This window comes from Centruroides vittatus, unplaced genomic scaffold (assembly GCF_030686945.1).
Source record: "Centruroides vittatus isolate TY-2023 unplaced genomic scaffold, ASM3068694v2 scaffold_435, whole genome shotgun sequence".
Lineage (NCBI taxonomy): Eukaryota > Metazoa > Arthropoda > Arachnida > Scorpiones > Buthidae > Centruroides > Centruroides vittatus.
The window spans coordinates 213,451-790,166 of NW_027122708.1; the positions used below are offsets into that span (position 1 = coordinate 213,451).

General features: G+C 30.8%; 17 protein-coding genes and 5 long non-coding RNA genes across 26 annotated transcripts; 10 read left to right on the plus strand and 12 right to left on the minus strand.

Annotated features, from left to right (window-relative positions):
- Positions 1–27,734: 27,734 nt before the first annotated feature.
- On the minus strand, positions 27,735–31,746 carry LOC136989121 (ras-related protein ced-10-like). 2 transcript variants are annotated; one of them, XM_067287219.1, is made up of 6 exons: positions 31,591–31,746; positions 28,616–28,751; positions 28,412–28,526; positions 28,213–28,330; positions 27,982–28,118; positions 27,735–27,895 (listed from the first exon to the last, which is right to left on the minus strand). In XM_067287219.1, the coding sequence occupies exons 2-6, from the start codon at positions 28,738–28,740 to the stop codon at positions 27,815–27,817; spliced, it is 576 nt and encodes a 191-aa protein (XP_067143320.1). In that variant the 5' UTR covers positions 28,741–28,751; positions 31,591–31,746; the 3' UTR covers positions 27,735–27,814. The 2 variants fall into 2 exon arrangements, with proteins under 2 accessions (XP_067143320.1, XP_067143321.1); XM_067287220.1 differs by lacking the exon at positions 31,591–31,746 and adding an exon at positions 29,343–29,679.
- Positions 31,747–32,308: 562 nt separating this feature from the next.
- Positions 32,309–34,953, plus strand: LOC136989120 (leukocyte elastase inhibitor-like). Its single transcript, XM_067287218.1, has 2 exons — positions 32,309–32,440; positions 33,617–34,953. The coding sequence occupies exon 2, from the start codon at positions 33,622–33,624 to the stop codon at positions 34,855–34,857; it is 1,236 nt and encodes a 411-aa protein (XP_067143319.1). The 5' UTR covers positions 32,309–32,440; positions 33,617–33,621; the 3' UTR covers positions 34,858–34,953.
- Positions 34,954–42,048: 7,095 nt separating this feature from the next.
- On the minus strand, positions 42,049–68,876 carry Fis1 (fission 1 protein). Its single transcript, XM_067287212.1, has 7 exons — positions 68,739–68,876; positions 67,910–68,008; positions 61,194–61,326; positions 57,661–57,737; positions 57,473–57,578; positions 52,606–52,716; positions 42,049–42,300 (listed from the first exon to the last, which is right to left on the minus strand). Exons 1-6 carry the CDS (start codon positions 68,784–68,786, stop codon positions 52,628–52,630), a joined length of 552 nt encoding a protein of 183 aa, XP_067143313.1. The 5' UTR covers positions 68,787–68,876; the 3' UTR covers positions 42,049–42,300; positions 52,606–52,627.
- Positions 68,877–70,245: 1,369 nt separating this feature from the next.
- Positions 70,246–196,595, minus strand: LOC136989031 (collagen alpha-2(IV) chain-like). The gene is made up of 39 exons (XM_067287074.1): positions 196,222–196,595; positions 175,217–175,273; positions 172,449–172,583; positions 170,121–170,165; positions 168,056–168,118; positions 162,132–162,212; positions 160,145–160,222; positions 153,773–153,835; positions 151,495–151,689; positions 151,355–151,408; positions 151,192–151,254; positions 144,131–144,229; positions 143,832–143,885; positions 138,503–138,599; positions 138,147–138,269; positions 137,665–137,841; positions 134,872–135,081; positions 132,270–132,367; positions 130,990–131,190; positions 125,133–125,301; positions 122,518–122,628; positions 115,338–115,540; positions 112,819–112,972; positions 109,491–109,604; positions 109,239–109,409; positions 104,728–104,817; positions 104,473–104,634; positions 104,206–104,391; positions 102,075–102,208; positions 100,835–100,961; positions 95,250–95,429; positions 94,718–94,771; positions 93,622–93,938; positions 83,461–83,605; positions 77,865–78,101; positions 76,282–76,494; positions 71,543–71,748; positions 71,377–71,463; positions 70,246–71,291 (listed from the first exon to the last, which is right to left on the minus strand). The coding sequence occupies exons 1-39, from the start codon at positions 196,300–196,302 to the stop codon at positions 70,995–70,997; spliced, it is 5,331 nt and encodes a 1,776-aa protein (XP_067143175.1). The 5' UTR covers positions 196,303–196,595; the 3' UTR covers positions 70,246–70,994.
- Positions 196,596–196,856: 261 nt separating this feature from the next.
- On the plus strand, positions 196,857–314,946 carry Col4a1 (Collagen type IV alpha 1). Of its 3 annotated transcripts, XM_067287071.1 has the most exons (39): positions 196,857–197,064; positions 197,165–197,213; positions 220,410–220,496; positions 232,995–233,129; positions 233,508–233,552; positions 233,746–233,808; positions 233,968–234,090; positions 234,404–234,439; positions 234,584–234,646; positions 238,739–238,816; positions 240,846–240,968; positions 241,047–241,100; positions 244,313–244,375; positions 256,945–256,989; positions 257,908–258,027; positions 260,066–260,156; positions 262,233–262,526; positions 263,101–263,223; positions 267,825–268,003; positions 271,180–271,270; positions 271,339–271,454; positions 271,622–271,799; positions 273,619–273,816; positions 276,036–276,143; positions 276,245–276,358; positions 278,974–279,135; positions 282,522–282,692; positions 284,590–284,868; positions 287,620–287,795; positions 288,208–288,451; positions 290,314–290,421; positions 290,547–290,618; positions 290,714–290,836; positions 297,857–298,099; positions 301,905–302,039; positions 304,654–304,809; positions 307,892–308,200; positions 312,642–312,928; positions 313,220–314,946. In XM_067287071.1, the coding sequence occupies exons 1-39, from the start codon at positions 197,012–197,014 to the stop codon at positions 313,475–313,477; spliced, it is 5,352 nt and encodes a 1,783-aa protein (XP_067143172.1). In that variant the 5' UTR covers positions 196,857–197,011; the 3' UTR covers positions 313,478–314,946. The 3 variants fall into 3 exon arrangements, with proteins under 3 accessions (XP_067143172.1, XP_067143173.1, XP_067143174.1); XM_067287072.1 differs by lacking the exons at positions 196,857–197,064; positions 197,165–197,213 and adding an exon at positions 203,825–203,957; XM_067287073.1 differs by lacking the exons at positions 196,857–197,064; positions 197,165–197,213; positions 220,410–220,496; ... (3 more) ...; positions 233,968–234,090; positions 234,404–234,439 and adding an exon at positions 234,743–234,758 and having other exon boundaries at positions 234,609–234,646.
- A 12,567-nt stretch (positions 314,947–327,513) lies between these two features.
- Positions 327,514–349,063, minus strand: LOC136989011 (beta-alanine transporter-like). 2 transcript variants are annotated; one of them, XM_067287029.1, is made up of 10 exons: positions 348,665–349,063; positions 348,258–348,361; positions 340,309–340,463; positions 337,768–337,936; positions 335,168–335,294; positions 332,405–332,523; positions 328,965–329,179; positions 328,607–328,704; positions 328,331–328,506; positions 327,514–328,259 (listed from the first exon to the last, which is right to left on the minus strand). In XM_067287029.1, the coding sequence occupies exons 1-10, from the start codon at positions 349,004–349,006 to the stop codon at positions 328,208–328,210; spliced, it is 1,557 nt and encodes a 518-aa protein (XP_067143130.1). In that variant the 5' UTR covers positions 349,007–349,063; the 3' UTR covers positions 327,514–328,207. The 2 variants fall into 2 exon arrangements, with proteins under 2 accessions (XP_067143130.1, XP_067143129.1); XM_067287028.1 differs by having other exon boundaries at positions 328,607–328,788.
- An 8,785-nt stretch (positions 349,064–357,848) lies between these two features.
- On the minus strand, positions 357,849–383,492 carry LOC136989100 (signal peptidase complex subunit 2-like). The gene is made up of 5 exons (XM_067287206.1): positions 383,345–383,492; positions 381,245–381,331; positions 367,378–367,542; positions 365,448–365,578; positions 357,849–359,044 (listed from the first exon to the last, which is right to left on the minus strand). Exons 1-5 carry the CDS (start codon positions 383,393–383,395, stop codon positions 358,861–358,863), a joined length of 618 nt encoding a protein of 205 aa, XP_067143307.1. The 5' UTR covers positions 383,396–383,492; the 3' UTR covers positions 357,849–358,860.
- Positions 383,493–401,913: 18,421 nt separating this feature from the next.
- Positions 401,914–405,707, minus strand: LOC136989002 (BTB/POZ domain-containing protein 6-like). The gene is made up of 2 exons (XM_067287020.1): positions 405,501–405,707; positions 401,914–402,983 (listed from the first exon to the last, which is right to left on the minus strand). Exons 1-2 carry the CDS (start codon positions 405,686–405,688, stop codon positions 401,942–401,944), a joined length of 1,230 nt encoding a protein of 409 aa, XP_067143121.1. The 5' UTR covers positions 405,689–405,707; the 3' UTR covers positions 401,914–401,941.
- Positions 405,708–427,600: 21,893 nt separating this feature from the next.
- On the minus strand, positions 427,601–428,353 carry LOC136988961 (THAP domain-containing protein 2-like). Its single transcript, XM_067286977.1, has one exon. It carries the CDS (start codon positions 428,351–428,353, stop codon positions 427,601–427,603), a length of 753 nt encoding a protein of 250 aa, XP_067143078.1.
- Positions 428,354–429,316: 963 nt separating this feature from the next.
- On the plus strand, positions 429,317–456,428 carry Hs6st (heparan sulfate 6-O-sulfotransferase). The gene is made up of 3 exons (XM_067287256.1): positions 429,317–429,965; positions 446,293–447,003; positions 456,058–456,428. The coding sequence occupies exons 1-2, from the start codon at positions 429,394–429,396 to the stop codon at positions 446,951–446,953; spliced, it is 1,233 nt and encodes a 410-aa protein (XP_067143357.1). The 5' UTR covers positions 429,317–429,393; the 3' UTR covers positions 446,954–447,003; positions 456,058–456,428.
- Positions 456,429–479,512: 23,084 nt separating this feature from the next.
- Positions 479,513–480,985, minus strand: LOC136989103 (bmK-YA precursor-like). Its single transcript, XM_067287211.1, has 3 exons — positions 480,914–480,985; positions 480,740–480,791; positions 479,513–480,564 (listed from the first exon to the last, which is right to left on the minus strand). The coding sequence occupies exons 2-3, from the start codon at positions 480,789–480,791 to the stop codon at positions 480,050–480,052; spliced, it is 567 nt and encodes a 188-aa protein (XP_067143312.1). The 5' UTR covers positions 480,914–480,985; the 3' UTR covers positions 479,513–480,049.
- LOC136988962 (bmK-YA precursor-like) lies at positions 479,695–480,000 on the minus strand. The gene has a single exon (XM_067286978.1). The coding sequence runs from the start codon at positions 479,998–480,000 to the stop codon at positions 479,695–479,697; it is 306 nt and encodes a 101-aa protein (XP_067143079.1).
- A 3,629-nt stretch (positions 480,986–484,614) lies between the features above and the next one.
- Positions 484,615–485,543, plus strand: LOC136989012 (uncharacterized). The gene is made up of 2 exons (XR_010882845.1): positions 484,615–484,829; positions 485,153–485,543. It is a non-coding gene; the product is annotated as an uncharacterized lncRNA (long non-coding RNA).
- Positions 485,544–487,851: 2,308 nt separating this feature from the next.
- LOC136989110 (uncharacterized) lies at positions 487,852–494,754 on the plus strand. The gene is made up of 2 exons (XR_010882856.1): positions 487,852–488,031; positions 494,402–494,754. It is a non-coding gene; the product is annotated as an uncharacterized lncRNA (long non-coding RNA).
- Positions 494,755–499,929: 5,175 nt separating this feature from the next.
- Positions 499,930–501,437, plus strand: LOC136989109 (uncharacterized). The gene is made up of 2 exons (XR_010882855.1): positions 499,930–500,128; positions 500,902–501,437. It is a non-coding gene; the product is annotated as an uncharacterized lncRNA (long non-coding RNA).
- Positions 501,438–505,808: 4,371 nt separating this feature from the next.
- LOC136988963 (general transcription factor II-I repeat domain-containing protein 2-like) lies at positions 505,809–506,877 on the plus strand. Its single transcript, XM_067286980.1, has 3 exons — positions 505,809–505,842; positions 505,933–506,169; positions 506,261–506,877. Exons 1-3 carry the CDS (start codon positions 505,809–505,811, stop codon positions 506,875–506,877), a joined length of 888 nt encoding a protein of 295 aa, XP_067143081.1.
- Positions 506,878–507,092: 215 nt separating this feature from the next.
- LOC136988964 (importin subunit alpha-3-like) lies at positions 507,093–507,842 on the plus strand. Its single transcript, XM_067286981.1, has one exon. It carries the CDS (start codon positions 507,093–507,095, stop codon positions 507,840–507,842), a length of 750 nt encoding a protein of 249 aa, XP_067143082.1.
- Positions 507,843–522,023: 14,181 nt separating this feature from the next.
- LOC136988965 (A-kinase anchor protein 5-like) lies at positions 522,024–525,357 on the minus strand. Its single transcript, XM_067286982.1, has 4 exons — positions 525,309–525,357; positions 523,118–523,384; positions 522,303–523,049; positions 522,024–522,232 (listed from the first exon to the last, which is right to left on the minus strand). Exons 1-4 carry the CDS (start codon positions 525,355–525,357, stop codon positions 522,024–522,026), a joined length of 1,272 nt encoding a protein of 423 aa, XP_067143083.1.
- Positions 525,358–535,549: 10,192 nt separating this feature from the next.
- On the minus strand, positions 535,550–537,055 carry LOC136988966 (uncharacterized). Its single transcript, XM_067286983.1, has one exon. It carries the CDS (start codon positions 537,053–537,055, stop codon positions 535,550–535,552), a length of 1,506 nt encoding a protein of 501 aa, XP_067143084.1.
- An 8,687-nt stretch (positions 537,056–545,742) lies between these two features.
- On the plus strand, positions 545,743–547,044 carry LOC136988968 (uncharacterized protein F54H12.2-like). The gene has a single exon (XM_067286985.1). The coding sequence runs from the start codon at positions 545,743–545,745 to the stop codon at positions 547,042–547,044; it is 1,302 nt and encodes a 433-aa protein (XP_067143086.1).
- A 7,662-nt stretch (positions 547,045–554,706) lies between these two features.
- LOC136989016 (uncharacterized) lies at positions 554,707–555,074 on the minus strand. The gene is made up of 3 exons (XR_010882847.1): positions 555,039–555,074; positions 554,905–554,973; positions 554,707–554,808 (listed from the first exon to the last, which is right to left on the minus strand). It is a non-coding gene; the product is annotated as an uncharacterized lncRNA (long non-coding RNA).
- A 1,786-nt stretch (positions 555,075–556,860) lies between these two features.
- Positions 556,861–557,121, plus strand: LOC136989131 (uncharacterized). Its single transcript, XR_010882867.1, has 3 exons — positions 556,861–556,877; positions 556,943–557,011; positions 557,108–557,121. It is a non-coding gene; the product is annotated as an uncharacterized lncRNA (long non-coding RNA).
- The last annotated feature ends 19,595 nt before the right edge of the window (positions 557,122–576,716 follow it).

The window sequence follows — 576,716 nt, forward strand, 5'->3', positions numbered from 1 at the left end:
TAGTGGGGTACCCTTGTTCTCGCTGAACTCCGATTCCGGCTGGTGGTTTATTCTGCGTATCTCTGGGTTCGTCAACGTTGTAAAAATACCTTTTAGGATAATTTCTTGTCAGTGTCTTTGACTCTACGGTCCGGATCCTCACCTCACGGCTCTCTATTCGGCCCTCGTAGAATTCCGTCTCACGAGCTCGCCGTTCTCGTCCGTGCTTCCTCGTGTCCGGCCGGAGAAAAAGTGACTCTTCGATGACCCAGATTTTACTCGTCCTCCACTCGAACTCTTTGTTCCACACGACCCCCTGGTGGGTGGGGAGTGGGAAGCCCGCGTTCCCAGAAGCCAGAACAATGGACAAAGGAAATTAGAAAGAAGGGTTAAGAAGGAGAGAAAATTATTAAAACTAATTAAATCTAAAATTCATATGTACAAAAATATGGCGTACAGCCACATACGCCCCATCGGAAAGGCTCAAAGTCCATGATGGAGTTTGTAGTAATCTACTCTCCTTTTCCGAAGGTGGTATCGACCCTCGCTTGCGGGAACAGCTTGATGCTCGTCATCCGATTCAAGGGGATTCTCTGGTGATGCATCGTCTTCTTGCCGCCTGATAGGTATCATCGGCTGTCTCCTGTACTGTAATGCAATCTCATCACCTCCATCATCATCAGACATATCCGGGGAATCATTGTTGTTGGGTCGGTAATGGTTTCGACCTTTATATACAGCATATGAATAATATGGTTTCAAACGATCGAAATGCACAATACAATTTTTCTTTCCATCACTACCACCCAACTCTGCGGTTACTGGACCTAAAATTCTCGTAATACGGAAAGGACCCGAATACTTAGGGGAAAATTTTCCGAACTTCCTACCCTGGTGCTTGCGTAACAGCCACACTCTCTCACCAACACTAAAGCCACGCCCTTTCCTTTTTATATTGCACCGCTCCCTATTCTTTAAGTTGTTTTGCCTGCTCCGTGAATAAGCCAAGTTACGAACAGTGTTCAATTTTTCTAACAGCTCCCTCCGATAATCATGCAAATTATGGTGGGCCGGCACGCCCGTCGGAAAGACCTGAGGTAACCTGGGGTCAAAACCGAAGAGAAGGAAGGCAGGGGATTCGCCGGTGGATGCATGAGTGGCGTTATTATAAGCAAACACTGCCTGAGCAAGATGCTCATCCCACTTCCCATTACTTCCTCTGGAGATCCGAGCTATAATACTACATATAGACTTATTAAACCGCTCACAAACCGAGTTCGCACACGGACGGTAAGCAGTAGTGATTTTATGTTTGATACGGAGTATGCCACATAATTCCTGAAACGTGGAAGAAGTGAAATTAGCCCCCCGGTCTGAGATAATAATTTCGGGGCAACCGTAACGGCATATCACATGCTGGAATATGGCGTCTGCTACGTTCTTTGCAGTCTGGTCCTTAATAGGAATTGCTTCAGAATACCTGGTGAAAACGTCAATGATAGATAGAATGTACCGATTTCCGCTGGGAGTAACCATGAGTGGGCCGACTATATCTATAGCTACCTTCTGAAAAGGGAAGCCAGCTAACTCTGTTTCTTGGAACGGCTCCTTTCCCTTGTGTAAATTAAACCTCTGACATGTCCTACACACCCTCACTACCGATCGGACTACCGATTGTAGACCCCGTATGTAGTAATGCCTGTCAACGGTATTACAAGTCTTCTCTATGCCCAAGTGCCCCCCAAGGCCCGACTCATGGAACGCTCTAACAACCTCTTCACCCATTTTCTGACCTACACATATCCGCTTCCAGTTATATAGGCCATATCTTCCCGGTTTAATGTGGACCAACACACCTCCTTCCAACTGGAATTCTGGCTGGACACCCTTTCCGGCAAGACCCTGATGCATGTTCCTTTGAGCCTTCGCAAGACCTAGTTTCATTTTTTTTAAAAAATCGTCTTCCATTTGTGATTCCACTACTCTATGGTGGAAACTGGGACTATGCACATCTAAACACTGGTTGACCAAGTTAGGTCTCTCTCCGCAACATATCGGGCGTGACAAAAGGTCGGCCACCGGATTGTGTTTACCCCTAACATGAGCTATCGTAACATCGTAATTCGTCAATTCTAAGGCCCATCTCATTAATCTGTCGTTGTGATTATTCATACTCCTCAAGTAAGATAAGGGCTTATGATCCGAATATACAGAAACTTCGTGACCTAGAACTATCGATTTGAAGTGCCGGAGAGAGAGAATAATCGCAAGGCACTCCTTCTCGATCGTTGAATACCTCAATTCCGGTCCCCTAAACTTCCTGCTATAATATCCGAGTGGGACCACGCCTTCATCCCGTTGCTGTCCCAAAACGGCACCTAGCCAACTATCAGAGGCATCGGTATATAGCACAAATGGAGAAGAGAAATCTGGGTGTGCCAAAAGGGGGGGGTTTGATAAAACTTCCTTGAACCTCATAAACTTGGACTGACAATTACTGTCCCAAACAAAATGTTTCCCTTTTTTTGTTAGTTCAGTCATGGGCAGCGCCATCTCGGAAAAATTGGGGATGAAATTGCGGAAAAAACCGACCATTCCGAGGAAACTGCGAACCTCTTTGACATTACGCGGGGTTCTACATTCCTTAATTGCTTCGACGTTGCCTGGGTCAGGGTATATACCATCACTACTAATGATGTGACCTAAATATTTAATTTCTCTAACACAAAATTTGCTTTTGGTAGGGTGGAGCTTCAGATTTGCCTTATGTAAGATCCCTATCACTTGATCAAGAAGTTTTAAATGCTCCTCCAGAGAAGGGGAAAAAAGGATGATATCATCCTGAAATACATAACATTTGTTTCCGATGAAGGGGGCGAGGAGACGTGACATACAATATTGAAAGAACCGACCGCTGTTCTTCCCCCCTTGTGGGATACGCGTTAATTGATATTTGGACCAAGGGGTAGTGAATGCAAATATATGCCTAACCTTGGGGTCAAGCGGGATCTGGAAGTAACCGGATTTGAGGTCTATTACGGAAAAGTATTTGCTACCATGGAAGGTCGTGAGTATTTCGTCCACCCTACTTAGCGGGAACACCTGTGGTTTCGTTATGTCATTAATCCTACGTAAGTCCAAAGTCATCCTGATTTCACCCGAGGTTTTCTTCACAATATGGATGGGGGAATTCCATTCCGAATGGCTTTCCTCTATGATGCCTGCCTTAAGATATGCATCAGTCAATTTTTTTAACTCGGCAAGGTAGCAATTCGGAATACGGTATTGACGGGTATTGATTACCCGGTTAGTGTCTATTTCAGGGCTGTGCATAAAAAGATCGGTGCCTTTCAAATCTTCGACCCCCTCCGAAAACAAACCGGGATACTTATCGAGGACGCGAGTCACCTGATTTTCGTCATTCGTTTTTGTAGTTCCTGGAGTTATGGCGGTGCCAACCAGAGTACTACTTAAGCAATCGAAATACATGATCGATGGGCGAGGACTATGGTTCAATACTCTAGCTTCACGACTGATGAATGTACATCCATCAATTATCAATGACGGGATTGAGTTGATGACATCCATCCCCAAGATCCCTTGGTATTCTAGCCTATCCGGGAATTCCATACAACAAAGGGAAGCGGGTATTATCTCATCCTTGTAGCTTATCGATCCCTTTAGGACTTCCTTACATGTGGAGATTGTGCCGTTGATACCTCTGATATGGGTGATCTCACCCCTTCTTGCAACCTGGAAGGACTTAGCCAATTTCGCGTTTTGAGTCAGCGCTATATCAACTAAAGACCTTTCCGCACCTGAGTCAATTAAGAATTTAATCTCTACCCCCACTACCCTGCCACATATTAATGGGAGTCCCCTCTCCGAACATGAAAATTCGGTCAGTTTAAAGATGAGGATGGGAACACGACACTGACCCTGATCAGGTTCCCGGACTAGTTTAAATCCTGACTATTTCTTTTGGGGCATTTCCTAGCCAAGTGATTTGGGCTATTGCAAACGAAACAAAGTCTGCTGTTAATATTAGGCGACTTAGTAGTCTGGGTCGAGTTTTCGGCCATCTTGGAAACTATTTCGAACAGGGTTTTCAACCCTTTTTCTAAATTGGCTAACCGATCCTCATCTTTTGGAGTCTTGTCAGGGTTTACTTCAGGACTAGTACATTCAGCACCCACTTCGCTTTGGGAGTTATAACAGACCGTTTTGAGGTCTCTAGGATTACTACATTCCTTTTCTAGCTCTTCCTCCCTTTCAGCGCATTCGAAAGCTTTCTCTAAGGTAGCAGGTTCCCTGCGACATACGTGACTTCGGATACTTATGTCTAATCCCCTGATGAACCTCTCCTTGATAATCTCATCTTTGAATGTCACGATATTTGGGTTACTCCGGATAGCCCTAGACATTATGGTTTTAGTCCTAATGATATACTCACTGACTAATTCCTTTCCTCCTTGCCTCAAATTTAGTAATTGATCGAGTAAGCCCCTTCCTTTCCCTTCGTGCTTCTGGAAACATTTAATTAGATCTTGCTCAATTTCCTTAAACGTTGGTGCAGGCGATTGCTCCAATAAACAAAAGAAAGTGTTTAATGGTTCACCTTTTAGTTTAGCTTGCAACGCAGCCACCTTAACCTCGTCCCCCCATTGGGCTAACTTAGCCACATTATCAATGGTTCTAAATAGTTGATTTATATTTACCGTGTCGTTAGGCGAATTTGAGAAAGTGGGGATCATCCCTAAGAATCCAGTAACCACGAGTGGGGGGTTCTCACTGTGGCTTTCTGCCACCAAACTCATACTGGGAGTACCTTTGTCCTCCATATAACTTACAACGATGGCTGATAATCAGTACAGCTATACAGAGAATTGGATCAACGAGGAGGGAATCCTGTCGCGGACGCCAATGTAAAGTGTGAAGCGCGATAGGAATACACAGACACGTGAATTCAATTAAAACAAATTTAATTTCGCGATTAATAATATATACAAATAAGTTCTTTGTGGATTCCCTCAGTCCAACTTCTCTTGTTGTCCGATTGTAACAATAAAACCCGCGCGATTCTTAACTAACTTAAACCTAAAAGGATAGAAAAGTATAAAAGTAGGAAGTGAGAAGAATTGATAGGATAGTGGGGTACCCTTGTTCTCGCTGAACTCCGATTCCGGCTGGTGGTTTATTCTGCGTATCTCTGGGTTCGTCAACGTTGTAAAAATACCTTTTAGGATAATTTCTTGTCAGTGTCTTTGACTCTACGGTCCGGATCCTCACCTCACGGCTCTCTATTCGGCCCTCGTAGAATTCCGTCTCACGAGCTCGCCGTTCTCGTCCGTGCTTCCTCGTGTCCGGCCGGAGAAAAAGTGACTCTTCGATGACCCAGATTTTACTCGTCCTCCACTCGAACTCTTTGTTCCACACGACCCCCTGGTGGGTGGGGAGTGGGAAGCCCGCGTTCCCAGAAGCCAGAACAATGGACAAAGGAAATTAGAAAGAAGGGTTAAGAAGGAGAGAAAATTATTAAAACTAATTAAATCTAAAATTCATATGTACAAAAATATGGCGTACAGCCACAGTAATATACTGAAAATTAGCTGTCCTCAAATATCCTCACACCCTGTATGTATCAGCAACACTTAATATGTGAACAAACATTTTTTTTACTACCTTCAGTGACCCTTATCAGTCTACAGTTTATGGTTTGAATGCTATTAAGTATCTTATTGCATGGTCTTACAGTTGTCTAATGAAATAACTAGTGTAGGATTTATTAAATATAACTATGAGTTCATTTTTTTGTTACCTTAATAGTACATATTAATCTTAAAAATTTTTTCACCATAATGTTAAGATTAATGCATATTGCTATGCAAAGATTAATAATCCGATTAACGTTTATTCATTCAATTTCTTTTATAGGCTGGTGGATCTAGTGGACTTCTAATGGATTTAGCAGCAAATGAAAAATCAGTTCATGCAGATTTTTTTAATGGTAAGTACAAGTAAAATATAGATTGAGATTCACAATCTAAGTTTGTTAGTGTCAATCTATATTGTTAAAAATCTATAAATTTGAGTTTATAGTAATAACAAAAATATAGAACTTTGGAACTAATTAAAGCATATTGTTATAATTCTTTGTCACATGTGTGTTTATGTATGGATACAAGTATAGAGCTTCAATGAATTTGAATGCCCTTAGGTCTTAGATCTTTGTATACCTTTTAATAGTCACTATCAATGTATAAATACACATACAGCATTTTATTTAAAACAACAAATGTGATCATTTCATCTTGATATGCCCCTCAAGGTTAAATTAATTTTTTATTCAAATGCATCTCCCGTGTCACCATACAACATGGAAACAGGATCTTTGTGTTTTACTTTAAGAGATATTTAAAGTGACAATACTTAGAAGTATGTACAAAAATGAGGCAATAGTTATTGTCTTGTGTTGTATATAACTTATGCCTAACAAAAAAATACTGCATAAACTTGTATAGATTATTCAAAATTTAAATGTTTTTGTTATTTAAATATTAATAAATACAATGTACTGTACATGGTAAATAAATTGAAAATGAAAACATTATTTTATAGTTATGACAAACTCTAAAGCAACTTTTACTTTTTGGCTATTATATAAAACAGAGGGAAAATATGGCGATCAGTCAAAAAATGACCCTTCAAGATTTTTACAATTTTGGACTCGGGACCTTGAAACTGAACTAATATTTTGTAATGAATCACTTTCAAAATTTATAATGATGAACTAGAGTTTGAAAAGAGGAAGCAATATAAACCAAGGTGTATAAACTACACACTTTGGTTTATATCTGTTGTTTTTCTAATAGTATGATGATGATTCTGTTCAAAAAGAGATGGAAACATTTATTTTGTAAATGGGAATAGAATGTAATTGTAAAAAAATTTGAGGGTTTTTTTTCTGTATTTATGGATGTTAGTGTGTGTGATTGGGGTATGATTTTGTTCATCCTCTTTGAAGCTTAATAATTAATGTGCTTTTCATCAAAAATTTCTGAAATTTTGCAAGGAGGTTTCTGCATTAGTGGAATTGATGCTATTAAATTTTGGTGGTTAAAGGTTGAATTGGTGGGGAGATAAAGGGAGGTGTGTCATATCTTAAGTAGGGTCTGACTTAATGACGGTTTTACTTATTAGCATAATGTTGCTGGATTGTTTATTAATGTTCTGAGATTTCTAAAATATGAGTTCATCTTTAACTTTTATTGCTGGCTAGCTTCATCTTGGCATTGATGCAATTAACTTTTTGTTTGCTGTTCATTAACATTACTATGATATATCAGATACAAGTTATTCTCTATTTTAATTCATTTTGTGCAATAGGATCAATGTGTGCAAATTTTTTTTTTAGTAGGAAGGAAAATTCACTGAGTACGGTGTTATTAATGGCTTTTTTTGTACTGCTAGTGCTTTCAATGAATCTATGATTGTCATCTTCAGGCAAATGAAAGTTTAAAATTGAACACAAATGTTCTAATGTAAGATGGAACATATTATTTAAATTAAAAATTTTTTAAACTTTTAGAATAAAAGCCATTAAGAATAAGCTTCAAACTTTGATTGTGTTCAATGTTATGATGTGATGCAGTGCATGCATGGATGCAGATCCACATTAACAGTGTGACAGTCGATGTAAATCACTGTTTAATCATTTATACAGGGCAACCCATATGTTGGGCAGGTCAAGAGTGGGAGTGTTTCACAATTCCGAGGTTGTTGTGAGGAGAGATTCCCATATAAAGACAAGTTTCTGGTCACTACAGCCTCTGAGTAATGTTGTTTGAGCCCATAATGAGTTGTAGCTCTGTTCGAGCACCTTTTTTGCGGGCTCTCTGCGTTTTCCTTTCACCACATCATCCCAATGCTCAGCTAGGTGGCTAGCAAGCATTTTTGTTGTAGCTCCAATGTATCTCATATTCATCCCTATAATGGGATTCTCCAATGGTGTAGCAGTCCTTTTAATAATGCCCTATTCAGTGAGTTTTCCTTCCTACTATTCAACATTTGGCGTGAGGATCAAGCTGTATTGAATTTTTTTTTTTCTGACATTATTTAATGTTACAAATTTTCAATAGTGTTGAGATCTAGTGAGTTTCTATGCCACTCCAGTATCTTTACAAAGTGTATAGTGAATAGTTGTTTTAATTAAGTAAAAGTTGTATGATTTTGAATTTTTTACATAACAGTTTTGTATTTTATTATGAGAAGAATACAGGCTTTTTGAAAGAGATGAAAAATAAGTAAATAGTTGGTGACAAACATTTCTCTAGAATAATTTCATTCTAGAGAAACATCTTTTGCATTCTGCATTCTATTCCCATTTACAAAATAAATGTTTCCATCTCTTTTTGAACAGAAACATCATCATACTATTAGAAAAACAACAGATTTAATTGTATAGTTTATACACCTTGGTTTATATTCTTCTTCTTTTCAAACTCTAAAGTTTATCATTATAAATTTTGAAACTGATTCATTACAAAATATTAGTCTAATGTTATATGGACTATATTTGATGATTTTTTTATTTTAACTATTGCAATCTCTTCACTTAGCAATAATGTTGTCAATAATGACTTATTTTTGAAGTTCTAGATTGTTTACCTATTTTTAAAACTTTACAGTATGGGTAACTTTTACAATTTAAACTTTTTTTAACTGTAGTGATGATGAAAATTTATTTTAAATAGATTTGCATCATCACCACAGCTTTAAAAAAAAAGTGTAAATTAATGTTTAGTAACATTAATGCAATTAGTAATATCAATGCACAGTTTTTTTGCTTAAAATTTTTGCAGTATTTTTGATCTATTAGGTTTTTGAGAGAAAGGGGAAAAAATGGAAATAGTGTTGTTGTTGTTCTGTTTTATCAAATTTCTTGAAACAGTGGAATGATAACATTACACTTTTGTGGTTGATATTTCTTAAAGAAAATTATTTTTTCTTGGAATTTTAATTATTATATATTTTTTTTTAAGTGGAGAACTCGTGAATCTATATAAATAAAATTGTAATGATCAGTTTGGATGTTTATTGTTGCATTGTGGAAAAATGCCTAAACATATTTTAACCAAACATCACATTTTGAATCTGTCAATTTAGGAGAAGGTGTACACACACATAGATCTCAAAATCTACATTATATAAATTAAACTTTAATGGATTTTTGTCTCTGTTTGCTAGATGGCACACCATGTATGAATCAGCAGCTGCTTGACAAGTGATTATCCATAAAAAATTATAATATTGAAGGTATTATGTTTGGAGAACTAACATTAAAAATTAATTAATGAGAAATTATTAAAACATGTTAGAAGTTGGAAAAAGTGTGATTTCCTTGTGGTAGATGGCATTATATACATTTATGGTGGATTTTTTTGAAGCCTCTATGTTGTATTTGTGGTTACTTAGAAAACTTATACCAATACAGTTATGGCTATTGTGATCCCCATCCCAAAGTGTGTATATGATTAGCAGTGAAATTCCATTGTTAATTTGGTTGTTTGATGCTAGCAGCACCCCTAGTAATGATTGTGTAGACATTTGCTGATTACCAGGTTATATTGACCATTATTGGCATTTTTTGTTTATTTTATAATGGATATCATCCTAATGAAGGTGTATTATTTAATGTGTGCATGCTGCATACAGTATAACAACATCTTCAACATTAGAAAAGTGATTATATCACTTTCTAAAATAAATGAAAGGCATATCTGGATAGCACAGTTAAAACTATTATTTCATTTATTAATTAAACTTGCATACATTTGTTTAATACAATTAATAAAATTACAATTAAATAAAATTCTGAAATTTAGGAATATTAACCAATTATGATTTTTTGATGCTGCTACTCAAAGATCACATCTGTAAAAGAATAAGTAACAAAATCAACTACATGATTATAGTTTATAGGCCTATATAAAATTATATCAATAAATGTTATTTTATCTACATTTTATATACTTTTATCAAATTTATTAAGATGATAGTTCTTTTTTATCTGTATATAAAATTACCTTATTTAGGAACAATCAATCAATATATTTTTAATTATTTTATATATTATTCTTCTCATTATTTTTATTTATAGTCTGTGTTGTTGATTGCATTTTCTACTTACTACTTCAATAATTTGAAGAAACATAAGTATTTATATTATTTTAGCTTTTAGTATTTATAATCAAATTTATTTATAACATTTTAATAAAAAGTAAAAATACGTTACAGATAGATACTAATCCTATCTTCACTGCTTGCCTTGTCCAATCACCAGGAACAACTATTTCCATTGCAGAGATAACCTTTCTTTAGAGGCTATGCCTCTGCACAAATATGTAAAACAGTTTAAAATGTCCACAGGTGACAGTCCCAACACAATTAAAAATATTTCATTCTGCAGACATTTTAAACTGTTTTACATATTTGTGCAGAGCCTCTAAAGAAAGGCTGTCTCTGCAATGGAAATAGTTGTTCCCAGTGATTGGACATGGCAAGCAGTGAAGATAGGACTAGTATCCATCTGTAATGTATTTTTACTTTTTATTAAATTGTAATTCTGCCAGCCCTTTTTACAACGAATTATTTAAAACATGTTGCATATCTCTAACAGTATAAGTAAGTAATTTACTTAAACAATTAAATCAGTTAAAATTTGCAATGAAACATATATTGAACTTGTTAGTTTTTGATTCTATAATTTTTTACTTCTGGTGTACTTTTAATAATTATCAAATTTTTATAAAATCTCAGGCCTAGTAACTAAGATCAAAATATATATGCCTATATATAACTGTAGTAATATGATTGATCTAATTATATGTACAAAAATGTTCATGAATACTTTCTTATATCACTATTATCTAAATTTTAACAACACTGTGATAAATTGTAACTTAACTATATACTATATATATACATCAAAATCATTTACCTTTCTTTTTCCTTGGGAAATTGATATAACCACTTTTCAGGAGTTGAAGATGTTGTACAGCTTGCAAATATACAATAAATAGAGATAAAACATCCTACTGGTAAAAATAACTTCTTGAATAAAAAAAATGTTCATTTTCAATGTCACTAATAACAGTCAATATAACATAGTATAACCTGACTAGTAATGGTTATGTAGACTCATTCATTGAGGAACCAAATTATGGCAAGCAATGGAGTTTCACTGCTTACCATATACATGCTTTGCCTCACCTCCCAAACCCTCTAAAGCCCATGCAAGAGCTAATTAGATATTAGCAAACAAACATTGTTAAATCACTTCTTAATGTAAGCCTGAGCAATTTTTTGTTTTTGTAGTTTCATTATTGTAAATACTTGGGTCAATAAATATACATTTTAGTTACTAAGACCATTGTTTTTATCATCCTCTTCCAATCCAACCTCACCAATCTCCCAATCCCTCAAAAGCCTGAGTAATGCAGCTAGTTTTAAATAATTTACAACAGTGATTCCCAAACTTTTTCGATTCACCGCCCCCTTTGTTTCATAAAGTTATACCCAACGCCCCCTAACCCATTTTCCCTTGTGTGAGAAAGGATTGGAAATATTCTTAGGAAAACTTTCCTATGAATCTCACACTTTGTACCCTTACCGTACATTGTTCTCAACATCTGGAAACCATTAAGTGCAATGTTTCCTCTTATCAGTTTAACAGAGGAAAGGGAACAGGTGTCAGTGACCCCAACTTTTGCCTTTGGTCGCCGTTCAGTACTCTGCCTCCAGCACCTCCTAGATTTACTCACCACCCATAAGGGGGCATTATCGCCCACTTTGAGAAACGCTGTTTTACAATAATAATATATAGTAGATTCTTCTTGTAATTGCAGATATCAAAATCATCATGTTCCAAAACACATAAATTAAATTACAATAAGCAAGTTTTGTAATGTTATCAGTAATTTACTTATTATTATGTTATTAATTATAAGTTCAAATTCACTTTGTTTATACACAGTGTAACTATCATCTGTTTATCAGTTGGCTGTTATTAACCATGTCATTCCAATAAAAATATTAGCATCTACATAAGAATTAATCTAAATTAAATCATCCAATCATATAAAATTGAATCCTCTTAATACATTAAATATTTATTTTAATTTTGCACTCAATACTGTTTTTTAGTACTGTAGTTTAAATTTCAATTTCTGGCACTTTAATTCTTTTATGTGCCGTTTGCTGTTGTGGAAGACTATGAATTTCATTACTGTTTAGTTAAAGTACTGTACTGTACTATACATCTTAGCATAATAGAAGCAAATAAGAAATACAAAGAATTATTCCGCAAAGATAAACTTGAAATTTCAGAATGCTTTGATAAGTTGCCAAAAATTTGAAAGTCAGTTTTCTTCAAGGTTTTGAAAAATAGTGAATATTTAAAAGCAAGAAAAATTAAAACATGATTTGCAACAGAAATTGAACTGGAAAAGATAGTGATGTTGAGTTACTTTGAAGCTTTATTTTATTAGTGTTTATGGGGGAAAAACACCTGTTAATGTGTCACTAATGCATCATAAAGCACAAGAATTAGCCAAAATGGGAAAGTGAGATTTTATTGCAACTTATGAATGGTTCAACCAATATAGAAAATGAGAACATTGAGTACAGAATGCACAGAAACCAAGACTTCTAGTAGACTTTAAAGAATTAAAAGCTAGTGGCTTTCTTTCTTCAGTAACATATCACACAAGGAACGGTTGTTTATATAGTTTTTATTAAAGAATTTTTTAATAAAAATTCCTTGTGTGATATGTTACTGAAGAAAGAAAGCCATTAGCTTTTAATTCTTTAAAGTCTACAAAAAACTAGTAATGGAAACCTAATTAAAAAACTTCTAGTGTTTGGAAAAAAGTAAAAATCCTAGATGTTTTACTTACTAGTAGATTACTGTTCAATTGCAAATGTGTGTCATCCACACATTTTTAACAACTAGTTAGTTAAATGGGATGTAAACTTGAAACAAAAGTCTGTTTTGTTGGTAGATAATTATACAACACATTCATTTGTTAACAATGTATCATTAAAAAAACATTAAAATAATATTTCTTTCTGTGAGTACATCATCACTGATTCAGCCCTGTTACCAAGGAATCATCTCTAACTATAAGACATACTACAGAAATGAAACATATGTGAGAATTTTAGGAGAACTAGATGATAGTCAAAGAAAAACTGATATGACTTCTATTGCTAAAAGAATATTCCTACTTGACATACTGCATCTTTTGGCAATGCTGCAGGATCATGTATCTGAGAAAATTAAGAATTATTTTAAAAGGATTGTTTTTTTAAAAGCAGCCATGGAAACAACTGAAAATAAAGTTGTCTCTTGAAGTGGAGATCATAAATAATACTACAGAAGATATGTCAGAGAAAAGTTTAAAATTGGTTGGCAATTGACAAGGAAATTCCAGTCTGTTTTGATGACAACACTAGAAATGTGGTAAGTTATTACTGAAGAATGCTCTGCACAGTTACCTGATGAAATTGAAAAGAAATCAGAATATGACAATGAAGATAATCTAGATTCTCTATTAAATGCTCAGATATGATAAGTTTTGGATGCAAGTTTGAACCAGTGGCTCTAGTGGAAGGATACAATGTGGTCAAAAATTATCTGTAGCAGATGTGATTGTAAAATTTTGTCTTCAAGGTGAAGACAAAAAATTTCTGTTAAATTTTTATTTCTTAAACAAAACACTTAATTTTTACAGAAAAAATTTTAATGTTTGTATTTAATTTATTTTAAAAATAAATTTTATTTTTAACATACTTTTCAATTTTGTTGTTTATAGCTATTGTGCTATGTTATATTCCAGGTGATTGGAAAATTGTTAAAGGATTGTATATAAAATCATTAGTCATGGTCCAATATATCTATTTTAACAATGAATTTACTGTTCTGAATCATTTTAAATGGAAACTTAGAGTCATTAAGATCCAGTAGGTTCTATTACATTTAAATTAATATTTCAAAAGCAATTACTCAATTAGAAGTGTTAAATTAAGCTGTTGTGTCCAGTTATTGATGCCAGCAAAACATTGTGCAATTTTGCATAAAACAACTTAAAACAAAACCTTACAATTAGTATTATATGCAGCATGTGTAATGCTGAGCTAATAGATAAGAAATACTGACACTATGATCTATTTTATACATATGTAAAAAACAAAGTTGAAATTTTCTAAATATTTTTGGAAGCAGAATATGAATTTTAACTTTTAAATATCAAATTTTACATGATTATATTCTACAAAGAATATGGCATTTCATTAATTAATTAGCTATATTTATTATTATACATTACATAATTATTTCCATTTAAAACAATGTATATTGAATTCAATATATTCCAAAGAGTTGTTATGAAAGTGATTTTGTTTTTGATTTTAAGACAAAATTAATAAAAATTTTCTATTGAATTTGTATACAATTAATAACAAACCAAAAGAATTTATTGACTTTTCTAATAAAATATTTAAATCAGTAGCATACTAGTGAAACTTCTTTTTTTACTGATTTATTATTTTTTAATAGGAACGTAGGCAATATATAGGAAATCTTACATGATATTATTATTTAAAATATCATATAGTTATTTGATACATGATCTTTTGTTTCACTAGGATATATTTTATAAAATGGATATGAATTTTGTTATGCTACCAAAATATAAATTCCATTTATTGAAATTAAAATTATACTCATTTTAAAGGTTGAATCATGAACAATTAAGTTTTATTAGGATAAGAATAATTATTTACATTCTAAAGAATTAAAAAAATAACCATTAAAAGCAATAACATCTATGTATTTATAATAATAAATATGGAAATTATTATAATTAATAATTAATATTTTTTACCCCTATAATTCAAGATATAGAATAAAATATTTCATGTATGAACTTGCAAATACATATTTTGTAGTTTTTTACTATTGTACTTGAAAAATATAATTCTTTCAAAAATTTAATATTGTAATAAAAGAATTTTATAATTTATTGTAAAAAATAAAAGATCTTTTGAAAGAAGCTACAAAATTTTCCAGCATATCTAAAAAAGTGTATTTATAGACAAAAGAAATTTCAAAGAAAAATACTAATGTTTATTATTATTAATTATACAATAATTACTATAGTTAAATAATAATTAAATTTTAAGCAATTTTAAAATCATTTTAACTATAATTTTTTTGTATATATTTTTAAATATATTCTAATTTAATGTTTTTAGATTTTGATGATTTATTTGATGATGAAGATCTACAATAATTTCATAAGCAAAGGTAATGAAATTTATATTTCTGAAAGCTTTTGTTAATTCAATTTATTATATAGAAGAATTTTCTGAATGAAATAAGGCTAAGCTTAATCAATTAACACCTAACGATAACTATGACCTTAAGATAGCTACTGCTGAAGATATTTCCTAGAAGAAGAAAATTTAATTTTATGGCATTTATTGAAACTTAAACTAACATCTTTTTATAATAAATTATGATGGTCTAATGGATATGTATAATTTCTTTGGGACTGAATTGTTGATGAAATTACAGTCAGACATTATCATTTTTAACTTTAGTGAGTATTTTTTTTTTTTTTTTTTTTTTAATGGCTGAAAACAATGCTAAAAGCATCTGCCGAAAATAAACTCAAGTTTTGAAATAAGATTGTCTTAATTTATCTGATTATTGGTTCAATGTCTTAACACCATAAAATCATCAAAATGATTTAAGATTTTCAAATAAAAGATTTTTCAAGCCCAGTTTTTTATATAACTAATTTTTTTTATAAGACTAATACCAAGCTGATGCTATTATGAGTTGTTTAGGTATGCAAACTTTGAACAAAAAATATAATTGTTTTAATAATAAATCTCATAAACTGGTTTTTTAAATAAATTAGAACAGTTCTCACTGCAAGAACTGTTGTTATTTATTCAAAGTAACATTTAAATAATTTTTTAATAAATTTTGCAAATATAATAAAACCTTTAATTTATATTCTTTAATAAAATAATTTAATTAGAAGAGATTTAATATTTTTCAAACTTAGTTTATTTAATAATTTTTATTTGAAATATAACAACTTGATGTATTATAGAACAGAAAAAATATTTGCTATTTGTTACTACTTATTTGATAAACTAGTTTATAATATGAACATAAATAAATATTAGCTAAACTTTCAATGTAAACACATTTTAATATTTTTTCATTGTTGATAAAGTAAACACTTCTTAATTCAAATGTTACTAAAATGACATGAAATGGAATTGTTAGATGAAGAGAAACTATTAAAAAAATATATTTACTAAATGAAAGATTCTTGAGTTTTGTTTTTATAACTGATGATTAGATGTGAAAAACTGATTAGTGAATAAGAATTTTGATTTTTTTACATTATAGTAGAAATAATTCAAAGCAATAAACATAATTAAAATAAAAATATAATTTAACATTGAGTTACACAATGATACCAATCCCTATTCTCCAAATGACAGATTTATAAAAATATAATAAAAATAAAATAAAATTATTTTTTAAAAATATTCTAAAGCAAAAGAAAAGACAGTTTCAATTGATTATTATTGATGAGACAAATATAAAAATGTATCTGATTGGGTTGAATATACTGTAATAGGATTTAGAATTGAACGTGATGTTTAAAACACATTCATACTTTGTAAACTAAACTTGTAACCAATAATTGAATCAATGATACATGGTTTTCTGAAAAGTTATAATACAATTTCCTTCATATTTGAAAACAAATACATAAACATTAATGGGATTTTGTATATTATTTTAGTTCTATGTCGTCTGATCTATAGTATTACATTCCTATTCTAAAGCTTTCGTAAACATTATACAAAGTTTTTATTCACCAAGTAACAAAATTGAAACCATTTTACAAAACTTATTTACTAATACAATTCTAAATATTGACATTTACTTCATTATTTGGAACTGTGTTATCAATATTTAAATGTATTCATATGTATTTGGATTAAATTTTACATCTAAAATGTATTGATGAAGATGTCTTTCATATTTGTTAAAGTAAGGAGATAAAAAATATTTTCCGTAGTTTAGAACTGACTGTTATATTGGCATGGATGAAAAATGTATGTTTTTAGAAATGTCTTTTTATTATAAGAATTTTAAAAAATTTGTTTGCTTTAAATCAATTATTAGAAAATTATAAGATACTGATGCTCAAAGGTTGTCTTATGGTGATTTATTTAGTGAAATAGTTATTTCTCTAAGCTAATAACATACAGTTTCAATTTTAGGAAAAAAATTGCAAAATCTGTAGTGAAAAATTAAAATAGCCACATACTAATGCGGGGTCTTCCAAAAAGAATGCTACCATTTTAAATTACTGTAATTATGTTAATTATTATCCAAAAAGTATGTGATATCCAGTACATCAATTGATAGAGTAACTGTCTGTGTTTCATCTCCCAGCTACATTCGGATGTCTTGTTGTCTACTACCTCTGGGAAGCATCATATAAGAAGATGGCAACTCCACAATAGAGTTTTGTGTTCTGCAGTTTGCAAAGTCAGGATCGTTCATCATTGTACAACAAGAATAATCTGCAGTAGCTGTAGAATTGTGACTGTTGTGGGAAGTGTGACAAGAGATTGGCAGTAGCAAATGAAGAAAAAATTTGAATATTGGTTGGATGGGTGCTGTGTGACTCAAGGTGCATGCATTGAGAAATTGTAATGGTGAAATTTGAACAGTTTGTAAAGTATATTAAAACACTGAAAATGTTCTCAGATAATAATTAATGTAATTGCAATAATCTAAAATGGTAGCATTCTTTTTGAAATACCCTGTACTAGATATTATCCATAAACAGTTTCACTGTTTATTTAACTAAAATCTAATACTTGAAATTATGACAAACTTCTGTTTTTAATTGCAAGACAAAATAATTAAGAGAATTTAAAATGAAAAATTTAATCTCATTGTAGGCAATGTATATTCAAATTATCAGTCATATATTGACAAATACAATAACAAAATTTTTGACATTACTCTATTGCTCCAATTTTAATGTATTTAAATGTATAAAAGTAAAATTATTAATTAATCAATTATTCAATTTTTTAGGTAACGAAAGATATGAAGTTTCGTCTTAAGATAAAAGGTCTGTCATCAGAATATGAAATGGAGTTAATGTATAAACTTTCATTGTTAGAAAATGAAGAATTTTATGTAAATTATTTCATGCATTAAATATGTTTTCATAAATTAAAATTATGATAACTTAGTCTTCAAAATTTTAGTATACATTAATTTTACAAAAACTTAAAAATAAGTTAAAATACTTTTTTTTTAATTTTCAGTGATGATAGGGTTCTCGTCTTGGAAAAATCGGGAAATCTCAGGGAATTTTAACCAATTTTATATAATTACATAATGTTTTGTTTGTCTCGTTAGTATGCGACATGTGGGCGATCTACTGAGGGGATGCCTCCAGGTGGACTTTCTAAGGGAAACTGGTCTTATTTAGGTGTTACAAACGTGAAACTCGAAAAACCCCACGTTGCCCGCCCGTAGGCGAGGCGCAAACCCACGACCAGTATTCAGTGGTTTTATCTACTTGACCAATGAACGTAATGTCTCAACACTTAATTTAACGGTCTTATACAAGTTTTTTTCGGAAAAACTTTAAACATATTAGATTATTCAGGTTTGAAATATTGTATAATATAATACTGTAGTTGTATTTCTGTTAACTCCAGTATTTCCTAAAAATGCCGTATACAGTATATTTTAAACATGGTAATAATGTGCATTTTGTAACATTCTTTTGATTAACCATCAGATATAAGAAAAATTCAAAAATTGAAATTTCTGCCATGTTATTATCAAAGTAACATTACATTTTATCGATATTTATTTGGGAAGTGCAACTTTTGAAATGTTTTTCTGTAAAGACTTGGTTTATCTACGTGTATCAGACAAGGGGGAGGAGAGGGTTGAACTGCAGTGGACATCCATTTTATTTCATTAAATTTTATACAGTTTATGCATTTATTATTCATAAAGTGATAAAAGTTTAAAGGGGAGTTCGGGTTTTTTTTTTTTTTTTTTTTTACGTCCGAAGAGGGGTGTGGAAACTGGAACAATGGGGGGAGGGAGTAAAAATTTCAGGAAATATTCAAACGTAATTTATGGACAATCCAAAACTTCGTGTTCTCATTGGTCGAGAAATACAAAGTGAGCCTAAATAAATAGTGAAAGCAGCGGAAATAGTGATATACATGCTATAATTCGAGAGTCCCACAAACTCGACTTAACTTGGACTGAGATGACGAATTTTGCGTCATAGCGAGGTGCCAGTCTAACTAGCGGAAGTTTCGTAAAGGTATTATCTATGAAAATTTATATACGTATTAATTACATAAAAATGTAACTATTTCTATTTGTACTTAAATTTTAATTTAAAAATATAAAACTATTCACTGTTCATCGGCTACTTTCGAGTTAATGACATTCGCTTCGTGGCGTTTTGCAGTGGCTTCTTGGAAAAAGGAAAAAATTCTTTGTTACGTGAAATCGATGCTTTTATTCGAATAATTAAAGTAAAAAAAGTTAACCTCATTATGCATGTGCGAGTTTAGTAGACACATTATGTTCGTTTGAATGCGATCATTTCTATACTGATTCGTATACACTTTGAATGCGTCATTAGGAAACAAAACTAATAGGATCGTGCCATAGTTGCAGTTAGTGAAAACCGATGCGAAAAGCCGGTTGCAAGCCATTCTTACAGAATCCGAAAATAATTTATTATAATTTTCTTTCCCCATACACGATTTCATTTGAAATTAGTGTAATAAATTACCCATATTAAATGTGCTTATATGTAAATATTTAGACTAATATCCTATTCAAATATCTTCTATCTGTGCAATTATATTAAGTCGCTGACAATATATGGTGAGTCAAGTCTCTTGCACGTTTTTTATTCCAAAAGACCTGAAGATATACTGTATTAATTAATTTTGTTAATGTAGTTCATATGAAGTTATATATGGAGAACCGAATGAGACCCTTTTTTTTTGTTTTTGTTGATTTTTGTTTAGTTGTGTTGCGTTACAGTTTTGTGTGTGAATTTATTGCATTATAAGTTAAGTTTATTTTTTGCGAACAACTTAATTTATATTTTATTCCTTTAAATATCAAAATCCCAACTATACCTGCTGATTCTCTGGAATTTTTTTATAGATGGTCAGACCTTGCTCCTCACCATCTGTGATCTAGGGTAATTTGTATGGTCCTCGATGTGTCCACAAGGCGGAAAAAGTGTTATATATATATATATATATATTTATATTTCTGTGCAAACGGAAGTTACTTGTAAAATTTATTTGTAAAAGTAACAATAAAATGCCACTTAGAGCAATTGTTTTTTCCGCAGCCGGAAATGACGTAAATTACAAATGCATTTTGTATTACACGCTTTCTCACAAAGATGTTTTCCCCCTAGCCTTTCAAAAACATGTAAGGTAACCTCCTTTCTTTCTCCTGATTCAATTTTCTGTGTTTAAAATTTAGGCATTGTTAATAGTATTCAGCAGTCAACATATTGAAATGAACAGAAATAAAGTCATTCACATATTTAAAAAACAAATTAAATCTACGACTCAAAATATAATATCCACTTTATTTTTATAGCTTCGCCCTCCGGATACCAAGAGAATCTTTAAGGATATATTGATATTTAAAAGATAGAATGTTACTATATGAATCATTTATCATTGATAAATTAGTAATAATAAATTATTCATATTTACGCAAATAAGTATATTGCGTTAGATTTTCATTTGAATTTAACGTAGATGTTAATAATTTATTTAGTTTAAAAGTTTTATTTCAGGAAGTGAAACCAAAAGAGTCAGATACATTATTTTTTCATTGAGAAATTATAGATTAATCATATTCTGGTATGATTCATAACTTTCTTCTCGTTGAAATATTTGTTGGGAGATTTTTATAATATTTTAACAAAGTTAATATTAAACTTGTGATTTTGTTGTTAATTTAATGGTCTGCTCTTTGAAACAGTATATTTTCCAAAATTTTCTATTGAAAAATATAATTATTAAAAATTTACCAAAAATTCAATTATTAATTCTTTTCTTATTAAAAATTCTACTCACAAAATTATAAAAAATTCTGCCAGCTTTATTAATAGGTTCTCTCTTTTTCTCTTTCAACCTGTAAACTGATGGGCAAGCATGTTAATTTCCTAACATTTTCACTTCCCTAGCTACATGTTTGATCATTCAATAAGGTATCTTTGACTTTCTCACTAGTGGCCGAGTGAATAAAACCACTGAACACAGGTGTTTTTTTTTTGTTTTGTTTTTTCCGTCCTGTGGTTACTAAGAGGGCCTTTTCTCCATATTCGTCATAGATTTAGCCAGGCCTACAATGTAGATGACAGGATAGTGAGGGTCGGAACCTTACATAACCGGGACAAAGGTAGGCGCGATCCCAGAGCTTTAGGCCGACGCTTTAACCGCCTCGCCCATTACTGAATGATGGTTGGTCGCGGGTTTGTGCCAAACCAATATATTGGTCAAGCGAAGTTTTTCGGGTTTTCTTCCTGTTTGAAACACCTAAATAGCGATGACCGAGGTGGTTAAGACATCATCCTGTTCTCTAGGAACCGGGATAAAATCCAATTGAGCATTTTCGGATATGTCCGGTTCCGTCCTTCCACCCGGTCTCCTCCATTATGGGCCTGGCTGAACCCACGATTGATATGGAAATATCACAATATATTTAAATTTGTTATCTATTTATAGCCTTGTTGCTTAATCAAGTTTCATAATAGCGAACTGTAGACGAACGTTTATTACTGTGATGATAACACTAAAATTTACAGTTATTTCTAATATTTAAATAAAGTTTAATTACATTAGCTATTATTTAAATAAATAAATGACTCAGATTATATATAAAAATAAAAGTAAAATATCGAATATAATAATAAATTACGTTTCTTTAGAGGTTGAGAAACGTCAGTTTTGTGAAATGTATTTATGATTTTATATGTAAGTAAGTAATATTTTTAAACTTACAATTTTATTGGAACCTTTATTACTATTGTTATCATTACGTAGGGACTAAGAGTCATTTTTCATGTTCATCGTGAATTTAATCACGCTAATAATGGGATGGTTAGGTAAAGAGGAGCAAGAAAGCAAGAATAGTTTGATCCGACGTATTCAATCCCTAAACTACCCATACAAATTTGTAAAAGTCCAACCAGAATCGTGGTAACCCGGTCGAAAACCACTGGATTGCTGCCTTTACTATCTCAGTATTCGGCCATAACAGTTTTCACTGTTGATATAGGTTAATTACGATTGTTTGGTTCCTACTTTAAGAGAATGTGAATAATTTTGTATAAAGAAATTGTTAAGATTGTCTTAAGTTAAAAGTGGTCTATTAGGAATAAAATGAGACTATATATATACAGGATATTTACAGTCAGTAGACCTAAACCCGAAGTTCAAAAATTATCTTATACTTCGAACGTTAAATAGGAAAATTTACTTAACATCATTGTGTTCCCTGAAGGCATCTGTTAGTGTCATAATGTTACAGCAAGTGCTGGACGCATTTTACACGCTGCTAGATATACAGAAGTTCGCGGCATCGCATGTTGGGGGCCATCCATCGCAACATTACACGCGGGATTTCCTAAATAGTAGATGTTATGTTCTTTTCGTATTCCGTACATAGTCCATTAGGTATCTCCGCGACAATGTACGCAATATGCCCATTCTTTTGGAGTAAAACATGTCTCAATAGCCCAAAATCGACTATTTTGAGTTCACACATCCTTCCAAATTAAACCGTGCCTCATCACTAAAGAATGTAAGGCCCAGGAAGTTCATGTTGGTGCGGACTAATTACTGTATCAAAAATTTCCAATTGGGACAAAGTGTTATAAAAAAGAAAAATCCCCAAAAAAATCGGGATGTTGTGTTAATCGTATTAACACATAGTTCTAAAAATTGTGTAGAAGTAAAATATGTCACATTTTATCATTTCCGACTGTAAATAGGAATTGACCTTGATTTTTTTTTAATGTAGCCAACAAAAAGCTGATGTAAAAGTAACACTTGTTTCCAGACTATAAAATTAATTTAAAATGTATGACTTATTCCAAAAACCTTTTCAATAAATATGTTCACATTTACATAGTTTTTAAATGGAACTCTGTGTTTACAATAGAAAATTAACTAAGCTATTTTTCCTACCTTAAGAAGAAAAAAAATCTTGTCACCAATAAAAAAATGTGGTAAAAAATGGATTTTCTTGTTAATTTTGTCCAAAAAACATAAAATTCTGTATTTTAAAAAAATTTTTTAAACTATGTCCCTCATTTCAGACTATGTTTACCATCACTGTTACAATGGTTGACAAGGCTGCATTGGGCACGCGTTGAAATTGCATTTAGAGGTTCCTAATGCCAGGCTATCTTCGATTGCTTCACATCCCGCATACAATTTATTGTAACAGTATTGTAACATGGTCTGAAATGAGGGACAGCGTTTAATAATTAAAAATCGCAGAAGGACGTTTCTACTTCTCCGAAATGTAGAAGTAGAATAACGCAAATCTTTGCTTCTTTTTGAAATTTACTTTATTGATTTCTTAGAACACGAACGCGTTTATGTTCTAGAAATCAAGAAGTTTAGAACATTTACACTGTTGATAAAATATTGTTCAAAGACATACCAAAAATACACTAAGGGACAAGGCATTGGAATGCTGGACTGTCCCTCTGGGAGCGGGATGGTTGAGAATGATGGCACAGTGGGAAAACTGATACAGTAAGCAGCATTCGGTAGCAGTGAGGCCAGCCTCGTCTATAAATGAAATTTTGTGTTATACAGCTTGGATATGTAGCGATGACTAATGTTTCCAATGAAATGATACGACGTTTATGTGATTAATTAGTGTTATTTGTAAATTAATAATAAATAAAACGACTGTTTAATAAAGAAATTTGTTTAGTGAACGAATGTAATTATTGATATATTGCATAGACTTATAAAAAATGGAAATGATGTCACTCTGATGTTTAATAACTCGCTAATTAAGCTTTAGATCATAAAACAACCCTCGACTTTTGTATTCAGACTTTCTCTCTCGTGAAATTTGATCAAACATTTCTGAAATAACTTATATTTACCAAGATTTATTAATGAACTCACGAATGATGGCACTTAACATAATTTTTATTTTTATAATCAACGAAACAGGAAAATAAATTATTTTAAAATACTTAAAAATGAAGTTTTAATTCATTGGAGTCAAACTTCGATATAGAGTCATTTGTTTGACACTAAAATTAGCAGTAAATCGAGTTTGGCGCTAAACTGCAAAATCTAAACAATAAGAATTAATATTATTGATCGCTTTAAACTTCTGTTGACCTATGACCTAAAGAATGACATAATTCATAAGTCATGCTTAAATATTCTTTCCTTACAGACGTGAAAAAAACCCGGGAGACTCCACGTGGCCAACCCATTTAAATTTGGCCTTTTAGTGCTCTCAGAGAGGAAAAAGGCTTAAAATCTTTTAAAAAAAAACCATTTAAATTAACATTGTAAGAGTAGCTTTATTATTTTTACATTTGAGAGATTAAATGTTTGAAATGTTTATATCATATACTTCAAATTTTTCAAACTTTGTACTGTTTCGATTTACACAAGTAGTTCTCTTTAAAACAAATCGATGTTTTTCAGTTAAGAAAATATATTCAACTGTTTTATCTGATAAAAATGAACGAATAAAAGGAAAATCGAACAGTAAACAATATAATTTTGTTTTTAAAATAACTCGAATTTATACATATATTTATTTATTTAAATATAAACATGTCAAACATCAAAATAATTTTAATACGAGAAGGTGTAAAATAAGACACGGTTTAATAAGTACAAAGTAGATATTCAAAGTACGAGCAAATTTGGATATGGTATAAATTCTAACTGCATTGTTTGATGTACTGTACTATACAGTACTTCGACTCACCTGGGGTCTTCCACTTTTTCTCGGAGATGTTTATAAAGGACCAGGATTAGATTCCACTCTAGAAATAAGTAAAAGTATTAAAATTAATTTAATATTACCGTGTTTTCCCAATAAAAAACATTTAAAAAGTATCAACACAAAGATTTCCTTTATGTCACTTATGAAACAAGAGGAGCCAACAGCTTCGGAAGTCACGACACTCCTCCATTGTATGATATACAGTATATACTGTATATATTTTAAAACTCTGTCCTGTAGACACTAAGGGGGGGCCTGTCGTGGGTTCGGCCCGATTCATCCCAATGTTGACGGACGGGGTTAATTAAATTTTATATTTCATTGTATCAGATCTTACCTTGTCGGAATGACTTTTAAAAGAATAAATTCTTAAATAAAATGTTAGATTTTTCATATTTATTTTTCAGCAGAATACAAATCATTTAATCTCATTATATAAAACTTCCACAAATCAAATTTTAAAAAGAATTGGATAACTTAATAACATAAACTTATTAAATGAAATTTAAATAAAAAATGAAGTTACGAAGCGATTTAAATAATTTGCGTGCCGTGTTTGCATTTGTTTATAACAGAGTTATCTTGTAGAAGTACAAGGTAATATCTCTGTTATAAACATTCATTATCTCTTCTCTGTTATAAATTTTAATTGCTTTTGATTTAATTTTCGATTTGTGAAGGAACGTTCATTAATCGTGATTATTTTTATTAATTCTTGGGCATTACGAAGTCTGCATTTTAACATTGATTTGATGATTAAATACTATTTTATTTTTTTGAAATTAATATACTATATTAAATGAGAAAAGGGATCAACTTAAACGAACTTCGGTCGTGGAGTTTGCCTGAACTGAAAAAAAAAAAAATTTTGATGACTTTTAGATAGAGATATTCTATTTAATCGAGACGAATTATTTTGTTTTTTATTCTAAATTTTTATATTTTGAGGACAGAAGACTTCGTACGAGTTATTTCCTGAAAATTCCAAAAAAAAAGGGTCAATTTAGGAATTTACATATTTTTATCGTCTTAAAATAGGTACTTATTTACGGGAATTGGGGATACCACTATATTTTTTGTATGATGTTATAAACAAAAAGAAAATTGTTAAATTTCTATATTTAATTTACAATTTTTGGTAATGTCACGTATCTTCACGAGCCATCAAATAACTCGTCGTTAAAAACTGGTAGACATACAGAAAATGAAATTCGAACCGACACGAGTTATAAATTCTAAAGCAAATTCTTTTGCTAAATTACAATGTTTTATCGCATCTAAACATATTTTATCTTAACAGTCTCCTATGAATTATTTTGCTGCTTTGATAAATTACTATTATAGGCAATTATGCAAGTTTACAAGATAAAATATCGGCGTGACAATTAAATGGAAAGCATCATCGACCATATCTAAAATATTCTATTATTAATAATTAATCGTTCATATTAAAATAATATTGAAGTAAATTAGAAAAATCTATTTCTATGATTTCAACGTAAAATCTAAAAGCTCCAACCACTTAGTTGTCATCTTTTAATTAATGCGAAATTTTAGTTGTAAGAATTTTATAACTTTCTAAAATTAGTTGTAAAATTACTCTCAATAAAATGAATAAATTTTATTACATTTTCCTGTTCAAAACTGCCGCCATTCTGAACACCAAATGAGGATGGTAAAGCAATAGAACAGTTTACATACCGATGACGTTGAGTCAGCAATTTCCTCTTCCATGTTTGCTTATTCAGCTGCGTGTCACACACGTACCCTCGGGGAATATCTTTTCAAAAGTGCTAATGAATATATTTAATTTCTTTTATAAATATCCTATAGAGATCAATTGAAGCTGCATAAGAAAATATTCCGTTTTTGTTAAAATTATCCGAAGCCAAGACTTCAATGTATATTTAACAATTTACTTTCAACCGTTTAAAGCATGCCCGCCGTACTATTTCATTCAAATATAGCCTAAGGGCTCTTCCTCGAATGACGGAAATATGGCTTATTAAACTTATATATTTTTAAAATGGCATATATAGATGTATTTTTGTATTCTATTTATGTATGTACTGTACTATATATAAGTTCTAGAGTATATATTAGATATCTTCAAGGTAGTTAAAACTCTTATTCTGGCGCATTTTATGCTTATGTATTAATTTTCATAAGTTGCATGGAATTACCATCACTCCAAACTTTAATTTTTGTACAAGTTTTAATTCAATATGCTATTTTTACAGTTGTTGAAACGTCAGTCTTATGTAATATTCCAGCTTTAAAATTTATGATTTCCAATGGTTTTTCTCACGAAATGACAACTAATGCTTTGTAATGGAAATTTTGGTATAAATTGTATAATACAGAAACAATTCTATTATTTAAAATGTAAAATTTCTATTTAAAAAATTTAATCCAAATTTTATACACAACATTTTTTTTCCTATATAAATTACTTTTGTTTGGTATACATATTAAAAACGTTTAAATTACGAATTGCAGCACCATTTGCTACATACAATATTTATATAAATATTGGTAAAAACATGAATATTTTCTATTTAAAACTACAAAACATTATTAAAGTCAATTTATTGATGTAACAATAAACGTTATCGAATATGCTCTGTACATATAAAGACTAATATACAAATACTAAAGCAATGAGCATCTCTGCCGTTGACATTTAAAGCTTGACTTTGGATTAAGGACTGACCTGACGGCTTCTTCTAGAACCTAAAAACAAGAAAATCGGCATTAATAATAAATACATAAGTTAATAAGTGGCACACGCACTTATATAATCCAACAATGCCGTTTACCTCTTGAACACCTTCCAAAGTTTTCGCTGAACATTCCACGTATTTCGCTGCTTTGATTTTAGCTGCCATTTTCTTACCGCTGCTTCTCGATATAAGATTGCTATTGTCCGAAGTGCTCCTTAAATCAGTTTTGGTTGCTATCGAGCGGTCACAGAACACTTTTATTGAATAAAAAAAAAAAAAAAAAAAAAAAAAATGAAAACAGCATATTTAAATGCGCTTATAGCTTACCGACTAGGATGTATGGTGCCCTTGGACAGTGATGTCGAACTTCTGGTTGCCATTTTGCGGCGATATTATTAAAAGATGGTCGGTTATCTACGCTGAAACACAAAAGAAACACATCTGTCTGTCAATAAGAAAAAAAGACATCGTGTTAATTTTTAAAGGATCTCCATTAGATATTTTCTATACAAGTAAACAAACTTACACCAGGGTATGATAGCGGGCGTAATTTTTCGTAATCTTCTTGCCCTGCTGTGTCCCATAAAGTAAGACTAACTTGTAACCCATCACAGTTCATATTTCCAGCAAAATTATCAAATCTTAAAGTAACAAAAATGCATAAATATAAACACGTACGAGACAAAATACATTCAAATATTACAAAAACAAAAACAAAGTGGATATTTACACCGTTGGTACATATTCTCCTTCGGGGAAACTTCCTGTAGTGTAGGAAATCAGAAGGCATGTTTTGCCCACTGTCCCGTCCCCTATAACGACGATTTTGAGTGGACGGTTCGGCCGCGACGTCATAGGAAAAGGCACTAAACAAAAAAGATTTCGTATTTTCAAACACAGCAAATAACAAATTCATTAAATAATTCACAACAGGATATCGTGTAATTATCGCTTTATAAATAAATGTGAAACGGCGGAATTATGTAGAGGCTTGCATTAGATAAGAGATAAATCTAATTATAAACATTAAGTGATCTTAATATAAACACAGATCCTCTTATAAACAAGCAGATAAACTCCGGTTAAGTGGTCTCAAATCGTCGACGAATTGTCTGGAAAATAAACGTCCGAGAAAAACTTTATAAACCAAAATTACGACAGAATTTAGTCGTTTCTAAACAGAACAGAAAGAATCGGATTTCCCGAACGAAATAATATGTAGAATTTTAACTTTTATATAAAAGTTCAAACTTCAAGCACCACTGAATAATTCCGCGATGACCGTACATTGTAAAGATAAAATAAGCAGATAAGCTATTGGGAATTAAGCTTAAGCATTTGAATGCCTCTAATATTTAAAACGTTCAATAGAAGCCGATTTGAATAGAAAAACACTTTTAAACTTCTTAACAGCTATAACTCAATCGTTACATATTAAAATAAAATGTCCTACTTACACAATGTTCTCGGCACAAACAGGAATGGCGTCAAACCCCACCAACCACCTGTTGATTAGTATACGGAACTCAACGACGGGCGACTTTGTCCATCGCTCGTTAGAATTACTAAACAGCGGATGTTATTCTAAGGAAACGTATCGAATTTGGGATTTTATAAAACTAAATCGGGAGTCAGGACTTCGACGACCAGGTACGAAGCATGCTGCCCAGACAATACCTTAGTCGATCGGTTGATTGGCAGGGATTAGTCACGTGGGCGAAAATAACTCGACGTCATCGTAACCGTTCTCTTTTCAGGTATGCAACAACAAACGAGCCTTTGTATTTATATCGCCGAGTTAAAAATCTATTTTTTTTTTTTTTTTTTTTAAATTAAAGACTTATTCCAGGAGCGTTTCTTTTAAAGAACTGAGGGGTGTCTGGGAAATTTACACTTCGGCTTATTATGCCTTTAAAGGAAAACAAATCGAGTAACACCTCGAGGCAATCCCTTTCTGGGGCCCCATACCTATTAAGAAAAATTATAATTTGTAAATAATCGAGGTCAAAGTGTGGCAAGTGTGGGCTACCGAGAAACTCCCTAGTTTGTTTTCTTTCAATACAGATGGCAGGGAGGATGAAAAAAGTGATGTTTAGTCATCCCGAGAAGGAAACCAGCTTAAGTGCTTCCGGTAAGTTAGGATACCCCTCCTACGTATGGTGATATGAAATGTTAAAACACCAAAAAAGATTTTTTTTGGCCACTAATAAAGTGTTATTCGGAGCATTTGACCAGTTAATTTTGTAAACAGAATTGTTTTGATTATAATCGTGTCAACGACCTTTCGAAAAGACCCGCGAAACATTACAATTGTTTAACTCCATTCCCTAAGCTACTATATAGAAGTCATACAATAAAATAAATGGTAAAACCCTTTACGGATGCATTAACAAATATCGTAATTAATTTAAGCCGAACGAGTTTGAAGAGTAATGAAACCCACAATAATGACCAATTATAACTAAAAATGATATCATACAAATATCCTGCTAAACAAACGTGACGTCATTTCTTGCCTAAACATAAATTCAATACGACATTTATAGTCATTGTTACCGGCCGAGGTCCAAGATTCGAATATAATAGACTAATGATTATTAAATCTACTTTACGTAAAATTATTCCGCTCTATCACGTGTTTGTTAGTAGCACTTTAATATTGTATAGATATCTCGCCGATAGATGCCGCCACTAATCATACTTGTTAAACGTTTATTGCCGTTATATTAAAAAAAAATTGACATTTTCAGAAACAACGATGTCACAATTGTAGTTAATTAAATATTATTTTATGTATTAAATTTCACAATAGCCAGTTATATCGTGATGATAAAGTCACCTTACCAGATTCCACAATGACGTCATTTCCCTTCAGGAATATAATTGAAGACAGACAATCAATTTTTTTAATCCTCCCTTTTAAACTTTCTAAAGACAATTACTGTACAAAAAAATCACATATTAGTTCATTAGTAATTTTGCAAAATTTCAATTTAATTTATCTCGTTTTTATATTAAAATAAAACTATCATTATCGAGTTTTATACTTATGGCATCCAGATGTTTGCCATTTTTATGCTTATTAAATTTAGAAAAAAAAAGTCGTTTAATGTTTCCATAACGAATTAAAATTCTTATTTTTAGAAACGATTTTATATATTATACTTCAAAATTAGAAGTTTTTCGCGTGTATTTATTTAGTTATCACGTGATGATGCCGACGTTATCACATTTATTCCTTTTTTTTTATTTTGCTTCAATGTTACTGTAATAGCACTTGGAATTCGGGAGAGGAAATGGGGTGAAATGTTAAATGTACCAATTAAGAATGGTTACGATGCCATCGAAGATGTAATCTATAGAATTTAATTTATATACAAAATTTATTACTTTCACAGGAAAAAAAAAGTATCATTGGACAGAGATTTTACTTCTACTTTGTGTTTCACAATACCCGTCTTCTTAACATTATTATTATTATTATTATTAACGATATATTTGTACGTATTTATGTCACGAAGAATTTATCGTAACGTTATTTAATTAAATGACGGCCGATAACATTTTGCTGCAACAGCAATAAGGTCCTTGAACCGCTATTACTTTAAACTGACCCCACCCATATCAACAAGGAGAATTGTGTTCTGTTTTGTTATAATTTATTCATTTAAACTATCGTTAAACTAACACTATCCGTTAACTTACCTGTCTGACTATAACATCTCTATGATTTAAACGAAATGACAAAATCCACTTCCGCCATCTTTCGAAGTTCAAGTTTTACGCTTTTGTCGTCGTCAGATCCTCCTCATCGATGTCTGGGTCCTCGCCGTGACGTCACACTTCGCTCCAGTGCACACCAAAAGACGTCACAGAATAATCACGGAACGACCGCTCTCGAGATGTTGGAAGCAGTAACGATTTCGAATTTTTCCGTTTTAGACTCTCACGGATTTTTCGTTATTTATTTATTTAATTTCAGCCGGTAAAAATTTAATAAAACACGAGTACTTTTGGTTCGAATTAAATAATTTTAGCCACTCGAGAGGGGGGGGGGAAATAGTGCCGAATCGGCAGAAAATTTTATACATCTTTAAAAAAATTTCTGAGAAATTTTTTTTCTTTGTATTTCTTACATCCGTCCGGTTTTATATTATGTCGGAAACGAAATATGGCGACTTCTGTTTACTAAAGTCTATGAATAAATGCATTATGAGGCCAATATATTTTACCACGCAATTTTAAAAGAAATTCATACATTTTCGTTTATTCTTGTGTAAGTTTTTCTTTAATCCGTACTATTAAATTTTTCCGTGAATATGTATAAAAATAAGAATGGCGAAATATTAAAAGGTGACGTCAATGGAAAATTGTTAAGAACGCGTCTTATCACGAAGGAAGAAAAAGTTGAACAGTTGCATTCGCAGAGCAATTGGGTGTTTCCCAATTCGTGCACTAGAGGGCAACTCAGTACGAAATTAGTGGAAGTCCTATCTACCTTTACTATAAAAGTTGTTAGGAGATTGATTTTCACGCAAACGTTCATTTAACACAGGTAAGTTTATTAAAAAAAATACTTTATTTAAAATTTTTTAAACAATCATCCATTATAGTTTTTAAGAAAACTTATATTAATATAACAACAACTTATATATATATATTAGATTTTATAATGAAGCGCAAATTGAATTGCGAAATGTTTTCTTGTGAAGTCGGGTTTTTCCTTCTTCGAACGTGATTTTTCCTTTTAATTTATTAAATTTTATAAAAATAAATTCGGATTTAGAATAGAAAGAACTTCTTTTTCTTTTTTAGTGTCACAAAAATTATTTATAATTTTATCGCTATTAAATCCAATATGCCAAATTTTTCGCCATAAAATTGGTGAAAATCGGTCATTTGCTGATATCGATGCGGCTAATATCACGTAATTAATTGATACTTTAAATTTAAATAGTGGTATCGAAATTAATTAACTTCTTTAATTACTAATTTGACAGAATAAATTTACATTTTAATCGATTAAACGCGGAATATTGAAGATCGGTTTTTAATAATTACCGAACTAATTTATTTTTAGAAATTGCCATTTAAAATCGATTATCATTAGTAATAAAAAAATTAATCGATTATTAAATATCCATTTGCTGGTCATTAAACTAATCTTTTCCGAATCTTCGGAGAATGAATTTATTAAAAATCGATTATGTATCGGTTTCTTTTTCTGGTTATTAAATTAAATTGATTATTTAATCGATTAAATGATCAATCGATAAACAAAATGTTGTCATTTATTAAATTGAAAACTTTAAAACCGAACAGGAAAATTTTATAATAAATTAATAACATTTTCCTTGTAGAAAATTCCTTGTTAACGATAAAATCTCTTGTACATTTTATAGTAAATAATTGTTTAATAACTAGGGATAATTACAATTATATTTATCTTTGATTCGGATTAGACCGTTGATATGAATCATTATCGATAAACCTGTTCTAATTACTTCTTTCCGAAAATCGATTATGATTATTGACATTTATAGCGTTATTCGGTCAAGGTGTCACAAAATAGTGTGTTAATCGAAGCGTTCAAGCGGAGTCAATGTATGTTTATGATGATGAAATTATGCGTTATTTTAGTACTATTATAAACACAAATCGTAAAATATAGCTTAATTATTTGTGCTGTTATAATTTAGGAATTTAATAGAAATTTATTTCCACATTACAGATAAGATGAACTCTCTTCTATTCTTGATTCTCGCTGGATTATCTACTGTTTACGCCGAGTGCATAGAAGAAAACGATGCACTTGATCCTAACTGGGATAACATCTTGAAGAGTTTCGAGATTGGAAATATGGAATTCGGCTTGGAATTGTTTAGAAATCTTAATTCTGATTCGGAAAACGATACTACAAACTTGTTCTACAGTCCTCTAAGTATTTGGAGCGCTCTCAGTTCGCTTTACATTGGCGCCAGAGGACAGACTGCGAAAGAATTAGAAAATGTCTTAGGTTTAGATTTCACTAAGAAATTTTTCTTGCCTAAACTTTTCGATAAGTTCATAGAAATTTGCCATCAGTGTGGCGATAATGAAAATGCTAGTTTCAAGATGGCCAACAGAATATATATAGACAAAAAAGTAGAGATTAAACTTTGCGAAGACGTGTTAAAAAATATAGTAAAGAAAATTGATTTCTCTGAAAATCCGAAAATATCAGGCGAGGAAATAAATAAATGGGTGGAAGAAAAGACAAATGGAAAAATTCACGACGTAATACCAGCCTCTGCCGTAACTTCCGAAACGCAAATGGTCGTAATTAACGCAATTTATTTTAAGGAACATTGGAAAACCCAATTTAATCCAGAAATGACTAGAAATACCAGATTCTATATGAATCGCGATACAATTTATCGAGTGGATATGATGAATACACACGGCACATTTATCTACGGAGCAAGCGAAGAAATGAAGTGCCAAGCTTTAGAAATTCCCTATTCCGGCGATGAACTGAGCATGCTATTATTACTACCACAACATCCCTACAACGGTTTCGATAATCTAGTTAAAACCATCACGGGAAGTCGCCTGAAGAACTTAATCAATTCCATGAGTCATCGTGAATTATGGGTTACCATTCCCAAATTTAAAGTCGAACAGGAATTTGAATTATCGAACATTTTACAAAAGATGGGTTTACGTAGCATGTTTAACCCTGTATTTACCGATTTGTCCGGTTTCACTGGTAAGAAAGATTTAACAGTAGATGCAGTTTATCATAAATCATATATTAAAGTAAACGAGGAAGGAACGGAGGCTGCAGTTACCACTTCCATCTTATTATCTAGAGTTGCTCGTCCGGGTGGAATAACACGATTTGTAGCAGACAGACCGTTTTTGTACTTAATCAGACATGTCCAATCTAACGTTATTCTTTTCATGGGTACTGTTAAATCTCCTGAGTACTAAAATAATCAACGAAAATCCCAAGTCATCCAAAAGTTTTTGTACTTAACTTATTTTTTTACATAATCGTGTATTTTATAATAAAATATTAAGCAAATATTCTTCAAGAATGTCAAATTATTAATATAACACCATTTAAACCTAATTTACATATATTCTCTACTTATTGATTGGAGTGAATTGCTACATAATGTCAAATAAAAAAAAAAATCATTGTTTTAAAATTACAATAATATTAAATTCTAAACATCGAGTATAAGGTTATGTATTTCATTTGAATAGTTTAAGCTGTTTTTCTTTCCTTTTTTTTTAATATTCACAACCATTATCCAAATAACCTTGAAATAAAATACCTGAAAATATTTGTCTGGAAAGGTAAGTGGTGTTTCTATGTATTGTATTTTATGTAATACATATTTCAATACCAGTAACTGATATCGGGGATTTCCATTGTCATAAAGTCTTTAAATAATAATCAACAATTGACTACAGAATTATGCAAATTTGATTAAATAACATTATAAATAAATTAAAATGATTATTTAATGACACCACCCTTGATAAAACAAGAAATTCTCTTGTATATATATATATCTACAATTTTATTATACTGTATATCTATATAGACTTACAGTATAATAAAATTTGCTAGGTGTTGTTAAAAATTCTCACACTTTTTCAAAGCAAAGATACTTTTATTATTACAGAAGAATGTATATCCTATATAAACCATGCCAATTTAACAAAATATTATTATTTTGCATATCAATTTCAAACACTACACAATTTCTTCTGAAAGAAAAAAAAATCCTGAAGATGGTCTATGATGACAGGCCCATAGTCTTAAGGACAGCCATCCTGTCCAATCAAATTTTTAAATATATATACACTGGACGACAAAAAAAAAATAACGCACCAGGAAGGACTTATTGGATTTGAACAAAAATTGGTATGTGACATCGTCATAGCTAGACAGGTATATGATTGCAACCATAAAGCAAAAACATACTTTATTGTGCAGTAATGTTCAATACAGTGCAGGCACTAATATCCCGTTGGGCCGCCTCTAGTGTGGATATAAGCTGTGATATGCCTTGGCATGGAGGCATAAAGGTTCCATATAATGTTCTGTGGCATATCTGTCCACGTGTGATGCAACTGGGACTCAAGATGCGTCAGATCCCGTGGCTGTCACAGCTGGTGTCCCAGGTAGTCCCACACGTTCGATTAATGATAAATCTGGAGACCGTGCAGGCCAAGGAAGTGTGGCAATGTTATGTAGGCATGCTTGGGAGACTGCTGCAGTGTGTGGCTGGGCATTATTCTGCTGGAATATGCCTGTCGGAAGCCCTGCCATGAGGGGCAACACATGTGGCCGGAAGTTGTATTGCACATATCGTTGGGCTGTGAGGGTAGTACACATGACAACTAGAGGTGTCCTACTGTCGTATGTTACGGCTCCCCACACCATAACACCAGGGGTTGGGCCCGTGTGCCGCTCCACAGTATAGGCTGGCTTGATGCCTTGACCAGCGGGCCACCATACCCTCACACAGCCATCGTGAGCCCCCAAACAAAAGCGGGATTCATCGCTGAAGACAATATGCTGCCAATCGGTAGCTGTCCATGATTGTCATGCAAGACAGCACTGCAGATGGAGGCGCTGGTGGGTGGCTGTTAATGGTAGAACACATACTGGCCGTCGGGAGATCCGCCTTCTACTAAGCGCCTGGAAATGGTGCAGCTGGATACATGGTTTTGTAATGCAGGTGCCACTGCTACATGAATGGTAGACGACGAAGCTGTAGGCACTATCCGTGCTTGGCATACAATGAGATGATCCTCCCCCTGGTGGTCTGTTGATAGCGTCCGGAGCCTGTTTGCCATTCATGCGTTCCCCTACATCCCCACTGTTCATAACACATCCTAACAGTTCCATCAGAATGGTTCAGATGGCAGCCAATCCGGCGATATGACCATTCTCCTCCTCTCAATCCAACGATGCGACCTCTCTCAAACTCACTTAACTGAGTGTAAGGCCGTCGAATGTGTCATAGAGGCATGTCTGTCACTCAACAAAGTCACAACCATCAACACACATGCAGGACATATGCACAAGTCGTCACAGCGTGCACCTTTATACCAGACAGAGGAAGCACTTTTCTACCCTCTGGTGGCGATACAATACAAGAACCTGATCCCAAAAGCTAATCATTTACATATCTAGCTATGATGATGCAACATACCAATTTTTATTCAAATCCAACAAGTCCTTCATGGTGCGTTATTTTTTTTGTCGTCCAGTGTATATATATATATTATAAAAATGTTCAAAATTAAACATTATCTATCATTTTGTACGTACATTATTCAATACTATTAAAATATTTCAAAGGTTTTCTGGGAGACTTTCTCTGGTGTGTATGACAGGTCCCAAGTAAGGCCCTACCACAATTTATTAGAAGCCCTACTATAGTTGGTCTAGCTACTTGTCTATCAAGTAGACCAAAATTAATCCGGCTTAAATTGGTGTAGTTCTCATAGTTCAAACCAGGGATGGAGAGTCATTTTAAAAAAATACCGAGTCGGGAGTAGTGTATTTTTCCACAGACTCCCCATCCCTGGTTCAAATGGAAGATAACTGCTTTACATACATTTTTATAATTCTTGCATTGTCTTTTTTTAAAACATTTTACAAATATTTTATACTTATAATAATAATTTTTGTTTTTAAAACTTTTTTTAATAAATAAATTCCATGTAAATGTAACTAGTTAAATGTTATATAAAGAATTTTACTGAATAAGGGAGTGATTTTATTGCTACAACACACAGGATCTCTATTTTTTTTTAGAATCAATAAGAAATGAAAGTACAACTTTACATGTACTTCTGATATTACAAATAATGGAATATCATGTTTGATTCATCAATCTAAAAATCTAAATTGTACCAGAGAAAAACTTTTTTATTGATTTATTTTCTGACATTCATATTGTCTTTATTGACAGTCTTTTACTTTTTTCAAAATTGAGAATCACAATTTGAGTTTGTAATTGATTATATTGAAAGTAATTTATATTGACAATAATAACAACTTTAAAATGAATTTTAACTTCAAATTATTTGATAATCAAGTAAAGTATTAATAAAATATGCTTGTTAGAATTAAAATTAATTCTTTTGTTTAACTAATCATTTATGTATAATTAGCCACTTGAAAAATTTATCTGTTTATTATTTTTACTGTATTATTATTTTGCTTATAGGAAATTTCATTATAAATAGACATTTATTCAAATTCGTGTTTGAATGCTTAAAAAGGTTTTTTCTGAGCATATAATCATTTCTGCTCTGAAATTAATCTTATTAGCTTCAATTTGAAGTTATTGTTGGCCTATGTAACAGGAAGTTGTGAAAACAGGTTATCATCACAACTGTGTCATCATAACTATATTTTATTATAGAACTTTTTAAGTACAAATATATATATATATATATATATTTTTTTTTGAAGAGTTTCTCCTCAGTATCAAATGTTAACACAGAAAATTCTTTAAAAACTTCAATTTCTCAATTTAAGTTCCTTAAGATCAGTGTTTCTTCTATTTAACATTTGATGATAAAAAAGTTGCTCAAAAAATATTAGTGCACTGTTTACATATTTAAAAATTATGACTACTTTATTTGTAAAGTTATGATAATTCAACACTTTTGGTGATGAACAAAGAGATTATTAAATAACAGAATAAAAAGAAACAGAATTAAAAACAAAAATTTTAAGATCATAAAAATCATATAGATAATTCAAAATATTAATTTAATCAAGAAACAGTTCTGATGACAATTCTTTAGCATTTAGCACATTTCAAAATAGATCAACACTATGTTACATAAATATATGAAATACATATACATTTTGTAAATTACAAAATATATGATTAATAATTCATATTTACTGATTCATTTACACTTACTTATCTGAAGAATAAAATTGGAATGTGTAAGATTAGAGCATGTTTTTATTAAAATATATCATTTAATTTTTCAAATTCAAGTGTGGAATTGATTACTGTATAAGTATGCGCGACAGGTCCTTCCTTTTCTAGGCTTCATGTCGCCAAAGGTAAAAAAGTCCTTTAAAAAACACAAACATCCAGTTAAAACTAGGAGTCGGTGACAACAGACGTCTTACTCTTCAACCATCCAGCCAGTGGGTGTTTCCGCTTTTTTTATCTGCTGGAACAAGCGCTGGAAAATGCAAATTTTAAAGCTGCACCCTGGCGTCGGTATTTTAAAATTTCTTTTTGTCGATTTTTCCGACAGATGGAGAGATTATTATTAATAAATTGAAGTACAGAAGTCTGTGTGTCACCGACTCCTAGTTTTAACTGGATGTTTGTGTTTTTTAAAGGACTTTTTTACCTTTGGCGACATGAAGCCTAAAAAGGAAGGCCTGTCGCCATATGTGTATGTTTTTAGTCTGGAGCGCAAAATAAATGGTGGTCCCTCTTGGGCAGACTTGTCTTCAATTTGATTAATAATAATCTCTCCATCGGTCGGAAAAATCGACAAAAAGAAATTTTAAAATACCGACGCCAGGGTGCAGCTTTAAAATTTGCATTTTCCAGCGCTTGTTCCAGCAGATAAAAAAAGCGGAAACACCCACTGGCTGGATGGTTGAAGAGTAAGACGTCTGTGTGTCACCGACTCCTAGTTTTAACTGGATGTTTGTGTTTTTTAAAGGACTTTTTTACCTTTGGCGACATGAAGCCTAAATTTAAAGGAAGGCCTGTCGCCATTACAATCATATGTGTATGTTTTTAGATCATGGAGCGCAAAATCATATAGGTAGGTCCCAATCTTAGGGTAATCAAGAAACAGTTCTGATGACAATTCTTTAGCATTTAGCACATTTCAAAATAGATCAACTCTCTGTTCCATACGGATCGGAAATACATATACATTTTGTAAATTACAAAATATATGATTAATAATTCATATTTACTGATTCATTTACACTTACTTATCTGAAGAATAAAATTGGAATGTGTAAGATTAGAGCATGTTTTTATTAAAATATATCATTTAATTTTTCAAATTCAAGTGTGGAATTGATTACTGTATAAGTATGCAACAATGTAACATTATATCTATATATATAAAACGAATGTATGTCTGTCTATGTGTGTGTCTGTGTGTCTGTCCTTCATGCATTACCACACTATTTATCCGATTGCCATGAAACTTTGGGAAGTTGTTTAATACACTCCCGCGAAGGTTTGTGGCATATGTGAAGACCACTATTTCCCCCGTTTCAAAAATATATTTATATATGGATTAAGGCTTTCATGTCCAACAGATGGCGCTAACTTCTGACACCTAAGTTGGCTTTTCTGTGAGGCATTATGCTTTTCTGTTAGAATGGACTAAAGCAGATCATTTTCTATCTATCTATATAAATAAAATATAATGTTTGTTTGTTCCTACCGATTCCTTTTGAATTTTTGACACAACGTTGCATTCGAATACGCAGGGTTTGTATATAATATACACGTCTAAATTCCCCCTACTGGGGGGAGATGGACGGGATTAAGGCTTACCGTGAAGAACTCGGCTTCTATTTATACTATTTTGCATGCGGTTTTTTTGCGTTTTTAATTGCGTTTTAATAGGTTACGTCAACAGAATATACACTAAAAAGGGATTTTTCGATATTCCTCAGCGGGGAAAGGGACAGGATTAAGGCTTACTGTGAAGAACTCGGCTTCTATTTATACTATTTTGCATGCGGTTTTTTGCGTTTTTAATTGCGTTTTAATAGGTTACGTCAACAGAATATACACTAAAAAGGGATTTTTCGATATTCCTCAGCGGGGAAAGGGACAGGATTAAGGCTTACTGTGAAGAACTCGGCTTCTATTTATACTATTTTGCATGCGGTTTTTTGCGTTTTTAATTGCGTTTTAATAGGTTACGTCAACAGAATATACACTAAAAAGGGATTTTTCGATATTCCTCAGCGGGGAAAGGGACAGGATTAAGGCTTACTGTGAAGAACTCGGCTTCTATTTATACTATTTTGCATGCGGTTTTTTGCGTTTTTAATTGCGTTTTAATAGGTTACGTCAACAGAATATACACTAAAAAGGGATTTTTCGATATTCCTCAGCGGGGAAAGGGACAGGATTAAGGCTTACTGTGAAGAACTCGGCTTCTATTTATACTATTTTGCATGCGGTTTTTTGCGTTTTTAATTGCGTTTTAATAGGTTACGTCAACAGAATATACACTAAAAAGGGATTTTTCGATATTCCCCAGCGGGGAAAGGGACAGGATTAAGGCTTACTGTGAAGAACTCGGCTTCTATTTATACTATTTTGCATGCGGTTTTTTGCGTTTTTAATTGCGTTTTAATAGGTTACGTCAACAGAATATACACTAAAAAGGGATTTTTCGATATTCCCCAGCGGGGAAAGGGACAGGATTAAGGCTTACTGTGAAGAACTCGGCTTCTATTTATACTATTTTGCATGCGGTTTTTTGCGTTTTTAATTGCGTTTTAATAGGTTACGTCAACAGAATATACACTAAAAAGGGATTTTTCGATATTCCCCAGCGGGGAAAGGGACAGGATTAAGGCTTACTGTGAAGAACTCGGCTTCTATTTATACTATTTTGCATGCGGTTTTTTGCGTTTTTAATTGCGTTTTAATAGGTTACGTCAACAGAATATACACTAAAAAGGGATTTTTCGATATTCCCCAGCGGGGAAAGGGACAGGATTAAGGCTTACTGTGAAGAACTCGGCTTCTATTTATACTATTTTAGATGTGTGTTTGATTGCGTTTTAATAGGGTACGTCAAGAGAATGTACACTACGAAGGGATTTTTTGAAATTCCCCCCACGGGGGAGGCGTTTATACATTTATAATAGATACATTTTGAGCCACAGCAACGCGTGGCCGGGTCTGCTAGTAATTCAATAAAAATCATCAGTATTAATTATTATTTTACTCTTTAATCTTATGACAAAAATGGATTTACTGTTCAGATCACCTTACAAAGTGAATATTTTATTTATTCAAAGTTTAATATTTCTTTTAATCTGTTGAATGTTAAATTTATAACAAACACAATTATTAAAAGTGAACTATAAATAATAATAAAATTACTGCAAAATAAACAATGAAATTTACAACTGTCAAAATTTTATTTTAAAGCTTTAAACATTTTTACTGAATATTTAATTTGCTTAATGAAGAAAATTTTGTACACTTAAATGTATCTCATAAGTACAAGTTTTTCAGGTTAGGCAGATTTAATGTAATTTTATACAAAATGCTGCAACAAAACAGTAAAATCTTTCCTCTCTTGCTCCAGATAAAAATAAATTTTGTCTGGTTATATGTCTTTTTTTTATATATATACAGTAATTATATATATCTGAAATAATTAAAAACAAAAATTAATAGATAGATACAGAATTAAAACTTTCTATTTAGAAGTTAGCATATAGCATTACTTTTCAAACAAAAATACTTAATAATTAAAATATATTTTTCCAAAAATAGCTTATCCTTTTAATAGGCAAATCAGTTATGATAACAATTCTCTTCCAGACTTGTCAAACCAATCTTATTAAATAATGCTGTCATTACAAGTCTGGAAGAAATGCAGATCAGTTAGCCTATTAACTAATTATTAATATGAAAACCAAGACAAGAAGCAACAATTCTGAGATATTTTATCATTGTTGAAAACCTCCCAAACTTTAGTCAATTTATAATACTATAAAAATATTTAATTAGGTATGCTTCTAGTCCAAAGGCTATTCATTTAATGTATATTTAACTATCAGATTATAGCAACAATGAGATAATCTTGATCTTAAGCATCTTGATATAAGTGTAATACATTGATTTTAAGGTTGTAGTAACATCTACATTTGTAATATCTAAAGTTCTATTAATATTGTAAAATAGTAATAGAGTTCAAGCAACATAATGTAGACAGGTAAATCAATATGTACAGTACTGTACTGTACATAATAATTTGTTTTGACAAGTTTGTATTAATGTTGATACTATAACAGGTTAATATGAATTGAAGTTTGCCTATTTTAACATAAAGATAACTATGTATATACATAAATAGTTATTGAAAAAGTATATAACTTATTAGTGAAAAACTGAGTATATAAATATATAAAGATATTTTTTATTTTATTATTATTTTTATTAACTTAATGTATTAATCCAACTAAAGGAAATATTAAATTGAGTAAAGTAAGTCACCCAGATTTTTAATTTATTATAATTAATTCATAAATGTAACTAATGATAAAATTATTTCTATCAATAGTATGTTGTTTTATATAATTAAAGAAAACAGTATAATTTGTCAGTTTCTGATGGACTATAACCATTGATTGTTTTTACCTTTGTGATTGTACTATTGTAATATTTTAATTACTTTTAATTTAGTATTTTATGTAATTGTATACACAGTGCACTGTTATTTATAATATCAGTCTGTAAACAGTGTTTGTTTACAGACTGATGTTATGTTAGATATTTATTGTTTACTGCCATATGTTTAATCTTCAGTGGACTGATGAGGGGTCTGTGTGTACCTGAAATGCATTCCCCATGTTAATTAAAGTTATATTTGAATAATTTGAGTCTGGTTCATTCTCATCTTGATGAGATAAGCCCTTTTCATTTTTGCCATAATCTGACAGGCTAGTCATTTAGAGTATTATAAATTCATTTAAATAAAATTATTTGAGCCAACTATTTTAATATACAGCAAGAAAATCTAAGAAAAAATAAATATAAGTTTATTTGAAAATATTGTTTTCAAAAGCTTTTTTACTGTCGAAAAATGTATGCATCATTAAAACACTAACAGTATATAACATTTAGCATGAAAAACTTCATTTTTTAAAATATGCATTACCACAAAATTGACAAATTAAATCCTATCCTATTCGAATAGGATTTAATTTGTCAATTTTGCTATTGTTTCATAGTTTAGACTTTCTTGTCAAATTGTTTGACTAGTCATCATGTTATTTAATAAGATGAAAACAAAAAACTATGTTGAAACCATATATATTGATGATACTTTGTTATTTATCTAAATCTTATAAAGGTAAACATACTGTATAAAATATTTGATATGAAGATACCTTAAATAACTAATAGACCTTTCAAAGATCATACAAAATTAAACATATTAAACTAATATATGTTTAAAGAGAGATTAAATTTTTTGATTTTTAAACATTATTTCCAAATTATGATTTTTTATAGTTTTTAATTTGCAGTTATCATTGGCAATATAGATATTTCTATTTTAATTAAAATTGTTTTAGTTAAAAATACATTTTGAGATCTAAAATACAAATAACTTCAGGTTCATCATCCTATTCATGACAAATTTCATCTAACACCAACTTAGTAAAAAAAAAAAAAAAACATTTAACCAAGTTTTATCTCTTTTGAATTTTACTTTTTCTTAAAAGTTTGTTTCTCTTATAATGTAGTACAATGCATGGTCCACAATCTGATACCCAGTTGCAGATAATAAATTTAAATAGACTTAAGAAATAATGAAAAATAAAACTTCAGATATTTAAATATATCAAATTTATTTTTATTAAAAACAACAGTTTAAAAACATACCAATATTAAATATGTTTCACCAATATTCTATAAACAACATTTTTCCAGTAATTTTTGTCTTTAGGCTTGCTTCCAATTTCTAGATGTAAAAGGTTGGAAAAATTGATATATATTATATTTCTTTCTAATTTTCTCAAAATTATGTTCTGCACTACTGCCTTTCTGTACATATATAGTTCCCTCTCATTAACACAGTTCTTAAACATATATACAGTCTAAGGCAAAGACTCCACTAGCATAAAAAACCCTTGCTGTAATTATTTTTAATCACATGACCTATTTGAATTTACGATTTGATTATAGTGGAGGTCCACTGCCTCGTCATAGATACAGGAATATTTTCTGATGGTTACAATAAATCTTTCCAGGTTTATTCTAGGCATTTTGCATTAGCTATTCTAATGTTAAAACTAATCAAAAACTTCACAAGCACCAAAACAGTGAAAGCAAGAGATAGAATAGAGTGAATGTGTTCATTTCTCACAATTTTTGCTTGATGTCATGACATTGTAGAAGTCCACTGACTTCTGACTGATTGATGGTACAGCTTTATGTATGTATATTCACATTGAAAATTGAACACTGCTCAACTTGCTTTATGCCAGTTTCATGTCCCGCTCTAGTGTAAAACAACATGGTCATGCGATTAAAAATAATTACGGCAAGAGTTTTTACACTCATTTTTATGCTAATGGAGTCTTGGCCTAACAGCAAGTAGAATGGTAACCTACTTACTAATTTTAACCTTTAAATTAATTGTCTTATAAATTCTTGCCATATATATCTAATACTTTTTACATCTTGAATGGAGGAAATGAGAAAATTTTAATTTCATTGTTTAAGCACTTTGATTTTGAACCTATTAAATATTTTATTTTAAAACATTAAATGTATTCAATTTTATATAATCTTCATACAGTATATTCTAATGGTTTGATGTAAAGATATCTGTTGTTTTCAACAAACCACAATTTACTATGTCTAATATGGCATCGTTTCATCTAAAGAAATGTTTACCATTCATCCTTCATCATAAACACACACAGCACTACGATGCAAACAAGAAAAAAAAGCAAAAAGAATTGTCAAAAACATCTTCTGATGTTAAACTGAGAATGTGCAACAAATAGCATTACTTATTTGTTAAATCAACAATTTAAGAATATCTTAAATATCAGAATTAAATAACAGAAGAGCTTTTGCCTTTTTTTACTTTTTTTGTATTTTCAGCAAAATATTGTCAATGTATGTGGTTTCAATGTAATTTTGAATATTTAACAAGGTCAAGAGTATCAGTTATGCCTGTTTATTATCATATATCTCAGCAGATAAGACGATAATTGAATCATAAAAAAGGTCCCCAAAATCCGGGGTCGTCTTATAGGACAGATACAAAAAATTAGATTGAAATTTATATAAATTAAAACCATTATAAAAAATTATTTACTAGTAGAGAGTAGGGTATGTGCACAAAATAGAATAGACCATACGATGTTTTTGTGGATAGTCAAGGTCATTACCCGAGTGCCGAATCAGTGCAAATGCTTGCAACAATCGCAAGGCAGTACTGCCAGATGAAAGAAAAATTTGTTCATTTTAAAAATTACAAATAGGACATAATTCCGTATATGCTATACAGTGTTGTTATTCAAACGATGATTGCTGATCTAAACTAAATTCATAGGTCGTTGATAGTTTGGGGATCATCTTATAAGACAGATATAAGCTAAAACTATAAAAATTTGATGAAAATTTATACCTCATCTTATCTGAAGGTCATCTTATCTGCCGAGATATACGGTATTAGTACTTTAGAAATGTAAAGGAATATTGTTCTTCACTTTAAAACAACATTCATTCAGTCTTATGAAGTAGTAAACATTAATACACAAACTTTTATTATTGTAGTGCAAAGCTTCATTTCATCTTAACTGAACAATCTTTTTATTATGTGTAAATGTACACACACATACCCCTATTAATACTGATATATTAATATATCATAACATTATTCAATGCATCTGGTGCTAAAAAAATCAGTGTTGCAAGACATCTAGAGAGATGGATTTTATAAGTGTAAAAATATTCATATTATAATCTGGTCGTGTATCTGACTTTAATTAACAATACTACTTATCATGAAAATGTTTTTTTATAACAATCATACGAATTACATTCCTGATAGATAATCTTAACTTTTTTAACAATATAAAACCATAGCTGTAAAATTATTATACAACAGGTTTGTCATCTTACTGGGTTTCATTCATCCATCAAATTATTCAGTCAATTTTAAGATTTTAAAAACATTTAAAATAGTATATTCTAATATACACTTATGCTAAGAAAACAAATGTATGATAAACAAATTTTTTCACACTGGTTATTATATATCTACAATATAAGTTTCTTAAGATATTTAAGTTATCAAAACTTTGATAGCAGGGCTTAGTTTTAATATTTAAGCACAATGGGAAGCTCATTTGGCACATTAAGCAACTCACTACACTGGATGCTAGTCTCTTATGTACTTTTATGTAGTATGATGCAAGCCTCACAAAGTTAACATACAGGTTGTCCATAACTTTTAATTACTATAATAATTATAGTAAAATAAATATTTTTTTATCAAACTTACAATATTTAAGAAACAAGATAAAGTATTCAATATAAAAAAAATTCCTAAGAAATCTAATTGGAGGATTAGAGAGGTTGCGGCTGACGTTTTCAGCCCAAAATGTGAATGTTGGATGTCAAGCACCATCTGGCAATTCTAGAAGGTTGATAATGGCATTCGCTACATCTAGCATGGTGAGTAGAACTTCATTTTTGTGTTTGGGGTTAAAATTATGACTATTTTATTAAAATAATGATTATTTAAGCATTTATTAATAATATTGTAATGAAATGCGATGATTTTAATCCAGAAATTATTTAATTATTCAAATTTTTTGCAAGTGATGTGATCATGCCTATAGAATTTACATATATTTTTGTTCATAATAGCTTATCATAATTCTGTAGGAGTAGGTTTGTTCTTTCACAGCATCTTCTACCATCAACAGCATAATATGTTTGTAAATTTTCTACAAATAATTTCCTGAGCTGCTTTCAGATTTACATAAGCCACTACTTCCCTCAACAAAAGTATGAGGTAGTCCTATCGTAAGGTAGGAGACGCGACGCTGAATTAAAAATAATTATTTAGTGTTATTAAACATCCTATAAATACTTTAAAATAGTTTAATTTGTTTATTTACCCTCGCTGGTAACATTCATTTTGTTCAACGTTTCCACCATTTTTCGATATCCCATGAGTCAGTGTGTGACAGGAACATGTGGCGCGATGTGTTTTACTCAGAGTTCAAACGTCAAACATGTACTTCTGCTTGCCATACAAGTTTAATGTTTGAACTTTTGCTGCAACCTCTCTATATAAATTTATAAACTTCAATAAGTATAACAAAAAATAAAATACAAAAAAGTATTAAAAACAGAGAAAGGAATGTAAGAAATCTATTCAAAACATTAAAACAAAACAATAATCCTTCACAAATATACTTATGTATTTTCAAATAAGTATTTTGATAACCTTGACACGATTAACCTGCCTTTAGGCTTTTACCAAGCAAGAACCAAATATGAACGCAAAAAGAATTAAAAGATCATCAAATGTTTCTTTTGTCATTTCCAACTAATTTTTAAGCTCAGAAGAAGAATTCACCCTTATATCTTTATGAAGCTGAGAAGAAAAATTTGTTGAAGTTATATCTTTGTTAAACTGATGAAATCATTTATATTTCTGTACTTTTTCAATTTAAAAGAAATACTTTCTGACAGCCTAATAAAATTTTTTTTTTATCAAATATCTTGACAAGTATTATTTTACGTATTAAGCAAGAAAAATCAGTAATTACAATGCAAGATAAGTAAGTAAGAAAACAATGGTGTAAACAATACACAGATAAAAGTGCTTTGCATAGCATTTTATGGCACATTATTCCAAATAAAAAACATCTTCTTAAGTGTACCCAGAGCAAACTGTTTTCTGGATAAAATGAGTAATTAGCAAAAGCAAAATTGATCATAATATTTTTAGGATTTATTGAAAAAAGAATGGTTGGATAAATCTCAAGACAGTAAAAAATGGATATATTTCATGAAAAAATGCATAAGTTATTCACAAAAAAATAGAAACTTATAAAATTTTTATTTTTACTATAATAAAATTAGAAACAAAACTACACATTAATATTTATTTTGATAATATATAACAAATAAATAAAATAATTACATGACAAAATGCATTGTAACTTTTTGAAAGTTTAAAACGAATCTAACATATCATGAGTTTACACAATTAACTATCCGTGTACCAAATGAATTAAAAGTTTCATTATTAGTGCTAAACACTATTTTCAACTTTGAGATTATTTAAAAGTTTGTATATGATAATATAAGTTTATATCTGAAATATTTATGCTAGTAACTAGCAATCAGCAATAAAAATAATCTAAAACATTTCTATATAATTATCAATTTAATTAAATTTTTAATAAAATTTTTTCAAATAAATGAATTAACAACAAGTATGCTATTTCTTTGATTCTAAGATGTCATTGATTTAAAGATGTGTTACATAAATTAGAATACTACTTATAAGCAATTTACAATAAAATTATATTTAAATTTAGCATTACTGATATACCTATCATTGTCACATCTACAAATTTGATAAATGGATTTAGATTTTTTATTTATTTATTTATTTATGTTTAAATGTGATAGTATACAGTAAAATGTAAAATTTAGTAATGATTAAGGAGCCAAAATTTAGTAATTAATTTTAAAAGATTAAAACCATTTGAGAAAAATCACAAACAATCCATCATATTTGAAAAAGTTGTTGTTTCAAAAATCTATTGTTTCTTCAGTTTAAGATAAACAATTCAAACTTCTTTCTTTCTAATAATATATCTTTAAGCAAGGTAGGAAATTATCTCCTTAATAATCTCTTTAAAAAATGTTTAAATTTAAATGAGCTAGTTAACTCTCACGTATGTTTTTTGTTATTAAGGAATTTTAAAAATATTTAATACGAGGGTCATTCTAAAAGAAAAGAACATTTTGATCTGACGAGCCACCCCCCACTCATGGACTTCCATATCATGGACTTCCCATTTTTTAGCGACAGTCTGACACTAACCACAATGATTGTTTATAGTGTGAGTTTGAAATGTGTGACAAAATTAAAGATCCCACCAAGTGTGAGGTTTGTAGTGTAATACAGTTTTTGAATGCAAAAGAAGTCCATCCTATCAAAATTTACAGACAGATAACCGAGGTTTATCTGTCTGTAAATTTTCACCGACTACGCCACGCCATTCAAAACAAACGGTGGGGATTTTTGCCCAGAGACATTGTGCTTCTTCAGGATAATGCATCTCTGCATGCTGCTGCATTGACAAAGAATTTGCTTCAGCAGTTTAAGTGGAATGGGGCCAAACCATTTACACTGATAACCACAACATCAATAACAATGACCTCAAGTGCAGCATTGAATATGCTCGCACCAGGCACCCGGCTACTCCTAATCTTATCAACTTTGTCCAGCCTGAATATGCCAATATCAAAATATATACTGATGGATCTAAAGCAGACTCTAAAGTGGGTAGCGGTTTCATGGCCTTCCATAACAACAAGGAAATTGCCTTTAGGCAGTACAGACTGGGTGAACACTGTACCGTTCTGAGGCTGAGCTGTTTGCCATTAAAATGGCATTGGCTTGGTCTGTCACCAACTGCCAACACAACACCATGGCCATCATATCTGACAGTGCTTCATTCATTTCCTTGCTGCAGACTACAACCTGCCACCACACCACCAATGACATACAGGATCTCATTATTAACACTATAAATTGCTACTTTATCTATTGGACACGGGCCAACAAGGCATGCCCGATAACGAGCAGGCCGATTCCCTGGCAAAATCCGTGGGGGATGATTCCAACCTGCTGATAGCCTATAATAAAATGACAGCTAAAACCATCCAAGAACCTGCTTTGGAAGGACCTCATCAGGTCCTGGCAGCAGAACTGGGATAGTAACGACAATCATACCATGCACGATTTTATCCCTATTATTGTGTCCTTCGTAGATAGCTTGTGGTACAAACTGTGCCACTACATTAGTCAATTTCTGACTAACCACGGCAGATTCAATTCTTACTTGGCTAGGTTCACCAATGCACCTAGCTCCAACTGTTCTCTGTGTGGTGTTCAGGATAGCAGTCGACACTACATCATAGACTGCTCAATGCTAGAGCTACAGAGATATCATCTCAAGTCCACCACTGAGATACATGGATGCCTGTGGCCCAATGACTGCAAATGTGTCTTTAATTATGAAGACACTTATGATGCCTTTCTAAATCTAGTAAAAGAACCACAGTCAGAGCCTTCTAGCTCCCTTCGCCCATGGACTATACTATTCTCGAATTATGTTGACTTCTCTGCCTCACCCCGCCCTCCCCACGTCCTTCTGTGTCTACTGTCTACACAACAACCTACCTCATTTCAGTACATCCTCAAACTTTGTGTTTGCAGCTGCACTGTAACTGTACTTGAATAACTGTTTTGTATTTGCACGTGAATGCCTGTATTTGTAGTGTACTTATACTGCAGTACACCTTATCACTTCTATTGGCATTATGCATTAACTATGTATCCATGTCTACTGTATAGTTTACTACTTTATGGTAGTAGCAATGAATGAAACATAATGTATATATTTGTTACCTTACTGTGTAATATACTTGTATTTGTATAGAATTAGAACACTTGCATTTGAATTTGTACCCCACATTACTGTATATTTATAACCTTTGTATTATTGTTATTATTATTAAGAATTAATCATGTAACCATTCCTATTATACTCCATATTGTCACTCCTTGATTGCTAAATTGTAAATACAATATGTAACTTTTTCACATAATGTAACTGAGTTATGCTTATGCGGCACCCAGAATGTACTGCTCTCAGTACTTTTAATATGTATGTATGTATGTATGTATGTATGTATATATGTATGTAGTTTTAAGTGGGAAGTTTTTGAACATCCTCCTTATAGCTCGGACTTGGCTCCGAGTGATTACCATCTTTTCCCAAAATTGAAGGATCTTTTGGCTGGGAATCACTATGGAAGTGACAATGAACTGAAGGAGGCCATTAATGACTGGTTCAAGAACTTGGCAGTAATTGAGTGTGCAGAAAGCATAGAAAAGCTGGTGATATGTTTTGACAAATGTTTAAATTTGTGTGGTGACTACATAGAAAAATAGCTAAGGTATCATATGTGTTGTAAAGTAAGTTTTGTTTCATTATCTTAAATAAAAATATCCAGAGAAACAAATGTTCTTTACTTTTAGAATGACCTTCATATATATCTTTAAAATTCTTTACTGTCATATTGCTATAACAAAATTAACAGGATCATCATCATATTATAAAAAATTTTTTCTGTGTTTACAGAACTATGAAAATAAACAATGAATAGAAAAACAAAACTTTTTAATTTTATCTCTGCTTTTCTTCAATATTTTAAACAACTTTTGCAGATATTATTATTAAAGTATACTATGATTGTATAATAATCAATTCACTTATATCTATTTCAATTCAATATATAATAAATTTTCAAATTAATCGAGTAATAATGATTTTCAAAAATCACTCAATCATTACAACAAATAACACTGCTTTTTAATATTAATTTTTTTATACTTCAATAATGCATAAATTGATCTCTGGAAAAGATTGCCATTATGTTTTAATTATATAATATATATTATATTGGATGATCATTATTAAAGTGCCCCTATTCAACTTGGTGTATAGAGATATTTAGCAGGTTAAATGCACAATGATGTGTTAATGTATAAATTAATTTTTTTATGTTATGAAAATTAGAGAGCACATCAAATAATGAAATAAGATTTGCTTACAATAAACTAATTAAAACACTAGTCAACAGTAATTAAAAATTAAATAAAACTTACCTTTTCACCATTTTATACAAAATCATTTTCTTGACATTGCAACACCTAAACCTACAAGTCCACCAAGTGCTAAAGCTGCACCTCCTACAATTGCCATACCCATTAATCCTTCTAAAAAATAAATCATAATTAAATCACTTAATATTTATTGTAATTATAAAAAACTGACAACTGTATTTAATTTGAAAAAAGCCTTAACATGATTATTAATTATTATTACACAAATAATTTAATTAACAAAATCTTTTCATACATCTACCATACAATAAACTATTACTAATTTAGATTTTAACATTCAGTTAACTCAAAGTTAAACACAATATTCAATCAAAAATAACATCTGATTGTATTTGTTGCAAAGTAAAAATACACAGTAAAACCTCGTTATTTCAAAACTCAAGGGACCAAAAATCATGACTTCCAATTATCTAGATTTGAATTATCCAAACTTTTGAATTAAAGTTTTTTGTAATTCTCGAATAAAATTAAAATTATGACATTATCTTATATAATTTCAGCCGTTCATTTACAAATGCATTAATATTACAAGTTATTACTTAAAGCTATTTCAAAAAAATTGTCAGTTGGAACATACTTAATGAAAACAATGAAAATGTAACCTAATTACATGCAAAGCAAGACTGAAAATAATGTACTAAAGAAGCTTAAGTGCTTCAAAAAGAATTACCACAGATTATCTAGAGCAGAGGTGTCTAACCCGCGATCCGCAGGCCACATGTGGCCCAATAAACGTGTAAACAAACCCAACAAATTTTTATTTATTTATTTCAATGGCATAAACTCAAAAAATAAGTTTAACAAAGTTCATACATATTTTATTTTTGAGTGGAAAGAAAATATTTTCAAATACTTGGAAATGTGTGAATGAAGAAGGAATACTAAATAGAGCTGGATTGTGACTCAAAGAAGTATAGACCCAAATTCAGGGAAAGGAGAGAAAAGTCAAAAGATAAAAAGTAGTGAGAAAGGTTAAATAGAAGATTTGGCTACCCTTTTTTTTAGTTTGGCATAAAAAATATCATTTGGCAGATTGGCTACTACTTTTGGGCTAAGTATTATTTATAAATATATTAGTTGAATAAAAATGCACTTTAAAATGGTGTTTTGTCATTTTTTATTAATTAGAGACCCAAATAAAACTAATATTTGTGTTTTTCAAATAAATTTTTTTTGTCTCCTTTATAATAAATGAATTTATCTATTTCCAAGTAAAAATTGAAAGTGTCTATAGAAGTAATTTTTTAAAATATCCTTTTTTGTGATAAAGTTTTAATACTTATTACTATAATCTAGACATGTTAATCCTTAAATATACTTGTATATTTAAGGATTGGGCCACAAGTATATATAATATACTTATGGCCCAAAACTCCATGACTTCTTGCAATGTGGCCCAGAGAAACAAAAAGGTTGGACATCCCTGGTCTAGAGGATCAATGGCTAGTTCTATGCAGAATTCACCATCTTGAGTTCAAGATTACAAAAATTATGTAATCAGATAAAACAAGCTCTATTAACAGCTAAAGATATAAGTATGCATTCTATCATGAATACACACATGTATTTAATGGACTTTGGAATTATTGAAACAACAAATTTTTGCAAAAACTGTCCAAAATAATTAAACGCCAAACAGATTTATTCCATAATAATAAAAATTTTCTGTTCATTGGCAATGTGTACAATGTTCGAATGACCTTGAATGGACGTCCAATAAATCAATGTATAACTGGTAAAACTGAAACTGCTATTTGGGGTGGAAACTTTCTTATAAACACATAATATGATGGAAGATTTTAAATTAAACACTATTTTTGTAAGTCACCAGACCAGATAATGACCTTCAATTTCATTGTACACATATTTTGAATTATCCAAACTAAAATATATGCAAAATCCTATTCTCTTGGCCAGGGACTAGACTTAACTTCAAATTATCTGATATCAAAATAACAAGGTTTTACTATACTGGGCGACTATAATTAAAGTACTCATATTCAATGCTGTCTAGAGAAGTATTTAGCAGTCTAAATGCAACCAAATCTGATATAATGACATTTCAGGATGTGAAATATGTGGAAAGTATTTCCATAATAAAAAATAATTACTACCTAAACTCACCATTAAGACACTTTTGGAACTGGCAAGCAACAAACATTTTATTTGTACAAGGCACTCACATTATACAGAGACCTTAGCAATGAAGAAAGTACTGCTCAGTGTGGTCCCCATTCTGAAGTCAGTGAACAGCATGTTCAGCAGTCAATCATAATTGATCTCAGTAGTATATTGCATATGACAAACATAATTTTTTTAAGACTGTTAAATTTCAATATGGCCTCAAAAAGAAAACACTTTTTTAAGTGTTCCCACAACCAACAAAAATCATATGAATTAAGATTATATGGCGTGTAATGCTAAAGATGCCATAGTGTTGAGTTTTGGTACCAACATTTTCTTTTACTTCCACAAAAATGACCTCTTCAGAAATATCACTATACCAATTTGGTTGCATTTAACCTGCTAAATATCTCTATACACCAAGTTGAATAGGGGTACTTTAATAATGATCATCCAATATAATATATATTATATAATTAAAACATAATGGCAATTTTTTCCAGAGAAACTACTGTTATTTACCCTTATTGTTTACTAATATATCCTAATATCAAAAACTCAATACGCCTACTTAAATCTGTAATAAAACTTATTATCAATCTAAAAGGTAGTGTGGATATCAGATATAATTAGTAAAAACAAGATTCCATTTGACATTTGTGTATATATCTCATACAATTAAAAACTCCAAGATCAAGAAGTTCAGAGAATGTTTAACATCAATTTTTTCTTGTTTGACTCTCAAAAAGTAAACAATATTTATTTTAGATATTAAAGAACCAAAACAAAAAAGACAAATGTTGTTATAAAGAAATCAATTTTAATTAATTAGATATTAGTTAGAAATATAATGAGAAGCAAGGAATCACAAAACATGCATTTACTAGATAAACACATACAGACACACACAACTTATGAAAAATATATATCACTGTCAGCATATGATACATATTTTGTTTGAATTGTATTATTAGTTCTATTTTTAAAATTATTCATTCTATTACTGCAAATAACATCAAAATAAAAATAAAAAATCTTTTCTTCCATTAGTGATAAGAAATAACTGATGATAATCTTAAAAAACTTTCTGCTATAATATATACAAAAATACTGGATTTGCCAATATATAATCATCAGTTACTAATTTCATGTTGAAATTAGGATATAATTTATAGAAACATTATCTTGTTAATATTAAGTAAAGGAAAACTGTACCATAGAAAAGGTTCATTGTCTTTTGTATAATTTACATAGTATTTCAAAAATATTCTCTATATTACTACCATAATTGTCATCTTTTGAAATCAGTAAAAAATTTTCTATAGGAATTGAGAGGTAATGTTTATGATTTTTAAAATTATGATTGATCTAGCAATGTAAAATGTAGTACATTAACACTACAGATGGTGACAGTTTTGAATTTTGTACATCACAAATGGATCTGAAATGTCAAATGTGGTTAGCATGAATGAAAAAAACAAAATGAATCTAGAACTATATTATGCATAGTAAAATTTTGATACATGAATAAAATTTGAATGTTGGTTACTCACAATAATGACACATCATCATTTAACAATTTGGTCAACAGTTTAGAAGTTATAACTGATTTCACAAAATGTTTTGTATCTTATTTTTTAGTTAAAAATATAAAAGTAAACTGTATTAAATAAAACAAATGGTACTTTAAATATTCTTTCTATGATGAATGTATAGCAATAACTACTTGATATGTGTCACATTAATATTTTATAATAATTATTTGTTGTCGTTTATTGTTGTTGTTAAGAAAAATAAAATAATTTACATAGTAAAAATAAATAAATAATTTTGAAAATAAAAAAAATTCAATAAATGTATACAAATGTAACAATAATAAATAAAATTAATTTCAGATTTTTAAATGCTGCTTCAAATATGAAATTTACAAATTAGTTTACTAATGAAATTAAATTTAACTTTCTAACAGTATAAATTTAAGAACAATTTAAGATTAGTATTATGATATAGAATAAATAATTGATGTTATCATGTTAAATGATTTTGCAAAAAATTTTAGTAAAGAACAGAAATAAAAATTTAATATTGAATTTAATATATTGTAAATTATTAGCTATTAAAAAGTATGTTTTTGTCCATAATGCTTCTTTATTCAAAAAAATATTGTTATTCTTCATTAATGAAATAATAATTGTTATATAACAATATTTACTTAATGAAGTTAACTGTATCTTCATGTAAGTTTGAATTAACTTATAAAGAATTTAGTTTACACTGTAATGTTTTAGAAATTGCATTTGAAAATTGAAACTTTCACTGCACAGGTTTTTTATTGTTCTTTCTAATTATGTAATTAATGATTTCAGTAATATGCATCAGAAGCTTTATCTGTGTTTGAATTATAATTCAAAGTATATATGACTTTACTGATTTAAATAATATTCATATATCTCTTTAAAACATAATTCATATCATCATCATCATCCATTTCAACCCTTAAATCACAAAAGTATAGATTTTATATTAATTATGTGTTATATTAATGTAAAATGGATTTAAAAATTTTTACATTAAAAATTTATAAATCATTTCAAGAATAAAGTAAAACTTTCCTTCAGTAACAATTTTATTGTTAATATGTTTTCTATAGGAAAAAAGAATAGATAAAAAAGCAAAACACTTTACAAATATTTTTAATAAACTAATAAACTTTCACTATAATTACCTTTTCTCATTCTGTCTTTTATTAATTTTTGTAATTCCTGAGCTTGCCGATTTGTTGGTTCCACACTAAGAAAGGCTTTGATATAACTGGAAGCTTTATTATATTCCTAAAAACAAAATAAAATTAAAATTTTTTAATTACATAAAACCAGTTGTAAAATTTTTAAAAATTAATTAGGGGGATTTTACCTTTAATTTGGTATTACCAACAGCTAAATAATAAAGATAATCACGTTTTGCTTGTTCATCTCCATTATTAAATAAATCTAAAATATTAATATGCTATAAACATACAAAATTATTTACAAATATAAAATCAATATATACAGTACATTTTTAGCTTACATGTTTCAAAGATTTTTTTAACAACTCTTCATATAGAGTTTAACAATTAAAAAGTTTATAAAAAATTACATAAATTTTAATATGATTATAAATTAATTAATTCTAGTTTGAAATATCAAACCACGGGGCTTGGAATATTTTTTTCATTAAAAAAGTAATCAAAAGTAAGTAGATAACTCTCAAATATAGGCAGTTCTTGATTTTCAGACACTAACTATTATGCATAATATTCTGATACCCCTATATTGGCATTTTGTATGCCAAACTTATACTTCTGTACATTTTCAAGTACAGATTACACTTGGATATGGATATCTGTATTTCACAACTGGATGTCAGCATTTATAGAATTGTAGTCTTGGGGTGCATACTGGTCACTGGAGGTACTGGTGAACTTTTAGTGGAGCTTGAATCAGTGGTGTAGCTAGCATGGGTGACACCCAGTGCAGATATCATGGTGTCACCCTTTTTAACTCTTATAAAACACTGTTGAATTGTAATATCGTCGCACTCAAGCAACTTGAAAGCTATATTGAATATGCGATGTTGCGACACATGAGTTTAGATTTATAGAATAAATCATAGAAAGATTTTTAGCTGGTGCGAGCCCTCATGGCGTCTCCTCGTAGCAAAGAAACTGTCATGGGAGGCGAGCCATTGACCCCCCCCTTTTTAGGTACAGGCCTACCGGGTGTCACCCGGGGCGGGCCGCCCCCACTGCCCCGCCCTAGCTACGCCTATGGCCTGAATATAGAGAGGTTTCATGTCGACATCACGAGTGACGTCATGAGCATGCGCAATTGTCCAGCGCCATCTTTGTGACTCTTTGTGACTTGTTTACGTTTTGTGTGTGTTCACGTGCGCTTTAACTGGAGTTCTTGTGTTGTTTTTTTTCGTCGCGAATATCACTATGGTGATTTGTTGTGTAATTGGGTGTAATGCTAGTTCACTCAAGAACAAAGGAACATCATTTTTTAAAATTCCCAGCATTATTTGTCATCAAGGATCCCAAACTGAGGAGCTTTCAGGACGAAGGCAAACTGCATGGCTCTCGAGAATTAACCGGAAAAATTTCGTTACGAATAAAGTGAATATCAATACAAGAGTTTGTCAGAAACATTTCATTTCAATATTTACGTTAATAAACACTAAGTTATATTTTAAAACCTAAAAGAGTTTACTGATTTGCTTATATTAATTTAGTTAGGTATAGTCCATTTATAAACGAATAACTAATGTAATTTTAGGCTTTAGCTAGTGCAAACTTATAAACATTACACGTTAAAACTAAAAGCAAGTAGGCTTATTATATGCTAGTTTCAACTAGAAAATAAAGGTACTAAACAATTTGAATTAAAAAATTTCCACAGCTGTTTTTAATCAGACTTTTACTTTCAGACAAAAATTCTTAGTTAAGAAATACGTAAAAACACGAGTTTAAACAAACAAAAGAAAACATATCTTTCCAAGCAATATTACTTCGCTGTTATTCATTACTTTTACTTTTATATCAGGAGAAACCCAGCCACTTGTTAAATAGTTATGGGCCTCTAAAGATTTATAAGCTTTCATTTGTGACAGGGTGTAGAAATTTGTTGTCAAAACCAAATAGTATATAATGTCACCAAATTCTACTTTCAGCCACAACTGTTGATCTACGACGAAGTCTGATAAACTGGCTTCGTATGGATCGCCTTGAAATAACGAAATTTTCTCTTCGTACAGAGCTGCATCTCGTCCTGTTAGACCGCTAGAATAGCCCACAAGAAAAGAATCTTTTTTAACTTAATCCATGATAATAGAACTGCAGTATTTTTGTACGTTTAAACTAAAAAAAGACGTTGAATAACAGACCACGCGCAAGCTAAGCGAGTGAAAACTACCACAAAAATGGCGAATGGGCGGAGCAAACGTGTGTTTTATCACGTGACATGCGACCTTGAAACCTCTCTATTGTGTGTTAACAAATTGGAAAAACCATAAATGGCCGAAAAATTATTGATTGGTGAAGTGGATATTTATGAATAGATTATCTCTGAATTTAATAATGTGTTTACTGTTACGTGCTGGGATTGAATCAAATCCAGGACCATCAATCTCTGTAATGAATGTAAAGGGGGCATGGTAGACCATGCAAGAATAATTCCAAAGAAATGGAAAAGAAAAAACAATTGGACAATTTAATGAACAAAGACTTTTAGCAAATTGAAGAGGATTACTGCAAAAGCAATCTTGAGGATACAAGAACTACGAAAATACATAAATATTTTGAAACAAAAGAGACAGAACCAAAGGTACAGGAAGAGTCCCAATATCACTGTCAGCATATGATACATATTTTGCTTACATTAAAATAAAAGGATATAAATAGGAAAAAGGACTCAAACATTGTTTGTATTGTGTTAAATTTCATTATTGAATATAATTAGAAATCTTTTCTTAATTAACATAATTATATAATATCCTAGATTATGAAATTATTTTTCAAAAATGCAGTTTGGTAAATTATTCAAAATCATATTCATTCCAAGATTGACTGAAACTAAAAATATGAAATAATAACCTAACTATTGAATATATTTTGTCAGATAAACTGATGAATAAGATATTTTTTAAATACACAGTACCAATAAAAAAATTCTTTATACATTTTAGAAGAGAATATATTACAGTTGTATAATACATAAAGAATAAAAAAAAAAAAAATCTCTCTTTGAAACATGTTAAGCAATATTATTAAAAAATTTTTAATAATAATTTTATATGTTAAATTAACTTAGTTTTCTTAAATTATTCAAACATTTCACACAACATTTGACATACATATTGTAAAGAGTTATTTTCAATAACTTGATTTTTCATCATCAGTGCAATGCTAAGTAATACATTTTAAGTTATAAACTGACTTGTTTCTTCTTCTAAACTGAATACAGTTCCTTATATTTATTAATCTCATATTTCAAGCACTGTAATTTGTTTTTATTCTTGCAAACTCTTGGTTTATAGACATACATTAACTCTTTAAACATGAAATTGGCCTTATCTGTTAAAAACGAGATCAGCTGATTGAAAAGTTGTTAGACTAGTTTTGCTATACAAGTTCCCCTTGTAGCCTGAGGGGTAAAAACAATTTAGCCATTAGCAACAGAAGTGGAGTGAGTTAAATGACAAAATTATGAAATTTAACTTTATAAATTTATGCAAAGTTCAAAATTAAAACTAACTAAAAATTATTATTATAAAATATCATGTTGTGTAATAAATATTTTAATTTGAAAAAGACATTTTAACATTTTAATTGTTTTATTATCAAATAAATTGCTTTACTAAACTGGATTTTTATATCTCTAAAAAATTTACAGTTTAATAAATATTACCTTCTAATAAAATCACCCCTCTTCTAATATCTGCAGGATATCTACTTCGTGTAAGACACCATGCATATTCAAATTTAATTTTAGATGTTACTTCACCTCTGTTTAAATGCTCATTGTAGTTAATTTCAAATTTCTAAATAAAAAAATAAAAGTACTATATTACAAAAAATGAAATTTAAGCAATTGAAAAAAATAAAATTATAATTTTATATCTAGATTTTTCAGGTTAAAAAAATACCTAAATACCTAAAACCTGCTAAAATAAATGGAATTAGTTTAGAAGGAAAAAAATTTAAATTTTAAATTATATTGCCATTAATTATACCATATTTATTTGCATATAAGATGAGATTTTTAATCATTTTTCACTGCTTCAAAAATCTAGGTTGTTCTATACATGTGAGTGAAGGATTCTTTGCATTTTTGCAACAATTTTTGTGAACCATGTATAGTTCGTGCTGCCATTATAGCAGGGTGCTATCGAGGTCAAAGTGAATGTCGCTTTCAAAGAGATGGTCCAAAAATAGCTGGTCATTTAGCAATGATTATAAATGTAGTTATTTCATATTTGTTAAATTGATATTTTTAATGAATATTTGCCCATTCTGAATCATTAAAAATAAACTTTTTCCAGTCATGTGCACTATAATCTTTCGATTTTGCTATGTGGGTATCATGTGCGTGGAAAAGCATTCCTCAGGAGCTGATAGCAAAGTCATTCAGGAAATACTGCATTTCAAATTAACTGGACAGATCAGAGGACAATGCTTTGTTGAATGAAGTGAATAAGAAGAGTTATAACAAAGCTTCAGAGGGCGAGTCCAAATAGACAAAAGGTCAAGAAAACATGGTTATTTGCCTTAATACATGCATTTGATAATATTTTATTTGTGATTAAACGAAATAAAATTAGAATTGTATTAATAAATCTGATTTTCTTTATTTTGATCTTTAAAGTCACACCTCGTCCTATATGTGAGATCGTCTTATATGCAAGTGAATATGGTATATGATTACATTGTAGATTATTCAGAACTGAAGTTTGTCTATTCCAAAAACTGGACCCCTGTAATAAGACATCTATTAGTCTGACAACTGTAAAACATGGTCAGTACACTAATGAGATAAAATATTTATGAAATAAAAGAAAATAGTTTCTGCACATGGTAACAGGAGTTGCTGGTGAAAAAGAAAAACTACAAGAAAAAATAATGAATACAGAGAGAAAAATCAAAACGAATATGGAAACATTTAATCTTACTAATAAAAAAAAAAAAAAAAACACCTAATAACTGAAATATAAAACTAACAAAAAATAAAAAAAAGACTCTTATAACCAATCACAATAAGATAAAATCTATGAGTAAGTACAGAAACTGAAAAAAATGAAAAAAAAAATAACTCTAATAAAAAAATAAATATAAATAAACATGGATCCAAAAGAAAATAAAAAAACCTAATAAATAAAAAAAATATACAAAAAACACAAAGTAAACAAACAAAACTAAAAAAAAAAAAAAACAATAAAATAAAACTAAAAAAAGACATAACAAAAATAAAAATAAAAATACATCTATCTAAAATCTTTTCTTTTTTTTGTTTGAACACTCGTTTGTTGTGATTCTTTAACTAAAACCTCTACGTGCTGGGTTGCTCTAATGCTAGATCTTCTTTACTTTGTCTCAGAGGAGAGGATTGAGGGCTAGACTACTTAGGACGCACGATGATAAAAGTTGTGGACGGCGTCTAGTGGGGTACAGGTGTCAAAGGAATGTGAAAAAAAAACGCGCTGAGCCCGTATTTGGATCAATGGTTGTAACGGGAGGTACATATACTTTTTTCTACACTCATTTATTATATGCTACTTTTACTGTTGGTTTATTATCATTTACTGCATAATGAGATAAAATATTTATGAAATAAAAGAAAATAGTTTCTGCACATGGTAACAGGAGTTGCTGGTGGCCAACACCAAAGCCATCATAAAAGACAAACATGTTGTCATCTAACATCAGCTGTGATTCAGTTAATCAACCAACCATTTTTATGCATGACAGAGTTTCTCTTTAACACAACCATTCTGACCATCAAATCTAAGTCTGTATGACTTTATGCTTTGGGGCTTCTTAAAAGCCAATGTGTATCAAAATAACATTTGTAACTTGGCCGATCTAAAAACCAGCACAACATGCTATGTCACTAGCATAGTTCCTGACACCACTTGATCACACTTCCAATGCATTTTGTAGTTTCGGTATGTTGTACACAACAATAGGATGCATACTAAACAGTTTCTTTCTTAATGCAAACAAAATATTCACCATCAATCCTGTCAACATGTGTTGGAACAATTTCCATTCCTTTAAATATATTTTTCATCTTATTAGTGCTAGGCTAATAGATGTCTTTCTAAAAAACTACAATAATATGAAAAATACATAAAAAACAGAAAACTGCTTTTTTTAATCTAAAGATAGGCTATAAGTAATAACATAAGATTAAAGAAACACTATACAACTATATACACATATGTATACTGTACCAGTAACTATTCATTATTACTGGAAATAGACTGACACTTTAACAATTGTTAAAGTTAATATAAATGATTCTTTGATATCTGATATCGGTCAATGAAACAACACACTTTTTTATGATAAATGTTTTTTAGAAAGCTTATGATTCTGCAATGATGCTAATCTATTTCTTTTTATTAATTTTTTTTCCTCAGAAATTCATTTTTAAGGAAAGAAAAATAGTTTTTTTTTTCCAATAATAATAAAAATAATCAGTTGGGTCAGATGCATTGTATGAGGGTCAGTAAAAAGGAATCTGTTAATGTGTTGTAAAATGTATTTCAAAAGTAGCCATTTCATTTAGGTATTTATTCCATGTAAATATGAGACAGAGAACCACCCTTTTCTTTTTTTGTTTTGTAAAATTGCTTCAGTTGCACCCAGAATTATTTTTAATCTGCCTCTGTTAATTTGTTGTTCATATGCAGATCTTCCTATAGTAAAACTGTTTGTTGTGATATAGTGGATAGAATCAGGTGACTAATGTTTACTAAATGGGTGAGTTCAATTTTTGTGACACATGTTATTTCAAATGATTATCTATCTTATGGTTTAGTCAGTGAAAGTTGCAATTTTTGGATGACCTGCTCAAGTATTGTCTGCCAATGAAGTGCATTGTTTTTGAAAAGGACTGTTCCAGTCAATGAAAGCTGTCAGCTATGTTATGCTATTATCACCATACACTGCAGTTATTTGTTGATGAATTTCAAAAGGTCCTGCTATTTCTGCAGTCAAAAAGTACACAACAGTTCTATGTTCTTCCTTTCTTGAATCCATTACTATACTTAGTATCTTCAATAGAAACATTATTATTAATAATACACCCAATGTACAGTATATGGTCTCTTATTCACATCAATAAATGCAATATCTGAGAATGTGCTAGAATATTCTTTACAGATGAGTCACCCTGCAAGTTAGTAATAATGATTACCAAGTTACAACAACAAAAGATGCATGCATTTTATGCACAATCAATTTTATCTGTCCTCTCTCTCCAGATATATGCATCCCCTGCACAATCAATAACCAAACTACAAATAAATGACAATTAATAAAAATTCTTTAAACTTTCAGAAATATTTTTGTTAATTATACAGTATATTTCATTTTTCATATGTGCAAATTATTTGCACAGATATAATTAGTAATGATTAAAAATGGAATAAAGAAACAAGCAAAGTGATAACTACATTGTTACATTTAGTTTATAAAATAGAAATCATTCCAATTTTCTTTATTTTGATCTGTAAAGTCACACCTTGTCCTATATGCGGGATCGTCTTATAAGTGAATAAATACGTGTAGTGGTAGTATCATCTCATTTTGTAAATTAATTTTCTGAAAATTCAGATAAAATGTTATTTTAGTTCAGAATTTATACCATCAGTAATCAAATGACAACTGTTTAGTATTCAATTATGTAAATAATGTCTTTACTTATACAGTATTAAATTTCTCACAAGTTTACTTTTATATAAATGCATTTCATTAAACATTCATCTAAATTTATTAGTTTTTATTATCAGGTCAGTCCATAAGTTCATGCATATTTTTATCTACAAAAAAAATCAGCAAAAAATTTTAATTAAATTTTATTTCAATCTATAATGTATTCACCATTATTTTGTACAATTTCTTGCCATCTTGATGGTAGCTTTTTAATCCCGTCTTCGTAAAATGATTTCGGTTTTGAATCAAAATATTCAGAAATAGCCTTTTTTACATTGTTCCCATCCTCAAAAGTTTTTCCTTTTAAAAAATTCTGCAAACTGCAAAAAAGATGATAATCACTGGGAGCAATATCTGGCAAATATGGCGGATGAGGTAAAATTTCCCAGTTGTAGCTTTCAAGTTTCTGTACAGTTATTTTTGCAGCGTGTGGTCTGGCATTGTCATGCTGCAAGAGAACTTGCTTTCTGTTCACTAACAATGGTCGATTTTTTTTTTCAATTTTTCATTTAAACGCACTAATTGCTCACAATACATTTGAGCTGTAATTGTTTGATTAGGTTCTAACAGCTCAAAGTGAATTACACCTGACATATCCCACCAAACAGACAAAAGAATTTTTGCAACCCACCTTTTGTAGTGGGTTTTGGCTGTTTGTTGCGATCCATCCATTGTCTTTTTCTCGTCACATTATTATAGAGGATCCATTTTTCGTCTCCAGTAACCAGCCTGTCAAGAAAAGGTTCTAAAGCAATACGGGATAAAAGAGACGTGCAAATGTTTACATGTTGTTGTCAGTTGACTATTGACAGTTCATGTGGTTCATGTGGCCATTTTCCTAGCCCTGAAACTTTTCCAATTTGTTGTAGGTGTCTATGAACAGTTCCATGGGATGAATTTAAACGTTCCGCAATTTCATCAACTGTTAAAAATGGTTCTGCTTCAACTAATGCAGAGAGAGCATCATCATCAAAGTCAACGGGTCTTCCAGTACGAGCCTTGTCCTCCACACTAAAATCATTGTTTCTAAATCTTTCAAACCACTTCTGTGCAGTCCTTGCACTAATTACAATTTGATTACATACAGTATTTATTTTTTTGGTTGCATTTGTAGCATTCTCACCACTTAAAAATAAAAAGTATAAAACATGTCTTTTATATTCATAGGTTACTTCCATTTTAACGAAAATAAACAACTGAAATGTTCACAATTCTGAACAGTATTATATGAATGAGATCCAATTTAACATTTCAGTGTAAAAATTATCACATTACACTGACATTTTTAACAGCAAAACAAGATTTTTCTCAAGGTCATAAAAATGAGCATGGACTTATGGACTGACCTGATACTTTCACTGAAAAATATTTAATTTTATATTCTAAAATTTTATAAAAATTACATTGTATGTTATTCTTTCATATTCATTAATTATATCTCACATTAAATATCATTTTATAGTTAAAATAAGCAAACAATTTCTATTTAGTATTTGCAAACATAGCTAAAACACTAATGTCATCATACAAGTATTTAAAAAATGCAAAATATAGTCATGTTTCAGATGTTTATGATACTGTAATAAAAATCATAGATCTCTGATATATTTCAATTTTTTAATAGATTCAAATTTCAAACAAACATAAATCTATAACATTTATAATTTTTATTACTAAAAAATGAAATAAGTCAAGGATTGCCTCTATTTTTTTTGGACAACTCGTTCTTTTTCTATCCCTAAATCACCTTTGTACATTAAATTCAGAGTTCAAGTACATATCAGTCGACAAGAAGGCAAATAAAATAAGACTCCCATTTCTCACACACAGGAGTTCTCAAAGACAAACAATTAGTGTAATAGTTGAGTAGGAGAAAAAACCAAAAACGGCAAAGGTTTTAGCATGTTCCCATTATTGACACCGTACAAATTGCCTTTTTTAAATTTAAATTTCTAAGAATATCTTACAATCTTTCTTCAAAACAATGTCTTCACAGCACTCAAATCTACCATTTGACTTTTGTACATATTGTTTTTGGACTGCATTATGTCAAAAAACGAGGAACCGCCTGTTTTTGAACCATTTTCTTCTTATTTGCCTTCCTCCCAACCGAAATGTACTCAATACATTTGGATACTGGATTTATCGTCTCTAGAAGTATGCAAATTGTTTGAACCATATAAAATGCTTTAATATAGAAAAGTTTTGGTATTTCTTTTATTTTATTCTAATATTTTTCCCCTTCATATTTTTGCTTTGAAGTTCTTTAAATAAAAATATGCTGAATGTTTTACGAATGAATGAGCTTAAGATTTATTAATTTTATTCGTATTGTCCGACACTATAACAGTGAAATAAGTCACGTGAGAAAACTCACATGACTTCAGCTTAGAGAGGAAAAAAACTAATCAATGGTGACTCATATCGATGTTTACCTTAAATATTTTTCTAGAAATTGATTTTCGGGTTGTAGTTTTGTTATATTCAACTAAATACGGAAATTTATTTATTAAACATTAGTTTCTTTTTCTCTTACGATAATAGATAACCAAAGTAGATATTGATGGTTTTCATAATTCTAACAGAAACGTTAACATTTTTTATATATTAATACTTGACGTGAATTATAGTAATTTTTAAATAAATAACAACTAAAATTATTTTACCGTATAAAAATTAAATCATTACCTTAAGATCATCCGACGACACATAATCATCCAAAATCGCTTCCATATTCGATAGATCGTAGCGACCTCTTCCGAAATACAATTGAAACTTGTCGAATATCTATTTAAAGCACGTTAATAAATTTGATAAACATGTTACTAAAGTAGAAAAGCAGACTCGAATAGTTAGATTTAAATTTTAAATTTCATTAATTAATTAATATTCGAAAGTCTTATAATTTACTAAGCTCTATTTGTTTTTGCCTTTACCGTCTCGGTCCGATGGCCGAGACGGTAAAACGGTAACCTGCCACTCTGGGGATTTGATTCGTTTGAGTTAATGGATCAATTTCGCTACGAGAATAAAACTCGTTTTTCACTTTCGCTATTCGCTCAGCGTAAACTAAGCTTTAGCTTAGAAATTTTCACGGGTTGACACGGATGTTTAGGCCCAGCCATTAGAAAGACCCGATATATCCGTCACCATCCAACCGTTCTCATTATGGGCCTGATGAAACCCACATATTCGGATATGTTTAAAAATTCACATAAAGTCCGCACGCGGAGAATAAAGTTTTTCAATTTTTTAAAGTGAATTTTCAATTATGTTTTCCATTCAATTACGCGTCACACAACCATGAAACCCGAATATTTTAATTGTTCTAAAATATTCTTTAAATTAAAAGGAATAGAAGAATATTTTAAACTGTTTTTATATAATGTTAAGAGTCCCTTTATCTGATTCTTGACTTTAATAGTAACACAAATTCATATAGTAAAATCTCCCTGTTAGAATTATACTTTCGAACGGTTGAATTAATCGCGCATTTTTTTTTTATTTGATAAGTTACCTGGACAATTGCTCTTTGAAAAAATTTGGTTTTCTTTCTTCTTATCATGATCTTTATTCATTTTACGTTTGGTCAGACGGTGCCTAGTAGAATTGGTGGAAATTACTATCAATAACGATCGAAAGAGATCATTAAAATAGTATAGTAAGCATTCTACTAAACACGTGAATGATGTACTGTATTTATTCTAGAAGACAAATACGTCATTCACGATGTTTACGTGCCCGACGGTTTTTTAATAGATTATCAACATAAGTTTAGAAATGTATTTCTTTTTTAATTTTTTTAATGTCTTGTTTATAGAACAAGAAAATACAACAGTTAAATGACTTGTTTTTATTTCTATCATCTTTTGATCTGTATTTTTATAAATAAATAAATAAAAAAAGACTTCTATTTTCTAACATTCTAAATTTTAAATTGTTCCAAACTCAAAATAGTAAACTTTTCAAATTCGGATAATAAATTCAAAAATACAGTACATTTTAATTTAACAATATAGTTAAATACTTAAAGCATAGGTTGATTTTAAAAAAAAATTATTCAGATGTTCCCATAAACTATCAATTTACGAAGTTCGATTTTTACTTAATTTGCGATTTTTTATTATTTTTCATTAAGGGCTGTCCATAAATGACGTCACACTGGAAAGGAGGGAGGGAGTTATGACAAATCGGACAAGGGAAGGGGAGGGGTTGAGCATTAGTGGATGTTCGTGTATTTCATAATTTATACAGTTTATGCATTTTATTATGCTTACTTAAAAACTCCTCGTATGTTTCGTTTTCCAATTATAGTATCTATCATTCATGAAGTGATAAAGGTTTAACCCATTTAGGGTCAGAAACGAACATGTCATTTCTACATATTCCACTATCAGTAATAATTTATTTGGCATTATCATTGCTGTAAATTTTGATACTTTTATTAATATTCATACTTTACCATATATATTTATTTCTATTAAATAATTAAAAAATGTAGATATACACTGAAATAATATTCTCACTCCATATTGTAGTTATTTGTTTTTTCTGGTACCCAAATTGCTATTAGGATTAACAAACTTGGCACTTAGAGAACACCATTGTTGCTTGAGTTGCAGAATCAGCTTGTGTCACTTTATCACATTCCCTTTTGTGTGCTGTTTCCTTGCTGATCCTGTTCCAGCTGTACATCTAATCATATTAAAAACAAGTTACAATATTCACATTTGTGACATCTATCAACTGGTCATCTAAATTGAATATGGGAGAGTTTATTTACAAATTTACCATAATTAAATTAATATGACGTAAACAATCCTAAATTCTGTATTCCAAATGTCTAAATTCTAAATTTTTATATTATCAAAAATGGCTTATAATTTTATAGATCACTGTATTTGCAAGATCAAAACTAAATCAAATATATTTTTGCAAGAAAATTTATCATGTAAGCTTTGTTAATTATTTTTCTGATTTTTTTGATATTCTATATTAAATTTCGAAGAAAGCATATTGCATCATAATTTTAAAATAGTTTTTATTGCTTAAATTAATTGAAGATCCAATTTTACAACTTTAAATTATTTTAGTATTTGTTTCATCATATGAAACAGATGTTATCAAAATTCAGTGTTATCTGTTCACAACTGGCAGTGACAGAGCTAAGTACCGTATTTAAATAATAATATTGAAGTTTAAATGCTTTACATACACTGAAATGCAATGAATAAAGCTAATTATTACATTCATTATTGCAACCAAATTTACTTTTCCTTATAAGAAAAAAATAGCATTATTTATTTAACTTAACATAGAAATTTATGAGCACATGGAAACCAACAACACATACATGCATATGTATATACAAAATAGTGCTAAAATTTGAAGCGTTTAAAATGAAATGCCATATTTTTGAACAGAGTTAACAAAGTAATCAACACCATAAAAATGAGTAACAATAATTTTTAACTGCTCACAGTTATGCTTTACAAAAAAAAGGTATAAAAATTTAGAACTAATTTAGAAATATGAAATCTGTTTACAAAATCTAAACAGAAAATATTTCCAGTATAACCGTTAATTTAAAAAAAATCATTATTTATATTAATTTGTTTTAAAAGTATTGATACTTATTCAAATGCAGATAAATATATATTTGCACTAATTATGCAAACATATATTTATCCGTATTCTAAACTTCAGATATATATTTCAGCAAAACTTCTATAACTTCATGAATTTTCTTGAATGAATCTTCTTAAAAATTAGACTAGTTCACTCGGGGAGGAAAATTAATAGTGGGTATATAAGATGTATACTGTCTCATACACACTTGACATCTTGATATACGATTGTGGATATTACCAGCTTTAAGTGTATCTGGTTCAGGTTTCTTGAACTGGTTTCGATTTTCAATAGTTGCTAACCAGAAACTAGTTGCTGTGTGATAATATTGGCAACGTCCATGTCCATGACATTCTATAAATGGTGTAGTGTTAAATTCTTCTAAACAAGAACCAGGTGATGATAAAGATTGTCCACTTCCCTCTGATCCCGAATCAGTATTCTTGTTGATTAAGAAGAAGAAAAAAATTAGAAAGTTACTATCATTTATTAAATATAAAATTGAAACACTAGGATAATATATTTACCATGATAAAACTGTAGCCAATCCAAATACCATTCCATCCTTCTGGACAATCTGGAATATCCATAGTTTGACTGTGAACTGCAATCACCTAAAAAATATATATAAAATATTTAAGAACTAAGAAGTTTGGTAGAACTGATATAATGTAATAGCTTCAAGTTGATTACCTTAGTTGGAGCTTCACAAACTACACAACGACTGATATATTTTCGTATCTTTATTCCAGTAATTGGTTTCATATCCATTGGCATTGGTTCAGAAGTGCTTAACCAATAACTAAAATCATTTCTTGATGCAGAATTACATACATTATTTAAGTTACAGAATAAAAATGGCATTGTACTGAAACGTTGAAGACAACTTCCAGCTCGACCTATAGTAAAACAGGAAATTGAATTATTATAGTGAAAAAATTATGTTTTATGAAATTTAAACAATAAAAATATTAAACTTTTAGAACTCTTAGATTAAATGCAGTTTCTTTATGCATGTGTGCATTTATTTATTTATTTTATTCTAAAAATTAATGAATTTAAAAATGTTGAAAGCAGACTAGCCATTTGTTGCACATAGACAGGATTATTACCAGGGAATATGGTAGTATTTGTGTGTATCTATTCAGAAGTATCACAAATACAGTAGGGTCCCGTACGGCGCGGGGAATTAGTTACGCATTATAGGAAATCGCGTTATCGAAACCTGCATTATCACACAATTTATGAAAGTTTAAACCTTGGCCTGTAAGTTGAAGAAAAAACATATACCTCTGATAGACAAAATTTGAGGGTTGTTGCTTGCTTTATTTGCGTGTTGTACGGGACTCTACTGTATATTTGATAGTTGGATGGCCAAGCAGTTGGAAGGCCAAGCTTACTGTTCTGGGATTCCAGGATTGAATCTGAATAGATCAAAAAGAATCCCAGGAATTTTTTGGCTGATAGTCCATCCAGATATGTCAGGCCCCTTCCCACACCACCCAACCATCTCACTGTGGGCTTGGCCAAACCAATAAAGAATTTGCTAAAAAAAAAAAAAAAAAAAAAAAAAAGGTTTTAGTATCCACAGGGTGGAAAGAGTTAAAATAAAGAATTGAAAATGATATAAAATTAGGATTTTTATTTTTATTGTATATATCATATCAGAAACAACAACATTTATTAATTTTTAGTTCTTATCTGAAACTATTGAAGTTATTATATTAATAAAATTGAAAAATATTTGTAAGTTAATTTTTGTAATTTTAAATGAAATACCTCAAACTTTTGTATGCAATTTTATAAGGTTGGTCTAGAGATAAAATTTATCACATCTTAAATATACTTTACAAAATTAAAGTATGTAACTTCATTGTAAGTTAAGGTACAAATTCATTTTAGAATTTTAATCATTAAAATATTAAGAGTTAATTATAAAATAAAAAACTCATGTATGTTAATTAACATAATAACAAGTTTAAATTTATTGATATTTTTCACACTTTAGTAAAGTAAATATTTAAAGTACTTGTATTTATGTGCATTTAAATGTTTCTTTGATAAAGAACAGATAAAAAAAAAAAAAAAAAAAATTTGTTTAAAAGAGTGTAGAAAGAATCTCTCAAACAAATTTGTTCTATTCACCTGAAGAAGAAAATTTTATTTATTCAAAGTTCTTGTGAATTTTTTAAATTTTCTGTCATATATTTCTATTTGCTAGTAAAGGCAGTATTATTCCTTGTGGTTATTTTTATTGAAATATTAATGTGTATATTCTTATTCATATTGTATTCTTTCTCATTCTATAAAAAGTTTATTCCTTATTTAATAAATAAAAAGTAATAAAATTTTTCTGAAAAAATAAATTTTCAAAGACCCACATGATGTAGTTAGCAACTTATGACAGCAAACTCAAACTCAAAAAATTTACTGTAATCAAATTTATGTGGCAAATTTGAAAAATGAGAATTTTATAACATTACAAACATTATTTTTTATCAAATTTCATTGCATTTCTTCACATAAGAAGTATACTATTCATGTGCATAAATAAGATTTATACTATTGTGTTGATTACATATATTTAATATTTTTTATTTATTAATAAAAAATTAAAAATTGATCATAAAAGTTATAATTTTGTACCATTTCAATTTTTTATAGTAATTATATAATAAAAATATATAATAACTTTTAAGAAAAGTCTCAGTTAATCAAATTTTTTAATTGTTCTAATTATTTGGAAATAAATTAATTTTGAAATTATTTTGTATTTATTATAGATATCAAATATATATTTTTAAACATTCAAAACACCTTTAAGTCTATTGTAACAAATATTTCTATATATTCGAAATAATTTCAAGTATTCACGTAATATTTCTACACTAAAGAACTTAGTATCTGAATTTTCAATTACATTAACTTCAATTATTGCTTCTTGATATTTTCATCAAATACTCCGACTTATACGGAATATTTGCTATTTGGGAAAAGTATTTCAAATATAAATTTTAATTGAATTAATAAATGCATCTTTAACAGCAAGTGAAATTAAAGGAATGCTAACATTTGTGACCTAGTTAATGTTCCTTTAATTTCACCCACTGTTAAAGATACTGTATATTGATAATTCAAAAAATTAACTACATTGGCTAGTTCATTCTTGTAAATGCCAGTATTTGGTATTTGTATTTGAAATACTTTTTTTAGTATTTTATTTTGACAGTCTTGATACTAGATTCCTGTTTCTATACAGAGACAAGTCTCAATAGATATAATGTAAGTTATAACTTTACAGATAAACATGTTTGATTTATTATTTTATTTTTACTGATCAATTTTTATAATTTACATACTTTAATAACAAATTTTTAATTGTTTTAAATTAATTCTCGTTGTGTGATAATTATAAAATTAAAATAACAAACAAATATTTTTCAATTATTATACAAATATACACATCAAACAAAACCCGATATTAAGCAAATATACATCCACAACTGCTGCAAATGATCAAGCTAAATTTGGACATAATGATTATAAATTAGAAATGAATTTGGCACTAGAGGCGTTAGACACCATCTCGTATTAAAATTAATAATTATAATATTTAATTAATTAATTTAGATTAAACTGGAAGAAAAGAATCGGTCCGAAGCAGGACTCGAACCCGCAACTCCCGCCTACCGAGTGGACACATTGCCAGTTACGCTACCCGGACCTTTGGTCCGATCTCCTCTTCCAATATATACTGGTATAAGTTAACACATAACCATTGACAGTTATTACGGGGTGATGGCCGACTGAGTGCCTTGAGTGGATGTTTCTGGCCGAGGGTGCAATTGCGTCCCCAGTCAGCACCATAATAATGGTCGATGGTTATGTGTTAAACTTATATATATTGGAAGAGGAGATCGGACCAAAGGTCCGGGTAGCGTAACTGGCAATGTGTCCACACGGTAGGCGGGAGTTGCGGGTTCGAGTCCTGCTTCGGGCCGATTCTTTTCTTCCAGTTTAATCTAAATTAATTAATTAAATATTATAATTATTAATTTTAATACGAGATGGTGTCTAACACCTCTAGTGCCAAATTCATTTCTAATTTATAATCATTATATCTAAATTTAGCCCAATCATTTGCAGCAGTTGTGGATGAATATTTTCTATTATTATAAAATAATTTTATGTAATAAGTTTATTTAAATGAATTTAATCACTCAATCAAATTTATTTTCAAGACAATCTGTATATAAAACATGAAATTTTGTTTTAAAATATATATACATAAAGAAAAAGTGTGTTAAATATTTGAAGTTTATTATGTTCTTTAATATTCTTATTCAATATATTTAATATATATTTGTCAATTGAATTGTTACTGACATTCAAAACACAACAAATACAATGTTTATTTACATTGTATTTGTTTTTAAACACATACTGTATATATTCATCCAATAAATCTTTAATTTTTTATTACCTTAAACTTTGAACTTTAAAAATTTCCAAAAATTTACTTTTTTTTAAAAAAAATTAACTTAGGACAGTTCTTTTCTGTAAGAATTGCAAATGAATAAATCCTAAATATCAAATAATTTTGAACCTCTTGATATTCTATTTAATATTTACAAATGGAATTTAATAGACAATTATTTCTGTTTGGGAAATTTATTTAATCTTTTGGACAAACAAGTATTTTTTTTATATATTTTATATATTTACTAAACATGTTGTAATGATTAACCACTGCTGTATAACATTAAATATTTACTTTTATCATTTTATAAGATTAATTAGGATTTAGTCAATTAAAAGCATGATGATACTCATCTTAATACTTCTAAATGTACAATTATTTTTAATTTTCGAATCTTTTTTTATAAAATTGAATAGAATTTTTCAGTTTTAATTCAATGTTATGAAAAGTTAGAAATCAGTGTGTTATTGAGGGATAGATTAACTACATTTTTAATTGTCATTGTCACAATATGATGTTGAATTTTTATTTTTAATAAAAGCTACCAATAAAAATAATCTAATTTATATAAATTTTTTTTATTATTCTATAAAGATTATTATATTCTAAGTTTGATAAGTTTGAAGAAAATACACAAACTAGAGTAGTCAATTAAAATGTAAAAATGATCAGTTTCAGATGTTTGTAAAAACATTTGAAACTAGTCAAAGAGATATAAAATATAATTTTATTAATGATAATAATGCTTTATATCTCTCATAATTTTTTTCTTAAATAATTATTAATCAATGAATAAATACATTAGAATTAGTCAAATGCAAATCTAATGAAATGTAATGTATATGTAAAATGAATGAAATGTAGTGCAATTATAATGCAATGTAATATTGTGAAATATATATTATTATCAAGCATTTTCAGATTAAAATTTTGAATTTCTTAAAAGAATTACCAAGATCTTGTCCAAATGCTCTTTCATTTCCTTGAAGATACAAGAGAGAATATCCAGTCCATAATTGAGATGATCCTCCTGGACATTTTGGTATCTCTGTTGTTTGGCTATGGAAAGAAAAAACATTGCCTCTTGATGATGCCAACTGTCCAGGCCTTCCCTTAGGGCCAGGTTCTCCAGCTAATCCAAATTCTCCTGCTTGACCTTCCAAACCTAAATTTAAAAATTTTAAGTAGCTTTATTTTAAAATAAGCTTCAAAAGGAAAAAAAAAATAATAATAATAAGATGCACAAAGGAAAAGAAATTGAGCATGATATATATAATCAACAAAATAATTTATTTCCTGTATTATCATCCATCTTGGAATTCGGTAACCAATGGTACCAACAATTTGAATTTCTGTTTTCCACAAAAAGGACATTCTACATTTTTAGAAAATGGAATCAATATGTATATAGAATTTCTCTGTTTTCTGCTTTCTTTTTAATCGTGATTTTTCCACAAGTGAGAACTATGCTTAATAACATTTAAAGTATGGGTTAATGCAAAAAATAAATGGGTGAGAACTATCGATGAGGCATAAGTTATGTCATATACATACATTTTATTGGTATGTCTTTTATGATATCAGAAAAAATTGTGATGGCTAAAGCATATGCTTGTGGTACACAAAGAACTTTTCATGTTTTCTAATGTTGTTATTAGTAATTTTGAACACAAGAAAAGCAGTAGCTAAACATTGCAATAGTAAAGGCTGTGAAATAAGTTTACTATTAAGTAAAAGTTGTAAAATATGAAAATAATATGTATAAACTCCAACTATATAAACACACAAAAATAATAAAAACTAACAGTAACAAGATTAATGATAATAACAGACAGGAAATAAATCATATATGGTATGACTTTTAAACATAAAAGATTAATTCTATTTTATTGTTATGTATTCCATAGTCATGTAATTCTTTTCTGTGAACATGTGGATCACATGTGGTTGTTAGCTAACATCAGATGTTTTGTGATAATCAATTGGAAACAAGCAGTAAAACTAGATGTAGAAACTTTAAACACATGTTGCAGCTTTATTGTATTCAAAATGCTGATTAAATTAATTTTGTAATAATTGTACTATTAACATATATTGTAATGTTGGCAATTATCACCATAGACTCTGGTTTTTGTATGTCATCCAATTTATAAGGGCCAGTAAGGCCGAAATGCATTTTGGATAAGTTAATTAAATAGGCTGGATGTGTAATAAGTCTGTTCATTAGTTATAAGTAACTAAGTAGTTTTTGTAATTAAACAATACAGGCAAGAAACTTTTTAATAATAAAGGAAAAGCTGTTTAAGTATCCCATAATAAATTTCAAATTTAAAAATGGATAGGTAATCTCTATTATTTCATAACCCCACACCTGGTCTCAAATTGACTTTTTTTTATGGATATCAGATTATCAGTATGAAGATACAGCAATATAGATAGCAGATTTCTATAAATACAAAACAAAATATGAAATATTTAAAATTTATTTATTGTTTTATTTTCTTTATTATATGAATAAAAATTACATTTATTTACCATTTATTCCAGAATCTCCAGCTTCTCCTTTTCTTCCAGGAAAACCAATTGGTCCATTTGGTCCTTGTGGACCGATAGCACCTTTTATTCCAGGAAATCCATCTTGACCTAGAGTACCAGGTATTCCCATATATCCCTGTGGTCCAGGTGGACCCTGTGGCCCTGGAGCTCCAGGTGGTCCACGAATTTTATATGGTTCACTAATAGCTGCTGGCTCTCCTGCTTCACCCTTATCACCTATAGAATAATTATAATTCAAGTAAATAAAAAAAAAATATATATCACTTAACCCCCTTGTAACAAACTAAGGTTCAAACAACAAAGAATTGAATATTTATTCTAATAAACAGCATGCTGTCTAACTTTTTTCAACTTCCAATTGCATTGTTTATTAGAAAGCACTTACTATCAAAGAGCAAATATTAATGGAATAAATCGGTAACTTTTTTACTTTATTGTTATTTGAGCAACAATGCAACACTCAATACACACACTTTATTTCAACTTATGGGCTGGTTCTGATAGGCATGCAGTACATGCATGCCCACAAGTAGTCAAACTCCTAGGGAAGTCAATGGTGCACTTTAAAAAATAAAATTCAAATATAATTTATTATTTTAATATAGCGGTTGGCAATGAAATAGATTAATGTTTACCTGACAACTCATGATATAGCTGTGCAGATTATGGATATAAGTATTGATGAAGAATACATGTTAGGTGTTTTGCATCAGAAAACTTAAAAGTGCAAGTAACAGGTAATGGGGGATTCATCCATTGAACCAAAGAAAAATTCATCAGTGGGAATTCATAACCACTAAAATTGTTTCTTGTTTTAAATAACAAAAAGCATAAAAGCTTGGAATTTGTAAACTTTTAAAGTTTGCAAGCTCCAAACTTTATTTATGCTAATGTGTTATGATTAAGTTTAAGGTTACACTTAAATAACATAAATACAAGGTTTATGTTTATTCTTAATTTTCATTGTGAATGGGCTTTTATTCCTGTACCATTAATCTTAAAGTAATACTTACATCATTGTTTTAATTGTTATGCACATTAAATTAATTTTTATTTACACATACATATATATTATATTTATATACTAAATAAGAAAAATTTCTTTAAATTAATTTCATTTTAATTTGCAAATTGTGGTCTGAAGACCACGTGTTCTGTTGCCTAACCGGCTCGTAACCAACCCCTTGGGTGGTTTACGGTGTAAACGAGGGACGGGCCCTCATAACGTAAAAGCTTCCTGTTGTAAAAGTTAATGGGAGGAGGGGAGATATGTGGTCCAAAGATCACGTGTTCTATTGCGTGATCCTTGGGTGGGCCGCAGGGAAAAGAAAGGATGGGCCGCGTTTTCGGAAGAAAAACAGAAAGGGGGAGGGAGATCGCGCATGCTCAAGGGAAGAAGAAGGACTTTTTTGGAAGAAAGAATGGAGAGTAGACGTGTAGACGATAGAGTCGCGAGATTGTTTTTTTTTGTGTGTGTTGTTTCTTTTGTTTTAGTGTCTGTTATAGTGAAGGGACAGAGTAGTGATTGGAAGGACTAAAATAAACTTTAAGTTCCTTGCATTGGAGTCATAGAGTGTGTGATTTATTTCATTGAAGTTTCTTTTTGTTTTGTTCCTGCACGGGGAATACTCTAAAGATCGAGTACTTCCCCACATAATTGGCGTCCGCGACAGGATTTGCTCTCAAGACTCCATTTTCACACCAAGTTATAGTAGTTCAGGTTGTGAAAACACGATCAACGAAAATGGAATCCGAAACCCAGGTTAGTTCAGCAGAACAGTCGGCGATGTGTCCACCGTTAATTGCCGGATACCTCGGAATGGTCCCCACATTCACAGGGACACCATCAGACATGATTTCGATTAGAGAATTTTTCTTACAATTTGAAAACGTTGCTAAGCTAGCCGCATGGAGAAAGTCGGATTACCTTACAATAGCCAGTGCTAGGTTAAAAGGGAAACCTCTAACTTTTCTTAATGAGGCCCGGACTATGTATGGAGAAGACTATGATAAAATAAGGGAAAGAATCATTAGAAAATTTCAACAGTGCGTGAAGGACGGCGGAGAGGCTTTAAGACAATATACAGGTATTAGACAACGGAAAGAAGAAGATCTATGGGAGTTCCGTGTTCGCTTATGCGAAGCGGTTGACCAAGTGATCGAGGCTAATCCACATCTTGAACCTAACAAAGGACAACTACTTTTGGATCAATTTATTAGGGGCTTAGATATTCGTTTACGTCGTGAAGTACTGAACCATCAACCCGTATCGTTTGATAAAGCAGCCGAACTGGCGGAGAAGGCTAATGAGATCGAGCAAAGGTTTTTTCGTAAAGAGAGCACATGTTACGTTAATATGGCAGAAACCACCACAAAAACTGAGGAGGATGTCACCAACAATAAGGGGGCAGGTGAACACAAGGAAGGCAATTTGAGAGAAACTGTAGAGAAGCTTGTAAGACAGGTGGAAGAACTTTCGGAGAACATGAGTCAAATGACAACCATTAACAGAAAAGACCAGATTCGAGAAGCAGCAGACTATGTGTGTTACGCTTGTGGTTATCCGGGACATATTGCACGTAACTGCCCGACAAAAACAAAACAACGGTTAAACTAACAAGGGCTTGCAATAGTGGCCAGGATTGCAGGCTCAGCCATGTTTGTAAGCTGGCCCTGAACATAAGACAAAACACTAATGGTTTACCGGTATGCGGAGGAGCAATTGGGACAACGAAGGTCCGATTTCTCATCGATACAGGGTCGGAAAGGTCGTTAATGAATCTTGACACAGTAAAGATGCTACTAGACGGAGATAATTGCGAGATAGTCAACGAAACCCTATCGGTGAAGGGAATAAGTGGACCGTCTGTAACTTGTGAACCCGTAATTTGTATGAAACTCTCATGTGGTGGCAAGATCATAAAACAGAAGTTTGGGAGCGTCAAAGCAAATACGTTTGTTGATTATGACGCCATTCTTGGAATCGACTTCCTGCGAAAGTGCGAAGTGATATGCAAATTGTTATATAAAATCAGCACATGGACACAGGAAGACAAAAGTAACGAGTGTACGCTCACAGTGATGAGTCATGCCACAAGTACAGTTCCAAAGGGAATAAAAGTGGATCATATCCCTCCTCCCCACCAAAGTAAAATGCTTAACTTGATACATACCTTCTCTTCTTGCTTCTCCTCAAAGCATGAATGTCCTATGAAATGAGCCAAGACGCAATTCATCACACTCTGGAAGTAACGACCACTGTTTTTTCCGCCCTGGGGCATGCGACACAGTTGATATTTCCCCCAGGGCGTGGAGAAAGCAAAAACCTCCCTTTTCTCCTTCTTGATGGGGATCTGAAAGTACCCCGAGCTCAAATCAAGGACTGAAAACACCTTACTTCCTCTGAATTGTGTCAGAATATCATCAACCCTCATCATAGGGAAGTCCTGACTAATGGTTACGTCATTTATCCGTCGTAAGTCCAACGTAAATCTAATGTCTCCATCGTCTTTGTTTACAATGTGTATGGGAGAGTTCCAAGGAGAATTACTCTCTTCTATGATTCCAGCCTCCAGGTAGGAGTTTATTTTCTCTTTCAACTTGGGAAGCATAATGTGGGGTATCCTATATTGCAGAGTGTTTATCGGTCTAGACTCAGATAGCTCGATATCGTGGCAAAATTTTAAGGATGGGGATGACCAAACAGTCCACATTGACCGACTCAAGAGGTATGTTGGTCCCGAGAGCAAATTGGCTAATCTTAGAAAAAAGAGAGGCCGTACGCCCCGTAAATTACCAGTCAGAGCTGACGAGATACAAGATAACGAAGAGGAGGAACAAATCGAACGTAGGGCATATAGACAAAGGGAAAACTGTTCTACCAGAAAATGATGAGAATTATAAGGATCAAGGTGAGAGAATACCTCAAACTGAAGATAGTTTGAGTGGCGGGTACAACTTGAGAAGGCGCCAAATCGACTTCCGTGCATTGAGTCATGGAAACTACAATTAGATATTAAACTTTGTAAAGATACAAAATGTAGCATATTCGTGAGCCCAACATTACTTATAGTGTAAAGAAAAAAAAATTTTCTGTTTGTTGTTGTTGTAAAGGTTAATGGGAGGAGGGGAGATATGTGGTCTGAAGACCACGTGTTCTGTTGCCTAACCGGCTCGTAACCAACCCCTTGGGTGGTTTACGGTGTAAACGAGGGACGGGCCCTCATAACGTAAAAGCTTCCTGTTGTAAAAGTTAATGGGAGGAGGGGAGATATGTGGTCCAAAGATCACGTGTTCTATTGCGTGATCCTTGGGTGGGCCGCAGGGAAAAGAAAGGATGGGCCGCGTTTTCGGAAGAAAAACAGAAAGGGGGAGGGAGATCGCGCATGCTCAAGGGAAGAAGAAGGACTTTTTTGGAAGAAAGAATGGAGAGTAGACGTGTAGACGATAGAGTCGCGAGATTGTTTTTTTTTGTGTGTGTTGTTTCTTTTGTTTTAAGTGTCTGTTATAGTGAAGGGACAGAGTAGTGATTGGAAGGACTAAAATAAACTTTAAGTTCCTTGCATTGGAGTCATAGAGTGTGTGATTTATTTCATTGAAGTTTCTTTTTGTTTTGTTCCTGCACGGGGAATACTCTAAAGATCGAGTACTTCCCCACAAAATTCTATTTTATGACAGTATATAAATATAACTGAATAAGGCACCTGTTTTCTATGGGTGACTTGATTTGAATAAAATTAAAATAAATGGGTTATTAATTTTATAAAAATTCCACCTCTTAATATATACTTAACTTTAGATTTAAGTTTACCCCTTTTTTATTTTAGCACATGTTATACTGTCCTAATGTGTATAAGTGTGGAGCCAAAAGAATTTTTAGCTCCAATTTCCTCTCCTTTTTTCAATTACATTTATATCTTCTCATGAGTCATGTTGGTTTAACTGTCACTATCTCAGGTAATTAAGTTTTATTGTATAAACCATTGTATGCATATCCTAATTTTTTCAATGCATTCTGTAAATTTGTAAACCTGTAATCAATTTTCTGATAATATGTAATAATAGGACTGAAGAGGGGTAAGCCTGAAATGCATATCCGTTCACACCAATAAACCAACCTTTTTCCACTGAAAGTGTTTCCTGTGTGATATGTTCTCAATGGCAACTTTGTGCTAAGAAAATACATATAATAGAGAACAACAAGCAACCAAGATATATGCAATATTTTATGAATTTTTTTAACCCCTGTCAACTGTATGAAATTGTCATAAAACATACCAGTAGGCTCTAGTGGGTTGGGTTCAATTATGAATTTACTTGCAATCAGTATTGATGGGGGTGGTCAAATATCTATAGCATGCAGGTAGCTAACAGTCAAAACTGGCCTGGATAAGAGTGATAACATTGAGTAAACTGAGCAACTGTGCAAAGTTTACTTTAAACTGAAACTTTTTCAGTTTAAAGTAAACTTTCTTCCTCCAATAGACAGTCTGCTTACTATTAGAGGGCACCGTTTATTAGAATAAATAAGATATTTTTTAGAATAATTTTTATAAAAATATAAGTAAAAAGATACCAATTAATCCAATAAGTCCAGCTGTTCCTGGAAATCCTCTTAGACCTTCATCTCCTCTTTCTCCTTTTAGTCCAGCAAGTCCTATAAATCCTGGTTCTCCAGTTTCACCTTTAAAACCTTTTAATCCTGGTGCTCCATTTATACCCTGATTAATTCATAAACAAAAAGTTTAAATGAATATTATCATAAAATTTGTTTTAACAATTAATCATCATAAATTATAATTATCATGAATAAAACCAGTTTCCTACAAAATTAAGAATTTATTACTTAGGAACTTTACAAATAAAAAATAATATAATGTGTGAGGCCTGAGCGATACGCTTTAAAAATATTACAAAAGAGTCAAATCAAGGGATCAGGCTTTGATTCTAAAGCTTGTAAAAACTGGAAGAAAAACCTAAATAAAATTGAGAAATAATAAAATCATTAATTGAGAGAAAAAATTAAGTTTTAAATAACCTTAAAAGGAGATATAGTGCTGAGATTATGTATCAGACTTACAAGAATTTGAAACAAATATGAGCAGGAGTTTCAAGGTGCAATTAATTTCCCATGATCGAATTAAAACACAGTGTTGAATTAAACCTTTGGTAGCCCGAAATAATCTGTTATCTGCCTAGATACAGGAAACCAACCAATCAAAAGCTAGTGGTCTGGGGAAGAGAATCTTTTAAAAACTTGGACTCAAGGACAAAGGGAGACTTTTCCCTGCCTTCCCTTGTGAAGTTAACTGTGCAGACTTTTCTCAGTTTCCAACTGTGAAATCATCTGACCAGACTTTCCTTTGCCTCCTGTTGTGAAGTTATCTGCCTTGTCCTCCTCCCTAATGACACCATCCTGCCTTAGACTTCTGGTTTTAACCATTTGTCACCAGACCTCCCAGCCCCATAGAAGCATCTTAACTGACTTCTCTGGGCCATCAATTTTACAGTCCAGTGCCTACAGTTGACAAGACACACTAGATTGTAAGACTTAGTATAAATAAACGGGTTTTTGTCACTGCAGCTATTTGCCTCACTTTCCTTCACCCCACACTTAAAGTGGGGATCATAAATTCATAGAAAATCACATGAAAAATGTGTAATTGAGACTTCAATAAAGCAAAAGCAAAAGCAAAACCAAATTAAAAAAATGTAGTATTAGTTTACCACTGTAACCACGCTCTACTGCAATACATTTTATATGTTCTAACTCTTGCATAGTGTCTTTGATATTACAGCAATGCATATATGCTCTTTTTATTAGCACCTTAAATGCTGCTACCTTATAAATACAGGAATCATTAGATGCTTATGGTATGAAAGAGGGTGTTGATTAGGTTTGTGGCAGGTACATCTTGGTAAACATGTGGCCATTCTTGAATTGAATGTGGTGGTCGAGGAAGTGGGTCTCAGTGTCACTTTCCTGCTCTAGATTTAATGTATGGCCATACAGATTGTTATTGAATTCCTGTAATATATTGTGTATGTTACTTTTATATCTCCATATGATTGAGATGTCATCGACATAGCATACGTATAGTAGAATATTCAGCTCAATTTTGTTTAAAATTTTGCCTTCTATTGCCCTCACTACCATTTCACATAAGTTGCCTGAAAGGGGGCTATCCATTGGAATGCCTCTGTTTTGCAGATAAGTTTGGTTGTTAAAGGTGAAGACTGATGTCACCCCACCTTTGATACCTCTTTCACACTTCCTGGTCTCAGGGAAGACTGCACATATATGACCAGCTGATCAACAAAACTTGAACACAAAGTATATGACAAATGGGATTGTGTTTTCATAAAGGAAAACAATGGAAAATTATCAATTCAACAAAATTCATACAAAACAAGAAGAAAGACAAAGAGAGAATGATAAAAGAAACATTCCAACAATTTGAAAACATATCAGAATCTATGGCAGAACATCATAATATTTCCATTTTTGGAATGTTTCCTGTTATGCTTAGCAGAATTGCTATACTGCTTGAATATACATGTGTTTGTTACTGAGTGAATTGGCAATGACTTATTCAGTAATGGTTTCCATGTCACACATTATAAGAACATGCAATCTAGCAATCACTGGCCCAATTAAACAAATTCTGATTATTTTTGTAATTTGTTTTTAGTCCTTAACTCTTTTAGCTCTGAAAATTTCATCTTTCTATGTATTTAGAGACAAAATTGTTTTTATCCCTTAGGACTACAAGAGGAATTTGTATAGCAAAACCATTCAAACATATTTCCCTTCAGTCAATTTTATTTTGAACAAATTATGATGATTTTGGAAGATTTTTTTCTCATATTTAAAGAGTTAAGACTTGTCCTGAATAAATGGCTGCCCTGATTAACTGATGCTCCTATCACTGGAATTTCTATATTTTATCTAGTAATATCAAAATTCTAGTTGGAAGTGTTTTAAGAACATTCAAAACAGTACAAAAGCTGAATTCTATAGTATAAAGTGGCCTACTAATTTTTCATCACACAGTTTTTACATTATAGTAATTATTTTATTACATTATTATGATTGATGGGCTGATATATATGATGTTTACTTGTATCCTCCAAAATCATCTTTCTTATTTAAGATATTTATTAAACTTTTCTTGACAATAATAATTTGAAGTAAATAATACAATATAAATTTTAAGTGAATTATATTAACAAATTTTTCAGATAGTATTTTCAGATTAACAGTTATTAGTTCCTACTTAAAATATAAATTAGTATGATAAGATTTTCATAGATTGATAGGCTAGATAACTAATCCAATCAGATATCAAATATCCAGAATACAGAATTTTGTTTAGTTATGAAGCAATTGATTTCATTAATTTAATTTTGAAATTAAAATCATGAATTCTAATTTCAAACTGTTAAAAAATGGTTTCTGACTAAAATGTTAAGAAATATTATTTAATTACATCGTTATTGCTTTATATTCTAAAACATCTCATCAAAAATTAATAATTGATTCCATATGAAAAAATTTTCCAGAAAGAATTCATTACATAGCTTCTATTCATTGTCTAAGACATTTTTTCATAATTCTGTTTATTTAACATAGATAGTATCTATTGGGTTGTTCGGAAAGTAATTTTGTTTTTTTATTACTAGAGAAATTAGATGTATTTTGGCCATCCAATTTTATTTTAAACCACATTTTCATTATATACTTCGACAGCTGACATTTTAAGGCTTATTTGTAAAAAATTTTGTTTGATTCTGTACAATTGTTTTTTTTCAGTGTCCCATCAAATTTGGAAAATCGAAAGCATCATTTTCGGCATATTTTGCTTTTTTATAACTAAAAAACCAAAATGCCGTTCAAACAAGAAAAAAATTGTGGTACATGTTTGGAGAAGATGTGTTGAGAGAAAGACAGTGCCAAAACTGGTTTACAAAATTGCATTCTGGCAATTTTAATATCGAAGATACACCACATTCTGGATGGCCATTTGAAGCCAATGAAAACAAAATAAAGGTACTGATTGAAGCAACCTGCCATATAACAACACGTGAAATCACTAAGAGATTAAATCTGTTAAATTGAACCGTTTATTATTACTTAAAACGAATTGGTTTCATTTCAAAGCTCATTATGGTTCCACATGTTATTATAGATGCTCTCTATGGTGGGATTTTAAAGAAATTTGTTTTTGAGCTTTTACCAGACAATTTAACAATTGATTCGAAAGTGTACTGCCACTGAGTAAACAAATTGAGTAATATCATCAAACAGAAAAGGCCAGAATTGATCAACAAACAAAGTGTAGTGTTTTACCATAATAATGCCAAATTTCACACAAGTTTGGTAACTCGTCAGAAACTGTTATAGCCTTAGATGGGATGTATTATCATGTGGCTGTACGCCTTTATTTATGTATAGCTTTTAGTTTAGTTTATATTCTATTTCTATAAATCTATCCTTCTTTCCAATTTTCTTTGTCCCATTGTCTCGAACTTCCGAGAACTCAGACTTACCCATAGCCCACCAGGAGGTCGGGGAAAACAATAGATGGCGACGAGCCTGGAGGGAAAAGGAACGTTCCACTGGACATTCTTTGGCCGGACACGAACGAGGAAAGACGTGTGGCTGCGAACCTCGAGAGTGAGAAATTGGCGAGCTCTGTGGAATAGAGCTAAAAGGAACAGGTCGAGAAGAGAATCTGATCACTGGAAGAAAACGTTAAGAAACCGTCTTTGTACGAGAGAGCATATGAGCATTATAAGTCAAGACAAGGATCTGCGTCCAACAACAGCCAAGGAATTGGGTACCCATCTATCCTACAATCCTTCTTACTTCCCTTTTTTTCTTCTATCCCTTCCTATTAGTTTAAGTCCGGTTAAAATTCGCGCGCGTTAGTTAAGTAGTATTGTTGGGCGGCATTTGTAATGGGACTGTACTCGGGATTTACGGTTACGATATGAACACCGAGGAACAACGGGAATCCATAAAGAATATGTAACATTTATTTCCAATGCAAAATTAAATTTATTTTAATTGATCAACACGTGCACGTGTTTTTCTTTCGCATCGTACTTTTAACATTGGCGTCCGTGACAGGATTCTTGTCTTGTTAGCCTAACTCGGTGTATAACGGTACTAAAATCAGCTATTAATTAATTGTGTAAATATGGAGGAGAAAGGTACTCCGAACACGAGTTTAGTCAGGGAGAGCCATGGTGAGAACCCTCCTTTGGTGGTTACTGGATTTTTAGGCATGATTCCCACCTTTTCGAACTCTGCTAATGATACGGTGAATGTAGCCCAATTTTTTAGGACAATGGATAATGTGGCCAGGCTAGCTAATTGGGGTGATGAGGTTAAGATTGCCGTGCTACAAGCGAAGCTGAAAGGTGACCCACTGAACACCTTCCTTTGTCTCTTAGAGCAAACTCCGTCACCAACGTTTGAGGAGATAAAGCAAGATTTGATAAAATGCTTTGAGAAGCGTGAAGAAAAAGGGAAAGCCTACTAGATCAATTGTTAAACATTAGGCAGGGTGGAAAGGAGCTGATTAGGGAATACATAGTTAAGACAAAGACTATATTCTCTAGGGCCATCAGAAGTAACCCTAATATCATGTCTTTTAAGGATGATATCATAAAGGAGAGGTTTGTTAGGGGTTTAGATCTGGGCATCCGGAATCACGTGTGTCGGAGGGAACCTGCTACTCTGGAGCAGGCTTTTGAGTATGCTGAGAGGGAAGACAATCTAGAAAGAGAGTGTAGTAATCCTCGGGATCCTAAAACTGTATGTTACAATTTCCAGAGTGAGGTTAAACTTGATTGTGTGAATCAGGAGATGAATTCTGAAGCTATTCATAGGGACGAGGATCAGTTAGCTAGACTAGAGAAGGGGTTGGAGGCTTTGTTCAAGGTTGTGTCCAAGATGGCCAAAAATCAGACTACTAAGGCGGTCGGCAATAACCGAAGGTGTTTCATTTGCAACAGTCCGAACCACCTTGCTTGTAAATGCCCCAACCACAATTGCAGTGATTTAAACTAACAAAGGAACTTTATAATGGTCAGTGTCAAGTTCCTAACCTCATGTTTAAACTGACCGTCCTCTCACATTCTGAAAGGGGTCTCCCGTTGGTCATAGGGAAGTTAATCGACACGAAGATGAGGTTTTTGATTGACACGGGTGCGGAGAAATCATTAATTGATACAGCCTTTGTCAGTGACGCAAACCCGGCCAGGCTTTACCACGCTGTTACTAAAGGGAAAATTACCCATATCAGAGGCATTAACGGTACGATTACTACTTGTAAGGAAATGATGAGAGCATGCATAGACTACAATAATGAGATAATCCCTATTTGCCTATGTTGCATGGAGTTTCCCCCTCAATTAGAGTATCAAGGAATATTAGGTATGGACGTTATCAGACAAATCCCCTCCTTAATCGTTGATGCTTGTGCCTCCATTAAAGATGAGTCGGAACCCTTGGGTCAGGCTGTCCGCCCGTCGATTATGTATTTTGATTGTCTAAGCAGTACCCCAATAGATACCAACCAGACTCTGAGTGGAGAGTTAGATCAGGTGACGCGCATTCTCGAGAAGTACCCTGGCCTGTTTGCAAAAGGGGTTGAGGATTTAAAGGGTACCGATTTATTTATGCACAGTCCCGAAGTCGACACTAGCCGAGTGATTAATGCGCGTCAATATCGTATCCCTAACTGCTACCTCACCGATCTCAAACAGTTAACCGATTCGTACCTAAAGGCAGGCATAATTGAAGAAAGTCATTCTGAGTGGAACTCCTCCATCCACATAGTTAAGAAAGCATCTGGTGAGATCAGAATGACATTAGACCTACGCAGGATAAATGATGTGACCAAGTCTCGGGTGTTCCCGCTGACCAGGGTGGATGAGATCATTAGTACTTTCCATGGTAGCCAGTACTTCTCTGTAATTGATCTTAAGTCTGGATATTTCCAGATCCCATTGGACCCGAAAGTTAGGCATATATTCGCCTTCACCACTCCTTGGTCTAAGTACCAGTTAACACGCATTCCACAAGGGGGAAAGAACAGCGGCCGTTTTTTTCAGTATTGCATGTCCCGTCTCCTCGCCCCATTTATCGGCAGTAAATGTTACGTGTTTCAGGATGACATCATTCTGTTCTCCCCTTCCTTGGAAGAGCATTTGGAGCTCTTGGACCAAGTTGCAAAAATTCTACATGCGGCTAACCTAAAACTCCATCCCACGAAAAGCAAATTTGGAGTTAAGGAGATTAAATATCTTGGTCATGTAATTAGCAGTGAGGGAATCTACCCTGACCCAAGTAACGTGGAGGCAATAAGGGACTGTAAACCCCCTCGTAATGTTAGGGAAGTGCGAGGATTCCTAGGGATGGTGGGGTTTTTTCGCAACTTCATTCCCAATTTTTCTAAACTAGCCTTACCCATGACTGAGTTGACTAAAAAGGGAAAACTTTTCCGTTAGGATGATAAATGCCAAGCTGGGTTTATCGAATTTAAGGAGGTATTATACAACCCCCCCTCCTAGCACATCTGGATTTTTCTTCACCATTTGTCTTATACACCGACGCTTCAGACAGTTGGTTAGGCGCTGTTTTAGGCCAGCAGCGGGATGCTGGAGTGGTCCCACTTGGTTATTTTAGCAGGAAGTTTAGAGGCCCAGAGTTGAGGTACTCTACTATCGAGAAGGAGTGTATGGCCATCATTCTTTCCCTCCGTCATTTCAAATCTTTAGTTCTGGGTCATGAGGTGAAAGTTTATTCGGACCATAAGCCCCTATCATACCTGAGAAGTATGAACAACCACAATGACAGGCTGATGAGGTGGGCATTGGAGTTGTCAAATTATGATGTAACTGTTGCGCACGTTAAAGGTAAACAAAACCCGGTGGCTGATCTTTTATCTTGCCCAACACATCACGAGGAGAGGCTTGAATTGGTCAACCATTATTCTGATGAGGATAACACGGGTTTTTATCAAAAGGTAGTGGCATCACAGATGGGAGACGAATTCTTAAAGAAACTAAAACAAGATAACTAGGACCCATCAGAATTCACAGGGAGATATCGCCGAGGGGGGAATTCAACTGGAGTATCAGTTGGAAGAGGATATTCTGGTCCATGTGAAGCTGGGATGATATAAGTTATATAAGTGGAAGCGAATCTGTGTAGGTCAAGGGATGGGTTACGAGGTCGAAAGAGAATTCCATGAGTCCGGTCTGGGAGGGCATCTTGGCGTGGATAAAACATGTAGTGCCGTGGATCGGCATTATCATGTACGGAATTTGCAGTCGATCGCAAGATCCATGGTGAGAAATTGCAAAACGTGCCAGAGATTTAATATGCATCGGGGGAAAGAGCCTTTTCAAGAAACGGAAGTGGCAAGCTTCCCGTTTCAGAAAATTGCAGTCGATATTGTCGGCCCTCTCACGATGACGCCCAGCGGGAATTGTTATATCCTGTCTATAATAGATGTGTTCACCAGGTATTCCGAAGCTGTTCCCATAAGTGCTCAGACAGCGAAAATCGTAGCTGATGCGATATTCGAATGCGTGATATGCCGACATGGTTGTCCTGAGGCAATCATCACCGATCGGGGAGCTAACTTTACCTCCGCCACCTTCCAGGACTTATGCGATACGCTCCGTGTTAAGCATAAGGTAACTACGGCCTATCGTCCGTGCGCAAACTCAGTATGTGAGCGCTTTAACAAATCCATATGTAATATCATAGCTCGAATATCCCGGGGCAACAATGGGAGGTGGGATGAATTCCTAGCTCAAGCGGTGTTCGCATATAACAACGCTACCATGCCTCTACGGGTAAATCCCCCGCCTTCCTCCTTTTCGGCTTCGACCCTCGGTTGCCCCAGGTTTTCCCTACTGGCACACAATTCAATCCCAGCATTTCCGATTACCGTAGGGAGTTAATAGAGAGGTTAACTGTGGTTCGTAACCGGGCTTATTCCCGGAGTCGACAGTGCAATTTAAAAAATAGAGAAAGGTGTAATGTGCAAAGGAAGGGGTGCGAGTTCCATGTAGGTGAAAGGGTATGGGTATTAGGTAAACACAAAGGCAGAAAGTTTGGTAAATTTTCTCCTAAGTATTCAGGCCCTTTTCGCATCAATAAGATATTAGGCCCTGTAACCGCAGAATTGGATGAAGGCAATGAAGGGAAGAAGCTGATAGTACATTTTGACCGACTGAAACCGTATTTCTCACATACCGTTTATCGAGGGCAAAGGACCGCCCGACCCAGAGATAACCGTCACTCTGATCCCACTGATGATGATGACGGAGAGGATGAGGTCGTGCATCAATACCAAAGACAACAGGTGCCCAGGGAAAATATACCCATGGGATTTCAAGGACGCGGTGCGCACTCGGAAGATGCCCATGATTTGAATGAGGAACACCAGGATGTTCCCAGAAGTGATGATCGGTACAATCTTAGGAAGAAGAGAGTTGATTATTACAAACTCCATCACGGACTTTGAGCCTTTCCGATGGGGGCGTATGTGGCTGTACGCCTTTATTTATGTATAGTTTTGTGGCTGTACGCCTTTATTTATGTATAGCTTTTAGTTTAGTTTATATTCTATTTCTATAAATCTATCCTTCTTTCCAATTTTCTTTGTCCCATTGTCTCGAACTTCCGAGAACTCAGACTTACCCATAGCCCACCAGGAGGTCGGGGAAAACAATAGATGGCGACGAGCCTGGAGGGAAAAGGAACGTTCCACTGGACATTCTTTGGCCGGACACGAACGAGGAAAGACGTGTGGCTGCGAACCTCGAGAGTGAGAAATTGGCAAGCTCTGTGGAATAGGGCTAAAAGGAACAGATCGAGAAGAGAATCCGATCACTAAAAGAAGACGTTAAGAAACCGTCTTTGTACGAGAGAGCATACGAGCATTATAAGTCGAGACAAGGATCTGCGTCCAACAACAGCCAAGGAATTGGGTACCCATCTATCCTACAATCCTTCTTACTTCCCTTTTTTTCTTCTATCCCTTCCTATTAGTTTAAGTCCGGTTAAAATTCGCGCGCGTTAGTTAAGTAGTATTGTTGGGCGGCATTTGTAACGGGACTGTACTCGGGATGTACGGTTATGATACGAACACTGAGGAACAACGGGAATCCATAAAGAATTTGTAACATTTATTTCCAACGCGAAATTAAATTTATTTTAATTGATCAACATGTGTACGTGTTTTTCTTTCGCGTCGTACTTTTAACAATCACACCAACCATATTCGCCAGATTGGGCACACTCAGATTATTACTTGTTCCGGTCTATACAAATTTTTTAACTGTAAGACATTTACTTGAAATGACAATGTCAAAAATCACTTGGATCAGATTTTTGTAAACAACGATCAAAATTTTTATGAACGTGAAATCATGCTACTACCAGAAACAATGACAAGACATAAATAAATATTTATTGAATTATATTGACCAAAATGGTCAATATATAATTCAATAAAATATTTATTTATTATAAGAATATTGCGTTTATTTTTCTATGGAAAAAACGAAATTACTTTCTGAACAACCCAATAATATATTACATTGTTAATTTTTCAAGCAATATTTTAATTCTTAATTTTTCAATCAATATTTTAATTCTTAATTTTAAATATTTTTATGAATTTCAAATTATATTTTAAAAAATACAAACCGGTAAGCCATCCAAACCTGGAAATCCAGGTATTGAAAGTCCAGGAAAACCAATATCACCTTGTTCTCCTTTATTTCCAGGATACCCAGGATATCCTTTTTCCCCTTTAATACCAGATACACCATCAAAGCCTGGAAGACCAGGTGCACCAGTATTTCCTCTTTCTCCTTTATATCCTGGAATGCTAAAACCTGGAATTCCTTTTTGTCCATTTGGTCCTGGTAAACCAGGAACACCTGCTTCTCCTTTTCTTCCAGGTCTTCCTGGTAGTCCATCCCTTCCAGGTATACCAAAATCACCACGCTCTGCCTTAGTTGCTATAAATTTTAAAAAACAAAACAAAAAATACTGCAATAAACTTTTCTTTTTCAATTCAAGTTTGGAATAAAAACAAGTGCTCATATCAGTTAATTTTATTTATAGCTTAAATATTTTCAGAATATGAATAATGTAGTTGATAACAGATTTTTAAAACAGTACATTTAAAAATTAAATAGTAAGTTTGAATCATCTATCTATAGAAACTTATCAGAATAATTTTTAAATTAACACTAAAAAATAAAGCTATTTTTCTTTTTGCCTTTTTCTGAAACCATGCCTTTTTTTTATATCTTAGGCACTGATACATGTCTCGGGCATGCGCCTGAAATGCATATCAGAGTCTAAGATATTGCAGAGTAGAGTGATGTAAAAAAGCCCAGTGTCTATCTGTACACCTAGTTGTATGGTAAAGATTAACAAAAACCATTTTTATTACATTACAATATTAGTTGTCAGTTATTTTGTATTTGCAAAATTTGAAAAAAAAAAAAAACACACAATATCATCTCATGTATGTTAAAGTGACAATCTTTTTCAAGTTGAGAACTTATAATTGTGAAAAGAAGATTCTTAACTATATCATGGGTATATCAGTCATACATTATAAATTCAGATAATAAAATATTCGTTTTTAACTTTAAAACTTAATACTTTGAAATATAAAAGTTTTGCCTATATGAGTACGTTTTAAATATAATTTTGATGTTTTATATCATTATATTTAACTTGCAAACCATTTATTTTTTTTATCAAAGTAAAAACAAAGTTTAATTACCTGATATTCCTGGTAAACCTTTAATTCCTGGTAGTCCCCTAAGTCCTGGTAAACCTATACATTTGTAAAGTTTAACACATGAATCAAGTAAAGTAGATGTATAAAATTAAAAATTTTTAATTTTTAAACATTTGTTGAATGCATATCTAAATAAATTATTTTTTAGGATTATTTAGGAAATTGGAGTTAAATTGGATAATTAAATCATTTGGCATTTAATAATAAATAAAAGCAAAGCAAGTAAATCTAAATTATTGTAAATTACTGCATTATAATTATAATTTTATAATCTAAAAATTTTCTTGACTGATTAACTCAATCATTATTGTGATCATTTACTTGTAATTGTACATAAACATACTACTGATCCTAATCATTCTACATGTTTTATTGTAACAGACTTCTAATGCTTCTTCTTATAATGCTATTAATTTTAAGAAGTCAGTTTATTACTTGATAAAATGTTTTTTGAGATTATTATATTTCATTGACAGATCCAAAATGGATTTTAATTGTTAATTCAAAAATTTACCTTTTAATCCATCTTGACCAGGAAATCCATCCTGTCCTGGAATACCAGGTGCACCAATTTCTCCTTTAAGCCCAGGCAAACCTGTAAAGCCATCACTTCCTTTCTCACCTGGAGGACCAATAAATCCTCTCACTCCAGGTTCACCCCGTTCTCCTTTATTAACCTCTGATGATGGTAAGCCTGTTTTAAAATACATTATAAAATTTGAGTTATTAAAGATATCTATTTTATAACAGCAACAATTTTTGAATATTTCATATAAAAATAAAGTAAGCTATTTATAAGCATATTTTACATACAGTACTGATATTTCATTTTTTTTCCTAATTATGAATTTCTAATGTATTGATGTTTTATTTTACATACCATAATAAAATATCAATATCACAAAAGTTGCATTTATTATTACTATTGTTGCTAATAAAAAATTATAATTATAATATATTTTATAAGATCAGATCATAAATGCAGGAGACTACAGAAAGCACACAGCATTTACTGATGACACCTGCAGGAAATGCCACATTGTGCACAAGACTATACAATAGGCTGCAAAATTTGAACACAACAGACTACTTACATTGATATTGTGTCGTTCTTGTATTTTGTAGGAATATTTTTATTTTATTGTTTATTCTCTTGTCATTTTTGTTTTTATTTTATCTATTTCTGTACACGCGATGTTTTAAAATTGTAAAATATTATTATTATTATTATTATTTTTTTTTTTTATCGTATATATGTTATGGCAGCACGTGTTGGCGGTAGGCACGCTATATAAAGTGAGAGGGGCTGGCAACGTCCCATTCTGGTTCCTGGTGTTTGAGGAAAGAACAATTTTTTTGGAGTGCTGTGTGCATAGGGGTGAACAAGTGTTCCTTATCTTTGTGTGTAGAAGTTCCTGGTTTTGGTAATCCGTTTCCATCCGAGGGAGAAATCGGAAGTACGATATAATATTTAGACAAGTGAATCGGTTGCTGGTTTATAACCTCACGGAGCAATTAGTTTTTTTTATTTGAACCGATTGGATTGGTTTAACTCTTTGTCTTCTCACCGAAGGACCTTTGTTTTGTGAACTGCCTTGTGCTACGTATGTGCCAACTTTGTAGATACGTTGATATTGTATATAAATTTTTTGTACATAAAGTTAGTTCTAAGTGTATTTCTCGTTCGTCTCCATTCTTTTGTGGTAATCGAACACCCACACCTGCGATCTTCAACCACAAGGATCTTCGCAAGTCCACAATATCTCATTAAAAAATACTGATGGAACCAGGTTGAAAGTAAAACTCAGCAAAAATATCTAAATAAAGAAAACTTTCCAAAATTCTGGAACCAGATTTGACAGTAAGACTCAACATGTAAATAAAGTGAGCATTACACAAGATTACAACTTCAGGAAGTTTTGGATGAAGCAATGTCACTATGATAATAAATCAGGAAAACAAGCAATGTCACAAAAGGATCAAGCTTTACTTTGTGCCTTAAAGTTCCTTCACTAATATTGCACAAAGATGCTCTAATGTTTAGCCAAATTATTATAGCTGTGTGGTGACTGAATAATTGTAACCTTAACATCGCATCTGAAAATCCAGGTGGCACTGGCGTGAGGATATAAAAACACGTGCATGCCATCCACCATTATCTTTTTCCCTCTTCCCGACTATTCTCTGAACGACGAGTGGGTGTATTGTACCTACACATGATCTTGTAATCGATTGACCTTTACTTGACGAGTGTAAAAAAAAATTTTTGTATATGGATGTAAATAAATTTACATGGTGAGATATATGGCTTCAGGTATTATATATTCTCAACAAACACTATAATTAAGTGGTAGGTCAAAACACCACAAGCTGCAACGACTCTGAGGAACAAAGTAAAACTTGAAGCCTGTTTTGTGATGATGCTTGTTTTCACTGAGCGTTACTTTTCAATCTGGTTCCACCAGTTTTTTTACAGGATTTCAAGTATTTTTCAGTCATCAATAACATCATAAACTTCATAATAGAATAGTTTTCATGATAATTCAATATTTACCTGACAGTCATGTGATAGCTTGCAGTATGTCGTATCACATGATAACTGATTGACTAATGATATGCCAAAATTTAAAAAATATGGGATATTATTTTATAAATACTCTATTTTTAAATTATTAGGCTTGTGTTAATTAATAGATCAAAAGTAATCACAAGATGTGAAGTCACATGATAATTATCTTGTGTCTTAGGCCTAATGAATTCCTCCAGCCGTGACGGAATGACTGGCAAGTTATGTCTCCAAGGAAACAGAAAAAGGGATTGATGGGAAAGAGGTTTTTCAAAAAGGTGGTGTGTGTGAAGTGTGGATTGGGAGTGAGGAAACCGTTACCAAATAGTTGAGCAAGAGGAAGTGAAAAATTATCATAGTGGATTATAGAACAAAGGTGCAATGGGAGACTTTAATATTGGAACAAAGATATCTGATAAATTTTCAAGTCTGTAAAGAAAGAGGGTGGTGAGGGTTCAAATTTGAAATCTTTGTCTCTACTGTGTAAATCTCTAACAAAGAAGGACTCTTAAGATTATTGTCGGGATTCTAATGTACTACGCGAGAAACTCTTGACGTGCTATACGTCCTTCGGGATAAAATTGTTGTTCTGTTTCATTTTGCCTTGTTGCCTTTGTCTTGTTTCACCTGAGAGCAGTGGATCAACTCCCACAAAAGTAGAAATTAACAATTTTTTTTTTTGCTTTCAATTTGTTCTATCTCCAATATCACAATCTAAAATTACATGATAATTGTATTTACATGTGACAGTTACTCAATAGTTTGCATTCAAATTTTCTTGTGGACCATCAATGGTCCACGAACCACCGGTTACCAACCGTTGCCCTAGAGTATGGTACATTGACAAAATAAAACAGCATTTGACTTCCTATGCACATATGTGGCTGTACGCCATATTTTTGTACATGTATTTTAGATTTAATTAGTTTTAATAATTTTCTCTCCTTCTTAACCCTTCTTTCTAACTTCCTTTGTCCATTGTTCTGGCTTCTGGGAACGCGGGCTTCCCACTCCCCACCCACCAAGGGGTCGTGTGGAACAAAGAGTTCGAGTGGAGGACGAGTAAAATCTGGGTCACGAAGGGTCACTTTTTCCCCGGCCGGACAAGAAGAAGCACGGACGAGAACGGCGAGCTCGTGAGACGGAATTCTACGAGGGCCGAATGGAGAGCCGTGAGGTGAGGATCTGGATTTTCGAATCAGAGACCCCGAAAGGAAATTATAGTAGAGATATTTGAAACGTTGACGAACCCAGAGACACGGAGAATAAACCACCAGCCGGCATCGGAGTTCAGCGAGAACAAGGGTACCCCACTGTCCTATCAATTCTTCTCACTTCCTACTTTTATACTTTTCTATCCTTTTAGGTTTAAGTTAGTTAAGAATCGCGCGGGTTTTATTAGTATTGTCGGGCAAGTAGTTGCCAAGAAGGTAAGCTACTTGGGTTATTGTTACAATCGGACAATAAGAGAAATTGGACTGAGGGAATCCAAAAAGAACTTATTTGTATATATTATTAATCGCGAAATTAAATTCGTTTTAATTGAATCCACGTGTCTGTGTATTCCTATCGCGCTTCACACTTTACACATATGTTTTGCTTCTCCAACATTATAATTAGCTATTTTTTCTAATTAACAGTTATATACTTTTTATAATTGTCAAATTATTAAAATTAAAAATAAAATGTTTTATTAAAATTCTGTTATTAATCCACAACCATAAATCTACAATGCTTTAAAAAAAAGAAAAAAAAACAATTATTTTTCATTATTCATTAACAAATTCTATATAATCCATGTACAAAAGTATATATTTATTAAATTTATCTCTTAATAAATTTCCTAAACTTTATAAAATATTAATAAACTGAAAAAAAAATCAGAAATTGTTTTTGTTATGCAATCAAAATTATTAAAATGAAAAATGATAAATAATACCATTTAAATTATTTATCATTTTGTGTACTTTGTAAATTTTTAGGAAAATTTTGTGTAACTGTGTGTTTGGGAAACTTTGGAGAAGAAATTTTGAGTCCTGAACATATTCTGCACCCTTTTTCATAAGTTGCATTGCACCACATTACTTCTTGCTGCCTATAGATGGCTACACTCAGTCAAGCATATTGTCAGCAAAAAATCAACAAAGCAGCCAAGGAAGCAAATTCCCTGACTTTTCTTGATTTTTTGACAATTTTTAACAAATTTCCTGGCATTCCATGACTTTTTCTGAACACTAATGAAAATCCCTGATTTTCCATGACTTTCCAGGTGTGTAGGAACCCTGTATATATGAGCACATTTATTTCTTGACTTGTTTGTTTTTATGACATAAACTTTGATTAAATGATAAAGAAGGTTATCATTAAATGGTTTTATCATTTAAATTTTTATAATTGATATTTTACTAAAGAAAACATTTCAAATGGAGAACATGAGATGTGTTCAAATTATAATTGTTTTGAGGCATTTGTATGCAATTATTGCTCATGAACTCTCCTTGCTAATCAATGTTTATATTTTTAATTCATCTCACATTCTTATTGCAAACTTCAAAAAAATAATTTGTATTTTATGAATAGAATACTAAAATAAAGATCTACAGTGTATTAAAAAGCACTAAATATCTATTTTTTCTTCTAAAATGTTTTATGCTTGCCTAAAAGTCTCTTAAAAATCTTTCTGGTGAAAATTTAAATGTTTATTTAATCACTGCTGTAACTTGATTATGTTACTGTACACATTTAGTAATCTACTTGCTTACTCTTACCCCCCCTGTGAAGCTGTGAGTGTTTATTTTCTTATTATTGTAAAAACTCAAATTTTATTTTCTTATTATGTATGTTTGAATTTTAAATCATGAATTTACAATCCATATACTAAACATATAACACATATATTATATATGTGGTATATAATATATGTATATATTATAGCCATATTATAGCCCGAATATTTAGGCGACCATTGGTTTATTCCATATACTACTGTGAGTGATTAACGAGTGTTTCAATATTTTGTCTCTATTAAATTAATTTCTAACAAGGAAAATTCACTAGGTGGGTACACTTACCCTCCATCTCCTTACATTATAAATGTAGTTATGACAAACATCCACAACATACATAATACGTACAGAAAAAATGAGTAAATATTCAGAACTTTCCCACAAAATAAAGCATCTATGCAGAATGGATGAGGTATGTATTGTACCAGTAGTCAGTAGCACTCTTGCACAGGCACCATACTACATACATTATGCAACAGACTTGAAATATTAGAGCTTCACAACAGCATATACATCTCTATATGAAAGGCTGACAAACTAAACACATGTCACACAGTCAGGGAATTCTTAACACAGATACATATGTAAACAGCACATAAGCAAAATATTTGTTTTCTGTAGTTACTAACTTTGCTCTAGTCTAGCACTAGGCACCAATCTATATGCAATGTAGGATACGTTCCAACAACACTACGTAATAATCATATTACTAATCTTGTTGATGACTAATAAATAAAAAGTCACTACCTTTAAGACCTGGCTCTCCTTTGTCCCCTGGTAAGCCTGGAAATCCATCTCTACCTGACGGTCCTGCAAAACCTGGATCTCCCCTTTCTCCAGGCAATCCAGGAAGTCCAATATCTCCAGGATCTCCCTATAATTAAATAATCTGAAATTAGGTAAATGAATTTTATCTTTTCCACTAAACTAGTAAAAATGAATATGGAAATTTAGATATTCTCACAACCTCTTTAATTTATTCAAATGGAAATAACAAATTCACAGTTCTTAATAAACCACATTTATAGATTAATAAGATACAAAACAATGTTATAAATTAATGTTCTTGATGCTATTTAGTCTTTATCTTAAGTCTTATAAATAACAATCTAAAATTGTATTTTATAATACAATATACACAATACCATATAAACATTACTCTCAAGGAAAAATAACTCTTTGTTCTGAAACTTTTTATTCTTTGAAATTAGGTTTATGTGATTTTTGTTTTCTGTAATATAAGGAATAGGAACAATAGCATATACAATACATTAATATATCTGAATAAAGTTTAAATCTAAAAAAGTGCTAGATTCTAGACAGCGTTTCATACTGAAATAAAATTTCCTATCCATTTGGACACCTTCTAAACTTCTAGGCTTCAGCCAATTGAGAGCCAACATTTGGACTCTGACCATTTGGAGCATTTGAGGCATTCTAGATTTAAATCACTTCTAGAGAGGACTTTTTTTGACTGCTCTGTCATAAAAAATTTGCTTTAATCTGTTTATGATGATTTATTATACTTATGAGCTATACTTTTTTGTGTTATTTTGGTTAAAATTTTGTTTACTTATGTCAAGTGGCTTTGTCAAAATAAACATCGTTCATCTTGGGCTGTTAAAATATATTTTCATATATTTATTATGAAAATGCTACAATTTAACATTTCCACAATAAATCTATTTTTGGTATTCCTTGCAGGTCTCTCTCTAAGTTATCACTTTTGTTGAACAAACAACAAAAATCATTCATTCTAAAGTGAAATTATCTGATAAATACCTTGAAAGTAAAAAAATTTATCTTTTAAATAAGTCCATTTTGAATAATGAACTTATTCAGGAGATAAATTTTTTGAATTTCAGAAATGTCTTTAAACTTCTAAAGTTCAATGTTAAATCAAATATAATCTTTAGAAAGATATTAACAATTTTTCTGTTTGAAATTATTTTAAGAATAAATTTTTACAAAATATATAAAGTTTTACCCTCATTCCTATTAGTCCGTAAAATCCAGGTGGTCCAGAGTCGCCTTTTAATCCCACCATACCTGGTAATCCCTGTAATCCTGGAACACCAGATGGTCCAATGTCTCCTCTATTTCCTTTCTGACCTTCCAAACCTAATTTAATATGAGAAGTTTAAATATTTTTGAATTTGAATAGCTTCTAACAATTTCTGAAATTTTTCTGTAACTCATTCCTTTTCTGAAATAGAAAATTATATGTTTGCACAATTCCATAGAAACATTTATACTGCACGTAATGATCCTCATTCTAATTGGACATTAGAAAGAGGATCATTTGGAGGACATTATTTTTGACAGACGATTGTCTGTCAAAAATAATGTCTCCAAATGATCCTCCAGATGGTCGTTTTATCTCTTATTCTAGTCCTTTTACATAAAATCCAGTATTCACAACTCGACAGGGATGGATTAAGTTTTGCTCCTTCAGTCGGCCCACTCGCCTGGTTTTACACCTTGATTCTCAACAATTTTTCTTTACACTTTCTTTTAATGCAAGTCACTTACACTTCTCTGCTGACCAAAATCCAGGATCAGAATGCAACTTCTGCCTTCCTCTCGCTATTTATAATTCCCGGGGCCAAGCCCCTGTCCCCAGGCACATGACCCACCAACTAGCCAATTGCCAACCTCCTCTCACCAACCTAGGAAAAGGTGGTGTGGAACAATAGATGGCCACTTGTAACAATAAGAAAACCCGACACAGAAAAAAGGAACAAAAACGTAACAATTTATCGATCTATACATATATACATACACGTCATAAAGAGTACAAGCATTTTAGTCACGGAGTACTACAATCCTTTCTAGAATGTTCCTTCTAACTCTTTCCCCTTGGGTGCTGGTGACTCATATATAGAAGAAAACAAAAGAAGCCCTGAGGGCTAAAGCTGGTGAGAACTTGACACTTTTTAGCTGGATGTCCAAGCAAGAGGACGTGATAGCTCTCATGAGTTTGAGTTCAGGTATGGCAAAGAGAGAAAATTGAGACTAACAGAGAATACCAAAGAGATTCTTGCAGAAAAGACAAGATAGAGATTGTTTCTTTTGTGTAAGAAACTGGGATCAAGAGTGTCACCACACCTAGGACTACGTTGAAAAATGGGTACCCACTTTCCTATGAACTTCTTTCTTATTCATTTCCACATCTATCTTTCTTGTTCTTATTTAGTGTTTAATTAGATTAAGGCCTTAGATTTAATCATTTTTATTTCACAATCCCAAAGACATCAATTGACAATAATTGTCGTGAACCTAGTAGTGGTTGGTTGTAAAATCTGTACAAATTCCTTAAATCTGTGGACCAAAAAGAGTTGGAATCTAAAGAACCATGTTCATCATGAAATAAAGATATTGTTTCTTATATAGGTATTTTTATGTGCTCCATTTTGCAATGAACATCACACAATATTTAAATGTAACAAAATGTAAAAAGGGAATTCCAGATATTATGCCTGGATAAGTTTGCTGTTAAAAATGGTAAATCATCATCAAACATTTAAAATTTAATGGTGCAGTAATTTGAATAGGAACCATATAGTTTCTAACTGCAAAAATTTCACACATCACTAGCAGAAAGACAAAGATATACAGACTTTTGCTGTTAGACTGCAAACCTTAGCAACAGAAACAGCTATAAAAAAAAACCAGTGCAAGTGAACAATAATAAGCTATAATCCAGTGATGTCAAAAATGGAAATTGGATGACTTCCCATTCAATTTTTATAAAAACCAAACAACAAATTTCAATGTCAAGTAATGTCTTGAGATCCTAGCATCTTTGAAGAAGTGATAAATAAATGTATTGGGGACTTTCTGTAAAACAGAACTGATTCAAGTTAGATATTACATTTCAACTAACTGAAATCTTCCTTTTTTGGGTATATCTTACCTTAAATCTTACTTTTTTGGGTATAAATGAATTTGATGAAAACTTTATTTTTATTATTCACAACAGTTTTTTTTATATAATATATAAAACTATTTAATGCTCAAAATACAATTATAAAAAATTAGATATAAATAAGAAAATTGAGAATAATTTCATTAAAATTAATGATTACAAAAGGTATTGATAATTAATATTTGCTTACCTGGAATACCCATCATACCACTTGCTCCTTTTAGTCCAGGAGATCCAGGAATTCCTGGATACCCTTGTGGACCCAACAGACCTGGTGCACCTGGTTCTCCAATGATTGATAAACCTGGTACACCTCTTTCACCTTTTATACCAGGTAATCCTATAAGTCCTGGCCTTCCAGTACTTCCCGCAAGTCCTAATAAAATAACATTTCAGTTTCTTGAATTTACTAAGACTAAATTTTAATAAAATTTTTTGATTTAAAAAAATTACATACCAGGTAGCCCTTCATCTCCAGAATCGCCATGTCCACCAAATATTGCAGCATCACCTTTTAGACCCACAAGTCCTGGTAGTCCAGGTGTTCCACGTTCACCAGGTAAACCAGGAGAACCTCTTTTTCCTGGAAAACCTGGAAAACCTTTATCACCAATTTCACCTGTAAAATTATAAAATATTTAAATATCAAATGATAAATTTGAATAAATATTTAAGTTTAAAAAATTTTATAAATACAGAAAATAATTTTTACCTTTTCTACCAGGTAATCCATCTAATCCATTTCTTCCAGGAATTCCATCTCTTCCAGGAGGACCCATATCCCCCATTTCACCTTTCATACCTGAAAATAACATTAAATAATAATTTTTTTTTCATACATACGAATTATATAAATTGATATTTAATTATTTCAATAAACTATTTATATACAGTAGAGAGTCATTAATCCAAACCCCGGTAATCCGAATCGCCGGTTATCCGAACGATTTTCAGTCGGACTGTGTCGTGCTGAATTGAATGTTTTTGATACTAGATTTACTTCTAAAGTATAGTTTTCATGTTTTTATATTCTTCAATACATTTATTTTGTTTGTACAAAATAAAGAAATAATTTTTAACGATACAATAGCCTCAAATTATTATTATAAAAATTTTTGTTAGGCTTAAAATCGACAAAAATTCAACACGAAGCGACACGCAACAGAGAAAAATTTCAACCGAGAGACACGCTGAGAATCAGGCGGTTAATATATTTTTTCGTACATAATTGGTAATCCGAACAAATCACTAATCTGAACAACCCCAGTCCCCAATTGATTCGGATTACACGACTCTCTACTGTATTTAAAAATATTAATTATTAAACATTTAAATAGTAGTAATTTTTATTAGAGCATGACCTATAACATTAAATAAGAATTTTATCTCTTAACATATCATAAGTTATTCAAATAAATTGATATTGCTGCAATTTCTCATAAACATTTATATACAGTAGAAAGTCGTTAATCTGAACCCCGGATAATCTGAATCGCCAGTTTATCCCGAACGATTTTCAGTCGGACTGTGTCGTGCTGAATCGAACGTTTTTGATACTAGATTTACTTCTAAAGTATAGTTTTCATGTTTTTATATTCTTCAATACATTTATTTTGTTTGTACAAAATAAAGAAATAATTTTTAACGATACAATAGCCTCAATTATTATTATTAAAAAATTTTCGTTAGGCTTAAAATCGACAAAAATTCAACACGAAGTGACACGCAACAGAGAAAAATTCAACACGAAGAGACACGCGATGGAGAAAAATTTGAACATCGGACAGGTTACTATATTTTTTTGTACATAATCGGTAATCGGAACAAATCACTAATCTGAACAACCCCAGTCCCCAATTCATTCGGATTAACATCTCTCTACTGTACTGTAATTTCCTGTCTGTAATTTGTAAATTATGTAGATTACAGACCACAGCATATAATTTGTGACAATTTTTCCATTGCATCAAAAAATAGCTGTAAAACCATTTTACTTTTTTTTATCTCAATATGTTGTCATTATAAAACATTACAGGATATCTTGTTATTTACATATTATGCAGATACAAAAAAACCAAAAGTGCTGACAAACCCATTCACTTCTAATTGTGAATGAATTATAGTGTTATATATTTCCAGTGATCCTCCAATAAACACATCTAAGCCAATTTTTCAACTAGAAGTAAAATAAAAAATAATGGACAAAATTATATAACAGAAATTAAAAACAATACATAAAATTAACTTACTTGTATTCATCAAACCTTTCTCAAAACTTTTGATAATTTGATTAAAATATTTTTCAAATATGATAAAAAGCAGCATTTCTCAATCTCTGTTGACCTTTGGCCACTTTTGAGTTTAATATTTTTCTGTGGTCCCCATAACAGTAGCTCTATTAGCAATATTTACATAAATTTATCCAAAATTTTATGATTATGAATTATAATATTTGTAAATATAAATTTAGTGTAAATCAGCAAGAAAGTTGTCCCATTTAGTGTTCTATTTTAAAGTGAGCATCATCTCTTTTTTGATTGTGACTTTCTTTTAGAACTTCCCTTGTCAAATATTTGGAGGGGAGTTGGGAAATAATGTTGGATATACATTGGATGTTAAGGTCCATTTCTCTTGTTCTATTTCCACTAGCTGTCTTTTTATATGATCCTTAAAAGTTTTTATTATGAACCTTTATTTGAAATTCACAGTACATTGCAGATCTTAGGATTCTGACTTTGTTCCCTGTCTTTTCTAGGAATTTTTCTTTTCCAGACTCAAAAAGTTTTGCCTGGTTTAAAGAAATACAGTAGGACCCCACTTAACGTGGAGGATGCGTTCTTAGACAACAAAGCGCTAAGCAAAACAGTGTTAAACGAGGTCATTTCAACATAGAGCAAATAGGGATAGGTGAACACGTGACCAAAATAAACAAATTTTACCTTAATTTTAGGTTATTTTTATATTAATTTGCATAATAATATATGTTAAATAACACATTAACATATGCACACAGAAATGTAAATTTCATTTTTTGTGATGAAGGTCCTGGCTCTTCTGAAATTCTTAAGATCGCATCCAAAATGCCTCGTTTGCTTTTGCATTCCTTTCAAAATCTGGATCATTCGCTACAATTTGATCAACGATTTCGGTAATCATTACAAAACTTTTAGTAAGGAAATCTGTAGAGAAATTCTTTGGGTTTTTCGTTTCCAGAATCTCTATTTTCCAGTTCTACATGAATTCCTTGTTGTGCCAGTTCTTGAAGGTCATTGTTGGCAAGGCTCTCACCAGAAACCTGTGGTAGCTCCTCAGTATCCTGCTCTTCTGCATTTCCTAGTCCTGCTGTGTATATTAGATTGACAATTTGGTCAACCTAATGATACAACGATAGGCTCTTCTCATTGAGAATTCTTGGATACCTTCAGCCATAACTTCTTCCACACACTATTCACTCATTTATCAGTTAATTTTTGCCAAGCCAAGTCGATATTGTTTATCTATCCATGATGTTATATTTTTTCCAAAATTGCACCAAACAAACAGAGATTTAAAGAAAGGACACCTTTTTTGCCACCTTTTACTGATTGGTTCGTGTTCATAAATAATTGTATTATGTACGAATCAATGAAATGCCTCAATAATTAAAATCGGCATACATTTTGAGCTGTTTTTTTAGGCTTTGAGCAGACTGCGTTATATCAAATCAGCGTTAAGCGAGGCAGCATTAAGTGGGGTCTTACTGTACAAGGGGCAGTCAAAAAGTTTCTGGAATTTACCTACAGTTAGAAAATGCGATATAAGATAAGGTAATGCTTTGCTGTGGTGGGAAGCTCAGCAGGTCTATTTGCAGTGTGATAATGCTCGTGCAAGTTTAGACTTGCACAGTTGTTTTTGAAGCGTCTTGGACGTGACTGCTTATCATTCAGCACAACGTTCCAGTTCAAGCAGCGTGCAAACACCAAGTTCATGTGCAAATTGGAGAAAACTGTTGCAGAGACACTGTCTGCCCTGCGGCAAGTTTATAGTGATGAGGCACTAAAGAAATCCGCAGTTTACAACTAGTTTGGCCAGTTTAAAAATGGACAGGAGATATTGGAGGATGACGAATGCAGCAGGAGACTTTCAACATCCAAAAGTGAAGAAAACATTGAAAAAGTTCAAGAACTGATTAAAAGTGATTAAAGAATAACCATCGCTAAGTTGGAGCATCAAGTGGTTTCAGTGGTTTATCCATTACGACAATGCACCAAGTCACACATCACTTGTTGTGCAGCAATTCCTCACCAACAAAAACATTCCTATCATCACCTTACTCTCCAGATCTTGCTCCCAGTGACTTTTGGTTGTTCCCTACTCTCACAATAGGCCTCAAAAGGATGCATTTTGCAAGCAGGGAGGACATCATATTGAATACAATGGCCCAATTCTGGAAGATTCCAAAGGAAGCATTCCACACCTGCTTTCAACAGTGGCAGGATCACTGGAACAAGTGTGTCTGTGTGAGAGGGGCCTACTTTGAAAGTGATTAGGTCTGTGTTGCCATATCTCATGCCACTGTGGCTGTACGCCATATTAATGTATATATATGTATATAGTAATTTAAGTATAGTTTTATTTCTTCCCTTTGTTCTTTGTTTCTTCCACCTTCCAGAACTTTCTTTTCTAATACTTTATCTGACACTTTTCCTTTGGGCGGAATAACCGATTTCAAGAACGTCCTAACCACCCCCAACTTCCGCAGGTGTGGGGAATGAAACAATCAAAGCAAGAGGACCTTGGGGCAAGTTCCCGATAAGTGTGAGACTTTTTGGCAGAGACACGTAAGAGAAAAGATGTGCAATCGGTGAGCTCTGAGTTGTGAACACACCGTCAAGAACAAAGGAGTGTGATCGTTGGTACATACAGAATGGAGAGTGGATTCAACTGTTAAGAATTGGCAAAAAAGGTTTCTGATTGGCTGGCTTTACATGAACAAATTACGTTGTCAATTTTACAAGATTTTTCCTTAAAGTTTAAAATGCCATTAATTTTTGCAAGACAATGCGTGCATTTATGTGCATTTGACATTTTATTTCTGATTAAACGAAATAAAATTAAATTGTATTAATAAATCTAATTTTCTTTATTTTGATCTTTAAAGTCACACTTTGTCCTATATGCAAGATCGTCTTATAAGCAAGTAAATATAGTAATATCAGATAACATATATAACTAATAACTTACCAGGCATTCCAGGTAATCCAATTATTCCTGGTTTTCCTGGACTTCCCAGAGGACCTTGTTTTCCTGGAATTCCTGGGAAACCAAATTCACCTTGTTCACCTTTAACACCTTTGAAGCCATACAATCCAGGAAATCCTGATTCACCAGGAGAACCTTTATCTCCAGGAATTCCTTTAAAATATATGTTATATAATTAGTTTAAAAAAATTCATATTCATATTATTATATTTAATATATATTGATTCATCTTACCATTAAGGCCTGGAGGACCCGGAAATCCAGGTGGTCCAATAGTTCCAGGTGCAGAACTACCTCTTTCACCTTTAATACCTTTATAGCCAGGAAGTCCTGCCAATCCTGGTGGACCTTGGAGATAAATGATTAAAATTGTTTTTTGTAAAATTTAAAACAGATATATTAATTAACAAAATATTTTCATACTATCTTATTTAATAAATTAATTATTATTACTGTATTTAATCAGCAAAAGCATTATAACATAAATATGCACATGTAATTTAAAACTTTCCATATTAAAAGTATTTTAATATATAATTCTAATTGCAATGTTTTTCAAATTATAATTACACTACCCAACAAAAATTTTTTTTACATTACTGGCATTAAAATAGGTGATTTTCATAGAAATCATCCTGATTTCAAAAATTACTTTCAAATCTTCCTATCATGCAAAGATCAAAGATATGGACACATCTTTGTATAATGCATACAGAATAGCATATAAAGTGTGTGATTTTCACAGTCAAGTGTGTGCTTGTGAAAATCATTATACTATGGGTTTGTTTATTTACAGCATTTTGAATAGTGACAGATATATCAGAATGGAAATCCACATTTTTATGTGGAATCTAAACTGTGTTTTGATCTCGCAGAATATCAAAAGCCTTGCACCAAACTTTTCACTTATATAATAAGCAAATTCTATGAATATAATGTTCCAAGACCGTGTCTTCTTTTATTTGTTTTTTCCTCACGACTAGGTGTATTAATGACACAAGGCATTCTTACATCATCTTTATTTCTGAATTCGGCATATAGAAGATTCGGAAATAAGATGATGTAAGAATGCCTTGTGTCCATTAATACACCTTGTCATGAGGAAAAAACAAATTCTATAAACTTAAAACAAAAATAGCAATAAATAAATTTTTTTAATAGCTAATTTCTAAGTATTTTGTTTTAATTTTAACATGCTCATATCCTAATAAGTATAAAAATCCTTGTTTTCAAGTATATGGCATCCAATGTTATATGTTAATAAGCATAATGTTAACTGCAGAACATTGTATAATTAACAGTTTCTTTGTGCAATACACAATTTTCATTTTCATTTTGCTTCTTTTGATTAATGTATTAATTGATTGCTCTAGCAACAACAACCAGTTGTGGTTATTATGTTTTTAACAACTTTAATGTTGTAAATTTATTGGTAACTTATGTTTAAAAAATCTACATAACTTTTTTGAAACATAATATAATAAAAACCCATCTAAAGTGGAACCTGAATAAAATAAACCTCCCTAAAAGGAAAAAATTCTTCAAAACAAAGTTATTTTCTAAGTTAAATTTTACAATAAGTCAAAAATTTGTCCAACACAGAGACAAAGAGGATTTTGGGTATGAAAAACGTAACCTGAATAAAGCAAAAAATTTAAGATTCCATTTGTTGTCTTAAGATATAATAGTTACTGCAGTGCATGACAAACTGTATTTCAAGAATAATTTTGAACTTTGTTGGAGAAACAAAAGTCACATGACAAGGGGTATACAGACACAGGATGTTCTTAAATATTAGTCTTTGTTGGAATTATCAAAGAGTTGAATCAAATATTTCTAAGAATTGAGAACTTTCAAGATTTGAATGAGTTAAAGAGAACAGCTCTCAAAAACAAACAACAAATGTAATTCATTGAAAACAATGAGAATAAGATGACACAATGCTACCAATTTGAAATTTATACATTTTTAAAAACTTTATTGACAATTAACTCAACTATGATTAAAGTTCAATCTTGTAGGTAATCATTTAATATCAATCGATATCATCACCTTTGCTGCAAACTTTCAATCCTGTGAACATAGAATGACTGGTGTTTTTCTTTGAAGAAACTCTCAAGTATTGTTCTCACATGAGTATTGTTACTGAACTTATATTGGCAATATGGTTCTGTGGGGTGTGAAATAAATGCTAAGTCTGGGTTATAAGGTGGATGAAGCACCTTATAGCCCAGACTTGGGATTTCCTTTTTTAAAGAACCTTCAATTTGGTGAAAATTTTGATTTTCAAGATAACGAAAGTTTTTAATATTTTGTATAGGTTCTGTGTTCTATTTGAATTTATCTGTAAGTTCTGTAATTTTCAAAAGCATGAAGAAGTTAAGTTCCAAATACTTAAATGAAAGTACTTGTGGCCATCATTCATTAGTTTTCTTTTAGAATTAATAAGTTACAACACTATTTCCACTGAAAATAAAATAGCTCTTATATTAACATCTACTGCTTTAAACCAGCATTTCTGTTTGATGATAATCTTCCATCTGATCCACAAACTCTTCTGACGACAATTTCATCTCCCACCATCATCCTAACTGCATCCCAGAGTGTGGAAGCATAGACACACCAGACATCTTTATCATGATCCACCCATGATAATGATGCTTGGTGGCTCTATCACTCCCACTATCTTTGGACAGGAAGAAACAATCATATAGATAGAGTCTGGTCAACAAGTTTGTTTCAATTCTTGGCACTGATAATCAGGACTAATTAGTATGAAACTGAAGTTACAATAATCAATGTGTGAGTTCATCATTTTCATCACAGATGGTGGGGGAGTACTGTAGCAAAAGTTGCCATCCCTTGAATAAATAAAATGTTTAAAATGAGCAAAATATAGCAGAAGCAAAGTTTCCAGAACTAAAACTTGCCAAATATCAACTACAGTATATGATTGGGGGATATAAAGGCACCTGACCTTACTGGATGTTCAATCAGTTACTCTTCTAGCCCAACAACTACTCCATTATTCATCTAGCCAAATAGTCAACAGCAAAGATCATAACTATATGTTTCCCTTTAATTAAATATAGTTGTATATTATATATTGCAGAGTAAAGAACACAACACGTTCATTATACTGTTTAAAAATTCTAGTTCTTATTAATTACTGAACAACTGACTTTCTTTTAGAAGGCTAAAAAATGAAGAAAATAGAGTCAAATATGTCTTAAAATGGAGTCAGAAGGAAGTATTTCATGTATTTTTATATAAAGCATATAAAAATATATAAAATTGTTAACTGCTTCGTCACTAACTTAGATCCCATATCTTGTTTTGATTTTCTCATCATGTTTTCATAGATTTATTGGTTTGAATTTTAAATGATAAGATATCCAACCAGATCTAACTGTAGATCCAATATTGGGCCAAAATAACCTATTGGATCTAAATTTCCATTAACATAGATTAATAGATACATTTATTCCCTGTTAAAACTTAATAGTAAAGTTTTAACAGGGAATAAATGTATCTATTTTAAGATCAAAGTTTAAACATTTACCAGGTGCTCCATCTGGACCATCGGGCCCTGGTTCACCAGCATATCCTTGCCGACCAATGAGTCCAAGATTTCCTTTTTCACCCTTAAATCCAGGAAGACCTACTTTTCCTGGAGGTCCTTTATAAATGGCATAACCAGGTTCACCAATATCTCCCTATATAATATATATATGTTTAGTTAAAAGTTTTATATTGTCTTTTATTTACTGAAATAGAAAACACAGTATTAAAACAAAGAGTAATTCATATTAATGATGACATATATGAACAGTCAGTGTTCTGATTAAAAATACATAGAAAAAGATGTGCAAAATTAACAATTTTAGTAGAAACTTTCATATTTAGACATTCTACAATAATAAATTTTGTTATATTATACATTTACTAAGGATAAACATGTTTTTATTTAAAGCACATTCAACTTAATAAAGACAATTAACAATTACCAAAAAATATCTGTTTTATAATAAATTAATCAGAATTTCTAAGACTGTGATATAGATTTTATGGTACTTTCTGGTTAGCAGGATGCCAGTCAGCATTTGTGATCAAAATCATGAATTCGTGTGAAATTTTCTAAGTTACAACAGATAAGTAGTTTTAAGATAAAAAAGAAGCAAACTTACTATTTCTGTTATTAGGAGTTAAAAATTTAAGAAAGATGACTGTGAAAATTTGAACCCGCTGGAACCAAACGCTAGCAATAAAATTTTTATTGCTTGGTTCCCATGGAGAAAACGTGAATCATGAGGAACAAAATCCGAATAGTGCTGGTTGGTGAAGGAGAGGAACGTGACCGAGAAGATAAAAGGGCGACGAGAGAGAGAAAGGGAGTCAGTTACGTAGTGTCCGTTAAACAGTGTGTCTGTCCCGAGGGAAACCGACGCTGTCACCGAAGGAACCTGAGCCGAGGATACCTCGAACTTGTTACAAGAACTACTCGGACCAAGAGGTATGACCTCCCCAATTCGTGTGAACTCTCCCTCCGAATACCTTAAACTTAGGTGACGGTATCTCGCCCACATTTGTAGCTGTAGCTTTTAGTCTTAATAAATTGTTGTTGTATTTTCCCTTGATGTCATTTATTCGAGTATTGCCACCGTTCTATCGTCGAACCCATCCTCTTCCTCCCCTCACGTAACGCGTAACATATAACAACCCCGAACCGCCATCTTGACCGTGGGCAGGTCTCACCGACCTGTTAGCTGACAAAAGGAGGTACGACTCCGTCCACCTCCCGGTGCACCCACATGATTGTGAATTTAACATGTGTGCTATCTTTACCTTAAGTTCATCAAAATGATTAGCATATTCATGTGATCTTTTCACCAAATGAATGAAAATTTGTTATATTTTACTACATCTGTTGTTGTAACTATTTATAAACCTTTATTACATGAATAATTTTGATTTTATAATATTATTATTATTTTAAATAATTTTTACAAATCTGACAATGTGATGTCATCAAATCTATGTGAATATGCAAAGTAGTTTTGCGCATTGGCAAGAAGAGTGGTAATTTATCATACTCTCATAGTGATTGCTGTTTGTAGAGTGTGTTTGTCTTTTCTAGTTGCTTTCTTAAAATTATTTGAAAATGGAATATACATTATGGGATATTCCTCATGACAAAGAAGGTGCTATTGCTCTATTTCAAAAACAAGGAATTTTGAATACTGAAAGGTTGTGCAGAAATAAACATCAAATGTCTTTGTATTTTTGTTCAACAGAAAGTCCAAAATGGAGATGTCACATAAGAATGTGTCGTGAAAAGAAGGGAATTAGAACCGACAACTGGTTTGTAGGATCACGCATATTGTTTTTAAATGCTATGTGTGCTATCTGTAGTACAACATCATCACTTAGAGTCCTATCTTATCAAATTTATGTGGAAAAGACAACATTCTAAACAGGGAGCCTTTTCAGCTATGTTAAGCAACATCTCAAATTTTATGCCACCTAAATGATATGCATGAGTCATAAAAAATGAGAAGTTTTGTTAATCTGTTGTAAGTAAAAAAAAATTCTTTGTATTTATTTAATTTATGTTTAAAATTAGATTTATTTAAAAATTGCCAAATAAAAGTTCATATTTACTAAAATTAGTCGGAATTACTCTTCTAGCCCAACAACTACTCCATTATTCATCTAGCCAATAGTCAACAGCAAAGAAGATCATAACTGTAATATGTTTCCCTTTCATTAAATATAGTTGTTTGAATAGTCAATGACGTCCTGTTAACCGGAAAGTACCTTTTATTACACATTATTATTTGTTAAGGATTGTAAAGCTTGAGCCACCAGAGGGTGCTCGAGCTCTATATATACAATTGGCGGGCTTTCCAAAGCTCTTTCTTCTTTCTTTTTACTCTGTATGTGTGTGTGTCATGAATAAAATAGTCATTAATGTTAGAGAACGAGTCGTCTCCTCAATTGGATTTTATCATTATTAACTTCTTTAAATTTCTTAGTCTCATTAATTATGATGTTATAACATTGTTCCAAAGTGAAACTTACTTTTATTCCTGGCAATCCAGGTAAACCATTTAAACCAGGCAAACCATGGGATCCAGGTGATCCTGGAAATCCAGGATTTCCAGGCAAACCAGGATATCCTTTCAAGCCATCTAATCCTCTAATAGAACTTCCTGGTCTTCCAGGTTCACCTTTTCTTCCAGGAAATCCAGGTAATCCATCTCTACCAGTCAATCCCGTAGGACCTAGACATTAATTGTCTAATATTAACATTTAAAATCTTTTTTATGAAATCAAATTTACTCATAGATTACATAAAATATAGCGTTTGATTATAAACCTTACATCTTACTAACTTATTAACATTTAAAATATAATCATTAATATATTTTACATTATATATTACGTGTAGTTATTAAAAAATGTTTATTCTTTTAAAAATATTTTAAAAAGTATAAAATAAACATTTATCATTATGTCTTCTTAATTTTATGATAAAAATTATCAAAATTAAATTGAAGTTATAAAGAAGATAAATTAAAACCTTAGAAAATATTTAGTATGAAATTTTTAATGTATGATTACTGATTGAACTACATGAAGGAAAAATTGAAAGACAAATTTGATATAAATCACTGTGATTATGGTGCAAAAGAGTAGGTGAATGGGAACAGTTACTTGACAAAACACTTATAAACTATTTCTATGTTAAACTGTGACTATTAAGAATTAATTTCCTGATTACTATAACAAAATGTAATATAACTTTCAAGTTTCATATGGAGATTGATTAAGAATATGAACATAACAAAAGCTGACAAAATCAATTATGCGAGATCCTTATATACCAGAGTATTGTAACCTTATCTAATTGACCAGGAAATACAAAGTGTGTTAGATAAATAACTAGTGAGAATATGTAGAGATAGATCTACTTAGCTTGTTTTATTTCACACAAAACATAGGTACTACATGTCAAACATATCATCATCTCTATGTGGTGTCCCACATGATCCCTCTAGTGACATCCTGCATGATATAAGCTATATCCAGCACAAATATTATGACAATAGTTAAGTTGGCTTGTTTGATTATACAGATTTTGACAGAATAACACCAATCAGTTTTTTCTGAGAACTAACAAACTCAGGCTACTTAAGCGTGGTTTTAATATTTTTTAATGAGAAAGTACCTGACTATTAGAGGAAGGAAGACAGATCAGTTTTCCTATCTTTTAAATAACAAATTTTAACTTAATTGACTATGTACTGTCTGCACCATAAAAAATTTCAGAATAATACAAGTTTTTTTGTTTGTGCAACCATTACACAGTTCACTTGGAGAGAGAGATTCAGGAATTGATGAATTAGGAGATACCCAAGCATAAGAACCTGAATTCTTTGGAGTCCTGAAAGAAATGTTCAGCAATTTAGATTATTGTTAGAATCAGAATCTTGAAATGAAAATAACTTCCATCCACTTCCCTTCGGTAATTCAAACTAGGCAACATCATTTCCTTCTCCATTGTTTTTGTAGGGAAATGATTCTATAACTAAGTACAAGGCTGACAAATGTAAAGCTCCAGAGGTGTACAAGGTTCTGGTGTGGAACAATAGGTTCCAAAAAGATCTGGTGTACATTTGGTCTGCTAAGTGTTCCATACACAAAAGGTTACAAGAACATCATTACAATATAATGAATAAAAGATATACCAGAGCCCTGTTGTGAGGGGGCTGAGGGGGAGGAAAGAAATTTCAAAACGAAATAATGATTATAAGTGATATATTACTGTCATTTCCATTGCTGTCTGGACTGCCGAGCAGTAACAATCAACGACATGTGGGAGTGGTTGACTCAGAGATCGATGCCTCATTTACAAACAACACAACCTGTTTATTAGACAATTAACTTACAATAAAAATCAATAGTACTTTTCACGAAGGGTTGAAGTCCCTGTAGTTTTCGGCATGTAGTCTTCAAAAGAAGAAGAAAGTCTGGCAATGAAGATGGTTTCCATTTGTTGACTGGAGGTTGCATTCTAAGTCCAGTTCTCAAACAGGAAACAATGTCTGGTGAATGCAGATTGGAATTTCTGAAGTTTCTATCAACAAAGGTCCATAACTTTCAGAGGATACATCAGTAAAGAATGAGGATGGAACCTTGGGGGAAACACTCCAGCGAGGGACATAGCCTCACAGGATGCCATGGCAAAGAACAAAGTGTCCTTGAGGCCTGGGCTTAAATATCTTGTGGTCTTACAAATTGTTACTTTACTGATTATTAATCCCCTTTCTCAGTCCCAGATTGGTCTTTCTCTGTTACCAGGTGAAATTGGACCAGATTGGTTCTCGAGAAAGATGATTGTTTATGAATACAATTCAACATCATCTTTTGTTAGGTGTTGAATGAACCTTATACCTTAACTAACATTTCCTTTATTATTTGCATCTTGTCTTATAAAAAATTTAATTTACTAATTTTTCTCCCATTTTACTGCGTGATTTTAATATAAAATAATTTTATTTTTCCCCTTTTCCTTTATAATTTAGTTCCCTTAATTTTAATTACCGTATTTTACGGACTATAAGACACACTTTTTTCTTTGAAAAATTGCCTCCAAAATTCAGGTGCATCTTATACTTGAAATTAATATTAAAATGTCCAGTGTTTGATTTAAAATTCCTGCCAGTCTTAAAAATGGCCATATATTTGATGCTTCAGGAAACCTATCTCTATCTGGTAACATTGAATTCAACTGGCAGTAGCAGTGCACCTGTCATGGTCGGAATCGTGAGATGGGCGATTCCTGCCTTTTTATTTGTAACGTATTTCTGTAAATTCAAATCGATAGCCATTGGAGAGGAGTCCGTTGGAGAGTGACCATTAGAATGACAGTTAGGATAACGGCCGTTGGGTTTAAATCAAAGAGTGGCGATTGGTCAACAAAAGCGTACGTTGGGCCGGAGACTTCGTAGCGCTGATTGGAGGATGGTCGTGGACTCCAACCAGTATAAAAGGAGCAAGTTTCGACGGGAAAAAGGTTCCCTTTTGAAAAGCCTGGAAAGTGTGAGGCTTCCGCCAGTGAAGTTGAATTGAAAGTGATTTGTGTTATCGGTAACAGTACAATATTTTTGTTAGTAGCTAGTTTCATAATGGAAAAAAATAAAAGGTACTGGTATTCATATAACGCGGGCTATGAATTGAAAGTAATAGCATATGCAGAAGAACATGGAAACAGAGCAGCTGAGCAGCATTTTGGCCTTCCACCAACAGAAAAAACCATTTGCGATTGATGGGCTAGTAAAGAAGAACTGAAAAAAATGAGGAAGACTAAATGTGCAAATAGAGGACTGAATGCAAAATGGCCAAAACTAGAAGATGACATATTGAAATGGATTCAAAGACACCGTCAAAATGGCATTGGAATTAATACAAAAATGATTCAAATACATGCTCGTAAGCTAGCGCTACAGTGGAACTTAACAGACTTTAAGGGTGGAATTGGTTGGTGCTACAGGTTTATGAAGCGTCATGGACTTAGCATGCGAACCAAAACCAAAATATCTCAGAAGATGCCACAAGAGTATGAAGAGAAAATATTATCATTCCATCGCTTTATTATTCAACATCGTAAGAAAACCAGTGTGGAACTAAGCCAAATAGCGAATATGGACAAAATTCCTCTGACATTTGATGTGCCGAGTAACAGAACTGTTGCCATGAAAGGTGCTAAAACTGTAAATATAAAAACAAGTGGACATGAAAAAATGCACTACACTGTTGTCCTTTCATGTTGTGCTGATGGTACTAAACTTAATCCAATGATCGTTTTCAAGCGCAAAACAATGCCAAAACCTTCTGAAATACCGCCAGGTGTGTTGTTCACGTACATGACAAGGGTTGGATGGATGAGGCTGGTATGAAATTATGGATTAACAGAGTGTGGGAGAGAAGGAAAGGTGCTTTATTGAAGAAGAGTTCTCTTCTTGTACTAGATCAGTTTAGTAGTCATTTGAAAAATTCTGTGAAAGAGAAATTCAGACAGGGAAATACAGAGCTTGCTGTTATTCCGGGAGAACTTACTTCACAATTGCAACCTCTTGATGTCTCGATAAATAAATCATTTAAAGTGTATATGAGAGAGGAATGGAACAAATGGATGATGGATGAAACCCAACATGAATTCACGCCGAAGGGAGCTTTAAAACGACCTACAATCAAACAAGTGTGTCAGTGGATAAAACAGTCGTGGTCTAGAGTGAGAGAAGACATTATTGTTAAATCTTTCAAGAAGTGCGGCATAAGTAATGCTCTCGATGGCAGCGAAGAACATCTTATATATGAAGAGGACAACGATGACGACAAAGAGAAAGAAGATGAAGTAAGTTCAGATAATGATTTTCAGGGATTTTAAAGGTCAGTTTGGTTTTATAAACTAAGAATTTTTTTTTAGTCTGGCTTTGCAATCTAATAATAAAAATGGTAAAAATGTTATTTTTTTTAAAAAACTGCTTAAAAATTAAGGTGCGTCTTATAGTCCGTAAAATACGGTAATTGCAAAGATCAAGACTCATTTTTGTTTTGGATCAGGTGAAAGTCGCTTGAAGCAAGGTCCGGGCTGTAGGGAGAGTAGTCAATGATCTTCATTGGTGATGTTTTCTCTACCAGCCGCAAACTTCCAACACCATTCTGTGACATGCTGATGAGACATTACAGTCTCTCCATAAACCTCTACCAGCTGCCAGTGAATTTCAGCTGTGGTTACATGTTTTGCCCACGGAAATTGAATAACTGAGTGGATTTCTTAGCGAGACCAATTTTCAAAACAAGTCGCCATTTGTGTTTACCTGCAACTAGTGCTGTAGGTGACGGGTGGCTGAAACTCTGCACAGTTGCCAACTGCATGTATTAGAATTACCACACACTTCTCATTTCTCTATAACAAATGAAACTCCAGGAATATTGGCCTTGTAACCTTACTTTTTGATCAACCCTTGTATAAATACAGTTAAGACTTATGAGGTATGAGTAATAACTTACAAGCTATGAGTTACAAGTTATTTTCAACTTAGGAAAAGAAAATGTTTTCTTATGACCTACTGTAGCATAGTTAATTATTTTATGTCAGAATGGTTAACAAAACACATTATAGAAAAAGTAGTTCTTTGGTCTTTATAGACCAAAACTAGGCACTATATGAACCAATGCATATGCAAACTTAATCATTTGCATATCTGTCACTTATACAGGTCCTGCAATTAGCATGTCACTACATGCATTCCTTCATAATGATCAACAACTGCCGAATTATTGGGCTAGCAAATGGCTATAGTAATATAAATAATTTTAAGTGAATTTGGTTCTAGAGTTAGGCATTAGGCTCCATCTCTTGCTAAATTTAATAATTAGAATTTTAATTAAATAATTTAAATAAATTTAGGCCTAACTGGAAGAAAAGAATCGGCCCGAAGCGGGACTCGAACCCGCAACTTCTGCTATCCGTGCAGACACGTTACCAGTTACGCTACCCGGACCTTCGATCTGATCTCCCCTTCCAGTTGATATAAGATTACCGTACGACCATCGACGGTCATTACAATGCCGGCTGGGGATATATTAATTGCCCATGTCCACCCAAAGGCACTCAACCGGCCATCGCAAACCCCGGCAAGGCGTATATACATAAATAAACAACAACTAACCCGTTATATATAAAGATCAACAACTGCTGAATTATCGGGCTAGCAAATGGCTATAGTAATATAAATAATTTTAAGTGAATTTGGTTCTAGAGTTAGGCGTTAGGCGCCATCTCTTGCTAAATTTAATAATTAGAATTTTAATTAAATAATTTAAATAAATTTAGGCCTAACTGGAAGAAAAGAATCGACCCGAAGCAGGACTCGAACCCGCAACTTCTGCTATCCGTGCAGACACGTTACCAGTTACGCTACCCGGACCTTCGGTCCGATCTCCCCTTCCAGTTGATATAAGATTACTGTACGACCATCGACGGTCATTACAATGCCGGCTGGGGACACATTAATTGCCCACGTCCTCCCGAAGGCACTCAACCGGCCATCGCAAACCCCGGCAAGGCGTATATACATAAATAAACAATTTATTTAAATTATTTAATTAAAATTCTAATTATTAAATTTAGCAAGAGATGGCGCCTAACGCCTAACTCTAGAACCAAATTCACTTAAAATTATTTATATTACTATAGCCATTTGCTAGCCCGATAATTCGGCAGTTGTTGATCTTTATATATAACGGGTTAGTTGTTGTTTATTCCTTCATAATGTTGCAATTTCACTTTTGATGAGTGTATTTCTATAAAGTCAACATTATTTTTAAAGAAAATAAAATTTTTAAGACTGTTTTTATTAATAAAAAATATAACACGTATTTCATTTGTTCAAAAATTAAAAAAAATGCTAAAGGAACTAAAAAAGGAGCTAAAGGAGCATCTATCTTTGAGCCCCATACAAGCTCTCCATGGTCCTGTTCACATTACATAAAATTTTATAACAATCTACAGATAATTTCATATATCTTGGCTTGACATGGTATACGGTTGTGGGTCTGGAAGTTTTAAAAAATTCAAGAGTCTATTTTTGGTAATGCACAGTTGCCTTGTCAAAGTTTTGTCAGCAATCCATTCCCTTCACAAAGTAAAATTCCCTTCATAGTCCCTACTTCTGTGCATTTTTACAGCCCAGCTAAGATTTATGAAACAAGCTGTAATTAGTGTGTGAGGTTTGCCTTTTATTGTAATTTTAAATATATTCTTTTTCAAGGAGTGTATGACAATTTCAATCTCAATTATGTTTAATTCTTCATGTAACTATTGATATATAGCATCATAAGAATAAGATAAATTATCATAAATACTATATATTCATTCTTATTGTAAAGTTTTACTTATGTTTTCATAAAATAATAATTTTACTTAACAATTATAATAAATTTTTAAGTTTTAAATTAAATACATGTAAAGTTATTTACATTACATTAAATGTTAAATAAAAGTTATTCCATATTTGTGAATCAAAATTTTATTATTTCAATTATGATTAATATAATGCTAAATCATTTTTAAATTATTGATTATATTTTACAAGAACATAACTTTTGTAAATATGAAGGCATATTAAGTTAATTTATAAATAAATTCTAAATTTAGACTTTCATAAATATATATTTGCATTATACATACCTACTTCTCCTGCTTCTCCAGATTTTCCTTTTTCTCCTGGTATTCCTCGAGGTCCTGGAACCAATTCTAGTTTACTAACTTCTTGCAAGTTGTATGGTTCACCTTTTTCACCTAGAATATTCATTTTTTATATTAAAAATTTTTCAGTTTACTTATTTAATTTAGTTAATATACAGCTGACTACAGTAAATTAGTATAATATAAATATATAAAAAATGTCTATTATAGCTACTGTATATAGCCATTACACTGAAAAATATACTGAATTCAAATTTCAAGATGACACATTTGTTTAAAATAATAGCAGAAAAGCATTAAAATGTAAATATATTTTAATTTATATTACAAAAATTACATTTGCACTCAGCAACATCACTACATTTAGTGTCACCCAGTGTGGACACCCATGTCATCCTATGGATCTCTTTTCATACTAGACAATACAGTAATGTTTTTTGGATGTACTAACGTTACTTAAATAATGTAATAATGTAATTAACTAGAAGATCACATGACTTTGTCATATTGTGATAGAACTGAAATGGAGCCAGAAGGAAAGAAGTGATCCCTGCACCTGTTAGACATAGAACAGGCAATTCCTATACAGTATCTGATGGATGCCAACAGATGAACTTTGCACTTGCCTCCACAAAAGAAGCTATCCTTGTACCTTCAGGCCACAGGAGACACGATCCTTGTACTGACCAGTTATAGAGAGACTATCTAAGAACAAAGCAATTGCTGTTGACTGCTTTGTTCTTATATTTTGTTCATTTTTCATGCCTATTTTCCATTATGCGCACGTAATACTATTTTTATTTTTGATCCATAGGCATAAATTCCATTAGGTGCGCTCATCACATCAGAGAGCATGTGTGAGGTTAGCCAACTGGGGGGGCTATCTCGATAACCGAGTGATCAACACAGTTGTGTGGGAGTGGAAAGACTCACCAAGACAGGTTTTCCATCTTAAAACTGTTTATAAAATATAAAAATGGCACTTACAACTACTTTTAAAATTTGGCATAAGGCCTAACCAAAGAGTGAACCAGTCCATGCAAAAATGTTCAATTGATCTATCGATCGTTTCTCCTCCGGCAAAGGTGATGTGGAGAGCGTTGGCCCTGGAGTGCGAGGCACAACTTGAAGGAATGATTTTCATTGACAGGAAGTGTCTGGGTGAAACTTGCCAGGAGTGGATGTCGAAGACAAGTCCCAAAACGTCGTCAATGCTTTCATCACTGAACAGCAGCAAAACTCCAGGAGCAGAGTACTCTGAACTAAGAATCAAGAACTCCGAATGTCCTTTAAATGCGCGGTTTTATAGGTTTTTCATCCAAAGTCACCTCTCCATTGGTCTCTCATCGTCACCTGGTGACAATTCGAAACCCGATGGAGGGCGCAGGAGAGGTCAACGCCACAACTAAATACGACTCCTCTCCAGCTGCGTTTTCCTCGACTTTTTCTTTCTCGAGTCTTTTCTATTGTTTTAAATAATTTACGAAAAAAAGTTCATTGTTTAATCCAGATCTTTAATTTTGTCCCTTTGAGTTGTGAAACAAGATTTTTAAGAGCATGTGAATACCTCCATTCGGACCCCATTTGGGTCCCCACACATGGACATTGTCACTGTAATACCTTTGTATATCGAAAACAAAGTTATGGACTCCTGTTTTTACTTTCCTAGCTCTGTTATATATAACAGAGGAAAAGTATGGCAATCAGTCAAAAAATGACCCCACATTTTTGGACTTAGGGGACCTTGAAATGTCAAGAAATGCAAAAACATTCAGTTTTTTTCAGTATGTATGGATGTTAATGTACGTGTGTGGCATGATTTTGTTTACCCTCTTTGAAGCTTAATAACGTTATCCTGTGCTTTTGAAAATTTCTGAAATTTTGCAGTAAGATCTGTGTATTAGAAAGATTCATGCTATTAAACTTTGGTGGTTTAAGGTCAATGGGGTGGAGAGATAAAGGGTGGTCGTATGTCATATCTCAAGTAGGGCTGAACTTAATGACGATTTTACTCGTTATTAGCATTTACAATTTTTTATAAAACCCATCCATACTCTCAAAATTAAGATATTTGCCATTTTATAATAATTAAAAATGTAAACAGTATTTTTTTTAATGAAATATCATAACAGACAGTGACACCAGAATTTTAAATGTTGCCAGGAAAGTTAAGCAATTCATTGCTGGATTTCTTACACTTAAATGGACCCATATTACATTTCTGGATTCCTTGTATCAATTAATGGAAAATGGCAACTTTTTATCAAAATCGATCCATTAAATTTTGAGAGCAAACTTTATTCTATAAGCCCACACAAGATGTGCTAGCGACTGTGAAACATCACACAACAAAGTGACGCGATTTGGGTGATATTGCTTTGTTGCACATGCTTGTAAAATGACCTTATATCTCGAAAATGAAGTCATGGACCCCCATTTTTTATTGAATTTTTGGATTCTGCATCTCAATTAATAGAAAATGGCAAAGTTTAATCAAAATCTATCAAAAGGATTTTGATAACAAACAATTCTGTAAGCCTCACAGAAGCTTCGCTAATGTTCAGCTTCAAATATATTTAATTGAAAAAAAAAAATACCTGGCAAGCCATTTATGCCTGGAAAACCAGGGGGACCAGCGACTCCTTTCATTCCTTTTGTGCCAGGGAGGCCAAATGATGTTTCACCAGGCAATCCTTTTAATCCTGGCAAACCTCTCATTCCTGCAATACCATCATTTCCAGGAAAACCAACATCACCATAATCTCCCTACAAAATATGAATACTAAACTCATCATACTAAATAATATAGATTAATTAATCTATATTTATTATATATTATTATTATTATTATTATTATTATATTTTTCAATATAATAATTTTAATAAAAAAAAATACAGTCAAACCTGTTTTTGTGTGGGGGATAGCGACCGCATAAAAGAAAATGCATAAAAAAAAATCGCGCGAAACTTCACGAGTGGCTATAAAAAATAGTTTTCGCAACACAATTAAAAAAATATTTTTTTATGCGGTGAATAGGGACTGCATAAAAAAAGTCTCACGTAGAAAATAACTCGAAACCGTACGAAATAACTAGGAATTGCTTTTTTAACTTTTTGGGCCTTTTTCTGCAACACCTAATGGGGGAAAAAATCCTCTAAGAATATTAATTTTTATATTAATTAATTATTTCCACTTAAATACAAATCTAACATTAAAAAGTTAAAAATAATCGTTAAATAATGATTTTATTTGATAAATATAGCTGCAGGAAGTGTTATTTCATTTAACAAGGGTTGAAATTTCACACCCGCAGTCTAAAGCTGGAGGGGAGCTAACACCGCATCTGTTCAAATATAACATAATATTTATGGTTTTTATGCTATTAAAATAAGAGGGGACCGAAATAAACATATGAGAAAAAAATTTTTCTGAATAAAAAATGAAAAAAACCTGCTGATGTCATAGAAAACAACCAATAGAGTTTTTAAAAATTTTACAGGAGTCAATTATGTTCCAATTTGATTGAAATTTTCATATACCGCACAAAAAAAATTGCACAAAACAAATCGCACAAATAAAAATCGCACAGAAAAAGACCGCACAAAAACAGATTTGACTGTATATATTAAATTTTATACTAGTATTATTTAAAATTAAATTACACCAATACTATAATAAAAATTACTTTCTATTCTTTTATTGTTACTAGTATAAAGCAAGAAATACTTTGCATGAAAAAGTAAAAAATAAACTGTATTTTCATGTTGTGGCCATATGCCATTGTATATATTAATTTAATCATAGTTTAAGCATCTTTCCCTTTTGTTCTTTGTTCCTTCTCACTTCTAGAACTTTCTACTCTTACTTTTTTCCCTTGGATGGTGAGAGTTGATTCGTGGAATTACAGAAAACAAAGAGAAGGAGTGGGACATTCTTTCAACTGGATCTTGAAGAGGAAGGACTTAGAAGATGGTGCTCCATGTTGTTGAGAGCAGCTAGACTGGAGAAGCAGAACTAGTTTGATAAGGATCAGTGAACTTATCGTAGTGACGATACAACAAGTATTGAGTAGATAGAAGAAGAAAAGGGAAGTGACAACAAGCCATCAGTCTGAGCAAGTTCCATGTGGCCTCTCACCAAAAGTGTGCAAAGTTCTGTACATCCCAGGTATTTCATCCTTTCCTATAACCTATCTTACTGTTTATCACTTTCCTTTTTTGACATCCCCCTTCCCTTACTTTAAGTTAGTTTGTAAGTACTAGTTGTAGTGTTCCTGTCATCAGATTCCTTATATATGTTGCAATATATACATATTCTTGTCATTTGTCCATCAATAATCTTGTCACTGCTGTATTACATATTACCATTCATTGCAATTGAGTTGGAATCCATAAGAATCTGTATCTATTTCAATAAAAAAAATACTTTGTTTAATTGTACACTGTGCATAGTTATTTGTTCAGTAATGTTCTCTTTTATTGGTTAATGATTATTTTGCTGGAACTTCACAATGTGTGCACAAATAACCCATGGGTTATTAAAGGTTTAAAAGATAATTTAAAGGTGCAGGTTATATAATGGAGTGGGTTACATGCCAATGTTAAAGTACAATTACAAATTTGTGTCTATGAACCAGCCATCACTCCATATGGCAGAGAGTACAAGGCAAGGCGGATTATGCATAGGTTTTATTTTTGTTGTAAAATTTTCAGGGGGGGTATATGCCAACACAGATTACAATCATTAAAATACAATAATTGCTTTTTGTACATAATACCAATTAGTAAAGAACCACAATTTTTCTGGCCAATAAAAATCTCAAAAATATAGATTTTATGTTATTCTCTTAAATTAAAAAGAATAATAATAAAATTAAATAGAAACAAATTAAATAAAGTATTCAAAAGAAAATTCATTTTTATCAAAAATAGATGTTTTCAGATTTTTAATATTAGTCTAATTTTTCATTCACTCTTTTCCCCTGTATTTGTTTTTTAATTGTTATTGATAACAATATTAAAAAAACAAATAAGTAAAATAATAATAAACGAAAATAAATAACAAAACAATACTTTTTTAGTTGTAATATTTAAATGGAATAATAAACTATCAAACTCTGAATTGAAAATCTTTATTAGAATTTTTAGCTAGATAATTTGATAGTTTCTCATCCATCTTCATGCTATCTAATGAAAAATTAAATATTTAATTAGCACAAATAAATGCGCATCTGATTTCAGCAATTTCATGCACTTCTAATAAAATTAATTGAAAAATAAAAATTTATTCAAATAAGTATTGGAAATAATACAAAAATAGGAATCTATAAAAATTCAAAAATCTGAGTGAGACGAATAATATGAAGATATCAAATATAATTATGAAGTATGTTCAAAAAGTTCCAGGAGTGAATCAAAACATCAAAATGTGTTAAAATATAAAAAAAATTTATTCAAGATAAACCATATTAAAATTATATGTAATTAGCTATAAAATGAATCACCATCACAATGTATCATGCAAATATAGTATAACATATGAATGATAATTATCAATAATTTAAATTTTAGTTAAATCAACACGTTTAAAAATGTTTTTCTGTAAAATCAAATCTATACATTTATTTTTTTCAGTAAATAATCATATTAGTTAGAGTTATCTTAACTGGAACAATTATAGCCAGTAGTGATATTCAAAATAGTTAACAAAGGATTCGCTAGCAGAAAATTTTTCCCTGACAATCACTGACAAATGAAATGGAAGTTTTGGCTAGAAATAAATACAATACCTTTTCTTGCGATATATCTAATAATCAGTGGCGTATTTGGAACGTAACGAGCCCTGGGCGAAGACCAGGTAACAATTTTTTTTTTAGGCAAAGAAATTTTTCATCCCAAATGGCACTGCTGATAATAGAAACTGATGTCATCATCTCTCGAAATACAATATCCTTTTTATTTCATTGTCCATAGCCCAACACGTGTTCCACAGCCATCTTGTATTATCTCATGTGCGTGAGATTGTGGGATCTCTCTTATGACTGGATCTAGTTTCAAGAACTCTCTTGAATCAATTACAATTAAACCTAGTTTCGGTCGAGATTGAAATGGTCGAGATTGAAATGGTCGAGAGAGATCGCACCAAGACATAGTCCCCGACCTTGCTCACAATCTAGATTGAAATGCTCGGTGCGAACGGGGTATAAGGCTCTAGTTTAGTAGTATTACAGAGTATAATACATATATTTTAATATATTTAAAAAAAAAACAAAACCACTGAGAAATGTTCCGTGTGTTTAACAAGGTTCGGAAAACTGAAAATTTTAACAACGGGTTCGGCTGAACCGGTGCGAACCTGCTGAATATCACCACTGATTATAACTATAGAGAAAAAACACACTTTGCTTACTTTTCCCTATATAACAAATTAGTTTTATATTAAACAGTACATCTCAGCTCTGACCCTAGTAAAAATATCAATTAATATCATTTAAAATAGCACAATTAGAATCATTTAAATTATGTCCATTATTTGTTCAAAATATTGCTAACCAATATTATTTAATACAAATTGTTTCAAATAAATATTTTGGACTGTATAATGAAAAATGAACATTTTGCATCAATTTACATTCAAATTATTATTATTAAATAAATTAATATATTAGTATGTGAATTTCAAAGTATTGCAAAAATTACATATGACATATAACATACATTATCTAACAAATTTGGCTAAAAATGTTAAGGGATCTATGGGCATAGAATATATGTTTATGGGCTATATATTTGTTCATACGTATATATATATATACACCAGTGGTGGGATTCAAATGATTTAACAACTGGTTTGCTGCCCTAATGACGGCTTTAAATATAAGAAAATCAATACAGAAAGGCAAGTTTATTATTTCATGCAGTTAATACTTAAATAAGAACAATAAAAGAGTTATACAAAACTAGATTATTTTATAAGAAAGAGTTTTAAAATATTAATGAAAAAATATTAAATAATATCTGACAAAAAACAATAAAACTGTTATTTAAGATAGCGTCCTAACTTGCAATTTTCTTCATTTTTATCCGAGCATCATTAGCTGTTTGATTTATCCTTAACTATCTTTTCACTGCAGGAGTAGTATTTATCCCATTCCTTTACAAGTAGGCCAATTAGACTAATAGCATTGTGTTTAAGAAACAGTTAGGTGACTTCTCTTCTCTGAACATATGTTCATCATTGATAAACCCCTTTCTGTTTCTGCTGAACATATTATGTTTGGAAACTCTTTCGAAATCCTAGTGCTCACTCCAGGTTTTCTCCCATGCATAATGCTGGCACCATTGGAGCAAAATCCTATTAAATTTTTTTCTAGGTAGTTCTTAGTAAGCCCAGCATTATTTAAATTTTCCATAACTGAAGAACATATTGTCTCTTCATCTTGTTTTTCCAATTCAACTAGTTTAATTAAAATTTTTGGTGATGTAATTGAATCCTCAAGTTTTAAGAGAAGTATAATAGAAGTATAATAACTGGTTTGCTGGATATCATTGTAGATTTGTCAATAATCAAGCATATTTTCGAATTATTTTCAATAATTTTATTAAATATTTCTTTTTTAATTTCCTTTGCAATGAAAACCAACAAATGTGAGTAAATAAAAATGTAGTATTTCATCAAAGATATAATGAGTTTTATGAAATGAATAAATAAATATTATAAGCATAGTTCCATCAAATTTATTTTTACCTGTGGACAGAATGAACATTACTATGGGCATTTAGAAACACTATTGTGCAGACAAACATTAAAAAACAGTAAGGATGTAAATTTGTGATTTCCACATTAGGTGGCTCCCAGGCACCCACCTTAAAGAGAACCCTGATTACAACTGCCATTTTGACAACCAGTTCACTGAATTCAACAAAAAATTAGGTACAGGTTCTGCCAAACCAGTGCGAACCAGCTGAATTCCACCACTGTATATATATTATATATATATAACTTAACAAAAGAGTAAATATTATGGGGTCCTAAGAATAATTTTTGCATCAGGATTAGTGACAGTCTTGCTTTGTTACATGATTCTGCATTTAAGCCTGATGTTCAATGTAAAAAAAAAAAGGTAATTGTATAAGGTTTATAAAAATCATGCTAAAATTTAGTTTTTAAAATCTCAGTAATATTAATAAACTTTTTAAAAATTTGTTTTTCTGATTTTATGAATAGTTTTTATATGTTAATGACTTAATCTGGCTATTTTCAAAAATGAATTACCAAATAATTTGATCATTAAATCTAACAAAAACTTCAACATTTAAAAGCAATTTAAAAACATTTCTTTCATTTCTATTTGAAATTATTTGTAAAAATTGGTAACTAAATTGAATAATTGGACAGGTTAAATTAAAAAAAAATATTTTATATAAACCTACATTAAAATTTTAAACATTTACCTGTTCACCCTTTCTTCCAGGAAATCCTATAAAACCTATATTTCCTGGTCTTCCATTAAAGCCGGGTAATCCAGCATATCCAGGTTCTCCACGATCACCAGGTGACCCTTTTGGTCCTTGTATATCTTCTGGATATTGTAATTCACCACGTTCACCTTTTTGACCCGGTCTTCCTTCTATCCCTGGTAAACCTGGTATTCCCTAAAAAATTATTGTAAATTTTAAAATAAGTTAAAATTTAGAAAAATTATTTGATAAGAAATTTTCAGGATTATTCTATTAAGAAACTGAAATTGTATTATTATTGTAAGTTATATGAAATTTTATAATGTACAAAATAAAACATATAAAGCATGTAATTTTCTACCAACACAGATGTAATTTGAATCAAATGATTAAAAAGCAATTTACACAACTAAATGCTATAACAATAATATGTGGATTATGGATATGGATCTCACATATATGTCTGAAAGTTTTCTATGTATATATATATATACATAGAAAATTATATATATGTATATATATATATATACAGGAGACCCCTATAACACGGGTTCGTATAACATGAATTCGTATAACACGGTGAAAAAATTGCGATTGTATTCGTATAACACGGTAAAACGTCATCGCCGACTCGTGTCATGACAGGATTGGTCAAATCTGGACCAATAGCGGATATTGTACAAACCGTTGAGTTTAAACGAGCACTGGACCTACTAAAAAACATTTATTATTCAACGGCCATAAAAATTATATTTTTATTAATGATGTCTCCAAAGTTAAGTTATTTTTCTGTGAAAAATTCGCTGATCAGGAAACATGCATCTGCTGTTTGATGAGCCGCTCCGCGATGAAAACAAGCTTAAGCAATGGTGTCATCAAAAGGTGCACACTTGGTAAGTAATCCTACAATTTTTTGTTTATAGCATAGTTTATATGGATTATTCCTAAAAAATTATACGTGATTTGGAAATGTTGAGTCAAATTAGTTTAAAATCAATTAATTTTATGGAAGAAAACCTTTCAAACAGCCGCAGCCCCTAAACTGCACACATGCTGGGCTGTGATTGGCTCATGTATTTAAGTGACTCATACAACACAGATTCATATAACACGGAACATATCTACTGTGTTATAGGCGGGTCTACTGTATTTTATTTAATGAAATGCTACAATTTCTACTTCTGTTGAAATACAAACTTCATTTTAATATAGGACTTTGAAATCTATGTATTAAGAACAGAAAACATTTTTCTTTATAAAAAGTTTTTACTGACTTGATATCCTTTAATTCCTTGAAAACCAGGATTTCCTGGCTCTCCTTTTCTACCACGAGGCCCTGGTAATCCTTGAAACCCTGGAGGACCAGCAAGACCTGAAAATCAAAAATATTAATGTTTTCATAAAATAAATCAGAACTGCACACCAGGGTGTATATAACAAAAAATTGGACTCACTTGAACCTTTAACCAGTGCATAATATGTTTGAATGATGCTTTAGCCTTATTGAGGCTGACACAATAATGATTAGTTGGCATCACTCAATATTATAAATCAGAATACCAATAAAACAACATGTTTTCATAAAACATGTTTTGTTGGTATTAAATTAAACTTAAACAAATAATAAAATGAAAGTTTTGCGATAATTGTGAGGATTTAAAATAAACTGTTCTTTGATGAATGTAGATTTGCAAGTTGTAATTTTGTTCTAAGAAATTTTGACAATTAAGTATTTTGGAAGATGAAATGTATGAATATATATATGTATGTATGTATGTATGTACGCATGTATGTGGCACTTGCACCAGCAATGCCCCAGGTTACTTACTAGTTGGAAAACAATGGTCAATATGAAGAAAAAGACCACATGACGCAAGTGGTCAGTGTGTGCCAAGGAGAAAAAAGGATATTCGTTGTCAGCTTGACAAAAGTCTTGTATGTATGGTCTGAGCAATATATAACATTCTTTGTTAAATAAAATGTTTTAGTTACCTCAGCATTATTTGTTTTATCTGTGCTACCTACATCAACAGTGAACACAAATTCCAAGACAACCACAACAACTGGTGATCCAAACTTTGAACTATATGATATTTTTCATCTGCAACACATTTGACAGTAGAGATAAGAACATATTCATTTCATTCCCACTAAAAATGAATGCAGAAGATACTTGGCCTTCCTCCAATGAGATTCATTGTGTTGCCTTCAAAGCACCCCCATTTTGGAAGGTAAATCCAGCATTATAGTTTACACAAGTAGAGTCTCATTTCATCATCTTGGGAATAATGACTGACTCAACTCAATTCCACTATGTTGTGGCTGCACTTGAAAGTGATATCCTTACACAAGTAGATGATATTGTCCAGTATCCATCTACAACAAATATGTACAACATACTAAAGACTAAACTCATAGAATGTTTCACCGATTCAGAGGAATGGCGATTACATCTCCTCACCCTGAACCTCAAGCTAGGAGACAAGAAACCATCCCAGATACTGCGTAGAATGAGAGAACTAGCTATGAGCAAGATAAGAGATGGTATATTTCGTTCTCTTTGGTTACAAAGGCTCCCACTACAGACTCAGCAGAACCTTCAAGCCAGTAATGAAGGACTATCTACTCTGGTTACCATGGCAGACAAAATTTGGGAAATAATGGACCTGTTACTCACAACTCTGTCTACATCATCCAGAACAACTTGACTACAGACCAGCCTAGAACCAATCCTTTGCAAATGGTCACTAAAGTCTGTGAACTACAAGTTCAGTTAGCAGAAATTTATTCCAAACTCAATACAATTTCCCCATCCAGGATAGCCCAATCCAGTGCCCATAACCAAACTTTCAAGACTGTATACAAATATTTCTTGGCAAAAAGATTTTTTTGACTCTTGACTTACAACAGGCATATTATCAGATTCCCATGCACATTTATCAGGGCATTTATCCCCAGGTATTTTGTAGTAATATTGTTCTATATATCTTTAGAGGCTATATAGAACAATATTACTACAGAATAAAATATATAGAACAATATTACTACAGAATAAAATATATAGAACAATATTACTACATAATACTAAATCAGTGCCATGACTGGAACACTAGAATGCTGTCTCAAAGAACACCAAAGAGATATAAGACAGGATAAACAGACAATTAAGCTATCCACGCTTTAACATGTAATTTTTATCCCTTTGTACTGGCACACAACTCCTCAAGCAGTGCAAAATCAATAAGTACTTTTTGTGGAAATATCTGTACTCATTAACTACATGCAACCATGTAATTAGCCAATCCTGGACATTCTTGATAACTACTTGTTTCTTTATAAAGTACTGTATTAATCCTCAACAATATTAAAATTATTCTAGCATATTTGGTCCTAAGAATGTAAAATTATTATAATTCACAAATTTATTAATTGTTTGCATCAATAATTCTCAGTTCATAGAAATCACCAGATCATTATTTTAATGTAATTTCCATGTATTTTATGATAATTTCATTTCTAGTATTGAATTTTTATATATAAATACTAATGTGTTTATTTATGCTCACCCAAAAACTGCAATTCACATTAATTTTTGTAACTAATTCTTTATTATGTTTGAATTTGAATTGAGATTCTATTTGAATTAAACCGTTTTTCAGGCATATAGAATTAAAAAAAACCATTGAACTCTATATGTTTGAAGATGACAGAAATAACTAAAAAAGTACTTTATGTTAAAAGTACTTGCATGTTTTTGTAAAGTTTGTTGTTTTTTTAAAAATATATTAACCAAAAGTCAAAATCTTATTTTATTTAATATCAACTATTAATAAATAAAAAAAAACATGTGTAATAGATATTTTATAAATTTTTTACCATCTCTTCCATCATCTCCTGGTGAACCTTTAAAACCAGGTATTCCAGGTGGACAATATCCACAATCATCTCCACGCTCTCCAGGGAAACCAAAAAGTCCATCAGTACCAGGTATTCCTGGAGGTCCATAATCTCCGGGATATCCCGGAAGACCTTGTGGACCTGGAGGTCCCCTACGAGCAACACCAATTCCAGGTAATCCTTTATCACCTATAATAAAAATATTAAAAAAATTTATATATAATATAAAAAAATAATTCATAAACAAAAATTTTATACAAAATACATTATATGCATGTGCCTTAAAAAGCTTTCTGTAAACCAAATATAGTAACAAATCTTGCATCAAATTAAATCAAATCTATAATGGAAAAACAATGAAAATTACAGCAGAATATGTGATATATATATGAATGATATAATGATAATATTAGACAAATTATATAATGAATATATAATTTGTCTAATATTATACCAACTATTAAAACTGTGATATAATTTATATTAATTTATTATTGATCAAAACAAACTAAGTACAAGGTGTCCAACTTTAATGTCTGTCTTGGGGCAAAAGAGATCTTTCTAGAATTTCATGAGTGGAACAAGCATGTGGTACATGCTTGTTCCACTGCTAAAATAACAATACTTAAATATCTATCCAGGGACAAAAGATTGATTCATTTTAAAAAATGTCATTAGGCAGAGCAAGTTCTACAAATAGATGACACCCTGAATAGTGACTGATATCTGAACTTTCCAAACATGATTGCAGGAAAATGGTTTGATGACATGTCATTGACACAACTATAGCAAGTTTGGTACCAGCACAATGGTGTGCCAGCTCATTTCCAGACAGACATGAGTCAATGGCTTGCAGATTGGTTTTACAATCACTAGATATATGACAACACAGCTTTGTTCCATGGCCACCACATTCCCCAGACATGACTGATCTCTCAGGATTTTTTCCTGTGGAGTCACCTAAAAGCATTGGCTTATGATGTGTACCCAGCATTGCTGCATGATGTTGGAAAACTGGAAAGATAGCATATATATGGATAGCATATAACATGCTATCCATAATGCTATGCTCAACTGTCTACATCCTTGTATTGCTACTGAAGATGGTCACTTTGAACATGTTCCCTAACAAAATAAAGCTCACTTTTTGTATCACTTTCTGCAATGTTGTCTTTACACTTTAAAGTCAGACATTATTTGTGTGCTATGCTAAATAACATCTTAAATTGATTTCTTTCATTTTAGCACTGGAACAAACATGCACCACATGCATACACTTGTGCAATGCTGGAAAGATCTCTTGTCCTTGAATAGATGTGTAAGCAGACACCCTTAAAAATATATATATCTCACAGATGCAATATACAGTATTATAAATATAATGTTTAAATAACAGATAATATGATCTTCAGAAAAAAATTTTCATCATCAGGATGTCAAAATGCAAAATTTTTAAAAATTGATAGAAAGATACTATTATCTTAACTTTGTTTAGCAATATATTTTTTATTTTTCAGTAATTTTACTAACTTTTTAGATTATTTTTCAAGGGTGTATCACTGATTTTAAATCAACAGACTATATGTAGCAAAACAAAACGCTTCAAAATTTAGTGTTTAATCATAAAAGTATTAATAAATTTCAGAATACTTTTGAAAGTTAATAATTACAGTAAAACCTCAATTTAACAAACTTTTGATTTAATGGATAAAATTTCCAATCCATATTTCATACATAAAAATTAGCACCCTGTTAATTTTAAAATGCTTTTAATATGTAATTAAATTAACAGGTTAATTTTTTTGTCAAATTCAAGATATCACTGCCCTTATCTTTATGCTAGAAGTTAAGAGCAGAATTGGAATTGTCTCAATATATAAGATGAATAATTAAGAATTTTTGTTTTGTGTTTTTGACAAATTAAAACTTTTAGGTTTTCTTTTTAAGAACATTATTTATTTGTTTAGTTAAATATAATTAAATGTATTTTCCAAAAAATGTTTGTTTATTTATTTTGATTTAGATTGTATATGTGTTTATTGCAATCGGAGGACTACAGTGAGTACATAAGCAATAATATGCAAAAGAAACTTTTCTGTAAAATTAAACTTCTCATACAGATTTAATTTTAATTACACAAAATATCTACTATCTACATAAGTAAAAACAAATGAACTAACTAATTTGTCAATTTTTTAACATATGAATTTGGAAAATCCTTCTTTATTATATAACAGACTTTTGGCTTTTACAGACACCCCCTTATCTGAGTTAGTCCTTTAAATTGAGGTTTTACTGTATTTTTATTTATTAACAATTTTTTTATCATTAAGTTTCAATAAGTTTTTAATTAAAAAATATTTGAAGCTATGTTAAATTACTAAGACAAATTATAGTATAAACTGTAGTAAGATCAATTTTAAGACTGCATCAGATAAAATAAATACAATTATAAAAAACAAACTTTTTTTTCAATGTCTGTTTATACAAAAAGTTATCACTTTATCATATTTCTTCTATTTGTATTTGTATTATGCTAATCTATGTTGCACTAGAATCAATAATAAGTATGTGTTAACCTAAGCTTATACTATTATTCTTTAGATATTCTCATTATAAATTTGTATTTATATTTTCTAATGTCATTCAATCAAAATTTTATTACACTGAAAATTGAGGAAAATAAAAATCTTTATTGTTGATTTCATAATTGAATAAATTCTGAAACAGATATCAATGGAAAAAGATAAAAAATTAAATTTCTTTATTTACCTTGTGGTCCTGGTTCACCTCTTTCACCTGGTAAGCCACGAATTCCATCATTTCCAGGACGTCCATCACTACCAGGAGGACCAAATACTGTAATTCCAGGTTGTCCTTTTTCACCTCTGGGGCCTTGTAAACCTGGAGGTCCTTGTTTTCCTCGTTGACCAGGTATACCTGGAAATCCTATATAAAACAAAACATTATATGGTATAAAATATTTATATTTAGTTTTTTTTTTTTTAATTTTATAAAGTCTTATATGATCTGGAATGATCCCCATAACCCCACTAAAAACAATAAAGAAAAAGTGTAAAAAAAATTAAAAGTAGCAGCACACTAAATAGTATGTAAAATTGGAAATAGTAAAGTGGAATAGCACTTTATTATGGAAAATATTTTATGAATTCATATTATTTAAAATAAACATTTACTGAATTTTTAAAATATATTTTACATAGCAATATTAAACAATTAAATAAATAACAAACCATCTTCTCCTGGGTCGCCTCTAACAATTAATCCTGGAGGTCCAATTGCTCCTTCTTCTCCTGCTGGACCTGGATTGCCTGGCAAACCACGAAATCCCACAGGTCCCGTAGATCCTGGGATTCCTAAAGTAAAAATTAAAAAATTAATAGAGATAAATTTATATCACTCAATACTTAATATCTTTGATTTAGAGACAACTGTAAAATATTTAGCTAATTTTTTTACCCTACACATTGCATCCAACTTATAATGCTTAACTAATTACTTAAGTCAGAAATTTAAAAAGGGAATCAAGAAACTGCTCTTAAAAGAAGAGTTTTAAATAAATAATTTTATTTAAATATTTTAAATTTACCTGGAACACCTGGAGCGCCTCTGTCTCCTGGCACTCCTTGAGTGCCTCTTGGACCAGGAAGTGCTTCACCCATAGGAATGGTTATTCCTGGAGGGCCCTAAATAATAGAATATATAATAACTATTAATTAAAATTTACATAAAAAACTGGATGAGATTACTATAAAAATACTGAAAAACCATAACCCAGACAAGTAGAAATTAATTTATTAGAAATGGTAACATTTTTAACTATATTTAACAGTCATCATATGTTTTTAAATTTTGTTCTATATATGAGCTGTTGATTTTGAAAGTGGGGCAAGTCCATTTTATGTTATTGCTAGATATTTAATGGTTTGCATTTCAATAGGTTTAAAAATATTCGTAAGCAGTAATAGACTTATTTTATATTTTTTGTGGTCTTATTTTGTGTAAATTTAATATGCAATAATGATTATCCATGTTAGGTGAAAAAAATCATAGTTTTGGTATGCACCAATGGACTTGCCTCACTTTCAAAAGCAATGATTTGTTGAAAACGTTGATTTTCTTTAAATGGAATAAAATTATAAATAAAATATTCAATTTTTTTTGTTGTTATTTGATTATTTATTTTATTTCAACATTTCATATGTCTTTTGGAAAGCTACAATAAAACAAAAAATAAATTTAATTTTATAGGAAAAAAGTGGAGAAAATAAGAAAAAATATTCAGTAATAAGTTGCATGCATATAATTATATTTCTTAGTTTAGATGGTGCAGATTTTTAAAGTATTCATGATGAATGGGTGGTACATAGGGTAATAAATCCATCATATCTTTATATTTTTCTTTAGTAATAGGCCTAGTTTTTGCATTTAATGATGATAATACTATTTTTCCGAAACTACTTGGCCAACTCATTTGGGTGATAAATCAAGAGTTTTAAATTGGAAATCTTTTTTCATTGATGTTTTATAGAACAATTTATATGGCACATTTCTTGAAAATCTTATCCAGAAAATATTCAACCAATTGACAGTTTTGCCATCAGTATTTTTTGTTCTTTTCAAAATTGTTTCCTCCAGAGGTTTTGGTTGAATAGAAGTCTTCACTTTTCATTTTATGTACTAAAAATGCATTGTTTTCAACATTTCTGTATTAATTTGTAATAATCCTGGGGAATATACAAAAAAGTGGACTTGCCTCACTTTCAAAATCAACTCATAATAGATATCAAAGATGATATAAATTACTAGTAACAAATTTACACTGATATTAAAAGTTATTTATTATGAATTGATCAAAAACATAAATTTTATGTTAATTTGTAATAAGAATCAGCTTTAACTATTTTTTTTTCAAAAAATGGACTTGCCCCACTTTCAAAATCAACAGCTCATATAATTCTAAGACTATGACTATGACTGTTAAATATGATTGAAAATGTTAGTTCTTCTGATAAATTAATTTCTACTTTCTGGATTATTGATTTTTGAGTTTTTATAATAACTATTAATTTTACAATAATTAAAGTTTTTCTTGCAGATTTTCTCCATAGTAAAAAAATGATGTTGTTTGTTTATGTCTATAGTTTTTAGAATAAGAAAACAGAAAAAAGTGTTTACTTCTAAGTTAATCTAAAAATGATCTGCTTTCTTTTGTTAATACTAATACCTTAATATTTATATCATACAGATTTTGATATATATTGGGGAATACACTCATTAACAAAAAAAGCTACTTATCCAGATAGAATTTTTTGTTTACTGTAAAACTCAACATACAGGATATAAATGATTACAATTGTAGTCCAATTGCACATCAGGTAATGTCAGTAATGCTTCCAGAGTGCCTTAAAATTGCTACCCTTATTATAGAACACTCATGGAAACAATACTCATTTAGTGTATAATATACTTTAATTTTAAGAAAAAATATTTGTTTCTTTAATGATATACTAGATCTTATAACTATTATATCTGTATATAATAAAAACTGTAAGAGTTCAACTCTAGCATATGAGAATGTTGTAGTGACTTGTAAGAAAAAAAAATTGCTTGCTGTTAATTTGTAGATTCTTTTATTTTTCTTTTTATGTAAGTTAATCAAAAATTAGTATAACTTCTACACTCACACTGGGGTGTGTATAACAAAAAATTTCACTTACGTAAACCTTTAACCAGTGTGTAAAATTAAAAACTTCTAAAACACAAACATTTTCTGAACACCTTCCATGTTCTTCATCAGGTAAACTAGCTGGATTCAGAATCCAGCTAGTTTACCTGATGAAGAACATGGAAGGTGTTCAGAAAATGTTTGTGTTTTAGAAGTTTTTAATTTTACACACTGGTTAAAGGTTTACGTAAGTGAAATTTTTTGTTAATCAAAAATGAAACAATGTAAGAATCGATAGTCATTGTACATTTGCATATTATTATTTAGACTATCTAAACACTAAATATTAAATATATTTCAAGTCATTATGTTTAAATAACAATAAATAAATATTTAAAAACTAATATGTGACAAATTTATTTTCAAAAATTTTAAATTGCATTGTACATAGTTAGGAACTGATATAGCACAACTTTAATTTCACAACACAAAGCTAAACAAATACAATAGACTCTTGTTTATTCAATGAAATATTGATTTCAATTACAAATTGAAATTAATATTTTATTGTTTTTTGTTATGTTATTGTTTTATGTGTTATTTTATTGTAAATTACAAATAAATTACACTTTGATTAAAAAATATAATTATGTTTACTTGTTATTGAGTGAAGTAAAAACTTTATCTGACACTTCAAACAACATATTTAGTACTTGAATCATATGAGTATTTTACAATTGTCACATCTAGTACTGATGTTGCTATAGGTAGTGCATCAAACATAAATGAGCATTTTTTAGTTGAATCTTGTATGTAATTCTGTTATCAGGCAACCAAAAACATTTTTTCATTCTTCACTGTGTATCAATGCATACCCAACTTTGTCCATATGATTTTTGTTATAATAATATTGAAAAAAAAATGCACAAACAAAAATTATATGAGCAAAGTTGCAGGTATGTGTATGCATTGATATACAGTGAAAAGTGAAGAAAAGATGGTTATTCCATCTGCAGTTATTCAAGGGTGCTTATTCCATGAGTTTAAACTGGACACAAATGCAATGCAAGCAGCCTGGAACATATGTAAAACATTTGGAGAGAACACAGCGAGTGAATGCACAGCCCAAAAGTGGTTTGGAAAATTTGCATTGGGTGATGAGTCTCTTGAAGATGCATCTTGTGATGGAAGACTGAGCATCATTGATGAGGATAAATTGAAGACAGTCATAAAGTTGGATTCAAGACAAATGTGCCAGGAGCTTGCAAAAAGGTTCAATCTCAACGATGAAACCATTCGTTTATATTTGCATCACCTAGGAAAACCCTGAAAGCTGTGTGCAAATTGGTTCCCTGTATACTGAGTGCCAATAACTAAACTTCAGAGACTTATGATCTGCTTTCACGACACAATAATAAGCCATTTTTGGACCAGTTGTTGATATGTGATGAAAAATGGGTTCTATACAACACCAAATGTTCCCATCATTGGATATCATCTGGTGAATCTCTATCACATATGCCAAAGCTCAACATCCATCAAAAGAAAACTTTTTCTGTGAGTCTCTTGGACTACAGCTGGAATCAATCATTACAAACTTCTTCCCTTTGGTCAAGCAATCACTGTGGATGTATACTTGGCACAATTGCAACAGATTTAAGATGTGCTGCTGCAGAAACAGCAGCACTACACTTGTTAATCACAAAGGCATTGTTTTCCTTAACGACAACACATGACCTCATACAGCACAAGTGACTCAGGACAAATTCCATAGCCTTGGATGGGAAATTCTATCCCATCCTCCATATTCATCAAACATATCACCATTGAGCTATCAATTTTTTTGGCACTGGACAATCATATGTGCAGCCAACACTTTCATAACTGAGCAGTGCTGGAACCAGAATTGAGTTGGCTTCTAAAGATTGGGACTTTTTTGGAGTATTTACAAACTTGTTTCTCATTAGGAAATGGTTGTAGTTTTTGATGGTGCTTAATTTACTGAATAAAATATTTTCATTCGTTTTTTACATATATTTTAATTTTAACCTCAAAAACTGCATGAACTTTTTTGGTCACCTGATATAATCCTAATTATATTGTAGTGCTCTGCTACTAAATTTATTATATTCTGTCAATGCTTCGTTTTGTTCATATCGGGGTTTGTTATTCTCCTTGTATTATTGTGGCGCCATCATCACGTACCGCCTTTTAGGCTGGTATGTTTTGTACGCATTGATTGGCTGTTAAGAATCACGTGTTGACTATGTGCCCGGATGGTGGGAAAATATAAAAGGACACGACTTTGTGTGAAAGGGACTTTTTTTTCCTTTTTTGGGGCTCTTCGAGTGTTCGCCGTTTGGACTAGAGGAGTGAGGTGGTCTCCAAAGTAAAGAACAAAGGGGAGGCGAGATAGACAAAGAGACGACGTGAGGATAAGAAAGACAAGAAGGATAGAAGTAGAAAGGCGAGTCAATTCTAACACGTGTTCTTGTTCATTGGGAAGAGTGAGAGAAAGAGTGATAACCCCGATTGTAACGTTTGTCATATATTGTTTATAAAAGGGGTTCTTCTGTAAAATATATTGTAAATTATAACCTTACCTTAGTTAAGTTAGTAATTAAGTTTAAATTTTGTGTATCCGATTAGGTTAAGCATTAGATTTATTAAAATAAGTTTGTGTTAACTGTTAAATTGTGAAGTCCTCAATCCTTTTCTTATCCCCACTCAATTCGGGATTCGTTTCGGCAATTCTCGACACTACAATATAACCTAATGTTTTTTGTTATGTTTAAATATAAACCTAGAAATGTTGAACTGTTATTGTAAAATACTTGAAGGAGGGATTGTGGACTAAGGAACTGGTGAATAAAATGTTAAATACTACAGCCTTACATACTGTCACAATCATTGATAAAAGTCTATAATTGGATGCATCAGTGTTTCCAGAAACTAAAAGAACTGGAAATAGCAAACAAAACTTTTGCAGTTACCCAACAGTTTTATTTGCTTCATAAAGTATTTATTGAAATTTTTATTTATAAATAATAAAATTTTATATTCTTAAATATATAAATTTCAGAACAAATCCATGTTTGTTCTTGAAAATTTTATGCTTAGCACCTTTGGTATCCTTCTCTCTACCCTTATATTTGAATAAAAATATAAAAATAAACAGTATTTAATTTTAATTTTCAATAAATAAAGTATGCATGTAAAAATAACAAAGATATAAAGTTTTAATACTTACAATGGGACCTTGACTACCAGCTAATCCTAGTCTACCATTTTCTCCAGGTGGTCCCTAATATGATTAAATTTTAAATCATGTAAATGAAAAAGTTTAAAACTATATTTTTAAATAACTAGTTTAAAACTATAAAAGTTTAAAACTATATTTAATAAATAAAAGTTTACTAAATAAAAGTTTAAAACTATATTTATATTTTAAATAATGTATATCATTTTGCTTTAATTTTTAAAGCAAAATGATATACATTATTTAAAATATCAGTATTAATTCTTCCTATGTTAGATAAGTATAAATACCTTTTCTCCAGGTGCTCCATCTCTACCTGTAAATCCAGGTTCTCCTTTTTGTCCCTTTTCACCAGAAGATCCAGGTTTACCTTGTCTACCACGTTTTCCCTGGAAAATACAATTATAAGATTTATTTAAAATATTTTGAAAAAACTGTTTATATTAATATTCATAAACTTTTAAAAAATCTAATTTAAAGATCTAACTTTTCAATTCAGAAAAGAAAACATTACTAATTCTAGTAATAAATTTTTTAAACTGAAAAATAAAATAAAATATTATATTAACATATTTTGATTTTTATAATTTTCTTCTTTTTCACAAGCATTGCAAATCATGCAAACTATAGAGAAAATATTCTTGTTAAGAAAAGAATAAATTATTTAATACATTAGCTAATGTATAAATACAGTGGAACCTCGCTTAACAAGCATAATTCATTCCAGAGTCTTACTCATAATGTAAAACACTTGTTAAGCGAAACAATTTTTCTCATAGAAATTAATGTAAAATACAATAATGCGTTCCATGCCGAAAAAATGCACAAATGTTTTATGTATAATATTTATTCAAAAAAAATTGTACAATATACACTGTTAAGGAGCGTGAATCATCATCATCTTTTCTTCTAGTGCAGAATGAACCATCCTGGAATGAGAATTCAATTTGCAGAAACAAAAAAAAAAAAACACACCTAATATGTTTGATAAACACTCCAAATGATATGCCAAATTCTTGAGTTATGTAAAGGCTTTATTTAAATATTAGAAATTAATTAATTTGACTAGAGGTAGGCAGTTATGTTTCCATTTTGTATTAAATTTAATAATTATAAATAGTTAGTTTTTAATTCAGACATTTCTAAAATTTAATTTGGAATCAGTCATTAAATTTAATAACCCAAGAATTTGGCATATCGTTTGGCGTGTTTATTATATAATGGGCTATGGTTGTTGATGTTTATAAGTAATATGTGTGAACACAAGTTTTGAAAAATATGTGATCACAAGCGACAGTAAGATGCTAGCAGAACAAGTGCTAAACACAGACTGATGGAGCATGCCACATGCACACAATTCAGGACTTCCCCTCTCCTCATCACTCATTATGCGAAACATCGCTCGTTAAGCGAGGCAAATTTTTACAATTTGTTTTGCTCGTTATGCAAAATACTTGTTGTGCAAGGTGCTTGATAAGCGAGGTTCCATTGTATTGATTCTTTCTTGTAATTGTAAAGAAAGATTTTCATTTTGGATTTCTTGGAAAAGAATTGAATATTTAAAGCTGAAGACAATATAGGCTATAGCAAAATAATGAAAACAAAATTTTGTTATTACTGTGACTTTATTAACTATAGCAATAAATTTGTAACAACAAAATATGACACCATATCTTAAAAATAAACAGTCAATAATCTTGAGTGTGGCTTCTGTTGACTTTAATGCAAAGCCTTAGATGTTTGACAAATTTATTGTGATGGCATAAACTCCTCTATTGATATTTTTCTTATTTCTGCAGCAATCGCATTTCTTTTCAGGAATACCAAACCATTCTGAATGATCTTGAAGAATTCTCTCAGTTCTTACTGTACATTTTCTCTTTTTCTGGACAATTTCATCATGACCAAACTCCTTAAACCACTTGATTGGCTTTGAAACAGTATGCTTTAGGATTTTAAGGCTGTGAACAATTTTACACTGATATCTTCTAGCCTTGTACAGTGAACATTTGATCATCAGTCACCACTCTTTTATCCAGCATTAAATTCCCTTTTGGGGAGTAGATTTACTGAATTTTACTGTATTTAAGCCTTTATTTTTGTGCTGTATGCTAGTTACGGTACTGCATCACATATAAATACTGCACTGTACAGTAAATAAACAGTTGGTTGATTGTATGGATATATATATGATTGTGTATTAATTGGAAAATTTTATTATCTGTCTATTCTCATAGCCATCAGTCCCAATCCCTGATGGATAATAAAGTTTCTATTGTACGAGGCAATGATAACAGCAAAAAATTTTACCATTTCTGCCAACAATATATGCAGGTGGAGAGGGTGCCACTATTGGTTGAGGATGTGGCTGTACACCATAACATATTTTAAGTTTGGCTCATAGTCGTTAGCATATTTCCTTTGTTCTTTGTTCTTTCCACCTTCTAGAACTTTCTAATCTTCTTAATTATTCTTCTCCCTTGGAGGTGAGGAACACTTCTTGGAACCATCAAAACAATGAATGTAAAATTTCCTGATGGCACACGTGGGTAGAAAAAGCACTTTTTGGCTGGTCCTTGTAGAGAAAGGACAAACAGGAGAATAGGGAGAGTTATTGAGTACTCAAGAGATGGGTGAAGCCAATTTAGAGAAAAAGAGACTCCTAAACTTTTTAGACCAACATTACAGTGTTGAAATCAACATATCAACTTGATGAGTTTTGAGCTCAGATGAATGAACGAAGACTTGGACTAGAAATTTATAGAAACCTTCTTGGACTGAGGAAAGGTGAATGGAAGTGTGAATTGTGCCCAAGGAAGTTTTTACGTGATCCCACACAACAAAAGAAAAGCATTCGTATAACCCAGGTTCTTTATTCTATTCTTTCTGCCATCTTTGATACTTCTAGACCCTATCATCTGTTTTCCACTTTCTTTTAGTGTAAGTTAGTTTTAAGGATTATTAGTTATAAGGAAGTTTTTATGTAATAAGTAATCTCAAGTTCTTTGTATATGTCACGATATTTTGTAATTATCCAGCCAATGACCGTGGTTTTGGGTTCCTGCTGGAGCTGGCATCCATTACCGATCCTGTACATAGTTATATCACTTGAAAATAAATTGAACTTTTTCCTTGGTGTTTGCCTTAGTAGGCTAACAAGAAACCCTTTCACATCTCACAAAGACTTAGTACAGATGTACTGCATCACATGTGATCAGACATTGTCTTAATCAGTATTTTGCATTTCTAGCTCACACAATTTTTGTCTCTGTTTTTCTGTTACACTCTGTAATTAAGTTCATAAAATTAAAGATGTTACAAATTATACATATGATATGAATTAATTCCATTTATAAGATCTGAATTCTTTGTATTATCCTTATAGTCAGCAGTAGTTCCATCACTTCTTAACAAGATTTCAAACACACTTTGAACCAGTTTTATCTTTTGCTTAACAAACTAGGTTATCTATCTGATTCTGACTCAATAAGGTGGCGTAAATAAGATAGATTCCCAAAATTTTGTGTGCATTAATTATTTTGATCAGCTATTATTTTATAGGTATTTTAATGGGTTACTCTCTCCATGTAATTCTTTTATCCATGTTCCTCCTTTACCAACTCAAAATTATTCTTGTCAATCCCTAATTTTCATCTTTCTTTATCTAGATGGTCATTCTGTTACAGCAGCTTTAAATGTGGAGTCCTTTTTTTTTTAATTTTTTTATATCTAAGAGTAAATAATATTTTATAATTTATCATTGTAATTCTTTTATTATATATACATGTTCTCTCTTTATCTTATTATTTTAAATTTTTATATATTATGCAAATTTTATAAATTTTACATTTCGTTTTTAGTTTTTAATAATTTACATATGTATTTTATTATTATTTTGTCATATATTGTTTCTGTTTTTATGGGGCATATTAATTGTTTTCTTGGGGATAGTAATCTCTTGCCAAATAGCATTATTTAATGGATGTAAATAAATAATAATCTTTAACTTTATAAACCAGGTTTACTCTTAAAAACACTCAACAATAATCTGCTAATGGAAGCTACAATGTCATTCATTGTAAATATGAAAAAAAAAAATAGAGGTCTTTAATGGTTATATTGAAATGTTTTTAATATACAAGAATTATATATATATTTCTTGTTGCCATATATATGAGCTTGCTGGAAGGGGAAAAAAGGAGAAAGTAAATTAAACTCAAGTCAGGCTGAATGAGGGATAAGGGACAGTATGTGGGTGATGGTGGGCACATTGAGGTAAAGCACCTTTATAAATGAAACCCATTTATTCAGAAAAACTAAAAGCTTACATAGTCTAATAAAGTGTACTCCTTCTTGAACAATGGATCTAAATAATCCAAAGATATTATCATTGGTTGGGATTCAACCTGGCCAATGATACAACCTGTATTCAACTTGACACCATATCTCAATTCTGACCAGATGTTGATGGAACTTTAAAACCTGTGCTCATAAATTAGACTGTTATGTTTCCTGTTCAGACATTTAGGAATTTTAATTGCAACACACGGCATTTTTCTTTCATTAAAACCATTCTGTTTCCCTGATCCAACTAGATTTCTGTCATTTCTAAAAGCATCAGAGTCAAAGTTCAAACTCCCAGTCTGGCATTGATTAAGATCCTAACACCTGTGTGCTCAAGTCTCACTCAGGACTTACATTGTTTACATTTGCATTGCTTGTGCTGCATTTATTTTATACAATTTCTTTTTGATATTAAAATATATTTTTAGCACATTTAGTAAGAGTTTGGACTCTAAGGCTTCACACACATACACACAAAGAGAGAAATCATAATTTTTGCAATAAAGTCAATTTAGTTTACTTTGAAGAAAATTTTGATTAATGATATTAGTAGATTTCAATTAATCAAAGTTAATTAAATAATATAATTTACCATTTTTAAATATCTTTTTGTATAATTATATAATAATAATAATAATAATAATAATAATTCTCTTGCTAGTCACTATCAATTGTGAGAATAGCTCAGTAGTTCCAATGAATTACAGACTGAAGTGTAAGCTTCCAGTAAGGACATCCATGCAATTAAAGTCTATAGAAAGAAATAAAGAAAATAGTGGCTGATCCAGAGTGGTGGCTGCTAAACAGTATCTATTCTCTATGTCAAGGGTGACTGATTTATAAATGACTGGCTTTAGGTGTATAAGCATATCTATTTTTGTGGTAAAAAAATGATAGACACATTTTCAGCTTAATACCAGCCTGAATGTTACCTGAGTTAACAAGGTTCACATTTGTGGATCAGGCAGAGGCTTGCACTAAAAAAAATCTGCTACTCTCCCTTGGCCACTAGTGGCAAACACAGCACTGGACCAAGTATGACTACTGCATTACAGATGCCTAACTCTCATAAAATGGATAACATATCAACCCAGCCAAAGTGCTTCACACCAATCCGACTATCAATCACCAAGGCCAGAAAACGATTTTATCTTGACATATCATATAGAGTAAACTATTATTATTTCTAATATGTCTAATTATATATAATGAACAATTTAATAAATTTGACAGAAAACATTTTTATTTGTTTCTATTTTGAACTGTTGTGATTTTAGATGTTTTATTTTTAACTTTTATAATATTGAATTAAATATTCAATTTTATAATCATTACAATAAAAATTGATTATTCAACTGTTTCATTTTTATTTTTAATGGGAAATGTTCTAATAAATGTTCTATAAAAAATAAAAACGTTTTAATAAACTGTCATCTGCAGCAGGGAACAATTTTCCTTGTTTATCAGATCATACATTTGAGTCCCATTTTTTATAAAAATGTTTGATTATTGATTTTTATTGGTATTGTAACTGTTATTAGGAGAAAAGAATATCATAAACATAGTGACAAAGCTCAACACAAATTGGATCAACTTATTTGAAACATCTTTTGCATGTGCATATGTATTATAAAAATATTTTTAAAAAACTATTAAAAATACATAAATCAGCATGAAGTAATATAGTGCTATGCAACTAGTGTATAGTAACTTTTCTTTGTATTGATATATATATATCAATACAAAGAAAAGTTACTATACACTAGTAGATATATATATATATATATATTGTTCTGTTATTTTGTACTGCGTTTCCATATATTGTTGTAAGTGTGTCGCAAAAACATTCATCCCTTGCCCAGCTGTCACCTTTCCCTGACTGCTGTGTTTGGAGCCTTATAATTGGTCTGGGATAGTGTCACACGTTAGTGATCTACTTTCAGAGAACGGGAATTATAAAAAGAATGGACATTCGCATCAAGATACTTTATCTTTTGGACTCTTCGGGAAAGATAGAAAGCGAGAGCTCAATAGCTGAGCCTGAAAAACTTTGGTTCGGACGGATAAGCTACATGAAACAAATAAGAGGAACAAGGAAAAGAGAGCTTCAGAACCAGGAGATAGTCGCCATTGACGAAGGAATGTCTTGATCTGAAATTGAATGATCTGTTTCCATTGTGCTGGGACAGTGGACCGTCAGCGAGGGATACATATATTTTTGAATTAGACCATCTGAGGATCTAATTAGGATGATTAGTTATGAGAATATAAGTTTTTTTATGTATATGTTATTGTCGTCTTTGCGGGATCCAATATGTCATCGTGGAATTGTGCAGGGCTTCCGCATATAAGCATTGTATTGAGGAAAAGGGGATGGAAATCCATTAGTTTGTAAGACTAAAATCATTCTTATTCAGGCGATCAGATTGATATGACCCATATAGTCTCATGACTGTACATCATATCATGTAAAAAACAATTTTTGCTCTCTTGGTTAAGTGTAAACATTATTTGTCAATACTTAGGTCCTTTCACATTAATTTCTTCATGTGCCCCATGGATCTCACTCTACGGGAGTCACTACATGTAGATTTAATTAAATAAAAAACAAACGTTTTCTTCCATTTTAAAACACGTCATTGGGCATGCACATATTTCATGACATTCAAAACTTTTAAAGTTTTGTTCTTTTTAAAAAAAACATGCATTCTATTAGTTCTACATAGAGTAAACCTGATGATGACCATTAAAAACAGAGGGAAATATTGTTTATCATTTAATTAAATCTACTTCATGCTGATTTGTAAGTGTTACATATTTTTATTGCTTTATACAGGTAGTTTTGTGGAGATTGTAAAAAACAACTTTCATTACTTAGAAAATATTAGTAAAACAATCACTTTTTATATTTTTTATCTCTTACAGTAGTTTTTCTTCCTTTAATTTAATTTATCAGAAATTAAAGTTTATGATATTTATTAGTAAAATTTAGGAAATTTGAGCTTACTCTAGCACCTGCATCTCCACGATCTCCTTTTTCTCCTTTCGGTCCAGAGGCACCAGGAGCACCCTAGATTGTATGAAGATAAAAAGAATTGTATAAATTGTTGTTATTAAACTATTATAAATAAACATTTTTACAATTTATAAATCCATTTAATATATCTTACATGTTCACCTGGTTTTCCGCTAAATCCAGTTGGTCCCTTTTCACCAGTACTTCCCTGAAAATATTAATAATGTAAATTTTAAATGTTCTTACAAAATAATTTATTTTTGGAGGATAGAATTAAATAAGAAATTAATTTACAGTTTGTCCTGGTGGCCCTGGTGGTCCTGGTTCAGGAAAAACACTTTCTTTTTGTCCTTCAGCAGCTTCTACTGATTTTCCAGGCAAACCCTGATCACCTATAGGACCTGGTTCACCTTTTTGACCTTTTTGTCCTTTTATACTCTCTCCTACAACTCCCTGAGGTCCTTGTTCTCCAATCCATCCTTTTGGACCCTTAAATTAAGTAATGACTAATATTTAAAACAAAAATTTTTACATAGGAGTTCTTAAACTTGTGTAAATAAAAATATATTAATAAAATTACTATAAAAATAATTATAATTATAATAATAATTAATTCATTTGATAAATTTAGTAATATCAACTTTGATGATGATATACTATATATAGTTGTGATCAAAAGTTTAGTAACACCTTATTACTTTATATAAAAAATTTAAAATGTAAAATTAAAAATAAAATTAATTGGTGTTCATTATTTAGTGCAAATTAATAGCATATGAAATAATTCTTCTGTCCTGAAATGCAAAGTAGAAAAGAAATATTTTGTATTTAACGATGTTTCTGTAATGAAGTTTGTGTGATAGTGCTTGGACAAAAATTTAGCAATGCTGATAAATTTTGAAATTTCACTTCAAATTCAAGTTAAATAAACATATTTAGTTTATTTTGAATAAAATAATAAATATTTTAATCAAAATCAGTTATTAAAGTATTAAGAGATGAAAGTTTAAATCTCTGTGTAATTGCAGAAAGGATAGACCAGTTAAAATGCCTACAGTCAATTCCTTACATGTTTAGAAAAACTGAGACTTGTATTGACTGATAAAAGATCTGGATGACCATGAATTACCACTAAGCAAATGGATAGCAAACTTCAAAAGAAAAGGACAAATATTTTTACTTCTGGAGACATCAAACAAGAAATTGAAAACTCTGAATTGGAAAACATCAGCACTAGGACCATGCTACATTTTTTGGTCACCACTGTAAATATAATATAATGTTGTGTATAATTGTGCTTTACACATCAGAAAATTTATTATAATAATCATTTTATCATGAAGAAACAAATTCTGAATTATATAAAACTTGACTTTACATACAAATTTGTGGAAAGGAATGCTTATGTAAATTAGAAGTATCTGTACTTATTTTTTCATTCTGTTAATATTATACATAATATAATTTTAATAAATTCATTTCATAAATCAAAATAATCAAATTGCTATAATAAAACTGAATTATAAAAATATTTTTACATTTTTCAATGTTAGTAAGAAAGAATAGATAATTTTGATGATCATTTATTTAGTTAACAAGTAAAATTCTAATTTCTTATATTTAAAAATATATGCATCAAAACAAATTTTAAATATTGACTAAATAAAATACTCTTGCAAATTTAGTACCAGTTCAAAAATTATCTTTCCAAAGCTATATGAAAATGAATTTATATTTAATTACGTATATGTAATATTATTTATATGTTATATTATGTAATATTCATATCAAATCATTTATTAGTATATTTAGGAATTAATCCTGTTACAAAAACTCTTAATAGAGTCACAACAAACAAAGAAATCTATAAATTAGAATTTGACTCTGTGAATATAATTAGAAACTTTCCATATTATATAAGGTGTAGCTATCAACTGTCAAACAGACCATATCATTGGTTTCTTCACTAATCTTCTTGCAGGGTAGTATATTTGGTGAGGAAATTATGTAGTCTTACTATCATAATAGGATCCATTTGAAATAGATCCCTGTAAAATTCCTCCTTCAATTTACAGTAAGACAATATAGAAATTCCAAATTGTATTCTAAGCTTTTAACTGTCTGGACATGAACAAATTACACAATAAACTGAAAGTTGTTCTTGACATAATTTACATAAACTATGTTTAATATCTAAATAATGCCTGTCCACTAATACGTAAAAACAGTTTAATCTTATTAATTATGTATATGAATATTTATAATTTACAAAATAATTTTAAAATTAATCTCTTTTTTTCTACTGTTTTATATGTATTTTAAGCTCTAAAAATATTTTCTTTATGAAATGTTAGATTAATGTTACGTTCTCAGAGCATAAATATTCAATAAAAGTTCATTTATTTATTAAAACCTTTTATATTCACAGACAACTCTAAATATATTAAAAGGATTATTGCAAAATCTTTCATATTATTATTTATGTTACAATTTAATATTTATATAATTAAAATTAAACACAGCAGTCACGATTACTTCAAATATAACATAATTTAATGTAAAAATAAATTACTTGTAATCCAGGACTGCCTCTTGGTCCTTTCTCTCCAGTAAAACCTGTTAATCCTACAGGACCCTAAAATAAAAATAAATGATTTTGGTGTAATTTAATAACTTTAAGACAGTTAACTTAAAACATTGAGTAAGTAAAAATGTACAAATGATAAACTGATTGATTAAATGAGCTAAAGGATAAAGAATTTTATTAGATTAAATGTTTTACAGGATACCTCTAGCTATGGTTGCCAACTCTCCCGGAAAAAGACCCTCAGTTTTTAAAATCCCTGACTCCAGAATGCTGTTAAAATCTCCCAAATTTTTTTGCGTCACCCACATTGAAAAAAAATTTGGAGCTGCTACTGCCCCTCAACCCTCAAAACATACAGAATGGCATAGCAGCTAGAATTTGATAACTCGAGTATTTACAAGAAAGTGATCATTTTGACAATGGACGAAGAAATTGACTGGAATGAACTAAAAGATCTGAGTTCTTTTCTGAATGTGCCTATAAATGAGGATAAATTATATGATGATTACTGTTTACTAAGAGAAATTTGTAAAGTTGTGGCAAGCAAACCAAAGAGATAGACTTGTGTTGGGTCAATTTTTTTGAAAAATGTGTGGGTGAATCTGGCAAAAAAATAAAAAAACTTGTTGCATTCACTCTATTGATCCCTATCACAAATGCCACTGCTGAACGTTTTTTCAGCGTAGTAAACGAACTTTGGTCAAAAAGTTGTAATCGACTGAATGAAACATATGTAAAATCTGAAATACAAGTGTGCACAAATTTCAAATACACCTGTAAAGAATTTTATGATTTTATCGTCTCCAATCAAAAGGCATTGCAAGCTGTTTGCAGTGTAAAAAATATTAGATTTTCATTGTTTTTTTTATTTTACCTCCTGGAACAGTGCTCTCGAAGGCAGCACCCTACCTGGCGAAAAATTCAAAAGTACGAAAGCCATATATATTAAATCCAAGTTATTTTAAACCCCATGACTCCATAACCTAAGTGTTTTAAACCCCACAGTTAGTTTATTTGTTGTTTATGTAAAAAACGGTTTTATGGATTCAGAAAAGATATTTTGCAATTTATTTTACATAAACAATAAATTAATTAATTACATTATTAACTGTCCCCCGGGTTATGGGTTTAAAAGCTTAGATTATCAGTTATGGGGTTTAAATAGCTTGGGTTTGATATACATGGTTGTCATACTTTTGAATTTCCCGCCAGGTAGGGTGCTGCATTGGAGAGTACTCCTGGATTTCTGACCCACTGAGTTGGCTACCTCTAGCCCATCATCAGATCCCTAGAACATTCAAATCAGAAAATTTGCACAAGAACATCTATGAAGTTCCATTGAATGTTAAAGTTGTTTTTCAGATTTCTGATTCAAATGTTCTAGGAATATGACAATGAGACAGAGGTCTCCCAAAAATCATTTAATCTAATAAAATTTTGGCTCCTTTAATCAGTTTAATCAGTTTAATGTTTGTATATTTTTACTTGTTTGTATGGAGGCATCGTACTTAGAAACTAATCTTTTAAAATACTGATTTGACAATGTTAAAAAATATTGGTCCATTTTAATTCAACTTCTTCAATGTTCTACATAGTTTCACAACTGGTCTCCTGTAGACCTTGGTTGGCATAGCCATTAAGACTGAAGTCAATTGATGAGAACTAGGTTAATACTCAAGTAAAATAATGACACAAACAAAAGAAAAAGAAATTTACTGCAAACAAATGCTTTCATCCATCTAAAACAATCTTCAGGTTTAAGCATACTTTGAGTTCTACCACTTAAACCTGAAGATATCCATTTTAGATGGATAAAAGCATTTGTTTGCAGTAAAGTTCTTCCTTTTGCTGGATATTGTATTGGTATTATTATTTTATGTGAGTATTAAACCAGTTCTCAGCAACTGACTTTAGTTTTATGACTACACCAGTCAAGGCCTACAGGAAAACAGTTCCATTTTAAAGTTTTTTTATATATATATAATCATTTGGACTCATGAAATTTATAAGCAAATGTTTCATTTAAAATGCAACTACATTTATCTTGTTTATTGCATCATATTTTAGATTGCTACATCAAACTTTGTGTAAAGTATTTTCTAGTAAAAATATCATTTCAAATCACGTTAGTGGTGTGGGATTTCAGATGATATGACATGATATCAGTTGTCAGGAAGTGATATGACATAACACTTGACACTATGTTGTACTTACATGTACTATATAGAATAATTAATAAATTTCTAAATTTTTATATTTAATTTAAATTTTATGTAAAATTAAATTCAAATTTATTATTATTATTATTGTGTTGGATTATGTGAGATATACTTGGTTAACACCAGTGGCTGTGTACTATGCCGGACCAAAGTCAAGGCATAGTAACCAAAACAAAAATTAAAGAAGTGTATCAGTGTGTTTGTCTGTATTCAGGAATTTCCTCACAATATGACATGTATTCAATATAGTGGCCTTCTGTAATGTGATGTATGTGTTTCTATTGAATTGTAATGTTCCCAGGCTTTTGTGTAGTGTGTGTGGTATGACACCTGTAGAGGAGAGAACGACAGGTACAATAAGCACCCTATCCATCCTCCACAGATGCCTTATTTCCTGGACAAGTTCTGTGTACTTGCTGACTTTTTCAGTGCATGCGTTTTGTACATTGTGAGTGTTTGGAATGAATATGTCTATAATGTATGTGATTTTATTGTGTTTGTCAATGAGTGTGATGTCTGGTCTGTTGTGGCAAATTGTTTTATCTGTGATTATGGCTCTGTCATAGTACATTTTGTGTGTGTTGTTTTCCAATACTGTATGTGGAATGTATTTGTAGTATGGTTCGTGGATGTCTAATAATTTGTATTTGTTTGCAAGCTCTTGATGTATTATATTTGCTACTTGATTATGTCTATGTAAATAATCTATCTGTGCCAAGAGCTTGTAACTAGGAGTGATGTTTTATATAGTTTCTGGCAGGATGTGACATTTTCTGCATGTGTCATTTGTGAGTGTTGCATCTTTGAGTATGTGTTTTCTGTAGTTTTTAGTATTTATGACCTGATCCTGTATGGCAATCATGAATCCTTCTGTCTCCCCCAAAGAGGCATCCCCAAGCTAACCAGCTGTTTGATGCAGTTTTGTAAACAAAATTCTGGACCAGGTCATAAGGATGCCTGCCATGGAGTGCCTTTTGAGCCCACATTTGCTTAACGGTGTCTATGTTTTTTATATGTTGTGTCGTATCCATATGCTGTGAGTGTAAATTTAATGGTGTGTTATTCGAGTCTGCTAGAGTTACTGCTTTACTTAACTGTGATGTTTCTTGCTTTTTGTAGAAAAACTCTTGCAGTGACTGTATTTTTGTTTGTAGTGAGGGTTAACTATATCAATCAGGCCACATCCACCATCTTTACATGGAAGGGTTAGTCTTTCTATGGCAGATTTAAGATGATGTTGTTTATGCTGCATTGTTCTTGTTTTTGTTTGGAGTTGCTCAAGATCTGTGTGAGTCCAATGTATAACTCCGAAAGAACATGTAAGTACTGGGATGACATACATGTTTATTGCTTTAACTGTGTTTTTTGCATTTAACTCTGTTCTGGGAATAGCATTTAACCTACTTTGGTATTCTTTAATTAATCTTTGCTTTACTTGTGCATGTTCTGTTAGTTTGGCCTGTTGGAATCCTAAATACTTGTAGAACTCACCCTCTTCCATAGATTCAATAACATCTCCATTTCCAAGTGCAAAATCTTCTTTCTTCAGGATTCTTTTTTCTACGTGAAGTGTTTTGCATTTATCTGGGCCAAATTCCATTTATATGTCCTTGGTGTATGAATGTGTGATTTGTAGGAGTTGATGAAGTTGTTTTTGTGTGGATGCATAAAGTTTTATGTCGTCCATGTACATGAGATGTGACAGTATAAACTGTCACTCTCATGTACATGGACGACATGTTGTTTTTTCATGTCTGATATTGTAACCATATTGCGTGTTGTTTAACATGTTGGATAATGGGTTCAAGGCTAGGCAGAACCAGAGAAGACTCAAGGAATCTCCTTAAAAAATTCCTCACCTAATAAAAATTTGGTTTGTTTGTATGGAAGTGTTATGAACCCTGAGATGTAGTGTTGTTCTCCAGTGTTGCATAGTGTTTTGGAAGAATGCAATGAGTGATGGATGTATTTTGTACATGTGTAGAATACATATTCTACAGCCAACTGTGTGGAACACTGTTGAATGCTCTTCTGTAGTCTATATATGCCATGTGTATGTTTCTGTGTTGTTTGTGTGCTTGCTGTAGAATGACTGAATCTATGAGTAACTGTTCTTTGCATCCCTTGTGATTTCTACAGCAACCTTTTTGTTGTTCCGTAAGAATGTCGTGTTCTTCAACATGTTTGTATATTTTGTTTGCGATACAGGATGTCAATAATTTGCAGAGTGTTGGAAGACATGTAATTGGTCTGTATTGTGTGGGGTCTGTGGTATTGTTGTTTTTAGGTTTCATGTAGGTGATGCCTGAGTAAGAAAATTTGGCATGTCTTGTGGATTGATGATGATGTGTGTTAGATGTTTAGCTAGTTCCTGGTGCAATGACGTAAACTTTTTATACCAGAAATTGTGAATGTTGTCTACACCAGGTGTCTTCCAGTTGTGTGTTCTGTTAACAGAGTAGCGGATGTCATGTATGTTTATTTCAGCACAGGGCATAGTTGGTATATTATGCAAGTTTTTGTTCACCTCCTTGATCCAGCCTGCATCAGCATTGTGTGTGACAGTACTGGACCAAAGAGAAGACCAATATGTTGTGAGTTCTTCTTCTGTTGGTGTGCCACTGTGCTGTGTATCAGTGTTTGTTTTGTTACTAATTTGTCTGTAAAAGAGTTTTTCATTGTTTGTAAATAATTTATTTTGTTGTTTTCGTAGTGTACATGTTTTGTATCGTTTGAGTCTACATGCTTTGGCTGCAAGTTTTTGTTTTAGTGTATCAATGTATTCTGTAATGTGTGTTGTGATGTTCATGTTTTGTGTGTGTTTTTATTTTCTTGAAAGTGTTTTTGAGCTGTTTCTTTAATTTGGGTGTTATGTTGTTTTTAGTGTATTATGTCAGCCTGCCTAATTGCTGTCTAATGTCATTTATTTGTATTTCTATTCTTCTCTGCCAGGCAGGCTTGTGATAAATTGTGTTTTCTGTGTATCTGTCTGTGATTGTACTTTCAGTCCATGGTGTGTCACTACTGTGACTGCCCCAGCATAAACTAACATATGAATGTCTGAGAGTGTAGAAACTGAATGAATGTAGTGTGGTAGTAAGTGAGTGTTTACATAATTTAGTGTTTTTCCTACTTCCTTTGACGTGTTGATTTTTGGTATTCGTGGTCTTTGTGTGGGATCTGTACCTGTATATTTAGTGAGTGTTTCCTGAAATATAAGTGAGAGCGTATTAACTAAATCCATGTCTATGTTATCAGTGATGGATGAAGAAGTGTCTGTAGTATCAATAGTGGTAGTTGTTGTGTGTGTGCTGTAATCAGTGCTTGTTGCTACATTATCCTGACAGGTTATGTGATTTTCATTAATGTTAGATGTTTCTGTCTGTTGATGTATTTGATCAGCAACCTGTTGTTTGATGAGTTCAAGTGTTGTTTGTGAGATAAGGTTGTTGTGTATAATTGTTCTTTTTTGATCAACAACTCATTGTTCGGTGACAGTGAGATGAAAATACTGTTCTGTGAATTTATGGTGTAGTTGTTGTCTGTATGCTGTCATGTTTGTTTCAAGTTTTGTGATGGTGTAGTAAGTATGGATGATAAACTTGTTCATTTCCATTGTCCGTTTCACCCACTGGCATGGTTTTCCAGCGTTTATGGTCTGTGGATGCATTGCCACAGAAACACCAAGGCTAGATTGGTTCCTCACATCTGTTGAGGGCATTGAAGTAGCCATGCTTGGGCCAGCGCTGCTTTCTCCACTGGTAACCAAAGGAGACTGTGGCATATTTTTCAAACGTGAGCCTCTGCCTAACCCACGCATGTGGACCTTGTTAACCCAGGAGACGTCTGAGCCGTTATCAAACTTAGATCTGGTTACTACCATGATAAATATCTCCACAGAATGTGGGTGTAGTCACTCTTAGCTTCATTTCTCCCCATAGACATTACTGCTGGCATGGGTGTCTCTACCAGGAGCTTGTGTTCCAGCCTGCATTGCCCTATGGATCAGTAAAATTACTGGTCTCTCCCACCATGACCAGGTGGTGACCATGGGAGAGTTGTTGTTGTTGTTATTATTATTATTATCAAAACAATTATTGGTATTCAAAAAAATTTAAAATTTAAAAAATTAATGTACACGTTCTCCAGGATAACCATCTTCTCCTCGATCTCCTCTAACACCAATTGAGTTAATTCCACCTTCTCCAGGATCTCCCTAAAATAAAAATATTTTATTTACAATATATTATTCAACAAATAAATGTTTAATCCTTGAATAGAATTACTAATCAATTATCATTTTAAAATCAAAAAATAAATTAGTTGCTATTAAAAATTTAAAGATTTTAATTTCTAAATTTTTAATATTAATAATTTTTTAATTATTAATATTAAATATTTTAATTATTGGTTGCTTTTATCTATTTAAATATGTTGTGTTATATTATAAATTATGTCAATTTTTTAAAGTTTTAATAATTTAATGTATAATGTATTAGTCATTTAATAATAGTAAATGACTAATACATTTGACTAACATAAATTGCAACATTTAAGTCAACTTTTAAAGTCTGAAAGATCTCCAACAAATGTCTAATATAAATACCATATATCTTATTCACATTTCAATTCCAGTCTGCTTCATGTCTGAAGGCTTTAATCACTTTTAAAATAGTAATTATAAGACTAAACCAGAATTTTGATATGGCTTTATACTAATATGCTGAAATTTACAGTACATTAGGCAAAAATCATTGGTTAATTATTTTAATAATTTACAATTTCAAAAATTTAGTCATGTTTTGATCATTTAGCAAGTTATTCATAAGCTAAAAATAATTATATCAATTTTTATAATAAGCACTAATGTAGGTGTTTAGTTAGGTAAGTGTTTAAATTTAGAGTAAATTAAAGATTAAATAGAATTTCCTCATGAGAAAGTAAGACTTGTTTCATTCTTATTATAAAAATTAATGAGGTTTTAATAAAAAAATAGGTATTCAGTTTCATATTCATATGCAATTACAATAAGCTTCAAGTAACAAACAACTGCTTCACTAAATAAATTACAAAGAAGTAACCTTTGAGCAGTTAAAACTTTATATTTAAATGAACATTTTCAGTTTTGTAAATGGCAATCTCAGGTTCCAAAAATTGAATTAATATGAAATTCAAATTCTAGAATACATAACATTATATATATAATTAAATAACATAAAAAAATTAAAAATTATGATAAATGAAATTAATTTTAAAAATTACAACTAATAATAAGAAAATAAAAGTATATAATAAACAGTAAAGAAGTCAAATTGATGTGTTCCTTAAGGAGGAACTTTCAGAATGGATGAAATGTATCGGCATCTTTCTTATTAATAATCCAACAGTAATGGCTTATATATAAATTTGCAGAACTTCAGAAATCTATTCCTGGATATATTAGGAACCTTCTTAAGAATCTTGACCTCATCCCATCTTATATTTGTTGATAGCCACTTATATTATATTTATTAGTGTTGACATTCCTTCTCTGCTCCATTAAACTCATAACCAAATCTTGAGGTATATCTGACATATGACAATGCAACTCTAAAATTAAGATGAAACATAGGTATTTTGTAAACAACTGATTTTTGGACCTCAAGGATTTGGCCTTTCTCATTGTGAAGCAGACAATAAACCATTGGTTTCCTACATTATGCTATGGTTGAATCCTTGACTAGCTTGAAACCACATAGGAGAGTACAGGTCATCATTGTATGCCACCAAAAGGAATTTATTTTCACTCTTGGTTGAAGCTGAAGTGTTATAATTAGCCTGTTGATACACTGTGATCCATTATTCAACTGTATTCTTCTGAAAACTGTGTGCAAGTGCCATTCTTTATGTACTCTACAATTTGAGTTTCATATTAGTTCAGCCTTTGTAACCTTAAGATTGCCATTTACATGGCCAAAAATGTTCATTAAAGTATAAAGTTTTAACTGCTCAAGGGTTGTCTCTTTGTAATGCAATCAAAGAATTAATACACAACCGAAACTTTATGCTGGGGCTATCCAAATGAAAATAATGGCAGCAAAGAAAGAATAAATTAATTTGTAAAATAAATATTTATTGACACATACCCTAAAACCTTGATTTCCATGTTCTCCAGGTAATCCTCTTGGTCCAGGAGGGCCAGGTACACCAGGTAATCCTGGTCTTCCCTATTATATATACATATTACATTGTAAAAACACTAATTTAGTAATATTGGTAATATATCTTATAATATAAATATAAATTTAAAAAATGTATACTACTGATATATTAACCGTACTTTTTAATTTTCTAAAAAGTTACTATTTTAAAATATGCAAATAGCATATTTTCTAAATTTCATTCACTAATATAAAAGATATTTTAAAAAATATTTGATTTATTTTTAGAATAGCATATATAATATATCAATTATCCTTTAATCCTTTTTTTTAATATATAATACAATATTTCAAGAACAAATGTTTTTGACTGTTTTAACTAACTTTTTTTGGCATTTCATTATAAAATTGAAAAAAATTCTAATTTATTCTTCTGAACAAATAAAATTGATATTAAACATATGGAGAAAATATAATAAATAAATAAATATATATATATATAAAACTTTAATATATTTATTTTGAAACTAAATAAACTAAAAATTATATAAAATATGTTATTTTATAACAGTATAATAACATATTTTATATGTATCAAAATTTACCACCTATAATCTGTGCATAATGTGTTAAAAAATCTTCAAACTTTGATGGTGCAGATTATAGGCCACTGTATAATCTACAATAATATTTTTATATCATCAAAAAATGCTTTAAAATCATTTTACTTTCTGTTATGTTAAGAAGTTTTCTTGATATGATTGAGCTGATCTTTGTTTAAAATTGTGGCAATATGCCATATTAATGTATATATTAGATGAGTTTAGTTTTAAGTATTCTTTCTTCTTTGTTCTTCCTTTTGTTTTCTCAAATTTTCTATTAACATTCCTTCTTGTGGGTGAGGTAACCCTTTCCACGAACCACGTTAACAATGGGAAGTGAAGGCCCTGAGGCTACTAGAATGATAAGAAGGTTCATTCTTGGGTCAGACTCTCAGTGAAGGTAGACGTGTGAAAGTTACATTCTTGCTCATCGTCTAGAAGGACAAAGAGAGATGAAAGTGGCCTACAGAAAGAGAAAGGACCCCGCTAACATAAAGAGAGAGAGAGAGACAACGTCCCTTGTATAAGGAGAATCTTTGAAGAGATCCGAAAAAGATCAGCAAGAAATGATTTAGAGTGGTTCCCCACCAGAAGAGCATCAATACCAAACAGAAAACCCGAGTATTCCTTATAACCTCCTCTATCATACTACAACTTCTTGCTATTCTTCCTTTCCTTTTTAGTTTATAATTTAGTGTAAGTTAGTCGTAAGATTACAAATCCGTCTTTTCTTATTTGTCACGAGCATGTTTTTTTGTTCTGTATTCGCTTGATTCCTCACCCCAGTTTGGGGTATTGTATAACATTAAAAGAGGAAAAAAGAGTTGGAATCCAAAAGAATCCTGTATATTGCTAATCACATGAAAAAAATAAATAATTGTTGTTATTTTTTTGTGTACTGCCTCTCGTGGACTATTGTACACTCGCGTGACTATCACAAAATATATTTTAAGTTTAGCTTTACATATTTTAGACTAGATAAATCAATAATGATTAATTGCATCTGACCCTGACACTTCAATCAAGAATGGCAAGACTCATCTTCACTGTTGATATGAAGGAAGTTTGTTCTGGTAACAAATCCAGAATCTCTAATAAGGTTATGATTTATACAATTAAGATATTTTACTAATACAAAGATTAACAAACAAAAGAAGAAAACCAGTTCAAAGAAATCAAAAATTATAAGAAGGGAGTATTATAATCTTCACCTGAAATCAATTTCACCTGTTTGGTGAACTGTCACTCCGTCACAGTTAAACTACTATTACTAAATTGCACAAAGTATATTTACTATTTAATAAACTGGCTAATTTGCTATATATATATTCTACTGAGGTCGCCTGTATCAGATTAAAATTTCCTGATTTCTTTGAACATATAAAATATTTTGATAGTATTTACTTTTATAACTTTTTAACAATATTTTACCACCAAATGGAGTGGGTCTTTGCATTTCTTCTCATAATATCTATAATATGTTGTACACATGCATTCAAATACGTAGATTACAAAATTTTCATTTTATTTAGCTGCTTATTTGATGAATAAACCAGAGGATGCTCTCCTCCTGGATATTACAACTTTTAAGAACTTTTGTAAAAAGCGATTATACATTTTTAAAGTTTTATTTATCTTTATGCTTTTTAGTCTACAATTTTATTTTTACTTTTGTACCTATTGTTATTTATTGGTTTTATTATTTATTTTAATCAGGCATATTGTGTGGGAATGGTAATTACTTGTTCTCCTGAGCATTATTATATTGTAAAGTTAAAGAATAAAGAATTTTATTTTTGTTGTTAATTTATATTCATTTAATTTATTATTAACTCACTTTAGCTTTATTATTGTAAATCTGAAATTAAAATGATAATCTTGGACAGAACAGCTCTCCAGAAAAGTTAGTTTCATTTTCAATTTTTGAATGTTAATGGTGCAAACCTAAGTTATGATTAAACACAAATTAACTTATATGTTATTGATATATAGTCTGCATATTTATTACAGATTATAATATTGCATTTAACATTTAATTGTTATACTATGCCATTAGCAAATGTGATCAATTATTCAGACATAAAAATAATTTTCTTAATATATCAGTTTTGGACATGAAGATTGTAAATTGGGACTGACTCTATATTATAATATTGTATTTTAAACTTTTATTGTACTGCTTTAACATGAATTGTTTCTTTCCTAGATTTGAGAATACTTTTTTTTATTATTAACTGTCTTTACAAATCGTATCATTTCTTTACTAATATGGCAAGGAAGCAAATAAATGACAATGAAAACTTGCACAAATCATATGACAAACTTTTTTATAACAAAATTTATCTTACTGATCATATACACTTCTGTGGATAATATAATGATAAACGTTTTTGTTCAAGAAAAATTGCATTTGTAGATTATAAGCAGGAAATTATGATATCCATTTATACATATTTTAAATAAATCATTTTATTTAAACATCAACAACTTTTCATAGAGAAATAGTAAAGTTCTCTTTGATTAAAAATTTTAAATAAAAACAATAAAATGAATAAAAAACTTTAATTCAAATAATATTGTCATATTAATTAATTAAAATTGAAGACAAAGTCCATCAAAACAGACATCTTTTTATTCATTTTCATGTTCTGGAATACATTTCATGATGACTTGAACATTTCTTTTAGGCTACTTGGTCACCAAAATTTAAAATTTCCTGTTTTGACAAACTTGTCTTCAATTTTAATTATTGGGTTGTTCGGGAAGTAATTTCGTTTTTTTATTACTAGAGGAATTAGATGTATTTTTACCAGCCAATTTTATTTTAAACCACATTTTCATTATATACTTCAACAGCTGACATTTTAAGGCTTATTTGTAAAAAATTTTGTTTGATTCTGTATAGTGTTGCCACCTTTACAACATCACTGACCCGGACGGCAGGTCAGATTCGTTCAAACAGAAGTTCCTGACGCATGTGCAATGTCATTTTACAATGCAAAGAATAACGTGCATGCCGGTTCTAAATCAGTTAAAGTTAAGGACTAGGGACTTGTGTAGGAGTAACGTGTGTAACCTAAATTAAGAAAGAAAGAGCAGCTAATTTAGCTTCATAGAAGAAGCAAAAAAAAAAAAAAAAAACAGGCCAACAAGATTTCTACGAAATTCCCAGACAAAATTAATAGTTCACCCGGACAGTGAGTCAATTCCCAGACTGTCCGGGTGAAAACCAGACGGTTAGTAACACTAATTCTGTACAATTGTTTTTTTCGGTGACCCATCAAATATGGAAAATCCAAAGCATCATTTTTGGCATATTTTGCTTTTTTATAACTAAAAAACCAAAATGCCATTAAAACAAAAAAAAATTGTGGTACATGTTTGGAGAAGATGTTGAGAGAAAGACAGTGCCAAAACTGGTTTACAAAATTGTGTTCTGGCAATTTTAATATCAAAGATACACCACATTCTGGATGGCCATTTGAAGCCAATGAAAACAAAATAAAGGTACTGATTGAAGCAACCTGCCATATAACAACACGTGAAATCACTAAGAGATTAAATCTGTTAAATTGAACCGTTTATTATTACTTAAAACGAATTGGTTTCGTTTCAAAGCTCGATATATGGGTTCCACATGTTATTAACGAGAGATGCTCTCTATGGTTGGATTTTAAAGAAATTTTTTTTTGAGCTTTTACCAGACAATTTAACAATTGATTCGAAAGTGTACTGCCATCGAGTAAACAAATTGAGTAATATCATCAAACAGAAAAGGCCAGAATTGATCAACAAAAAAGGGTAGTGTTTTACCATAATAATGCCAAATTTCACACAAGTTTGGTAACTCGTCAGAAACTGTTATAGCTTAGATGGGATGTGTTATCGCACCAACCATATTCGCCAGATCGGGCACACTCAATTATTACTTGTTCCAATCTATACAAATTGTTTTTAACTGTAAGACATTTACTTGAAATGACAATGTCAAAAATCACTTGGATCAGTTTTTTGTAAACAACGATCAAAATTTTTGTGAATGTGAAATCATGCTACTACCAGAAACAATGACAACAAGTATTTCACCAAAATGGTCAATATATAATTCAATAAAATATTTATTTATTATAAGAATATTGCGTTTATTTTTCTATGGAAAAAACGAAAATTACTTTCCGAACAACCCAATAATTAATATGAAAATTATCTTTGTGTGAATTTCTACAAATTGATAATATTGATATAATTAAACTTTTCTTAAACTAAATTGTTTTATTAGTACTGAAAATATAAAAATTTCTATTCACTTCTATTGATTTGTCTTTCTAATAGAAACTGATAGAGTATCGATATAGATAATTCTTTTAAAGACATTAACTGCATCAATAAGATTCTTGTCAAATCATGCCATTTAAATCTATTTTCATTTTAGATTAAAGATATCTTAATTGTTCTAAAGGTAAAATTGTTCTCGATAAAAGTTTTAAACCATTGAATTGTCAAATTGGTGTAATTAATAACTTTAAAAGAATTAAAAATTAACGAAAGAAATATTTTAAGTATATATACAGATAATTAATAGTTTCTATTAAAATGATAAACCAATAGGAATTTTTATTGATCTTCTGTTCTTAGAACTTTTGTTAGAACTTATAAATTCTAATGTTTGGCTTGTAAGTTTGATAAATTTTAATGTTGGTCTGGAACATATCTCCCACATAACACATTAGAGTTCAATGGAGAATCGATGTCCAATATATGTCATTTTGTTACAAAATAATATTTTTTTAAAACATAACTATAATATATATTGAAGACCTCTGTAATCATTTTGCTTTGTATTTTTTATTGGTCCTTTCTCTCATACTCTTACACATATAAAATTCCATTACAATGGATGTCTCTTTCTAAACATACAGCTTTTTTTTTAGTGTATTTATATATGTCTATATGATTTATTAAATTTTGTGAAACTTATAGAATAGTTACAACTATAAATTAAATTGTTTCATATACAGTAATTAAAAAATTCCAATAATCTATGAACCTTAAAAATTTCTATAATAATTAAAATGAAGATAAAACTATCTGTCTATTATAAAGATGATGTTTTATAGATCTATGATAAATTTAAAAATCTTGAATGTAGTTTATACTAGAACACATAAGAATATGAGTAGTGAAAAGACATTTAAGTTGTACAATTTAAATCATTTACTTCATTTTTTTATATTTATTGTTTGTAATTTTATTATATAAACTATCATATTAATCTAATTAAAAACATATATATTTATTTATCCTCACATCAGTTCCATTGCAACCAATTACACCTGGATCACCAACTGGACCATACTCTCCTGGAGCACCCTGTTATAAAAGTATAATTAATAAATCATCAGCAAATCAATTCAAACTTTCAAATTTTTATTATTACATTTTAAGTATCATTTTTAAATTTAAATTTATTTAAATTTATTGCATATTTTAAAAATTCTTCTGTCTGCTGATACCTTTTTATGACAAATACATTATATTAGATGATTCAAGTTAACAATTAAACATTTTTGATTTATCTGATGTATAAGATGTATCATGAATGATGTAATAATCACTGCATTCACTTATTGAGTATAAAACATTTCACAAAAATAAAATGGATTATTTCTGAATAAAATTAAATTCTATGTGAATTTACAGATAGCAGAAAACATTGAAATTTTAAATGACTCACTGCACTGTATTTGTTGATAGACAAATTTCATATTGAATTGGTAACTGTAATTTAAGATACTAAAATATTTACAAAATAAATGTACTGTTTAAAATTATAGGCTCACAGTTTAATTGATTACAAATGATTAAATATGCTGCAACACAAATAAGTTATTATACTGAATTGTAACTGAATATGGCAAAGTGCAATTGATTATGAATATTAATGCTGGAAAGGTTTACCAATGTTAATATTATATTCATAAACATTAGCTGTTACTATTTTAAATGCATTGAAAATGAGTTCAAAATCAAATATAAATCCTAGAAACAGTAAATACTATTTGTTGACATTTGTAATTGTTATAATTTTCTACACGGTGAACTGAAACCTACTAATAATAAGTCACACCTTCCACACTGTTTCTTGGAAAACAGTTTAATAAAATTTAATGAAATGAACATTTTTGGCTACATTATGTGGCCTGCTTCAGGAAATAGTGTGGAAGGTATGACTTATTATAAAGCATAGCAGTTTTTAATTTTGTATGAAAGCATTAATATATGTAAATTAAATTTAACTTTGTTAACTTCATAAATAAAGAATATGTTTTTTTTTTTTTTTTTTTTTTAAATTATGCCGTTTCAGCGGTAATAGTTGGGTTTTGGGCTATGTTTTTATTTGTTTTTTGTTTGTGTTGTATAAAGGTTGGCAGCACTTTAGAGGGAAGGAAAGTGTGTTTAAGGGATTGCAGATTGCTGCATGGATCTTTTCGCTTTTTCCTGTGTGTGTGTGTCCAGATGTTCGGATGAACCGTGTTGTGAAGCAGAAGTGGTATCTAGACAGGCAGGTAAGACCTGACTAGTATCGAAGTAATTGGTTTGCATTGGTGGGAATTTTAACCAGCAGATTGGAACATTTGTTGGGTCTCAATCAATTGTTGGGAAGGAACATTAACCGAGAATTAGTTTCTGTGAGAGACGCATGTGTATGGTTGGCCGAAAGGACAGATATTGTATAAAACTCATTGTATGGATGAGCGTGTATAATTCATAAGTGACTGTATATGTTTCCTGTGAACAACTGTGTAAATTTTTGTATATATCAACGTTATATGTGTACATAAACTTAGTGTTAAGTTGGCTTCACTAATCTAAAGGTAATCTTTCACATTCACAATTATACAGAGTATTGTAAATCCCACAAAATTCATGAGTTAAATTCATGAGCTTTTTAAAATCCTTTCCATTTATTTTTAAATTCATTATATATACAGTATATTTAACACTAAATCTAAAACAATAATCCTGTACCACATAACCCAATCTCTTATAATTTTAAAATATGTAGATATTGATAATATGATATTTTATAATTATAAATGAAATTTCCATTTTAATTGTATCATAAATTAATAAAATATTTAATTCATAACTGTTATTTGAAATCTTTAAACCAAAGAAAATTTATCAGGTTTTATGGAAAGCAATTCCATCATAACATTTTTTAATCTTAAAATATAAGGAATAATTTAATTGGTCAAAGCAATATTCTAACAAAATAATAAATTTAAAACTTAAAATAATTTTAATAATTAATGATAGAGCAATTTTTTCAATTTAATATAAACTTCCTAAAATATGTTAAATAACTTACATGAGCTCCAGGAGCTCCTGGAAATCCTAGTTCTCCCATATCTCCCTAATTATGAAAAATAATAAATAATAAATTATATATATATAATATAGGTTCCAAAAATTAAACCAATCTTTTAATATGATAAAATAATAATAATTTTGTTTTATATCCAACAATACAATTCTAAGAACATAAATGGGAAGTGAAGTGCATTGCATCAATAGTCTGAATTAGTCCAATTATTATCAATATATTTATATGGTGCAATGTAAATTTTACTATTAAGTGTGATGTTTATAAACTATTTTATTAACTTGACTTATGTAGCTTACCAAGTTTTAGTAAGAGTAATAAGTCACATTCACCTAGAGTTTTTTTTTCCAGTACTGTTTAATAATGATAAAATGTTTAAAGACAAATGTTTTTGATCTAGTTGAGATCTTCCTCAGGTCTATGTAAAGGAAAAAGCATTTTGGAATGTTAATGTATTTTGAAAAACCGAAACTTTTCGAATACTTAGATACAAAAATTGCACAATAGCAATGTAACAAGAAAAAGCAAAAAATAAGCATTAAAAAAATATTTAAAAATCTGATGTATCCAGTATATTATCAGGATGATGCAATCACATTATGTGCTTGCGTCGTCATTGTTCTGTTCTGTACATATAGTGTTTTCCAAGCATATGACAGGCATTGATCCTCTTTAAAGTTGATACAATGGCCCTTGTTCTCAAATTTAAAAATTTAAATGGCCTCCAGGTTTTTATGTATTCAGGTACTTTATGTACTAGTTGAATGTGGTTTTTATTACTGTTACTTTCCAGTCTCATTTGTTGTGAAGTTATTTCTCTGTTTTAGTAAAAGAATAATGTCATGGAAAATCAAAGCAATTTCCTTTCAATTGCAATATTTCTGTAGAAAATCTCACTAGGAACATATTTTTAATCAGAAACAAACTTTTCTTACTGATTATAATTTTTTTTTTTATTTTTAATAAAATTGATTATTTTTGAACTAAATGGATAATACAGAATAATTTTATCATTAACAATTTTATTATACAAATCTTAAAGCTTGCAAGCTTATTTAAGATTTCGATTTGGCAACTTTGTAAAATTTATGTAACAATTAGTTTAATTTAAAACAGTTTAAAAATAGTTTTATAACTTTGTAATTTTTGTACATTATTCTACCAAAGAGTTTTATAAAATTTATAATTTAAAATTTTTATATTTTTTGACATTGTTAAATTGCAAAATTGTATGTATTTTTAAAACTTGAACTCTATGTAAATTCATTCTGAGAATATTGTAAACATTTGATTTCACTAATACTGTATTGATGAACTGAAGATGATCAAACTTTGATTGAAAATGGTTTTTAAAATAAACTTCATATGATATCCTCATTTTAGCAGTTTTTTTGGTTTTATAAGAAATCTTAACATCATAATCATCATTATTATTATTATTATTATTATTATTTTTTTTTTAATATATTTGGATAAAGAAGAAAAAAGTATTTTTTCCTTTATTTCCTAAAAAAGATATATTTTTGTAAAATATGAAATTAAATATAGTACTTGTGAAATCAAATGCATTCAAAAGGTTAAAAACATTAGCATTAATAAAAATTAATGTGCTGGAGTAAAGTTATAAAGTGTGAAACTGTTGAACTGCATACACAGTTATTGTAAATTTGACATACTTTTGTCATCATATTCTAAATCTACAGCTTTAAAATAACAAATAATACTTTCAAAAAAATATTCAGCAATATTTATTGTATCACATTATATATATATATAAGGTAAAAACTTAATATCTTAACCTGCTATATCATTCAGGTATAAATTAGCTTGCAGACATGTTATGTGGCATTAGTATAAAATAAAAAGTCTAATGAATTTTGAGTTATTGATTAAAAATTGCGTTATAGACACAATTGACACAAACTATAATTTAGCAGTTTCTATTCTATTATTATTAAAATCAACAATTATATAATTAATGTAATTTTTCTATCTACTTTATGAGTTTTTAATAGTTTGGTTTTATAAATTTTCAAATGTACTTTAAAAACTGTTTCCAAAATCATAATTGTTATTATGAATAAAGCAGATATTTACTGTTATTTTGACTGACCTGAAGATTTAGATTATTTTATTATTATAAAATACATAGAAAAAAGTTTTTTTCTTTTTCAATTTAATACAATATTTAAAAATTAAAATTTTATTTTCTAAATCTTTAAATGTATCTTCAACCTAAAATTTTAAAATAAATATTAATTTATCATTATATTAAATATGTGAAATCTATATTTATAAAAACCAAAAACATACTCTGATTCCTTTTGGTCCAGGTGCTCCAAAATCCCCAATAGATCCTTTTAATCCTATTCTTCCAGGAGGTCCAATGAGACCAGCTTCTCCAGGTGGTCCAGGATGGCCTTTGAAGCCTGGTAATCCAGGTACTCCCTATGATAATTTGTTATTCATTATTTATAATTTAAACAGAATGTTAAAATAGAGTGAATGATATTTCTAATATGAGGTAAAGTCAAAAATAAAATCCAAACTTTTGGATGTTTTACATTATATGAGACTGAGAGATGGTATCAGTTTCTTGTAAGTCAAGATTGTGTAACTATCACTTATATCCCTATCTCCATTAAAAGCAGCACAGCAAAAATGAATTTGATACAGGAAACTACAGGTATATGAATTTATATAGAAAATAAGGAAGTATCAGAGAAAGTTATTTGATAAGAAGTGATGCATCTGGAGTAGCAAATAAGCATCAAATTTTGTATGAAGTTTCATACAAAATTTTTATACTTAAAACATTTATAACATACTTAAAATTTTCATACTTAAAACATTTACAAAAACTTTCAGTATGCTCTATGAAATAAACAGCATAGAAATCATATGATTTCTTTGTCAAGTACTGTAATTTATACAAATACAGGTTTATAAAGTAGAATAAGTGGTTTAAAAATTCAGAAACTAATTGAAGATAACCCTCATCCTGAGAGACCTGCTATTGTAAAGAATGATAAAAAGAGTAAGGAAAGAGATTAAACAAAATGTTTGGTATCAATGATCTAGCAAACAATTTGGGATTTTCTTATTGATCTGTGTACTCAGTACTCATCAACAATTTAAACATACCTTATATATGCTAGCATTGTGTTCCAACAGATTTAACAGATAAAAAATATGAAGCTCACGTCTTAGTGAGTAGAGTGTTGATAGATCAGGATTCCCATTTAATGAGTAGTGATCATTGGCAATGAAATATGATGTTTACTCTATGACCCTCAGATAAAATATCAATCCTCAACATGGAAATCATTCAGTTCACCACAATAGATAATGTTTAGGGCTGATAAATCAAAAGAGAAGATAATATTAGTGGTGTTTTTTGATTTTTTGATATCTGTGATTTAATGTAGACTACCAATACGTAAAAGTATATTGCAATTGTCAGTCATATGCATGAAACTATATGATAAGAGACCCAATTTGAGAAAAAGATAAAACTGAGTCCTTCAGCATGATAATGTTCCTGTGCATTAGTTGTTCATAGTCAATAAATATCTGACCAAGAAGAGTACCAAGTATAACACTATCTCCAACCACCTTACTCTTTACTACATTACAACTGGATGCTTAAATCTAAAATAAAAAAATTCAAACCTTCCAGAAGTTCATTTAATAACTAACTAATATTTTTGATTACTTTTAGCAATCATCATCAGATTAATAAAATAAAACACTTACTGGAATATAAACAGAATGAAAACAAAACACCTTGGTATTTCCAGCAAACAAGTAAAATTTATTAAAATAAAAACGTTTTCGACTATTTTTAATAATCCTCTTCAGTTACTCTTTAAATTGAAAATAGAACATAAAATAGAATGCTTCTTTAAACAGAATTAGAACAAAAAATAGAATGCCAGCAATAACATCATTTAAATTTAAAAAATAAAATAAAAACAACATGAAATAAAAGTAACATAAAAATAGTACAAATTAAACAGTAAAATAAAACAAAGTATTAATATAATTAATTGTAGTAAAAAGATTTCCATGCACTAGAAAGACTATCAGCATCTCTATGGTTGATGCAACCTTTGGTATTATGCGCCTTGTAAATCTCAAGTTTTTCAATGTATTTAATAAAATGTTTGTTAGTGGCAGTCTTAATTATGGAAGCTTTATCCCAATAAATATTGATATCTTGTTCTTTTGCAAAGGCTGCCAGTACAGTACTGTCCAAGTGTTTAGTAATTGAATATTTATGCTCCTGCAACCTCTGTTTTAAAGACCTCATGGTAGCACCAACATAAACTAACTCTGAATTAAAACGGCAGTCAGTTAATGGGATTGAATATACTCCTGATGTGTTGTTTTGATTTAGTTTCAACTTATCGTTCCGTAGAATTCTGTAAATCGTAGGATTACGTTGATAGATCATTTTAACATTGTTCTTGCGAGCTATTTTCTTAAAGATAGAATGTAGGAAAGGAATATAGTTGAGAACTACCTTTTGGTCTTGGTTGGTGGTAGTAGGATGTTTATTTGTTGGATTACAAAATTTATCAATAAGAGCGTTAATCTCCCGTAAATGATATCCTTGTTGTACAGCTATTGTGCGTATGTAATTTAGCTCTCTATATGTGTCATAAATACTTGTACAGTGGGTATAGGCCCGTTTTATCCAAGAACTAAAGGCTGCATGTTTAAAGTTGCTGGGATTGAAAGAATTCTTTGGAATAATAATTCTTTGGATAAAACGGGCCTAGCTAGCTTAAGTTTCAATCAGCAGTAGAAGTAGAAGTCACAATGACAAAAATCTCTTAAAAAACACACAAAAATTGGCTTTCAGGAAGCTTTGAGAAGTAGTGTGAATGCTGGCGAAATTATATACTGTAGTTATAGAAGGAGCTTACTTTAAAAGTTTGGTTAATTTTTAACTCTACCTTATCATATTTGAAATGCTCTTTACTGTAAAATGATAATTAAAATTGTTGTATGTAAAAACAAAAGCTTAATTCTGTAATGTAGAGTATAATATAATATGAAATGAGACAAAAACTTACAGGCCATCCCTTTTCACCTTGACATATGCAATGTTGAATTTCACAACCTTTACAAGCCTAAAAATGATAAAAATTTTTAGTCCAAATTTTACAGTAAATTTTATCATAATAATTTCTATATATAAAAATAAAATTATGATTAACAATATAAATTAATAATTAAAATAATTAAAGTTTTAATATTAAAAAAATTTTAACACTAAAGAAAATTTATTTTTATATGTAAGCAGGGCCATGTGGGGGGAGAGCAGGCCCCTTAAGTCTTTTGAACAAATGAAATACATAGAATGGGTCTTTATTAATAAAAAGCATTCTTAAACATTTTATTTTCATTTAGTAAAAATAACATTAATTTTACATAGAAAGGAATCACTATGGGCCTTTCGGTTTTCTCCATGCCCAGGAAAATCTAGGTCATGCCTCTCAATGATCCATGTAAAATAAATTATCAGTAACAATATAAATATGATGCATAAATATAATATGCAAATTTCAACAATAAAACTTTAAAAAATATTTTAAAATATTGTAGATGATTGATAGAAAATATTTCAGTTCTGACAACAAAACTAAATATAAACTTCAAAAATGCAAGAAACTTCAATACTTTTAAAATGACAGTAAGAGTAAGACAGAGAAATAAAACTATTTTAAGCACATTTAATTTAATTTAACTATAAAATCTATTTTAATAGAAATGTGGAGATTTAAAATATTAATGATTTCAAATCAACATTTTTCAGACATTTCATATAAAATGTAAAAAATAGTTATGCAATTTTTCCATGAAATGGAGAAAATTAGATATAAAATTGTCTAAACTTTCATATTCATTCATTTAAAATCATGAAAATTTAATTAGAATTCCTAACTATAAAGTTTTCCTAATCCTTAACAAAGTGAAAAAAATTTGACCACTTTTTATTCAAACTAAAAATATTAATAAATTATTATTAATTTACTAATAATAATATTTAAACTTTTTAAATTTATTCGATTTACATCAGTTTTTTAGTTATTAAGTCCAGTCCAGTAGATTAATAGAAAAATTTAATGCAAAGTATATTTTCATTAAAATACTTCTTTAATACTTTTTTATTTTGACATTATAACAGTAAATCTTGCTCTTCAAATTTTACATTCAGAAAATTTCAAAGAGAAAATTCAGTCTTTTATCCTTCATATTATTTTTAAATTTTGTGATTTAGATTAGATTGTTTCAACATTAAATAAGACAGACTTATGTCTATTCTGTGTAGTTTGTATTGTATTGTATTTCACTTAAATTGCAAAAATAATTAATTCGTTTGTTTTGAGAAACAACAAAAAATTTCCTAATTAAAATTTTAACATTATAATTCAAGTCTGTGAAGATAAATTTTCAATTCAAAAATATTTGGGATTTTAATTATTTTGTATTACTAATAAACTAATTGTTACTGAAAACTAATATATAAACTATGCATTTTCTATTTAAAAAATCAGACAATAATTATTGTCACAAGAATATTTCAAAATCTAGAGTTTAGAATGGTATTATGCAGTTGTTTCTATAATATTGTTCCAAGTTAATAAATGGTTATAAAATGAAATGAGACAATTACTTCACTATCAACAAAGTTTAGAACCCAAAGATGATTAGAATGCTGTAAGTTAGATATCTCTTTACATCTTATAATATAGATCATAAATAAACTTTTAAATTGATTTTTGATAAACATGTTGTTATAAAAATTATTTAAAATAAGCATATTCATTTTTAATTTTTAATTGAAATAGATTTCATTCCTATCTATTTAAATTTATTGCTTGAGCCTTTTTCTTATGTTTTAAGCAGACATAGTTCATTTTTATCTCTAAAAATGAAAAAAAAGTGCAGAAACCTGTACATGTTTAAGGAAATTGGAAAATGTTGGTTTTTATAAATTAAACTTAGGTTATAAGCAATCCCATAGTGTTTCCATTAGATAGACCTTTGTGAGATTTGATTTATATATCCTATATATATTTTTTAAGACTGTATTCATTATTATGAATATAGATACAGATTTATTAAATATTATTATCAATATGAAAATGGCTTCTAGTTGCACTATTTAATTTTTAAAAATTAAGAATATCCTTTTTGTACATTGAAGAAGCTGGCAAGAGATCTTGCTGGATTTTCCCTCCACTCCAACAGGAGGTTAAGTGGATCATTATGAAATACAGTGGTACCTCGGTATATGTCTGCTTTAGAATACGTCCTGTTTGCACAAAACAAATTTTACTCGGTATACGACTTAATTCAATTATACGCACCGTCTATGAACAAGTAGCACTATCGGTGTAGTAGACCAGACTAGACGTTCGCGGTGCCACGGTCTATAACTTTGTTAAATTTCTTCTGATTTTAATTTGTAAGTAAAACTTTATTAATCATGAATTGCAAAAAGGCAAATGAAAAGCAACAGAAAACTAAAAAAATGACTAGAATCACAATGGAACTGAAAAAAGATTGTTGAGAAATATGAAGGTGGCATGCGTGTTCGAGATTTAGCTGTTCCATACCGTATTCCGAGAACGACGATATCGACAATCGTGAAAAATAAAGACATTATTAAATCTGCTAACGTGGCGAAAGGGGTTTAATCAATTTCTAAACAGAGATCGGAGATATTAGATCATGTTGAGAAATTGCTTTTGCTTTCGATAACTGAAAAACAATGTGCTGGTGACAGCGTATCAGAAGCAATTATTTGCGATTATTACTGTAATAACTTTAAAAATCTATAATAAAATTTATTCTTTTATTAATGTGCTCAAACAGTGTTTCAATTATTTTACAACCCCATTAATATACCATACCAAGAGGAGATTTTTTACTTGAGAACGGATTAATCATTTTTACATTACTTCTTATGGAAAAGGTTGGTTTGGTATACGTCCTATTCGGTGTAAGTCCAAACATCAAGAACGGATTAAGGTCGTATACCGAGGTTTCACTGTACAATTAATTTTCAATTATACTATAATATAAAATTTAAATAATAATAAAAGCTTAAAAGAAGTAATTTTGTAGAATTCTGATAAAAATCGTCGCCATTAAAATGTAGGCCTATACAGAGCCGAATTTACCAATCCAGGGGCCCTGAGCACAAATTCGGTGGGGCCCTTTAAGAGTAGGCAAATTTCATGATTTAGAAAATTTACACAAAATACTGTACCTTCAACTAGATTTCAACCAGGAAGTTGTAAATTTCATTTAAAAATAAGGTTATTGTAAACATACATATATTTTATTGTGTAAAACTAATTATTTTAATTTAATTGAAAAATACCTATGTAAAATTTTTTCCCGAAATTTTCCGATGTTTCATAGATTTTTTTCCGGGTTTGGTTTACTTTGCCTGTGGCCCTTATGATTAGGCCACACTAGGCTGTCGCAGTAAGAGAAAAAAAAAAAAAAAATTATGTTTAAACATAGTTTTGTGGGGGCCCTGGGCACCGGCCCCAAATGTCCTTATGTAAATCCGGCCCTGGGCCTATATATAATTTTAAAAACACCATGGCATTAATTCAAAGTTAAATTTGTGTGTGGTACCATCTGTTACCAGATGTTAATTAATAATATAAAAGTTATTTTTTAATATTATAAAAAGGCAAAAAACTCAATTTTGAGGGTAGAAACGAGTTATTAAAAATATTGTAAATGTCAATAACGAGTAAAATTTTTTATTAAGTTCGACCCCACTCGAAATATGACACATGACCCCCTTCATCTCCTTACCCTCTTGAGTTCCTTACTCCAAAATTAATCAATGACCCTTTATACAAGTCACCATGCAAAATTTCGTTTTTTAATCTTTATCCCATTATTATCCCAGATATTAAACAAAATAGATGCCAACACAAACACATCTCGGTAAGTTTTTCCCCGTTTTGAAGGTTCAGGGATCTCAAAACGTCGAGATTTGCAATAAACCCAGAGGGTAAAATTTGATTCGATTACAATGCTTTCCCGTTTTATGTTATAACAGTTGGGGAAATAAAACAAAGATGTGTACTTGAAGAAATTTAATATCATCATCATACAATACAATTACGTTCACTTAATATTAAATCTTTGTTGTTAAAATTTAGTAATTCCAAAGATTATAGTATTTAAAAGCAATTTTTTTTTCTAATTTTTTGACCTGAGATAATTCAATCAAAAAAGTTATCAAGTGTCATTACATGATCAAAGTTATGTTTAAAAAATTGAAATGTTTAAATAAGATACAAGTCTTGACATAAATTCTAATTGTTTCTTTTGCTGTACCTTTACATTAAATTGAAAAAAATGTTAATTTTTAAAAAAATCTTTCAGAAGGAATTAGGATGAAAAAAGCTGTCTAATTCGACAGAAAATTTATATTAGTTGTTATTTTCATAATTTGTAATGCACATAATTTTTCATTTTCCAAAAACAAATTATTCTAAAATTAATTTCATTTTTAATAAGATAATGGCAATGAAATTATAAAATAATGTAAAACTTTTTATTTAAAAAACCATCACATTTCAAAATATGTTTACAGTATATATATATATATATATATATATATATATATATATATACTCTGGATAATTTCTCTTGGTTAATGTTACCTTAGGTAGCCAAGATGGCGGCTCGTCTCTAATTCCAGCAAGGAAACAGTGGGACGCACGTTCTAACCTAACCTATTCTAATAAATTACCATAATTATTAGCAACCAAATTATTAGAATAGGCTAGGTTAGGTTAGAACGTGCGTCCCACTGTTTCCTTGCTGGAATTAGAGACGAGCCGCCATCTTGCTACCTAAGGTAACATTAACCTTTCTCTTTTATATGCAATATAAAGTTTTTTAGACATTTCTCAAAAAATTTGTAATCTCATTCAATGATAGGATTCTTTTTTAATCCAACAGAAGTGAATATGTAAAATAATTGAATATCGAGATTATTTGAAAATTAGATAAGACATAAACATAACATTAATTTAAATCTAACCTATAATAAAAAAATCAGTTAACACTTTAGTTTTTATTAATTAGAAAATAGAAACTATTTTGTTAAGTGAAAAATAAATTTTCAACTATACTCTCACACAATATGCACATAAATATAAATTAAATATTAAAATATTCACAGATTAACTAATGATTCATTTTCTGTTATGAATATTTCTTGGAGTGGAAGCTGCTATAAATTTAATAAATACCTAAGCAAATGGGCAAAAATACCTAATAAAATAAAAATAAAAATGGTTTTTACTTTAATAATCATCTTTCCCTCATATTCTCAATTATATATACTTTGACACCATTCATAGTTTTTATTTCATATAAATTTCGCATATCTCAGTACGCCAGTAAAATGAATAGAAATGATTATCGTAGTGAATTATGCCGATGTCAAGATGGAAATGCATAAACTTGCTGCTTTGATAGATCAGTATTCAAATTCAAGTCGGAGCTCGAGTCAATTTATAGAAATTTTATGGATGGGGTTGATTGAGTACACTATTTTTTACCCAATTTTTTTACTATAAAGCCCCATTACAAGTATGACAGAACCTCATACTGAGTGTGAAGAAAGATCTTCACAGTGGCTGCAACGCAGAAAGTTTTAAAATATCGGATTACAACTTCAAAAATTGTCATTTTCTTAAAAAAAATTATATTTAAGTTTCAGAATTTTACGTACTTTATTTAATTTATCGTTAAAATATATTTAGGCGAGTTTAAAGTCACATTCAATAGCCTTATTTCAATTTAAATATTAAATTAGAGCGCCCTTTCTGTAAGTACTTACAGTTGCTAAGGCGTTTCCATCTACCCACGCAAAATTTATTTTATTATTGATAAATATCTATTAAGATATACAGTCTATCATTCGGTGACTAGATAAACTTTAGTTGGATTATATAATCAATATACTGTTTTATAAACGTTCACTATAAACTTAAATATAATCATATATGAGAAATAGATAAAGGCTTTTAATAATGATAACGGATCTATACCGGAATCATGAAAGATATATTAAGATAAAATTTGTATTTTTAAAGAAAGTTAAAATTAGAGAGCGGAAAAGAGCAAAAAAATCAAAATATTTTATTTTATTTAGAACGAAATACCGTAACTAATTACATAAAATGGTAATAGTTACAGCCATTATTAATACTTATTAAATATGAGAGTGTAAATTCATTTGAAAAGAAAAAATGTTATCATATGATGAAGATAAACATAAACTAATATGCAAATATTCGTTCTAACAGAAAGTAAAACTTTGGCAAAAACTAAACAGGAAGTGAACTAAACTCGTTCATTGCACAAACAACTATCATATGCCAGATGTGATTAATGTGCATTAAATTTCAACTTGTTTCCTGATTATTAAATCATAATCAGAGCATTTTTACAAAAGATTTGATTATTGTCAAGACAGTTATTAGATTTTTATAAGCAATAAAGTACATATCGTTTATGTGCAACCATACTATATTTAGAAAAGTGAATCCTTGAATTTCTTGATACTTATTTGTAAAATTGAATGGCGATCAACTATACAAATAATTCGTTCTAAACACATTATCTTAGCGCGAGTATTCGTTATATAATTTCATATTAAAACCTCATGTGACCTGTTTAATAATTCTTAAAATATGTCATGCATCAGCTCATTTATTTTACCAAAAGGACCGCAAATTGGTCAAATTAAGAGCAGATGAGAGATAATTTTTTATTACGATATAAACTTATTTACACGCATAAAAAATAAAAATAAAAATTGAACAATAGGTTTCACAATATTTATTCATAATATTTTTAATTATATTATCAAATTACATTGTGCCATAAACAGGATTTAATATTCAATGAATGTTAATTCAAATAGATGGAGTTACTTATTGACAGATCAAATCAGGATACCATTAAATAAAAACCTAGTTTTTTAATGAATAAATTGTAATTATTTCTTTAATATTTTTGTATTCGAAAGAATGTCATAAATATTTTATTATTTCATAGAAATAAAAAGTAAATTTTCACAATATATATATATATATTTCAATAAAAAAAAGTAAGAGCAAAGATGCTAGTTAGGTTTAAAAGGAAGAGAATTTAATATAAATCTATACAAGTACAGTAATTGCAAACACAGCACAATATTGTAAGTTGAGAACGTGTTAGTAATCAGCATGTCCCGATTATTTCTACATGTATCAGTAAGAGTTAAACTTTTTCTTCGGAAATTATTCAGCAAAAATCTGTTGAGATGTTTAATATTTTACTAAGGAAACTGTTTATGAATTCGGAAATGAAAAAAACAATAATCACTAAATATACTTTTTCTAATAACAAATATAATCCTACATATATTAGAATAAGTAAAAAGTTAAATTATCATTCCGTTAATGTTGAGAGTTTTTAAGTAACATACTTGCACTCTTCGTAAAGGAGTATAAATATATATTTAATTATACTGTATAACTTATTTTATCCTTTATTATTTTGTTAATGTTGATATTTTTGACATTAATAGTTATCAGAAAGTATTTTTCATATTTATGAATAAAAAACTGAACAGCAAATAAATTGTCATCTCAATTTCCATTACTAACCTTATTACTAATAAACAATTTTATTGATCGATCGATCAACCAAACTGTTTATTGTAATAATGTTAAATACCTGTTACAGGGGAAATATTCTTGTTACATTAATTATTTTACACTATTTTAACACGAGAGTGTTTTTTATTGTCAAAAAGTAACTAATATAAATTTATATAAATTAGATTACAAATGGTATTTTTTAATTCGTGAGTTTTACTCCTTACGTTTATTTTGTTCTTTAACAGTATTTCTAAAAAAGATTAATTAAACTATACATTTGAGACCTTTATTCACAATACATAATAAAAATACAGTATAAACGTGTATGACCTAAGAGCAATTTAGGAAAAATAATACTAATCAATTAATCGTTTTCTTTTAAAAATGAAAAACTATTATTTTTATTTAATTTATAATTTACCAGAACAAAAATTTCATGTAAAATTGTTTTTATTACAAATTGAAATTATAAGTAATTACGTAGGAATATTAATTTGATTAAAAGCGAAAATGACACAGAACAAGACTTGTAATTCATCACTGTTAAATAGAGTCAATATTACAAACCTCTATGAAATATTTTACGAATACAAATGTGATAGCTGTCAAAATGATAGATTTGTTTATAAACAAAAAATATCCAAAGAATATGGACAAGATATGCTGTCTTCCAGTTACATGTACAACGTTTTAAATAATATTTATATCATGTAAATATTGCATCATTAGTAAAAATATCTATTTCCTACAAATTTTTTAAATATCAGCATTTATTTTAAATTATAAAAAAATAAATTGATAATTAATCAGCTATAACCAGTTTTTTTCCCAATTGATAATGTAAACTGTAGATGCAAATTACTCGTCGAAATTTAATTACAGTAAAAAACTCGTTATGTGGTAAGCATAAGTATTGTTTATAGACCACTAATAGGGCTTATATAATTGCCTGATTTGAAAAGGAATAGTATAGCATAAGTAGAAATATTTCATATTATTATGAACTTATCTACTTTGAACTATAGACTGGTCTGTCAGTAAATTAATATAAATATTAAATGATCTATAATAATTATTCAAATTCACGCGTTTTTCTAAATCAACTTTTTACGATTGAATGAAACTTATTTTAAAATGCCGGAATTATCATCACTTTTTTAATAAGCAAAGAAAAATGATTGTAAATTATATGCTGAAACCAGTTTAATAATTCTTAAATGTCAATAGCAGTTAGCCTAAGACTAGTTCATGTAAGGAGGTACCTCCTATGTCTTTTGAACATTTGATATCATTTAACAAGCAGTAAATGACAAATTAAAAAAAAGAAGAAAAAAAAATTGAAGAGGAATGAGGAAACAGGATTAATTAGAAACTGATTATATGCAAACAGGAACTGCAAATAAAAGAGAATAGCGTAATTTATTTAAATATAAGGAAGAATTATGTGTAAATTAAATAATTGATATAACGGGGTTAGCAAAACAGGCTAGCTTAATAGAAGAATGTCGAGTTTAACTAATTGCTCGGGTCTCTCTTTATATGGCTTAAAGTTATAAGTTGTTTGGAACTTATTTTTAAAGCCGTTTAAAATCCACTAAAACAGGTAAAACAACTTTTAAATGTGTTAAATGTAAATTTAAAATTTTATTCCTACGGATTTTATAATTCATCTCCAAAGGTAGCAAAAGAACACCGAGGTTGATATATAACTTGTTCTCGATAAAAGTTTTTTTTATAATTATTTTTATTAGTCAACATTTCACTTTTCTAGGACGGACAAACGGCGACATTTTATATACTTTTATAGATTTTTTGCCCTAAATAGGAATCAAAGTTACGATAGAGCTATATTTCATTGTCTTTAATTTTTTTTTTTTTCTTTCTTTGGATTCTTTGCTCTGTATTATGTCAAAAACATTAATTAAAAATAATCTATTTATATTTATAAATTGTCGGGCATTGACTTTTTAATATAATTCATCAATGAAAAAGAACATTACACTTATTCTTAATCTCCTAATGAGTTCTGTATCGTACAGTTAATGTACACAAACTGTTTATGAGGTCAAAGGCGACATGGAAGAGCATTTCAATTATATCTCAAAACGATCTTTTTATGTTTTCTCTATTTAGGAATATATACAACATATTCCACAGATATATTAGTACATTTTATTCTAAAGATACTAATATAAATTAGGATATGTTTATATTTATTTCTATATAATCAACATTTCCACTAAAATTTACTGTATTTAACACTAAAAGTATTACACAAGTGGAAATATTTCATATAATTATTATTATTTTAGTTGAAATTTTAAATAAATTGGATTCTTTTGCTTTTGAAATTGAAAAAAATATTGTTAATGTGTTATTCTCTATTAATTAATGAATCAGTTTTTTCATAAACCATCACATATAAAAACAAATTTGAAGTAAAATCAATTTAAAAAAAACCACTAGAGCCCTGTATAATTAAATTTAGAATTTCCAAACATAGTATTAAAAACTTGTAAATTTAAATATCTTTTAATTAATACAAGGTTTATTATATACAATAACTATGAACTAATGCAAGATATTCGTTTGGTAAATATAAAATTTGCAAGATCTGTAGTTGCTAAAACTGCAGAGTCAACTGAACTGGTTTTGGCACAAAATTAATGTGTCCAGTAGCAACCAATGAAACCTGTAATTAAAATCCCAATAAAAAATTCTTGTAATGCAGAAGTTACAACATCAATACAGCCATTCATTCCTCTTTTTTTCCTTTCCTCTTCTTAGATGAGGGTGACGTTTTGAAAACTTAAAATTTCCAATAATGAAATCTTTATTGTAGGTTATTTTCTGAAATAAGGTCAATACTGTTGCTATCAAGTAATAAATCTCTAAGTTAAACAGATAAACAATTATCTATTTAAACTGCATCTGTATTTCTTAGGAGTTTTTTATTTGCTTACTTTAAGATTGTAAGATATATTTCTGAAAATATACTGGCCACCAAAACACAAAATTGCATGAAATTTAAGAATTATTATATATATATTAATCATATATTATCATAACAGGAACAGGAATTTTTAAAATTAAAGTGTTACATATGTAAATTAAAGAAACATTTTGTGGTTCCAGAGTAATGATTTATTTAATAATAATATTGTGTTTATAGTGTTTATGTTGTGAAAAATTAAAATATCTTTAAAAGTGAACAATTTATTCAATTGCAAGTTAATTTTTATTTAATCATGCATATGCTATAAGCTTAGTTTATTTATTAAATATTACACAGCATAAAAACACTGTAAAAACCATGCATACGGTTTATATACACTTCTAGTTTTCATGGATATTACTTAATTACCCTACTTTTTAATAATTTTCTTCTAATAAAGTAAAGACATAATATAATTGTTGAATGAACACTAAAAGATGATTTTCATAAAACATTCTAACAAATTTCTTTAATGCATTTTATTATATAAATTTCGTTTTAAAATTATTGCAAATAAATCAAATATTTGAATAAGTTTTTCAATATTATGGTGAATTATAACTGACTGTGGGCATGTCATCACAAAATGTGGATTAGTTTATTATTATTAACGTATTAACAAATTTTATCAAGTATAGCTTAATAACTTTTTCAAGGCTAAATTATTAGGCAAGTCTTCAAAAAATTAGTAGTCAATTTTAAAAACTATTTGGAGGTCATTTCTCAAATTGAGACTTTATACCACAAGTGTTATTTTTTGGCATAATTTTAACAAATTAATTGTTACAATGTTTTGTTATGGATAACTTACCATAAATTATTTGGAACTAATAACTGATTTAATTTGTTATAAAATAAAAGTGCAAGGTATTTTTATTTTTAAAAGTGATACACGAAAATTTAATAGAAATGAATTATAACAACCGTTATTTATCTTTATACTTGACTTAACTTTGAATTAATTATTAAACTGAAGCTTTGCGCTGAAGCTTCGAAAATCACAAATCAGCTTATAACAAAATTTAACTATTATTTATCAAATTTATTAAAAGTTCGGCGATTTTTGGAGGAAAAAAGCGGATAAGGCAGGACGCATTTACTATTTAAAAGTACAACAGTAAAATAACATATGACAAAATCATGACAGGTTTACATATTAAATGTTTGCATAACCTCGTAGATGCAAAGTCCAATTTTAAAGGTGCAGGAAATCTGATCCTAGTACAAGCATTCCAATTATTCATCATTCTATTGACAGTTGGGTTTTCAAAATCGAAATTTTCTGAGGCAACGCGAAATAAAAATTTTATTACTTCTTTAATAATTACATTGTTACAATCCCTCGAATATGTTCTACTGTTTACGTTTACAAAACTTTATTAATTTTCTATAATTTATTGTGAATTTAAGTGCATTATATAACTATGAGTGCTAAATAAAAATTCTCTTAGAATCTTGAGACTTTTAAAATATTATCCGTAACATGATACTTGCGTGTAAAATTCGAGAAAATAAAAGTTATTTTTAATACAATTTTACCAAAAATAGGATTTATTACTAAAGAATAATCAGATATTGTTGACAAAACTGTTATCTGATAAGCGAATCGGTACACAGTCTCTCAAACTACATATTTTGTGTTATATTATTATTATATGGAAACATAGACTAAACATATGTAAAGATTTTGAGAAAAGTTAGCGACTAGAAAGAAAGCATTCTACAGAATTTATGCTGAACTTTAAAGAAAATATTGAATCAGTTCTCCTATAAAAATTTAAGAACGTTTCGAAAGTAAGATTATCAATATTTTTAAAATTAAAATTAAACTATTTTTACGGACAAAGGAGGTAAAATTATAAGTATGAGATAGGTAAAATACGCATTACTCGGATCTGGTGAAATGAGGATGGCGATAATTCATTATCATCAGGAGTTATGGAAAGAAATAAGAGAGAATTTAGTATAAAAGCAATATTTTATTTAAAAAAAGAAAAAGAGAGAGAATTCTTTTAATCTGTGTACATTAGAAGTAATAAACTAATAAATTGAATCAGGACTGAAAAGGAATTATAATCAAGGATGGCCGAAATGCATTTCTACACACGCTTTTAATGTATTATCTAAACGTTTTACATCGTGTCTACATATAAAAAAGAAACGAAAATAATTTTCGTGTATCAGAATCTTCTATTGTATGGTTTTTCTTATTAGTTGAACATTATGTAGTTCGTTAAAAGAATACGAACATGGAATCCAAATAAATACGTATATACTTTGTATTTATTTATAATAATTCAAATTAATTACATTTTTAAAAATACTTATTTCTAAATTTAACTGAAGTAAACAAATATGTGTTAATTGAAAATATAATCGTATACGACTTAAATTTTTTTGCATACAGTTTCATTCATAATTAATCTATATTTTAATGTTCTTCCTCCAAAGATGATAAACCTTACTAAGAAGTGAATTTCGTATCAAAATTTAATATCAATATATCAAATATTAGTAATATTACTGCAATGGAATCTTCAACAATGCTATCATTTTCTAAACATTGTGAGGGTAGATAATTTTTATTTATGTTCCAATCTCCCCGATAGTCCACTATTTCAATTTACTTTAAATACGAAAAAATAGCTTTCATTAGTAACTGTTCATTATATATAATAAATATAAAGTAAACTATTTATTTTTGAAGTAATTGTAGAATATTTTCAGCTGGCAATTATTATTTTAGGTGCTTCCATGCATATTAAAGTATGTCTGGATTTTAAATAAAAATATAAAATTTTAGCACCAATTACTAGAATAAACATTGTTTAAGGAATTTTTCACGCTGAGTTTCGTACAGAAACTGATAAGAAAATTTCTGATGACAATGATAAACACCAGATGCGGAGAAAAGTCGATGCTGTTAGTCATTCTATGTCCTGCTGTTCATCCGAACAGCAAAGAAGCAAAATGCATTTTTACACATTATCAATTTGGTTTTCTAACAAGAAATAAATCAAGAACTGTTTATAATACTTTATTATATATTATACATAGATATGCTGTTATTCATAACCAAAACCTTAACAAAAATTCTCTCCGTAGAGAGGGGGAAGTTATATACGAGGAGATTTTCAGCATTTCCGATAAGAAATAGGAGTGGACATCTTTATATTCTTTTAACATATTTATTATTGAGATAAGAAGGCAATAAAACGTAAGGAAAAAAGTGTTAAGATATACGCAATCAGTTTCAAAAATAATATTTAAAATGTAAGCATCGAAAATATTCTTCCTTAGAACACTAAAGACCTTTTCAGACAGAATTTCGTCACGTGCATTTCTTAACGGCACTATGTCAAAGGTCGGCATGAGTTCAAAAGAATCTAATTACATCAACAGGATTTAAATTTTTTCTATGATCCACCTGACCCAACTGACCTCATATGAGGGAGATGATCTCATCAATGTTTACACAGAGCATTACTAGGAAAGAAGAGAGGATGAAGTAGCAACATGAAAACAGATGTTTAAGAAAATCTAAAGGCATTCAGCATATGTTTTAGTATTTATATCTTATAAATACTTATATATATTCCGAACATAATTTCAAAAGAATGTTTTTAACTTATGATGAAAATTGCATAACTCTTAATGATTATTAGATTGATATTTAAGATATAAAAATATCTTTCTTCACGCGATAATTGTACAGATAATTTATATATAACGAATTATCATTATCTTCAATAAGTCTTGAAATAATTTGTAAAATTAAAGATTAATGATAGCCTGGGATATATACGAAGGATAATGGTGTTTTAAAGTCACGATATTCGCTAATTATAATAGCTGTAGATGCTACGATGTGTAATGGATATAGCCTTAGTTTCAAGTTTAGATATTAAAATTTAAAAAAAAAATAAATAAAATAAAGTGAAATAAATCAAAGGAGATGAAAGTATGTAATTCGCTGAGTTTGACATATAAGGGGCCATAACTTATATTTTATTTAGCGAATAACACCATCTTTCGCAATAACTTGTAATAGTAATAGATAAGTTCCTTTAATAAATGGGATAATTACCCTTTAACATTTTTAGTGAGAAATAGTTGTTAAATACGGATATCGAAAGCATTAATAAATAAAATTACAGTCAGATTATTAAAACTAAATCTTTATTAAAAGTGAAATTACAATTTAACACATTAAAACGTTTAAATACAATATTTGAGGCATAAATCAAAATAAAAAATGTAATTAGTGACTAATTTTCACAAAAGATGGCAGCATATTTTCCAGTACTTTCATGCAATTTTCACATTAAATTTAAATGATGAAGCTATAATTAAATAAAAGTTGTTTCAAGAAACGCAAAGAATTCTATTTATAACTTTATAATTGTTATTTTAACAAAATTTGATCGATATTTAAATTTAGACAAATATTTTAAATAACTTTCTAAAAACGTGGAAGGGATAGTTTGGAATATAATTCTAATAATGTCAACAAATGAACATCTGAGTATTTGCCAGGATTTCTATTTCCGTCGACGGGTTTAAAGTTTATTTATCTTCACCTTATCCTTGCTCCTTGGACATCACACTTAATTCTAGACTATATCATTATTTTATCGAGTCACCACCGTTCGCTGTTAACGATGAAAGAATTTCGGATAAACTTCTTTAAAAACTTATCTACCCTTTAAAACATTTTGTGAAATTTTTCAGACTTGTAAAGTCTGTAGTATAATTGAAGCTTTAATCTAAAATGGAGGATTTTAAAGAAATTTAAAAAAAGAAGAAAAAAAAAAAAACCGGCGGCATTCTTCGGTACGCGAAATGGAGGATGGATCATTTCAATTACAAAGGAACGCTTGTGGTGTTGGTTGGTACCAAACCCATAAACCAATGTCGTTAAACCAAACCATCAGACTGTGAGGCCAACTTCACACAAGGAGAGCTGTATGTTAGTAGGGCTCATCCGCCCCCACAAAACTACGCCTCACAAGGCCATTCAATTCACACAGTTGTCAAATTACAACAGCTATGGTGTGGGACATTGGTAATGGAAGCAATTTTTAATCAACGTTTGCTGTCAGATCTATACTCTCAAGAATATTAGTACAAAAGATCTAATCAATATAACCAGTTCCGTTTTAAGTAAATATCGGGCCTATTTAATTTGTATCAGGAGATACACGCTCGAACATGTAGCCCTTTAAGGAATTTTTTTATAATCTTTGAGTTGATGTACAAAATTATCAAGTAGAACTTTGATGGATGTTTCGACTTTTTAAGATATCGCCCTCGCAAGATAAGTTAAATTTTAGTCTTTGAATTAATCATTAGTTACATCAGCGGTTGCAGTTTTAATTTCCATAAATTAAGTTTCAAATAGAGAGTAGCTGTAAAATTTTTACTTTTCGAAATAAAATTAAAAAAAAAACAAAGAATTTTTCGTGACATTCTTTTGTGCTTCAATTGAATTCATAAGTTTGTGCTATTAAAATTAAGAAAGAAATATTATCTTAGCTGTTCGTCTGCAAATTATGCTAAGCAGCATGTATAGGCCCGAAGCATGGGCGTGGTGAATGACATAATGCGACCAAAATCGGATGCTTAAGTGACGTCACGAAACCATCTGTTCGATTTATCCGATATAGTTCCTGTTCGTCGAGCGCGAATTACAGGATTAAGTTACGTTAATCTAAGATTTACACTCATTCCATTAATTTGGCCGTTTGTAAACCGTTTTTATATCCTATAGTCATACGAAAGAAATAAGATATCGAGGCAGAACACCTTGACACCAGACGTTTCTCGAAAAATACTAGTAGAAAAGAGCATCAAGAAAATTGATATCATTAAAGAGAGACCTACATATTATGTATTACGGAAGCATATAGTAGAAAATGCACAAATAAGAAAATTCATTTAGCATCGCCCACTTCTGGTAACTTCTGTTTGTGTAGGCGCTATCAAAAAAAGAAAACGAACCTGTTTCATTGACATAAAAAGTATGCACAGGACACTCTCACAGAACTCTTTTATCGCCGACGCAATGTCAGTAACTCTAACTGGATTGTGAATGATAGACACAATGTATTTCTATACGAATAGAAGTTTTGTTTATTAATTGAAATACTCCACTAAAAAATTACTAATGACCCTAAGAGAGTATCATTCTTAGATTAATTACTCTTGTACATCAGAAACGCTGTTAATGGATACGTGATACAAAAAATATGCGCTATAGAACTAATAAGCCCACGTAAGCTAATAAATTATTCTTGATAGTAGTCTTTTTATGTTGACTTTTAATTAAGTTAGCCAACTGCGCTTAACTTTTGAACACTTTTTGTTATAAACGTTTTGTTTTTTAATCAGCTGAATTAAATTTTCTGATTGTTTATATAATTTTAATTATAGCTTATCGCGAATATAATCATGTTCACCAAAATAATAACAAAGAAAATAAGATGATTATGTCTTACTTAAAATTCTAATTAGTTAAGAACAAACTATTTTTTACAAATGGTGGAACGAGACGACTTTTTAGAATACAATCCGAGTATTTTTTTACAGAAAACATCTTAAATCTCTTTTACCGGTTTACAAAAATCTAGATTTTACACTAAACAACAAGTATTTTAGTTTTCTTTTCACGAAATGGACATTTCTGACTTATCTAACCTAAATGAACGTATCTTAACATTCTTTAGAGTTTAAATCATGTTCTTCGGCGTGATAAAAGAATTTAAGATCAACCTACGCATTATCACTAAAATTACAAAAGTAAGAATGCAAAAAACAGGTTTTAATCTATTTTTTAAATGATTTTTTTAAGTAAAAAGGAAGGCGTTTAGTTAGTTTTTTGTGCTCGAAATTATTTCCGCGCCTTAATGGGTGTTACCAGCTTAGGATGTCAGGGTGGCATTCAGGAATGTAAACTGATATAACCCATGAGGTACCCATTTTACGGTCGAAAACGATCGACAAGAAACATATTTTAGCGTGTTACAACCTTTACAATGGCAGTAGTGGCATTTAGGAGGGAGACAGACGAGACATAAATGATCGAAAAATTACTATCTTCATTGTAAGATTTATTGTTAATAGAAAAAGTACTGTAGTCATCATTTCATTGAGACAATTTCATTTAAAGCGAATTATCTTCGTCTAAACTAAACTAGAAAATCGTGATGTTGTCTTCCGCATGCTGTTTGTAATATTTAGAATACAAATTTAAATAACTATTACATGTTTTACTTGCCCATTAACCCAAATTATGGAAAGAAACGGTATAGACAGTTAAAGTCCAAGGTCTTAACTTTGACCGCTGCCTGAATAAGAGTCATTAAGTTGTCAGTAATAGTAAATTCAATTTTATGGTTTTCATCGAGGAAGATGTAGTGTTTTATTACCACTTATTAAAAAATATTTGTTTCAAACAAGATAGTCATACGGACTGTAAAATGGTGTATACACTAGTCACATATTATGATTATTGAAATCAATTAGTTCGTTCATCTGTAGTTGGATCAATTACCCTATAAGGGAAAGTCAAGCATTTCCATTGTTCCTGGAATGCCACGACTTTTTCCGATCAGCTGAATACATGACATCATCACCGGACACAATCAAGGGCATTACGCAACTTACAGCTGTAATTTCAATAACAAATCACAGGTGTTGTTGACAGCGTGGGAATGTGTGGTTCTCCTACCACAATTCCGTGTGGTCAACAATATTTATCTCGGGTAGGGGCCTTAACCTCTCTTCACTAACCGGGAAATCTTTATTACGAGATTCGTGACGCTCCTCTCCTTATCAGTGCATAATCAATGATATGATGCATTAAAGAGAACGTGTAAGGCGACTTCAGATACGTATCAGGAGACAGAATTGACACAATCTGGTCATTTTCTTCCAAAATTTACTCCAGTATATTTCGTCGAATAAATAAATAAATAAAATGTTTAAAATTTCCGTTCTTTTCCAAAAATATCTTTCAACTTTTTGAGTACCAAGATAAAAATTAAACAGAACACGTCGAGAATTCCGAAGTAAGACTCTAAACTGTTAAAATCTGTTTTATACATGTTTGCTAAGAGATGGCGTCGACTTCTAAACAAGTGACTAAAAATAATTCACGGAATTAAAATATTTCTTGCATAAAGATATGTTAATCGTGCTAACTGTCCTTTACATTCTAAAATAAATTACAAAAAGACTATTTCCCTGCCGTCCTTTAAACGATAAACACTGAAAGATAATCATTTATTTTATTCGGTATTTGTTTTTAAACTTCCGTTTTTTACATATCTTTCCAGGTATTTTAACGCTTAAAAATTTTTAAAAGGTTTCCTAAACTTCTAATTCTCTGAAAATAATTTTATCTTTCCACACGAAGAATCACATAAACGTACGGTATCGATCAAACTAATTAAAATTTCCACGAAAATTGAGGGCAAAGATCGTGCAGTTGTCATCAGTGAACTTCCCCCAACCGTACAGAATGAAGTTTACCAGAGACCCAAGTTATGGTCATGTTACATCAATGAGTCGAGATAATTAAGAATGATGCCAACAAGGGGTCAAACAGAGGTCTTGGCTCGTGCACATAAATATTTACATAGGAAACCATTGTCTCATTTGGAATTTGTCCTCTTCGGGAAACAAACTCAGATCATTATCTGCTGATTATCTAATTGCTCATCATTTAATTTCTGACCATTATTTAAAATAATCAGCACGACGCTTAAACAGTTGGCACCGTTTAATGTCCAATTGATTGTCTTCTGTAGGCGTTGAGATGCTCATAGATCATAGCTATTGGCTTCCAGAGAAATTTTTATTAGTGATAATTAGTTGGCTGCATACTTCAAAGCGGCAAGAAACTTCCTAATCGTAATTTTCTTTCAGTTTTGATGACAGGCCAGTGAACTTGGCTATTGCACAATATAGCGACAGGGCTTGTTTCGGGATTAGCAGAATGTAACTGGACACGACCGGGATGAATCTATATCTGCTTTCGTAAACAGACATCTTTTCTATTTTAAATATTTGTTTGTCGGAAATATAATTAGGTAGAACGGACAAGCCGACGCCATGCAAAATCGTGGATAAACACGAAACTTGGATAACAAAAAGATAAGCTGGTTTAAAAGACTGGGTTTACGGAAGTGTTTTTTGATAACATAATAATAGTTTGACCGTTTCAAGATACAGGTTCGATGAAAGATTATACCGGGATTGTAAAATCGTGATCAGTTTTCTAACAGAAGTTTGTAAAAATAATCAGGGAAGTTAAAAAGAAATCTTAATCGTTTCTGAATATTGGTCAACCACTTCTACGATAAAAACGCTCTTCACTTTGACAATACTACTTTTATTCATCAAATCTTAGCGTCGCATTGCTAAAATTTAATTCACAAAAGCTTCGAAGTTCAGTTTAAATCGTTTCTAATTAAACATTTGACTGATTTGAAATCATTTATGATTCAATATGAATTTCTCCATCAAAATTTAATTTCTGGATTCTAAATCAAAATAAACAAATAAATAAATTTTAAAATAATAATAATAAACAATTTTAATGCAAATATATTCATCTTCTTTTAACTTTAAAATGTGCAATGTTGATTTAAAAATTGTTGTTATAAACAAGAACTATTTTTATTCCGAGTTAAAATTTATATTTAAAATGTTGAAAAGAAACAAGTGAGAAATACCGAACGAAAAAAAAAAATCACTTTACTGAAGAAATTACTTCCTGGCAGTATTTTAACTTGTTCTAATTTTGACCGGGCTGGTGATTCAAAGGATACCTTGCCGAAATTTTCATACCTTTCAAAGTGATATAAGACGAAGTTTTATTGCTTCCCTTTTAAAATTTGAATAATACATAACGTGAAAAATAAAACATATTCAATGCCTGCATCACACAAGCACAAATAATACCAGAAATTATGGATTTAAGTTATTAAAACCATAAAAAGTATTGGTGTCAAAATTGAACTTCTAGAGCTATTGTTGTATGACCTAATACGTAAATTATATATTACACTTGCTTTATAATAATATAATATGAAAAAAATTCCTAAATTGCTAATAATAAAATCTCTAAAAAGGTGTTAAAATTCTAAAAAAGAAACGCGAAGAGAAAAAAAAAACTTCAACATCCACTCGACCCTGAAAAGTTCACTTTCTCCTTTTAACACGGAAAGATCGACTAGTTGCGCCTAGTCAAGACAGTTCGCTTCCCTGTAGCAAGGCTACGCGAGTAAGCAAGAGCAATAAAAATAAATAAAACACTTTCTTCGATTAAGAAAAGTTACAAAAAGTTCATTTGATTATATAAAAACGTTATAAAACTTACCGCTGCTTCTATTTGAGAAACATAAACAAATATCAACACAGACACCGCTACGAGTTTATGAAATTTTACAGTTTCTGTCATCTTAAGAATGGATAAGGAACGGATGCCGCTTTAAGCAGTTATATTTTTGTTTCGTGTCACCTACATGCTCCTATTCGCAGGTTGTAGCATCTCTCAGAAGTTGAGGCACACTAACAGGCATGTTGAGCAGCCCGGGCACTAGGCGCACATTGCGGCTCTAACCATCGATTCACACTAGTCCAAACCTTCCGCTTGACTATATAGTTCCTCGAACACACTCGAATTTCTACCACGTAGACCAATTTGTTTAAGTTCGAACCGTATATTTCCCGACACGTAAGCGTGAAATAGTTAAATAAATCGTAAACGTAGACGAATAACGAGTTTATAACTTCACCCGACTCGGTCGTTTCGCTGATGTTGACCCCACCGTGGTGAATTATACACTCGCCGGATTGTTAAGAAGACGTACGGGTGGACCGTTTCCTTTTAATAACGAAAAATACGTCCCGAATGATTTAAAGAATAGGTAAAAGTCGGATCAAGCTGGCAAGTTCATTTCGGGTCACGTGACCAACTCCGCCCATTCACGAAGAGAGAAGTCAATCCGCGCGCTTCGGGTAGAGAAGTTTTGCGATCGTAAGACGGGTACCAAGTCGGTGAGTGGGACAAGCACGTTCTAACTGGAACAGTGCGGACTGAAAGAAAATTAAAAGTACTACATATATGAAAGGTGAAGGATAAGGGTAGAGAAAAGCACGCGGCCAATATGCCGGAGTGCACGGAGGGTCACCCGCAAATTCGAATATTTATTTCTATACGGTAAGACGTTTTTTAGAAAATTTTTCTTTAAAGATTAATTGCAGCAAAAAAATCACGTTTTATTTATTTTCGTTTAAAAATCTTATTTTTTACTTTACAGGTTTTTAATCATATATGTGTTCCTACTCATACCAGCGACTGTAAACGCGGTAAGTTTGTGCTCGAGTCGTCTGCTAGTTTAGCCTCTAACACGGTATACGTGTTGACGTGTGAACGCGTTAAATGTGTTTAAACGATTGTAGAAAAAAATGTTTCTAGAAGTATCGTGAACGTTTTCGGAAGTTTCAACGGAGAAAAGAAAGTGATGAGAGTAGTTCTGTACGGGTAGGTGGGACGCTGCGAGCTGATCGATTGATCACGTCGATCATCCACGCAGATTTAAGCGAGACTCTCTTCGTTCAAGGATTCCGGAATACTTTGCATTAACGAGACTCGTTACGTTAAGAGGAGAATGCTATCGATCATTTCGACTCATTTTCTTCTCCGCCAGCATGAAATCTTGATCCGTTCCTTAACTCCCGATCCTTACCCGAGATGAGAGAAATTTCGATTTCCACTTCGTAGTTTAGTGTTAATTGGCACATAAAATCGATCTTTAATCGTTTAACACCTCTAGGGTTATTAATTAAGCTTCTATACGAGATTATAATTATGGGTAATAAAAGTTAAAAGATAATGGGTCGCACTTGATTTGGTTTGGGTAGAAAAAAAACAATTGCTACCTGATTTTTCCGTTAGCATTCCGTTTTGTCCACTGGGCGCCTCTCCGATTGACCTCTTGACCCTTGGGGGCGTCAGTCGGGTTGGGATGGGACCAAATGCTGCACGCGTTATCCCCAAGGTGACGTCGTGCGAATTTTTGGCATTTTTATTGTATTGTAGAGTTAAGATTCTGACGTCATATAAATCGTCTATATGATCCGTTTTACCAAGTTCATTGGCCTCGTGTTTACGAAATCTCATTACAACGATCTGTAACCTCTATTCGAAGTTTCGGAAAGTTAATTCCGGTTAAGCGGCAACGATTCGGAAGGGGGATTCAATTACCAGATATGTAACACTATTCGTATGTTATCATATTTATCCATAACTCCCGTTGCTCATGTAAGGTGCGCATCCACGCAAATACTTCATCGCTATTTAGTTTTGTCTAGCACAGTTTTATGTAATGTAAATTTGGGAATCGATCTAACATTATCACCTATACACACCTACAGTTAAAAACTGTATTTAGAATTTGTTTTTATTCAAATGAGAATTACTTTAATATTCTTAGACAGGAAGAATTTCTGGATCCCAATACAATTGTGTTCAAACTGTATTTATATATAATGATTATTAATATACCTGAAAATTAGATTTAATAAGTCCTACAAGTTATTACGTTATTTTCTTATTTTTTTCTATAGTATAGGTTTAGGACAGTAGCAACGTTATTTATATTACGGAATTATTACACTGTTTCTGTTAAATGAGATTAGATTTGTGTGTGCAAACAAGAGATGTGTTCCCGTACGTTAACGTAGTGAGGAGTCGCTAATATGAGCGTGCTCTATGCTTTACATCTTTCTTTCTTCCTTTCTAGACACCGACACAAAGCTGCCGATTACTTACTCAATAACTTCATCAGATCACTTGTGTGAGGACCTCCCAGTGTGTTCTCTGCCCCCTTTCTTCTCCCTTCTCGGTATAAAAAAATGTTCTAGAGAAACCTAGCCAACCAACGGAGTTGTGTGAAGTCTACCCTTGCACTTTAACCTCTTTTCATTGTTCGTATAGCTTATGAAACGAAAAGCTGGATTCTCCTGGTTGTTAAAACTTCCTTTTATGGTATTGTGCACTCCGTCCTACTTGCTACTTACCTGACCAGTCGAGTTTGTAATAAGAACTAACGTAGTTGAGTATACGTAATCGAACTGCGGAAATACTCAAAGCTATTGTTATTGTTTATATCGATAGATGGCGGCACATTGGCGTCGTTCTACTTCCATTTGTTTTTATTAGGGAAGAGATTTATAAATTGTATTTTTATGCTGTTTTTTATAAGTTGAATTATTTTAAAATCCGGAGAAATCTCTGATTTTAGGAAGCATGACATATTTACTAGCGGATAGTGCTTTCTATTTAAATTTTTTAAATAAATTTAATAATTAAATTCATACGTTCAAACTCGTGACACTCGCTGTTCACTCTTCAGATAATGATGGAATTTGTATTTAATCGTGTAACCATTTTAATCATTCAATTGAAGTAGCTGTCAACATGACAGGTGATAGAAAGTTTTGATTGCAAACGCAGATACTAAATGACCTTTCACCTTCCAGTCTAGATTGTCACAGAAATATCCCCCCCCCTGACAGTTACTATGCCGGAGAGGGTATCGCGGAGGGATACATAAGGGATAGCTTCGGGCAGTTTGTCTGTTCGCTTCAAAAACTTTCTATTCTTCACGATAATTGCAGCTTTTAAACTCCTCTCTTTAGATGGTTTTCTAAACATCTTTACGATCAATATTACATAATAGACAAAATGTTTATCCGTTCTCCTATGCAACGTAAGATGATATAATCGACTTGCAGATAGAATATGTTTTAAAATGTCACATAGGAGTGGCAATTTTATCTGATTTACAAGGATTTCTCTTCCGCTACCTGTTCTTTAAATAAATATGCGTGGGTGAAAGTAAATCGATTCAAAACTTATGGTTTTCCGCCTACTTTTATGCACCATTAGAGCAAAGCTTTAATGACTTCAATTTGATAGGGCTGCAGCATTGATCATTCGATCGGTTCGATCGCCCACCCGCCAACGGGATGATGAAGGACGTAGTAAAATATTGCGACGTCGCATTAACCTGCCAGATTGTCAGTTTGAGTCGCTGACCGACCAAGAACGTGATTTCAGAATAGCCAGGTCACTCAACCTTTCCATTAGAACAGTACATTGTTTTTGGACCTTCGGGGTATAGCATTTGTTATTTTATTTACTTTTTTTATTTCAATTTTTTCATTGTTAACTTTATTTCACCCGGAAATTGCAAGAATATTTTCTTATTGAACGTTTTCATAGTAATAAAACATAATTAATGGGAGAGGCTAATCAGGTTGTTTTTCCCTCGTGGAAAAGCTGAACCCAACCGACCACGTGATCAAGTTTGTCCAGAATTTTTCAAAAAGGCCTGTAACAAAAAGATGAAAAACATCTTTCTTTGACAGAAGGTGCAAATAGATTTGGGGCTGCTACAGTAGAGCGTATTCTGTAGCAACCGTTTCTGATTCTATCCTAGAACTTGTAAACAGGCTATTGTTCTGCCCTACTTGGTATTCTACTTTCTCGTTTATTGCTAAAGCGGAGATAAATCCGTGACTACGATCGAGATCATAAAGACATTTATCGCTTTTTAAAAGCAAAATTTTGATAACAACAATTGAATTTCAGATTTTCATCAAAAAAGGTGACGAAAAGTTCAATGAACCGAGAAATTCAAAACTTTGTAAATAACCTTAATTAAAACTCTAAATATATTAAAGATGCAAGTACTGCAACGATAATTGCGAATTGCTTTTTAATGGTATAAAAAGTAGTTTAAGCTTTGGAAAGGTGAGAATGCGAAATGATGAAGTAAAAAAACTTGTCTGGAATCACTCAGATGAGAAAGGACAATGCTTTTTCATAAAAAGTATTAAATATACTCATCTTATACTACTGCTAATAGATTACACTCCAAATAAGAACGGCTACGAAGGGAGAAAGGGCATTATAACTCAACTCACAAATTGATAATTTGCATTTTATGAATTGTTGTTGAGATTAACTATAGATTATACACTATAGATTATTTCACGATGATTTTTAATTGATGTTTGTTTAAATACGCCGCTCAGGTGTAAGTTTTTATATCAAGTCATTGACATGGCTTAAAAGAATAAATTGATGTTGACGTTCTCATATTTTTTAGTAGCGCCAATGTATCAGATAGTAAGAGATGTGTCGCAGATCCGGCCGAACTCGTTCGTCAGTAAAATTCTCTCAGGCAACAATCCAAACACAATACAAGTGACTAAATATTTCTAAGGGATTAAATTCCTTCTAATTTAGCTTCCTTAAAACTAGCTTTCTACATTATCAGCGGATAAAAGTGTCATATGTCCGTAACTATAAAAGTCAATAAATATTCATAAAAAAAAATGTTACATGAGAATGGGTGGCGATGCCAAAAAATAAAAGTTGTAACTACTTAAATATCAGAAAATTTCGTAGAAACACCACCCAAATAAGTTTGCTAGAAAACTCAAATTTAGAAAGTAAATTTCGGATGAAGTATTCCCAAAGAAGCCATCTGGGTAAACACGCTTCTGTTGTTGTTGCTAGAATCCAGACTGCATAGGTGTCATTACCATGATTCACTGTAACGTATTTAGTGCAACTGCACAAAACTGTACCTGATTTCAATTTGTAAAGAGACGATACACCTCCACAAAACAAGCGTTTCTCTGTTATATATTTTTGTATCATCATTCTTGGCCTAGTTTCTGTACGTCATTAACTTGCAAATGTTTCATACCTTCGCATTTTATGAATGTTTTGATAGTTTAATTCTAGCTCATGTTCACTATACAAATAAAAGACGATTTGAAACAAAAAATCCACGTTTTTTTTTACTTTTAAACAGTGATACAATTGGAAAGGATAAGTACTGTAAACTATTAGAGGTCTTATAGAACTTTTATAGAAAGATAGAAAATTTGAACGCCATATATGCTATATTGCATAACTTTTGTGTATATTTGCAAGTAGTTATTCATGTTTTTTCTTACACTTTAACAATATATTTCATGAATAGGAGACGAAGCATGATGTTTAAGTTTTGCTTTTGTTGCGTAAGCATTCCATATACCGTATGGCCTTTACTGCCACCTAGTGAATTATGTGTATACTAAAATTAAACTTCTCAAAACAATTTTTCTTTGGCATTTAGTGTAGTCTAATAGCTAATTACATGGTATTTTATACATTAAATTTCCTATATTCATTTTTTATGATAGCATTGTATAGATAAATTAAACATCACCACCTTTCATTCATGTGAATTTTATGATGAACGATGTAATATGAGTGTGGAAGAGATAAGTGAAAGAATAGAGACTGACTGTCATTAACGGAAAGGGGATGATGCTTTAAATCTACAAGGTCGAGCCATCAACTACAAGTTCGAGAACAAAAATAAACAACAATTTGAAGGCTTCTTATCACTTTTTTCTTTGATTTATATATTTTACATGTCGGAAACTGCTATTAAATTATTGGTAAAGAAAACCAGATCTTATTAATAGATACAATCGTAAGAAAAAATAAAGTTCTTGAAGTTTTCAAGTTTGGAGAATATTACAGTACTTGACATTAAATCTTTAGATATCAGATACGCTTAATTAGATTTTATTCTTTAATTAAATTATTTTTCTGCAGCAACATTAACTTATCTCATAACAATCTAAACGGTATTTTTAACCTGTTATTAATTGGAATTTATACTCGATTCCAATTTTAGAATAACTTTATAGTCTTATTATAGTAGCTAGATCATTCTAATCGAATAGAATGTGAAACACAACATTGGCTACAGATCAAGGACTGTAAACTTGTCAGATTGGATCCAGGGTCGGATATGTTACACGACACTTTCGATGATTCCAGTTTGTTTACAATCATTAAATGAATGGACCTTGTAGTTATTAAAACGATTTTTGTACATCATCTTATAACCTTGAAGTTATGTCAGTGTTTTTAAAACAACTTTAAATATGCCTCATTTAAATTCGAATTAGGCTCGAATTCTGAAGAAAAAAATAATCTTGAAAATAAATTGGATGATCTTAATAAATTATTGCAAGGTACGAAACGGATACTGTAGGAATATTAATATTAAATTTACGGGATTAACATCCCGACGTCTTCGAAGTGTTGATTTAGCACCCACTACAAGTTTTTTGCTCTCCCTTATCGTTGCGCTCCAACAAGAATTATAGTTTTAGAACTGGTTTCTCGTGGAAAAGTTCTCTGTAACATAAAATTTATATCTATTTTTCTCTTAAAAACGTGTTTAGATATCAGAACGAACTATCTTTTATAATGTTCCTTGAAAGTTATTGCAACAGTTGCTCGGAAAAATATTTTGATCGCATATTCTGTATCTTCACATCGAAAACCACATTTAAAATCGCATTTAGCCAACATTTAATGTAAAAATCATAGAAATTCTAGTTCACCCTTTTTTAAATTAATGTGATTCTGACTTTTCGACGTCATAGGTCGTTGACATGTCACGTGATACAGGTAGTTATGTTACTAACCCTCTCTCTCCGGCTAACTTTCACCACCTCCTAAGTCTCCCATATATATTTGTTTATGAATACAGTATATACAGACTAGAGTAATATTTATTTTTCTTGGAAATGTGATAAAGACAATATGTTATTCCTTGGGGTATAAGCATTTATTCGTGTCTGAGTTCCTTTTATTAACATAGAATGACGTTTCCTCTGGGCTTGGTTCCAAGACGCTAATAGGTTCGGCAATTTTGGGTAAATGTAATATTAGAAGCTCTGTCCTAGACCTCCACAGATTGAAGTAGAATCATTGAAAATTTTAATCTTATTAGATTAATTAATTAATTAATAGATATAATTAATTCTATAATAGTCTCGAAAATCATTGAGCCCATTTCGCGTGTTGTAAAAGATGTGAATAAGTTAACTATGTAATATTTGGCTCTATCACTACTTGTCAGTTCTAAAATTTCTTCCGGAAGTTGCTATAGAAGTCGAACTTTGAATCTATGTTTTCTTAAGAATGCAATGTAGGTCAAAAGCCAAAAGGGCTTTATGGACTTTAGAGTAAGGCAATTTTTTACATGTACCATCTGTTGTACCCTTATGTTTTGAGATTTAAAATATATATATAAGCTATACAATTATTTCTTTTATAAATTCTTGTAATTGCAACTTATAATATTTGTGAAACGTTATTTTGAACGTGGGCGCATATATAAACAATAGTTATGATTTTTGACGAAGTTTCAAGAAAAGTTTTATTTATAAAGATGACAGAATTCACCACCCTATTAGTTGCGGCGCCTACTTACTTCGTAATAAATCTTTCCGTTGAACTTCGGATTGAAAATTGCTGTTCTATCAGTTGCTGTCACGTAATGTGATCCAATGGATATTTATCATCTAGTGAATGTTTTAACAGATATGCCTACAAACACGAAGTATAAACTTTTTAGTTGTCGATATTAAGACACTTTGAGATAAAAACGGTTAAAATGCCGTAATTTTAAAACAACTTTTCCTCTTTTTATCTATCTATTTTTTCAAGTTTTCCCCCAAATCTCTTCGTTTGAAGATAAATCTGTTTGTTTTAAATCTTCATCTTAATCTCAAATAACTAGATAAATTTTTGTACGTGGGCGAATGCAGTTATTTTATCTGTTCCTACAATGAAATTCTTATTATTTCTAAATATTTTAAATATTTAGATGCTCCAACGAAAGTAAAAGCATAGTATATTATCTGAATACTAATTTAGCATCTTGACTAACAAGAAATTCTACTTGATAATGATTAATTTGCATGAACTAGTTCATTGCCCACTTCAAAATTGGTCAATGTCACTCAATGAGTTTAATGCATTCTAGAGAAAATTATTAATGATATTACCTTAATGTACGTGTAAAGAATATACGCCATGTGCGTCAATAATAATAATTCATTTGCATATTGATAATTGGGTGGAGCAGTCTGACCAGAATGTGGGCAAATTTGGTAAGAAGGCCGAGGTACTTCCGCTTACCATAAATATGTAATTTTCTACATAACATCTGATTTTGTGTTGTGTGGGATGACTTCCACCCACACCAAATGATTATCACAAGTACTTTAATAGTTAAAATAAAATTGATTAGGTGTTACAGAAAAAGTTACATGTTATTTTTCTCTATAGTTCGTGTTATTTTAAAAAATCATATTAATAAAGTAAATAAAAAATATATAGTATAATAGAAAAGAATGCAATTACCAAATGTGTGTCAAGGTTACAAATGTAATAGATTATTTAATGACTGATAAAACAGATTACTTTTCATTTACAAGAATATTTTTAAATTAACTCATTGCCACTTTCATTGTATAATATAATCATTCTTGCCATTTTTCTCTAAAGAAAATAATGTAGGCTTTAACATAACTGGATACAGTATCATTATAATTTACATCTAGATTTCTTTATTGATATAAGAATGGTGCCAAATATAAAGTTAAGTAGCTTAATATATGATATCACTCACAATTGTATCTATGAATTAAAAAAAATGTAAACGTTTAGTCATGTATTTATTGATATAATCAATTATTTTTTATGGGAAATGAATAAAATTTTGTGGATACTGTTATTGAATATAAAATTACCAAAGAAATGACCTTGGAATCAGACTAATGTTTCATCTGGAGTGTATTTCACTTAGTAGATAATACTAAGCAAAAAATTGTTATCTATTTTACTATTTATAACTGTATATATAAGCATATTTTATAATTGTTACACAATAATAAATTATTTGCATATTTTAACAAGAGCTGAAATTTTTATCTTGAAACTAAATATAGACTTTATGTAGTGTTCAGCTATTATATAGGGATGTTCTTACATCTGTTAGGAAGTTTATCCTAAAAAGTACAGTTGTACTCATAAAATTTTCAATACTTATATAAAATGTTTAAGGGGTTAAAAATGAATTGAATTAGTTTGTTTACAGAATATTATTCTGTTCATAAAAGATAAACTGCAGTTTATCTTTTATGCTAATAATAGTCTAATAATTATTCACAAATACAGTTAATCTTTAAACTTTTATTTATTTATTTCTAAAAATTTTGTATAGTTATTTCTTTGTTTAATAAAATGGGAAATAACTTTAAATTGTTTAGATATACAATTATATATATATATATATTTTTTTTTTAAAGTTTTTTTTTATATCAGAAATTATGAGCAAAAAAAGAGTTTTCTAAAAAAAGAGTTGAATTGTGACAAATCTGCCTAAGGCAAATACTATAGGTGCAATGTACCTTACAGTTAGGGTATATTTTATGAAAAAGCTTAGACTGAGTATATTATTATAGATAGGAGTAATGTGATAAAAGTATTTCTTCAAATAGTGAATGATTGATTATAAATAGTATAAGTCATACAGAAATAACTAATTTATAACAATTTTATTTCATATGTATTTTGTCTTATCCAAAATATTAGATAAAATTTTCATTTTTATGAAATTGAAAAATTTACTGAATATTAAAGTCTCTGTTTGAGTTATTGGGGTGTATGTTGATATATATGTTTACTAGAAGAATTGAAAAATTTTTTTATGGTCTTTCTTTCTTTCTTTTGTTTTTTTTTGCAAATAAATTTATTTATTTAAATTGAATTTGATAAATGAGGTTTTTAATCCATTGATGAACTATTATAAATTACACTACATTAAAATACAAAACAATTAGATAGTTAACTAAATTAAGATTATAGATTTATTTTTTTTAGAAGTATAATATACTAGATTAGTAGAGCATTTTAAAATAATTTAAAAGAGGTAATAAATGAACTTTATAATTTAATATACTTGTTAATTAGATGAAATAATACTACTGATATATTGCTGTTCTAAAAATAAATTACAGGAATAGTAAATTTTTGATAAATTTTTACTATTAAATAAAAATAACGAAAATGAAAGAGGAAGATAAGAAGTATCTAGAACAAGAATACATAGTATTATTTAGCAAGGCACAAAGAATTAGAAGATTTGGTCGACCATCTGGAGGTCTTTTATTGCTAATCAAAAAATAAATTGGTGAGTTATTGCAATATTACATAACTAAAATATTTATATTCATTATAATAAATACTGGACAGAAATTTAAGTCAATTTGGGGAGATTCACGAATTGGAGTTATACTCGTATATCTCCCCCCTTCAACTGACAAAGAGTCAAGTTTACAAGAAATTCAAAAAATCACCATACAATGGTCTTATTTCATCAATTTGTGGATAATAGAGGAGATTTCAATTCTTGAATTGGAGAGAAATTAGATTCAAAATATAAAGGAAGAAATGTCAATATTAATAATTGGAGAGTATCTAAGGACAAAACAGTTAATACAGATGGAAAAACCCTACTGGACTTTGCTCAAGAAAACGAATTATTCATATTAAACGGTAGGTTTAATGGTGATTTCCCTTCCGAATACATTTTTGTAGCACATACAGGTAAATCTATAATAGACTATATTATTTGCTCTGAATTTATTTTAAATCAATGTGTAACGATGAAGGTACTAAAACTAGATGATACAACTAGAATTAAGAGGAAATACAGAAATAGTAAACAAAGTGCAGATATCTACATAAAATCAAAAACTAATTAAGGATAAAGGTTGAAAATTTAATAGACAGAGGTTTTTAAAAGAAATTGGAAATAATATTAATAATATACTATTACAAGAAGAGAATAAAAAACCAATAAATAATTATAATTTAATGGTGTTACTAGAATCCTATCGGTTTAAGAAGTGTAAAAAGAATATGATACCAAAATTTAAACAAAGCTGGTATGACAACAAGTACTACTATTACAAAATTAAAAAACAAGAGTCTGCAACAATTTAGAAAAACAAACTCAGAACAATCATTGGAAAAATATTTAGAAAATACGAGAATATACAGAAATTATATAAAAGCAAAAAAGAAAAAACATTTCTCCAAAGTGAGTGATTCATTAATAAAATTGAAAGATACAAAATCATTTTGGAACATCATAAATGGATTTTGCAGGCCTTTCTTAAAAACTGGTGAAAAATTTTTGGTTCCATTTCAAAGTTGGTGTCAATATTTTAAGAAATTTTCAGACAATTATTTATATATAAACAGAATGAATAATATTGACAATATCCAATCAATGAATAAACCATACACTATAGACAATTTATATTCCAATATTAAAAAATTAAAAGAAAAGACAGTTCCCGGCTATGATTCCATTCCCAATTTTATAATAAAAAATTTACCAACGAATATTATTAAATATTTAGCTAGACAATTTAATGATCTATACAATGTAGGTAAGATTCCAAATGATTGGAATAAAGTTATTTTTTATATGCTATTTAAAAAAGGAGAAAGAAAACAGCCAAATAACTATCAACCAATAACACTACTTTCTGATTTTTGTAAATTGTTTACTTCTGTTCTGTTGACAAAGTTTAACGATTGGACTGGAAAGAATAATTATAAAAATCATACACAATTTACATTTATTAAAGATGGGGCATTCAATTGGTTCTCTTTGTTTTGATTGCAATAATTCAACTACTACTTTGTAAAAAAAGGCATAAAGTGTTTGCTCTATTTCTAGATATCGAAAAACTTACAATTCAGTGATTATCTCAAATTTAGGAAGGAAAACGATTAAATACCAGGCAAAAGATAACCTTATAAAAATATTTGGCCACTACAAAATGGTGATCAAGCAAGTTAATTTTCAATGACCAGCTTTTGATATTGACCGTGGCCTATTACTGGTGATCCCTGGTCACCACATCTGTTTAATTTCTATACGTTCGACTTTAATGGCTGTTTTAATGGAAAAGATGATGGGTTTATATTCGAGAAACAAGTAATACATTCGATATCTTATGCAGATGATATAGTGATTGTTGCCTTGACAGCTGCTGCTTTACATAGAAAAATACATGCTTTGAATCAGTACTGTGAAGAATTAAAATTAAAAATCAATCCTAGTAAATCATCTGTAATGATATTTCAAAATGGAACCAGACTTTCCAAGAAACACATGTCCTTTTACCTCAATAACAAAGAATTAAAAATAGTTCGAGATCAAATTTCTGGGAATTAATTTAACGCCTACATTGTCATTCAAAAAACAATACAAAAGGAGCATGATCAAATCCAACATACTGATTAATAATATGATGAAACTATTTAGTAAGATCAAATTGAAGAATATTATAGTTCATTTTAAATTGATCAATTCTATTATTATGAATACGCTTCACTGATCTGGAACCTAATTACCAAAAGCTAGATATAATTCAAAATAAATTTTTTGCGAAATTTTCTCATTAGAATATAATATTCCCAAACTGATACACTGAGAAAAAACTGAGTAGGCAAATATCAAATATTTTTAATAGTTATGGTTTTTCTATAGGGCCATTTATGGAGAAGATTGAGATGAGTGAACTACTAAGTTTTCAACTGATACAAAATGCTTTTGAAATGATTAATGGACCAGACAGCAAGAAGCAAGATGTGATGGCATAAGGTAAAGAATACATACTTTAATAGGAGGAGGGTCCCCCACATGCTGCAATTACACTAGCAACCCTTCTGGGCATACTTTTAACAAGGTTTTGATACACAGCTATGGGCATTTGTCTATTCCTGCTTCAAGAATGTTGCCAGCTCAGCTGTAGATTTCAGACACGGTTCCCTGGTCCGTAAGTGTCGCTTTAACTTGTCCCACAAATGTTCTATTGGGCTTAGGTTGGGATTCTGAGCAGGCCAAGGAAGATGGTTGACATATGTATCTTGATATCACTGCTTGACAGAGGCTGCAACATGACATGGAGCATTGTCATCCTGGAAGTAACATTTGTCCATTCCATAAAATTGCCAGAGTGTAGGAAGAACCTGATTTTCCAAAATGTCCATGTAGGTGTAGGCATTCAATTTACCAGGAACAACATGCAAAGGTCCCAGGCCATACCACGAAACAAGAACACCACCACCACTGGTGTCTGGTCCATTATTGTAGAGTAGTGTATTTGACTGTTCAAGTTCTGTATGACAAACCAGTGGAGCGGAATCTGTTAGATCAGATCAGGTTCCCTACATTGGTGCAGCCGACAGGATAGTGAAGCCAGATCGACAAGATTCGATCTATGAAAGTAGTGATTGCGATCCAAAATAAGAAGAGTTAATCGACAACATGGCTGAGTGGATAATTGGGCATGGCACAAAGGTTTGAGGAATATACAGGAGAAGAGTAGGAAAACTTTTACTTTGTCAGAAACGAAATTCATGTGGAATGCTAAGCATAAAGGGAGTTAAAAAGGAAGATCTACAGATCGTGGAAGAACTTTGTGGCACAGTAAACAAGGGTCTGAAGGTATCAGAGTTAAGGAAATTTATTATAAAAAGTGACAATTTTGCTAGTGATCTGGACTTTGTGTTGGAAATTTCAACCTCTACCTTTGCTGAAAGGAAACGGAAGAACAAGAAAGTCTAGAAAGGGAACACCAGCATGAGTTGGAGTTGGCATGGATTAGTACTAATAATCAAACTAGGACGAGTAACGATAATCCTAGCCTTGTGGACAGCCACCCGGGTGATAGGCTTGTCATGAGTATCGAGAAATTAATTAAAAGCATGAAAATGTTAATGCTGCCAGTCCCAACTAGGTCTGAAAATTGGAACCTATTTTTCATATCTATAGAGCGAGCGTTCCAATCAGAGAATGTGCCAGAAGAGATGAAAGCGGAGATACTGATCAATATTCTGGGGGAAAAGGCCACAAACATTTTGATTTATATAACTGGAGACAAGTTAAGGGATTACTTAAGTGTTAAGAAACTAGTATTACAAGAATACAAACCATCTGCTCAATGTATATGATTCGTCTCTGTAATCCAAAAGGTTTTTTGGTAGACGATCTCACAGCAAAACTTTAAGTTAGGAACTCTCTTTTATTATTCTTTAAAAAATGACACTTCAACATATTTTGGCAAGTAATTACTTGCCAAAATATGTTGTTTTGCTTAAGTTTTTTGTAGACGATATCAAAGAGAGTTCCTAACTTAAAGTTTTGCTGTGAGATCGTCTACCAAAAAACCTTTTGGATTACAGAGACGAATCATATACATAGTAACATACAGCAGTCCAGATACAGAACATCTGCTCAATGCTGCCTAGAAAATTTCTGAAGTGCTAGGCATAGGCCCAACGGGACTCACATGCAATTTATGTAGACACTAGCCTCGGCTTGGGAATATTATTGTGAGTTGAGAAGAGTGAAGGACCTGGAAGCTTTAAAACAATTAATCATGTTGGATAGATTATTTCAAATGTTGGATACTGACACGGCGGCTCACGTAAGTGTCCATCAGGGTGAGGGTTGGTTTAACGCTGTCAACATGGTGAGAAAGTGCGATCTATATTTCGAAAGTAAAGGAAAATCGCTAACCAAAACGCATAATGATCAGCAAGGATTGTGGTGCCTTTCAGAAAGTCAGGATACTGATCCAAAGTATGTTCCCCCACCACTGAGAGATGAGAGACAGAAAATTGGATCTAACTATCGTCAGGAAATAAAACAGAGGGAGTGCTTCATTTGTAGATCATTCCAACATATTTCTAAATTCTGTCCGCAGAAGATAAGAGATGCACCCATAAACGATAATCACACTCAACAACTTTTGACGGATTGGAGACAAAATGATGGCGCAATAGTGGCGAGCATAAGGTCAGAATGCTTTGAGGGAAAAATGAGCAGCCATGTGAAGTCAGCTCCTATCATTCAACCTTTACAATACATTATGGTTAACATAGATAGGCGAGATACTGAAGCTATCATAGATTCAGGCACTCAAATCCCGGTCTTGCGTTCCAAAGATGTTATCAACTCAAATGGCGAGGACTGGGGAATGATAGTTTTGTGTTCAGCATTTGGAGAAGAGATTAAGGCATGGATAGTAAAGGTCCCTATGACTATTGAAGTCCACTGTAACCAAACTTTGTTACCCCCCCATAGAAGTTATGGTGGCACTGACTGAGAAACTGAAGAGCCCTCGTCTCATACTGCCAGGTATCTACAAAATGTTAAAAGAAAAAGCTGGAGTATATAAACCTCCTCACCTTCGTAATCGTGTAAATGGAAAAGATAGTTGTAAATCAACAGATTGGGACTAAAACCGGTATTCAGATAAAAGTGATCGATACATAGATCCTTACAATAGAGCATCATCTGAAAGGATCAATAGTTATAATAGAAGCCATCCAGGCTGAAATGATCCTAGTAGTTGAGATTTCAGTGACCATGAAGATTTTAAAAATGTAAATAATTGGGAAGGCAGTCACAATTGAGGAAGAGCAGACTTCTCTAATTTTATAGGAAGATCTAAAAGTTGGCTCTGATAGTTGTATATCATGCAGGAGAGATAGTGAATGTGATAATAACTGGTGAGATCCTGACGCTCCAGAAGATGCTCCATGGGATCACTGGCACGACAGTAATCACGGAAGTAAAAGTGTCTGGAATTGCCAAAATGGTAGTAGGCATTCCGAGTATGATGGCACTCAGAGCAGACAAGTTGAACAAAGGACCAATAATCAAAGACAAGATTCATGGAGTAGAAGTAGGAGGTACAGCTCCAGCGGTTTCAGATCTTGCGATTATCGTCAGTTCGACCGTGATCAAGGCCATACAAATCACATTGCAGTTTCAAATAAATATTCATTTTCTGCTGTTGGTTACGGAACAAATAACTATGATCCTCAATATCAAGGCCGGTATGGTGGAAATTACACTCCTGCCAATGACTGGTGGGGTAACTGAGGACTGTTAATAACATGTTTATGATGAAGGCAGCAATGAACTATTTTGGTGAAATTTACGATACTTCCTGTTCAACAATGTGTTTGTGACATTAATAGTAACTTGTATTTTGATGAGTAGTGATAATTGTGAACATGATTTGTGTAAAAGGAAAATTATGATATGTTGTATATCAGTGATGGGCAAACTACGTCCCGTGGGCCAGATGTGGCTCCCTGAAATGTTCTATCCAGCCCGCGTGACAATATTCCTAATCTGACGAATAAAAAAGAATACAGGCTACAAGAAAAATAAATATTTTCCTCTTTTTTCTTCTCTTTCGTTTTATATCAATGACGACATACAAATTTATTGACGTATCCTAGATATTGGAATGTTATGTTGAGTGTGAGAGGCACTGGCTGCTGGCAACTTTGTAGCGAAGAGTAAAACTGGCAATGCGGCTAGATATCGAAACACGTTTCTTGATTCAGACCTGTCTTAGCGTTGTTGGTTTGCTAGTTTTACTCTGCATATTGTGAAAAATTTTAGCCCTAAGATGTTATCTAAGAAACATAACGTTGATTCCGTGAGTGCCATGTTTTCAAAGATGAATGGATTTGGAAGTACTTTTTCACAGTTTTTAGGGATAAACCACTATGTCTCATCTGCAACGAAATTGTAGCAGTCTACAAAGAATATAACATTTCACGACACTTCAACTCTAAGCACAACGATGTCAAGGTTAGAGCCATGACTGAAGAAAGAAAACAAAAAGCAAAAGATCTACGCAAAAAAGTATCAGGTCAGCAAAGTATTTTTAAGAAAGGAAATAGTTCTCAGCAAGCAGCTACACATGCAAGTTACGTTGTAACATATAATATTGCTAAAAGTAAGAAAGCTCTCTCTAATGGAGAGTTTGTTAAACACTGCATGATCAAAGTTTGCTATATTTTATGTCCTGACAAAAGAAAAGATTTTGAAACAATAACCTTATCTCGGAAAACAGTGACTTCTAAAATCGAAGCAATAGATAAAAACATATTATCACAGTTGGAATCAAAGATTGGCCAATTTAAATTCTGCTCAATTACTATGGATGAAACTCTGATATAAATGATACTGCACAGTTGCTATTATTTATAAGAGGTGTTGACGAAAACTTCTGTATTACAGAGGAACTAGCATGCATGAGGTCGTTGAAGGGAACTACAACAGGGTCAGATATTTTTCATGAATTTATGGAAGGAATTTCAACTTTAAAAGTACCTATAAATTGCATATGTAGTATAACAACAGATGGAGCGATAAATATGACAGGGAAAAAATCTGGATTTGTTGGAATCTTTAATGAAAAATATCCAGGTAACAATGTTATATTTCTACATTGCATCATACACCAAGATGCCCTGTGTAAATCTGCTTTGGATATGAAACCTGTGCTTCACGTTATTGTGAAGCTGGTTAATGCTATTCGATCTCGAGGGCTTGCTCACAGACAATTTCGGAAGTTTCTAGAATCCTTGCAATCTGAGTACTCTGATATATTGCACTACTCGAAAGTAAGTTAGCGCAGGACGCGTCTTCGAGCGAGTTTGGCAGCTGAAAGACGAAATAGTGACATTCTTCCTTGAGAAATGGGTCTGTAGAGTATAAAATCCTGGAAGATACTGCATGGCTTTCGGATTTTACATTTTTTACGGATCTTCTCTGCCACATGAACAAGTTGAATGTCAAGATGCAAGGCAAAAATCAATTTATCAATGATATCTGGGGCCATCTCAAAGGTTTTAAATTACAACTTGTTCTATTCGCGAATCAGCTTGCTAAGAATGACTTGTCTCACTTCCCGAGGTTGAATTCAATAGCCTCGGTGATGAAGGAAAAGCTTAAGAATTACAAAGATAGTCTGAGAAGACTCCATGGTGAATTTGAACGAAGATTTGAAGACTTCAGTGTCATTGCAAAAGACTTCGAAATTTTTGGTATGCCTTTTAATGTGAACTGTGAAACAGTGAAACCGGACTTGCAACTTGAATTGATTGAATTACAATGTAACACTCAACTCAAACAGTTGTTTCTTAATGTTCCAAAATTAGAGTTGTAAAAGTCCTCGTCGAAATCCACTTTCCCAAATCTGATATCTTATGCCCAGAAAGTTACTGCTATGTTTGCTTCATCATATATATGTGAACAGGTGTTTTCTACAATGAAACTTCGAAAGAGTTGCCTTAGAAACAGACTGACAGATGAGCATTTAACTTCTCTTCTAAGAATAAGTGCATCCCAGTTCAAACCAAATTATGAGAAAATTTTAGAAATGTAGTCACATTTTCATTCATCACATTCTCCTTCATAATCTTTCAGTCATTATTAGGGCTTAGTATCACAAAAAATACAAGAATTTTGTAAAATGTATCATTGTTATTTTTTAATAAATTATAGTGGCCCGCCTAAAGTTTTTTTCCTTTCCTTTGGCCCCCTTTTTAAAAAGTTTGCCCATCACTGTTGTATATCGTCTATATCAGCGGTTCTTAACCTTTTTAGTGGTCAGCACCCCCTTGAATCTGAAAATAAGCTCTTGCACCCCTTAAAAATGTGTGTATATTTGTTGCACAAGGGTTTTACCCAATTCTTGAACCGTGTTAGAGTGAATCAGTGCTATAAAAGCACCGTATTATATGGGGATGTTCCCAGTTTTCAAACCGTGCTATAGAAGTGCCATGTTATGCGGGGGTTACCTGTAAATATTGTTACAAACCTTGTTTACGTTCTTATTCAAGGTATGTGAACGCGTCTCAACTAGTTTTTGTACTGCACATGACAATGTGACTTCATTAACTGCATGTACTGACAACTGATGACAAGCCGATGTGCTGAGAGACAGTAGAGTAGAGAGTGTAGAAATGAGACAGTAGAGAGTGGAGAAGTGGGGGTGCTGTGTTGCTGGGTACCACGGTTTGTAGAGAATAGGATCACCTAGTTTGTATTTTTTTTTTTTTTTTTTTTTTTTAATTTTTGAAATTTTTCTTGCACCCCTGGAAATGCTCTCTCACACCCCTGAGGGTGCACGCACCCCAGGTTAAGAACCACTGCTCTATATGAACCTCTTGTATTCTCGAGAAGCTAAGTTTTATTGTAACCTTATTTTTTTGAAGTTAGTTCAGATCCGTGTTTGTGTTTACTTATCTTGTGGCAGGGGTGTAGTGATATCGGACCTCCTCGTCCTCCCTCAGCTGTGGTTTTGTCGGTCCATGTGCAATCCATTTGCACAGGGTAATAAGAAATTTTGATAAAGGGTCATAAAACCAAGGGGAGAAAAAGGAGGGAAGAGGGACAGAGAGAGTAGGTCGGGACACAGTAGAGAGAGGAAGGGTGAAGTGGTGGTCTCTGAAAGTGGAATTAGAGTTTAAAGTTTTTTTTTTGTGTAGAAATATTTGACTGTTTGAGTTCTGTGTGATGAACCGGTGGGGGCAGAATCCATTAGATCAGATTGGATTCTCTACAACTGTCAACATCATTTTCACGTTGCTGTGTGACTTTGTCTTGCTGTTTTGAGTTTTAGAGAGCTTGGTATCTTCCATTGGGTCTTACAAATTCGTTTCAGGGCCATATTCATAAGCCCACAATTAATCAAATAGTCTTCAAAAGCTTTCGTCATTTTAGGTCTGCTTTTTCTAGTCAGATGACAGCATTTTTGGCACAAATTTCTCTGAGACACATCTTGTGTCCAAATCATCCAAAAGAGTGGATTGCACTGAACTGAAATCTATGCCTAAGTCTTCAAATAATTCATGAATAGTGATAAACAAATTTCCTGCATAGCTACACATATACAATCAACATTTTTTCACATTTGTTCATTATGGGCCTCCCTGACCATTCATCACTCTCAACACTTTCACAATCATCCTTAAAATATTTATATTTTAAGGATGATTGTGCCTTCTAAACTTATGCTTGACTCATACAATCCTTCCTATAGACTTTTTTCACATTGTATGTTTTTTGCATAGATTACCAAGTTTTTGGCAAAATTTAATGCAAATTAGTTGTTCAATTTTTTGCAATAACTAAGGTGAGGCATGATGTTCGTGCAGGTAGAAACACAACACAATTATAAAATAACCAAGCAAGGAGAGTGACATGACTTATGATGCATGCAAAATACATTTCAAGGTCACTTTGTACCTAATCTGTTCCTCAGGCTCATTAGTTATGCCATCATTCTCAATATATTTTGACCTTGTATTTGGAGTGGATTAAGTTTGTTTTTTTTCTTGTTGTGTTTATCTTCTTTCTTTTTTCTTGTTGTGTTTATCTTCTTTTTTTTTTCTTGTTGTGGAAATTAATATTTATCATTCTTAACTCATTTTAGAATATAAATTTGATTTGATATTTTTGATTTTTTATTTAATATTAGCTTAATAAACACTAAAAAACAAAATAAACAAAAATGTGTGTGTAACTTAGAAAAAGTTTTCATATTTGAATAATAATAAACATCTAGAAAATGTAAAAATGTAAAATGAAAAAAAAAATGGATGTAAAGCATATATTATCTGCTAAACTATACAGTTTATAGACAGTTTGTTTGTGAAATAATCTAATTTTATGTTATATACTGAAAACTTTGGCAAAAAGAACAGACTATTTGTAATTACAAATGTAAACTTAACATAAAACTTCTAGCTTATTTTGGGCTATTGTTGTTCATTTTAATTAACTAAAATTTGGTTTAAAGGGTTGGAGATCTGTATAGCAGAACTGCTGTTCATCTGTTATGTAAGTACAATATGTTTCTAAATATTGTGTCTTATCTTCACTATTGCTTTTGCATATAGTTGCCTCCTTTATATCTGATTCTGGTCAATTTCTTGTCATTCTGGTATACATGTTCAAACACAAGTACAAGTGGAGAGGTTGGAGAATATTGAGATCGAATGCATCCAGACTACATAATTATGAAAAATTTCTGAAGATTTGATCCAGACTCAAATTCAGGTTCCCACAGAAACAGGCCTTAGCCTCCTCAGTCATCCAGCCATGATAACTAATATTTCTATACTGTTATGTTTCTAAAGCACTGTAGCCATTTTACTGATTGGTAAAATGGCTACAGTGCTCTAGAAAGTAAAAAAAGAAGTTACTATGTTCTGTACAGCAAACCTATGAATAAAAAAGTAGAGGAATGTATGATCTATTTTATTGTGAGTGCCAACTTGTTTTAATTGATATCAGCATTTTTCTTCATCAGTAGCAGCCGTTTTCCCATGTAGCAGGTTAGGTCTGGTCACTTTGGTGTAATGGGTAACATGCTTGTCTGGTTTATGGGAGTTGTGAGTTTGAATCTCATTCTAGATCAATTTCCAAATTTAGGATTATTAGGATTTTCTAAACTATTTAATTAAATTTAAAATTAATTTCTAATTATTAATGTTTGTACATGATAGTGGCAGTTTTATATCAACTTATGATAAATTTTGATCTTAGTTAAAATCAGCATTAGTGTAATCCGAAATAATTTAGCAGTTTCAATTTATGTTTGATAATGTTATTTTAGCTTTGATTCATAATATATATTTGTAATTGCAATTGAAAATTTCACTCTCTTATAAAAAAAAAACATAATTTCATGAAAAGGTACCACATACTTAACACCTTTTAATTTCTGGCAAAATTGTTTTAATTTAACTAATGTTTTTGGCCTAGGTTTCTGGAAATTAAAAGGTGTAAATATATGGGCTTAATGAGTAATTCCAGTTGGATGTTTAGACTGAAAAAGTACAGTACCTTAAGTCAGGAAAAGTAATTTTTGCTGCAGAGCAAAGCATGTGATCAAGGTCAAAATTGTAATTTTTAGGTTTCAATGACAGCTGTTTCTAATAATGTTGGCAACATTAAAGCTAAACAGTTTCTGGATTACATCAGGTTATATTAATGCTACTAACTACTAATGTTTGGCAATATTTTAAGCTATAAACACCCTCTGTCAGTTATTGCCTTACTATTCTATGTATGATTATTCCACACAATGTCACTGTTCTGGCTAGCACAGTGTGACACTAGTTTTTTTACAGGCATGCTATCTCATTAAATTTGTGTGCCAGTATTTGTTTGTTTTATTAAAATTTGTTTGTCAAAATGTGAGCTTTGTGCATCTGTTTATTGTTGAAATTTGTGAGTTGATTTATTAATTTTTTGAAAATTGTAGGCAGGGGCAGATTTATATAGAAACTAATGAAGACTTTAGGCACCTGAACCCAGGGAGCTCTACAAACCTAAAATTTTAAAAATTTATTTTTAATTTATAGCAGTAGAACATTAAAAGCATACATTTGTGTATGGTTGTATACCTTCCTGAATAGAACCAGAAGAGGTCCTATAAAAGTGTATGTATATGTAAATAGTCATGTATATGTAAGTCTCACAGGGTTTGAGAGTACATATTTTGAAGCTTAAATTTGCTAAAAATGTAATATTCTGTTTATATTTTATTTATAGGCACGCAAGGCCTTAAGATCTTCATAGCATGTCATTTGATGTTTTTCAAGGAATCTGCAAAATATCAAATGACAATAAGACTGAAAATATTTAATAAAACTTGTACAGTACCTTTAATATGGAGTTGTTAGCAACATACCTCCTAATATATATAATAATTTAAAATTAAAGAAAATGCATCTAAAATAATTTCTAAATTACATCAGCCATTTCATTAGGATCACTCTTCTCTATTTGGAGGCCTGACTTTGATATGTATATGTGAAAATTTTTTAATTAAAGGAGTCTCAGAAATTTAAAGCTCCAAAGCCCCTGATGTGTAGATCTGTCTGATTGTAAGGTAATTTATTGTTAGAAATGTTTTATGCTTGTGCTTTATTATGGAGGACGTTTTTTAACGTGTTTAAATGCGGAGATTTTTATATTCATTATTTCATCAACTTTTTCACATTAATATTCTATTTCTTGTTTTATGTCATAAATTAATTTTTCAATGGGAGAATTATGTCAGGAAAACAATCCTCTTTATTATTGTTTGTGGCACATATTATTTGCTTTTAAATTAAAAATTGGGAACAAATTTCGTTTCAGAGATTATTCCAAAAATCTGGGATGCATGGTCACTTTACCTGAAAAATCATTACTTTTTCTAAATAATGTACTTGATTAAATGACACAAATATTATGACATCATTTCTTTTATAACTTTTTATGATAAATTTAAGTTTAAAGTTATTCTTTTACAATAAAGAAGTCTGTTGAAAACTATGCCATACTTATCTTAGTGGATTTCTCTTTTTCAACAATTGGACAAGTCCAAAATGACTTGTTGGAAAAAATTAAGGTTGGAGTCAAATATGAACTTAATTTTCTAGACATTAAGTTCATTTTTGATAAAATGTTTTATATTTTGTTCTTAAAATTTCATTTTTTATATTAGAATAAAAATAATTTTCTGAATTTAAATTTATAAATGTTAATAAAAATTATATAATAAAATTTATTTATTAAATACAATATTTAGTTTAATAAGTGAAATTAGTTTTGTGTTAAATATTATTTTTTTCTTTTTTCATTGATAAGAATAATTATTGTTGTTATAATATAGAAATATATAAATTAATAATTTTAAGTGAATTTTTTATGATTATAAATATTTAATTTTTTATTTTAGCAACAATATTATGGTTCACAAAATTCTTCTGTAATATGTGGTAGCTGTGCGTCAGGATGCAAGTGTGTTGGAGAAAAAGGATCAAGGGTAAGTATACAATATTATAAATAATTTCAGAAATAATAATGCACAGAACTTTTTTATTAATAAAATATATCTTCCTATTCTGACAACTTATTATGATTCATGATACTTGCAGTATGAAATAAATTAAAACAAAAAGTATGAATAATACTATAGGTATTCATTCTAATTCTATGGTATGAATTCTCAATGTCTTATAGCATTAAAACTTTTTATTTAAAAATATAAGTACTTTAACATTCCAAAACTATGGGATATATTATTCAAGTAGCTTATATGATATATCTAATGCCTTTTTTATCAACAAGAAAGTTCTACTTTTGGCTTTTTTGTTTTTGTTTTTAAAGAATTTTAGTAATTTTTAATTTTCAAATTACATTATTTAAAAACTTTTTATACATTCCATGGGCACACAGCTGAAAGATTTTCAAAATTGTCCATGCATTCTTGTTCTGTACAAAAATATGAAAAATCTTGTTTGAATTGATTCCAATCAATTCAGCTTGACAAGGATAGTTGTAAATTATCAAAAGTACTTGTGTTCTCAAATAAAAAGTCCTTTTTAGTGCTGTAACTACCTTGGCATGAAATGTACTTCACTTTATTCTAAATCTACTGTGATTATTTTCATTTCTGAAAGTTGAATTTGATCATGATGATTTATTTATATTAATAGCATTCTGACACAAATTTTGAATGCTTTTTGATAATATATTGCATACAATGTAAGAAGTGCAATAAAATTTTTTACAGGAAACATAATTATGTACAAAATGTTGTTTTGCTATATTTAAATATTTATTTCATCATAACTAATGAAGATATTTATATTTAAGTAAGAACTCAATTCCATGTTATTTGATTTTTCTTGCTTTATATTATTATTTTTCTTATTCAATATAGTTGATCATACATTTGTCATTCATGGTATTTTATTACTAAGTGGCCTAAAAATTGTTTTAATCAATTTCACTCAATTGATAGGCAAGGTATAGAAGTTATGAAATCAATATAAGTTTCAAACAGTGAAGAAAAAGTCAGTTTATTGAATGTGCATGATTGTAATACATTATTAAAGATAATAAATTGTAATAATTAAGAAAGGGTTTTGCTGACTGACAAGGGCAAATACCCAGAAAAAAAAAGACACATGCAAAGTAGAAGATGGAAAAATGAATTTGTTATGTGTGATAAAAAAGTACAGGTACAAAGGGATTCCAACTATTAAGGGATATTGATTAACAGTCACCCAAATCCAGTTGTTGGTAGAACAATTATAAAAATTATTGGAATTTGTACAAAACAGAACTGAAAATAATAATTACAAAAATTTCTCCTTAACACTAATCCCTAATACTAATTTTTACTTAGAAAGGAAATAGAAGGTAGGAACGAGAAGTAGCAAAGATGGCAGATAGGATAGGAAAGGATATCCAGGTAGTGAAAACATCATTCAGTTACCATCAGGAGCCACATGGAAGCTTCTTAAACACAAAATTCTCACTTCTGTCTTTTCTTTTCTCAGTTTTTGAGGGTTTTCATATATTTGGTTCCAATAGTCAGTCACAGGTTCAGATTTGTCAAGCTGAAACACATAGTCTAACACACTAACTTTGTGCTGGGGATTTTAAAGTTTCCATTCGAAGTTATGACTTCACCCATCTACGTGGGCACTGGACACTGTAACGTCTCTCCTTTTGTCATCCTCTCTCTTTGAGCACCAGCTCAAAAGTGACCTTCCTTCACTTTGTATGCCCTCAGATAACCTTGTATACATTATGTTGGTGAATTCTAGGAACTGGCCCTCACCTCCAAAAAAAGAATTAAGAAGATTAGAAAGTTCTCAAAGATGGAAAGAACAAAGAATGGAAAAATGTCAGAAGAACAAAAGCAGACAGTATGGCATGCAGCCATAAAATATCGTTAGTTTCATATGATAAGCCATTTTTAATTTCAACTTTTAAATTTCTGAAATAATCACAACAAAAACTAAAAACATATTAAACAATATGGAAAAACACATAAAGAAGAAAATAAAAATGAGAAACTCGAATAAGCATAATAAAATACAGACAAAATATAAAAAAATGAGTGTGCTCCTAAGCAAATTTTTTCAATATTTGTTTACTATAAAATGACTTTTGCACCTTCCTATAAATAATAATAAATATTAAAATTATTACTTTTAATCTATTTTTTAATTTACTTATATAGAAAAATAAATGAAAAAATAAAATAAACTTACATACAACTGCAAAACTTGTAGACCAAAGAATTATATTCAAAAACAGTTACAAAATAAATATATTTGAAGCAGAGTGTTAGTGAAACTTCTTCTGTGAGACTTACAAAATTGTATTCCTTCTCAAAATCTGTTTGATATATTTTTATTAAACTTTGCCATTTTCCATTAATTGAGACAAGGAATCCAGAAATTTAAATGTGAGTCTATTTAAATGTAAAAACATCCAGCAACGAATCTCTTAACTTTCCTGGAAACATTTAAAATTCTGGTGGTGCTATCTGTTATATTTCCTTAAAAAACTGTTTGCATTTTTAATTCTTATGAAATAGCAAAAAGCTTAATTTTGAGGGTAGAGATGGGTTTTATGGAAAATTGTAAATGCTAATAACAAGTAAAATCATCATTAGGTCCAACCCTACTTGAGATATGACACATGACTACTCTTTATCTCCCCACCCCATCTACCTTAAACCACTAAAATTTAATAGCATGAATCTTTCTAATACACAAACCTTCCTGCAAAATTTCAGAAATTTTCAAAAGCACAGAAGTTATTAAGCTTCAAAGAGGGTAAATAAAATCATGCCACACATACATACATTAACATCCATACATACAGAAAAAACTCAGAATGTTTTTGCATTTCTTGATGTTTCAAGGTCCCCTAAGTTCAAAAATGGGGTCATTTTTTGACCGATTGCCATTTTCCTCTGTTATCTTTAACAGAGCCAGGAAAGTAATAATAGGAGTTCATGACTTCATTTTTGATATATAAAAGTATTACAGTGACAATGTCCATGCTCTCTGATGCAATGAGTGCACCTAATGAATTTATGCCTAGGGGTCAAAAATAAAAACAGTATTATGTGCGCCTAATGGAAAATAAGCATGAAAAATGAACAAAACATGAGAACAAAGCAATCAATGGTGGTTGCTTTGTTCATGTGTTTCTTTGGATCATCTCTCCATATCTGGCCAGTGTAAGGAATGTGTCTCCCATGGCCTGCAGGATAGCCTCTTTTGTGGCAGTAAGTGCAAAGTTCAACTTTCTGTATCTGTCAGGTACTGTACAAGAATTCTCTCTTCTCTGCCTAACCGATGCAGGGATCACTTCTTTCCTTTTGGCTCTACTTCAATTTTATCACAATACAACAAAGTTGCACAATGTCCTAGTTTAACTATACATTTCTAAAGATTTTATAATAATAAAAACAAATATTTAATAAGATACTCAAAAGTACTTTTTGTATAAGTTAACTAGGTTCCATCATTTAGATAGAGTTAGATAGTCTAATAAATAGGATTTTAACAATTTGGAGGGCTTATCACACCAAGGATGACTGAAAAATAGACCAGATCTTTTACAAAAAAATTTAGTCTTTAATAATAATCACCTTCAAATTTAGGAAAGAATTCATTTTGCGTACAAGGACACCTCATCATCTTACAAACACATAGTACCAACTTAGCACCAACATATAATTATAACACTAATAGATAACCAATAGAAAGGAATTTTTGATATATACAGTGCACAGTATTTACAATATTTAATACAACCCATATACTAAAGAACTAAAAACTATCAAGCATGAAATTTTTTTATATAGTAATGTGATATATCACATTATTTGGGACCAGTAAATGTCTTATTTTCTCCCACATTTTCCAAATTCTGGTAGACAGTTTCACTATTAATAATAAAATATTGTTAAGTATATTAAAAACCAAAAAGGGAGGGAAACAACAATAAACTTACTATTATTAAAATAATTGGTTTCCAGACCTTGAACAAAACAAACACACCAAATCCATAAGACTGTGTGAAGCCAACTGCCTTGTTAGGTTAGGTGAAGCCTACAAAGTGATGTGACTTTACTCCCACATCTGTTCAGCATTTTTTGGTTGTCCTTGATGTGATAAGCCCTCCAAATTGTTAAAATCCTATTTATTAGACTATCTAACTCTATCTAAATTACAGTTGTGGGCTAAAAGCATTGTTTATTATTAGATTCCATCAGTTGAAATACTAAACACAAGAACAAGAAATTGTGTTCTATTTGAACAATCAGTTCAAATAGAACACAATTTTTATTCAAAATTCAAACTTTAAATTCAAATTAAAAATCTTCAAATTTATAGTTTCTGAAACAACAAGAACTATACAATATGATTACAAACTAAGATTACCAATTTTTAAAAAAATGTATGCAAAATAAAAGTACCTTAGCAGCTAAACACAATGCAGCATCTAAACCTTATAAACTAGCAAAATTTTTATGATTAAATATATTCCACCATTTTAAATGGCCTTCATCAGGCAAGTATAACTAATTAGAACAGAAAACCAAGATTTGAATGGAGTACTTTGAATCTTACAAAATTAAACTGTCTTGAAGCTCTCTGATTGGTGGTTCCATTTAACAATAGGAGAGATAATAAAAATACAAATAAACATTGATATGTGTTATTACATTAAAGATAGAAGTTGGTTGGAAGAAGCTAGAATCATCAAATACATTCTTTACATATCTATGTTAAAGCATACAGAGGAAGTGAAAATTTTTATATCTGCTAGGAAGGATCAGTCTATCAACTTCAAAGATCAACAAACTATCTCAAATGCCTGATAGTCATGCTATGAGCTACCTTCTATGCATGAGCACACTGTCCTGGACACACGGAGCATTTTAATAGCTTATTTTTGTATTACAGTTAATACAATTTAATAACACATATTCTGATATAGCAATATATATCAGAATATTATGCTATTATCAACAAGACAACATCAGTTTCTGTGTGTCAAAAAATCCATTTAAGTTTTCAATGAAATTTTTCTTTAACTCTAAACATTATTTGCTCAGCTAAGTTACAACCCTTACATTAATGTATTTCAACAACTCAAATAGACACCCATAACTACTGTAAATAATTGGGCTATAATTTGGAAATATTAATTAAGAATTACAAACAAATTTGATTGCCATCGGGATGCGTCGCCAGTTACGCTACCTGGTGGACACATTGCCAGTTACTCTGGTTTGATCTCCTCTTCCAGTTATATATACTGGAAGAGGAGATCAGACTGGAAGTCCGGGTAGTGTAACTGGCAATGCATCCCGATGGCAATCAAATTTGTTTGTAATTCTTAATTAATATTTCCAAATTATAGCCCAATTATTTATGGTAGTTATGGATGTCTGTTTGAGTTGTTGAAATACATTAATGTAAGGGTTGTAACTTAGCTGAGCAAATAATGTTTAGAGTTAAAGAAAAATTTTATTGAAAACTTAAATAGATTTTTTGACACATAGAAACTGATGTTGCCTTGTTGATAATAGCATAATATTATGGTACAAGTTAAACCCATCACCATGCCTCATAGAGGTCTCTAAGTTTGGCCTGATGTATATTCCAATTCTTCACTGCAAACCTGAGAACTCCTGGACATTGAGAATTTGCTCACTGACCAAGTGATGTACTGTACAACAGGATTTCTTCAGGCAAAAAGTGGCCTTCCTGATCTGGCAACACGATATAAATGCCAGAGATAGGATAATGTGGAAAAAACATTAGTACTAGTAAGATGTGGCTGTGCAACATTGATGTCATCCTTGTTAAGCTGACAAGTTTAAGGGACCTAGTTATTGTGATGAAAGAGATGTACTGTACAAGAAAACACTCCATGAATATACTTTCTCCACAGAGTGCACATTGGCACCCAAAATTGTGCTAGAAAAGCCTCAGAGCAAAGTGACTCAATTCACTAAAGCCAGTCTTGGCCAGATTGTTTGCATTTGCTAAAACACATAAGCCTGTTGAACACATACAGTCAATAATTGACAAACATTGTTTACCTGAAATCAAGATAGAAAGAGTATTCCACAGGTTTCTAAAGGACAACATGATCATGTGTACATACACCATCACTGATTCTAAAGAACTTGCAAATTGCAAAACTTTGTAGACAGGGAGATGTTTTGCAACTTATAGGAGAGGAATACATTATGGGCTCTTGACTACAAATCACGGTACGCCTGGATTAAAATTTTTGTCATCTCTGGGATTTCCTTTTTCTATACATCAAAGATACATTGACTTACCACAACCAGATTCTTGAGTTAGCATACATATTATACTACTTGTCTTTCTTCAGTTTTGAGGGTGACATTTTCCTGCAGAACTGCAAAGTGCCCATGGGAAGCCCTCTTTCTGGTGATCTTTGTAAACTTGTCCTCCATTTGATGGAAGAAACTGTGTTACTATCATACCTCTCAAAGATGGTACCTTTTTCTTAGATACATAGATGACATATTGATAATTTAGTGTAAGAAACTAGATGTTTCAAAGTTTGTTGAACATTTCATCAACAACCTGTTTGGGATACTTTGTAACTTGACCAAGAGAGTGCATTTCTTGGATGTCCTTTTGACCTTCAAGGATGGAGCATCCACACTACTGTGCTTAGGAAACTTTGTTACCAATTAATCTTCATTCTGAAGTGGTTAAATGACCTCTTTCACATTAGGATGGCAGAGTTCAACACCAACATATTTTTCTTATCACCAACAAATTTTTATATATTCTGACATTTTCCACTTATGACAAAGATGGGTGATAGTAGGGTTGCCAGAGTTCTATGACTGGATTGAAGAACACTTAAAAATGATTAATGCTACCACTCTCCAACTTTTACTCTCCTCCATTCCTATCTCAAGAAGAGTAAAATTATATGATGTTTAGTTAATAACTAAACATTTTGTTCATTATTCTTAAATTTTAATTAAAAATTTTAGTTTCTTTATCAATAATAAATATTTGCTAAACCATAGCTTTATATAGGGGAGAATACGGATTGATATATAAGATAGGCTGTAGAATAAACTATGCAGAAATTTACTATGGCAATTATGAAACATAGGCATTGAAAAATGAAAATAAAGGACAAATTATGTCCTTTTTCCTTTCAATAAAGGACAATGACAATTTAGTTAAAATAAAGGATTTTCTTTGAAATAAAGGACTTCTGGAAACTAGGTGACAGTGACATAGCTCTTCTTCATAAGTAAAAATATAAAGGTAGGAATCTTTTGCAGGCAAAAAAATGAAGTTTATTTAACAAAAATGTCATTGATTTGATCTCCTTTTGGAGGAAAGGATGGTTCTGAGAAATTTCATTTAATTTGCTCAAATCATGTCCAAATACATTAAGAACAAACATAGACTTTCTTTATTATACAGTATATTAGATTTGTGCTACTTTAACATTGCCATTGACTTTGTATTACATTCAAAAGTATTTTATAACTGGGCTAATGGGTTATATAAAGGGTTATTTTTCAGCTAGAATGTGCCAATATGCTATACCAACAGATAACATAAAAAGTATTGATAGCTAGTACATAGTACCAGCAGTTACTATATGTTCAGATGTGCATAGACAGAGTGAAGCCTTAAAGTCTGTAGCTCATTAATCATGCTTTTCTATTTGTACTGTAATAAACAAAATCTAACACTATTATTGATAACAAAATAGCTCAATAATGGCCTACAGATTGTCAACAATTCTTATTACATTAAAACTTTGAAATTTCTAAAAATTAGTACTCTCTGAAGAATACTGCTACAATTTTGGTTAATTGTTTTTCTCATAATCAATGCACTACTGCAGTTAGTAGTTTATAACAATCTATATAATAATTTTTAAATACTTAGAATTTTATTTAAAGTATATTAAATATATCTTTATATAATACTATAATATCTGTCTGCATCATTTTATAGTAAAGTAAAATGATGTTTTTTTAAAACCATTTAAAAAAACTTGTTTAATACTGCACTCTTAGAACCTATAAATGCATCCCAGTGTTTTGCAGTGTAGTGTAGTATAAAACTTGTTTAAAATAGAAAATATGAGCATCTTACTGACCCCCAGAAGTATTTTCAAATAAATTTTCCAATTATATTTGTTTCTGAATGAACATAAATTTTTTAATACCAGAAAACTGGAAAGTTTATTTGAAACTACTTCTGGGGGTCAGTATGACTCTCATATTTTCTGTTTTAAACAATGAAACAGCAAGCAATGAAACAGTGACCTGCAATTTATCTTTTATTCAGAAACATATAATATAAAGTTTATATCACACTATCTGTCATTCAAACTGTTTTGTATGTACCGTACTTCCATACATTTTTGACATATTACATTTTACTAAATCTTTATTCAGATTCAACAATTTAATTTTTCTCTCTCTTAAGTTAGCCTCTAGAGAATGTAAGTAAATTTGTAGTAAAAAAATAGGGTGTAGAAAAAGAAATATTAGTTGCTGTCTAGAAAATGAGAAACTAGAACAAGCTAGGTAACATTTATATTTAAGACTTATCAGTGTAATGAATAAAGTTTGTCATTTTGCTAAACAATTATGACAAAAATGTAATGAATACACCTGAAGAAAATAAAAATAAATTAAGTTTCCAATTTTTTAATGAAATAGAACAATGATCAAAATTACTTATACTTAGATAATATTAGATAATAATATGAATTACAAAAATATGTAATATTTTTGTATAAATATATATTATTATTAAACATAGAACACACTTATTTTTATTATATATGTGTTAAACAGAAAATCTATCATTATAGGATTATTAAATTTATAAATAATTTAAAATATATAACTCTCCAGATTTTATTTCAAATTGTGTTCTTTTAAGTAATATAGTTGTTTTGTAGTAAATTGAATTGTCTAATCAATTTATACATGATTTTTGTGTTTAGTATTCTTCTCTTGTTGGAAAAAAAATGTTGACCTATATTTTTTTTTCAAATACACTGTTTTTTAGAACGTGACTGAGCACTGTTATCTTCTTCTCCATAAGTGAATCTGCTTAATAAGCATTTCTGTTTTTATCGTCTGCAAGACTAATTTAACATTTTTAAACAAGTTTATTCTTTAAAACTATTGTATATAAGATTAAGAAATATTTAAGAAATTTAAGACAAAATCAGGAAATTATCTTATTTATAACAAAATATTAAAGTGAATTTTGAATCACTGTTTTTTGCTTATTATTTAATTTATTCTTTTCACTAAGCAAAAAGAAATAGTTTTATTAAACATAACAAACTTTAGAAAATCACTTCAGATATATATTTTATAAATTTTAATTTTGTAATATATAAGACACAAAAAAAAATATGTTTATACACTATACATTACTAAATATTTTAATATAATGAAAAATATTTAAATATGTTGAATAATATTATTTCAGAATTGTTTATATATATGAACTTTAATATTTTTATATATATATATATATATAACTTATATAGTTATTTATATAAAGTTATATATATATATATATATATATTCTTTATCAGTTTTTTATATAAAACAGATCTAATAATTTCTAAAATCATAGCTATATTCCCTTAATATTTTGCCTATTTCTTGCCCTAAAATAATAAATGATGATTGTTGTTATGCAATATTATTTCTTTATAAATTGTGTTACTCTTACATCATATAATATTCACATACAAAACATTCTTATTGCTTTTAATGTTAAACACTAAATTCAATCTATTTTGGATGTATGATTCATAAATTACATTTAGTTCTAACAATAAAAGTAATTTTAAAATATCCTTGTTTGACCTTAGCAGCAAGTGACAAGACTGAATGCTTTTGGAAGTCATCTGTTAAATGTTAAGATATATTTAGTATATTTGCATATAGTATTTCTACATAAAATTTATTTTTAGAAAAAAAAATGTGAAAATAATCTATATATTTTCAGTTTGATTTGAATAATTATTGATGAAAACACAACAAGCAACAAAGTAATTTTTGACAACTCTCTTCAAATTGCATTATTATTTACAAATATACTAATTTTATATAAATATTGAATTGAATAATAATGTAGAAAGATCACTTTAATAAAGCATCTTAAATAAAACTCTTTATGTAATTGTCATATTAATTAATAAAAACATATATAGTTAACAACATATAGTTATATCTCTGTATATCTGAAAGCATTTTAAATTTCTATCTAATAATACATTAGTTAATGACTTATGAAATGTTACATCAAATATATGTTATATAAAAAAATTTATTGATTTTGAAATATTAATTAAAATATAAATTTTTTGTATTTATAAAGCAATACTTTTATTTACAAGTGCATTTTTCATGTACAAAATACAATATAATAAATATAAATTAAATTTTATATTATATTTTTATAAAAAATAGAAAATCTTTAGAAAATTTTATAATGTGATTTTTTTTTATAAAATCCTAAAGGCATATTCATTTATTTGACTAATGCTTTATCATTATTTATATTAATATAACAGATATTTATTAATTTTTAAAAATTCTCATATATAAATTTACTATACATCAACCAAAGCTGAATATTATTGGGCTAGAAAATTTACTAAAATTTAAATAATTTAAATTTAATAAATTTACTATTACATTATTGTATGATTACATGTACAGCACATTGCATAAAAAATAAAATAACAGCAGTACACAGTTATCATTGTATGATTTTTCACACAGTTGGCACACTTCAATGATATAATGGTTAACAGAAACTGACAAATAATTGAGTACTAGATAAAAGTTTTACTATGAGTAATGTTCAAAATAACCTCTCAGTCGGTTTAACGTAATACAAAATTTATATTTACAGCAAAAATGTACAAAATAATACAAATTACGGTCACAATTAAATATGCACAAACACTAATCTAACGACAACTGACTATTCCCGTACAAATTCGTCGAAAGAACTCCTTACGATCTCCACACACAGACTTGTAATTAACAGAACCTCCGAGTCAGGAACAAGTTCGTACTAACACACTGGAGTTACTTTCCCCAGATTTCTGTGGCGTCCAACGAGAGAGTAAGTTAGCACTTCGATAACGACGATCTCCTAATCCGATTGGATCTGATCCTCCCGATGCGAGCTCAGCCGATCCTGATACGAACTCACGATACGAGCTCACGATACGAACTCCCGTTCCCGCCGAAACTACGGCTTAAATAGTCCCAACGTTCAAATCGTCCGCCAATCAAATTTGAATTCTGCCACAACGGCCGCCAACGGTCATTTCCCGCCGGCCAATCGTCCGTCTGTCGTCGATTTGAAACACAACGGATCTTCTAACGGTCGTTTCCAACGGCCGATCCTAACGGCTTTTCCGTTATGAAAGTTCGTTATAATAAACCAGGGCGGAAATCACTCGCCTAGCGATTCCAAACGCTACACTATGTTTCTTTAAATTTAGCATTTCATTGGGTAATTGGCAAATTTAGACAAATGAAAAAGAGTTATATATGATTATCATATATTTTGAACACTAAAATTATAATATTTTATATTCAATATCATTGTTCATATGTTTTTTCTACAATTTTGCCACTAATTTAAATATTTTAATGGTTATAAAATAATAGTTAAATGTATTGATTATAATGGAAGTTATTTCTAAAGCAATCAAACAATTTTTGAAATAATAAATGTAAGCAAAATAAGCATATATAAAAAAATAATAAATTTTTTTTTTTAATTTTAAAGTTGAATCTGTATCAGCAAATAAGCTTTTTAATAAAAAAAAAAGATACAAGAATATTATTTTGATGAACATTTATATAATTTTTATTTAAGAGAGAATATAAGAGACTGCCTATGACAAGAAAATCTTTAAGTTTTAGTTTCATAAATAAATCTTCATTTTTTAAAAAGTTGTTGCAAAATTATTGAATGTCCAGAACCATTTTATCATAAAAACAAGAAATAAATATTTTAAATATTCTAAAACAGATTCCAAATTATCAATAATAAAATTTTAAAACAAATATCTAAAATTTCAAAATTTTGACAATAAGAAGTCAATTTTTGATAGAATATTTGAATGTAAAATTTATTTAACTATATATTATTTATGATACATAAAAGTCTTTTATTTTATCATAAAATATAACAAAATTTATTCTTATAAGTTTTGTATTCATTGCTATTTCTTATAAAATACTGCAATAATAATACTAATAATTACTAATACATTATTAATAATTACATTAGTAATTATTACAAATGTAATAATAATAAACTAACTTACAGTTTATTATTATTTATAATAAATAACAATATTTATAATTAAAGTTTTATTTTTTATTGATAAATTTTAGTGTTTAATTGTCAAATATTTATAGGGACCTCCAGGTTTTCCTGGACCACCTGGTGCACCAGGTCAAATTGGATATCCAGGTCCTGAAGGTCTTTCTGGTGATAAAGGAGAGAAGGGTGATCCTGGACCTATTGGTTCTAGAGGACTAAAAGGAGACAGAGTAAATTATATTAATTAAAATTCATTTATATTAAAAATGTTTTACTGATAATTTAAATATAATAAAATTAGATTTGAAAGTGTTACTATAAATGTGTTTACAATATTTTTTGATATTTTATTATTATTGTTAGTTATAATAAAATTATATTTTTATGTATATGAAATTTAAGTAAATGTAATCCTAATGTGAATCCTATAGATGAAAATAATTGTCATTAACAAGAATTATTTTCTTATAGATTATTATTATTATTATTATTATTATTATTATTATTAAATGGAAAGCAAAGCAAACCAAAAATTTGTTAATATATTCATTATACATTTTTTACAATTCAGTGATTAAATTGATTTATTTTTATTATTTTCTCAACAGGGGAAAATGGGAATGCCTGGTTACCCAGGAATTCCTGGACATCCAGTATGTATTTATTTTTTTTAAATAAAATTAATTTATAATTATACAGTTTTTATATTTAAACAATTTCTTTCTTAAATATTATTTTTAGTTATGTCAATTAGGAACTGTAGTTTTAAATATTTAATTTTAGCAAAATTACAAAAACAATAAAATAATTTGTTATTAATAATTCTAAAATATCCTATTTTAACAGGGTCAACAAGGTCCACCAGGAGAAAAAGGTCTACCTGGATTAGATGGCTGTAATGGAACAGATGTAATATAATTATTTATATATTATTTTGTAATAATCTTTATAATGCAAAATATTATAATCTTTGATTAAGATAAAATTTAGTAAATTATTTATAATCAAATATAATTTATTTACTAAATATAATGTAGTTTTTTTTAATAATTTATAATTTAATTTTAGGGACTTCCAGGATTTCCTGGTCCTCAAGGACATCCTGGCCCTAGAGGACCACCTGGTTCACCTGGAATAAAAGGTGAAAAAGGAGAACCAGCATTTGGGCCTCCTGGCTTAAAAGGGCAGAAGGTAATTAAACACAAATGATTACATCTTTCTTTTCTCTGTAATCCTTACAAGTTTGAGAATTTCAATACAGCACTTCTAACATCCAAAGGTTTTCAATGATGATGAGTCATCAACATTGAAAACCTTTGGATGTTAGAAGTGCCATATTGAAATTCTCAAACTTACTTGTAAGAATTACAGAGAAAAAGAAAATAGAATTACAGCATTCTTTATCTACATAACATTATATTTTATTAAGATAAATATTTTAATTTCTTTTCTTTTTTCTTTATTATTAACATATTTATGTTTATCATAAAATATTTTATTACAGGGTGAACAAGGAAGGCATGGTCAACCAGGTTCACCTGTAAGTAATATTAAAAATTTTTTCAAATAAAAAGTTATGAATAATAATATTAAGGAAATGTTAAATTTTATTTTAATTTTATTATTATTTTTTAATATTTTATCCTATAAATATATTTCTATTAAATGAAGGTTGATGTTTTAGGGAATTCCAGGTGCAGATGGAAGACCTGGTCCTAAAGGTGACAAAGGATATCCTGGACCTCAGGTAATTAGAAATTTCTTATCTTACAATTCTCTAAATATTGTTACATAATTAAGTTTTTACATTAATGTTTCGAGTTTAATTTTGTTTTTATTGTAGCTGCTGATGATCACAGGTATGTATTTTTAAAAAATTATAATGAAAATATTTTTAAAATTTGTAATATGGGAAGTATGTAATAGGTTTATTTAATAAAATAAATTACAGTGTTTGCTTTCAAAACTGCAATACAAATGTCATGAAAATTTTATACAGTTCAAATTTCTGTTAGATTATATTTCTACATGATGCAGAAATATAGAACCCATGATTTCTAGCTTTTGCATCTATAGTTTTCTATATTTGGTTTGCAGTAGCACAATTTCTTCCGGATGGAAGAAATTGTGCTACTGCATCCATCCATGTCTTAAAAGTTCTGGCTTTTGCAGGTTTTGCTATATTTTTAAAGGTAAAACCTTGCAAAATTGTACATAGATTGGTTAATTAACTTATATTAACAAAGTAAAAAAGTTTAACATATATATATGGTATTTTAGATTGGCAGAAAGTCTTATTGTTAAGATCTTTCAATCACCAACATTCTTAATATCCAAGACAGGGATATCCAACCTGTGGCCTGCGGGTCACACTGCAACCCACTTAATATTTTTAATATTTTTATGCGGCCCACGGCTTACTGCAACCTAAACATTCTTTAGATACATTTTCATTTATTTTGGTAAAGTATGTCATAAAAATTATTTGCATTTCACTGGATACACTTTGATGTCATTATGATGTAATTGGTTTTAGAAAACTGTTTTATCTAGAAAACTGTTATGCACATGCAGTACTACATATTTTTTTCCTCTGTATGTATAGTCTACTAAGAAAATTTTTTTATAAACATTTTTGTAAAACTAAATTTGTAAAACTAAAATCAATTATTTTCATGCATGAAAAACTTCAAAACTGCTGAAAGAATTAAGTTGAGTGATACCCATTTAACTAACATTCTTAGAATTAAGACTAGTGCCATAAAAGCCAATATTGACAATATTATAAGAGGAATGCAATGTCAAAAATTGCATTGAATTTATTTTTATTTTGTGAGAGTATAATTTTTTTACTGAAAATAATATATATAATTACAAAAATACTGTACAGGTATTTGTTATTAAAATTTCATATTCACGTTTTGAACCTTTTAAAAGCATATATTTATATAAAGTATCTTTGTGTCCCGCTGAATATGCATAAATTTCTAATTTGGCCCATTAGGAAAAAAGGTTGGACAATCCTGATCCAAGGGAAAAATGGAGAAATGTATGCAAATTAGAATTTGCATGACTGTAATTATTACTTAACAAACTCATTATTTCCAAACCTCTAACCTAATACAAACAATCAAATTATTTCTAAAAATTTTTTCAAAAATAAAATAAATATCTGTTAAACTTTTTTCAATTAAAAAAAGAGTGAATTAATTGATTTATGAAATTGATTATATTAAGTTAAACAGTCATGCGACATTCACCCTCACATTATATGTCAAGTGCAGTTATCACATACATATTGCACTGCTAGTGAATCACAAAGTTAATGAGCATTAAATGTTTTGTCATTTGTATAGTTTTTAATTTTAGAAACTACACATACATTTCTAAATTTATTGTTTAATTGCAGATATAAATATTTTTATATGCTTTATAATAAACATCTTTAAATTTATCATAATTTCCTGCCTGTAATCTGCAGGTGCAATTATCTGTTCTCAAAAAAGTTTATCATATGATTTTCTCAAGTTCATATTGTTTATTTGCTTTCTTGGCATATCAACAAAGAAATGATGCAATTTATAAGAGCATCTAATTATTAAAAATAAATATTCTCGAATTTAGAGAAGAAATGAAACAATTCACTGTAAAGTAATACAATGTAAGTTTAAAATCCAGAATTATAAAATTGTCAGTCTCAGATTTATGACCTCTTGACTTAAAACAACTAAACTAGAATATTAAGAAAATTATTTTTGAACGAGCAATTATTTATTGTGACATTGTCACAATGACAGGCTGCAATTTTTAATTTATTTAATTTAAAATATATGCTCTCCATCTCAAATTAATACTGTAGTGCCTTGCCCCTGTACATTACACTTTTCCTTAGCAATAGAGTCATTTGTCTAACTCCTTTCAAGAGAAAATTTTTGAATTGAAATAATGTGACTTCCAGTTTGCATCAGAAGTTTGTATATAGTTAATCAGGGCCTCCTGCCCCTAAGCTTTCCATATCTGGTCTTGAATTTCATTTAGCTAAGACTGTTCTTGGAATTAAGGAAGACAGATGGACAGATGGACAGATGGACAGATGGACAACAGTGGAAATTTATAGGTCTACAATTTTCAAATACAATTTTTTTAAATTGCAGCCCAATTAAAATTTGTTGTATTCACTAATGGCATAATACATTTAACAATTAAACTTTAAATGTAATATTGTAGTGGACAATAAATATACAATATGTGACACTAACTTGTAAGTTTATTCATGGTTAACTACAACTTAGATATGTGAAAATTAAAAATGAAAGTAACTTACTGTGAAGTTACTTGATTCAAGACTATCATTCTAATTTCAATTTTATAAGGTTAAAGTGAATTAATAATAAATTAAATAAATAAAAATTAACAATAAAAATAAAATTGATTCCACACAAAAGTTGTAATACTCCCCTGATATGATTTTTGATTTCTTTGAACTAATTTTCTTCCTGTGTTTTTTTGTGAATCTTTGTATTAATAAAAATAAAATAATATAATGAAATCATACCTCTATAAGAACTTTCTGGATTCATCAGTGGAGCAAACTTTCTCTACATAGATATTTAAGTATTGTCATTCTTGGACAAAATGTCAGAGTCAGACTTTGTTAAAACACATCCACCAAAGAGCCTTAATTAGATCTCCATTTTCAGATCTAAAATGCTAGACACAATTTTTCACATTAAATATTACTGGAAATTAATTAAGGCTTCTTGGTGGATGTATTTTAACAGTTGAAGTCTTTCCAATCTTTCATATGATTTTTTGAACTGTATATTCAAACATTATTAATCATTATTGATTATCCAAGCTAAAAAATCTTAAGCTAAGCTTAAAAGTTTTTAAACAAAAGTTGATTTAAGGATGTCTATTGGAGGGTTGATGGATATGTAAATAATGCTGTTTCATTCACAAGTGAAAATGAATGAATTCATAGGCATTTCTGTCTTCTGTGTCACAAAATACATAAACAACAACAAGGCACTTCATCATGTTTTAACATGTCAAGAAGACCTTATTGTAACAAAAAGTAATGATTTTATAGCTTTTTTTTGATGTAGGGAAAACATTTTCCTACAACAATTCAGATTATATATCAAAAAACTTTCTGACTTTTGATGGTCAGAAGGTTTTGATGTATAATCTGAGGATTATAGGCAGAAAATTATGGTATCTTATTATTAGCACTTGTAGCTTTAGTTAAATACTGGATATAATTCTCCTCAAATTTACTCCTTTTTTTCCTGTCTTTAGTCTTTCTTTTCTAGTTATAATCTTCTCATAATATAATCCTGCAATGTATTCAGAAAACATTTAATAAAAAGATGGAATATTTTCTTTGGATATCTTCTTTTCATTTTTTCTATAAATTTCCAACTTAGGAGGATTTCTGTCTGTGTTATCTGTTCTTCTAACTATATGCCTTGCCTAGTTCCATTGTAATGATTTTGTGTGTAATCACATCAGTTACTTTAATCCATAGTTTTACTCATGCATTATTTTTGTTAAAGTATAATGACATTTTTCAAGCTTTTCTGGATCAGTATGGAAGACAAAGGCCCTAAAGTCTCAAAATAATCATAAATATTAATTACTGTAAAGCAAATTTAGACTTACATATATTTTTTTTGTAAATGAGGATTTACTGTGTAAAATTTTATGATTAAAAATAGATGAATTACAATATTATCTTAATCAATGAATTACAGCTTTATTTTTAAAGGAGACCCTGTATAAATTTAATTCTAAAAATTGAGAAAGAAATGATTAAATTTATACTATAAATTTTTAGGGACCAAAAGGAGATTATGGACCTAGAGGTGAAAAAGGAAATATGGGAGTAGGATATCAAGGTGAAAAAGGTGATCGAGTAAGTATATGATTTTTAAAAAGTAATTGAAATTTAAAATATCCGTAATTTTAGCAATTATTAATTAAATTTTGTAAACAAATATATTAGTTGACACAAAAGAAGTAAGATTTATTGAACAAGTTATATTTAATGTGTTTACTATTTTTCTTGATTAAGCAAATCACCATTTTTTGATAGTATAATCAGCATTCTAGATAAATATGCTGATACAATTTGTATGATAGATTCTTTGAATTGCTGAAGTAAAAAACAAAAAAAAAAGCTTTTTTAAATTTCTCCAAAAACACACCCTCAACAGTAACGTAAATCACATACAACACCTTATTTCGCCAAGGAAAATGTTTATGATTATTAAACGTTTTCCTTGCCAAAATAAGGTGTTATATGTGATTTGCTTCGTTAAAATATATTTGAGACAAGAAATTTGCAGGATTAAAAGATCAAGTGATCTTGTTTGAACTGATGTTTCCAGTATAGCATGGACATTGCCTTCTTCCCACTACTGTGGTTTTGGTTTTAGAATGATTTTGGTGACCTTTTGAACTGCAACAATCCAAGTAAACAATATCCACAGAGAGTTATCTGCTATGCTGAAGAACATGGGAGTAGAGATGCTGAACAAAAATTTAATGTGGCGGAGAGCAATGTCCAGTTGTGGCAGCAACATGTTTCTGTTGCCACCACAACTATTTTGCATGCACGATATCTTAAAAGAATTTCAGTGAACCTAAAAAAACATGTTGACAAATAAGTCTAGAGTTCATGAAAGGGAAGAAAAAGAATGCCCATGATGTATGACCTAATGAGGAAGAAATGCAATGAAGTTGCATGTGCTTAAAACATTTTTCAAAAATATGTTTATTGCTGTTTACATACATTAACTTCATTCTGGTGTTTATTTTTAACACCATACTGGTATTCATTTAAACAGTTTAATAACTTTCTGGTCATGGCACCTATGTAAAAGGTCTTTCTTTCCATTTCCACTTGATATAATGGGACTATATGAACTCTTGACTTCTCCAAAAGGGTAAGAGAATTCCTGTCTTACATAGAATTTTGCAGAATGAGGGCTGTGGTTTGATGGTAAGTGTGAACCTGTATCTTTTGTAAGCTTGAACTATTTGTAAAGTAACAGGCCCTAAGTATGGAATAGGTTTTGCAAATATTAGCTTCTTGTTTTTGTCATTGTAATAGAGGGTAGTAGGTGGGAAGAGAGAATGTGGACCAGGTTGTTGATAAATTTAAACTTGGAGACTGTATATACAGCATTGCACACAGTGGTAGCTACTATTCATCCTGTATCAAAGCTGGAGATGAGGGGCACAAGTATGCCTTGCAAATGAGAGTAGACACATTTACATATCAAGAAGGCTGGAAAGAAGAAGCTGGTATGATATATGGGGATAAATTGAACTTGTGATGTACAGTACATTGTAAGCTAAATGAGTGGTGGTTCTAAGTAAGGCTATATCTAAAAATGCAGTTTTTCTGTCTTGCTCTTTCTTAATATTGAATAAGATGGAGGGGTAAACATCTGACAAGAATTTAACAAAACTTGACAATTCTTCAAAGGAACCTTCCCAAGCTATTAAGATATCATCAACATATCTTAGCTATAAAATGGGATAGAGAAGACTTTAAATTGATGTTTCTCATAACCAACAGCTAAAGTTGTCAAAAGAGGGGATCCATGGGATCCCCTCTTTTGACAACTTTAGGAATACCTTGCTTTTGCAAAAAATATCGACCATTGAACTGGAAATGAAGTGTGTTTAGGAAACAATTTGTTTTATAAATGCATTTAAATGAATTATAAAATAAATATACAACAAATGTGATTGTCATAATTAGTAAATATAAACAATAAAATTTAATTTATATTTCTGTAATTGAATTTAAAGCTATCTTCTAATTACTCTAAACTTAAAATATTCCTATTGTTGCAGAAATTTATTTAGAATATATATTTATATATAATTTGTATAATATTCTTTAATTTGAAAAATCATAAAATTTATGACAGGGTGATGCAGGCTTGCCAGGTCCACCAGGAACACCAGGTTCATGTGATGGTGGTGATGGTGTCAGTGGGGCAAAAGGAACAGTAGTTGGTCCACCAGGTTTACCAGGAATGAAAGGGCAAAAGGTTGAAAAATATTTTCAATTTTAATTTAAAACTTTTATGAATTAAAAAAATGTTATGTTTCTTGTTTTTTAAATATAGGGAGAACCAGGTGAAAGAGGTGATAGAGGATATGATGGTCTTCCTGGTCAAACGGTAAGTTTTTCCTAATCTGTAAAAATTATCAAGTTTAAATATTTTTATAATTTAAATCAGTGATCACAGATTTTAAAAGATTCATAAAAGTGAAGAAAGTAATCATAAATACAAAAAGATTTTTTTTCTTAAAAAGCTATAAGATATACAATAGAGTCCTGATTAACTAAGACCTATTTAACCAAACTTCTGCATTATATAAAGTGAATTATGGCAGCTTATTTTGTCAACAAAGACAAAAGAGTGTACAGATACAGGTTTATTTCACAAATCCTAGCTAGGCAATATGCAGTATTCAAAAAGGGCTGTAGAAGTTTTAAAAAGAATTTATGCTAGTGACCTCTCATGATGACAAAATTTTAAAAAACAGCAAAGAAATTTTAATTGCTGTCATTGTAAAACTGTGATTTATATAATATTCTTACATTTTGTCAACTGCTTTGTACTAAACATTCCACGTTATCCAAGTTTGATTATCTGAGATACCATTAATACACATTACCTTTAATAATTGGGTCTTTATTATATATAGAAAATTAAAATAAACTGTTTAGTTCAGGAAAGTAAATACAGGTATACCTCACCTTATGTCGGTAATTTGTTCCAGAAGAGGCGACTTAAGTCGAATTTACTCATCACTAGGCTAAACCACAAATAACCATTCCTAGTTCTGTATTTTATTTATAAATGCATTTTTAATAATATATGGCTAATATGAATCTATTTTAAGCTTACAAACAAATAAATTTTAGTTTTTAATACAGTACAGAAAAAAAAGTAATCTAAATTTACAAATACATGTATGTACAGTACATACTTGTAAATGTACATGTTTACAGTTTGGCAATGTTTACAGTATATCGCGGACTCTTTATCTGTGAATGTGGTTTGCTCTAAGACATTATAAAATAAAATGATTTTGTTAGACAAACACAGTTATTAAAATTATTTTGCGATAGTAGAAAATAAACTAATTTACATTAAATTTACCAATAAAGACCGCTAAATAAGACGACAACACAGAGTCACAGATGTTTTCATATTTCATTCTCTAGGATTTATGATGTACAGTATTAACATTTACTGTAAATGTATGTATTTTAATATGATTTTATGCACTTTTATTCTTATTTATTGTACAGTAACATGATTTTATGTGCTTTTAACGTTTTTCTAGTGATATTACAACTTCAATATTTGTGGCAGACAGATGTAAAGTTGAATAAAATGACTTAAACTTGATTTTTATTTTTTCATATATTTTTTTTTACAAACGACACATAATCGAGAATGACTTAACTTGAAACGACATAACCCAAGGTATACCTGTATATATTTTTTAATTGGGAACTTTTTTCATCATCCTGGCAATTTTGATTACAAACAAATTGAATAATGTAAAATAAATATTTAAAACAAAAAAATATTTGCAATAGAACTGTTGATTAAGTATCATTTAGAATAGAAATAAGAAAATTTTAAATGGTACAATGGTATTACAAATGGTATAAAAGAATACAATTATACAAAATTTAAAGAAAATTAAAATTTAATAATTACAATTTTAGAATAAGTACACTGTAAGTAACTTAGAATTCAGAAGTTATTAAGTTTTTTTAAAAAACTGAACTATAAATAGCAAACTTTCTTCTCAACAAACAACAAATAAAACCCAAAAATGACAAATTGTTAAAAATCTCAAAAGTATCTATTAAATACTATGAAACAACTACTTACAGTTACCAGGGTTAACTAGACACAAACACTAGTTAACATGAGATTAAGTTAGTTTGGAATAATTCACACAAAAACCAGTAAGTTAAAAATAATCTCAGAACTATAATTAGTCAAAATCAAAAATGAAAGTAGTATTTACAAAACTTTCCTAACAATTGGGAAACTTAAATTTAACTTAATATTAAGTCTCCACAAAAATCAAATAACTCGTAATCAAAGTACAGTAGAACGTCATTTATCCGAAAGCCGATCAACTGAAATGTCAGTTAACCGAAAGCTTTCCAGTCAGACTGTGTCGTGCTGAATCAAACGTTTTTGATACTAGATTAACTTCTAAAGTATAATTTTTTTTGTTTTTATATTTTTCAATATATTTATTTTGTTTGTACAAAATAAAGAAATAATTTTTAACGATACAATAGCCACGATTATTATAATAAAAGTTTCGTTAGGCTTAAAATCGACGAAAATTCAACATGAAGCGACACACAACTGAGAAAAATTTCAACATGGGATAGGTTAATATATTTTTTCATAGATAATCAGTTATCCGAAAAATAAGTTATCCGAACAATCCCAGTCCCCACTTGATTCAGATAAACGACACTACTGTACTTACAAAAATTCTTAGAATCTAAACCACCTAACAGTCACACTGGGAACACAAACAAAAAAAAAAAAAAAAAAGAATAATTCATTCAACCTTGCACTTGAAAGTATTACCTTGCTCTACCTTGCACTTGGTAGCTTCACCTTGTTCTTCTTCTGACTTCTCCATCATTTTGTATGTCATGAGTTCACACTCATTTTGTATCACATTAGTTTGTGTCACTCTACCCCACTTACATAGTATGTACAGGTACATGCTAACATTTTATTTTAACTCCTAGCAATCTATTTCCAACAAATGTAGTTCCACTCTTTTCATAAATTTATTTGCTGATTTTTGAAATTGGCAACAATGTGATTCAGTGACTATTCTTTAACTCTCTTTGGAAATCATTTAATCAGAGATGCGATTTTAGATTAGTGATGATCTCATGAGTGATTTCAGTCATTCATGTATCTTTTTGTTTTTGAATTTGGAACTGGGAGGTTTAGAAGTTTTCATTTTTAAATAAAATAAAATGTCCCCAAATTAAATCATAACTAAAAAAAATAAATATTTGGATTTGACTCCTGACACCATGAACAAAAATTGCTTTTGATATAATTTTATAAATTAAAATAAAATGATCTTAAATCATCTTACTTAAAATAATTATGTTATTATAGTTAGATATAGTGTACTTTCAAGGCAATTAACTAAATTGCTTTATTATAAATTTGTTATTTCATAATTTGTAAAATATATTAGTCAAAATATGATATATGATATAATTTAAAATTTGTAAATTAAATTGATATAATTAAAATTAAGCTATTAGGTAAAATTTTTTATATAATTTTATAATAGTTTTAAAAACATTTTTCAGGGTCGTCCTGGTGATATAGGTATGAAAGGAGAAAAAGGGTTACCTGGTTATCCTGGAGAAAGAGTAAGTTTATTTTTGTTATTTAGAAGCTTTTATGCTTTACAGAATTTAATATTTAATTGTTTTAAATAATTAAATATTAAAGTGAATTAAAATAGCATGTATTTTTAATTCACTTTTGATATGATATTGTAAAGTGGGAAGCGCGATAGGAATACACAGACACGTGAATTCAATTAAAACGAATTTAATTTCGCGATTAATAATATATACAAATAAGTTCTTTTTGGATTCCCTCAGTCCAATTTCTCTTGTTGTCCGATTGTAACAATAACCCAAGTAGCTTACCTTCTTGGCAACTACTTGCCCGACAATACTAATAAAACCCGCGCGATTCTTAACTAACTTAAACCTAAAAGGATAGAAAAGTATAAAAGTAGGAAGTGAGAAGAATTGATAGGATAGTGGGGTACCCTTGTTCTCGCTGAACTCCGATGCCGGCTGGTGGTTTATTCTGCGTGTCTCTGGGTTCGTCAACGTTGTAAAAAATATCTTTTAGGATAATTTCTTGTCAGTGTCTTTGACTCTACGGTCCGGATCCTCACCTCACGGCTCTCTATTCGGCCCTCGTGGAATTCCCTCTCACGAGCTCGCTGTTCTCGTCCGTGCTTCCTCGTGTCCGGCCGGAGAAAAAGTGACTCTTTCGTGACCCAGATTTTACTCGTCCTCCACTCGAACTCTTTGTTCCACACGACCCCCTGGTGGGTGGGGAGTGGGAAGCCCGCGTTCCCAGAAGCCAGAACAATGGACAAAGGAAGTTAGAAAGAAGGGTTAAGAAGGAGAGAAAATTATTAAAACTAATTAAATCTAAAATTCATATGTACAAAAATATGGCGTACAGCCACATACGCCCCATCGGAAAGGCTCAAAGTCCATGATGGAGTTTGTAGTAATCTACTCTCCTTTTCCGAAGGTGGTATCGACCCTCGCTTGCGGGAACAGCTTGATGCTCGTCATCCGATTCAAGGGGATTTTCTGGTGATGCATCGTCTTCTTGCCGCCTGATAGGTATCATCGGCTGTCTCCTGTACTGTAATGCAATCTCATCACCTCCATCATCATCAGACATATCCGGGGAATCATTGTTGTTGGGTCGGTAATGGTTTCGACCCTTATATACAGCATATGAATAATATGGTTTCAAACGATCGAAATGCACAATACAATTTTTCTTTCCATCACTACCACCCAACTCTGCGGTTACTGGACCTAAAATTCTCGTAATACGGAAAGGACCCGAATACTTAGGGGAAAATTTTCCGAACTTCCTACCCTGGTGCTTGCGTAACAGCCACACTCTCTCACCAACACTAAAGCCACGCCCTTTCCTTTTTATATTGCACCGCTCCCTATTCTTTAAGTTGTTTTGCCTGCTCCGTGAATAAGCCAAGTTACGAACAGTGTTCAATTTTTCTAACAGCTCCCTCCGATAATCATGCAAATTATGGTGGGCCGGCACGCCCGTCGGAAAGACCTGAGGTAACCTGGGGTCAAAACCGAAGAGAAGGAAGGCAGGGGATTCGCCGGTGGATGCATGAGTGGCGTTATTATAAGCAAACACTGCCTGAGCAAGATGCTCATCCCACTTCCCATTACTTCCTCTGGAGATCCGAGCTATAATACTACATATAGACTTATTAAATCGCTCACAAACCGAGTTCGCACACGGACGGTAAGCAGTAGTGATTTTATGTTTGATACGGAGTACGCCACATAATTCCTGAAACGTGGAAGAAGTGAAATTAGCCCCCCGGTCTGAGATAATAATTTCGGGGCAACCGTAACGGCATATCACATGCTGGAATATGGCGTCTGCTACGTTCTTTGCAGTCTGGTCCTTAATAGGAATTGCTTCAGAATACCTGGTGAAAACGTCAATGATAGATAGAATGTACCGATTTCCGCTGGGAGTAACCATGAGTGGGCCGACTATATCTATAGCTACCTTCTGAAAAGGGAAGCCAGCTAACTCTGTTTCTTGGAACGGCTCCTTTCCCTTGTGTAAATTAAACCTCTGACATGTCCTACACACCCTCACTACCGATCGGACTATCGATTGTAGACCCCGTATGTAGTAATGCCTGTCAACGGTATTACAAGTCTTCTCTATGCCCAAGTGCCCCCCAAGGCCAGACTCATGGAACGCTCTAACAACCTCTTCACCCATTTTCTGACCTACACATATCCGCTTCCAGTTATATAGTCCATATCTTCCTGGTTTAATGTGGACTAACACACCTCCTTCCAACTGGAATTCTGGCTGGACACCCTTTCCGGCAAGACCCTGATGCATGTTCCTTTGAGCCTTCGCAAGACCTAGTTTCATTTTTTTTAAAAAATCGTCTTCCATTTGTGATTCCACTACTCTATGGTGGAAACTGGGACTATGCACATCTAAACACTGGTTGACCAAGTTAGGTCTCTCTCCGCAACATATCGGGCGTGACAAAAGGTCGGCCACCGGATTGTGTTTACCCCTAACATGAGCTATCGTAACATCGTAATTCGTCAATTCTAAGGCCCATCTCATTAATCTGTCGTTGTGATTATTCATACTCCTCAAGTAAGATAAGGGCTTATGATCCGAATATACAGAAACTTCGTGACCTAGAACTATCGATTTGAAGTGCCGGAGAGAGAGAATAATCGCAAGGCACTCCTTCTCGATCGTTGAATATCTCAATTCCGGTCCCCTAAACTTCCTGCTATAATATCCGAGTGGGACCACGCCTTCATCCCGTTGCTGTCCCAAAACGGCACCTAGCCAACTATCAGAGGCATCGGTATATAGCACAAACGGAGAAGAGAAATCTGGGTGTGCCAAAAGGGGGGGGTTTGATAAAACTTCCTTGAACCTCATAAACTTGGACTGACAATTACTGTCCCAAACAAAATGTTTCCCCTTTTTTGTTAGTTCAGTCATGGGCAGCGCCATCTCGGAAAAATTGGGGATGAAATTGCGGAAAAAACCGACCATTCCGAGGAAACTGCGAACCTCTTTGACATTACGCGGGGTTCTACATTCCTTAATTGCTTCGACGTTGCCTGGGTCAGGGTATATACCATCACTACTAATGATGTGACCTAAATATTTAATTTCTCTAACACAAAATTTGCTTTTGGTAGGGTGGAGCTTCAGATTTGCCTTATGTAAGATCCCTATCACTTGATCAAGAAGTTTTAAATGCTCCTCCAGAGAAGGGGAAAAAAGGATGATATCATCCTGAAATACATAACATTTGTTTCCGATGAAGGGGGCGAGGAGACGTGACATACAATATTGAAAGAACCGACCGCTGTTCTTCCCCCCTTGTGGGATACGCGTTAATTGATATTTGGACCAAGGGGTAGTGAATGCAAATATATGCCTAACCTTGGGGTCAAGCGGGATCTGGAAGTAACCAGATTTGAGGTCTATTACGGAAAAGTATTTGCTACCATGGAAGGTCGTGAGTATTTCGTCCACTCTACTTAGCGGGAACACCTGTGGTTTCGTTATGTCATTAATCCTACGTAAGTCCAAAGTCATCCTGATTTCACCCGAGGTTTTCTTCACAATATGGATGGGGGAATTCCATTCCGAATGGCTTTCCTCTATGATGCCTGCCTTAAGATATGCATCAGTCAATTTTTTTAACTCGGCAAGGTAGCAATTCGGAATACGGTATTGACGGGTATTGATTACCCGGTTAGTGTCTATTTCAGGGCTGTGCATAAAAAGATCGGTGCCTTTCAAATCCTCGACCCCCTCCGAAAACAAACCGGGATACTTATCGAGGACGCGAGTCACCTGATTTTCGTCATTCGTTTTTGTAGTTCCTGGAGTTATGGCGGTGCCAACCAGAGTACTACTTAAGCAATCGAAATACATGATCGATGGGCGAGGACTATGGTTCAATACTCTAGCTTCACGACTGATGAATGTACATCCATCAATTATCAATGACGGGATTGAGTTGATGACATCCATCCCCAAGATCCCTTGGTATTCTAGCCTATCCGGGAATTCCATACAACAAAGGGAAGCGGGTATTATCTCATCCTTGTAGCTTATCGATCCCTTTAGGACTTCCTTACATGTGGAGATTGTGCCGTTGATACCTCTGATATGGGTGATCTCACCCCTTCTTGCAACCTGGAAGGACTTAGCCAATTTCGCGTTTTGAGTCAGCGCTATATCAACTAAAGACCTTTCCGCACCAGAGTCAATTAAGAATTTAATCTCTACCCCCACTACCCTGCCACATATTAACGGGAGTCCCCTCTCCGAAGATGAAAATTCGGTCAGTTTAAAAATGAGGATGGGAACACGACACTGACCCTGATCAGGTTCCCGGACTAGTTTAAATCCTGACTATTTCTTTTGGGGCATTTCCTAGCCAAGTGATTTGGGCTATTGCAAACGAAACAAAGTCTGCTGTTAATATTAGGTGACTTAGTAGTCTGGGTCGAGTTTTCGGCCATCTTGGAAACTATTTCGAACAGGGTTTTCAACCCTTTTTCTAAATTGGCTAACCGATCCTCATCTTTTGGAGTCTTGTCAGGGTTTACTTCAGGACTAGTACATTCAGCACCCACTTCGCTTTGGGAGTTATAACAGACCGTTTTGAGGTCTCTAGGATTACTACATTCCTTTTCTAGCTCTTCCTCCCTTTCAGCGCATTCGAAAGCTTTCTCTAAGGTAGCAGGTTCCCTGCGACATACGTGACTTCGGATACTTATGTCTAATCCCCTGATGAACCTCTCCTTGATAATCTCATCTTTGAATGTCACGATATTTGGGTTACTCCGGATAGCCCTAGACATTATGGTTTTAGTCCTAATGATATACTCACTGACTAATTCCTTTCCTCCTTGCCTCAAATTTAGTAATTGATCGAGTAAGCCCCTTCCTTTCCCTTCGTGCTTCTGGAAACATTTAATTAGATCTTGCTCAATTTCCTTAAACGTTGGTGCAGGCGATTGCTCCAATAAACAAAAGAAAGTGTTTAATGGTTCACCCTTTAGTTTAGCTTGCAACGCAGCCACCTTAACCTCGTCCCCCCATTGGGCTAACTTAGCCACATTATCAATGGTTCTAAATAGTTGATTTATATTTACCGTGTCGTTAGGCAAATTCGAGAAAGTGGGGATCATCCCTAAGAATCCAGTAACCACGAGTGGGGGGTTCTCACTGTGGCTTTCTGCCACTAAACTCATACTGGGAGTACCTTTGTCCTCCATATAACTTACAACGATGGCTGATAATCAGTACAGCTATACAGAGAATTGGATCAACGAGGAGAGAATCCTGTCGCGGACGCCAATGTAAAGTGGGAAGCGCGATAGGAATACACAGACACGTGAATTCAATTAAAACGAATTTAATTTCGCGATTAATAATATATACAAATAAGTTCTTTTTGGATTCCCTCAGTCCAATTTCTCTTGTTGTCCGATTGTAACAATAACCCAAGTAGCTTACCTTCTTGGCAACTACTTGCCCGACAATACTAATAAAACCCGCGCGATTCTTAACTAACTTAAACCTAAAAGGATAGAAAAGTATAAAAGTAGGAAGTGAGAAGAATTGATAGGATAGTGGGGTACCCTTGTTCTCGCTGAACTCCGATGCCGGCTGGTGGTTTATTCTGCGTGTCTCTGGGTTCGTCAACGTTGTAAAAAATATCTTTTAGGATAATTTCTTGTCAGTGTCTTTGACTCTACGGTCCGGATCCTCACCTCACGGCTCTCTATTCGGCCCTCGTGGAATTCCCTCTCACGAGCTCGCTGTTCTCGTCCGTGCTTCCTCGTGTCCGGCCGGAGAAAAAGTGACTCTTTGTGACCCAGATTTTACTCGTCCTCCACTCGAATTCTTTGTTCCACACGACCCCCTGGTGGGTGGGGAGTGGGAAGCCCGCGTTCCCAGAAGCCAGAACAATGGACAAAGGAAGTTAGAAAGAAGGGTTAAGAAGGAGAGAAAATTATTAAAACTAATTAAATCTAAAATTCATATGTACAAAAATATGGCGTACAGCCACAATATTATTTAGTAATTAAGTCAAAAATACACCTGGACAAATTAACTAAACTGGATTTAGGTATATTGTTGAGTGTACAACCAGCTTTTGAAGTAATTAAGATATGTATTTAGTTTTTATCACAATCTTTACACTGGGGTATGGATATAAACTCTATATCCACTCATTAATACTCACTGTATTCTATAATTCAAGACCACTATTAACCAAAATATATCCAAATAAATATACATTCAATTTTTAAATAAAACTAACAACTTAATTCAAAACAAGTCAATAGACAGCCTTGAATCTTTGCAGTTATGTAGTTATTATGCTGTCTTAACAATATCAACTAAAAAAAATATACAAATAAAAAATCTAGTTTTAATCAAGAAAGAATAGTATAAATAATGTAAGAGAACCAAAATGGAAATGTTGCATTGAGTATTAGGTCATTTAATTTTGAAGTGACCTCACAAAATTGAAGGCCTGAAAAGAATAGTGAGATAAAACCAAACAATACCTTTGTGACCATGTCAACAGAATAGCATATTACTTAGAATGTGAAAATAAATTAAACGTCCATACAGATGCACTTAAAAAAGAATTGCAGCTCTTGGCAAAAGACTTCATCAATATAATACTTCAAACAAAAGGAAATCTGAAATCAAATTCACTTTAAACCAAAAATAACTTTATAACAGTCTTAATGAAATTATTAATGTGAGATTTTCACTTGTTAAAACAACTAGTGAAAACCTTACATTATCCAAATATACATGTATACTACTAGCTTAAAGTTTGGAAGACCATAAATATACATATATAGTTTCAGACCATATATAGACCATAAATATACATACATTTGAGTTTCTGACTCAAATGTTTTTCAAGGAATCTAAGAAAAAATACATTAAATTGCAGAATAAATAAAATCCATATGCATTCAGAATGGATAAAGTCAAGAAAAACCACATTTATTAACAGTATAAATGCTTCTGTGAAAGTATTTATTTAATACAATATAATGTAAAATGATTGGCACCTGTAGATGTTTTACCACGAAGATAATAAACTGTTAAGTTGTCTTTTGAAAGTATTTAAGGATACTTGTTTGTTTCTTGTTGAAGATTTGATATGTTTTCATCACTGCAGTTTTTTAGTTTGAAACGTAAAGAAACACATTTTCATCAATATCATCACAGATATTGTGTATTAATTTTTTTTGTATTTTGCACTTGTTGCCATAATGTCTGGGTTTGTAGCTAGGAATACAACAGTATTCCCACAGGAATACTGTATCTAGACTGTTAAAAGTCTACAGTGGGCTTCAAAAATTGATTTGATATTTCTGTACTTGCTATGCCAATCTATGAGTTCCACAATGGTTGCCAAGGCTCCAAAACTATAGAATATGATGTCCTCTTGCTATCATAGGAGGGAAAAATGGTCTTAATAAATGCTGAACTTTTATAACCCTCCTGACTATCCAGACATGAAGTACACTAAATTTCCTTTTTTTGTAAAAAAATTATTTGAGATGAAAATTTAAACTGAGGATTGAGTTTTGATGTGCTAAATCCAAAAAAAAAAAAAAAAAAAAAAAAAAAAATGCAAAATTGAAGGACACAAAATGCAGAAACATTAACATTGTGGTTTATAAAGAGTTGAAGGAAGTAGTGAAAAAAAGGCATTAAATCAGAGAACCTTAAATTGAGTTTCTACAGTATTACCAAAATACATTCAATCAGAATCAATCTTTTTCATATATGTACTTTAGTTTATTCTTGTACAGGCGTCATAGTTATATACTTTGGGCTTAAAGTACACTCACAAAGAGAGACAATCAAAATACAGATAAATCATATGCATGTCTAGCAAAGAAGACTAGAAACACAGACATATAACATTAAACAATTAGGCAGGAAGATGATATTCCAAAAATAACACAACACCAAAATTAATGAAAGAGGTTAGAAAAATATTCAGGAAAATTAATACCCTTGCACACACAAACAATTTAATATGCACATACAAGAATATGATTATTGACAGCCTAAGCTTGTGGAGAGTTGATTCCAGGAGTAAGAAATTTTGTGGGATTTGATGATATTTTACTCTCCAAAATATTGAAATGCTATAATCTATTTCATTTATTTTACTATATAACTCAAAAGTTGGTCATCTTCAAGAGTAAATAGGAAGAATAGCCTCAATTTAGGAGTTTGAGAATTTAAAATTTTTCTCCAAATTTCAGGTGTCTATGTCTACAATGTGTCTGGAGAATTAGCAACCCCATAATAGCCTCAAATAAAAATTTGCAGCCAAGTAACAAAGACTGAAATGATATAAAACCTATATGTTATGAAAATAACAAAATAAAAATTATTCATAGACAATGATATCGATTTGTTTCATACAACTACATACCAAACCAAACACACAATCACAGTACAATGGTATGCCAACAGAAAAAAAATTTCACAGACTATTGGTTTATTCTTTAATCCAGTTCAATCTCACACAAAAATGAAGCAGATTGAATCAAAGAGAAAGAAGAAAACATGCACAAGACACCAATCATGCCCTGCGTCAAAATAAATTTACATGACATCTAACATCAAGTACAAAGAGTACACAGTTGGAAGACACCTGGTGTAGACAACATTCACAACTTCTGGTATAAAAAATTTACATCTCTGTACCAGAAATTTATCAGATATTTTACACATATAATCAACAATCCACAAGATATGCCAAAATTTCTTATATAAGGCATCATATACATGAAACCCAAAAACAACAATTCTATAGACCTTACACAACAAGACTGATCATATGTTTTCCGACACTATAAGATATTCGCTGACACACCACAAACAAAACATACCATCATATAGAAGAACACAACATTTACACAGAATATTCCTTTTGTATTATTTATTAATCCTGCTTCTATATCTACTACCATTTTTCTAATATTTAAAGAAGTAGGTCCATTAAAATCTGATCCCATAATTATATTATAGCTGTATTAATAAATACAGCTATAATATTAAGCAATTAGTGTAAGCACAATGTAAATTAAGATTAAATTAATTAGCCTTATCTTAATTTACATTGTGTGCTAGAAGCATTATTTAATAATAAAATTAAAGTTGTTAAAAAAATAAAATCTCCAGTAGATCGAAATAAATTATAAATCATTCAAAAGCGTAGCATAAAATGAACAAAACTGTATAAAGATGACTTACGTGCAATGTATATTTCTTCAAAATCATCATTCAAAGTTGGAGCTGACATATGGTTGCCATACATCAAACGGTATTCCTGCTGGAGATCCTTCTTCATGATATATACATGAAAACAAACCAAATACATATAAGGCAAGGCATAATGTTCCAGGAAGATTCATTAAATCTACTGCCTGGTCTTAAATCCACTGTCTATTAGTTTAAACAATACTAAATATAGATACAACTTCAAACACAACAAAACAACACAATCAAATATCTGTTATGGTAGCTGTTTATTTGTTCTACAAATGTATGTCTCTTTAATCTGAAAAAAAGAATACCAGTAGACTATCTTACAGGCTTTAGAAACAACACAATACATATTACCTCACCTTATGTACAGGGTAATTCAAAAGTCACAGAAATTTTAAAAAAATAACTCACAAACAATTTATAGTAAGATGATGCAGTTTTCACAGAAATGCTTAGAAAGAAGTGGGATTTTTTTTATGTGTAATAAAAATGTTAGTACCAAAATAGTTACATTTCTTGCCATAAATGGCACTTGATAAGATTACATAATTTGTGTAGTTGTCACTAGAGCTTACCTATGAACATTTTTATTTTTTATTCTTATTTTGACAAATTTACAAATGCTTTCAGTTTCCTACAGCACCATCTATGGCAAGAAATGTAACTATTTTGGTACTAAAATTTTTATTACACCTAAAAAAATCCCACTTCTTTCTGAACATTTCTGTAAAAACTGCATTATCCTACTGTAAATAGTTTGTGAGTTATTAATTTTTAAAAATTCCTGTCTTTTGAATCACCCTGTATATGGATGACAAAATTTCTGTCTGCACAGGCACAGTTAAATTACTTACTAGAAGTTATGCACACTTATTCCCTTGACATTCAAATGGAGTTTGGCCTAGAATGCACTTCATATTGAAAAAAAGGAATTCTGAAGAAGAAAGGAATTCTGAATGATGTCTCCATTTCAAAGAGCTCTTTGAAATGGAGACATCATTGAATCCATGAATGAGGATGAAGTTTACAAATATTCAAAATTTCAACAAATCAAACTCTCAAAACATGCACAAAGAAAATAGAGACTAATAAAGTGTGGTGTGACAGGTTAATGAGAACCACATTATATAAATAATACACCATGGATTAACACGTATTTTAAATAAACAATAATGGTAATTATTCATTTACAGTCAACTTAAATTACAGAATTTTGAAACAGTCCATAATATTACATGTTACCTTTTTTAAAATACAGAATTTAAACCATTTATTTCTCCTCGTTCACAATGCTTGTAGATCTGGTTACAAGTGTGAGTCCCAAAATCAACCAGTTCACAATCCGTTTGAATCGTCCTATAATGCTAATTAAAACTAATGTTACTTAGATTAGAGAAAGAATATAGAAAGATTATATTAGAAGGGGATCCCTTTTATTTGCTTAGCAAGTTGGGCAATTTGCAACGTCTATCACAATTAATTGAGAGGATTCAACCTGACCACGTGGACACCTTTTGGCGGGACGAAATATCCAATTATGAATCCTCCTTCATATCTTGATAGTACCAGTTCTTTAACACAACTCCTCTGAATCTCTGTTGACTGAGTCTCCCTTTCTCATCGTCACCCAGTCTCACTCGTACCCTTCTCCTCTCTCACCACATGCTTCTCTTCCCGCTTGATTCCCCAAGAATGAAAAAAGATCATCCCCCTACGCTGTGATGTCAGTCGATGCCTCTTCCAGCCCAAAACTAGCCAGAAACAAACACTTAACGATTAAAAGAGTTGAAAAGAGAAAGGTGGTAAGCGTTACTTAGACAGACAAAGGGATAAATTAACAGATTATTTAATAAACCTACATATATACAACGGGAGGACCCCACCACAAAAGGACTATAACAACAAATTAAACTCAATATTAATAACTCAGTTGAATGCAAAATACACATTTAAAGTAATTAATACACATCATTCCAGTACTGACATATTCATTTGGAGTTATCCATTCAAATCATATCATTCTTGAACTAATTATCCCAATTGTTATCAAGATTAATAATTTATGCCTGAAATTGAACTTTTAAAGATAAATAAATATTGGATATCTTTTTTTAATCTCTGAATTTAATTAGCAATATTTATATAATTGTATAAAGGAGCTATCACATACACTATGAAACTATGAAACAGTATTTAAAATTTTTTTTAAATTGAAAAATATGAATATATTACTCACATTAAATAGTGTGGCTAAATGCCATTTGTGTAATATATAGTTATATTTTATTTTAACTTAGAATATATTTTTCCTTCTCTTTCCTATTCATATTATCTTTACTTCCTGGAACCCTTCCCTGACCGGTGCTTAACGGCTTAACAATAGGTGACCCCATTATGGACAATAGGACTGTACGCAGCCCTCAGGGGTAGAACCAAGACAAAGAGTCACTTTTGAGTCAGAGCTGAAGGAGGAAAGACGAGAACGAGAAAGCTCCCGAATACGTCTTCGAGACCACGTGGGTGGAGACAAAGAGAACTTTATGTGTAGTGAAAGTGTTGACTGTTTTTTTTTTTTCGTGATTAAGAAGAGATTCGTCATCTGTACCGTTATGTGCACCTCATTGCATTAGCACCAAAATAGTTGGGTACCCATTCCTTTTTTTTTTTCTTCTCCTATCAGTTATTTTATTGTCATAAATTCTTCTATCATTCTTCATTAGTTGTAATTAATTATAAGTTTAGAATTAAGGTCTATATACGTTTGTAATCGCCCTTTGTAAAATAATTATCTATGTATCGGAATAGTCGTCACGAGACCTGAGGCTTATATCATTATATTTTTGTCGGGTTCCGTACTAATACTACCTGTGTTGGAGATAGAGATATTATAGCTGGCATCCCACAACCCTTCCTGTATCTATATACGCGAATAAAAGATCCTGTTGTAAATATTTATACCAGTTTCTTTGTGTACCACATTCGCGATCTTCACAATAGTTAATACTCTTTCTGTTATTGAAGACATTTTTTCCTAACTACATATGTGTAAGTACATTTATACTTACACATATAATTATAAAAGTATATTTTTTTATACATATGTACAAAAGAAAATATTTGAAATTCAAAATAACTTGGACATTATAGCTTTTAAATTATTTTATATATATTCAGTTAATATAGTTATTCATATATTAACTGAATAAATGAAATTCTAGAAATCGAAATATATGATTAATTATACAGGAAACTTTGTTAATGTGAAAAACAAAAAAATGTAATAAATAATTTTAAATTGTAGGGAAAAGAAGGTTATCCAGGACCTACAGGCCCTATTGGTTTAAAGGTAAAGAATTAATTTTGAAAAGATTATTATTAGATGATAATATATGTATTCTTTTATATGATAATATTTATATTAAATATTATCATCTAATTTATTTTAAATTTTCTATGAATAATAATCACATACTAATAAATTGTACTTAAAGCATTGATTAAATGTTTTTAATATTTTTTACTGTCAAAAATGTTCTGTCACAGGATTATTAGTAAGAAGTTAAATTAGTAAAAACAAATTAAAATGATAGCATTAACTTCATTGCATTTTATATTTGTCAAAATTTAAAACTAAATGTTTTAAGAAAATTTAGAATTTTAAAAATATATCACTATGCATCTGTTTTATATTTGAAATTCTTTAATACAAATAAATTTATTGTAATCATAAGTCATTGAAAATTGAATTAAAGTTTAAACAAACTTTAATATAAAAAATTATTGATGATAACAAATTAACACTTAGGAATCTCAATTACTCTTTGAACTTCATATTGATATGACAATATCAATTAGCAATTTTTTGAATATGATATTTTGATCTGATTCTGAAAAAATATGTATATACAAAAATATTTTATGATAGAAAAATATGTTCAAGCACAGTTATATCTGATAAATAAAGAAATTTAAACTAATATAGAAAAGATACTATTAGAGTTGAAAGTTTCTGAAATGCATTTTTCTAATCATATTTTCATCAAATTCTGATTAGAAAAATAATTACTGATTCATTAAAATGAGGAAAGATCCAATGAGATATTTTTCTTTCATAGTATGTCCTAACCCAGTTAAAACAGTATAATCAAAAACATTATATATTAAACTTTATTTTTATTAGAAAATATTAATAATAAAATATATTAATAATAAAATATTATATTTGAATATCTAAATATTATAACATGAATCAAATTTGTTTTAGGGAGATAGAGGTGAAGATGGTTTGCCAGGTTTAGATGGCTTAATAGGAATGAAAGGCGATCCTGGGCTTGATGGAGGGCCTGGACCACGAGGCTTACCTGGGCCTCCTGGCCCACCTGGGGTAAATATTTTAGAAATCAGTTTGCTTTTTTAATTAAAAAATTTAAATTTATAGAATTTTATTGTACTTATATATTACATCCTTTCATCAAATTTGTTCATATTGATATTGTTTGATTATTTTGTTGAAAATCGATGATGCAATGATGTATTCAACTATAAATATAAATGAGGATGTTTGTTTGTTCGCTATACACTCCTAGGCCATTTGACCAATTGCTACGAAACTCAGCAGTTATGTTCACATACTAGTTATGTTCACATACTTCTAATTTAGTTAATGTCAGACATCCCACCCCAAAATATCAATTGGATTTCTATAAATCAGTTTCTATCTACATTTGATTTGCTGGCTTTACACATAGTGCCATCTATTGGCAAAAAATTTAAGAAAATAATGAACTAAATATAATTCTTACAAAAAAGGATATAATTTTAAAAAATATATATTATATTTACTTAATTACTGTAATTATTATTATGACAGGTAGCATATAGCACTTGTCTGCATAGAATTGAAAGTGTTAACAATGTATAAGTATCTAATTTTCCACATCTAACAACTGGGATTTTTCATTTCTGAATGATATTTTCTTAATTCTAATAAGTGACCTCCAGTAGCTGAGTGGATAAAATCACTGAACACTTGTAATTAGTCATGGATTCAGGCATGGCCAACAGGCTGGCCACATGGAGTTTTCCAGGTTTTCTTCACATTAGTAACACCTAAATAGGGTCTAGCTTCCCATAAAAGTTATCCTGGGATGCATCCCAACAGCAGATTGCTCACACGTTCATTGCCGTAACCAAATAAATCAAACTAATACTAATGAGTGATTATTTACTGTGACATTATGACAATGCTGGCTGCAATTTTTTGTCACAATGTTCTCAATTCTTTTAGCCATATTTTCCCTGTACATTATACTTTTCCTGTTAGCAATAGAGTCATGCCAGTTATCTATCTAACTCCATTTGGGGGAAAATTTTGAATTGAAGCAACATGACTTCCAGTCCAAACTAGAAGTCTATATATAGTTAATCTGGGTCTCTTGCCCATATGCTTTCCGTATCTGGTCTCAACTTTCATCTATCTAACTCTTTTATCAAGATTAAAGAAGGACAGACAAGCAGACAACAATTGTAATTTATAGGTCTGCAGTTTTTTCAAATTGCAGCCCAATAATTTTTTTTTATAAATGCAATATTTATGAGAACATAATTCTCATGTAGTTTACACAATCTGTTGCAAAAACATAAACACTTTATTATCACAAAAAAGCAAGTATTCTTGCATTTTTATGAGATTTTTTTGTTTAAACAAGTCATATGAAGCCTTTCAAATGTTAAGGATGTTAAGGTTAGCAACTTCAATCACATGCTGGATATCAGCATGTGATTGAATTGGTTTACACAAATTGTATTAACCATAACAAATTTATAATGATGAAACTCACAATGTCAATCTATCTTAAAATTAAGATGATGGACAATATAAGCTCTTAGCTGGACCAAAAATAATATCACAACCTGTCCAACACAAATCAACTTTTTTTTGTCGTCTCTCATATTTTATCAGTCTCTTTAATAAATTAATACAACATTTTAGTAAATGTTTGAAAGGAGTAAATGCTTCAGTAATAGTAAAAAGTAAAATGATAATTGAACAATAAATAAAAAAGATATTAGCAAATTTAATAAAATTAATTAATGATAAAAATTATGTAATGTAATTATAATTATGTAAATTATATAATAATAAAATAAAATTATTCTATAATTATGAAATTTAAGATATAAAAAAAGTTTATATTTTTTGTGATAGAATATTAAACTTAGAATATTGTATTACAATAAACTTTCTTCAACATTTATTCGAATAATAACTGAAATATTTTTTGATGACTAATAAATATAAACAATCATTAAAAGTTTTCTTGGATGCAATTACAGTACTATATTCAGATTTTAATAAGTATAGTAACATTTAACTAGAATATATATATATATATATAATATATGTATAAATTACAATATAGGGTTCTGAAGGTAGAGCTGGTCCTCCTGGTATACCTGGTCCTAAAGGCTTACCTGGACCTCCTGGATATCCTGGTGCGAATGGACTTCCAGGTAAAGTATACCTTTTTATTTATAAAAGATGAATGTAAAAGATATATATGTTTTATAATGTAAAAAATAATATTTTAATACTATTTTTCATTATATGTTTATTTTATTTTCCATATTTAGAGCTGTAGTAAAGAATTTTTCATTTAGATAAACATATTTCATGACATATATCATAAATTTTAAATTTATTATTATTATTAGAAAATTAAATTAAAAATGCTTATGCTGTTCCATGAATTGAGATAATGATTATTGTCAAATAACCCAAGTGACTCCAGATATATACTTTGTAGGATATACTTCTTCAATACCTTGATCCAGTCAGCTGTAGTTAATTCACTAGAAAACTAAAGTTTTTGATTTACACCTAAGATCTTTGTCAGGCATTATCTGATTTGAAAAGGAACAGTCCAAAGAACTAGGAATAATTGAAGGTCAAACATACCAATCCAATGCTGATAGTCAGATGATGTAATTAATCATAAATTTAAATCATAATGTGCTTGCTAGGCATGAGCTATGCATTTTTCTTCTTTAAAACTGATTCAGGTGACTCTTCTTTCCACTTTAAAGACCTTGAAGGCTCCTAATCCTCTTGTGATGTTCGTTATGATACGTACTGGATCCCGCAAGCAGGAAGGTACAAAAAATTAAGACTTTGATTACAAAAATAGCACAAAGTGTTATATTTATTCACAACGAAACGGTTCTTTTTTTACACGATCCCAACTTTATCTCACTTACATAGTCAAGATACACAGGCGTTGACCAATTCTTTTTATCTAACCAACAAACAAGACTTTGTGGTACGTGACAAATATACGCGGGTCGATATATTTTTTACTCTAACTTAAAAACTAAACTTACATCTATCTTATAACTAAAATAAAAATGAAAAAATGGAAATTAAGAATAAAGGACAGAGAGAAAGATTAGAAAATACCCGGGATTTTTTTTTGTATCGATGAATCTTGGGGTAGGACACCTTCTCCGATTCTTTTCTCCTTTATACTCTTTTGACTCCTCTGTTGCCGTAGACCTTATCTTTTAACTTGTCTCGATGTTCTACTTATATGTTCGCTGTTCTCCACTTCTTTCTCGGATCCCTTAGCACCTTGCAGTTTCTCGTATTCTTTTGTTTCTTTCCTTTTTTTTACTCTCGAGCACTGCCTTCCTCGTGCTTCTTCCTTCGGATCCCACACAAGAAATGGTCTCTCTTCAGCCGTTTTACCCTCAGGCTCCACACTCTTCTTTTGTTTTCCCACGTTCTCGGAACTGGTCGTCTTACCCCCATGGGAGAAGGATTAAGAAAACGTTCTAGGAAGAATTTTAGAACAAAGAAACAGGAAAGACTTAAAACTAATCCAATAAAATACGAACATATGTACAAAATTATACAAAAAAACATGGCCGACGGCCACACTCTTAGCTGTTCTATACAAACAATTGAGCTTATCATTTATGTTTAATCCAATTCACTACAGCAAAATTGATCAAAGCATGCATGATAAGGTCCATTGTCCAAAAACATTAGTTTTATAGTGAGTTAGCTACAGCTGGATTGGATTGAGATATTGTAGAAGTGTATTTTTGTTTGTCCAGTTTGAGAGGCATTTGCTTTGTAGGATACACTAAACAGAATTATGCTACTGTGATATTTATTTTTAATCTGGGTTGCATGGGAAACCAACAAGGTACATACAAACATAAAACAACAGTTATCTTTTGTGATTCCCATTACAAATTGTATTAACCATAACAAATTTATAATGATGAAACTCACAATGTCAATCTATCTTAAAATTAAGATGATGGACGATATAAGCAAAAAGCAAGACTAACAAATCTTGCTTTTTGCTTCTATATTCTTATGCTTCTAAATTCTTCGATTTTTCTTATTAATTTTTATCAATTTATAGCTTTAATCACTACATATATAAATTTTATTGTTAAAAATAAAAGTATAAATACATTGTATAATAATAAATAATATTTAAGGAATAAAGATTAGCTGTAAAGTAGGAATATTTGATGGTTATATAACTAATATTTAAATAACGTTTTAAATTTTAACAGGTGGTATAGGACCGAGAGGTCCACCAGGTCCACCTGGGGGTCCAGGAGTTCCTGGTATTCCAGGAAGAGAAGGACCTCCTGGCATTAAAGGAACCAAAGGAGAATCTGGATTACCTGGATTAAATGGATTACAAGGTCAGCCAGGATTACCTGGCGTTTCTGGACCAAAAGGTGAACCAGGTCCTAAAGGAAATCCTGGTGTGTCAATTCAGGGACCAAAGGGAATGGATGGAAGCCCTGGATTAGATGGTCTTCCTGGAGCAAAGGGTGAACCTGGCCCAAAGGGAGAAAGAGGTATTGTATCATTATAACATAGGTGTATGTTAATAAAGTAAAGCAAAGTTTTAATCATTTGTTCTGTTATAATATTTGATCATTTTCTTTTTTAAAGGGTCATAGAAGAAATTTTTTAAATTTATAAATTTAGGATAGATGTTTTTAGTTTAAACATATTTTCTATTTATTAAAAATTATCTAATAATATTGCATGCAACTGTGCATGTTTAAATGTATAGGCTATCTAGTGTTAATTTAAATATATTATGTTACTTTTCAAATTATGTCCTATCTAAATCTACATATTTATTAAAAAGTATTAGCTCAATATTTAGTTAAGTTTTTAGACAATAGGTATTATATAATAAAATCTGAAGTTTTAGAACAGTTAAATACACTTAGTTTTAATCATTAGCTTATTTTTAGATTGTTTGATGATATAATTTATTATATCATCAAATATAATTCTATATAAATTTAATATTCTGATAAAATTTAAATAAAACATATTGAAAACCAATGTTGATGTTTTGTCTTTACAGTACAATCTTTACACTGCTTTATAAATTATTATTATTATTTTTTTTTATAGGTATTCCTGGAGATACCAGAGAAGGAATACCTGGACCTGCTGGTCCTCCAGGATCAAAAGGAGAACGGGGTTATCAAGGAATTGCAGGAAGGCCAGGTATACCGGGATTACCAGGACCAAAAGGTAAATTAACTTATTAAAAAAATTATGATTATTATTATTTATAAAAAATAATGTAGGTTTTTAAATTTAAAGTTTTGATTTCAATTAGGATTTTATAAATTTGTTTACAATATTTCAATCAAATAAAACAGTCTGATTTTTTTATTAATATTTATTAATTTCACTATGAAAGTATTTAATTTTAAAATACTTCAATTTTCAATTTTCAAAAATCAAAGTCTTTTTAAATAAAGAAATTATATAAACCATAAAAAATTAAAATTAAATGGAAATATCAAATAAGAATCAATTTTAGAATGTATACTTGCTTGCAATAAATACTACATATAAATTTGTTTTCAAATCTAAGAATACAATACATGCAGATTATTCAATTTTCTTTTATAAAGTTAATTGAGTAGCATATTTTTTATGCCAATGAATTTATTTCATGGTACGAATAGAATTTATTAAATAATTTTATTTATTTAATAGTAAGAAGTTAATTATCAACAGACAAACTGAAAATTAAATCATAGAATTATTTTTATTATATTTATTTTTTATTTCTTTTATAGACTTTTAAATGTTTTATATTTCTAAATAATCTTCTCATAACTATACACATTCAGAACTCTAAATAATCTTTGTCCACAGAATCAAGATTTTCATATATATTTTAATATTTATTACATAAAACCAGTTCATCAGTTTACATGATTATGAAAAACTAAATTCACAGCTTAAAATCATTGTTAAATGAAAATTTTCATTTACAGTTATTTTGTGTATTATTTTGATATTATTATTGTTTCCTTCAGAAACTTTCTATTAGAATGCAAACTTTTTTCTCTATAAAATAAATTATGGATATTCATGACAATATATAGCCCCAAAACAGCATGAAAATTATAAACAGTATATAGGACATTATTGTTGTAATTCTCACATATATTTTTGACACAGTCTATGTATATAATAATTATATTTTACTTTTATTTAAATATATTAATGAATTTATTCTTTAATAATAAATAGCCTATGTTATAATAGGCAATGACTTTTTTTAGGATTAAACATGTTTAAGAAACATTTCAGTTTCAGAAAACTTACTCTGAAAATGTATATGTTATGGACCAAGTGATTAATAGGGCATTTTTCATAATGCCCGGTCATTATGAATACTGCTATCATCTAGTCGGGCAAAGTGATAATAATACATTGAGGAGTGATTATCCAACATACGCTAGCCAATCAGCACTTGCATCTGAGTTGTGCATGTGTATTGCATTTAGTACCGAATTTTAAATTTATGTGACCAATAGTTAATCTTAACACAATTAAAAACTTCAGATAAGGAGGCGTTAAATGAAATTAAAAGAAATATTTTATTTCTGCAAGCACTTTTGATGCAATTTATGGATGTCATCCTCAGGCAGTTAGAATAACAGAGAGAATTCAAACAAAATATAGTATTAATAGTAAATTGGCATTCTTTTCTTTTGCTAATTGGACAAGTAGAGAAGAGGCTGTCTTACTATGTTGGGTATTAATCTGTAGTATAGTGAAGGGATTATCAGTGTTGGAGGATGGAGATTCTGTGTTGTTTGTCAAGGGTGCTTCAGAGTCCATAGTTCGTTTGCTTCACTGTTAGATTTTTATTTGGACTGTTATTGGGCATGTTGGATTAAATGCATTATGATCTGTTGTTTGAAGACTTCCATCAGGGAGTTTCTTATTAGCAAGTTTGCAGTTTATGCAACATGGAATGTCCTCCTTTTTGTGAAAGTCCTTATAGTGGTGCTGTTTAGAACAATGACTGCATCTTTGGATATCCAGGCAGTCTTTTGCTAGGTGTTCATAACCACAACATTTGTAGCATCTCAAAAGTGAAATAAAGTCGTTGATTCGTATATTTGTCCATGAGATTGCTATGTGTTTCATCTGTATTAGTATGTCTCTTATTTGTGGCCAAACCCTGCTATTACATGGCAGCAATTCTCTTTAATTCTGCCTCTTTGGATCACTGTACTAACTCTGCAAGAGGAGAAAAAGTCATTCTCCTCTACTCCATGCAGTTCTTCATTCTCTTCATAGATTCTATTAAGTATATTGTCATTGTCAACACTTATCTGTAGTTAGTTACCTACTGCAGTTTTTGTGTATTATTTGAAAAATTTTAACATTTTAATTTTAAGAATTATATTACAAGAAATATTCATTATTCATTATATTTGGCAGATAAGATGATACTTGAATTATCAAAAAAAAAAAAACCTCCCTAAAAGCAGAAATTGTGTGATGCTCTGGATTGTGAGAATATCCAGGGACTCACCTTAACATCTTCACTTTTTGTGCAAGAATTTTGCTGTTTTGACTTGTTAGCATTTTTTTGAATCATAAGAAACTTTCTTCATTTATCTGTTGGACGAACATTGGTAGATACCAGCAGATTTAAACAATGAGGGTTCTAAGATCAGATAGATATCTTTTGGTTTGAATTTGGTATCAAATTGTTGTCAATATCAATCATTCTCATAATTTAAAAAAGTCTTAATTTTCACTTGGAGACAAGGAGGGACTAATCAGATTTTGAGAGACAAGGTTCAAAACCAATCAGTTTTGGATCAAAGAACTCAATCCTGTAAAAACCTACATCTCAACAAAAAACTTTTAGTAACATGGGTCTATTTTAGCATTGTTTATTGGGAATATCCATATTGAAGTAAATATATGTTAACTTTCCTTCTGGTAAATGGAATTTGAAACTAAGGAATGAGTCATCTCTCATTTTGAATCCATTGCATCTATATACATGTAACTTCAGCTTTTTATTGTACACAAGTCACTGTTCTAAATGAATTTGAATTCAGTTTGGAACAGTAACTTGTGTATATTAAACAGCTGAAGCTGTCCCAAAACAGGACAAAAACATTCCTTCATGAAAAATTTAAACAGTTGACTACCTGAAAGTAAGCATTTTATACAGATAATTTATCTTCTTATTAAAAGTTAGTATTATCAACTTTAATATGAATTTTTTAATAATTAATAATGAATAGTAAATACTGTTTATACAAAAATTTATTAATCATATTTGAGAATATTAATTCAGATCCTGTGTAAAGGTTTAAATTTTATTGCTATCATTTCTAACTTAAAATTTTTCTTAATGAAAAAGCTTCTTTTTTTAATCAATTAAGAAGTTGTAATGCATTATTTGTTCAGGTTAAAAATTATTAAAATATTTATTGATAAACCATCTAAATTCAATTTTTCAGCTGTAAAGGTAAAAATCTCTTATGCTTTTTCATATAAGAATCACTACCAAGCTATACAGCAGTGAAGTGGTTGTTGAAGGGGCAAATGCATTTCTAAGTTTTTATTATTGATGAGTAGTACACTTTTTTCCAACTTATGCAACAATCCAGCCATCAATACAGAAGATAAATCAGATTACAACTAAGCTTGTAATAACAAAAAAATAAAAATCAACAAAGTAGTTCTTGTTCTCATCATTACATTCTAATATGCATATATTACTTAAAATAATTCATTATTAACATTCACATATAACTTATGTTATGAGTAATGATGTGCTTTACATTTTAAAAAGAATATCATCCTGATAACTACAGAATCTGAACTATGTCATTAAATTATCGCTTAATTATCATAAAAATTTAGGAATTCTAGACTTTATTACTTCACTTTTAGAAAGTGAAACATTTTCAAATGAAACATATTTTAACTCATGATATAAAGAGACTCTAGAAGTATGTTCATTTTCAGTTGAAAAATTAGGTTCAAAAGTCTATAGAATAGTTACTTTTTTGATTTTAGTATAAGAAAACATTGTGTTATGACTTTTTATTTGAGAAAAGCAGTTTGATAAAGAAAAGTTTCACTGCAGGCAAACTGGCTGCTGAAAGATTGAGTACCAAGTAAATTGGTATGATAGTAAACAGTATTTGAGTGTATCTTGTGGTACACTCTGGCCATTCAGCCATAAAACATTTTGGCTGGTTGAAGTGTTAGTTGCTGCTCTGGGGAATATAGGATTAAATTCAGACAATTTACCCCAAGAATTTTTCATGGAAGGTATGTCTGAGATATGTTGGATTTCTACCTCACTATCCAGCCACCCCCTTTCTCAGCCTGGTTGAATCTGTTATAGGTATGATTAAAAGACACTCTCTTAGTACCCTGAGGGCAAATGAGTGAGGGGAAAAGGAAAAGTTTCAAATTAAATTATATAAAATTTCTCATAAAATCTTTAATTAATATTCTGAAATAAAATAGTGAAATCTACTAATATAAAAATGAATTAATATTCTAACTATTAATGTAAATGAGATAAATGCAACTGTAACAAATATGAAACATTATATGGTTTTGATAACATTAACAATGTTATCACCTCTTAATTGATATTATTTGACAATTAAGTTTGACGAAGTTTGTAAGCTTTTTAACATCAATACTTGTTCAATACCATTAATGTTTAATTAAAATTTAATAATAATTACCTAATTTTATTGTGTATAGATATTAGAATTTTATATCAATTAAATATTTTTAATATATAATTTATAAATTAAAAATACTTTTAATTAAATTAGGTGATCGAGGTGGTAGTTGCATTGCATGTATTCCTGGAACAAAAGGTGAAAAGGGAGAGCGAGGACTTGATGGGCTACCTGGAATACAAGGAGAAAGAGGACCTAGTGGTCTTCCAGGGTTACCTGGAGAAAGAGGAGAAGATGGACGAACTGGACTACCTGGTCCTCCTGGTGATGAGGTAAAATAATTTTCTTTTTACACTTTCACTTCTTCCAAAAACTGGCTGTATGTAATGAAAAAACACTAAGTATATCAAAAACCAGTAAAACTATTTAATAATGTGAATGTTTTCATCCATTACCCAAAAACCATCCTACAATGGCTTAAAGTTGTTCTGTTTGGTATTCAATTATATATACCTGATGATGTTTGTGGGTAACAGATGAAAACGTTTGTATCATTTGTAGTGTTCAGTGCAACAAGAATAAGAAACAGGTATAACATAAAGAACAAAACTTTATTTTATACAGTATGAACACAAGAAAAAACATCAGGTCCCATCTGGTGTGTTGTTAGTGAATACTCTTATACAACAGTATAGTACAATCAAGATTGTTACACAAAAGGATCTCAACCACTTTTCGGGATTCACACACACGGGGTTCAAATCACAAAGATATACACAAAGATCAGCCATGCTTAAAACTACCTTACAGCCTATATTTTTACTCTAATTATTGATAAAGGAGGGAAGAGATGTTAGATAGGGAGGGATAGATTTACAAAGAAAGAAGTCTTAGAAAAGCGGTACCTGTCGCTTCACATATCATGATGAAACTGTCCAAATATACCTTTGCAGTTCTCCTGGATTTCACTGGTATATGTATTTTCTTTCTTAGTTGTCACTAGTTCTCTTTTTATCAGTCTTTTAAAAGAGATTTCCCATTTCAACTCTCAGGACTCACTGGCACTTTCTGTACCAACCGTATATCTTGGCGGTCGTACCTGGTCGCTTCTCACGCTACTCAAAGCCCGGAGATCATCTTCTGCACATCTGTCTTCCTTGGGAACTTGACCAAAAAGTGCTGACTACACTGATGTTTGACCAAAAAGTGCTGCCTACACTCACAAGTGCGGAAGTAGGGCAAGGGTGGAAAGTTCTCAAACTCAGGAAACAAAGGAAAATCAAGAACAAAAGGAAAATTGGTAGGCTAGGAAAGGGAAGTGATAGAAAATGAAAATAACATAACTTAAAAACTATACATGAATAAATTGCATCATGCCACACATTAAATAGTTTTACTGATTTTGGGTATATTTGGTTTGTTTTCACTTTTTTTTTAAATGCAATATATTAAGGCACATACAGGGTTCTTATGCACTTGGTCAGGGAATTTGTTTCCGTGATTGCCTTGTTGATTTTGTTTGCTGACAGCATGACCAAGTGTAGCTGTCTGCAGGCAGAAAGAAGTATTGTGGTACAATGCACTTATGAAAAGGGAGTGCAGAATATTTTCAGGATCCAAAATTTCACCAAAATTATAGCACACAAAATATACAAGCATACAACAATATCAATTGTTATTTTTAAATTTTAAAATACTTTTAGATTTTAAAACTGCTGTATTAATTATGCAATATTACAAGTTTGAGAGAAAAATCTAATACTCTTAATAATCTAATGTTGATAAAAAATCTTTGAAATATTTTAACTTTCTAACTCTTGAAATTTACACTTTCAATTTGAGGAAAGATGTTAATGAACTGATAGAAAAAAATGATAACAAAGAACCAGAAATGATAAATAACTTAACATTAATTCAAATGGTATTATTTATCATTTTTCATTTTAATAATTTTGATTGCATAACAAAACAATTTCTCAATTATACAAGTGCTAAGGTGGCTTTTTTTTTTTTATAGACTTATTATACCATCAATAGCAAAGTCTAGCAAAGAATAAAAGCCACCTTAGTGCTTGTATAATTGAACACAAGACTAGACAAGAAGCATATCGCATAAAACAATTTCTGATTTCTGAAACTTTTTCCCAGTTTATTAATATTTTATAAAGTTTGGAAAATTTATTAAAGGACAAATTTAATAAATTTATACTTTTGTACAGGTACATGGATTATACTGAATTTTTTTAATAATAATTAATGGCTTTTTTCTTCTTTTCAAAGCCATGAAGTTTTACAGTTATGAGTTAATAACAGGATAAATTATTATTTAATAAAACATTTTAGTTTTGTGTAGAGAAGACATGCCATAATTCTGTCTTTTTTATTTTCTTTTTAATTTTACTAATTCATCGATTATAAAAAATATATAACTGTTAATTAGAAAAAATAACCAGTTAAAAAGTTGGAGAAGCACTAGCATATGTGCATAGTAAGTCAAGTAATGTTTTATTTTGTCAATGTGCCATACTGTAAGGGTCAGGGAATTTGTACAAAGTTGATCAGAGAAAGTCATGGAATTTAAAACAAAAGTTTGAGTAGGAATCCTGCACATGTCAAATAAATCAATAGGAATAAAAAAACTGTCTTTTTGGTATTTTTATAAAATGATGATGAAAATAAAGACAATAATAAGTTCAATTACAAATGCAATTACAAGTACTTTTGATGATAATACATAACCATCACCTTTAGATAAAAACAGGGAAAGGAATATTACTAAATACAGTTTGAAAAATTTAGAACATGTTCTAAATTTTTAAAACTACATTATGAAACTATACTTTAAAACTTGATTCATTTTTTATAAATGTTAAAAAATGTAATAAAATTTAGCTTATATTAACTTACATTTATTTCACTATTTATTTGATAAATTTTCAAATATTACATTTAATTTAAAATAAGTTTTTGATTTTGAAGGAAAAAATATTTATTAAATTTAAAATTAATTTATTTTGTGATAAACAAGATTTTTGTCAAAATTAAATTTTAAAACAATTGTTTTTTTAGAACAAAAATCAAATTTTTATTTATTTTTGAATGTTGTTTTATCATCAGCACATTGCATCAATAGAATATAAGCGAAAATATTTTATTTTCAAATATAACTTAATAAAAAGCATTTTTAAGCTGAATTGCTGTTTGAATTCTCTATCGGTAATTTTTTTATTTAGACAACAAGCTTCTATCTGTGTTATAGTCTTAGATGAACATGACCACTAAGATCCAAAATAACCAAAATTCTATCCCATTATGAATCATCTTTTTATTAGTAATTTATATATTTATTTATTTCATGCTTAAAGATTTTTTATTTCATGTATGAAAGCATATTTGGCCATTTATGTACTCTAAATGTACATGACTCTTTCACTATTAAATATTACAATTTCATATTGTAATATTAATTTATAGAATTTTAAAAATCATACTATATATTATCATTTAGGGTATTCCAGGAATTTCTGGTAGAGATGGTGAAAAAGGTATGAAAGGAGAGCCAGCTGTTATTCCACCAAATGTGGTATTAGGAAGACCAGGTAAATATTATTTTAAACATATAATTATAATATAGAATTTTCTTTAAATCTTTTAATAAAAATTTTAGGAGAAAAAGGTGAACCTGGCCCACCAGGAATACCTGGTCCACCAGGTAAAGATGGGCTTCCAGGAGTTGCAGGTGCCTCAGGACCACCAGGACCACAAGGTGAAAAAGGAGACAAAGTAAGATATATTTAATGTAAAAAATTTTGTAATTTGTTAATTACTTTATTTTGGATTTCTAAAATATTAATTTTAACAAGAATGAAAAATTATAGTAATTGTATCATTAAAACAGAATAATTTAAAATTAATATTAACACACAATAAAATATCATTTGATTTAACAGGGACTTCCTGGTTTTATTGGGACACCTGGAAGACCAGGTGAAACTGGACTTCCAGGTATTCCTGGACTGAAAGGTGAACCTGGATTAGGTTATCCTGGTCATCCAGGTGAAAAAGGAGATCCTGGTGAAAGAGGATATCCAGGTTTAACAGGAGAACAGGGACAAAAAGGAGAACCAGGTAAAAATACTATATTTAAATATTTTGTTTTTAAAAATTTAATAAAGCCAAACAATTGCTGGATTTTATTGGCTATATTAATTCTATGATTAATAATTAAACGTTAAGCAATTTGGTCTATAGGTAGGTGTTTGGCATCATCTCTTGATAAATTTAATAATTATAATTAAATTAATATTTTAATACAGTGGGTGATCAGTTAACAAACAGTTCGGTTAATGAAAAAATCAGATAATGAACACTTTCGCGAAAGATTTTTATGTTCGGACAGCGAACACCTCACAGAATAAACACAAGAAGAATTGATGTAAAATAATGAATACTGATTGGTCTATCCTTGTTTTCGGGCAACAATTTGAAACTTTTCGGAGTGTGGGAGACATCAACATTGGTACTCAACCTGGTATATACTGATCGGATAGCATTCCTCCGAAATTTGAAACTCTCCCTTGTAATTCCAGCCTTTTATTTTTCTGACAGAAACAATTCTTTTATAGTACTTTTGAGACTCATTAACTTTTGCGTTGGTTTTTATTTTCGAAAGGTGAGAGTATAATAGCAAAGATAGAGAGTGGGCAGAAAGTGTCTGATGTTATTGGGCAGTATGGCTTGAACAAGTCTACAGTAGGTCGCAGTTCAATCTTATCTAAGAAAGATACAGTATAATCAAGAAGACTCAAGCAGCTAAAGGAGTAACAAAAATCACATCTGAGCGATAAAGAACATTGAAGAGCTCATAATGGAACCTGAAATGGATCTGACAACAGAAGAACACCAAGAAGAAACTCTATGTTTTCTTCTTAAAAATCATATTAATGCCAATCTGCTACTAAAGTTCTTATGAAGAAGAGGGAGGATGTCAGAACAGTGGTCTTAGAATGGCATCCAAACCAGGTTGAGGTTAATAGGCTTGGGGATTTCTACAATTACAATGCTATTAATTACTTCTGAAAAATTCTGAAGAGGAGAGAAAAGCAATCGACAAAAGCATTAGACAGATTCTTTAACCTCCACAAATGGAAAAAACATGACTAATAAAAATGCAAGACTATGTATATATGTATTTTTATTATTACATATAAATAAACATAGTAAGAAAGTATATATTTTTTATTTTTTGAGGTCTCCAGAATGAATTAATCAAATTTCCATAAAAACCTATGGTAAATCGATAATCGGTTAACGAACAATTTGGATAGCGAACAAACTCTTGGAATGGATTATGTTCATTAACCGATCACTCACTATATAGCTTGATATAATTCAGCAGTTGTTTGGTTTTAATCAAATAATCAGGTTTATGGATGTTTATATTTGTAAAAATTTAATATTGTATTTATAGAAACATGTTTGTTATTTTGTAATAACAAACAACTAAGAAATCAAATGTTTTGAGGAATTTAAATTTTATAGGATTTTATTTTATAAGGTTTTCAAATTCATATTTTCATCTTTAGAAGAATAATATAAATGATAAAAGATTTTTTCTCTTTCTGCTGTCCTTCTCAGTTTTTTACTTGAGGCAGTCAACTCATTGCTTCACCCATCAAGTCAGACCTTTCTGCTTGAACAAATTTAGTATTTTGAAAATTTCTTAATAGCTTTTTTTAATTTTTAGTGGGATGGATGGAACAACTTATTTATAGTTAATTTCTAATTTAATTTGATAAATCAGAAAATATTATTCAAATTTAAATTAAATAATCTATTCTAAAATTATTGATTACTTTAACTTATATCATGATGTACTGGAATATATTTATTAATTTATTTTTTCAAATTTTCAAATAATTAATTAATCAAATGTAATTTTAAATAGGTAAATTATCAAAACCTGAAGATCTAGTTAAATATCTACCTCCTGGACCACCTGGACCACCAGGAATACCTGGTGCTCCTGGAGAAAAAGGACTTCGTGGAATGTCTGGAATACCAGGTCTCCCTGGTATGGATGGAATGCCAGGTCTCAAAGGTGAACCAGGAGAAGATGGAGCACCAGGACAACCAGGACCAAGAGGTAATATAATATTTTGACATGTTTAATTTTTAAAATTCATTATTTTTAGTTTTGTTTTTAATTTTATTGAGAACTGTTCTTAAATGAAGTATTATTCTTAAAGAACAAAACTTATACACACAAATTTTTACTTCTTCTGGAAAGTAATGAACATTTTTTCTATGCATCAGAAATTATGTATTATAATAAATATAATATAAATGTCTGTAAACATAGAATATGACAAAACAATGACTTTAATAATGTTTATATTGATTATAACAGAAATCTGTCCTATAAAATGAAAATGCTGTTTCTAGTTAATATTACTATTAATCTTCATACTTGACAAAACTTGACACCATATTTACTAATACAACCATTTCAACAAATACTTTTGTAAGGAATTGGCATCCTTAAAAAAATGATTGAATTAACATTGATATTTTAATAAAAAGATACGCACACAATTATAACTGGCCACTAATGATATTGAATTTATTATGAAAAAAATAATGAATATATTTAGAATTTTTATTACATGTTTTCAATATAATCAATTTAATTCCACACAGTGCTAAGATAATTTATAGAGATTCTCAAAAAGCAAATGGAAAGTAAATCCTTTTTAGTTGCTCATTTATATCATATTAGATGGCACTAATTTCATTGAAACTGTTTTTTTTAGGGCCAATTTTATCTTTAGAGAAATGTAAAGTCTGCCACTACCAAATTTGGTGAATGAAGGAATGCTTGATCTCACAAATTTTAATTCAAAATACTGCTTCATATTCAATGCATAGTGAGCAGGCACATTGTTATGTAACAGCAGCCAACTATTGCTTTGAAACTACTCATTTCTAATATAGTGCTTATGCTTGTAAAGGTGTTCCATCACTGCTAAATAATACTAACTGAGTAGTTTCAGAAACAAATTTATGAATAATTCTGAAAGTATCAGAAAAAAACAGGCAGCATTGTCCTGATATATGATTTTTGTAACTTGATTTTCTTCTGTTGGAGAAAATTTATTCCATACTATATCATTTCATTCTAGGAGTTGAAAACATTAACTCTCATCACCAGTCAATTCTTTGCAACATATGAGCCATTCACAGGCCAAATCAATTAATTCCATTTGTAAATCCTTAATATAATTGTCATTATTTCTACATTTTATCGTGTAACTAAATTTACATATCGTTATATTAAAGCATAGTTTAATGTAATGATATATAACAATACATTCTAAATGTTTATTTAAATTTAAAGTTTAAAAGGAATTTTAAAAAATAATTTATATTATCAATTTTTATACTTTTTGTTTTGTGGAGTTAATTGATTTGGCAAGTGAGCAGCTCATATCATAGTCATCATTAGTAAACTTGTGAAACTGCAAGAACATTCAATCTGATGCTCTCTCTATTCACTCATTAAAAAGTACGATACAACCTTCAACAAATCTTTTTCTAATATTTGCTTGGCCACTTCTTTATTGACTTCAAGATATTCAACAAATAGCTTAGTGGTTACTCTCACCTGTTATGTATCATAATGGCATAAGCTTTTTCTATGTTATCATTGGATCAAATATAAACTGACTGGTCCAGACAAGATTTTTTTCTTGAAAATGTGCAAACTACTGTATTAGAAGACAAGTGCACAAATCAGACGGTAATCACCATATATGTTTTTGATACATCACACAGTCTTGATTTACTTTCAAGTTTAATCATGGCATGTTGCTCCATGTCAAAAATTTTGACACACAAAACAAATTTAGTTTCATTATTTAACTGGTGCATTGTATGTTACTTTCTGTTCTTATATGTTTTATCCATTTTAAAATATGAAATTAGGACTATATAAAAATATTTTCTTAATGTTCCATTTTTAATATAATTGCAAGATGCTTTCAGTGACTATATTTGCTGAAGAATAAGAATTAGAAAAATTAAAAATACCATTAATTAAATATAAACAATAATAAAAATTTGTTCTTTGCAATAAAAATTAATGTATCATTTTTACAATTAATGTTTATGTTTATATCAGTTGGGGTATTTCTTTAAATTGCATTTAACTGCAGCACATAATTCAAAACATTTTAAAATAATATGATGACTTAGCATTTTATATTACATAAAATATTCTATAATAGAGATGATTTTGGTGTATTGCAATATTTATTTTAAGATTATACACACATATTTATATATATGCCATTATTTTTCAAATAGGCTTTCCTGGACCTAGAGGAGAAAAGGGTGAGGCTGGACCAATGGGTTTCCCAGGTGATCAAGGCCCAAGAGGAGATAATGGCTTGCCTGGTCTAATTGGACCAAAAGGTACTTTTACATTAAACAAAATATAAGTTTTTAATCCTGGCAATACAAAAATTTTTTTTTTTATTGCTGTTGTTAAAATTATTTTACAAATATTTATAAAGGACAAAAAGGAGAATCAGGATTACCAGGTCCTGGATTACCAGGTCCTCCTGGACCCCCAGGACTACCAGGTATAAAAGGTGATTCAGGACTCACAGGACTGCCAGGACCTCAAGGTATTTTATTACAGTTATGAACTTTAATTTATATTAAATTTTTCTGAATAGTATATTTAAAGTAAAATCTTACAAAATTAAGGTATATTTATTATCATAATAAAAGTATGAAAAATCGCCAAATTTATTATATCTATATTTATAAAACTCCAAAACTTATTTCAGTGTACAAGTAAAATTAAATTTTTCAAATGGTTAAGTATTTTGGCAATAGTTAAATTTTTTGGCAGAAAAACAAAAGCTTATAGAAAAACAAAAACATAAGCTTATAGAAAAATAATTAAATATTACATGTTTTAGCATTACAAAATATATTACAGTTTTTAGAACAGGTGTCCAACTGATTTGATCTAGTGGACCACATTAATTATGCTGATACCTTAAATGGGCTACAGAAATTAGTTGATGATTATTTATCAGTCTGTGCTTATATTTTTTAAGGCATTCAAAACAAATGGTAAATGTAAAATATTAAACAATAAATTAAATGTTTTTGATACATCACTTAAATTATATAGTGTTTAATGTGTACTAACATATTTTCATGACACTAATTCTATACAGAGCAACTAAATGTGAAAAATTTAATTTATGTAGATGTTGAACTCAAAATATTTTAATTACTGCTGTTTCCAATTTCAAAATGGTTTGTAACCTAAAAGGATTTTGATGGTTTCATTGCATTTTTCAGACATTTTACTTATGAAGATCTTTATAAGTGAAACATCTTATATGAAGATACAATATGAGCAACAAAAAGAGTTGTAAGATGAGAGGGGTTGAAAATCCATCAAGATTGTCTAAACTCATTCAATGATGTTATTTTAAAAAGATATTCAATTGTAGATAATAATGTAAATGTTTGATCCAAATAAAAAAATCAACGTTTGTAACTCCAGCAACATATTTATTAACATAAAAACGTTTTTGATTAGTTTAATCTTCTTCAGTTACAGAAACTTTGAAGAAAAGAACTCAAGTTATACAATTTAAAACATGGAACATAATGTGTGAATTAAAAAAAAGGAACAAGAGTTTAAAATTTAAATTAACATAAAAATAACATAAAAACAGTAAAATAAATATAAAAGTTGATACATATGATGAAGTAACAAATAAAGATAAATAATTAATCAAAGAGTGCTTAAATAAATTAAATCTCAAAGAGTGACCACCATGCACTGGAAAAGATGTTGGCATTGCGATAATCGATGCATGTGGATTTTCTGTGCATTTTTCTTTTCTTCAGAGTTTCTGTAACTGAAGAAGATCAATCAAACTGATCAAAGACGTTTTATCTTAATAAATACATTGCTGGAATTACAAAAGTTGATTTTTTTATTTGCATCAACATTTTCTCCACTTGCATTCCACATCTTTGGATGCAAATGTTTGATACACACATTTAAAAGGAATGTCTAAAATGCAATAAATTGTTAAAATTGCAAAAAAGATATAAAACAAAAAGTATTTAACTGGTTTTTAGTTGAAAAGTAACAAAATAAATGAAAAAATTTATCTACTGACAAAACAAATTTTTGAGCAATCTAGTATGCTATACTATTTAGGACTACATTAAACGGATGATGGGCTGCATGCAACTGACACTCCTAGAATTAAAACTAGGTTATAATGAAAACTAAATTACCTAAAATCTATTGTTACTATTAATAAAAAGAATAAAAATAAAATATAAATATACAAATCGAATATATGGGGAAAAATAAAATTATATACAGTATTGCTCCAAGTTACAACCTTATTCTTGAAAACTTCTCATAAGCTTTTCCATTATTTCTATGGTCAAAATTTGTATTTTGTTCTAGTATATCCTAGTCATCTACTCCATGTTTTCTAGATAACATTAAAATGCTACAAAACACATATTTGCCTATCAGCCAATGATACAAAATGAAATAAAATAATTGAAAGTGTTTATTATATACAATTATATTATATAATTATATAAAAGGAACTAATATGAAATGAGAGAAGCAAATACAACATAAGATAAGAAAATATTCAAGTTATCAAGCATTTCATATTCATATTTAATCATAATAAAATAAAAATTAGTTAAGATAATAAGTAAGCAGTAAAAAATAAAATAAAATTGTTTTTAATTAATTGAGATTGTAATTGTTGATAGAATGATTTGTAATATAAAGAAAAGTTTACTAAACTGCACAACTGTATTATAATAAATAATAATAATAATAATTCTAACAAACAAAGGCATAATGTGTGTTAAACAAAGAAAATAGTCTGGAATCTGTAAGCTGTCTAATCATAGCATGTGGGAATTTCAATCTCAAGGTTAGAATATTTTATTTTTGTAAATGTTGCTCAATGCAAAATGCATCAAGTATTTTGTCTTCTAAATATAGATTGATGCTCATTATATTGAATATTTTAGCTTATAAATTGAAAATAAAGATGAATGGAAACACTTGTAACAAATTCTCATATATAGATTATTCATAAATTGGAATCACATAGTATATTATACAGTATTTTAATATATGTATGACTTTAATTTTGATCAAGTTACAAATCATTAAAATTAAATAAAGCTTTAATAATCATAATTTTAGTAATTTGAAATTACATTTTAGGCGAGAAGGGATTTCCAGGATTTCCAGGAAGAAAAGGTGAACCTGGATTACCAGGAATTCCTGGATCACTTGGACCAAAAGGTGATAAAGGTGAAGCAGCAACTGAAGGACTTCCAGGTCCACGTGGTCCTCCAGGTCCAAAAGGAAGAGATGGACTGTCAGGTATCATAAGAATCAATAAATTTACCTAGAAGAATTATCATAAAGTTTTTTCTGTTTTGTAGTTACTGTATATTGGATCTTGTGTATGAATGTCTCTTTAATCCAAACTTTTGTTTGGTAAATTATCTCACAGCATCATGGTTAGAAACATCTTTATTTAAAAAAAAAAAAAGGATTACATTGCAAATGCATTTCGGGTTTGCTTATATTCCAAACCCCTCCTCAGTGCTATACAAAAAAATATAAGAAATATAAGTAAGGACAATATTATCTAGATATCGTGGAAAGGGAATTTTTATGATACAGTAATTTTACATACCATAAGAACACATTAAAAATCTTTCACAATAACATCTGTGAACATATATAACATTCAAATGTTTTATATAAAGAGGTTTCTCTTTCTACAATACATTTAGTTAAAACTTTTTATGGAAGTTTTTTAAAAAACTTACAATTTTATCTCCGTACACCTAAAATGGGTGGATACTAGTTCACTTTAGTGAAACACTATGGATGTTAATATAATGTGACATAACAGCTGTAATTTAGAAACTAAAATTATTTTACAAATAAATGTTTTTCTATTAACAATATATGAATACATACTGACAATAAGTATTCTATTTGAACAACTGTATCATAAAGTTATTTACTTTTTATATAAAATGTTATTTTATTTCAATTTCATTATATATTATACAAAAACTGATAATGAAATATTATTCATTGATATACATGTTATTTTTTATGTACAATTTACTTCCATATCTTTCACAATATTTGTATTTTAATATTATTTCAAAGTTTAACTAGAAGTTGAAAAATTTGTTATAGAGTCATTTATTATGACAGATAACAATATACATCAGAATATAAATCTTTCTTTTATGTTTTTCTTATAAAACAAATTAATATGAAAAAGTTTTTCTTTGTACCGGTACATTAAATCATTATTTCTTTCCTTTAAAAATGCAATCATACATAAATCCTAAATGTTATGTATACCTTTAATAATCAAAAAATACTTTCTAAAATGCTTTTTTTCGTATTCAAAATCTAACAGTTTAATATAATATAACTATAAAGGATTTTTCTTCAGTGAAAATAATTATTAAAATATTAGTAAGTCTTCATACTAAATAATGCACATGATAAAAATTTTAAAGAAATTCTGATAGTTAATAAAGCATATCACTCTCTAAAGATATTAAAAGACTTTATTCAAACCTTTTAAAAAAATTTTTTAAAATTATCAGCTTTTAAGATACAATTTAAGTAAGAATGCTTAATTCAATTGAAGTTTGGATTGATATATAGAAAATGAATAAAAGAGAACTAAAAGCAAGGCATGTGTATATGTGTCTTTGATAGTTTGGGGTAAAATTGTTTGGCGGATAACCATGTCTGCAATTTTAAATTTTCTAAAAACATTCTTAGTAACTTTAGACAAAGGAAAAGCTATTTGATGTGTTTACAATTGTAAATTAAAATCAGCAGATAACTTTTATCATTGCATAATCCAAACCTGTTGAATATAGATAACTCATGGGTTATTCTCACAAAAATATAGTATTCACCATATTTATTAAAACAGAGTGAAAGCATAATAAATGTTATTAGAGTTAGAGACCAATTACAGTTAACATTCCAGGAATATTTCATTACAAATTAAAAAAAATGGAAGATATACATTAAGATGTGGCCAGCAGAGTTAACTAGATCACTTATTTATTAAGCAAATATGAGAAAGATGACTATCATCTGTAATTTATAGTGAATTTATTTACATTCAAATTACCAGTAAAGAAATTAAAATTTTGAATTAATACATGTAATGTAATCTTGATGTCTATGGTATGAGAAATTACATTATATAATCTACAGAATACTAATTAATCAACTTTGAATTAGTGAAACTGTATGTAAATAAGATCATAGATGTTAAATGACCAGTTACTAGAACAGATAAAACTTTTAGAATACATCTAAAAGATAATTTAGTTACTAGAGTTTCTCATTTCCTGGTCTTTTGCTTATTCTGGGATTTTGAGATAAAAGTCCTGGGATTCTGGGAAACCCAGGGATATAATTAATTATATTTGAAATATATAAAATAAATTATCCTTGAAAGGAACGATATAATTATTTATCATTTTTTTTAGTAGCTTAATACATTCTTCAATCTCCATGATAGGCAAAAAAAATATATGCTGTCTAAATTATGTATTAAAAAATTGTTTTTGAATTGTGTAGAAAATTTAAAGAAAAAAATGAAAATTACTTTCAAATTGCAAAGAATAATATAACATAAAATTATCAATGTAAGTTTTTATAGTAAATATAAAAAACAAAGATAGTCATACAAGTATCCTGATCATTCAATCTTGTTCCTATTTTACTAACCAAAAGTCCTGCTGCTGAGAATACATCAACACAGTTATGCAAGATATTACAGGATCCGACAAGTAATGACTTTTCAGTCCTGCAACAAATATATATTGATTATTGACAATCTGTGACATGCCATAATAAGCAAAAATTTAAAAAAAGAAATAAGGAAGCTTAAAATTAATAATATAAATTGTATTCTAACAACTTATGAATTAGAATTATACTTTCTATTAGCAAAATTTTCCCAATTTAACACAAAATAAGGAAAACAAAATTTTTAAGGAATTTGCATGATTTCCTGGGATAAGAAAAATTTCTTGGGAGATTTAAATGGTTAAAACTAACAAGGATGTCAGGATCCCAGTACAGAAACCCTACTAGGGGCTTTAAAATCATGATATCTTAAATATTAATAGTAATTAAATAAGAAAAAATGTTTGGATTAAAATCTGATCCAATAATATCTGATAATTTAAAAGATAAATTGTTAAAATTCTGTAAAAAGCAAAGTTAGAATTTTTTAATTTTTAAATGACATTTTTACTTGAAAGAATTCTTCTCATCTGTTGCTATTCTTTACTATAGGTTTCATATATATTTAAAATTTGACCTGAACACAATTGATATATAATTTATAAAGACAATTTTACTCTCTATGCATAACAATAGTTTAAATGAAGCTTATATCTATGAGATTCTAATATTAGTAAATTTGTAATTATTGCTGATATTTGAATAATATATATAATATTATATATATTATTATACATTTTTTCTGACTGAAAAGCCAAATTTAATTCAAAGATTTTTTATGGTCTGTGAATATAACTTATAATAAATACAAATTCATATATAAATATGAAAATGAAATTAAAAATCTTCTAAATGCTATATCTATTCTTAATCTCAGTGAACTATCACTTAAATAATCACATGTGAATTATGTGAATGATTCCAAAACAGTTAATTTATTTATAAATATTTTATTTCAGGATTTAAAGGTGATAAAGGAGAGGCTGGAGTTCCAGGACTTCCTGGATTAAATGGAGAGTCTGGGGAGAAAGGAGATAGAGGATTTCCAGGTGAACGAGGATTTGATGGAAAACCAGGTCCACCTGGTCCTCCAGGTACTACAGGTCTAGATGGATTTCCTGGATTAAAAGGTATTTGCCAACAATTAAGTTGAAAAAATTTTCAGAATTACTTTCAGAAGAAATTTAATGATTAGTATTATTTTTTCAAATCATAAGTACACAAATATTTTTAAATTTAGAAAATAAATTCTTTACAATATGTTCATTTTTTAAAAAAATTTTTTAATCAGAATGATATTTAAATATGAACATCAAGATACATAGCCAAACTATTGCCTTAAATACTTGGGTTATAAATCCTCTATTTTTAATAATTAATACTAATCCAGGAGACACAACTAGCAAGCACACCATATGGAAAACAGAGGTTGCAGGTTCAAGCCCCGCCCTGGTCCAGTTCTTTTCTTCCAGATGATTCTAAATTATTTAATAAATTATTTAAATTATAATTATTAACTTAGATAAGAGATGGTGCCTAACGTCCACTTCTAGTAGCAACTTACTTAGTATTAATTATTAAAAATAGTGGATTTATAGCCCAAATATTTAAAGCAATTGTTTATTAACAGAAATTTGTTAAAGATTTTGTAAATATGTCATAAGTGTGAAACTTTTGATATTTATTTATTACTAAGGTGACCAACTTTTTTACAATGAAAAGGAGGACACAAATAAATCGAAGGAAAAAATATTGTAAATAAAAGAAACATTTTATTCATTGCAACAATAATACACTATAATAATCTCTACTGCATGCGTATGTGCCATGTTGTGTTTCAGTAAGAAGTAAACAAAGCAACTTGCATGCAGTGCACTCTCTCAAGGTCTCCTGAGCAGAGCACATGCATTTCACAATCGCATCTTGTTGCACTGTACCAAGCCTTGATGAACTGTCATGTCAAATACAAACACATCACATCACATTACATGCAACGTATCGGCTTGGCATCAATCAAATATGGAGATTTACAGATTAGTCTTCAAATATCAAAAAGGAGGACATGTAGAAGGACACTTTTCGAGGGAGGACAGAACTTACAAAAGAAGGACTGTCCTCCCTAAAGGAGGATGGTTGGTCACCTTAATATAACATATTTAGAGTTGTAGTCTGTTCCAGCAACAACTTTTTATTTATCAAATGTTTTTGGCTATCTTAGTAGCCCATCCTCAGGATCAAACATAGCCATATTTATTATATAATTTTTATTTTTATTTTCTCTTTAATTGATTCATTTTTAACCTTTATATTTCCATTTGATGCTTTCTTTTTAAACATAAAGACTGTAGCTTGTGAATTTTGCACTCAGATACTCATTGACATGCTAGATGAAGTTCAAAAGAAATATGAACGAGAGATTATTTCAAAGTACATAAGATTAGTAAAACAAATAATAAAACAAACATTAATTTTGGATTATATGCAATTAAAAATTGTAAATGATAAAAACATTTTAAGTCCAAAATCTAATAAGGATGTATGTGTTGTTTAATGTAATGATGTAAATGTACACTGTTATACATGTACATATACAGTACAAAGTTTATAATTCATATTGTTTTTACACTTACTAAAATATAGTTGCCAGCAAGGTCAATAAAATGCATTTATTTTTTGCATCACATTTTTCATGTTTTATGCTAATTTAATAATCATATGCTGTCAACAAAAATACATTTACTTTAAATCACCTTCAAAGCTAGCCATTTTTTTCATGCAATTTTAGATAAATTTTTACTGTAATATTTTATTTACAAAGTAGTAGCATGTACAACTATGTACAGAATATATAACTGAACATGAATCATAAAGTTTGAAACTATTTCTACAAAATTAATAAAATTATTACACTCCTTTGCATATTTGTTCTTCAAATTTTTATATGATATTATATTATTATTTAATATTTTAATAATCAGAAATCTTTCAAATAGAATCTATAATTGTTATATACATGAATTATTATAGGAGAGAAAGGTGCTGCTGGTATTGAAGGATTTCCAGGAAAACCTGGAAATCAAGGAAGAGATGGATTTCCTGGAGTTCCTGGAGAAAAAGGAGATCGAGGGATAGATGGTTTACCTGGCTTAGATGGCATACCAGGTGGTCCTGGTGTAAAAGGTGAACCTGGTTTCCCTGGATTACCAGGACGTAAAGGAGATGCTGGAGAAGCTGCTGCGAAAGGTGAAAAAGGTATTCCTGGTCCACCTGGAAAACCAGGTCCTCCAGGCTTAGCTGGAAGAGATGGTAAGATATATTATTTATAATATTTTTATTTATGTTAGTAAACTTTGTTAATTTTTTTTTTGTATATATTTTATCCATTAAATTTTTATGCTATACTTCATTGTTTAATTAACTTGAAGTATAATATCAGTTAATTCAATCAATAAATGATTTGTGTATAATTTATTAAAATGCATTCAGATATGTTGAATTAATACGAATTTATCTGTAAAATTAAGTGATAGTTGATAAATATTTTAAAATTCATTATTTAATAATAATCAAGAATCATTACAATGCCAAATACAATGGTTATTGCTGATGCTACTCCCAGCATAGTGGTAACTTTTTTCACTTTTCTCAAACCCTAAAAACAAAAAAGAAATGGTTATCAATGGACAATATAGTATAAAGAAATGAAGATGTATAAATTTTTTGCTTCTTTTTCATCTTATTCCATATAACGTAATTTTGAAAATTTTTGTTTAAATTATACAATAGTCTGGCATAGATGACTAATAATCTACATTTTATATTGAAGGATATTAAAACTATGATTATTTAAAGATGTCAAAATGAGCATGATATTGATTCATATTTTCTTCCTCTTCTCCTTCTTCATTTTGAGCACTGAAATGATTCAATCTTGTTTAAATTTTGTTAGTCATTCCAATAATTTTAATACTCTTTTCATTGTATATGACCAATATTCAATATGTCAGTTTCAGAATGATTACATTTCAGATTGTTGATTTAATTAATAGATTAGAGCTTTTTGTATCAAAAAGCATGACAATATAAAATTAATGAAAATTATATATATATTATTGAAGTTGAAACTATATAACTATGTTATGTTATACTTATGTTATTGGAATAAAAAAGAATGGTTTAATAAATTTTGGTGATTGGATAGAAAAATTTAAATATACTTATCTGGTTACGGTTTTACTTGTAATTTGAGATTAGATAATAAAGAGTTTTTTTATTTTACTGAAAGTTTTTTTACCTTAAGTAAAATAAAATTTCAATAAAAATCCTTTATAAGAATTAATACAATTGGAATAGCAAACATGAAAAATTAGACTGTACTTTAAATGCTTTCAAGTGCAACCTCATCATCAGAAAGATGGCTTTCATAATCGAATATGATTGCATAGGTATTGGACATCTTTGCTCGAGATTACAAAAAGTTAATTTATAATTTAAAAAAAAAGAAAGTTTGGTTATGTATGACTAATTTCCTCTTTTTCTTAGACCTATTATTTAAGATTAATGTTCTTTAATGAAAAATTGTAATACTACATTGAATATTCACAGAAGCTGGAAATGAGATAATTCAAAATTTACCTAGTGCTTCAATAAGAAAATAATTGCTGGAAGAAATATTGAAGGGCTGGGTAAATTATTAGCTACATGAAATGTAATGATTTTATTTTATTTGAAATTTAAAGCTAATTTAACACAAGTGTCTATTTTTAAGTTAAGTGTCTATAAAATAAAAAAGGAAAACAGCGGCCTACTATAATGTAAATGAAAGCGTGAAATGTATTTTTATTGGAAATGGATTAGAATAGGCAATGTATTTTAAAAATATTTAGAAATAAGGGATTATCAAGGCATGCAGAAGTTATTAAAGATGGATTAGCTGTAAGACACATTTCTGTTTCATACAAGTAAAAAACTGAGTGAAGATTTATCTTAGAATGGACAAAACATATTCCCAACATTGGAAAAATTCAAAAATTAGAGTAAATGACAGAAGACATCTTGAGAGTAAATGAGGCAAAAGTATTTTTCTTGTTAAATAAAGTTCTATTATATCATCAATATATGTGTTTTAAAGATCAATTTTTATTAAAAAAGTTGTAAAAGATGCAAAATATGATCATCTAATGTTACAGGAATCTAAACAATGGATATTAACATAAAAATAACAGTAAAATAATATATTTATCAATGTTATCGTAATATGATATTGGAAAATTTACTAACGATGAGTGTATTTGGTATAATTTTGTAGATATTTGTCATTTTTTTATTTAACTTTTAATTCTCTTTCTTTTAAAAATTGTCAAGTTTAAATTTTAAGTAAGTGAACATTTGTGAGAATTTGAGGATAAATTTATAGAAAATACTTTTAAAAGTAATATATTATAGTGGAAAAAAGTTTTGGATATGTCAAATGAATTGCTGGATTATTTATTGGACTGTAATATAGCTAATTTAACAATTAGAAATAAAACAATTTGGCTATAGGTAGGTGGTTAGACCACCATCTAATGATAAATTTAATAATTAGAAATAAATACTCAACCAAATAATTGCCTAATCAATCAGGCTATAAAAATGCTATTATTAGTATCTAATCATTAATAATAGTGGATCTATAGCCTGATTGATTAAGGTGATCATTTGGTTGAGTATCTATGTATCAGGCTTCAGGATGTTTAGCATATATTAGAAATAAATTTTAAATTTAAATTCAGAATATTCTGGAAGAAAAGCTAACTATAGCCAAATTACTTTATTTCTAATCATCAAATTAGTTGTGTTACAGTACAACAAATAATCCAGCAGTTTATTTACATTTCTAATAGAATTGGGTTGATGATGATAAAGTATTTTAGCCCCTTCTCATCTAACAATTAAATTAAAGAAAAAATAAATTGTTTTTATATTTTAAGAAATGATTGAAAACAGTAAAAATAATTTGTATTAGGGAAAAATTATTTTTAAAGAAGTGCATATTAAATTAAATGCTATTTACAGGTTTCAATGGCCTTCCTGGAATGAAAGGTGACCCAGGATTACCTGGAAGAGGAATTCCTGGTCCTCCTGGACCAATTGGAGAAAGAGGTCCACAAGGTCTTCCAGGTCTAATTGGACCACCTGGACCAAAAGGACTTGATGGATTACCAGGATTTCATGGAATGAAAGGCGAGAAGGTAGATATAATTCCAAAATTACATGATCAAATCCTTAAAATCAAAGTGGCAACTGACTGGCCAATTGGATTTACTGACCTTTGGGAAAGCCAGCTAATACTCTATCAACAGAGATAATCTGACTTAACAATTTAACAACTTCTAATTCATTGGCAACTGAATTAAAAATTTTATATTCTATATTGTCAGAATTGGAAAATTATGATAATTTGACATTAAAATTTAGACCAAAAGACAATCTTTTAATTAAAAAACTTGCCTGTCACTTAAATTACCCATACTTTTAATAAACCAAAATTAACACATCAAAATTCTAAATTTTTAAATGTAAACTCATTAAGTATTTGACATTTACAGAAAACAAAAGTTTAATCAAGATTTATTCATTTGGTTTTATTTTTTATTACCCTAGGGTAGTCCAGGTTTATCAGGTCAGCCTGGCTTACGTGGCTTAGATGGAATTCCAGGAATGAAAGGAGAAAAAGGTGGTCAGGGATTACCTGGATTTCCAGGAGAAAAAGGAAATAAAGGAGAAGCAGGATTTCATGGTAGCCCTGGATTAAAAGGAGAAAGGGGACCTTCTGGTCCACCTGGTTTACCAGGATTAAATGGACTGAAAGGTATTAAAGGAGAAGGTGGAATTCCAGGTCTACCAGGTAATACTTTTTATGTATTTATAAAAGTTATATAATATACATATTGTCTAATTGTTTAAATTAAATTCAGTTTAATTCAGTTTATTTCAATACAGTTTATAAGTATTTTTGACTAAAACTTCTTTCCATTAAACAGTTTCCATTAAAAATTAACAAACACAAATGTCATCTATCAAGCAAAATTCAAATATGCAATCTAGATATTACAATATACTGTATAGGTTGGAACTTTTTAGTTTAGTTTCCTATGATTCAACAAATCCCCATAAATGGCAGTTTTGAGTCTGTTGCCATTAATTTTCATACTCTCCACTAGGGCAGTAATATTAGCAGTGCCTAGATACCAGAGCCATGTTCAGTATTACAGAATTCTTGTTAAGTCTAGTTATGCTGCAATGCTGAACTCATTTCTAACTACTTTTTGACTCTTTCCACTGTTAGAATTCTAACTAGTTCAGTTTTGTTAATTCTATTAGTGATATCATTGTTTTTGTCTCATCATACAATTTGCAAGATGGTTGCTCATGATGGTATAAATATATATATTTTTTATAATGGTCATAAGATTATGATAATTGTGGTAATTTATTTTATCATAAAATTATGGTGATTACATCATTCATCATTTTTACACACAATAAGTCTAACTTGCAAACTCAGCACACCATTCAGCTCTGCCTTCCTAGCTGATTAGATTTCTTATTTTCTACTAGCATTCTGTGTTACTGAACACAGCTCAGATGTGTGTGTATCTGCAACCAGTTGTTTGAAAAAATTCTTTCATTCTTTTTTTGAGACTTTAAAGCTGTAATTGTCTTCTTTCTGATTTAAATAAGAATTATTTACAGCATTTTAAAAATATAATTCTGATTTATCACAGTTAAATATATTTTTTCATTCTCATTTCCATGTGATTTAGATGAGTTGTATAAAAAGTTGGATATTTCATTTTTTTAAAATATCCTGCTGATGCAGCATTTTTTATTTGATTTTATAATCTATATATATATATATATAATCGAGATGGGTATTATTATTAAGTGCAGAGCCCAAATGGTTAGGAGTTAAAGTTGAAATTTGGTACACAGTTAGGGTACGTCATGGAAACGTACACTAAGAAGGGATTTTTTGAAATTTCCCCCCATGGGGGAGAGAGAGAGGATTAAGACTTACCCTGAAGAACTCGGCTTCTAATGTACTATTTTAGATGCAGTTTTTTGTGTTTTTGATTGTTTTAACAGGGTATGTACACTAAGACGGGATTTTTCGAAATTTCCCTGTGGGGGAGAGATTGTTAACACTTCCCCACAGGGGGAAGTGTTAAGAGAAAGTGGCGTGTAAGATTTACAGGCACAGATGCAGTTTTTTTACATTTTTATTGGAAATCGAACATATTTTTAGACCCATCTAAAAATTCTCTAATTAGTCTGGAAACAGGGGATCTAATTTTTGCATTCTGTGAAAATGGGTAATATTGGCTATAATGTAATAATCTTAATCTTTGCTATCATTACTTTTTGCCTGAGCAATGCCAGGCTTATCTGCTAGTAATTGATAAATGACCAAAATCACTAATTTGAAACACAAATTTATTACATACCAAACCATTTTTGTTTCTGCAATGCAGTACTTTTGTCAGGTCTCAAAGATAACAAAGATAATGAATTCCAACATGTAATAATTTTCATTAACTTACCTATATAATTTTATTGCATGTTTCTTTTCAAAATTTCTATATGCATAATTTTAATATTATTGATTACAGATTTTTAAAATAAATATTAATTGTAAAGGTGATTTTTATTAAAACATTTTAAAATCTGAATTAATTGAATTAACACAAGTTAAAATAATAACTATAGGAGAAAGAGGTCAAAAAGGAGACAAAGGAGACTTAGGTTATCCTGGTCCACAAGGTGCACAAGGTCCAAAAGGACAAGCAGGACTTGATGGTGCACCTGGTTTCCCAGGTATTAATTTTATATTGTTTATTTGACATAAAAATATTATTTTAGAATCATAATTGCTCTTTTCTCAAAACTAATATACTGCTTTCACAAATGGTAGACATCATTAAAAATTTAACAATTTACAGGTCAAAAGGGAGAGCGTGGTTTTCCTGGATTAGTTGGAATGCCTGGTCAACCTGGAGCAAGAGGACTTCCAGGTAAAAGATGTATTTCATAATTAATGAAAAAATAAAAATTTATTTCAAATTATGATTAATAGATGAATTAACAATAATCATCCTGTATTTTTCAGGTGATCATGGCCCCCAGGGTCCCCCTGGTATACCTGGTATACCAGGACTTTCTATTAAGGGAGAACCTGGTTTATCTGGAAGACCAGGAAATGATGGGCAACCTGGATATCCAGGACAAAAAGGTTAGATAATATGATAAATATAAATAAGTAAAATTGTTTAATTACAATGAATTTTTACATTGTAATAAATAAGATATACGTGAAATGTTCCATTATACAAAGTGTTTAATCTATAAAACTACTTGTTTTTTTTTTTACTTTACAAATTAGATTAGGATCAGATTGAAAATAATTTCACAATGTATCATAATTTTATTAAATCAAAAGTATTTTAGATTTAAGTAAAAACTTCAATTTAAAAAACAATTACTGAAATTTCATGCAGATAACTTATAATGACATATACCTCACAGAAAATTGCTAGAATGGAAATTAAATCTCTGTATACTGATATTCAGTTTAAAAGGTACTATCTCAAACATTAAAATATTTCTATTTCACTGCATTGTAGATGTAATTATAAAATAACTTAAACAAAAATTAGAATTCCGAGAGGGAACCTCCTAAACTTTGTGTATGGAAGATACAAATGCTTAACGAACAACAAAATTTTTTTGATTGTTCATAACACATAGCACTAATAATTTTTAAGGAGTCAGTTTATTACTAGATAAAATGTTTTTTGACTGATATCTTGTCAAATTCAAACTTAATAATGATTTCAGAACTGAATATAAAAGGCATAAAACAACTATCAGTCAATAAACAAAAATTTTAAATATTAGAATATTTATAAATATTCTAATCAAGGGATGACTCAAACTTAATGAACAACATTTTTAGTATAGAACACAATAGTTGGAATGTACTGTAATTTTATGTTAAGAAAAACTTGAACATAATATTAAAATGACATAAATTAAGATCAGAAACAACAAAAAGAATAAATAAAATAAAAACAAAAATAACTTGCAGCATGTAACTGCTAAACTATTAATTAGCATAATATAAGAATGTGAAAACATTTGTTTAATCTATGTGTAAATAAACTTTCATTCAGTCTATATTATTGGTTTTTCATTTTGTAGTGTTGACTTTTGTAAATACTCAAATCCATTGAATTATTTATCTTCTAACTTTCTGTTGGTATCAAATAATTAGGTTTTTATGCAATTCATAGTGGGATGTTTTTGAGTTAGCTGCAACAATTTCTGTATCATTGCATTTAGCCAATATATTTTTTATTAATTATTGATTTTTCTGCCAGTACTGTGTTTGTTTTGCCTTTTTACTTGTTTTCAATCTATCCATAAATTTCCTGTAATACTTCCAAATACTACCCAATGATGTTTTTTCTGCCTACTGCTATTCTACTATTCTACTAGTATTTTGTAAACTTCACTTTTTTGATCTTTATAACTATTTTTTTGTTCCTTAAAAAATCTTAGAGGATTTTTGTGTAACAATTTTACCCTTATTTATATTCTCCTGTTATGCTTACCACTAGGTTGTAAGCATACCTTAACTTAACAACCTAGTGCATTTTTGTTTCCTTAACATATTTTGCAACCAATGGCCTAAGAGATTTCTTATTTCAAATACTGTTTGTGATGTTTTGAAATAATTTGAGCAGTCTTTCTGACATGGTCAACTTCTTTAGCATACTCTTCATTGTGGAAAAAAATATATGATGCTTCATCTTGCTAGAGATTCTTCTTTCCTTCTGCAGAAAAGGTAGCAAGATGAACAACTCTCCTAGCAATAAGATCATCCATAAATGGAGACAATAAGTCCTTTGGATAAGAAAATGAATAATAATCTGAGTAATGATTTTGTGAGCCCAGGTCTGACGAAAAAATTTATTCAAACAAATTTTTCTAGAGAAAAATCATCCAAGAAACAATTAAACTGTTTCCCACGGACTTACTTCCCTATTGAAAGCGACACATTCAATGTGTCACCTGGAACCAACAAGTGAACATTTGACTATTGGTCCTAAAATACTAAAAATCTTAACCAAGTCATGGGAAAAACCCAGGAGGAGTGTCCCTAATAAAAGGGAGAGGGTACTGACAATTTGGAGCAGTTGTCATCAACTTTTTCTTAAAATGTGTGTGTGTGTGTGTGTTCTGACCTGCTGTTCCAGCCGTCGTCACTTGCCACCACCCAAGAAGACAAAAAGGAAAACTCTCCGAACTGAGTTGCTGAACTTTTACACCTACGTCACATCGATACGTCGAGGACTTAAGAGTATTTTAAGGTATTTATCATCTCGTGAACTTACTGTGAGCTCTCTCTCGGTCAGGGTCACGATAGGTTTATCCCTCTCTTTTTGGCAATTGTGCTAAGCATCTATATTAAATTTTTTAGCCATTGTGCTTAGCTTCTGAAATGTTGTCATAAAATTTGTAAATAATATCCATCAATAAACGGGTATTTTTGTTAAGTGTTGTGGAGTGTACTTCCTCCAGTCGTTTCCTTCCGCCTCCATTCCGAATCTGGAAGCCTACAAGTGTGACCGCTCACGCAATGAAATTTGCGGCCAACCCAGTTTCTGTGTCTGTCCGAAAAGACACTGGTGTCAGTCTGACAAGGTACCAAGGAGGTACTGATCCTGAGGTCACAATTTTATATGATGATTCTATGTAACAGCACTGTAAGTGAAGCTAACCTGTATTGAATGGATCTTTAGACTTGAAATGGAACAGGATTGCCATTGGCTTTTTATAAACTGATGTCAAAACATTTTGTCTACCTTTATGGAAATATCTAAATAATAAATGCTATAACTATCCACTTGTTCAATTTTCAAAATTACTTTAACCATATTCTTCATAACAGTGATTTTATTAAAAATTATATTGTTTATTATAATCTCTTAAAATTACTTCAACCTTAGTTTGGTTAATCTTTGAAATGAAATCTTTATAAATGTCTTTTTTATCTAAATATATAAAATTACTTGTCCTGACTGACTGACTGATTGATTCATCTTTGTCCAGAGCAAACCGCTGAACCTAGAGGTGAAATTTGGTATATAGGGTACGTCATGAAAGCGCACACTAAGAAGGGATTTTTTGAAATTCCCCCGTGGGGGAGAGGGAAAGCATTAAGGCTTAACCTGAAGAATGGCTTCTACTGAACCATTTTAGATGTGATTTTTTAACTACATTGTTTTTAACTACAATGTTTTTAACTACATTTAGTCTTCATTGAATACTTAGGTGTATTAAATTGATAACATTTCAGACGTTGTTATAAAAAGTTTTATATATTTTGATTTTTTAACCAAATGTTCGAACTGTTTTAAATTTGAATTTGTTATTGCGTATTGGTTTGATTATAGAACGATTGTATATGTTCCAGAAAATTGATCAAGTTGAAAACAGTTTGTTTGATTCTCAGCAATTCTCATCATTCTCAGCGGTAGGTGTTATATAACAATTACTATGGTTGTTGAAATATTGAATATAAATGGTGTTTTCTTGCAAAATCCACACGGCTGAAGTTGCGGGTAACAGCTAGTTAAATATAATCATAATGTTGTTTACCTAGTGGAACACTGTCACAATGTTATTGTGCATTCTATAACCATAGAAGCCACAATAAAACTTAAACAAAATTTGGTAAATTTTCCTGTGACTGGAGATACAACTGAAATTTCCCTTGGTTACTTACATAGAAACATCCCAAAAGCTGGAATCTACATACTACTTTCAGCCATTGTTAAGCATAAACTGGTTACTTATATATATAATCTTTTTTCCTGTCAGAATAGATAGATTCTTAGATCCCAAATACCCTGTCAAAACAGTACTGATTGACAATAAATTTATTGATATCAGATAGATTAATATCATCTCTATTGCAGATCATATATTTTGTCATTTTTTTTTTTATTGATAACCAGACCCATTTCAAATGCTACTTTCACTAATCTCTTGAATCCTTGGTTAGGTTTACGATACACTCTTATTTATGTAAAAACAGTCGTATTTGGTGGTAAAAATTACTGTCTGCACATTTTTGTGAATTCCATGTTTTGCCCACATTTTCAATGATTAAACATTTTTTTTTTTTTCATTTTGCAATACCCCATGTAAAAATGGAAGATCTTTAATGGTAACAGTTTAGCATTAAATTTAGAATTCAGAAGCAATTACAGTAGTGTGTCGTTTATCCGAACACCGGTTATCCGAAAGCTTTCCAGTCAGACTGTGTCATGCTGAATTGAACGTTTCTGATACTAGATTTACTTCTAAAGTATAATTTTTATGTTTTTATATTTTTCAATATATTTATTTTGTTTGTACAAAATAAAGAAATAATTTTTAACGATACAATAGCCTTGATTATTATTATAAAAATTTTAGTTAGGCTTAAAATCGACGAAAATTTAACACGAAGTGACACGCAATGGAGAAAAATTTCAACATCGGACATGTTAATATATTTTTTCGTATATAATTGGTTATCCGAATAACCCCAGTCCCCAATTGATTCGGATAAACGACTCTCTACTGTACTTTGACAACTGAGTAGTGTTTCTACTTCCAGCATTACATTCAGAGCATTGTTTTTTGCTTTGTGTTTCTTATTTCAATTCTGGTTTCAATTCTAATCTTAATTAGCAGTGGCTTTGTTTTTCATTCACATGTAGTGTTGGCTTTTGTCATCTGTTTACAGTTTATCCATCTAGATTCATTGAAACAATTGCTTACTTGATTCCCAATAATGAATAATTAAAAAAATTAAGTCTAGTGAAAACTATACATGGGCTCAACATTAAAGTGGGGAAAAGACATTTGCTTTCTGGAAGTCACATTATTTTTTAACATTGTTTGCTATTAGGCATTTTGATAATGCCCCAAAACAAATTCTTAGCTTAATATAATTTATTATTTCATTTAAGTCACAAGGCTTCCAAAAGTAAAGGTGTGTTGTTATAATTCCTGAGTTATAAAATTTTTTCTGGACACTAAGTTGATTGGGATATCCTCATTTTAGTGTTTCACAATATGGTAACAAGAGTCTTGGTGCAGCACATGCTATCAAGACCATCGTCTACAGAGGCAGATTTAATGGCAGGCATACCAGGCGCATGCCCTGGGCCCCAATTTCTGAAGGCCCTGCAAAACCCCAACTTTATACTTTTTTCTAATGATACCAAGTTTGGTTTCATATGTGCAATTTTAATTACATACAAGTTTACAATCAGCAGTAAAATTTGAATATGATATATTTCTAATAAAATTTAAATATCATATAACATTAATAGTACATTATATTTTTTATTTATTTAAAAATATGGTTAACATGTAGTTTTATTTTTCCTGTCTCTCTCTTTTTTTAAGGGGCCCAATATTTACTTCTGTGCCTGGAGCCTCAATTGATCTTAATCCACCTCTGATCATTTACATATTTCATCAATTGTAGGGATCCATCAAAGATGGATAATCTTTCAGATTAACAACTTCTCACACAATCCCTGGGAAGGATAAATCAACACACAAAAAAATAACCTTTTATATATCCCAGTATGAACAGATTTAAACAAAACAAACGTTTTTGACCATAAACTTGGTCTTCATCAGGCTATTGACCAATATAAATTTGAAACCAGAATTCAATGTGTTTAAAAATTATTTTAAATTCCAAAATATTTAAACATTGGAAAATAACTTTTGCCGTACATGCTAATAGTGATAAAAATATCCTTACATCATCACACACAAATAATAAGATGTAATTACTGATGTAGAAATGTTAGCTACTTGCTAGTGTTGTTCCTGTTTTTTCATAGCACTACCTCCATGCATATGAAATATTAGCGGCATCCTTTGCATTAATACAGTTGCCAGCCAGGCCGGCTTTGTATATTTCTAACACTTCCAGGTTGTGAAGGTGTTGAACCTGATCAGACATTTTTACCAATTTGGTCTTATGGAGGTCGGCTTGTATTTCGGGGTCAGTGGCATAGGCAGCTAGGATGGTGGTATGCCTTTGGTTGGCGATATCATATTCGTGTTCCTGTATCCTTTTGCTTAGTGAGCACTTTGTGGATCCAATGTATACCAGATATTTTTTTTTCTTTCAGATTAACATTAGCATCTTTCATTACTCTATCAAACAAATGTTAAATTGAATGGAAAGAGTATCTCCTTGACATAAACCATTATATATTATCAAAGCCTTGTGCACTTTAATTTGGGCATTCTTAATGAAAAGTTGTAGTCATGCCTACTTTTCAGTAGCTTAATTTTCTCATTCTTGATGGTAAATTTAATTCTTAAAATTTGAAAAACCTTCAAAATACACAGTAATCTCCTTTTTTAAATCATTTTTATATATTTTGCTTCTTTCCACTATATACTGAAAATTTAAAATATTGCCTGGTTTTTTGGTATGTACAATGAATTCAAGAAATAGTATTTAGATTAATTACTCTTTATTATTAAGATCCTGTAAAACCACTGCTTAGAAATTAGTATTGTATTACAAGCAATGCATGCCAATAATAATTAAAGAAATGAATAATATTGAATGCTAAACAAGCAAAAAAAGGAAAGGATGTAATGACTGCAATGTGCCATTAAATAAAAAGCTACTGACAAAATATGAATGCTAAAACATAGAATGGCAATTTGTTTAGTGCATAGAGAGTTTTTCAATGTAAACATGTGTATATAAATATAAGCATAATAAATGTTTTGTAAACAGAAAATTCTTTGTGCAATATGAAAATAGAGATAAATCAATTTTATACTTGTAGCTTTTTATTTTTCCATGGGAAAGTAGAAAAAGTATATAAGAGTAGAATGAGAATAATAAAGATTAATTTGTTAATTTGAATTTTTTATTGTTTTGTATTAATGATAATGATTTCAAACTAAACAATACATCAGAAAGAATAATATTTCTAATATATACTGTAAGAATTCATAAATATTTGCTTATAATCAAACTTAAAAAATAATTATTTTGATACATTGTGCCAAAATCTTTACAATTTTATATTGTACACAACAGAAGATTAAACACAGGTTATCTGCTTGAAACTATAGTTGTTTAGTTCAAATATTTAGAATTTATTTTGCAATGTATGTCATAATTTTTTAATGTTCTTTTTCTTGAATTTAGGAGAAGCAGGCTTTCCAGGGTTGCCTGGAAAACAAGGAATGCCAGGTGAACCAGGACCACCTGGTTTCCCAGGAGAAAAAGGCGATGCAGGTTTTCCTGGTCCACCAGGTGTGAGTGGTAGAGATGGTTTTCCTGGTTTGAAAGGTGATAGTGGAGAACCTGGTTTAACAGGTCTTAAAGGCGAGCGTGGCTTGCCAGGTCCTCCTGGTTTACCTGGAAAACAGGGACCTCAGGGATCACCTGGTAAATATAACTATAATTTATTCTTTCTTTTCAAATAAATAAAACGATCTTAATTTAAGTACTTTAAACTATATTCATACACAAATCTGTATATTACTGTATAATTAAGTTTCCTTTATTTTTAGAATAGTGAAAGGAACCTTGGGTTCCTAGAATAGAAGGATAAATTCAACTCTATCAAGAATTAATTTGTCAAATTTACAAGATATATGTTTCATTATCAAGTGTATCATGAAACAATATTTTTTAAATTCTAAAAGTTCTACAAAGAGTTGATAAATTTGCATCCTTTACTATAATAATAGTTAATGTTAACTAATGCTCATTGTATAATTATTCTGCAAACTTGAATGATCTATTGCAGCAGTAGGCAACCTATGGTCTGCAGGCCAACTCTGGCCCTCACACATATCTATGGTAATTCAACTCGTGGTTGTTTTCAAAATGTATATACTGTAGCAAACAACATGCAGAATTATATATAATTGTATAATTAGATTTATTGTAACATTTTATTATACAAAAATTCTTTGTGTTGTTTGTATATTATTATTTTGTGTATGTCCTTCTTTTTGAGAATTTTCATAATCTTTTTCAAAGGAGGACATACACACAACACAAAGAATTTGTGTATAATAAAAAGTTACAATAAATCTAATTATACAATTATATATTATTCTGCATGTTGTTTGCTACAGTATATACATTTTGAAAACAACCATGAGCTGAATTACCATAGATATATTTGAGGGCCAGAATTGGCCTGAAGACCACAGGTTGCCTACTGCTGCAATAGATCATTCAAGTTTGCAGAATAATTACACAATGAGCATTAGTTAGCATTAACTATTATTATAGTAAAGTAATATATATTTACTTTCTAGATTTATTATACAGTGGAACTTCACTTAATGAGCATAATTTATTCCAGAATCTTATTCATAACATGAAACATTCGTTAAGTGAAACAATTTTTCGCATATAAATTAATGTAAAATATGATAATGCATTCCATGCTGAAAAAAAAAATACTCAAAAATTTTATATATAACATTTATTCAAAGAAAATTATACAATATACATTGTTAAGGAGCATGAATCATCATCATCATCTTTTCTTCTAGCACAGAATGAACAAACCTAGAATGCGAATTCAATTTGCAGAAAACAAAAAAAAAAAAAAAGAATTGAAATACAGTAAAACTTGTCTATGGTGACCACCCATGGTTCCTTCAAAAAGTAGTCTTTTAGACAGGTGGTCGTCCAATACAGGTAGTACTGTAATACCATATTTCCGTATGTATTTTGTGCACTTTTTAGCCATTTCTACTAAACAAAACTCGAGGTGAGCATTTATAAGCGATTTTTTCAACGATAGAGCTATATTGGTATTGTATTTTTTCTTATCAGATAACTCGATTTACAGGAGTCATTGTGATTTTATGACAGATTTAATACCAATATTTTAAAGATTGTAATTGAGAAAATGCAAGTACTGTATTAATGCACATTTTCTTTTTTCTGAGATAATTAATTCAAGTTGTTTCTCTTCGTTTGCTTCTCAGTTATGTGTATTACGTCATCGATATAAAAGCGCATGGTATCTCTCAATCACTTTGGTTTTGATTAGTTTAATCTTATTTTAACTTAAGAAAATATTAAATATTAAAAAAATACAGTATTTTTGAAGTACAATAAGAAAAATTATTAATTAATAATAAAACTATTTTATTATTTTTTCTCATAATATGATTTCATTACATTCCAATAGCTACAATGTCATTAATTTGTGCAACAGTACAAAGCTCTTGAATTTCCATTTCTAAAATATTTTCAGCATCCAGAACACCTGCAGCATCGGGAAAAAGCCACACCTTCTAAAACATTTGCTGATAGTTTCAGAATTTACTTCCTTTCAGGCATTTTTAATCCATTTAACTGCATCCAAAACAGTCAGTTGTTTAGCAAGTTGTGTTGCACTTTCAGCACTTTCTATCCGAACAAGCAAAAATTTTACAAGTTCTTTTCTGTATAGTATCTTAAACTCCTGGATTATGCCCTGATCTAATGGTTGAAGGTGGCTCATAGTGTTGGGTGGAAGAAATTTCAATTCAGCATTTGAAAGTGAAATCTTGGGGGATGGCAGGCGGCATTGTCCAGAAAAAGTAAAATTTTCCTGTTTTGATTCCTCATTTTTTCATTTAATTTTTCTATCCATTCTTGAAAAATGTTTGCTGTCATCCAAGCTCTGGAGTTGGCTTTCCAGGTCACGCCCAAAGTTGCAATGTCAATACCTTTAAAGAATCTAGGTCAAAGTGACTTAGAAATGATCAACGTTGGTTCTTTCTCTCCTAATGCATTATAGCAAAACATTACAGTCCAGCATTCTTTCGCCATCTTGCCTCCTGAACACTTCTTTCCCTTTTCAATTAAAGTTTTATCCAGAATGGCACAAAAAAAGTCCTGTTTCATCTGTGTTATAGACATGGCAAAAATCATATCCATCTATCATTGAAAGAATACGCTGTTTCCAACCTTCTACATTAACTTGATTGATGTCACCACTTTCACCACACAAGGTACGATAAACAATGTTATGATGCTTTTGGAAACTTTCCAGCCATTCATTGCTGGCGCAAAACGACGAAATCCCTAATTTTTCTGCAAATTTGTGTCCTTTTGCCTGAATGATTGGTCCACTCAAAGGAATCCGTTTAACACTTGCCTTTTGAAACCACTCCCATATCAATTTGTTTATCTCTTCATTTGGCTGCTTTCTTTTTGTTTGCTATCCTTGTTTCCATTGCTTTCCCATTCCTCCAGTATCGACAACTTCTGTTGCAAAATTTTGAAAATTTGCATTTTCCCACTGTTAAATTTCTCTGCTAATCTCCGTTGTGATAAGCCATTTTCACTTTAATAACTTTAATATGACCTTCAAATCACAGCACTTCGCATCCAAAACATGCGAAGTGCTGTGATTTCTGACTTTCATTTTTCTGACTTTTCGAATAAACAGAAAATGAGTTTTCTTTGTAGCTGGACTAATCCATTAACACCTGCAACTAATTTCAAGAGTGGGAGAAGTGCCCAAGATGGGTTCAAACAATAGTTTAGAATAGATATATTCATGGAAATGGTCACTTATTACAGTTGTTGTATGTTGTTTTGGACCAAAAATCGCTGACCGCAGTCACGTTACCTGTATTAAATGACCACCTGTGTAAATTATATGAAGACTATGTATAAACTATTCCATGCCAGAAATTTTTGCCCGTTGAATGCAGGTGGTCACCTAAGCAGTTTTCACTGTAATTAGTTTATTACAGTATTTAATTATAGCCTTTACATAGCCCAAGAATTTGGCATATTGTTTGGTGTGTTTATTATATAATGGGCTATGGTTGTTGATGTTTATATGTAATATGTCTGAGCACAAGTTTACAAAAATGTGTGATCACAAGCAACACTAAGATGCTAGCGGAATGAGTGCTAAACACAGACTGATATAACATCCACACAATCTGGAACTCTTTCCCTCTCCTTGTCACTTGTTATGTGAAATGCCACTTGTTAAGTGAGTCATTTTTTTTTTACAATTTGTTTTGCTTGTTATGCGAATTACTTGTTATGACAGGTGCTTGTTAAGTGAGGTTTCACTATAAACTAAAAAATAAGGATAAATTGTTATATTATTGTGTATTTGAAGAATGAATGAAAACATCATATTTTATTAATACAAATAAAACTGAATATATTTTGGCATAGAATAATAAATAATTAACTAATTTTTGTTAATATTCAGGACCAAGTGGAATTCCTGGAATTCCTGGTTTGAAAGGTGATAAGGGTGAAGCTGGATTTACAGGGGCACCTGGCTTTCCTGGATTAAAAGGAGATAGAGGCATTCCAGGACCATCAGGTTTTCCTGGACCTCCAGGTAAATATAATCAATAAATAAATAAAAATTATTTCTTTATTTATAACATTAGTTAAAATGTATTCAAATACACTTACAATTATTACCTATTATAATTTAAGAAAAGAAAATTTTATAAAAATATGTTGGCTTATTAGAAAAATATACAGTAACAGACCAAATATCCAGCAAGCTTAGGAGCAGAAGTGGTCTGAATTTCTGCATTTTCCAATTCTTTGAACACAGGTTAAATATAAAATAAGCAATGAAAAGTAAAGAGCAATACTATATTTAAGACACTGTTTGCCAGTAGTCACACTGGAACTGGCATCACAACACAGCTGTATACAGCCTATCAAATTCAAAAATAACCAGTTTTTTGGAAGTAGGATATTTGGTCTGTTATTGTACGGGGTAATTCAGAAAGAATCTTCTGATTTCAAACTTTTATATTTCTAAAAATTAGACATTTGTCCTTTACATTCATGTATTACTTATCATCATTTTTAAATTGCTAAGTTTTAGATTATGAACAATAGATGGTGCTAGTATGTCATTTATGAAGCTGTTTTGGAGAAGTGAAAATGATATCTAGTCAGCAGAAAGCTTTTTGCATGCTATGGTTTGAATAATGTCAGTCAGTAATTACTGTTCAGCATGAAGTTTTTAGGAAGTACCATATGAATGCATTGATGGTTCAGAGTATTCTCAGATGACATTAACAGTTTGAGGAGACAGGATGTCTTTATAAATGAGTAAGTCTAGGGCAACCAGACATATCTGCAGAGGATGTTTAAAGAGTGAGAGACTTTTATATGCAGCATGAAGAAATTGACCTATTACACTAGTTGAGAATTGGAGATTTCTCAGCCTACTGTTTGGTGTGTGTTGAGGAAAAAATTGTGTTACAAGCCATAAAAATTGCATAACTTGCAACCGCTAAAATTTAGTGGTGAGCTGCAATGATTGAACTTCTCCCTTTACATGCAAGAGACTATGAAGGCAAACAATTTTTGCACCCAACTCATTTTCAGCGATGAGGCCACCCTTTCCATTTACCGTATTTTACGGACTATAAGACGCTACAGACTATAAGACGCACTTTAATTTTTAAGCATTTTTAAATTTTTTTTTTTAAAATACCTATAAGATGCTACGGACTATAAGACGCACCTGAATTTTGGAGGCAATTTTTCGAAGAAAAAAATGCGTCTTATAGTCCGTAAAATACGGTAAGTGGCAAAGTGGAATGTGGCTCTAGAAATCTTCATGCATGCATCACACATGAACAGAACTCACCCAAAAATGAATCCTTTTTTGTGCACTTTCCATATCTGTAAATCTTTGATATGAAAAGTGCACAAAAATTATTTTTACAGAAGAAACAGTGACTGGCACTTTACATTTGGATATGTTACAAACTAGCTTTTTCCTGAGTTGAAGGAAGATCATCTCAACTTTTCAACAAGATGGGGTACCACTCCACTGGCTTATATAGGTTTGTCATTTTCTTAACCTAGAGCTACTCCACAGTTGGCTTGGTGGCGGTGGACCAGATGACCTGGTGTTACACAGTTGGCCTCCTAGGTCTCTGGATATTGGGAATTTCCATCCTAGGTCCCATGCAACTTCTTTTCGGGGTATGTGAAAGATCAGGAGTTTGTCCCACCTATGCCCAAAGTTTATGCTAACTTTAATGCATTTATGCTGCTTTAGAAACAGTTACCAATGACACATTGGAATGTGTTTAATGTCAAGGCAATATGCAAATTCCAGTCATACATGGGACTAAAGAAACTCAAATTGAACATTTGTAAAAATACTTAGATAAATGTAAAGGAAAATTGTCTATTACTTATCATTCTGTGTTGTTAAATTTTAAAAATTAAAATTTGAAATTGGACAATTCTTTCTGAATTACCCTTTATTTTATTTCAGTTGTTCAAATTTATATAAAAAATAACTTAAATATAAATCTCATATTGCATACCTTCTATTACTTATGACATACAGGATGCGGCAGAAGTCGGGAAACATTTTTATTTCAAATAATGTTGACAAAATAGACTTTCCATATGCCAAAATAATAATTGAGTGGGAGCATCTATCTTGGCATATGGCAAGTAAATTGTCAATATTATTAAAATAAAAGGGTTTTTCTAGACTTGCTTCATCCTGTATATATGTATGGTGTGTGTATAAATCATAAATAATTGAATTATAGGATTGCATTGTATTTTTAATTAAATAATAGTGAAATCAAATGTAATTTTGTAACAATTTATGATCTGGATGTTTCAATTAAAAATAAAAGAATCTAAAGCTCCGTTTTAATATTTAAATTAAGTATCTATTTATCACTTAAGTTAAACTTCCATTGCTGAAGATTCTTTTCATTGTTATATTTTTTAAAGGTATTTTAAAAATTTTCAGTTTAACTTTCAAAATTACATTTTTATATTTAATGCATGTGATTACTCCAATTTACTTAATGTTACTAATAATGAAAATAAATAAAGTTTGAGAAATGTTACTTTTGTTATATTGTATGGAAGTACTTTGAGACAATTTTTAATGATAAAACATAATTTTGTATATCGAATGAATGATATAATGAATATGTATAAATATTTAGGTCAAAAGGGAGAGAGAGGTCTAAAAGGAGATAAAGGAGTAGTTCCACCTGCTGCTTTATTAAAAGGAGAGAAAGGAGAGAGAGGTCCACAAGGACCTCCAGGAGAAAGAGGACCACAAGGACCTCCTGGATTTGATGGTTTTCCTGGACAGCCAGGTAAAATATTTTTATTTATCTATCATTTTTGTGACAGTATGAAATTAATGATTGTTATTTAGTTATTATTTTATTGTTTGATAATTTTGTTGGCTGGCAGCATAGCCAGCATGAGAATGGTGGTCTTATCCAGTGTTTGAATGATCCTAATGAACTGAGATTGATCAATGACTAAGTAAGTACTAAATCTGTAAACAGATATCCGCGAAGAACATATGATGGCAGCAATATTTTAATGATGAAATTAAACCACTGCCAAGGAGGCCAGAAAATTTTCCAACAACAATTTGAAACTTGCTAAATAGAGGATGATGATTAATTTTAAATTCACAGACCATGAATGAATTCTAGTACTCCGTATAGTATAAAAATACTCAATGAATTATAGTAGTCTGTGGAGAAAGGACACCAATCAAAATGTTGCAACCTCAAAAGTTTTCACTAAAAATTAAGTATATATTTTTTAACATATTTTTTCCTAAATAACTTGTCTACAACTTTGAATTATAGGCATTAAAATTATTTCATTAAGTTAATTTTAGTATTTTGGCTCAATCTGGCATCAAAACAATGTCATATAGTCCTTTTCTACAGCAAAGTTGACTAAGCCTGTTTTAGGTGCATTAAATGAAAATAAAATATAAAAGTACATATTTTTTATTATAAAAAAAATTACTAGGACACATATATTGCTGAGGAAAAATCAATCAATAACATATCAATGGATTATTTAAAAATACACCACCATTAACCTGTGATTACATGTAGTAACAGTGATTTTTGGCACCCACTATATTTTGAGGGCATTTTTTACCAAATAGATTTACTTATCTGTGTTTCCATGATATCAATCCATGGTACATGCAATCCATGTAAAAATTTTTTACATTTATTATAGGCCCTCAAAAACTGCTGCCTTACACATGCAGTCATGTACAATTTTTCTTTATTTCACATGATTACATGCATAAACTGTTGATTTTCTGCTATGACACCATTTTTGGTGAACTAATGTCATTTCTAATGCACATGAAGGTCAGGCATGATGCTATGGATGACTTCATGACATGACAGTCTGCAGGTTGCTACAATCTTGAATACTTGCCTCTGTAAGTTAGCCTGGGGTATTATGACCTTCGACAATTTAAATGTTTTTGCAGCTTAATTTCAGCCCCAAAAAATACAGAAAAATCATTTCCTGGTCCTTTTGAGAAATACCTCAGTCTTTCCATCATTCATTTCCAGTTGAACTAGTTTCACATTAGCCTATGCAAATTGTGGGATAATGTCATCATCTCAATCTTTATATTATATATTTTCTTGAAGGAAAATGATTGAAAGGAAAGCTCCCTATAAGGGATCCTGGTGAAGGATGTCATTCTGTAAAGAAAACAATTTCTTGTAAACTAAACAATGTATGACAATGAAATTATGCACATGCAGAGAAGACATGTCACAAGATTTTTCAGAATCATCAAATTCAAGGAATAGCAGTTATATGTGGTGTAATTATGCATGAAAAATCAATGAGGAATTGCCACCTTATGCATGTGATTGTAGGTTTAAAAAATATATGAAAAGAAACAATTAAATTATTCAAATAGGCAATATCTACAGAAAAAGAAAATACACCATTAAAGACATATATGGAAAGGACAACTTTCACAATCTCCTTAAACATCCTTTCACAATCACTGGAACAAAATCAATATTGGTTTTTTCTTTTTGTATATGTCTTCAATAGTGTATATTTTTTACACATTTTTTAAAATATACATTTTATCTAGAATTTTTAGAATCTTTTTCTTTAAAAAGAAAATATGTTGAAGAACTTTAAAATATGGCTCTCATATAAAGAAATTAATGATAAGCATCAGCTATTTATGCATTTCACAGTAAAACCTAAAAAATGAAAACTTTTAAATTACATTAAAAATAACAAAAGGATGAAAACATATTTGTTCTTTATATTTTCTTGAAGGAAAATGTTCAAAAAAATATTTAAACAAAAATGAATTTCATATAATACCTCTGGATTTTTATTTGAACTATAATATAGCTAATTAATTATATAGATGATTCAGCAAATGACTTGTATGGTGTATTTTCTAAATTAAATTAATTGTCTGGAAAGGAAGATCAGATTGCAAATTATGCTAACCAAACATCAATGTTCTGCACAGTAAGCAGGAATTGTGGGTTCAAGTCTTGTTCTGGATCAATCTTTTCTTTGAGAATATTCTAAAGTAATCAATTTATTTCAAATTATTAAATGTAATAATTTGAAATAAATTGATTATGGAACAAGAAATCTGTAAATTATTGATAAAAGGAATTAATTTTAAAATGTATAGGAAGAAAACTGTTATTTTCAGTCTAAATTTACAGAACTAAACATCAATGTTCATATAAGATTTCTTACATATAAATTACATTAATATACAGTCAAACCTGTTTTTATGCGCTCTTTTTATGTGCGATTTTTATTTGTGCGATTTTTTTAATGCGAATTTTTAATTTGTGCGGTATAGTTGGCGACTAGTCTCGTGCGATTCGTCATGTCTCACGTTGACTTATTATAGCTAAATAAACTTATTATAGCATAAATGCACTAATTATAGTAATATTATTGCATGAATATGCGAAAAATGAAATAATTTACTTTTTAAGTCAACAAAACACCACCTGGACAAAAATATGTAAAACAGACGATAGACCAAGACGATGCAGTCAAGTGCTGACATCTGTTGTCAATAAATTCTATTTCGTACGGTTTTGAGTTATTTTCTATGTGAGACTTTTTTTATGCGGTCCCTATTCACCGCATAAAAAAATTATATTTTTTAATTGTGTTGCGAAAACTATTATTTACAGCCATTCGTGAAGTTTCGTGAGATTTTTTTTAATGCGTTTTTTTTAATGCGGTCCCTATCCCCCGCATAAAAACAGGTTTGACTGTATATTTAAGTTTTTCAAACAAACTAACTATCACATAAAGAATTAATTAGTAAGATATCATAATTAAAATAAACTTGAACTACAAGTGATTAGGAATTTAACAAATATTATTTTTAAAATTTAGGTCTTAAAGGTGAACAAGGAAGAATAGGTCCTGCTGGACTTCCAGGACCACCTGGCCCTCCTGGTTTCAAAGGAGACCGTGGTTTACCTGGACTGAATGGAGCTCCTGGTCGACCAGGAAGTAGGGGTCCACCAGGTGTTCCAGGTGTACCAGGATCACCAGGCGGTGATTATTTAATGGGTATTCTCTTAGTAAGGCATAGTCAATCATCAAATATTCCACAATGTCCAAATGGAATGGCTACACTATGGTCTGGATACAGTTTATTATATATTGAAGGAAACGAAAAATCTCATAATCAAGATCTAGGTAAGAATTACAAAAATATTTTGGAATAAATATTTGAAATGTGCATTATTTTAAGTGAATTAAATTTTTATATTAATAAAAGTAAATTTGTATTTATTCATGGATTAAAGAGCATGGTTTCGGATTATGCAAAATATAGTAGTCTTCCTTTATAGCAGTCCCAAAATTAGCAATTCATTATCATATAATGACCAAAAAGAGAAGGTTACAGCTGTTCTATAATAAGCATAATGCTATTTTACTGTTATAATAATTCTGGTATCTAGTTCAGTACATGGGAACAACAGCACATCACTGTTGAAATATCCTAGCAATCAAAATACAATCCAATTTATTATAAGTTCTCATTAAAATTATAAAAGCTTTGTTTTAGTTGCAATATGTGACAGGATAGCTCAGTGTTTCCCCTAGGGCCACAAGTAAAAATCAATTTTTGGGGAGCCAGAGCAAACTCTAGGGGGACCACAGTCAGAATTAAAAAAAATATTGAAGTTTAATCATTTTCATATAATTTTAATAAGTAAATTATTAGAGAAATGTATATAGATTATTAAAATATTGTACAAAAGTAAATTTGATGAGAAAATTTTGAACCTAAAATGTTTTATTTGTTATCAGACAATATACATACATTTATTTCTTGTAAACAAAGACACGTTGAATCTTGCACATTTATGCAAAGCATGTCATTTTCATTTTTTTCCAAAAGATGTTCACTATTAAAATGTAGGTCTACTGCATGCAAATGTATAGAGTACATATACTGTGAAACTTCAATTTAGCACTACTATTTGTTCACCTCTGAAATTGGCATAAAATTTAGTGTGGAGTTACAAGTGCTCATGTTAGATATAAACAAAAAGAAAATTTCTGGATAAGTAGTTAAATGGCAAGTAAATTTCCATAGCTCTGGAAGAAGACCAATATATATTTTACTGCATTTCCCACATCTTGTCAAATCTGAATTTAGTCAGGTTATTCATCTGGTCTTGAAAGCTCAACCATCTTGTAATCATGAATAAAGGTGATCTTCATTTGTTGCTAACATTGCAACCAGACATTAAAAATCAGCTACAAGGATCACACTAAATAAAGTAAATGGCAATTTATTACATGTTTTATTTTTAAAAATGAATGTATAATAGTAGTTCATAAGAAATATGCTATAATTATTTTAATTAAAAATCAATTTTGTAATATATGAAAAAATGGTGATATTTTTAATGTTTATTTTTTAAATTTTTTCCCAAGCTACTATTATGGAGGACCACAGAAAAATATTAAGCTCAAAGGGGCTAAAGGTTGAGAAATACTGGGATAGCTGACCTTTATTCATTCTAATAGCGGACAGATAACTTGACCCAGATGCCTAGTCTCAATAGTAGCATATATTAAGAGTATCACAAGTAAGAACTCATTAAGTGAGATCATTCTCTAAATGAGTACTTACTCTTTAATACTTGCAAAAATTGTAATATGTAAATATGAAAAATCATGATGATAGATTCTGATAATGAGAAAAAAATACTCTGTATTTGAAAATTCCAGACTTATAAACATCTGGCTCATAACACTCCAGGCATTATGCTGATAGGAAAAAATAAGATATGGATTATAGATGTGACAGTTCCAGGTGATAGCAGAGTGGATAAAAACAATAAGAGAAAGTCATTAAGTATATGGACCTTCATATTGAGGTTGAATGATTTGGAAAAAAAAGACAGCCATAGTTCCAATTGTGGTCAGAAGAGTAGGAGCCTTCTCAAGAGATTTGGAACAACACCTGAGAAACCTAGAGCTTGACAGAATCAACATCTGTATGATATAGAACAAGGGTGGGCAACCTTTTTTATAACATGGGCCAGAATAAATTTTACGTTTTTTCTGCGGGCCGTAGTAGTTAATTGACGCCTTCTGGTGACCTGTAATTTTTTAGTCTGCACAAATAGATCTCAAAGAGAGGGTAGATTCAACAAGGCGTCGCAGGTAAGGACCTTACCTGCGACTTCTTGTTGAATTTTTCGTTGAGGTTAAGCCTAACAAATTTTTTTTTATATAAATAATAATCATGTTTACTGTGTTGTTAAAAATTATTTTTTATGTTGCACAAACAAAATAAACATATTGAAAAATATAAAAACAAAAAAGTTTGTTTTAAATATAAAAATTATGATGTATAGCGACATCTAGTATCAAAAACGTTCCGATGCAGACACGAAAATATTCAGGAACAATGCTTAAGAGATTAATATTCAATTTAAACTAGACGAATTACATCAAAAAATATTTATTTATAATTCTTCTAAAGATCTCACGGGCCGGATAGAAACTTTTTGCGGGCTGTAGCTGGTCCGTGGGCCAGAGGTTGCCCACTGTTGATATAGAAGGTTGCACTACTTGGAACAGCATACATTTTGCATAAATACCTTTAGATATCCCAGGTCTCTGAGGGAGATTCAATGTTTAGGAACCAAATCCTGCCATTAATAGTTGAGGAGCTGTGTTTGAGTTATATAATAATCTTCACTATAAACAAAAACAAACATAGCATTCTTTTTGTAGAAACAAGAGTTTTTCTACAAAAGTAAGAATCATCACAATTACAAAAACTGTACTCTTGCAAACAAAAACAGTACAGTGTTGTGTAGGTTGAATGGTGTATACTGATGCAAATCAAAATGCATAGACACAGTCAGCCAGGATCATATTAACAGAACTGCATCAAACTGCTGGCTGACTCATGGAGATCTCTTTGGGGAGACAGAAGGATTCATAATTGCTATACTAGACCAGTCATAAATACAAGAAACTCCATCCTGAAAGACAATTTCAGATGACACAGGAAATGTTATATCAACATATCATATTAGGTTGCAAGCTTTTAATGTAAACTGACCATTACCAAACTGACCTAAGTTTACATTGACATAACCAAGCAACAAATATATCAAATTTTGATATAACCAAATATATATCAAATATATATAACCAAAGCTTACACATAAACACAAACGATTACAAACCAGTAGTTATGTTATAAATACACCTCAATCATAGAAAACAAGAGACAAAATATACTCCGAGTAAGCTATAATCATAGACAGAATAATCCATCACAACAGATCAGACATCACTTTCATTATAGCTGTAACTAAGACATATGTATACTGAAAAAATAGTTTGTTGCATGTTTTAAATACCCAGAACTCACCCAGAAATAAAGTGCCTGTAGAAAACGAGTAAGAAAAGTCTGTAGTCTTTTTTGCACAGGTGTTATACCACATTCACTACAACAAAGTCTAGAAATATTAAGACTTTGCAACAGCACATATATTACACTACAGAAAGCCACTGTACTAAACACCAGTCACATACATGAAGTGCACAAACATAATAATAGTTTGTTTTTTATAGCTATGCCTTGATCTGGGTACAGCATAACACTAAGCACTAATATTAATTGAATAAGATACATTCTATTAATATCATAATAATAAACTGCATTCACATTCATAGAATCAAGTAATTAATTTGAATTTTTCATTTTTCTGATTCAACTGTCATTCAATTATCAAAAAAAAGACAAATTAGTTTTTATATCAATTAAAATTAAAAAAACTAATATTTTTAAAAGTATTTAAAGTTTTGGAGTATTTTTCTTATGGAGGTACGAAATTATATAACACAATTTCCATCTTCCCACCAAAATTAGAAAATATTTGGAAAATTGGTCAAAAATTGTCATGATGGTAAATCTAAAAGTCACCATAAAACAAGTATAGTTTACAATGAGTTCTTAAATCTCTATTAAAAACATGCATTAGGTGATTAACTTAATCATATATTAAACTGTTAATTTAATTTAAATAACTAAATTATATATTTCTTTACAGAACTAAACATTAATTAGAAATACATTCATCTGAAATACTAGAAACAAATGGCATGATTATTTATTTGTTTAAATATTTTTTTAATCTTTTTTTGACTTCATTCGGAGACCTTTTAAGTCTCTGATTGAAACCAAAAAAAGATTCTAACACACACAAACATAATCCTAAATTAAATTTTATCATATATATTTATTTAAGCAATGCTATGCAATTAGTGTATTTATTTGTCATTATTTTAAATCTTTTTAGAATAGAAGGATAAACATACATCAAATGAAACCCAATATCATAAGCAAATACACCAACAACTGCCGTAAATGATCGAGCTAAATTTTGGATAAATGATTATAGATTAGAAATAAATTTAGGTGCCATCTCTTATAAGAGATGGTGCCTAAATAGAAGGGCTTAGTAGTGTAAGAAATTTTTATATAACAAATGAAAAAATTTAGTGTTTTTAACATAGAATTACAATTTGTTATAAACTAAAACATGATTTTTTGAAAATAATATCAGAAGATAATTTAAGATAATTTGTAACTTTTTAGGTTATGCTGGATCTTGTTTAAAAAGATTTAGTACAATGCCGTTCCTATTCTGTGACTTTAATAGTGTGTGCAATTATGCAAGTCGTAATGACAAATCATATTGGTTGTCCACAAATGCACCAATTCCCATGATGCCAGTCGGCGAAGATACCATTCGTCAATATATCAGTCGATGTGTTGTTTGTGAAGCACCAGCTAATGCCATAGCCGTCCACAGCCAGTCGTTAATAATACCAGATTGTCCTGGTGGTTGGAAACTTCTATGGATTGGATACAGCTTTGCCATGGTGAGAAATTAATATAATCAATCACTGCATTCTGACTCAACTATACATCTGACAAGATGCTTTATTCAGAGACTTAAATATATTGTTTTTGGTGAAACAGAAACCCTGAGGGTGGAACACAGCTCCAAAAGTGCTTGGTTCATATGTTATACTGAGAATGATATATTGAAGTCTATCCAAATAAGGCCATTTTGTCAGATGCTGAGCAATTAGTATATATATAACTAATCAAATGATTAGTCATCACACTATAATTATATCAAAAAAATTATTATTACTTTTCTTTAATAGCATACTGCTGCTGGTGCAGAGGGTGGTGGGCAATCACTGTCGAGTCCAGGCAGTTGTTTAGAAGACTTTAGAGCCACGCCGTTCATCGAATGTAATGGTGCTCGTGGGACATGCCATTACTTTGCTAACAAATTTAGTTTCTGGCTCTCAACAATTGACAATGACAATGAATTTGAACGGCCAAAAAGCACTACACTTAAAGCTGGCAATCTCTTGACTAAAATAAGTAGGTGTGCAGTATGTTTGAAGATAACTTAATGAAAAGAAGCTGTAATGCAGAGTGTCAGCAATTGTGTAATGATAGGGAAATTGGTGTTTATTTAAAACTCTTCAGTGAAAGAGTTTTAGTCTTACTTCCTGTGGCTAATCTGAAATCTACTTGGAAGCTTTATACAATTCCTGTCTCTATCAAAAATCATAAACATCCCAAAAGTACTCTCTTTTATATAACTTTTGTATCGTAAGTTAGTAGCTTATTAAAAATTTAATTGTATAACTTTTATACATTTGAATTTGAATTCAATGGTGCTATAAAATGCATGCTGAAGGGCCTTTAAATAGTGCCCCATTATGCATCAAAGTGTACACATATTATTTGTGGGGTTAAGTTTTGTGTGATGCATTAATGTAACTTTATTTCATTTAATTTAGATTTTTAAAAATGTGTTGTTTTCTTATGTTAAAAATTTCCATCAGAAGCACTTAATGCTTTTAAAACATTATGTTCATAAAATTATACGAAAGTGTTGTGTTGTGAAGTCTTTGCTACTACTGTGTAATTCTATTTATTGCAAGCTTATCAATAATATAAAAATCTGAAATATGCTTTCTAGTTTTGTAAATATATTTTAGTATTTTTTTTTTGCTTATTTCTGATTCAGTGTTGCATCACATAACAACTAACCCCATTTAATGCATTTAATGATGTTTATCATGTCAAAAAAAGTTTTTTCTTTATTTCATCATAGAAGCATTCAATTTTTGGCAGCTTCCAAACAGAAAAAAAATTTCACAACTATATTATGTGATGTTATTGTATATGTTTTTAAATTCTCTTGAAAATATATTTTTAATACTATCACAGATATGATAAATGGAAAATTTTCTAATTGAATACTCAAGGCAGCTTTATAAAAATACTTACTGTCTTCATTCTTTAGTAAATTAATAATCTTATTGACTACATAAATATATAGATATATATGTATGTGTATATATATATATATATCACTTGTATGAATTGTCTTTCAAAAGTTTTCACCTATAATTCAACCACTGCCATTGTGTAAATTGTGACTTAATTTTAAATGAGATGTACGTGCTTTAACTATTGTATATGATACTGTAAGTATCATTTTGTCTAAATAAATTATCATTAAATTCAGTAAAATATATTCAAATTTATTTTTTTGAGAGAGAAATGAAAAATTTATTTTTAACATATGTAATAATGATTTTAGAAATGGTAGCTTCTATTCACTGTTGATGATGTAAGAAGGCAAGAGAAGGAAATCAAATTTTCATTAACATCAAACTTTTTTGTTAAATATCTCATAAACTGAATAATGAGAACACTGCCTATTAAAAAATTTCCATTGTTCTCACTGCCATTATTGGTATAGACTAGTCTCATGTTTTTTTCTTTATTGTTATCACTTGTAAATTAACGGATTTTTATGTGTTGCTCTAGCTTCTTAAGGAATCAATAAAATGATGCTTCTCTTGTATATATTTTTATTCATACTATCTTTCTTGTGATTTCTGTACATTTATTAAAAATTACAAAACATATATTCCTTTTAATAATTGAATATTTTATATTTTTTAATAAAATAATTATTAGTAAAATTGTATAATTACATAACAAAATATAACTCATAAATAATAATTCTATAAATTTTAACATACGTAAAATATAATCTAAGAAATATTTAAATAATAAATTAAATATGATTTACTATGGTATTACTAAATTTGAACACTTTCACTAGAGATGGAATGATATTGTGCCTGAGTCCAGGCTCAATACTGAAGATTGTGATTTTATCATCTTTGTTCATAAATATTTCTGAATCGTCTTGAATTTTAGATACGAAGCTGAAGCTTAAAAGAAAATGAATAACTTATTAAAGTCAGTGGGTATGTTCCAGGATGCATCAAACAATGCTTCAGCGAACTACAATGTACTAAAATATGTTTCGATATTCACTGATGAGTTCATCGGTGCAGTGACTGATGCACATTTCGACTAGAGACAGTCGGCTAAGCCACCATCTCATTGAAATATAAATTTCAAGTTTCATTTACAAAGAGAATATGGATGTTTATATTTTAATACAAGTAAGCCCAATTATTAGATTAAAGCCAAGTGATTGATGGATTATATCAGGCTATATTATTATTAATAATATTGGGCTAACATTTAATTATTAATAGTAGCATTGATATAGCCCAATACAATCCAGCAATCATTTGGCTTTACTTATTTTTATTACACACATAATTACCATTTGTTTTATTTAGATAGAAATATCTTACCTTTTTTATTTTTTAGGCCTCAGTATTTGAAATGTTAGAAATAAAATTAAATTGTCAGCATTGAAACATTGAAAGCAGGAAAGGAGGAGAATAACTATTGTAATTGCCAAATAGATTATTTCCCTTCCATTAGCATGCATTAACATGTATTAAAATATACTGTATATCATTTCTCAGATGTCAACATAGAATCTAAAAAAAAAAATAAGAATACAATCTTACAAGTGTTAGTTATAATTACTACTACTATTTACTTAGGGATAATAGAAATGAGCATTAATGAAATTGATATCACCTGATTTTATATTCTTCATTATGATGTAACAAAGAATTTAGTTTGAATTTTTCTTTTGCTTATATGATTGGTCAAAACATTTTAAAAGCTTTTTATGATTAACACAAGTTTCATGTAGCAAAGTACTTCACAAAAAACCTACAGTAAAATAATGACAATTCAAATATCATCATCATCATCATATTTTTATTTTAGTTAATGTATTCAGTTGGATAGCCAGATGGCCAAGTGGATGAGGTGGCAGCCAATCAGTTTCAGAGGGACCAGGGATCAAATCCAGATGGGTTGAAAAACTCCAGAAATTTTTAGGGGTGCTCTGTCTGGATATATTGGGCCCCTTCCATCATCATCCCACCCCATTGTGGGCCTGGCTGAACTAACGGGCTTGCTTAAAAGGCCTTCTTAGTACCCAAGGAAAAAAAAAATATATTCAGTTGAGTCTCTTCCAATTTTCTAGTAATCAATATTATGCTTATTATATACTTTTCAAAACAAAGTCGTCAAGTTACATTACATCTTAAAAGGAAGCTCCACTTTTTGTTATAAATGTTTCACTAAACTTAAATGGAAAGAACTTCAAACATTAGGAGTCAGATTATAAGAATTTAATTTGGTTTATTTTCTATAAAGACATACTGTACATCTATTGAAAAAAATTTTCTATACAACTATTTATATGTTTTATACCATGAGATTTTTGTTTTTTACAGATTTACAATATTCTACAAATCCATGCAAATACTTAGAATATGAACTCTTATGCATTACTAACATTATTATTAGAAATTAACTTTATTGCAAACTTTCTGATAAGTTATTCTTCGCATAAACAGGAAAAAAATTATTTTTAAAAGTAACAATTCAAATGTCTCGTTCATAAAATGCCATATTTCTTTTCATATAGGTCTATTATAAACATTTAATAAAACAACATTTTGTTAACCCAGTTTAATATTTCTTCATTACTTCAAACATATTTGATAACATTTGAAAAGAGGAAAACACAGCCACTTTTAAGGCAATCAAAAGTTTATTAAAAGAAACATTTTCAGACTTGCTTGATCCAGCTTCAGCTCATTTAATACTTCAAATTGAATGTAGGAGTAAACACAGATATAGTTGATTTAAAAAATTTTTTAAATCTTTGCTTAACATTATCTCAAACCTCGTACACAAAATAACTGTTTCTAAATTAAACACCTATATTTGAAAAAAACCAATAAATATTATGCAACCGTGTTATACATTTAGTATGTGTTCACTTAAGTTTCCACGACAAAGATTTTGGGTATCATAATTGATCACCGCATTCCTATGCCACATGGACTCGTTTAATAGACTCCCTACATTTTTCACACTGCACCAAAGTACAGAAAAAGGTTCCCTACATCATAAAAGCAATTTTTATTCATTTTAAAATATAAACTTATCACAATGTAGGTAAAGTTAATACAGTAAAACTTGTGTAAACTGGAACAACATGGTACTGAATAATTTTTTCCATTTTGAACATGTTTTAGTATTTTTCTTTTCTTTCTTGTTTATCTTTAAACTACACCTGATAAATGTTAATGGTTATGTTCACTTTTATAGTAAAAAACTACTTTTACATATGCAAAGTATTATATTACAGAGTACTAGGCTTAATCCAGAATGTTCAAACTAAAGATAGGTATATTCAAATGAAAGAATTGAGAACTACTCCAATAACTTGTGTTAAGTATTCATATTTTTCTTATATGCAATACTTTTAAGTTTATGCAATGGCAATTAAGCCAATTTAAATACAAACACCAACGTCTTGCTTTCTGTGAGAAATTCTAATTGCTGTACAGAGACCAAGTTATTCTGAGATTTGGTTTCTCAAGAAATTTTATTATCCTAATTCATCATTTGCTTCAATTTCTATAATTATTAATATGTTAATCAACTTTTTTAAAAAAATTGCCAGGACATATCATCTTGTATGTATAGTCTTACAAAAAAATATATATTTCTCGACAATGTTAATCAACTTGTTTTTGAATATTTGGTACTAGATAGTTACTAACAAGTCAAATTAGCACACTGTTATCTTATTCTCCTTGTTTTCTTAAATCACATGTTCAGGGGTGGACCTACATAGGGGCTAATAGGGCTTAAGCTCTGAGCCCCAAGTGTCGAGGGTCCACAAAAATTGAATTATCATCATAAATGTTTAATACTTTTTCATTAACATTTCATAAATATATTTCAACTCTGATTTCGATGTTATAAAAAATGAATTTTAAACCCCAACTTAAAGATTCTTAATCTAACAAAATATGGGGGCCCCATTGGACTTCAATAAGTCCTAGGCCCTGAAAAACCTAGATCTGCCCCTGCTTGTTCTCAAGAACTTGATTCTTGGAAACTCATTCAATTCTTGAAATTTTATGATTCTTAAAAGTATTCAATCCTACTCCTAGTTAATTCCAACAAAGATTAATATTAAACAAAAACATTGTGTCCCTTGTTGCAAGATCTTCGTTTCTCTGACAAGGTTCAAAATCATTCTTGGAATGGTTGGTTATGTTCTGTGATGACTCTTATACTTGGAAGCAATTTTACTCATTTGACTATAAATGGAATCTTAGTTTTTCATTTTATTCAGATTACATTGTTTCCACACTGAACAGGTTTCCAGCTTGTAGTAAAATTTAACATAGAAAATTACTGTTCCAAAGAACTTTTTCAGTTTAAGCAGATTTCCATTTTATTCATGTTCCATTCTAGACAGGTTTACTGTATAAGTTTGCAGGGTTGCACAATACTTTTGTTAAATGTGTTTATTTTCAAACATAGGTGCTTAATTTATAAATAATTGTTATTTAACCTACTTAGCATTACCTCAAATTTTGTAAAGATTTTAAGAATGTTTTAAATTGCATATATCTCTGGAACTCCACGACTCCTACATTCAATTCAAAACATTAAAATGAGTTGAGGCTGGACTAAGGCAAAGGCCAGAAACATCTGCCTTTTATAAAACTTTTGGCGGCACTAAAAGTGGCTGTGTTTTTTCACATTTTATTATACATACATATCATTATTTCCTACTCTTTTGGTAAATAATTTATTTTTCAAAGCGATTAATTTTATAATTGAAAAATCGAGTTTTTAAAGAACTTGCCATTCCCAGAAAGCCGAGTTCATATTAACAATGTTTTTTAAATAGTTTTAAAAAATTACTTTCATAAGAAAATAATTTTTTATGATAAAATCTATCAGGAGAGAACACAAATTCTAAAAATTTTAGGAGTCGAAGCTTCTCTATTGGAAAAATGTTTAGTATTTATGTTCTCTCCCAAAGTTACATAGAGTCATTTTACTCGGAAACTAGTGATAAAATCTGTGATATGAACCAACAACATTTAATATACAAAAAACATAGTATTGGAATTGTGATAAAATTCACATTCTAATATTATGCTTGATGTTATATCATCACCATCATCAGATACAAAGTAATCTGATATTAAAATGGTTAATATTAAATAAACACAAATCTTTCTGAATTATTATTATTACTTAGAAGTAATATATGCATATAGAAATTTATTAAATAATCATCAAATATTGAAAATTATGATATACAAATATTAAATTAAAAAATATTTTTTGTTAATACATTAAAAGATAAGAATTAATACAATTTTAAAGAGTATGCAATTTAATTTTACTCTTCGGTTATTTTACTAATGATAGAGTTTATTTATATGAAGATGAAATTTGAGTAACACGCAGAATAATTTTATATACAAATTTATATTTAATACATAATTATTATTTTATATTTACAAGAAGCCAAATAATGTGACAATTATATCGGTTTTAACTCATGAATACAAAAGATAGATCTATAATCTTCTATTAGTCATGAATTATTTATTATATTCATCAGAAGTATCGAAATTTTAATGAATCATATCATTAATTATATTATTTTTTTAACTCAAATTCTCTGACATTTTTGTTGATGAGATACTTCATAATGGCACCAAATTTTTAATTATGATGATGAATCTTGATATTTGCAATATTTATTATGAATATAAAATATATTCATTTATTTTGGCATATGGCAATTGAATTATTTAATGTTTCCTTAATAGCAAAAATAACTTTGATTTTTCTAAATGAATTAAGTACATAAAATAAATACCTTTTCATATTATAATAACTTTTAACATATAGTTAATTCATAACATCAACATATTACATAGTTTTGAATAATTAAAAAGATATTAACTATAAAATAAAACCAAACTGTTAATATTTATTTCTAAAAAAATGTTAGTGCTTATATGTAAATAATCTTAATTTTACTGAAAGCATTTCTCTTTGGTCATAAAGAAATAAAATAAAATTTAATTACCTAAATTGTAATTAATTTAATGACCATTTTCAATGAATAATCAAATGATAGTGCTAGATTAATTAATTGGCTAATTACATAAATTGCGCTAAAAAGGTAGGTCACCATCCTTAAAGTGCAGATAAACAGAAGTATGGAGTCCCACACCAGATAGACTATTTGAAAGAAAAGATTAGATCTAAATTTATTTATTTATTTTTGTAATTAATAATTATTAAATTTAATACAAAATGACAGTACAACCAGCTATCTTTAGTCCAAATTACACAATTTATATGTAATTATTTAGCCAATTTCTAGCTGAATAGTTAATCCAACTCTATTACTTAATTATTTGTATAATTTGGGCTTTGTTCTCTACATATATTTTTTCAATAAACATAATTATAATCACATATGTCAAATATCAAAAATACATCAAAAAAAAGATCATTCAATTATATGGTATTCATTGTTTATTCTCATAATAATTAACAAAAATAAACAATACATATGGTCGGCAAAATTTAATTTACATGATAGCACACTGTATGACATAATTGGAAATACAAATGGTGAAAATTGTTAATTGAGCTGCCATGAACAAAAGTCTAATTTCTCACAAGCTTATAACTTGAACGTATGAAAAATTAGTATAAGAGCATTATTATAAATTGAGGTTCTATTCTTGGAAATATACTTTGAAGTACGTAATACTCCAATGATATGGCAAATAAAAAAAATATAGTCTTAAATATGGCATTTCAATATCAGTCATAAAAGCAAAATTGTGAAGTAAATAATTTAATCATAAAGTGGAATTCTACACAACAGTAGAATTCATTTATACATTATTGTAATCACTTTGAGACTCACTGCTGTTGGTTGATGTGATTTTGCATCATGTGACCTGACAGTGAATGAGTTAAACTGATAACATTGAGTAAATAAGACTACAATTAAAGGAAATACTGGTCTCGTTAACTCTAGCACTACAAGGACAAGTTAGCAAAGATTTATTAATTATGATTATTATTATGATTAATTTATATATTTTATCTGATATTATTAACTGCTATCAACTTTAACAGCAGCTAGCACAATGCCAGCAATTTAAACTATTGTGAGCAAATAACAATTAGTATTTAAAGCTCTGGTTAAGACTGATAACAATTGTATGATATCAGCTACATCTTTATTAATAATTTTTAATCTTTTATTCAACACTAATTATCCAAGATTACAGTATTGATAAATTATCTTCCCAATAATTCATTTGTTTCCCCAGTTTTGTAGCAATTAAACTAATTTCTTTCTATAAGTTTTTCCTTATTTACTTGTTTCAGTTTTTCTTAAAAGATTAGTTTCATTAATTTAATTATATAAAATCTTTAAAATTTATTAAATACATTTAATAAATTCTTTCAGAAGTTCTTGTTTCAATAAATCTATAAAAATATTTTTATTTTTGAATTAAAATTGGAACAGAAATCTTTAATATCTAACATGGAGGAGAAACATTTCTGATTACCTTAAGTAGTCACATTAAAGTTAAACATAAAAAAATAAAATTGAATATAGTGTTAATATTCTAGAATATTGAAGAGCAGAGTGCACAAAATAATTTATTAGATAATTTAGATAAGAGATGGTGACTAACATCTATCTGTAATACCAAATTACTTAATATCTAATCATTAATAATAGCAAATTTATAGCCTGGTTAATTATGGCAATCATTTGGTTCAGCAAACACACATTAAAAACTTAAGAATAGAACAAAAACACAAGCTTAAAATATGAAGTAAAAGAAAAATCTACATACTGACTCAAACAAATTATTGATAATATAAGTACTAATACATAATAAAAGTTAACATATATCAAAGTCCAATGATGAGTTGATGTCTGGGAGCAATCATTTGACAAGTTCATACTGGAGCGCTCTATCTCCTCCCAGGCAACAGGATCTGTATGTTGCAACTTATAGTGTGAAGGTTGGTCTAAAGCAGGGATTGCCAAAGTGGTCGATATCAACCCCCAGGGTTCGATATAACATTATTGGGGGAGGGGGGTCGATTATCAAGCTTAAGCTAAGGATAAGGGGGAGCTAAGGATCAAGCTTATCAGTCTCACTGATTGTCAGTTACAAAAATTATTATTAACAAATACACAATAAATGAAAAAAAAAAAAATGCAAAATTAAAAGAAATGTATTAAAATAGTAAGTGCTTTGTTTTGCTTGTGAGGTTTCAAAAACTTGTAGGGGGGTCAATGATCAAAAAGGTTTGGAGACCCTTGGTCTAAAGGAAAATTGAACTGCAGTGGCAGCCTATGGCTTAAAGTCACGTATGCAACCTTAATAGAGGAAACTCTAGTCATGATAAAATGTAAATAGTTATGATATTAATGGATACAATGTCATTATAATAGTGCATTAATAGAAAATGCAAAGCAGGTCTAACAACATAACAAAGGAATATTAGGAAAAATTCAAGCAGGTACATTGGAATTGATTAAGAAAAGAAAAACTTTTAAAGAAATATAATCAAGGAATTAAGAGTATAGCATATAAATAAATCAATAAATGAAAAAGATTAGGAAAGATATTTGTAAATTTAATGTTCAATACATAAAACAAGTAATAGAGAATACTAAAGGAATTAACAGATCTTACTAAGACATTAAAATGGGGGGGGGGGAAAAACATTATAGCATAATAGATGATATTAGAACTCTTCTTACAAATAGGAAAAAAATCTCAGAAATAATTATGACTTTTTTCCAAGATTTGTACAGGGGTAACTTAAGTGAATATAATATTAACCTGGACTTTACTGAATATCGTATACCAACTATTACAACAGAGGAGATATACTATGCCATTAAATTTATGAAGATGGATAAGGCTCCAGGCCCAGATGGAGTCACAATGAAAATGATTAGTGTGTGAGACAATGGTAATTGGACATCTTTTAATCCTTTTTACACGACATTTGAAAATTGATAAGGTTCCAAAATTTGGAAATGTGATTTATAAAAAAAAAGGCAATAGACAGGATGTAAGAAATAACAGACCCATTAGTCTCCTCCCAGTTAGTTATAAATTATTTTCAAAAGTATGTAACAGATTGAAGAATGTTTTGGATTATAACCAACTTAGTGAACAAGGAGGATTTCATAAGAATTACTCACCATAAGATCACCTACATAATCAAACAATAAAAAAAACTAGAATATCATTTGCCTCTGTGTTTGTTTTATAGATTATGAAAAAGCTTTTGATACTGTATAAATCTCAAAAATGTTGGAAATACTAGCAAACCAAGGTACACAGGACATATCTATCTGAGAATTCTAACAGATATTTATATAAATAGAACATCTGAAGTAAGAAATGGAATGGAATAATCAAATAGAGAGAAGAGTTAGTCAGGGAGATACTATATTACCCAATTGGTTTACTGCAACACTGGAAAGAGTTCTCAGACAATTAGAGTGTAAGGGGAAAGTTATACTATATTTTTGTAGATTGTCTGGCATATCAATCTATCCAGGGGAGACCACAAAATCAAACAATATTTCCATACAGTAAAAACCAGCATGCCAGTTTATTCCAGAGGAAATGCTGGTATAAGTGAGGTTATACATCCCTCTCTGGAGAGTGCATTAAAAAAACAAACAAGTTTTTATTCTAAAACTGTAAAGCTGTCAGCACCACATTAAAAACTACAATTATGTGTTTAATTTTTTCATTTTTTCTTCTTTCTAATGATGAAAAATACTTGTGAAATGTTGAAAGTGCTCTATGTTTATTTTATTGTAATTGGATTTAAAAAATGCAAAAATAAACATTAAATTTCAGAAACTGGCTGTAAATTATCTCAACTTACACCAATTAACATTTCTTTTGTGCAAAATTACAGAAGATAATTTTCAGGGTAGATGGTCAGTCAGCACACACACTAACTACTAATACTATTAATGTCAATAAGCCATTAATTGTTTTATTGTCCTGTAAATGAGAATGCTCTTCCTGATTTTAAGTCAGTCAAATTACAATGTTATTATTTTATTGTACTTGGAAGAATGTTTTCTTTAAAATCTATTTAACAAGTAGTTTTGTTAGATCTGATTAATTTTACTTTTTTAGTTGTAGTATAACCAGCATGCTGATAACCCTGGGATTTCTGGAATGCTGGTCTTCCCAGTTATATGCAGCATGCTGGTCAATCCACAAAAATATGGTACAAATAGATGGTGAGAACCTTAATCATCTTCAATATGCAGACACTACATTACTTGAAATCAAAATAACAAAGGAAATAGAAGTTGTGGTGAAAGGGCTACAGGGAGAAAGGATTAAAAATTAATATACACAAGACTAAATTTTGCATAATAATTTTATCATAGATATAAGAAAAATGATATTAGGAACAAATGGCATTGAAGTACTAAATATAAATATTTAGGATAATATATCAAAGTTAACCATGGGAAGAAGAATGAAATAACTGCAAAAATACAAAGAGAATGGTAATCATGTAAAAAACATTCATTACTTCTTCAAGAGAAAAGCATAATGTGTCTAAAGAGGAAAATATTTGACAAGTATTTTGCCTATGCTGACATATTGTTCAGAGACATGGGCTATCACAAGAGAATAGATTGAGGATAGTATAGAGAAAAACAGAGAGAATTATGTTAGGTATAACCCTAAGATATAGGATGAAAATTGAAGTAATAAGAAAGCAAATTAGGATTAGAGATATTATACAAGGATGACCAAAGATGTGATGAAGAGACAAAATACAGAAGAGAGTGTAATAGAGAGTGCAGAAGAGAGTAAAATATGTTCCGATATTCACTGATGAGTTCATCGGTGCAGTGACTGATGCACATTGCACTATCAAGTAATGGATATGGTGAAGCAATATGGCTGCCTCTATGATAATATATTATTAACATCATTTTTTTCTCATCTGTATAAGTCTTCAAGTATCACTGTTAGTACTGTTTACTTCTCCATCTTGTTAAGTTGCCAGATGTTCCAGTAAAAGCTCATTACACCAATCACCAGTGTACTGGTAGTAGCTGGGACTTATGCACAATCAAAGTACTACACAACAAATGAATGAAACAGAATCAAAACTTATTTTAAAACAACTAAAAAAGAGAAACTTAGAAAAAAAAATTATTTGAATAACTAGTTAAGCTTGTCTAAAAAATTTTAAGTATATGGAATGTCTGCAATTTTATTAACCAGATTAAGATATTTAATAAAAAATTAACCAGAACAGATATCATGAGATGTATTTGATGGAAAAAACCCATCTATTCAAAAAATTTTTACTCTATTGCTGACAATTCTTACTGTTAAATTTTATTCTTGTGTTTTTGAAAGTAAAAACAGTGAAATTTAACAGTAAGAATTGACAATTATCTGGATATTCTAGAATTATTTGATAATTCTCAGTTGGAAGAAATCTAACCTGATCTTTTTTCCAGCAAGATGGAAAATCATCACACTAGAGATGACACCTGCAAATTCATAGACAAGTTGAATAGGATATAATGGTCCAATACCATGGCATCCTGACTTCCTTGAGCTTATGCCTTTGTATTTTACTTTGTGGGGTATGCAAAGAAAAGAGGGTTATTGACATGGCAGAATTGAAACACTGAATAATGAAAACAGTGGCTTCAATATCCCAAGATATGCTGCAAAACAGTTATCAATAACAGACTGGATGTTGTACTGTACATGCTACTAAAGTTAGCCATGTCAAAGTACACTAAATTTCTTAGTGGCTTTGTAACAATCAGAGGCGTACCAAGGGGGCGTTGGGGGCAGTCCGCCCCAGGTGTCACCCGGTGCATGTAGGGGTGACACTCGACTGTGAAAAAGTAAGTCGCGAAATAAACCACGATAACACGCTTTAACATTGAGTCGTGGAAAGTTCAATCGACCCACCAACCTATGGCTAAAAAAAAAAAGGTCAACGGATTCACGGTACTGAATATAAACCTATGAGTTGACATCGCTTATTCGATTCGATATAACGTTCAAGTTTGCTCGAGTGCAGACATATTACAATTCAATAATCTGATAGTGTTTTATAAAAGAGTTAAGAAGGGTGACACCACGATATCTGCCCCGGGTGTCACCCATGCTAGCTACGCCACTGGTAACAATAAATCTTTTGAGTTACTATATTTTCTGCAAAAACTGTTTCTCGCATATCTGTTATTGTCTATGTTTTATTAAATATATGATATCTGCATCCTTGCTGACTTTTTAGCTTAGAAGATGCAAAAAACATTTAAAAAAAATAATATTAATAAAAAAACATGGTTTCATAACAAATCAAATCATTAATAAAAAAATATAAAATAAACTTTCTACAGCAATGATATCAAAAATATCACTTTTGGCATCACTGGTGCAGAAAGTGGATACTTTTGATATTTATTGTTGAGAGTATTTATTAATTTACAAAACCTCTTAAAATGTTAAAAGATTTTAGAGTACCAATGTTGTTGTTCTCCCAAGAGTTTTGTAAAGTAACCAATTTAAAGTAAATTGTAAAGTTCTATTACTGTTCTAATTGATATATAGATTAATAATTAAATACATGCTAAATAATTGGATCTCTTATGTCATAATTATGCTAATTTTTTGAACAAATTATTAATATGATGTTAACCTTTCAGCAGTGGGAGAGTCAGGTATGGTTTTATCCCTTAGTAGTGGAGAATATACCCGAAAAATTTTTAAAGTACTTTTTCATGCAATTTTTCTCATTTCCGTTTTAGAAAAAGTATTTGTAAACAGTTATGTCTAGTAAAGAAAAGTCTTTTTTTATTGTTACATAATTCATTTTTTATGTGAATTTTTTTTTGCGGTAGTTTTTGGCTAGATTTTGGTAATACCCCCAAAAGAATTTAACATATATATATGTCCCTCACCACTGCCACACGATCGCACTCGACGTATATATACGTCCCTCACTGCTGAGTGGTTATCATTCCAGTTAAAATTTAATAATTAGAATTAATTTAATTAACTTATTTTGAATGTATAGAAGGAAAAAAATAATCATAGTAGTATTTGAATTAAAGAAGGAAAGAAAGGGGAAAAAACCTAAATTTTATATTACATTATATTATAACCTTTAGTCATTTTTGTTGTTTGCTTATCTGTAAAATTAAATTTAAAAAAATTGATAGTTTAGTATATATAATTTTTGAGAAACATTACTCAAGTGGAATATCAACTTTGTACATTATAAGCATCAGGTCTTTTTGGATGGAGTTCTACATTAATTTTTATACTAATCAATGTTTCTATTAATTCAATTTAAAATTTAAAATATTCAGTCTTTAAAATGTTTTAAATTTCACTTTATGTATATTTCTGATTATTCTTTTTTGTTATTGGATTTTTGGGTATTAATCTTCTATAAAATTTTATCAGTTAAACAGGCATATTACATTTCAATTCAATTGTTATAAATAACTTAATATTTATTTGACAAAAATTTTTTTAGTGAAATCATAAGTTGCTCAGATATGCATATAAACTTTTAGAATGTAAATTATTAAACTTGCAAGATTATTTTAAATATACTTCAAAATGTTACTAATAAAACAAAATAATCAATAATATTAGCAAAAATAAAATTTGAAAGAAAAATAATTATAAAAAACTAAAATACTATAAATATTATCAGATCAACAAATGATGATGATTTAATTTGATAAAAGTAAAAATAGCTGTCTAAACTGCTTGTGGAAGAGATGATTCTGACTTCTCTTTACTATCTTCTAACCTAAAATATTTAATTAAATATAAACAAACAATGAATAAATTTAAATTTAAATTATAAATGTTTTTACATACTTGGGTGCTATACAAGGACAATCAAAAATATTCTGATCTTTTCCAAAGTTTTCTCCATCTTCTATGGAATGTGGAAGATGTTGACCCAAAGTTTCAGGTAGAAAAATTGCATATATTACAACTAACAACATAACACCTCCAGATATAATTAGAGGTAGTGAATAATATGAGAGTCCCTAAATAATAACACAAAATTATTAAAATTACATTTTCTAAAAATAATTCTAAAAAATAGTAAAAAAAATTTAATACATTTCCATGTATCTATAAACTTACTAAATAAACCACTGATGGGCTGAGAAAAAGTCCAAGAGTTCCCATCAGTCGCAAAAATGCTAAACCACGTCCTCTCAATACAGTTGGACATAATTCAGCTGAATATTGTATGATAATATTATAGTTAGCTGTAATACATATTCTTTGTATTAATGCTAAAGCTAGAATGGCTTCAGAATTACCTAGGAAATATAGTTTTGTTTTAGTTATATTTTTATCTTATAAAAAAATATTAAAAAATTGTTTAATTTTATTAAAAAACACAAAGAATTTCACAAATTAACAATAAAGGCCTTTAATAATTAGACATATTAAAGGTGTAATTTAGATAATTTTTGAAATTCTATAAATTACTTACCTGCAGGAATAGTAAAAGTTATAATTCCAGCAATTCCAGCTAATATCGACATAATAATAATAGGCCAACGTCGTCCTATTTTATCTATACCAAACAAAACAATTAGCATAGAAGGAATCTCCACCAGAGCACCAAAAGTAAAGGATTCATAGATGTCTGTTCCCAAGTTAGAGGCATTTTGAGTATTTGTATGATAACAACTGTATATGGAGAACCTGTTAAGAATTAATAAAATATAATATTGCTTAGTGATTTATAATTGCTTTTTCATTTTATAATAATAGTAATTAATACTTAAATATATTATTTATTATAATATATATAAAAATATAATAAAAAACTACATACTTTAATAATTTCTTCTATTCATTTATTTGGAATTAATTCTAATGCTTGATAGTTTAAAAATCTATTAAATGGTATGCACTTATTTTTCTTTGAATATGTTAACTTATTGAATACCAGGTACATTGATTACTTTACAAATCCAATAATATAAATACTTGGTTTCATACCTTTACACCATTCAAATTTTTATTTTTAACAAACTAATAATTTGGATTAATTCCTTTTTAAGAAAAATATTTACTATGATGACAGACTATACAATAGCTAGATGAGCTACAGATTTTTGCTGTTTTCTATGAATTTGGTCTTAAAAATCAAAAATTTTTTTCAAATATTCATTTATGTCAAATAAATATAATTAAATATAATTTATTTATGCCAAAATGTAATATTTAAATTTTTTTTCATTTTTGACTTTTCTTCCTATGCGAGATTTTATCCCATGCCCATCATGGGTTCAGCCAAGCCCACAATCAGAGTATTCAGAAGTGAGAGATGAGGCCCAACATATCTAGGACAGACTGGCCTTAAAAAAATTTCTGCAATTTCCCATCTGTATTTAATCCAAGGTTTTCAGAGCAATTGCCTTTAACTGCTTCATCCATATAGCCATCTTATTAAAATTTTTAAATGCAAAATTGTCAGATTTTGGCATGGATATATCAGCAGAGCCAATATAGGTGCATTATACATGAAGCACATATATTCATAATTTAAAGTTAAACATTTAATTTTTTTTTATTTACAAATAGAAAATGATGTTTATTATTTTATCTTAGGTTGTTGCAAAATTTTTTTTTATTTTCATAAAGTTGTTTCTTTGTTATCATAAAATGTATCCAAATATTACCTCATGGGTTTCTGGCTCCATATTATTATCTGTATTAAATGCTTATTTCAGATAGCTAATTGTTTAAATTTACCACAAAGGAATATTTTCATCCTGTATTATGTCAGCTTCAGCTTCCTGACGAATATCAGTCACTGTTCAAAACTAAATTTGAACTTTCAAGCCATTTTTGAGGATCGAACAATATTTAAAATCTACACAATTTTGTAAAAGCAAACTCCTGTGCATGCACAGTATTAACCTCATTTCTCTGCCACTAAAAGTATTAACTTTCCATTCTTTTTTTATATCATATTGCCTCCTTCATTTTTCTGTCCTGCAAACATTTAATTACATCTTCCCAATTTCATGTTTGGAGTACTCCCTTCCATCTTGTGTCCAGTTCTATCAAGTCCTGCATATTAATGATGTTAAGATGCTTTTTTAATAAGTAAATGAAACATGGCTCCAGAATCGTTATGTTATTAAAAAGCATCTTAACATCACTAATGTTTAGTTTTTAAATATGTTTTAATCCTCAAAAATGGCTAGAAAGTTCAAATTTAGTTTGAACAGTGGTTGATATTTGTCAGGAAGCTGAAGATGTCCTAATAAAAGAAAATGAAAATATTCCTTTGTGGTAAATTTAAATGATTGGCTACCTGAAAGAAGCATTTAATACAGATAAATATATCCATTATGTAAAATTTTGATAAAGTGCCAAGAAGTTGTATACATTTGGTTTTTAGTGCCATATAATTAGGATGTCATTTATGTACTGTATCTCTTGTATAATCTTATCTACTCTTCAAATGTTGAGATAACCATACTCTCTAGCTTTCATACCACTAATTCTGCTAGTAATTAGAGGAACCCAGAAGGCAGAGGTAGATGGAATTTATTGTCTGTGGCAGTTATTCTATGTCAACATGGACTAAGTAGGTTACACTTCAAGAACACTTGGCAAAAGAATTAAAGAACATAAATATGATACCTCCAAAAAGGACTATACCATGGTATTATCAGCATTTTCATTGGAGGAAGGCAATGTAGCACAATGAGAGGAGACAAAAATCATTAAGCAAGTCCATGACAAAAAAAAAAAAAAAAAAAAAAAAAGCCAAATAGGCTGAGTTACTCAAAATACACAAAGCAGCGAAAAAGGAAATGTATCAACAAAAAGCATGCAACACAAGGAAATTCACGGTAGAAAATAACAACATGGGCAACTATGACAACAACAATTCAAATTAATTTGAAACAAATCACCAATAAATGGCCTTAAAAAAATAGAACACACCAAATTTGATATTGAATATATCCCAAGGAGAAGATTAAAAAAAAGAATTGAATATATTCTGATCTTTTTCAAATTAGAGAAATCTAAGAAAGGGTTATAAAGAAATCTGAAAACACTCTTTAATTGATTTTACATTGCATATTTAGTCTGACAGATAGTGTATGTTACTTTTTATTACTATTTCACTCCAATTTATAAAATTTGAAATTAGTCAAATTTAATATATGTTATTTTTAAAATCTTATATTTATAATATAATTTTCCACATAGAATTTGATGTTAAAAAAAATACTTTCAAAATTTATTTGATTGTAAAATTTTCAGGCTGATTCTAAAATGTTTAATTGGTAATGAAATTCTAAACATTATAAGAAGTCAATAATAATTCATGAAAATACTACATAGAATACTTATACAGTAGAGCGTCGTTAATTGGAACGTCGGTAATTGAAATGTCCGGAAATTGGAACGATTTTCAGTCGGACTGTGTCGTGCTGAATCGAACGTTTTTGATACTAGATTTACTTCTAAAGTATAATTTTCATGTTTTTTATATTCTTTAATATATTTATTTTGTTTGTACAAAATGCAGAAATAATTTTTAACGATACGATAGCCTCGATGATTATTATAAAAATTTTCGTTAGGCTTAAAATCGACGAAAATTCAACACGAAGCGACACACAACGGAGAAAAATTCAACAGGAAGCGATACGCAACGGAGAAAAATTTGAACATTGGACAGGTTAATATATTTTTTCGTACAAAGTCAGAAATTGGAACAAATGACTAATTGGAACGACCCCAGTCCCCAATTGACGCCAATTTTCGACGCTCTACTGTAATATAATACTGATTTCAGTTTGTTATTAAAATTTTAAAATTAAAAATAACCATTTTAACTTAATTTATAAGATATTGAATATATTTAATAGTCAAGAATTAAATTAAAATTTTACAAACCACATAATGGCTTGCAACAATGAGTTTTTTCTTAACTGAGAAGTGCGAAACAAATCAAAAAAGTTCACATTTGATTCTGACGTATGTTGTTTTTGACATGCATTTTCCAGATTTTCTTCCTAAAATATACATTTTTATATTAATTACATATAATAAATAATTTAATATCATCTCATTAAACAAAATATTCTAAAATAAATATAGTAAAATTCCATTAAAACATGAATAACTCAAAATTTAATAGCAATAATTTATATTTCAAATTAATTCTTAAAAACTTTTAAAATATGCAGGTCAGATCCCACATGCATTAGAATCCATTTATTGTAATCACAAATGTGGTTATAAATCAGTTAATGTTGCCAGAATTGGCACATCCATAGCCATCTAGATCTCCAGGCCATGGTGCACACTAACACCATGTCCTGGAGATCTAAGTAACATGACATCATCTTAGTAGGCAGCCATTCAACTGTTAACTGAATGTTATAGTTTGCCACAAATCTTCTATTCTAAATACCGGAATCTTAAAAAAACTCTTACTCCTTTAATCTTTACTGTCCGGTACTGCTTAACTGTCTGTAAGTCAAATGTTTTCAGCCTCAATCGAGGTCTGCTTCAGGATAAAATAATAATCGGATTTCAATCTTAGAACAATTTAGCTTTTAAATTATTTTCAAACCAATGTGCATTGGTTTGAAAATAATTTAAAAGTTAAATGAAATTTATTTTTTCCTCTGCATTTTCATCCTAAATTCAATATATTTTCCATATTTATCTTAAATAATTTTTTCACAAAACCACTATATCTCAAATTATGGACGGAAGTGTCAATTACAGTTTAAAGCTCAGTGACTACATTTTGATAGCATAAATTATAGTTGAAAAACATTTCTTGCATTACAGTACCTGTTGCAATTAACACTTCATTTCTCTGACTACAAATTTGATTTGGTTTATTTGTTTATGGCAACATGACACACAGGCAATCTGCCAAGAGGGAGGATGCCTTTTGGGAGGACTTTCTATAGGAAACTGACCCTAATTGAGATGTTACAAATGTGAAGAAAATCCAGAAAATTTCATGTGGTAAGCCTGCAAACCATGACCAACTAACTAGTGTTCAGTAGTTATATTCACTTGGCCACTGGTGGGCTAAGGCTACAAATTTGACTTTCAGCTTATTGACTGAAGAAAGTCAGGTATTAGGCCGCAACTCCACTAGCCGTAAAAGGGCCGTAAAACCCCTCACCGTAAAAGCTTTTAATCACGTGACCATGATATTTTACGCCTGAGCAGGTCGTAAAACCAACATAAAAGCGAGTTGAGCAGTGTTCAACTCGCTTTTACGTTGGTTTTACGACCTGCTCAGGCGTAAAATATCATGGTCACGTGATTAAAAGCTTTTACGGTGAGGGGTTTTACGGCCCTTTTACGGCTAGTGGAGTCGCGGCCTTAGAAACTATTGGCAAGCTATAGCTATTAAGGTATGTCAAAAATGTTTTATTTATTCCTAATACAAGTATGTACTGTACTTCCTATTGTATTAATAAGATACTGTACCTCCAATCAAACCTATTACTGTTTACTGTGTAGGAACCTATCTCAAAATGTTTTTCTCTTTCCTACAAGATTCAAGATAGACTATTTAACTTTATATTAAAAAATTGAACCAAAGTAAACTTTGTAACATCTTTTATTTTTTTAGTTACTCAAATTAAATATTTGAGATGTGATTTGGAGTTACTAAATTTTTAATTCAGTTTTGACCCACCTTCAGAAAAAGATTTGCCATCACTGTTCTAGACAATCTAACCTGGATTTGAACTTAAATTCTTCAGACCCAGATCTTTATTGCTGCTACTATCTAGCAAGAAGCCTAGCATAACTATTTAATTGTAAATCCTTGAGAGTTTATTATTCATAGAATTAACATTTCATTTCAATGAATCTTCACTCAAGCACAATATAGTAATACTTTTTTTTTTAAATGTTACAATCTATAGCATAATAATGTTCTATGGTAATAACAGATATAGGTATATGCAAAACACTGTCATAGAATATTTCTAAAGACCACTTTATAAATTTTTACAACAAAAAGTGGTCTAAAGTATACACTGTACAATTGTTAATATATTTCCTAGTGATTATAACGAATAATGCTATAGTTTTTAATTGGATGAGAATTTTAAAATTCTCATTCCTGCATCTATTTTTGAGACACTAAATTTGGAAAGAAATAAGACAGTATTTTTATGCAAAAAATCAGAATGAGTAAAAGTTATTTATTTTATTTTATACACATTTAGAAATTGCTAAACAGTAGATAATATCCACCCCCAATTAACAAAATTCCCAACAGTGAAATATGGTCAAAACCAAAAACTAACAAATTTAAATATAACAGTTAAATTGTTATAGTTAAATAGAAACACTAACAAAAAGCTTGATAATTTTAAACAAAATATGAAAATATTTTGTATCATAAAAATTTTTTTGTAAAGATTTAATAACATTTTATTTTTTTTAAGTAAAATATAAAATCAGCTATTAATGTGTCAAACTCATTGTATTAAAATAAGTATATTTCTTATATCCATTTATAAATAATCATATTAAAAATTTTTCATAGTTTTATTGCTTTAAAAGCAAATAGTTTTTTAAATAAACAACAAAATAAGTTATTTAGTAATTGATTAAAATTTCAAATACAAATAATTCTAAAATGATTTTATGGTATATATGGAATATATAATTTACGTCATATATATGTTCATATTCTTCTGGAAATTCTTTTCCATTAATTTTTGCAACTTTTTTCAAAAGTTGAATGGCTTCTTTATATCGACCCTGAGTTAACAGCCAACTTGCAGATTCTGGTAACCATCTAAAAAATAATTATGATGTATAATAAATTCTGCTGTAAATAAACTATCAAATGTAATTTAAAAATGAATTTTAGAAAAATAAAAATATACAGTATATTTAAATAAACAAAATTTGTATTTATACATTGTGGTGAGCCCCACAATGTATATATACATTTTTTTTTATTTAGTAAATTGATAATTTAGGTCTTCCTTTCATCTATCCAACTAAGTCCATTATTTCCCATTGCTTAACCCTTTTGACCATAAAATATTTGCAAGTTTTTGGCTAGAAGGGGTATCAACCGAGGTCACGGAGTAGAAGGACGATTTTTGTCATTCTTGATCAAGAGAGCGAAGAGAGAAGTACGTTGCGACAGGGGAGAAGGAGACCGAAAAAGAAGATCTACACAGTGGAGACGTAGGAGAGCAGTGCTCGAAATTTGTGATACTAAGAAATAGAGGAAAGGTTATGAGTGGACTTTTTGTCTCGTTGAAGGGTATCCACGTGGTGAGGTTAAATTTTCTCTATTAACTGTGGTCGACACCTTAAGAGCCCAACTCGCAGGACATAAGAAAAGGGATCCCATAATAACAATTTTCTTACCTTCCTTCTCTAATTTTCAGTAATATTAGTATTAATTTAAGATAATTTAGTTTTAATTAGTAATATATGATGATGGAAATGGATTGTCCACGTGCTGGCTTTGGGATTCATAATTGTCGGGAGATTGAAAAGCATTGTTAAGAAAGGGCAATGGAAAGGAAAATATTGTAAGTTAGAGTTAAAAGAAAATAAATTGATATTGTTATTGCATACCTAAATGAAAGGTAGTTTAATGTATATTATTTATAACACGTGGTTTTCAATAATCTGCATTACCACAATACTGTACTCATAGGAACCCATTGTTTTCTGTCTGAATAGTAAGTCTATGAAAAGTGTAACTTGCTGCCATTGCTGTACCAAATGACTAACAATGGAAAACATATTCAGCAATGCCATGCACTGTAAATGATGAACTTTGCTTTGTGATTGTATGTAGCCTTTCTGATCCTTGTGTGAATGTTACAGATCCTTCTGAAATTCATTACTGCCATATCTACAACTTCTCTGAGATATACCTGTCTGATTCAGTCCAATGATTCTTTCATGTTCAAAATGTCTATCAAGTCTATCATGACATTCTTGTCTATATTTATGCAATTGCATTTTTAAAAACTGACAAAGTTTTTATCTTTTCAGAAAGCTTTGGTTTCTTTTCTATATACCCTCTTAGTTGCTAAGATGTCACTTCATAATGAACTAGTGCAATATTCCCAACTTAATCATTTAAAAATATAGTTTGAATGCTGTCTTTTGATATTAAAGATTATTTCAATTTTTAAGATAACACAAAACAAAAGATTTTTCATTTGCTTGAGGAAGAAGATACTATTTTATTTAAAGTATTCACCAACAAATAAAGTTTGTTTGTATTTTTGTGTTTATTTTATTCTGTTTAAGAGAATAAAATAAACAAACACATTACATTAAACATTATCTTTAACTTCAGTGTTTTCAATTATATTTTTATTAGTTTCATTGATAGTAAGTTTTCACTAATCTTTTAACTAGTTAGCTTAAATGTCAATGTCAACCTTTCCTGTTCCTGAGAGGGTCTTACATTTTCCCTAGAAATAGGTGAGCAAATAATCAGGACATGAGTCCCAAACCAATTAGGATGTTTGATCAAGCAGCAAATCTTATAAAAAACCAGTGTCCCAAAGATATGAGAAGCTTTTCAGTCATTGACATCTAATCCTGGGATGTATATCTGCTCTTCACTTTTCTCAACACTTGGATTTTCTGTGGTATCACTTTTTTCTGAACACTGACCAGTGGCTGTTTCTTGTCCTATGTGACTGTGACTTTCCTCAACCCTCAGACTATCTTCCTCACCACCTTTGGAGCTCCAAACTAGTTCTAACCTTTCATCAGCAGGACCATTGTCAGGGGAACAATCAACAAAATAACCCAGAACAAATACTACTGATGAGCTGTAATAATGGTATTGTGGCAACGAAACTGAGGTAGTGTACATCTCTCTTGCTCAAATAAATGGCATTTGGAAGGGAAAAAAAGTCGTTCCTTTCTCTTGAAATATACCTCCTTCATTTCTTTCTGACCACATCATCCAGATCCAGTTGCAAATTTCAATCCCAACTCTTCATGTCTTGATAACAGATATGATGTATAATCACATGATCCTCACACTATTATTTGTGCATAATGCGTAATATGGTCTATTCATAATAACTACCAATTATTGCTTTGGATAATGAATATAAAACACCATTAATTCTAAGATACACACCTACTTTGAATAATATATATAGGTAAAAAAAATACATTTTAGAAATGAGGAAATACAGTATATAGAAACATTTCAAGTAAAATTCAAATGGTTGTAATTTATAGTTTCTTATAAACACATGATATATATCACTTACATTCCTCCCAAAACTATGAGAAGCAAAGGAACTGATGTTGCAATACATAATTTTTTCCAATCACTTATTGCATAAGCAATCCATGGACAAATAGCTGAAAAAGTAATGTAACTTGATATCCAAAATATCACAGAAAGAGTTCTCTTTTCTAATCCAATATATTCTAAACCTAAAATGAAAAAATATTTTAATTAGAATATTTAATGTTAATTATTATAGAAACAACAAATTTATAATTACAGTAGAGCGTCGATAAGTGGAACGTCGGTAAGTGGAATGGCTGGAAAGTGAAACGATTTTTAGTCGGAGTGTGTCGTGCTGAATCGAATGTTTTTGATACTAAATTTACTTCTAAAGTATAATTTTCATGTTTTTTATATTCTTTAATATATTTATTTTGTTTGTACAAAATGCAGAAATAATTTTTAACGATACGATAGCCTCGATGATTATTATAAAAATTTTCGTTAGGCTTAAAATCGACGAAAATTCAACACGAAGCGACACGCAACGAAGAAAAATTCAACAGGAAGCGATACGCAACGGAGAAAAATTTGAACATCGAACAGGTTAATGTATTTTTTCGCACAAAGTCGGAAACTGGAACAAATCATTAACTGGAAGGACCCCAGTCCCCAATTGGTTCCACTTATCGACGCTCTACTGTATTATTAATATTTACATAAAATAATGATCTAAGATTTATATTATATTATATATATATATATATATATATATTTTAATGAATAGCAACTTCAGATACATTAATTGATTTTTTGGAAATCAAATTTAAAAAAAAAAGTTCAAATAATTTTACATTTTATTGCAATATTCTATTTATATAATTCCAAGTAGAAATGCATTGAAATTTATATATATATTAAGCAACTGATATAGTTTCCATTAGCAATTAATATTGGCCAACATTCATTTATACTTACACACAGAATATATCAAACACCCCATACATATGTGGAATATATGTTTATATGTTAAATTTTACAGATAATAATATGGAAATAATATAATTTAGGTAATTTTTTACAAACTTAAAAGTTTTCTAATATTTATAAAATTCACTGCTTAATCGATTTTATGACCTGCTTAAATTTTTGTATTATGAGTGGATGGGCCAGATCACTAATGAGGTCAATCAATCAGAATGATATCTGAACAAATGTATTGATAATAAAAATTTGTAACTCTCTTGAATGAATTCAACCTCAGATTTCACCTGGCAAGAAATTTTTTTTTCTATTTAGAAATTTTTCAAGAAAGAGGGAATGGTAAAAATGTAGTTAATAAAGAATAAATGAAATTATTATAATAAAATTTTTGCTAATTATTTAGGTTTGAAAAAATTTAAAATAATGAACATTTATTTATTTTATTTTATTTTATTTATTTTTCACAATATTTTATTTATTGTGGAAAAAAATCATAAATTAAATTTTAAATTATTTTTCATTATTATTATTCAAAAAAAATTTAATAAAAAGTAATCATCATATTTATTATTTTGATATTTTTTGCCAAAATTTCAATTATATACAGTGGAATTTCGCTTAATGAGCACCTCACACAACGAGTATTTCGCATAATGAGCAAAACAAATTGTAAAAATTTGCCTCGTTTAACGAGCAATTTTTCGCATAATGAGTGATGAGGAGAGGGGAAGTCCCGAATTGTGCACATGCAGCATGCTCCATCAGTGTGTGTTTAGCACTCCTTCCGCTACATTTTAGTGTCGCTTGTGATCACATATTTTTCCAAACTGGTGTTCACACATATTACTTATAAACATCAACAACCATAGCCCGTTATATAATAAACACGCCAAACGATATGCCAAATTCTTGGATCATTAAATTTAATGAACGATTCCAAATTAAATTTTAGTAATGTCTGAATTAAAAATTAACTATTTATAATTATTAAATTTAATACAAGATGGAAACATAACTGCCTACCTTTAGTCAAATTAATTAATTTCTAATATTTAATTATGGCATTTACATAACCCAAGAATTTGGCATATCGTTTGGAGTGTTTACCAAACAGATTAGCTGTGATTGTTTTTTTTTGTTTCTGCAAATCGAATTCTCATTCCAGGATGGTTTATTCCACACTAGAAGAAAAGATGATTATGATTCACGCTCCTTAACAGTGTATATTATACAATTTTTTTTTAATAAACATTATACATAAAACATTTGAGCATTTTTTCAGCATGGAACGCATTATCGTATTTTACGTTAATTTCTATGGGAAAAATTGTTTCGCTTAACGAGTATTTCGCATTACGAGTAAGTCTCTGGAATGAATTATGCTCGTTAAGTGAGGTTCCACTGTATAATGAATATGACATTAATATTAAAAAAAGAAGTGACTGAATAAATAATATTAGTTTGCAAAAGGACTGAAATTAGAATGAACACAATAAATTTAGATAAATTATCAGTTATTATACACACAACTTATTAAAAATCATTATTTTTCCATTTTATTGTGTTTTTATAAATGCGTGGTAAATTTACTTACTAAGAACATATGGATCCTCTGATAATGGAATAATACTTGCACCAACTAGGAATCTTAAAATTACAAACATATAAAAATTTGTTGTAAATGCTGATATTAAGCCTGCACCAAATGCTAAGACATAACTACATATAATGGATGGTTTTCGTCCATATCTAAATAAAATATAAAGAAATTAGCTATAATGGCAACTGAAGTTAAAAAAAATTTAAATACTGAAAATAAATAGTCTATCATTATTTTTGACACTAATTTTTTAATTCATATAAAATACAGTTGAAAATATAATTTAGATAAGTGAATGAATAATTCTAATTTTGAAACCATTTTTCACTAAGTGTGTTACTGAAATTTAAAGTTAAAACGAAAATATTTTAAATAGCAAATTAATCAAAAAGAAACTTTGTTTTAAATTATCATAAATGAAATAAAACTGTAATAAATCACTTTAATGTTTTAAAAATTGTGAAATAAATATTTTGCATTAATTTTAGTTTTTAACTACAAAGCTTTTGAAGATGTTATTGTATACTGATTGTCATAAAAATTAACACACCAAGAAGTTGTTGAGATCAAATAAAATTGTACATGTATGAATGTAACAGTGATATAAGTAAGTGATTACAAAATGAAAGCAAAAGGATCTCTGCAAGTACTCTGTTGGGCCACCTCTAGTGTGAATGTATGATGTGATACAGGCTAGCATGGAAGAATACAGGTACTGTATGGTGTCCTGTGGCATCTCAGTCTATAGTTGCCGTAAGCAGTCCCCTAGTTTGGCCAAATTCCTATGCTGTCCAACTTGGCATCCCAGGTGATAGACATGTTCAGGTAGGCCAGGGAAGTGTGATAATGTGGTGGAGGCAGTCCCTATGACACCCTTGCTGTGTGGGATTGAACACTGTCTTGTTGGAAAATGGCTCTTGAGAGCCCTACCATGAGAGGCAACAATGTGGCTGCAGGATGTCACTAACATACAGTTGGGATGTCATGGTCCCTTGGATCACTACTAGAGGTAACCGGCTATCACATGGCCGGCTGTCTGGGCAGTGTGCTGCTCCATAATATAGGCAGAATTGAGTGTTCATCACAGGTCTCCAGACACAAACACAGCCATTGTCAGTGCCAAACTGAATCTGGATTTGCCATTGTAGATGACCCAGATCCATTCCATTGCAGTCCAATCCCATTGGGAGTAACACCATTCCAGGCACCTCAAAATGGTAGAGACAGGTGCTACCTGTGTCTGGATGGCAGACAATGATACAGTCAGGAGTGTGTGTGTTTGTTTGTTTGTTTGTTGGGGGACTAGGCAGTCCTCTCAGCTAGTGGTCTGCCAAAAGAAAGTGACCTGATCCTGGGTGCCATGTGTATGAACTCTCTCTTGTCCACTGGTTCCAACATCTCACAGTGTTGTCAGAATGGCCTAGGTGGAGGGCTATCTGACGAGATGACCATCTGGCTTCTCTCAATCTAATGATCCTTCCCCTCTTAAACTCGATTAGTAGTTCATATGATCTTCATGTGCAACATAAAGGCATCTCTAGTGATACAGCATCCCTCTGCAACAAGTAAACTACAGATAGGATGCCTTGCACACTTTTTTATAGGCCAAATGGGATGCACTTTAGTGCCCTCTGCTAGCATTACACAATAAGCCATTGCATGATGGCTCATTGTATAATGCTAGTGGCGGGCACTAAACTCTGATCATTTCCATATCTGCTTAAGACTTATCTGCATGCAAGTTTCCACAGCAATACCATACCTCCTTCTTGGTGCACTAATTTTTATGGCAATGAGTGTATATTAGCAATTCTGAAAACAGTAAAATAATAAATTAAAATATTTTTCTTAACTTACTTTAATCTAAATTATTTTTATAGAATTTTAATCCTAAAAATTAAACTAAGATATTTCAATTTCTGTGTCAAATAATGTATTTCAAATTAAGATTATAGTATTTTATAAATATAACATCATAGCAATCTTAACTCAGAATTTACTAAAAGTTAAATTAAAATACTATATGACATTGCAGTATAATATAAAAAAAAAAAATTACAAAGAAATACATTATATGTATATAGTATATTTCTTATATAAAAAAATATTTTTAAATTCTTATATATATATATGTTTCTTATAATAAATATTTTTTAATATTTTTATATAAAAATAAAAATAATTTATATATACTATATATACAGGGTGAGTTTTTTATGTTGAGACAATGAAATAACTTAATTGGATCTCATTATTTTGGGAAAAAGGTATAGACAAAAGTTGTAGGGTTTCTAAGGGCCAATCAATTGGTGACCTTGACCTTCAAAGTCATTCGAGGGTCAAGTGTGTTTTTTCAATGGGAACACACATTTTTGACCCCGGCAATGGAAAGAGCAGGAAATTTCACAACCGGATATACCTTTTTTCTTATGGTCTAGGTCACCAATTGATTGGCCCTTTGAAACCCTACAACTTTTGTCTATACCTTTCTCCCAAAATAATGAGATCCAATCAAGTTATTTCATTGTCTCAAGATAAAAAACTCACCCTGTATATATTAGTTTTCTGAGCCAGGATACTGGATATAGCTTTACATGTACTGTATATGATGAAAAGAAGATAAGATAAAAAATATAGTCGTTCCTTGTTATATCATGCGTATTGGGAGAGAAACCAAATGAATGATATATCAGATGGTATGATAAAACTAAAAACTTTAAAAATTAAAGAGAGGAAAAAAGAAATATTTTATAAACAGAAAATTTTCTTTCTAAACACTATTTTAGCATTTACAGAAATTTTAACATTAGGCAATTATTTGTTATATGTTATTTTCATTTTATACCATGTATGAAAAACTTTGGATTGTTTATTGAAAAATAACAATTAAAGTTGATTGTTTTTTTCCTTTAATTTGGAATGAATGACAAATATTGAAAGTACAAAAATGCATTAACTGCATTTCTATTATGCAATTCAAATTGCACTGCAATGTTCATATACAGTGTAAGCTTTCTCTGACATGTCAACAGCTTCTTTCATACTGACAACAGCAAATAAGAAGTATTTCTTCAGCATCATGACTACTTTTATAATTTATGTATTCTTCATGTTATACTTCTGCAATAATATAATTATTAGAAAGAGTTCCAGATGTTGATTCATCATTATCAATATGAACCCATTCTTATCATTTTTGGTAACATTCCTGTCTAGAGATTTCATTGGTTCCATTAGAAGTGTATTGAATCTTCTTATGTACAAAGTTCAACATCACTTAAAAGTTTCAACTAACATTTAGGAATGGCTGAGGATTTTATTTCTGATCATGCATTTTGAGAATAATGCATAGCCTCTCTAAAGCTGACTTTACTCAATGTAAATGGCAAAGGCTCATCTTCATGGAATAGATGCAATTTGAGGAACAATTCTTGTTAGCAATTCTTAAAAGCTTCAATGATTCCCTGATCCATGGATTAAATAAGTGCCTGTGTTTTTCAGAAGATAGATTGTTATGATTTTTTTCCAATGATCCAAGTTCCTTCTCTTCCAGGTGAGCTTGCCATCAATCAACAAAAGCACAGCTTATTTTTCTAAATTGTTGTTTTGTAAATGCAAGCACACTGATGAAAGGGAATTGTCAAAAAATCATCATATTTTGAATATATGACTTTATTCATTTCTGAATGTTTTGAACGATCATATTACTAGTAAGTTCTTTCGATTTACATTTAAAACTCTGGAATCACAACTTTTCTCCACAAGAAGCAATTTTAATTTATGGCTTTTAGTTTTATTTTTTGCAAAAAGTAATGTACAGTACATTGTTCTTTTTGCTTCTTGTATCCAGTATTTTCTTATTAAAATTTTGTTTTATTAAGAAGCAGTTTCTAGTAAAGAGCAGCTTTGTCAGTCTTATAAATTTGTTCATCTTCATAACCTAGATCATTGGGAGCAAACACAATTGGTGGTCAAATTCTCTATAAAAGGGAAACAGTACCCTTACTCGAAGCTGCTTTAGTCGTACTAACAGCCAAGCCATGTCTGAGATCCAGATATGTAACATAAGAGGAAACAAGGGTCTCGCCAGGTAATATGCACTTTTAATGTAAGTTTTCTCAATCAGCAACAGCGTCCCACAGTTTAGCCAATAGTTCCAATGTTATGTTAACATTTTAATTTAGGTTTACTTTATTTTCTTTTTTTTATATGAATATATAAAAATGATTAAAAGATAAAATCATTTTCTTTTAATCATTCTTAAAATTAAGAAGTAATTATAATAATGACAGAATAATGAAACAGGAAAGTCTTAGGATATGATGGAGCAGGAAAATGCTTTAGACTTCCATTTAGTTGTCAAAATCATTCTTATTACATAGAGGAGGAAAAAGAAAATTGAAATTTAGGTTAAATGAGCATAATGGATCTACAAAATTTAATCATCAAAATTCAGCTGTGGTATTGAACTGCAATACTAAAGGAAGTAATATAGTTAAAAGAAAATTATTTATTATAAAAAAAAGAAATATAACAAAAACACAATTTTAAAACACAAGGAAATTATTATAACTTAACAAAATGAATGTTAATAGAATAGATTTAACTCAGGTTACAAACTGGCACCTGCATGCCAGATATGGCCTGTTAAGTCTTCAGATATGGCCTACAGCCTGATAATTTCTTTTCTAAAAATCAACATTATGCTGGGATTAAAATAGAAAAAAATTCAAATGTCTAACTGTTTATGAAAGTCAAAGGCCTCACAACAAAAAAGTCTTTATTAAAGCCCTTTTTTTTAAATTAGAGTATGTTGTGGTTTACCAAATAATATTGAATATGGCCTGCATCTGATATACATCTATTTAACTGGCCCTTTGCTGCATTTGAGTTTGACACCCCTGATTTAGATAATGGATGGTGATATATTGGAATCTCACATTCTACAAAATTACTGACAGGGATTATTCAAATATGACATCTATTCTAGAGAGCATATGTAAAAATTTCGAGACAGATTGACAGGGATAGTGGTGTTAATAGAATGACAATGTCCTAAAGATTATCAAAAATTTTCCTAACTAAAATATTTTTTTTACCAAAATCATTATGCAGAAATACTTTAATCAACAATCTTACAGAAAATTCTTGCTTATTTAAATAGTTGCACTTTAGTGGAAGCAATGTACTAAATTTAGTCTGTCGGGAGTGGTCTAGTAGAATTTTTATTAATATGAATGAATAATGACAACAATTTAACCTTCACAGATACAGATACCATTGAAAGATGTACTACTATAAAACATACTTAAGCCTAGGACAGGAGTAAGCAACTTGTGGCATACCAATGACTTTTTCCAGCATGCAACATAGGACTTATCTTAAAAAATAAATAATCAATATCTTTTCTGAGTTGTATATTTTAACTTAATAGAATACAATTTTATTGAATAGAACAAAACTAAATAAAAATACAATAAAGAAACAAACACTAACTGTTTGAGTAATAAGAAAGCAAAACATCTTATTTCCAAGACATCCAATTCTGCAATATAACGACTTTCAAGTTTTATCTCATTCTGTTGTTGTATCGTTCACCAGGCAGCCAGGCATGAATAATTTCTTTACCGTCATCATATTTTATATTTTTTTTTCCTGTTTTGTAAAGAATTTATGAAAGGTTTTGAAAGTGTATATATGTGGATTTTTGATTATTTGAAAAGATTCTTTCAACTCTTAAAAGAATATCAAATAACAATATGGTCTTAACAATTTTGGTTTGCATGTGAAAAAATTTTACATCAGATTTGGTGATTTTGGCATGCACACTTAGAAAGGTTGCCCAACCCTGGTCTAGGAGTTTCTTAGTATAATGTCATCTGACTCTTCTTCTGTGGTAAATCAGTGAGTGTCTTTTATTTTTTGCCTATTTTTAAAATTGGCCTTGACTTGGAAGGAAATATGAATAAATTAATGTAGATCTGTTTTATAGAAATACTTGATTTTAATACCAGGAGGATAGAGATCAAGTTTGACATCAGTATTGGGGTGTCTAAAAATTGGTGACAAAACGTGACAGGGAGGGAGTATGTAGTCAAAAAGGACTTAAAATGGTGACATTATATTTGAATGACCCTGCATATGTATAAAGGAAAAAATAATAATGAGAATAAGAAAGAGGACAGAAAGGTCATTTGTGATTTAAACTTTTGTAATTTAAGATTTAATAAAAACTTTACTCGTATACATTACATTGTTTTTGACAATTTAAAAACTAATGAATATCAAATTCAGACTCTCACACAATGATTTGCCTATTACATATTTATTACCACTGATGTTTGTGACAGAAGAAATTCAACAAGCTTCAAAACTTTTACACCTTTGCAGTCATATTTCACAGAATCTGTACACATATAAATTTGGTAACTTGCATGGCCCAGTCCTATCTCAATTTTTGTGAAGCAACAAGATGGTGTCTCTGTTGCACATACCTACGATCATGGAGTCGAACCTCAATCACATGCTTTTCACACTAAGACTGCACGATACTTTATCCAGAGTGGTTTCTGGGTTGTTAACAAATAAGAAAATTGATTATAAACTAATTTCAAATATTTTTATATTATCACAAGTTAAAAAAATAGTAAATCAGTATTTTTTAGTATGTACTGGTACTTCGTAACTCATATACTGTATTTACTCGAATATAAGACGATCTCCCATATAGAACGAGGTGTGACTTTAAAGATCAAAATAAAGAAAATTAGATTTATTAATACAATTCTAATTTTATTTTCGTTTAATCACAAATAAAATATCAAATCAACATGTAAATGCACACATTGTCCTGCAAAAATTACTGGATTTTAAACTTAAAGGAAAAATCTTGTAAAATCGATAACATAATTTGTTTATGTAAAGGTGAACAATTGGGAACCTTTTTTTTTTGACAATTCTTAACAGTTGAATCCATTTTTCTTCGATTACACTTATGAGTTTCTTTGAATTCTAATTTCCAAATAATCATCTGTTTTCATGTGGGAATGAATTAAAACTTATATCGGGCTCCCGTGTAATCTTGAAATTCGATTCAAAAGCTTTCCTTTTCCTATTGCTATTCATCTTATCACCTGACAATATACAAGAACGATTCAAACGACCCAGATACAATACTTTTGTTTTTAAACACCAGAAGGAAAGAATCCGGTAAAAAAATGCAAATACACAGTTTACAAAAATCATACAAAACGAAAAGAATCCTTTGCTCATGCGTATAGAATGACCTAGGTTTTTAAAGCAGTGAAAAATGGATAAAAACTTTTGTCTTATATGTGAATAAATACGGTATTTTGTAATTTTTTACTTGTGGTGTGCCACAGAATTCTGGAAAGTACCTAGGTATGCTATGTGTGAGAAAAGGCTGTAGAGCACTGATTTAAAAGACTAAATAATCAAAATTAATTTGAGCTTGCATGGAATATTTACTGAATATTTTTCAGAAGAGAAATATTTGTCTAAACTGCTTACCACTGGCATTGTCAAATTATTAATAGTACAAATAGTAATTTTTTTTTATGAATTACATGTTTGTGTTCTAACAAAAAGTAATTATTAAGACTAATGACACTGCAAATATTTGAAAAGCCAAGAAGTTAGTCAATTAACACTTCCTGTATAAAATATTTGCTATTTTAATGTGGAAAACTGTTGATAAATTAGTTTTTATAAACAAATAAATTGATTTATCAACAGTTTTATTATGCATAACTTAGTTATAAAATAGTATTTTTATTAATAATATATGTTTTTGTAATATATTTGTTTATAAGAAAGTTACCTAAAACTTTGATAAATAAATTACTTAATTTATCAAAAAATATAGATATATAAGTGTAATAAGAATTGTATATTATTGTTATATTAAGGTTATAAATAGGTACCTATCTGCAATAAGTCCTAAAACGATAGATCCAAGGCATGTTCCTATATAGAATATTGTTTGGGCAGTATAAGGCAAACGTTCATTATCACATACCCAATTGAGCTATAAATTTAAAAAAAATAAATAAATTACTAGAACCATTTAGGTTAATGTTACCCTAGGTGCCAAGATGGCGGCTCGTCTCTGATTCCAGCAAGGAAACAGCGGGGATGCACGTTCTAACCTAACCTATTCTAATAAATTACCATAATTATTAGCAACCAAATTATTAAAATAGGTTAGGTTAGGTTAGAACATGCGTCCCACTGTTTCCTTGCTAAAATCAGAGACGAGCCGCCATCTTGGCACCTAAGATAACAATAACCAAAATGTATAATTCAAGTATAAATAATTTAATTTTCGCACCTCAGTTGCTATTGTTGGATATAATTGACTAAAATCGTAAGTCCAACCGTATTGACACGGTATAAGTGTTTTATTCGATTGATCTGATAATTTGTCTATGAATGAACTTGAACTGACATCGTACATATAACACCTTCGAAGCTGTTCGTCATCCGGCATGGACTGGTTCCAAAGCACATCCTGAGGAACGTAGCACCAATGTTCAGGCACCAAGATAATAAAAAACTGTGTGAAGTAAACAAGAGCGCAAAATGCAGCAGAAGGTATCACCAATACGCCGCATAATAGTTTCTGAAATAAACCAAAATCGCCGACCTTTTGTAGAGCGACGTTATAATCCATAACATTGGAGCTCTGCACACACGAGCTCCTCCGCTTTAAAAAGCATCAGTCACGTGACCGAATTTCGCCGGTTATGACGTATTTCCGATACACGTGCTAAAGTCGACATATACATGCGTAATTGAACCGGGTGGCCTATTTAATAAGAGAAGTTAATATTTTTAAGGTTTATTATTTTTTTAAAAATATAAATAGCACTCAATAAATAAAACTTGCAAGTTTTTTTGAGATATTAAATTAATATTTCGAAATATTTAATAAGTAAAATGATATGCTACTTGTAATTAATCATATAAACCGTCAGAAAAATTCAATTTTATTTTCATAATTTGAAAAAACACTACAGTATTTCATTGTTATTTCAAAGAATTTATAGCTGATTGATATTTCATAAGACAACACGAAACTTTAAAATAACGCAAAGAATATCACGAATCTCGACCTTTAACCACCAAAATTTAATAGCATCAATCCCTTAATACACAAACTTTTCTGCAAAATTTCAGAAATTTTCGACAGAAAGCACAGGAGTTATTTAAGAAAAAAAATAAATAAATAAATAAAGAATTGAATGTAGCGGGAAAATTTATCACAACTTTGATACTGTATAATTGTACAGTAGATAAAATTAAATTTCAGCTGTAAAGTTATCAGTTATTGAAAGCGAAGCTCCGATTAAAAGTATTTGTAAACGTGTATGTTATAGTATTTTTAAACAGAGATCAATTTGATTACTTCCTTAATAGTATTTTATTATGTAGTTGATTTGTAAGTGAGTTGGAAAGTTTTCTATATATGTTAAAGGAAACATATGAATATTATTATTTTCTTAATTAAATATCTAATCGAATAAAATAATCGATAATTAGGAAATAACATTCTAACGTTTTACGATACGTTTGCTATTTTTCAAATGCTTCAAAATTACTTACGAAATTTCTGACATTACTATTATTACATCATAGTAAATCTGTACAAATACTTCTATATGAATAGTTCGAAATCCGATATGCAAGGCTGCCGAAAGCTTGTATGGATCCCCTCTTTGCCTTAGCGGGCCTCTTTTGCCAGTTTATATATAAATATTGAACAAATGAAATATGTAGAATGTTTCTTTATTAATTAAAGGCAGTCTTAAATATTTTATTTTTGTTAGTAAAAGCAACATAATTTATAGGGGTTGAAATTGCTACGGGCCATAAGTTTTCTCCGGGCCCGGGGAAAAATTCCTAGCTCCCCTTCCCTCTGCCGATATGCCCTTAATTTACAACAGAATACTTATTAAGACATTTTGAAGAACTTTCTATGTAAATATTTTACTTTAAATTAAAAAATATCTAAATAAATGAACGTGAGTGTATTGTTGGGATGTCAGTCTGATGGCTGCGATTAGGGAAAAATCCTGACTTCTATAGCTTATCTTCGTCTGTCGGAAGAAATATTTTATTTTACAATACTTAATAAAATGTAAGATGTAAGTAATAAAAAATGTAAACTCATTAGTTATAAATAAAATTAACATGTTAAATTTCAAAACATATGCTTAATTGCTAGATATCAAGCAAATCAGAAGGTTTCTAAGATTATAGTAGTTTAATTTAACTTAAAAATTTCAATCACCAGTTTAATTCTGATTAGAAAATTTATATGTTTATATTTTTTGTTATTAAAACTTATCATAGATGATTTCACAATGTTTACGTTCAATTTTTTACCCATACTGTATATATAAGAAACATTTAATTTGATGTTTTTACTTCATTTGGCCTGTTGTTAGTTTTCAAAAATATTAAATTAAGAAAAATAAAAATGGAAAAATAATAATAAGAAAAATAATAAAAATAAAATAATGGGTCAGCTAAAAGAGGCCCTCTTAGTGTCCAAAGGACGGAAAGAGTTTTAAAAAAGTCGGGTGTACTATAGATTACTCCCTATGGAATTTCAGGACTTTGATTATATATTTGAACTCAGGATCGAGACGAGTTCAACGGTACCCTATTTTTGGACCGGAGACGAAAAATAAAAAAGTTATCACACTTTTTAAGTTACCATACTTTTTTAATGCTCTCATGCAGACGGCACCATAGTTGCTAGTATTGCCATCTTGCGGTAAAGTCTGCAAACCGTGACGTCGGACTACGGTCATCTCCCGGAGCGTTAAACACGCGATACGAAAGCGGAGAGAGCGACGCGTCTTCCGATCATCGCGCGATTGCCATTTCGGTTAATGTTACTTATGGCAGCGAACATGGCGGCCCGACTGACCTCTCGTATGGGCGCCACCACACGCCGCCATGTGCTAAACTAGTGATCGATTCACTTTGTTCTTGAACAAAGTAAAAAAGGGGGAAACGTCTACTAAAGGCAATTTTAACGGCAAGCGACGGGACTTCCGATCGCGATAGCGAGGCCGACTTAACGGAGAGCGACGCGACTCCCTATCATCGCGCGATCGCCGGAAAAAAGTATGATAACTTTTTTATTTTTCGTCTCCAGTTCAAAAGTAGAGTATCGTTGAACTCGTCTCGGTCCCCTGAGTTCAGATATATACCCAACCACACGAAATTCCATAGGGAGTAATCTATAGTATACCCAAAAAGACATTTGAATAACAGTTTTTTTAGGTTACACGCACTGCGTATACATTTACTTAAAAATTATGCGGTAAAACTAAGATGTAAGGACAGTTTAAATTAGAAAAAATAAAAAATTTAATATTTTAAAAGTGTATTTTATATTAATTAAATAGAGGCATTTCAGTTCCATTAAAATAGTTTATTTAGCAATATTTGTAGTGCCAAATATATGATTTATTTTAATAAATTCCTATAAATTTATAACTTTTAAATTTTCAAATTATAGAAGTCATCGAACGAATTTAAATTTGATTTTCAAATTTCGAACATCACACAACGACATCGTTTTCAAATAACGTTCGATAATTTCGAATTCCGTTATTCTGCTTCTAGAATTCTCAAGATCATGACGAACGATTCTTCCGTTAATAAAAGAAGAAAAGAAAATCGAAGATCTTTTGCAATGGACGGGGGTCCACCAAAACTTACAAGGAGTCTTCTGGATAATAAACTCGACTGCATTTTAAAGAACGTGTTTACAAGTGGCGAGAATTATTTGAAAAGATTGCAAAGACAACCTGTTCTGCGTCGAGTAACCCGTAAACGCAAACGCATAGGTTCTAGTAAAAGAGGAAAATCCAAGAGAAGACGGGTCGGAAGAAGCAGAAGGAGAAGCAAGGGAAGAGATAAAAAGAGAGAAAAATCCAAGCAGAGAAGCAGAAAGCGAAGATCTCGCAGAAGACGTAGTCGAAGCAGAGAAGTCAATAAAATCGAATAGTTTCATGGTGATCCCCTCGGAGAGCAGACAACGGAACTGGTAGATTTTTATAATCTAGCAACCAAACGGCTCTTTTCAGAGCCATTTTCTAATGGTTAAGAGTGGTCGAATCGATTTTAAATAATATTTAGAACGTTTCGTGAAAACTATTAAATATTTTCTTATTCCGTTGAAAGTATTCGAAAATGTTGGAAGTGTTTAGAATTAGCTTATATTTACAGTGATGTAACAAATCGTATAATTCAGAAAATTATTATTTTTCATTATTAAATTGTGTTTAAATTTATGGATAACGTTTCCATAATGAATGTTGAGAATTTGTATCGGAATTGAATTCTGATACTCGTAGCGGTAAGCTATCTTTCAACATGGCCATGTCACGAGTAGGGATTGCAATTGCTGGATCCCTCATCCAGCAATCCAGCTGGATCCAGCGTATTCTTCGGCCTGCTGGATCCAGCGCTGCGGATCCGCAAATACTCAATTAACTTTCTAAATAATTGCGCAAAAGTCTACGTCGTCGCGTTCCCGTTTTGCTATCTACTAGACTGCTACTAATTTCTTACTCGCTACTTCTAACACTAATAATTAAATTACTTATAAATAAACTATACCTTAATCAATCCAGCAAAATTTAATAAAATAATAATGTATTCAATTGCTTTTAACGATCTTCCTCAGTTACAAAAAAATACAACATTAACTATAGAACATAAAATGTGTTTGGAATATAGAAATAATAGTGCTTAATTACATCCCATTTTTTTTAAACAAGATACATAGATGTACTGCCAGGTCTGATAATTTTCGTATTGTATACCGACGTAATCCCACTGTTTTCAAACTTTTAAGAAACGATAAAAAGAAAGAGGATCGGAATTCAACAACGGGTATATATTCGGTGCCTTTACACAACCAACGTTTCAATTCCAAGCTTGTTTATGTGGGTGCAACGATGCGCAGTTTAAAACAAAGGCTCAAGAGCACAAATATACAATCAGTAAGAACCTTGACAACACTGCGCTGGCATCATACGCAAGACAGAAGGATGTTAACGTCCAATGGGATCAAGCGGCAATTATAAAAACGACGACGAATAGGCAAACGGTCAAACATCTTGAGAGATTGGAAATCTGCAAGGCGCACATGACAACTGGTTGTATAAACCATAGAGATGCAGACTTATTGTCTACCATGTGGAGATCCTTTTACATTAATTAATGTTATTAACGGACAATGCTGGTTTCATTGGATCTTATATACAGGGTGTTTTTTTTTTTTAAACTGACGGTACTCAGAGACATCTGTAGAGCAATCTAACAGCCGGACTGTCGCCAAATTTGGGAGAGTGACTAAGGACGACATGGGAAAGAGATTCCGCGAAGAAAAAAGTAGTACCCAAATTTTCCGGTAGGGGTGGATTTGGCGCTGTTGTAGCAAAACAGCTAAGAATCTGCATAAAATCCAGCTGCAATTAACAAACACACGAATGAATAATCAGACAGAGGTTTCAGTGTAATAACGAAAGTTTAATTAATCAGCAAATAACCTTCTCCCTTCTTCAATGTGATCACCGTCTTGCTGGACAACTCATTGCATCCTGAACACCGTGTTCTCTATGGCCGAACGTAACATGTCCGCAGGAATGTTCATCACAGTTCGAGAAATGTTGTCCTTCAAAGTCATCAAGTTTGGGACACTACCAAGATAGACCTTGGACTTTAAGTAACCCCACAGAGAAAAAGTAACATGGGGTTAGATCCGGGGAGCGAGGCGGCCATGCAAGTGGAAAAAAGCGACTGATGACCCTTTCTTCAGTGAAGTGCTGGTAGCTTTTTCGCTACAAAGCGCCAAATCCTCCTCTACCGGTGAATTTAGGTACTACGTTTTTTCTTCGCGGAATCTCTTTTCCATGTCGTCCTTAGTCACTCTCCCAAATTTGGCGACAGTCCGGCTGCTAGATTGCTTTACAGATGTTTCTGAGTACCGTCAGTTAAAAAAAAAACCACCCTGTATATATTTTTTCCGCTATTTATTTTGTTTATTTATCTATATTTTGTCCGTTTGGGCGTTTTCCGTTAATTTTCATATTTATTCCGAACACATTTTATGTTCTATTTTTTTTTTGTAACCGAGGAAGATCGTTAAAAACGATTGAAAACGTTATTATTTTATTAAATTTTGCTGGATTGATAAAGGTGTAGTTTATTTAAGTTATTCTACTTCCAGTACATAGTTTTACATACCTATAAATAATTACAGACTAATATGTAGAGCCTGACGGCCGATGGCCGAGCGGTAAAGGTGGCAGCCTACCGCTCTGGGGGACCCGGGATCGAATCCGAACGGGTCGAATAATCCCCAGGAATTTTTCGGGGGGTGGTCCGTTCGGATATGTCGGGCCCTGTCCCTCACCACCCGGTCGCCCCATTGTGGGCCTGGCCGAACCCATAATGGGCCTACTAAAAGAGGCCCTCTTAGTGCCCACAGGGCGGAAAGAGTTAAAAAAAAAAAAAAAAAAAAAAAAATATGTATAGCCTATATATGAAAACTGGTAAGACTGATAGCCACTTAGCCACTGATTATCCGTCCTTACATTATTATAATATATTAATATAAATTAATCAGTAGAATTACCTTTGCTATTATTTAACTTAAAGATTACATTATAATTATAATTTAAACATTTAAAGTTAATTATCTCTATCTCAAATGTTAAACCGAACCAAAGTTAAGTTTACTACCTAAATGTGTAAGAAGTTTTACTGATTTATAGTGACCAGTCCAAATAATAAAAGCTTTTAAAGTATTTTTTAAAAATGTTTTATTTCATTAAAAAAAAATTGCAGGATAGATAGACAGACAGATAACACTTTATTGCACCAAAAATACATCCACGCTGGATCCAGCTGGAATGATTTCAATCCAGCAAAAATCCAGCTGGATTGCAATCCCTAGTCACGAGCATTTTATAGATCAGTGTTTCTCAAACTTTTTGGACCGCGACCCCCCTTCTGCACTTAAAAATTTCAAAGGACCCCCGAAGAATAAGAATTGTCAAAAAACATCCCGGAGGGAGGGGTTAGGCTCGTATTTAAATATTTATATTATTTTTATTATTTATATGTGCAATTTATTTAAGTAAAAATTATTTTATATATTTTTTATTTCTATTATTTCTAAACATGAATCCATAGTAAATTTATAAAATATTTGAAAAAATTGATCTGGCATCAATTTTTCAGCGACCCCCACTTTGAGAATCACTGTTACAGATAGCTATTACGTGTTTATATTGACTTGAAAATCAAATTGTAGATATTTTGATGACTGTAGACATCCTTGTCATATCATCAGCATCCACGGTGGTGAATTCACAGTTCATAAACTGATGGATTGCGCAGTTGATCTTTCAATTTAAATTTTTATTTTATTTTCAACATTATTGTTATGCTCATTCGACGTAAATACATGAGTAATAAATTAATACATTCATAGATATGTATGTGCTCGAATTCAAGTTTTCAAACTGCTAAAATAATTTTCCCTGGAATTTTTCGTTTTCCATGTGTTCATGTGTTTCCACCAGAAGTGCTCCTACATGGTTACTAGGGGTGTTTGCGTCTCTCCCGGATGGGCTCGCCACGTGGAGTTTTCCTGGTTTTCTCCACGTCTGTACCGTCTGAATATGGGCCAGTTACCCTTAAAAGACTTCCCAGAAAGCATTATTATATGCGAGTAAATACGTAATTCTAGCTCGCTTTTAGAGAAATAAAAATTGCCTGCACTATCTTGTTTTGTCTTTTATGTTGGGGGAGAGCTACTAAACTATGGCGCCTCGTGATAAGTTTTTCGATGGACATGTTATGTGACGTGGTTAGTAATTATATATATATATTGTTTTATGCGCGGAGATATCTTTTTAAGGATAACTAGCCCATATTCAGACGTTACAAATGTGGAGAAAACCCGGAAAACTCCATGCGGCCAGCCTGTCCTGGCATGGCCGGATGGCCGAGTGGTCAAGGTGGCAGCCTACCGCTCTGGGGACTCGGCTTCGAATGAAGATGTGTCGAAAAGTCCCCAGGAATTTTTAGGGGAGTGGTTCATCCTGGATATGTCGGGCCCCATCCCTCACCACCCGGCTGCCCCATTATGGACCTGGCTGAACCCATAATGGGCCTACTAAATGAGGCCCTCTTAGGGCCCACAGGGCGGAGAGTTAAAAAAAAAAAAAATGCCAGTCTACATGATTCCACTACCACCAAAGGAGTCCCTTTCTGGGATGAAATGTGGATTCTCCTGTGTTCCTCATTCACACAAGATACAATAATTGTCAAGCTGCAGACTGAACTTTGACTCATCAGAGAAGAGGACAGTTGACAACGCATCACGAGTCTAATGACGATGCTCATTAGCCCACCTTCTAAGGGTTCAGCAGATAACAGAATGCATACCATTGGTTACAGGGCATTCAGTCCAACATGATGGAGCCAAATTTGTATGGTCTGAGTGCATATCCATCATCTAGTGGCAACAAGAAACTGTTCCCACAGCTCTGTTGCATTGCTGTGCCTGTTCCTTCCTGCCAATAAGGTTAAGCAGCGGTCATCTCATGCTGTTGTGGCAGAGGCAACCCTGCCCTTGTCTTCTTTATACTGTGCCAGTCTCCTGAAAGCGATTCCAGTCTGCTAATCACACTTTGGGATGTTCCAAATGCTGTTGTCACTGTTGTCTGTGTTTGACCAGCTTCAAGACATCCTGTCTCTACAGGCTTTGCATTCAGGCAAATCATGTTGCAGGGGCATTGAAAGAGCTGGGAAATTGCAGGTTGTGACCTTTCAAGATCAGGGAACATGCAGATTTGCCAGCACTTTCAGCCTTTTGTATAGTGCATTTTCACCAATGAAATAAAAGTTGGTTATGCATCTCGATTGCATAATCAAACAACTTTCTTTGGTTTGTTGTTTGCTTTTCTGATGTTCTTGTTTAATAAAAGAAATCAAGTGTTTCTTTTTTTAATCACTTCATATTCATTTTGAAATATCTCCTAATTTTTGTGAGCAGTGTATTCTCCATATTAGCAAAATACTGAAAAAACAGTATTGTGTCAGTATAATACTGGTATATTGGTTTTGGAAATTAGGGCTGAAAACTGATATTACAATCCCTACTTGGGCAATGATGATGCAATTTGGGTCAGTCAACATTGGCTCACAGAGTTAAACTTTTTGCTTTCTCATTAAGCTGAATATTTTCAGTGTTAAGATTTTGTTAAATACAGTATATGAAATACTTGTATACAGACTAATTTTACTTCATATAAAAGTCTCTTTTCTTTTCATTTTTAATAATACTTTAGTGGATATTCATGATTTGTTTCTAAACTACATCTTTTTTCTTTTTTTTTTTTTATCAAACTTAACTAAAAATTTTAAACATTCTTCTGATATGTTCAAGTTTATCGACTGCAGAGAAAAAGTACACATACCATTTATAATACTTTTATTACACACAATATGGAAGACTACTTTACTTGTTAGTAAAATACTATCAAGTCCAACATATATATTTTTAGAGCAAGTATACATTTCCCAAGAATTAAAAACTGATATTTTGAAAATTTAACAACAATTTCCCTTTCCTATTTTGAATTAATTTTACATTATTATTATTAAAAAAAAAAAAAAAAAACCAAAGTTTTGAAATTTAACACCTACTTTAATGAATATTGCACTATAAATTAAAAATTTTGCAATATTTGATAACATTGAAAAACTATGCAAAATGACAGTGTAAGCATTTTTATATCACGAATGTGTACATTTACATATGCATAACTTTTGTGCAGTTAAATATTTTCAAATATCAAAATATATATATATATATATGAAATAGCAAATGACAAAATTTCTGAAATACCATGTTAGGAATGTAGTAATATTTAAACACACAGAAATTGATGATGCAATTCAGATATATACAATAAAGTTTTTAAAAAATGAGTACTTACAGATAATTACTCATTTATGTAAATCTTAATTTATATTCAATAATCAAATATATTTTTTTGCTTTGTTTAATAATTGGCTAATGATTACAATTTATTTGTATTTCATTAAGTGATATTCTTAAAATGTATTTGTGCATAATTCTGAGCCAGATTCCTATTACAATTATTTAAGAAAAAATAAATATCTAAATCACAATAAATTATGCACAAACTTTAAAATTTACTGATGGAAGATGTTATTTGTGTGAATTCATAATGTAACTATTTTTAATTGTTGTATCTGATGGTCCCAAATGTTTATTGATATTATGTCTGAATTGCTTTTTCTTAAAGATTTTTTATTAAAGAATATGATCTACAGTATAATAATACAGAATAGCTACATAAGGCACAATTTTTTAAATAGCTATTTCAGAGTCAAAATTTTAATTTGTTGTTTATGCCCCTATATACTGTAAACATATTCATATAAAACAATTTAATAGCCTTAATTAATTTTCTTTTCACATAACTTTGCATGAAGTTTAATTAAATCTTGTTCAAATAAATCATATATAAGATTGCCTTTTTCATCAAACCAACTACTAACCGATTTTTCTAAGGAAGATTCTTGAGATTTTTTAGAATTACCACTTGTATGTATCATACTTAAATGATATTTATCATCAAATCTGTAAATAAAAAAAAAATTATAATCAATATCATGGACATGCTATAACACTAAATATTAATAAATAAAAAAATCTAAAAATTATGATTCTTAAAACTTTACATATTCTAAATCATTGAATTAATGATAGTATATATTAAATTTCATTTAAAATCTAAATAATTTTAAGATTCCTTAATTTGAAATTTATGAATTTGAGATATAACTGGTTCCAAAAAAGTTGTTCATGTTTTCATTGAGAATGATATGTTTGGATATTGACTGACTACAGCTTCAAGTTACATAATTCAAAATACAGTGATACAAAATGCTCATCTTATTTTTCATGCATACTAGAGCCGAAAACATATGTATAAGATTTAAACTGATAATTTAATAGACATGATAAATTGAATATAAATAAATGGTCTTCTTATAGCAGCTTAGAAATGACATTTTCAGGGCTTAAAGCAGTCATGGCAATAAAAAAAAAGTGAGAAAAGAGAGTTCACACTGAAAAAAAGCTAAAAAAGCTAATAGTGTTAAAATGAACGAAAACAGGCGTTATTAAAAAAACACACAAACGAACACATATTTTGTATCAATAACATTGCATATGATATTAGATTGATTATTAAGTGGACTGATAAGATTAAATATGAAAATAGTTAGGCTGAGTTTATACTCCAGAAAAGTGACCAGTAAGACTGCATTAAGCCAGAACAAGCCCGCATTAAGTTTTCATGTGCCCCGTACAGAATTCCCACCGTTACACAGCAAAGCAAATGGAATAGTAACATAACTACCAGAATGTGTTTCCATATAACATGCCAAATTTCAAATGCCATTTATTTCAAGGTACATTTTTTGATTTCTTCATAAAAAAAATGTAATTAAAGAAGAAAAAAAAACAACTTCTGGCAGAATCAGTGGGTTGCATGTTCATTATATAGCAGGGGTGGGCAAGCAAAAGTTCAGTGGGAGCCGAAATGTAGGTTTTGCAAAATGCATGGGAGCCACAGTTCTGTACTTTTTTATTCTGTACTGCAGTTCTGTACCTGGATTTTATTATATAATATAGAACAAGTATTGAATTTTTTTAATAAACATATTTTCACAAAATTGTGGAAATAAAACTGTAAAAATAATAATAAAAAGCAGAAATTGAACACTTTCAGCAAAAGCCACATAAAATTCAAAAAGAGCCGCATGCAGCTCTCGAAGTCTCATTTGCCCATGTCTGTTATATAGCAATACCACTAGTAATTGTGACCCAATCATTTATTTGGTAATTTTATCAATATTTTTTAAATGATTAAAAATAAAATTACAGCATTCATTACTGGTAATACTAGTCTCCAAATCTATTCCCCTGAATACAATAAAACAATTTGTTAGTCATTGGATCCACAACTGACAGAGAAGAGAGTTTATGAAAACAATGTAATTAAACATTTAGCAGTTTGTTGTCCTTCACAGTGGGGAACCGGCAGAGTCTATTACTTTCATGGGAGAAAATATACAAAGCTTTCTACTACCCTCAAGTTGAAAAATAATACAATCCCATGAAATTTAACAAATCTGATGTTAATAAGTAAATGATGAAATTATTTACAGAGAGTTGATATTTGATAAGTTTAGTTTTTTGCTCTTATAGATCAAATTACAGAAATTATAAATAAAATTCTCATTTTTTAAAAATTAAAATCATAAAATTTCGCTTACAAAAGATTGAGATGGAACGCACGCTTTTCATTTTTATAATCGCTTTGTTTTATTAGACACAGATATTATTCCTATATAGATTTATTAATTATAATAAACATACATTATGTATAAAATTACATTAAAATAACACTGTAATTAACGTCTGAAATGAAAAAGTAATTGAATTGAGTCTCGCCTCCATATTAATTAACACGTTGTTATGGGGGGCCTAGTAGAAGCTGTAATTTTCTGGGGAGGGGCACCAGGTTAACTGGGGGGGGGGTGTATGCCCACCCATGCCCTTTCCTGGCTACGCCCATGTTAACGCGCCACAGTAATTAATTGATTACGTTGCATCAAATTAAATAATTTATAAAAATTGAAATAATAAATACGTTTATAAAATAATTGGCTGTATCTGTTCGCAATAATAATGTAAAACACACTGTACTTATAGTTTAGCATTTCCGATATTTAATTTATTTTTGAATTTTAAAATATAAGAAAAACAATTTTTTAAATAAAGTTTTACGCATTTATATCTGCAACTTTAGATAATACAAAGATATAAGAATCCATCAAAAAAGTTAATTAATAATAATTAAAATCAAGAAAAAATATAAGTTTCTTTCGAGGTAAGGAAACTTGTAAAAAGTCAGGTACGCGATCACATGACGCCCGTCTCCCTACTTTGCGTAACCAAATGGTTGAGGTTGAAATAAAACCCCAGCAGAAGTAAAAACGAACATCGGCACGTGTATAGGACAATAAACTTGAAAGGGAGCGAAGATGAGACATGACACCATGTAATTTATGCTAATTACTTTCTAATATTAATATATTAAAATCTTCAATAAATTATAATTAAATTAATTTTTTGACTGAGTTCGACTAGAAGCATATCAAAAAGCTAGATTAAAGTGAAAATAGCAGTTTTTCGACGCTAAATATTTACAAATTAATTTTTTAATTTGGTGCCGGATTGACCGCAGCTGTTCGAATGCGCACGTGCGTGACGAGTTTTATAGTTTCTGTCGAAATGGAAAATGAAAGACACCGTTAGAATGCAGAAAACCATGGTGCATGCCAAATATATAAGCACCCACTTAAAACCAAACTTTTGTCTTTGTCTAAAGATTGTCTCTACAGAAGTTATTAATATTTAGGATATTAGTTTAAAATCTTGTATTTCCTGACACGAGATTCACTCGATCTTTAATTTTACAGAGTGCTAGAAAGATACAAGCTTTGAAACGAGTGTCCTACAATGTTTTATTTAACAACAACAGTAGAAATCAAATTTATTATCGCTCAACAATTATTATTTTTGGTTTTTCTACGGTAGTCAAAAATGAGTAATGTCATTGTTTAAGCTAAAGAATAGCAGGCGGTTGGGAAGAAGTTTGCTTAGCAACTTACATCAGAAAGTATTGGGTTCTATACGATTTTCCATTGCTAAAACATGAGTTTCTACTGTTAATATTAAATAAAATCTATTTCTTTCTTTTGTCCACTGCGCTTAAATAAATACAAATGCTAAAAATAATGCTGTATAAAAATCACTCTTAACGCCGAACTAGAAGTGTACTTGACTTAATGCAGTGTGATTATATCGAAGCGCTGCGGAGATCGGTATTTCACAAGGATACAAGCAAGGAGAACCCATGTGCAAATTCCTACAGCATGTGCAAAGTATCAAGCTTTGGGAAGCTCCTCGTTTTGTTAGTCTATATAAATGTAGTACACTACATGTGTATACGACAGTGCCTTAACATGTCACGCACGGTCCATAAGGCATACTGGGAAGTGCTGGTTGCTATTTCGCTCCTGAGCACATTTACAAAAAAAAATTTCACATGGAAGTGAAAAAAGCTAAAAAAGTACGTTTTTCTCAGAAAAAGCTAAAAAAGAGAGGAGCTATGAAAAAAAGCTAAAAAAGAGAGTCACTTTAAGCCCTGCATTTTCAACAGAATAATTTTATTGTTATCTGTTGATGATAATAATGAAATTCATGAATATCAAAATAAATCATTTTAGTATAGTTATATTTTTAATTTAATTTAATAATTTTACAAGATCAATACCATTGTTATTTTTAACTAAAATTTATAAAATAAGTCATTATTTTTTCATTTTTGACTCTTTTGGTCCTGTGAAAAAGTGGGGCTTTTTTCATACGCATTGTGGGTCTGGCCAAATCCATGAGGCAACTAGGTGATGATAGATAGGGCGCAGCATATCCAGGACACACTGCCCATGAAAAGTTTCTAGGATTTTTTGACCATCCAGATAATCTGGCACCTTATCAACCTTGACCATCCAGCCTTCAAATAAATAAGTTGAAGGCTAACTTAGCAACAAAACTTGAAATTATAAATTTCCTACTTTTTTTATAACTAGAAAATAGAATACAAAGAACACATTGAAAAAATATTTTATATTAAAATCAATGTTTACTTTTAAGAAGTTGTTTAATCATTTCATTCTTACTGAAATTGTATTCCATAATCATAAAAACAATTTAAATGTCAAATCAACTATTTATAAATTTAAATTATAGGCAATAAATCTATTACATAAATAGAATTTAGTTTTTGTGAAATCTTAAATGTACTTTAATATGAAACTTGATAACAACTATAGCTATTTGAAAAATAACTAACTAAAAACATCCTTTAAATTGTTCAATGTCATTGATTGAATCTAAATGAGAACAACCTTTTGAATTTTGTTAGAGAATTGTTCCTCTCAAGATACTGTTTAGAAAGTTTATAAACTTTTTTACACATGCTCAATACTTTTTCCTTTTATTCCATTTTAGTTGTTTTACAGTATCTAATAATTTGTTTAAATTAGCTTAAATTAACATCATATAATTACCAATTGCTAAATTAACTATTCTACTATTCTTCTAATAATGTAAAGCTCTCTACTGATTTAACCCAAGAGTGCACAGAAGGTATCTGAGATTCACACACTTAATTTTGAAGATTTTAAAAACTTCATTCTCTGACCTTGAACATGAAAATTTATACCTTCCTCTCAATTTCCACTGTTTAAAAAATAAATGAATTTGACTATATTCAGTGACTTGCATCAGACCTAGAGATGATATTCTCCGTATCCTATTATCATTATCTTCCAAATACTCTTGTTCTTGTTAAAATATATTTTTGTTTAATAATGGCATCAGATGCAGTTAAAAGTTATAAATAATATAATAAAGTTGTATATATATAATCGCTTCATCTAAGAATAGATTTGAACTGAACAATCTGGACAATATAGAAATAGTTAGGAACATTATCTTGTGCAACATGGAAATGCTGTGTAAAGAAAAATTAAAGTTAAGCAAATTTAAAAACTCATGCCAAGAGTTGTATAATGTCTTAATAACGAGCACAGAGTTTGGCATTAATACAATATTTCTTATGTCACAAGTACTTTCAACGAGTATAAATTCGTCGTCGTCAGGCAAAAAAGAACAATATAAAGAAAAGAATGTGCAGAGTGTTCCAAAGAAAACAGAAAAATTCTTAAAGATTTTTGAATCAAACATCCGGTAAAACCATTCGTAACATGCAACAAGCTTTAGAGAATGTTTGAAAACTCTTAAATTCACACAGCAGGCTGCACATGCATTGAATTGCAATCATGCTAATTGTACGTTTGGCACATTTCATTGTTTAAATGCTGATATAAGGCTACCCATATCTCAGGCAAGTCAAGGGTGGAAATATTGCATGCATCTGTGGTTGTTGTGAGAAGAGCTTCCCAAATAAATATAATCCTTCTGCTACTACAGCGCTTGAGTAATGCTGTTTTGGACCACAACGGGTTGTAGCCTTGCTGTAGAACTTTTTGGTGAGCTCTGTGATTTGTCTTCTTTTGGCTACATCTTCCTGATGCTCTGCAATGCGGCAAGTGAGCATTCCTTGGAACACTTGCACATTCTTTTCTTTATATTGTTCTTTTCATCTGAGGACGACGAACTTATACTCGTCGAAAGTACTTCTGACATAAGAAATATTGTATTAACGCCAAACTCAGTGCTCGTTATTAAGACATTAAAGAAAAACTGTACAATGTTTCTGACATTGTATTTGATTTTGTGTCAAATACTTCTAGTAAATAAAAAGTCATTTGCTCACAATTCAACAGTCAGGGATGCCTACGTTGTGTTGCATTTCATATCCATTTCTTAAAATATTCCAAAACAACAGTGAAAATAAAATTCCTTGAAAATAATGTCTGACAATTAGCAAAAATACCAAAGATACATTGCATGCCCTTGTATTGCATTTCTTATTGCATACATGCCAAGGTTAATGAATAAAATTATGTAAAATAAATCTTCATGTTGCAAATGAAACATTCATTAATTGCTAAATATTGATAATTCTAATAAAATTTATTTAGCAACCTACATATTTAAATTAGTATTTATGTATTTATAAAAAAGTATACAATGTTAATATAGTGCAAAATATATTTATTTTGTTAATAAAATTTCACTAGATCAATGATTTATTTATGATTTAACTTGTAATAATTATATTTATAACCAAAGGAAAACTGAATGCCTTCTGTAAACACAAACAGTTTAGAATTGACAGTGCAGTTAAACAAAAAGAAAGAAGGAGTTAATTTTCATTTATAAAATTTAAATATATATATAATTATTTGTTTATCTTATTTTAATTTTAAAAAAAATATACCTTTTCAATGTTGAACTAACAGTCCAAACTTGATCTGGATCCAGTCCAGAAGGGTCTTTTTCAAAAGCAACTAAAAAAATACCTTTTTCCAAAAATGTGGTATACAAGGTTAGAATTCCCATCAGAATGAAATATGTAATTAAATTAAGGCTCATTATCTCAAAATAATGGTTTCAGATACTTTCTAATACTTTAAATATTTCATAAAATTATTTTCAATAAAAATAATAATAAAATATATCACATCAGTGAGCAAACTCTTAGTATTCACAGATTATAACCTGACTGAGATTTACAAGTTTAATTCATTCCTGAAAAGCTCTTATGAATAAAAATCTTGTAAACAGAAGAAAAGTTTTTTCATTATGGCTGAAATTTGTACATCGTTCCAGCAAAACCCAGTCATTCTACCCATGTTCCAAAAACATTGATTAAGTTATACACAAATATGGAAGAAATTAATATGTGTGTGTCAAACATATGTTTTTAGACATTTCTTTATTTTAATAATAAGAAAACAAAAGTTAGTTAAAACAATGAACAAGCAGAAAATAAGTAAAATAATTTTTTTTTTAAATTAACCACTTTTTCATAGATGTCTTATTAAATACACTAAGTCTAGAAATATTGGATCTTATTCAGAACAGTTAAATCATAGTAAAGAAAACAAATATTAAATACATCTTGCATGAAAACTTTTTAAACACAGATAATTAGCACAAACATAATAAAACAATTGTTTTTACCAGCTAAGCTTTCATTTCAGTCTGGTATAAAATTTGGCTCTGATATTGCATTTAAGTAACTACTATGCCAATAAAATATAAAGTACCTTCCCCTCAGTAAGTAAATATAAAGTACCTAAAATATAATATAAATAAATGCTAAAACCTAGTGCAACTATATATAAAAGGATAACAAGTTTTTATCAAATGTATAGAGTTAAAAAATGACATTTCTCAATAGACTTTATGCTAAGAATGGCACAAATAAAAAAAGACTGTCTTGAGAAGGACAACATATAATTTGGAAGATGAGATAAGACATTGTATGTGGAACACGCAAGGAGACTCAAAAATATTTTATCAGAAAAAAGCAGCACATAAAAACATTTAAAAACAGAATACAATCAAAATTTTTGACTCTTGCTTAATAATCTTGTTAATATGATGAAAAAAGTTAGACATCCATCAATTAGGATACCAAAGTCATTTATTAAATTAACATATGAAACATGATGATTTGAAATACAAAAAGGAAAGTACACTGGAATGTAAATCGGCACAAAATAGTCAACACTCTTGACCAAGTTAATTTCAAAGTTATATTTTTCAAGTGCACTGTAAGCAAATTAATGTTTAGAAGAACACTAGAATTTCAACTGATAAGTTTATCATTAGCATATAGAATAAAATTAGAAGAAATATCTACATTAGCAAAAACATGATTGATATAACAAACAGGATACTCTGTGAGGTACAACATAACAAGGAAAATGGAGAAAAGTTGAATCAAAAAAGTTCACAGCATAAAATAATTGTTAAGCTAATTAATGACTAGAATATGAATATCAAAATCATCTAAGAGAATATTTAGTAATTAGGAGCAAAACAGATTTATTACCTGTAATAATTTATATTACAGAAAACAAAAAAATAAAATTATATTAAAAAATCCAATTTTTGATTTCAAATAATAGAATCATATTGAACATTATAACACACTTGTAAAAATATAATTTCTTATAAATGTATAAATTACTGTATATTTGTAAATTGTAATATTTAACTATTCCTGTTTCAAAAATATAAATAAACAAAAATTTATATTTTTAAAACAAAATATTTTGAAGAATTAAAATTTTGTTAATTTTAAGGGTTATATGTTGTCACAAAATTTATTTTAAATTACAATTATTATTTTTAAAAGGATATGTAGTTACACAAGCAATAAGTATTGGACGAGATAGAGGAAATGGATAATAATAATCCCAAACAAGAGCAAACATTGCTGTTCCTACAGCAATTCCAGATATTGCCAGCCTGCCATCCATAAGACGATGATTTTCAACATATTTCAGTTTCTCAGTAAACATCTGTAAAATTATAAATTGTTATTAGTTTTAAATAATTAAAATTTCAACTGTTTAATATATTAAATCAATTCAAAAGTACAAAAATTTTAAAATGTTTAAAAACTAAAATAAACATAAGTTATCTGATTCATACAATATTTTTTTATTAACAGCAAATATTACATTTTTACAATTGATATTTTGAATGAAAATGATTTTCTTACAAATTAAAAGATATATATTGGCTAAATATTAATTTTTAGATACAAGAAGCATATGTGACTTTCATTACAACCTGATATTGAAACATCCACTAAAATGACAGAAATTCTGCCAAAGAGAAAATTTTTATAGTCTAAAATGGTGCAACAGAATGTAGTAACAGATGTAGGTATGTGTGTTTGGTACAAAGGTAGGTTTGTCATTCAACAAAACCATTTATTGTGGAAAAAGAGACTCATATGATCCTTTTTTCCTTGCTAAGTTAGACAAAAATCCCACAAAGCTTGATTCTCTGAGTTCAGTCAATTAGGCATACATGTTGAGAAAGTTCATCAGGAAGAGGTAAATGGCACAAGCCTTCTCTACTCTGTGTTTTTTCTTGTTGAAGAGAGAGAGAAGCACATACAGTTTGATGAAAGGAAGAGAAGTCAGTGGTGATGAGGAGTATGGCAACAGCATAGAGTATGGCAATCTAAAGAGGCTAATGAATCTGACAGAAAATGAATCAAAAAGCCAGAGTGTCCTTGGGATATAAATTTTTTATAAAATTTGTTCCTTGATCATATATCATGGTTGGTCTTGTTCCCTTATCCTCACTTCCTGATTGGTTTCTTACCTGCTTCCCGTGGGTAATTTGTAGTGATGAGATGATTAATAAGAATTAAGCAAATCTCATCACAATTTCCAATTCTTAAAACAATTCTTCAAAATTTTAAAAGAAAATTTATTATTTGTTTCAGTCAAGGATTAAAAATGTTTTAAATTATGATATTAACAATTAATTATTAGTTTATTGGAAACTTTCACGTTGACAAAGCAGAGAGTATGTAACGCCCCATACATGAGGTGATGTCTGTCATGGCAGACGTATTTTTGTGCAGTCAGAGTTTATGAGAGACTGCACATGGTCAGTACTAACTGTCCCCATTTTAAGGGAGATAGGATAACATTAGGGCTGCCATCCAGCCAGTATTGGGTCTGCTTGATCAGCAATCAGTACTCTGTATATAAGCTATATTAATAGCAAAATGTTCCATCACTGCAACACAAATGTAAATTTAAAAATTTATTTGATTTACAATTTGAAAATTTCAAAACTACTTTTAAATGTTTTTTAAAAACAGTGTTTTAATTTTCAATTGATTTGATTTTAATTCATTTTGATTTTATTTTTAATTTTGGTCTCAGTATAAAGGTCAGTATTATTTTTAATAATTTTTACTTATTTAATTTTGCATTAATTTTGCCTACATGTTTTTAATTACAATAGAGCGTCGTTTATCCGAAAGCCGATCAACCGAAATGTCGGTTAACTGAAAGCTTTCCAGTCGGACTGTGTCGTGCTGAATCAAACGTTTTTGATACTAGATTAACTTCTAAAGTATAATTTTTTTGTTTTATATTTTTAAATATATTTATTTTGTTTGTACAAAATAAAGAAATAATTTTTAACAATACAATAGCCACAATTATTATTATAAAAATTTTCGTTAGGCTTAAAATCGACGAAAATTCAACACAAAGCAACACACAAGGAGAAAAATTTCAACATGGGATAGGTTAATATATTTTTTCATACATAATCGGTTATCCGAACAACCCCAGTCCTCAATTGATTCAGATAAACGACGCTCTACTGTAATTGCAACTCTTTTTTTCTTTTGCAACATAACTATAGAAATTTTTTAGTGTCATTTCTAACAAAAGATAATCAAACTTAAATTTATTTTAATTGTTTTAGTAATTCATTAATTTTTGTTTTATAAATTTGTCTGCTTTTTAAAAATTTTAATTATAAGTGAGATTAACAATGATTGAACTATTGGGCTACAGTTGTTGGCAAATCAAAGCCTGTTGTTGGCAAAAATATTTAAGTGTTGGCAAAACAGTTTAAAATATAAACGAAATTATATTTTAATTGAAAAAATATTATATAAAATTATTTTTAATATTTAGTAAGTTTACATATAATGATAAAATGAGTTTTTCATTATAACTATAAAAGTTTTTGTCATGATTCATAGAAGATGCTGTAATACGTTAAATTTTCTAATGTGACTTCTAAGTAAAAATACATGTTCACACTAAGTTTACTGCTATTTTGAATTTTAAAAATTGATTTTTCAAGATAAGTAAGTATAAACATTCATGGATCAAGTGAATGAATTCAAAAACTGGTTAACTTGTGATGACGATAGTTATTCAGTTCATTGCATCATTTGCCAAACATCATTTAGTGTTAAATATGATGGAATTAAAGCATTTAAGAGGTATGCCGATTGTGAGAAGCATTAAAAAAGAAGTGCATCCTTCTCATTTACCTTTCCCCTCCCATGGTTATTGCATCGGCCAATAAAGCAGTTTCCAAAGATGGCAATCCTAAGTGACATGATGGGATAGTTCTTTGAGTAAAAGGGAATTAGCTGTTAATTTCTTTGAGAGTAGTGTTGCAGTATTAATTTTATCTGAAATAAGATTACAAATTTATTTTGTAAATATTTGACAATAAAGACATGCATATCCACATATATATGGAAAATTTTCAAGTTTCTTTTGAAAGATTGATTCTGAATTTCCCAATCATTTTCCATTCTTAAGCTTTGTGTTTATTAATTAATGAATGTATTGTGATCATAATGTAAATCATTAATTTTTCTAAACTAAAATAAACTTTCTAACCTAAATATACACCCAATACTGCCACAATCGATTGAGCTAGAATTTGGATATAATGATTATATATTAGAAATGAATTTGGAATATCTAAATTAATTAATTAAATATTATAATTATTAATTTTAATACAAGATGGCACCTAACGCCTCACTCTAGTGCCAAATTCATTTCTAATTTATAATCATTATATCCAAATTATAGCCTGATTGATTATGGCAGTAGTGGGTGTATATTTGCTTAATATCAGGTTTCGGTTGATGTTTATATCTTTCTAAAGTAATCAAAAGAATCGGAATCAGGAGAACTTTTGGTATTGACCCATTACTAGTAATTTGAGACTGACTCAGGTTGCAGGGTTAATGCTGACATTTACTTCAATGCCAATTTCTGAGCCCAGCTGGAGATGTTTACTGATCTTGGGACTTATGTAGTTTAATTTAAGATCTGTATTTTTCTTCCACAGTTATTATTCCACGATGCCAATCATTCAAAATCCCAATGGCAACCAATTTATTAAAAGGACTTTTTTCCATTTCAGATTCTTTGTTTTGGGGAGAGGGTTTTGGTGAAGGTCCAGATCATGTCTGGGATCTCACAGATGTGGTAAACAAAAATAAAATTTGAAAAAATATTGAATTTTTGATGATTAAATTTTATCATACTTGACATTTAAATGAATTTTTACAATTCATATTATATATTACTAAAAACCCCCTGCAACAGGGATAATCCCCTTTTTGTGAATAAAGATTATTATTATAAATTATATATTACTAAATAGATTACAAAATCATATTCAATGCAATAAAGTTTCATAAAATTCTAAATTGAAATATCACTAAACAGCATATTTTATCATACAATATAGCTCAATATATAATATACATGAAACTCATTCTTTACTTTTCTTTTTTTAATATGAAATTTTCGCATTTTAAATGAAAATGTCTATTTCAGAAAAAAGAACTTACAATTAAATTCAGAAAATCCAATCACTTGATTATTAATTAATGCCAAACTATCTGCCCAACAAATCTGGCAGATTATTTGGAATTAATTAAATTCAGATTAAAATTTATATCAAAAAGATTTTTACTGCTTAAAATAAAAAATTTTCCTTGAAATTATGAGAAATTACAAATATATAATGTTTTCTATTAAAAATTCTATTAATTTCTTTTAAATGTGGTCATTCAAATATGATACCTGTCCTGAGGGAATATGTACAAATTTTGTGACAGATTGTGGCATGAGGTGGGGGAATGTTAGCAGAATGATCTTCTCAAAAGAATATTTAAGATCTGTATTTTCCTATTTAAAATAACTTTTTTACCAAAATCATTATGCAAAAAATATTTTGATCAATCAGAGATGAGACAAACTGGAAAATAAAATCAAACACAATTTACTTCATAAATGTTTTTGGCCTCTTTGAGAGACCTTCTTCAGGTCACAAATGCAACCAAGAGATTGTTGTTAAAACACAAAACAAAAATGTAACATTCTCCAATTGAACACATTTCAAAAAGAAACCATGTCTAATTCAAATATTTAAAGAATTAAAGACTATAAGCAACAGCTCCATGTTGTCTAGATTTACTTTAACTTCCAGTTCTGATGCAAAGGTGGAAGGTGCTGTGATCATTTTCTCCTATCTACTGAATATTTATGTTCTTTTAGCCTACCAGATAGCAAGCATTTGATAGACTTTATGTATTCTGGACATCATCTCAAAAGGGATTCTACATAACTCCAGTGCATTGATGGCTGGATGGCCGAATGATCAAGGTGGCAGTCTACCACTCTGGAAGACTCAGGATTGAATTTGGATGGGTTGAAAAAGCCCCAGAAATTTTTCAGGTAGTGGCCTGTCCAGATATGTTGTGCCCTGTTCCTCACCACCTGGTCACCCCATTGTGAGCCTGGCCAAACCCATAACAGGGTTACTAAAAGAAGCCCTCTTAGTACTCAAAGAGTAAAAAAAATTCCCAGTGCATTGTTTGTACCCCTTGTCTTTATCGTTGCACAGTAATTTAAATAAAGTGGAAGTTCTTGTGATAGCATAATCTAAATATAATGTGTCTTCTTTGTAAATTATTTTTAGCAACTTATTGTAAGTGACTACTCTAATAGTGTTTATTATTATCTTGCCTGTCAAGTAAATGTTGCCATCATCCCTGTGTTGTGCCCAAAAACTTCTGTATTAATTGCTGCATCATTTATCTGGAGTATCCCTGTTTTGTGGCTATATGCTCATGTATTTCAGCTTCCCTAGCCTGTCTTTCACATCAGTACAATGAAATACACACTTCTGATCAAAGCCCTAAAGGTATATATCTTAAATGCATAAGGGTTGTCTAAGAAGGGTGATAACCTGGTTTGTGTAATATACTGGTGGAAATCTGATCCCCTCTAAGCACGATGGTCAACTGTATCCCTTTCTTGATTTAGCTTAAGGATGAGCCCATACCCATTGTCATTAACATATAAAAAGTCTTCATTTACAGCTTATTCTGAAAGCCTATTGGAACCAAAAATGTTTGTGAAATAAACTTTGTTTACTGCTGGTAAAGGTGTTTATATTTTGATCAACAATCACTTAGCAAGTTCTTGCTTACTTAAATAGTTACACTTTAGAAGTGCCGTAATAAATACATTCTGTTGGAAATGCTCTAGTAGAACTTTTAGTATGAAAGGGTTATTTTATCTGTAATCTGTCAATTTAACCACGACAGATTACAGATAAAGATATACCAGTATACAATATATTATTTTTAGTTTAGGAGTTACTTAGTACAATGTCATCAGACTCTACTTTAGTAACTTACTAAATTTTAAATTTTTTTGTTTTTGCTAGTTGTCTATCTTTAAAATTAGTCTTGTCTTGGAAAGAAATATGAATAAATTAATTTATTATACATCTGTTTTATAGAAATGCTTGATCTTAATATTGGGATGGTAAATCAAGTGTGATATCAGCATGGGAGTGTCTCAAAACGAGTGACAGGATGTGGCAAAGAGGAGTAAGTAGTCAAAAGAAACTGAAAATTGGTGACATCATATTTGAATGACCCCAATACCAGACTAATATTCTTTTCAGAGTTATTATGTATTAATAAACTTTTAATGAAAAAATTTATTATTATTATTATTATGTTGGGTTAAGTGAGAGATACTCGGTTAACACCGGTGGTTGTGTACTATGCCGGACCAAAGTCAAGGCATAGTAACCAAAACAGAAATTAAAGAAGTGTATCAGTGTGTGTGTCTGTATTCAGGAATTTTCTCACAATATGACATGTATTCAATATAGTGGCCTTCTGTAGTGTGATGTATGTGTTTCTATTCAATTCTAATGTGCCCAGGCTTTTGTGTAGTGTGTGTGGTATGACACCTGTAGAGGAGAGAACAACAGGTACAATAAGCACCCTATCCATCCTCCACAGATGCCTTATTTCCTGGGCGAGTTCTGTGTACTTGCTAATTTTTTCAGTGCATGCGTTTTGTATATTGTGAGTGTTTGGAATGGATATGTCTATAATGTATGTGATTTTATTGTGTTTGTCAATGAGTGTGATGTCTGGTCTGTTGTGGTAAATTGTTTTATCTGTGATTATGGCTCTGTCGTAGTACATTTTGTGCGTGTTGTTTTCCAATACTGTCTGTGGAATGTATTTGTAGTATGGTTCGTGGATGTCTACTAATTTGTGTTTCTTTGCAAGCTCTTGGTGTATTATATTTGCTACTTGGTTATGTCTGTGTAAATAATCTGTCTGTGCCAAGAGCTTGCAACCAGAGGTGATGTGTTGTATAGTTTCTGACATGATGTGACATTTTCTGCATGTGTCATTTGTGAGTGTTGCATCTTTGAGTATGTGTTTTCTGTAGTTTTTAGTATGTATGACCTGATCCTGTATGGCAATCATGAATCCTTCCGTCTCCCCAAAGAGGCATCCCCGAGCTAACCAGCTGTTTGACGCAGTTTTGTCAACAAAATCCTGGGCCAGATCGTAAGGATGCCTGCCATGGAGTGCCTTTCGAGCCCACGATTGCTTAATGGTGTCTATGCTTTTTATATGTTGCGTTGTGTCCATATGATGTGAGTGTAAGTTTAATGGTGTGTTATTTGAGTCTGCTAGAGTTACTGCTTTATGTAATTGTGATGTTTCTTGTTTTTTGTAGAAAAACTCTCGCAGTGACTGTATTTGTTTGTAGTGAAGGTTAACTATGTCAATCAGGCCACGTCCGCCATCTTTACGTGGAAGGGTTAATCTTTCTGTGGCAGATTTAGGATGATGTTGTTTATGCTTAGTAAGTGTAGTTCTTGTTTTCCTTTGGAGTTGCTCGAGATCTGTGTGAGTCCAATGTATAACTCCAAAAGAATATGTGAGTACTGGGATGACATATGTGTTTATTGCTTTAACTGTGTGTTTTGCATTTAACTGTGTTCTGAGAATAGCATTTAACCTACTTTGGTATTCTTTAATCAATCTTTGCTTTATTTGTGCATGTTCTGTTAGTTTGGCCTGTTGGAATCCTAAATACTTGTAGAGCTCACCCTCTTCCATGGATTCAATAATGTCTCCATTTCCAAGTGCAAAATCTTCTTTCTTCAGGATTCCTTTTTCTATGTGAAGTGTTTTGCATTTATCTAGGCCAAATTTCATTTGTATGTCCTTGGTGTATGAATGTGTGATTTGTAGGAGTTGATGAAGTTGTTTTTGTGTGGATGCATAAAGTTTTATGTCATCCATGTACATGAGATGTGACAGTGTAAACTGTGTTGTTTTTTTGTGTCTGATATTGTAACCATATTGCCTGTTGTTTAACAAGTTGGATAATGGATTCAAGGCTAGGCAGAACCAGAGAGGACTCAAGGAATCTCCTTGAAAAATTCCTCGCCTAATAAAAATTTGGTTTGTTTGTATGGAAGTGTTACTAACCCTCAGATGTAGTGTTGTTCTCCAGTGCTGCATAGTGTTTTGAAAGAATGCAATGAGTGATGGATGTATTTTGTACATGTGTAGGATATGTAGCAGCCAACTGTGTGGAACACTGTCGAATGCTTTTCTGTAGTCTATATATGCCATGTGTATGTTTCTGTGTTGTCTGTGTGCTTGCCGTAGAATGACTGAATCTATGAGTAACTGTTCTTTGCATCCCCTGTGGTTTCTACGACAACCTTTTTGTTGTTCTGTTAGAATGTCGTGTTCTTCAACATGTTTGTATATTTTGTTTGCAATACAGGATGTCAATAATTTGTACAGTGTTGGAAGACATGTAATTGGTCTGTATTGTGTGGGGTCTGTGGTATTGTTGTTTTTAGGTTTCATGTAGGTGATGCCCTGAGTAAGAAAATTTGGCATGTCTTGTGGATTGATGATGATGTGTGTTAGGTGTTTAGCTAGTTCCTGGTGCAGTGATGTGAACTTTTTGTACCAGAAATTGTGAATGTTGTCTACACCAGGTGTCTTCCAGTTGTGTGTTCTGTTAACAGTGTATTGGAAATCATGTATGTTTATTTCAGCACAGGGCATAGTTGGTATGTTGTGACAAGTTTCTGTTCTCCTCCTCGATCCAGCCTGCATCGGCATTGTGCGTGACAGCACTGGACCAAAGAGAAGACCAATATGTTGTGAGTTCTTCTTCTGTTGGTGTGCCACTGTGCTGTGTATCAGTGTTTGCTTTGTTATTAATTTGTCTGTAAAAGAGTTTTTCATTGTTTGTAAATAATTTATTTTGTTGTTTTCGTAGTGTACATGTTTTGTATCGTTTGAGTCATTAATACAATTATTATCTATAACATATGTTTTAGTTTTATTTGTATTTATGTTGGCTATTTATATTCTGTTTAAATGTATTTTATTTGAATTTGAATTTTGTGTTCCAAGGATAGAATTTAATTCGAATGTATTCTAAACCTGATGATGGCCTGTGAATCAGGCTGAAAACGTTTGTTTGAATTAAATGAATTTATATTTCTCAGCAAGAATAAGGTGTTAAGTGTATGTATATCTATGATTTGCTGAGTGCTTCGTGTTATTATTGTTATGGCGGCACCGGTCGATCTTTGCAAACGATACAGGAAGGTAACTTTAAGATTGATCAAGGCTAAATGTAAATTAGAGTTTTTAAAGACTTGTTTAAAGAATAGAGTATTTCCTATGTCAATCTACCGAATCAGCGTTCCTACCGAATGCAGTTCACTGAAATTCGGTTTTTGTTTGGCTTGCCTCAAGAAGTCTATTCGGATTGCGAAGAACAAAAAATTCGGATTATTGAATGATCTCGTTAACCTAGAAAACACCATATATAACGAAGATCCAGAGAAACTAGTGGATGTTAATAAAAGGGTAGTCGGTCTAGCTGAAACGGTCCAGAAGAATTATACTAATAAATATGTAAAGAAATTGCAATGGATTATGCGCAAGCAAAAGGTTAACAACGCAAAGAAAAGCATTAGTACTTTCCACACATGGGACCAAATAGAAGTACCAGAAAGGATCAAGAGGCTTCTAGAAAAAGGCCCAAATTTTGTTCCAGTGGAGGCTATGAATTGGGAAACCTCAGTACAGGAAATTGAAAGAGGCATCGTTGGCCTAGACGACTTAGAGAAAGAGTACTTCAGATGGAAAGCAGTCCTTAACGACAGGCAGAGGGACCGGAAGCAAGATATTGGAGCTAATGACATCCGGCTCACTAAGAATTGGTTAAGGCGAAATGATTTGGTGTTGACTAGGGCAGATAAAAGTAAACAAATAATCATCATGAAAAGGAGTACGTATAATGAAGCTCTAATGGATTATATCGGAAAGACAGAATGTGAAAAGATCAACAGCAATTTTATTGGAAGCTTGGATAGGAAGGTCAGAAAACTAGAGGTCTCTAAACTTTCCAACGCTTTGCCTTTTCTCAGGAAGTGCAGGAACCCTAGACCTGGAACACCTAGGTTATTTGCTTTCGCTAAAGTGCATAAAACCGGTAAAGAAATAAGACCTGTCGTAGAAAAATGCAGGGGTCCCACGTTTGTGTTAGAAAAGAGGTTGCATGAGTATTTATCCTCGCAACTGGACACAGATACTCTAGTTGCGCATGATCCTATGAAGGTGGTTAAGGATCTGCAGAATATAGCGTTAATGGAAGATGAAGTTGCAACTGTTTTCGACTATGAGAGCATGTATCCGTCGGTTAAGATAGAATCGTGCGAGGAGGCGCTATTGGACTTCTTATACTGTAATAACTCAGAATTGCTTAATTATACTGAAGAAGTAAAGAATTTGGCTAGTTTGGTCTGCCGTGAATCTTGCTTCACTTTCAATGGGCAGGTCTACAGACAGCGAAGAGGGGTCCCTATGGGAAGCCCGCTTTCAGGGATCCTATGTGAATTGGTGGTTAGAAGGCTGGAAAGAAGAGTTTTTCATGCTTTCAAGGAGGATATCATGTATTTTAGCAGATACGTTGATGACTTATTTATATTATGGAGAAATAACAGCAGGATCAAGGATTTTTTGGATAAGATCAACGATAACAACGATGGCCTTACTTTAAGATTAGAACAGAAGAGTTCATTGAATCTGCATTTTCTCGACATTGATATTACATTCAAAAAAGGCCACCTGTCCACCAACGTTTTTATTAAACCATCCCATAGCCCTTTGTATATTCCCTCCCAATCTAAGGATCCGTATAAATATAAAATTGCGGCTTTCAGAGCTTTAATAAGAAGGGCATTTTTGTATTGTGAAAGGGTACAAGACAGGAGGAAAGAAATAAATAGAATAATAAACGTAGCCAAGGCCCTAGGTTACCAAAAAAGTGCAATTCTGGGAATAGTTAAGAAATACGAAGCCAACATCAAGAAAAAGTTTTTTAAAAATGCTCCCAATAGAAGCGTAAAATTTACGTATAGCGAAAGTATGAATGCGGTCATGAAGGAGATTGCACACAGAAAAGGTTCGAGAATGCTTTTAAAAAGGGCGCCTAATTTATACAAAATCCTCAGAAATGATAAAGATGATATAAAATCGGAAGAGAAAGCAGGAGTTTATAAAATTCCGTATGAGAACATGCAATTGGACGTTAAAAAAGACTATATTGGAGTAACCACTAGAAGTTTAGGGCTTAGAATCAAGGAGCATAGTTATAATATCAGAAAGGGGTCTAATGCAACAATTTTGTCCCAAATGGCACAAGCGCCAGGAGCTATAGTTAAATGGAATGAGGCGACCATCATAAATCCTTTATCTTCTCCATCTTTGGCATTGACGGCAGAGAAGTTGCAGATTTATAGGAGTAGATTGCAAGAAGGCTGTCTAAATGCGAGGGACGCAGAAAGTCTTCCCTCTGCATGGAAGTTCATGGTTAAGAAGTTTAATAAGGGCTCTAACCAATCGTTGTAACAGTTTTATTGAATGTCTTAGTATTGCATTTATTAATACTTATATATTCATTTGTTGCATGTTTATGTGTATTTTATGTTTTAGTTTTATTTGTATTTATGTTGGCTATTTATATTCTGTTTAAATGTATTTTATTTGAATTTGAATTTTGTGTTCCAAGGATAGAATTTAATTCGAATGTATTCTAAACCTGATGATGGCCTGTAAATCAGGCTGAAAACGTTTGTTTGAATTAAATAAATTTATATTTCTCGGCAAGAATAAGGTGTTAAGTGTATGTATATCTATGATTTGCTGAGTGCTTCGTGTTATTAAATATTAGATATTTCTAACAACAAAAAATATGATTTGACATAAAGCATAATTATACAATCAATTATCTTTTTTGGAATAAATATTTCTCATATCAATGTATGTATTCATCATTAGCTAAATACAGGATAATTCAAAAACAAATTGACACATTCAAATATATTAATTATAATGGGAGAAAAAAAATATTAGTGTTAATGTTGATGCGATGTATGCACTGATACGGCAATTCACAGTGTTTTTTGAATAGCTTACACTGTCTTGTAGTTCTTATGTCAGTAGCAAAAAAAAAAAAAAAGGCTGCCACTAGGATGAAGAAAATGTTTTGTCATAAAATTCATGTATACAGAATCTATAATGACAGTGTGTCACATCTTTTGAGCCAAATTTCACAAGACACCACCCAACAGACAATCCATCTACAATTTGATGAGAAATTCTGACAGACTGGATGCTTTTGCAATCCAGTGCATGCAGTGGAAGCTGGCAATGGGTTGGAATGGATTCAGGAAGTATTTAAACACAGTCCTCAGTCAGTCATGTTGAGCCAAAGCTCAGCTTGGTATTCCAAAACCCAATGTATGAGGAAATGTCTTCATTTGAAACCATACGAGTTTCAGTGACTTCAAGCCATCATAGATAATGACAAAACTTGGTAAAGACATTCACGTGCAAAATCTGATAGATGGTGATGCAATTCCTGCTCAATGATGAACCCTCAGTGATAAGGCCAATTTTCATTTTAATGGTAGAGTGATCTGTCACAATGTGTGGATCTGGGAAACAGAAAATTGTTTCCAGTGTGTCAAGTACATCCGTGATTCAAAAAAGTGAATGTGTTCCGTTCCTTGTCAAAGGAAAAATTTTATGGGTCTTTCTTTTTCTCAGAATCATCAATCACTGGACATTCCTACCTAAACATGCTTCAGATTTGGTTCATGCCTCAAATGCAAGAAGACAGTAACAATTTCATTTATGAACAATATGATGCACCATCACATTTCCATATTGATTACTTGGATACTGAACTTCCACAGCAATAGATTGGACCTGAAGCAACTGGGAAATCTACAGTTATTGCAATGGCCACCACAACTGCTTGGCTTAACACCATGTTTTTGTTTTTGTAAAGAACAATGTATGAACACCCACTGCCTAAGAACATGACTGAACTAAAACGACAAATCCAGGCAGCTATGGCAAAACTCAATAAAGATATGCTAGAATGGATGTGGTGTAAATTGGACTATAGGATAAATATCTGCTGTGTAATCAGAAGTGCACACTGTTTCAAAAAACTCTTCCACAGTTTTACTCGTGCCATTATATATTCTGTTTAATAGAAGAGAAATTGTGATTTTTCTTAAGTGTCAAATTTCTTTTTGAATCACCCTGTATATATAGACTCTAATTTACAGGTTTTAGTTTCTAGAGTTATATAAAGTCAGTCAAATTTAATACTATTTTCATTTATAAATATATAATGAAAATACTATTATATTTGATTTTATAACTTTTTATTTTCACTTTTAAATTTCATTTAAAAATGTGTAAAACACAATAAAAATTGCATTTTACACTTACACTTTGGTCAAATAAAATGTTAGAAATATCTCAGAATACATATTAGATATTGAATAAATTAGATAAGAACATTACTTTGTTCCATTTCTAATCTTTAAAACTATTTTAAATTTTTTTAATTGAAACTTTATGCAATTGAGCTTAACTTTACGTTAGTTTTAGTTATATGTTAAATGTATAGTTATGATAACAGAGAGTGCTCAGCAAACCATTAAATAGATACAAAACATCTTATTTTGTTGCCGAGATAAATAAATTTTTTCTAAATTAAATATATCTCGGCAATGAAAAAAGGTGTTTTGTATCTATTGTATAGTTATGTTTAGTTAAATTAGTTCAGTAATTGCCTACATGTAGTTATATAGGCAGTTACTGAATTAAACCAAGTTATTTGCCAACAACAAGCATTTTATTTTACTTAATCTGAAATACCTGCTGTTGATAAAGTGAAAATTTTTCTTAAAAGTATTTTAAATGCAAACATTTCTTGCAAACATTTTTTTATAACAAAAAGTGTTATTTAAATATACCTTTTTCACAGCATCATCCAATGCATTTTTTACAGCTGAGTTATCCCATTTGTCTACTTTAACTGGTTTATCATCTGTCTTCTGTTTCTGTAAAATATATATATACATTTGCTTTTATTCTTTTAATATAGAATGTTCGAAACATGAATAAAAAATAATTATTCAATATAATTTCCATTCAAATCAATATACCTTTTTATTGGTCTTAAATACTTCTTAATCATTAATAATTTTTGTTCAATGATTTTGAATCTGCATTAGAAGCTACATTCTCATTATCACTGAATAATAATATTTATTTATTATCTTAAAACTTTATTTATTTTGTATTAATTAGGACTTTGACTTTTTCCATCAATATGAAAGTTATCATTATTTAAAAATATACAAAAACTATAATACTGTAATAGTATTTATGTAAACACTTGAAATAAAATAATACACAATGTACTAGTATCTATAGAATGAATGTCCTATGAGAAAAATCTAACCTATTTTTTTGTACTACTATAAAGTGAATAAATATATGATAGTAGAAAGAACATATTTTTACTATTTTCTAGTAAATTAATAGTATAAACTTTTATAAATTTTTTTTATGACAAAATTTAATATTAACTATGTAAAATTGACGAAACACAGAGAAAAGTAATTTTTAGAAGTTAGAAGGAGTTCTAAAGAACTGAATCTTTGTAAAAAAATCCTTTACATGAACATTATATAAAAAGTACTTCACAAATACGAAATAGTAGATCAATGTTTCCTAATGTAGTACACAAAGTCCTTCCAACGAAAAAAAAATTGGTAAGGGCTGACAAATGTAATTTTTAATGTAAATTTTTTAAAATTTTAAAGCAGTTTATAAACAGATGATTTAAAATTTTCTAGATTTCATTTCTGAGATGCACTGAACTATTTTGTGAATAAAATACAGCAATGTGAACACATCATTATTTTAATTGTAGTAGGCATATTTCATTACAAAACTATTTTTTTAAAATTATAATTTATTTAAAAAGTTAGATTAACTAACTTTTGAAAACCATTTCAAAATATATTTTTAAAAACCTCTTTTTCTATTATAATTAAACTGTTAATTGACCTACAAGTATCAAGAAGTATATGAAAAATAATCTAAATGATTTATACAATTCATTTAAGCAAGTTAAAATGCTAAGAATACATGCATATTTTGACTTTTATACATACAGATAAATGTTTTATTATAACCAAAACATATCACGAATACAAAAATAAACGATTGGTCTATAAAATATCTTCACAAGTGGGGAAAATCATATTTCACAGACCTAAAAATAATTTTTCGGGTTAACGATCAGATGTATATTTAAACTCTTAAGTATTCACGTAAAAACTTTTTACTTAACCAAGAACGTCGGGTATACAGCGACCCCAAAGAATGTAAATGAAATACTCGTACTTATCTCAGCTTACTTTTCGGAACTATTCATTTCTACTGAATAATTCTTTACATATATGACAATATTTAGCATAAGAATTCAATAATTACAAAAGGACAAATAAATATTAAAACACTGTGAAAATGCAGAGCATTGAACACAGATATTAGTTTTAAGAATAAATATTTTTGTGTATTTGATGATAAACTATATTTAATGCATTAATTTAGTTCATTGCAGCCATACCAGAATCTGTGTTACTTTCATCACTCACTTCCAACATTTTGTTGTCATTTAGCACCTCTTTTATGGGTTTTACAAATGATAGTCTTGCAGGCACACCATGGAAAAAGCACTTGATTTCTTGTCTTTATTTCTGGGACGAACAAGTTATTATATTTTCCCTATTTTCAGTATTCTTGTAAACAAAAATAAGTTAATAACTCTACTTTAAATATGCTTGATGCGTATTTGTGATCGTAGATCGGAAATGAAACAATTTGACGTGGCTAAATACAAAAAATATGTTTATTGTAAGCCGGGTGAAATGCTTAGATGAAACGAAATAAATAAATTATAGTTAATTATTAAACAAAATTAACGAAATTATATTCTATACGCCACTTTAAAATAAATATATGTAGTTTAAATGTTTATTTAACAATAATTAGCAACTCACAGAGGATTTATTTATGGAGCCATCGTTTGAATCTTGCTTTTTGGATGCCATCTTGGAGAGTTTAACGACTACTTACACGTCATTATTCGTTTACATTTTTACCACGATAACTTGATTAGACTATTTAAAGTATGAAAATTTTTCAAAAATTATTAGTATAATTAATAAATACTATATATCAAAATCGGCAGTATTTATTAAAATTAATATATATCTCTAAACTATTTCCGCTCTGGGCACTATTTATTTTTTTTATTTATTTTTTTTTTTAAACTCTTTCCGCCCAGTGGGCACTAAGAGGACATCTTTTAGCAAACCCATTATGGGTTCGACCAGGCCCGTAATGGGGCGGCCGGGTGGTGATGGATGGGGCAAGACGTATACGGACGGATCATCCCCAAAAAATTCCTGGGGATTTTTCCACCCGTTCGGATTCGATCCCGGGTCCTCCGATAGGCTGCCACGCTGACCACTCGGCTATCCGACTGTCAAAATCAATATTATATTTGATGCTGTAAGGTAAAAACAGGCTTTTCTGTCCGAAAAGATTAAAATAGAAAAATAGACAAAATTATCAAAAATTATGCCCATAAAGGAAGGTAAACCGGCACTGTATTTCCAAAAATTTTTAGCTAGTCGGGCAAAAACTTTGAGTTCGAGAATCATTACATATAGTATTCAATAACCCGAAATTCATTCCCGAATCTACCGTTATAAATTCATAAAGAATAGTTTTTACTGAAATTTTGATGTATGAATCACTCACGGCAATAATTGATTTGTCAAGGCGAGGAACTAGTAAACTTATATGATTATTCACAATTTTACCTTTTTTAAGCTTTTTCCATCCTGTGGGCACTTAAGAAAGCTTTTTAAAAAACTTTTATATTTTTAACTATTATAAAATGGCAAAAATCTTAATTTCGATACTAAGAATGTGTTATATATATATATATATATATATATATATATATATATATAATTTGTAAATGCTAATAACGAGTAAACTCTTCCATAAGTCTGACCCTATTAGAGATGCACACAACCCCCATTATCTCCCCACTCCTCGACCTTTAACCATCAAAATTTAGTAGCATCAATCGCCTAATAAATAAACCTCCGTGCAAAATTTCAGAACTTTTCGACAAAAAGCACAGGAGTTATTAAGCTTCAAAGAGGCTGAATAAAATCCTACCACAAATACACACACTAATATCCATATATGCAAAAATTACCCCCGAATTTTTTTGCATCTCTCGACGTTTCAATATATCATAAGTTCAAAAATGTAAAAATCTTGGAGACTATTTTTTGACCGATCGCCATACTTTCTCTCTGTTAGGCTATGTATTTTCTTTCTGCCGCGACTACCCCTTCTTCGAAATCTTCCGCTTCGTCCCTTTCTCCTCTTAGATCTTCCTCTTTCCTTACTCCCTCTCATCCTTTTTGATTTTGATCGTCTTCTTCCGACCTTTCTTGCCTTCGATCGCTTCCTAGATGTTCCGTGTTTTCCAGTTCTCTTGCTTCCTATACGTTTTCTAAGAATGTCGTTTCTTATTTTTCTGCTGACGGCGTTAACAACGTCGTTTATATTCCGAAGCAGTTTTCGATCCGCGGGAGTCAGTCTCTTCACTCGAGAGGAATCTTTCTTTAACATGGAGGGAGTGAGATCGCGTTTTCTCTTTTCCGTTTCCCGACGATCGTTCATGATGATGATGTTCTTCTTTCGAACGAAAGCAGAATAACGGAATTCGATGTTTCGAACAATGTTTAAAGAAACGATTCTGTTCTACGTCAATCGGATATTTAAATTCAAATTTAAACATGATGTTTGTTTTTCTTCTTTGAAACAATAGAGTTGCAATTTCATTGGCGTTATTTAAAATGTTTACGGCAGCAATTTCTTAAAAATATAATCTCTTAATTTAATTAAAATTTCATGAATAACTTTAATGTTTTCGCAGTTTATATATTGAAATCATGAAAAACACGGACAAGGTGTAATATTCTTACATCTGATTGATAACAAATGTTTTTGTCCTACAGCCGTTGTGTAAAATGTCACATTTTGTAAACTCTGATTGATTTCAATTGGTGCGCGAAGTATTATTTCAAACGCAAGAGTTTGGCTTACTGTCGGTTTCTAACTTTATAGTTAAATTTCATTTGAAATTTAAGACCCAACGACTGAAATCTTCGACTGAAAATCTTATGCCGAAATAATCGTTAATTATTGCATAAATCCAACTCGCAATTACCATTTTTGTACGTATTGCCTTCTCATTGATATTTCGTGTCTTTTTTATCTGCTGGAAGGCTACTAAATTTTCACAAGTTTTTACTTACAAGTTAGATTGGCTACTACTGTATATAAGGCGCACTTTTTTTGTACTTTTCGAGATTGCTAACTGTTAACAAGTTTAACTTACAAGTTATACTTGTAAAATGTTCAAGTTGATATTCAAATAAAATTTGTACAAATAAACGTTGTATTGAAATGCCATTATGCTTCTACTTGTATAAAATATAAGTACTAAGGTAGGCTACACAGGTACCGGTATATTAAATACATTTTATTACAGAGTAGTTTCTATCTAGTGAGCTGTATAGAACTGGGAATTTTTTGATACAGAGAAACGTTTCTTAAAATGGTCGACTTATACAGGATAATTGAACTATTAAACTTACTCAGTGGCGTAGCGTGGGTGTCAACCGCCCGGCGGCGAAATTTTCCTCCGCCCCCTTAAAATTACGCCCCCACTTAAATAAAATACGGGGAATCCCTACAAGTCAGTACAAACGGTGTTGTCAGTCGCTACAATGAGCAAAATGTCATTATTATACATTCATTTAAAGAAAGGAGATTCCCAGTTTCGTCACAGAATAAGTAATGAAAAATTCCGTGCTCATTTCAATCGGTCCGAATCGTAGGTGCGACAAAAATATGAAATGAAATGGTTCAAATTTTTACAAGATATTATTATTATTTATTGTAAAAAAAATGCCGCTTCCTAAAAGTGCCGCCCGGGGCAGGCCGCCCCTGCCGCCCCTGCCGCCCACTACGCTACGCCACTGAACTTACTGTTTGATTATTTTTCCAGTTGGCCACGTACAGTACCAGTATCTTCGATGTTGAAATTTTTGTCTTCTTCAGCATGGTTTATACAATCGTTCGTAGAAAATTCTGTTATTTTTAATTTCATCTGTTTAAATTTTTCGAATGTGTTCTTCTTTAACATATTTATTGAATTGTTTTTTTCCTTCTTCCAAAGGACCGTGATATATAAATAAGTTTCTTCAACTTCGTTTGGTTGTCTTGTATGACCGAATTTCAGTGACATATTACATAATACTTTTTGTTTGCCGTTTAATGTAATCATCTCGCTTCGTTTTTTACAATTTTTCACCTCCATTAATGTATTTTCTCTCATACTCGCTATCTCTGCTAGCCATAAAGCATTCCTAAAAATTCTTATATTTTTATATTTAAATAAAAAAACCCATATGTGCCACAAAAATTAATTAAATAAACAATGAACTAGCAAAACAACCTTTTTAAGTTCTATTTCAAATTGATTTTAGAAATCATAAGCTGTAATTCAGAATTTTTAATTGTGTTTCACTTCATTCGGTCTCATCCCAGAAAAGTAAAATTGAATGTTAATTTTCCCCTTGACTAAGGATATTTGCAAATATTAGTTTAAGTATAATTTAAAATAATTAATGGTGAACCACAACTTTCTATGGGAAAAATATGTGTCTAATTCTTCATTCTTAAAAAAGATAAGGAAGAGTGCACTTAATATAGTAATTGCGTTATATTAATTACTAAAGCACATTGTATCTCCTACCGTATATACTTCTTACAGAATGAGGCATAGTGACTACAATAAAATGTCAAACTGCTGAAGAAAGTTTCATTATTTCCATATAGCCTAATTTGTATCGATCTGATTTTTTAAAATCAGATCGATACATCTATTGTTACATCTATTAAACATAATATGTTTAAAAATAGTAATAACAATAGATGTATTTATTTTCAAACATGAAGATCGACAAAATAACAAAAATAATCAAATTTGAAAGTTGTGGCATTCAGATGACGTATATCCGGAGTCTGGCAGGAAGTTCCTAAAATAGCCATAAGAAAGGATCTCATGGAGTGTCATTCGGTATCTTAAGAACTTATCGGAGTACTTTTTTTATACAGGTTACAAATTTGTTATAAAAAAGTTATAATTTTTTATATTTAACCATAAAAAACTTTCTCTTAATATAATTAATAATTATTGCTATATTTACGAATATTATTTTCGACGTAACGATTCCGCAGTTGGATTACTGTCTAATAAAATTTATGCCTTTTTTAATAAACCCAAAATAATTCTCTTTCGATAATAATAAATGATGATATATTACCCAATTCATCAAAAACTTTCAACATGTTCATTTTTATATCACTAATAATAGTTTTATACATTATTTTTTAACATATAAATGGTCAGTTTGTTCAAATGGACTCATCGTTATTGCCGTAGAATCTGCTTAGTATGTCATTTTGTAGTTATTCTTATATATCACATTAAATAAATTTTTAAAAAATGAATTGTTAATTAACGATTTCATTGTAACAGAAGACATTTTCCGAAAAAGTTATAATGCAATCTTTTAGTTATAATCAAAATTAATTTGTTTAAAATTTGCTTAAGGTTATTTAACTGATAATATTTTTAAATGATTTTAAATGTTACCATAGATTAGTGTTTTCCATACTGGGGGTCCTAGATTTCTGGAGTCTAGTCTAGTTCCAAAGTATCCTTGAAACATTCAGAAGTCATACGAATTTCTTAATTAAATCGCAACGAATTTTCTTATAAAACACCACTTATTTTCGAAACAATTAGCATGTTTGCAAGTCACTTCTGAAAATATATGCATATATATTTTCAGAACTAAATATATGCATACAAACACGCATGCACACGCATATAAGTTGATATATGAATCAATTTATATGATTATTTTTTATTTATGTATATTCTACGTGTATAATGCATATAAGTATACTGTATATAAACTCTGCAAATATATAATCAAGTAACTATTAACTTGTTTATTAAGTAATATAAATCGATGATAGATTAAAAATATACGAGCAAAATTCTTTTTAATTTTTAATATAAATACCGATAATATAATATGAAAAAGTATTATACTTTATTTATATGAAAATAATATAAACATAAAACAAATATAAAACTTATATCATTTTATAACTTTTATATAAAAGTTAGTTTATAGACATGCAATAAAATTTATGATAATCTGGATATAAACGATCAGTAAAATTATTAGTTGGAACTGATAAATATAAATGCGAAATTCTGTCCCGTGATTTACATAAGTCTAGTAGAAGGTATTGTAAGTAAATAATGTATTCATATATTTTTAGTTAACAATTATATTAAATTGTATTTAAATTTTTGAAATAGTATAGTAATATGTTAAGAATTATAATCTACTTAAGTTATTTTATATACTAAAATATGAATTTTTAACTTATAAAATATTACTTTAAACCATTGTATGTAATACCACGTGGTTCAATTTAAGCAAGTCTGTAGTTAGTCGAAATTGGTTCACAAATATACAGATGGAGTCTCTTCATATATAATAATTACCCACAAAAATGCGGTATAGACTAGGCAGGGCAATATTTTTTCGTACGAGGATCACAGTTTGATAACAAAGACCAAAAATTAAATATAGAAAAATTTCGTTATACGCATATTAGTTCTTATTCCATAACTTATCGAAACAACACATTAAACTGTACCCAAAGTTAGAGAACTAATACAGGTAATAAAATTAAAAATTAATTATTTTGTTTGATTACATATTTTTATATGTTAGATTAAAACTTATATCTTAAATCCTGCTCTGGTTGTATTTAAGAATTCGCTGATATAGCGTTATTGAATTATGTGTCTATTGAATATATTAAAAATAAATAAATAAAACTTCAGAGCACACTGACATGTGACATCGATAAAAAATATTTTTCAGTGCTTTTCGATTTAAACAAACTTTCTTTTTCTCATTTTCTCACGTTTTCAGAGTCCTAACATTCATATATAAATAAAATTTACTATTAGCATACATTAATTGTTGTTATGACATCTCTGATTAATATTTTCAGATTTTCAATCTTATAATCTAAATTAACATAAAATTTGTCATTGATAGAAGCTTGTGAAGGTAAAATTTGAAAAATGAAACGGCTAGGCCAAAAAGACTCCACTGCTTATTCGATGATTGGCAATAGAGAGGTTGCGGCCGACATTTTCGCGATAAAAACGTCGGCCGCGACCTCTCTAATTTGTCTTTAAAACTGATCATAGACTTTTTCTTATCTTTTACATTAATTTTCCAGATGATTAACATTTATAGACTTTCGTTTAAATACATAATTTTATTAGATAATTATTTTTATAATGAACATTACAGAAATAATTAACTCGTTCGTTTAGATCAGTGTTCCGCAACCTTTTCCTACTTGCGGCACATCTATGACTCGACACGACTCAACACGGCACACCAAAATGTTATTCCCCTCAAAAACGTATGATATGATACTATTAATAGAATTACAATGCCACTAATGTAAGCAGAGTTTAAAATCTGCTATTCATTAGCGCCCCTTCCTATTAACTCCACATCTGCGATGGTCGAGAATTCGGAGAACTGAGGGGTCACGAAGGGGAAGGAAGAGCTTGGACAGGGGAGAGAGGAGAGAAAGGTCACCACTTTTTAGACTGGACATGTGTGTAACGGACGTTGAAGTCATCTGTTCTTGTGATCGCCTTACTTTTTAGTTTAATTGTTGTATTATTAAAATTTGTAATATTACAAATAATCTATTATTATCATCATCATCATTCTTCTTCTTAAAACAGACATCAACATTTGTGAGCAAATTTATTTTACATTTAATTTCTTAGAATACATAAAAATGCTTGGCTTGTGATAAAGAATAAACAATCATCATCTTATTTCATCAGTGCTGTGGCATAGAATGAAATACAAGCATAAGAAACACATCAAGTGTGATAAAAATATATAAATAAAACTTGACAATTAATAGATTATGTAAAAGTTCACGTCACACCTTTTATTTTGTGACGGCACACCGGTTACGGAATACTGGTTTAGATCAAAGTACAGTATCTCCATGCTATAAGAGAACAATAGAGCAAGAACAACTCTAATGTCGTCAATATGGCTTTGCTTCTACAGTAGCACATTTTCGTGTGTTACCTTACACATGAACTATCCTTTTTTTCTTTTATCTCATAAAATACGGCTACTTTTCCGAATTGCGAGATTGGCTACAAGTAGCAGATTGAGATACTTCTAGGCTCTTGGCTACTACATTTGGGACATTTACTACTTTTTAGGATACTTTAAAAATAGTTTGGGCTACATTTCGAGGAATTCTGCTTTACTTTTTATAAAACCGATATGGCAACCTGTGAGGTTCTCACCGACTGGTGTTGTTTACCTGCAGTTTATTTATATTATTATTAATTATCAATGAATGAAAATAGCATTCTCTATATGTAGTTGTATTCCGTTTGCTTAATAAATCACATTAATTACAAGACATTTGTCATATTGTACAGAAACATGTAAATTTCGGATAATTCGAAGTCGCAATTATAATATTTCGTCCCTTGAATTTCGAACTAACGAGGATTTATTGTATAATGTATATTTTAATGAAAATTTTTATTACAATTACGGTGACCATAATGTTTTGGAAAAAATAAAGGGATAAATCAGAAATTATTTTATAATTAAAGAAGCGGGTCGCGTATACATAGCATTTAAACAAACATTATTATTTTAAAAAATTTTGATACTTCACGAGAATGAATTTTTTTAATTAATAAATCAGATTTATGCTTTAAAAATTCATAAAATTGTATACAATTCATATCAAAGTAACTTGACATAAATGCTTTTAATGTTTCGATTTTTTGGGTTTTTTTTTTTCACTGGCCCACATATTGTTCACTAATGAAAATACTTGTTCAATGGAGACATTAGATTCAGGGAGGCATTATTTAGGTTAAGACGACAGTCCTTTATTTCACTGTTGTGTCCTCTACATTTATTTATTTATTTATTTTCTAAAATGGCCATTTCGTCCTTTATTTTGAATTGAAATATTAAATTGAATATTGGCGCCCGCACAAGCCACCAATATTCAATTTAATATTTCAATTCAAAATAAAGGATGAAATGGCCATTTTAGAGAAAAATTAATTAATCTAAAGGACACAGAAGTGAAATAAAGGATTATCATCTTATAAATCAAGGACAGTGGTTACCGTAATTATAATACATTTTTTTAAAACTTAATAATTTTAAAAGTAATATCAAGAATTTAAAATAATTTACACATTATTTATGAAATATTTTGCTTATAGATTTAAATATCAAAGTTGAAAATGAAGATATTTTTCCTAACATCAATTATCATATTTTTGAATTGCTTTCAACAACAAAGTATGTACTGGTATATGCTAAATCATATAGATAATATATATATATTTGATTTTCATAAATTATTATAAAATCCACTTAGAAATTAGGCATAAATCTACATTGAGACTAGTTTAAATTTTGAATTTTTTCTGTTGAAGTTAATTGATAATAATTGTAAACTATATAAAACTTTATAGTTTAAGTTAATATAATTTTATTATATAATAATATAACAAAGCTTTACTTAAGTCGTTATTTAACGAAATATTAAAACTAATATAAAAAATATTTTACCATATAATCTAATAAAAAACATTTTGCATTATTATTTACATAGCTAATCTATATATATAATCGAGACGAGTTGATGATAATAATAATAATAATAATAATAATAATAATAATAACTCTCCCGTGGTCACCACCTGGGCGTGGTGGGAGAGCCCAGTAATTTTACTGATCCATAGGGCAATGCAGGCTGGAGCACAAGCTCCTGGTAGGGACACCCATGCCAGTAAGGCCTATGGGGAAAAATGAAGCTAAGAGTGACCACACCCACATTCTGTGGAGATATTTATTATGGTAATAACTAGATCAAAGTGTGATACCGGCTCGGACGTCGCCCGGGTTAACAAGGTCCGCGTTCGTGGGTTAGGCAGAGGCTCACGTTCGAAAAATAGGCCACAGTCTCCCCTGGTTACCGGTGGCGAAAGCAGCACCGGCCCAAGCATGGCTACTGCAATGCCCTCAACAGATGTGAGAAACCAACCCAGCCTTGGTGTTTCTGTGGCAATGCATCCACAGACCACAAAGGCTGGAAAACCACGCCAACGGATGAAATGGACAGTAGAAATGAACGAGTTTATCATCCGTACTTATTACACGATCACAAAACTCGAAACAAACATGACAGCATACAGACAACAACTACACCATAAATTCACACAACAATATCCTCACCTCACTGTCACTGAACAAAGGGTTGTTGATCAAAAAAGAACAATTATACACAACAACCTTATTCCACAAACAACACTTGAACTTATCAAACAACAGGTGGCTGATCAAATACATCAACAGACAGAAACATCTAACATTAATGAAGATCATGTAACCTGTCAGGATAATCCAGCAACAAGCATTGATAATAACACACATACAACAATTACCACTAATGATACTACAGACACTTCCTCGTCCATCACTGATAACATAGACATGGATTTAGTTAATACGCTCTCACTTATATTTCAGGAAACACTCACTAAATATACAGGCACAGATCCCACACAACGACCACGAATACCAAAAATCAACACGTCAAAGGAAGTAGGAAAAACACTAAATTATGTAAACACTCACTTAATACCACACTACATTAATTCAATTTCTACACTCGCAGACATTCATACATTAGTTTATGCTGGGGCAGTCACAGTAGTGACACACCATGGACTGAAAATACAGTCACAGACAAATACACAGAAAACACAATACTATCACAAGCCTGCCTGGCAGAGAAGAATAGAAATACAAATAAATGACATTAGACAGCAATTAGGCAGGCTGACACAATACACTAAAAGCAACATAACACCCAAATTAAGGAAACAGCTCAAAAACATTTTTAAGAAAATAAAAACGCATACAAAACATGAACATCACAACACACACATTACAGAATACATTGATACACTAAAACAAAAACTTGCTGCCAAAGCACATAGACTCAAACGTTACAAAACATGTACATTACGAAAACAACAAAATAAATTATTTACAAACAATGAAAAACTCTTTTACAGACAAATTAATAACAAAGCAAACACTGATACACAGCACAGTGGCACACCAACAGAAGAAGAACTCACAACATATTGGTCATCTCTTTGGTCCAGTGCTGTCACGCATAATGCTGATGCAGGCTGGATCGAGGAGGAGAACAGAAACTTGCACAACATACCAACTATGCCCTGTGTTGAAATAAACATACATGATTTCCAATACACTGTTAACAGAACACACAACTGGAAGACACCTGGTGTAGACAACATTCACAATTTCTGGTACAAAAAGTTTACATCACTGCACCAGGAACTAGTTAAACATCTAACACACATCATCATCAATCCACAAGACATGCCAAATTTTCTTACCCAGGGCATCACCTACATGAAACCTAAAAACAACAATACCACAGACCCCACACAATACAGACCAATTACATGTCTTCCAACACTCTACAAATTATTGACATCCTGTATTGCAAACAAAATATACAAACATGTTGAAGAACACGACATTCTAACAGAACAACAAAAAGGTTGTCGTAGAAACCACAGGGGATGCAAAGAACAGTTACTCATAGATTCAGTCATTCTACGGCAAGCACACAAACAACACAGAAACATACACATGGCATATATAGACTACAGAAAAGCATTCGACAGTGTTCCACACAGTTGGCTGCTACATATTCTACACATGTACAAAATACATTCATCACTCATTGCATTCTTTCAAAACACTATGCAGCACTGGAGAACAACACTACATCTGAGGGTTAGTAACACTTCCATACAAACAAACCAAATTTTTATTAGGCGAGGAATTTTTCAAGGAGATTCCTTGAGTCCTCTCTGGTTCTGCTTAGCCCTGAATCCATTATCCAACATGTTAAACAACACGCAATATGGTTACAATATCAGACACGAAAAAACAACACAGTTTACACTGTCACATCTCATGTACATGGATGACATAAAACTTTATGCATCCACACAAAAACAACTTCATCAACTCCTACAAATCACACATTCATACACCAAGGACATACAAATGGAATTTGGCCTAGATAAATGCAAAACAGTTCACATAGAAAAAGGAATCCTGAAGAAAGAAGATTTTGCACTTGGAAATGGAGACATTATTGAATCCATGGAAGAGGGCGAGTTCTACAAGTATTTAGGATTCCAACAGGCCAAACTAACAGAACATACACAAATAAAGCAAAGATTAATTAAAGAATACCAAAGTAGGCTAAATGCTATTCTCAGAACACAGTTAAATGCAAAACACACAGTTAAAGCAATAAACACATATGTCATCCCAGTACTCACATATTCTTTTGGAGTTATACATTGGACTCACACAGATCTTGAGCAACTCCAAAGGAAAACAAGAACAACACTTACTAAGCATAAACAACATCATCCTAAATCTGCCACAGAAAGATTAACCCTTTCACGTAAAGATGGCGGACGTGGCCTGATTGACATAGTTAACCTTCACTACAAACAAATACAGTCACTGCGAGAGTTTTTCTACAAAAAACAAGAAACATCACAATTACATAAAGCAGTAACTCTAGCAGACTCGAATAACACACCATTAAACTTACACTCACATCATATGGACACAACACAACATATAAAAAGCATAGACACCATTAAGCAATCGTGGGCTCGAAAGGCACTCCATGGCAGGCATCCTTATGATCTGGCCCAGGATTTTGTTGACAAAACTGCGTCAAACAGCTGGTTAGCTCGGGGATGCCTCTTTGGGGAGACGGAAGGATTCATGATTGCCATACAGGATCAGGTCATAAATACTAAAAACTACAGAAAACACATACTCAAAGATGCAACACTCACAAATGACACATGCAGAAAATGTCACATCATGCCAGAAACTATACAACACATCACCTCTGGTTGCAAGCTCTTGGCACAGACAGATTATTTACACAGACATAATCAAGTAGCAAATATAATACACCAAGAGCTTGCAAAGAAACACAAATTAGTAGACATCCACGAACCATACTACAAATACATTCCACAGACAGTATTGGAAAACAACACGCACAAAATGTACTACGACAGAGCCATAATCACAGATAAAACAATTTACCACAACAGACCAGACATCACACTCATTGACAAACACAATAAAATCACATACATTATAGACATATCCATTCCAAACACTCACAATATACAAAACGCATGCACTGAAAAAATTAGCAAGTACACAGAACTCGCCCAGGAAATAAGGCATCTGTGGAGGATGGATAGGGTGCTTATTGTACCTGTTGTTCTCTCCTCTATAGGTGTCATACCACACACACTACACAAAAGCCTGGGCACATTAGAATTGAATAGAAACACATACATCACACTACAGAAGGCCACTATATTGAATACATGTCATATTGTGAGAAAATTCCTGAATACAGACACACACACTGATACACTTCTTTAATTTCTGTTTTGGTTACTATGCCTTGACTTTGGTCCGGCATAGTACACAGCCACCGGTGTTAACCGAGTATATCTCACTTAACCCAACATAATAATAATAATAATAATCAGCGCAGAGCCCAAACGGTTAGGAGTTAAAAGTTAAAATTTGGTACACAGTTAGGGTACATCACGAAAACGCACACTAAGAAGGGATTTTTCGAAATTCTTTTCCACGGGGGAGAGGGACAGGATTAAAGATTCTATATACATTATCGAGACGCGCCTAAACGGTTAGGAGTTGAAAGTTGAAATTTGGTACGCAGTTAGGGTACATCACGAAAACGCACACTAATAAGGGATTTTTCGAAATTCTTCCCCACGGGGGAGAGGGACAAAATTAAGTCTTAACACTTCCATCAACAATGGAAGTGTTAAGTAACAATGGAAGTGTGAAGCAACAATGGAAGTATGAAGTAATAATGGAAGTGTTAACAATGGAAGTGTTACGTAACAATGAAAGTGTTAAGTAACATAGGAAGTGTCAACAATGAAAGTGTTACGTAACAATGAAATTGTCAACAATAAAAGTGTTACGTAACTATGGAATTGTCAACAATGGAAGTGTTACGTAACAATGGAATTATTAAGAGAAAGCGACGTGCAAGACGCAGATGCAGTTTTTTTCATTTTTGCGGGAAATCGAACATATTTTTAGATTCATCTAAAAATTCTCTAATTAGTCTGGAAACAGGGGAATTGGAATTAGTCTGTAAACAGGGGAATTCTTGCATTCTGTGAAAACGGGTAAGGTTGACTATAATGTAATAATCTTAATCTTCACTATCGTTAATTTTGCCCGAGCAACACCGGGCCCACTCGCTAGTCTATATATATAATCGAGACGAGTTGATGATAATAATAATAATAATAATAATAATCAGCGCAGAGCCCAAACGGTTAGGAGTTGAAAGTTGAAATTTGGTACACAGTTAGGGTACATCACGGAAACGCACACTAAGAAGGGATTTTTCGAAATTCTTTTCCACGGGGGAGAGGGACAGGATTAAAGATTCTATATACATTATCGAGACGTGCCTAAACGGTTAGGAGTTGAAAGTTGAAATTTGGTACGCAGTTAGGGTACGTCAAGAGAACGCACACTAATAAGGGATTTTTCGAAATTCCTCCCCACGGGGGAGAGGGACAGGATTAAGTCTTAACACTTCCATCAACGATGGAAGTTTTACGTAACAATGGAAGTGTTAAGAGAAAGCGACGTGCAAGACGCAGATGCAGTTTTTTTTCGTTTTTGCGGGAAATCGAACATATTTTTAGACCTATCTAAAAATTCTGTAATTAGTCTGGAAACAGGGAGGACTCAATTCTTGCATTCTGTGAAAACGGGTAAGGCAATTAATAAGGACTAACGTAATAATCTTAATATTCGCTAAAACGGTTAGGAGTTGAAAGTTGAAATTTGGTGCACAGTTAGGGTACCAGATTTAAGTACCAAAGTGTTAAGTAACAATGGAGAACAAGAGAAAGCGACGTGCAAGATTTACGGGCGCTGGAAAAAAAAAGAAAAAAGAAAAAAAGTAATATGTTAGAACACATTCGATTTTCAAATTTAAACAGATTAGTTCGGTTTTTCTCGACCTTTCTTCTTTAAAACATTCGATGAAAATTGAACGATATAATCAGAACAAGACGTGAAAATCGAACAATATTAGAACATTCGATTTTCAAATTCGACCTTTCTTTAGAAAAACTTAGTTCGTTGATGAAATTACTCTCTTTTTTGTGACTATAATGTAATAATCTTAATCTTCGCTATCGTTACTTTTGCCCGAGCAACGCCGGGCCTACCTGCTAGTAATAAAATATAAAAGAATTGATAAACAGAACACATTGTCTGTAACAAAAAATTGTAGTTTATTTTTAAAAACACTTTGTTTTTATCCAAATTCACATACCATTTACCAAATATTTTCAGTATATTTCAAATAACTTATCTCTGTCATATCATTAATTACTTTTTTCTCTTTGTTGAAAAATATTAGGCCATGTACTTAGCATTCATGTATTCTTAAAATAATATTTTTGATTGATATTGATTATTGCCATATGAAAATTATACTTTATATAGAAGCAGTTAAAAATTTACTTGTTTTAAGTTTCAAATTAAAAAAAATTTGCAAATAAATATTTTTCGGAATAAGATTATAATACATTTTAAGTATATTTTCAGTTTGTCACGAAAACGATCAAGAACGATTATACAAGAATGATTATTTAAATAACTTAAAGAATTTTGATGCACGTGTCGATCCCGAACTTAGGGCTGCAGCAACAAGTGAAGAAGAACAACGTTTAACTCCTGCAGCTATAGCATCACTGACAGGTGAAGCCGAACAACGTATCAATTCTGCAGCTATAACATCACTGACTGGTGAAGCCGAACAACGTATCAATCCTGCAGTTATAGCATCACTGACAGGTGAAGCCGAACAACGTATCAATTCTGCAGCTATAACATCACTGACTGGTGAAGCCGAACAACGTATCAATCCTACAGTTATAGCATCACTGACAGGTGAAGCCGAACAACGTATCAATTCTGCAGCTATAACATCACTGACTGGTGAAGCCGAACAACGTATCAATCCTGCAGCTATAGCATCACTGACAGGTGAAGCCGAACAACGTATCAATTCTGCAGCTATAACATCACTGACTGGTGAAGCCGAACAACGTATCAATCCTGCAGTTATAGCATCACTGACAGGTGAAGCCGAACAACGTATCAATTCTGCAGCTATAACATCACTGACTGGTGAAGCCGAACAACGTATCAATCCTGCAGTTATAGCATCACTGACAGGTGAAGCCGAACAACGTATCAATTCTGCAGCTATAACATCACTGACTGGTGAAGCCGAACAACGTATCAATCCTACAGTTATAGCATCACTGACAGGTGAAGCCGAACAACGTATCAATTCTGCAGCTATAACATCACTGACTGGTGAAGCCGAACAACGTATCAATCCTGCAGTTATAGCATCACTGACAGGTGAAGCCGAACAACGTATCAATTCTGCAGCTATAACATCACTGACTGGTGAAGGTAACACTAGAATTTTTTCTGAGTGACCCGTTTTAGATTTATTTGGCTCCGTTCTTCACTACCCAGTCGTTTCCATTATGAGCTGGTCGAACTCACAATGGATACGGAAAAAGTCCTTTTAAGTGTGCCCAGGTTAGAAATAGACAAAGATGAAAAATCTTCTCCTTTAGTAATAAATAAGTAAATTTTAGTTTCATTAGCAGGTGTAACAGAAATAACATTTAAAATAAACTAATATTTTTCTAATAGTTGACCTTCCTTTTAAGTTTTTTCCGCCCTGTGGGGCACTAACAGTGTCTGTTTTTGTACTCATTATGGATTCTTATCCATTATAATTCATGCCGTTACGGGGCGACTAGATAGTGAAGAAAGTGATCCAACATATATGGGTCAAGCCATTATAAACATTTCTGAGAATACAATCTAGACTCTAACTTGAATTCTTCAGGGTGGTACTGTGTATACTGATGCTTATCACTTCGAACATGGCCGTCTAATATTCTCTCTTATTTTTAACCTATTACAAAAGTTTTTTAAATGTTCCTATTTGTATGAAATCCTAATATATTGTATTATAGGCCTATTAATAATTTGTAAAAATTTAACTATTTGAAATTTTAAGTTAAAATAAAACAGTCAATCCTTAAACTGTACAGTAACTATACTTATTTTAACGTTTAAGTTATTTAAATTGTTAATTATCTAATTTAAAATATTTTTAATACTTTAAGTTAGATAATATTTAAATGATAACGCTGGATTCATTATTGGGCTATATCGTGATTAATTAAATATATAGATATGTAATTTTGACTAAAAGTAAGCGATTAAGTCTCCATCTTGTATTAATTTAATACAGTAATTAGAAAATTCTCAGGTAATTAATTTAAAATATTAATATAAGATGGCGATTTAATCGCTTACTTTTAGTCAAAATTACATAATATCTATACATTTAATGTTAATTATCGGCCAACGAGCTAGAACATACATAGAGTGGCTGTGACCTTAGATACAGCGCTCTTGGTGGCAACGAAGGGTACTATAGACCGCCATTTTACTTTAAGTCAAAATATTGAAGTCTGCACCACGCGTTGGGCAGGGTTGTCACTTCAGAATCTATTTTTTCTCATCTAAATCTAGATTGTTTTGTTTTCCCCTAGATTTGAGATTTAGGCAATTAGATAAATGATATAAATTTAGATCGTTTCGTCTCGAATTTAGCTATTTTCTAGATTTTATTTAATTATTATAAAGGTAATATCAGAGTTTAAAGTGATAAATGTATTACTCAACCCTCAATATAACAATATTTTTATAATCATTGTAAATATTTTCATCTTTGTCATGTTACGAACCACGTTGTTGAAGTTAAAATCCTTCTGAAAGGTAATGAGCTAATAATTGTGGGAAATAGAAAAAGTGTCGCATTTGCCCATCAAAAATAGACAAAGAAAACACGCCAGTAAGTGAAATATATAAAAACTGAATTATTAGAATGTGTATAAATTGTTCACTATATTCAACATTCTGGATAACAAATTAACATAAACTAACCTTTAGTTCGTTGTGTTGTAGATAACATTAGACACCGAAGCCTAAAAAGAGATTGAAAAATTACCTATCTGAAATTCATTGTTAAATATACGATAAAGTGAACTGTTTTGATGTTAATCTGTGTTAATTGCGGATAACTAAGAAGTGATAAATATCACTAGTCCTACTATTGGAAGAAATTTTTACTCATAACTTTTTATATTTTTAGTTTTTATCGAATTTGCCATTCGAAAAGCTTAATTTTGAGGGTAGTGGTGAGTTTTATATAAAAAAAATTGTAAATGTTAATAACGAATAACATCTTCATTAAGTCCGACCTCTCTCCAGATATGACACATAACACCCGTCTTTCCATCCCTTTGACCTTTAACCACCAAAATTTAATAGCATCAATGCTCCTTATACACAAGATATGTTAAATTTCGTTTCTTATAGACCCCATCACAAACATACGCGGAATATTTTTTCCATTTTTTAAGACTTTTTTTTTTAGTTCAGGAGGTCTCAAAACAGGAAGATTTGAAAAAAACTGGGGGTCAAATTTAACACGATTCCAATGCTTTCCCTTGTTATGTATACATAACAGCCGGGAAAGTGAATTACTTTGAACGGAAATATTTTAAAATAAATTATTATTAAAATAAAGATTTTAATAATAATTTTATACATGATGACTTCTGAATTCTTAATCGGAATTTGTAACGTAATTAATGTTTGAAAATATTTTATAATTTTATTTTGAAACTCTATTTAGAAATTTTTCTTAATTTGAGGTAAATATGAAAAAATAAGTTACAAGTCCAATTCAAGAAAATTATATTTATTGTTCAGCACATTATATTAAGATTATTTTATAAATAATTGCTTTACATGAAATGCAATCGTATATTAATGTATTTAATAGAACAGTATACAATATATTGAATAAAATAATTAGAAGTGTTTTTTTATGACAAATCCATTAGACAAGAAACATTTATTAAAATGCTGTAAATATATATTTTATAATAAAATTTAAAAAGTTATATAACTTATTTTGACGACGTTTTATTTTGACGATGTTTCTAATATAGAAACATTCATTTTTCTATTTAGTATTATTGAATTAATTAAATTTTAAAAATATAGTAGTATTTCATCTATTAAAAAATAACGTCCTTTTAAGCACACATGATGTAACAAAAAATTTTGGGGAATAATTTGTGGTGTACCTTTTTTAAGGACTATTTTAGAATCAGTAGATATATTCGTTATTGTGACGACACCATTAATTATAGCATCGTAATGTAAGAATAATGGTGGTTTAATACAAATTTGATTATAATCACAAACTAGAAATTTTTCTGTTTTATATTTGTACACCTTGTTGTCTATAAATAAATATAAATCAACTTCCATGGATTCGTTCGACATATTCTCTATGGGAAGTGTAAATGCCCGAAAGAAACATTGACCTTTAACAGTGCATGTACAAATGAAATTGTCTGTATTTTTTACTATTTTATCATTTGTATCGAAGCTGATAACTTGGGCTACATGCTCCAGAAGAACACGATAATTAGGAAGTACTTTCCTATTTCTTAAATTTTGACATATAGTAGATGGTAATCCTTCTAATCTTCCCATACGAAAAGCTTTTCTAATAGCTGCAATTTCTTCATCATATAATATCCCCATTGGGAAAATTTCTTTTTCTAAAGTTTGCATAGTCATACTCATAAATCTAATTTTAGACATGTATACTAATATTGTTTCCCTAACGATCTTTGTGTTTGTGGTACCACATTCCATCATAGTTTTATATGTACCCCAATTAACGAGTGCTTTAAAAAGTTCTTCTTCTTTCATGTTGTTATAAATTTCTCTCAATACATATGTTAAAATAACTACTGGTGCACAAGTTAAAAATTCATGTTGTTTAAAAATGCTTTCCCAACAATAGTCAAATATTCTCCAGCAATTGTGAAGAATATCTCCGTCACGAATATTATTTGATGTTAAAGTTTCAAATACATAGCAAACATTTTTATCGTTTAAATTGCTCATGATAAATGACTTACATTCCTCTAATAATCTAGGTATTTCGTATTTAACTCCAAACAAAAGTAATTCTACGTGTGTCTTCATGCAACTCTCCAATGACTGTCCTGCCAGATATCTATAAAAAATAAACTTGTAATTATTTTTAAAAATATATTTTTTAAAATACTGAAAAGAATGTTTCTTGGTGTATTACTGAACACTCAATCAAATATGCGATAAATAAAACAATAAATTAATGTAAAAATATAAAAATTATTTTAAAAATATTTAAATGCAAAGTTTGTAAAATATTAAAAGTAAATACTTAAGACAATTTATATGTATGCATATGTATATATTTGTACCTCGTACTTCGAACGCTTCAGAGTTCGAAGCTAAATTGGACAAAAATTTGCTTCGGTGTTCGAACAATGCCTCAAAGTCTGAATTGTGCGGGCAGTGAAAAATATGTGCTCGAAGCTTAAGATACGTGTAAGCTTCTAAACAAAGAATACAATATCAAATTAGCAATAATGTTTTAAATTTCACAACTGTTATAATTAAAATCACACGTAACGTGAACTCATAAAAACACGCAAAACCTTTCTGTTCAAACTAACAAACATAACCTTTACTGAAAAAGTGAAAAAAAAACTCGAAATATACATATTGGAGTTGGAATTTATTAAAATTTATAAAAATAAAAAAGGTTCAAGTAAATTTTCCTAAAAAATGTGGTGCAATAAGTCCTAAAATTATAGTAAAATACGTATTTGACTATTATTTTAAGCTATATAAGAATAAAATAATCTTTACTTATTAGCCATGGCATCCGAGAAGTGTTTGAAAACAACGAAATTTAACAAATAAGGGAAAGTATCGACGACTGTGTTGAAAATGAACTTATCGCGAAGCAAGAAAGTGGTACCGGTACATCTGTGGCTTATCTGGCGGCCATGTTTAATATGCTGATGCCGACGGTTTACGAATAGTAATGTAGTTTTTATTTTATTACACGGTATTTACATATTTTAATTATTGTTTACGTGTTTTAAATTTATTATTAATACATTTATTTGTGTTAGTTTTAAATTACGTGAAATTTCTGTTTTAAGTTTATCGAGATGAATATTATTTAGCACGTGGGAATCTCTCCGTTATTTCTAACAGGAAAAATTGATTTGGACTTCGAACTACCTTCTGGATTGAATTAAATTTGAAGTACGAAGCACCACTATATATATATAAGATATATAAAATTTAAAAAACTAAATATAGCAAATGAATTTTCTATAATACATCGTGTTGGTTGATTTACTTGAATTATCCGTTGAGAAACTGATAAAGTAAACTTTAATAAACATTTCTCAGCATCAGGTGTTTCATGATTTATTAAGTAAACTATAAATTTAAATTTAATTTATATCCTGTCTATAATTTATAACCTAAATCTAAAGTATTAAAAGCTTTACATGTTAAAGTTCCAAGAAGTTTTAGAACTTTTAAATATGTTATTTTTATAAAGTCCTCATAATAACATTCAAGTTTTTTGAAATTGTGTTAGATTGTATACTGTACACAGCAAACCCTGGCTAATCCGGCTCTCAGTTATCCGGCATAAATACGATAGATTTTCGCTAATTCAGCCACTCCTTGCAGAAAGGGTATCCAGATTAGCGAGAATGCCGGATTACTGAGAGTGTATAGACCTAAAGTCAATAAATGACGTGGCCTGTCGCCCTTCGGTACTGATCTTTTTGGAGACAGGTGGGCAGATAAAACGGAGTGAGGAAACGCAATACTGTATACAGAAATGAAATCCTAGTAAACAGAATGTGTGACATGATTAATATTTTCACGGAAAAGGGAAATACAGACCTATACACCTTCAGTAATCCGCCATTCTCGCTAATCTGGAGACCCTTTGTGCAAGAAATGGCCGGATTAGCGAAATCTACGGTATTTAAATTTTATAAAATCAAATAAGTTTTCGTCCTGACGTATTTAGATTCTACTAAAATTCTTATATGCTGTTAAGTTATGTCAAATCTGTCATCCTATGTTCATAATTTATGCTTTCCAAATTTTATTTCCTTAGAAGTCTCTAACTGGTATAGTTAATATAATGCGAGAGATCAGTATTCACTATTGTAGAATTCTTGCTAAATGCTGAGATGCTGAATTTATTTCTAAGTACTTCTTGACTTCTCCCACTGCTAGAATTCTTACCGTTTCAGTCAGTTTTGTTTATGCTAACTTATATTGGTGATGTCATTATTTTTGTCGCGTTCTTACTATTTGCAAGCTACAAGCCGTGCTGGACTAAATATGTTTTATAATAGCCATAAAATGATGATTATGTCATTTGTCGTTTTTACACACGACCAGTCTAATTTCCTAAGTCAGTTACGACTCAGTACAGTACACCGTTCATCATTCGGACAATTCTTGTTCCCTCCTCCTAACCAATTAGATTCGCTTAGCATTACGTGATACTAACATGGCTCTGATCTCCTATGTGATATGATACAGATAAGAGCTAATAAAATAAAAATAGGTATACATTTTTATTAGGTATTTTTTTAATCAGAACTTTTTTAAAAGTAAATTATATCTAATACAATAGTTACAAAAAATAAATAAGCAAGCCTACCTTAAAGCATTATCAACCACTCTGGAATCGTCATCGAGTAGAATCGAGTTATTATTTTCTCTTTCTGCAGAATAAACCATTGATTGAAATTTACTGCTTTCTGAAGTCAAAAGACTTTTCTCAACAAAAAATTTCAAAGTTCTGTTTGGAAAAGTTATCCAAATATTATCTAAAATCTCTAAATCCATAGTTTAAAAAATTGTATTGTTTAACAAACACTTCATAAAAAACTTAAGTTATTTTAAAACTTGATAAGAGAAAAATTATTCGGTGTCTTATGATTCTGTTAATTATCCTGTTACCTGTTTTGCATAAAACAAGGAAAATATCTGGAAGAAGTTTTTAATAAAATTATATAAAAATTTGCTCTTAATTTCTTATATTACTTTATAAATCCTAATTATATAAGAAATACTCTATTTTATTTTTGCTATTTTATAAAAATTAGTAAAACTTTATTCAAATAGTTTATAGCCGACTATTCAACTTCTACATTAGGGCGGGGCAGGCCAAACAGTAGCTAAGCGGTTTCGTTCCCTGAACATTGGGAGTTCGGTCGTAGGTTCGCGTCTCGCCAGGACAGGCTTTTTTTTGTAACTCTTTCCGCCCTGTGGGCACTAAGAAGGCCTCATTTTAGTAGACCCATTATGGGTTCGGCCAGGTCCATAATGGGGCGGCCGGGTGGTGAGGGATGGGGCCCGACATATCCGGACGAACAACTCCCCTAAAAATTCCTGGGGACTTTTCGACACGTCTTCATTCGAAGCCGAGTCCCCCAGAGCGGTACGCTGCCACCTTGACCGCTCGGCCATCCGGCTATGCCATGACAGGCTGGCCACGTGGAGTTTTCCGGGTTTTCTCCACATTTGTAACGTCTGAATAGGGGCTAGTTTATCCTTAAAACGATATCTCCGCGCATAAAACAATATATATATATAATTACTAACTACGTTACATAACATGCCCATCGAAAAACTTATCACGGGGCGCCATAGTTTAATAGCTCTCCCCCTTCAATATCATTAATTACTTTAGCCATCGCTAAAGTAATTAATGATATTGAAGAAGAACGAAAACATAATAAATGGACAATAGCTCTCAGTCTAGATATAGCAGGAGCATTCGACAGTGCATGGTGGCCGCTCCTACACAAAAAAATAGAAGAAATCAATTGTCCCTGTAATATATATTCATTAATATGTGATTATTTAAATAACAGAACAGCATTCATAGAATATGCTGACATAAAAATTGAAAAAACAATGACAATGGGATGCCCACAAGGATCGTGTTCAGGCCCCACTTTCTGGTCCATCCTACTAAATGACCTTTTAAATACTGAGACAATAATAGGAACGAAAATAACAGCGTTTGCGGATGATATATTGGTGGTTTGCTCAGCAAACAGTCGGATGCAGTCGGATACAGTTTAACCCCGATAAAACTACGGCCATCGCGTTTACGACTTGCAAAGTGGATAAAAGACAGCCAACGATAAAATTGCAAAACAAAAACATAAAATGTTCTAATCAAATAATATACTTAGGTATGACAATAGACAACAAATTGTCATGGAATGCCCACCTTGAATCTGTCAAAAAGAAAGTTGGCAATCTTTTTCAAGAAATTACCAAAGTGGCAAAAAAAGAATGGAGTACAGAAGGTACTGCACTAACTCAAATATACAAAGGCGTAGTGATACCAATAACTACATATGGCGCTCAAGTATGGGGAAATAGAGCAGAAATGACCTATATGAAAAGAAAGATAATAAGCTTCCAACGTAAATTTCTCCTACGAATAACAGGTGCATATAGAACCACGTCTAATGATGCATTATGTGTAATGGCAGGCCTCCTACCAATGGACTTAGAAATAAGTCAAAGGAGGGATATTCGAAAAATTTTAAAAGAAAAAATAACATATGGTGCAATACTAACAGAGAAAGACGAAATAGAATATCAAATCAAAAGATATCAACAATTGAAAAGATATGAGTGGAAAAAGATACGAATAAAAGAATATAGTCCATTAACTAAAAATAGAATTTATACGGATGGCTCGAGAACCCCAGAAGGAGTAGGAGCTGCATACATATATATATCAAATAATAGAGAACAATACAACAGGAAAATTAAACTAGATAAAAGATGCAATAATTATCAGGCAGAACTCGTAGCCTTAGAACAGGCTGTAAGCTGGATTAGCAACAACATGAAAAATATAACAATTACAATCTGTACAGATAGTCATTCCGTATTAAAAGCATTGAATGACGACGAAAACAAACACGAACTCATCGACAACATTAGAAAATATATCTTAGCAAATAAAAACAATATATCTTTCAGCTGGGTAAAAGCACATATGGGCGACCCTGGAAACGAACGAGTAGACAGCCTAGCAAAAGAGGCAAGCAGCTCAAACATGAAAGTAGTATATAAGAAATTATCTGAAAGATATATAAAAAAAGAAATAAAAAACAAATATATAATAAAATGGCAAAAGAGATGGACAGAATCAACAAAAGGAAGAGAACTTTTTGAGTATCTACCTGATGTTCACCAGCGAATAAAAAATAAGAACTTTATAATAAATTATAAATTTACAAGATTCATGACTGCACATGGTGACTTTGCAGAGTACCACAATAGATTCCATCATAATAACGATGGCACTTGTGAAATATGCGGAGACAGAGAAACTCCGACACATCTTTTATTTGAGTGTATTGAATATGAAAATACTAGAAATGAGCTACGAACAATAAGCAATAAAGAAGGTTATACTTGGCCAATAAAAAAGAGTAGTCTTATCAATAACGTCACTCTTTATACATACTTTATAAACTTTATAAGAATATGTTATAAAACCAGAATATAATCGTCCCCCTGTCACTATATACCAAACTGTATATATTTATTGTATAAATAATTTTTCTAGGCTGAAATTCACTGTAGATACCTATATTGGTTCACTAGTTTGGTTATGCTCTATTGTCAAATTATTCCCATTAATTAGTATAATTTAATTACTGATATGGCTATTGTATACTTTTTGAGGTTGTGTTGGTTTTGTAGGTTATTCTGCAGTTTAAAACACTAGGTATATTCTAGTAGTCAGTTGGTCTGAGAATGATATAACAACAACTGTTTCCATTATTACTATTTTTGTATCAATTGTTCTTTCTATTATCGAGAATCTTATATTTAATATGGAGGGCAATGCGAAGGTCTCTGCGTTCCACACTGGATCCAAACGTCCACATACAGAATGTTGAAGTGTATTCATAGTAATATACCATCTCAGAGTATGACTCTACTTCATTTCATACTTTAGCACATTGTGGCCAAATGGGCTCACAGTGATACGCATTCAAAGAGAAATGGACTTTGTCTAGTGGGGTTATGGCCTCTAAGGGTATTGGAGTGTGCTTATCATTATTTATTAATACATTTACAAACTTTATGGCTAAATGTGTTTATTGTGCTAAGCATTCTCAAAGTAATGAACTCTGCATACCAATCCATATCAAAACATTCACATAATTTGTAGAGAACCACTATAGTGCTATAAATTTGTGAGATAAGAACCGTCAATGCAATAAAAAAATGATTATGAAAGTATCATAAGCGATTGTGAAAAGTAATACACACATTACAGCGGTAGAAAGATATCATGAAGAAATAATGAAACGTGGAAATACGACGACAGTGCTAGTAACAATGGTACAACTAATAGAAACAACAGGCAATAGTACTACAAGTACTACAAGTGTATCTAATTTTACCCACAAAACGAAAAGGAAATGATAATGAAATAAGTGGTATAAATGAGATGATATCATGAAAAACAAAATAATCTTGGAAGTACTACAAGTGCTACAAATAATATGGAAATACAACGGAGGAGCAAGAGGAATGGCTGTACAGTGATTTAAAAAACTACACGTGAAAGTACTACAAGAAAGTGATACTTTTTGTGTTATAAGTGAAAGTTCTACAAATTAAAGTGTTAAACAAATTAAAGTGTTGTGGAGGTACCTACTCAGTGACAGTGACAGTGAGAGTGATACTAGTACAGGTACAGAAACGTTTCGATACTATAGTGGTAATATGTAAATACGATGATAATAGGAAGTGCCAATATACGACAAGCAAACATAGCGGTTATCTCAGAAACCTTAATTAAAATATCTCAAGTACTTTTAAATAAAACATAAAACATATGTAGACTCTTTAATACTATCATTAACTTTAAAAAAAAACAACTCCACATATATTTTACATTTTGTATTTGTATTTATTTTTATTTATAATGTTTGTATAAAAAGTACAAAACAGCCAACATGGAATTATAAAAAATCTACATATTATATTAATTGTTTCAATAATATGTAATTTAAATATATAAAATGTAATATGCTGAATGTAACAATATACGAATATATGTCGGTAAAAAAAATGTAGCGGCTACGACCGCAATAGTGTATCCAACTCTCTGTAAAGCATTGAGCGAAACAGAGAACGTTTGAAAATAAAGTGGAGCACCGGAAGCCTGACATTTATTGCCAAATAGAAGGTCTGCTCTATTACTAAGTAAGCTCTCCCCCAACATAAAAGACAAAACTTATATAATGCAGGCAATTTTTATTTCTCTAAAAGCGAGCTAGAATTACGTATTTACTCGCATATAATAATGCTTTCTGGGAAGTCTTTTAAGGGTAACTGTCCCATATTCAGACGGTACAGACGTGGAGAAAACCAGGAAAACTCCACGTGGCGAGCCCATCCGGGAGAGACGCAAACACCCCTAGTAACCATATAGGAGCACTTCTGGTGGAAACACATGAACACATGGAAAACGAAAAATTCCAAGAAAAATTATTTTAGCAGTTTGAAAACTTGAATTCGAGCACATACATATCTATGAATGTATTAATTTATTACTCATGTATTTACCTCGAATGAGCATAACAATAATGTTGGAAATAAAATAAAAATTTAAATTGAAAGATCAACTGCCCAATCCATTACTGTAATGAACTGTGAATTCACCACCGTGGATGCTGATAATGTGACAAGGATGTCTACGGTCATTAAAATATCTACAATTTGATTTTCAAGTCAATATAAAGACGTAATAGCTATCTATAAAATGCTCGTGACATGGCCATGTTGAAAGATAGCTTACCGCTACGAGTATCAGAATTCAATTCCGATACAAATTCTCAACATTCATTATGGAAACGTTATCCATAAATTTAAACACAATTCAATAATAAAAAATAATAATTTTCTGAATTATACGATTTGTTACATCACTGTAAACATAAGCTAATTCTAAACACCCAACATTTTCGAACACTTTCAACGGAATAAGAAAATATTTAATAGTTTTCACGAAACGTTCTAAATATTATTTAAAATCGATTCGACCACTCTTAACCATTAGAAAATGGCTCTGAAAAGAGCCGTTTGGTTGCTAGATTATAAAAATCTACCAGTTCCGTTGTCTGCTCTCCGAGGGGATCACCATGAAACTATTCGATTTTATTGACTTCTCTGCTTCGACTACGTCTTCTGCGAGATCTTCGCTTTCTGCTTCTCTGCTTGGATTTTTCTCTCTTTTTATCTCTTCCCTTGCTTCTCCTCCTGCTTCTTCCGACCCGTCTTCTCTTGGATTTTCCTATTTTACTAGAACCTATGCGTTTGCGTTTACGGGTTACTCGACGCAGAACAGGTTGTCTTTGCAATCTTTTCAAATAATTCTCGCCACTTGTAAACACGTTCTTTAAAATGCAGTCGAGTTTATTATCCAGAAGACTCCTTGTAAGTTTTGGTGGACCCCCGTCCATTGCAAAAGATCTTCGATTTTCTTTTCTTCTTTTATTAACGGAAGAATCGTTCGTCATGATCTTGAGAATTCTAGAAGCAGAATAACGGAATTCGAAATTATCGAACGTTATTTGAAAACGATGTCGTTGTGTGATGTTCGAAATATGAAAATCAAATTTAAATTCGTTCGATGACTTCTATAATTTGAAAATTTAAGTTATAAATTTATAGGAATTAAAAAAACTGTTAGAAATATTGTGCGTCTTCATTTGAATAACAGTTTTTTTAGGTTACACGCACTGCGTATACATTTACTTAAAAATTATGCGGTAAAACTAAGATGTAAGGACAGTTTAAATTAGAAAAAATAAAAAATTTAATATTTTAAAAGTGTATTTTATATTAATTAAATAGAGGCATTTCAGTTCCATTAAAATAGTTTATTTAGCAATATTTGTAGTGCCAAATATATGATTTATTTTAATAAATTCCTATAAATTTATAACTTTTAAATTTTCAAATTATAGAAGTCATCGAACGAATTTAAATTTGATTTTCATATTTCGAACATCACACAACGACATCGTTTTCAAATAACGTTCGATAATTTCGAATTCCGTTATTCTGCTTCTAGAATTCTCAAGATCATGACGAACGATTCTTCCGTTAATAAAAGAAGAAAAGAAAATCGAAGATCTTTTGCAATGGACGGGGGTCCACCAAAACTTACAAGGAGTCTTCTGGATAATAAACTCGACTGCATTTTAAAGAACGTGTTTACAAGTGGCGAGAATTATTTGAAAAGATTGCAAAGACAACCTGTTCTGCGTCGAGTAACCCGTAAACGCAAACGCATAGGTTCTAGTAAAATAGGAAAATCCAAGAGAAGACGGGTCGGAAGAAGCAGGAGGAGAAGCAAGGGAAGAGATAAAAAGAGAGAAAAATCCAAGCAGAGAAGCAGAAAGCGAAGATCTCGCAGAAGACGTAGTCGAAGCAGAGAAGTCAATAAAATCGAATAGTTTCATGGTGATCCCCTCGGAGAGCAGACAACGGAACTGGTAGATTTTTATAATCTAGCAACCAAACGGCTCTTTTCAGAGCCATTTTCTAATGGTTAAGAGTGGTCGAATCGATTTTAAATAATATTTAGAACGTTTCGTGAAAACTATTAAATATTTTCTTATTCCGTTGAAAGTGTTCGAAAATGTTGGGTGTTTAGAATTAGCTTATGTTTACAGTGATGTAACAAATCGTATAATTCAGAAAATTATTATTTTTTATTATTGAATTGTGTTTAAATTTATGGATAACGTTTCCATAATGAATGTTGAGAATTTGTATCGGAATTGAATTCTGATACTCGTAGCGGTAAGCTATCTTTCAACATGGCCATGTCACGAGCATTTTATAGATAGCTATTACGTCTTTATATTGACTTGAAAATCAAATTGTAGATATTTTAATGACCGTAGACATCCTTGTCACATTATCAGCATCCACGGTGGTGAATTCACAGTTCATTACAGTAATGGATTGGGCAGTTGATCTTTCAATTTAAATTTTTATTTTATTTCCAACATTATTGTTATGCTCATTCGAGGTAAATACATGAGTAATAAATTAATACATTCATAGATATGTATGTGCTCGAATTCAAGTTTTCAAACTGCTAAAATAATTTTCCCTGGAATTTTTCGTTTTCCATGTGTTCATGTGTTTCCACCAGAAGTGCTCCTATATGGTTACTAGAGGTGTTGCGTCTCTCCCGGATGGGCTCGCCACGTGGAGTTTTCCTGGTTTTTTCCACGTCTGTACCGTCTGAATATGGGCCAGTTACCCTTAAAACTTCTCAGAAAGCATCATTCCCGCGTAACGACCATCATAAACGCATACAACTATTATTACATGACAATTACTTCACACTTTACCACGGGGCGATAGCCAAGAAGCTAGTTAGGCATGAGTTTCTAGGCTATATCGCCCCGAATTGCACGATTTTTTTAAAATTAAAAATTATTTAAAAGCGTTAAAGTTATTTATCTCTTTTAAAGACTTCTGTAATAATATGACTTTTAGTGGAAATCAGTTAATTTCGTGTCAGTGATGGTCTAGGGTCCTTTTGTAAGCGGGTAGCGATGCTGGAGGCAAGGATGACACGTGTTCTTACAAAAACCGTTTATTTTAACATAAGATTAACTTACACTATAAACAAAATAGCTTTCTTTAAAACAATCGGCTATTTGGACGTCCTGAGCATCGATTTGTTTTCTTGTTTGTCGATCAAAGGTTGCTACTCTCGGGGCAGTGGCGTTAATCAGTTCGTCAGTGTTGGGCACAGGTTACAGGTTGGGCACAATAAATGGAAAATTGCTTGCGCATTGACTAACCGTATGCATGTGCACAGTTTGTCTTCTTCTTCAAACCAGTTTATATAGAGATTCTAGCTTTTTGGCCTTTTTCTCTAATGTACTGTACACCGCTTTACGATTATGCAAAGCAGTTCGATCGATATACAAAACGTTCTAATGTTTCCATGTGCTGACAAGGAAAGAGGTTGGCGTGTGCCCAGTAAATAGGTGTGAGTGTCCGGACGACTGCAAAATCTATAGATAAAGTGCGACCAAGGTTTTCTTCTTCTTCTTCCCCCGGTTCATGTGGAGGCTATGGCCGATTGTTGGCTTCTCCTCTGATGGGCGCCGCCTGACGGCTAGACGAATCAACTGGATCTTTGAATAAAGCGCTCCAGGGAGAGGATGTGGTTGCGAGGTTTGGTTGCTGTGCTTGGCTAGTATAGTTGATGGAGGTCCCGCACCTAGGTTAGGTTGAGGGACAGGGCGCGGCCCAGTTTCCTTCGGGCCTCGTCGTACGCTGGGCATTCCAGCCAGTAGTGGGCGGATGTCTCCTCCGCACAGCAGTGTGGGCAGTCTGGAAAGGAACGGAGATTTCGAGAGTAAAGGAAGGAGTGCAGCGGGGCTGTGTCGGTCTGTAACCTGGCCAGAAGCATTTCCGCACTTCACGCCAATACCAGGTGATACGGCCAAAAAGCAAATGGATGGAGGTGGGTCTACCCCTTGAGCCTGAGGGCATTCGACCAGGAGTCCATGAGGGAGTGAAGTACGGAGTCCCGATAGAGGTGTTGAGTCTCTGTTGGTGTGAGCGAGTGGCTCCAAGAGCCTGTATGACTGGGGTGGCTTGCAGCCTTGTCTGCGTCCTCATTGATCAGTATGCCTGAGTGGCCAAGGGTTCAGACAATTTCCAATGGGGCGGGAAACGTGCTAACTGCTTCCGCAATGTCCAAGATAATAGTTGCTGATGCAAAGGAAATGTTAGCTATGGCCAAGATGATGGCTCGGCTATCCGAAAAGATCACAGTTGGCTGACCCATTAGAGCGGCGAGCTTTAGCGCTCTCTGAATGCCAATCGCCTCAGCGGTGAAGATGCCACAAGCGTCATGAAGCCTTGGTCTCCCACATATGATCCTTCGGAATAACTATGCTGACCTGCGTTCTCATATGATTCTTCAACATGTCTGTGCCTATGCATGTCCAGGCCTGCCAGTGGGATTCCACGAGTTTGTAAAAGCGGCTTATTTGCCCCTCTACCGGGGCGGTTCCGGTCGTGGCCCACACATCAAGGCGAATCTTTGGCCTGACTTGGTCTGTGCAAGGGGGGTGTAGCTGTTGGCGGTAGAGTTGACCAAGAGGAAGTCGCCCTTTGTTGATGTGCAACAGGATCCAGCTGACGTAGAGGTCTTGGTACCGTCGCCAGCGGTAAAATTCCAGGCTGGGCGCGGATTGAAAAATGTGGAAGAGAGGGCTGCATGGGCCCCGAGATATATGGGTCCCGAGATATATGGGTCACAGCGTGAGCGATTGCCCTTTGGCAAAGGCAGAGGTGGAGAGGAACGTAACCTGTTTCTGAGTAAAGGGAAAGCAGGAAGGTTGATTTTGGCATTACTAGCATTGTTCTGAGGACCTTGTTGAGCGGTCTCTCTATGCTGAGAATGCTGGAGGGCGGGGCCTCCTCAAGGAGCGGAGCTCCAAATTCCGCCATGGGGTACAGCACAAATTTAATGAAGCATAAGAGATTTGCAGTCCGGGCACCGTTCTGGCGAGAGGCGAAGTATTTAAGGAAAGAGCCGGTCGGTCCTGGTGAGCTTTGCCTGCAAGAACCGGGCATGGCAGTCCCAGGTGAAGGTGTGGGACAACTGCAGACCCAGGATGTGTACCATAGTGCGGTGAGGGATCGCCCCTGACCTGAGGGAGAAATGGAGCAGCGAATGGCAAATTCTCAGGGAGAAGTTGATGGAGGTGCTCTTGTGTGCCAACAGGGACATACTTCACGCGGTCGCCCAGTGCTCAAGGTGGTCCAAGGCCTATTGGGCACAGGTAAAGGCCCAGGAAGGGCTGGAGCTGGAGGCTAGGAGGAAGATGTCATCCGCATAGACGATCGTCATTATGCTGGTAAATAGGACACTCCAGAGGTGTGCCATGTACAGGGTAAAAAGTAGGGGGGCAGTACGCTCCCCTGAAGGATCCTTTGCGTAAACGGGTAGGGGAGGAGAACACTGCCCTCCAGCGGACTGGAAACCGATGGCCAAGTAGGAATGATGAAAGCCAGGTGAGATATCTGCCACCTATGCCATAAGCTTGGATCTTGGCCAGTAGACCCAGCTGGCAGATCGAGTCGTAAGCCCCTTCCAAATTCAGGGCTAGCATGTATACCCACTTCCTTTGGGCCCTGGCCACTGTGATCTGATGGTGGAGAAGGAGTAGCACTTCTTCGGCTCCGCGGTGAGGCAAGAAGCCGAAGTGGTGCCGATGGAACAGATTGGAATGAATAGCAAATAGGCAAAAATGGCATAGAATTAAATGTTCGAATAGTTTAGCCATGTGCAATTTGAGAGAAATCGGCCGATACGAGGCACAAGAGATGGCCAAGTGACCCGGTTTGAGAATTAGGATGATGTGGGCTGTTTTCCAAGCCATGGGACAGGTCCCCGCCATCCATTCTTGGTTCATGGCGTCTAGGAGCACTGCCAGCCCAGCCTGGGAGAAGCACCCGGATGGCCTGAACTTGTATCTGGTCTTGGCCTAGAGTAGTGAGGCCCTTCTGGCTTGCCGGGACAGTCGGCGGAGCTGGGCCCCATTTTTTATAGCGGTCCCAGAGGGACAGAGACACGGACCTGGAGTTGGATAGCCGGGCCCTACAGAAGGCTCTCCGTTTTTTAGCCCGGAGAAGACTGCAAGCTGGAGTCCACCACGGGGAGGGAGGAACCTGTGGGCGGGAGCACACGCCTTACCATGCAGGCCGCCTCTGCCTCTTTGAGCAGACTGGACAGCTGGGAATACAAGGATGGTTGGTTGGCTAACGTTGAGAAAGCCTGCTCGAGCCTGGAGGTATAGCCCGTCCAGTTTGTGCTGTTGCAAAAGCGTGGCTTAGGCGCCCTACGCCCAGCAATGGAAGAAATAGTGAGACAGACTGGAGCGTGGTCGCTGGTCATGGTGTCTAATTGGCCCAACCCAGCAGGTCTGGGGTGCAAAAAGTCAGGTCAAGCACCGAATCCCCAGATGTGCTGAAGTGTGTGGGAGTGCCAGAGTTCCAGCAACAGAGGGCGGCCGTGGAGAACCAGTCAAACAGAATACGGCCTGCTGCATCAGGCCTGCAACAGCCGTCATCCCAATATGGGTGATGGGTGTTTCAATCCCCGCAAATTATCCATCTGCGAAAATCGTCGCTGATCATGGCATCGAGATCCGAATCCGGAAGGATGCCACGAGGGAGGTAAACATTCACAATGGAAAGCGAGCCGCCCGCAAAGTAGATGCTGAGTTCCTGGTTTCCAAACCCATGATCATCGGGCCTGGTGGGAGGAGCTGCGCCAGCCAGAACGAGGCCACCGCCGCTAGGAGGCTTTCACCCCGGGAGGATGTGCGGTCAGACCAGAAGATCTGCTTAGGGGGTCTGCTTTCATCCATCCGGGGATGGAGAAAGGGATGTCCAGGGTGAGCCACGTCTCTTGGATTAAGAGAATGTCCACCTTGTGAAGCCAGGCCTCTGCCAAGAGCAGATCTCTCTTAGGCTTCAGGCCCTAGGTGTTCTAATGAGCTATTCGAAGAGTTGGATAGCCGTGTGCATTACCTGGTATTATTGACCTGGCGCGTTGACTGGTGAGGGAGGAGTTTAACTTTCTCCGCCGGGGTTGCGGTACTGAAGTCGTCTAAAGAGCCTGTTCGGGTAGGGCCGGACTGGGAGGATAAGTCCATATCAGAAGCTGGCTCATCCATATCTGTTGTTGTCTTTGATGCGGGCTTCTGTTGTTTTTGTCCCTTCTCCCTCGGGGAGCCAGTTGCAGCCGTCAGTTCCTCCCGTTGTGGTGGGCATTTGTGAACCAACGGGGAAGAGGTAGTCTGGGCCTGGGTCAGCTCTTGGGCTGATTGAAGGCTCCCCTATTCCTGGGGAGGAGAATGGGTCCTGCGTTTCTCCTGCACTTGTCAGAGTTCTGCGCATAATTTTTTGATAATTGTTTCCAGTTGGGTGATGCGTAGTGCCAGCTCTTGAACTTCGAGTGGCAGTTCGTATCTTGCTTGAGGAAGGGACTGAGCCTTCCTGGCTGGCCCGTGCTGGGCCTCTACTACCGGATTGTGAGTTGTCGTCGCTGCTACTCGTGTGTATGAAGGTGGCCCCTCAGACCAAATGAGTTTAGCTTCCGCATATGAGCAGCATTGAGTTACGCTCAGGTTTAACAGGCGCGCTTCCAATTGATACGTCGAACAATGAGGGGAGTCTGCCCTGTGGGGCCCCCACAGCGAACACACTTGGTTGCCGGGAGAGAACACCCCTCTGAGTCATGATCCGCCCCACACTTAATGCACTGGCGGCAAGAGACATGGGCATGGCTGAAAGCCAGGCAGCGCTCACAAATCCTGGGCTTCGGAAAGAAATGCTCGCATCGGAACTGTTGATAATATAGCTTTACCGACTCCAGCAGTGCCACGCTGGCAACAGAGAAGTAAACTGTCATACTGGGAGTAGGTTCTGTCCCATCTTGGCCTTTCCGTGTAAAACAGCAAACTTCAATTACAGGAAATACATGATTTACTAGCTGCCATTAGTAAATCATGTATTTCTTTAGCAGTAATTGAGGTATCCACTCCTCTCAGGAGGTATGCCATCTGGGAGCAGTCCGGGACCAACCTGCTCCGTACCAATAGCCCCCCAAGTGATGTTAAGGTGGGCGTCGTCTGGGCGGCCAAAGCGTCCCTTGTCTTTACCAGCAGGCGACCACTCCTGGAATATCGGACATCCACTAGTTGCTCCAGGTGGGGAAACCACCACTTGATTTCCGCATAGAAATCAGCTGAACGAAGCCAGCGAAGAGGACCCTGACCCTCCAGAAAGACCGTACGGAAGTACGGAGGAAGGGATGACCAGATCGACTGGAGTTTAGCAACCTCCTCGAAGAGAGCCAAAAACTGGAGCCCTGAAAGGAGGGGGCCCTCTGGACCCGACTCTGGGGGCTGAAGGCGACCACGCGGGGCGACATCACCCCCAAATCCTGAGAACTATCCACGTCGAGAAAAAACCTGCCAACCACACTCCTACCTGAGGAAACCCGAAGGTGTAGAGAGTCCCGCAGAAACAGAGTCGGCTAGACCGCTGTTAAAATTTCGTCGGGCCAAGCGCAAAGAACTGCAGAACTTTGGCAGTAAGTCCACAACACTCAAAGACTTCCAAGGTGCTTTCCAAAATTGCCAATCACTTTGACATCAAAGGAAAAAACAGTTTCAACACACTCTTAATTTTGGCGCTGTGACACAACCGCCATCTTTTTCCCGTCCTCCATCAACCCGTGTGCAACCGAGGTCTTGACGAGCCTCCTTATACTTCGGACAAGTAATCCAGAAATGCCGGGTTGTTTCTGGAGCGCCACAGTTCGGGCAGTCGGGCTAGACGCATAGGCCTCTGAAATAAAGAAACCCGTTTAACCGAGCTGTATCAGTGCGAATAATAACTCATTTTAAAATTTATAAAAAATTACTTTGATTATATTCGAATGAACGATATTTTTTAAAACTATTTTCACATTTTTCACTTAAACCATTTTAATATAATTTGAATGAAATGAAATGATAATAAACAATCTACTTTCTTCCAGTATGCTTTGTTCATCGAGATGTATAAACACTACTTTGTCTTCCTTTACTTCAATTCAACTTGTAATTAAACACATTTATATATACAATTACAAGAATATACGCTAAATAGATTTTGCTTATTTCAAAAAAAGTCTTTCAAAATAATAATATAAATATAGGAATCGATCTGCTAAATTATTGTTTTTTTTTTTTTTTTTTAACTCTTTCTGCCCTGTGGGCACTAAGAGGGCCTCTTTTAGTAGGCCCATTATGGGTTCGGCCAGGCCCACAATGGGGCGACCGGGTGGTGAGGGTCGGGGCCCTACATATCCGAACGGACCACCCCCCGAAAAATTCCTGGGGATCTTCGACCCGTTCGGATTCGATCCCAGGTCCCCCAGAGCAATAGGCTGCCACCTTGACCGCTCGGCCATCCGGCCGTCTAAATTATTGCGTAAATTATACATTGGTAAATTTAAAAGTATTACTTGTCTATAAAACTTTAATATAATTCCCAAATTAAGTAAAATGTTTTAATTTAAAAATATATTTTTCTTAAATAAAAGAGTATAAATATGAGTTTATTCCAATTTCATTTATTGAATTAATGATAAAGTGATAGAAAATAATTTTTCTGAAGTACATAATTCTAACGTTTTTAGCAAGGTCGAGGCCGAAGTTTTCAACGCGAAAACGTGTACGTCGGACGTTCAGCGCCGCTTTCCTATAAGCCTAGAAGTTTGGCAATGGCCTTTAGAATGCCGAGCATGATTCCACTGACTTTCCAAACGCCATTGCCAAACTTCTAGGCTTACAAGAAACAGGCACCGAACGTCTGACGTACACGTTTTTGCGTTGAAAACTTCGGCCTCAACCTCGCTATTTTAATAGATGAAAAAAAAAATTATTTACTGTATCATAACAAGTGTGAGTTAATTTGAAATTTTGACTATTTAATACTGAGAATCAGTGGCGTGCCGTGACATTTGATGATAGGGAAGCTGTGTTCTGTAAGAAGCCGACTTACAGGGGCAACCAATTGCGCGTCAGGGCACGTTCGTATTCGTTTGTTCGATAAGCCAGTAAAAACCGTATACTTCTTTAAATGTATTTTTAATAGATTATCCGACGTACTTAATAAATAAGAAAGTTCAATATAATTACCTCCGTTATTAGATTCAATAAATTCCCTACGCCCTCTAAATGCCAATTCTCGCTTTGAGAAAAAACATATAACGTCTATTAATTTAGATATATCTATTAATCGTAATTATCTCGTTATAATTTTCAATATTTATTTTATATTGTCTACCAATGTTAAATTCTATTCTATTTTGATTTCCAAATTGCTTCAATTTTACGAAAGAATCGTCATTCGTCATAAATTTTATCGTCAAAATGTCGAATTTTTTTGTCGACGTATTTATATTTAATTTAGGCATTGGTCTTTCTCTTTTAATAATGTTTTCTTTTTCATTATATGGTCTTGAGCCAAAACTTTTTTAAAATAAATTTTTTAATCACTAGCCACGATATCAGGGCTAAAATGAAAATTATAAAAAAAAGCTTACTTGATAAAACAAAATGTGTGATGAATATACATACCTAGTACAAAAAATTCTTCAATTGTATGAATATACTTTTAAAGAAACTTATAATTAAATATAACTTTGTGAAGAAACGTACATAAAAATAACAAAATATTCTTTACTTTTTAAATCTTAAAACAATCCACTTAGTGAAATAGCTCCCTACGAGTGGCTAATGAATGAAATCAGAGACGGTCCAGGTAGGTGTGTGCATGCGAAATCCCGAGGGTGCCGATACCGGTCAATGTCAAATGCCTCTTTTGTCGCATCACTAGTATATCTCAAAGGACGCCACAGGGCTGTTGTAAATTTTAAACGTTTCTCACCGTAGCTGTAAAAATCTAACTATGTTAAACTTAATAGTCATTCGTTTTTTAACTAATTCGTTTTAATACCAGGTGTACATGGAAATCAGTTTCCCACTGTACTGAGCGAGTGATTGGTTCTGTTAAGCTTTTGTTGAAGTAAAATTCTGGCTCTTTCAACAGGGTTTTATTTATGTCCCCATTCCCTAATCTCTTAATTATTTAGTCACTTCTTAAGTAGAAATAAGTCGAAACCAGTTACTTTGTACCTGAATATCTGTAGTCTTGGGAAAACAGTGGAAAGACAAATTTTTATGACAATGGATATATAAATCGTAAATTTAAGGAAAATAAATTCTAGAGCTTTTTTTTTGTACCATTTATGTACTGTACGTCTCATTCATTAAATTTGGTTGTAAATGATGCTGCCAAAGTAACAGTTAATTTTTAACACTGTACTAGAATTGTACACGTTTTTTCTGCATCCCCTTACAGATGGGACATACTAAATCGTAATATCACCGGTTTAACATCGAAATCCGTAAGTAATATAAGATGGGAGAGCTGAATAAACGCAGAATAAATATATCAAATATTTTAATGGAGTTTTTTTAAACTCCTGTCAACTATACAGAACTATCATAAAAACGTGCCAGTAAACTCCTATCGGTTGGGTTGTTATAAATCTAGTCTAGGGTGGGCAACCCTTTTTATAACATGGGCCAGAATAAATTTTACGTTTTTTTCCGCGCCGTAGTAGTTAATTGACGCCTTCTTGTGACTCGTAATTTTTTTAGTCTGCAAATATGAAATAAATAAATAAAAAGTTAATTACTACATTTATTTTTCTTATCGTTTTCGAAAATTACAAAGAAGTGGAAAAATAACTATTAATTAGTTATTTTTATAAATAACTATTAATTAGTTATTTTTCCAATTTAATAATCTATTAAAGATCTCGCGGGCCGGATAGAAACTTTTCGCCAGCCGTAGCTGGCCCGCGGGTTGCCCGCCGTTGATCTAGTCTGCTCGTGATTCACATAATCGGGCGAGGGTGGCCGAATATCTAGCAGGCGGCTAACAGCCCACAACCGCTCCGGGATATAAAGTCGCGTACTCTTTACGCGTGTGTCGCTTCTACCAGCTAAACCGTGACGTTGGTGCTCTGTAAAGCGCATGCGCCAATGCCTATAATCTGGCTGCTTGGAAGTTGACAGGCAGGCGGCTAACAGCTCAGAACCGGTCCGGGTTATAAAGCTGTACTCTTTACGAGTGTGTCGCTTCTACCAGCTAAACCGGGTGAGGTTGGTGCACTGTAGACCGCATGTGCTAATGCCTATATAATCTGGCTGATTGGAAACTGACCCGGTTTCGACATTCCTTCCGCCACCGAATTATTCGAATATACAATAGCAATCTTATCGTTTTTTTCACATGTAGTATAGAAATTTGTAAAAGATACATAATGAAGTTATAATAAAAATTAATTTTAATTAATGCTGTACGTTAAAATATGAAAATTTATATTTTATAAAATACAAGGGAAGGTCATTGGAAGGTGGAATCGGCGCTTCCATCGCTTCCAATGACGGCACGCCACTGCTGAGAATATCCCATTATTCTTAAAAAACACAAATTTATTAAATACATTTATTATAAAACAAAACAACGAGTACAATAACGCAATATAGTAATCAAATACAACACAGTAATCTAGGTCTATATGGTAATCAGGAATTTGGTTCTCTGACAACCAACAGAAAAAGTTGAAGTTAAGGGAAATGCAAGTTAAGAAAAAGCATTAAATTGATGGAAATTTAACATGATCCAAACTGTAGATTGTACCCCGAAAACACAACATGATTACCTATCATGACGTGTTACAAAAACGTTCCGCTAGAGGCGCTATGGTAGGTCTCAGTCAATGTGTTCCTGCAGCTAAAAGTTTGTGTTACCAAGTGTAAGGGTGCGACTATGCAGACGCGAATTTAGAGCGAGCGAGAGGTTGCGAACGATTTAGTTTTCTCAAAGGAAAATCACGCACAAGCGAGAAGCGAGAAATAACGCTGGCGAGAGCGAATTTCTGGTTCTCGCACATCTCTGACAGGTTTTGATATTAATCGCGTCTCACCTCTTCTCGCTCGCTCGCGTCTGCATAGTCGCACCCTAACGGGACTTCTTATCTAGAGCGCGAGAAAAATCAAAATCGAAGCTGAATTCGCTCTCTCACAGATCATAGGATAACATTTCTTCTCCGATTCATGTTTTCTGCATCACAGTTTGATATAAATAAAAGGACTACAACCATTTTCTTCTTGCCTTTTTAAATAATTAAATTTTTGTCTAAATCAACTGTTTTTCGCAAATTTCGTGACGGTTCGGACCTATCCGGAACCTCACACTTCACTATTATAAAAGTGCACGCATTTTATCCTTCTGAAGAATAATTGTTTATTATTATTATTTTTTTTAGTAAAAAAAAAGTTGATTAATGATTTTCTAAATAAAAATTGAGAATCTTTCGCAATATATATTTTCTTAGTAAATTTGATTAAAATATCTTAATACAATTAATTTATATTACTTTTATAAGAATTTATAATTAAGGAATCGATAAAAATAAAATTTTCATATAAAACAGTTTATAATGTAACTCAAAGCTTTCACAAACTAATTTGTGTTTTTAAAAAACTATATAGTCTTTTTTAATTACAAATTTCTTTTAAAGACATTCTAACATTCAATATGACTTAAGTTGAATGTATACAGTAATAAAAACATATTACACAACTACAAGTACCCTCGTGTATATTATTTAGGCACTGCATTAAAAACATTATAAAAAGTTTATCACCACCCTGGCTTACTCTATAACACCAAAATCCACTGTCATGCAGACTGCAAGTGATGTAAAATGTACAACTTTTGGTGTTACAGCAACTTCTGCCTGACATTTTCTCATCCCACTTGCTAAAAATCCACTGATTCTAAATTCGCGTGTCTCTTCTTAAAAACCGCCGATTTGAAACCGAATCGACAATCGTGTTTTACAAAAAAACTCAAGAAATAAAACTGAAATAACTAAAAATGATGCAAAAACCCCTTTTAAAATACGCACGTGCTAACGCGACTCTCGCCAGTTTAGCCTAAAGAATGACCGCAAGGTATATAGAGATAAGGTAGCGCAACTCGCTCTAGCGAGAAAAACGCCACTGCGCATGACGTCACCATCGAGAAACTTGATTCACTACCGCTCGGTAACATGTTGCTGTTTATGTCAGAAACGCAATCTTAGAGAAACGAATGCACCGCAAAACTCAAACAACGGTTAATAAACTTGTACGATTGTTAATATGATGCTATTCAAAATCAAATTAAATTACGCCTGTAAACTTATTCTACATAACACGCCGCAATTCACTCGTATGAGAAAACTAATTAAAGAAAAAGTATTCTATAAGCAATTAAATCGTTACTTTATCTCATGGCTACTCTTCAGGCAAATAAACATGAAAAAAATATGAAAAATAAAAAAATAGGCAAATAAACATGAAACAATAAAAAATAAATGTTTTTCCGTGATATTTCCCGAGTAAAGAATAAATTTTTTTTTGTTATAAATATGTTTCTTATATAAAACTAAAGTTTAAAAAAAATAATACTAATGCTTCACAAGTGCAATTGAATAAAAAAGCAAAAATACATTTTTGCTTTTTTATTCAATACAAAATGAATGTAGGTATTACAATAGATCTAGATATATATACATACTGGTTTAAGCAAAACATTGCATCAAGAGAGCTATATATATTTATAGCTCTCTCTCTCTCTCTCTCTCTATATATATATATATATATATAGTATATATATATATATATATATATATACAGTCAAACCTGTTTTTATGCGCTCTTTTTATGTGCGATTTTTATTTGTGCGATTTTTTTAATGCGAATTTTTAATTTGTGCGGTATAGTTGGCGACTAGTCTCGTGCGATTCGTCATGTCTTACGTTGACTTATTATAGCTAAATAAAGTTATTATAGCATAAATGCACTTATTATAGTAATATTATTGCATGAATATGCGAAAAATGAAATAATTTACTTTTTAAGTCAACAAAACACCAACTGGACAAAAATATGTAAAACAGACGATAGACCAGACGATGCAGTCAAGTGCTGACATCTGTTGTCAATAAATTCTATTTCGTACGGTTTTGAGTTATTTTCTATGTGAGACTTCTTTTATGCGGTCCCTGTTGACCGCATAAAAAAAATATTTTTTAATTGTGTTGCGAAAACTATTATTTACAGCCATTCGTGAAGTTTCGTGAGATTTTTTTTATGCGTTTTTTTAATGCGGTCCCTATCCCCCGCATAAAAACAGGTTTGACTGTATATATAATAATAAATTTTTTAGTGTCTGGCTGTGCAAGCATATGAAGCTTGCCACTTTCTTGCCTTTTTTTGGAGTTGTTTGGCAGACCTTTGGATTTTGCTTTCTGCATTTATATAACGTATCCTTATAAAAAGTCTTGTTCTGACATACAATTTTATTACTTGAGGATGCAAATGTGGAAACTTCTTTGATAAAATTTCGCAGAGGCCCTTAACGACATTGCTCACTTTGGAAATATTGTTTCCAATAAACAGCGAAAATGTTACTTCCATTTGCTTTACAGTGTTCAGCCAGCTATCTGTTGGCATTATCAAGCCACCTCGAGACAATTTTTCTATCCAGTCATTGTTCAATTGAGGTGAAGAGAGTTTCATTTCTTCACTATTATGACCAAGAGAAATATCAATTTGCTTGCAACGATAAGCAATATAACCTGCTAAGTAGCGCAGTCCCTGTTCAGAACATTCAGCTGTAGGTACTGACAGACAAGATGGAGAAATTTCTAAAGTCATTTCTTGCACCTCTGAGTCCTCCTCAATCATCTTAAGTGCTTCTTCCATACTAGGAATTAATCCAGTGAAAAGATGTGATGTAAGGTATTCATCAGCATCTTTGTCAATTGCTACTGGACATGAAGAGCTTAATGTAATGTCAGTAACATTTCTATTCATGATCATAAGACGTAAACGATTCTTAAATTCAACAGGGAGGGGGTGGTCATATGTTCTTCCTAATGCACGAATCTGAGAAAAAAAATTTTCTAAACAGTCTTGATTAAATCTTGCAGTTAAAATGTACTTAATATTGTAATTTTTACCAAGGTCTGTGTAGCAGCAGAGGAGTGAACGAATGGACATAAGGAAGCCTTTCTGAAATGGTAACAAATGTGTTCTTTTTCCCAACTTCATATTCTTACAAATAGAATAAAATTTGCGAAGTACTTGTTCTTGGCCTTCTGTATGCATTCCAAAGGCACTAGCAATTGGACGATCATCAATTTTAGGGATTCTTGAATTGAGGATGTCAAAAGTATCGTTTACAAGTTTTACAAAATCAGAAATTTCCTGGTCATCAGGTAGAAGGAAAGATATTGCTTGAGCGACACGATTAGAAAATAACTGGCAAGCTAGATTAACTTTTTGACGTTCTCTTCCATGCACATCCACATGAGCTTGTGTCAGTTTTGGACATAGCTTCATTTCCCCATTATCCAAGGATAATATTTTCAGAAAAACATCTTTATTCACATGTTTTCCTCCTGGTAAAATAATGCCTTCATCTAGTACATGATTCCTCAAAAGTTTAATCAAATGTGGCACATCTGAATAGACCCATATGTGCTTTCCTGGATGTGTAGGATTTTCAAAGCATGTATTTTCATGGTCAACTTTGAGATAGTTCCATACCTTTGAATTTTTTCCTCCCCGATCACACACAACAGCAACAACTATAAATCCTGCACTCTGAACTTTAGTTATTATTTCTTTCAATAATTCACCTGTCATAGTGGTATCAAAGTCATAATAAACAGGCTGTTTCCAATTCCCACACAGAGCACGAGCCATTACTACCTGTACCTGACTGTGAGGTCCAAAAACTTTGTCCATCTCTTGGTCATAACAGAGTCTGGAGTCAACATTCATTTCATCAAAGCTTAGAATGCAGAGAGATTCTATAACTGTGAGACTTTCAGATTTCATCTTCATTATTTGCAAAACATCATGCAGTACTCCTGGATAGCAATGAAAAGATGAAGAAACCCATCTCCTTAAAGTAGAAAGTGCAGGTAAATGGATTCCAAGGCTTTTTCTCATATACATATAACACTTCTTAGACAAAGAACGCAGGGTCAGTGCTTTTGCTATATCTTCTTTTGTCCAATGTGGCTTCATTTTTTTGTGTTATAAGACAATCTATTTGTGTTTTGGTAAATATTTTTTTCAAAATATTATTTATTTTCTCATTCACTTCTTCATGTTTTTTACTTTCTAATAATTTTAATTTTTGATTTTTCTCAGTAAGAGCCAAATGTAATAATTTATTTTTTCTTTTCAGAGTAAATATTTCCCTCTTCAAGTGATCAATTTTAGCATTTGCTAAATCCAGTTTTTTTGCTAATTTCACTTCCAGAGAAGGCTCACTTATAGGTTCAGTTTCAGTACCTATGTCAATTTTATTCTTTTTTGGTGAAAGATGGGACAGTCTGTTCAGTGCACGTTTCCGATTTTCTCGCTGTGTATATCTTATTGTTCTGTCATGCATTTGCTCTACTATCTCTGATGTACATGGGACATCCGAAGATCTAACAGGAGCTAGATTTAAAGATGGCACAGCATCAGGTTTTAAGCGTCTCCTGGAAGGTATATTTAAGATTTCTGCCTTTAGATTTCTCTCATAGTCGTCTTTAAGGAAGTGTGCACTGCAAACTGTTGCATTTTCAACATTGACTTTGTCCTCTCGTTTGCAGGCATGAATCCACTTACTTCTAAGAGTAGGATGCTTTGGAAAAGAATGATAAATTACATTACTTCCTTTAGTCTTTTGATTGTAATTTTCACACACTGCCACGCAACAGTTTGGCATTATTCAACTTGATCAATGAACAATAACTAAAAAATTCACACGTCAACACACTACTACTTAACAGATACTTTTAAAATATTAAATTTCACCTTATACTTGTATTCCGAACACCCATCAAAACTTAATTTCAAATGTAAACGAACAAAGATCACCACGATATGTCGAAAGCTCACGTGTTTCTCGGAGCGTGTTTCTCGATGGTGACGTCATGTGCACAACGATTAAAAGAGAAACCTACTGCACACGCAAAATGAGCACCCCCTGGAATGACCGGAACGCCGCCCTATCGGAAGCAGTTGTCCCTAGAATTGAAACAAAGGGTGAGAACAATAGCAGCTCCCAAACCAGATTATCTACTAACTATGATGTAACTGTTAACGCGACCTCATAGTAAGCTGAACTTGCGTGTTCGAGTCCCGCTACGGGCCGATTCTTTTCTTCCAAAACCTAAAAAATTAAGTATTAAAATATTAATTTAATTATAATTATTAAATTTAGCAAGAGATGGCGCCTAACGCCTACCTTAAGAGCCAAATTACTTAACATTTAATTAATAATAGTAGTAATAATATAGCCCAATATAATTCGGCAATCGTTTGACTTTAATTATTACTATATACTGTATTTGCAGTTAGTAATATCGACAGAAGGACGGCCTAGCGATTAAAATAGCACCTACTCCCGAGGACTCGGGATCGAATGTAGATTGACCAAAAAATAGCAAAAATATTTTCCAGCCAGCCGCCCCCATTTTGGTCATAGCCAAACTAGTCGGTTTGCTAAAAAAAAAAAAAAAACGTATTTTATTAGTGTTCACATAGCAGAAAATTTTTTCTAAAAGTTAATAATATCGTATGAAAAAATAAAATAATAATATAATTAAGTATTTTTGTAGAAAATTAGTAGTTATTTTTTAAATGCGGAAAAATGTATGTTTATGATGGTAGAGGGCGTTTTACTCGCCATCAGACGATAAAAATGAGGCAGAGTTGATTGGAGTTGTAGCATAATGGAATGGAGTGAAAGGAAATTCTGTTAAGATGATGGATTGGCTTAAAAAGGGATCCGGATACAAATTACTTTTATCTGTCTGTGTCGTAGTTACAGTCTTAGGAATCTTAGTGTTAGGTTATTTATGTTCGGAACAAGTGTGCGCCTTCAATAGATGGAATTATTCCCAATCCAGGTATAACACCTGGAACAAATTAAGTCTCAAGCACATTTCCGATAATATGGGAAAGCCTATATCGTTTTTATCCAATCCTCTTCATTCTCTACCGAGAAATAAACTGTCGTACGATGATATGGTCAAGGAAGATTTCGAATTCGATATTAAAGGATCCGATGTTATTGTTTTCCTGCATATTCAAAAGACCGGAGGGACGGCTTTCGGTAGACATTTAGTAAGAGATTTAGATTTAGAGCAGCCGTGTCAATGCAAGAAGGGAAGAAAAAAATGTAAATGTTACAGACCGGATTCAGAAGATAGATTTTGGTTATTTAGTCGTTATTCAACTGGTTGGAAGTGCGGTCTGCATGCAGATTGGACTGAATTAACCAATTGTGTTGACAGTGCCATGGACCAAACCGAAAGAGAATCGTCAAAGAGAAGGTTAGTTTAAATGCACAAAACTACAACTAATATATTATTTTCGTCTTAAACATTTTAAAATAAATGACATTTTATACACAGCTGTGATGTATTATTATAAAACTAATACTATTTTAAAAACATTCATCAGTTAACAAATTTAATAAAAATTTGATGATAAAATTATTAATTTTGAAATACGGTGTGTTGGAACTTCTTGCATAATTACTAAATTTTCTGTGTTTCTTAACCACCGTCATGAAACACTGTCAATAGAAAAGAGATTTAATCATTAAAATATTCTTTTAACTTTAAGAATACTTTAATGATTATTGCTTTTCAGAGAGTCCGGAAAGAGCAATAATGATTAAAAGTTCTATCGTTTATTACGGCTCTGTCCGAAAAAGAATTTATTGATTATTTATGTCAAAACTGTTGGATAAAAAGTAAATTTTATTGCTAAAATTTTTATATTTGTAGGAATATTTAAATATTGATAAATGTTTTGTTTGTTTAAAATTAAACAACTTATAAACAATGAGTTATGTCTTGAAATATCATTGACTTTGCATTTGATACTTAGATATTCTAACTATTAAATGCATCTTAATTGAGATGAAATAATTTTTGTACTTGATAATAATGTTCATGATGATACAATAAATTAATAAATTATTTATAATTTTTTTTATAATAAAAAAATGTATCAAATTTAGGGTGAAATGCATTATAAATATGATTTATAAATGAATATAAGCTTAGAAATAAATCAATTTTCCTAAGAATTGCAAGTAAAGCAAAAAAATTATTACTATAATTAATAAGAATGAGCATTATTGTCTAGGATAATACAAAATTAAAATTATTTAGATCAATTTTCCAAAAAATTTACAATTTGTGATTTTACAATTTGATGCTAATTTGTGGAATTTTTAAAACTATATTATTTGTATTATTTCACATTTTTAGTTTTAAAAAGAAATTATTATTAATTAAATGAAATATATTGTAAAATAATAATGTGCAACAATTCAAATTGCAAGTTGTGATGGAAATTGTTGTACATACATGCATGATATATTTAATGGTTCTGTGTAAATGTTAATGTAAATCTTACATTAAATGTTTAATGAAAGATTTTAGAAAAATTTTTATATTCATTATCTCAAATTCTATAGAAAATAAATTCAATCCAGGAATAAATAAAATATATTCTAATCATTTTTCCTTCAGTTTTATGTTCAGAAAACAGGTTTTCTTTATTTAATTTCATGTTTTTAAACTGTTTATATTTAATCCTAAATAGTTATTTAAATTTTAGATTTCTTTTTTATATAAATTGTTACTTGAATATTTTAAAGATACAGTAATGAAATGTAATAAGATAAGAATTCCAAGTCATGTTGTATCTAGTATTAAGTTACTATCATAGATCATCTTATCCAACATATGGCATAAATGTCTTAAAAAACATTAAACTATGCAACATGCATTTAACTTAGAGTGGGGAAAATGAGTATTTTAATTAATATCAACTGTTAAAAATATACTGTTGAATACGAAACTATAAACTTGCAGTTTTCATTTTAGTATGATTCCATCAGACTGTAGGTTTTTTATGTATCAAACTATTAAATGACTGGAACATGATAAAATAAAAAAAATTAGAAAATGTTTTCAAAACTTTATAAATTCATATTATTTAATATATATACTTTTTCCATTGGTATTTTAAGTTAAAATTTATTTAAAGAGTAAAATAAATAAAATTGGGTTTCTAATGATTCATTTAATGATTCTTAGCATATTTTTCATTATCTTATACATATTTAATGAAATACTATGTTTGTTTATTAAATATGAATAAATAATTTACATTCTGCAGATATTTAAATTGATTAACCAACTCTGTGTAATCAACTTATTATCTTATTAATTTATCTTTCATTAACAGAAAAATGAATTGTAACATTTTCTGAATTCTATAAATATTTATTATTATAGTTAGCCAATTTATCAATCCAATTATAAAATGTAGATTACCTTAGCTGGAATTTCAAAAGTCACACAAACCTTTTGTGTACAGCAAAAACAGTTTAATTAAAAAAGAACCAAAACAATTTGTAAAGACCATCTTTGGATAAATACAGGCTATATTCTATTTTCATTCTATTTGATTCTAACATAACATAAATGCCTTGGAACAGTGAATGCTGGTTAAATTTAAAACAAAATAAAACTAAAATATGATAAATACAAATATAAATGAGGAAATTAATAACAAAATTAAATAAAAAAAATACATAATAAATATAAAAATACATAGACATCAGACATCTTCTGCCCACTCTCTACCTTTGCTATTATACTCTCACCTTTTGAAAATAAAAGCCGACGCAAAACTTAATGAGTGCCCGCCTGACAGTCTCACAAATACTATAAAAGAATTGTCAAATAAAGGCTGGAATTACAAGGGAGAGTTTTAAAGTTCAGAGGAATACAATCCGATCAGTATATACCAGGTTGAGCATCGATGTCGATGTCTTCTGCACTCCAAAAAGTTTTGAATTGTTGCCTGAAGACAAGGGAAGACCAATCTGTATTTATTATTTTACGTTGCTTCTTCTCGTGTTTGTTCTGTGAGGTGTTCGTTATCCAAACATGTGTTTGTTGTCCAAACATAAAAATCCTTTGCGAAAGTGTTCGTTATCCGATTTGTTTGTAGTCCGAACTGTTCATTAACTGATCACCCACTTTATTTAAAAGTTACTAAAATATTGTCCATATTATGGTATTATTGATTACAGTTGTTATAAATTTTTTTAATTCTGGAAAAAACAGGATATTTTAGGTAATATATTATTGGTAGTATGTCAGAAATATAAGTTGTTAGAGAACTTTTGATTAGATTTACAAAATTTTTTAAATATTTTAAATTGAAACACGTTTTTGTACATTTAGAGATTTTTTTATTCAGAGTTAGGATTGGGTGGGTTGCATCATAAGGATATTTTAGAAATAGCACACATTTTAAAGTGAAAAATTTTAAAGTTTCTAGTGAATAGCTGAGGAAATTAACACCTAAGCAAAAAAGATTGGCACTGGAGCCAAGAATGTTTTTTAAAGAATATATGGCTGGGCTCCTGCTCCAGTAAAAAATAAAAGCTCTGACTGGCTCCAGCTCCAAAGCTCTGCATTGTCAGGACATGCTCTGATGACTGCTCTTAGGTTAACAGCATTGTATACTTTTCTTTTCAGTTTTATTTTCATATAAATAGGTTTATTATTACTTTATATACAGTATGTATTTTAAAATATGAAAATATTTAAATTTTATACTACTAGGATTATGATGATAATCCTAGTAGTATACAATTATGATTAATAATTATAAACTACTATTAATAATTAATAGCAGCAGTTTTAAAAGTAAATAAAAAAAATTGAGTTAATAAACATAATTTTTAAGTAACACAGAATATGAAGCACAATGCTTATCAAACTGCAGTGGAACCTCGCTTAACGAGCAATGTTTTGCATAACGAATGATGATGAGAGGAAGTCCCGAATTGTGCGCATGCGGCATGCTCTGTCAGACTGTGTTTAGCATTCGTTCTGCTAGCATCTTAGTGTTGCTTGTGATCACACATTTTTTCAAACTTGTGTTCACACATAGTACTTATAAACATCAACAACCATAGCCCGTATATAATAAACATGCCAAACAATATGCCAAATTAAATTTTAGAAATGTCTGAATTAAAAATTAACTATTTATAATTATTAAATTTAATATGAGATGGAAACACAACTGCCTACCTCTAGTCAAATTAATTTATTTTGAATATTTAATTATAGCCTTTACATAACCCAGGAATTTGGCATATTGTTTGGAGTGTCTATCAAACATATTAGCTGTGACTTCTTTTTTTTTTTTTTTGTTTCTGCAAATCGAATTCTCATTCCAGGATGGTTCATTCCGTGCTAGAAGAGATGATGATGATGATTCATGCTCCTTAACAGTGTATATTATACAATTTTTTTTTAATAAACGTTATACATAAAACATTTGAGCATTTTTTCGGCATGGAATGCATTATCATATTTTACATTAATTTCTATGGGAAAAATTGTTTCGCTTAATGAGTGTTTTGCATTACGAAATTGGAACAAATTATGCTTGTTAAGCAAGGTTCCACTGTACTTTGACCAAATAAATGTGTTTTTATTTATGGAAACTGGTTGCTAGCTAAGTATACGAAGAAGAAACAAATTACTTTATATTTTTAATTAAAAAAATAATTTACTGTATATTATTTAATAATTTAAGTACAAAATAAATAAATTAAATTTTTATCAGCCCTTTTTTTTCTTAAATTAACATTTTATGTTGATTTTAAAATTTTAATCATTTTATGCATTTAAAGATGTTTTAGAAAGTTTTTATTAATTTTTAAATATTATATTTAGATATAAAGGAGTCTGTTAATATAAACAATATATATAATGAATGTCCTTGAAACTAGGAAAAATAAGTACCAGGAAGTATTAATTTATAATTTTTTGTTTTGATTTATCATTGAATGCCATTATTTCCTCTTATTACAATGCTACCTAGGAAAGTTATTAAAGATACTGTAGTAATTATAATTTTAGATATAATTAAAATACTATCTGTGTTTTTAGGACTATAATTTACATTTAGAAAATAAAAGTTTCACAAGATACTTGCAATATTTTTGACCTACTTTCTGAAAATTTCTATTACTGAATGTAAAAATTTATATCAACAATAATAGTCTTTATTATAATATTTCAATTTATTTCTCTAAAAATCTCCTTATAATCAGTCACTTTTATAACCACTTAAATCTGGTAAATATTGCTAATTTTAGCTTTGTATTAATAAGTCTTATCATCAAAAATAAGATTTTGGCTAAAATTAGATATAACAATTGAAACTTAAATAAATTGTATTACTCTATTAATTATAAAATTTGATTTTGTACATTTATGTAGAATATCAATTTAAGTTCAAAAAACAATGTTAAAAAATGTAATTATTTTCCAAAAATATATATCCTAATTAAGGGCTAGATTTGTATGCATGAATGTGTTTTTTTTTTTTTTTTTTTCCTTAAATGCTATGATGATTAACTTTCCCTCAATTTAAACATTATTTGGAGCCAAGCGGATCAAATTAAGGTTGTTCAATAATGAATAGCGAAGTTGAGGCCAAAGTTTTCAACATGAAAATGTGTATATCGGATGTTCAGTGCTGCTTTCCTGTAAGCCTAGAAGTTTGGCAATGGCATTTGGAAAGTCAGTGGAATCATGATCGACATTCCAAAGGCCATTGTCAAACTTCTAGGTTTACAGGAAAGTGGTGCTGAATGTCTGACATACACGTTTTTGTATTGAAAACTTCTGCCTCAATCTCACTAATATTTTGTTTTGATTTTTACTGCATATTTTGTAGATGTGCCCATTTTTAAGACTAAATAAGGGTCCATTTACACACAACAGTGAAGTGACCGTGCTGTCAGTGAGTGGTCATGGAATTTTCTGAGGATGAATTGGCTATGATAGCTATATGTTTGGATGAAGAAGAAAAAGAAATGCAATGAAGAAAGTGTTGCAAGAGTTTCATACTTTTTATAAAAAATTGAGATGACAAATCTATATTTTTTTGAATGTCTCAACATGCATTTCATATTTTATTAAAAACAGAGAAAATATTTATTTTGTACCCACTGTCCATATATTTTGAATGAGATAAATCAAATAGAACAGGGTGTTGATGTACGATTTCAATTAAACGTTCGTCATCCATTGGAAAACCAAATTTACTGTCAGTGAAAATATCGTTCTCGTCAAATGTACTTTCACGGTACAGTCACGCCACTGCCACTGCACAACACTGTGACGAACAAGTCTGGACAAGGTGGTTTAAAACTAGGTCAACGATTTCCCACAGGCAAAAATTCATTGCACTGTGCCGGCATGTCACTGTTGTGTGTAAATGGACCTTAAGTGCTTTATAAACTTAATAGCTTGTTTACATGATTGCAAGTACTGTATTTGAAGTGATCTATAGTCTATTTATGCTTTCTGTGCAGTGAAATTTTTTTTACACATGAACAGTTTACAAGTCATATCATTCTGCCATCCAATTACAGATGAGTGTTCAAAATTTAAATGTTTTCAAGTTTAATGGTTTGAATTTAATTCTTTAAAAGTCCATAAATGAACACATTTTTCATTGCCATGGAAAGCTTTTATTTTTCAAATTTTCAAAATCCTTTGAATTAATTGGATTAAAGTTATTGTAAATGTAATATTTAATAATTTTTTGGAAGATTTAAATTTAAGTATAATGTTTAATTAGATATAAGGAAGCTAACTTCATATGAGTCAGGTATCAAACTTTTGAATTTGGAGCAAGTGCAGAAAAGATTCCATTACATCATGTTTCGTTTAACCAACTATATGAATAAAACAAAAACAAATGCTAAATTGCTAATAAAATATGTACAAGAGTTTGGATTCTAGATATTTAACAGGTGGAAAAATTTTCTATTGTAATGTATTCCACAAATTATTTTTTGCTACAAAATGGGTTTTGAGCATCTCAGCACATGTCTAAACAAGCCAAAACAGCAGCTGATCACAAGTTCTATCTGCCCGAAACTAACTTTAGTTGAGTTCATGATATCAGTTGGGAACAAAACATTACTATTAACTTCAAATATGAAGTAATTATTGTTGACTATAATACCTAATATATTTCTAAGTAGAAGAAGAATTTGATGAATTGCAAAATTCTTAAGCAAGATTTTTAGCTAAAATGAAATTACATCACATTTTCAAATGCAATTGTTTTTTATTTGAAATTATTAATATATCAATTTTGAAAAAATGAAATGGAGCTTAAGCATAAGCTACTCCAATGATTTGCTATTTTGTATTCATAAAAAAAAAAATAATTATAATTTAATTGTATCTTAGTAAAAAAGAAAAAAGCAACAGAAAAATTTTTCTGTAGAAAATAAGTTTGTTTAAATTTAATTTACTAAAAGATGAAATGGCCTTCTAGACTTATATCTGAAAATAATGACAGCTGATTGTGACTGGAGGTTCTAATCTTCCATTTAATGTATAGCAAGTTCTATTCTAACTTTGGTTTACAATACAGGATAACAGATCAGAAAGAGAAAGAGAAATTAAGACCTCTTTTGCAGAATTAATTATAGAATAAATAACATTGTTTAAATTTTATGATACTGTACATCTTGTACAGAAAGAAGAAAATTTAAGTTTATATAATCATCCCTTGGTATCTGCATGGATTGGTTCCTTGGATACCAAAATCTATGAATACTCAAATCCCTTTAGTCTTGTATAAAAAGTCATAGCATTTACATAGCATTAGGCCTACATACATTTTCCTTTATATTTTAAACCAGTGGTTTTCAAAGTATAGTCTTTAGACTACTGATGGTCCATGAACATGGGTGCCATGTTATCCATAGACTGATCTGGCCATTTTTCAAAATGCAATTCTGTACTATTTACCAGAGAAAAGCACATTTTCATGCATCATATCTCTCTCATATTAGATTATCAGAGTAATAATAGCTTTTGTGTCAAAATATTTTATCTAAGGTGACATTTTATAGGATAAAAAGTGGATGGGGCATAGGTAGTGCATGATTCATCTATGACTTGGTTTAAGTGGTTTGTAGATTAATAGCCTTGAAAACCTCTGTTTTAAATCATCTCTAGATCACTTAGAATTTATATTGTTTCAGGTATTATTATATGTAAATAGTTGTCATTATTCCTTAAACAATATACTACTGTATAAGGAAAAAGTCAGTTTTGTTTGTACTGAACATGTATAATTGTAGATTAAACTGGATAGTACACATCAGCAACAATGTAACATTTTCTTTCTTTCAACACTTAGATTGCTTTTGTCTAAAGAAAATTTTTCTTTAGACAAAAGAATAAAATATAGAATAGCCTATAACATAGAATATTTAAAATATAAGTAAGTTGAAGTTTTGCATTCTGAAACTTTCTATAAATATTTTCATTTTTTTTTTTTAATTTTGGATCCAAAGTTGACTGAATTCACAGATGCAGAACTCATGGATAAGGAAATCCAACTAGGTAACTGTATATAAATGTAATTTGAGGCAATAAATTCAAATTACTTGTACTCATCTTATTGAAACTACCCATAAATGAACTTTGACCAGTTTAGTTAATTAATTGTCAAAATGAGTTGATGATGATAAAACAAAATATAATTTTTTTTTATCAACTTTTATGCTAAAATCTTAATCTTATCTTATAATGAACATTAATTCTCACTTTGATGCATGTTATCTGTTTATCATTATATATTAAAGTCTTCTCTTTTGCATTATAGATCCTTTGAAAAACTTTTGTACATCTAGATTAGTTATAAATCTAAACATGCAACAAAGTGTTATGACTAGGTCAAATATAAACATATATTTGACAATCATACATATTTACTTGTAAAAAAAAAGTAAATATGTATGATTCATTTTCCATCTTAAATTCTTCATTTTTAAATCTGTTAAAATTGTGAAATATTTTGTGTATTTCATGCAAAATAATGTTCTTAGTATATTAAAAGGAGTTAAATTTCTGCTGTATTTTTTTAGTTATTTTTGGTTTTTTAGAAAATGATACTGTTCTTTTCATGATAATTTTGTAACATGCTTTATTGTAGCACAAGATAATGTAAATTTTAAACAATTTTAATTATTTGTATTTATTCTTAAACTATCTGTTTTTCAAACAAATTAATCAAAATTTATATTAAATTTCTTTGAATCTGTTAACAAATATTTGATATTTGTTGTATAAATACCTTATATGATTTGAACTTTAATATTCAAATTTTTGTTTCATGACTTTGTTTAATCAATTTACAATATTATATATCTAAATGCAATGCAAAGCTTTTCCTACTGCTCAGGCAAGGGCACCAATTAAACCAGACAAAACAATGTTAAAATTCTAAATAAGAAATTAATAATTTTTGATTTTTTTTATCTTATTGGCTACTGTTTCTTATAAATGTTTGTGGATTTTTAAAATCATAGATTAAGGTTGTGTTCACACTGCTGACAATAACAACAAAAACTGATATTTTTATTGTTTGCCTTGTCTGTAAAACATTCATACTATTATTGTATTTTCATCTTAGTTGTTATTGTTTGAAAGTTAGCCAAAATTCAACATTTGTTATTGTAATTGGAATTATGAGAAGTTCACATCAGTGTGAACTTCTCATAATTCTCTTTGAACAAGATGGAAGAACAGCTAATCTTGTGTCACAGAAATCCACAGAATAATGCTAAGGTTAATATAAATTGTGTGTACTCTAACTAGGATTTTCATGCATTCTGGTTTTGGTAGGACAGTCCTACAATTACAATAGATATCCTATGTCCTACATGAAAGCTTAATTGTCCTACTTTATATTTGTAAACAGACAAAAACTTTAAATTTTTAAATGACTTGAGTTTGAATATAAAGACTCACAAAGAACATTCAATTAAATAGAGGTTAGAAGCAAGAAGCTTACAACTATACTTCAACATTCAATTAATTTCTGAATGTGCATATAGGATATAGTGAAGATAGAAAAATCTTCATTAACAACAAAATAAAAATCTTTATATTAAATTTAGAATTTATATTTCAAAAAATTATTTTAAAAAAATTTGTACCACAGTCATTGATTTGTATGTGATTCTAAAAGATTTCAAGCACTTCTAGAAATGAGAATAAATTTTTTGGATATGAAGTTTTGTGAAAGATGAAAGATCTCTCTCTATATGAAAAGTAAAAGTTTGAAAACAAATTTTTAAATGTTCATAATAAGGCTTTCTTACATTGAAAGATTTGATTTCCATGAAAAATCTAATTGTAAAGTTGTTAAACCTCAAAATTGATAATACATTTCAAAATTTGGCAATTTTGTTAATGTTTTCTAAAATCATTGAATATTTTTTTAACATGAACAAACTTTTTGAAGAAACTGTGTTTATTAACAGATGTTTAAAATGCTTTGTTAACTTATCTGCTTAGCAAACAAAATGTATTACCATTGATAAATGGAATATTATTTTTAAAAGCATAACATTAAGTAGTAGTAATTTATTTAGAATTATAGCTTGCATTTTAATAAGCATATCTGCATCATCATCCTTTATTGAATGCATATTTTCTATCATGATTAATAAATGGAATGATGAAAGTAATAGGTTTTCTGTTGAACTTATAGCAGAATTGCTTATAAGCATCAATTGTAAAAGCAGTTGCATACAATTTTTTGAAAAGGTACAGAATGATGTAGGACTATTGAAATGATAAACGATAATGAATAATTAATATATATTTTTTGTCTGAACTTATATGTGTATACACTGCATTATATTAAATTATTGTTAATTGTCACTTAATTTATGATTTTATTTTGGATAAATTTAAGTATATTAATAATAATAATTTCTTTTATTAATCCCTTTGTGTTCACATCTAAATGAACATCCAAGAGGATGTCATTTGTCCTATATTGAGCATTTCAACATGTGGCAGCTAGGGATTGCAATCCAGCAGTGTTTTGAATCCAGCTGGATTTTTGCTGGATTGAAATCATTGAATTCATTGAAATCCAGCGTGGATGTATTTTTGGTGCAATGAAGTGTTTGTCTATCTATCTATCTATCCGGCAATTTGTTTTTTTTTTTTTTTAATGAAATAAAACATTTTAAAAAAATACTTTAAAAGCTTTTATTATTTAGACTGGTCACTATAAATCAGTAAAACTTCTTACACATTTAGGTAGTAAAATTTACTTTGGTTCAGTTTAACATTTCAGATAGAGATAATTAACTTTAAATGTTTAGTTAGATTATAATTATAATGTAATCTTTAAGTTAAATAATAGCAAAGGTAATTCTACTGATTAATTTATATTAATATATTATAATAATGTAAGGACGGATAATCAGTGGCTAAGTGGCTATCAGTCTTACCAGTTTTCATATATAGGCTCTACATATTAGTCTGTAGTTATTTATAAGTATATAAAACTATGTACTGGAAGTAGAATAAGTTAAATAAACTACACCTTTATCAATCCAGCAAAATTTAATAAAATAATAACGTTTTCAATTGTTTTTAACGATCTTCCTCGGTTACAAAAAAATATAGAACATAAAATGTGTTCGGAATAAATATGAAAATTAACGGAAAACGCCCAAATGGACAAAATATAGATAAATAAACAAAATAAATAGCGGAAAAAATATATACAGGGTGTTTTTTTTTTAACTGACGGTACTCAGAAACATCTGTAGAGCAATCTAGCAGCCGGACTGTTGCCAAATTTGGGAGAGTGACTAAGGACGACATGGAAAAGAGATTCCGCGAAGAAAAAAAGTGGTACCTAAATTCGCCGGTAGAGGAGGATTTGGCGCTGTTGTAGCGAAAAAGCTACCAGCACTTCACTGAAGAAAGGGTCATCAGTCGCTTTTTTCCACTTGCATGGCCGCCTCGCTTCCCGGATCTAACCCCATGTTACTTTTTCCTGTGGGGTTACTTAAAGTCCAAGGTCTATCTTGGTAGTGTCCCAAACTTGATGACTTTGAAGGACAACATTTCTCGAACTGTGATGAACATTCCTGCGGACATGTTACGTTCGGCCATAGAGAACACGGTGTTCAGGATGCAATGAGTTGTCCAGCAGGACGGTGATCACATTGAAGAAGGGAGAAGGTTATTTGCTGATTAATTAAACTTTCGTTATTACACTGAAACCTCTGTCTGATTATTCATTCGTGTGTTTGTTAATTGCAGCTGGATTTTATGCAGATTCTTAGCTGTTTCGCTACAACAGCGCCAAATCCACCCCTACCGGCAAATTTGGGTACTACTTTTTTCTTCGCGGAATCTCTTTCCCATGTCGTCCTTAGTCACTCTCCCAAATTTGGCGACAGTCCGGCTGTTAGATTGCTCTACAGATGTCTCTGAGTACCGTCAGTTTTAAAAAAAACACCCTGTACAGTAATACCTCGACTTACGCTACCCCGACTTACGCGAACCCGGAGTTAGGCGATTTTCAAATCTCGACGATTCGTCTTTTGTCTGAGCGCCACGCAACCCTTGATTACTCACTCCCCCCAAACTATTGTTCAGCTTACAGGTTCGGACGTGTCGCGCGGAATCGACGCATAGCTACAATTTATTTTGTCTTATTTATTTCTGTGTTTGTTATATCTACGGAGACTTGAGACTCTACTGTGTCATCCAAACGAAGTAGAACTGATTCTTCTGTATCAAACAAGAAAAGAAAAACTCCATCTTTAATAATGTTAACTTTACATTCCAAAGACTTCGATACAAAAATGAAAATTTGTAAATTGGCAAAACTTGATCCTTTAGACCCAGTTCAATCAGATGATCGAATAACGGTTGGAAACTTGACAGAAGGCCTCAGTTTAATTAAAAAGAGGTTACAAATTTTAGAAAATATAGACTCCAACGAAGAGCCCATTTCTTCTACAAAACGAGAAATAAAAAAATTATTAGCATGCTACGAGGAAATTTTGCGGGAGAAAAAAAATCTTTGAGCCGTCAGACGAATTTGTTAGATTTTAGGAAGCCTTCTATAACAAAATAACTTCGATTTACGATTTTAATAATATAATTTGTTATACAAATGTATTATCTAAGATTTTATTAAACATTTCTTTCTAAATTTTTGTTTTCTTTAGTCTCCGGCCCCAATTAAAAATAATTTGTATGTATTTATATGCGAAGTTATACCCCGACTTACACGGTTATCGCTCGGTCCCACCTATCGCGTAAGTTCGGGGTATTACTGTATATAAGATATAACAACGAAACCAGAATTGTCCGTTAATAACATTAATTAATGTGAAAGGATCGCCACATGGTAGACAATGAGTCCGCATCTCTATGGTTTATACAACCAGTTGTCATGTGCGCCTTGCAGATTTCCAATCTCTCAAGATGTTTGACCGTTTGCCTATTCGTCGTCGTTTTTATAATTGCCGCTTGATCCCATTGGACGTTAACATTCTTCTGTCTTGCGTATGATGTCAGCGCAGTGTTGTCAAGGTTCTTACTGATTGTATATTTGTGCTCTTGAGCCTTTGTTTTAAACTGCGCATCGTTGCACCCACATAAACAAGTTTGGAATTGAAACGTTGCTCGTGTAAAGGCACCGAATATATACCCGTTGTTGAATTCCGATCCTCTTTCTTTTTATCGTTTCTTAAAAGTTTGAAAACAGTGGGATTACGTCAATATACAATACGAAAATTATCAGACCTGGCGGTACATCTATGTATCTTGTTTAAAAAAAATGGGATGTAATTAAGCACTATTCTTTTTATATTTATTCGAAACACATTTTATGTTCTATAATTAATGTTGTATTTTTTTTTGTAACTGAGGAAGATCGTTAAAAGCGATTGAATACGTTATTATTTTATTAAATTTTGCTGGATTGATTAAGGTATAGTTTATTTGTAAGTAATTTAATTATTAGTGTTAGTAAAGTAGTGAGTAAGTAATTAGTAGCAGTCTAATAGTTAGCAAAGCGGCAACGCGACACGTAGACTTTTGCGCGATTATTTAGAAAGTTAATTGAGTATTTGCGGATCCGCAGCGCTGGATCCAGCATCAAGTGCTGGATCCAGCAGGCCGAAGAATGCGCTGGATCCAGCTGGATTGCTGGATGAGGGATCCAGCAATTGCAATCCCTAGTGGCAGCCCTAACTCTACCACAAAAACTAACAATGTGAACACTTTGTCTTGTCATATTTATTTATTGCCAGTCGTCATTATTTAGGGTCTGTGGTCTTTGTCATTGGCAGCGTTAAAAGATCAGCATAGGCACAAGTGGTATTTTTTCAGTGTGAGAAGGAATAATTCTTTGTATTCCTTTGTTTTTATCTTTATATGTATGGTCTAACTGAGAAAAACACATGCCATATTACATGATGATATGGCAAATATTATGACATGCAGATTTCTGATGGCATACAGAAAAAGCTTTCTTTGCTCCCAAGTCAATTTTGATGGACAGTTGAGGTGGCATAAGAAAGCCAACCTGGGAACGGCCCTGTCTGAACGTAAATGAAATTGAATTAATTTTAGAAATTAAAAATTATGATTGTTATAACCTATGGCAAAAATTTTGGAATCGCTTGTCATCAGGATGTTTCTGCAGTGATATAGAGTAAGCATGTAAAAAAGAAATAAAACAAGCAATTGATTTTTAAAATAGTTTTGTAATAATAATAGTTAAACATTTTGACTACATTAAATATGACTTATAATAACATCATATAAATTAAGCATACAAATTTTTAAATTTTACATATAATTTTTCTTATATTAAGTTGATTGATTTTAATAATTTAATTAATACTTTGTTGCTTTACCTTGAGCTTATGACAGCCTTAATTCTTTCAGACATGGATTTCATTAGTGAAAACAGTAAATGCTTTCACTAGCTTCTCAGCTATCCTGAATAGGTGCAACAAGATATGATTTGCAGCCTAGAGCTTTTTCTGAAACCAATTTCTTTCATTTCCATATGTTTTCTATGGCGTTGCTATCTGGGCCATTTAATGACAGTGCATTGTTTGCATATGTTGCATTACAGGAACATTTTTAAGAATTTGAACCCTGTGACAACATGGAGATATTCCAAGATGAAAATGCAAGTAATGAAAATGTGACTGATGCTAAATATAACTTTAATCTATTCTTCTACAGTTCATGATTGCCTTGCTCTGGCCCATTGTAATCTTGTTCTCTTGTGTTTTGGTATCAATGCTGGTTTTGGTTTTGCTTTTCTACAAGAAAATATCAGACATTTCAAATGTGTTCTCATTATTCTGTCACAAACATTAATGCCTGCTTCTTTCTATTTCTTATTAATCTTTTTTGTACATTTCTTATTTTCAAGAAGTATTACTTTTAAAACCCTTTCAATGTGTAGGGTGTTTGTGAGTGATAGACTAACACATTGGCTTCAATTTCAGACTTCCTAAAACATTAGCACAAGTAGGAATTTAAGTCAGCACAAATGAATCAATATTAAAGCAAACTGGTTTCCTTTGGTATCAAAATAAATTTGTATGCACTCAAATGGAACTCAAGGTTAGTTCTTTTGATAAAATGTAGGTGATCTATTCAATGAAGAGCATATTCAACGAAGAGCATGTTCAACTTGTTGGATATTTTGTTTGGTAACTAACAATACTGATGCACAGTTGATCATTCTTTGGCAATTATTAGCAATAGTCAAAAGAGAAACTGATTTTTATGTCCCATGATATGACATAAAAACCAGTTTGTCTGCTCATTAAAACAACTATATCACATCAACTCATTTGTGCATCTTCTAAAGCAGTTATGAACAACCTTCTTCTTTTAGGTCCTAAAGTGTGGCCCTGGGGCTTTGACATACAAATTTTATTTTCCTGTTTTCTGCATTGTGTCGTCATGCAATCCTTATTAAGGTAATATTTGTTACAAAGAAGACTTAAACTAAACTTGACCACTGAAAAGATGGGAATAACCTATATATACTAGCATGCATATCATTACCATATATTGTTTTAATATCAGTGTATAAATTGGCTGTTATGGAGTATGTTAAAGCCCAGCAAGCTTAACGCCTGCAACTCTAAGAAAAAATATGTATGCAGCTTTCCAGAAGCCTATGAAGTTCCCTACCTTGTGGTCTGCATCCAGAAAAGGTTGCTTATCACTATATTCTGTTCTAAAGTTATGAGATTTCTGGATAACTTGAATATTTGGATTCACTAATTTCTTTCTATTTGACAGGCTGTTTTTCATACTCTCTATTATTATACAATAACTTCACATAGTATTTTGCCATTTTAAAGTGAACAATAAACACTTGAATAATAAACAAATTAGCACTGTTTAGAATCACTATTAATGTGAAGTTACTGCCAGCAGTAATATCAGGTGTGAAAAAGTGTTTGCATTTAACATTTGTAAAAGATATTCTACACATTTTTGGGGGGTGGGATTTTAAACCAGTATTGCCAATTGGCATAAATCAAACCACTGTAAACAGTGTAAAATAAGAGCAGCCTATAATTAGATATAAAAATGTTAAAATATTTAAAGAAAAATATTTATTTGTTTTATTCAAAATAGTAATTAATTTATATTTTTTAGATAATGTTAAATATAACTTTTTGTTAAAAATAATAATTTTTTTTTATAGATATTTTTACATTACGCTTTTACGTGAACCTGTGGCTCGTTTTTTAAGTGAATATCGGCATGTTCAAAGAGGAGCTACTTGGAAAACAGCAAAACATTTGTGTGGAGGAAGAGTACCAACACCAGAAGAATTACCTTTGTGTTTCACTGGTGAAGACTGGACAGGTGTTACTCTTGAAGAATTCATTCAATGTTCCTCCAATTTGGCCATTAATCGTCAGACAAGAATGCTTGCTGATTTAACACTTGTGGGGTGTTATAACACATCTATCATGTCTAGACACGAAAGGGATATAATTATGCTTACCAGTGCCAAACAAAATCTTAAAAAAATGGCCTTTTTTGGTCTGTGTGAATTTCAGAAAATATCACAATATCTTTTTGAAAGCACGTTTCACTTGCATTTTTTACAATCTTTTGAGCAATTAAATGAAACTCATAGTAGTCTTACTATGAATGAAATTTCTTCAGAAGATTTACATAAAATCAGAAAATTAAATTACCTTGATGTTCAATTGTATGAATTTGCTAAAGAATTACTAATGCAAAGATTTGAATACATGAAAAAAACAGAATCAAATTTTGAAGAAGTTTTTGAAAATTTAGGAAAGAAACGAAATCAAATTGAGACACTTTTTAAAACTGGTTTGGATGAATCGTGACAAAAATTATTATAGTTTCAACAGTCTCAATATCTGAAGAAAAATATCAGGTTAGTTTATATTCTGAATTTGAGTTAATAAATATTTTAATAGGCATTATATTTGTTATTTATTTCAATAATTATTGTTTGGAATTTTTAATCTATAAACATTTTTTTGAATTTTAGGTGCCTTGCTTGTTTTTAATATCTTCAGATATTAAATTTTTTTTTGTTTTAATGCTTGCATATAATATATACATGTGTGTGTGTGTGTGTGTACAGTACAAATATATACTTAAACAATGCACATGCACAGATTTTATATAAATGAATTGAAATTATTTGCAGAATGCATTGAAGTGAATATTTATTAAAGTTTATACTAGTTATTAGTATTTTTAATAATAATGTTAATATTACATGTGTTATCAGTAATATAAAATTACAGTATATTTTTCAAATTTAAAATATTTCCTTGAATAAACACCAGGAATAAAGGTAGTATTAAAAATAAACTTTGGTTTCAAATAAACTCCAGGTTGAAAACATTGGAAACATGAAGTACTGTACTGTTTAGGATAATGTAGTTTAGAATGACAGGTAAGGAGTTTAACTTAAATTCTCCCTTTTCAAATTATTAGAATTGACAGCATTTTCTATTCTAAAGTTCATGGAAACTTTTTATGAAATTTATAAATCCTGAGAATAGGGAAACTTCTGATCAAGTTTATAAATTGAGAACTTACTAGTTGAAGGGTAATTATGAAAATTCTGATTTAAACTCACCATCTCTTTCCAAAAGAGATGATGAATTTGAACAAGATTGAAATTAAGATCTTGATTCCTACAACATTGAAACAGACATGAATGATATCATAATAACCCAATTCAGCATCTTTCAATTTGGTTAACTATGAAAGTAGTAATTATTTCAAATATAGTTGTAACCCATAAATACAGTCAATATATGGTTTCAATAGTTTGTAAAATATGTGTAATTAAAGTATTTCAATTTTTACCTACTTGTTTCTTGTTGCTAGTTAATAAACCTTGGATTTTCAAATAAATTCCAGGGATACATAGATTTTAAAAATAAAGCTCCTTGGAGTTTAATTGAGAAAATATGGTAAAGTATTTGTAGAATACAGGTATCTCTTGTACAACATGATTTTGCTCTAAAACAGTTTGAAAATCAGGGATATCCCCCATACAACATTGTTTCCAGTATTGCTCTAACACGGTTTGAGAATTTGGGAAATCCTCTGTATAAAATTTCGCAACTTTTAAGTGCAAACTTCTTTATTCAACATTTTTTTTTTTTTTTTTGAAATAAGCATGCATATCATCTCAAATTTGTCCATGGATTTTAGAATATTGAAATTTTCAATTTGTTTTATGCCTTTCATCAGGTTTAATGAAAACCGATAAGACAGGAAAGTTAGTGCAATTTGTTTCTTTCTTACCAACCGGGTGTTGTCATTGTTGCTTTTAGACTTGAGCCTTTAAGACTCACTGTGTTTTGTTTTTTAGCTGTTTCATTTGTAAAATGACAAATGAAACAGCAGTATCTTGGTACTCAAACTGTTCCCAACTCAAACAATTTATCAGGTCAGTCCATGAGTCCATGCCCATTTTTATGACCTTGAGAAAAATCTTGTTTTGCTGTTAAAAATGTCTAATGTGATAATTTTTACACTGAAGTGTTAAATTGGATCTCATTCATATAATACTGTTCAGAATTGTGAACATTTCAGTTGTTTATTTTCCTTAAAATGGAAGTAACGCATGAATACAAAAGACATGTTCTATACTTTTTATTTTTAAGTGGTGAGAATGCTACAAATGCAGCCAAAAAAATAAATACTGTAAATAATCAAATTGTAATTAGTGCAAGGACTGTACAGAAGTGGTTGGAAGATTTAGAAACAATGAGTTTAGTGTGGAGGATAAGGCTCGTACTGGAAGACCCGTTGACTTTGATGATGATGCTCTCTCTGCACTAGTTGAAGCAGAACCATCTTTAACAGTTGATGAAATTGTGGAACGTTTAAATTCATCCCATAGAACTGTTCATTTTTTTGAACACCTACAACAAATCGGAAAAGTTTCAAAACTAGGAAAATGGATACCACATGAACTGTCAATAGCTAACCGACAACAACGTGTAAACATTTGCACGTCTCTTTTATCCCGTATTGCTTTAGAACCTTTTCTTGGTAGGCTGGTTACTGGAGACGAAAAATGGATCCTCTATAATAATGTGACAAGAAAAAGACAATGGATGGATCGCGACAAGCAGCCAAAACCGACTGCAAAAGGTGGGTTGCATCCAAAAAAAATTCTTTTGTCTGTTTGGTGGGATATGTCAGGTGTTTGAGCTGTTAGAACCTAATCAAACAGTTACAGCTCAAATGTATTGAGAGCAATTAGAGTGTTTGTTTAAATGAAAAATTTAAAAAAAAAATTGACCGTCGTTAGTGAACAGAAAGCAGTTCTCTTGCAGCATAACAATGCCAGACCACACGCTGCAAAAATAACTGTACAGAAACCTGAAAGCTACAACTGGGAAATTTTACCTCATCCACCATATTTGCCAGATATTGTTCCCAGCGATTATCATCTTTTTCAGCAGTTTGCAGAATTTTTTAAAAGGGAAAACTTTTGAGGATGAGAACAATGTAAAAAAGGCTATTTCTGAATATTTTGATTCAAAACCGAAATCATTTTACGAAGACGGGATTAAAAAGCTACCATCAAGATGGCAAGAAATTGTACAAAAAAATGGTGAATACATTATAGATTGAAATAAAATTTAATTAAAATTTTTTGCTGCTTTTTTTGTAGATAAAAATACGCATGAACTTATGGACTGACCTGATAGTATTCAAACACAAATTTTGGGGAAAAATTTGCTTTGTCCGTGATTGAACAACTGTTACCTGCTAGAACAAATTTTAAAGTAATAACATATTTCTAAGGTAAAAATAAAAAGAAATGAAGACTGCTGATATTTCTGATTGAGATTGACAAAAATGCTCAGAAGATGACTATACTTTGTAAAAAGACAACGCCCTCATTTAACTAAAATTAATATTAACATGCAATATAATACTTTTAATTGTGATTGTTAGTTTATTGCTTGCTTTAATAAACATATTTCTCTTAGTAACGAAAAACAATACTATAGTATACTTTTGTTAATGTTTGGAATTTAACCCCATGTTTTGTATTAGTCCTTTGTTTCATATAGGATGGATTTGCATAATATGTCACTTTTTTGGAACATAACTATTGTGTTGTATGAGAGATACCTGTAATTATATTGATAAGTTCTTCAGAATACAAATAATTTTTATTCAAATGCTATTTATATATACGGTAAATCCCTGACAACTTGTACTTTGCATAACTTACTATATAATTTTCTGAAAAAATTTGTCTTATTTAAAATTAATTGACAACAGAAAAGTTGAAAAGTTATACCGTAGCGAGTCGTTAATCTGAATCAATTGGGGACTCGGGTTGTTCGGATTAGTGATTTGTTCAGATAACCGATTATGTACGATAAAATATATTAACCTGTCCGATGTTCAAATTTTTCTCCGTTGTGTGTTGCTTTGTGTTGAATTTTCGTCGATTTTAAGCCTAACAAAAATTTTTATAATAATCGAGGCTATTGTATCGTTAAAAATTATTTCTTTATTTTGTACAAACAAAATAAATATATTGAAAAATATAAAAACATACTAGATTTACTTCTAAAGTATAATTTTTATCAAAAAAGTTGGATTCAGCATGACACAGTTCGACTGAAAATCATTCGGATTAACGACACTCTACTGTAATTGTTCAATAAGTATAACTTTCCTGTTTTCAATATCTGGAAGTCTGTTATACCATGCATTATATTACTGTAATCATAAGTTTCTGAAGACTGTACATTGATATTTATTGTACTGTCATGAAATTTTTTAATAATAAATTCAAAACTATAACTTACTAAATGAAATAAAGTAAAATTTTTTTTATAGAGTTGATTGTAATAAATTACCATATTTTATATTTACCTTCTTATTTTCCACATCATAAGAAATTCTCTGACTCAGACTTTCATAAACTTGGACAACCTTTACTCCTTATTAGTCTAAATTAGTGGGGGTTTATTGTATTTTTCATTCAAACATTTTCATTACATATTATTTTTATTTAAATGTATCTAATAACATTAAATTACAAAATTGTTTCTCTTATACAAGGTGGTGATAAAGAAAAATTTTTTAATAAAATTTTAAGTATGTCAAACTATAATTCAATTTACTACTCCCGGTAGTGCCCAAAGCGGAACCGGGACATTTTACTACTACTTACTACAACTACACAATCTAGTAAAAAACTAAAAATAAATTTCTTTTATTGACTATAATTTGTGTCTTAAAAAGACTTTACGCCAACAGGCATATAAAATAATTAACATAACAATGTAGCAGCATTATAATCATGATTTATTAGCGTAATTAAGACATATTTGCTATCCACACTATCCATGTGCCTTGGATAATTTGAAAAAGTCTGTTCAATAACTGAATGTTTGAAAATTAATTGTATCTGATTTTTATTTTTTGCCTGAGGATGGTGGCTGTAAGCTGTTGTAAGTACTAGCAAGTACATCTTAATTATGTTAATAAATCGGTGATTGTAACGTTGTGTTAATTATTTTAACTTATATATCCTTTCAAGCTCATAATAGTCACCACCTTAAGACAACATTCATGCAGATGAATTCTTGAAGTATCAAGAAAGTTTCTGGGTCTATAGGTTTCTTACTGAATGAAGCTTAACTATAATAACTGTTTTAATGTGATTTATTATTATTATTTTTTTCCTCGAGAAAGTCTAGGAATACTGTATTAAAAGGATTACTTTTAACCTGCTCATCAACTTCAGAAAAATCTGTTAATCCATAGATGGATATTTTTTGGAATAAATAGTGTTTAATGTACAGTTGAACCTGTCTGTCATCTGTCTCAAATCTTGTGGAAATGAGAAAAAAAATTTGAGATAGAGGTTCCTACACAGTAAATAATAATAGGCTTGATTGGAGTTATGGTATTTTATTATTACAAAAGCAAGTACAGTACATATCTCTATTAGGTATAAAAAAAAACATTTTTGACATACTTTAACAGATATAGCTTGTAAATAGTTTCTAATGCCTGACTTTATTCAATCAATAAAATGCATATCAAACTCAGCCTTAGCCCACCAGTGGCTGAGTGAATAAAACTTTTGAACACTGATAGTTGATCATGGGTTCATGCCTTGCCAATGGGCTTGCCACATGGAAGTTTTCTGGGTTTTCTTAACATTTGTAACACATAAATAGGAGCCAGTTTCCCATTTAAAGTCCTCCTCTGCAAATTGTTCATGTGTCACATTGCTGTAAAGAAATAAACCAAATCAAACTTGTAGCCATTCAGAGAAAATTAGCATTAATTGTGACTCTATACTGTATTGCAAGAGATGTTCTCAACTACAGTTTATGCTATTAAAATGCAGTCACTCAGTCCATAAGTTGAGATAGTGAATTTAGGCTGAAAATGCAGGGAAAAAAATAAATTTTGAGATAAAGAAGTTTTCAAGATGAACTTTGATAAACATGTTTTGAGATACAGGTTCAACTATGTTTCAAAAATTGATCAATCTCATCCAGTTATGTACAGAAAAAAGATATGCCTACCAAACATGTTATCAATCAAAACAGCCCTATGTTTACATTGACACTAGGACTCAAATAAGGATAGTCGTGTTCTAGAGAGTAGTTTTGTTTGACAAAATATTTAACATAGCTATTACTTTTTAGTTAAAAGAATAAAAAATATGTTCTTTTTGCAATTATTTCTTAGTTAGAATATCATTCTTTTAATTATATTATTGTAGTTAAAAAGACTGTTAAAAGGGTCTAATTACAATTAGTTTTCATATTTTATTGTAAACTCTGCTAGACAATTAACTTATACTTTTCTTGTAAGTTATCTTATTAAAAGATTTCCTATTTAATCTTAAAATCAGTTAATGTTTAAATAATAGTTTTTTAAAAGTTTTTCTTATAAGAAACACAAAATCTATATCCACCTTCAGCTTTAGTTTTGTATAATCAATTTAGAATTGCACTTGGTAAGATAATTTGAAACAGGAAATAAAATAATTCTGACCTTCACTTAATCACATTTCCAACTCATTTTTTTTCAGAAATCAGATAAAATTTTTTGTTTAAAGTATTTAAAGATTTTCTATTATATAATTATTTTCCAAGCTAATGTGTTAATGTAATAATTTCAATTATTTTGAACTGAAAATATAATAAATATGTATATTTGGAAGTGTGTATTTGAATTCAAAATTTTTTTTAATAAAGTTTATAAATATGTTCATAAAATGATGATAAATTTTTGTCAAAAGTAAAATTTCATAAAATATTTATCATTTGGTTTAGGAATTATTCTTATCACCAATTTATCTATTTAATTTGATTTCATTTTCATCAATACATAATTTAGTCATAAACAAATCATGCTTAATAAAAAAAAGTACAATTAGAGCAATATCAATTTTCAATTTTTTTTATTTTCTACATTTTAAAAGTTGTTCTTCATACCTTTGACTTTTTCTATACTCTTAGAGTTACAGTAGTATTTTGATGGATTGTATTAAATATCCATGACCTGCTCTATAATTCTCTAGTTTTTCTTTTATATAATATTAAATTATAATTTATTTATTAAAAGCACTTAAATATTAATCGTGTTTATAAAAGTTTAAAAAATGAATTTATAAAATTAACATTGAAAAAGTGTTTTATTGATTTTAATCATAAAAACTGTTTTCTGATTCTTTAATTCAGTTTAATATTTATCTTACCAAAATATAAAAATTTATGAAGACAAAATTACTTAAGTAAATTACACTATCAAATACATAAAGTATATTTTTGATAATGTATAAATTTAAAAATTTTAATGCTTTTTAAAAAAAGTCTAAACTGTAATTTTTATAAAAGTCTGCCCTTCTTTTATAAAAATATTCTAAAAAAACTATTATTAAGTTATAGAATTGACTGATTTAAAAATAACTAAATTTTCTCTAAATTATCTAACATTAGTAACAAACTAATGTTGTTGAATTATTTATTATAATTTAATAATTTGTATTCCATTCAATTTGGGGAATAATTAAATCATTTGTTTCATAATATCTAGTAACAATCTTCATAAATAAAGCATTCATGATATTAACTTAATTTGAGTAATACTTTTTAAACTTGTGCCATCAGGTTTTGAATATTTTTTTTTCTTTTATTGCTATATTGAACGATTAATGCATTTTTATTTTTGACTGAATATATTCAATAAAAATTCAAATACAAAGAAATATACAAATTAGCAAAGTAAAATATAAAAAAATAAATGAATTTAAAATATACTAGAATAGTACTTATCACAATAATCTTAAAAAAAATTAATATTAGATTCAGCATAAATAATTAAGTTATGAATTCACTTCAGTTATGTTCAATATTTGAAATTTTATTATTATAAATAATGGACATTTTTAATGATAATGTGTTTGTTTATATAATTAGTAAAATTTTCTATATTTTTAACTTGTTCTTGTCCATCTTATAAAAATGCTACACAATTTATAAATGAAAATCAAATAAAGTTAAACATTATTTTTGCTAACTTTTATAAGATACTGATATAAGATAAGAGTGCATAATCTGAAGCATTACGTATTTGTTTTAAATAAACTAAGTTACTTGATAAAAAGACAAAAATATTTATAATAAAGATTTCCTGAAAAAAAATAGAATTTATAGCCGAAAGATAAATCATTACTTAAAACATATCTAGTTATTCAAGATTTTTGAAAGAAAAAGTAAATAATTTTTAAAAATCGATTGTGTTTACAGTACTTTTAAAATGATTTGAAAAGTAAAAAGCTATGTTCATGTAAATATCAATACAGGAAATTAAATTTGATTTAAACTGATAACCCAAAAGTAAGCCATGATAAGAACATATTGGTACTCAATCTCCTATATTTCACATAAATGCATTTGTATATTAGCATATATATTGTACAGATTTTATAAAAAATAGTATAAAGATAAGATCCTTTAACAATTTTTCAAATAATGGATTTTCTATGACAAATTAGTTTATATCCCAAGCAACCTTCATAACAAATATAGTGAAAAAATGTACTTAAAACAAATTTAAGAATTTATATTGCTATAATTTAAAAATTACTCTCTCTCATCATTCATAAACTCTGATGTATTTGTTTCGATTTAAGCTTGTTTATAATAAAGTTTTTATCTACAAAAATAGTTATCTTGAATAAACATACTTTTTTTTTTTTAACTCTTTCCGCCCTGTGGGCACTAAGAGGGCCTCTTTTAGAAGGCCCATTATGGGTTCGGCCAGGCCCACAATGGGGCGACATATCTGAACGGACCACCCCTGAAAAATTCCTGGGGATTATTCGACCAGTTCGGATTCGATCCCGGGTCCCCCAGAGCGGTAGGCTGCCACCTTGACCGCTCGGCCATCCGGCCGTCTGAATAAACATACTATTCTAATATAATATATTAGCTTTGATTTTACTGTAAAGAATTTTATTTTCAGTAGTGTAGGTAATTTTATTAAAGAACAGTAAAAAGTTATTGCAGTTTATTAAATTTGCTGTAATGGTATTTTAAAGAGTGTAAAATTTCTAGTTGATGTACATGTTTCGTGTGCATGCACACGTGTATATACAATGTTAATTTATTTTCAGATAATATATATAAGCTGTATCACTTAATTTAAATTACTTATAATTTTCCTGTAATAGCATTGAAATTAAAAATTAAAATTTTATTTTTTCATCACTAAATAAATAAGTTAAAATTTCATTACAGTATGTAAAATTCAGAATGGATTATCAATTTAATGTATTTCTAGATCAATTATGAATTTTAACAAATATTTATGTAGTATAATAATATAAATTTTGAAAGAAAATTTATAATGTTTTGTTTTATGGAATAAGTTATTTATTTTATTTCCCTCTCTCATTTAGGTGGCTGAAATGGAAACTTAATTTCTTACTGTAGACATACAAGAAGATTACAAATCTGCATAAAAAATAAATATATTTCAACAGTATTTATAATTATAATCTATATTTTGTCATTTCATTAAAGATGTAAAATAGGTGTGAAATATCCCAGTTAGCTTTTATCTGATTTATCTAATAGCTTTAAAATTTTTCCTAGCATAATTGATCTCAGATGCAGTCATTCTTGTATGTATTGTATATAAAACTTAGCATTTTGACAATCTGTAAAATACTCACAAAGTGTTTTTGATAAATTTATATAAATTTGCCTGAAAATTATATACTATTATGAAATTTTTTTATATGGAATTAAAAATTTATACTTAAGTGTCTCTTAAGAAAAACATGTGTAATTTTTGTTTAAATAAGATGTTTTATTTTTTAAATAAAACAACCAAAAACTTTCATCAGTTATTTTATCATATCTACAAAGTGTTTTATAAAAATTGAAAATATGTTAATAATGTAATCTAAAAATTAACAGTATTACTTGTTTAATTCAGCACTTGTGGTAAAAATTATACTGTAATACTAATTTTTTAAATTGATAGAGAGATATTTCTTTATAACAACAAATCTTATAAAATTTAATGGAAAATATTCTAAATTATGGAAAAATGAAAAACCAGGAATATTGTACAGGCTTATTTACTGAAATTGATTAATTAATGATGCAGACAGAAAAAATTATGAAAGTTTTATTGGATTTATTTTTTTATTTCTTAAAAGTATTTTTTACAATTAACAAGTACCTACTTATAAAAGTATACTAATACTATTAAAATCCAATAGTTTTTGTATGTAGCATCAGAATTTCCATTTAAAATATAATGCAGCAATTTGTAGAAAAACATGGTATGTAATATCATATTCCATTAATTTTATAAAGTATTTTGACTATAAAATTGATAATAAATGCTAATTTCAAATATAATTTATTTGTATTATTTACAAAAATCTTAATCAACATTTTAAACATTATGGTTATTTAAAACTTACTAAATTCCAAAAATACTTTTATGAAAGTACTCAATTATATTAAGGGATGTGCTGGCCGATTGAGCAATGACTTAGAGTACTAGTACTGGTAAATTCTGACAGGATGAGGTATATGTTTTCTGTTCTCTAGAATCATTGAAAATTTATCTATCCTAAAATTGCCAGGTCATGTCTGGTATTGCTAGTCTGCCACTGATAGAAAATACATCCCTTTTATTTTTGTGAATATATTATGTATTATTGCCTGGTATCTTATATAATTATTAACAAGAATAGATTGCTGTTGTTACAGATTTTAATACAGAAAGGATATATAGAAATAAATTTGTATTCAGATATAATATTCTTATACAGTATGTATAAAAAAATTTTTACTAATCATATTGCACTAAAGAACCTGTATATACATATAAATATAATTATGATTGTTAAGTGTAGAATAAATCTGAAATAATTGAAATAATTATATTAAAATTGCTCATTGTTTTTTAAATAGTATAAAAGGATGGTATTTATTTCATTTGATAAAAGTTAAGGAAACATACTTCTTATATCTTAATAAAATGAAATTATTTCATAGATTATTTACTTATTTTTACTTTAAATATATTTCAATTAGTGGATTATATGTATTTGGATATATCATCTTAATGTATTTAATAGTTATCTATATGTACAGTACATAAGTCCTTGATATTTCTCATAATTAAACATACATATATGGTCAAAATCAATAAATTCTTATATACAAAAGTAATTTAATTTAAATGATATGAGTAATTTAGCACATTTCAAAGTTTGATTATAATCAATTTTACTTAAGAACAATTGCATAATCACTAAAATATTGTTTAACTTAAAATTTTGTATAGTGAATTGAAATATCTATATTCTGGTGACTTAATTGATACTTGTGTACCATTATAATCATTTAAATATATTTAAATTGTTGGATAAAATATTGCCTTTTGAGCACTCACTATATAAATTATAAGCACAATTTGTACAAATTAATGTAATTATATAAATACTTGTATGTATTGTATGTGATATCTATTTTTTAAAATTATGTAAAATCTTAAATGTTGTATGAGATTTAATGTTTTATAGTATTACTACAAGTTTTGAGTAATGTAATATTTTATTTTATTAATAGAATTTTAATGTTTGCTTTTTCTTTATATTTTTTGCATAAGTAATTTATCTGGGAGATAGAAGAAAATTGTTTTCTTATTCTTAATGGAAAATTTTTCATTCTAAATAAAATAATAATGTAATAAAATGATTTTTAAAATCATTTTAACAAAACTTGTTTTCATTTTTAAACTTGAACACACATTACAGAATTGTATGTGACAATTTTTTTTCTCTACTAAAGATAGTATCTGACTTTTACATATATTAAACTATAATATAAAATTACTCTTTTATTTCTATTTAAAGAGCTGCATAATTAATTTGAATATATAATTTCTCATTCCTTTCAACAAAATTAAATTCATAAAATTTTAAATTTTTTGTTAACATAAAGTGGAAAATTATTTTTAATTAAAAATTTCTAATACATTTTTCAATTAAGTTTAGATTTAATTAAAAAGTTTAAAGCACAAATTCGTCACATAAAATTCGCTTTGTATTCATTAACATAAGAAACTAGCGATTTATTACATAAAATTTCAACGCTAATAAAATTTTATTGCAGAAAGATCCGTTTTATAACTAGTTTTGATTTTTGTTTGGAGAAAATTTTTGTTCCCCAAGGAACTGTCAACTTTTGTATGAGACAACAGCTGAAAAGTCTGTAGACAGATGCTCAGTGCAATGACCTCTGCACTACTTCAGAAGACATTCATTCAGTTTTTTATTAAGTGAAGTAATTACGGCCACGAACAAATTTAAATAATAGGATTACTATCGATTTACATCAAAATGCTTTTTGTGAGAAAGTTAAGTATTTTTGTGAATATTTAACGATCCAATTTAATTCAAATCCTAAATAAAAGATAAATATCAAAAAAGAAATTATCATCAGTGAATTTATGAATTCAGATTTATATTTAATAAACCTAATTTAATTTTGAGAGATAAATAATTTAAAACTTTTAAAAGTTTTTTTAAATGATTCAGATATATTCTCACAGCTTATAAACAATATATAATGAATAATTGAAATAAGAGACACACTTCCACATGGTTTATATCTTTCATCTCCTCTGGTCAATGTTTCCACTCTTAATTACCGTGATTATTATTATTATTTTTTCTTCCACTTAATAACCAGCTGCTTACATTTAAATTGACTTTATTAGTTTTTATTAAAGTATAAGAACCGACGTTAAACTAAATATAATTTCATCTTTTAAGAGTGCACTACAACATAAATCGAATTTTGAAGATGTTTTTAGTGAATGCAGTTATATAAACAGAAGTCCTGCCGTCGGAAATAATTTTGTTATAAATATTCTTTAATGTTGAAGTAAAAATAGTTTTTTTTTTAAGTTAAAATATAAATTATTGGTTATGCTTTTTCCTTGATGTATTTATCTTGTTTGTTATGTAGAAATATAATCCTAAAGGAGATAAATCTAGTTTCTTCAAAAAGCTTGTTGTGAATGAAAATTGATACAGGCAAAAATATCTGTACACATGCGATGCATATGGTCGTGAAGCCATACAGATGAATTTATTACTAAATTATATATTAGATATAAAATTAAAATATTCATAACTCGGAGTTAAGATTATATATTTAGATCTTTTCGAATCGAATAAGAGCAGGTGCACTTGAAATTTTAAACAGAATCTTTGATTTATTAACAGAGGAATGTTAGAAATCGATTTTTTTTTTTTCGCTTTTATAATTAACGATATTAAATCCACAAAGTAAATGTAAACTTTGTACTAAAAGTAAAATTTTATTACTGTAGCAGTACTTAGAAAATAGTAATTTTTATTTTATTGATTTTTATTTTTCTTATTTAGTATGAACTTTTAGTATTATAAGAGAAGTATGTCTCGGTAGAATGGTGGTTTAAATTGGCCAAAATAACGTATGAATGTATTTTTTATTAAGAAAATTCAGAAAGTTTCCTTAATACGAATTTACTTTATATTTTTAGTTCTTCAATGATCATAAATTGCGCATTTTTCGAAAGAAAATTTTTTATTACTAGATAATTTCGTGCTTATACTTCGTAAAATTACTTTACATTATTATTTTTAATCATCCAGGAAAAGGTTAAAATAATTTTAGAGTAGGAAATGAATGCTTTAAAACAATTTGACGTTATATCTAATGCTCAAGGTTTGATTATAATCGCGCTGAATAATTGATGTCAGATCCAATGTCATTAGTTAGTTAACTACGTGCATTAAAACTCGTTTGATAAATTTTGATCGTTTGCGTGAGAAAAAAGTTAAAACAATTGTCACTAAATGCACTTTTATAGACACTTGAAAATTTAGCATTGAAACTTTTCAATGCTAAATGGAATTTTGAAATAATTTTCAGTTTTACTGGAAATAATTAATTTCTTTTAATCGTATATTTCGCAAGTACAATTATAATAATTTATAATTAGAAAAAGAGTAATTTATTATGCAATAGTAGGATGTGATTAAACAAAATGCTCAGCTTGACAGAAATTTTATTGCTGGACACACTAGTTCTGCTATAAATAATGTAGAACGAAACATTATCAAAATTGAAACACGAACTATATAATATTTGAATTTAATTCTATCAATTACATAATTAAGATTTAATTTGCCTGTTTAGTACCTAATGCGATGTATTACGTGTAAATATAAAAAAAAAAAATATGTAAAATTCAAAAAGTAATTTTAAAATAATATATATTTTAAAGCATTTAACGCTGTTTTTATGGTGGTTGATTAAATTATTTAAGAGCTATTAAATAAGTTATTTAACAGAAATCCTTAACATTAACTCTTAAAATTGCTTATCGTCATTAATCGTAAACATTCTAATTGATAAATTATTTCTCGTGAAGATAAACTATTGATAACATCAAATATTCTTGAAGAAACGTGAATTAATTATTCAAAGTATAATTTAAAAAAAAATTATATAAATTATACATATAATTTTTTTTCTTCCTTTTTTCTCTTATAAAAACCATTCTTTTTTTTACGTCTACATGGTTCGAGGTTTCGATATATATATATATATCGATAACCTCGAACCATGTAGACGTAAAAAAAAAAGAATGGTTTTTAAATAAAACTAAATTAAAAAGAATAGTCAGCTATTTACATTAACAAGGTTTACTAAATAATTAACTATTTAAATTTTGAATGAATTTATAACGTGTACATTTGTTTTTTCATGAAATATAAAATGAATATTAAAACATTTTAAAAATAATGTGAAAATGTAGACAAATGTTTTTATAAATACAACAATTAATCCTTTGTAAAATTTGTACAAACTTTAACGTTTTCGTAGCAGTTGTAATCAATACCACGTACACGAAAATGTAAAATTGTGTCAGAATAAAAATCTATTACGAAGTTCGAAATTTATATACGTGCATAGCGCTATAAATATAATAATTATATAGATTCTAAACGTTTTTAAATATTTGTAATTTATTTCAAAACTTTGAGGTAATTTTGGAAAGTCGGTTTACGAAATTAATGTATTAATAATGTCTGTGTTGTGTTTTAAATATAACACGATAATTGTGTTTAGCTTGTTTAATAAATTATCAAGTGTGCCATAAATATCAAAAAAAAGACCTTGATATGCTTTACGTGATACATTTCAAATTAGTATATTTGATGTTCTATCGTTCATCGTGTAGATAGTTTATACTATAGAATTGCATTATTAACAGTCATGCTGTATATTTCATATCTTTCGAAAATGTCTGGTCTATTCATACAAGCTTAAAATATCTGCTCTTTTTCTCTGCTATTTTCGTAAAGTATATTGAAACTCATTTAAAAGCTAGCATTGTTAACACTTTCCAACTGAGGATGTCTGTAATAATGTGGCGTAAGTCTAAATCTTGGAAAAATTACTTACACGGGAGAAACATTTGTACAGTTAGTATATCATATTGTACATGGATAGCCTATAAATAGAATGAATAAATTTATAATTCAATATGTTTTGCTTGTATTATATCATTTTTTTTAATCATAGAGACAAGTTAAAATTATATTGCGTATATTTTCTGTTCAACTGCATTTTAAATAATGGCAAAATGTAGTTATTTTAGGATTTAAAAATATTTACGAAAAATACTTTATTTATCGCTAGATTTTGAGAAATTCGTAAATGTATCTATAACTTTTTATATTCTGAAATTATAAGAACAAAGGAGACTATATTTATTTAATAGAAACCATAGCTGATCATTTTATATCTAAAATCGAATAAGAAGAAAAATATCTTGTTTTAAATTAATCTGCTAAATGGCTACGCTGTAAAGAAACTGTATCTCATGTTCCTATTGCTATGTAGTCAGCATTAACTTACCGTAATGGATAAATTTACATTGTTTATAACCAGGGCCGGATTATCGAATAGGCAAAGTAGACAAATGTCTAGGGCCCGTAATTCGGAGGGGCCCGGCTTCAGTGCAGAAAATTTCTGTTTCAAAACGAGTTAAAATTATTTAAGAAATTCGATAAGACAGAAAAGGCTGTATTTAAGAATTCCTACTAAGCTTCGCCGGACTAGCCATTACCTAAAAATAATAATAATAAAAGTCAACAGCAACCCGTGCGTCAGAAGTAATGTACGCTACGACATCTCTCGCACCATCTAGAAATATTCCTGATATATGGTTATGATTTATTTTCTAAATCTAAACTTATACGTCGCGACATCGCATATTCGGTATAGCGTTCAAGTTGCTCGAGTGCGAAGATATTACAATTGAATAGTGTTTTATAAAAGAGTTAAAAAGGGTGACACTACGGTGTGACTTGGGGTGACACCACGATATCCGCACCGGGTGTCACCCATGCTAGCTACGCTAATGTCACATTATATAAGATTTGTTTAGAAGCAACTTATTTAAATGGGGCCCCAATTTAAATTTTGTCTAGGGCTCGCTAGAGGCTTAATCCGGCCCTGTTTATAACGTATCTTATGTTTGTAACCTTTGTGTTCTGATATTACGAAAAGACATACATCTATAGTTTGAGATTAAGTTTAGAGAAAGGTTTCTTGCCTCTAATAAATTAAATAATTATCTCGAAAACCATATGGTGGGAAAAACCGTATATTATAGGTATCTGTATTTATGAAATAGCGGTTGAAGAGGGTCTAGTAAAGACGAAATTCATCCTACAAATAAAATTTAGCCTTTTTTGATGTGATCTCGGTTTCCTTGGCTCCATTAGTTTGATGATAACTCTCATATATCTCCACCAAATGGTTTTTGAGATAATTATTTAATTTAATCTCAAAGATTTAGGTAAAATTTAGATTTTTGTTCTAAACATTTGTAATTTTTCGAGATTTAGAACTTTAATGTTTGGATATCTAATTATAGTACTACATCAAATGCATATTACCATCTTACATCTAGGAGCATTTACTCCTATTATTTGTTTTAACTTATAGGTTATTAGTTAATATCAGACTGAAAACCAGAGCGGAAAAATAATTTCCCTGTCTCTGAGGTGCCCTAGTACGAACCCCAGTCAGACCTTTAGGAGTTTTAATGAACAGGTAGGCTCGATTTCGCTCTTCAGTAATTGGCTGGATCTGTCAACAACTTACCATAAACCATTCAAATATATTATCATTAAATCATCGACGATTGATTAGTTTAAAGATTATCACATTTTTAATACATATTTCATTATATAAAGAAGTTTATAAACTATTAATGACATGAATAAATTTTTTATTCAAATCTACTAATGCTTTATTAGAATATATATTTATAAATAAAACACGATTTTAATTCATATCAGTACATTTTTAAGAGTTGGTTTCGTTATACATCGTTTCGCATAATGTCGCAGTTTCTAAGAGCCTGTCGATGACGTTGAGGACCTGCTGTATTGCAATATAGAGGGGGGAATTACGCTAAAAGGAAGAGCCATTGGAAACATTTGACCTTGACAGCTCTGTCGATTTCATTTTGCAGTGTGTGGGCATGGTATTAAATAGATGACATGAAGATTTCTTAGTGTATAGGAGGATTTTTTTTTAATATTACATAAAATCAAGGAAAAAATTTGCTTTCAGAATTTTAAATTGTTAGTCTATATCTTTTAACATTACTCATTAAAATTTGTTTTTAAGTAGAATCTAAAAATTGAATCATGTCCCATGAAATATAGTTGTGGCCGGAAATTGAAAGAAAGAGGAAAAAAACTGGAACAATATTTAATTTTCAAAACGAAACTTTTTAATACTTTATAAGTTTTAAGAATAGAAACAAAATCGAAACTGACAGTTTTGTTTTTGTCTAGTGTTTTTAAATTTTCTTTTCTGGTTGCTCTAATGCATTTTACTGCGAATATAATGAAATTAATTTTGTAGAATCGCTATCAATCTCATCAAAAATGATGGCCTGTGTATTTAACCAACAACGATAGCATTTTAACAAATTAAAATATTAATATAATAATTGATACAGGAAATTACTCCAAGCTTTAGTGTGAGGTTACCGATTGGGTGGAAAGGTGTCACGACAATCGAGCGGTCAATACTGTCGTGTGGGAGTGGAGAGACTCACTAAGACAGGTTTTCCGTCTTAAAACCGTTTAATAAAAATAGAAGTTTCTTACAACTTTCTTCAAAGCTTGGACAACCCAACTCTGGGAGCGAATAAATTTTTTTATTTTTTTTAATTCTTTTCCTTCTCTTTGGTTAAATGTCCAACGTTCGGTCTGAAGTTCTCTCGGTCCCTCGACGACGTATTTTTCGGTGGACGGCCCCGGGGCGTGAGACACAGTTTCAAATCGAAAGTTCGGGAGAAGGGCGAATCTAGGAGAAACACGATGTCTCCAGGAGCGATGGTTAGTTTCGGGCGTCGACTAGTTGGTCGATGTTGGTCCACACGGTGGCAAATCCTGATGGCGAGCACCAAGAACCCCGAATGTCCTTGAAACGCGCAGTTTTATAAGTTTTTCATCCAAAGTCTCCTCCCCATTGGTCTCTCATCGTCACCTGGTGACAATTCGAAACCCGATGGAGGACGCGGGAGAGGTCAACGTCGCGACTGCATACGATTCCTCTCCAGCTGCGTTTTCCTCGACTTTAGTCTTTCATATTGTTTAAATGGAAATTTTTTTTTTTTTTTTGTAAATTATTGTTCAATCGAGACATCCAATTCCTCTCATTCGCGTCTGAAAAGGAATCTTTAATTTCTCGATTGATATCCATATTCGGACCTCCCAGTCGACCCCCGTTCGGGTCCTCACATTAGAAATTAAAAATTAATAATAATAATTTAACTTAATGTTTTAAATAAAGTATATTTATAATGCAAATATACCTTTTACACATACGTAGTAAATTATTTTAGTGAAAGTATTATGACACACATGAAACTATTAATGCCTTGTATATCTCTTAAAATGCATTTCGGCCCTGGTGTTAATGACCTTCATCAGTTAGGCGGACATCTTTTAAATATAAAGTAAAAAATTCTTAAAATTAAAGTACAATATATTGTAAAAATGTTCACTGTGTAATTGTAATTAATGGTTTTTATAATTTTATCATTATTTTAATGATATTGTTTTAAAAGTGCGAGTCTTGTAATAATTTTTAGGAATTTTTTGCCTTATATTTAAAAGATGTCCACCTAACTGATGAAGGCCATTAACACCAGGGCCGAAATGCATTTTAGGTGATATACAAGGCATTAATAGTTTCATGTGTGTCATAATACGTAGTAAATTATTTTAGTGAAAGTATGTGTAAAAAGTATATTTGTATTACGTATCATAAAGGGATTAAAGGCTAATTGATAATATATATATAATTTTACCATTATTCCTTTTTTCAGAATTTTTTTTTGTGATTCATATTAGGCCATTGACATATCAGTTTGTTCCCTTTGTAATTATTTGCTCATTTTTTCTTTTTCGAAGTTTTTTAAGACTTGCGAATTCGAATTGAATTTTTAATGAACAAACTTTACACGACTTTACAGAATGTAACGAAATAAGTAATGAGAGTATTCAGTGTGGTGCTTTCAGTGCAGATATATAAATAGTGCCGGATATATTAAGATTAACGCTAAGATATATGCACGGTACACTTTGAACGTGTATTGATATATTGTAATAATATCAATACACGTTCAATCTATTAATATGCATGTAAAACTTTTATCATAAAACAGCTTTTATTAAAGTTCTGAAATTATAGAGTTGTGGAATAATATGTATTTTTATAGCATATCTAACGTACTAACTTTCTATATAAAATAAGTCTTACTACTATATAAGTAAATTAAAAAAAAAAAAAAAACTTCATAAATTAATTAGAAAATTCTGAAATTGTCATATAATTCGATAACATATTTTAACATTATTTCCCAGAAAGACAGGCTCTTAATTGCGTAATAAATTTTTATGAACGTTTTATCGTCGTAGCTGTACTTATTAACATCATTTCGTTGAAAAATAAAAATATTAATCTTTGATTTTAGCTAAATTATGCTATTCATTCGAACTGAAGTTCATCAGTTATGAACTGCCAGACTGCTTACTTCTCAGACAACCTTAAGACTTCGCTGAAACAAAACTGATCTGCAAAGCGTCCGGACTTCAGAATTCAAGGATGTCGTCTCAATATGATAATTTGAATCTTACTTTAAATAAATATGATATAAAATAAATAAGATAATCTTTAATAGTTTTAGCACCATAATAAATTTTATGAGAGAAGATAATTTTAATAGAACTTACTTGAAAATCCCGAAATTTCGCACAGATTCTCCTTTTGGATTATTATTTGACAATTTTAAAACTGAACAGAGAAAAATATACTTTGACTGTGATCTGAAATGAAATGGGACGTATACGATGTTATTTTTTATAATTTAACTTAATGGTAAGCTAATATCCTTCAGATTTTAATGCATGTTTTGTAAGTACATATCATATGAAGTCACAAAAGTGTAAGTAACATTTACTATTTGTAAAAATTATCTCATGACAATGGCTATTAATATCTAATGAAATGAATGATGTTAATTACCGTGTGAATTTGTTCTTTATTAAAATATAAATGAATATAATATAGCGTTGACAATCGATTAGAATTTATTTCCGCTAAATGAAGATAACGCTACTTTTTGAGCACAAAAAAAAATATATATATATATATATGCGTGGTTTTCTAACATACATGCGTCTTTCAGTTATCAATTACTCTGTTCGTAATATAATTTCTTAAATATTATTTTCTTAAAATTATAAATAAGTTATAATAAACATTTTAATTGTTATGTATACATGCATTAAATTGAATGGCAGAAAGAAAAACGTTTAATCTTTTTGTTTTAAACGTGGAGAAACCGAGGGAAGGGTAAATTGACGAATGCGCATACAAGCCTGAATCAATATTGTCATCCATTTATTGTATAAATGCATTTTCTAATATATGTAAACGTGAATATTGTAGAATTCGATATATTTTTCAAATTTTGATCTGAAAGACACAAATTAACTGCTTGCTACCTACGCCTTGCCATTATTCTTACGGAAATACTCTGCGTAAGGTAAACGCGTACAGTTATTGGCCAGTTATAAAATTTTTAACGAAAACATTTCCTTGATATAACAGAAATATTGAATCGGAAATATTATATTTACTGACGAATTCGATTCCCCCCTTTTTAATAGCCTTTGCAATTTATAGATGTTAGTAGTAGGAACACCAATCGTTTAATCCAAAGTGTGCCATGTTTTACGAAAATGCAAAATTGTATTGTCATTGGCCATACGCAACGACAGAAAAACCTGCGGGATTTTTTCCTGTCTACTGACAGACAGAACTTGTATTAATACTCCTATGCAATATTTCCACAATAGTATTTATAGAACTCTTCTTAAAGAGGTTGAATTGAAAATTGCCAATGTGTTTGGTGGGCAATAACACTACCATTTACCTAACGTTGACATTACCTTAAAAGACGTCTTTCATGGCTAGATACCGGTTGAAAATTTTTCAGTGCCCAAAAACAAAAACGTGTTTTACTCGGTTTACTCTTAAGTTTCGGAAAAAATATTTTTACGTTTTTGTCCGCGTTTATGCTATATTTTACGTACTTACATTGCTAGCCGAATGATCTATCCACTGCGTGATCTGTGGAATATAACATCTGGTGATACTGGAGAAATATGCTGAAATGTTTAATAGGTTTTTTTGTTATAAAAATGTTTTGGTCAAGATTAGGGATTGCAATTGCTGGATCCGCAAATACTCAATTAACTTTTTAAATAATTGCGCAAAAGTCTACGTTGTCGCGTTGCCGCTTTGCTAACTACTAGACTGCTACTAATTACTTACTAATTATTTACTCACTGCTTTACTAACACTAATAATTAAATTACTCATAAATAAACTATACCTTAATCAATCCAGCAAAATTTAATAAAATAATAACGTATTCAATCGCTTTTAACGATCTTCCTCAGTTACAAAAAAATACAACATTAACTATAGAACATAAAATGTGTTTCGAATAAATATAAAAAGAATAGTGCTTAATTACATCCCATTTTTTTAAAACAAGATACATAGATGTACTGCCAGGTCTGATAATTTTCGTATTGTATACCGACGTAATCCCACTGTTTTCAAACTTTTAAGAAACGATAAAAAGAAAGAGGATCGGAATTCAACAACGGGCATATATTCGGTGCCTTTACACAACCAACGTTTCAATTTCAAGCTTGTTTGTGGGTGCAACGATGCGCAGTTTAAAACAAAGGCTCAAGAGCACAAATATACAATCAGTAAGAACCTTGACAACACTGCGCTGGCATCATACGCAAGACAGAAGGATGTTAACGTCCAATGGGATCAAGCGGCAATTATAAAAACGACGACGAATAGGCAAACGGTCAAACATCTTGAGAGATTGGAAATCTGTAAGGCGCACATGACAACTGGTTGTATAAACCATAGAGATGCGGACTCATTGTCTACCATGTGGAGATCCTTTTACATTAATTAATGTTATTAACGGACAATGCTGGTTTCGTTGTTATATCTTATATACAGTAATATCCCGAACTTACGCGATAGGTGGGACCGAGCGATAACCGTGTAAGTCGAATTCGCGTAAGTCGGGGTATAACTTCGCATATAAATACATACAAATTATTTTTAATTGGGGCCGGAGACTAAAGAAAACAAAAATTTAGAAAAAAAATGTTTATTAAAATCTTAGATAATACATATGTATAACAAATTATATTATTAAAATCGTAAATCGAAGTTATTTTGTTTTTGAAGGCTTCCTAAAATCTAACAAATTCGTCTGACGGCGCAAAGATTTTTTTTCTCCCGCAAAATTTCCTCGTAGCATGCTAATAATTTTTTTATTTCTCGTTTTGTAGAAGAAATGGGCTCTTCGTTGGAGTCTATATTTTCTGAAATTTGTAACCTCTTTTTAATTAAACTGAGGCCTTCTCTCAAGTTTCCAACCGTCATTCGATCATCTGATTGAACTGGGTCTAAAGGATCAAGTTTTGCCAATTTACAAATTTTCATTTTTGTATCGAAGTCTTTGGAATGTAAAGTTAACATTATTAAAGATAAAGTTTTTCTTTTCTTGTTTGATGCAGAAGAATCAGTTCTACTTCGTTTGGATGACACAGTGGAGTCTCAAGTCTCCGTAGATATAACAAACACAGAAATAAATAAGACAAAATAAATTGTAGCTATGCGTCGATTCCGCGCGACACGTCCGAACCTGTAAGCTGAACAATAGTTTGGGGGAGTGAGTAATCAAGGGTTGCGTGGCGCTCAAACAAAAGACGAATCGTCGAGATTTGAAAATCGCGTAACTCCGGGTTCGCATAAGTCGGGGTAGCGTAAGTCGAGGTATTACTGTACATGGTGTTTTTTTTTTTTTTTTAAACTGACGGTAGGGGAAAGCGGGGCGAAAAGTTCCCGGGGTAAGTTGTTGCGATTGAAATAGCTCCACAAGGCAAAAATATATATATAATTAGTAAATATGTCATGAAATCGAACGTTTCTGCGCACCGACGGCAGCTATCTTAATCAGGCCAGTGACGTCCGGTACATTGGAAAGAGAGCCTGTACGTCGCTGATCCACATAAGTAAATATTTTCGTGTTTGATATTTTTGGTATATCTGGCAAATTTAAATAATTAGCGATTAGTTGTTTGGTATTTTTATTCAAAAATATATCGAGTATCTTGATATACTACGCTAAAACTATATATGTCTCGTAACCTAATCTAGTAGTTGCTGTTTTGAACCCATGTGTTATCGGGGCTAGATGTTCCCTTCTTTGGGGACATGTTGTGACTTTGGAACAACTTGCCCTAGTTCATCTGTACCGGTAATGCAGTAAAAATAATGGTTTTTTTTTCCTTTTGCAGTATGCGGACTTATATTCGAAAAACAATACGGGGTTCTGTATCTCAGGAGTTGATGCAAAGAGCTGCAGATGCAGTTATTGAAGATGGTTAAAAAATAAAAACTGTTGCCAGAGAATTAGATATTTGTCATATGACGTTATATAGATTTGTAAAGAAGTTGAAATCTGGAGTAGAAAACGCTGCGATTGGCTACAAAAAAGTAAGATTGGTCTTTATTGAAGAACAGGAAAACAAGTTAGCAGAGTATTTGTTAAATGTAAGCTTTACTGACGAAAGACAAATCTTGGATCAGCTAGGGTCATTAGGAGTTGTAAATTTGCCTGCAACTTCTGGTGTTATACAAGAACTTGGAAAGGATGTTCCTTTCTTTCCTTTTCTTTAAGTAAAAGTTATAAATGTTGAAACGTAAAAATGTTTTCTTTATAATAAATTTAAGAAAAACAACTAATTATTGATAAGATATTATTGATTAGTCTTTAAATACATACTTAGTTAAATAAATTATTGTTTTTTTTTACATATTACACCTTCCATAGATCTTGTAACAACTTGCCCCACCCTGTTAACAACTAGCCCCGAACCGGGGTAAGTTGTTACTTTCCGACTTTAGGTATTGTATTATTAATTATAAAAAAACTTACAAAAAATCAACTTCAAAAACTGTATTTATAGCAAAGTTAGATATATTACTAAATTTTAATCTCTTAATACTTATGCTAGAATTATGTTTCCTTAACAAAATATAAAGTTGATTAAAAAACGGAACTTGTAGCCCCGCTCTCCCCTACTCAGAGACATCTGTAGAGCAATCTAACAGCCGGACTGTCGCCAAATTTGGGAGAGTGACTAAGGACGACATGGGAAAGAGATTCCGCGAAGAAAAAAAGTAGTACCCAAATTTGCCGGTAGGGGTGAATTTGGCGCTGTTGTAGCGAAACAGCTAAGAATCTGCATAAAATCCAGCTGCAATTAACAAACACACGAATGAATAATCAGACAGAGGTTTCAGTGTAATAACGAAAGTTTAATTAATCAGCAAATAACCTTCTCCCTTCTTCAATGTGATCACCGTCTTGCTGGACAACTCATTGCATCCTGAACACCGTGTTCTCTATGGCCGAGCGTAACATGTCCGCAGGAGTGTTCATCACAGTTCGAGAAATGTTGTCCTTCAAAGTCATCAAGTTTGGGACACTACCAAGATAGACCTTGGACTTTAAGTAACCCCACAGAAAAAAGTAACATGGGGTTAGATACGGGAAACGAGGCGGCCATGCAAGTGGAAATAAGCGACTGATGACCCTTTTTTCTGTGAAGTGCTGGTAGCTTTTTCGCTACAAAGCGCCAAATCCTCCTCTACCGGCGAATTTAGGTACCACTTTTTTTCTTCGCGGAATCTCTTTTCCATGTCGTCCTTAGTCACTCTCCCAAATTTGGCGACAGTCCGGCTGTTAGATTTCTCTACAGATGTTTCTGAGTACCGTCAGTTTAAAAAAAACACCCTGTATATATTTTTTCCGCTATTTATTTTGTTTATTTATCTATATTTTGTCCGTTTGGGCGTTTTCCGTTAATTTTTATATTTATTCCGAACACATTTTATGTTCTATATTTAATGAATACAGTAGAAACATCCAATACACCTTATCGCTGAGAACAAACAATTTATTACCTAAAACTAACGTTTTCGGCCCAATTTATGGGCCATCTTCAGGTTACAGCTGTTCGATTCCGATACAAAATCGAACACATTCAAAATTAAACCAAAATAGAACATACGTTTAAATTAAACCAATAGAAACCTATAAATAGAACATACGTTTAAATTAAACCAATAGAAACCTATTGGTATAATTTAAACGTATGTTCTATTTTGGTTTAATTTTGAATGTGTTCGATTTTGTATCGGAATCGAACAGCTGTAACCTGAAGATGGCCCATAAATTGGGCCGAAAACGTTAGTTTTAGGTAATAAATTGTTTGTTCTCAGCGATAAGGTGTATTGGATGTTTCTACTGTATTCATTAAGAAGCTGAGTCTGAGCAGAAGACTATATTTAATGTTCTATTTTTTTTGTAACCGAGGAAGATCGTTAAAAACAATTGAAAACGTTATTATTTTATTATATTTTGCTGGATTGATAAAGGTGTAGTTTATTTAACTTATTCTACTTCCAGTACATAGTTTTACATACCTATAAATAACTACAGACTAATATGTAGAGCCGATATATGAAAACTGGTAAGACTGATATCCACCTAGCCACTGATTATCCGTCTTTACATTATTATAATATATTAATATAAATTAATCAGTAGAATTACCTTTGCTATTATTTAACTTAAAGATTACATTATAATTATAATCTAACTAAACATTTAAAGTTAATTATCTCTATCTCAAGTGTTAAACCGAACCAAAGTTAAGTTTACTATCTAAATGTGTAAGAAGTTTTACTGATTTATAGTGACCAGTCTAAATAATAAAAGCTTCTTAAGTATTTTTTAAAAATGTTTTATTTCATTAAAAAAACATAAGGATAGATAGATAGACAGATAATACTATTGCATTAAAAATACATCCACGCTGGATCCAGCTGGAATGATTTCAATCCAGCAAAAATCCAGCTGGATTCAAAACACTGCTGGATTGCAATCCCTAGTCAAGATATTAGCTGTGCTTTCTATTTCTATATTGACAGTTTTTCTACTCTAAGAAGAATGAAAAAAGAAGAAACAATATGTTAATTTCATCTAGTAGAAGTGGTTATCCAGATATGGATGTAAGTGGTAAAGAAATAATTAATAAATGCGCCAGTAATAAAAATATCAGCGAATTAATTTAATTTTTATAAAAACTTTTAAATGTTTTTATTTAAAAAGAAAATATAAAATGAATTTAATTTTTACACTTGTGCAAGTAATCCCAAATGCCCAGGTCTACTTGGCATTTGGGATCGAATCCGAGCGAGAAATTGGAGTTTTTTTCGGGGATGCTCTGTCTCGGATATGTCGGGCGCCGTTACGTACTGCCGCATTCCATTATGGACTTGGCTGAACCCACGATAGACATAGAGGTTTTTTTTTTAATTATTATTGACTCTTCTTTTTATAGACACTAAACTAGCCGCATTTCTTTATATTTAACATAGCGTTAACGAAGATTGTTGAAACACTTAACGAAAACTGTTAAACAGGCTTAACGCATCTATTTATTTTAACGAAGGTTTGTGAAATGACAAGTATTACATCCATGGTGAAATAATCCTTAGATAAGACACTGAGAAATCACAAGCATTTTTCTCTGATTTATTAAGAGATTTTCTGGAATTTTGGAAACACTAAAAAACTTGTTTTTCCCGTTATATATACTGTACAATGCACTTCACATATTTACAGAATGCAGACTATTTCAAATAGTGGCGAAGCTATACAAAACCAAATTATTTTCATTAAAAAATTGAAGAACATTTACATATACTGTACATACTATATATTAAAATAAATATGAAAAATTTCGAAACTGAAGAAAGAAAAAAAAAATTAAACTAGAATATAAAAATCTAAAATGCATTTTCGTTTAAATTACTGATATATAATAGCCTAAATAAATCTACTATAAATGTGGTTTAACTTAAGCACCCGAAAATAGTGTAATGCAAAATACTCATAACAGTACGTGAATTGTTTCCCACAGAAGTTATTCTATTATTTTTCTGGCTAATATCCGGAATATCGATCTGCAGCGGGAGTTCGAGTCCCGTTCTAGTCGATCTTATCTTCCGGGATTTTATAAATTAATTAAATTCATAATTAATTTTTAATGAAATGAATGCTTTAATGCCTGTACAAGATGCGGATTAAATGTCTGTCTTCAGGATAAACTTGAGTACGTCCAATTCTATTTTTACACGAATTTCATTCAGTGCGTTTCAATAAAGTTTGATTTTTAAAAATCTCCATTTAATTTGAATTCTAAAACAAATATTTACTCTCTCCCTTTCTGAAAAATTATTAGCGAGGTTGAGGCCGAAGTTTTAAACGCGAAAACGTGTACGTCGGACGTTCAGCGCCGCTTTCCTGTAAGACTAGAAATTTGACAATGGCGTTTGGAAAGTCAGTGGAATCATGCTCGATATTCCAAAGGCCATTGCCAAACTTCTAGGCTTACAGGAAAGCGGCACTGAACGTCCGACGTACACGTATTCGCGTTGAAAACTTCGGCCTCAACCTCGTTATTGTTTAATTCTAAAATTATTAAACAATAATTTTCCAGAAAAGAAGAGAATAAATATTTTTTCTTAGAATTAAAATTAAATGGAGACTTTTAAGGCCCATCAGTGGCCAAGCAGTTACGTTCCCTGAACACTGGGAATTCGGTCGTGGGTTCGCGCCGCGCTCGGGTGGGCTGGTCACGTGGAGTTTTCTGGGTTTTCTCCACGTCTGTGATGCCTGAATAGGGGCAGTTTCCCTTACAAGACCTCCCGGAAGGCATTATTTTTTTTCGCGTAACACCGCTATCCACAGCAGGCAACGGGGAACCACTCTGGTACTAACTTCCCCAAGACTCACCTTGGCACAACACTAATCACTCACTAACCTGCGCCAGGTGCTCGCTGACGTCAGGATGACCTGATATGGCATGAAGAAGAGGATTTTTAAAAAATCAAACTTTATTGAAACGTATTAAATGAGAATTATCGTGTAAAAATGATTATCGTGTAAAAAATAGAATAGGACGTACTCAAGTTTATCCTGAAGAGAGACATTTAATTCGCATCTTGTGTGAGATAAGCAGGGGGCAGGGGTTAAAGTTTAAAATGCCAGTAATTTTTGCGGGACAATATGTACATTTACGGGCATTTGATATTTTATTTGTGAAATAAAATTAGATTTGTATTAATAAATCTAATTTTCTTTATTTTGATCTTTAAAGTCACACCTCATCTTATATGCGAGTAAATACGGTAATTGCGACAATAAATGAGAAAGTGGAATTAAGTAATATAAATTTATTAATATATAAAATTAACTTAATTTAATTTTAATTAAATTTATTATTATAAAATACATTTAACATATAAAATTTCTCATCTGATTACAAAAATTAAATTTTATTGAATTTTAACTTGGAAAAATATTTAAATTCACTAGGATGTCAATGAGAACAAGTCTGCAATAAAAAATTATTCCGACTTTTAAACATTGAATAATTTTTTTCTTTTTTATCAAATAACTATTTATGTTTAATTACAAATTTACCGGTATTCTAATAAAAGACCGAGCAATTATTTATTGTGACATCGTCACAATGCCGAGATACAAATTTTTAATCGTAGTTTTTAAATTTAAAATATATGCCCTCCACCTCAAATTATTAGTAGTGGCATGCCCCTGTGCATCATACTTTTCCTTTAACAACAGAGTCGTGCCGTTCATCTATTAACTGCTTTGAAGAGAAAAGTTTGAATTGAAATAACGTGATTTATGGTTTACATCAGAGGTTTTTCTATAGTTAATCGGGACCTCCTACACATAAGGTTTCTACGTCTGGTCTTGTCTTCCATCTATCTAACTCCGTTCTCCAGATTAAGGAATGACAGGCGGTCAGACGTACGACAGTAGGACAGTACAATTTTTTTCAAATTGAGGCCCAATAAACAATTTATTTTCTTATTCGTTATCTGTTTTAAATTAACTTGAAATACTTAAGCTACGTATATATCTAATTAAAACATTTAAAATTTTTTATTATACATTTTATTAAATTAAATATTTTACAAACTGCTGTTTTATCTTCAACTCTTAATTTTTCCATCAACTTGAAGTCGTCTTTCTGAATCGCTTTCTCCATTTTTTGCTGTCACTTCATTCTCCGTTACCTATTAAAATTATACTTTTATGATTTTTTTATATTATTTAACGAGACGATTTATATACTAAAAAATTACATAGAAAATGATATAGTTTCATTTTAAAAATTTTTATGTGATAAGTTTAAAAAAAGAATGGCATTTAAATTTTAAAAAAATACAGTAAACTGAAAACATTTAGCCTAATTTATGAAGAGCATCGTAGACACGTGGGTTAGAAAGTGATGTCAATGTAGGTGGCAATACGATTAGAAATTATGCGCCACTTCCGGACTAAATTAATATCTAAAAATGGTGTATTAATTAAAGTACTTGATTTTACTAAAGCTTTAGCAGGTTATTTTTTAGAGTGATCCGCAAAACGAAAATATGGAACGGAAAGAAATTTCCTCAAACAAAACATTTGACATTTCTCGTTGTAAAGCGAATCGAATCAAATTTAACGCGACGTCTTGTTACGAATGGCAAACTCATTTTACTCATTTTGCAGCTTCCTAAAATAGTAAAGACTGCATCCATTTTCACCAGTTTCCTTGTGAATATTAATGGTAAAAAACTATTATGGTTTAACTCCATTAGCCGCCACCCGATGGCGCCACATACTTAGACTTCTTTTATTTAACCGACACGTCACTGCTTGTAACCCAAATAAAACGCATCGAGTAATAGAACTATACGCTTAAATTTACATCTTTATTATTATTATTTTTTTTAAATACGGAATAATGATAAGTCGTGATTTCTATCCGCATCACTTATCAAAATTCAACTTTTAACGTAAATTTCTGGCTTTAGTGGGATTTCCGGCAAAGACATTATAAGAGATTTTTTATGTTAAATCTCGCCATATACCTGAAATTTTTTATTCTTAACAATTTTCTACAATGCCACAAAATTGGCTTATCTCAACCAAAAAATTACATATTACAAAAATACAAAAATTTTCATTTCAGATTTCTATAGCAATTATTAAATAAATGAGTTTCGGTTTAATCATTGATGAAAAATGGCAATCGTTAATGAGAATCAGATTGCTTATTATGGCTTTGAAAAACTAAATTAACAACGTAACGAAATAACTTAGACCTGTATTTGATACAGATCTACTAAGTGAAAAAACTCAATCAAGCGATAAGTTCGTAATAAAAAGAAACTTATGATAAATCAAAACAAACATCAATCAAGAGATATTTTAAACAATTTCAAGAAACCAGCAATGGGATTTACCAAAGATGAATAGGGAGCCTAAGTGTCTGAAAAGAGAAATAACCACTGGCGGACTAGAAAATTTTATCGGCCTTGACAAACTAAAATATAGGTTACCGGCCCCATAAGTGTATTAATACGAGTATATGAAAATATGTAAAATTAACTCCCTCTCCAAAAAACTATATGTTAGGAGAGGGAGTTAATTAACAACTAAGGAATTACAATAATAAGCAATAATAAACACGTATAATATATATCATACAGAGCAGGGTGTTCCACTCGAAAATACCCGATTTCAATTTGTCATAAAAAGAACAATTTAAGATATGTGAAATTAACAAGGGGCATTTGGCGAGGAAACTCATCTTTTTGCAGAGATTTCTTTTGTACTGTAAAGTGACGCGGAAGTCGAATCGTGAATGTGAAATCTGGAAGTTAAGAACAAAAAAATTCCTGAATTATTTCACTCCAGTTATAAACGACTTAATCAACAACATTCCATACCCGGGAAATTGTTGACCCTTGACTGGCAACGATCGTCCCCTAACTGTCAACAAACCATTATTCCCTCGGAGCAGGTAGATCATCTTGCACGATGGTTTACAGTTAGCGTCCGAACTAGTCGTTTATTTGAATCCCGGGAACACCTATGGCCCTAATTGCGATCCGTTATCGATCACGTGACAGGTTTTCCCATTAAAAACCTATAAAAGACGCTTCCTTCCCCCCTAAACGGCTCTCCGATCGTCTCTCCATTACGAAGTGCACTGCGCCGTCGACCGAACCCGAAAGTTTCTAAGTTTCTTAAGTTTTTAAGTGCCATTGTCCAGCCTACGAATTCTAAGGTTCTATGTGCCATCGTCCCATTAACTGACTCTCCGTCATCCCGAAAATCATCGTCACTTCAGAGAGAATATCTACCTACCGAGACATTCACCGGACTCCGTCTATTTCGGACTTGTTAAGAGGTATGAAAAATATTTGTAAACTCTCTCTCTCCGGACCCCTTTTTTTGTGGGTAGAAGTGTAGTTTTGTTCGTTTCGCTTTTAATAAATCTTGTTTTGTTATAAAATGGTGTCTTTGATGACTGTCGGCTTCGCCTTATCGTCGACCCCATCCTTCCTCCTCACCCACTCGCGTAACGCGTAACGCGCCGTCGACGTAACAGCCATCCTTGACAAGTGAGTCGCCGGAAAAAGAGGTAAGACTCCCTCTTACCTCCCCGGGATCTCACAGTGAGCATTATGGCCCAGTCATGACTTCGCCACAGGAGAAAGCGCAGGTCGTGAAAAAAGAATATAGTGTTGATTTATAAATTTGTAGGAACGTGTGTAAAACTCATTTAAACGGATGTAAAAAACCGCATCACTCTTATACATGTGTATACCTTTCGAGTTGGATAAAAGATCTAATGATACGTCCCGCGAAAGGATCTATGAACTTAAGTATATATTTATAAAACAGCTTTTCTGTGTTGTGTCATCTTGTACAAAATAAATTTATGTATAACTTTTTTAACATTTAGTTGACTGAAGACGGGCAGTGCCCGAAACGTAATAATACTCGTATCAACTATATAAAGATGGAAATCGCGAAGTGTTAAAATAGTAGCACGACTTGTGTTTGTGAATCATAATCATAATAATAACTTAATTCGTTATTTCCTTAATTAAATATTAAAATACTTTTATAGACATAAAAATATTATAGAAATGTAACATTAATTAAATTTAAATATAGAAATTCCAATATTATTCATTTCCGATATAAATTTTTAATTCGATTGACACTACCAAGTTTACACATTTCAAGCTTAATTAAAGACAGAAAACAATAAAGCCTAGTGTTATATACAGTAGGCCTACATTTTAAAGTGTAGTCATAGTAAATTGTGCTAAAACGTAAAGATATAATATAATATATCAATTGGTAATCAATCCTGTCTTTTTTCATCTGCTCTACGTGTAGGCAGCATAAATCCTCCATCGCCGCTTGGCACCCAGACTTGTCTTTTCTCATCTGCTCTACGTGTAGGCAGCATAAATCCTCCATCGCCGCTTGGCACCCAGACTTGTCTTTTTTCATCTGCTCTACGTGTAGGCAGCATAAATCCTCCATCGCCGCTTGGCACCCAGACTTGTCTTTTCTCATCTGCTCTACGTGTAGGCAGCATAAATCCTCCATCGCCGCTTGGCACCCAGACTTGTCTTTTTTCATCTGCTCTACGTGTAGGCAGCATAAATCCTCCATCGCCGCTTGGCACCCAGACTTGTCTTTTCTCATCTGCTCTACGTGTAGGCAGCATAAATCCTCCATCGCCGCTTGGCACCCAGACTTGTCTTTTCTTCATCTGCTCTACGTGTAGGCAGCATAAATCCTCCATCGCCGCTTGGCACCCAGACTTGTCTTTCTTCATCTGCTCTACGTGTAGGCAGCATAAATCCTCCATCGCCGCTTGGCACCCAGACTTGTCTTTTTTCATCTGCTCTACGTGTAGGCAGCATAAATCCTCCATCGCCGCTTGGCACCCAGACTTGTCTTTTCTCATCTGCTCTACGTGTAGGCAGCATAAATCCTCCATCGCTGCTTGGCACCCAGACTTGTCTTTCTTCATCTGCTCTACGTGTAGGCAGCATAAATCTTCCATCGCTGCTTGGCACCCAGACTTGTCTTTTCTCATCTGCTCTACGTGTAGGCAGCATAAATCCTCCATCGCCGCTTGGCACCCAGACTTGTCTTAACTCTTCGAGAGATTTAGCGAAATTTGTATATCTTTTACCATGTCTCTGTTCATCGCAGCGGCCTGTTGAAAAGTTGAAACTTTAATTTTATATTTATTTAAGAAATAAAAATACGAATCTTGATGATTGTATAAAGGATCTTTGATGAGATTTACGTAATATAATATATAGTATTAATTCAAACTTATCAAGAATACAATTAATAAATTCATAGTAATTTCTGAAATCGAATCTCACAGTAACTGGGAAGAACAGAAAGAATCAGTATCCAAATTGAAAAAAACGCCATCTAAAAATTTGAAAATATTTAAAAAAATCTGTTAATTTATTTTATTAGATTTAATTAAAATTTGATTAATTAAAGCTACAGTAAATTTAATTTTATCATAATAAAAATTTAAAGTAAATTACAATAATTTAAGTTTACGAGCTAAGTACGAATACTTATAAAATATTATTATTTATTCCCTCACTGAACTAAACTGTATGTTCAATATTATCCAACAGAAGCCTATTTATATACTGAATGCAATAATAATTTAAAACGAGATTTTACGCAGCTTGATGACGAAAAACGATTTGATTGGTTATATGAAATGCTATTAGATGAATAACATTGCTTTTATAGTTTTATTAGGTAGTTGTTTATTTATTTGATACAGCAATGCAACACGAGGATTTTCTGCCAAAAATGCTTCATAGGAGGAATTTCTACTGCAAGCTGGCCCTACTTAGGAGTTAAACACACGAAGAAACCGCGGCCAGTTCTCAGGTCAGGCACAAACCTAAAACCAACTATCAGTATTCAGTGGTTTTATCCATTTTCGGCTACTGGTAGGCCCATCGGCTAGTTTGCTGAAGCGAAAATATATCTGATTGGCAATCTGTGGGACCTAGATTCGCATCCTAGTCGAATCTTTAGCAAATGAAGTATGCAATCTAGCCGGCATATATCAGTCTCAATTCTTCATCATCCGATTGAATGAAAATCGCGGATCTGGACAAACATGATTTACAGATTGATTTTGTCGAGATACCGATAAGACAAGGTTATATATGGTCTAAATATACAGCTCGCTATGATTTTGCTCATTAATTAAGCTTGAACCTGATTCAAATAATTCGAACAGTATGGAGGAAAGACATGAAACGATATCTCGATCCGTATTATTCATGATGAGTTATAATGATCGGGAACGGATTCAAATTCGGATCCTTACGAATTTGAATGTTCCCGTCTGTCACTTATCGTACAGCTATCTGAATGTCACGGTTTATATTTTTAAAGAACCGAAAAGCTTAAAATATTAACAGTTCAAACATATTTTTAATCATTAAGATATATAAATAAAGGGTTTTAGCAAAATCTATAAATACGCGCACACACACACACACTTTCTGTTCAGAAATAAAGAAATTTTTTCCTTACACATTCCTCAATGAATTCAAAATTTTACATTTTGATTTGAATTGATAGTAGCCTATTGTGTTAATTCACATAGTGTGTGGAATTTCGTATTTACAGAAACTTGTAAATGAGGAGACACTACCAATAAACAACTTTAAATATTAAAAATAAACATAAATGATAATTGATCTGTCCACCTGTTTTGCTTATTTAGATCTTGACGAATTTATTGTTTCACCTGCAGTAGTAGTTTCAAGGACAATGGTAGGAATAAAATACGGTGTTTCGTTGCAAAAAGAAATTCAATGGCAATTGGTAATTTAAAATTTATTGACTCGAATGCTTTAAAATTTGGAGGACAAAAATGAAAGCGCTATATATCCGAATCCACGATATAACGAGGGGCTACAGTATTAAATAAATAATTTTGAAATCAAAATAATACTATGTCGATGATCCTAGATGGACGCATCTTTTTAAACATTAAGCCATGTTTATTAAATATCAAGTTTTTTTTAAAATCAAAATGCTATAGTTTGTTTTATTAAAACTGAACTGTGTGATGTCAGTCTGTGACATCACACAGTTCAGTTTTAATGAAACAAACTATAGCATTTTGATAACTATAGCAGTTTTCCAGTGTGATGTCAGAAGACTGGAAAAAACAGACTGACATCACATTGATTAAATTATTAAATTTAATAGTAAAACTGCTTCATTAAGCAGTCTGGCATAGTTTTTTAATCAAATTATTATAAAAACATTGAAGACTGATTTAGATTATTGCGTAATTGCATATTCAACAAGAATGGATATTTCTTACATATATAAATGGTATGGAACGATAATATTTTTTTTCTAATGTAATTTATCATATCTAATATTTTTAAGTTACATTTACAACAAATTTAAGTACATTGTAAAATTTTAACATTAATATCATCATTTCTTTTAATAATAAATCATCTTAAACCCAATCAACCAATCAAATTGCTTATTAGTATGGTAATAAGGTAAAACTCCTTGGAATATTCTTGTTACATTAATTTTTTAAAATATTTTTTAAATCTGTTTAATAGATTTAATATTTAAGATTTAATATATTAAATTCGTTTTAAACACTGAATATATTTTAAATTGAGAAGAATCAATGAAGTTTATAACCTTTTTTTTTTAAGGTTTATACACCTATTTTATATTAGTTCAGTTATTATGGAATTTATTATCAAAGAGACGTTATATTACCCGAAAATTATTAAAATATTCGTATAATAATTATTATTAGAATTTTTAGTTTACAAATGATTAAATTTAACCTCCTTATTTCTTGTTTGTTTGCCAAATGTGCATCAAAAATAATTGTAGTGTATGGAATCCAGCTATTATTTTCACCACCAATCAGATCTATCTTTACTTTATTAAAATAATGCTCTACTATAAATATAAAATATAAATATGTATTATTTTTAAAAGAAATAAGTTACAATGAGTAAAATTTATTCTAATTTCATGCGATGTATTATAATATTTCAAAATTAAAATTAAATTTAATTATTACAGTTTATTTAATAAAATTAATTTTAACGTTACAATAATTTAAAATAAATAAATTAACTCATAATTATCAACCTAAATTTTGTTAAATGTACACGAAATCTTTTATTTTTAATATTTTAAAATATTGTTATAGCGTATTAATGCAATATAATCGTATTTTTTTTATACTGTTGTTGTATCATTTAAGTAATAGATATGAAATATTTATTAATATCTTATTCTCTTTATAATATTATCAGCATTTTATTTGTGGCTATTTATTGTGTAATGGTGCTTTTAATCGTAAATAAACTTTTATAATTTTTCTTATTTATGAATAAACGAAGAATTAATGATCACTGTTTCTTACATTAAAGAAATATGATACTTTTTTCCTCAAATTTACTTTAAAAGTTTTAAATCAGATCTAATAAAAAAACCACGTAAAATTAATAGTATTTTGGAGTCTTCTTCGTAAGTTCCTTCAGTCTTAAGACTGGTGGGCAGCACTTCGAAAATGTCTTCTCCATCTTTCCTTATTGGTTGTCATTTCTCTGAGTTCCCGATATCTACTCGTTCCAGTATCTTTCATTATTTGTTTGATGTCACGGTCTTCCTCTGGGTCTGGTTCCACCTATCCTACCCTCCATGAGTGTTCTGTTCCATTGACTATTCCTCGTGTTATGGCCAAACCATTTCCCTCTTCTGTGCTTGATTATTTCTATTATTTTTTTTTCCTCTTCTACTAGATCCAGTACTTCCTGATTGGTTTTCCTTTCTGTCCATCTAATCTTTTGGAATCCTCTTTAACACCACATTTCAAAAGCCTCCAATCTCTGTAGTGAACAGAGATTTTGTAGTAATATTTTAAAAATAATAATGTAATGTGTTAAACATTGATTTCATTTTTAAAAAGGTATTTGAAAATAAGTTAATTTATCATAAATTACATGATTCGTAATTTTTATTTTAACTCTCCATCCTGTAGGCAGTAAGAGGGACTTTATTTATACCTATTATGGATTCGATTACTCTTACAATGGGGCAGCTGGAACCCGTCATATCTGGGACAAATCACCCATTTCTGGGATAGCTTGCCAGGATTCGATTCCGGGTCCCACTTCTAGCATCCCACTAGCTACATATAACAGATACACATAAAATTCATCTTTCGATTATGATTATTAATAAATAATTCTATAAAATATATTTATAAACTTTTATTTTTATTTAATTTTAAACTATCTTATTGTTTTTTTTGAATTTGATAAAGAATATTTTTAATAATTTTTAAATACTTTAAAATAGATTATAAATTTTCAAATTTCAAAACGAAAGCAATTTCGTATATATTTATTTTCTTGATCAGTGGTGTAAATTATAGTAAATTCAACATTTTATTAGAATTTGTTGATTTTAGAAGTACAGTAGGCCTATAATAAAAAATAGAATTCATTTCATTAATGAACTTTTAATGGTTCATATAGGCCTAAATATTTAGCCAAATGAGCCGAGTGGTTATTAAATATATAATATTAATTCAAATACTAAGCTTAACAATTACACTGTGTTATAAAAATTGCAAATAATGTAAAACTCATTCAGTTTACATTTACTGTAATTAGCATTTATTTGTCAATTTACTTTCTTTAATTCATTCGAATTTTTTACATTGTGATGACACTAATATAGCTATACTTTATTAGACTGGACCAAAGAAATGAGGAAGGAAGGAAGATGGCTGAATACAAGGAACAAAGAAATTGAAAAAATAAAACAAGATAGAATTTTGTTGGATATGTCAAAACGAACAACAAATTGATGGAAAAAAGAATTACAACGAATGTTGGAAAAACAGAAGGATGAATTTATGACATTTTTTTCTGATGATGACGACGACATCAACGGCTACGGTGATTACGATGATGAGAGCAATACTAATATTGATTCGTTAATGTTTCTCAAATTGAAAACATTTTGTCAACGTGCAACAATGAAACTACCTAGTTGTAAATATATCGAAAATAAATAGCATTATGGCTAATGTAGAATTTTATTGATAAAATAAAATGAATAAATTAAATTTTTAATTTAAAATGCTTTTTTTTCTGATATTCTCAAAACTAAATATATTTTAATTTCACTTATTTATATATATTTCAGTACATTTATAATAAATTATAAATGTGTGAAACAAACGAGTTTCGAACGAAAAAGAACTGATCCACTAAATTAGAACGAATTTTTGTTCACTGAAATAACCAGGGAGACCAAGGGGTCGGAATACCTCCTTTTGTAATGAAAGAGTAAATAAAAATGGTAAATATAGGAAAAATAATTTAATATTACGAAATATTTAATTTATACAATTGATCATAACAAACATATATAAATTACTAAGAATTAAAAACGAAAATTTATTAAAATGCACAGTGATATATATAAAATTTTAATGGGCTCCCTTTATGCTGGACCTGGTTACGCAACTGTTCTTGTCATCTAGTAATTTAAATAGTATAAGACAGTTATTTTACTTAAGGTATTTAACGTGCAAAGCCGTTTTATAAGAATAATATATCTGATATTTTTTTTCAATTTTCTTTTACTAAATAACTCGGTAAAACAATATGTAATAGAATTAATAAATCAATTTAACGAAAAAAAGGAGTAAATGAGAATGGAGCCTTGCTTCTCTTGTAAATGATGACTTTAGACCACTAATCAAAACTGTATTGTATTGATGCTATTAAATTTTGGTGGTTAATGGTCAAAGAGGTGAGGAGATAATGGGGGTTGTGTGTATCTCCAGTAGGGTCGGACTTCGCGACAATTTTACTGGTAATATATTGGCATTTACAATTTTTTTACAAAACCAATCCCATCCCTACCCTAAAAATTAAGCTTTTTGCCATTTTATAATAGTTAAAAATATTAAAAATTTTTAATAAAATATGATAAGACATGATGCCAGCAAATGTCGCCGGAAAAGTCGAGCAAGTCGTTGCTGAATTTTTGTAGAACGTTTTTCCAGTGTTGATCTGAAGTTTCGTTTTTTATCCGGTCTTTATATAAATTACTTTAAAATACATTTTACGGAGAAAAAATACCAACATCGTTATCATTAATTTAACGTTGTATAGTTATAAGAAATTTTAAATAATTTACAGTACATGATGGTGTTTTGGTTTTATGTACGTCGATAATAGAATAAAATTCACTGTAAAGAAGGTATGTCAGGTATGTCTAAAAAAATTTGTAAAGAGATAATTACTAATATTACCGGTACGTATCGATAAATATTGTTAGCCAACAGATGAGAGTCACAATTAGTTTAAAGGCTGTAAAGTAAATGGGAGAATAAACCATTATGTTGGAAACATGGAAACAAAATTTTAAATATTTAAATGAAAGAAAGTAACTTTTAAAAATGATCATTAAGAAAGTTTTATAAATATGAAGATTATTAAAAGAAGTTTGAAAGATAACTCAAAATTAATTTTACTGATATTTTAGAGTAAAAAGAAAATTTTATAGAGAAATATAAGCATAATATTTGTATTGACTAATTTTAATTATTCAATATAAATATTTAATTTAATTTAAATTTTGCTCCGGCAATTTTCTTTTATTAACTAATATTAATTGATAGATCTTAAAATTTTCTAGTAATTTTTAAATTATCCGTTATTAAAAGTTATAATTTAATAATTTTATATAAAATATAATTATATCATATAAAATTTAATATTGCCAGAAAAATTGTGCGTATTTCGTCTATTACAATTAATTACAAAAATTACGACTATCATTTCTAATCACATAGTTCACCATTTTTAAACTTTATAACAGACATAATTTTATAATTACAGCAGATGTACATTATTCGGTTTACAAAATTTGAAAACTTTTATGTTACATAAATTGTTTAATTTTACTCGAATTATTATCTATTTTTATTTAAAAAGCAATTTAAATTGAATTTGTGTTAGATTTAAATTGAATTTGTGTAAAATTCTATTTGTGTAGAGAGGGAATTTGTGTAGAGAGGGACGTCTATTATGAATGGTAGAGACATAAATAAGCTATTAAAATTTTATGAATTTTGTATTTTAAAAGAAAAGTTTTAATTTATCAACAATATAATTATAATTTTTCTCTAATAATGTTTTAAACTACTCAATTTTATAATACAGTACAATAAATAATATTGGAATAGTTGACAGATAGATTTCATTGGATAACTGAAAATCTAATGAAATAGAATTTTCTATAATAAGTTTATTTATTGCATTATGCAGGCCTTAATACAAGTTAATTATGTACATAAATATAATTTCTAATATTATATATATATAAGTAAATATTTTTGCCTTAAAACAGATAAAAATTGAGGTAAAACAAAAAATATTTAATTATAATATTTCGCTAATTTATCTATTTCTCTCTTATATTTTATTATTATATAAAATATAACAAATTGTACATTTTTATTCCACTTATAGTATAAATCATTTTTAAGGAAAATTAAGAATGAAAACAATCTTCTTTAGCTTTCTGTTTGTCATAATTCTCGTCATAAACCCAAGTAAGTAACCCATCTTTTATCGTTGCTTTTTAATAGTGTTGAACTATTGTTTACTTTGTACAAATGAAATAGCATACGTAATCCATCTATACAGGGTAAAACCTAGTTATGTATGCTATACATGTCATACCTATTTTTATACATGGGATAGGGCCTACATTATATAATACGATTCACTGAATGATTAGTTCCATTAGAAATTTCGATATTATTATTTTAATAAGTGACTTTTATCATATACATGTATTAAATTTTATAGGCATGGGCTATGAACAAGATTCAAGAACGGTTTATCGGGGAGGAAGCTATCGTTTAAGAGGACGAAACATCGAAGAAACTTTATCTAGAGGAGATCGTCCTGACGAAACTACAACGGAGGAAATTACGCATCTGTTTTTGCATTTTGGATAATCAGATTATGTTAAAATGAAATATTTCAAACTGTGTACCTAATTATACAGTAGCAACCTCTCTATTATAAATCCGACATATATGGAACGGAATAGTGTCGGTCAAGGTGTTTGTCGGATTACTGAAAATAAAATTAATTCAATGGTTTATTATTTGGAATAAAAAATCATTTATTTGCATGATATTAGTACGTTGTAGTAATCGAAAACATACAGTAAGGCAAAAAAATTCGAAAGGAAAGCAATTAAATGTTACTGTATTTTAGAGTTCTTAAATTAATCATGAATCCTTTTAATAGAATTCTGTTCTACCACTTCGTTATCCAAGCGCGTTGTCATCACCAGTATTTATTGCTGCAAAGTTGGTAATTCCCACTAAATTTAGTGGGAAATTGAGTGAGGATGGAAAATTTCAGGAGACTAATTTTTTTATTTATACGGTATTGTGTTATAAGATAGTGACTTTTTTTGAGCAGCTTAAGATGACGAGCTTAACAATCTTTAAATTAATATCTTGCCAAAATTCGAACTCGATATCATAAGTCTACTAGTGTCGGATTACTGGACATGTGACATTAGCCAAAGGCTGGATTACCGATATTGTGCTGCACGTGAAAAATATTAATTTCAATAATTATCAAATAAAATTCTTTTGTTAACGCGAAATCTATTGAATGGCAGAGTAATTATTAATTTTTTAGAAATATAATTAATTTAGTTTTAATTACAAATAACGAATTACGATTAAGCATTTGTATGTTTAATTTAACATGTTTTATTCTATTTATGTTATTTCATTACACATCGGAAACATTAAAAACGTCTGTACTGAAGACAAATGAAAGCATCGAACGATATTAATAGTCTCTTTTTGGGACCCTTTGCATTTATTTGCTATTTTATTTAGAAAATTATTACAAATTGCGGGGTTATTACAAATGAATCTTCGGGTTTTAAAGTCCTGTAACTTTCAAAGTATCGGACTGGGTCGTCCACGCCAGACACGAAACAAAAGAAACTCTCCGAATTTGAAACATACTGCACCTCTGAAGATTTGCTTGTGACACACTAATTGGCAACACGACGTCTATTATCAAAACGGACGTCGTGCAGAAGACATTTTCGATGACTTTTGTCTTGCAGCAGGGTGAGGTTCCAGTTCATTAGCATACTGAGGTGCATCGATACTTGAACGCAGAACTCTCACACTGCTTGGTTGGGCGTTGAAGTAACGATGATTTACTTGCTAGCGCCCTACAGATGCCTTCCAGATCTCTAGACCTTATTTTTTTGTCGGGGTATTTATGTCCGCCATTACCTAAATCTTTGTCAGAGCTCCGGGATAGCATTACCGCTGTAATTATGACCATTCTGAAAAACATGTTGCAAGGCGTGGATCGAACTGGACTATAGCTTGGACATGTGCCATGTTACAAAAAGAATACGCATAGAACACATGTAGTCCTATAACACAAACTTGGACAGTTTCTAGTTCTTTTAAAGTAAAGTATCAGTTATTGTTAAATGTAAATTATTATAGAAAATACAATTACTTTAATCAAATGATTCCTTTGGATGATAAAATAACTGTTATTATTTTATAATATAAATTCAAATTATTTACACTTTATAATCACAAGCCTGCTTCAATTTTATAATATAACTTTATGCGTTCGTATCATTTGAATTCTCTTTATTTGAGTGGCGCTCTGCATAAGCCAGAAAATGTTTAGTTTGAGATCGAAATTTAAAGCAACCGCGGAACCACAAAGCACGAGTTTTTGCAAATATATACAACGTGGCAAGTCATATGTCGTGAAAAAGCCGGAATTTTGAAATTAGATCCATAGGATGAGATATTCGAGGCGAAAGCTCGCTATGTAAAGTCTATAGCAGTGTTTCCCAACCTTTTTTGTGCTATGCCCCACCTAAGCCTTTCTAAAATTCTTATGCCCCCCAACGTTGAGGTCTTTTGGAAGGTCTCTCATTGTCGTGTTCGTTGAAGTTTTTCTTGCACTTAATTGCCACACTGTTTTATTGTAACCGCGATAAAACCCAATCCTTTCATCATAGTCTTTTGCACTTTCCAGTCATTGCCAAACGCAACCTGGAACACCACAACTCACGTCTGCCCACCTCGAGGTCTGGGCAAAGAATGCCCTTTCTCTTCTTTCACCGGCCTCAGGGTCTTGTTCATCTCTTTGTTCTCGGTGGTTCCCAGAATTGTTAATCCCACCCCAAGGGAAAAGGGTTATAAAGGGAAGTTCTAGAAGGAAAGGGAAACAAAGAGCAAAGAAAATTAAAACTAACTTAAATCAATATTTACAATAAATATGGCATACAGCGGCTATACGGTTAACTTAAACTCTGGATGAGTCCATTTTCGAATTGCCCCCCTTAACAATCAAATTGCCCCTCTGTGGGGCGTGGGCCCCACGTTGGGAAACACTGGTCTATAGGCTAATTACCGGTTGTAAGCTAGTCGCGCCTTACATGTCAATTGAGTTGCAAATTTCTATCAATTTACATTGATCTCTACAAATTTTTTATTTTAAATTTAAGTCAATTTTAAACCATTTTTCACACAGATTAACTTTTTTACGCCGCGGAGCTTTGTTTTCCAAGAAAATGCCTAGTTAAGTAATTACACAAACCTAATAAAAAATTATGAATTTTTCTCGCTTTTTTATAAATTTAATGGAAATACACTTAATGTGTTAATAGCGAGGTTGCGGCCGAAGTTTTCATCTGTAAAACGTGATCGTCGAACGTCGAGTGCCGCTGTCTTGTAAGCTGCGCTCGAAGTTCGACGTTCACGTTTTAGATATGAAAACTTCGGCCGCATCCTTGCTGAATGTTAATTAAGTTCAACAGCAAGTTATTTGTGGTGTCCGTCTATTTAAATAGTCGACTCTTCCATTGCACTAATCGATTAGTTTTAATGGGTGTCAAGCGTTTGAATACTTTTATTCAAATAAAAAGTAATCGAATAAAGTAAGTTTTCTTTTGACTTATTTAATTAGCTATGTATTCATTTCAATTCATAACGAGCAATTATTTATTGTGACATCGTCACAATGCCTGGCTTCAATTTTTAATCATATTTTTAATCATAATTTTTAATCATATATTAAAAAATATATTTAATTTAAAATTAAATAAATTAAAAATATTTTGGTCTACATTAGAAGTTCCTATATAGTTAATCGGGTCCTCCTCCCCCTATGGTTTCCATATCTAATCTTACTTTTTATCTACCTAATTCTGTTTTCGAGATTTAGGAAGGACAGACAGTGGAAAGTTATAGATCTACAATTTTTTCAATTTGCAGTCCAATAAGACCCGTATTACTAAACTCACTCAATTGCAGTGGAAGATGGTAACGTAGTGTTGAAATGGAAAATGTGTCTTAAGTAAGGGAAACTGGTGCAAGCATAAAGCTCCTTCATCTTAATAGTACTTAGTGACTTGTACAGTGTGTCCCAAAACTATATATAATCAACATTTTACTGCTTTTCAGAATTTTTAGAAATTTAAGAGAAATGTAAATGATTTCATTTGTATACGCAAATTACTCTAATTTTAAAATTATCAAAAATCAGTGTAAAGATCATTATATTAATAATTTAACAACAAAAATATACTTTTGGTTGTCTCAAAAGTACAGTATTGATAATTAAATAGAATTGTAAAATTTGAAGCGTAAGGAACTGAAAATTATAAAAATAGAAGACATCACATAACACTTACTTTGTTGTCAAGTAGTAATTTAAATACTGAATGAAAACTTTCCAAAATTCCACATGGAAGAGAGTTTAGTATGGAAGAAATTGCAAGAATATGGAAATTAAAAGCTGAAGGCTGTAGTGTTAAGGAAATTGCTGTTTTAATGAACAGATTTACTTCTGAAATTTATAAAATTTTGAAAAAAAATCATCATCAATACCTTCTAAACATTAATCAGGAAGGCCCAAAATCATATCTCAAAGGGATGATAATTGAATTGTGCATCTTGCATCACAACAGGATAAATCAGTTCGTCGAAAGTGAATTAAAAATATTGAAAAGCACTGTTCGTCGAAGAATTTCAGCAGCTCCACATATGAAATTGATTCCTTGGTGAAAAACCATCAGTAACAAATTCACAAATTCGCAAGAATGTAGCGGGCTAAATATCACATGCTGTGGAAGACCAATGGCTCTCAGTCTTTTTCGGTGATAAAAAGAAATTTAATTTTTATAGTATAATTACTGGCATGATATTAGGAAAGAAGAGTGAAGTTTTTCAGCAGGCAACTGAGTGATGGTTCTGTTATGGTGTGGGGCTGCTTTGGATTTTATGGTTTATCAAATTTAGGGATTTTAACTGATAGACAGATTTCTAAAAGCTATCAAGAAGTCCTAAAAAATAATTTATTACCTATTGGAAAAGAAATTGGAGGACCTGATTGGATTTTCCAACAAGATAATGCTAGTATTCGTTGTTCAAGCTCAACAACTAAGCGGTTCGAAGATCATAATATTCAAGTTATGAGGTGGGTGGCAAGAAGCCCGTATATGAATCATATCGAGAACTTATGGGGCATTCTTGCTTAAAAAACTTATGCTAATAACAGACATTTTACGACGATTTCAGAGCTTAAACAAGAAATCATTGAGTGCTGGTTTTAAATGGATACAGAAATCTTACAAAATTTAATTAAATCAGTGTCTAATTGCATTTTTGAAGCTATTAAGAACAATGGCAGTTTAATTTCATATTAAAACAATTTTCATCAATTTATGTTATCAACTTTAAGTTTAAACTTATCAAAGTTTAAACTCTTCTATATTTTTAGAACGTCACAAAATAAGTATTGTGTTTAACTCTTTATGCAACAATTAAATATTGTAAAATCAATTATATAACATTATACCGTGTTATAAATAAATGATAATAACCACTCGCATCGTCAAGAAATACTTAAATAAAAACATATAAGTTATCTATATTTTTGGAACACACTATAATTCATCATTTTTAAACTTTATAACAGACATAATTTTATAATTGCAGCAGATGTACTGTACATTATTCGGTTTATAAAATTTAAAAACTTTTATATTACATAAATTGTTTAATTTCACTCGAATTATTATCTATTTTTATTAAAAAAGCAATTTAAATTGAATTATTGAATGGTAGAGACATAAATAAGCTATTAAAATTTTATGAATTTTGTATTTTAAAGGAAAAGTTTCAATTTATCAACAATATAATTATTATAATTAAACATAATTGTAATTTTTCTTTAATAATGTTTTAAACTACTCAATTTTATAATACAGTATAATAAATAATATTGGAATAGTTGACAGATAGATTTCATTGGATAACTGAAAATCTAATGAAATAGAATTTTCTATAATAAGTTTATTTATTGCATTATGCAGGCCTTAATACAAGTTAATTATGTACATAAATATAATTTCTAATATTATATATATATAAGTAAATATTTTTGCCTTAAAACAGATAAAAATTGAGGTAAAACAAAAAATATTTAATTATAATATTTCGCTAATTTATCTATTTCTCTCTTATATTTTATTATTTCATAAAATATAACAAATTGTATATTTTATTCCTCTTACAGTATAAATCATTTTTAAGGAAAATTAAAAATGAAAACCACCTTTTTTAGTTTTCTGTTTGTGATAATTCTCTTAATAAATCTAAGTAAGTACCCTACTTTTCATCATTGCTTGTTAATAGTGTTGACTATTGTTTACTACGTACAAATCTAAAGGCGTACATGGTTTCTAAATAATAAATCAAAGGCACACAGGGAAAACCTAGTTACGTTTTATATTCAGTATATATATACATCATATATTAGATTCACTGAATGATTAGTTTCATTAGAAATTACGATATTAGTATTTTAATAAGTGACTCTTATCATATATAAATTCTATAGGTTTGGGGGATGAAGAAGATTCAAGAACGGTATACCGCGGAGGAAGTTATCGTTTAAGAGGACGGGAAGACGATGAAGATTCAAGAACGGTATACCGCGGAGGAAGTTATCGGTTAAGAGGACGAGATGTTGAGGAACCTTTGGTAATATCTAAAAACGCTTATGTTACAGGAGGAGGAAGGGAGGGAGAGCGTTCCGACAAAATTTCAAAACGAACTTCACCTAATTTTATCCGTTTTGGATAATCAAAATGTTAAAATGTAATATTTGAAAATGTCTACATATACATGGAAAAATTAATTTTAAAAATAATTTTAAAATAGTAAATAAAATTATTTTAAGTTAACGCAAAATCAATTGAATGAAAGAAAAATTATTCAATTTTTTACATAAGAATCAATTTAGTTTTAATTACAAATAACGAATCACACTAAGCTAAATATTTATAAGTTTAATTTAACACGTTTCGTATAATTTATCTGTTATCTCATTACACTTTGGAAACATTACGAGTAAGAACGGCTCTACTGAAGACAAATTGCAGAAAGCATCGAACGATAATAATAGTCTCTTTTTGGGGCACTTTGAGTTTAGTTTTTTATTTAGAAAATATAAATATAGCTGTAGAAACGAGTGATAAAACATATTTAATGCATTATTTAATTAATTTAAACTTAATTAGTTTTTAGACCATAGAGTCGGTTCCCAAATTAATAGGGTCACTTGCAAAACTTTCTTATCTTTGTACTTCAGGTATGTTAAAATTAGACAAAATAATTGTAATTTTTCTAAAAGCTATTTTATGTATTAATGTATTGCACGTAAGTTTAGCAATTAACATTAGCAAAACCACGAGAAAAATATATTTAATAAGTACAGTCACTTTAACATGGCGGTTACATGGATGTACGCGAGAAATGACAGCGTTATTGTACCGTACGTTTTCTGCGAGACAACTCATATTGAAAAAACTGTGGCAGTCCGTTCGTCGAAAACGCATTGGTCTACTGATGAGTGCAGATGATTCCGTTTGATGAGAATGCGCCCTCACATGGCCAGACCAACTCAGGAACTGTTAAAAACCTTTGGTTGGGAAATCTTGAAACATTCGCTCTATAGCCCAGACTTTAGCCCCCAATGATTTCCACTGGTTTTCATCCCTAAAAAGTCACCTGGGTGATTACTGCATTGACGATGATTATGTCATTTTTAATGAGTGATTTCGATGATTTTGAGTGATTTTGAATGCGGGAGCGACCAAAAATCCTTTTTGCTGGTCGCTTCAAGGATTTGCGAAACGATGTGATAATTGTCTGGGTATACTGTACAGGGAAATTATGTCAAAAAGTAAAAAAATTTCCATCTTTTATTTCACTCAATTTCTTAAGAGACAAGAGTCAGTCTCTTTCCCAATTCAAGAATGAAAATAAATTAAAATTAAATTAATGTTAGAACTACAAAAAATGACTACAACAAGTCTTAAATAAAGTCAATTTTTTGTTACTATGAAAAAACATTTAAAAATAGCTCAATTTTGGCACCAACTTGTACCTGTAGAGTAACCAAGTGACAATGACACAATAACAATTGTTTATATACAACGATTTAGAAACTAAATCACTATGATAGTCTTTATAACATAAACACAGGACTGTTACTCCAATACACAATACTGTTGTTTCAATTTAGTCTTTCAAACGGTAAACCCAGGTTTGTCTTAAAACGAAGTCTGTTTCAATCAAGAGACAAAGTTCAGTTGGCAAAAGAAATTTTATTCGCTATGCATTTCGGGATTAAAATATCTCCTCTTCGTCGAGAACACACTACTTTTAACAAATACACTTTTTATTAAAATCACAATACCGTCCTCAAACTAATTTTGGAAATGCAGAGAAAAATCCCGTTTCCACATATACATCTTTTGTTAATACACTCCTTAAACCGCTTTTTATGGAAAATTATACGATTTTCACTACTCAAATCTTATCTTCCTTGTAAACTCTAAATGCGTTCACCACTTCTTATGAGTACAAATGATACAAAATTTCTTACGAGTACAAATCTGTATTCATAAGAAATGGTGAACACATTTAGAGTTTACAAGGAAGAAAAGGTTTGAGTAGTGAAAAGTGATCCTAATAATTTGGCTACCGATTACAATTGTACAAAACAAAAATTTTCTTAATGTAGGTCCCAAAAATGGGTTGACATTAAACATTTATATTAGAAAATTGTTAAAACGAAATTCAAAATTGAATTACAAAGGCTATACAAACATAAGTTCGAGTCCTTATTTCTTTATTTTCTCCCTTTATTCCGATCAGGAACCACCATGCAACTTGCAACTTGAAGTCAAAAAACTTCTAAAATTAACGAACAAAACACCATTAGACGACATACAACACAATTAAAAATGATCTTCGGCGCCGACCTGTCTTTATAGGCTACGGCGTCTACAAAGCCTTAAAAACTGTTAGTCTTCCACAATAGTATCCGTGTTATATAATTGCTTTTAGTTGCGGGCCCTCTGGCGGATTCGAGTAGTCTCAAAAAGAGAGTAGTCTCAAAACGAAACTAGAAAAAACGCCTCCATTGTTAAAAACCGTTCAAAGATCGGATTAGTTGTGCTAGTCATATGAAACCGCGACGAGAAAAATGCTATTGATATAAAGCAGAACGCAATAATTGTAAACGAGCGTCCTCCAGTAGAGATAAGGCTTTGACAAGGCGCTCGTATACAAATAATTAGAACATAGATATTTTGAAAAGGGGAAAGGTTAATGACAAAAAGGAACATCGCGTCAGATCGTTAAAATTATAAAACGTCACAGACTAAACAACAATGGGGGAAAAATATAAGCGCAAGTTCCAAAGTTCCATCAACACTTTTCATCCAGAGTTAACGGATGGTGTCAAGTAGATTCTTCGAAGCGGATCTTTCTCGTAACCCGAACAGGTGTCGTCTTTCGCTTAGGAACAGAGGTGGGACCAATCGGGGATCGGGAAAGAGGGACGTAGAACCAATCAGGTAGATAAAAAGGGAGAAAACGGAAATTAATAAGGCTGATTTTGAAGGACACGACAGAGGACTCTCCGAGAAGTTTTGGAAGCCAGAAGACGTGTGGGCCAACGCACGGAGGTTCCCGTACTTGTGTCCATCGAGAGTGCCGCTGACACCAACCGACGAATCTCCTCACCTGCCGCTGCCCCGGGGCCTACCTTCGAGCGACGTTAGAAAACACCCTCGACACTTAGAGCTTTCGAACATTCAATTGTTTAAGAAACTTTGTGCATAGTGTAAGTTATTTCATGTTTAAATAAACGGGCTTTTGTGAGATACTTGTCATCTGTGACTCCTCCATCACACCCACACGCGAACGACCCTAGATTATCCTGTCACGGGATTAACGATTCCCCTAGAAGTCAGCGAACATACACTGGTGTCCGAGAAGTGGGATTCTAAGTCCCCAATCTCCATCAGGTCAGCGAACTTACATTAAGAAATTGGATCAGAAATTTTTAAATTCGTTCACTTCGTCTATAGTTGACTATTTACGATCAGCGATGGAACGACGTGTGCAGCCCTGACAAGAGGGGAAACACATTTCTGTAGCAAGAGGCCCTGGACCCTTAAAGGAGGTTAGAGCCTATCTTTTGAACGTCTTTATTTCTTTTTAAGGTCATATCACTGTAATGTGGGAAGAAGGAAATGTGGAAAAAATTTCAATTTAAAAGATTGGCGTTCGGATCTAGTTAAGTCTTTAGAACGAGACAAGTGGAGAAATGTGATTAGAGGAGGAGCCGAGAGACCAGAACGTTTTATAGCGGTCTGTGCTGTCTCTACATGAGGCTGGATGATGTGGATAGAATTGTCATTCTACTTTAAGTGTGATACAAAAAATATAGTTCGTTGCATGGGCGTCCGCATAAAATTTTTCATGGGAGGGCAAAGCTTCAAGACAAATAATTACATCAATAAATTTTTATTTCGTTTTTCATTCGTTTTTTACTGGTATATTATGGAATACAATATTGCATCGAAGCGTCCCATAGCCAAAGGTATAAGGTATAAGGTTACAAATATCTACCACTTTTACGATTATAATCTGTGGAATTTTTCAATCAATTCCAGGGAAGGGCAAGTATCCCGTTTGGTCTCCTCTGCTGATAACCATGGTTCGTTTATTTTTGTTTAGTATTCCGAAAAGTCAGAGACCATCTTTATTGTAGGAGATCGTTGACATTTAAGAGCGCCTTTCTGGAAAGAAAGTACTGATCCAAGAAAACACAATCATTTATGTTTTTGAAGAATGTGATGAAAAACTATATATAATAAGTTTTAATTTTTTCAATCTTTTTTATTTCTTTTTTCCTGGCTTTCCTCAAATCGAATGGCAGCAAAGCCAAGAGTCATTTTAACCATTTTTATTCCTTCGATATTCCGAGAAACGAGATAATTTTCATTGTGACAACTAACTTAGAACCATACGTAAATGCGATCTATACATATAAATCAGACTATACAAGTAAATACTGCATATATTATATAATTATATCTATAGTAGGAATGTAAAATATAAATTTATATATATATTCTTGCCATTAATATGTTAGGAAACAGACTTTTATAGATTTAAATAAAAAAAAGTGTATTTCCATAATAATTATTTTTAAGAGTTACTCTTAAAAATAATCATTACACTTTCATAAAAATGATTATTAAAAGAAATTTGAGAGATAACTCAAAATCAATTTTACTCATATTTTATAGTAAAAAGAAATACAAACAAAATATTCCTATTGACTCATTTTAATTACTCAATATAAACATTTTTCTTAATTTAAACATTTCCCTATATTTTATTCATGCAATTTTCTTTAATTAATATTAATAGATCTTAAAATTTTAAAAAAATTTATCCGATCGTTAAAATTTTTAACTGAATAATTCTGCAAGATATAATTATAAAAATTATCATTTCAAATTTAAATTTTGCTAGAAGAATTAGACGTAATTCGTCTGTTAAAATGAATTACAGAATTTATGACTATCATTTATAATCACACAGTCCATCATTTTTAAACTAGACATAGTTTCATAATTGCGGCAGATGTATATTATACAGTTTATTTTATAATCTTTTAAAATTTCAAAACATTTTTATATTACATAAATTGTCTAATTTTACTCGAATTATTGTCTATTTTTATCAAAAAGGCAATTTAAATTGAATTATTTAAAATGGTAGAGACATAAATAAGCTATTAAAATTTAATGAATTTTGTATTTTAAAGAAAAGTTTTAATTTATCAACAATTTTATTCTAATAATGGAAAATACTATCCAATTTTATAACATTATGGATAATATTAGATTAATTGTCAGATGTTCATTGGATAACTAAAAATAAAATAAAATAAACTTTTTCAAATAAGTTTTGTTTATTGAATTATGTAGGTTCTAATATACGTAAATATAATTTCTAATATATATATATATATAAGAAAATATTTATTTGTTTTAAAACAGATAAAGGATTGAGGTTAAACAAAATATATTTAATTATCTGTAATTATTCTCTCTTATATTTTATTATTTTAAAACTTTTTTACTGATAAATTGTATATTTTGATCCTCTTACAGTATAAATCATTTTTAAGGAAAATTAAGAATGAAAACAATCTTCTTTAGCTTTCTGTTTGTCATAATTCTCGTCATAAACCCAAGTAAGTAGCCCATCTTTTATCGTTGCTTGTTAATAGTGTTGAACTATTTTTTTATGTTTACTTTGTACAAATGAAATAGCATACGTAATCCATCTATACAGGGTAAAACCTAGTTATGTATGCTATACAGTCAAACCTGTTTTTATGCGGGGGATAGGGACCGCATTAAAAAAAACGCATTAAAAAAAATCTCACGAAACTTCACGAATGGCTGTAAATAATAGTTTTCGCAACACAATTAAAAAAATAATTTTTTTATGCGGTCAACAGGGACCGCATAAAAAAAGTCTCACATAGAAAATAACTCAAAACCGTACGAAATAGAATTTATTGACAACAGATGTCAGCACTTGACTGCATCGTCTGGTCTATCGTCTGTTTTACATATTTTTGTCCAGGTGGTGTTTTGTTGACTTAAAAAGTAAATTATTTCATTTTTCGCATATTCATGCAATAATATTACTATAATAAGTGCATTTATGCTATAATAAGTTTATTTAGCTATAATAAGTCAACGTGAGACATGACGAATCGCACGAGACTAGTCGCCAACTATACCGCACAAATTAAAAATTCGCATTAAAAAAATCGCACAAATAAAAATCGCACATAAAAGGAGCGCATAAAAACAGGTTTGACTGTATATGTATATATTTATATACATTAGGCTTATATTATATATTAGATTCACTGAATGATTAGTTTCATTAGAAATTTCGATATTATTATTTTAATAAGTGACTTTTATCATATAGATGTTTTAAATTTTATAGGTTTGGGCGATGAAGAAGATTCAAGAACGGTTTATCGGGGAGGAAGCTATCGTTTAAGAGGACGAAACGTCGAAGAAACTTTATCTAGAGGAGATCGTCCTGACGAAACTACAACGGAGGAAATTAGGCATCAGTTTTTGCCTTTTGGATAATCAGATTATGTTAAAATGAAATATTTCAAACTGTATAACAAATATGTTAAAATGAAATATTTCAACAGTAGAATATTAGCGAGGTTGAGGCCGAAGTTTTAAACGCGAAAACGTGTACGTCGGACGTTCATTGCCTCTTTCCTGTAAACCTAGAAGTTTGACAATGGTGTTTGAAAAGTCAGTTCAATCATGCTCGACATTCCAAACACCATTGTCAAACTTCTAGGCTTACAGGAAAGCGGCGCTAAATGTCCGACGTACACGTTTTCGCGTTTAAAACTTCGGCCTCAACCTCTCTATTATAAATCCGACATATATGGAACGGAATAGTGTCGGTCAAGGTGTTTGTCGGATTACTGAAAATAAAATTAATTCAATGGTTTATTATTTGGAATAAAAAATCATTTATTTGCATGATATTAGTACGTTATAGTAATCGAAAACATACAGTAAGGCAAAAAAATTCGAAAGAAAAGCAATTAAATGTTACTGTGTTTTAGAGTTCTTAAATTAATCGTGAATCATTTTAATAGAATTCTGTTCTACCACTTCGTCATCTTAGCGCATTGCCATCACCAGTATTTATTGCTGCCAAGTTGGTAGATTCTCACTAAATTTAGTGGAAAATTGAGTGACGATGGGAAATTTCAGGAAACTAATTTTTATATTTATACATTATTGTGTTATAAGATATTGTTTTTTTATTTTTAATTTTTTGAAAATCCTAAGATGACGAGCTTAGCCTAATCTAAAATCTTTAAATTAATATCTTGCCAAAATTCGAGCTTGATATCCTATATCTACTAGTGTCGGATTACTGGACGTGTTAAACTAGCCAACGCGACGGCTGGATTACCGATATTGTGCAGAACGGGGAAAACTTAACATTACCCATGGGACAGAACTTTACTATAGACCTCTACCGTGCTCAATAGTGAAGCTCTGTCACACGATTCAAGAATCACATTTCCTTGTGGTTCTGTGAGATAGCTATAACAGTCTAAATTCCCTCTCATTTCCTGCAACACTAAAGAATTAACAATAGTTATTAGTTACCATCAATCCAATCAAGCGATTCATTGCACAGTCTGCTTTGACTGTGCAATGAATCGCTGAAACCTATTGCTCATATTTTCAGCTCATGCAAAAAGATTGCACAGACTGATTACAAATTGAGGCACAACATCGTTGCCAGGATGATTCGCAAGAACATTTGCAAAAACTATGGTTTACCCATCTCGAACAACTGATGGGATTATAATATCAAAAAAGTCAGTGGAAATGAGGCTGGAGAACAAGGTCCTGATAAAGACACCTATCAAAATTTTTTATAGTCATGATTCTAATTATATTAACTTTCAAAAATTACAAATGAAAAGAAATTGTTTATGTTAATGAAATCTTAATTATCTTGAAGCGTCAAAATTTTACCATAGTTATGTGAAACGAAAGTTACTTTATCTCAAACATGAGAAACCATCATATATACAGGGTTTCGGCAAGTCGCTTATGTGTCGCACGGCAATGCGAAACATGAGCAACCTGCCGAAGGAGAATGCCTCCCGGGAGGTCTTTTATGGGAAACTTGTCTCTATTTTGGTGTTACTAACGTGAAAAATCCCGGAAAATTCCATGTAGTAGCCTATTAGCGAGGACCCACAACTAATTACCAGTGTTCAGTGGTTTTATTTATTCGGCCATTGGTTGACTCATTTATACAGGGTAATTTCAAAATATGGTGACAAACTTCGGGTGGTGATTCCTGCCTAGAAAAAAAATGCTTTTATAAACATACGTTCGGAAATGCGTAGTTAACACACTAAAAGATTTATTTTATAGCATAAAATTATAGATGAATATGGCTCATCTATCTGTCCAGTCTTTGCAGATTAGTCTTTAGGCAAGTGTTGCGCACGTATCGTGGACTGACGCACTCTTTAAAACGTTTCGGCTTGTATCCAACAACATTACAGATGGAATTCATACGGTTATTCTAGAACAACGCGTGAATGTCATTTGTGATGCTTACATGTTTATAGAAGCATTTTTGTTTCTTGTCTTGTTAGGAATCGCCACCTGAAGTTTGTCCTTATATTTTTGGTACCACTCTGTACACTGTATATGAAGTTGGGAAGATGGGGATATGAGTTTTATACAGAATGTCCTAAAAATCAGTTAACCAAAATTGTTTAAAACAGGGGTGTCCAACCAAAGTCAAGATTGGGCCGTTTTGTAAATTTATTTTAGTTCGCGGGCCAAGACAAAAAATTATTTTCAACTTAATAAAATATATATATTTACTCATATCATACAAGTTTTAACTCAATATATATTTATTGATTTATTACATGCAAGTTTTACATCAAAATATGTGTATTTATTAATCCACTTCATATAAGCTTGTTTATTTAATGGGATGTTTGACATTCCTTTTGCTTGCATAATTTATCAATATTCGCCGATATTCAAATTTTTCTAAGTTGCGTGTCGCTTCGTGTTGAATTTTCGTCGATTTTAAGCCTAACGAAAATTTTTATAATAATAATCGAGGCTATCGTATCGTTAAAAATTATTTCTGCATTTTGTACAAACAAAATGAATATATTGAAGAATATAAAAACATGAAAATTATACTTTAGAAGTAAATTTAGTATCAAAAACGTTCGATTCAGCACGACACAGTCCGACTGAAAGTGGTGCCGATTACCGGCGATTCCGATTACCGGGGTGCCAATTAACGAGTCTCTACTGTATTTTGAATGTGAACACAAATTATGTTTGTCTACCAGAAACTTGCAGTATTTATGTGGATTTTTTAGAATTTTTACTGCTGGAAATTTTACTTAACGAAAGTTTTGAATATTCAACCAAAGTTGGCGGGCCGCACGGGAAGTCACATCGGGCCGGATTGTGGCCCGCGGGCCGTGGGTTGGACAGCACTGGTTTAAAATAAAGAATCAGATCTCGATTTAGTTCTCACCTAAATAGTTGTTTCAAACTTGCAAATACTGAAGTTGATCTTCAGTATCTGCAAGTTTGCATTATAAGTTATATCATCAATTCACATGTCTTTCAACCTTTCAAATTCAAACTTATACACCCTGTATAAGTTTAAATTTGAAAGGTTGAAAGGGGTGATCATAATTAAAGTTGTCCTATTCAGAGGACTCTTTAGCTTCAACCAATAAGTCGATTGATACTAAAATATACTGGGTCCCGTCTTTCATCATCCAGTCGCTTTCACTGTAGGCTTGATTAAATCCATGAGGGGCATGAAAAATATTTTCTTAATGGCCATAAGGCGAAAACAGTCAAAACAGACTAATTATTTAATAGTAAAATTGTTTATAAAAATTAATATTACCATAAGAGACGTAAATGAAGCATTCAAAACTGAGAATATTTGATACATTAAAATATACTAAATTTAATCTAAACACGATAATCTTTATCCATCATAAGTTATTATATTAACTTAAGTGCTTCTCTGATATGAAAAGAATATTCTTTTCACAGAAGCACCGAATAGCATGAAAACTAGAATAAAATAAGCATTGATATTATCTCTCCCTCAAATTTACAATATATGAAAGGATATCGATTATTTATAACTTATAATCTTTAATAAAATACAACGATAAATCATGGAATGGCAAGATACGAATGATATCGTTGCTACATTATAATTGACAGTAGTCTGCAAGTAGAACGTTCAGAACATGCTGTAAAAACATGCATTTATTCATTAACTTTATTCTTTTATGTCTTTATAATCAAATTATTAATACAATTTTATTTTATTTTCTTACGTTTTACAAGTGAACTAAGATAAAACTGCTTCCCTTAATGTGAAAATTAGTGTTAACCAAGGAACCAAGGCCGAATCTACACATGAGCTGAACAAGCTGGAAGTTAGAGCTCTCGTTATGAGTCTATAGCTTATAAGGTCTCACATTTTAACATGTTTATCGTTATTTGGTGAATGGAAAGTGCTTGTTAGATTAGTTTAGGGCCACAACAAGTTTAAGTTCAAGCCTTCTTATCGTATTTATCAGGTAGCGTACAATGTAAAGCAGGCAGGCATGTCAAACACGCGGCCCGCCAACACATGGGTTGCGGCCCGCCGAGACTTTTTAAAAAATTTTTAAATATCAAGCTTTGACGCTTGAAGTTGGAAAGTTTGAACTTTTTTGAACTGTACGATTCCCGCCCTTTTTGTGTTTGTCTGTTCCGTATTTCGTCCAACCAATTCAAATTGGTCGACGCTACGAAAGACGGTTGGATAACGGCCGCGGCTTTGAATCTACGAACGATGATTGGCCGGCGAACATCGTACGAGAGCGGACGTCGTGGAAGACTGCTACGCGCTGATTGGTGCATCAGCGATTGCTACAATACGTATAAAAGGAAAGGTTTTGGCGCGAAAGTCAAGTTTTTGCTGGAACTTCAAGTCGGATGTTTGTGTGCTCTACTGTAAGGTGTTTCGTCTACTATTGCCGTGACGAGTGACGGGAGGAGTGTTCCGAGTAACTGTATCCGAAGTATAAGTCGCAAGGTGTCTTTTCGACGGATCTGTTCAGGAATAGTGACTTTTGGAACTTTGACTGTTTGTGTGAATCTACTTTGTAAACGTCGTAATTTTTGTGATTTGTAAATCTCGTAAACCTTGTAAGTTCATGTAACGTCAAATAGTTGTCATAAACGTTTCGTTTAATTTGAAAAGAGGTATTTCAAATTTGACTAACTTCAAGAACAATGAGTAAGAAAAGGTCGATTGAAGAGGAACATCGTAATTTTCATGAAAAATGGGAATTGCAATATTTTTGTGTCCAAAACAGGAATAAAATATTATGCTTGATATGCAAAAACTCTATTTCAGTTCCTAAGGAATATAATCTTAAAAGGCACTATGACAGAAATCATAAAAGAAACTATGACCAATACGTTGCAAAACTTCGTGAAGACAAATTGTCGGAATTGAAATCACTCCTTCAAAAACAACAAAGTGTATTCACTAAATCTGTTGAAGACAATACAGCTGCTGTAAAAGTTAGTTATATATTATCACATTTAATCGCAAGCAGATCGAAACCATTTACCGAAGGGGAATTTATTAGTGAATGCTTAAAAGCGGCGGAAGCATTATGTCCAGCACAAAAAAAAAAAAAAAAAAATTTAAAGTGTAAGTTTAAGTCGAAATACTGTAGCTAGCAGAGTTGATGAAATAGCCGATAATTTGAGAAATCAGCACAATTCAACAATATCAACATTTCAAGCCTACTCTATTGCAATTGATGAAAGTACAGATATTCGAAATATCGCTCAGCTGGCCGTTTTTATTCGCGGATGCGATGTTAATTTAAAAATAAGTGAAGAACTTTTGGAAATCACTCCTATGCATAATACAACCACAGGAGCTGATATTTTTGATGCACTTATGGAAGTTTTGAAGAAGTATAAGTTACCATTGGAAAAGTTGGTTTGTCTCGCAACTGATGGTGCACCTACCGTGACCGGTATTACTAAAGGAGTTGTTGCAAGATTAAAAGAAACATGCAAACAGCATGGTAATAATAATTTTGAACATTTTCATTGTATTATTCACCAGCAAGTACTGTGCTCCAAAGTTTTAAATATCGGACATGTTTTAAAAATAGTCACCAAAATTGTAAATTATATTCGAGCACGTGGACTTAATAATCGTCAATTTGCTTCATTTCTGGAAGATATTGAATGTGAATACACCGATCTACCATATTATACGGAAGTTCGTTGGCTTTCGAGTCATGAGAAAAATGAGTTAATAATAGACTTCGCTTTTTAAAGTATAATTAACATTTTTTGAGTATAGCATGTCACTTAATTCGACAGAGTGTTTAGAAATCGTGAGATTTTCGTGATATTGCAGCTTTTCTATAATTTCGAAGCCGCTAGATTCTTCTATCATCATGCGAATTTTTTCTTCCATTTCAGTCGCATCTGCAACCTTCATTACAATTTTCAGAATGTCCAGAATATTGGAGATAATTTCTGGATCGGATGCATACAGCATATGACATCAGTCAATCTGCTTGGGCGCTTTCTTACTTGATAAAATCGGAACCTGATCTTATACAGAAAATAGCTAATTCCAGTATCATCTTGCGCCTCAAACAACTTCTAAATCACCAGAGAGATGATATAATAATGCCAAGTTTACGAGTGATTGGTAATGTGGCTGCGAGTGACGATATTGCAACAGAGTCTATCCTCAACAATGATATTCTTCTTTGCTTCCATCGTCTTCTAGAGCATAGAAACTTTAAAATTCAGACAGAAGTGGCTTGGGTCCTGTCAAATATTACAGCAGGGACTACCGAACAGATCCAATACGTTCTGAATATTGGATTAATGGCACCCGTCAGACAGATCTTAACCGTCGGAAATTACAAAGCTAGAGTGGAAGCTATGTGGATCGTGGCTAACATAGATTATAATAAATGTGAGACACAAGTCAAGTTTCTGATTGAGATGGGTGTTATACCCCCTTTATGTCATATGCTGTACGCATCCGATCCAGAAATTATCTCCAATATTCTGGACATTCTGAAAATTGTAGTGAAGGTTGCAGATGCGACTGAAATGGAAGAAAAAATTCGCATGATGATAGAAGAATCTAGCGGCTTCGAAATTATAGAAAAGCTGCAATATCACGAAAATCTCACGATTTCTAAACATTCTGTCGAATTAAGTGACATGCTACACTCAAAAAATCTTAATAATAGACTTCATTCTTTAAAGTATAATTAACTCATTTTTCTCAAATGAAAATGAACCGATTTTCAATTAAGTGAAATTTAAAAATTTTGAGAGTTGGCCTGTTATATTAAATATTAAAAAAATAATAATAATTATGACTTGTTTATTTTCTCAGTTGTGTATATTGTATAACTTATTTATCCATCGCACCTACATTTATCTAATTTCAACTTCAATCCTTTTAAAATTATGAGATTCTTTCGAATAGATATTCTTTTGCTTAAAAAAAAACTAATAATATTTTAATTCTAATAATAGCCTATCTTTTAAGAGGAATAACTATTAGACTTATTTAAATTTTACCGGGTCGAGGCTCCGTCTTCCATGCCTCAGGTTGGCCCCATTGCGAGTCAGACCTGTCATTAATGATCGTAACTGTGCTTATACGTAGACTTTTTTTTTCAACCTCTGATGGTCCATAAAACAAAGACAAGTGTAAATAACAAGATGAATTTATTACCAAAAGTTAGGTACAAACATGATTACTTTTCGACATAATCACCGTGAAGATTGAGGCATTTCTCATATCTGTGGACGAGCTTTGCAATCCCCTCTTCCCGCCAGTGACTTGCGATGAGCCTTAACGTTGTTTTGAAGATCATCATTAGTTTCGAACTTTTGCTTTATCATTAATTAAAACAAATATTTAAGTAAAATTTTCAAACGTAAACGTATAAAATTATTATCGAATTTTAGTTAATACTAGCAAAGAATGCCAAGCGTTGCCCGGGAACTCAAGGATGGGGTTAAGTTGTCCTCGTCATGCGGTAGCGTATGTTTCCCACAGAATAACAGAGTAACTATACAAAATTTAGTGCAAATCAATCCAAGGGTTTGGCAATTTGTAGGAGGTGAAATCAGGGGAAGAAGTGAAGATCCGAGTTTTAAAGTAGCGTATATTTTTTGGAGAATTGTAGAGAGTAACTATGCAACATTTGTTCAGATCTCTGAATAGGTTTGGGAGTTTGGAGGTAGGGGATGAAATCAAAGATAATAAGTAAGGGGTACGAGTTTTATAGTAGTCCATGTTCCCGTAGGTTACCGGAGAGACGTTTGCATCCTGGGTTAGAGCGGATGTTTTTCGTGGCAATTATGACATTCTTTTGGGCATTTTATTGTCGATAAGACACACTCGCACGAGCGTACTGTACAACCTGAAAAGTAACCGAAAGAACGCAATTTAAGTTGGTGGCCATCTCATAACACAAGACATTCTTATTTTTAAATAATGGTATGGAAGGTTAATACTAAAATAATAAACACCTAAAAATGCTATAGGCTTACTTACAAAAGTTTAGTTTCATCTAAGGAAAGTCATTTTCCTGTTTATAATTGTAAGTATCTGAGATAAAAGTTTACAATTAATACTTCACGAGTTTTTAACGTAGTCCTCTAATTAAATGTAACTAATGGAAAGTTTCTCAAACTGTAGTCCGTAACTAAACCCTTGTAAATCCGAAAATGTGTAACTTGGGTCGTTGAATGGCCATAAAAATATTTCTATAGTCTATAGAATTATAAAGATTAAATATTAAATTTTATACAAAAACAGATTCTATTATTAAAAGCTATATATTTAAATTTATAGTTATTATAAGTATGTTCTCAAAGAGATGAATCGCATGATATGAAACATGATGGCAATGTACAGTGAGAAAAGAACGAACTCTTCAGCCAGAAGAGTTACTTGACAAGAAACACATCGGAGATGTCATGTAATCAGATGATGTCAAAGCTAGGTTACGCGATACTATTTTACCTATCCGCGGTCCAATGTGCTACTCGGCGTTAAAAACAAGGTTAGGCAATGGCGAGTCCAGCAATTCATAGTCGGTAAATAATCCGATAAGTTTTCATTTATATCTCGTTTTCTATGGATCGCCCCAAAAAATTTTAACTGTTTAGGAGATGTGTACTAGTGAGGTTTCTTAAGAAAACACGCGTAATAAATTGATTGAAAACTTTTACATAACAACGAACTTACAGTATAGACGATAAGATTATTCACAAAGCTTTCGTTCAAATCTCACTAAATCTACACGTTGCTTGGAATAATAATGGTGGCTTAAGGTCACGTGATCACAAACTTCCAATAAAAAAGAGTTACTTATATGACCACTCTTTCATTATGGGCTCTCTGAAAAGGTAAGTCTGTAAGTTAATGGTGGTGATAAAGTTTATTGTTTAATGCTTTTTTTATTATTGCACATCTGAATACAAAGAGAAAAAAGAACCACACATTTTTTAAAAGATCCAGAATGATTTAAAAATGGAGAATAACAATAAAATGTGTAAAACCAAAGATAAAATCACTTTAAAAGCCCGACAAGAATGAAGTTTTGTATGAGAAACATTTTACTATCAATTATTATCCAAGTAAAGGCTTGTTACCTAAATATTTAACTGTACTTAGTTTTTGTGGAAAATCAATCACGTAAAGTGTTATAGCTACAAGAAGATTCACTGGATATACCAATGTTATTATATTGATATATCAATGTCATTATTTACACATAACAAAATTATCTCCACGGAAAAATTAGAAATACATGTATTTCTATTTTTTTCGTCTAATTAATCTACATTGACTAAATATGAAATGTTCAGTAAAATTTTAGATTCTTAATCTCAGTTTTTATCGATTTATTTTTCTTTCTGATTCCTGCCCCCATTTGTCATACATTTCTCCTCGTTTTGAGTCACCTCATTTGTCATACATTTCTCCACGTTTTGAGTCACCCCATTTGTCGTACATTTCTCCTCGTTTTGAGTCTCCATCCCATTTATCCAACCATTTTTCTGATTCCTGTCCCCATTTGTCGTACATTTCTCCTCGTTTTGAGTCACCCCATTTGTCCAACATTCTTTCTGATTCCTTTCCCCATTTGTCGTACATTTCTCCTCGTTTTGAGTCTTCATCAGTCATTTTTCTTTCTGATTCCTGTCCCCATTTGTCATACATTTCTCCACGTTTTGAGTCTCCATCCCATTTATCCAACCATCTTTCTGATTCCTGTCCCCATTTGTCATACATTTCTCCACGTTTTGAGTCTCCATCCCATTTATCCAACCATCTTTCTGATTCCTGTCCCCATTTGTCGTACATTTCTCCTCGTTTTGAGTCTCCATCCCATTTATCCAACCATCTTTCTGATTCCTGTCCCCATTTGTCGTACATTTCTCCTCGTTTTGAGTCTTCATCAGTCATTTTTCTTTCTGATTCCTGTCCCGATTTGTCGTACATTTCTCCACGTTTTGAGTCACCCCATTTGTCCAACATTCTTTCTGATTCCTTTCCCCATTTGTCGTACATTTCTCCTCGTTTTGAGTCTCCATCCCATTTATCTAACCATCTTTCTTCTTCGCCCAACCTATATATATATAATAAGTATATATTAATCTTGTTATAAGAATACAGAGTATTTTAAGTGATAGTTTTTATAAAATGGATAGAATAAAATAAATGAAGTATACAAATCCTATAATTTAATTTTTAGAAAGGTAATCTGACTGACGAAGAAATGTACTGAAAATATGACAGAATGCAACTCTCAAAATATGAGTCATAATTACGTTCGATTAGAATATCTTGTAGGCAATATTTACCTTCCATTTAAACGAATTGCATTTTACTGATACAAAGAGAAATTCAAATACCTGTTTTGAGTTATTTAAATTAGAGAAATTTATTACTATCATAGCCTATATTATAATAGTTGCATACATTTACTGTACTATTCCATTTATTATAATACGGTAAAGCGAATACATATTATATACAAAATACCAAATCACTTAAGATATAACTTTATTTAATACAATTTATTTCTCATAAATAATTCTTGGTCATGTTGAATGAGCGGTTAGCATCCCGAAGTAAGTGTTAATGGGTCTTGCGTCTGGTTGTAAGCAAAGAAAAGATCAGAGCAATCTGGATAAATGATTAAAAAATGCGCTAATGATCTACTGAAGAGATACAGAGACAGGAAAACATTGAGTAGCTATGTTAAAACAATTAGCTACGAATTTCCCAACAGTTTTCAGAAATATTACAGAAGATGTATAACTTATAAATATAATAATAAAATCAATTTTATTATATTTTGAACAAGCAAATTTAAAATTTTCTTTAATAAAACTTACTTTCATTTAGGGAAAGATTGCCAGTAATTAGGAAGATAAAAATGTATGAAAATCTCTCCATATCTTAACGAATTTCTGTAAATAAATTAAGTAAGAAAAATTAAATTAGCATTTTCTAAAATTTAAAAAAAATTAATTTTGTTTTATTAATATTTTAATAATATTTAAAATAAAATGATCGATCCTTGCATAAATTTGAAATAATATTGTTATATTTTTTGATAGTTTTGATAAACTATTTAAAGATATATATTCGATTTTAACAGATGCTTTTGAATATGCTCTCAAAATGCTATTTAATGTCAAGTACAATTTGGAAAAGACAAGAACACTTGAGATAAACCAAGTAATAGGCCCGAAATGTACATATTTATTTAATGAAATCTCAGTGAACTTTCCAATTGAAAACGGTGGTCTGATAAGCCCTATAAATTGATAGCAAATTCAAAAGTAGCTATTAAGAATATTAATTATAAAATAGGATAAAAAGCAAATAATTATAATTAATTATAATATATATGTGGTGCCCGTCACCCACGCTGATATGACTTGGTCGAGTCGGGTGTCGAGTCTTTTTTTTTCGCCTGCGCATCCTGCGCAGGCGGAAAAAAGACGAACCGTTAGAGAAAAGAAAAAAAGAAGCAACGACGTAGCACGAACGACGTGTCTGCTTCAAGACGATTAATATCCATTTAATAATTAGTACCAAGATGATTTGTTTAGTGTTCTTCGTTTTGTAATGTTTTATGTATCGTATTAAAATATACGTTATTATATGTCATAAGAAGCTCTTCGTATTTTTTCTTAAACTGCGTTCTGCATATGCTTCTTAACGCCCAGCCCAGCCATCTATAGACATCATATATATATATATATATATGATGTCTATAGATGGCTGGGCTGATGGCTATATGATGGCTGTCTATATATATATATATATATATATATATTGAAAAATATAATGAAAATATATATGAATATATATATATATACTTTTATATTTCTCAATTATTTTTCCGCCAGTTTGTAAAAGTATAGGGCCTACAAATAATTGCATTAAAAACAAAGTAAGAGGGTTATTTAAAATATAAAAAAAACAAGCAAAACGGCAAAGCCATATTTGGGACAAGACTATGTCTCCGAGACTCACTACTAAGCGGACTCACTGACTCTCAAGCGGGTCTCGTTCTCTTTCTCCAATCTTCTTTGGTATCGCTGGTTTTGAGCGCGATCATTCAACCTTTGCAGGCCAAGTCCACGAGGTCGTCCACGATGCATTTTCCGTAAAATTAACTTATCCATGTCGAAATTTTTTTCTGTTGAGTGTCGGGCCGAGTTGAATTTTTGTCGATGCCTAACGAAAATTCCTCGTTTTTGAAAAAAATAATCGTGGCTATTGTATCGTCCGAAATTATTTTTTTATTCTTCACAAACAATATACAGTTTATCCCGATTATAACGTCATCGGATGTAACGACAACCCTAATATAACGTCTTTAGTGGCGTGGCTAAAATCCGTACGTGGCACGTCCTACCTTGTCCATGATGTCCACGTCTTTTGTTCTTCCGGTAAAAATTAACTGAGAAATGACCCTGGCAAATAATATACTTTATTTGGATCGACTACGCGATATTTACAAGTGTTGAGATATAATACGAATTTAAGATCGGCACGGCTGTCAACTCGAAAGATTAACCAACGTGAAGTGAAAAGCTGTCTCTCTTCGTTGGAGTTCGGGAGCAAAGTGAGGTCAGAGGGCGAAGGTCACGCGGTGGTGCCCTTTGCCCTACAATGATTTCTTTAATGACGAAAAATGGGTATGATTAATTTAAAAAGGCCCTCTTTATTGCGAACATGCAGAAGCGCCAAAAATGAAAACAACAGGAAGTGGAATGCAAGAAATTGTCTTAAAGTCGTTATGGTTTGTTACACGAGAAAAATAATATTTACGAAAAATTAATAATACACAAGCTATATAAAAATATTCGAATTGTTTCAAACTATTTTTAAAATTCATTTTATAATTCTATAATATAACCGAAAACATAGAAAGTTTTAATTATAGTCTAACATGTCCTAATCATTACTTATTAAAACTTATAGACTATTATTAATGTGATGACTCAATTATGGAAGTAACGTTGCATATTACATTTTAATTATTTTCTAAACTATTTAAAGATTTTTATCTTCAGAAATCATAAAGGAAAATTAATTTTTCCCGCAATTATTAAAATGTCTGAATTTTTCTATTCCTTATTACAATAACAAAACATAATTCTGTAGAATTTAGTAATGCTTTATAAAAAATTTCATGAATAATCGAATAAGTTTTGTAGCATTGATTTCAAAAGCGAAATATCTATTTATAATATACTTACTACTTCGTATTTCTCTTACTTGAGAGAAACAACTGATTGTATTTATACATAATTTTCAAAAAGTATATAAAACAATTATGCCAAAGAAGCCATACGATTGGTTATGGAATACAATAATTATTGTAATTTTGTGAAATTATTTTATTGAAAAACATTTGGCTAGCAATTATACATTATTAAACTATAATATAAAATTTAATTCATAATAAATTACATAAAAATAATGATTTTGGCATTAAAATAATTTTGGTAACCAATGCTGTGTATACTTAACCATTTATTTTAAAATGATTTAATAAATTACAAAATTTTTTAATATATGTAGAACTTAAAACTACATTAAGCACGCCTCTTTTCCATCTGTATAAAGTTTTCGTGGATATAATTATGTTATAAAATAAAATAATTTCTTTAATGACGAAAAATTTTTAAATGACAATAAAATAATAACATTTTACAGAAAATTTTTATTATTTTTAATTTTAAGTAATTTAAAAATTTGCACGTTATAGGCGTTATAGACTTTTTTTAAAACCGTTTCGGATAATTTGGAGTTTTGATAATGGAGCTACCATCCTATATTTATCTTTAAATTGTATTAAATAATATATTTTTACAAAAATAAATATTTATTATCTCAGTCAGCTTCTCAGTTTTAATGTGAAAATATTAGCATGTGTACACAGTGCAGAGAAAAAATGTTCTTATGTTTTGTAGGGGCAATCGCCCAGCACTTAGGTCTAAAAGGCTCTTTGTGCCGGGATGTACTGAATGTTGAGGGACGGGTCCAACACATCTGGCCCCCAGCCCACATAAGCTGCAACTGTTCTTATGGATCTGAATATTAATAAAAGCAGTCGCAGATTTTTCAAGTAGATTCAGCGATAGCAGAATTCCGAGGAGACAGATTCCCAATATCAGTTAAAGTTTCAGAGACTGCTAGTCATCATCATCATCATCATCATCATCATCATCATCATCACCACCACCAACCCTGGTCTCATCGCCTGTTCGTGTCTGATTCCTTTTCCACTATTTTTTTCTATTTCTCTCTATCCATTGCCGATTTTCTCAATTCCCATACATTCGCTTCACACCACTTCTTCACGTCATCAATCTATTCTTTATATGATCTGCCTCTTTTGTTGGATCCGTCCATAATACCATAAAGTCTTAATTTTTCTGTTTTCATTCATTCTTGAGGTGTGTCCAAACAGTTGAAGTTTTGGTTCTATAACTTTTGTAAGAGATTCTTTTTCATATATATCCTATTATAAAGTTATTCGTTTGTGACTTTCTGCATCCATCCTATTTGTAAGATCTTTCTGTAACAGTGTCTTTCAAATGCTAATATTTTTCTTTCCACATCTTTTGTGGAATCTTCTGTGGTATTACCCATGTCTCCCAGGCATACAGCACGCAGAAGATGCAGCTGTTCAATACTTTTAATTTTGTCTTCAAACTAATTGCTTTACTTTTCCAGATTTTGTCCATTGCTTTCAAATTTGTTTTTGCCTCGGCTATTCTAATTTCTATTTCTTTTTTTCAATCCAGATTATAAGTTAGTTTGCTTCCTAAATATGTAAAGCTCACTACATTTTCAATTCCTATCCCATCTACTAGAATATTTCTTGTCATGTTTTTATCACCAAATATCATTGTCTTAGTTTTTCACTATTGATAGTCAGTCCATATCTTTTTCCTTCTTCATTAAGCAGACGTAATGTTTTCTTTAGTTGTTCTTCACTTTCTTCAATGATAACTATATCATCTGCAAATCTCAGGTTATTGAATTTTAAACCGTGAACTGATGTCCCTGCATCTCTTGCATCATTTTATCCATGACTCTTTCTAAGAGACTTATGAAGATGGTTGAGGATATAGGATTTCCCTGTCTGGTGCCTCTTTTTGGTTTGAACCAGTTTCCTAGCTCCCCACGTAATCTCACAGCTGCTTCTGCATTATCATTAATATAACTTAGCAGGTTTATTAGTTTATGATCCACTCCGTAAGATTTTAGCACTGCCAGGGTGGCTTTTTGGTCTATGCTGTCGAATGCCTTCTGAAAGTCCACAAAGCAGGAATAGATGTTTTTTCTGCTTTCTTCTTGCCTTTTCAGCTAATAGCCATAATGCAAGTATCTGCTGCACTGTACAGTCAAACCTGTTTTTATGCGCTCTTTTTATGTGCGATTTTTATTTGTGCGATTTTTTTAATGCGAATTTTTAATTTGTGCGGTATAGTTGGCGACTAGTCTCGTGCGATTTGTCATGTCTCACGTTGACTTATTATAGCTAAATAAACTTATTGTAGCATAAATGCACTTATTATAGTAATATTATTGCATGAATATGCGAAAAATGAAATAATTTACTTTTTAAGTCAACAAAACACCACCTGGACAAAAATATGTAAAACAGACGATAGACCAGACGATGCATTCAAGTGCTGACATCTGTTGTCAATAAATTTTATTTCGTATGGTTTTGAGTTATTTTCTACGTGAGACTTCTTTTATGCGGTCCCTATTGACCGCATAAAAAAATTATTTTTTTAATTGTGTTGCGAAAACTATTATTTACAGCCATTCGTGAAGTTTCGTGAGATTTTTTTTAATGCGTTTTTTTTAATGCGGTCCCTATCCCCCGCATAAAAACAGGTTTGACTGTACTTCTGTCTTTCCTGAAACCTGCCTGTTCATCTGCTAAGTGTTCTCCCATTAAACTACTTAGTCTCTCCTTTACGATCATCATCAGAATTTTTCCTATGTGGCTTGTTAGGGCAATCGTTCTATAATTTTTGCACTCTAACTGCTGTCTTTCTTATGTATTGTCACCAATACTGATTTTGCCCATTCTTTAGGTATCTTTCCTTGTTTCCATACCTCATAGCACACTTGATGTATCTCGTCAATTAAGCTTTCTCTTCCATGCTTAATCATTTCTCCTGTGATTTTGTCATGTCCGGAACTCTTGTTGTCTTTTAACCGTTTCACTGCCCTTTCAACTTCCTCCCTCATAATATCATTTTCATTTTCAACACCTGGTGGCGATGTCTTCCTTAATTCATCTACTAGATTCTCTAATACATCTGTATCTAATGTTTCCTTGTATAGTTCAGAGCAATAACTTGTCCACCTCTGTAGGACTTCCACCCTTCCACTAAAACCTCTCCTTTCTCATCTTTGATTGTTATTTGCTTTGGTTTTCATTTCTGGTTGACATTTCTGATCATCTTATATACTTCTCTAGTCTTACATTCTCCATAATATTTTCCTGTTTTTACACTGATCCTCTAGCCCTTTTGCTTTATCCATCCTAACTGTTTTTTTCACTTCATTGCACTTTACCTTATACTGTTTTTCCAACTCTTCAGAAATGTCTCTTCTAAGCCTAAGAACTCTTTTCTCTTGGACAAGCTTTAGGGTCACTTGTGTGATCCATTTCTTGTTGATTTTTTCCTCTTCTGGTAGGGTCTGCTCAATTGCTTCTCTTATTGCCTTTGTTATTTCTTCCACTCTTGTGTCTAGCTCTTCCAACTTGTGTAGGGTTTTTATCTTCTTCTCAAGTGCATTTCTATATATGCTCCGTTTTCTCATCTTTTAGATTTGAAATGTCTCCTTTCTTTTGGAAATGTGCATTAAGTTTCCTCTTCAGTTTTATCTTTATGTTTGCAATGATTAAGCTGTGATCAGAATCTATGTCGGCTCCCTGAAAGGTTCGACACTGTTGAACTGATGTTGACCATCTCCTTTGGATGAAAATCATATCAATCATGTGAGACTGCTAGTACTCATGAAAAATCCAGGTTACAACTGTTCTAATGAGACCTGGCTTTTCTGATTTGAACCCGAACCATCAGCGAGCCGAAGCTAAGTCGCTGCAGCTATCCAGTTGACTGTAGAAACAATTTTTTAATCCCTCAATGAAAGCAATCTTTGTACAGATAATATTGAATTGTTTTGATGATATTGAATTGCTTGTCTTCTAAGAACTTTTTATCATCCAGTTATATAGCCTGGATGTGCGGTAATTAATTTTATTTATCAAATATTTATGTCATTTGGGTAACGCGTTGCATTGCGCTACGCCCTCGAAAAGTATTAAATTTGGGATTTGGATATCGTATTTACAGCAAAATCACGCAACAGGAATAAATGTGAAAAACTGATAAATCTCAGATACAGTATATTTATAATCGTTTTCCGACTGTAACGAGCAATTAACTGATTAGTGCGAGCGTCATACGCTTTTTCTCGTACATCAATCGGTTTTCCATTATTACGTTAACGGTAAATATGAATTAATAATATTATCAATAATTTGACAATTGTCAAAGCAAATTGTTTATCCAAGGCGATTCTTGTCGGTTGCTCTCTTTTGAGTGCGAATTGTTTTTTTCAGAAAATGAATACTCCAAGTAAGTTAAATTATTTTAATATATAAACAATTCTATCAATTACTTGACAGAATGTTCATGGTGTCAATATAAACAATACATTTAATCGTAATCGCTTAAAAAATTAGTTAAATTGTTATGTAGTAAATTATGACGAGAAACATAGCAAGTATAAAATGATATTATTTTTAGATTAATGTTCTGGGGATAGATCTAAGGCTCTCCATTTACTAGATCAGACATTTATGAAAACGTTCTTGTGAAAGGTCAACTATTTGCTTGAAATTGCACAAGTGCTAATGTAGTAACATGGAACGTCTGTCGTCCCATCTTACTACATCAGCGTCGACAATAGTAAAGAAAGACAATAGCCCGTTTCTTTGTTCATCTACTTTCCTAATATTGTCAATTTTTGACACCACTTTTACATATGTTGGACTATCGTAGACTACTAAAAACAAAGAGTTCTAAAATATTGTATTAATTATACTTATCCTGAAAATTCATATTATATATATATATATATATATTAGGGTGTTCCTTATTTTTCGAATTTTTTTTTCCTAACGCATAGGGCCTAGTTTTGTTTATTTTATACTTAAATACTCCCACAATAAATTTCACCTCATATTGATCACTAGAACCCGTGCCGACTTGCATCGAATCATTTCCATACATATGATGCTAGAGAAGTGCACGTATTCGCTTTGTTCGCCATTCTAACACAATTTGTCGGGCTATTAACACATATAGTTTTTTTTTGAAGATGTCAGTGGAATTACAAAGCACTAAAAAACATATTTTCTTAGTTCGAGAGATACACCACCAAATCACGGGTGCAAAATTACCGTAAAATCGACAAGTACTCGCAGTTTTGTTTTTTAACATTCACGAAGTTAAATTGTGAGTGAAAGCGTAAATCTTGTAATACGCGAGTGTATCATATTTCGGGAAAAAGCTAGAATACCTAAAAAATCTATACCTAACTGTGTCAAGAAATTGGTAGATATTTATCAGGTATGGAGACTCTCCATGAGACTCTCCATAGATCCACATACAAGTCTGCTGGATGTATGTCGTCGTATTACAGATGCTTGCAATAGTGTGACACCTTCCATGCTGAGAAATGTGCATGCAGAATTACTCTCACGAATGCACGTGTGTATCGTGAGCAATGGCAAACTTTTCAAACATACTCGACATTAACTTATCACTGTATGACAGTTTGCCTTTCCGTTGTTTTTTGTGTGATGTTATCAAACTGTATTGACGTAAATACGTATTTTATGCAATAAATTGTGCGTATTTCTTCATACCTATGGCTATTCCTTTCAAACGTTTACGCAAAATGGCGTGCATCACATTTGGACATTTTTGGGTATACAGGCAACAATTTATCTTATCCGTGTAAACCACATGTCGTTTCGTACTAATTAATTGATGCTCTAAAACTTCCTAATTGGAAAGTTTGCTCTATCTGTTTTCGTTTTCGATTTGCGCTGCCTATCTTCCAAATTTCGCCACTAGGGGCACTGCTGTCGTTTGCATTAGGTCGGGCGTAGTTGCTTTACTATACCGTTACCTCACTTCCAAAGCTGTAGCTTTCTCCGTTCGCAAGTATTTTCCGGTTAAAGGGACTTTCCTATGCACCCTGTATTGTATATATATATATATTTTTTCAATGCCCCGAACTTCCTTCGCCGATACTGCTTAAAGATGTTTTAACGTTCAACCAAATTAATGTAGTACAACGACTTCAAGGCACAAAGTAAAGCTCGAAGTCTTTTTCTGTGACGATGCTTATTTTTCCTATTTATTATCATGATGACTGCTTCCTTCAAAACTACTTGTAGTTGTAGTCTGTTTAATGTGCACTTTATTCGCTCTGTCAAATTCTGATTCCACTATTCTTATTCCACAATTTTCAAAAGTTTCCTTTATTTAGCTGTTACTGTTGAGCTCTACTTTTTCTACCTGGTCCCACCAGTTTTTTATGGGATGTAATAATAGCCGGGAAAGTTAAAAAAAAAAAGAGAGAGAGAGAGAGAGAGAGAGAGAGAGAGAGAGAGAGAGAGAGAGAGAATTTCAATAATATTGTTTTAATTGGAATTACAATTACTTTATGGTGTGTATTTTTATAAAACATGTAATTGAATTCTAACGACCATTATTTTACAATAAAACTTATTAAATTTAAAGTAATGTTGAATTTTCTTTATATTGGAATATTTTGAAAATAAAATTTTCAGAATCAAAAATAATTCAAATTACTTTAATTATAAATGGACACTTTATAATTTTTTTGGTAGATGCTTTGTGTCCTACTGAAAATCGCGTACTACGAAAAGTCCGTAATAATTGACATCTTTAGTTCGGTGTTCATTTATGTATTTATAATTTTTTATTTAATATCACAAACGTATTGTTTTTTTTAATTATCCAGTTTGTAAAAGCTGTTCAAGTATTACGTAACGCTAAATTGATGAGGGAGTTATAGGAAGGGAAACAGGAGTTTGTTCTTGCGTTTTGTAACATCATAAAAACGTGTTTATAAAAAATAAAAATGATAAATCGATCTTATGGTAAGTCAAAAAAGTTAATGTTAAGCGTTATACGCACTGCTATTTCTTTAATATTGCACTTTGGACTGTACATTCTTGTACTTATATTGTAATTCTTCAATTTTTAACATAGACTAACAACATTCAGACATAACCACAGCACTCTGGGCAGAACGAACATGGTTCCATACTGTTACATTTTACTTAATCTTTTACATTTTTTTCAAGCAATTGTTCCGTGTGCAATACAATTAATTTTGTATAATAATAGTCACATAACGCGAAATAAACGAAAGAACAATGTAATTTTATCATTGTTTATTTTTAAGTATTAAGGATAACACTTCCGATCCCCTGGTTTTCTTTATTAGATAAGTCATCGAAATATTTAATAAATATCAAATTTATCAATAGGAAATTTGATTCTGTGGTCTTAGTTTTATTATTTTTTACTTGAATTTTAAATATATAAATTCTTATAAATTCCAAATATATTAAAAAGTGTTTGAGATTTTATAAAAATTGGTATATTTCAAAAAATTTCGTAATCTTAGAAATTTTAAATTAGTTTAAGGATCCAAGAGAATGTTAGAGTAAAATACTTTATTTATAAATTACAAATATTATTTCTGATATCATGTTCTTATTTCCCATTGGCAAATCTACACGGATAAGGTAATTCTTCTGCTTATCCCGTTGCTGCAGCTAAAAGAGCGGGGTCAACACGTTGTTCGGCTTGTCCTGTCGCTGCAGCCAAAAGTGCTGGGCTGACACGCTGTTTGGCTTGTCCTATTGCTCCAGCTAAAAGAGCGGGGTCAATACGTTGTTCGGCTTGTCTTATTGCTGCAGCCAAAAGTGCTGGGCTGACACGCTGTTCGGCTTGTCCTATTGCTCCAGCTAAAAGAGCGGGGTCAATACGTTGTTCGGCTTGTCTCTATTGCTCCAGCTAAAAGAGCGGGGTCAATACGTTGTTCGGCTTGTCTTGTTGCTGCAGCCAAAAGTGCTGGGCTGACACGCTGTTCGGCTTGTCCTATTGCTCCAGCTAAAAGAGCGGGGTCAATACGTTGTTCGGCTTGTCTTGTTGCTGCAGCCAAAAGTGCTGGGCTGACACGCTGTTCGGCTTGTCCTATTGCTCCAGCTAAAAGAGCGGGGTCAATACGTTGTTCGGCTTGTCCTATTGCTCCAGCTAAAAGAGCGGGGTCAATACGTTGTTCGGCTTGTCTTGTTGCTGCAGCCAAAAGTGCTGGGCTGACACGCTGTTCGGCTTGTCCTATTGCTCCAGCTAAAAAAGCGGGGTCAATACGTTGTTTGGCTTGTCCTATTGCTCCAGCTAAAAGAGCGGGGTCAATACGTTGTTCGGCTTGTCTTGTTGCTGCAGCCAAAAGTGCTGGGCTGACACGCTGTTCGGCTTGTCCTATTGCTCCAGCTAAAAGAGCGGGGTCAATACGTTGTTCGGCTTGTCCTATTGCTCCAGCTAAAAGAGCGGGGTCAATACGTTGTTCGGCTTGTTCTATTGCTCCAGCTAAAAGAGCGGGGTCAATACGTTGTTCGGCTTGTCTTGTTGCTGCAGCCAAAAGTGCTGGGCTGACACGCTGTTCGGCTTGTCCTATTGCTCCAGCTAAAAGAGCGGGGTCAATACGTTGTTCGGCTTGTCTTGTTGCTGCAGCCAAAAGTGCTGGGCTGACACGCTGTTCGGCTTGTCCTATTGCTCCAGCTAAAAGAGCGGGTCAATACGTTGTTCGGCTTGTCCTATTGCTCCAGCTAAAAGAGCGGGGTCAATACGTTGTTCGGCTTGTCTTGTTGCTGCAGCCAAAAGTGCTGGGCTGACACGCTGTTCGGCTTGTCCTATTGCTCCAGCTAAAAGAGCGGGGTCAATACGTTGTTCGGCTTGTCCTGTTGCAGCAGCCAAAAGTGCTGGGCTGACACGCTGTTCGGCTTGTCCTATTGCTCCAGCCAAAAGTGCGGGATCAATACGGGCATTAAAATTCTTAAAGTTATTTGAAGGATTATTCTTGTATAATCGTACTTGATCATTTTCGTGACAAACAACTGAAAAATATATTATAATTTTAACATACTAAAATATTAATTTACACGAATTTTTAAATTTGAAATTTAAGGATTTTTCATTACAAATTTTTCATTTTCAACTGCTTCAAGTTTTATATAGCATTATATTATCACAATAAAAAATATTATTTTAGGAAAACGTGATTCTTAAAAATAACTTTAGAATAAAAAGTTAAGCAACGAGTTGATTAACTTTTCTGGCAACATTTGTTGGCGCCATGTGTTACAATTTTTCATTTTAAAGACTTTTTATGTTTTTAATTGTTATAAAATGGCAAAAGAACTTAATTTTGAGGGTAAGGATGGGTTTTATAAAAATTGTAGATGCTAATTACAAGTAAAATCGTCATTAAGTCCGACCCTACTCGAGATATAATACAATCACCTCTATCTCCTCACCCCTCGACCTTTAACTATCAAAATTTAATAGCATCAATCCCCTAAGACACAAATCTTCCTGCAAAATTTCAGAAAATTTCGACAAAAATCACAGGAGTTATTAAGCTTCAAACACGGTGAAAAAATCATGCCCCGCATATACACATACGCACTAACATCCATAGGTCTACATACAGAAATTACCCTCGAATTTTTTTGCATTTCTCGGCGTCTCAAGATGTCCTACGTCCAAAAATTTTAAAATTATGGGGGAGGTCATATTTTGACAAATCGCCATACTTTCCTCCCTGTTATATATAACAGTCGTGAAAGTAAAAATAGAAAGTGACTGATGATGAAGCAAAAGTATTTTTATTGCATATTGCATTGAATAGATTATATACATCTGTAATATATATATACTGTATATATATATATATATATATATATATATATATATATATTTGTATATATATGGTATGTATTATAGAAATATAGTAGTATATAAGAACTATTTAATATTTTATTTTAAGTTTTTTTTTATTACAGGCGTTGTGTTCTGTTCATCAATCTTTTATGCATTATTACGTGCTACGCAAATAGTTACACAAAACTTTTGCATTATAAAGTAAAATACTTTATAATATTTATTTTAATACTTCTCTTCTTTAAATAACAATTAAATACATTACATAAATTTATGGTAAAATATTAATCTACAGCTTTAAGAAATATGGTTCAGACTACCTTAATTTTACAGGGCAGTGCAAGTCAGAGTTCCCTTTCTTCCTCCATACTAGTCGATTCCATTTTCTGTCTGGTCTGCGTCTAATAAACATAATTGTGAACGCATGTAGCCACATGCAAATTGCAAGACCGGTAGAGGTGACAGAATGTATGTATTGATGAGAGTAAATGATTAAGTTTGCGTACGCATCGGGTCATGTGGTACCAGTTTCGAAGCTATAAAGACCAGCAGTCGGCTCGGGTCATGCTATTAGCGACGGTTTGCGTCAGCCGAACTTTCGAAGCATAGAAAATGCCTCGGTTTGTTCATGTGCGCAGTTGACAGCTTGTTGGTACGACGTAAGCACCTTCCAGTGATATGTAACATGATGTTCGCAGGAACATCTGCGAGAGGAAATAGATGCACGATAGGGCGCACAGACCGGCAGATTCGCCGAATGGCCCATCGGGACTCGTTTGCTATGGCACGTGACATCCGAAGCCTCCTGTCGTCATCAACGGGTACATCTGTGTCCACCATTCGCGACAGGTTGCATAAAGTCGGGCTACACTCACGGCAACCGCAATAGGGTTGCCGTGAGTGCAGCTATTTTTCCACATAACTGTCTTCTCGATACAGGCAGACATCATACTGTGACACCAGCTTTTGTATAGCCATGTCGAAGAACGTTGCCGCCAGGCTATTCAGCCAACCTTTAACACTGTCAGTCAGCGGTATACAGTGTGGACTTCGAAATTTGAGGAAACTCCTCACTGAACTCAGAAATCGCGAACTGACGCCTTTCTAGCACCAATTGATCCACTTTATCCACCAAATCGTCGGTCATCATACACTTCTCCCTTGACCGTCCTCGTCATGATCGTTGTCACGTCCTTGTTTGAATTTCCCGCACCATTCACGCATTGGATCAAATGGTGCGAGAAAGGCGTCGGTGTGCAATTTCCGAACTCAGTGAGGAGTTTCCTCAAATTTCAACATCCACACTGTATACCGCTGACTGACAGTGTTAAAGGTTGGCTGAATGGCCTGGCAGCAACGTCCTTCGACATGGCTATACAAAAGCTGGTGTCATGGTACAATGTCTGCCTGTATCAAGAAGACAATTATGTAGAAAAATAGCTGAAGACTGCAACTTCCTTCTACAAATAAAGTGGTTTTGTTCTTCATTCTTGTTTTTTTTTTTTTTTTTTTTATTCTGGGTCGGTGGAGGTTGAAAAAAAATAACCTTCGTACATCAACATTGATGTAAAATTAAAAAGAAGGCCAATGATGGACATATGGTCCGAAATGCATATCCTCAGAAATCAATAAAAGCCTGTATAACCATCTTAATTGTGTGTTCCTGTACGATTCGTTCTCTCGAGCAATTTTATGCTTATTTATAACAAATTTTATGCAATTTTTCAATTATTATCAGTTAACATTTTAAACAAATGACAATTCGAATAAATCTTAATATAAATTTAATCTCTAAGCAGATTCTACCCTAATTTATAAAAATCAAATACATATTATTTACGAGCATTAATATATACATACTTTGCTCTTGAAAACAATTCAATAATATGATAATTGATGTTAGGTAAAGCATCTTCGCTTTTAACTTTGATACATAAAATCTGTAAAAAAAACAACTTTAAAAATATTCTATAAATATTATGTAAACTAACTTTGACAAATACATAATTATAAAAATAGTTATTAGTATAACTTATATTATTTTTTTCAAAAATTAATACATATTAAATATAAAATTATTGAACTTCAAAAATTGATTTTCAGTATTAAAATAGAATCAAAATACAGTAGAGAGTCATTATCCAAACCCCGGTTATTTGAATTATCGGTTATCCGAACGCTTTCCAGTCGGACTGTGTCGTGCTGAATCCAACATTTTTGATAATTATACTTTAAAAGTAAATCTAGTTTTATGTTTTTATATTTTTCAATATATTTATTTTGTTTGTACAAAATAAAGAAATAATTTTTAACGACACAATAGCCTCGATTATTATTATAAAAATTTTCGTTAGGCTTAAAATCGACGAAAATTCAACACGAAGCGACACGCAACGGAGAAAAATTTCAACATCGGATAGGTTAATATATTTTTTCGTACACAATCGGTTATCTGAACAAATCACTTATCCGAACAACCCCAGTCCCCAGTTGATTCGGATAAACGACTCTCTACTGTATATAATAAAATTGTTTTTTACTGAAATAATAGAAATTGTAAGAGACTTGCTTATTTTATATATTTTATCTAATTTATCTATGGATAAAATATTTAAAATTTATTTCAAAACGTGAAAAAATAAGGTTTCGAAAAGAAAAATATCTTTTGCTGTATTATTTGTGTCTTTTTGCATATTAATGGGATCTTTCTACATGAAAATAAAATTATTTAATATCATTTCTTAAAAATTTCTCCACAATAAATCAGTTTATGTTAAATTTGTTTAAGCATCTAATATAATATATTATCATTACGTAAAAATTTATACGTCAGAAATGTGCTATGCTCAGGACAAATCGGTATTACATAAAATTATTTTTGATTTTAATTAAATTTATAATAAACATGTTCTAATTAATAATTTATTAATTTAAACTTATTTAATTAAGTAGCTTCATTAGAAATATAGAATATTAATAGTAACTTATATTTTATTTTTTAATCTAAATGTTTTATGTCAAATAAATTGTTAAAGTGATAAATTATAAATAATTTTTCTGTCAGAATATTTTTGGAAAATTGAAAAATTGGAACCTATTAAATAAGCACAGATATTTAATATTAATTTATGAAATTACTTTTGAAATATATAACTCGTGAATCTATAATCTGTTGCTTTACAGAGTGAAACATTTGAAGATAATAACTGCAATAATGTTTGTTTCGGACTTTTTCATTTGATAATGCAATTCTAAGAAAGTAATGAAAATGAATTTGTTACTACAAATTAAAATATCAGCTGTTTTGTTTATACAGCAGCATTATGGATGACGATTATACTGTATTGTCTGTATAAACACAGGGAACACAGGGACCCTAAGAATACTTATACTGGTTATGTAATAATAGTTTAATTTATCGAATGATCATCACTACACTTTAAAGTGGATCTTCCTTTTTAGTGATGTTTTATTGTAGAATATTGATATTTTAATATAAAATAACTAAAACAAAATTTAATGTGATTATATTTTTTAACGTATTAAAATTATAATTATTTAAATGATAATTTTAATACGTTAAATACGTTAATAAACCAGTAACGAGTTACTCAACTTTCCCGGCGACATTTAAAATTTTGGTGGTCCCATCTGTTATCATATTTTATTTTTAAAAACCTTTTTATAATTTTAACTATTATAAAATGGCAAAAAGCTTAATTTTGAGAGTAGGGACCGGTTTTATAAAAAAATTGTAAATACTAATAACGAGTAAAATCGTCATTAAGTCTGACCATACTAGAGACCCCCTTTATCTCCCCACTCCGTCAATTTTTAACCACCAAAATTTAATAGCATCAATTCCATTAACACACAAACCTCCCTACATAATTTCAAAAATTGTTGACAAAAAGCATACGAGTTAATACGCTTTAAAGATGAACAAAATCGTGTTCCCCCATACACACTAACATCCATACATACGAAAATAACCCCCGAATTATTTTGCAATTCTCGATGTTTCGAGGTGTTCTAAGTCCAAAAATGTAAAAATCATGGGAGAGGGTCATTTTTTGACCGATTGCCATATTTTCCTCTCTGTTATATATAACACCGGGAGTAAAAAGTGGAAACGATTAAATATAATTATTAAAGTAAAAAAGTATAAATAAAAAGAAAATAAAAATAACGGAAAAATATCTTTCTTTTTATAGGAAGATATTTTTCTGTTTTATTTTTATATCACTTATATATGAACAATTATAATATAAAATTGATATTAAAAATTTAAAGATATTTTGTCCGTGTATTTTTAATCTCTTATTAATTACTTAATAATTTATTAAATGACATTGCTTATTTACATGCAGACATATCTGTAGATATTGTAAGTTACTATATAATTAACACCTTGAAAATATATTGCAAAAATTTTTTAATTTATGTTATAGTCCTTCAGAAATTGAAGTGAATAATTTATGGTATAATGAATGGTGCTAGAACGTTAATAAACTCAATACAGAGAATGAATATACATTTCTAATTTACAATTTGTAGTTCAGTTAAATCTATACTAAAATTTAATATCGTTTAAAAAAAATTATCAATTAAATATCCTTTCGTAATTTTTAATCAAATTGTTTTGCTAAAATAACCAATGATAGAGTGTATTATAAGTTCTCTGCTACAATAACATTATTAATTAATCATTCATTTTGAAAATTAATTTAATGTCAGATAGAAAAATGAGAAGATATCTACAATGGCCAGACTCACATATAAATAAAATAACTATATAGGCATTTTGGAATGATATAAAAATGAACATATTTGAAATTTTGATGAATTAGACAATAAATCTTCATTTATTACGATCAGGAGCAGATTGTCTTGAATAACTCATAGAAAAAGACATAAATTTTATTGAACAATGATTCATTCCTAAAAGGATTTATAATCAAGAAATATTTTTGCAGAGTCAATATTATATATATATATAGAGTTTAAAATTTTATTGTATTAAAATTTAATAATATAATAATAATTAATATTTTAATACGAATAAATAAACATTTTCAATTTTAGTTTGCATCAAAAACAATATTATTAGTATTTCTTTAAACTATGATTAATAGAATTGTTTCATGATTTATGATTTAATAGATAAGAATTTGAATATTTTGGGTTTAAAAATTGTCTAATAATTCTTTTAATCTTTTCTAAAAATTCTAGAAAATTGTATATCTATACTAAAATATAAAGCGTGAATATTTGTTTGTTTGTTTGCTTAGACAATGTCTCAAAACATCGTATCAAACTTCAGTTACAAACTATTAAAAAGTGATTGCTTTTAAAGTAGGAAAATAACTGAATGGCATGAGTAATAATATTTCCTATTTTACAATAGCACAACTGCTTATATTCCAGCTTCTTGAGAATGTACAATACAAAAAGTTGAATTTATATATATACAAAATACACTTAAACTATACTTAAACCGCGTATAAAGATCAGATACGTGTATACTATTAAATTTATATTTATTTGTAAGGCATATTTACTTAAACAATTTATATTAATATAGAATTTGATACAATAATTAATATATACTGAATATATAATAGAGTTTTAGAAATAAAAATTCAAATTTTATAATAAAGAAAAAGATTTTAATATGTAAAAAGTTTTAATAGTTTGTAATGATTTTACTAATATTTTACAATCTTGAAAAAAATCTGAGAATATATATTTTCTTGAATTCTATATCTTATAAATTCTTTTATAAATACATAAATATTAATAGTGTTTTTTTATATTATTGTTATACATTTTGTAATGCATAATAATAATATAAGAAAGCTAGTTACAACACTGGTAACAACATACAAGTTATAGTCGTGTCTATATAACTTGTATGTTGTTACCAGTGTTGTAACTAGCTTTTCATCTGCCCTGTAAAAAGGTGTTTTGGGCCCCTTAATTTTTTGGAGTGGAAAAAATAATAATAAAAGAAATATGATAAAACAATACATAAATAATTTATGTATAAACATATACACAAGAAATATACAAGATCATTCACGTATATTTATAAACGAAAATATTATTTCAGTATATTTGACAATTACTTTTTGTCAGTTCCTTTTCGAGGCCCTTCTTCGTCCTCGATCCTGTGCCTGTGCACCTGTTGCGCCTGCGTAATTATGGCACTTGTTGTTACGTATAGAATATGTGTTCTGTGACTTTTGTGTTATTTAAGATTTAAAAAATAGATAAATTATATTTATCTCACTATCAAATTGCAGTAGAATCTCACTAATCCTATCCTCAATTATCCGGAAAACACTCTAGTTTGATCGTTTCAATGGAAATGTTAATAATGTCAAACATCCTATTTTCCTGTTTACTCGGGTTTCATTTCTGTACACAGTATTGCATTTCAGCGCTCCACATTATTTGCCTGCCTGCCTCCAGAAACGAGTAGTACCGTAGGGCGACAGGTCACATCATCCATTGCCTTTAAGTAGGTTTTATGACTATACACGCTCAGTAATTCGGCACTCATGCTAATCTGGCAACTTTAGCTGCGAGGTATGGCCGGATAAAAGTCTTTATAATCAGCAAAATAGATATTAGAAATATAAACCATTCTTACAATAAACTTTTTCGTAAATCTTCCCCTTTTTTAATGTAAAAACTGCGTTTAAAATACTTCAATTTTAAACAAACAATTAGAAACTGAGATTATTGAATATCATTTATCTTAATTAACAAAATTTAATTACAAATAATAATACTTAAATTAAACATATAGCTACTACGATAAACATTTTGCTAATGCTACATAATAATAAGTTAATTTGGTATAATTACATAATACAGTAATTATATAGTTGTAAAATTAACCTTTTGTATAAGCTCTATTATATTATGTTTATTTTGTTATTACAGTTTACATTCTGTATAAATTAGGTCGATTTTATGATCATTTACCACATTAATTTACTTTACTAATTTTTTTTCGTTGTTTATATCAACATTTTTCGACACAAAATCCAATCTCTCCATATAACTGGAAATTACTACATTATCTATCAATTATAGCGCCGCGAATCTAGGCCAATATACGTAACGTTACGTTAGACCTTGAGTAAATTAATTTACCTTTAAATAGAGTAATTGCATTACAGTATTTGTAGTAAATGAAAGTTTAAATGCACAATGCTTGATATACCAAAAACACAGAAACAAACGAGTTTCTGGATTATCCGAAAGACCCTTGATCCCATCAAGTTCGGAGAATCTAGTTTCCACCAAGGATACCACCAGCTATAATAATTGAGAAATCACCAATATGGACTTTAGCAGTTGCCAGATTTTCACCAGTTTGAATAATATTGTTTTTAAAGTCATTTTAATGGTGTTTAACATCAAATAAATTGGGAAAGTGAACGTTTTTATAAAACAGCGATAAAAAAAATCCTAACACTTTATAAAAAAGGAAAATATTTTCCTTTTTATAATTTTCTTAGTTTATCTTACCAAATAAGTATAATTACGTGAGTTTAACTGCTTTTCTGTGCATGTGTTAGCTATGGCTGCGTGTGAGAGACATAGTGTGCGTGTTATGAGAAAATAAATGTTAAACTTGGCTATAGGTTTATGAACCTTATCGATGGGCTTCTATAACAAATTTGGTGCAAAAAAATTCGATGCAATTATTATTAAGATAATGTGTCTGGTTATCATGTTTCTTATTACAAAAAGTGCTTAGTTTAATATTTTGCTGAAAGAAAAGTTAGCAATTAAGCAAGCCTATACGAACAACAAGTTTTTAATTGGAATCGAATTCGAATTCGAATAATTATAAGTAATGCACAAAACCCAGGTCGTGATATTACCGGTTTATAACCTTTTCGTCACTCCCTAGAAATTTTAATTAATTTTGTTGATACTTTCTCGGCTGTTATATATAACAGAGGGGGAAAATATAGCGATTGGTAAATAAATGACCTCTCCCCAAGATTTTTACATTTCTACACTTAGAACCACGGTGGCCAAACTGTGGCTCTTGAGCCACATGCGGCTCTTTTCTAGTATACTTGTGGCTCACTGCAAGATACTTAAATTTATACCAAATTTGTTTTTATTTTAATTTTGCTTTTATTATTTTTTATGTATGATTCCTGGATAATATAAAATAAATAATATATTGTTTGAAATAAAAAAGTCAAAATATGGCAACGTTATATATTATTTATTGAAAAATAAATGTAATATTTATTAAACATCATAATACGTAAAAACATTAATAGAAAAAAATAATTATAATGCTTATTTATCCAAATCAACATTAAAAATGAATATATAATGAATAACAATTTCTATAACGTTAATAGTTTTGAAATTTATATTTCCTTATTGACAATTGAAACTAGGAAACGTTTTAGCATTTTTTGGTTTTTAAATTTAGATTATGCTACTTAATACGGCAATTATAATTTATTTATTATTAAAAAAATTATATTGTATTATAAAACATAATATAAAATGAAATAATAGCTAAAGTGTTGTTTTTTTTAATAAATATTTAAATGAATTTCTGTGGAAAAATATGTATATATGTATATGCGGCTCTTCAACGAATTCTGTTTTCAATATATGGCTCAAGTTCTAAAGAGTCTGGCCATCCCTGACTTAGAACATGGTGAAACGTCGAAAAAAAAAAAAAAAAAAAAAAAAAAAAGAAATCGATGGTAATTCCTGTATGTATGGAATTAGCTTTTCCTTGCTTTGTTTCAACTGTCGGTATTTCAACTTTGTATTTTAATTCTTATTTACTGTCTTATTTTCCCGTCTAAATTCGGCTAGTCCTAGTTGTAAGTTAGATTAGGGACTCTTAGCTTGGTTTCCAGTTAGGTTATGATAGGTTAGATTAAATTAGATCAGGATTTGTTAGCTTTAGTCGTCCGGTTACGTTCGTCCTAGGTTATGGTAGGTTAGTTTAGTTAGTGAGTAAGTTAATGTTTAAAAATAATAACAAAATCTTGGGGTTTTGCCTGTTTGTCCGTTCGTCTTGTCTAGTTTTTTATTGTGTTCGTTTCCTTTTCGCTCTCTGTTTAGCTGTTAAGTAGTATTAAGATTCAGATCCCGTTCAATTTTATTAGTATTAAGTAGATATAAGTCTTCCTAGTAGTATTAGGGAGAGAGACTCTGAGATAATTTGTTAAACTTTTAAGATTTTATAACTTTTATTGTAGTATCGCTCAACCTCCGGAGGGAAAGACGTCCACCAGGGGCTAAAAATGGCAAAAACCGTTGAATCGTTCGAGCGTTTCTACGATATTTGCATTCCAAAAGCTCTCGTAGACATTAAAACCACGCCCATTTTTGTTGCCCCTTCGGATATACTTCACCGCCAAATTTGAGCGAGCGTTTTTAGAATACGCCGAGTCTGAAACGATATTTTTATTAAGAGACGACGAGAGAAACGATGTTTTTTCTCTTTACAATTTTTAATATTATTATATATATAACTTTAAGATATTTTTCTTTTCGTTAAGCCAATGCCATCTGTTGGGCAAAATATTAAATTGTTATTTTTTTTGTTTCTTTACAATACGACGAGAGAAACGATGTTTTTTCTCTTTACAATCTCTCTCTCTTAAGAGAATCAGTATTTTTTTCTTTATTTAAGAAAATTAATATTATTATATATATAACTTAATATTATTATATATATATATTTCTTTAATATTTTTTCTTCTCTTTCTTTTATTTATTTTTTATTTTTTTATATTTATATATTTTTTTATTTTTTGGTTTTGGTTTTGTTTTTCCTCTTTATTTATTTTTATATTTTTATATATTTTTTATTTTTTGGTTTGGTTTTTAAGTTTTGGTTTTGTTAAGCTGGCGCCATCTGTCGACAAATTAATTTGACACAATTTTTTCTCCCTCTTGTTCTTTTTATTACGAATAAGAGCAAAAAGTTATAATAAAAATGATTACAGTAATAATAAAATGAGAGATACATTTTTCTTCATTACAAAAAATTATAATAAACATGATTACATTAACAATAAAAAAAGGGATACATTTTCATCATTACAATAATTAAAAAAAATCACTACATTTACGAAAATAAAGGATTACAATAATATTTGTTTTTCTGATATTTCAAACATTCTCTCCCTAGAAATAAGAACAAAAAAAGTTATAATAAAAATTATTACAATAAAATGATTACATTTTTTTTCATTACAATAATTAAAAAAATAGCTACATAAGGATTACAATAATACAAAAATGATTACATTTTTTCATTTTTAAAATAGAAATTATATGAATAATATTAAAAAGACGATAGAAAAGTAATCTAAATACCTAAGAAGAAATCGAATAATGTCCGTAGGATAGCATGTCTATTCCGTTACTTAAAATATATTTTTTATCATAAAAAGCTGAAAGAGAGATTTTATTTTGAAATTGTGTTGTAATTACATGGTTCTTACTTATTATTTGCGTTTGTGTATGTCGAAATTGTTTTTTCTTAAATAGTGTTTCTTTATAAAGATCGTGGTAAAAAGTTTGTTTAACAACTGATTTACTTATACCTTTCGCTGTTTTTTTTTTCAATACATTCTCCCGAAATTGAATACATTTTAGCTTTTAGACCGATAAATTCCGAAATAGCCAGGGAGTTCGCCTCATCTTTGAAATAACCTAATTTATTTTTATTTTCTTCGGAGAATAACGGATGATCCGATGGATAGTTACTAAAATCGAATATGTTGGCCAGATTGTGTTTAAAATCAACATAGACATCATCCGTATGAATTTCTAATACTAAAGAATCGGTGTCCGTATACAAGAGCCTAACCCTATCTTTATAATAATTTTTAAATATTTCGTAATATGTATAATACATATGCAATTTACTTAACTCTAAAACACAAAAGCCTATGTATAGTGGCTTATTCAGTAATAAATTTGTTCTCTTTAATCTGAAAATGCCGCACTCTTCGTTTATTATTTGGAAACTCTCTAGCGCGGGATCGTTTACATATTTTTTACATTGGTTTTTATCCAATCCCGCTTTTAAATTTATTTGTTTACGAACGTTTTGCATACATTTTCCATAAAAACTGTTATTCATTAATTTAAAAAAATTTTTGTCAAACTGGCTTTTACTGGCTTTTCGTTTTTCATTATTAAAATAAATATATGGTTTTAAATATGGGGATTGTTTAAATGAAAGTATTCTATAGATTTTTTTTAAAATTAATCCTTCTTTTAGGTAATATTTTAAGTTTCTATAATGTATAATATAATGAAATTTATCTTTTAAAGTCGGAAACTAATTTTTTAATATTATTGCTAAATTTTAGATTTAAAGAAGATAAAAGCGATTTCTGATATTCGGATAAATCTTCGTATTCTATTTTTTCATGATTTACTGCGAGGGGAAAATCGTTATGACGATTATGTAGCGAAACAGGATATTCTAAATCAACTTCGAGTATATATCCTATTTCGGATTTTAGAGGGACATTTTTTATATCAAATTCATCAATTTCCGTTCGACGTAACCAACGAAATTCTCCATATGGGAGATGTTGAACCATACTCAATCCGTATAGATTATTGCTATCAATCATCACTATATAACTATGAGGCTTCGATTTATCATAAGTTTGAGATACGTAAGGGTTATTAGCGCGACTAAAACGCTTAGATACTAACGAGAGCCCGCCTCGAAGGCCGGATTCAACGAAAAGATACATGTCTAGATCCGTAAAAAGCTGTAATTCTATTTTTGCCATTTTTAATCCTGCAGTAAATGTAAGATGGGGAGAAGTTAAAAAATGAAGAGGATCGAGATCGTAATATTTTAATGATAAATTTCGAAAATTTGTAAAAATATCAGCGAGTAAAATTGTATCGACAAATTGATATAATTGCAAATAATCAGAAAATTTTTTACAATTAAAAGCTTTCCAGACAAGCCGAGCTAAATCGTAATCTTCGGAACTTATGTGGCTTCTAGTTAAATCATTATAAAAATATTTTTTGTCGGGTAAAGAAGTATTATTTAATTTTGAAATATTATTAAACCAACTATACGGAAAAACGCCTTTTCTTTTCAACAGATAGCTATTTTTATTATCGGAAAAAAATTGTTTAAAGATTGGAAAGTCGTACTTTGACTGTACTAGATTATCTGTCAATTTATTTAAAGAAGCGTTTAAAAACTGATAAGAATCTAAAAATTTAAAACAATCTAAAGAATATGTAGTATATTTTTCCATATTGATGGGAACTATACTTAAAGAAGATATATACTTTTTAGTAATATCTTTTAAAATTAGATGCGAATCGTAACCAGAAAAATTATGCAGAACAACAGGAATAAATGGTTTTAGATTTAAATTCAAATTGCAGCCCCGACAGGCCACCCCCCGAAATTGGCCATTTAGATGATTATGGTCGATTACGCTTACATCATTAGAGGAAAATTTTCGTCCGCAAATATAACATTTATCTCGATTAATAGAATTTGGAATTGTTTGAGGATCTAAGGGAATATTCAGTTTTATTTCTTTAATAAGATGTTCCGACAATGCTTTCAATCGTGATAGGAAATCCTCTACTGCATTTAACCCACAATAAAATTTAGAATAGATGATTCTTTCGTTTTTATCTAATACGATCATAGCGTAACAAATCGGTTTATGAATTTGCGTAACAGTACTAAAACTAGTATCGGTCGATTGCATCGCATTAGAAACCGTTTCCGTTAAACATTCAAAATCGCAATATACGACTACGGCATGTTTAAGCATTTTAAAAAATTCTGTAAATTTAAGAATAGAATTTTCGAGTTTAGGAACCGACAGTCTTTGAAATTTGAAATTTGTACATATTTCTCTGTGTAAGTTTAAACTCGACTCGCGTTGAAATCCGTTTAGACAATTATTACAATAGTAATAAAGAGATCTTTGCTTTTCGTGTAAAAGTCTATTAAAATTCCGTATTAAAAAATAATGTTGCTTATAAAGTAATAAATTTACATTTTTATCGAACTTAAATTTACTTATATAATAAGGAAAAACGACAGCCTTATAACCATATACATTAATACTAACAGTATTTGATTTCTCAAAACTCGATATCTGATCCAAAGAAACGGGAAATTTTAAATTCGAACAATTAATAAATTTTAAATATTTTCTGTAAGTAGATACTTTATTTTTATTATTCACAAGCGGGAAAATAGACGCGAGAATGCAATAAACGAAACATTTATCGTCTTTACATTGAATATTTAAAAGACATTTTTTGTTTGCTAATTGTTTGGGCAAAATTATCGATCCGCACCCGCCATTAATTGTATCATATGACGATCTATGAACATCTATAAAAGCCAGTTTATAAATTATCCATCCACTACCTAACGTAACGGCGATTGATATATCGCTTAGAATTTTTTCTATCGCGTTATCGATATTTTTCCAAGCCAAAAACGGGGATAAAACTCGTTCAGCATAGCTTGTAAAAAAAAAATCTTTAAAATCATATCGATGTCCTGTTTCTACGCATTTATACATTATTACTTTAAGACTAATAACAAATCGAATTCTATAGTCATTTCCAAAATTCGTAATTACATTAAATAATTCGGATTTTATATCTCTAAAAAATATGACCGGATCAACATACTCGAGATTAGATTTTCGATAACATTGTAAAAAATTTTGAAAAGCGGATTCTATTAGCAAAAACATTTTTTCTTTACCTGATGTAATCTAGGTCGAGCTTTTTTTTCCCTCGTTGTTCGAACAATATTCTTTGAAGGGAGAGAATTGTTTTTCTGATAAAAAAACATTCAATTAATTTACATAATTTTTTTTAAAAAACGTTATAAAATTGGAAAAAAATTTTTTTTACTTACTTTTATTTACATGTACTCCTCCAAGAATTTTTCTACGGCTGCGAAAGCTTTTTGGAAAAAAGGGAATTCCTTGATAGGAATATTAAATCTGTTTTGAATCTCTGCATTAGAGTTTGATTTTGCTAAGCAGATGTAAAATTGCTGGCGAAATTCCTTAATTTCTAAATTATAACCATGAGAAATATATACAGAATATGGTGGAATCGACTTATAAGTTGTTTCGTCTTTTGAAATAATTAAATCGTATTTTTTCTTTTTATCGGCTGGCGCATCATCATTTTTTGTAGCTTTTCGCTTCTTAGAAGTAAAAGGATGATCGATTACAAATAAGGATTGAGAATCTAAAAAAAATGTCTATCTATGAAAATTATTAATAATTTAATTTTCTTATTCTTAAAAATAACAAAAAAAATCTAGATAATTACCTTCCATTTTTTTCTTTTCCTTGTGAGATTAAAAGCCTATGTGTTTAGAGAAAAACTCGCTAACGAATTAACCGAAGAAAGTAAACCTCCCGTCTTTATATCGTTGGGGGGAGTTGATTTGACCTCGTTTTGTAAAAGAGCGAATGAACCGGATGTGAGGCCAACACCGGGAGATGAGAAATACATTATAACCGATTCGTGTTAAGTAAAAAAAATACAACAGAAATATTCAATTCATTTCATTTTTTTATTGAAATAAAAAAACATTTACATCAATTAAGAAGTAAGTATACAAAATACATGTATAAATGTATTAATTATATTTAAAAAAATTAAAGTCTTTCACATATTTTTGCCAAAACACGAATTAGAGCAAATTGATAATTATCAGTTATAAATTTGGCCGATAATTGTTTCTGATTACTGATGAGACTACACCAATCCAATTTATGTTTAAAATCTTTCATAAATTTTTCGGATAAATCTTGATATTCTGAAATAATCTCCCAATCCACATGGTTTTCAAGTTCTTTAATAGTTTCTTCGGTTAATCGTTGATATTTACAAACAAGCGCCATATTGAGTGAATCTTTAAAACTTATAATGAATTGTGGACTCAATTTTTGATATTGAGATACGAGATCCCAGTTTAGATAATCAGAATATTCACTCAAAAATGTTTCTGTTAACTGCTGATAACGACAAACATCATCCCAATTAATTCGATGATTATACTTGTTTAAAAAAATAGGAGAGTAATGTCTGTTTTTCCATATTTTATTCCAGTTTAATTTATCTTGGAATTCTTCAATAAATTCATCACTAAGATTTTTTTCAGAAATAATATCCCAATCAACTTTATCTTGAAGTCGTCTTATTATGTCTTCCGTCAAATTTAATTTAGAGAAATCTTTCCAATCAACCAACGAATTTAATTCGTCAGAGAGCAGGGCTATTTCTCTTTTCTCCATTTTTATACGACTTGTCTTCTTCCGATATTAATATAATACTAATTTAATTTTAGTTTGTAGCGCTTTATATGACGAAATCAATTTGTATGATGCAATCGATTAGTTTTGTTTTAGACCAATAAGCTTTTTTATGATGCAATCGTTTAGACAAATGAGCTTTTTATATTTTTTTTCATGTTGCAACATGTTTTTTTATAAATATTATTCGAACTTTTATATATTTTTTCGTGTTGCGACACGTTTTTTTAAATATCGTTATTAACAGAATTAATTATTTTTTCACGTGATCATTTATTACGTTGGTTGGAATTTAGGTCAACGTATTTATTACGTTGGTCTGAGAATTTTTTCTCACGCCCATTTTTTTATGTCAACGTATTTATTACGTTGGTCTGAGAATTTTTTCTCACGCCCATTTTTTTTATGTCAACGTATTTATTACGTTGGTCTGAGAATTTTTTCTCACGCCCATTTTTTTATGTCAACGTATTTATTACGTTGGTCCGCGAATTTTTTCCCACACACATTTTTTTTATGTCAGCGTATTTATTACTTTTTTAGGTCTCGAATTTTTTTTTCACGCTACATTTTGTTTTAGATCAACGAATTTAAAAAAGTATATATTATTTTACAATTAATGGTTTGCGGTATTATTAAATAAAACACAAAATTTTCGAGGAAAAAAAAATACAATTTTATTGATTTTTAATTTCGTATTCAAAATACATTTTTTTTGGATTTATTGATTTTTACTTTCGTATTCAAAATACATTTTTGGAATATTATTTTCGGGTCCGCAATGGGGGTCGTGCTTCTCGGCGTCGAAAAAACATGTTTCGAAAGTTTCGAATGTTTTGTCGGATTTCTCTAAAATTTCCAGGCTGAAATGATGATAAGATTCTTTCGCAGTCAGCATCCAACGGAACTGTTTCGTTTTTGGTCTAAATCGAGGGCAAACATCTACAGAGTATAGAATTTTAACAGTCGGAGGAAACTGTTGAGCTTTAGCCGCGGCCTTGGCAGATTCTTCTGCTAACTCGATGCAGGGAAACGAGGTTCTAGAGAAAGCGTATGGAACTAATAATTTCTCTTTCAATGGAACAAACGCTGTCCAACGAATCACGGGTAGCATATCGTCACTACACCCTGCCATCTTTTCGAATAAAATAATTTTTAAATTCGCGATTGGTTTTTATGTTTTTTCGCGCATGTGCACTGTTGTTTTATGTAGCGTCATCTGTTGACGAAAAAAAATTATAAAACAAGACACAAATTTTCGAGAAAATACAATTTTATTTTTTAATTTCGTATTCAAAATACATTTTTGGAATATTATTTTCAGTCTGTCCACAATGAGGGTCGTTTTCTAGAGCGTGGGAAGCGCATTCGTCGAAGTTGGTAAAGATTTTGTCCGATTTCTCTTCAATGAGTACGCTATGATGATGGGGAGATTCTTTCGCTGTCAGTATCCATCGGATCTGTTTCACTTTTGGGTTAAACCATGGTCGAAAATCTACTGAGTATAGAATTTTAGTAGTTGGAGGAAACTGTTGAGTTTTAGCCGATTTTTCTGCCAACTCGATGCAAGGGAAGGAGGTTCTAGAGAATGCGTACGGAACTAATAAGTTCTCGCTGATGGGGTAAAACGCTGTCCAACGAATCTCGGGTACATCGTCTCTACACCTCTGCCATCTTTTCGAATAAAATAATTTTTAAATTCGCGATTGTGGTTTTTTTTATGTTTTCGCGCATGTGCAGTAGTGTTTTTGATTTTATTTAATAAGCAGCTATTTCGGTTTTAATTGCTATTTTAGATCATCATGTCTCGCAAAATAGTAGTCGCTTTTATTATTATAAGCTGTATAGAAATATTTTCGCTAACAATTTCTTTTATAGTTTTATTAAAAGGATCAAATTTTAAAGAAATTAATATAAAAAACACTACTTGCGAATATTCTTTACATTTAGGTAGAAACTTTTATTTACATAAATGTACGAATGCTGGAAGAACTGTATACGACATTCGAAGATTTTCGACCGATGGATTGCCTCACAAGTATAATGGTGTACAATTATTAAAGAACGAATTTAACTTACTGTGCAGAAAATGCGTTTAAAACATCCGTCCAGTTGTATCGTCGTGGGCCCGTCTCAATCTGGAAAAACGTCTTTAGTTCGGAAAATGCTACACGAAAATATCTACGAAAAACGATTAAATCGCATTTTATGGTGTTACTCGATGTATCAACCTTGGTTTGTGGAAGAGAAAAATATTCATTTTAAATGCGGTATTCCCGAAAGTATCGACGAAAATGTAGATTTAATAATTATAGACGATTTAATGCATTCTATAACCGAAAAAATTGCGGAATTATTTACCGTTCAATCGCATCATAAAAATATAAGCGTTATATTGATAATGCAGAATTTATTTCCTCGTAATAAAGTAATGAGAGATATTAGTTTAAATACTCATTATTTGATTTTATTTAAGAATAATAGAGATGAAAGCCAAATCAACTGTCTCGCTCGTCAAGCGTTTATAGGCAAAATGCCCTACTTCAAAGACGCATATTTAAACGCGACATCCAAACCGTACGGTTATTTGTTTATCGATTTCCATCCATCGACCGATAAAGAATTGTGTTTACGAGATTCGTGTTTTCCCGACAATCAAGGCGTGTATTGGGTTTATATTCCACAAAAATGAAGAATATCAGAAAAAATTATCATTTGTTAAATGTGCTGGCAAAGGCAACACCCGCTCAGAGAAAAGCTTTGTTAAAAGAAGCATCGCCCGATCAGATAAAAGTCATATGCGAAATTTGCGATAATACGCTGCAAGGCCGAGTACCGGTAAACATTAATAAATTAAAAAAATATAAAAAATGTATTCGAAAACTCGCAAATAAAAAAATAGGTCTCCAAGCAAAAAAGAAGATTTTGATAAATCAATCGGGAGGATTTTTAGGCACGATTCTAGATCCAATAATATCATTAGCTAAAAGAATTTTTGGATTATAAAAAAAATGGCTCAACGAATGGCGTTAGTACCTCCCGAATTAGTACCTAAATATCAACTGCAAAAACCGGAAATACGATTGCACGATAATATCCAAGATTTATTAGAAGAAAGTACTTTATCGGACGATTTTAAAGTTAAATTATTAAGTCAACTAATTTCGAGATTTAAACAAACTATTCACGCGCCGAAAGAACCGATTCGAGTCTCGATGGTATCAGAACCGATCGAAGAATCGCAACCATCGTTAGAACCGACAAAACCGACGACTATCGAAGATCAGATATCAGTTTCTGTCCCGCTGGGATATCAAAAATATGTTCCGCATATCATTCAATTACTAAAGCAATATCAATACGATTGGAACGAAAAAGGAGAATTTCTGGTAAATAATGAGCCGATAATTAACTCCCATATCGCGGATCTGATGTCGCATTTAATGCGCAATCGAAAATCTTCTATAGTGCCCGTTGGATTTAACGAATTTTATCAAGCGATTATTAAATCTAATATTCCTAGAGAATGGATAGGAAATAAGGCGCTATCGAGTCGATTACGAATAGAAGAATCGCCCATACTTCGTTTTCGAACGCCCTCGATTCCACCCCCACCAATACGATCAATTACTAGCGGAAGGAAAAAAAGAGTTTCGTCTACGAAAATTCCTAAACGGATTGGCTCGTCTAAAAGAAAACATATTTCATGGAAAGATTATTAAGCTCTATTTATTATAATCCATCTCATCCGGCATCGTTTGGCGGCGTAACGAGACTAATAAAAGCGACAAAGTTGCCTAGAAAAACCGTCGAACAATGGCTATCGACTCAAGATACGTATACGTTGCATAAACCCGTACGAAAAAATTATAGTCGCCGTAAAACTAAAGCGCTATATCAAGGAGAACTACTCCAGTCGGATCTTATGGATGTTCGACAATTTTCGAAAGATAATAATGGAATAAAATATTTATTAGCAACTATCGACGTGTTTTCTAAATATGCGTATGTAATTCCGGTAAAAGACAAAAAACCCGAAACGATAAAAAAAGCATTTCAAAAAATATTTAGAAAAGTAATACCCAGGATGATACATACCGATAAAGGGAAAGAGTTTATGAATTCTGTAATTAAGGATTTATTTAAAAAACATCAAATAAATCATTATTATACTCATTCCGAAACGAAAGCGTCGGTCGTAGAACGGTTTAATAAAACTTTAAAAAATAAAATTTATCGTCTTATTACCTATCGAAATTCTAATAAATATATCGATAAATTAAACGATTTGGTGAAGGCATATAATTATAGTAAACATCGAACTATAGGAATGCCTCCGGCCGAGGTGAAACCTAAACACCATTTACAAATTTTTAATCGACTTTACGGTAAAACGAAAACGAAAATAAAATATAAATATAAAATTAATGATAAAGTTAGAATTTCTAAGAAACGTAAAACGTTTTCTAGAGGATATTTGGCAGGATGGAGTAAAGAGGTTTTCTATATAAAAAACCGATTTCCGACGACCCCGGTCACTTATGTGTTAAAAGATTACAACAACCAGACGATTACGGGTCGATTTTATAACGAAGAACTGCAAAAAGTCAAAAATGGATAGGTTTTATGTTACGCTTATCAGTACGGCGAGTATGGACTATTTTCCAAAAAATACTCAATCGTCCTTCACATCGAAAATTAATCCACCGATAAATTTAAGCGGGTCGTGGGAAGCGGCATTGTCCCAGATAATAATACCTCGTTCGTGGTTTAATATAACTAACGAAAATAATACTTACAACATAATTTCTAAAGAGACGAAGTTGATTAAAGTAAAAACCGATGATTTGACTACACTAATTCCGTTATATCCTATAGGAGAGAACAAATCAAGTAATATATTCGAGACTATTACGAATAATTTAAAAGAATTAGGAAAGGATGGTCTTATTAAATTTTCTTATAACAAAGAAGACAGCTGTTGTGTCGATTCAGATCGCTCAAGATTGCGAATTACGCATAAATCAAGATGCTCCTACATTTCTTTCGGCTCTAAATCTAGAGTATTTAAAACAATATATTGTAAGAGGAAAAGATGAAAAGATTCAATATAATTCATCTTTTACCGATTTTAAAGAAGAATTTATTACATTAATCGAAAAAAATAGATATATAGATAAAGTAAAAATCGAAAACGTCGAAAATACGATGCGTATACCGATTGGATTATACGGACAAAGAGAATTTCTTAAATCATTTCAGACAATCAGTTTTAAATCGCTTCCCGATAAAAAGTTATTATTGAAAGTTCCACGAGAAACTACCGTAAAATTTAATAGTCAATTAAAAGATATATTAGGATTCGATCGATTAGAATATTCCGAAGGAGAATTTACGGGAACTTATCCCTTAGAATTAAACGCCGGAATAACAGAAATATTTGTATATTCTAATTTAATAGAATCGCATCACGTAGGCGATACTTCGGCTCCACTATTTCGAGTAATTCCAGTTATGGGAGTAAAAGATCAACAAATCGTTAAAATTTATAATACTCCGTTATTTTTCCCTCTTCGATCGAATTATATCGAGACTATAACCGTAGACATATGCACATCAACGGGTGAAAACGTCATATTTACTTCGGGAAAAACGCTTTTGGTATTGTGTTTTCGCCGAAAAAGTATATAAAACCGGATTCATTAAAGAATCGGTTATTTGATAAAATGAAGCTTAAACCGGAGGACTGTATTAGTTATTATCGTTCGCAGACGGGAGGATATCCCGATTCTATATTTCCTCACACCCCTTATGTTACTCCTCAATGGGGAAGAGGACCGTATTTTAAAAGTCGACCGATTCAACGAGGATATGGATTTTTCGGTTCAATTTTTCGCGAAGCAATACCCATTTTAAAACACGCGAGTCGATATATTGGAAAAAAAGCGTTAAATATAGCGAAAGATATCGGCTCGGATATACTCACGGGAAAATCGTTAAAAGACTCGGCTCTATCGAGAATTAATCAGGCGGGTCGAGAAATAAAAGATGACGTCATTAAAAAAATTCAAAGCGGGTCGGGTAAAAAACGAAAACGTCTAAGAAAAAGCGTAAAACGAAAGAATACTAAGAAGAGGAAAGTAGTAGATATTTTCTCCTAAAAAATGGATCCTTTCTCCTGCCCGTGTTTAAAATCGGAACTAGATTTTTTTAAAACTATTCCGACCCAGTTGGCGATTTTAAATACTACCGAGGCTATTCTACATCCCATCGCTTCGATAACCGATCAGAAATCTCCTATAGAATTTCTAATCCCCGGTTCCGGAGAAAACTTAATAGATTTGAGCAGTATTTCGATTAATGCGCAAGTTACTGTTACTAAACAAAATGGAACTTCTACTCTCGATACCGATTTAGTAACACCCGTGAATAATTTTTTGCATTCGATGTTCTCTCAATGTACTACGATATTTAATGATAAAACCATATCTACGCACGTCAATTACCCATACCGTGCGATAATAGAAAATCTATTATTTTCCTCCGAAGAAGCGCAAAAAACCTATTTAACCAGCTCTTTCTTCTACAAAGACACCGCTGGATTTTTAAACGAAACCAACCCGATTAAAGATCCCAAGAATGAAGGATTAGTCACCAGGTTTAAGAAAAGCAGCAGAAGCCAAGTATTAGATTTATACGGACGACTTCATTTCGATTTTATTAATCAACCTAAATTATTGATAAACGGCGTAGACGTTCGAATAAAATTGGAACGTTCGAAAGACGCTTTCGCTCTAATGGCGACGGCCGATAATTATCAGATTCGATTAAAGAATATTACGTTAAAAGTAAATAGAATAGAAGTAAGTCCTAGCATCTTAATTGGAATGGAAAAAACATTAGAAAATTCTGTAATTAAAATGCCTTATCGACGAGTTAATATTAAAGTATTTACATTAAGTAAAGGGATTTTAAGTTCAAATATATCGAATGCGATAATCGGTCAAATCCCGAAAAGAATTATAATCGGATTGGTGCGAAATAACGCTTTTAATGGACAGTTCGATTTAAATCCTTTCAATTTTGAAAATTTCGACTTAAACTATATTTCTGTTATAAAAGATTCGATTTTAATCCCACCCAATCCGTTCTGTCCAGACTTTGACGCAAAATCTTACGCTCGAAGTTACGCAACATTATTCGAAGAAATAGGGGGAATTCCCTACGGAAAATTCACTAATATATCGTATTCCGACTACGCTCAAGGATACATGTTCCACGTATTCGACCTAACTCCCGACCGCGCAGCCTCCGAAAACCATACCTCTGTGTTGACCTATGGAAATGTTAGTTTCGATTTAAAGTTCAAAAGACCTTTGCCAGAAACAGTTAACGTCATATGCTTCTTAGAATATCGTAATACAATAGAAATCGATCGATCGCGAAACATTTACGTCGACTACTAAACAACTAATGGATACGATTATGCTCTGGAAACTGGCGTTAGGTGATTCCGAAATTAGCAAGACATTCGGCGGCGTTTATCCGTCGGATTTATTACCTCAAACAATCGGAAAGAAGAGAAGCTTTATCGTTAATACGGAGAACAGCAAAAATCCCGGACGACACTGGATAGCTCTTTTTTTCCGAAATTCGACTTGTTATTATTTTGACTCATACGGACTACCGCCAAAAATCCCGAACATTATAAAGTTCATAAGACAAAATTCCAAGGAGTTGCGTTGGAATCGAAAAACGCTCCAAGGTCCGTATAGTTCTACGTGCGGATACTTTTGCTTATTTTTTCTCTACAAAATATCGAGAAACCAAGACTTAAAAATTCTTCAGCCTAATACTAAATATTTTAATGATAACTATGTATTCGCTTTTGTACGCAATAATTTTCGTTTTGGTAAAATACCACCAAATATATTCATTAAATGTAACCAATGTAGCATTAGTTTACTCAAATAAAATTTTTTTTAAAACTTGAAAAATGCGTTTTTTTTAATTGAAACTATAAAACATTAGCCGCTTTGTGTGGGAATCGGGTCACCTCGAATTCTTGACTTTGAATTAGGAGGCCTATCTTTGACCTTGAATGTAAAAAAGATAGAGAGGGACAGATAAGACGCGAGTTTTTGATGCCGTAGGCTAAGATGGGGACTAGCGAAAGTGAACGCGCATATTAATAAACCTAGAGTATAAACACTTTCGCTTTTTTTACCGATTTTTTTTAACCCTCTTCGAATTCTTGACATTGAATTAGGAGGCCGCTAGAATGTAAAAAAAGATAGAGAGGGACAGATAAGACGCGAGTTTTGATGCCGTAGGCTAAGATGGGGACTAGCGAAAGTGAACGCGCATATTAATAAACCTAGAGTATAAACACTTTCGCTTTTTTTACCGATTTTTTTTAACCCTCTTCGAATTCTTGACATTGAATTAGGAGGCCGCTAGAATGTAAAAAAAGATAGAGAGGGACAGATAAGACGCGAGTTTTGATGCCGTAGGCTAAGATGGGGACTAGCGAAAGTGAACGCGCATATTAATAAACCTAGAGTATAAACACTTTCGCTTTTTTTTACCGATTTTTTTTAACCCTTTTCGAATTCTTGACATTGAATTAGGAGGCCGCTAGAATGTAAAAAAGATAGAGAGGGACAGATAAGGCGCATATTAATAACCCTAGAGTATAAATACTTTCGCTTTATCCGATTTTTTAACCCTCTCCCAAAATGAGATCTCCATCAAATGTGTCGATATTAGAGACGAAATACTTCACCAACTACCAATTAAATTTTGAAGAACGCATTTACGGAGGAAATCACATGGTCTCCGAATCGTGGGACACGATTCAAATATTTAAAAACTTTGAAGAAGAAGAAGAAGAAGACGAAATATGCTTTTTCCATAAAGGATCATGGAAAAATATGAGGCGCAATGGTAATTATCTTTTTTATATTTTAGTAAAAAAATTTTTATTTAATTACATTTTTTTAAAAAAGTATTTCGTAATTTTTCAGAATCATCAAATATCCCAATAGAAAATATTTATTTCGTAAAATTACCCGAAACACCTACACTTAATATTGAATCTGAAGTTAAAATTACCGTGTGCAAGAAAGATACAATTTATTATAATGGAAGAACATATTGCAATATAATTAATTTAAATGCACTATTTAAAAAAATTATTAATATCCTTTATATAGGCCCTCATCATATAATAATAAAAATGGGCAGCAAAAAATTGATATTATTTGAAAGACCTACAGAAGGTAAGTTTTTCAAAAAACTTGATGTAAAATTTTAAATAATAGATGTAAGAATATTCCGCAAGATTTTTCGTAGAGAAGAAAGATGCTCAATTTAAATTCTTTTAGTTTTTTAATATTCAAAATAAATTTAAGCTTTTTCCTACGACTAACTTTTTTTATAACTTTTTTATAATTTCAATCTTAAACTTCTTACCTTCGCAGTTGTTGGCAATACATCGATTAATCCTATCGATCGTCTCTTATATTTAAAAAACAATTGTAAGTCTAAAAGCAGCAGTTGCATTTTTAGAGACAATGACTAGACATCTTTCTTTGTTTGACAATCTTCTTTGTTTCGAAAAAGAAAAACGACTAACGCCCTCTGCTTTTTTTTCTTGCGGATTTTCCTTACAATCTATTTTTAATTTTTAATTTAAACTATTTATAATACAAATTTTTTTAAAATAAATATACAACATAATATTTATTGTTTTTTTAGGACACATTTGATGGAGATCTCAACAATTTTTTTATGTAACTTTTTTTTGTATATATTTTGTTTTTTAATATGGCTTAAACTTTTTTTGTATATATTATTATCATTTTTTTTTATTTTAACTTTTTTTATTATAACTTTTTTGGTTTTATTTATAATAAAAAGAACAAGAAAGAGAAAATTGTGTCGTTTATTTAATCGTCGTCGCGACACATATTTGTCGACAGATGGCGCCCAACCAAAACAAAAACTTGCAAAAATAAAAAAATATATAAAAAATATATAAATATAAAAAAATAAAAATATAAAAATAAATAAAAGAAAGTTCTCTTATATAAAAAATAAAAAAATATATAAAAATAAAAAAATAAAAGTATAAAAATAAATAAAAGAAAGAGGAGGAAAAAAATATATATATCGTAAAAGTATCGATAAAAACCAAATAGCAAACGGCGCGATCCGATTAGCGACGGACGGTTCGCGCTGTTTGTTATTTTTTTAATCGGTTTCGAAATTTCGAAGGAAAAAAATAATTTAAAAAAGAAAATGAAGTTTAATATTTTGCCAACAGATGGCACCTTCGAGACTTAACAATTTAATATTTTGCCAACAGATGGCATTGGCTTAACGAAAAGAAAAATATCTTAAAGTTATATATATATAATAATATTAATTTTCTTAAATAAAGAAAATAATATTGATTCTCTTAAAAGAGAGAGATCGTCGTATTGTAAAGAAATCTTAAAACATAACGAAAAGAAAAATATATTAAAGTTATATATATATAATAATATTAATTTTCTTAAATAAAGAAAAAAATATTGATTCTCTTAAAAGAGAGAGATCGTAAAGAGAGAAAACATCGTTTTTTCTTAAAAACTCGTCGATAAACAAATCTCTTAAGAAAATATATAACGAAAATATCGGCGGCGTATTCTAAAAACGCTCGCTCAAATTTGGCGGTGAAGTATATCCGAAGGGGCAACAAAAATGGGCGTGGTTTTAATGTCTACGAGAGCTTTTGGAATGCAAATATCGTAGAAACGCTCGAACGATTCAACGGTTTTTGCCATTTTTAGCCCCTGGTGGACGTCTTTCCCCCGAAATGTTGAGCGATACTACAATAAAAGTTATAAAATCTTAAAAGTTTAACAAATTATCTCAGAGTCTCTCTCCCTAATACTACTGTCTTCCTACTAACAGTCACTTGACACTAACTTCTACACTTAGCTATTCGTGATGGCATTCAATTATTGGTGTTCGCTATACTCAGGTTTTCTTTTAGATTCTTCGGGGACTACGGCCTTGCAGCCTAAAAACTGCACGTCAACATAGAAGATACTGTAGCCATATGTACGCCGTTCAGAGGGATCCTATCTTTCTCTACTGTCTATCTCCTCTCCCTCCTTCTTCCCTCCCCTTTTCCTTACCCTCTTTTCTGTCGACTAAATACCTGGAGTACGGCAAATGTCTTTCTTATATGTATGTATGTATGGATGTTAGTGTATTTGTGTGTGGGGGGCACGATTTTGTCAGCCTGTTGAAAGTTTAATAACTCCTGTGCTTTCAGTCGAAATTTTCTGAAATTTTGCAGGAAGATTCGTTTACTAGGGAGATTGATGCCATTAAATTTTGGTGATTAATGGTCAAAGAAGTGAAGAGATAAAAAAGGGTTGTGTGTATCTCCAGTAGGATTGGACTTAATGACGATTTTACTCATTATTGGCATTTACAAGTTTTATAAAACACATCCCTACTATAAAATTTAAATTTTTTGCCATCTTATAGTAGTTAAAAATATAAAAAGTTTCTTTTAACCTTGATAAACTCCAAAGCACCCTAAATCACTTTTTTGTAACACTTTAAATCTATTCTATCTTAACACGTGGTTTAACATTTCTATACATTCCCATAATTAAATATATATATAATTCTTATCATTCCCTTTTCTTCCTGATTCAGAGAGTTCTCAGGAATCCCGAAGACATCGTATATTAATAATGTATATGCAGGCTTAACTTTAAATTTTTTGACTAAGTTTTCTTGCCGTAAACGAAAACTTCCAAAATATTTTAAAATGAACACAAATTGTAAGCAAAAAACAAACAGTCTAATTAATTTAAAGTCAAAAATCGTGAAAGAGACAGTCAATAAAAATATAAATATTAACGACGTTTACGAATAAATAATGTTCAAAACCGAATTAAAATAGTATTTATAAGCAGTTTTTTAAAAAGACAAAAGCAATATTTGAGATAAAAATGAGAAAATTTCATATATTAAAAGAATTTTGAATGTTTACAGCTACTCTCCCTATGCTCCAGTCAAACTTACTCCTTGACGCGATCGAAGCGCTCGAAGTGGCAGAAATATGTGACCGGGGGTCGGCACCTCTTTGGTGTCACGTCAGGACTGACACCACCGTGTCTCAGCTGACACAGAAGCTGCGGCGGTTCCACGAACGGACGCGCGAGCGGTCGTGTTTAGGGCGATCGGATTCGGGATAGAGGACGGGACAATGCTCCGGAGATAACAGAGGCCATTTTAACAAAACCATAACGTATATTTATTTTGAGCATGATTTATGTACAGTACATCATAAAGGGACTAGCGACGCGATTAAGAGAGAGAGAGCTTAAAACGAGTTCGCGTGGCGATAAATACCTTGTTGAAAGGTTGTTCGGTGATTCCGTCGGGCGGAGGGCGACGTTCTGGTATCGACGAACTGTCTTAGTCCTGGCGTTCTGGCACTAACGACGATTTCGGTAACGGCGTTTTTGGCAGGCGTAAGCCACAGTGTTAATCCCGGTGTCGATATCGATAGTCCACGGGAAGCGGCACAAAACACAAGAGAAGATAGCGCACCAAGTAAAATTTGTTACTGGGCGAGAGACGATCCGAGCGGCAACTCCGCGAATTCTAGTAGTATTGTTTTCCTTTCGATGCACTTTAGGGCGAAGGTGATGAGAACTGCGTCTGAGAACTAAACGGAGGATACGTTCTCATGTGGAAAGTTGACAGTTAGTCGTTAAGCAGTTGACAAAAAGACAACTATGACGTCATGGAAAATATACTGTAGGTCCATAATTCAGACACTCACAAATATTTATTAAAGTAGTATAGTAGCATTAGAACTATTGGCAGTGCAAAGGCCAGTATATCTATCGACTCTGGTATTATCTTATTTGCCCTTCTTTGATCCGTTGTTACCTTGTCTAACGTCTCGTTTGGAAATGGCTTTTTAGGGCACAGTGATAAGAAATTAGGACCGCGTTTTCTTCTCGCGCCTAGCAAAAAATTTCTCCAGATTGGCAGATATTTCTCTGCCAAGGAAAAATTCGATATTTTTTTTCTAGTTTCTGCAATGAACAAAATAACAACTGTTGAAGTTAGTTTGCTCTGGGGTCGACTGTTCAACAAGGAGACGGCCAGACGTTCGACTCTCCGATTGGAACGAAACTTGCCGAGCAAGTAGCCCTAATCACAAACAGTTCCTCGTCCAAATAAATGAACCCGCTTCTAAAGAGTTTCCGAAAAACGTACCTCTGAAAATCGAGTGTTTAGCTTATAAGACTGGAAGTTACACCTGTCTTCAGCACTAACATAGGAAGGTGTAAAAGGTTCCAGGCGCTAAATTTATGGAATGTCCAGTACAATTTTAGATTTTTTTATTTTTACGTATAACACTTATTGACAATTTAGGAATAAAATTAGATGCAGGGTGGTATAATTTCACTGATAAAAAATAAATAATTAATTAATGACGTAATGATGGATGACACTTGAGGTGTATAAAAACACAAATTAGCCTGAGAACTCGAGCTGTGCTAGTGCGTAATATTTGACCGGTGTTTCTGTTGTGTAGTAAGTTGATTCAGCTAGTTCAACCGGGGCTAGTTCAACAGGAGGCATGTGGTCACAGTGCAAATATCGCCTATATAATCAAAACTGAACAGTTACGTCATCTAGGAATAGGTTACTTTACCGCTCGCCTACATCATTACAAAATTCAAATAATATCTGTTGCATTGTGTTCCGTTAGTTGGCGTTTAGGAGATTTACAGCGAGTCGCGTAAATTTTGATGTGCCATGTATTGTGCCGTTTGAAAACTTGCAATTAGTTTATAGGAAACACAGTTGTTACCCGCCATTAGGTGGGTCCTTAATGTATATACACATTATGAGAAATCAAATTTTCTATTTTGAAATTGGAAACTGAACCGATTTGTTAAGGAAGTTCATTTGGGGAAAATTGTCACACATCGAATGGAGCAACTTGTCATTAAGACTAACTCATCAGAAGAGGAAGAAAAGACCTTCTGTTTGGTTAGTGGTGAGAGTTTAATCTCACGAACTATGTACAGATGAAAATCCATATTATGATTGTCACAACTAACTCTGAAGACGATATGTAAAGATTCGAGTTATTTCCTTTCGCAGAATAAATAACAGTAAATTAGTAGTCTATTTTCATTATAAAATTGGCACAAGTAAATGTCATATTAAGCATAATTTAACAATCAAAATAAACTCAGGAAATGCGAAAACTTAAAAACTGTGTCACAGGGTATAGGTAGCCTAAGATAATTAACAACTATGACAAAAAATTATGAAATGTTCTTATATTTATTACAAACCAATCAAAAGATTGGTAGGTGCATGCATTTTCACTTAAACCTAAATAAACTGATATAATAGTTTTTAGTCATTTATAGTTTTAGGGTCTGACAACTAGGTCCGGTCTCCCCTACACTGTTTAGCTGTAAATATCAAGTAATTTCAAAATAAAATTTATATATTTTAAAATATTTAGCATAGAGAATACAATTTTAAATCACCGCACAATATACATTGAATATGAATTTGTCTGATATTTAAGATCGGTTTTTTCATTTTTTTTTCTTTTTTTACTGTTTCAGGTCTTTTCAGACTGAAAATTAGCTCAATGGAAAAAATTAAAAGAAATGCAATCTTGTAAGAATGAAATCCATGATTACATTCCAAGTTTATAGAAAAAATTGTATATTAGATACACAGCTTTACTTACATCTGTGCCCTTCATTAAAAACGAAGCAAAAGATCTACTGCAAGGATATAAACAAAATTCATAAAGATATAAATGCACTTGAAAAATGGTTTTTATTTAAGATATTTGTCGTCCCTGATTAGCTATTGTTGAAAATATTAGTAACATAATATATTTATACTCGAACATTATCATCTCTAAAATTACTTTTTTGTGTAATTATGCCTTATGCCTTTGTGTCCTCTATCGTAATTTAAAATTTATCTTGTATACTAGTACTTTTTTATCATCAATTAACAAGACTCATTATACTGGAAGTATGGATGCAGATATTTAGTCTTACAGATCAGAAATATTATTTTTTTATTTAGTTCACCTAACACATACACTTTAAACTTGTGTTTCGGACTTCTTTGTCCCTCCTCAGCAGGCATTCAAAAGACGCTTTCTACAATTAACAATTAAAGATTTTTTTGGTAAAATTATAATTATAAATTAATTTAATCGCCATAATTTCCCGACAATAAAATAATAAAATTCTTACAGATTCTATATTTCGAACTTCTCCACAATTCCAAATAAACTCGTGGTCCATATAACTTGATACGCATTCCTATTTTTTATACATTATAATTAATCAGATTAAATCTATAAATTTAATTTTTATTTAAAACTTACATCTTTGATTATTCTTTTTCACTTAATCTATGTTCCAAGTCTTTGTCTTTGTCTGATGTTGGTTCATATGGAGATTCTAGCCCTATATATAGCTTTTTTCTCCGATGAGTGTCGTGATGATCGCTATGCGACCGAAGAGCCGGCCGTTTATCTCACGGCCTTAACGTATCGCGCGGGAAACCGTGCCTTCCGGGAGGACTTTTATGGGGAACTGGCCTCCTATTCAGTCGTTATTGGCTAGGAGAAAACCCGGAAAACTCCTAGCAGCCAGCCTGTCCGAGTCGCGGCGCGAACCCACGACCGAACTTCCCAGTGTTTAGGGTCCGGTCACCACTGCTATGAGCGGCAACGGAGACCACTCGCCCACTTATGTTCCAAGTCCTTGTTCTTGTTCAGAGGTTTATATATGTTCCAAGTCATTCCGATCTCTCCTTTTTATACCTCTCCCTCCCTCTCCCTTCTATAATGCTTCTCTGTGATTGGCGGATCTCCCTTCCGGTGTTGTTATTTATTCTGTCAGTTTGTTTAATTATATTTGTGTGTTCATATAATTGTCTTTTATAATTATTTTCTACTTTTTTCCTTATTTTCACTGTATTTAAATCAATTTCGCAACCTTCTGTATTACAGTGTTCAGCCACTGCTGAATTTGCATATTTTCCTTTAATTGCTCGGATATGTTCACTTAATCTTATTTTTAATTTTCTTTCTGTTTCTCCTATATATGTTCTCTTTGGGTTACAATTACAATTAAATGAATACACTACTCCCTTTTCCTCTGTTATTTCATATTTTTCTTCTTTTCTATAACACAAATATTTTTTTAGTTGAATTTATTTTTTCAAGTATTAAATTAATTCTACTTCTTACAACTTTTTTAATTCTTTCAAATAATTTTGGAACGTACCCTATTTTAACAAATTTTTTCTCTTTATCCATTTATTTTGATTGTTTGTCATTATCTAATTTTTCAATCCATTTCTTTAACATTTTGGATAATCATTTAAAAAAATAAACATTTTAATTATTTCTTCTTCTTCCTGTTTTTGTGTTTATATTTCACTTGTTCTTTGTCTTATTTTATTCATATACATTTTAAATATATTATATTTCATACTATCCGGGATAACAGATTTATAATTAATTATTTTGGGTATTTGTATGGGTTTAACATATTTCTTAAAAATTGACCTATTATTTTTTTCTTTCAGTGGTTATATCTAAATTTATGCTATTCTATTTTTCTTTTCTAATTCAACTTTAATATTCCCTTTAATCTTATTGGCTGTATTTATGATTATATTTTCACTTGTTTTCCTTTTATCAAAAATTATTATGCAATCATCCACATACCTGTTATAAAATTCAATACCTTCTATATTTTTAATCTTTTCGTCTATTTGTATCATTGATATTTCGGCCAATTTTGGACCTATACATGTACCCATAGGTATTCCTTCTGTTTGGGTGTAGAATTTCTTATCAAACTGAAAATACAGTAGTTATTTTTGATTATAATTAGACATAATTTAATTATCCAATCCGAGCAATTAAAGGAAAATATGCAAATTCAGCAGTGGCTGAACACTGTAATACAGAAGGTTGCGAAATTGATTTAAATACAGTGAAAATAAGGAAAAAAGTAGAAAATAATTATAAAAGACAATTATATGAACACACAAATATAATTAAACAAACTGATAGAATAAATAATAACACCGGAAGGGAGATCTGCCAATCATGGAGAAGCATTATAGAAAAGGGAGGTAGGGAGAGGTATAAAAGGAGAGATCGGAATGAATTGGAACATAGATTAAGTGAAAAAGAATAATCAAAGATGTAAGTTTTAAATAAAAATTAAATTTATAGATTTAATCTGATTAATTATAATGTATAAAAAATAGGAATGCGTATCAAGTTATATGGATCACGAGTTTATTTGGAATTGTGGAGAAGTTCGAAATATAGAATCTGTAAGAATTTTATTATTTTATTGTCGGGAAATTATGGCGATTAAATTAATTTTTAATTATAATTGTACCAAAAAAATTTTTAATTGTTAATTGTAGAAAGCGTCTTTTGAATGCCTGCTGAGGAGGGACAAAGAAGTCCGAAACACAAGTTTAAAGTGTATGTGTTAGGTAAACTAAGTAAAAAATAATATTTCTGATCTGTAAGACTAAATATCTGCATCCATAATTCTAGTATAATGAGTCCTGATAATTGATTTTTAAAAAATATTAATTTACAAGATAAATTTTAAATTGTGTGTTTTGATTGAGAAATGTGCCTTTTTTAAATATAAAAATTATTATTTAATTAAATATTGATATTATTTATTTAATTGTTTTTATTTAAGAAACGTTTTATTATATATCAATAAAATATCATTTTAAAACCAGTTTAACTGCAGATAAAAGGAACGAAAGAAAATTTTTCATGTAAGCACTGTAAGAAGAATTTCAAAACAAAACATTTGCAAACTCATGAAAGGATTCATACAAGAGAAAAGCCTTACAGTTGTGACGAGTGTAAACAGAAGTTTTCACAAAAGGGAAGCTTAATTAAACACCTTTTTTATGGATTCACAACAGACGAAAGTAATATGAATGTTATGTCTAGCGAAATTCAGTCGAAACCATGATCTAAAAGTATATTAGAATATTCATGCTTAGAAATTTCGAACAAATATTATCTATAATTTCTATTCATGTATAATGATGGAATGATGCAACCAAAACTGGTTTTAAAATTTCGGAAATACTGGAAACTTTAAAATGTTTTTTAAAAGAAACATTATTATAATCAATATAAAATTAAAATGTAATTATGACAAACTTTCTTGAATAAAAAACGTGAAAAGTAATCGATGCAAGGATATTAATTATAGTTAAAGTTAATTTATTCGATCTGTAAATAGGACAGTGCATATTTTGCTCTAATTCATAATACAGGAAATCCTCTTATATTCGAACTGTACTATTTGTTCCGACCGCAGATATAAAAATTTATGTGTTAAGGAATTCGGTTAGTTCGAAATTGGAAGTGGAAATTTTGTCCGAACTGCAATATGCATATGTTAACTCGGTCTTAACTTCAATCTAAACGAATATTTATAAAAATATACAATATTTTCGAGTCTTTTCTTTATCCTTTAACACGGGTCACCAAACTCTTTCACAGCGGGCCACATAACTCAGAGAATGACGAGCGCGGGCCGCATAACCTTTTTGTTTAATACAGTACACTGAATACACAAAAAATAAAGACAACCGGAATATTTATTTACCAATACACAAACATGATCGCTGCAGCAAGCTCGTAATCACTTTTCTTAGAGTACTATATTTTAGCTCATTTGTGGCAGTGAACCGGATAAGCTGACTTCGCAGGCCGTAATTTGGTGACCCCTGCTTTAACACAACCACAGAAGTAACAGCAAAATTAGTTTAAAGAAAAACTTCATATAATAACAGATAAAATTCTCAGTTAAAAACGATATCAAACGTCAGCCTTTTTTGTTGGATGATCTGACGTTTTACATTAAAAACAAAGATTCATTTTCTCACACACTAACAAGAAAAAATCCGTTCGTTTAGATCAAAGGTCACCAAACTACGGCCCGCGAGATAAGCTCATCCGGCCCGCCATTACACTGTGCCACAAGGAGGTAAAATATAATTTTGTGTGGAAATATCATAGTTGTAGATGAACTTACACTTTTTTAATTTCGGAGTATAAATACCATAATTGGTTCAATCTGATATTTGCATCTGATAATATATATATTTTTTGGAAAATCGGCGAAATAAAAAATTCGGCGACTTTTTGCTACTTTGGATATCAGTGCTTTTTTTGTAATCAAGTTTCTAAGAAAAGCGATTTACGAGCTTGTTGCAGCGATCGTGTGTGCGTATTGGATAAATGTTGTCTTTATTTTTTGTGTATTCGGTGTGCTGTATTGGTTATGGAACAAAATGGTTATACGGCCCGCTGATTTTTTTTTTTATTTGAAAAAGTTATAGACCTATAAATTCCTACTGTTGTCTTGTTTTTTTTAACTCTTTCCGCCCTGTGGGTACTAAGAGGGCCTCTTATAGCAAGCCCATTATGGGTTCAGCCAGGCCCACAATGGTGTGGCCGGATGGTGAGGGACAAGGCCCAACATATCCGAACAAACCACCCGAAAAATTCCTGGGGACTTTTCAACACGTTCAGATTCGAACCCGGGTTTCGCCAGAGCGATAGCGAATACCTTGACCGCTCGGCCGTCCGGCCATCCCTGCTGTCGTTTGTCTTTCCTTAATCTTGAGAACGGTGAAAGATATAGATGCAAGTCAAGACCAGGCATGAAAAGCTTAGTGGCAGGAGGCCCGATTAATTATAATCGTACATCCACTTTGAGCCAGAAGTCACGTTATTTCAATTCAAAATTTTCTCCAGAACGGAGTTAGATACATAACTGGCATGACTTTGTTGTTAACTGGAAATGTATGATGTACAGGGGCAAAACTACTAAACTTAAATGCGTTGTCACGAAAATTGTTAGTGTATTACGTTTTCGTAAATTTTTAATATATAAAGATTTAATAAACTTTTATTGTAAATACTATATAATATGCCACAATACATTAATTTAGGAATATTAAATGATTATAGAATTCTATGCTATATTTCAAATTAACATCCCATTTAAAGGGATTTGACCCCTCATCGGGCTGTAACTTTCAACTTGCAGACCTATAAATTCCCGGTGTTTGTCTGTACTTCCGTAATCTCGAGCACGGAGTCAGACAGATGAAGTCGAGAATACATATGAAAATCTTAGGGACAGGAGACCCCGATTAACCATATACGAACTTCGGTATGGATCGGAAGTCGCGTAATTTCAATTCAATAATTTTCTCCAGAATAGAGTTAGATAGACGACCGATATGAATCAATTATTATCGGGAAAAATATAATGTACAGAAGCAAAACGCTACTAAAATCGAGAGCATATATTTTAAATTAAATTAATGAAAAATATGATTAAAAATTGCAGCCCGACATTGCGACCATGTCACAATACTTTTTGCTCATTTTTTATTAATATATTAGCAGATGAATCTGGCGTTGTCGGGAAAAAAGTAATAGCAAAGATTAAGATTATTAGATTATTAGCAGGTAGGCCCAGCGTTGCTCGGGCAAAAGTAACGATAGCGAAAACTAAGATTATTACATTATAGTCAACCTTACCCGTTTTCACAGAATGCAAGAATTCGTCTCCCTGTTTCCAGACTAATTAGAGAATTTTTAGGTAAGTCTAAAAATATGTTGAATTTCCCGCAAAAACGAAAAAAACAGCATCTGCGTCTTGCACCTCGCTTTCTCTAACAATTCCATTGTTACGTAACACCATTGTTGACACCCATTGTTGACACTTTCATTGTTAATGGAAGTGTTAAGCCTTAATCCTGTCCCTCTCCCCGTGGGGAGGAATTTCGAAAAATCTCTTCTTAGTGTGCGTTCTTCATGACGTACCGTAACTGTGTACCAAATTTCAACTTTCAACTCCTAACCATTTGGGCTCTGCACTGATTATTATTATGATTATTATTATTATGTTGGGTTAAGTGAGATATACTCGGTTAACACCGGTGGCTGTGTACTATGCCAGACCAAAGTCAAGGCATAGTAACCAAAACAGAAATTAAAGAAGTGTATCAGTGTGTGTGTCTGTATTCAGGAATTTTCTCACAATATGACATGTATTCAATATAGTGGCCTTCTGTAGTGTGATGTATATGTTTCTATTCAATTGTAATGTGCCCAGGCTTTTGTGTAGTGTGTGTGGTATGACACCTGTAGAGGAGAGAACAATAGGTACAATAAGCACCCTATCCATCCTCCACAGATGCCTTATTTCCTGGGCGAGTTCTGCGTACTTGCTAATTTTTTCAGTGCATGCGTTTTGTATATTGTGAGTGTTTGGAATGGATATGTCTATAATGTATGTGATTTTATTGTGTTTGTCAATGAGTGTGATGTCTGGTCTGTTGTGATAAATTGTTTTATCTGTGATTATGGCTCTGTCATAGTACATTTTGTGCGTGTTGTTTTCCAATACTGTCTGCGGAATGTATTTGTAGTATGGTTTGTGGATGTCTACTAATTTGTGTTTCTTTGCAAGCTCTTGGTGTATTATATTTGCTACTTGATTATGTCTGTGTAAATAATCTGTCTGTGCCAAGAGCTTGCAACCAGAGGTGATGTGTTGTATAGTTTCTGGCATGATGTGACATTTTCTGCATGTGTCATTTGTGAGTGTTGCATCTTTGAGTATGTGTTTTCTGTAGTTTTTAGTATTTATGACCTGATCCTGTATGGCAATCATGAATCCTTCCGTCTCCCCAAAGAGGCATCCCCGAGCTAACCAGCTGTTTGACGCAGTTTTGTCAACAAAATCCTGGGCCAGATCATAAGGATGCCTGCCATGGAGTGCCTTTCGAGCCCACGATTGCTTAATGGTGTCTATGCTTTTTATATGTTGTGTTGTGTCCATATGATGTGAGTGTAAGTTTAATGGTGTGTTATTCGAGTCTGCTAGAGTTACTGCTTTATGTAATTGTGATGTTTCTTGTTTCTTGTAGAAAAACTCTCGCAGTGACTGTATTTGTTTGTAGTGAAGGTTAACTATGTCAATCAGGCCACGTCCGCCATCTTTACGTGGAAGGGTTAATCTTTCTGTGGCGGATTTAGGATGATGTTGTTTATGCTTAGTAAGTGTTGTTCTTGTTTTCCTTTGGAGTTGCTCGAGATCTGTGTGAGTCCAATGTATAACTCCAAAAGAATATGTGAGTACTGGGATGACATATGTGTTTATTGCTTTAACTGTGTGTTTTGCATTTAACTTGTGTTCTGAGAATAGCATTTAACCTACTTTGGTATTCTTTAATTAATCTTTGCTTTATTTGTGTATGTTCTGTTAGTTTGGCCTGTTGGAATCCTAAATACTTGTAGAACTCGCCCTCTTCCATGGATTCAATAATGTCTCCATTTCCAAGTGCAAAATCTTCTTTCTTCAGGATTCCTTTTTCTATGTGAACTGTTTTGCATTTATCTAGGCCAAATTCCATTTGTATGTCCTTGGTGTATGAATGTGTGATTTGTAGAGTTGATGAAGTTGTTTTTGTGTGGATGCATAAAGTTTTATGTCATCCATGTACATGAGATGTGACAGTGTAAACTGTGTTGTTTTTTCATGTCTGATATTGTAACCATATTGCGTGTTGTTTAACATGTTGGATAATGGGTTCAGGGCTAAGCAGAACCAGAGAGGACTCAAGGAATCTCCTTGAAAAATTCCTCGCCTAATAAAAATTTGGTTTGTTTGTATGGAAGTGTTACTAACCCTGAGATGTAGTGTTGTTCTCCAGTGCTGCATAGTGTTTTGAAAGAATGCAATGAGTGATGGATGTATTTTGTACATGTGTAGAATATGTAGCAGCCAACTGTGTGGAACACTGTCGAATGCTTTTCTGTAGTCTATATATGCCATGTGTATGTTTCTGTGTTGTTTGTGTGCTTGCCGTAGAATGACTGAATCTATGAGTAACTGTTCTTTGCATCCCCTGTGGTTTCTACGACAACCTTTTTGCTGTTCTGTTAGAATGTCGTGTTCTTCAACGTGTTTGTATATTTTGTTTGCGATACAGGATGTCAATAATTTGTAGAGTGTTGGAAGACATGTAATTGGTCTGTATTGTGTGGGGTCTGTGGTATTGTTGTTTTTAGGTTTCATGTAGGTGATGCCCTGAGTAAGAAAATTTGGCATGTCTTGTGGATTGATGATGATGTGTGTTAGATGTTTAGCTAGTTCCTGGTGCAGTGATGTAAACTTTTTGTACCAGAAATTGTGAATGTTGTCTACACCAGGTGTCTTCCAGTTGTGTGTTCTGTTAACAGTGTATTGGAAATCATGTATGCTTATTTCAACACAGGGCATAGTTGGTATGTTGTGCAAGTTTCTGTTCTCCTCCTCGATCCAGCCTGCATCAGCATTATGCGTGACAGCACTGGACCAAAGAGAAGACCAATATGTTGTGAGTTCTTCTTCTGTTGGTGTGCCACTGTGCTGTGTAACAGTGTTTGCTTTGTTATTGATTTGTCTGTAAAAGAGTTTTTCATTGTTTGTAAATAATTTATTTTGTTGTTTTCGTAGTGTACATGTTTTGTATCGTTTGAGTCTACGTGCTTTGGCAGCAAGTTTTTGTTTTAGTGTATCAATGTATTCTGTAATGCGTGTGTTGTGATGTTCATGTTTTGTGTGTGTTTTTATTTTCTTGAAAATGTTTTTGAGCTGTTTCCTTAATTTGGGTGTTATGTTGTTTTTAGCGTATTGTGTCAGCTTGCCTAATTGCTGTCTAATGTCATTTATTTGTATTTCTATTCTTCTCTGCCAGGCAGGCTTGTGATAGAATTTTGTTTTCTGTGTGTTTGTCTGTGATTGTACTTTCAGCCCATGGTGTGTCACTACTGTGACTGCTCCAGCATAAACTAATGTATGAATGTCTGCGAGTGTAGAAATTGAATGAATGTAGTGTGGTAGTAAGTGAGTGTTTACGTAATTTAGTGTTTTTCCTACTTCCTTCGACGTGTTGATTTTTGGTATTCGTGGTCGTTGTGTGGGATCTGTGCCTGTATATTTAGTGAGTGTTTCCTGAAATATAAGTGAGAGCGTATTAACTAAATCCATGTCTATGTTATCAGTGATGGATGAGGAAATGTCTGTAGTATCATTAGTGGTAATTGTTGTATGTGTGTTATTATCAATGCTTGTTGCTGGATTATCCTGACAGGTTACATGATCTTCATTAATGTTAGATGTTTCTGTCTGTTGATGTATTTGATCAGCAACCTGTTGTTTGATAAGTTCAAGTGTTGTTTGTGGAATAAGGTTGTTGTGTATAATTGTTCTTTTTTGATCAACAACCCTTTGTTCGGTGACAGTGAGGTGAGGATACTGTTGTGTGAATCTATGGTGTAGTTGTTGTCTGTATGCTGTCATGTTTGTTTCGAGTTTTGTGATGGTGTAGTAAGTACGGATGATAAACTCGTTCATTTCTACTGTCCATTTCATCCGTTGGCGTGGTTTTCCAGCCTTTGTGGTCTGTGGATGCATTGCCACAGAAACACCAAGGCTGGGTTTGTTCCTCACATCTGTTGAGGGCATTGCAGTAGCCATGCTTGGGCCGGTGCTGCTTTCGCCACCGGTAACCAAGGGAGACTGTGGCCTATTTTTCGAACGTGAGCCTCTGCCTAACCCACGAACGCGGACCTTGTTAACCCGGGCGACGTCCGAGCCGGTATCACACTTTGATCTAGTTATTACCATAATAAATATCTCCACAGAATGTGGGTGTGGTCACTCTTAGCTTCATTTCTCCCCATAGACCTTACTGGCATGGGTGTCCCTACCAGGAGCTTATGCTCCAGCCTGCATTGCCGTATGGATCAGTAAAATTACTGGGCTCTCCCACCACGACCAGGTGGTGACCACGGAAGAGTATATATATTATTATTATTATTATTATTATTATTATTATTATTATTATTATATTATTATTCATTATATATTATTATCATCATCATCATCATCATCATCATCATCATCATCATCATCATCAACTCGTCTCGATTATATATATATAGATAGTCGATTTTACCCGTTTTCACTGGGTGTAAGAGTTAGGTTCCCCCTCTTCCGAGAGTGACTAGAGAATTTTTACATGGATCTAAAAGTATGTTCGATTTCCCGCAAAAACGCAAAAATCTGCATCTAAAATAGTACAGTAGAAGGCGAGATCTTCAGGGTAATCACTTAACACTTTCCCTCTCCCCCACGAAGGAAAATTTCCAAAAAATTTTTCTTAGTGTGCATTCTCATCACGCACCTTAACTGTGTACCAAATTTCAACTTTCAACTCGTAACCGTTTGGGCTCTGCGCTTATTATTATTATTGCTGTTATCATTATTATCAACCCATCTGAATTATGTTATAAGATTATCATTTGTTCGTTATTGGTGAATCGGATAAGCCAATGCAACATGGGGGTGACTCCTGAGATGATTTTCTATGGGAAATTGACCTCTGTTTTGATGTTAAACACGAGAAGAAATTCCGAAGAACTTTGTGGTCAGTACGTTTGTCGAGTCAAATTCGGAACTGACTGCCAGTGATCGGTTGTTTTAATGCTGTTGTTTGCTTGAAGATCCGTTGAATTCATACATTGCGCAGTATAAACCACTTGTTAAAAAGTTTCTTGTGCTTCTTTCGAATAAAATAATAATGCATTCAATATAGGTCTGTAAGGATAGTTGAAATTACCGGCTTATCGTTTAAAAAACTGTACATTGTGAAAATAAACTATTTAATAAATAATCGATAGGAGCAACCTTTTTTTCAGCGGTAATGTTTAATTCATTCTTCTTTACAATTTTTAATTCAATATGGAGTTTAATAAAATATGATATTAGATGTTGCCGGGAAAGTTAAGCGACTAGTTGATGAATTATTTTTTTACTTACTAATACATATGAAAACTTAGAATCATATTTTTACTATTTTTTGCGTTGCCTTAAAAAATAAAAAGTAATAAAAAGGACTGCAGCCTTTTTATTATTTTTTATCGCTAGTGAAGCCTATTCTGTGTGGCTTTCAGAATTATGTTTGTTCCCAAAATTTTATCGATCGATTTGATTACACTTTGCCATTTTCCATTAATTACGATGAAGAATCAAAACATGTATTACAAAATGGGAGCCTATGACTTCGTTTTCAAGATAAGGTGGAGTCAAAATGATAATTTCCATGCCCTCTGACGCGTTTGAGCACGCCTAACGGAAAATGAGCGCAAAAAACCAACATGACAAGAACAAAGCAATCTGAGTTGATTGCTTTGTTCTCGGATCACTTCCTCCGTAGCAGCAGTGCAAGGATCGCCAGTCCATACCAAGAAAGTGTAAGAATCGCTTATTTCTTTCCGGCTCCACCTCAATTCTATCCTGATACAACAAAGTTTCCCTATGTCCTAGTAGAACTATAGTAATCCTTAGTGATCAATAGTACCTTAAGAGCAATAGTAAGCGCCGAAATTAAGCACAAATATAATTGAAAAGTGCCAAATTAACGAAGTCTCTACGTGGCAATGAAATGTACACACAACTTGTTGCAGGCGATCGTTCAAGGAGGGGTGCCTCCTTGAAAAACTTCCCCTGTTTAAGTATTAAATGAAATATATTAGAATTGCTTCGATTATTTTCTATAATAGAAATCTTTCTCGTGATTTTAAAAAGAATGCATTTATTATTTATTCCGTCTATAGAAATTGTCAACGTGTGAATTTTTATTGAAGGACTGTAATAGTCATTTCATTAGAAAGTACAATAAATTCTGTTAATGCAAACCTAACAAACACATTAAACGTAAAAACACGTAAACAGATAATAAAAATATAAATATAATAAAGAAGATATTTTTATTATCTGTTTACGTGTTTTTACGTTTAATACTGTATTTCCGCCAGTCCTATTTTACAAAGAAATCTTATATTTTTAATTGTGAAGGGATTGTCTCCTGTGGACATTTCAGACTGTTTTACATAATTTGGCAGAGGCGTAGCCTCTAAAGAAAGGTCGTCTCTGCTGTGGAGAATAGTTTGTTCCTGGTGATTGGACATGGCGAGTAAAGAAGATATTTTTATTGTCTGTTTACGTGTTTTTACGTTTAATACTGTATTTCCGCCAGCCTTATTTTACTAACAAACACATTTTTGGCTTTATATTATTAAAAAACTACTATCATATTCTTCGAGTAAATTCCAAATTTAACGATTTTTCAAACCGAATTACAATTATTTTATTACTTTCATAATTTTAATGTGCATACAATCTAGTAATCACATGCTTATATACGTAATAGGAATTAGTAAACTTTATCTCAATTCTAATGTTTTATCATATTAAAGCTTTAAATTAGTTTTGCGAATAAAATATAAATTCATAGAAAACAATTATATGTAAATTAGTAAATATACTATTACGATTTGTTGAAAAGTAATTCAATTATCGAAATACAGATGGCGACACTTCATTAGTTTACCCTTTTTTTATTTTCATAGTGAATTTCGAAAGATATTTTGAAACATCATTATTGTTTTAATTGATTTTTTTAATTTTTTCTTATTATTCTGATTTTTTACTTATATAAACAGCAAAACCTGCGTAAACTGTAATATCCCCCACCGTATTTTTCTGTTTTAATCCGGTTCCGTTTTAGACAGGTTAATCATTCAAGTATATTGTGGATTTCTTAACATATTTCCTTTTCATATCGCAATATGTATCTTGTGTTTCGAGAAATTTAATCCGACAATGTGGAAACTAATATTCTTAACACGCAATGTTCATCAATTTTGATTTGTATATAATTACGAGTAAGCCTATACAAAGCATCTCGAATAATTTAATCAAGTGTTTTCTCTCAAAATGTTATTTATAATTCAAAATCTGTAGATTTACGATAACAAAAATATTGTTTAAACACAATATTATCATTTCTAACTCTTGAGTATACCTAATAATTGAATTGCCTTCAATTAGCATTATATTTCTCATCACTTACTTAAAAGTTATGATTAGAATTAAAATTAAAATTGTATCGTTAGAGAATGAAACATTTAAAAATAATAGCACATCATCTTATTGACTGTTTCTGCGATAAGCAAAATTTGGGTTACGATCCATAGTTTACGTGCCACTGCAAGAGGGTACTTAATAATTCGGTGGAGAGAAAATTTCAAAAAATAATAATAAAATATATTATATAATCAGCACGAAACAAGCCTCGCACGAGACTATTAATAATTGTAATTAAAAATTAATAAAAAAAATAATTGGAGTGGTACTAAATTTCTATCTAGAAAGGGGGTCGTATGTAAGATGCATTCCTTATTAAATTCCTGGTAGAGAAATTTCCCAGTTTAATAAATATTCTTATCATTAATTGCTTTTTCCTTGACAATTAATAATGCTAAAAAAAAACTATTTTTAGCATTGTTAATTGTCAAGTAAAAAGCATTTAATGATAAGAATATTTACAATACTTGTTAATGCTAGTATAGTCGTATAGTCTTATAGTATAGTATAGTCTTTATCCTTATCACACATAATTTATTTGACTATTACAAATATATTTCTAACTCCGTTGATGCGAATAATGATTAATGAACGTATAAAACGGCTTATTAACTCGCGAAACCAAAATATATATTAAAATATATGGCAATTTTGTGAGAAATTGCTTTTTGAGCAGACATACGCTCGCCCTAATCGAATAAGTAGTAGAAATAATGAGTTTGGTTTTGGATCTAATTTTGGTCACAACTCAATTATTAATGAATATCTTCTTACTTTTACATAAATATTAAAATTCTAAATGAAACAGTGTAATTTATTAGACATTAAAATTAGATATCTTGACATTTTAATCTAAACATTTTTATTATTTATCGTAATATCCAAATCTATAGCTGTCAAGTAATAAAAATCCTCAAACATTCATATGCATAAAATTATTTAGTTAAATTATGCACATAGATTTGCATATTAGTATACTTTTACATTATGTTTAATAAATAGGTTTTTATTACGAAGCTGAATTTTTTTTTTTTTTTTTAATTCGAGCACGCTTTAAAGAAAAGGAAGAATTAATTAAGCTTGTAAAAAATTCTTAATTTTATAGAAATTTTTAAAAATTATTTATTTATATCAACGGTTTAGCATAAAAGCTAGGTAATATAATAGAAATTAATTTAAAAATGGATATCAGTAGAAATATTCCAGATTAAATTCGAGAGTAAGTGTTGAAAATGAGAAAATGTCACGTTGTTTTGACGTGTATTTTATAGTTAGGCCTACGATAATTGCATCTGTACTGAACAGTGGCTTATACAGGATTTTGACTGTGGGTGCTGCTCAAGGCAGATTCGGGGGGAAACCAAGGTACGTCCATCCTGTCGTTTGTTACTCAATTACCTTAGAATTACTTTAGTTACCTAATTTTACCTAATTGAAAGTAGTGGGAAGATTTTAGTATCCGCCGAGGTCTTATATATATAATTAATTTGATGATCGTTTGATAAAATTATAAAACACGAGGAATTATTATTGTGACATCGTCACAGTTTTTAACCATATTCTTAATTTATTTAATTTAAAATATATATTATCGATCTCAAATTAGTAGTGTCTTGCCGCTGTACTCTACATCATAATACTTTTCGTGATAACATGCAGGTCATTTATGTAACTTCTTTCAGGGGAGAATCTTTGAATTGAAATCAAGTGATTTTCCGGTCTAAACCGGAAGTTCGTGTATTATTAAACGGAGTCTCCTACTCCAAATTTGGTCTCGACTTTCATCTAACACCGTTCTCCAGATTAAGGAAGGACAGACACACAGTGAGAATTTTTCAAATTTTAGTACGAATTATTATTGTATAACTGTTTGAACTTAAATATATGTACAGGTCCTTGATACAAGACTATAAAAAATAAATAAGAAAATTTACTATGACTCTTGATATATTATAAAGATTATAATATTTATTTTCTTTACTTTTTTGGTGTTCTAATGCCAAAACTTTTACGATAAATTATATATTTATTAAGCTATACTTTCGTAATCCAAGATCAGAAAGTATAAATGAATTTTCAACCGATGCACAATGTTTTATTTCTGAAGTTAAATTTATTTTAAGCGATTAGAAATATATTGAGAATGCTATTATATTTATTTTGCGGCACACCTACGGGATAACCATAAAAACATTGCGATAAATCGAAAATATGTGGAAATAAACTTTTATATAACTTAAAATTCCTGAAAAAAAAGCATTTCTAAAATAACGCTTTTAAAATATTTTGATATATAGAAGTCAATTCGAGCGATTTTCCACTACATTTTCTACGAGGAATTGTGACGTTTTCTTTTTTAAGTTGCATGAACTCTCCAATATGCAATAGGCTTTACAAAATCTAAATGATTTTATTCGTATAAAGAACAGTTTTTAAATCCAGAAGCATCAAAGTCGAATTTTCTAACTTTTTTTTGGGTCACATTCCCAATATCTTGTCAAAACCTGTAAACCTCAATGTGCAAAAGAATTTTATTTAGTTTAACTTTTAAATATTTAGACAGTTTATCTTGAAATTTTGAATAGCTTGAAACTTGGAATCATGAAAGATTTTTTACCTTGTCTGATATATTTTGTAAGATTTCAATAGAAGCGGTTGAAAACTTTAAGGTCCTTTTATTCATTCGTATACAATTTATGTATGTATATTTTAAATCAAATGTGTAAAGAAAGTAACCATTAATGTTGTTTGAAAATTGACAATAACACTAATTTATTTATCGAATAATTTTATGAAATAATTTACTCTTTATAATTACACTATAAATAAATTTATCACATTATTATTATTATTATTATTATAAAATAAAAATTATTTATTTATTTACTTTGAAATACAGGCGATGTCTCGAGGACAATATTTGCCACTCTCAATGCAACGAACAATTAACGAAACCCATTGAAATATGCCTTAAAATACAGAAAAACAAAAGTACAGAGTAACAAATATAACAAAATAATATAGGTAAAGACTGTATACATAATCGAAATAATTCATAAGTATAAAGAAGTGCATTTATATTTACTTTATTTTATCTAAGCGTGCTGTGAATTTTCGCTTTACGACTGGTATAAATTTTGTTATGTATTTTTTGTACATTATCTATGCGAATATTGTATAGTAAAACTACAGTTTTCAAGAACATAATCTCAATTTATGACCCGATCTTCTAACGACAGCTCTTCGCATATCTTTCGTTTTTCAATTTCGAACAAACAGAAATGAATTTCCTTTGTTGCTAGACTTAATTCATTAACATCTGCACCTAATTTCAAAGGTGGGAGAAGTGCCCGAGGTGGGTTCGAACAAGAGTTTAGACTAATTCATTATATTAGGAGCGGGAAACGTTGTTAAGATGGGTTCGAACAATAGTTTAGACCAGATACATTCACGGAAGTGGTCGCTTAGTACAGTTGTTATATGTTGTTTCGGACCAAAAATCGATGCCCGCGGTCGCGTTACACAGGTGGTCATTTAATACGGGTAACTTATACGAAGACTATGTTTAAAGTATTTTGTGCCAGAAATTTTTGCCCGTTTTGACAGATGCCCGTCGAATGCAGGAGGTCGCCTAAGCAGTTTTCACAGTATATCGTAAACTCAATTATACTGCATTAAAATGTTTCAAAGACTTATAACTGTCATTGATTTATAATAATGAATGACATTATGATAAATGAGCGACTAGAAAAATTTAATATTAAAATAATAATAAATTCTATAGGGCCCCGTCCCTCACCACCCAGCCTTTCCATTGTGGGCTTGGCGATCTTAGTGCCCACAGGATTGAAAAATTTAAATATATATATATATTTCATAACAGTAATTCATGATATAATTTTCCATATAATAAGCTAATTATCGAAATGAAATTACATTACAAAAAATAAATTATCAAATTATTTATAATGCTAATTAAATGATCAATAGATAACTTTTATAATATTATACATTATAATTTCCAGATATTTCTGGTTATTGTTGTTATTATTTATTAGTTTCTCGTGTTTAATTTTCCAAATAGACTTAGAAAATAATTATTTTAATGTACAGTACTGTACATTGGAACCCAACTAAGTCAGACTAAAACGAAGTGAGGGTCGTCTAAAGTTAGCGGAGTTCTTTTTTATGTCATCAGGAATGAATATAATACAAAAATCAGTTCATTTACATATGTTTTATTATAGTTTGAGTACATACTGTAGAGTACATTACGCTTTCAGTATATGCATAGTTTGTTTATTAAGTTATGGCAACGCAACACTTGGGCGATCTGCCTAGGGGGAATGCCTTCCGGGAGGTCTTTTTAAGGATAATTTTCTCCTATTCAGGCGTTACAGACGTGGAGAAAACCCGGAAAACTCCACATGGCTAGCCTGTTCTGGCGAGGCGCGAACCCACGACCGTTCAGGGAACGGAACCGCCTGGTCACTGGTGGGCCGAAAATGAGATAGAATTGGAAAAATTTACGTTATTGTAATGGTGATGCTCGCTCACAATTTCAAAGATAAAATGAAACGTGGACGACGTCCCGTACCCACATCATCTGGTGCGAATCACACCATATGATATAAGCGTGACGATAAGGCATAAAATGTGATCGGTCAAGGAAACCGCGCACGGAAGGAGCTGCTAAATTAAATTAAAAATTTATTTATCTAAAATTTTGTCCGACTTAAGGGAAGTTTAAATGGCAAGGTCCCACATAGCGAGGGTCCACTGTATTTTATGAATGTTTATAGAATGAAATCATTCCAAAAGTCTATGGCACTCTTTGAAAGCATTCGTTTTCATTTGCATTATTAACTCGCATATATTGATTTCTTTCTATTGAAGTTGAGCTATGGCAGAATTCGAAATAAACTTTCAATGAATAAATTCACGTGCCTGCTGAAATTTAAATGTTATATTTAAATAATTCCAAATTTTACTGATTATGTTTTAAGGAATACAATATTTAACGGTTCTTACCTAACGGTTTTTAGCTTATGATTACGAAGCCAATTTAAGGTTTTCTTGCAAGGAACGCCTTGTTAGAATTTTTAATTTACAGAGAATATTATTTAATAGGTAATGTGTAAAAATTTAGACTAGATCATAAAAATTTTGACTTTTTCCATTCGATTAATCAAGTCTGAGTAGTCAATAACTAAGCCTGCTTTCGTTATGTACTGTATTTACTTGATTTACAAATTACTAAGCTACAAATTGCAAAAAAGGCATGATTTTTATTACTAATTTCTTACTTTCTTATAAAAGTAATGTTAGTGAGAATATATATTCCCTGTCTAAGGCCAATCCTCGAATAAATAATACAACTATAATTCAAATTCTCCACTCCAGATGGCGGCAAACGAGAGAAAATTTGTAAATATTAAAAATTCTTTTATAAATTTAATGTAAAATGTATACGATTAAAGTAATTGAAAATGAAATTATTTAAATTTCTAAAAATAACTTAAAATTTATTAAGTCGATTCTCCTTTTCATACACATTGAATCACTTTATAGTACTTATCAGTAAACAGTAAAAACGAGTCCTTCTACTTTCTGAAATTTACAGAATTATTAATATTAATTGTATGTTTAAAAATAAAGAATATGAAGGGTTAAAACGATTAAAATGGATTAACTCTTCGAAAACCTACGGAGAGTTAATATTCTGTAGTTTCGAAGATCTTAATATTTAACTTTTAATTCTCTACAACAAAAGTTATCGCTGAAATTAGTTGTTTTCATTATAAATGAATAAATTCTTCAAGAGAAATATAGCAAATTTCCTGTCTTGTCATCTGTAGTTGTGCAACTGGGAATAAAGGAACTTAGTGATTCAATGAGCAGCAAAATTTCCAATCAAATCTGTCAAAGATGTGAAGCTAAATTTGCATACAATTAGTCCGAACAATCTGACATAATTAGTTTACAACTTTCCAGGATAACTTTTCAACAAGAAATTATGACAGGTAAAGTTTATGGACTAAGTTTTGAAATGAAAAGAATAAAAGTACCAGTTAAAATCTCTAAGATTTCGTTTTAAATCATTTAATATAATATCATGTTCGTTGCCATAAATATATTTTATCTATATAAATAAGTTGGATTATTTATGAATGGGTGGAGATGTATCATTTAGTTACTTGGTCGTAAGTGACAAAAGTCAATTTGCAGAGTCGCTTGTCTCTTTTATCCACCAATGTCGTCCTTAATAAGTTTACTGTCAATTGCCTTTAAACCAAACATCACTCACAACACCTTGTCTATTGGGTACCGAATTAAAAGACTTTTTTTCTTTTCCTTTTTACACTCGCTTCACTTCACAAATCAACAGCTCAAATAGGATTACACAAGACAAAAATAAGAAAATAGACGGGTTTTTAATTAAAAAACTAATATATTCTTGTCGTGAAACAAAAGCTTTGAATTCCATTCAAATGCTAAATTTAAATATAATTCAAGCTTTATTATTTTTAACTACACACGTATTGAAAATGTACATTATTTTTGTATATTTTTGAAGATTTAATAATGTTAACGATGCGGAAAATATACTAATTACATTACCAAATATTTACATTAATAATTTAATCAAATAAAAATATTTAATACAGTCGAACCTCTGATAACGGACATCTCTCAACGATAGCTACCTTTAAACAACGGCCATTGATCGTTATTTAGAGGTTCGATTGTATATTAATAATAGCTTTAATTCTTAATTCTTAAACTTTAAGATTGATAAAATGATAATAGTACTCTTTATATTTTATTTTTGTAATGTAACATTGAATTAAACGAATTTTAGAGAGAGAAAAAGAAATTATAAAGCAATGCATTGTCTAGAAATAATTTATAAATAAGAAGTTTTTTTGACTTGGAAACAAAATTAATAATAATAAAAACAATAATATAAATAAATATGCTTAAATAATAAAAATTTTAATATTCTTTACTTAATTTCATATAAGTTAAATTTGAAAAGAATTATTTTAAAATATGTTTAATATATTAAATCAAATTTTGTATTTTTTAAAAATTGTTTAAGAAATATATTTATTTAAGATCTTAAGCTTACAACAGCTCTAGAAATTGTGTAAATATTAAATTCGAAAATCTATTAAAGGGATCATTAATTGAAAGAGTATGGGTCTATCTTCAATTTCGCAGTCAATTAGAGCTCAAAAGAAAATCCTTTTGTTAGAACAGAATCTGATAATCTGATTTCCCAATTGCTAGTTGTTTATATACAGTTCAGTTTACTCGATACACTTTAATGATTTTACTTAAATTTGATTCTAGTCTTTTTTACGTCTTAAAAACTTCGTATTTTTTTTTCAATATTCCCGAAATCTGAGTTTATATCTTAATTACACGTCGACGGACATTCTTTATTCTTTTTTTCTAAATAGATATCAAAGGATTCTACTTTTATTTTCTTAAGGATTTCGTTTAATCCTACTTCCGATTAGTTTTTTTCTATTATCCATCGATTGATAAACAATTAAATAAATAGTATTTGTGGAAAAAATAAAGCTCGATCGCCCGATTTAATGTGATTTTAACTCTTTAAAAAATGAATTGCCGGTCCGAGTAGAAGCGCGGTATAACGATTCTCTAAATAGAAAACCATAAACATTAACGAAGACCCAGTAAATGGGGCAAATATATTGTTTTAATACGACGATTAAAGAAGTCAGACATGGAAAACCACATTACTGTGAAGAGAATTAAAAGCGTAATTAAATCAAAGAGCAAGTAGAATAACAATCGAATTCCGAAAGATCTTCTACGGATATATCAGTATCATAATATCAGTGATTAATGACGCTCTATATAATGAGTTAATGATATTGTTAGATGGATATAATGGGATATCCAAAAATAACAACTGTATCGAGTGGAAATTGGAAACCGATCCTATCCAATAACAAAAGTAACGTTACATTCACTTTGTTAAGAACTCTGAACAAACAATGATCTAAACAGTAATTAGGTATATACGAAATTTAATTTCTATGAAATTTGAAACTCTAAAATAAATTATGTAAACAACGAAATGTTATTTAAATATAAATCTTGTAAATGTGTTTAAAATTCTACATAATATTGAAAATATTAGGTAATTTTAAATTGTATTAAATATAAGGAGCGATCTCTCGTACATAAATTTTAATTAATGCCGTATTAACATTGTTGAATATTGTATAATATATATCATTACACAATTATTTACGTTATAATACATTATTATAATAATGATGTATATTATATAAACGATTCAAGGTTAATTCAAAAATAAAAAGTTATTTAAATTATAATAAAAAATAACACACAATCAATTGTAACTCCCGGCCGAATTGAAGAGGTCAGCCTTTAGCACTGGAGCACCCGGGATCAAATACGATCAGTCGAAACCACTTATTGTGGGCCTTGTTGAATCCTCGATGGACCTAAAACAAGGCCCATAAGGCGAAAAGAGTCTCAATAAAAACCTATTGTTATGAAAGTTCATAATTTATTTATGGCCATTGTAGATTTTTACAATATAATTTTTTAAATGTTATTAAGATATTCTAAAAAGTAGAACTTTTTAAAAAAGTAATTAAATATTCATAACTTGAAATTTTTCAGCTATTCTAAATTTTCAAAACTAAAAAAATGATTCAAAAGAAATATATGTGCAATGTAAATATTAGAAGTACATTATTTGAAAAAGTAATAAATATAAATACATTGTAACATAAATTTTTAATGATGTTTGTGCGAAATAATCTTTAAATTGTGTGAATATTATTAGTTATAGTTTAAAAAAGCCATAATTTATCAGACGTGCATATTTATTTTCGATAAATATGCACTTGTCATTTATCGTGTTTCGCGAATGATATTAGAAATAAAATATTTAACAAAATTATTGATGCAATAACATTTTTTTTTCTCTT

Coding starts and splice junctions, on each gene's coding strand:
- LOC136989121 (XM_067287219.1), bottom strand. CDS start 28,740: ATGACGTCGCGGCCGAACCGTCCACTCAAAATCGTCGTTATAGGGGAC. Junction 28,527..28,615: donor GGAGAATATGTACCAACGGT/GTAAATATCCAC, acceptor TGTTACTTTAAG/ATTTGATAATTTTGCTGGAA. Junction 28,119..28,212: donor GGCACCATACATCCTAGTCG/GTAAGCTATAAG, acceptor ACCGCTCGATAG/CAACCAAAACTGATTTAAGG.
- LOC136989103 (XM_067287211.1), bottom strand. CDS start 480,791: ATGGCGTTTTTTTCAATTTGGATACTGATTCTTTCTGTTCTTCCCAGT. Junction 480,565..480,739: donor TTCTGTTCTTCCCAGTTACT/GTGAGATTCGAT, acceptor ACTTTTCAACAG/GCCGCTGCGATGAACAGAGA.
- LOC136988968 (XM_067286985.1), top strand. CDS start 545,743: ATGGATCCTTTCTCCTGCCCGTGTTTAAAATCGGAACTAGATTTTTTT.
- LOC136989002 (XM_067287020.1), bottom strand. CDS start 405,688: ATGGATTTAGAGATTTTAGATAATATTTGGATAACTTTTCCAAACAGA. Junction 402,984..405,500: donor GTGGTTGATAATGCTTTAAG/GTAGGCTTGCTT, acceptor TATTTTTTATAG/ATATCTGGCAGGACAGTCAT.
- LOC136989011 (XM_067287028.1), bottom strand. CDS start 349,006: ATGGATTATAACGTCGCTCTACAAAAGGTCGGCGATTTTGGTTTATTT. Junction 335,295..337,767: donor CTCATAGTTTTGGGAGGAAT/GTAAGTGATATA, acceptor ATTATTTTTTAG/ATGGTTACCAGAATCTGCAA. Junction 328,789..328,964: donor AACTTTTACTATTCCTGCAG/GTAAGTAATTTA, acceptor TATATTTCCTAG/GTAATTCTGAAGCCATTCTA.
- Fis1 (XM_067287212.1), bottom strand. CDS start 68,786: ATGATAAGAAGAAAGAAAACCAAATTTTTTCAAAGAGCAATTGTCCAG. Junction 61,327..67,909: donor TGTCGTCGGATGATCTTAAG/GTAATGATTTAA, acceptor TTTTTTATTTAG/AAATTTGAAATTAACTACAA. Junction 57,738..61,193: donor AGGGGTGATTTTATTAGAAG/GTAATATTTATT, acceptor TTAATATTTTAG/ATTTATTTAATAATGGAGAT.
- Hs6st (XM_067287256.1), top strand. CDS start 429,394: ATGATGGATTGGCTTAAAAAGGGATCCGGATACAAATTACTTTTATCT. Junction 429,966..446,292: donor AGAGAATCGTCAAAGAGAAG/GTTAGTTTAAAT, acceptor TTTTTTTTATAG/ATATTTTTACATTACGCTTT.
- LOC136989100 (XM_067287206.1), bottom strand. CDS start 383,395: ATGGCATCCAAAAAGCAAGATTCAAACGATGGCTCCATAAATAAATCC. Junction 381,332..383,344: donor GCTCCATAAATAAATCCTCT/GTGAGTTGCTAA, acceptor TATATTTTACAG/AAACAGAAGACAGATGATAA. Junction 365,579..367,377: donor TTGCTTGTGTAACTACATAT/CCTTTTAAAAAT, acceptor TTAATTACATAT/TTCATTCTGATGGGAATTCT.
- LOC136989120 (XM_067287218.1), top strand. CDS start 33,622: ATGAACTCTCTTCTATTCTTGATTCTCGCTGGATTATCTACTGTTTAC.
- LOC136988963 (XM_067286980.1), top strand. CDS start 505,809: ATGAGTAAGAAAAGGTCGATTGAAGAGGAACATC. Junction 505,843..505,932: donor GTCGATTGAAGAGGAACATC/GTAATTTTCATG, acceptor ACTCTATTTCAG/TTCCTAAGGAATATAATCTT. Junction 506,170..506,260: donor TACCGAAGGGGAATTTATTA/GTGAATGCTTAA, acceptor GAAATACTGTAG/CTAGCAGAGTTGATGAAATA.
- LOC136989031 (XM_067287074.1), bottom strand. CDS start 196,302: ATGACAGAAACTGTAAAATTTCATAAACTCGTAGCGGTGTCTGTGTTG. Junction 137,842..138,146: donor AGGCGACCCAGGAGAAGATG/GTTTGTTATTTA, acceptor TGTTTTATATAG/GATTTCCAGGTATACCTGGT. Junction 131,191..132,269: donor AAGGAATTAAAGGATATCAA/GTCAGTAAAAAC, acceptor ATAATTTTTTAG/GGAATACCAGGTTTACCAGG.
- LOC136988962 (XM_067286978.1), bottom strand. CDS start 480,000: ATGCTGCCTACACGTAGAGCAGATGAAAAAAGACAAGTCTGGGTGCCA.
- LOC136988961 (XM_067286977.1), bottom strand. CDS start 428,353: ATGCCAAACTGTTGCGTGGCAGTGTGTGAAAATTACAATCAAAAGACT.
- LOC136988964 (XM_067286981.1), top strand. CDS start 507,093: ATGCATACAGCATATGACATCAGTCAATCTGCTTGGGCGCTTTCTTAC.
- LOC136988965 (XM_067286982.1), bottom strand. CDS start 525,357: ATGACCGACGATTTGGTGGATAAAGTGGATCAATTGGTGCTAGAAAGG. Junction 523,385..525,308: donor TCAATTGGTGCTAGAAAGGC/GTCAGTTCGCGA, acceptor TATATTTTTCAG/TTGTTTGTCACGAAAATGAT. Junction 523,050..523,117: donor AACAAGACAAGCCGAACAAC/GTATTGACCCCG, acceptor CCGCTCTTTTAG/CTGGAGCAATAGGACAAGCC.
- LOC136988966 (XM_067286983.1), bottom strand. CDS start 537,055: ATGCTTAAACATGCCGTAGTCGTATATTGCGATTTTGAATGTTTAACG.
- Col4a1 (XM_067287071.1), top strand. CDS start 197,012: ATGCCGGAGTGCACGGAGGGTCACCCGCAAATTCGAATATTTATTTCT. Junction 233,130..233,507: donor GAGGACTAAAAGGAGACAGA/GTAAATTATATT, acceptor TTTTCTCAACAG/GGGAAAATGGGAATGCCTGG. Junction 233,809..233,967: donor ATGGCTGTAATGGAACAGAT/GTAATATAATTA, acceptor ATTTAATTTTAG/GGACTTCCAGGATTTCCTGG.